The sequence below is a fragment of the Excalfactoria chinensis genome, chromosome 4 (genome assembly GCF_039878825.1).
Source record: "Excalfactoria chinensis isolate bCotChi1 chromosome 4, bCotChi1.hap2, whole genome shotgun sequence".
NCBI classification, from domain to species: domain Eukaryota; kingdom Metazoa; phylum Chordata; class Aves; order Galliformes; family Phasianidae; genus Excalfactoria; species Excalfactoria chinensis.
The window spans coordinates 2,277,963-2,851,548 of NC_092828.1; the positions used below are offsets into that span (position 1 = coordinate 2,277,963).

At 46.1% G+C, this 573,586-nt stretch overlaps 14 protein-coding genes and 2 long non-coding RNA genes across 25 annotated transcripts; 12 read left to right on the forward strand and 4 right to left on the reverse strand.

Annotated features, from left to right (window-relative positions):
- Window positions 1–418: 418 nt before the first annotated feature.
- LOC140251457 (5-hydroxytryptamine receptor 7-like) lies at window positions 419–10,032 on the forward strand. 2 transcript variants are annotated; one of them, XM_072335257.1, is made up of 3 exons: window positions 419–532; window positions 1,396–1,958; window positions 8,260–10,032. In XM_072335257.1, the coding sequence occupies exons 2-3, from the start codon at window positions 1,450–1,452 to the stop codon at window positions 9,029–9,031; spliced, it is 1,281 nt and encodes a 426-aa protein (XP_072191358.1). In that variant the 5' UTR covers window positions 419–532; window positions 1,396–1,449; the 3' UTR covers window positions 9,032–10,032. The 2 variants fall into 2 exon arrangements, with proteins under 2 accessions (XP_072191358.1, XP_072191359.1); XM_072335258.1 differs by having other exon boundaries at window positions 436–532; window positions 1,359–1,958.
- A 17,295-nt stretch (window positions 10,033–27,327) lies between these two features.
- On the forward strand, window positions 27,328–33,696 carry LOC140251867 (uncharacterized). The gene is made up of 4 exons (XR_011903478.1): window positions 27,328–27,439; window positions 27,986–30,099; window positions 30,724–30,806; window positions 33,598–33,696. It is a non-coding gene; the product is annotated as an uncharacterized lncRNA (long non-coding RNA).
- Window positions 33,697–77,153: 43,457 nt separating this feature from the next.
- On the forward strand, window positions 77,154–107,853 carry DDRGK1 (DDRGK domain containing 1). Its single transcript, XM_072334173.1, has 9 exons — window positions 77,154–77,280; window positions 82,220–82,372; window positions 89,139–89,245; window positions 89,966–90,067; window positions 97,326–97,448; window positions 99,590–99,628; window positions 104,249–104,305; window positions 105,121–105,169; window positions 106,465–107,853. Exons 1-9 carry the CDS (start codon window positions 77,193–77,195, stop codon window positions 106,635–106,637), a joined length of 891 nt encoding a protein of 296 aa, XP_072190274.1. The 5' UTR covers window positions 77,154–77,192; the 3' UTR covers window positions 106,638–107,853.
- Window positions 107,854–110,648: 2,795 nt separating this feature from the next.
- LOC140251959 (uncharacterized) lies at window positions 110,649–113,916 on the forward strand. Its single transcript, XR_011903502.1, has 4 exons — window positions 110,649–110,878; window positions 111,088–111,278; window positions 112,369–112,454; window positions 113,768–113,916. It is a non-coding gene; the product is annotated as an uncharacterized lncRNA (long non-coding RNA).
- A 16,905-nt stretch (window positions 113,917–130,821) lies between these two features.
- LZTS3 (leucine zipper tumor suppressor family member 3) lies at window positions 130,822–169,644 on the forward strand. Of its 3 annotated transcripts, none has more exons than XM_072334171.1 (4): window positions 130,822–131,062; window positions 158,048–158,536; window positions 160,120–160,950; window positions 163,498–169,644. In XM_072334171.1, exons 2-4 carry the CDS (start codon window positions 158,087–158,089, stop codon window positions 164,206–164,208), a joined length of 1,992 nt encoding a protein of 663 aa, XP_072190272.1. In that variant the 5' UTR covers window positions 130,822–131,062; window positions 158,048–158,086; the 3' UTR covers window positions 164,209–169,644. The 3 variants fall into 3 exon arrangements, with proteins under 3 accessions (XP_072190272.1, XP_072190271.1, XP_072190273.1); XM_072334170.1 differs by having other exon boundaries at window positions 130,845–131,026; XM_072334172.1 differs by having other exon boundaries at window positions 130,887–131,026; window positions 160,189–160,950; window positions 163,498–169,638.
- Window positions 169,645–171,760: 2,116 nt separating this feature from the next.
- Window positions 171,761–178,196, forward strand: FASTKD5 (FAST kinase domains 5). The gene is made up of 2 exons (XM_072336165.1): window positions 171,761–171,885; window positions 175,485–178,196. The coding sequence occupies exon 2, from the start codon at window positions 175,523–175,525 to the stop codon at window positions 177,974–177,976; it is 2,454 nt and encodes an 817-aa protein (XP_072192266.1). The 5' UTR covers window positions 171,761–171,885; window positions 175,485–175,522; the 3' UTR covers window positions 177,977–178,196.
- On the forward strand, window positions 171,812–186,623 carry UBOX5 (U-box domain containing 5). The gene is made up of 5 exons (XM_072336166.1): window positions 171,812–171,885; window positions 180,371–180,467; window positions 181,375–182,554; window positions 184,417–184,578; window positions 185,763–186,623. The coding sequence occupies exons 2-5, from the start codon at window positions 180,414–180,416 to the stop codon at window positions 185,969–185,971; spliced, it is 1,605 nt and encodes a 534-aa protein (XP_072192267.1). The 5' UTR covers window positions 171,812–171,885; window positions 180,371–180,413; the 3' UTR covers window positions 185,972–186,623.
- A 3,615-nt stretch (window positions 186,624–190,238) lies between these two features.
- On the forward strand, window positions 190,239–191,939 carry LOC140251524 (vasotocin-neurophysin VT). Its single transcript, XM_072335422.1, has 3 exons — window positions 190,239–190,466; window positions 190,816–191,017; window positions 191,712–191,939. Exons 1-3 carry the CDS (start codon window positions 190,347–190,349, stop codon window positions 191,873–191,875), a joined length of 486 nt encoding a protein of 161 aa, XP_072191523.1. The 5' UTR covers window positions 190,239–190,346; the 3' UTR covers window positions 191,876–191,939.
- A 2,089-nt stretch (window positions 191,940–194,028) lies between these two features.
- Window positions 194,029–195,947, forward strand: LOC140252317 (neurophysin 1-like). The gene is made up of 3 exons (XM_072336850.1): window positions 194,029–194,264; window positions 195,027–195,231; window positions 195,414–195,947. The coding sequence occupies exons 1-3, from the start codon at window positions 194,145–194,147 to the stop codon at window positions 195,461–195,463; spliced, it is 375 nt and encodes a 124-aa protein (XP_072192951.1). The 5' UTR covers window positions 194,029–194,144; the 3' UTR covers window positions 195,464–195,947.
- A 110-nt stretch (window positions 195,948–196,057) lies between these two features.
- Window positions 196,058–202,190, reverse strand: MRPS26 (mitochondrial ribosomal protein S26). The gene is made up of 6 exons (XM_072336849.1): window positions 201,991–202,190; window positions 201,320–201,450; window positions 198,992–199,454; window positions 197,971–198,108; window positions 197,353–197,476; window positions 196,058–196,970 (listed from the first exon to the last, which is right to left on the reverse strand). Exons 1-6 carry the CDS (start codon window positions 202,173–202,175, stop codon window positions 196,839–196,841), a joined length of 1,173 nt encoding a protein of 390 aa, XP_072192950.1. The 5' UTR covers window positions 202,176–202,190; the 3' UTR covers window positions 196,058–196,838.
- Window positions 202,191–203,020: 830 nt separating this feature from the next.
- Window positions 203,021–290,084, reverse strand: PTPRA (protein tyrosine phosphatase receptor type A). The gene is made up of 24 exons (XM_072336851.1): window positions 289,813–290,084; window positions 272,969–273,105; window positions 250,890–250,960; window positions 223,085–223,163; window positions 222,320–222,688; window positions 220,842–220,859; window positions 217,574–217,658; window positions 216,616–216,689; window positions 215,064–215,200; window positions 213,111–213,201; window positions 212,699–212,775; window positions 211,792–211,828; window positions 210,429–210,526; window positions 210,159–210,278; window positions 208,997–209,163; window positions 208,120–208,255; window positions 207,650–207,799; window positions 207,452–207,545; window positions 206,845–206,921; window positions 205,278–205,412; window positions 205,019–205,144; window positions 204,630–204,781; window positions 204,325–204,460; window positions 203,021–203,613 (listed from the first exon to the last, which is right to left on the reverse strand). Exons 3-24 carry the CDS (start codon window positions 250,920–250,922, stop codon window positions 203,539–203,541), a joined length of 2,466 nt encoding a protein of 821 aa, XP_072192952.1. The 5' UTR covers window positions 250,923–250,960; window positions 272,969–273,105; window positions 289,813–290,084; the 3' UTR covers window positions 203,021–203,538.
- A 970-nt stretch (window positions 290,085–291,054) lies between these two features.
- On the forward strand, window positions 291,055–298,485 carry MAVS (mitochondrial antiviral signaling protein). Of its 4 annotated transcripts, none has more exons than XM_072336475.1 (7): window positions 291,055–291,116; window positions 291,599–291,834; window positions 292,491–292,665; window positions 293,044–293,297; window positions 293,742–294,294; window positions 294,960–295,114; window positions 295,713–298,479. In XM_072336475.1, the coding sequence occupies exons 2-7, from the start codon at window positions 291,718–291,720 to the stop codon at window positions 296,379–296,381; spliced, it is 1,923 nt and encodes a 640-aa protein (XP_072192576.1). In that variant the 5' UTR covers window positions 291,055–291,116; window positions 291,599–291,717; the 3' UTR covers window positions 296,382–298,479. The 4 variants fall into 4 exon arrangements, with proteins under 4 accessions (XP_072192576.1, XP_072192580.1, XP_072192577.1 ...); XM_072336479.1 differs by having other exon boundaries at window positions 291,069–291,116; window positions 291,705–291,834; XM_072336476.1 differs by having other exon boundaries at window positions 291,079–291,131.
- Window positions 298,486–299,019: 534 nt separating this feature from the next.
- PANK2 (pantothenate kinase 2) lies at window positions 299,020–308,306 on the forward strand. Of its 2 annotated transcripts, XM_072335874.1 has the most exons (7): window positions 299,020–299,347; window positions 303,979–304,331; window positions 305,284–305,537; window positions 306,144–306,320; window positions 306,514–306,637; window positions 307,463–307,588; window positions 307,697–308,306. In XM_072335874.1, the coding sequence occupies exons 1-7, from the start codon at window positions 299,161–299,163 to the stop codon at window positions 307,745–307,747; spliced, it is 1,272 nt and encodes a 423-aa protein (XP_072191975.1). In that variant the 5' UTR covers window positions 299,020–299,160; the 3' UTR covers window positions 307,748–308,306. The 2 variants fall into 2 exon arrangements, with proteins under 2 accessions (XP_072191975.1, XP_072191976.1); XM_072335875.1 differs by lacking the exon at window positions 299,020–299,347 and having other exon boundaries at window positions 304,029–304,188.
- Window positions 308,307–308,581: 275 nt separating this feature from the next.
- Window positions 308,582–328,343, reverse strand: RNF24 (ring finger protein 24). Its single transcript, XM_072335876.1, has 6 exons — window positions 328,267–328,343; window positions 315,465–315,614; window positions 311,704–311,746; window positions 310,797–310,838; window positions 310,281–310,360; window positions 308,582–309,899 (listed from the first exon to the last, which is right to left on the reverse strand). The coding sequence occupies exons 2-6, from the start codon at window positions 315,605–315,607 to the stop codon at window positions 309,761–309,763; spliced, it is 447 nt and encodes a 148-aa protein (XP_072191977.1). The 5' UTR covers window positions 315,608–315,614; window positions 328,267–328,343; the 3' UTR covers window positions 308,582–309,760.
- A 50,671-nt stretch (window positions 328,344–379,014) lies between these two features.
- Window positions 379,015–436,765, forward strand: SMOX (spermine oxidase). Of its 2 annotated transcripts, XM_072334857.1 has the most exons (8): window positions 379,015–379,172; window positions 401,809–402,043; window positions 405,711–405,937; window positions 411,571–411,744; window positions 413,421–414,120; window positions 418,328–418,488; window positions 419,737–419,915; window positions 434,795–436,765. In XM_072334857.1, the coding sequence occupies exons 2-7, from the start codon at window positions 401,836–401,838 to the stop codon at window positions 419,872–419,874; spliced, it is 1,608 nt and encodes a 535-aa protein (XP_072190958.1). In that variant the 5' UTR covers window positions 379,015–379,172; window positions 401,809–401,835; the 3' UTR covers window positions 419,875–419,915; window positions 434,795–436,765. The 2 variants fall into 2 exon arrangements, with proteins under 2 accessions (XP_072190958.1, XP_072190957.1); XM_072334856.1 differs by lacking the exon at window positions 434,795–436,765 and having other exon boundaries at window positions 419,737–420,227.
- Window positions 436,766–437,188: 423 nt separating this feature from the next.
- ADRA1D (adrenoceptor alpha 1D) lies at window positions 437,189–476,069 on the reverse strand. Of its 2 annotated transcripts, none has more exons than XM_072334858.1 (3): window positions 474,496–476,069; window positions 440,087–440,550; window positions 437,189–437,314 (listed from the first exon to the last, which is right to left on the reverse strand). In XM_072334858.1, exons 1-3 carry the CDS (start codon window positions 475,460–475,462, stop codon window positions 437,189–437,191), a joined length of 1,557 nt encoding a protein of 518 aa, XP_072190959.1. In that variant the 5' UTR covers window positions 475,463–476,069. The 2 variants fall into 2 exon arrangements, 1 of the variants encoding a protein (XP_072190959.1); XR_011903395.1 differs by having other exon boundaries at window positions 437,203–437,314; window positions 439,880–440,550; window positions 474,496–476,068.
- Between the last annotated feature and the right edge of the window lie 97,517 nt (window positions 476,070–573,586).

Consider the following 573,586-nt stretch of genomic DNA (forward strand, 5'->3'; position numbering starts at 1 on the left):
TTTCCTTAACAGAAGGCTCAGCTTGAACTGTTTGCATCCCTTTAGCATAGAGCTGTATGAATATGGGACCTTCTACTGGCAGGGAGTTGGAGGGGGGGGGGGAAGGAAGAAGAAAAAAAACGGCATGGAAAAGGGATAGAAACCCCTTCCTACAAAATAACTCCTTTCAGCAAAAGGAAACAGGGAAGGATGCTGATGGTCCTGCACGCCCCCAGAGCTGTGCATCACCCGCAGCACCACGCTCAGGGGTGACTGCCCAACTTCCAGTTGTGCCCACCCAGCTCTCTCCACTGGTAGGGTTTGGTTCTGTGTCAGCCGTTTCTTTTGTCCCCTCCAATAACTCTGAGCTCTCTTTGCTCTTCCTGGGGCTCGGGCAGAGCGGTTGGGAGAGACGGGGAGAGGAGTGGGGGGGGTGGCGGTGGGAGGGACCGGGGAGGGGAGAGAGGATGATGATGCTCCGGGGGCTCTCGGCTCCTCTCCCGCCCGGAGATCTCGGGGTTGGACTGGAGGATGTCTCACCCCTTCGGCACAGGTAAGGTGGGACCCCCGTCACAACCCGAGGGTGGGGGAAGGGGAGGGGGGGAGAATGCAAAGAGGGGTTGCAGGATTCCTTGGGTTTAAATAAAACTCCTTGCAAGGAGAGAGCAGAAAGAGGAGGATGCCGGTCATGAGCGATGCTCAGAGGGTTAGCCTTGTCCCGAAGTTTCCCCATCGATGGTGGGGAAATATTTGCAGGGGTGAATATTATGGATGGGAGCTCTGCTGCTTGCTTGTGTGCACATCGGGCACCCCACAGCTCAGGGATGCCCCAGCCTTCCCTTTGCCTGTACGTGGTACCGGTGGCAGCGATGCTGCGTGTGCTGCCTCTGCAGCTCTGTGTGTGCAATCACCGTGTTGGAAATGCATGGATTTATAGGGTGAAGTTTGTGCACTGACACAGGCAGGAGATGCAGCCGGCGGTGTGTGGGCATCCTTCTGGGGCTGAGGGTTGTGCTGTCACCCGCCCTCTTGTATTCACTTATAGTATGTGCAGGGCAAACGGATGCACATGGGAAGCGCGAGCCCAACAGCACAGCTTGGCAGCAGTGCTTAATACCATGAGCAATTGCAATCAGCTGCTGCTATCTGTGCTGCTGGAAAAGCATGCAGGCAATTAGGCAGTCGCTGCAGGAAGATTGGGCAGCTTGTGCTCCTTTAGAAGTGGAGCGAGCTTCTTCCTCCGAGCATCCTCCAGATCTAGCAAACTGTGCGTCTTTCGGCAGACTTGGGAAACAGCTCCTCATCGAGCACATGAGCTCCATCTGCAGCTCCGGGAGGCAAGAGATAGGGGCTGGAGGGTGGTATTTTTCTTTCCTTAGGCTGCATGTGATAAAATGTTCTGCTTTGCTGCTGGAGGTGTCACTGCTGGGAGAAAGCCCGTGCCATTGCCCGCTGCGGTGAGCTCAGAGCATGTTGCTGAGGGGCAGCCCCCGGCGGTTTCTGGAGCACCATCTTCTCTTTGTGGAGAACGCAGAGCAGCAATACCCAGCTCAGGAGTTGCTCCCAAATCCATTCATGACTGAGGAACCCCCCGTCCCTGCCGAGCCAGACCTGCCTTCCTCCAACCTCACCAACGCGACGGACTGCGGCGAGGAGATCCTGCTCTATGGGGACACTGAGAAGATCGTCATCGGAGCCGTGCTCTCCATCATCATCCTCATGACCATCGCAGGCAACGGTCTGGTCATCATCTCTGTCTGCATTGTCAAGAAGCTCCGGCAGCCATCCAACTACCTGGTGGTGTCCCTCGCTGCTGCTGACCTTTCAGTGGCCTTTGCTGTCATGCCTTTTGTGACCATCACGGACCTGGTTGGGGGAGAGTGGCTCTTTGGGAAGGTGTTTTGCAATGTGTTCATCGCCATGGATGTCATGTGCTGCACCGCCTCCATCATGACACTGTGCATCATCAGCGTGGACAGGTAGGGAAAATGGGGCAGCTGCATGCTTGGGTATGGGGATTTTCAGTTGGTTGAGGGCCACCAGAATCAAGATCATAGAATCATGGAACAGCTTAGATTGGCGGAGACCTTAAAGATCATTGAGCTCCAACCTCCCTTTCTATGGGTAGGGCTGCCAAACACTACATCCCAGGATCCCATCCAGCTTGGCCTTGAATGCCTCCAGGGATGGGGTATCCACAACTTCTCTGTGCAGCAATGCTGCATGTGTTTTCCAAGTGCACAGAGTGAGTGAGGGTTTTCTGCATGAAAAAGGTGCCCTCTGCAGCTCAAGTAACTTCTCAAAGTTCTTGTTTCATCCTTCCCCTTCAGACAGCATGTTGGTCTTTCTTGGTTTGCAGAACAGAGCCCTTTGTCCATCCATATCACCATGGAAGTGGGTTGGCCCATAAAATTAGAATCATAGAATATCCTGAGTTTGGAGGGGATGGATGAGGACCCACAAAGATCACTGAGTCCAACTCAATGAAATTATTCAGCCAAAGAAGTGCACAGGTTCAGAACCAACCACATTATGGAGCTCCTGTAGTCCAACCCTATGGGATGCTCTGCTGCTCTCGGGACCTGTGCTTTGGCCAAGAGTGCTGGCATCTCCACACCCCATTCCCAGTTCAATAAAACCTTGGTTTAGCCCAGTGCATGCTTTGGTGTGGTTTTGCTGGTTTGAACTCCCACACCTGGAGTGCCAAAGGAAAGGCTGAGCATGTCTGGCAAAGCAATGCAACTCGGGCAAGCCAGCACCCCCTGGGTCTAATTATAGCAGCCTGCGTCATTAGGGACATTGTGCTGACGAGCCGGTGGGACGGATCCAGAACTGAAATGCATGCTGGCTTTCTGGAAAGGGTGATTTGGCTTTATGCTGGCACCACTGAGCCAAGCTGGGTTGTGATAAGCAGCTTGAGAAGGGAAAGTGTTGGCAAGATGCATGCCCTGGCCACAGTGACCATAACAGCTCCCTGGTGGTTCATCCAGGTGTGGTGACAGAGCAGCAGGGTCAGACACAAGCTGGCTGCTGCAGTATCTTGCTCCTGAGCTCTTTGCCAGCTGCTGCTCTGCACGGGGTGCTGCTGCTCAGAAAGCAAAATCTCCACCAACCTCACAGCTCTGCTGCTGAGCTGGTAGCTTTCACAAACAGGCTGTTCCTAAAAAGCAAGTGTATGCAGGGTCGGGAGAAAAGTGTGTCTGTGTCAGCAGGAAGAGATCAAATGCAGTAATGAGATACCTGAATGTCTCTTCTTGATGCATGAGGAGCAAAGCAGCAGCTGAACATTCACTAGATCGACCTCAGTTTCCAAACTTCCCTTTTCCCTCTCTCTTTTCTCCTTCCCCTTCCTTCTTCCCCTTCCTTTTTTCCCTTCCATCTTTATCTCTTTCCCTCCTACATACAACCACTCTCCCAAACACACAAACAAACAGGACAGACCCTATATGAAAATCACTGCATCTCATCCCACATGTTAACCACTTCTCTCCAGCCTGTTACCACTGTCAATGTGGGCAGGCACAGTGCAAGCAAATGTCCTGGAAAGCACTGATCTGCCCTTCAGCACTGAGATGGGGCTGGACATGTAGATTTGGGCTTCAAGAGACCAGGAATGGGGCCAGCACACCTGTACCCATCTCATGCAGCCTCCAAGCTCCTCACTCCCTGGGCAGCCTGTGCCAGTGCCTGACCACTGACACAGAGGGATGGGTGGGTGAACCTCTCTGCCAAGCCCACCTTGGGCTCAGCCCATCCCATGCCTATGGAAGGGGAATATTCTGGACATCCTCTGATGCCCTGAGGAGAAACTGAGGCACCATCCCACTGCTTTCTCCCTCAAGAATCCCTAGGAAAGGGCTGTGGTCTGCATGGATTGCTCCAAGCATCCTTTCAGTCATTGTTGCTCCTCATCAAGCCATCATCTGCTCTATTCCTATCAGGCACCTGATGGAGGTGGATGGAGGGAAAGCATGGATCCAAGACCTTGGGATGGGTGGGATTTGGGGCTTAACCTCTGATAGAAACAGCTCCAAAGGTGCGCATTTCATCTTCTACACTAATGCAAATCAGGGCTGAAGTACAAGGATTGCTGAGCTTGCAGAGAGTCTTGCTTTAAAAGAGATGAAAGCGTTGTGCAGTGAGGGGTTAACTGGAATTTTCACCAGAGCTGCTTCTCCTGCCCTGCAAGAAGAAAGAACAGCACTCGTGCTTCCTTCCCTTGCCGTGTCCTAAGGTATATGAAATCTTCCCCTGGTGCTCTCCTGAATACTGACCTGATCAGCACTGCTGGGCAACTGCCTGGTTCTGCCCTTTTATTGATGGCTGAAGCGTCCTCACGCTTTGCTTAACTTAGATATAAAAGATGCTTGGTTTGCCCAAGATGATGGCTACTATTAAAATACAGGCTGCTGTTATTGATTATTAATGCAGAGCACTTTCTAAAAGCCCCTTGATTGAAGCTGGTAGAACGAGTCTTGTCTGAAGCGGCGTTTGATTGATTTTCCTTTAAATCAAAAATGAAAAATGCTGGAAACATCCATCTTTCCCCTACATTTTTCTTATGTAAATGCCGGCCAAAGCTATAGATTCATTATTATATATATATGCATGTATATATAAAAACATATATATATAAAGGCAAAAATTAAACAAAAAACCTTTTGCATATTCAGATTAAAAGAAGCTCTCTGTAAAGAATCCAAGCTGTGGATAAACGAAGACCCTCAAAACGCTGTATATTTTCCCAGTGGAGGAATGGAGCATGAAATCCCCATCCATTTCCCAGGCAATCCTTGTGGGGCTCTCCCTTCTTCTTGGTGTTTTCTACCCCCAATCAGTTAATGAGCTCCAAATTGGTTTTGTCCCCAATGGAAGGGATGCCTCTTGAAACTTTCGAGAGCACAGGTGATGTTCATGGTTGAACTTAATGATCTTTGGAGGTCTTTCCCAACCTTCACGATGCTGTGAAAGTGTTGGTGGGATGAAACTTGCACAGCATTTTGCTGGATTGCTTTGCTCATGTGCTTCATCCGAACACAACCCTGGGTAGGGAGGACTATGTGGTCTATCACCAGCAGGATGAGTAGCTCCCAGGGATGCTTTGGGGATGGATGTGTGAAACCACAACCTCCAGCTGCTCACTGTCCTCCACCTGGAGGTCCCTTCTCCCTTAGCAGGATGAGGCAGGCAAAGCACCATCCTGGAATCTGGAATTTGGCCACAAGGAACGAACAGGTAAAACAGTGGGGTGCCAGAAACCTCAACTCTGGGCTCATTTGGGCTCAGTTAGAATCACAGAATCATTAAGGTGGGAAAAGACTTCTAAGATCAAGTCCAACCCCAACCCACCCCCACCGTGCCCACTGATTATGTCCCTCAGTGCCTCATCTCCTCCTGAACATCTCCAGGGATGGTGACCCCACCACTCCCTAAGCAGCTGTGCCAGTGCCCAGCCTCTCTTCCAGAGGATAAACATTTCCAACTATCCAACCTGAACCTCCCCTTGCACAACTTGAAATGATCCCATTTGTCCTATCAGATGACCCAAGTGAGTGCAATTTTTCCTCTCCTTGTTCAGGAGCTTCAGTACTATCTCCACGCACCTTGGGGAGGTTTTCCTTCCCTTTATTATTTTATCCCTGACATAAGGACCCAGTAGCTGCCATTGGGCACAGAATGAATGTGCTGAAGTTCAGGGGGTTGGAACAACTGATGGAACAGCAAAGTCACACAAATCACGAGGAAATCCCTGTTGTGGGAACTGCCCTTTATTCCTCGTTACCACTAAACGTGATTAACAACAATTCAGACAGACACACGAAAATGAATCAAAGCGAGGGAATATGATCTGAATTTCAGTGCCTGTTTCTGCGCTGCGGCAGATGCTGCCCTATTTTGAGGTCTCCCTGCTCTCATCGCAGCCATCAGTGAAGACCTCAGAACGGCCCCATTTCCTCCAGTGGGGATGGCACAGTGGAGATGTGTTGGCTTTGCCTGCCTTCCAAATCTTGTCACCGTGCATTTTGCTCGGCTAGCCTGTAAATTCCTTGAATCTTCAGCAACTTCACTGCCAGTGCATCACCACTCCTTTGGAGAAATGCTTCCTAATATCCAACCTGAACCCCTTTGTTGCAGGCTGATGCCATTCACTCGCATCCTACTGTCCTAACTCTGCACCCTTCTCCCACCTACCCCTTGGAGCCTCATCTCCCATCCAAGCTCATCACTTCTCACCAAGCTCAGATCAGGCAGGAAGATAGAGAGGCTCATTTTTTTGGAGGCTCAGCACCAAATCCAGTCCCACTGCCCATCTTTGTCCCGTCAGATCTCATCCTTCTCAATGCACAGAATCATAGAATCATTTGCGTTGGAAGGGAGCCTTAAAGGTCATTGAGACCAACTCCCCTGCAGTGACCAGGCAGGTTCTCATGGGGTGATGGAGTTACAAGTGCTTTCCTTTGAGGCTGCACTGAGTTTGTGCCTACAAACATCATCCTTCAGCCTGTGCAAGCGCGAGGCATTCAGCAGTGTAGGTGGTTGTGTAAGGTTTGGCTTGTTTGTTGCAGCTAAGGCCAGCTGAGGAAAATAAAGAGAAAAATAGGTAAAGAACAATTCAATGGGAGTAAAACCCATTTTATTTGGAATTCAGGGGAGAATAATTCAGCTTAGAATTTATTTGGCTCTGGCGAGGGAAGGGAGAATTGGATTATTTATTATTGTTTATTTCTGTCTTTTTCCACTCTTGGGGGAGGGTTTGGAGAAGGGAAAAGAATCAGGGAAGAAAAACCTGCTAACACTTACAGTGAGGTGTTCGGAGTGTCGGAAAGAAATAACTGCACATCAGTTTCTACATCTCTGTAGAAATTCTCCTTTTGGCAAAAAAAGAAAGAAAAAAAAAGCCTTCTTTTTTTTTTTTTTTTTTTTTTTTTTGCCTGGAAAAGCTTTCAGCAAAAAAAAAGCTGCCCGTACAGCTGCCATTCTCACTTCCTTCCCAGCCTGACCCAGTTTATCCAAGACAAGCGGGAGGTGATTCCATCCTGCCTAAAAAATGCCTACAAATTCCTGACAGCAGGCAGAGCTCATACAAAAGAGGCCGTAACCTGAAAGAACTGAAAGAAATCCCTATGACAGCTGGAGGGTTTTGCTGCACATACTGGGGCTGAATAGGAAGCAGAAGCTTTCCAGTGGGAGCCCTTGCTGACAGTGGCTAACTCCCTACCCGTTTGTACAACTGCAATTTCCCTACTAACAGTTGACACCATTTCTTAGTCATACAAACCCCCCTCAACACCGGGGATGTTTCAAAATCACATGCTGTTGTTGATCCAGGAGCTGGCAGTTGATACACACAGTTATCTTACTAACTCAGAACTCCAGCCGCTAAAACACACCTGCCCACAGGTCACCATGTGCTTTTGGTGTCTCCCATAAGGATCTCCATTCATGGGGCCACCCATCTCCTTGGAGACACCCAAGGTCAGGCTGGATGGGGGTTTGAGCACCCAATGGAGCTGTGGGTGTCCCTGTTCACTGCAGGAGAATGGGACCACATGGCCTTGAAGGGTCCATTCCAACTCAAACCAGTCTATGTGTATACATCTTATCGCTGGAATTTGTTGCGTATTCTCTGTACAAACAATCTCTGGTGGAAAACTAAGCTTTATTTTTATTCCCAAGGAAACCGCGCCGATCCCAGATTGTGCTCATAAATTCAATGTCTTCTTGTGTTATGCATGGGGAGGCTGCAAGAAAGCAGCAGGGAATAGTTGAAACAGGGTCTCTAGGCAAGAGAGTTGAAGGGGTGAGAAATAAATTTTACAGAAGATGCTGCAGATCCCTGGGAATGTTTTCACTTGGGAAATTCATTTCTTACTCTGTTTCCAGGCTGAAATTCATAGAACCACAAAATGGTCTGAGTTGAAAAGGACCACAATGATCATCTGGTTTCAACCCCTCTGCTATGTGCAGGGTCGCCAACCTCCAGATCAGGTTGCCCAGAGCCACATCCAGCCTGGCCTTGAATGCCTGCAGGGATGGGGCATCCACAACCTCATTGGGCAGCCTGTTCCAGTGCACCACCACTAGTTAGGAATGAAAATTGCCCAAGGCTAACCAAAATGTGTACATGTGATACACAGGGACATGGCTTAGTGGGCAATATTGGTGACAGGTGAGCAGTTGAACTGGGTGATCTTAGAGGTCTTTTCCATCCCTAATGACTCTGACTCTGTAAGAAGTAGCGGTGCCTCAAAACCCACTTTGCAACTCTTCTTCTTCCAGGTATCTGGGGATCACTCGTCCACTGACGTATCCCGTGAGACAAAATGGGAAGCTGATGGCCAAAATGGTCTTCATCGTTTGGCTCCTGTCTGCCTCCATCACACTTCCTCCTCTTTTTGGCTGGGCTAAGAACGTCACCGTGGAAAGAGTCTGCCTGATCAGCCAGGACTTTGGGTACACGGTCTATTCTACAGGGGTTGCCTTCTACATCCCTATGGCCGTCATGCTCGTCATGTACAGCCGGATCTACAAAGCTGCCAAGGTGAGTGCTGAGAAGCACCGCTTCATGAACTTCTCCAAGCATTATGAAGAGGAGGGTGTCTACTGTCTGGAGGCCTCCAGCCGTGGCCATCCCAGCTCCAAGCGCACCAAGGCAGTGGAGGAATGTGCCACGCTTTCCAAACTGCTCCGGCAAGACCGGAAGAATATTTCCATCTTCAAACGGGAACAAAAAGCAGCCAGGACCCTTGGTATAATCGTGGGGGCTTTTACGTTTTGTTGGCTTCCGTTCTTCCTTATGTCAACGGCTCGGCCTTTTATCTGTGGTATACACTGCAGCTGTCTGCCCCTGAGGCTGGAGAGGACTCTGCTCTGGTTGGGATACACCAACTCCCTCATCAACCCCTTAATTTATGCTTTCTTTAACCGAGACTTGAGGACTACTTTCTGGAACCTCCTGAGGTGCAGGTACAGGAATATCAACAGGAGACTCTCTGCCGCCAGCATGCACGAGGCCCTGAAAGCCACAGAGAGACATGAATGCATCCTGTAGAGTGATGTCCTCCAACTCAGTGCCTGACCAGCAAACTCCTGCCCCTCCATTTCAGGTTCCTTGCTTCTCCTGCCTCCTGGGGCTGGCAGAAACTATGGGTGCTGTTGCCCCCTGCCAGACGTTGCCACTGGGAGTGACACTTTTCCCCTCTCTCCTGGAGGAGATGCAGTTCTCCTCAAGAGAACCAAGCAAGCAGCCATTCCACCACGACTCAGGTGGGAGTTGAGCAGCTGAGAGAGAGAGACTGGGGGTTTCAAGGTCTACCACCAACTGTGGGCAAATCACACCACCTTTCTGTGCCTCAGTTTCCCCACCTGTTAAAATAAAAGAAGAGAGGAAAGAAAGAGCAACCCCCCACCCAAACAAAAAAAATCTCGATAGGACTGTGGCTCTCCACCTTCAAAAAGGGCTCTAAGGTCGGTGGAAACCACGTGATATGCCATGTAAAGATGATGCTGACTGCAGTTCTCTATCAGATACAACAGCAGCTATAGGCTCCATTGTAGATCCAAGCACTCATGCCATACCAGCTTATACGAACTCTTTCCACCAGTGTAAATGCAGTCTTCACACCAAGCTTGCGTCCAGGTTTGCACGCCAGAGTAGTAACACCAATGACCCTCTTTCCCCTCACACTTTAGCACTGCTGCATTTGAAAGAGGCACACTTGGAGGATGAAACACAAACGAACACGCAGTTTCCTTTCTGGTTGGATAGGAAAATCTGATGCCATCCCCATCATGGGGATAAGCAGTGAGCAAAGATGGATATGTTTATTAGGGTGTGCTGTAATTCATTCTCAGACAAGTGATGTGTGTTCATAATCTGTGGCTAATTGACTCCATAAAAGCACGCTTTCGTTGACAACAGGAAAAAAAAGAGTATATGATTTCTCTGACAGCTTTACAGTGCTTCAGTACAGTGTCCAGCCAGCTTGAACAAATACACTAAAAGTGATGTATCTTTTTTAAAAAAAATACATATACAAGACTGGTTTCTTTATTTCGATGTGATTTCTCAGGGGATTTGGGCTATAAGGTGTCTCTTTGTGTTCATGCACTGGTGGGGTTTGTCTTTCTGCATTCATCTTTGCTCTTGACCTACCCTGCTGCATCAAACTTGCATCAACAGAAAGAGGACGTAGACAGTGTCTGTTCCATGCGGTCAGATGTTGGAACACAAACAAAGTTGTATTGTTCAGATAAAGGCTCAAGAAGGAGTTTTACTGCCCACACTCCACTATAGGCGCCTGCAAGATGCAAGACCAGGAACAGGGTCTCGTACTGCATGAGTCTATGGTTCTGTATGTTCAAAAGATGCTGTTTATCACTACAGTCACATGTTCCTGCCCAGAACACAAAACAGTGCCAGCAGTTGGGATTTGTTCTCCTATGTTCTCCCTAAGAGGGTTGCCATTGCCCAGGGAAAACTGAGTGGTATCCCTGAGATTCCCCTGTGATTTTGCATCTTGCAAAGCAAAGATCCCAGGGATGCAATGGGACACCGTGTGACATGAGCATACCCTCACTCTCTTCCACACTGCCATGACATTAACAGGTGCTAAACTTTACCACGACCTCCCTGCTTTCCCACGTCAGTGTCTTGTCACTTTGGTGCACTTTTGCTACCCATCACCCTACCCCATCTAGGTTGCAGTTTTCATGATGCCTCTGCTTCCAAGCCCACGCAGTATGTACTCCCACACTCACGTGCCTCCAGGTCATTCTTTAACTGCCCATTTCTGGACTGACTTATCAAAACCAAGTCTTCTTCACCCAGAAAACACTCTGGGCCACCATCAGCTCTGTCACAACATTTTAGCAGCAGCTGGTCACTGGATCTGTCTGGCCACAGGGACGTATGTTTGCTTCAGGGTTTGATTTCCTCCCTAAGCTCTCCATCTTCTTCTCTGCCATGGAGATAATGATGCCCTTTTGACTGCACTGTCAGGATTAAAACTAACCAGATGCTAATTCAGAATGTCTTGCCAGGATGCAAAAGCCCCCAAGATGGAGCACTTCATGTTCAGCACATAGCAAAAGTATGGTCTGTTCTGCTGTGGTAAATATATATGTGCATAAGGTTTTAGTGGCAAATTTATACTAATTTTCTGTGTTATGAGTTTTTAAACTGCCTTCAAAATAACATAATCTTGCTTAATTCCGCTGAACATCCCCGTTCTGGTGGTATGTCTAGCGCTGCTTAAAAACAAATTGTAGAAGAGCTATGAAGAGCTAAGGGTTATGAAGAGTTAAAAGGAGCCCTTTTAAATGAAAGCATATGAAAAGTGGTGGGTTTTTTTTTCATTTTTCAAACTGATGGTTCTTCAGGAGGAAAAAAGAGGAAAGAATATGATTCTGGGTGATCCAATACAAAACTTCTTGTAAGGATCATGAAGAATGGATTGTCTTAAAATCAATGTTTGTCCTGGAATGGAATGCCCATGGGTCACAACCAGAAGGTAGGGGGCACAAGATGTTTGGTTGACACTTAAACACCATTTCCAAGCTCCAGATTGATGCACTCTGAAGAGTAAGAAGTCAGACATAGGTGGCAGAAGACCCTCATGGATGATCAAGGAGCTCAAGGAAAAACTGAAGTGGAAAAAGAAAGTATTTAGAATGACAAGGGAAAAGGGGTCTGGGTCCTTGGGATGAGTATAGGAAGGTTGTGAGGCCATCAGGGATGTGACAGGGAAGGCTAAGGCCTATTTGGAATTAGACCTGGTTAGGGAGATCAAGGATAATGAGAAAGATTTCTTTAGGTATATCAATAACAAAAGGGAGATCAGGGAAAATAAGGGTCTGCTGCTAAATGAGGTGGAGCAAGTGAATAACTTCTTTGCTTCATTCTTTAGTGCTAAGACTGGCTTCTGAGAGTCCCAGACTCTGGAAATAGCTTCACCAAAACAAAACATTCTGCTCGAAATAGTGAGGCATCTTGCATGAACATTCCAATGGTGCTATCCCAGAATGTGTTCACATCACTTTAACCTTCTGCTTTTTGACTGCACTTTGGTTAAATAAAGTCATACGCATCCAAAGACACCAAGGCCTTTTCCACACCCAAGCAAGCATCAGTAATTTAGTTAAGCAACTCGAGATCCTCATAGAGGCACTGCTAAACCATGCTGAAAATACACCCTTGTTTTGTTGAGTATTTTTTTCATATCAGGCAGGAATCAGTGCATCACCCAAAAAAGCTGGTTTAACATAAATCTGAGCCATTTTGAAACTGGGCGTGCGCACACAAGTGTCCGAATGAACTGCGTGAGATTTTAAGAGGCAAAAAATTGGAGGTCACTGGGAAAAGTGCCCATCTTGGAGGACAAAAGAAACCTTCACAGCAAAGGAGAGATTCCCAGCGGACCAGTAGCAACGCAGTGGAAAAGAATGAGGAGCCTCGGGCAGAGAAAATTGGAGTAATTCAGGCATAAAATGAGTAGGTCTCAAGTCAGCTTTTTATCCCACTCCGCATGCAGTGGAAATATGTACAGAAACACACACAGAGATCTGGGGAGAAAAGACAATTCTGACAAACCCCTACAGCTATCCCAGCTGGGGTTTGGAGATGTTTGATGACACTGAGCAAAGCTGTTCTTCATCTTGGCTCAAGACCTGCCATTAGAAAGGTGAGTGAGTGATCATAGAATCATGGAATCCTTAGAGTGGGAAGGGACCATTAGAGGCCATCCAGTCCATCTCCCCTGCAATGAACAGGGACAGCACAGCTAGATCAGGCTGTCCAGGCCCTGATCCATCCTGGCCTTGAATGTCTCCAGGGATGCGGCATCAACCACATGTCTGGGCAACCTGTTCTAGTGTCTCACCACCCGCACTGTAGAAGACTTTTTCCTTATATCCTTATATCCAACTTAAATCTCTAAGTTTGGAACCAGTCATCTCTGTGTACCATTCCCAGGCCAGTTATGGTTTTGCTGACCTCTACCTTATTTCTCCTTTTGGTCTCCCAGTAGCCAGAATGTCCCAGTTCTATTTGGGCAAGAAATAGAGGAACAGCGGGTCTTGCCTCTCCTAGAGGATGCACAGTACTCAGGAAGGGACAGTGCCCTAATCAATGGGATGCTGAGAGTGACCCACAAGGATCACTGAGTCCAACTCCCATCTCCACACAGCACCCAAACCCTATGGCTGGGAGCAATGTCCCAACACTCCCTGAGTTCCAGCAGCTCTGGGCTGTGCCCACTGCCCTGGGCAGCCTGTTCCATGCCTACTGCCCTATGGGGCAGTGCCTTTCCATAAACCCCACCTGACCCTCACTTGATGCATCTCAATGCTCTACCAGCTGACAGTGCTGGGCCTGGTTCACCTGAGGATACAGTTGGGTCATTCAGATCTCAGCTGGATCAGACCTTGAGCAACTCCATCTACCTTTGAAGCTGTCTTTCCTTTGAGCAGCTCATCAGACCAGAGGTACCAAGCTTTCCCTTCCAACCGAGTTATTTTCTGAATCGGATGATTTGTCTGCTCTCCCACTCAAACTCATGTAAATATTTAGCAACCCCGTTCTTGGGCAAGACAATTTAGAGTTCTCCTACCTGCCTTGTGAAACAGCTCCTTCTGTTTTGAACCTTCTCTTAGCAATATTTAAGCTGCGTATCTGATATGACTGTCAGCACTGTGACACTTTCCGCCTGTGTTCTTACATAAGAAATGATTTTCATTTGTTTGTTTTATTGCCATTTTGATTTGAGAATATTTTATATTCAGCATGTAAGATTTTCAGTTGTTGGACTCTGCTGTTTTTCTCCATCTTGTGCATCTTTCTGAGACAGAGCTTAGGCAAAACACAAGGAAAGAAGTGGCTGTTTTCGCACACAGGAAGGGAAACAGACACGTATCACACCGGCCCACTTTCTTTTAATGACCATAAGATCTTTCACATAGAACATGCAATTTTGTGAGGAAACAAGAAGTGGAGATTGAAAAATGATGTTCTACAGATGTCTTATTCTGGGAGGAGGAGAAAATATCCTGCAAGCAGACAGCTGTCTTTATCTTGGTAGCACCTGTACTTTGCCCTGTATGAACATTGGGTTTGGTCCCTTGGTTGCCAATGGGCTCCTGTTCACAACACACAAAAACTCCCATCAGGGCTGATTCCATGCATTTCCTACTTAGATATCTGCTTCCCTGTGACAAAAGTATCCCAGCCCAAGGAATGTGGGGGTGTGGTATGACATGGTGTCACAGTCTGTGTGGCTCTAGGTGCATCCTGAACTGGAACAGGGTCTGACATCAGAGAATCATAGAACCATTAATGTTGGAAAAGAGCTTTAAGATCATCGAGTCCGACCATCCACCTACTGCCAATACTGCCCACTGGCCATGTCCCTTAGCATTACACCTCCATGGGTCTTGAGCACCTCCAGGGATGGTGGCTCCACCACCTTCCTTGTTTCAGCCCGTGCAAAAGGTGATGAACATTAACTCTTTCCAGGTGATGAGAAAGACTGCCTAAGAACCACATTGCTTAGATCTATTTCTCAGCCTCCCTTTAATTCCCAGCTTCATATCTCTGAGCCTTTGAATGCATTCAGTGGTCTATTAATACAGCAATTAGGAGAAGAGGGAGGAAGAGAGTGGCCACATGCCAGCCATTTGGTGACAGTACCTGGTAACACAGCCTCATGCTTGTAAACCAAGCTCACAAGGACTCTGCTCCAAGCCTGTGATTTTCCTGGTTGAATGCAGACAATCTGAATGCCAAATGTACATTTTTAGACTCCTAAATGCCTCAGCCATTTGACTCACAGACAAAGCTCTGGGCAGCATCTTACGTCATGTGCTTGGCATGAACACACCCAGATGAGCCATGGGTCTGGAAGATGTCCTCCTGACATGAGAAGCAACAGCAGATTGCGAACAGCAATGTCCTAGTAAAGCTCCATGTGCCCAGGTTGGATGGGGCCCTGAGCAGCCTGATCTGGTGGGTAGCATACAGCCCATGGCAGGGGGTTGGAACTAAATGGTCTTTAATGTCCCCTCCAACCCAAGCCATTCTATGATTCTATGATATGATTCTATGATCGCCCGTGGCTTCCACCAGTCTTTAACTTCCCATCATCCTGCTTTTTCCCTTTCATCTCACAACTGTCTGCAAATCTCCAGGCTGAGGGCGTTTGATATTGCTCAGGTGAGAGTGGATGGGAGTGGGTGGGAATGTCACCTCTTAATTACTTTTGAATTTACCTTTAATTACTTTTGAACATAAAAATCAGGGATTTTTATGTTTTTAAGGATTTCAGACTTTTTTTGCCTTTTCCTAACGGTTGAAGGGGACAACATTCTTCATAATAAACCTCTCTTTCCAAGCATGATATTCCTACAGCACTGTCAGAAAATCTGAGCTGCATATGGAAACTGATGCAGCTTAAAGAAAACGGTTCTGGTTCAGTATCTGGGTCCTTGGAGACGTTGCTCAGAGTTTAGTGCTGTCACTCCTCGGGACTCACTTCTCTATTATATCTTCAAAAGACATCAGAATGCCAACAGCCCTAAGCAAGAACAAATCCAACACTCTAACAGACAGATAAGTTCAATGGTGCCTGCAGATAGAATGCCCTGGGGAGTAATCCAAACTACCAGCACCCTGGGGTTCACTGTCAGCTCATCCAGACCTCCAAGCCCACCCATACATGACCTCCAACACAACAGTCCATGGGGAAACCACTCTAACAGCCCTTTGGATTTGGTATTTGGAGGTATTTGGGTTTGGTATTGTGGAGGGCCGTCAGGAGAAGGAGGGTGAAGAGATTCTCTGAGTATTCAAGGCTGCTGCCAAACTTTGGAAATCCAAACTCAAGGCTGTATGGTGTAAATAAATTGATACATCATGTAAATGAAGAGTAATTAGCATGGAGTTCGCGACTGCAGGATCAAACCAAGGCGATGAAATGGCTTTCAAAATAGCTGAGAAGCAAATGGTTTCAGGAAGCACTTGTCTCTATAAGGAGATGTTCATGTCTGTCTGGGAGAAAAGAAAGTACTTCTGATATAGTGACTAAAGAGGCATCTGTCCCCAACAGGTGTAGACTTCATTACACACCACCCCATGTGAGTTTCAATGCCAAATTCACTTAAAATCCCTATCAGGATGGACACCAATTGCCTAAAGTTTGTCTCGCTGCTTTTCCTCACTTACTTCTTTACGTTTTTCTACTGGCAATTACATAACAACCAATGAGAAAAGTCTAATGATGATGAGTCCTCAGTTTTACAACATGAACATTATGAAACATTCAAGAGTGTTGGAAAGAAGAAACATTTCTCTCTCTTGGGCATCCAGTACCGATCTGAACTGGCCGTAACCCTACTCCTCCTTCTCTTTACAATAATAATGATCATGGCAATAGGAATAACATTAATAATAATAATAATTTAGCCCAAATGCCCTCCAATAATGGATTTAGACTTCCTCTGTCCCATCAGATTACAAGATAAGGTTGTTTTCTAATAGGGAAAACCCCATAATACCTCTTTTAGGAAGGTGGTTGGAAAAACATTAGCAGGAGTAATAGAAATGTTACAGAGAAAGCAAAAGCACCGCTGTGAGAAAATGCTGCAAGAACCAAAGATCAAGGAAAGAAAATGAAGCGAATAACAACCCAGGATGTGTTGCTTTTGGAAATCAGTGTGATGTAGTACATTTTCACCCCGTGTTTTATATTGCATGTGCATTTTATGATGCTCACTAATACATTTTTCAGAATAGCTTCAAGGAGAGTCATTTCATCAGAGATGAATTACAAGAAATACTGCTGAGCCCAGAGAAGAATGAAGCAGCGCTGCTCATCAGATGTAGAGTAAATCAATACATCAGCACGACCCCATTATTAGGTTTGAATTTGATGTCTCGGTCTCCTAAATCACTAAACAGAGTTGCAAGAGGAGGCAGGAAGAAGAACAGGGAGGGGAATTCTGCCTTCCCCTACTCCAGAGAGACATGGCAATAAGGGATAAAAAAGAGTTGTGCTCAAATCTAAAGGTGAGAGACTCCTGGCATGGCCACTCCCATGTGCCAGCTGCTAGCCAGAATTCAGCACAGCCCATGCTCTAATGGATGATTTCACAAGACAACGTTGAGGACACTTGTAGCCTGGGGGGATATTCTTTTGGCAACCTCTCTGCCTAAGAACTGTCACACAAATGTCACCCATCCGAGCTTCTCTTGTACCAAGAGTTGCACAGAGAGCAGCCACAACCAGCAGCCACAACCTGTTCCTCGATGCAGCTCCCATGGCTGAGCCCTCACTCCCATTGCACAGAATTAAAGCACTCGGTCCAGGCAATCCAAAAGGGCTTTGTTAGAATAGCAGTAATAATTCATCAGAGTAAAACAGAACCAAAGGGCACAAGGGGAATTTCTTCAAAGAGGATGCACTCCCTTTCTTCTTCTGGGTCATGGCACAGCCTGATAGAGCCATCTCTTCCCACATCTTTTTCTCAAGAGAGCATTTTAGGATCTAAACTTATAGGGGACTATCTCTAGATACAAAATGCTCGGTGCTTCCTTGAATTTCTTTCAGGAAATGCTTCAAAAGAATATGAACAGAGCTGGCTGGAAAATAAGTTTCTTTTACCCTTCCCAATCCCTTGCAGAGCCAAGATGCAATGATTACCTCCACTGACTTCCCTGGCATCCAGGGTCACCAAAACACTCCATCAAGGTTCCATTTAGAGCTACCCATGGACCAGAGAATGAGGTAGAGTCATCTATGCCTACTGCCTGTGTTTGAGGTAGTAACACAATGCTTCTGTTGTCACTGCCATAGAGAAATAAAAGCTTTTAAGGAAGTTATTCTTCTGACCAAAATCAGCTGTCTGCTGCAGATGAGATGCATTTCACTGCCTGTTTGTTTCCAAGCGCTATAAAACAGCCCACAGGGACTCGCCCAGAGCAGATGGCTACCCTGGAGCTACCTGCATTTGAATAGATAAATTCTATCCTGCCTGTGTATATCTCAATGTCTTGGAAAGCTGTGTCAAAACACTTGGCAGAAGTGTCTGGTGGTGACTCAGAAATAGCACATACACAGGGACTGCCATAGTCTGTGTCCGTGATGTCGTTAAAATCAGACAGCAATATCAGTTAGAAACCTTCCATCCACTAAACAACGCAGAAAAGTAGAGAGATATAACGAATATAGGCCCTTAAATTGATGGGGAAGTTGTGGGCACACAGTGCTTGCTCAAAACTCTCAAAGGGCTGGTCCTTGGTAAAGCCAATGCATCAAACTGCAGTGTCCATCCACTGTGCGTATATCTCCCCCTACTTCTGTACAGTGAGATACTGGGGGAGTCACAGCCCAGCATGTTGGTTTTCCCTTTCTTCTTTTCCCACTCTCAAGGTCTTGGGCTGAAGTGGCCATTTAAAGCAGTTCCTTGGCTTAATTTAAGTGTGGCTTATGCTCAAATGCTTAGCTGGCCATGTCAATGTACCCAGAGGGACTGTGGGACACCAACCTTCCCTTCAGTGATGCACTGACCCAAAAGATGTGTCTGCTTGAATTTTAAGTCTCATTGCTTGCAAATTTAGCTTACTCAGCCTTGCTAACCTGACAAATCAAGGTGAAAGCTGACCCAGGATGGTCCAAGTGGATTTAAACAAGGTCATCCTAAATAAAGGAAGAACTTTCTCTTAAGTCAGTGATTAAAGATGCACACGCACAACGTTTTGCATGCCACAAAGAATGTAAGGCTGTGACACTTGAAAAACATGGCAGCTTTTAGAAAGCTGACAGGACATTATTTGAGATTTAACCCAAAAAAACCCAACAGACACGCTGCCACCAGCTGATGGGAAGTTCAATTCTGTCCCCCCACCAACGTCCTATAAAAATCAGTGGTAGGAAAAGATCACAGTGACAAGACTCTCAGCTGTCAAACCATCCATCAGCAAAATGAAGACACGATGTGGACATCTTATGCTTAGCGCTTCTGTTCTTACTGCCAGAGCTAAAGACAGAAACGTTCTAGTTTAAGACCCAGGCAATAAATCAAACTGCCTACCTCAGGACTTTTTTCTTAGTACTAAAAGGAGTTACCTGGATACCTACGGAGATAAGACCCACTTAAATTTCTCCCAAGTTTTTATTAAGGCTCTCTTTGCACATGTGCTATTTTTTCCTCACAATATCTCATGGTAGGTGGGAACAGGAAGAAATAGTCTGCAGCCTAGTAATTAAATAGGCTTATTTTAATACTGCAAATTACAGCTAGATGCAACTTTCTCAGGTATATATAATGCTCCAATCACTGTCACATCTCAGCACTCTTCCATCTGTAATGTACTCAGTGCTTCATCCCCTTGCAAGGCTTGAAGGGCTATTATCTTCATTATGGAGGCAGGGATGGAGGACTGGGGAGACCTCCAGGGTTCTCAACAATACAGGTTGGATATTAGGAAATATTTCTTCTCAGAAACAGTGGTCAGGCATTGGCACAGCTGCCCAGCAAGGTGGTGGAGTCACCATCCCTGGAGGTGTTCAAGAACCACAGAGACATGGCATTGAAGGACGTGGTTATGAGCATGGTAGGATGGGTTGAGGTTGGTGTTGGAGATCTTAGAGGTCTTTTCCTACCTTAATGATTCTATGAACTCACTCCTGGAAAGACATCTTGAGCCCTCTAGCCAAGCAGTGCCAAGGGTTCATAGTCACAGTGCTCAAGGTGAATCTCTTCACTGTTACTACATCTGTGCCCACCCAGTACAACTGTTGGTTTTGATCTTATGTGGGCCTCATAAAGCAACTATGTGGCTGTAACAAGCACATAAACATATGAGTATGGGTATGTAATTACAGTAGTACTTCATAAAACACGTGCAAGTGATTTTAATTATTATTTTTTTAATTTGTGCCATGCTTTGGTAGCATTTTAAAGGGAACAAACCATTTCCCAAAGAAAGAGGAGGAGGATGGGTTCATCTATCTGATAGATGGGTTCATCTATCAGTGATGCGGGCAAGGGCTATTCAGAACGCTGGAACAAGCAGAAGGAGGTAGAATCATGTTGAAAGGGATCTTTAAAGGCCAGCTAGTCCAACCCCCTGCAATGAACAGGGATGCCCATGGTTCCATCAGAAGCACAAACCTTCATCCAGCCTGACCTGAATGTTTCCAAGGATGGGACATCCACCACTTCTCTGGGCAACCTGTTCCAGTGCCTTACCACCCTTACTATAAAAAACTTCTTCCTTATATCCAGTCAAAGTCTCTTCTCTTTTAGTTTGAAGCCATTTCCTCTGGTCCTATTACAACAGACCCTGCTATTGTAGGTGGGACTGGTTCACTTACATGCTCCACTCCAACAGCAGATATTGAGGAGAATGCTTTGACCTCCTTAAGCCTGAGAACTTGAGTTTCAAATCAGATTGCCTAAATTCACTGTTTATGTGGTCTTTGAGTCTGCTGCACTGCCAGCAGGGCTCTGACAGTTGCTTAAAGTTGTAAGCTGGCTCCATGATAAACATAAGTGTCATGCACTGGAAGCAGAACCAGCTCTCTATCAAGCTCCATGTACAACTCACAGTTGCAAACTTCCAATGCAAGCTTGGCCAAGTTGTTGGACTCCCTGAGCTCCTGTTTACTCTCCAGCCCTAAGTCAGAAATGAATGTGAGCCCAGATGCCAAATATGGTCTTTTATTTCTCTTTCTTCCAGCATTTCCACGTAAACCACCCCTGGAGATGTATCTTCTGACCATCAGTTCATTACGATAAGGTATGAGATTTGCTCTCTATAGCCGTGTTTCACCTAAGGCCAAATGACAGTCATCATCTGTTAAAACCTTACCACGAATGCAATCAGCATTCTGGGATTTTGGATCAGAGAGGAAAAAAAATTGTTTGAGGAGCAAATAAAACAAGCAGGTTTTGCATGAAACGACAAGTAGAATAATCAAATTGCTCAGTTTGAAACAGAAGTGAAGAACCATTATGTGAATAAAAGCAGAAGGTGACCCAAAGTTGCAATATGTGCTGGTTTAAATACCTTATTGTTCTGTTTTCTTGTCTGTTGGTTTGTTTGCTCTGTAGCTCAATGGAGCTACCCCATCTCCAGCTCAAACTGCACCTATGTCTCTACACAAGCATAGCACGTATCACCTTGGAAAGAGCGCGGCAGCAGAATATCAGAATCACAGGATCACCAAAATGAATTAATAAATGAAAAACTGGCAAATCTCAAGCAGTAACTGAGGAACAGTTATTTCGCTAAAACCAAAGTCAAGTCAGTGTGTTCTCTCACTAGGCCAAAAAAAAGAAATGTTCCTTTCTTGGGATTAAAGCAGCTCTACTAAATGAGCCTGGCTATGATTGACGCTTTAATTGACTGGCACAATTTCATGCCTTAATAACTCTGGGCTTTTCAGTTTAGCCATGAATAAATTTAACTGTTAAGTCCTTGTGTATAAATCCTCTTGGTTGGAAGCTCCTATTCTCTGTTTAAAATGTAAACTTGGATTAACGAGACTCGCTGACATGTTGGGAGCTGGAGGCATTTATCTGCTGCATCACCAGGGCAACATGTCCACTAGTTCCCCCTGTTCCTTCCCTTCTGGACCACCACAACCAGATGCCAAAGGTCACCAGGTGGTATGTTTCTGGCTTCTCTCCTGCTCTCTTTCATCTTTCACATAGGCATTAACCTTGTAGGTCCGGTTTGTGATAGCAGTGCCCTTCTTCCTTGGGTTGGATGAGCCTGTAGTAACTGAAGATGAAACACATCTAGGAAACACATCTAGGTCCTAGGCAGACCCCGTGTTTTGGGCTGTATTTGCTCCAAAACAATGCCTTATATTAAGAAAGAAACCTCCATTCTTAAGAGATGCCCACCCAGGTTCCCCTGACACCTTTGGGCTGTACCTCCCACTCCAAGGAAGCAATGCTTATTAATTGATATGCTTGCAAACACCATGAGTTCAAATTGTCCAGAGCATGGCAGATGCACCAAACATGTTCATGGTTACTTACCTGTGGTATGTGGATGTTAGACAGCTCTTTCAGAGTGACCAACTCAGCTGGATAGCTGGTTGCTCCTGATAAGCTGAAGGAAAGCAGAAGCAAAGAATAGCATCCATTAATGGGCCACACAGGCACAGATGCACTGAGTCTCTGAAGTCCTACAAGGGAAGAGGTTTCAGACGGACCCAGGAGCCACTGTATAACCCTAAGTTCAACTAGAAACAAAGCTCCCTGGTCAACATACTTAAATGATGATTGGAGCCTGTTTCCATGCTCCTAATGTTGGACTAGATGACCTTTGAAGGTCCATTCCAACTCACACAAATCTGTGTTTCCATGCTTCTGTTTCTATGTCAGAGCCTTTCAGCCAAAATCTGGATATAATGCTCAGCTTGGCGGTGTTGATTTAAAACACACAGCATTGGCAAGCTTCCTCCCCGGTGAGCATTAAAGCACCGGTGAATGCGGTAAAAGCAGATGGTTGGTCCCTGTAAAACGTATATATATCATGAGTGCTTGCCAACATATAGGTTTTTAAACTGTTTTTTGGAACTCTCTTTGTGTTGTAGGAATGGGATCCCTGAGGAAAACATGAGAACCGCTGGCTAGCTTAGTCTGGGTACAAGGAAAGTGGCTGTGGTTTTCTCATGCAGCATGTCTACTGCCCATTAAATCATGCAGACAAGAAGCAAGGCTCCCATCTGTTGGCTATCTGTCTGACTGGCAGCAATTTGGCCTTGCTGTGATGTAAGAACAGATAGGAAATGCTTGGGTTTTGCTGTTTTGTTATCACCAGCTGTACTGCACTGCTTCTCTTTTGAGATGGGATGTGGGTAAGCTCCGTCTCAAACCCAAGCTATGACCACACTAATCCTAAAATCAGACTTTGTCCCTTTTGTTAATAAAATAAGAAGCTGGATATGGCATAAAGGGGAGAAATTATGTGCATTTCTGTAGCATTTTTGCCCAGTATTCTGTAACAATCTTTGTCATACCGCATTAGATGCCAACCTCTGACGAATATAGAAATTTCTAGTACTAATGACTCTTTTCTTTCCCCAAATGGAGCAGTTTTATGGTCACAGTGAGGGATCCCTGTGGCAGAGAGGGAACCAACAGGACCAGATAAATGGCTAAGATAGGCTGGATGCAGCCCAAACAACATCGGTCATCAAGCCAACACAGGCACAAGCCTGTAAATCTCATTTGGCTTATGTCTGTAACTGGCAGATGCATTCAACATGAATTCCTCTGTGTGTACAAAGGAGTGCTGTTCTTTTCTGATAAGGAAGGGTTTGCTCAATGCGGGATCACCCTTTGCTCCTTAGAAGCCCCACCCAAGTACATGAATATGCCAAGTGGGACTTTGTGGTTCGTATCCATGAAGTCATCTCTGGAGGATTCAAGAAGAGTAGATGATGTTGCATGGAGTGTCATGGTTTAGTGGTATGGTGTTGATGAGCTGATGGTTGGACTGGATGAATTATGTATTTCAAAGAAGTTGCAGCAAGGCATCAGGACACCACGGGGCTCCCCAGTATCTCCATCTTAGCCTCACATAGGTCATTGTAGGCTCTCACTTCATTCTTCAGTCTGTCCAATTACACTCACTTCCCAAAATCAAAGAGCTGAATGGCCAGGTTGTAGTGCTGTGCAGATGGACAGGATGGGCACGCTTCACGTCTGTCATTAGGCTAATTGCAATGGTTAATTACCCAGTTTTCCCTTGGACCTGGTGTCACACCATTCTTGGCACCTCCAAATTTTTCTCCTTCTTCACATTCCTTTTCACCATGGCTTCCAGATATGGACCCTGCTGCTTTCTCAGGAGACAGCATTCAGTGATAAAAGGGGTTTTTTTATATCACTTGTTTGCAAGGGAAACCAGCATCAGAAACAAACTCTTTTTGTTGGGGATGGTGGGAGGAAGCTAAAAAATGACAGCGGTGGAAAACTGCACCAGCTTTTTTCTACGCTTCATCTGCTGCTTTATTAGCGCTCCTAAATCTGGTTTGCTAAATATAAACATACCCAAATTTACATAAACTTCATTAAAAGCTTGTGTCTCAACTCTGCTGCTCCTGTAACACACCCAGAAAATGGAGAACTTCAAAATCCTCTGCAATTAAAAAACCAACTGCAAGAGAAACCAACCAACACATTAAGGGTAAATTTGGTGGTTTGTTTGGTTTTAGTTTTATCCCTTGCTTTGTTTCTGCAAATATCTGCCTGCAGTTCCACAGCTTGCCTTTGGATTTTGGCTTGCACGTGGCTTGCCTTTCCTTTCGTCATTCACATCTTTAGGGTCTTTTCTGTCCAAACTCGGAACAAAGTTTCCCATCTCCTAATACTGGATTAAAAAGCAGAAGAGGAAAGATGGTAAAATAGGAAACATGAGGTGCATTTCTCTTCTAGCTGCTTTTATTTCCCTACTTGTCCTGAAACTCCTTTCATCCCCAAAAAGGCTGGATGAAGGTGCAGAGGACATATTGGTAAATGACACTATGGGACTTGGGTGTATACCCATAAGGAAGAGATCCACATTTCTGGCTGGTTAGCACTTAAACATAAAGGAGAGTGTCTGGCTGGTTGTTCTTGCTGAATCCACAAGTGTCAGTTTCTATTTGGGATCTCCTAAGGGTTTATTGGGATTTGAGGAAGACAGACACAAGATATAGACCAGACGGACCCAAGACAGCTGCTTTTCCACCCACCACCCCTGCATCAGTGCTAGAGAAACAAACAAGGAGGGAATCTGTTGGAATACTTGGAGAGGATCAAGTTCACCATCACGATGTCATGGCCAACATATCCTCTACGTGCCTCTCTTCCTTCTGGTTTGGGAGGGCTCCGGAGGGAAGAAATCTGAGAGCACCATGGTTTCATGCAGTACTGGCTAGAAAGAAGGTGGATGAGATGAGTTTCTCATTCAGCAGTGAGGAGTAAAGAAAGAGGTGAGGATAACGAATTTGATTATATGCCATTCTATCAGCAAATCACGACTACCTTGCTCTCACCCTTCCTATAAGCCTCAAACACTGCTGGGAACAAGCTGCCCCCTCCAAGGCTCCCATCAGCAGTAGCTGCTCCCATTGGAGGTCCCACAAGATATTCCAGCTTGTGCCCACACTTCTCCCACCTATTTCAAACGCTCATGACAACTTGAAGGAGAGAGTGGGTTGCTGTTGCTGCAGCTCTACCGTATGTCCTCCACCACGCTCCTTCCCCAGCTGCCTCCTTGTAGCTGGGCACTCATCCAAGGCAACCTCTTGGTGGGAAAACGCTGAGCTGTGCAAGTCTGAACCTCTTGTGTAAACCTTAGACCTGGTTTCTGGCCAAAAATCCCCTTCTGGACAATGGCGGAGAGATTCTGATGCATGCAAATGATCCTAAAATAACCCTGAGTCCTGTACTTGAGATGTTTCCAAGAGCTACGTCTACAACAAGGAGGGCACTGATCTCTCCTTATCTCCACCTTCAGCTCTCAAACCAATAGGTGCCTCAATCAGATGGATTTGCTTAATGACATGGATGTAAGGAATGGGTTGAATGAAGTGATTCAGTCCGTGTCTGTGGTAGGGACAACAAACAGGATGCAGCTCTTTGCACTGAGAGCACGTGGCGTTTAGGAAAACAAATTCTCCATTAGAATACTAGCAGTGGGATGATTCAGTTCCCCGGAAAGATAAAATGGGTGGAAGCACCAACCCTGTCAAGGGTTTCCACTGGGAACAGAGCTAGGTCCCACTGGAGGGAGGTTGGGTACCTGGGGACTTTGGTGGTTGCCAAGAAATCCCAATAAAGATGCAAACTGTTAATAATTGAGGGCACAACTTCCTTTCCTTTCTTCCCCAGGGCTGCATTAAAGATATTTGGAGACAAAACATCCTTGTGATCAGCCATGCACTGTGGGTAGTCTGAATGTGGACCTCGGCGATTTGTAATCCCACAGTCAGAAAATTCACTCCCTAACGTCGTGCCCCATGTAGTAAAAGGGGAAAAGAAAACCCAACTCAGGATCCGGCGTCTGCAGCAAAGAGCCCTCCAGATTCAAGTATTTCCTTCTGCTGGAGTAAATTATGTTTTATGACTATAATTAACTGGGAGCCAGTACACACTGCGCTGGTTTTAAGCTGACTCAATGCTGTCTGAGAAGCACAGTGTGATAAAACAATATTCAAATCAGCTTCTTAACTAAGCTGGCAAGTGACACAATCTGGAGATGGATGCCAAGAGGAAGTGGAGGTTTGCAAAGCCCCAAGCACAAGGAGGGATTTCAAGGGTTGGAAGTGTTTTGTTTAAGGATCTGGTTTCCAAACCACGGTCTGTGGTTGGGTCGTGGGTTCGGAAAAATAGATGTTCCCCAATGAGTTATTTCTGTTGCCAAGAATATGTACCCAAAAGCACTGGAGAAATCTGCTGGTCTGTAAAGGTTGGAAGCCACAGCTGCTGGGCATGGGTGAAAGCAGATGAAATAGTGAGCACTTTGGGTTAAAATATCAAGTCTTGCTGTCTAATACTAGCTCTGTGTGGAAAACTACAAGGATAGGTGTATCGGGATGGAAACCAGCTTCTAGACTCTCCTCTAACTGCATTTCACGTTGGATTATAAAACAGGAAAGGGAGGAAGGAGCTGCTGTAAGATTTGACATTTTCACTGATGTCATTAGGTACAGTGGGGGGAAAGAATAAAAAAGCACAATCGAGTCTACTGGCTGCTTGGTCTCATCTTTATGAGTCCAAGATGGAGAAAAGCAGATATTTCCTTGTTTAGATTTGTAGGGAATTTTGGCAGTTTTTAGGCCATTAACTCCACTTCTCATTTCAACCAATCCCTTCAACAAAAGCATCGGAAAGGTCAAGGCCTTCTCTTCCAAACCAGGGTACAAGAGATCACAGTTTCCAGTTGCACCGGGGGAGTGTCAGGAATTATATTAGGATATATATATTAGGATATGGATATTAGAAAATATTTCATCTCCAAAAGTTTGGTTGGGCATTGGGGTGGTAGGGAAGTCACCATCCCTGGGGTAGTTCCAGAGCCATAGAGATGTGGCATTGAGAGACACAGTCAGTGGGCTCAGTGGGATGGGTTGGGGTTGGCCATGGTGATCTTAGAGATCCTTTCCAACCTTAATGACCCCCCTCTGAGCTAACCCAGAGTCCATCCATGTGCTGCAAAGCTCCAGGCAAACAGCCAAGTGGCATTGTTACTGATAGGAAAACATTGTGCTTCAAACTTGATTCACCTGAGCTAAAATGGTAGTGAGTGGGCTAATGAGCCCTAACACCACCCAGAGAACACCTGTGGCTCTCCCAGCCCTGCAGCACTTTTCTCTCCCTGCCATATGCAGCCATATTCTCTGTGGTGATGTTCACAGAAGATTTTATCCATTGCTTTTTGGAATACAGCGTGGATTTGAAGGTGTTTGACATTTATGGTGTTGGTAGAGGCATTATGCCTATAACTGTGTCTTTCCTCTAATAGGCTATTTTCTTGCTGCTGAATATAATTTTGTTAACTGCAACAAACCAGCAAGAAAACTGCGTTTTCTTTTTACGTGATAAAGAACAACCTATAAAAAGACTGAAATTGAAGTGAAACATTTTGTTTGAGTGAAGAGGAGGAAGTTTTCATTGGCCTGATGGAAAACTTGCATTTTTATTTGTGGGTAAGATTGGAAAGTTTATCCTGTCTGGAACAAAACTCAGTATCAGAATTGCAGATTTCTGTACAGCTTATAGCAATAGTTTTCCCCTTGGCTCTCAATGTGGTGATGAGAATTACCTCCATGTACAGCCAAGTTGGTTGACTCACCAGAAGGGGAGGGTATTGTTTGTTTGCCTGAGGACTAGATTTAAACTCACTGTTAGCAAGCATTTTAGAGTTAGTCAAAATTTCATGTTCTAGATCAATATAGTAGTAAACATAATTGATGCCTACAGAAATTATGGTTTCATCTGTTTGTAGCACAGCGAAGTTTGGCGTCAGAGCTGTGCTGAAGCAGGGCAGAGGAAATGAGAATCTTCCATGGAAACCAGTCTGCAGAGGCTGTGCTTGTGACCTGTTCCAGTTTGGGATTTGGGTCTGCTGTGGATCTCACCCATTTTCCGTCTCAATATCCCTAAGATCATATCACCCCTTGCCCAGGAAAGCAGTGCATGCACATTTGCAATCTCTTGGGTGCTTTGGTGGCCATAAAGAGGCTGATCCTCCATCACTGCTGTTGGATGTAGCTTTCTTCTTGGTAGTGGTTATTCAGTTTGGTTTGTTGTGATTTTGTTTCTCTGGTGTTGTTTTGTATGTTTGTTCTTTTTCCAGCTCCATTTAGGGGTTGCAAAAGGGAGCCTGGACACCACAACTATCAATCCCAACCCCTTTTCCCCTGCCATGAAGCCCCTCCAGCTTCCACTGGCCCATCACTGCTCAGTGAGGACTCTGGTTTCCCTTAGTCCAGCTGGTCATTAGCAGAAGCTGTCTGGATAAGAAGCAAAGAAGAGATTTAGCTGGAGGGAAGCTATTACATCTAAAGAGATGAAGGGGAAAAAAAAAACAAGAGAGAGAGAGAAAGGAAAAAGAAAATCTAATACTGTTCTAGCAAACTTCCTGGGGGAATGGGAAAAAGGGAAATAGACTTTCAAAGAGCAGATGTGACTTGCAAGGCAAGCACTTGCACAGATCCACTTCCATTTAGCAAGCAGTTGGAGTTGTTTCTGATACTCCTATCTTCCAGCCTTCTGTAACTATGATGTGGCCAGGCCAGGGGCCAGCAGGATGAAGCATGCCCGTCATTCTTCATTGCCCTCAGTATGAAGTCTGACTGCTCTGCATTAGCCACAGCAGTTGGTCCTACCTCTTGGACTCTCACCATCTCAGGATGGCCAGTGTGTTCCTATGATGCAAAACCCTGGGAGACGTAACATCAAATCAAAGAAGGTTAAGTTGAAAGGGATCTTAAAGCCCATCCAGTTCCAACCCCCTGCTGTGGACAGGGTTGCCAGCCAGGGCATCAGGTAGCCATCAGTTGCCCTTCCTTTGTCCACCAGTGCTGTCTTCTCCCATGGTGGCCCAGCTGAAAAGCTGGAAGGAGCTGAAACTGGCCTCTTCCATTGCTCTCACGATGGGTCCACAGCATCCCAGGCTCTAACCATGAGACTTCTGCTCAGAGATCCTACATTTACCCAGCAGTTGCTGAGCTCTGACCTCGGCTGTGATATAGCACATAATGCCTGGCCACCAGGATGCTACCAAACATTGGATTCATAGCTTCAGAGCCGTACGGGTGGTGAGAGATAACCTACAAGCAATAATGGATAGCTTTGTGTCTCCAATCAGTATTTATTTCCTTTTCTTCTTCCCTAAATTGTGAGTTCCTGAAAGTGTTGTCATGACTACTGAAGAGTGAACTTGACTCGCTTCGGCAGCCTTTGTTCCCTCCAAGTGAGCTGATCTAAAATTTGTCAAAACTCTCTTGTCACTGGCTGCAAAAATATTGGATCTATTTCTTCAGAGGAGCTTCTTTTGCAAGTCTCTTTTAGCTGCGCATAAAGGGCACGGCGAGAGTCCAAGCCTGCCATAATGCAGTGATTTTAATGCCCCTGGGTGCTCTCAGTTAATAACTCTTGGATTGTTCCCTCGTTTCCAGCAATCTTTCTGTCACATATCAAAAGGTCATTCTTCCATGAGGTATTCTGTAATCTCTCTGCTCGGATGTGTTACAATATATTCTGATCAATGGCTAAAAATCATGTATTTTTCTTTTAATGGAACATCCACTGGAGAATAAATTCTAACAGGGCTTTCAGGAGCACTGAAATATGTATTGTGGTTTTGGCTCAAATTAATGCATGACATAATTCCACTGAAATCAATGAAATAGTACTCTGGGATGCTTCTTGACTACTAATGTCAAAGATACATGGCTGTAGTTTATTCCTCCTTATTGCTTATCCTAAACCTGATCAAGTATTATCTGAACCCTAGATTGATCAAGGGTAATCCCCAGGGGTATCACGTGGATTGAACCCAGCTCTTGTTGAGACTGATGGACAGAAATGAAGAGAGCAGAGCTGACCCAAGCCTGGGTGAGTATGTAAATTGCTGATCCTACTGTGATGTCAGTGGATAACAAGCAGGCACCCTCCAAAGAAAGGAAAAGAGAAGAGAGAGGTGCACATACACAGCTGAGGGTGAACAGGGCAAGATATAAGTCAAAAGAGCCAAGGAGAACGAATCTGTCACAGTGATGTTTCAATCCCCATTCTCCGAGAAGATGCATTATTTCTACTGCAAAAATGCTTTGGGAAACGTTGTGCCTTCAAATGGTAGTTTAGATTTGTGCAGAACAGATGAAACCCCCTTGGCAAATTCTCTTGAATTTAATGGAGATAATATAAGATAAATCTCATTCCATAAAAAGATAAGTAGAAAGAGGGAGAGCATGCCTTTACTTCAAGATTTTCTTGCAGTGTTTCAGCTGCCTGGTGATATATATCACACGTATCGCTTTATTGTACACAAAGATTTGCTTTCCTTCTGACTCCACAGCTTTCCAATATGTATTGATGCTAGTACCTCTCAGTTAGCTATCAGCTTAAAGCATTTTGACAGACAAAAACCAGAAAATTCTTCATAGTTTACTTTCTACAGTTGCTTATTTGTTTTGCAGTTGTTTCTGTTTTTCTTCACTATGTTTCTTTTCATTTAAGGATTCCTGATTCTTCCAAAACCAGGCGCTCGTGGGCCCGATAACGTTGATGTGTTAAAATAGCATCCTGCCACACTGAAGATCGTGAGTCTTTTTACAGTGCATTAATTCTGTCAGGATCCGAGTTTTGTCATATATATCATAGAAGCAAGCATCACTCGCTATTAGCTGCGCTGGGATTGGAAATGGCAGTTTTCTAGTGCTCTGGATGGCCTTGGAGGCTGATGCAGCAGCACTTAACGTGCAGATGAAAACTTCACTTGGATGCCCAGCTGAAAGATAGTTCGGAAACACTCCCAGCACCAACAGCTTGCAGAGAAGCTCCAAATGCTTCCAACTTCACACTCACAGGCAATTGCGCACACTGTGGGGACCTGTTGTTCACCATCACCCATGGCATCAGTCCTTCCTTGTTCTTCAGTGTTGGGATATCATGGGAGAAGTGAGAAAAAATGCTTTTCCGTCCCAAGAGAGCAAGTGATTTCAAAAATACTCCATCCTTCTGATAGTAGAATAGATTCTTGGAAGTTCAATGCAAAACTGCACCTCTACCAGATGAGCACTGAGGTGGAATGGCAGTGTGGATATGGTGATCTCCAAGCCTTAGACTGGGTTGGGTTATAAGGGATCTCAAGGATCATCTAATTCCAACCCCCTTCCTTGCCTCATGTTTGGAGGAACCCACAGAAACACTCTGAAATCACAGGATCTATAAATGATTTAGCCTTGTTTTGTGCTAAAACACTTAAATAATCATTGATTCTTCCCTATGCTGGGACTTTGTAAGTAAGGGGATGTGCACGAGGGGTAGGCTGATCTTGTGGACTCCCTCTTGTAGGTCTTATCCTTCCCTTCTCCTTCCCTGTGTGGGAAAATGCAATAATTCACCCGTCCTTATTTCTGGATATATTCTCAGGCACTGAAGATCTTGACCGCTCACTGTTAATCAATAGAGCTGGAAAGTAGCCATCAGCCTATTACTGTTTCAAACTTCTTCAAAGCAAAAACTGTCTGGGAAAATGAAAGGTAGAGATGAAATACATACATTTCTCTGGTAATATTTCAGAGGCAAGGGCACAGTGGTAGCTTTCCTTTTTAAGCCTGTACCCAATGTATAAAATATATTTGAGGGATTTGGAGAAGGAAGAAAAATTAAAATAATTAAGGAGCTGACAGGACTGATTTAGAGTTGGAAGAAAGGGGCAAAGGCTTGAGCGTGTTCACTGTGGAGTACAGGCAGGGATGTGAGATGTCTGCAAGTGACTGCAGCACACCACATCAGTCCCCATCCAACACCAAGTTCTGGTTCTGCTCCGTGGACCCACTGGATCAATATGCTTGAATCTGAAGCCAGATTCCCCTAATAGATGGGAAACCAAGCTTGGCTGCTGTGGTCTCAAAAGCCTTTGAGACCCATGGCAAGTAGTGTTGTGGATTGGGGGTTGGAGATCTCAGGCAAGGCAGGGCTCTGGGTTGGGTTCTGGCCCTCAGGAGAGGTTTTAAGGTGTTGTGTGCATTCACCATTCATAGGTCAAAGATGCGTAAACCTCTCCACAAGTAGCTGTTGCAGCGGGGAGATTATTTTAAGAAGTGCTGCAGTTACTGTCAGCAAGTCTGTGCTCTAGTCAGCAGATGGAGGATGCATAATTTAAAACGGGAGTGACCAGATTAAGGTTTTTCCATCTGCCTTTCAAGTGCAGCAGTAGGAGGAATCTGCTCACATCAAATAGAACTCATCCAGTGGCTCTGCTTCCAACTGGCAAGCTGTGAAAGCCCAGCTCTTCAGAAGCTCTCCCCTTCTCTCTGAAAAAGGACCAATCTTGTCTTTTCCATTTCATGCACCTCTTCATTCACTTTGTGCTGCCAGAGATTCAGAAGCAAGAGCCCGAACTCGCCATCAGTCCTCACTTGGATTAGGAGCCCTGCCAGCAAAAAAAAAAAAAGCACTTGATGCCTCACAGGGTGCAACTTTACACTGTGACAGGCAAGAGTCCTTCACAGAAAGTAACTTAATTTCAGTGTGGTTAACCAGCCTTTTCTCCTTTGCAAAAGCTAATTCAGTTGCATTCATTTCACTGCAGAGGCGCATGCGTTTTATTGCGTATGAACCATTCCAGTGAGATCCGACATGGGAGCTGACTGGACATCTTCCACTGAAATGCTTGGAGTTTTCCCATGGAAGATGTTGGTTTACATCAAAGAGAGTTTAATTCCAGATAAAGAAACTTGTAATGATTTTTTAATGAGGAGCGTTTTATGTGGAAGGCATTTAAACACACAGCTTACGAAATCCTAAAGGTCTGTTTCTATGTATTTTCATAGAACTATTAAAGTTGGAAAAGACCACCAAGTCCAAACCCAACCCATCAGCACCATCTTGACTAAATCGTGTCCCCAAAGTGACACACCAACCCTTTTCTCAAAGTCATTTTTTAAAGGCTTTTGGATTGCTTCATAACACAACACTCCACTGAACCGAAACCTCCAAATGCACCAATAATATCCAGATTGTGCTGTGCTGCCTTTGAGCATCAGACCCCAAATAATCCAGACCCCAAACAACCCAGCTGTAGCAAAGCTGTAAAGGCATCAAAGCTCTGGGCTCCAATAACTTCTTGCCTAATGGGAGAAAAAGTAAGGAGGAGTGATGGATGTGGAGTAGATTTGGAATAGCAGAAGGTTTTGTGTGGCTGTACAAGCAAAGCAGGCAAGGTGGTGGGACTCATCTCAAGTGTGTGAAGGTACATGCATCCATTGAGGTCTGTCCTACTCTTCTCTTTGCCTTTGCTCGCTTGACAGCCACCCCCCCAGATTAGTCTATTTGCCTCTACTTGACCGTGTTTCCCATTGCTGATATGCCATTCTTTCCTTTCAGGTGCTGATTTACAGGGCTTCATCTGGAAATGCTGCAGATGTGGCCACAGCATCTATATCTCCTTGGGTCCTGACATTTACAAGTCCTTCCAGCAACTAGGTAAGTGGGAACCTACCTAATCAAAGCTGCCTTCTGTTATTACACCATCTGTGTAGTGAATGGTCCCAGCTTTTCCGATGGCAGAGATCAATGTGCCAGTGAGGATTTAACACAGTTCTGCTGTTAGAGTCACTCCTTATTGTGATGATATGAAAAAGTCCCAACCTAGGATAGTTGAAGGCAAAATAAAAACATTACGGCCATTGTAGACGCCAGCAGGTCCCATATTTCAGGTCCATTCCTGGTGGTTTTATAGGCTGGAACAGATAAATCTTATCAGCTTGACCCAGCACTGGGGAGAGTCCTTCCAGCAGGAGAATGGATGCAAGACCCCCAAAGCTCCATGTCTCCAGGCTCTCTTTCTCCTGTATCTGATAAGCATTTGGAGACAAAGATGCCGTTTCTGCAGTGCTAAGTTTCACACCACACTTCGGGTGGTAATTTTGCTCACTTCCCTTAGCAAGATCAGCCCACGTTCTCCTTTCTTTGCAATGTCTGTCTCCCTTCCAAGGAAGTGCTTTTCCTCTAATGTGATTAGGAGTGGTGCCCTGCAAGCGGGCTGCCAGGTACCCACTGGCAACCTGCCTAGAAAGCAAGAAGTTGGTGTGGAAAAGTGGATTTTCCAGTGGTGAGAGCTGACTGCACCTTGTTCTCACTCTGACATCTTTTTTCTGTCTGAATTATCTGTGGAGTGAGAGTGACAGAGATTCCCCCTCATTGTCACCCTGCTGCAAGGGTGTATTTTACATCGAGTGAGTTTATGAAGGTCGTTGTTCATTTCAGATCAGTTTGGCTACTTGAAAGCTGCTGTAGGCTATGATCCTTCTTTATGCCTTTTGCAGCTACTTGGCCATCTGGACAGCCCCGAAGAGGCATCTGTTCACTCTCTCTTCATACTAGGATGGAGATGCTCCTCTGTGAGCCGTGAGCCTGTGGATTTTGTCCTATAAATTTGACCCCACAGTGTGGTCACTCGCAGCTAGCATCACGCGGAAGGTCTGCTCACTAACAGGATGTGCCTGTTCAAAGTGGTATTTTAAACCTATTTCTGATGCCTGCTCCCAGAAAAAGCCTTAAATATTCACAGCTAGTTCCAAGCCTTTTCACAGCCTTTCATGCTTCCTAACTACTAGACAAAATCTTTCTTTTTTTCTTATGTTCTGTCCTGCCCTTCCTTAGTGGATGTCAAGAGCATTCAGTCAGTCCTATATGTCACAATGCTTTAGCTACTGGGAAGCTGATCTTTTCCTGACCTCCTAGTCCCATCCCTTCTAAAATAAGTTAGCTCAGTTTGTTTTAACTGTCCTCATGATTTGTGCTCCCCAGATGCATTAGTCTTCTTCCTTGTTTGGATGGAACATCCAGCTCCCCAAGGTCTCCTTTCAGTGAGACAGACACAAGCCTGGACAAAAAATCCCATCCAAGATTGGGCCAACGTGAAGCCCATAGCAGCCCTCCAAGATGACAGCAGTCACTCACCTCCACCCCACAGCATCAACTGCTAAAAGGAGGACTTTGACACAGTCTTCCTTAATGTTTTTGTTCAAATAATTCAAAGAGTACATCAGCATTGCAGGTGACATAAAAGAGGACCAGAGGATCACCCTCCTGAATGAGGAGGATTTAGGAATGTATAAATGCTGGCGTGCCCAGGGATCCCATTTCCACTGGATCTTGATTTGGTTGCTTCTGCTAATTGCTTGAGACAACCTTCTGCTGTCACGATGGCTGAACTGCTGGCAGGGTTTATTTCTCCTTTTATCTTCATCCACCTCTCTTCTCTTCCTGAACTGCAAAGCAAATACGTGCATCTTCATGCATAAAATAGCAGCTTCTCTTCCTTTCTCTCAGTGAAAATAATTCTCACTGTCTAAGAAACCCCTTTTTGCCTCCAGGCTGTGTGCTGGGGAACAGAAACATGGAAGAAGGTCTGAGAGACTCACAAAGGTAGTTTAGATATCAGTACACTGAATGAGCCCCTGTTTGCCTTCACTGGGCTTAATTTCAATATGCATACTCCTTATAACCCAGTGCTGGGCCCTCGTGATGAGTCAATGTTATGATAGTAGGGTATATCTGTAAGTGGAAGTTAGATATCATCAGAACAAGGTAGCTCAAAGGCATTTCCAGGCTGGCTTCTCCCCAGGATGCTCGTTCCACAGAGAAATCTTTGCTTTTCATCCTTTTGCACAGCAAAACCTTTCTCTGAGCTTCCAGAGACAAATTGCCATCTCCACCCTGGCTGATGCCAACCCCCAGAAGAGCAGAGAAGGGAAACGGGCACAAAGCAGTTTCCAAAACCATGGCTTAGCCATGCCCAAGGCACTGTGAGCTCTTTGCAGGCACAGCAGCACCCTGCTCCTCCCGTAGACTCCTGCTCTGCAGTGCTTTGCTTTCTTGCAAGGGGAGAGTTTGTCCTAAAGAAGGACACTCCTCTTTTCTCTGAGAATATTTACATCTGAGGCAATGATCTGAATTACAAGAGGTAATGGCCTCGAGTTATGCCAAGGGAGGCTCAGGTTGGATATTAGGAAAAAATGGTCAGGCATTGGCACAGCTGCCCAGGGATGTGGTGGAGTCAGCATCCCTGGAGGTGTTCCAGAGCTGTGGGGATGTGGCACTGAGTGACCTGGTCAGTGGGCATGGTTGGACTTGATGATCTTAGAGTTCTCTTCCAACCTTAATGATTCTATGAATGCATAAGAGGACTGGAAAGAACAGCGTAATAGTGGTGACACTTCTTTCCTTCTGTCGTCTTGAGGATTATTACATCTCTGGGAACCCAGGACTGTAGTGGCAAAGAATTTCACACATCCCAGAAACCACAGAATCTATTCTGGCCAATGTTGGAGGCCCCTCTGGGTCACCCTGGCCTGGCACTAGACCCAGCACAGGGCTGCACTATGTCCAGGGCTCTCTATGGACCCAGAACCAGGTCCAGCACTCCATATAAGGCCTCACCAGAGCTGAGCAGAGGGGAAGGATCTCCTCCCTCAACCTGCTGGCTATACTTGGTGTAATGAAGCCAAGAATCCAGTGAGCAATGGAGAAAGAGGCTAAAGTGCTCATGGGCAGGAGGCTTCTTCCCACCATGACAGACGATGGCATCATGGTCCCTATCACATCACAACGCCCACCAGTGACTGCAGCCCTTCTCTCACACTCAAACACCCTTACAGTAATTCTGCATTCTCCTCAATTTCTTTTCTGCCCTACAGAGAACTGAAACAGCTGCTCAAAAATGCATTCCTGGTGCTATAATGACTGCAGATACTCGAGACTTGGGGTCTTTAGTGGGACTGTTTGAATGTAACATCTGTGCAGTAAGAACACAGGAGTGCCAGCAATGAATCATGTGCACAGTGTGATGCTGGATGGGGTAGGAACTGCTGAGCAGTTTGTTATGGGTGCATTCCTGCTGTGCTGGAAGAAATTGGCTGCTTAACTCAGTGCTGGGTTTTACGTAAGGCAAGGTGGGTTTCCATCTGTCCTTCCATGCCACGTGTGGGTGCACTGCTGTAACTCCATCATCTGGTGGGGTTTGGGGGACCTGAGGGCATGGTGGGATAGTGGCACCATGGGTTGGAAGGTCTGGAGGTTCCATTAAGCTGCAGATATCTCACACGTAGGCAGGCAGCAAAGACTTCCTTCTCACACAGATGTACCAAGCAAACCTCTGGCTTCATTGTAAAAACCCTTAAATCTGGATGGAGTTTGGCATGGGAAGACTTTCTTAGCTCTTTTCCCCTCTTTTGGTAGCCTGAGGTCAAGTTGGTTGTCACCATGGAAGTTAGCTTAAAAAACAAATCAGGTCTTTCATATATTCTTTTTATATTTCTGTGACTCCAGAGAAAGGACTTGGTTCTGATTTAGTAAGGGGTGGGTGCCCCATCCCTGGAGACACTCTAGGTCAGGCTGCATGGGGCTCTGAGCATCCAATGGAGCTATGGATTTCCCTGTCCATTGCAGGGGTATTGGGACAGATGACCTTCTAGAGTCCCTTTCAGCTCAAAAGACTCTTTGATTTGTGACTGGTGTAAAAGCTCTTGAACAGGACCTTGGCTTAACCAATGACAATTTGGTTCTCGCTGCTTTGAGTTACTTCTAAGCAGCGATTGCTGTAGGGAGGTGGAGAAGTGGCATCTTCTGAAATATGCAGAGGTTTTAAGTTTCTCTTTATCCACTCCATCAGGTGGCAGAGGATGAATCAATCTCTGTGTGTGTTTTTTGATTTTCAAGGGTAACAGATGTGATTCTCCCACAGCAGCGGGAGCCCAAGGAGGGACAGGGAGTGGGTTCAAATCCCCGAGCAGAATTTAACTTCTGAAGCAAAAATTCCCAATTTTGCCTGAATCCAGGCAGGACCGAAGGAGATAATTCAGGCAGCTACAAATTCCCCTCTGAAGCCCTTTCTGCAAAGCTGCTTTCATTTCCAAGCTACCCCGGAGATACAAAAATACCAGGAGGATTTTTGCAGCCTCATATGAAAGTATCATTTTTTTTTTTCAAGCAGAGAAAATTTATTTGGTTTCTTCTCTTTTTTTTTGTGCACTGCCCAAAGAATGTGCCGTCATTTAGACCTCATGCCAAACCCCTCTTATTGACATGTATTCCCTGGAGGGGACTAACTAAGCCTTCCATTACTCAACAGCATCTTGGCTCTGGCACCAAACCATTGCAAAGCTGGGAGGACGGAATATATATGAGGATCTATGGAAAGGGGCTGAGAAGGTGCCACCAACTGAAGGCGTCTTTGACTTCAACCGTAATCTTGCTGAATGGAGCAGTGCAAATAAATTTCATTGTTTTTAGTAGAGTCTGGTTTAGATCTTATCTAGATCTTGGAAATGATCATTGGATTCAATATAGCACCGCTGCCAATAAATGGCCCACCCTTAAAAATACATTGATTTTTGTCACTTGACCCCTTTTCTGCTTGGAAAGCATCCCACTTGGTCCCGACCTCTGCTACCTCTTGGCAGTAAAACTGCAATACGAGTTTTAATAAACACAATTATTTTTGGCTTCGTCGTATTTCCAAGGGAGTTGCAGACAACATAAACTCAGGTATAAAACCCCAGGATATCTCAGACAGACAAAATAGAAAAGCTCCGCATGTGGCAAATACAATCTGACAGCTGCAAAATAAAAAATCCCTGGCTATCAAGGAATCGGAGCTGAAATCAAGCTGTAGCCATAATCTCTGGGTTGTAAAGAAAGGGATTTAAGGAGCTCTGGAAGGGAGGTTTATCACCACGTTGCACATTTTCCATCTTCGCAGCCAGTCGGATGGAGCAAACTGCTGCCGATGGGGATCCCCATTCCCAGAGTATCTGGGGCTGGGATAGCTCTTATGAAAGTGCCACGGCAGTAACAACTGCCCTGCATCTCTCTTTTTTAATCTGTCTGAGACCAAGTGCCTTTAATTAATGAGGAGGGAATAGGATGGATTAAACCTTAAGGTCTGAGTCATTAACAATTGAAAGCATTTAGAGAAGTCTCATCCCCTGCAGCATGGTGTTATTGTTAATTATAATGATAAAGCTGCAGATATTCCTCAGGATCCATAGCAAGGTGTTAAATATTGCAGGGGAATAAATGTTCGCTTTCAAACAGCAAGAAAAGCATTAAAGGTTATCAATCCTTGTATGTCCCAGTACAAGGAATCGATGCTTGGCCATCTGGACAGCCCCAAAGAGGCAACCTCAACCCTTTAGAAACCTGGGAGGATAACCTTTCTGCCCACCAAATCCACAGCCAGCAAAATGCAAAGTGTGCTCCACGATTAATTGGTGCATTGGGGGTTGGGACTGCCTTCCTTTGGAGGTTTCATCATAGAACCATTAAGGCTGGAGAAGATCCCCAAATCCAAGCCCTGTCCATCCCCACTGTGCCTACTGACCACGTCCCTCAGTGTCACATCTCCATGGTTCTAGAACACCTCTATTTTATTTCCTATTCAATTATTCCTTTATATCACCACTTACCATTCCAAAGCTCAGATTTGTCCAGTAAATCTGGAGCTGTCACCCAGATACACGTTATTCAGAGATTTTCCATGCAGTAATGCATTTTGAAAACCTGTTTATGGTTTCACTGACTTGAATTCCTCAGCGTTGCTCCTTAAGGACTGTCATTTTGGGGTCCTGCTTTGCCTTCATCTTCTACCTTGATCTGAACTGACATACGCACACTGGTTCCAAGCTCGTTTTGGACTGTGGTCTCTGAAACCTCTTCATTTATTTCAAAAATACTGTTCAGAGCCCTTCCCACATGACTCGCAGTGTTTCTGTGTGCTCCATTTCATTACACATTACGCCACTAACCTTTTTCCCAGCTGAAGCCATCACTCATTTTACATCACCATCTGAGTTATCGGCACAAATGTCACAGCCAAGAAGAGCCCTTTAGGATGATGCCTAGTGTCCACGTGGCATTTTAGCCACGTAGTGTTGGGCTCAGGGGCTGACCCGTGCTTTGGGATGGGCAGCACTGCACCACATCCCTGTGCAAATGGGAGATGATGACTGCGTCAACAACACAACACGCTTCTCTTGGCTTCCCAGCGCCGCCTCTTCCCCTCACCCACCCACCCACTCACACTCTATTTTTTTAAGCCCTCAGAGAACCGACCAGGGTAGAAATAAATATATCTACGTATCACTGAGAAAGCAGAGAAAAAGCAAAGCGATCGTGGCCAGAAAGTCTGCAGAGCTCAGGAAGACCCGTGGTTTGCAGCGCATCAGAGAGCTCATGCTGTCTCTCCAGTGCTTATCTCATCGAGGCAGAGCTATCGTGCCTCTCCCACACACCAGCCCTCCTGCAGCCCGGCGGAATCTGAAGCACAAAATGGCCTCACACTTAAAAGGGAATTATTTATTTATCCTGCTGCGAGATGTTTTTAATTAAGGTTGCAGCCAGAATTCATCCTGGTATTCGTAACTGGCATTAAGATGCCTAATTATTGATTCAAAAGCCTATGAAATTTGGATGGGCTGTTCTACAAAGTGCTGCTGTTATTGTAATTAAGTTGGGTAGGATCAAATTCCTGCAATGACATCCTCACCCAAAAGGAGCCAGTGATAGGGATCCCATTGACTCACTCTCCGGCTGCCCCTCTTTTTGCCTACAGAGAACAGGAAGGTCCTAAACCTTTGTCTCCTGGAGCCAAAGGAACCTTCACCACCATGAAAATCATTGAACCGTTGAATGGTGTGGGTTTGAAGGGACCCTGAAAGGCCATCTAGTTCAATTCCCCCACAATAACAGGGACACCCTCAGCTCCATCAGGTGCTCAGAGCCCCATTCAGGCTGACCTTGAATGTCTTCATGGATGGGGCACCCACCATGTTTCCACATCTCTGGGCAACCTGTTCCAGTGCCTCACTGCCCTTCTTGTAAGGAATTTCTTCCTTATACCTAGCCTAAATCTCCCCTCTTTTATCTTAAAGCCATTTCCCCATGTCCTCTCACAACAGACCCTGCTAAAAATCCCAGTGTCTGGACGCTCTCTTGGTTGCCAGAAATGGTGCAACACAATCTCCAACACCCATAAAGCCAAGCAAATTATTCCTATGAGTGGGAGTGAGTGCACATCTTTGGAGCCAGTCTCAGCTGCTTGGCATATCCGACTCGTGGCTTGCATCTCCACGACTAGCACTGGCAAACATCTTAAGAGGAGTGTGCAGAAATGAAATGACTCAAAAAAAAAGTGCCATGAAACCTATTCCTGTCTTGGAAAGGAAGGGAGGCATAAAATCCCCAACCCACTCTGAGGCACTTTCCGCCAGGCAAGGTTCTCTTCCTTTCCCCTTCTTCCATTTTGATGCGATTTGGAAAGAAATACCCGCACTCGAAACTTTTAAAGATGTTTTTTCTTCTGTTTGAAAACCAGAACGAGCAAATATTTTAGGAACAGCTGCTGTGAGGGAAAAAAAAAAAGAAAAAAGAAAAAAAGAAAGTTGTGAAAAAAAAAATATATATAGAAAAGAAAAAGCGAGGATTATCTTCAGGGGGAAAAAAAAACAACAACACAACAACAACACAAAACAGTTCCTTCTTCACCCAAAGCCTTTTTGGCCTTTTTCTGAAGGAGGGGAAAAGGGCAATGTTCAGAAAAAGCCAAATACTCAGAAGGGTGTGAAATGAGATGGCGTGAGCGTTTTGCCTTGCGCTGCTTCTTCTCGAGTCTCAGCTTACCTAATAGCTCTGCTGCTGCTCAGATACGAAGCAGAGGAAACAATTTGTACAAATGATTGCTTGGAGAAAGGCCACGGTAATTTGTACATGCTAATCAGGTTGTACCTGCCAATCATATCTTATTTTCAGTAGTATCTGAGGTTTGCAAATGCAGAGAGTCAGAGCAGGGTAGCTATTCATAGGCACAATCCAAAATAGATGTATTTTCTTTGGTCAGAGCCATCACAAAAGCATCCTCACTGCAATTATGCAACCCTTTGCTATTAGCAGTGATTCACAGATGCCAGCCGGAATAAATATATAAATAGATAAAGCTGATCTCTAGGACATTCCTGAGTCATGTGGAAGCCAACCTTTTCTTTGGGGGACAATATGACCCAGCTTTTCCCTTTGTCTGTTGTACTACTCTGAAAATCAGATGCGTGTGTGTCTCTGCCTTCCGCAATCTGTGTAGTAGCATTTGTAACATTGCAAGGATATACATGGCCAGAATTAAAATCAAGGCAGAACTGCTCAGATCTTCCAATTCAGCTCTACCTTTCTGGCTAATTTTGTATTTCAGCTGAGTCACATTAAATGGGTACAATTTTGGTTGGGGCTGAGTGCCAGCAGCTCCCACTGATACCAACAGGCTCAGCAGATGCTTGGCGCTTTGGAAACCCAAACCCTGGTGTGTGATGCTGGATAGGAAGGGAAAACTATTGAATCCTTCTGAGATGGAGATGGCACGGGATCAACCACTGCATAATTCAGTGTGGATAAGGTGCCCTGCAGTGTCAGGTTGGATATTAGGAAAAGTTTCTTCTCAGAGAGAGTGATCAGGCACTGGAACAGGCTGTCCAGGGAAGTGGTGGGCTGTCATCATTCCTGAACTGTGGAGAGGCAGCACTGAGGGACATAATTTATTAGGCACTGTGGGGATAAACTGATGGTTGACTTGGCCATTTTAGAGGTCTTCTCCAACCTTAATGGTTCTATGATTCTATGAAAGTGAGTCAGAGTCCAGGCCTGATGTGACATGGGTAACCCAGACCCTGGTGAGGTGCAGAACAGAGGCTCCTTGCTGCTCAAGGCATGATGCAGAGCCCTGGGAACTCCAGATCCAGTTGGGTTAGTGCTTGTAGAGCTGCTAGCTTTTTTCTTATCATTATTTCCTCCCCCTTTTAACAGGGACCAAGGCTGGCCACAGGCATCTTTGATCTTTTCCGTTGCTGAAGTCCCAGTGCGCTCAGCAATAGAATTGTAGAATCTTAGTATCATTAAGACTGGAAGAGACCTCTGAGATCCCCAAGCCAAACCCATCCCCACCATGCCCACTGACTACACCCCTCATTGCCACATCTCCATGGCTCTGGAACACCCCAGGGAACACTGACTCCCCCATCTCCATGGACAGCCTACGCCAGTGCCCAACCACTGTATCTAGGAAGAAATCCTCCCTAATATCCAGCCTGGATAAAGGTGACCTGAGGATCACCCAGCCATTACCTCCCCAACCCCAAGAGATGGGCACCGCACATGGCAGTGACAGGCAACAGAACGAAGCTGTCACAGCGGGGTTGGTTTGGGAAAGCTGCCAGCAAAGTCTTCCCCTGGAGCAGCTAAGCTCCAGCAGAAATGCCAAGGAAAACATCAGCAGCATGGGAAGCCTGGCCAAAAGCCTGGGGAGAACCCCCCTTTATCCTGCTAGCTGTGTCACTTTCGTATGCATAATCATCCATCACAGGGGCTTTGCAAGTGGTAAAAATTAATTTGCTCATGCATAGAAGTTGTTGATTTTCTCTTGAGCTCAAGGAGCAGGAAGCCATTTATTTTTGGAGCTGCTTGAGCAAGATTTCAGCTGCTTATCTGAGTCTGAAAGCAGCTATTTATGAAATCTTTAAGCCCAAAGTCTTTTTTAAGTTTCTGCTGCTTTACTCACGATGACCAAAAATTGCAGCCTAAAGTGAACTTTTCTCTTTATTGGACTGCAAAACCTCAAGCTCTGGGCTGATATCTGAGCTGAAAGATGCAATTATGACAGCAAGAGGTGAGTTCACATGCCATGTCAAGAGCCAGTTCCAGCCTGTTGTTCATCCAAGAATCCCAAAGCATATGACAAAGTCTTGCAGGCTGCCTACAGCTGAGCTCTGGCTGGTAACCATAGAATCATGGAATGGCCTGGGTTGAAAAGGACCACAAGGATCATCTGGTTTCAACCCCCTGCTATGTGCAGGGTCGTCAACCAGCAGACCAGGCTGCCCAGAGCCACATCCAGCCTGGCCTTGAATGCCTGCAGGGATGGGGCATCCACAGCCTCCTTGGGCAACCTGTTCCAGTGCATCACCACCCTCTGGGTGTAAAACTTCCTCCTAACCCTTCCTGATCAAGTAGTTAGCCAACAAGCAGTCTCTTCCTGTCTCTTCTGGAGTGGAAAAATTATTAGAATAGATCTTTCACAAATTTGCACACAAGCAAAGGGAAGAAATTGTTTCCCTTGTTGTGATTGGATCTGGGACGAAGTCTATAATGGTCCAAGCTTCCTTTTTTTCCCCTATGCCAGTGCTGTACATAGCTCCATACAGATGTCTTAGGAAACTTAGGTCATCTCAAATGACTTTACATGCATCACAGCCTTATTTCTGTTGCAGACTTGCTTTACCTTGCATGGATAAGATGCTTGCAGTTGCCAACTTGACCAATGCCCAAGAAATATCCACGTGGGCCACAGGTTGGTTGCAGCAACCAAAACCATGAGAAGCATGCTTTGCATTAAAATAGCTGCATGCGTTAAAGCTGCTGGGTGAAGTTCTGTGAAGTTGGAGTGTTTGTGAAAGCAAATGAACTCTAGGCTAGGAAAGACTGTGATAATATATGAAATGCTTCCCTGAAAGAGTTATCAGACACTGAGACAGCTGCCCAGGGAGTGGTGGGGTCACCGTCCATGGAGGTGCTCCAGAATTGTGGAGATGTGGCACTGAGTGATGTGGTCAGTGGGCATGGTAGGGTGGGTTGGGGTTGGACTTGGGGATCTTAGGAGTCTTTTCCAACCTTAATGGTTCCATGATTCTATGACACTCCTTTGCCCCTTGTTTGCTTGATCTGTACATTCATGTTTCAACCACAGCTGGAGCCCAGGAGCCAAACTGTTTGGCTGGTCTGGTGACCAGGTCTGTTGACCAGGAGTGAGAGAGATGATGAATAGGTGAATAAAAACAGGCATCCATTTTAATGCTTACCAGGGAAAACCTATGGAAACTGGGGTCTCTCAGCTCCCAGATGCAGGTACATAGGCATCATTGGCTCATTTAAAACATGGACACAGAGGTTAGCTCTATTGACCACAGCCTTTTCCATCTCTGAATTTGGAGACACGTGGTTTTACTGTGGAGCTCAGCCCTGCCCCCAGCTCAGCTATAATCACCCCAACAGATCTCCAAAGGCAGACATTTCCCTCTCCTACTGACATCTCCTGGCACTTTGCAGAGCTACCCATAGAGCCGTGTCCTTTAAGAGCATCTCTACTTATCTCAGGGCTTGGCTCCCCAGTGGGAAATGCACCTCTTATCACCGTGAGTGGCTCTGACAAGAGACTCCTTGGGACTATTTTGATGCTGCGTAGTGTGTTTTGTTGTGAGGATGAGATGGGAAAGAGTGGGGGAGGAAGCTTTTGCCTCAAATGTGAGTCATATGAGCCCATATGACCCAGCTCTCCTCTCCAGGCCTGTCTTTACCTGTCAGCTGGATTTTGCTTGTTACGGTGCAAAGCTGGCCTCTGAGGGTTTGGCTCTGCAAGCAAAAATAAAACAAAAGCAACAATAACAGCACAGCAAGCCGTGTCTCAGACAACTAATGCTAGAGGGAGGGAGACGAAAATAGGGGAGGGGATCTTCTTTTACCTGTCTAGAACAATTTATTTCTGTCTCTGCCATGGCTGTGCAGGGATTTCTGTCTCTGCTGTGCAGGGACATGACTGCATCTCCAGCCTAGGTAAAGAGCATGAAAGCAGTTAGAATCATAGAATCTTTAAGGTTGGAAAAGACCTTCAAGATCATCAGGTCCAACCATCCACCAATGACATGAATGTGGCTTGCTCTGCACCTCAGGTCTGCATCCCAGTGACCAAAAACACCCTCGGACCCATTCTGTCCCTTACCTAAGAATCTGTGATCCCAGCACGATTCCTGGTAACTGTGTGCTGTTTTCCCACAGCACAGAGCAAGTCATTTCCTCGGGTCCTCAAGGGGCCCACCTAGAAATGCTGTGATATATGTTCACTGGTATAGAGCTAAGGAAAAAACTCTCTTGAGCAATTATGTCTTGGCACGGATTTATGGATTCATGTCTCCCACGCCCTGCCAATCACAGCATGCTATCTCAAGTTCCTACAAAGCCTTCTACTCCCTGATCACAAAAATAAGCATGAAAGATAACTCCAGTAACAAGATAAGTAGTCACACAGATGGGTTCATCTCTTTAAACACAGAACTATGGGAAATGCTCTGAGTTATCTCAACTGACCTCCAGTCATGTCTCAGTATAGGTGAGAGCATCCCAGAGCTCCTCTGTTGAAGCTGAAAGCCCCATAGGGATGTCTCAGGTATCTCAGGTCATCTCAGATCATAGCACCATGGAATTGTTTGAATTGGAAGGGTCCATTAAAGGCCATCTGGTCCAACTCCCCTGCAGTGATATACCCTCTCCTGTTTTCTGTTTGCATTTTTTTTTTGTATTTTTATTTTTATTTACAAAGATGGACCAAAACCACAGACCTGCCCTAGCCTGGATCCAAGGTCCCCACATCTTCCATCTTTTTGTTCTCTTGGACAAGATCACACCAGCTGGAGTCTTTAGCCAACATGCAACTAAAAGAGCAACTTCAGGGATACTTGGGTTGAAAATACATAATTCTGTGTGCACCACACAATAAGAACTGGCTTTCTCTATGTTTCTATCCATGGATAATTGGCTTTGCTTGTTGTAATCAATAAGCATCTGTTTCCCAATGGGAATTACTGGGCATGAGGGACTGCAGATCTCAGTCTGCATCCTCTTCTCAGTGGGAGCACAACTGAGGTTTCCTTCTGGTCATCTTTTCATGAACAAATATCTTTTGAGGTCGCTCCCCTTCCATCAAACCTGGGGTTCAAGAGTTGTCTGTATCACAGACTGGGTTCCCCATTGCAAGTATTTTTCAGGTGTTTGCCTGCATCTCAGCTGGCTGCCTCTGCTTTGCTCCAGGGCCAACAAAGACCCACAGCCAACAAGATCTTACAGCCAAAAAACACAAAGCAGCATTACCCAGGAACAATACCAAACAGATCCAGAACAGGTTGGATGAACTGCCCTTCCAGTGACTTTTTCACTCCACCAGCCTGGGAAGGAGCCCAGGATCTGAAGCTCAAGTATTTACATCCAAGCATTGGGAATTTAATGCTGGGTGAGTCCTACACACGACGCGCCCATAGGAACCTCATGCAGAGACAAGGCTAATAGTGACGGAGGTTGCTGAATGCTATTTTTTTTTTCACTTAATTTACTCCTGACCTTTTTTTTTTCACACCTATACCAGACTCTTGACAACATCTCAATCAAATTCTCAGTGATGGCCATTTCCTTCAAGGATCTGATTTGCCCAATTTCTCCACATGTTTTCAGAAACAGTGTACTAGAGGAGATTACCCCAGTGGTTCCCATTGCACAGACCTGAAAACCAATACTACAGAACTATGGGGACAGCAGATCTGGGGTTGCCCTTTTTCATTCCATTTTAAACCATGAATTTAGCTGGAAAGCCAAGAAGAAGGCGAAACAAGACCAAAGCTCAAAGCGCTCGGCAGCTCTGTTTGGGTGTGATAGATGCTTTATTTGCACAGGTCAATGATCCACTGCACTATATAAAATCTTCATTACAAATGATGCATAATTTAAAACGTAATCCCTCTTCCCTTTGGGTCTCATGAAAGTTCTCATTATATCACAACACATCTTCCAGGTTCCCCCCTGGCTTGCACGTCTTTATCAAACCATCTCCATTTGAGCAACTTTCCAGCTCGTATGTAAAACAGCACAGTCCTTGGGACAGTATTTCATAACGAACAGTTAATCATCTTCACTACCACCGCCTTCCTGAATAACAGATAGGCTGTTCTTTCATCTCAGCACAGCTGGTAAGGGAGAATCCTTTAGCTCTGCATGTGAATATAGCACGCGCTCCCGGTGAGAATCTGGGTATTCCTTTTTACATTTCAAAAGGCAGTTATTGTGCAAAATGCATCTAAAGGCCCCAGAGCGCTGGTTTGTTTTTTTTTTCTTTCCTGGCACCTCGGTGGATTTCATCTAGCAAACTGTCAATTCCTTCTGGGGTTTTAGCATCGTAAGTTTTGCTGCTTGCTTAGTTTTATCATCCCAAATTTTGCTTCCAGTTCAGCCTGGGATTCACCTCCTTCTGAAGAGGTGCCAGCAGCACAGGCAGTTGATCTTTTGCAGATGGAGAACTGAAATGCAGAAACCCTGGTGCAGATCTACTGGTGCTTTTTGTCTACTGGTCCCTACGTCCCCTGGACATGATGACACACACACTTTGTAGAGCCCCCAAAGGACCATTTTCACCTCTCTACCATAGAATCATTCAAGTTGGAAAAGACCTCTAGGATGCCCAAGTCCAACCTAATATCTAATTAATATTAATATCTAATATCCAACCTGAAACTTGGGAAGATTGCTTCTAATCGTGCTGTGGGTCTCCTCCTAATGGCTTACAGACCAACACAGGTGCAAGGTGGTCAGCACTCTGCTTCAAGACCTGATGCTACATGCCGCTATCGTTTTCTTACCAAAGCTGTACTTATTACCACACCTGGAAAAAGACAAAGAAAAAACAACCCAGGTTCGTAAGAAGTATCTATGATCTAAATTGTTTAAATTTGTTTCTTTTGAAAAGCTGATTCCCAGGATTTTTACTAACAAAAATTGAATTTAGTTTGAAAAGCTTAAATGTAGCTGTTGAATGAGAAAATTGAAGCATTTTCATGCAAGAGTGATAAAATATTTCAGCTGTCAAAATGTTTCAGCGTTTGCAGGGCTCCTTCCAGCTGAAGCAATGGATGAATTAGCAGGAATTCACAAGGTGTTTCTGACAACCAGACCAGCTTTTTGCTAGTACCTCCTATTGCCTCTGACTCTTGAGAGAAGGGGTCATATTGTGCACCACCAACATCTCCCAGTTGCTGTTAAGCCTTACTGAGATAAGACCTGACTCTTGCCTTCCCCAGTTGTGACTTCTGCCCTCAGGCTCATTTGTCAGCAAACCTGGAGAGCAAATCTGCATCCAAGGAGCCCCTGTGTAATAGGAGGATAAGGAGCTTGTTTTGTGTGTGTCTCAGATGAAAGTGATGAAAAAGCAGCCCAGTGGATGCTGGCAGAGCCCGAGCTCTGGCCGTTCGCACTAATGGTGATACCACACTTAATTCCAGAATTAAGGAGGAGGGATGGGCTTCAGGGCATTGCGTGGATTTCCTCTGTGGTCCATAGGGACAGATGGCTTTGATGAAGGGAACTCCTCCCACCCCATGGTAACCACGCAAAATGCAAGGGCTGAACCACCTGCAGGTACTGAGCTCTCTCTACTGCCTGCAGAGGAAGCATGGAAAGCTGTCTGAGATGGCACAGCTAACTCTGAGAAGGCTTATATTACGTGATGAGTGTCCCGTTGCAAGAACTGACCAGCTTTGGTGCTGACCTGAGGTATGGGAATTAAAGAAAGACCTGTATCCTGCAGGTCCAAGCCAGACCCATTACTAAATAGACAACATTGGTCTGGCTTAGGATAACAGAAGGGAAGAATTGTTTGATTTGGAAAGGATCCTAGAAGGCCATCTGGTCCACATCCCCTGCAATGAACGGGGACACCCACAACTCCATCAGGTGTTCAGAGTCCCATCCAGCCTGAAACTGAGTGTCTCCAAGAATGGGACACCAGCGCTTCTCTTGGCAACCTGTCCCACTGCCTTACAAACCTTATTGTAAAAAACTTATTCCTCATATCCAATCTAAAAGAAGAAATACGAGATGCCGTGCCCCACAGATATGTCTCATTTCAGTCATTTAAGCTCAGCATCACTGGAAGCAAAAATGTTTTCCCTTGGAGGCTGCATGAACATATGCTTTCATGTTGAAGGGTATTGGAAATTATGTTCTCTCCCCCATTGTCACATAATGTTAACAGAGTCACTGCAGATGTTAAATTGGGATAAGCCACGGAAATTATCATTATCATAAATTCCTAAGTAGGCACTGAACTGTTGTTTAGGGTCCTGGGATTTTTTGCAGACAAGTCTGAATTCTCCCACAGATGGTTTAAGATGAGATCGTGGCTCTACTTATAAATCTTGACCAGAGGTTTGAGAACAGGAGAAACCCAAGATTCAAGTTGGATATTAGGAAAAGCTTCTCGAAAAGCATGATCAGCCACTGGAACAGGCTGCCCAGAGAAGTGGTGGTGTCACCAGCCCTGGAGGTGTCCAAGAACCATGGAGATGTGGCACTGAAGGACATGATTAGTGGTCATGATGGGGATGGGTTGTGGTTGGGTTTCATGATCTTGGAAGTCTTTTCCAACCTTAATAATTCCATGACTCTTCAGTTGTGCTCTCTGAGTTGAGCAATTCAAGCTGAAGCTCTGAAATCTCCATCCTCCTCCATCCCCAAATCACAGCCTAAAGCGTAAAGGGATATTTCAGGCCCCAAATTGCCTCCATGTGACCAGACAGCAGCTGGGCAAGCCAGGGAAGGTGCCAAGAGCTCCTGGTGGCTTTATTGGCTCCATCTTTCCCAGCTGCAGCTTCACCCATATCCTCTCCAGGGCTGAACGAGCCCAGAGCTGGACTTCTGTTTGCCCAGAACAGAGCATCATTTTCATACTTAAAAAGGACTTGATTGCATTAAAAGACCTTGGAGGATGGAGACTCCCTAGGCACGAGAGAGACCAAACTACCAGCTTATTCTCTGATCAACGTGCAGTGCTAAATCAGGGTTTTTGAGTCTCTTGGAGAAATCTGTAGGCGAGGCACCGGAAAGGCTCTGGAGGCTGATGTTGAATTTTGATGATGTTCATCCATTATGGATGAAGGGGGGTTATGTAAGAGTCTTTCCCTGGCGTTCATCTGAGGCCAGGCTGTCCTGGGCTGCGGATGGAAATGTGCAGCTCATCTGGAGAGAGAGTGGGGACTGGAAGAGAAAGAGGGGCAACTGGGACTATTCTGCTTCCTCCTTGCTCCCAAATAAAACACAGCACTGGATACAGCCTTGTCCTCTCTGTATGGTAACCCTAACTGCATGAAATATGCAGATGGCCTGTGTTTGGACATAATCAGAGAGTCATAGAACTACCTGAGTTTGAAGGGGTCTTTAAAGACCATCCGGTCCGACTCCCCTGCAATGAGCAGGGACATCTACAACTTGATCAGGTGCTCAGAGCCTGGCCCAGCAGACACACTTCTATCTGTTACCTTTGCACCTCCTGGGAAATATCCATGGAAGGATTTCCCTTCCGTCCTCGCCAGGGATGATCCGACCACGTTTGTCTCAGGGGTGGTGAGGCAGCCAAGGCTCATTCGCTTCACTCTCATTAAAGGAGGAGAATAATTAAGTCAAACAGTTTGCTAATGCACTCCTGAGATCTATCCAGTGATGAGGAGAGTGAACAGCAGTCAATAAGCAAAGATATTATTAAGACAACCAGATCAGAACCTGCCTGGATAGTTTATTACTGACTCTTCCCCGTCACCAGACCTGAAGAGCTTATTAGAGTGTCTTTGGACATCTTTTTCATACCTATTTCCTGACTTCCTCCACCACAGTGGATTTTCCACTTATTTGCTCATTCTCCTATCAACACCCAAACCACGATTGTCTGCTGTTGACACTTATGCATGTGATTGCACAGCCCACACCACTCAGATACTGAAGAGTTCCTTGTGTTTTCATGATGGTGGGCAGAACGTGGAAAACATTCAAAACACAAACAGGACCCACAGTGGGAGGGGATGGCAGAATGCATCCTTTCTTGCAGACCTGCACAAGGATGTGTGCCAGCAAATGTCTTTGCATAACCTACAATCAGTGAGTCCTAACATGCTGAGAAAGTTCTTCATCCTTCAAAAAAACAAGGATCGGTATGAACACTCGTGTTGGGATGTTCTGCAGGATGCCCCTTCCAGGAAACCAGTCATACCATCAATTCTATCCAAACATTTGGAACAAGGCACACTAAACTCCGTCTCCCACTTCCTTTCCTACAGCAACTCTCCCACCTGGGAATGAGCCTTTCCCAGCCCTTTGCAGACCTGGAAACACACATTTCCCTGGGCAGAGGCACCACTTAAGTTGAGGGTGGCCCTCAGTGGGTAGAGGACACTGCGCTCCCCACCCACTGCTCCATCTCTGCTGCCTCCTTAGCACTGCTGCAGATCAAACTGACATCTCCACCAGCCTCATTGGCATGGACAGTTGTGTCTTTGCCTCCATTTCTGTGGTTTCGCTGCTTCCAGAAGTTGAACATGGGCGCAAAAGGTGTCAATTTCGTTTGCGTCACCTTCCACTCAATTTCAGGCTCTCACTGCATCTACCAACTTGGTTGTTCCCAAAACACTCCTGTTCCATCAACACAGGACATAGAGGTATAGCAGAAAACTTCTTGTGCTTTCCAGGAATTTATTTGCCTTCCTCACAAATTACCCTGGGTGACCTTGCCTGACCAGGAAATGTGTTTCACTCACAAGACTGTAAATGAAACTAAAACAAACATAAGTCTGCTGCCAAGGGAGAAGAGATTTCTTGTTTCCATCCCTTCCTTGCTCCTCCCGTGAGTGTATTGTCTTCGATTCGGGATTTCCTGTATTCTCCTGTATACAATAATTTCCTGTACAAACCTATAGATTTATCTACACCTTCTTCAGATTTGAGAACAAACTATTTATATCTACTTCCCATTGGATCATCCCAAAATCCTGCTCTGGTTTTAGCTCCCAGGTAAGTTGAGTTGAACACCAGCTTTGTCCATGGTGCAAATGTGGGAAATCAGGCAGAAGCTCCCTCTGCGAGTCTCCCTGCTTTTGTCTTTATCTCTATCTCAGCATCAACTCTTCCTTCCTCCCATAACAGTGCAAAGGCCAAACCAAGATGGGAGCTGAGTTTCCTTAAGACCAATTCCAGGGATGCTTAACTCACATCAGATAAGAAACAGAAGGTGGAGAGCTTTGGGATGAGCTGCAAGACATGGGATGGGTGGAGGCAGAGTGACATTTCTGATAGGAATATCAGCAAAACAGATGGTCCCAGAGATACCTCTGGAGAATGGAGTAGCACATCCTCACTGGACTGTCCTCTGCTGTGAATGGGTGAAGGAGGGATGGGAAGGAAGAGATGAGATTTTACATGACCCAAACCAGCAAAGCTGTTAGAAAGCCCTCAAAATGTTTTTTCTGGTGCTTGAAAGCTAGTTATAAAGGAGGAGAGAAATCTGGGGGCAATATGTGATCCTGTTTATACATCAAAGAGAGAGGGACACAAAACTGTAGGCATATGTGGAACAGCCTGATAGCATCTCTGTGCACCAACTCTGAGCCATCGTTCCTCTTCCAGCCATGCTCAGTGATACAGTCTGTGAGAATGGCTTGTGCTGTGGAGTTGTGTAGAAAATTATATCCAGGACAACCCTACAGAGAATGGACAGAAATGTCTGCTATGCAACCTCTAGTGGAGAGGCACAGACCTTTCTTTGTTCAGAAGATGCCACCGCCTTCTGCTCAGGATAGACTTGGGGTAGTCCCCACCACCAAAAGCCATAAGTGAGGTGGGATGCAGGAGGTCTCAGTACCTCTTGTTTGAGTGGAGCTGTGAAGGGATGAGCTTGCAAAGCTCCTTGCAAGAGCCAAAAGGGACTGGTGTCCAGGCTGGGGTAACATTCATGCAAGGAGACATCAGTCAGTGGAGACATGGCCATGGGATGACAGACATCTTGTCAGACATGCAAAAACTCTCTAGGGGAACACAATATGCTGATATAGCCCTAGGTGTACTTCAGGAAGGGTGTCCTCTCTACCTGAATGGGAAGTGCAGTGCCAGACATGCCTCTAGAGGTATTTTTCAGCCAGATGAGCTCCAAGTTGAAAACTAGACAGTGTAGACTGTCACATAGACATTAGAAATGACATGAGCACAAACATGTTTTCTTGTGCTGGTAGCTGGCCAGATCTGTGAATCCAGGAAGGAGGGAAGGGAGAAACACCATTCACAGACACCTTTCCATCTGCTCATCTTCAACAGCAGACATAAACTGTTGGAAAAGAGTGACATTTTTGGACAAGAAAAAGCTAAGTAATCATGTAGGACATCGCATAACACGTAGCCAATGTATCTCAGCTCCATCAACCGCAGTTAACACCACAAGGAAACCAGTAATGCACCTCCCCCCACCCCCAGGAAGAAGACAAAGTCCACATCTGAAAGCACTGCAGCCCCCAAATGTTTGGATTTCACCCACCTGGCAGCTCAGGTGCAATTAAGCCACTGATTGGTATATTTGGAAGGATATAAGGATGTTTGGGTCTTCTGAAGGAGAAGTTGGAGAGAGAAGCAGGTTGGTGGTTTTCTTCTTTCTGCTGTTAAGAAATGGTTTCTTTTACAGCTTTTCTTTAGGAGCATCAAAAAATAATGCTATGAGATCTAGAAAGCTTTCTCTATTAAAATGATATGAGTGCTTTGTACTAAAACAGCTCTTTCAACACAAAGCAGTCAGAGCCTGTATGAATCTTATCTCACTTTGGCTTCCAAGGCATATTTCAGCTTAATTTTAGCCTCTTGCTGTTTGTTTAAGGCTTTTCAGTCCCTTCAGAGGCATCAACTCTGGGCTCACCCCATTCACCTCAAAACCTCCCAGCTGTAACCTCAGAAATGTTTTGGGCTGGTGGTTGGGCTCTCTCAATGGGTGCAGGGCTGGGAGGCATCAAGTGATCACAGAGCTTTCCTGTTTGTGTAATTATTTGTTTGAAGGATGAGGTCAGTGGTCACGATAGTGACAGGCTGAGGGTTGGACTTGTTAATCTTAAAAGGTCTTGAAGAGTGAATGTGGGTGGCAGCTTGATTTTGGGTGTCGTTTCAAAGCGTTTTGAGATCAGGAAGGTTTAGAGGTGTGAGTCACTCCTAGTGCACAACTGGCCCATGTCACTTTATAAACCTTTCTTTGTGTGCCATTTTGTCCATTTGGCTTTAAGCTATGGATCCAAGGCGTGTGCCTTGCAATCTGTTAAAGGAAATGCTTGCTCAAGTCGGGTCTGCCCTGAATTCCTCAAGACACAAAGGAAGGGATGAAACAGGGCATTTCCTGCTGACCAAGGGTTGCAGATGAAGTGAATTTGACCTGGCAGGAAACCTATTGCCTGCAGAATGGTTGCTGGAGAGAAAATAGAGGACAGAGAGGAAATGCACAAGTCTTTTTCTATTCTGTACACTGAGGCTCACAATGATGAAATCTAGTGCCAATGAATTATACAAATGCTTATGCAATTAGGAGTTGCAGTCAGTCCTCCTACAGCCAAAAATAGGACTATGCACCAGCAAAGGGCATGCCTGCCTTCACATTGTGTTAGGGACAGACAGCACCCAGGGCTGCTGAGTGGGAGAAGCCTCAGAATGAGGTATTTTGTCTGCTGGTAATGGAAGGCAATGTAGTGCATGGGAGAAATGTGCTGCTGACCCAATATCTTTCTGTTGGTACAAATCCTCTGTCCAAAGTTGGTCTCCCTCTAGGGACACAATGGGGGCATCTCTTTCAGCCTAAGATGGGGCCTCTTCCCAGCTGCAGAATGACCAGTCCCATGGAAGAGGAACGGGAGGAGGAGAAAACAGGTTTCTCTGCTTTGAATCTAGATGTTGGTCTCTTGAGGGAGGCCACTGTGGTGCTGCTGAAGGTTGAGTCCTAGTAGATATTCAAGCCTTTTCTCACATAGAGGCTTTTATATGGGGAGGGGGGAAAATGAGAATCCAGGGGATGAGGAAGCAGCTCAAGGCAGGTGTGTTCACGCAATATCTGCACCCCAGTCATCCACACCTTTGCAGATTGCCCAAACAAGGCTTCTAAACCACGACATAAGTAGCATATATCTCTTGCAGCATTTATCTAAGATCTCTTGGGCCCTGAGGAGGTGAACTGATTCATCGTTTGAATAAGAAGCCTCCAGAAGAAGAGCTGTGCTTGGGGAAGGTTGGTGTTTAAGTGTTAATAATGTGTTTTTCATTTACTTCGTACCACTGGTGACCCAGCATCCCTGCACTGAGCTCATTGACAGCCAGACTGTGGTCATGTTTTTTAAATGAAAGACAAATCCATCCCCAAACTCCTCTTGCAAGCATTAAAGATGGGGCCAGAAGTTTAAACCGTGGTGCTCTGAGAAGATCCAGGCTTGAACAATTTTGTGGTCTCGGTATTAAAATTCCAGCTGGTTACAGCACTTTTTTGGCAAGGCTGAGAACAGGGAGATAAAGCAAGGGAATCTATGGCTGCCATCAGCCCACATACCTGTGTGCACATGTGGTCTGTACAACAAGTTTCTCTGCCCAACCTGTCCCCATCTCTTGCCACTCTTGCTGTGAAGAATTTCCTCCTACTAACTAACCTAAAACTACTGTGTTTTATTTTCCTTTTCAGTTGAAATCTGTTATCCCTTGTCCTGTTACCCGACAAAGAGTCTTTCCCTACCTTTCTTGTAGGACCCCTTCAGGTAATGCATGAGTTCCTCCTTTGTGGTTTGAAATACTGCATTCCTTCAATGGTGTAGTCTTATTTTTCTCTCATACTACTGTTCAATGACTTGGGGCAGAAGTCTGGTGCCCAGGTTAATTATCTGGGGAGCAGCAAGTGAGGTTTGAATGATGACCCTGAAAACCTCCCCTAAATGCCTAAAATTCCAAGGGAAAGAGGTTTGGAAAAGGGAGAGCATTCTCAGTGATCAGGATTAGGGGGATGCATCTACCAGCTTCACTTACAAGCTGCAAGGATAAGAGAGATGTCAATTAGATGGGAAATGTGCTGATATCTACTCTGGGAGTATCAGGGAGATTAGCTGGAATTTCCTGTAGTCTTCAAGAATGAATTTGGAGAGACTCACTCTTTGTGCTGGTCAGGGCATGGATAGGAGCTTGAGGGGAAGTGAAAATACCATCTGGGCTTGGTAGATGTTCCCAAGATCTATGCTCTTAGAAAGTTTGGTGGGTATGGTGGTGATGGGTTAGTGGTTGGACTTGGTAATCTTAGTGGTCTTAAGGTGCAGTCAGCCCAGGGCAGAGATGATGGTATAATGATCTGAGAGTCTGTGGAAGACCCAGAAACCTACAGTGGGGTGGGGGTGTTGGTGCCAGGAATGGAGTGGATGACTCCAAGTCATGGAAACACAATGATGATGGGGATGTGTCTATGAGGCATGGCATTCTTGAGAGAGCCTGAAAAACAGAATCAGCTGGTGGTAAGGTAAATGGTTAGCCAAACAGATCTTCTGGGAGTTCACTACAACATGGGAAATATCCTATGGACATCTCGGTGTGTGCAGAGCACCTTGTCCTCAGATATTACACATGAAGGGAACAAGTTTCTGTCATCCTATTTTTGCATAGTCCAATGGTGGTCAATGCGACGCTCAGAGCAGTGCTTCACATTTTGCTTTTCCTTGGAGTAAAGCAAAAGGTCAAAGCTCTGCGTCTGGGGATGTGTTTACTGTTTGGAAGTGGTGGTTGCTGCACACAGCAGCATCTAGCCAGCCTGCCAGTGAATTTATGTCAAAGTTTTGCTCGTGGAAAAAACATATTGTGGTAGATAATGTTCTCACTGACAAGCCAGATGTCAAAACATGGCAGGATAACGTTACTGAAAGCATCAGCTGCTATAAAAGGGAAGCAAAGAGACAATTGTTCCTTCGTTAGACATCAAAATTTGATGGCATATCACTGTGACTGAAAGGCTTATGAATGCTCAAAATAAAGCAGGGCTAAAAGTTCCCCAGGGTGTCATGCAGGAGTTTTCATGGGAGACATCAACCCCACTTGGCTCACTCTCTCTAGTGTGCATGTTCACAGCCTGGTGAAGGCTGATTTGCCAAGACAAGGGAGATCAGGACCAAGGCTTTTTCCCCTTTAATTGCTCTTTGCTAATTGTTTCATACAGTCTGGTGAGCAAGAGCAGAACTGGGCCTATCCCATTGCTGAGCATGGGAACATTGAAGCAACTGCACTGCAGTACAGCCTAAGCCTTTCTAGCCTCATGTCTGACATCTAGAGGCTCTGCAGCTGGCATTTTCTCCCAGTTCCATGTTCCCAGAACATTAGCATTTCAAAGGAGTCCCAAATCTGCTTCCTTTATGTGACCTTGGTCCTATTGTTCCAAGAGCAGTGTAAAGCTATCTGCTCATGTCCGGATTGTAGCTTACCATCCTCTGAGGATTGTAAGAAAATTAGAGGCTTTAAAAGCTCTCAGGCATATGATTTGATTTGTGTGGTCCTCTGTGGAGCTGAGAGTTGGACTTTTGATGGTCCTTATGGGTCCATTCCAATGGGGGGATATTCTATGATTTTATGACTTCTTTTATATGCAGGCTCTTGTAGTGAGAGCTTTGTGGGAGAAGGACTCCAGCATCACAGAGATCACTTCCAGTCTTAATGGTTCTACAGTTATGTCCAAGAGAGGTTCGGGTTGGATATTAGGAAACATTTCTTCTAGAAAAGGTGGGTCAGGCACTGGCAGAGGCTGCCCAGAGAGTGGTGAAGTCACCATCCTTGGAGGTATTCAAGAACTGTGGAGATGTGGCACTTGGGGGATATGATTTAATGGACATGATGGGGGTGGGTTGGGGTTGGACTTGGTGCTCTTAGAGCTCTTTTTCCAGCCTCAGTGGTTCTGTGATTCTAACCCTATGGGCATCGGATGGCTGATCATGAGTGCCCATCTGCAGACCAAAATATACATGCTTACTGCCAGCCAAATGGGAAGCTATTGGCAATGGGAGCAACTGCCTGTCTGCTCTGGCAGAGAAACTTTTGCTCTGTGAATAGCCAAAGCCTTAAAAGCAAAAAGCCCCACACCTCTGCCTAAATTTGCCATATGAGTTTTGTTTCCCTGCTATGACACATCACTTCTAGATTGATGTCTGAACATACTGGATGGAAGGGCTGTGCTGAATAGATGGATGTGAAGAACAGCTGAATCTTGCCAACAAGCAGAAACATCTGTGATTTACAGTTAGGGAACCTCAGATGGTCTATGGTTTGATGCTCACCATGGTGTAGGGATGACAGCTCTCTATGGAGAGCGTTGCCCAATGCCCTATCATTTTCCACTGTTTGCTCTGCCATGAGAAACATGTCTCCAGGGTACCATCCAGAGAAATCATCATTCTCTTTACAACTCACAAGGACAAGTAGTGACTGCTCAGATTGCTTTTAAACTTTGCAGCTAACATTTATCCGTGTTCATTGCTCCAAGCCCCATCTGTCTTGCAGAGATTTTTCTCTTGACATCAAGCCTGCGTGGCAGTTCTTTATCAACTTCATTGTGTCTCTTAACACAAAGGCATCCTGCCATGACTCTTCCAGGCTTTGTAACAAAAGAAAATGAAAATGCTCCCGCTCTTAACACTCTACCTGCTTCAAGAGTGATTTATGGGTATTGCTGAATGCATCTGTCATTTGCAGAGATAAATTTCAGCCTATTACGTGTAGCTCATCTCCTGAAACAGGAAGGGGAAGAGGGAAATATCCAGGCACGAAACTGGAATGGAGATATTCATAGAGCTCATCCTTTGTGGGATCTCAAGACCTGCTTAATTACTGCTGTCCCCAAAGGTAACAGATGAACAAGCATTGAGAGGGAGAGGCAAAATTGATTGTCTTCAAGGTCTTTTCCAACCTGGGTAATTCTATTCTATTCTATTCTAAAATGCTGGTCCAACTTGCGTACAAAGTTGTTCGCTAGTTTTGGAAAAAGCATAAAAGTACCTCATGTTTTCACAGGCTTGTGGATTCCTTCATAGTCTAAAACAGAAAGGAATCAGAATCACTAAGGTAGGAACGGAGCTCTAGGAACCCTAAATCCAACCCACCCTTGCTATGCCCACTGACCGTGTCCCTAAATGCCACATCTCCATGATTCTAGAAGGCCTTCAGGGACAGTGACTCCATTGCCTTCTTGGGCAGGCTATGTCACTGCCCATCTACTTTCTCAGGTAAGAAGCTTTTTCTTACATCCAACCCATGCAGTGAAGCTGTACACAGCGTGCAGCAGTCCCTACCAGTAATTAAGATAGATTCACTCAAACCACAAAGAAAAAAAAATCACGGCAAAACTGAGAGTCTGCCTGTCCGCCCATCCCTTTTTCTCCCCCCTTGATTGCCCAGGAGCAGCAGTAATGTGAACCTCGCATCCTTAATTTTGTGCTAAGGCAGATTTCAGTGCTGGCTAGACTGAAGCTGGAGCACAAAGAAGCATTTAGTATTTGTATTCCTAAAAGGATCCGCTGCTTTTGAGCGACTCAAAGAGACGCAACCCCCATAACCTTCTCTGAATGCTTTTTATGTGCAAGCCCTAAAACAGTAGGCAGAACATTTTCTCTGTCTCACGGTGATGAAGAGCAGTTTATTCTTCAGCTGTCACTTTTTATCACTTCCTCTTAGTGTTTCAGACACTTTTTCAGGAAAATAAATCTGGAAATGCTCTTAATAACCTGCTCGCTTGATTAGTCGTTACTACATAGAGAAAGGGGAAGGTGACACCCTGCCATATCCTCTCTCTGCACTTGGGGACTAAGAGGAGAAGTGATTGATGTGAGGCTATCCAGGCTGGCTCTGGAAGGAACGAGACTCAAGATGGGGTATTTGAGGCTGTAGGGATGGAGGAATTACAGGTTCTGCTCCATTGTTACTTCCAGTAGCAATCAGAAGCCCCAGAAATTGCCCTCAGCATGCAAGCCTGACCATGCAGATGTACTCCTCTGTTACCACAATGGGGTGGTGAATCTTTCAGTCTGACTGTATTACATTCATGTTTCCAGCCCCATGGCTTCTTCCCAGCATTACCAACCACATCCACCAGCCCACAACTTCTCCTTTCCCTGCTTCTTCATTACTGCCACATGGTCTCCATCCCAAATTCCTCCAGGGAAACTGTCCCAAGATCTCCCTTATGGATCACTTCCACAAGAGGTGTCATAAGACTTGCTGGCATCTTCTCCACAAGGGATGTCACCAGCCTTGGTATCAACATTTCCCATATCCCTAGACCCAACTTTCCCCTTGCATCTCTCACCGCCCTCTTAGCATCGCTTCCTCTTCTGCTTTTCTTGTCTGGAAGTCCTCCATTCATGCTCTCAAGTGGCTCATCCATGTGGGGTCAGAAACCCAAATTGAAGCTCATCAAAGCTTGTTGGCACCTGGGGATCTCTTGGCTATGGCTTGTCCCAGCTCACCCAGCCTGGATGCTAGAACCAAGCTGAGTACATGTAGAGGGGCAGATGGAGGTCCATAAAGGACTGATAGTGAGAAAAACTGATTCCTTCCTATCCAGCTCTGACTTTTAAGTAGTCTTCCCAGTGTGACCTTCAGTACACCTCACTCTTTGCCCACACAGAGCAGAAGATAAAAGCAAATTGGCCAGATCATACATAAAAGCAATCTTCCACTCTTGGTGCTGATAAATTAAAGCTCCTTGGCCTCCAAATGAAAGGAAGTTTTCCCACACAGTAGTTCAGAGCCCATTAAAGCAATGACAAGCAACCACTTTGTGCTTCACTTAAAATTTAGCTAGGAGGGAAAATATTACTTCGGATGGCAAGAGGAGATTGCTTTTAATTGAAACTCTTTCTGTGCTGAGCTGCTGTTGACACTTAGTTTTCAATTAGCAATTCCATGGGTTTTTAGCTCAGTGCTGCAAGTAGAGAAAGGCTGCAAAGTGAGGGGGCCAAAAATCAGATCAGATCTTCTGCCTTATTGTGGGCAAATTCAGAGGGACTGAAATGCCACTCTGCATTTGTTTCCCTTAGTATTTTTGACTCACTGGTCTCCTTGCCACTTGCAAGCTGCACCTGACACTGGAGAAAGGCATAAATAATGTAAAATCATTATCCATATCTAATTATTACCAAAAAAATTGCACGCTGAGTTTCTTCTTCTGTTGATGATACAGTGGTTCAGCTTTATTTAGAGTCCTTTGCTAGGAGGAATATGATGTTCATGTCATTAGTTTCTTCTTGCTTGTTCCAGGATCCACTTAGAGTCCCTTTTGTATGTTTGCTAACATATTTTTACACCTTTGCACTTTCTTCATTGGTCTGCAACTCCATATTACATCAAAATTTACTATATGTGGTGCCCTTAACGCAGGTTAGGTAACATATTCCTTTTGTTATCAGTAAAGCCAGTTTTTCCCAGCTACAGGATCACATTTATTTCCTGACCATGAATGTGTTATTTATTGCCATGGGGTCTCTGATGCCCCATCCCTTACCGTCCACTGCCTGCCCTCCTGTATCCCACATCTCCACTTCTCAGCTGCATTAGATACATGGTGAATTAGAGGAACAGCTATCAGGGCTAAACCAAGTGCAAGAGAGCTGCAGGCAGGTGAGAAGTCCAGACAGAGCATAGATGACAACTTGCAAATCCAATGCAAACCTCGTGGTTTGTTTCTAGCAGTGGCAACAGCCTATTGCAGGGCAGCGTGGTTACCCTGGGGTAAGGATATGGCGTCAGGATTGGTCTGAAAGATTCAGAGATGAAAGCCCCCTGAGCTCAGCTGGTCAGAGCTGCTGGGTCTGTGCTTTGTCTCAAGGACCAGTGGCGTGTGGAGAAGGTAAAAACACAAAGTCACTTTTAATCCACACACAAAGAGGTTTCGTAAGCACAATGTGCACAGCTCACGTGCTCAGTTTCTCGCTGACTGTTGCCCAGAGTAGACCAAGGCATTTGAAACACCATCCCCAATGAGACATCCAGAGAGGGATTGTCCCATGAGCTCCTGGAAATTCATCCCAGCAGTTGCCAAGCTGTCGCTTTCCAATTCTCTGCCTTTTTCCTTAGCATCTTAAACCATTTTGCACAGTTTTCACCCTTGACTCCTCAAGCTGCTATCACCATCTTCATACTTCTGCTTAGTTTTACTCTTCTCTTGCAGGGCTTTTGCTTATGCATTTTTTCATGCCTTAAAATATCCTGTTGGTCTGAGCCAAGACCCACTATTTTGTCACAGCAAACTGGGGCTTGGATTGGAATAGCTCCAAGGACACTGTGTCAGCGAATACTGGATGCTCTGGCTGAGGATGACTCTGCTCTCCCACTTCTCAAGCTTTGCCCTTTTACCCAGCTGTAAACCTCATCCAAGCGCTGCTTCTGAAAACAGGTTTGGATTTGCATTTTTAAACCAGGGTTTTGGCTGGAAATAAATTCCTTTCCTTGAAAGCCTTTATTCCCCCCAATCAACACACACCAGTTTGATGCATAATGTGTTGATTACAACCTAGAATACAGTTTTAGGCTTTTCTCTGAAGCAACAAAACCACAGTGGAGCTGATAGAGAAACAGGTATAGAGACTGAGACTCAGAGACACAACGAGTTTCCTCCTAGATGCTTGTATGAAAATACACTCATACCCATCATATTCTTTGGGGTTTGAATCCATCCTCAGGCAGCCCCTGATGATAAAACCCATAGTTCCCAGCACTTGGATTGACATCAGGACCCTGTCTTTCTCCAACCAACTGTGTGATGAGCTTGGATATTGGATGCCAGCCCCAAAACAAATCAAAGCCACTTTCTAGGAGCTTCCACGTGAAGAAAACCTCAGCCATTGGTCATCAAAGTTGGAGTAGATGAACTTCAAGGGTCCCTTCCAACTAACACAGTTCTCTGATTCTATGGCCAAGTGAGGGAATTACAGGCATAACCCATAGGAGTTGTCTGGCTAAAGGCCCCAGAACAGGCTGGCTGGAGGCAAGAAGGAGCAGGGAAGCCAGATGGCCTCTGCTATGCTGGGCCATTACAAGGAGCTCATGACACAGAGTGGTCCAGACTGTAGTCAGCAAGTCCTTCCAAAGACATTAATCTTCTCATTATGGCCTGATTTAAGTGCTAGAGCTTTTATTGTCTTCAGTCTCTAGAGGTCAATAGAAGGAATGGCCTGATTGTTGGGCAATTTATTTGACTAGATGTAATAACACTTAAATGGGCCATGAAGACAAAACAAGATGCTCCATGCTTAAGTCTATCCAGAGGCTGTTCGTGTCCCTCTTTGTTTCTATCCCTGATGATAAAAGAATATCTCTTCCGGGTCTTTCAAGCAGTTTGCTTTAGCATATTACCAATCACTCCGGAGATAAGTGCAGCTCCATTTCACAAGTGCTGTTTTGGTGGAGTGAGAAAGGGAAAAGTTGGTTTTGTGCGTGGGGTTTTCTTTCCCACTAGTGAAAAGGGTTGGTTTAGTGATGGTGCTGGTTAGACTTATGTACCACAAGCTATGAGGGGTGTTAACAGAGGCTTAAAATTGGCCTTGCTCTTGATGCAGATATTTTGCATAGCCTACTGAGTGTCTGGCTGGCATTTCAGCCCTCTGGAAATCCAGACACGTGGGTTCAGCTCCCTACCCTACCAATGTCACTTCCCATGTCCCTGAGAAAGTCACTCAGGCTTAGATGTAGTCAGGCAACCTCGCTGTTAACCAGTGTTTTAATGAGCAACCAGAAAGAGGACTGATCCACCTGAGAAGCCATCATCGTGTTTAAATACGTAGCAGAGCGGGTAAGGGTCATTCAAAATTAATGAAAATTTAACTTTTCCAATGCTTTTACTGAGTGTGTTAAAAAAGTGCTCGCTGAGTTGCAGGGAGATTAGGTTGTGGATGGATGAGTCATAGAATTATAGCATCACAGAATCATGGGCTCAAGCTGGAAAGGACCCACAAGGGCCAAATAAACCAAAGGCCCTCAGCCACTCCTCACACCTCTTGCCCTCCAGACCCTTCCCAATCTTTATAGCTCTCCATTGGATGCTCTCTAATAGTTTTATGTCCTTCTTATCTTGTAGTGGCCAAACCTGCACACAATAAGGGCCACTACACCTGCAGGGATCTCCAAGTTAATATTCTCTGCCAGTTTTATGGTCTCTCCTTCAGAGCTGGCTTACAATCAGCAAGGGGAACACTGGCTGTGCTTTGAGCTGTACGGCTGTATTACAGATGTGCACTTCACTACTTGGATGGACCTCATGCGTCCCAGAGGATGGGGTGCCAGATTTGGTTACATGAGCTACAGGAATGTGGGGCATCCCTTCCGGATCTTCTGGTTTTAAGCTTTTTTGATAACTGTCAAAATTAGCTCTGCAGCATACGGTGAGGTTATGAAGAGCTGGTATTTGGCATGTGTCTGGAAACTGGTGGCCTTCCAAGTAACAAAGTCCAGTCCACCTTATTTATTCTCTGGATCAGGATGCAAAGCCAGCAGAGAAAGGAAAAAAAGAAAGGGGAAAATTAAAGCCAAGTAAAGGAGATGAAAATACCAGCATGGAAAGTTTAAACACATTGTGATATAATGTGTTAGTTCAGCTCTTATCTGGACTTCTTTCTTTTGTATCTTCATGGAGAATATCATCTGCTGTTGTATTCCAGTGTTGGTGTCCAGCGTGGGTGGGATGTTTGCAGTGGCACATCTAACAGCATCAGGTATCTAGAAGCTAACAGCACATTTTGAAAGGAGTTTGTAAATTGCAATCAGAAGTGGAGGAAGATTTGCACGACCTGCAGATGGGCTGCGGGGACAGGTGGGTGACCAAGATGGGGTTTGTGGCACTGCAGGTGCTCCTGCTTTTGCTCTTCCAGATATGTCCCTCCAATGTCTTTGGCAGAGACATCAAGGCACTGATCCTCAGCTGTTCTGTGGGAGTTTGTCTGTACTTTCTCCTTTCCTGGCTTTGCTTCTATTTTTTATTAAAAAACAGTTTTGTTTTGTGTATAATTTTTTTTTAACATGGCCTAACAAAGCTCTAGATAATGACAAACAAGTGAGCAAGACTTCTGGCACAAGCAAACAAGATTTAATCTGTCAGCCCGTGGGTGGATGGAGCAGGATGGTTCTGGCTGTATTCTCTTAAGGTGGCTCCTTCGATCCCCAGAGCTGCTTAAAATAAAGCAGATGGGAATACAGAATTATCCTCAGTGCTGAAATACAGTGCATCATCCAGAAGGTGTTGCTTTTTGTAGAATCTGTGATCTGACACACGTTATATCCACACTAGTTATTAAAGAACCAAAACAACTGCCCAAACAATTAAATTGACAGCGCTGGAGCCAGTGAGCCAATCCTACAGCAATTCTTGAGTTCAGTTTAAGGGCTGAGATGACTGGAGGAGACCAGTTGGCCTCAGTGCCAAAGAACAGCTTGGTCCTGGTTGGTTTACTCATAGATGCAACCAGAGTGAATAGACCCAGAAGATGAAGTATCTCACTAGGCTTGTTTTACAGAAATACTTGGTGTCAGAGCTTCTAGCACATGGCTGGGTTCTGGCCAGGGTTTCATTGAGTGGATTTGGACCAAAAACTTTGAAGCTGTTTAAATGACTCCATCAGCAAATACCCCAAACCCAAGAACAAACACCAAGCTTTAAACAGGGACCTGCTGGGACCACATGAGCATTTGCAGCATCCCTCCACGCAGGTTTTATCATTTCTATCCTGCACCTGGGGAAACTGAGGCACAAAGAGTCGTGACTGATTTTAGGCAAGCAGCACCCATTGCAATGAGCTGAGAAACTTCTCTTCAGCCTCCCAGCCTTCCTCCACAATCCCTTTCGAAATCTAAGGGTTGATTTCTATAGGTTTTTTGGTGCTACAGGTGAAAATAGGGTATTTTGGGGATTTTCAGGCTTGCTTGGTCTCTGATCACCTAATCAGTGACACAGGGGGGGTTGGCTAGGTTACTTTTAAAGGTCAGTTCCAATGCAAACAATTCTATGATTCTCGCCAGACTTACTATGGGATAGAGATGACCTCAGGGACTTCAGAAAGTAATGACTACAGGATGACAGGAAAATCCATCTCTGAGGGAGTCTCCAAAACCAATTTTCCCAGCTCTTGTTCATAGGGTTGCAGATGGCACCAGAGGACACAGCAGGCTGAGAGCTGAACTCAATGATAACAGTGAAGGGACAGGGCTAAGTGGAGGTAAAATAGCATTTTGGTGTTTCCCTGCCTGGGAACAGGAGTCTGCATTCAGCTCTACTTCTCAGAGTTATTTTTGGTCTTCTGTTGAAATGCCTATAAAAGAAAGAAAGAAAGAAAGCCACACAATATAACTGCAACGACACGCCAGGATATTTCCATTTCTTTTTGGCTGAATGTCCCAGGGTTGGATGTTTCCTGAGGACAGGGAATGATGGATGGGAAGGCTGAAGAATGAAAATGTTTGCAAAAGCAAGCTTATTTATTTACTTATTGTTAACACGAAGCTATATAAACATGGCAAGGTGTGAGATCAGGCTGTAAGATGGAGTTGTGGTCTTACTGCAACTTATTGCAGCGCTTCTAGGAGTGCAGGAGGAGCTCACACGTGCAGGGCAGGAAGCAAAGGCAGTGCTGAGATGCAGAGATCTCTAGATAATGAGCTGGCCTCGTTTCCAGAAGGACTGCCAGAATGAAATGGGGTCTCTCCTCCATTTATTCAGCTGAATTGGCTAGTTAAAACCTCTCCATCTGTGCCATTTTTGTGATGGAAAAAAAAAAGGGGGAAAAATGAAATAGATAAGGAATATGATATTATTTGCATATATAAATGAACAGAATAAACATTTCCTGCTTGACCGTCCCCCTCCCTATTGAATCCATGGAGCCAAATGCTTCCTTTGATTAGGGGAATCTCCCAAAGACCAGGCAAGGCACAGAGTCTTTCTTGAAGAGCTCCTGATCTGCTGTCTGTGGGACAACGGGCATCCAACCCATACCAGTGTTACCAACACGTTCTCCTTGAAAATGCTGAAGAGCCAAGAACAAGTTCTAAACCAGTCTGATGAGACTTGAAATGGAAGGGTGGCAAAGCTGTGCTGTGCTGTGCTGTCAAGAGGAAATGAGGAAAGGTGAGAGCTGTTCGAAGTTTCCCTTGCACCAACATCCTTGGCCCCAGCAAAAACCACCTTTCCCAGCCATTTGGCTACCTCTAATGTTACTATCCCATTCTGACACAGGGGCTATACAGGGCACTGCTGACCCTTCAGCTCTATAGTTCCTCCCTGTCCATTGTAAATTACAGGAAGAAATAGCTTCAGTGTAATCACCTTCACCAAAAAACTGAGCCTGAATGCCACCCTGCTGGGATAGGATGGCTTCGCTGCAACACTTTGCGGGGTCAACATGCATACAAATCAAATTCCTGCATCTCCAGTGTTAAGAGATCACTTAGGGCTGTAGGGTTAGGATTGAAGAGTCTAATAAGGGGAAAGAATTAAGTCTGCAATCACTTGGACTGATTTAAATTAGGTTTTTCCTCTTGCTTTGATTAAAATAAGCTGATTTTCCTTTCCACCTGCGTTTCTTATGCAGGCAGAATTTCCATTAACTTCAGCCAGTGCTCTTTTTGACTTCTTGAAGCTAAAATTTCACGGCATGCCTTCATCTGCTTGCCAGGAGTTGCCTTAGCACGTTGTGATTCTTGTGATAATAACTATAGCACCTCAAAGCTTCGTATACCAGGCACCTCTGTCACCAAATGGTCCTCCTGCATGCCTGTCTTCTTTCTTATTAAGGAGCACCGACCTCTGCTATTCATTACAGAATGATAATGAATATTCACTACCAAGCAGTGATCACACTGGGCTCGCAATGTCCCCAGGAATGCTTTCTTCAGCTATTAAGAAGACCTTTATTGTGATAGCGAGTGTGATGAGATGGAAGGGTTTGGGGTGGGGGATGAGTCCCATTTCTGGGGGCTTTGGGGCACATGGACAAATACCAGGGATGCAGTGGACAGAATGGAGGTTGGTTTGGGGCACAGAGATGGGCTGCTAACTACCCATTGCATACCATGAGAACAGAGCTTTGGAAGCCTTCCAATGACTTCTACCACTACTAATCAAATAAAAGGAAGAGCACAATGTTTAATAGCCTAATTCTCAAGCTCTGGTCTAATCATCCAGTGATTAAATCAAAGAGAAGACAACCCATAAGCTGGGCTGTCACCACCAGCCACAGAAGCACGCTTCCATCCCCATGTTAATGGCACAGTAGACATCACCCCTCCCCACCACAGCCTTGATGTGCTCATCGATCTCCAGCAGCCACACTGAGCTCAGCCCCAACACTTTGCACTCAGGCTGTGGGTGGAATAATGCCCAGCACTGGGGTCAGATGTGCCTGCAGAACAGGCTGGACTCTCAACCATAGATTTACAGCCTTACATCTTCCAGCTGTGGTGTCTGCAGCCTCCTGTTGCAGCAGGTTTCCTTTAAATGGGTTCGAAAACAAAGATGCAAATCTAAGGGAAAAAGATCCATTGACCACAGAGCCTCAACAACCGTACTGCCCTCCACCATGGGAGGTTTCCTTCTCCCACTGTGATCCAGCCAGTGTGAGCCAGTGTCATCAGGGAGAAAAGCAAGGAGAGGGGAAAATAATCAAAATGTTCCACTTCCAATCGGTAAAATAAATGGTTGTTTGATTTTTTTAAAGTTTAAAATAGAAACAACTCTCAGGGCTAATGTTTTGCATGGAAAAAACAAAAACACTGCTTCTGAGGTTGAAATATTACCTTAAAATGAATGAGCGCTGTGGGTGTCTGAAGCACAAACAAGCCCCAGGTTCTAGTTGTTCTCAGAGTTAATTTCAGCCACCAGCACACACCTGCAGCCCTCACCTCATCACAGGACAACCAGCATTCACCCTGCAGCACAGCACAGTATCCCAGTGCTTACAACAGCTACACTGCATCCTTCCCCTAGAAGCACAGACTGAGAGGTAGATATGAACTCGTTTGAGCTCTTCTCACTTTTATTTTAGACAGCAGTGATGTGAAACCAGACTTTGCCTCTTGTTTTTATTGCACCAGACTTCTTCTTTTTTTAGCTGAGCAGCTACACCTGTCTCTTGCCACGGGTCTGATGAGCTGATACCAGCCATGCTGATAATGCCTGACTGATCAGAGCAGGATCTCTGCACCCGAATGTCATGAAAGCCTTACCTCCCTGCAGTTCTCCAGCTCACCCTCAGCCCCACTGTTCCTCATGGGGTTTCCCACCTGCAAACTTATCTTGTTCCATAGGTAAGGTTTTCAGCCCCAGCTGATCTCCACCCACTCTACCTTTCTATGCAAGGTAACAGTAGCTGCAGAGGTGTGTAGCAATGAGAGCTGGTGGGGCTGCAGCTTGCATGCCTTGCTGGGAACAGGGAGCTCAAGGGCACAGAGCAAGAGGTGTTAAGTTCAACCAGCCAAAGCAAAGAGGAAGAAGCAAGGAAAGAAGCTAAGAAACGCTAGTGGATCCCTCTCCACACACCAGTAATGGTACGTAAGCCTTTTTGTGTCTTATCTCTTGGCATTTACTGGCACAACAAGCAATCCTCCTTATGCTCTTCGCCATTATCAGTAACACCATCCAGCACAAAGTCATTCAGCCCCTGGACTGGATTATAGTCAATGTGGTCCTGATGAACCTATTATTCTGTTGCTTCAAAGAGGCCCCAGTATTCCTCCCATCTGGACAGTGGAGAGGTTTCCTCCACTTGGTAAAGATCCATATATTTGACTATCTTTGGTCCAGGTTCATCAGCAGTCTCCAGGGGCAGTACATGAACAGCATCCTTGCTTGCTGCTGGATCTTCAGCATTGTCTTCCAAATCCACTGCCTTCAGCACAACACCACAGCCAAGAGGACCTCTAAAGAAACTTTTGGGTGCTTTCCTACCACCATACGTTTAAGTTCTTCATGGAGTTTAATCATGAAGTTCACCACCTACATGTCTATCAGCTTGGATCTCATCTTCATTACCCAAGTGACAATCCTGAATGGATTCATCATTAACCTCCTCTGGAGGCAAAGGAGAAAAATGCAGGCTGCCCACCTGGAACAAACACACTGCTCAGGCAGCAAACAGCTTGTTTGTGCTGCTCTCCATTTATGCTGTATCCTGGCTCTGCAATGACATTGCATGGATTGCTGTTGTTTTGGGACTTCTTAAGCACAGCTTTGAGAACAGCGTCCTCGGGGGTCACGCTGGAGTGCTGTCTTGCATCTATTACTCCCCCAGTTCCTACATCAATGCTTTTGGCTACAGGAAAAGTCCAACAGTACCTCAATGAATCCTGCTGGTGTACCTCAATGAAACCCTCCACTGTCCAGTGAGGGGAACTGTGACCTCCCAAAGGTCTTTGTGTGTTCTCCAATATGGCAGACAGAAAAGTTAGGATGGATTTCATCAGGCATTTGAGATAAATCCCTGGCACCTTTCTGGAAACTTCTTTTGGATCACGCTTAAAATTCAGCAGGTTCTCATCCATCTTCTTCTCACATCTCATGCTAATTGTGAGCCATCACCAACTCGATGAGCTGCCTAATCAGAAAACAAATCTAGCAAACATCAAGCAATGGATTCAACCCTAGAGATGTGTCACAGGAAATATCCCTCAGAAAGCTGATTTCCAAAGGCAAAGCAGCAGGTAAACATTTACCTTCCATCAGATGAAAGCAAATGGAAATACCTGCATCATTGCCAGCCAGCGACAGCCCATAATAAACAACGGATCAAGTACATATATGCCCCAAAGGACTTGTTACTTTTGAAAGTCATACCAGGGAAAGCAGGTATTCTTCAGTACTGTCGCCGGCAGGAGTGTTTCCAGTTTCACAACAGCATATCAAGAAAGAAAATAAGCAGCAATAAGCCCTCTGAAAGACCAGCCATTACAAGAATACAGGCAGCCAACAGAGCTGCCACAGATTCTGTTTTCAGAATTCATGGTTTCATTAAGGCAAGAACAGGATCGGGTGTTCTGCTATAGAAGTTGTTGGTTTTCAGCACTAAGCACTTATTTCTCAGCAAACCAGAAATCATGAAGTCACAACACCAGGGAATGTTTTCCTTTGCTGGGTCATTTTGTGTGGAACGGAGCTGAGAAAACAAAGGAAAAATGCAACTTCAAACCTTTGTGGTAACATTCTCTTCTAAAACCCAGTTCAGACCTGGGACCTACTTCACCTCATACCCTGCTTTTTCCTTAATCATTTGGTTTTGAGTGGCAGATGAAATGTCTTGTGGGACCATTGGTTTTGTGTCTCTCTCCAGGGGATCCAGTTCAACTTCTTTTCCTTTAGGCTTTGCAGCTTGGAGCAAAGATTGTTCCTGAACAGCTTGACTTCTGCTGGAGACAGATCTCTGCAGAAACAGACCCCTACAAAAGCGCTTTTGTGGCTGCTATGTGGGCATAAATGGTACCTGGGATTTCCTGTTCTTTTTTTTTAGAGGCTCCAAGCTTTCACAATTCAGTGCATGCTGTAAGACAGACAGACACAGCAAAAGGCTTCTGGTAGTCCCTGGTGAAGGCTATCCATCAGTGCTCATCTTTTCTCACCTACCCGTGGGAAGCAAGCTGTGTTTCCTAACAAAATGTGCTACAGAGCCTTCAGAATTGTTCTGATAGTTGAAAGTTATCATAGAAACATAGAATGGACTGGGTTGAAAAGGGCCACAATGATCATCTAGTTTCAACTATGCTAAGTCCAGGGTTGTCAACTACCAGACCAGGATGCCCAGAGCCACATCCAGCTTGGCTTTGAATGCCTCCAGGGATGGGGCATCCACAACCTTACTGGGTAGCCTGTTACATTGACCCCACAAGGAAGGAAGACCAGACAGTATTTCAAGGAAAGATCTGATTCGTCTTCCAAAACATTCTGCATCTTGAAATGAGCCATGAAACCCTGCTGTGTTGGCTATTGAAGACAGCAAGGTACACAACGACATTGTGCCAACGACAAGCCTAATTCAGCCTAACATTCCTTGCAGCCCTACATTCCCCCATTTATCCATAGATTTGGTACAGCACAGACAGTTGCTCTGATCTTTCTCTCACACTGCCAAATTAACACTAGTGAGGAGCACCACATGTTGGAGACAGCAGGCAATTCAGCTGAGATGTGCAAGGCAAGGGATGAACACAGCACCGGCAAGATCCAAGTAGCTCCCCGTCCTGCTGGACCCACGCAAAGAGCTCTGATTTTAAGGACTGTTTTTCCCAATAAAAACAGTACCTTTTCAACAGTACCTGCTCCCTCCAGCAACATAATCTATTTAGATCAGTCCCAGAGAGAGAGAGGTAGCCTGCCAGTTCTCAGTGCTTCATGTCGTTTAAGTAGGAAAGCAAATATTCCACCTCACTGATGCAGTTTGCTTAGCTCCTGGCCAGCCATCAGCTGCTGAGGGTGCACTCTATCCCTTCATGCAGGTACTCATTCAGGACAGACAGACAGACACATAAAGAAGCATGGAGCAGTCTGGCATCACCAGAAGCACTGCAGAACCTGGGTTTGTTCAGCCTTTCTGAAGAAGCCTGAAAGGGAGATGAATTCAAGCAAACAGTTCACTTTGAGATTACACCAGTACTTTTGTAAGGCTGTTGTTCTACAGACACTTCTTTTGGTGGTTTAGATGTTATCAGGAGGCAAGATAAGTTCCCTGGCCTATTTCATCATGAGCTCATTGGAAAGCAGAGGAATGCTGAGAAAAGCAAGAAGTCTTTAGGAGGAGAGAAGCTTTGCCACAGAGGAGACATCTAGGAGGACCAGAACTTCACCTCCAGCCAAGGCAAAGCAAAAACGGCTCATGTGTTACATCCAGAAGGAGAAATGCAGGCCATGACTTAAGCAGCTAATGCTGAAACCAAATGTTAAATGGTGAGCAACACTCGCATTAAGTGGAGTTTGCAATCCAGCTAAGCGCACTCGATCTAAGTAACTTGGCTAGAAAAACATATTTTTGCAGCTAAAGCCTTACCTCGAGCAGTAATCACATTCGATTTGCAAATTCTCATCAGCTCCTGGGGCCAATTCAAGACATATTGCTGCATTACAGCAACAGTGCTCTTCTAGCAGGGTTGTGCACAGCAAAGGTCAGGGCAGGTTATCCTGGATTTCTCCAATGTGCCTCTGTGCAGCAGAAATGAAGCTGTGTTGCAACATCACTTTCTTTTGCTTAGATCACAATCACAGAATCACAGAATGGCCCAGGTTGGAAGGGACCTCAAGGATCATAAATCTCCAACACCTGCCCCCCCACAGGCAGGGCTGCCAACCTCCACATTTAATACCAGACCAGGCTGCCCAGCACCCCATCCAACCTGGTCTTGAGCACCTCCAGGGATGGAAGGACCATCGAGTCCAATTCCCAGTGCTACAAAGGACAGCCTAAAATCACAGAGTCACTTTTTCCACCACTTCGACCCCAGTGCCGCTAAGGACCAGCGGCCACTCACACTGCCATCTGAGTCACAGCTCTGTCACCCTTTTGCTTCAGATGGAGATGACTGCCCCGAGAACAAGACAGCTTTTTTAATTAAATGCGTTTTAATTGAAACAAGTGAACCGACAGATGAAATTAAACCGGGGCTGCAGTGACAGACTTCTTAACTAATGCCTTCTAAAGCGGTTACGATTTACATTTTGAAGAGATACAGGAAGCTCATTAAAGCTGGAACAAACAGCTTGGCAGGCCAGGCTGAGGGGGGGTAGGGGGAAGGTGGCTGTGCCACCACAGCCACACTGGATGAAAGATATCCAGAATGATAGCAGCTACTTGGAGGTTAATCACACTGCTGTTTGTGTCATGGCTGTCCTCCCCAGGACTGACTTTGTGAAGAAGGTCAATGATTTTATCTCTGATATTCAGCCACAAAATGCCAGGCACTGAATAGTAACTTCCCCGGTGTTGAGAGTGAGGACATACCAACCTGCACACCTTGCACGGCTTCATCAAGGTCTTGGTTTTGCTTCAGTACACACCAAGAAATGGTGGAGAATCCCTTCTCACCCACGCTGCTCTTGAGGCTTAACCCAGCGCCCTGCCTGCTGGGCTGAGTCATGCCACAAAGGTAAATCCTCCTCTGCAGATACACAGCAGGAGAGCCTCAGAATTTCAGTCCTATGGATTTTGCTTCACGAATGTGTGGCCTTTAATCCCCTATCAGCACAGCAGTTCCCCACCCCCATCCCCCAAACTCTTCTGAAGGCTCACTCAAGGAAATCTTGAGCCTCGCTGGGTTGCTTTTAGATTTCTATTTTTATGGCATTATTTGTCTCAGATCTTCCCCCAGCTTTTAAGAAGAAAGAGGCCTTGAGTTGATCTCCAGAGCTCACTGCCTGCACCACTCAGGTGCATATCTGTTCCAGATAGCAGCTGGGAATATCTGAATGTCTGTCCCAGAAGCAGCTGGGATGAGCAGGCACTCAGATCTTCAGAGCAGAAATGAATGGCCATGAAATACATCACCATCAGGCAAACCCTGTGATGGCTTCATACCTAGAGCACCTCCTGACGTGCCATGGACTCTAAAGCAAGAAGACGGAGATGAATAGGAACTATCCCATGGTGAGAAACAAGTTCATAGTATCATAGAATGGCCTGAGTTGAAAAGGACCACAATGATCATCTATTTTCAACCCCCCTGCTATGTGCAGACCTCTCGCCATCTGATCCTGCCATTCTGAGTGCTTCCTGGAAGGTGCTGGCACAAAGAAGTGGATGCAGTAATGCATCCATTCGCTAACACATTTATGGATGAGTGTTTGGAAGATTACCATAGGTACGTATCCAAGTGGCAGGGAGCAGGCACAGAGAAGTGTTATTTCACCCTGTGAATATATTGTTACATAAAGGTTACGTCTATACTGTAAATCTGGCCACGTTCAAGTACTGGAAAGTAATCATCCATGCAGGAGAAGTGTGAGAAAGTTCCCTGGGACAAATTTGGGTGCTCTTTTGCTTTTTTCCTAGATAATTACCAGGTATGGAACAGTCCAAGAATACCTCCCAGCAGCCAGCTCACATCCAGCCACCTTCTTCTGGAAAGCAAAATGCTTTCCAAGACCAGCAAGGAAGAAGGCATTTAGTGCCAGCTGGCCAAAGGGCTCAGGGCACATTTCTTACCTGGCCCCCAAAACTGTCAGCGTCAGGATCAAGCAATGAGGAAATCACTTGGGTTTGCAGATTTGGGATTGCTTCAGCCTCACTGTATTTGCACTGAGTGGGATGAGGTTAACTCGCTAACACCCACAGCTCGTCACAGCCTTCACACAGCCTTGCTAATTCACATAGGTTTTCTTAGCGTCTTGGTAGGGAGTCAGCCTCAAAGCCTCCTTTGACTATGCAAGAAACCAGAGGAATGCTTTGCTTATTAAAGGAACCAGAGGGACTTTTCACAGATCTAAACAAGGAAAAATACAGAAAGGCATCTGAGAGACAGAGCCCCAGGGATGCAATATGGTTCTGAGGAAGACCCAGGTGGCACAACCGAACCGAGCTGGGTAACTGAGTCACTTTCATCTCCTGCAGAGTTGAAGCTGTTTCTATATGGCATAATGGTGACACCTACAGGAAAAACTCATCTTGTACCTCTGCATCCCACCGAGGCTCAGATGACAGCACATCTTTAACATGACCGTGCTGTTAAAGGCTGTAAGGATCACGTAAGCAAATAAAAGCTGTACCACTCGTACAAACAAGGGCTGGCTGCAGACCAAGGCTGGATCCAGTTTAGCTGGATGATGACAGAACAGCATCCAGGAGCAACCAGCTCCCTTTTTTACACCAGCCTACTGCTAACAAGCAGAGCAGAAACGACAGCAAGTTCATCAAGCAAACAAACAAAAGTAAAACCACGGCAGTCATACTTCTTTAAAGCTGCTTTTAAGCTCAAGGAGGGAAGGTTTAGATTGGACGTGAGGGGAAAGTTCTTCACAGAGAGCCTTCGGTGAGGAGCTGCAACAGCTGTGGGTGCTCTGTAACCAAGCTGGATGGCGCCCTGGGTAACATGGGTGAATGTGGGGACTGAAGGCTTCGGGGTCACTTCCAACCTCAACCATTCTATGCTTAGGTTAGATTAGACATTAGCTCAGCCGCCCGCACTCGGCCTGAGGAACCTCCTCCCCCATGGCAGCCCGAGCGGAACGTACCAAGTGCTTTCCTCCCCTTCTCCTTCTCCCTCCCCCCGCTGCCGGGGGCGCGGTGGTTGCGGCGGGGCGGGCCGTGCCGGCGCTGGGGATGGACGCGGTTCTGCTCGCTGTTGTGGCCGTGCTCCTTGCTGTCCTTCTTTTCTTCGCCACCCGATTCCGCCACTCGGCTCCGGCAGGTGGGTCGGGGCGGCACGGCCGGGCTCACGGCCTCGAGCCTTGGTTCTCCTTTTTGCTAGGGACGGGTTGGGGGGCGTCTCCTTGGTAACTGTATGTGTGTGTGTGGGGGGGGGTGAGGCCTCGCCTCGGGCCTTCCCCTGCAATGGACACGGCTCGCCCGTTCCTTCTCCCGGCCACCCCAAATTTGAGCAGACAGCTCCGTTTGGGGATGGGATGATGCAGCATATCCAACTCTGCGTGGCCTTGTTTCCAAGTGGAAGGGAGTTATGGTGCTTCAGGGGTCGTTTTGTGTTCGTTTCAAAGGGCTCTGGAGGTCCCTTCAGTCCAACCCCAGCCCCCCCCCCCACACTCCCTCTATAGCGGGGCACACAGGAAAGCATGCAGGTGGGTTTGGATACATCCCCACCACCCCTGTGGGCATTTGTGTTGCCCTCCCAGCAAGGAAACTCCTCCTTATTCTTGTATAGAACCTGGGCTCTGTTTTGTGCCCTCTGCCCCTTGTCCTGATTCTGGGCACCACTAAAAACAGCTTGGCCCCCCGTTCACTTGACACCCATCCATTTAATATTGATAAGCACTGATCAGATCCCTTTCAGCCTTTTCCAGGTGAACACCCCCAGGGCTCTATTTAGTGTTGGTTGTTTCTGCTGTGGGGAGTAAGGTAGCTTTAATAGTGTTGTTTGTTTGGAGAAAATACCTTTAGTGCAAGCACAGAGTCATAAGAGTCTATATGGATCAGTTGAAAAGCAGGGTCACCAACACCAGGCCAGGCTGCCCAAAGCCACATCCAGCCTGGCCTTGAATGCCTGCAGGGATGGGGCATCCACAGCCTCCTTGGGCAACCTGTTCCATTGCATCACCACCCTCTGTGTGAAAATCTTCCTCCTAATATCCAACCTAAACCTCCCCTGTCTCAGTTTAAAACCATTCCCCTTGTCCTATCACTGTCCACCCTCATAAACAGCCATTCCCCCTCCTGTTTATACTATGCCTTCAAGTATTGGAAGGCCACAATGAGGTCCCCCCCAGAGCCTTCTCCAAGCTAAACAAGCCCAGTTCCCTCAATCTTTCTTCATAAGGGAGGTGCTCCAGTCTTCTGATTATCCTGACTCCTCATTGCTTAGAGCTGATCATCTGGGAACACTCTGTGATTCCTGCCCCAGAGAAATGAGGCTGCTGGAGATGAATTATTTCCTGAGCTTGACTTGTGTTATAACTTACACGAATCATAAGCAGTGAGGCTGGGGAGGATTTCTTTTTCTCTCCCTCTCAAGCCTATAAAATCTAAACTAAATTGAAGCCCAGAGCTTCTGATCTGACTCCTCAGGAAGCTTCCGTGCTATTTTTGAGCAGCCTGCTTACAATTAGTTTATATTAAGAATAATGCAGTTGTTTTGAAGTCATTTCTTTAGCGTCATCATTGTGACGCTCCCTGATTGGTCTCACCTTACTTTACTGCTTGAAGAGAATGGGCAGCCTGTTTTCTATCAGCAAAAGCTCCTCTGTGGCATTTCAGCGTGCGGGTCTGTCTTCATTCTCCTTGCACAACAGAAATTGTTTTTCACAACTGCTGAGGTGTGTTAATTCCTTTTCCTTTGTTTTAGGTAGAAAAGGAAGCAGCTGCAGTCCTGCTGCGAAATGTATCCTACTGCATGGAAAGAACTTGAAACAAGGGAAGCTTGACCTTAGGGTGGTAGCCCTCTTTTCTTAGATGTTTGAGACTTGGGGAATGATGACTCTTTATGCTTTCACTTGCAGAATTACCCTTTAACATCTTCAGAAACAACCTGCTCTAACTTTGTATTTCCTGAGAAAGGTCACTTCAAGCAAAATCATGCCTGAGCTTGTTCTGCAGAGGGTAGAAAAAAAGGCAGCCTTGCTGGGTTTGACGCATGTGTGGCATATCTGTTTGGAAACGGGCCCTAGTTAGGATAAGCAGCGCCGTGCAAAAGTGCTGCTTCAGGGACACTGAGTAAGCTTCCACCTGTTGCATTTTGAGTCACTTTCTCATTGAGCTTCACAGGATGGGTTTGCAGGAAGGTGGAAGATGCTGGATGCTGTAAGTGCGCAGGAAAGCGTAGCTGGTGCTTAAGGGTGCAGCAGGTGGAGCTCTGCTCTCCCTGCTGTCTTGAGGACTGTCTCGAAACTTGCCAGCCCAGGTGTTACACCGATGGACTTTCTTATCTGATAGAACTGAGCACAACGTGCTGCGATAGGCAAAAGATTGCTTATCAGGGAAAAACATATTTGCTCTGAGCAAGTGGGAAATTTGCATAGTTTCGGAAAGGAGCGGGTTTCTACCTGGGGGTTGTAAAATTAAGTCCTAGAAAGCCAAGGTGCTGAAAGATCTCACAGTATTCATTGCAGTGATAGGACAGTGGTGCTTCACATCCAGTTTAGGAAAGAGTTCTCAGAGCAAAGTTCTGCTCTGTTTCTGTAAGAGCTCTGATAGCAGAAGCGCAGACTCACAGCTACTGCTATGCACTGCCTGACAAGCTGGGTGAAATAATATTACTGCCTCTGCACTGAGCAGATGTCTCTGAAAATGCAGAGCTTTCAGTGTGTCATCACCCCCCCCCTGCTGCACCCTGAAATGAGGTTTTTGCTCCTGTTCTTTGGTTCCTTGGCCTTTTGGAAAGCTGAAAGCAAGGATCTTTAAGCTTAGAATAAAAGCTAAACCAAGCTTTGAAGCAGCGTTCATTTTCCAGACATCTCTTTAATTTTTTGTTTGCATTGCCTGTTAATTGAGGGCTTTATCTAATTAATTTCTTCTGGCCTGCCATTCTGCAAACCATCAAGCAACTCCCGGATCGATTTGTCTGACCTATATAACGTTGGTCATTGAGTTTCACTTGGATGGCTCTGTATCAAGTCTAATTAGTTCTTGTGTGACTAATCTATGCATGAACTGGCTAGCCTGGGGTGCCGCTCAGTCTGAGACCTCTGCAGCTACAGGAAAATGAACTGAGATATATCCAGATAATCACAGCAGCTAAACCACACCCTGTGCTGCAGGATGGGGGGGGGGAAAAACACCAGGGCCTAACCTGACAGAAAGTCATGCTTGACCCCAAATCTGACAGTCAATCCAGTTCTGAGAATACAAGTAAAGTAGTTTCTAAGTGTATTCTCTGCACTGCTCGCAACCATCAGTCACACCCCTGCTCAGTCTGTTATTTCCAGAGCATGGGGGAGTGGAAAGAGAAGGAGAGCACATTAAGTATATTGGAAAGAGCAGGTGAGTCCTGAGCTGCGCAGACATATCTTTGACCCCTGACAAACTGCAGGTATAAGCACGTTGCACATAGACGAGGTGATTCTTTTCTCCTCCCCCTCATGAAGGATGGATGGATATGAATAAACATCACGTTTCCCAGATGATTTCTAGCTGAACTCTTTGCAAAGCAAAGCTGCAGGCAGTGGGAAAGAAAGGGATGCAGTAAAGTGTATCTCCTGCTAAATTACAAGCTGTTATGTCTAGGTGTCATCTGTTCCTTCAGTACTTTGGAGATCTGAAGAGATAAGTATTGTCCAACAGCTGCCTCATGGACTTGACCATTATATAGGTCAGGTTTTGGGGTGTTTTGGGTGTTTTTTTGTACTATTTTCTGAGCCCCATTAAAAGTGGTCAGCTTTGAGATATTCTGTGTCACTTGGAGAGAATTAAACTGAGGAAACAGGATAGCTTCATTCACATGTGCTTCTCTGCGAAGGGTTAAAAATGCCAACTTGAAATGAATACGTGGCTCATAAATAGATTCTTCTTTCATAAAATGCAAAGCAGTCTCTGTTTCACAGGATGATGGAAACCAAAACCAAGCCCCGGGGTGGATGGACGTTAGAGCTTTACAGCTGATATGCTGTGCAGAACCACCTTTGAAAAATACTGAGGTAGACACATGGAAGCTTTCAGCTGGAGGGATGCTGAGGTTTGAATTGCAGAGTATCTCAATCATTTATGGAGAGAAATATTGCATATGTATAACAATTCTTTCTGCAGACTAAGAATATTTCTAGCACTTAGTAACGTTCCCAGTAAGTGAACTGCTGTTGTGCTGCGTGATGCTTCCCTCTCTGCTGAGTAGCCTTCAGAATAAGCATCATCACACTCTACAAATAAGCCTGAGCAAGTCCTGAAGCAATGTTATCTGATTGCTAGAGCCTATGTGCTGTCATTTATTACAGCTCTGGTTTGGTCCCCAGACAGAAGGAGTGAATGAGAACAGGAGGGTGACAGCAGGATGATAGCGCAGTGACTCAATTCAAAATGTCACGGTGCCTGCTTGTGCTGAGAGCTTCCTGGGGGTCTGCAAATAAAGCTATTTGCAGTCCTGAACTGCAAGTAGCTTTGCTGGCCAAATACTTTCCCTGCTCACTCTGAGCTTGGTGCTGCAGCAGCTACGTTGTTATTAGCACTGAAGTTTGGCTGCTTTGAAGCTAGTTGAGGTATACTGGGATGAGCTGCAAGCACACCTTTGATCGTCATGTAGATGCAGTTATAATGAATGTTATTTTCTGATGACAGATATGCTAATGGTAGTTTTATTTAGGAAGGCACTGTTTGGATCAGAGGCTGCTGGAGATTTGGCAGAGTGTAGAGAGCACTTTATACTCCTGCTGGGACACCACATGATCCAGCAAGGCCCAAAAATATGTCCTGAGTTTAAGTAAATGAGGAGTTCTGTGGGTTTTTGAGACAGATTGAGTACTGAGCTGTGTGAGGGTCAGAGTGGTTAATACTTTTGCAGGACTGAACAAGTAACAACATACACAAATACGAGTTTCTCTTATCAACAGAATGTGCAATTATCAGCGGAATATGCAAAGCATATATCATGGCATTAGTACTGTGCTTCTGGCTGCAAAAGCTGACTGGCAAAAAGACAACTGTAGCAAGCAAGGATAACAGCTCTGCTTGGTTTTATTTCCCTTTTGCAGCTGATGAGGAGCACCAGCAAGATGTGGCTGCAGCGGTCAGACCTCGGCCCTATGTTGAAGAGCGGGGCGATGGGATGCCAAGGCGCCGGAGGAACCTGGGAAACCGGATGATGGCCCAGAGGAGAGCACAGCAGGCAGAGGAATGGGTGGAAGGTAATGCTTGGTACAGTTCAGCTTCCAAGCATTAGACAGGGCCTCAGTGGGAAATGCTGTGGGGTACGATTGGCTCCTGAAGAAAAGTGTTCATTTTAATGGATTGAGAACCATATGAAGCTTGACCATGGTCTGTTTGTCTTTACAGCTTCTCTTCTTGCTTTGCAGAAGCTGCCTTTTGTATTTCCTCTTAGACATGCAGGTTAAATTGAAGTAATTCTATTGAGGTAAATAGAATCATCACCTTGCTCTACAATATTTATTGCAAGTTGGTGTGAAGAATTAATTCCCTAATGTAACCTTTGCAGAATCTGGAGTTTACTTTCAGAGAAACCATCTGGATGGTGATCAGGATCAAGCCCAATTAGCTGAGATCGCTGCTGACTGCAGCATTGTTTCTGCCTGCCAGCAGATTGTTGGCAAAGAGTCCCTTGGTCCTGTGCAGGATCTACAGTTAATAGCTATACTTCTTTAGTGTGGTTATAAGCAAGAAAGCAATGATGAATAACACCTTTCTATAGCCCACACATCCCACTCACTCCTCTGGTGAAACTTAACACATCTCTGTTACTCCACAAAGAAGGTACCACCATGATTCTAACTGATTTCCTTTTGCTCTCAGATAGTAGGTTAAATTTTTAAGGTTTCTACTTGAGTATTAATAGAAGTGGACCTTGCTTCACTTGAGCCTGCAGTGGGGATCTTAATAATGGCTTTGGCCTAGACTAGTGAGAAGTGGTGAGCACGTATCTGGGTGATGCTGTAATTGGATAATTGCACTTTCTCCTGGCTTTCTTGTCATGCAGTTTGTAGGAAGCATTTTCCACTTAGGTTGGCAGGTAAACATGCTCTCCAAGCTAATTATGTCCAACAGTTGCGCAAACGGAAAACTGACAGGCCTGAACTCTTCAACTTTGCTTCTTTCTTTCCACGTTGAGAACATCCTGCAAAGAAAATGAGATCAAAAAAGCTTTTTCCTTGAGCTCCAGGCATCAGAAGTTTTTATGCCAAAGGCTGAAAGTGAGCTGTCAAAGCAAACGACTTCTCTTATTTTGTCACTGCTAGTGAGTCTGTGACTCTGTGTCATTGGGCTTTATAAATAATTCTTTTGCAGCCTTCTGTGTATCAGATGCAAGTGTTGCAGCGCTTGCATGAAGTTTTCTTTGAAATGATATTTCTTCTGTTCTTTTTAATGTTTCTTTCATATTCAAACTGCTTCATACTCTTTTCTTCTGTTTTCTACTTCCATATGTTTTTGATTTGTTTCCCATTCATATGGTGGGATGGTTTTTCCTGAGCCCTACTATGCAGCAGTAGCACAGCCTTTGGAGACTGCATGTGGGCATTAATAGTATAGCTGTGGAAAGAAGCATCTGTCCCTAGTTTCCCCCCTAGTTCCTTCTTCCCTTGAAGAAGGATGAATGACATGTTTTGAAGCTCACTCTGTGGCCATGTGACATAATATCCTGTAGGATTTGTCTCCTCTGGGCAGAGGCCATGTGCATTTTCTGTGTCGTTGCTGTGTCCCTTTAACCTATTGAAATAGCAGGTTGTCTCAACAACCACAGCTCAGTTTTGTGTTACAAAAATGAGCTGACTCGCGTGAGAATAGAGCCCAGAATGCATGCAGAGCTGGGCAGTGTAGGACCAGTTGGGGCACTCATGGCTGAAGAGTGAAATTATTTGGTGGTATAGAGACATACTAAGAACCAGCCAATCTGGTTTCTTTGCTCTTGACTTGTAAGTGTTCTTGTTGCTTTAGAAGGCTTCTAGACATCTGCAGCTGAAGAGGATTTTTTTCATTGCCAATGTTGCTGCCACAGACATAGAAGTGGTGTCAGGTAGGAACTGCTTGTTACCATTGAAGTACTCTGCCTGCCAGGAGCCAGTTCTGCTGACGTTAGGAAATGGGCTCAAAGCAACCCTTGCAGGCTTTGGAGTTGTGGTTAACATTAATGTCTTTTGTTTTTCATCTAACCTGAGCTTGTGGGGTAAAATAGTAGCCCACAATTTCTGCTGTTGCTGAGTTGTCATATTGTGCCAGTATTGAAATCTCTAACAGAGTAGTGGGTGGGGGGGCAAAAACTGTGGCACTAGGATCAGAACCTTGGTAGCTTTTAATTATCCCTTCTGTAGTTGTTAGGCCTAGATTTATTTCCTTGCATGTCCAGGTAGGGAAGAGTCATTTAATGCAGACAGGGATAGTAACTGATTGAATATTCAAATCTCCACCCGTTGCAAGTGGATTTAAGTTGGAGTTTAATTTCTTCCTATAGCTTGGGTGGGGTAAGGCACCTAAATTACTAAATGACTTGCAGGTTGGTACAGACAGAAAGAGGGAAGCAATAAATGCCTTGACTTTCATACCAGAATTGCAGCCCACGCTATGTATGTAGGTCCCTTATTCATGGGTTCCATGTGGGCTGCACTGCTCTGTGGGGACACAGCCGCTAGCCGGCTGCCTACACTGGCTCGGTTTCGCTGAGTAATGTTTCTCAGTGGTTAGTCAAATACTCAAAGGAGGTCGTCTCCTTTGAGAAAGTCAACATCTGTTAATATTTTCTGATGACCAAATATTGCTGGGGAGATACTATTCATGGGTGACAAAGTAATTCTCCAAATGACTGAAGCCCCTGAACTGTGTTCCTTCAATGAGACTTAAAACAGAAGAGTTTGGCTTGTGTTCCACAACTTCAAATCAGTCATCATGCTGCTGTCTTGCAACCCACTGCAATGGAGGCAGCCGTCATTCAAATCTGTGTGCCTCAAAGTGTATCTGTACTGCATGCTTGTAGCACAGTGCATGTGCCTTTCCCAATGGAAGATGAGTCTGGAAGGAGAGTTCTGTATTTGTCTGGTTGGCTTGCTCCTCATAGCCCAGCTTGATAGCAGACTTGATTATCTCTGTCGGATCTTAATTTAAACTAAACCCAAACAGAGGTGGCTTTGTGAGGCTAGCTATGGCAAAGACAAACGTTTACTGCAAGGAATGACTATATGTGGATTTCAGATATTAATAATTGGAGCAGGAGAGGGCCAAGCCAAGCTGTGGAAGGAAGGGAAGGAGAAGAGATGAATAGTGTCAGGTTGTGGATTGTTTGTGGCATGGAATAATGAGAACAAATAGTGTTAATTTCAGATCCCATTTATTTGTTGTCAGAGAACAATGATGGGGCATCCACAACCTCCTTGGGCAGGTAATTCCTTGCCTTTCTCTCAGTAGTTAGCCCTGTGCATCAGAGAACAGATAGTGGAACATGCAGTGCAGTGAAAGCTGGGTTAAATTTAAATGATCTCTACACAATTGATAATGATAAAGCCAAGAGCTTTTAATAATCCTGTCATAGCCTCTAGCTTGTAAATTAAAATATAAGGTAACGCTGATGGTTCCAGCTTAAATTAAATCATAGATTCCTCTCTTCTTTTGCTTGGCAAGACACTGGGAGTTAGGATTTCATATTTTCCTCTACAAGTACTAATCACAACTGAGAAACAAAGCACAAAACAAATAATAACGTCTATGTACATTTATAATCTGTAGTGATTGGCCATGTTAAAAAGCCCATTATTGCTTTTTAAATCCAGCATTCAACTCTTACATGAAAAGGTCTTGCATGAATATTTGGGGAGGAGGAATAATACCTAAAATGAATTGCAGTTGTTATCTTAGTGGTGCATAAATGCTGTTGTGATCCCATGGTGTTCTTGTGAAACAGTTGGAAATTAGAGTAATATTAATGCACATAATTGGAATAATTTCAATGCTCAATCAGTAGGAAAACCTCTCTAGTACAGTTAAGTTTTGACTACTAATATCCTGACTAGTGCATCAAAAGTTACTTTTGACTTGCTACCCTTCATATAGAGTCTTAGTGATATCAAAGTATCCACAGTGTTCTTCCTGCCCTTGAGACAAGTGCAGATGGTGTGTAGAAGAGGTAGGTGCGTGGTTTCTCAGCTATGCCATATGGCTTGGTTCAAGAAAGAGCTTGAAGTTGTTTGACTTCTGCTCAGAGGGGCTCATGTCCCTTGTTTACTGTCCTTTTTCTATCTGTGGCGTAGGCTGATCTTGTGTCTACATATTAATAAGCATATGTCTCATTTGTTTCCTAGACTGGGTAGGTACCAGACTTTAAAAATAAATTAGAAGAAAGTCATTATTATGCCACTGCAGTGCTGTGTTGTTCATGAATGCCCACACCTTTCCATATGGTGGACTGATTCCTTTCCAGTAGCTGGTGTCATATTCAGTCTCAACAGCATGCATATGTCTGCTGTCTTCAGGGTTAATTTTGTTTTGCCTGGCACCTTCCTCCCTTTTTCCTCTCCTTTTTGTAAGGTGTTGTGTAAATAGTAAATCAAGCAGCTAGCCATGTGCCTGAAGAGTTGAGTGTGAGTAGCCATATCTGCTGCTTGCACTCTTTTGGGGGGATGGAAATCATTGAATCATAGATGGATCGGAGTTGGAAGGGACATGTAAAGGCCAGCTGGTCCAACCCCCCCTGCAGTGACCAGGGACACCCACAGCTCCATCAGGTGCTCAGAGCCCTTTCCAGCCTGACCTTGACATTTGACCTTGAAGTTCATTTGTTTCACTTCCAAAACTAAGGAGGAAGCAAGGCCTTTTGATGTAGATGTCAAAGGTATCTGAAGTCATGATGTGGGACTTTTCACTTGGTGTTTCTACTTGTACACTGCTGTGCAAATTCCTATCCTGACAGAGAACATCAGTATACTAATGGTTATTTAGTGGTATTGGAAGATAGTTTTAAAAGGAACTGTTGAAATTTCAAGAGATTCAAACATCTGCATGTTGTTTTGCCTCTAAAACACTGAGGAAAAGCTGAGGTTCTTTGAAAGCCGTGTTTGTGTAAAGCAGATTGTCACATTGCATTTGAAGCACACCAGCAGTTACAGTGCGTGGTACGCTGGACTGTTGTCAGCTACAAGTGAGTATGTGAAAAGCACTTTCATGTGGCTGAAATTATAGCTTCCAGTAGCTTCTTTCTGTTTAAGAACACAAAACAATCTGGTTTTGTGCAACATCCTCTCTGCTTTTGGTGCAGCAGTTCTTGCACTGTAATAACTGATTGATTCAGCAAACTCTCATACCAAGTGCTTATCCTCTTGTCAGCGTATTCAGGTTTATTTAGCAGATGTTAATTGCACCCAGGTTGAGTGCATTGTTGACCTTTAATGCTTTGCTGAATCACAGACTGCATCTGCTGTTGTTGAATGTAACTCCATGCGCTAGAAGAAGCTTGTAAGGAAGTAGGACCTAAGGGATCACATCAGATGCTTTAAATTGAAGGAAAGCAGACATTACTGAACATAAGTGTGCTTGATGCAGGACTGGAAAAATGCTTTAAAAGCTTTGTTAGACTTCTGCCTGACCTCTGGCTTGGGTATCTTCAATATAGGTGAAATCCAAAAAGCACTCAAAGCTTTGGGTTGAATTGTGTTGGAGGCAGTGTTCCATGTTTGTGTTTTTTTTCCAGAAATAATTTTCTAGGGGATAATACCTGAATCAGAAATCACAGAATGGCCTGGGTTGAAAAGGACCACAATGATCAACTGGTTTCAACCCCCTTGCTATGTGCAGGGTTTCCAACCAGCAGACCAGGCTGCCCAGAGCCACATCCAGCCTGGCCTTGAATGCCTGCAGGGATGGGGCACCCACAGCCTCCTTGGTTATACTGTGAATTGGAAGTAGTAACTGCTAACGCTTTGCTGCTCACCCATTGCATTTGGACCAGGATTAAAAATCAATATTAATTAATTAAATTGAATATTTTTTAAGGTTCAGCAAGATTATGGAAGCAACTGTGCATTGGGGACACTCAGATTAGACAATGTTTCTTTGAGATGGAGGAAGGGGGAACCCTTCTGATCATATCAGTGATTAGATGCTAGGGTTTCTGAAGCCCAAACTAGCAAGCCTGCCTCATATTAAGTTCCATATCCTGAAAACTGCTAAATTACATGAGCCACCTCTGCAGATCTCAGCTGCATTTGGTTCTGTTGATGTGTCTTAGTGGCTTAACCATAGTACCACACTGTGTATTGAAATTAGTAAAACAAAAGTGTTTCAGAGTTAATTCTGCGTATAAAAGAAGGGTGAGCACTGTTCATCCATGTGCTTCTTAAACAGTGATTTCTTTGGGTTCCTTCAAAGCAATAAGAAAGAATCACTTTCTCTGGAGAGAGTTCTCTATGGGGAAACATCCTGCTGCCAGTCCTGCCAAACCAACTTTGACAATTGCCACACTACAGTCATCTCCAGGTAGGGTTTGATGGAGTGAGCTGATGACCTCCCTCTGAAGGCCATGGTCAGTCTGTGGGAAGATCCAGGGCTAATTTCAGTTAGCAAATAAAGTGCCAAAATACTTGTGAAATGTGTGAGGGATGAGGAGGGAAGGGAGATTGCCATCTTTAAAAGCTCTTCTTTCATATTGCACACTTGCAGAGATCACCTTTATAAACAGCCATTTGTCATACAACAGTGAACTATTTATGTATGGTGTTGTTGCAACTAAGACCAGGATTTAAATATCAACTATCTTTTCACCTCTGACTTGAGTTTGTGTTGCCTCATTACTGCTACTTTGTGGAGGTTTTTTTGCCTTTTTCCATCTGTCTTGTCTGAAATACACGTGTGTATCCTATTCATGTGCTGCTGCTTTCCTAGGAAGCAGTCATGTTTCCTGAATGGACTTCTCACATATGATTTACAACTTGTTGTTTGCCCTTTAATGCAATCTTGCAGAGGAAGATGATGCTGAGGAGGTGCCAGAACTTCAGGTGACAGGGAAGATTGGAGCAAAAAAGCAGAGGAAGTTAGAAGAGAAACAAGCCAGAAAAGCTCAGAGAGAGGTAAGCATTTCTGCCCCATACAAAGCTCAGAGCAAAACCTGAACAGTGATGCTCAGCAAAAACTGGTGGTGACAGACACCCAGGAGAATTTTGAGGTACCCGATGTATCCATGCAGTTTCTGTTTTACACCATGCTGGTTTGGCCTATAGAAAGGAATGGCTGGTTAGCAACAAACCCAATGAGTTGTATAAACTTGTCATCCTTTTCTCACTTGCTCCCTTTGCATCATTGCTTTCCGTAGTCATTCTGTTTAATTAGCTTCTTTTTTGTGTGTGTGAAAAGTGTGAGCAAAGTCAAATGATGTTGAACGAAGGATCTTTTTGTTTCATTGTAAAACGTGCTAATTTTTATTGTCTCATGTGATCAAATAAATTTTTCAGTTAAATCATCATTGCTGAAACATTCAAAACCTCAAATCCACTAAACCACAGCTTAAGAAACAAAAGATTCCTAAACAATACACAAAATGTCTTTATTTTTACTGTTCTGAGTCAATCTCCCTTTGCTGGGTTTGGTCAGAAATGGTAGGAATTTGTAGGTTTGAAGAGACGGGTTGAATCATAACGACTTGTATTGGGTTATTATTTCTGAACATGCACACAGGAACACCCCCCTTAGCCTTTACAACATGAAAGTGAAAGATGTGTATTGAGGGAGATTGAAGCCTGTCTTGCATTTCTTTTGTTGGTTGTTTAAGGGTTTCTTTGTTTGCATTTAAGGCCGAGGAAGCAGAGCGAGAGGAACGGAGAAAGCTGGAGTCAAAGAGAGAGGAGGAAAGGAGGAAAGAAGAGGAGAGAATCCGCCTTGAGGAAGAACGACAGGTGAGATTGGTTGCACTCATAGGTGGAAAGTTTGAACCAAGTTTGTCTTGGAGATTGCATCGCTGTAAGTTCTGTGATAGCAAAACTCTTTGGTATCCATTGCTATTATCTTTTTGTTTGTTTTGTTGCTCTGTTTTTTATGAATTAATGTGATACTCAGTGATTTCAACTGCATGGCCCAGTGTTTCCCCAGGTGCTTGGCAGAAGTGAAAGGTCTTAATCCAAACATCAGCACACACATCTTAGCAGCAAGGACCAACCCACAGTCGAGGCCAGTGCTAAATGAAACCTCTTTTGTAGTGGATCCAGTGGCTTGTGAGCCTCCTATTCCATAGTGACAGATTGTTTGTTCAGTTTTACGTTGACAAACATAGCTTTTAAAATTGGCCCTTAGTCTGATGGGGTCTATTTAAGTGCACGTTTATGAAGGAGTTGTACTCCACTGTAAGAGAAGTTGGCTTGATGTCTGATAGAAGTTTAGTTTTCAGAACCTTAGAATGTCATAGGTTAGAAGGGATCTGTGGAGGCTGCTCAGAACCTTGCCCAGATAAGCATACATTGTCTCTAGGGGTGGAAAATGTCTCAATCATGCTTAGCCCCAGTTCCAATAGGTGATCACACGCATGATAAGATTCTTCATGTTGCAACTTGTGCCCTTTGCTGATGCTCATTAGCTCTGCCTGCCTGACAGCTGTAACCAGCAGGGCAGAAAGTGAAAGACATTATTAAACACTTCTGCAACTGTCATGTAAAATTGTACTGTTTTGTCCTAATTACACAAACTTACACATGCTTTATAATTAAAGATTTCTAACCTGTATGTATGAAGGTGCATGTTAGGAGTGACCCAGAAAAACAGATCCTGTGCAACTGAAGTGTCTTTGTTAAAAGCCTTTCATCAGTGGGGGTGGCAGACTGATTTCAAAGCTGCTTTGTGTGTTCCAGGTGTCAGTGCTACTGGCTAAGAACTGGAGCTTCGTGCTCTTTGGTGCTTGAGTAAGATGTGTTGCAGCTTTGCAGCGTGCTTTTGGAGGCAAAGAGCAAGGTGTTCTGTTCAATCCTGAGCTGAGTAATTGCAGTCCCAGGAGAGTGTAGCCCCCAGCATTCAGCGTGAATTTTCCATGATGCTTAAATGTGCAAATCTGTGCTTTGTGGTGAGCAGATTTATTTGAATTCATTGTTAAGTGCAGACTGTGCAAGCAGGGTGTTCTGCTGATAACTTTTTGAAAGAAGAAAAGACATTTTTTTTTATTCCCCCCTTCTTCTGTTGAGGGTATGAAGACTAATTTTGGCTAGTCAGAGTTGTTTCACATCAGTAAAACCATCAGACCTGGCTTTTCTATGGATCTCTGTCTAATGCTTCCCCCTTCCCATGCTCTTCAGTAGCATCAGCCTCCGCCTTGCAGTTTGCTCTCCTTCTAAACATTTCCCTTTTCTCTCTCTATGCTTCCAGCTCAGAAAGGCCAGATGAACTGTGGCTGCCTTTAAAGCACCCATCCATTGTCCATCCTTACTGGGGGACTTGTCAAAGCATAAGGGAGAACAGAGATGGCAAGTTTTCTTCTAGTGGTGTATTCTTTTAATAAGTATATTGTCTGCACCCAGCTCCTTGACGTTTCAAATACTTCAGATTTCAGGAATTTAATATCCTTGAAACCCCGAAGAGTTGGTTGAGATGAACTTGAACAGTCCAGTGCTCTAAGGGAGATTAGGAGGGCACGTTGGCTGGATGCTAGCATTGCTTTGGTGTCAGTTCCTTTAGACAAGGCGAAGAGCAGTTCAGTTTCAGAGTGGCAGCCCATAAGACAGGTGGATTGCTAATCACACAGCAGTTGAACTGGGCCAACATGCTCAAAGTGAGCTATAACCCAGGACAAAGAAGTTGTCCCATTGGTTACCTCCAAGTTTGTCCTGGGACTTAGCAGTACAGCTGGCTAATCAGGATCACTTGGACACAACTGAAGAGCTGGATAGCAAATAAGGGTGTAATTCCACCCAGACAGAGAGATCTCTTCATGAAGTAAGTGCTTATTAACATATTTAACTTTTTTTTTAATCATCACCTTCTTTTCAATTTAGAGCTGAATAATTTATTTTGGTTGAATGAGGGAAATCTCATTTGGTTTTATTTTGATCTTCAGTATACCTAATGAAGATTGTACTACAATGCTTTCACCCCCATTTTGCAAGGCTAAGTGAAAATGAGTAATGTGAATTAAGGCTTTGATTTACTTCAGTTCTGTTCCTGGCAGTCCAAAGGACAACTAGAGGCTCAAATATTGCTCGGATGCATAAACCTGTCTTGCTATTCATATTTGCTTTAGTCTTGTTTGAGTGACAGTAGGGAAAAATTCAGTTGTGTGTTTTTTGTTTGCTTGTTTGTTTTTTCCTTGCTCCCACTCCCAAGAAGTGCTCCCAGAATTGTGCTGTCTTCCATGAACACTGAGACTGGCTCTGTGTCAAGGAGAGCTGCTTTGCAGCCTTTCAGTAGCTCTGGATGATTCCTGCTCTGTTAAATGCTGTCCGAAAGTCCTCCAAATAATGAGGAAAGCCAAACAGAAGAGGATACAAAATTGTGTTGTGGATCCTGTGGAAATGATAGAATCCTAGGATGGCGTGGGTTAAAAGCACCACAGTGATCATTGTGTTTCAACCCCCTGCTACGTGCAAGGTAACCAACCACCAGACCAGGCTGCCCAGAACCACATCCAGCCTGGCTTTCAATGCCTCTAGGGATGGGGCATCCACAGCCTCCTTGGGCAACCTGTCCCAGTGTGTCACCACCCAGTTCTAATCTTTATGATACAGTCACTGGGACTGCTAAACCTTTCACACACATCCCCTGCAAGTGGTTTGAGATAGGGAGACTAGTGGAAATGATGAATTCTTGAGTCACATGAAACCCCTCTTTCTTCTATAGGCAAAGATAGCTCTCTGCAGTTATTGTTGGCCAGCTCTATAGTGTGATGCAGTATAAGTGGTAACTCGCCCTTCTAAGGAGACTGCAGGGGCTAAAATCTTATGTATTCTTGAGAAAAACACCCCCCTGGTTCTGTCCAAACATATTTGTATGCACATATAAATAAAATGTGGTTGCCCCTTGGCTTCTGTGTTGCGAACCAAATAATATATATTTTTAAATTCAAGTTTCCTTTCCAGTGTTCAGTGACCTGATTGGCTACGTGTGCGAGGAAGCTCCTTTATAACTGGCATTTGCTTCAGCTCTGCTTTACCCTGGGGATTTCCCTTTCACTCTTGGAGTTTTTTAGTGGTGAGATGGTTTACCAACCGACACCTTATCAATGAGAGCGAACTTCCTCTGATGTTGCAAAACAGTGTCTTCGTCAAAAAGCCTTGCAGCTTGTTAACCAGAAAGCTTTTTTTCACCTTGCAAAGGGATTTTTGTAGATTTTAGTTCCTTAGCCTACCTCTGCTGTGCTAAAGGAAACTGCATATGGTTTATGCAGATGCAGGGCTCACAGTGATTCTGTCTCTTCTTCTATACTAAAATGCAATGTTCAACAGGGTGTGTTGCCTGCAAATCCACTGCAGCGTGAGCTGCTCTTGAAACTTAGTTTGATGTAGTAGAGAAACTACTGATCTTCAACTGAGCGAGCTTTCAGTGGTTGTGAAATAAAAAGCCACAGTGGGAGTGGGGGCTGGCATTTGTTTGCTGCTGTATTAGCACAAGGTTTGTATTGCTCAAGCACAGCTGTGCCCAAAGTTTCCAAAGTCAGGAAATGTCATTAAGGGTTTTGGCTTTGCATTTCAGTACCTGAGTAAGAATGGTTTGGATCTTCAAAACTTCAGGGGTGGAGAAGTGGCCCCCCAGGGTGCTATTGAAGCTGTTGAAAACTGAGACCCTGAAGTTTTGGTTATTTGATATTTATATCAAATAATGGAATATTTTCTTTCCCTTTAAGGAAGTACAAGGCTGAAAAGCTTGCAGAAGGCTCATCCTACTTGGATTTTAGTGAGATGAGAACTGGGAGGAAACACTCCCATCTTCCTAAAGGTTTTATTTCTATCTGAACAGTGACAGGGAAGGGATGTTTATTCATAATAGAATCACAGAATGGCCTGGGTTGAAAAGGACCACAATGATCATCTGGTTTCAACCCCCCTGCTATGTGCAGGGTCGCCAACCACCAGACCAGGCTGCCCAGAGCCACATCCAGCCTGGATTCAGTCTACTCAGTGTCATATTAGTTATTTGTAAAGTCCCTATTTGGTTCCTGCAGAAGCTGTACTAACAGCACAAAAGCTGGGTGTGGAATCATAAAATGATCATGAGGAGGATTTCTTTGGTCTTTCCATTCCTCTTGCAGTGAGATCTCTTCCACTTCACAGCGGAATAAGCTGCCTATAAATGATTTGTTTGTCAGCAGGTCAGTCCTTTATCTGATTTGGAGGAGAGGTGGCGGAGCACACAACTAGCAGTTTGCTCTCTGGGAAAGCTGCTTAGGCAAAGCTCTCAGAAGAGCTACTTAGTGTATAGGCCAATGCCACTTAGTGTCAGTGTCACCTTAAATGGGTGCACTGAACGGAAAGCTAGGAACAGTTTGCTGTGTTCTGGCTAAATGGTGCTCTAAGGGTACTCACCCTTTGTTCAAAATATTCATGCATGATAAGCCTTTAAAGGTTGTAATCTTTCAGTTACTCATCAGCATCTCAGGGCTCCGGAAGGCTCTGTGGTCCCCAAAGTCAGGGTCTGCTTCCAGCTATAAATCTGAAAGAGTTTTCAGGTCCCTCTGGGTCTGAGCTGATGAAAGATTGGGATTTTGTGCCGTTGACACAATTCATGTTTTTGATGGCATGGAAATAATCACTGCACTCAAGGTAAGAGATGAGCAATGAGAAGGTACATTCATAGAATGGCCTGGGTTGAAAAGGTCCACAACGATCATCTAGTTTCAAACCCCCTGCCACGGACAGAGTCACCAACCACCAAACCAGGCTGCCTAGAGCCACGTTCCTCAAGCGTGATATAGAAAGCTGTTAGAAAACATATCTATGCTGTAACAAGCCCCTGGTTTTGGTAAGGGTGAAGTGGGTGACAAGAGCGGGGGACCCACTACAGAATTTAGGGGGGGGGAAAAAAGACAGTTGAACATCAGCAGTTACCAAATTTCCATAGAGCTGGGATTTCCCCACCACCACACCCATTGCTGAAGGGAGGTGGCCCAACTCTTCTCTCTCCTCTAAGCAGACGTGCATTACCACTTAACTCCACAGTGGTTAATATGAAATTAGAATGGGGATGGGCAAAAAAAAAAAAATCCTGGCTGATAAAAATACAGGCTTTATAACAATCATGTTTGAGCTGAGTTGCCCTCTGTGTGACTCGTAGGCAACAAGTATTGGGCTCTGTTTTAATTAGCAGGCCCTGGGGTGCTGAGAGTGTTTCCATGTGTGGGTTATGCATAACCCACAGGCTGTTTTTCATGGGAACCTGGCTACGTCTGACTCTGCACCTTCCATGCAGCTGCTACATGACTTGGGCATGTGAAAGAGTGCTGGTGGTGGAACACCAGCTGAAAATGAGTGTTAACAAACAACATGACTTCAGCAGGGCTCCCCCCTGCACAGCTTCTATTGTTGTTGCTGATTCCTTTTACTTTGCAGCTTCCCTAAATCCTTCTTTTTTCTGTAGTTTGAATTGCGGTTGAATTTAGGTGGGTGAAGCACGTGCAAGGAGTGGCTGCGTTTTTTTATCCTAGGTGGTTGATGAAAAAGCTGCTGGAAATGCTTAGCTAAGTGCCTTACTCTTGTATTTCCAGGATCAAGATGAAATTGGATGTACTTTCAAGCAGAGACCAATTGAACACTTCTGAATGAATGATGGCTGTGTTGTTCTTGGCACCTGTAAAGCAAGGACAGAAATTGCTGCTGAGCTTTTATTAATAATCGTTATGGTGATGAATGACCTAGAAAATGGTCTCATTTTGTCTCAAGCGCTTCCTCAGATCCGCGGGATTTCTTCATGAGATAATGGTTAAAAATGGTTTTGACTTTTCACATGCAGCAAGATCCTTTCAGCTCTGGTTTTCTCATCCTTGAACGTCACTGTGGAAAATGCTTCCTCCTTAGGACTTGCTCGGAGTTTGGCTGAATGCAATTAGGGCTGAATACACTTTTTTTACTGGGATTTTAATTAAGAGCAACACTGCTACACCTGTTTCTGGCACCTCGGCACCTTACATGATGTCTTTGCTGAAAATCATTCACATTACACTTAATGACTTGTTCCTGTCTCCCTGTTTTAACAGTACAAGAGTTTGCTTTCGAGCCATTTAAGGAAGCAATTACCATATTAGTGCTGAAGATGTAGCATGGCAAGCATGTAGGAATCAATAGAGTTGTTCTTTAGGAGATTGATTCCCGTGCTAATGGTAAAGAAAAAGGACAGAGGCGGACAGTAATATCCAAAGAACTCATGTTTCTAAGTACTAATCAATCCTTTGTGTTGTAATAGCAAGCAGAGGTTTGGGAAGTTGGCATCTCGTTGTACCAAGTGCTATACAAGCATCAGTTTCTCTGCCCCACACATGGTTTTGAAAGGCATTTATTTCAGCATAGGTAACTGAAACTGTTCTTGTTGTGCATAACTAAGAGTGGAACTTATGTTTGCCCACTTATCAAGACCTACAAAAGAAACTCTTTTTTTATGTAATAATACATTTTCCCTAGGCATAAAGCAGAGTTCTTTCCATTCAGTATGGATGTATTTTGCTGTATGTCTTGAGAGATTTACTTGAAGCTCTTTCAGGCCAACTTCTTCATGTACGCAGATGGAGACCAGTGTAATTCCATTACTCTTTGTGTTCATTCCCACACATTGGTGCATGTCAGAGCAGAATTGGGGCTGGATGCAGAAATGTGGGTGTTGCATCAAAGTACAGTTGGGGCAGGAACTTCCTGTCGCTCGGTCTTCAGAAGAAACACGTTCATGCAAATTACAACAGCAGCTTGCTATATAAGAGTGGTTTTCTCCCGTGTCAGACCTGTTAAGAACCAGCCTAGGTGTCTTGTGCAGGCTTACAACACCACGTTAGGATGACTGCAATCTTAAGAGTGTCAGAGCAGCTTTTGAAATGAATGATACCATCAAGGGAGAACTCAGACATGCTTTAGAAGCTTTTTATCTGCAGTCTGTCACAGTAGGACCAGAGTGCAGATAAAGGAAGTGCAGCTGTACTTAAAACTAAACCCCCTTTCAGGAGGAAAAAACTGACCACATGTCATCTTTTCTCTCTAGGAAGAGGAGAAAAGGAAGGCAAAGGAAGAAGAGGAGAAGAGAGAGTATGAAGAGTACCTGAAGCTGAAGGAGAGTTTTGTAGTTGAAGAGGAAGGGGTTGAAGAATCAATGACAGAGGAAGAGGTATGTACATTAGTCTGTTATTGTAGTTTCCCTGATCACTGTTAGATTCAGATTGTCCTTTCTGCATTCTGTCTCTTGTAAAATGGACTTCAAAATGGGATCCAGACAAATGTTTTTGCTATGAAGAATTATGTGTATAGTATGTATTAACTTGGAGTAATTTCCTGGAGAATGCTACAGTTTCTCATTCCAGACTCTTTTAAGTTAGTTCAGAGTGCTCAGGCAATTGCACATCACTGAGAATGAGTTCTGTCCTCTCTTTGTCTAAAGACTGAAATAAAACTAATTTGAGGAGGCAGATACTCTTATACTGTTCCCAGCTGTACCCTATCCTGGTACCACGTGTTTGCAAGACACTGCAAGATGAAAGCAGGTCTAGATTTGGAGTTAGGTGGTGTCCACTTCACTTCGGTGAAAGGTTTCTTGGCTTTATTTTCTAGAAGAGCAGAATCATTGTGAAATGAAATGAAAAATGGAGCTGAGAGAAAGCTTGAGAAATCACAGGACGCAACCTAGGTGCTTGTGGGCTTTCCACTGGAAAACTGTTCAGTGTTGCAAATGACTACAAGTCATTGACAGGGTTTCAAACTCTGCATAATCCTCTAGCATACTCCTCCTGTGGCTGCCTCCAGGCGAGCTGCTGGGGATGGTGGTTGAAATGTGATGCTGGCATAATAGTGCAGCAAACTTTTCCAAGTTCTCTTGTGGGAGGTAGCACCCTTAATTTGCTGAGGAGAAAACATGTTAGATTAATTTGAGTTGCTGTCAAATACTGAAATGGCTCTGGAGTATCAGCTGCCAAATTTGGGCTGTCCAGTGGATTACATGATAGATGCTTCTTTTTCAGGGCAATATGAATTTTATTCCCCTTTTCCCTCTGCTTAAGTGACCCTCTTGAATTAAGTAAATTTGCACTCAGCATCACTGAGCATGGGCTGGTGGGCTTGCAATTAGTGTACACTGACCTTCAGTACAGATTCTCACCATGGAACCTTTTCTATTAATGGAATTTCCTCTATTGTACCAGGGTTAGCACCAAGAGAACTTCTATGTGATGATGGGAAACTTCCGAAGGTGCAGAGAAGAATTAAACAAGTACTTGCTTTTGAAGACCCATCTTTATATTGTGTCTATTTGGTTAGATCATATAGTTAAAACATTTAATTCTCCACTTCAGACTCCCTTGAAAGGTAGAGAGTATTTATTGACAAGCAGCTGTGGGAACGCAGATGAGGAGAAATTAGTTTTTCTGTATGTGGGAACGGGGAAGGGTGTTCCTCACTCCAAAAGAGCCTGGGAGGCAATTGATGGTGCATGGATCTCAACAGAGATATCTTTGGTAGGGGTGGGGAGGTAGAACTTTAATAGCAGGCAATTTGAAAGTCATGTTCAGAAATGATCACAGGTATGTAGTTATTTGGAGGCATCAGCCTTGCAAAAATGCCAAGCCATCCTCCTGTCTTGGGGGTGGGTAATGCACTTGAAGCATTTTGTTATCCTGGTCCAAGCTGACTCTGCCGTGTGGTGTTGAGAGCAGCGTGCTGAAACTCCTGCTTGAAGTTAAGGTTGCAGAGTTAAGCAGTTAATTAAGGCTGATTGATTTTCAGGGTTGCAGAGTAACTCGATCTCCTGTTCACTTCAATGCATGTTTTTTGCATGGCCTTTGAAAACTGAGCTGCGTACATTAAAATGCCGGATTTCAGGTGCATAGCTTTGAGAGAAAGGCCTGAGCTTCCACATGTGTTGTGCAGCTGTGTGCTGCGCTTCACCATCTGCACGAGCTGCCTCCTGAACCACTCTGTACTTTCCCTCCATACAAAATGTCTTCAGTGAACGTACTTAACACACAGGCTCACCCAGATGTGATTGTTTCAGGTCACGTACGACGTGAAGAAGAAAAGATTCAACAATCTTTCAGAAAACAAATTGTGCTTGAGCCATATTCTGGCATTAAAAAAAAATACCTATTGGAAATTCCTAGTTAAGATTAAATCTAGATGCATTTTTTTTCCCTGCTTCAAAGTCTTCTCTAAGCATATGTGTACAATTTAGGAAGTAGACAGGCTAAATGCTTATACTGTGCAAGTTTGTGTTGCATTCAATATTGATAAATTTAAAATAACAATTCTTTTCCTTTCCAGACTCGCAGCTTTCTGAAGGAATTTATCGAATACATTAAGGTAAGTTATCATTTTATTCTCCTCTTTCCATGTTGTTAGAGTAAGTGAAATAACTTTGAGTGATAGAAAGAAGGGGACGTCTTTACTGCTTCAATTTACTCAAATACTCAGCAAGTAAAAATAAAAGGAATACCTGAGATGAAGTCTACATTATTTACTTGATCATGCATAAATATGTTAATCATTGCTGAAGTTATTTGTAGTTACAGCTTTATCTTGGCTTTTGGGGGGGTGAAATTGTAGCCCGTAGCCTAATTCATAAGGATAGACGTGTATAAAATCACTGTCAGGGTTTCTGATCAGAAATGTTGGCTGTATTGGGATTTGGGACGTTCGAGATCTTTGTTTGTTGCCTAAATCATAGCTGATATTCACAGTCTCTGCATCTGGGCTCAGCGTGAATGAGAAGTGCTGTACCAGCATGTGGCCTGCCATGCAGGATGTGTGTGTTTGAAACATGGGCGCTGTAAAGATTGGTCAGACACGGTGTGATTTCTTTCATTCCTGCCATTTACAGCACTGATGTTTTATAGGGATGTTTAAGGAAAAAAAAAATCACTTTTTTTAACAGGGGATGTTTACCTTTCATGATGTTATATGCATGGTTATCTAAATCCTGTGGTGTGTTCATGAGGATTTCCACTTGTGATCTGTAACAACAGATGCTCCTTTAACCAATTTTTATATCAAGGTTGAAATGTGATTTCTTACCCTTAGCCTAAAACATAAAGTTCTGTGATTACCTTTTTTGTCCTAATTAATCCCTTTTGGGCTTTATTGGAAACTGGACTCAGTGAACATGTTGTATGTGTGTGAGAGGCTTCATTAGTGAGCACATCTCCCACATACTTAGCGATCTTCTCATCACTTTCTTAATTCAGAATGTCAAATTCTGGGCTTGTTTTGCATTTCCGCTACTTTGGGAGATGGAGAGCTCAGCTTGGCCTCGTTGAATGCTGACTTGCTGATAATGAGGCTCTGGAAAGGAGACAGAAGGTCAGAATAAACAGAAGTGGTTTGTACCTAGGCATAAGATAAGCTCTCTACTTGTTATGGAGCTTGCTTTCTAGCCAGTGGATTATGAGTGGAAATGTACTGAATACGCGTGCTAGAATATAAAGGGCTTGCTTAGAAGAAAAAGCAGGGATACACAAGGTGATAGTGGTACACATCGTGATCAAGACCATTGCAGCAATAGAGAAATCCTCGTGGCACAAGAACCTTGTGTTGTGATGCTAACTCGCAACAACTGGCATCTGAAAAGGGACCACACACAAGAACCACAAACAGGGACCATGAACAGGGACTCGACCAGAGACTTGGCCTTACTTGAAGACTGACTGGTCCAGAATGCATTGAGAAAAACACAGCAGGCGTTGAGAAGAACATGGAAATCCTGTACAGGGGAGCATTGAGATAAATGCAGCAGCCTGAAAGTTCGTCATCCCTAACTGCTTTGATTGTCTCACACTGGACGAAGGTAAGTGTGCAGACTATGGGGAACAAAATGACCTCAGAACAGAAAAGTGTCCTAGTTACTTTCCAATCTATCCTTAAACAACGGGGAGCATCAGTATCCTCCCCTGATCTACAGCAAATGCTCACGTGGGCCACTAGGAAGGATCCCTCCATCACCAGTCTGACAGTTTATGATCCAGAGACTTGAGAAGGGATTGGGGTGAAACTGTGGGATGCATCCACTACAGGTGATGAGATGATGTCTGGGTTGCATGAAACCTGGTGAAAAATATTTGAAGCTTTAGAAAGTCATGCAGGCTCATCATCAGTCACCCCCCCACCCTCCTGAGAATGAAGGAGCTGCAAACTCCTCCTCAGATTCACCCGCTGTGCCAGCAACTCCCTCATTACCAGTGCCACAGGGGGTGCTCTCCATCTCCCCTCCTGAGGGCTTCGACAATCCTTTTATTCCTGGGGCTGAACCAGTGGCCCCTATCCTGAGAAAAATTGCTGCAGTTAAATATCCTTGTTCAAGAACAGCTTGTGGCCGAACATGTAGTGCCAACTACAAGATGGAGACTTAAGTGATCTCAAGAAGATTAATGCTGTAATTGAAGATATGGGCTCTTTGCGACCAGGATTGCTTCCACAGTTGTGGCTGCTTATAGCAATGGACTTAAAAGACAGTTTTTTCAACATCAACTAATCTGATGATGCACCACATTTTGTATTTTTGGTTCTATTAACAGTGGGGAACCCCATTCAGTACCATTGGACTGTGTTACCTCCAGGCACGAAGAACAGCCCAACCACTTGTCAACTATTTGTTGCTGGTGTTTTATCTCCTATATGCCAAAACCCCCCTTCAGATTACTGGAAGGAGATCCAGACATACCATCACCGTGACATTGGACACCAACAGCAATGACAGCACTGAATGCTGCCATCTCAAAGATGACCCAGCAAGTAAAATGGATTACTGTTTGTATTTTAACTGTAGAGGAAAGAATCAGTCATTAGTTCAGTGTGCTAATTCTAGTTTAGCTGCTTATAGAAATCACTCTGCTTGGTGTAATTAAGCCTGGGAATGTGGATACAAAATGTGTTTAAAAATAGGGTTAGATTTTGCTTTTCTCAGTGTTTTAGTTTGTATTCCTTGTTTATTACAGTGTGTAAAGAAGTGATAGAAGATTCTTTAAATCATGCTTTTTTCATTAATAAAGAAGGGGGAGATGTGGGAGATGGAGAGCTCAGCTCAGCCTCATTGGATGCTGACTCTCTGATAAAGAGGCTCTAGAAAGGAAGACGGAAGGTCTGAATAAACAGGGCTGTTTTGTACCTAGGCATAAGTTAAGCTCTCTACTCGTTATGGAACTTGCTTGCTTTCTAGCCAATGGATTATGAGTGGAAATGTACTCAGTACGCCGCATGTTAGAATATAAAAGGCTTGCTTAGAAGAATAAATAGGGATACACAGGATGGTAGGGATACACAGGTTGTAGGGATACACATCATGATCACAATCGTCACAGCAATAAAGAAATCTTGGCACGAGAACCCTGTGATGCTAACTTGCAACACACTCCAAGAGCTCTTTACACCTCCAAGAGCTTAGAGATGCACACACTTGTGTCTCCTTAGCAGCTCTCCATAAGGAACTGATTTGCTAATTGCTGTCTAGTTCTGGAAAACAGGTATAACATTCCAGGGTTACTGCAAAGCTGCACTAGATTGGAAAAGCAGTAGCTAACATGTTTGAAGAGCTTAAGAAAAGCCGTGAAGGCAAACCATCAGGTGGCACATCTTGTTTTGGAGTCATGCAGAGATCTCAATATTCTGCTTTCCATAGGAGTCAGAGAAGTTTTCTTGGAAGATGGGAGGACTTTACTGTGGCTGTGTCTGCTAAGACCATCCTCTGTTTTGATTGCTAACTGCACGTTCCCATCTATGGCTTTCAAGACAGTCCTAAGCTCTGGGTTCAGGAAAATATGCTGCTCTTTATTAATAAATATAACTTATGTCAGTGTCCCTTGAGATCTTCCACTAAAAGTGGAAGGGTTTCCAAAGGCTGACACAGTAGGCTCTGGTTCCGCACGTTGCTCTGGTGGTTGTGATGGAAGGAACAGATTAGTCACACAATCTAAGTTCAGTGTTTAAGCTCGTCTATAGTTGTATATTAGTCACTTTGACTTGACGTCAGAGAAATTAAGCACAGGGTGAAGAACCAAATTCAGAAGTGCTTTGACACCTGACTTCTTATGTAGAAATAAGAGAAAAGGTTCTGTTTGTCTTAATTCCGGGAGCTCTCACTCTGTTTCATGCCTTGTTGGAGAAAAAATACATAAAGTGAAATGAATTTGGTAAAGCGTGGATGTATGTATGTTGCTCTGTGAGAGTTAAGCTTGTGTTTAAAACATGAAATCTGTGGTGTGTTGCTGAGCTGGGACCTCGCGATGTTGTTATGTTTCCAAGTGGATGGAGACTGGATCCCCATTCCATTCCATCCCATCCTCTGGTCTGCTATCCACAGCCAGAGCTGTATTAGAAAGCTTCCAGTGAGCTCTGTCACTAAGGGCAAACATCTTGAAGCAAAGGTGTAAAGCCTGGTTTTCTCACGTAATGACTTTGCATCCCCTCTCCTTTAAAAAGAAGATGTGACGAATCTTGGCAGTTCCCAGCTCTGAGAACTGAATTCCATGGACTGGTTTCAATTCCATGCGTTCAGTCCATGGTATTCAGTTCTCTAGCTTGGCTGCATCAAACTTCACAACTGTTAAGTCTGTGTGGCTTTGGTTTGGTTTTGTTGATGAAAAAGGTTCTTCTGTTGCAGCCTCTATTTAATTCTTCAGTGTGCTCTCAAGATCAGAAACAAATGCATTTATCATCTGTAGGATGACATCCAATAATGTAAATGTGGCCATACATATGAAGCTCTTAGGGATGTACTTGAGGATGTTAGCTAATGTATCTGAGCCTTCACTGAGGTGGGTCAGAGCATCTGGTCTTTCCACTGAGCAGATTGGTTTAAGTGATGTAAATTAAAGGGGTTTTTAACCTAGAAAAGTGCCCGCTAGGATAAGCTGGAAGGATGGGTTCTATTTTGTGTGTTTTGCTAACCCTCTTAATTCATCAGCTGCATGTAACTGTTGTTTGTTTCCATAGAAAACCAAAGTAATTCAGCTGGAGGACTTAGCTTCACATATGGGCTTAAGAACTCAGGTAAGCGCTACCTTTTGGGGTACAAGTACAAACAGTGACTTTAAAAGGATAAGAGAGAAAATGGGTAATTAAGAGTACTGTTTGTATTACTGTTCTGACATTACTTTATTGGAGTTCAGTAGATTCAGCCCTGAAAAGTGCATGTTCATCAGAGAGCCATAGAAGATTGCTGGCTGACAGGGAATGTTAGTGAAAAGGGCACAGTGTGGGTGTTGAGTGGCTGCTTGTTGGCCAATGGATCACACAGATTTTTGCAAGTCTTTTAATAGAACAATGCATGATACTTGGGAATCAAGAGCTGTACATCCAGGCTGCACTGCCCTTTGCCTCTCTGTTTTCCTAGAACTTAATTTGCATGCAGTGAGCCCAGTTCAAGTTGAAATCCAAGCCATAACTTGCTTCTGCAGTCCTGTAAATGCTAGTGGGAGAGAGAGGCAGGACTGCAGAAACCAAGCTTATTGGCACACAGTTACCAGTTCTAGGTGCAGCAGAGCAATGTGCTTGGAGTAACCATACTGTTAGCTCAGCAATAAATTCAACAAGCTGCTCTTTGGCTTGGTAAGGAGCAGTTTCCTTTGGAATGGAGCAGGAAAAACTAAAAAGCTCTGCAATGTGTTGAGTGTCGCCAGATTCTTGGAGAAGCGCATCACAGTATTTCATGGAACTGGTGTGTTGCATTGGCACAGTGCAGCCTTTCCCTGGGGAAACGTGTTTAGCTCTCCCTCCGTTATACAGTCAGATAATTTAATAAGAAAAGCTCCTGTTTTGTACCTTTCTCTTGATCAGTTTCTTATTCCTTTTTCCTTTCTCAACAGGATGCAATTAACAGAATCCAGGACCTGATGGCAGATGGCACTCTAACAGGTGACAGCCACAACACCTATTCTTCAGCTGGTGCAGAAAATGTCTCCTCTGTGGTAGAGAGACACCCAGTGTAATTCCCATTTTAAACTGGAGAAGACCCTTGTAGGATTTGATCAAAAGCTGTATTTATTATTTCTGTTTTGGCAGATGTGAAACTTACTGTTGAAAGCGATATGGGAGATGATTGCTTCAGTGATATATTGTACAGAACTTGGGGGGTAAATGCTCCCAATGGTTCAGGGGCCAGCACAAGGTTTCAGCATGTTATAAACCCCAAGGCCTTCAGCAGGGTTAACTAGCAAGTTACATTCTCTGAAATCTGAATTGTTTGGATATTTTGGGGCTCGTTTGTACACCTGTTTTAAAATTGCAGTGGCTAAAGCTAATATGGGGTATCACAGTGTCATAGAATATCCTGAGTTAAAAGGGACCCACAAGGATTGAGGTATGGCACGCACTGGGAGAAGCAAACATCCCAGAGCACTCCGAAACTAGGAGCTGAAGTAAGTGGAGTGTTTGTTTCTAGCTGTGTACCTATGCACTCGAGGTTGGAATGTAAGCAGGGAGCATATAGGTAGCTCCCTGTCTGAACAAGGCTGTTTTATTGCTGGTCAGTCTTTTTCTTTCTGAGGATAAAGTAGGGGAAGGTGCCAATGCAAACATTTGCTGACCTGATAATTGTTTGCCAACCGTGACAGCTGTATTTTAATGGGTACATGTGGATACCCACTCGAATGACCTAGAAGTGATCTGAATCAAAGCGTAGAAATGCGTACTGTCCTGGCTAAAAGACATGCTTGTAAGGCTCCCTGCCTTACATTTGATCCTATAAGGCACTGAGAACAAAGAGGTCAGTTCTCACTCTTGATGGAGCTACCAAAATCTGGAAGCTGGGCTTCATTACCTCCCAGAGTAGCTCCAAATCTCATTGCCTGGATCCTTCTTCTCTTCCTTTCTCAGTTGGCTGTCTGACCCTGGAATAGCAACCCTAATGCAATGTACCTGAATGCACTGCTGTGATAATCCCAACTAGCTGCACACAGTGGGGAAAAAAAATGCATTACTTGCTGAACATAATCAGTCCTACCCAGGCACTCAGGTATTGTCGAAGCCCTATTCAAAAGCACGACAGTAGAGATGTTACCTGACTGCTAGCACATTGTTCTGCCTGCCCTAGATATGAAATGCAGCCTCAGCAGTTCAAACATCCCTTCCACAAAGAAGTAACTAATGTCTGTTGGGAAGTGAGAAGAGCCAAAGTGCTGACTTGAAGGTCCTTTCTTTTTCCCCTGTAGGTGTAATTGATGACAGAGGAAAGTTCATCTATATCACACCAGAGGAGATGGCTGCTGTGGCTCAGTTTATCAAACAGAGAGGACGAGTCTCCATCGCAGAGCTGGCCCAAGCAAGCAATTCTCTGATCAACCTCCAGCCTGACAGCCAAGCTGTTGCTCCGACTGTGGCATGAAACTGTGGCGTGAGAAAGTGCAGGAGTTTAAACTTTTTAATGAATAAACCACATAACAAAAAGCAAACAAGAACCCTTCCAGACGCATAACAAAAAGCAAACAAGAACCCTTCCAGTCTCTTTGCAGCGTTTGGAGATAGGATGCTTTGTTTAAGCATTAACTGCAAGAATTGATCAGAAGTTTTGCTTTTGGCTCTTTTAGGGCTGATTAAAAAAAAAACTGGTACAAGATAAGCTAGTCAAGAACATGGGGCTTAAGCACTCTGATGCATGGGATATCAGTAATTGGCACCCAGTTACTTTATCTACACAGGCAGTCTCATGTGACTGTACCCATACTTACTGTTTCCAAATACTAATCTGTATTAAATATATTTGGTTCAGACCCCCATTCTGATTTTGCCAGGCTTGTTCTGCACTTGCAGAGCTGTCTAACGTTGTGGCAATGATAAATACAGCCTGGAACAGTAGGTCTTAGGGAATGAGGCTTTTGGGTTTTGTCTTCTGCCAAGGCATACATACACACACCTCCAGGGAAAGGCTAACAAGCTTCATGTATTGTGCAGGGCAATTCTACTGATAGCAACCAGGTTCTGATGATTCATCCTGTGAAGTAAGAGTTGGCTCAGTGTGTCTGGGGACCCCACACACCCCCACTTCATGGCCTTTGTTTTTTGAGGTGTTAAAAAAAGCCTTGGCAGTATGAATCACGCAATTAAACTTGCAAGTAAATGATTGCTAATATCTTAATTCTAGGAGCTCAGTGTGTTTCCTGCATAAGAATATTTATTTTTTAATAACCTAATTGATGCTTGTTAATTCTCTTTTCTGAATTCAACTGAATCCGTGTATCCACGCAGTAATTGGGGAGGGCAAGGGAGTTGGTTTTGTCTGTGCCAAAGTTAGAGGTAAACTGAGTAGGCTAAAAGCTGTGTTGTCAGTGAGATGAGATAGCAATAAAACAATGGAAGGAAGCATATTTCCTGTCTGATCTCCGCACTGCTGCTCAGTGTGTTACTATGCAAGAGTGCTGGGTTACAGCACAGCACCACAGCATTGATATGAAAGATCAGCAGGTCATTAGTGGGTTGCACCAAAGAGGTTCCTTGATGGGAGGCTTCTAAAGTCTCTTAATTACTCAAAATTTGGTTCTGCCATGGTGTTTTTTATTCTGTCCTAAGCTATTCTTGCAGTGAAATAAATTCTTTTGAAAGAACTGGAGAAGCGTGTGTTTGTTTTAGTGGGTTTTTGTGCATGTTGTGTGTTAAAGGAGCCAACCTCCATAGACTTCAGTGTGCTGATGAAGGGCTGGAGGTGTTATTAAATCCCCTGGAATCTCTCCAAAGTGCACTCGGTTTCGTTGGGTGCAACAGAAGAAATTGTGTAGATCTTTCTTCACTAAGTCTCGTGTGCTGTCTGTCACTGTGGGAGATGAGACTGGACTTGCGTGTCCCTTCAGTTACTGTGCTTATGCCTGTTGAGGGTCTGTACTTGAGCGTAGCCATGATTCCCCACTAGCAACTTCTCTTTCACTGCTGTATCTGCATGCTGGACCCTAACGCTTTCCATTTTGCTTCTAAGGTTGTGGAGTTGTACAGAAACTGGAGCACAGGTCTTATGATGGTCTGTGAAAGAGCCGACGCCATTTAGCTTGACCGTATTATCTCAGATGAATCATCAGGGTAAGATGTCACTCTGTGCCAGCAGCCAATCTGTCTTACAGTCCTTATCCTCTATTTCCATTCTGTATTTTTTGGACGTAAGAGCATCATGTCAGCATTCAGTCTCTCATTGTTATTGTGTGTGTGTGTGTGTGTGTGTGTGTGTGTGTGTGCAATTTGATCTTTACTGCGTGTGAACTGAGAGGCCAACCACTTGTGTGAGCCAGGACAAAGAAATCCAGTTGATGTCAGCATGTCTGTGCTGTGCTGGCAGCAAGGCACCCTCTGTGCTTTCTTCTCCTTCCTTGGCATTCAGAACAAGCCCTGACCTCTGTTGTCCTGCAGGAGAACCGAAGGCTGACTCATTCAGACCATTTCTGACTCACCCGGAGCACTGATCTGGAATCCTGTCCACCTACATGGAAAATTACATGGGGTCAAGCACGGAACCCAACCACCACTCTCATCTATGTCAACCTGGTCCTCCTGTCTGGTGCTGTGAGCAGTAAAATGCCATTAACAGGAAAACTCAGGTATCCAAATAATTCATTCTCCAGTTTCCTCTTACTGTTAGGAAGTTGGAACGTTCCCCTGTTTCTTTCTGCGCAAAATATTCCTCTTTTCTGTTTAAACTTTGCCCATGCATTATGCAGCCTTTATCACCGTGCTCCTCTCTGAATTAGTACAAGAGCTCCAAGGTACTCTGCTTGTACACGGAAGGAATGATAATAATTACCAGCTCATTTGAGCTTGTCCTAATTTTGCCATTCCACCCGGAGGCAAAGGCCAAAAGAATTAAATTCAGAACCTCGTCTTCATTTCACGTTATGTGAGGTCTAATAAGGGAGAATTCCATCTTCTTTTTTCATACATCTCTATGTGAGAACAGAGCAGCTGCCCGCAACGCAGGCTATGTGAAGCATCGTAAACGTTTGATCAACAAATGTCACACCTTTCCATTTAGTTTGCTTATGATGTTTTAGAGCCCATCAGCCTCGTGGCTTCCAGCTGTTCTCTGTAAGAATTTGTTCCTGGATGGGGTGGACAAGCATTGGAACGTGCTGCCCAGAGCAGTGGTGGAATCACCATCCCCATCCTTGGAGGTAGCTAAGAGATGTGTGGACGTGACACTAAGGGACGTGGTTTAGTGATAGAGCTCAGCAGGCCAGGTTGATGGTTGGGTTTGATAATCTTGAGGCTTGGATCTGATAGAGGATCTGATGGAGATTCAGGGCTCAGACCTTATTTTTGCTGCATGGTTCTGCAATATGGGACTCAGAAATCCCCTTGGTCACCCACGTCAGCATCCTGACACTGCCTGCTCAGTGACAAGTCAGACCAGAGCTGAAGAAAGGATTGATGTCTCCATGGCCACCAGAGACGAGAGATTTCTGCTTTGTCCCCCAGGAAAGCTTCTGCCAGCATCAAACAAAGGTCAGAGGATGAAGCAGAGCAGATGGCCTCATTTCAGCCTGGCATGGCAATCTGCAGTCAGGAGCATGGGTGCATTGTGCAGGACATGGGTGCTCTGCTTCTGCTGGTACCTTTGGACTATCTCCTGCACCAGAAGAACTAGGGAGGGGGTTTGCATTACTCTTTTTTTTCCTCTATCTCTTCCTGCTAACAAGATATTCCTCCAGACAATCTGAAAGCTCATGCTCCATTTCTAGGCTGGATGCAGTGTGGACAGTCTGATCTGATTGGGAGCAACCAGCCCCCACAGCAGGCGGTTTGGGACCAGATGGGATTTAAGATCCCTGGCAACCAAAAGCATTCAATTATCCCACTTTGCATCAGCCCTTTGAGGAAGGGTTCAGGTGGGTAGAGTGTAAGCAGGGATCTGGTAGAGATGGAAGGAAGGTTGTGAGCATAGAGAGCCTGCAGCAAGGCTGAAGAAAATCCAAGCATTTCTCATCCCCTTTCAGTGACCCGGTGCAGTCAGTACATCGTGTTCCTCCATTCAGACATTTAACGTTGTCGTGTTCCTCCATTCAGACATTTAACGTTGTCGTGTTCCTCCATTCAGACATTTAACGTTGCCACCATGACTTTGGCCATTGGCACGAGCCATTTGAACCCATAAGGTTGGCCACAGAACACCAATGTTATCAGTCCACATGGTGGGGCTGAAGGCAGGCACGCCCAGAGCAGGGTACCAACGCTCAGATGGCTTTTGGAGGTTCCCAAGACCCCCACCAGTCTCTCTCTGTGAGTTTCCATCGCTTTATAAGGAGTAAAGGATGAGTGGTGGCCATGCCTATGGGTTCCATCCAGGAGATGGCAGCAGCATCCCTCACACATTCCTTTGGCAACCGGAGTGGTGCATCCCCGAGCTGGGAGGGGGGGTTGACTATAAAGACAGGGAAAGGAATCACCTCTTAGCAAGTAGCCCTTCTCCCTGCTTGCCTTTGCTTTGCTCCTCACCTGGCAGATGGTGATGCGATGGAGGTGACAAGCAGGGTGTTTGCACTGAATCAGTCTCTCTTTCTTTTTGCAGGAGGGAAAAGCTGCTGCAAAACTTGCAAAGCCGTAGCTTGGATCCCCTCGTGCTGCTCACAGACAGCTGATGCGCAGCGCTCGGTAAGCCGACCTCTCCCTCTGCTCCCTGCTTCCCTCAGAGCTGCCACCCAAACTAAGCTGCTTAGCGCACATGGCATAATCCATCCTCCAGCTTGTGGCTGGAGCAGCGGTGGGAGCTAATTAGCGTGCACTAATAGGCGTGCTAACAACATCTTGCTGCTACAGCATCGTGGCCGCTGCTGGAGATTTGCACGCTGAATTCTTTGCAGTTAGCACCGTGAAATGTTGGCTGTCACTGGGGACCTGTCCTTCAGTGCCTGGGGACACACACATCGCGGTGAAGCTCTGGGACCTCAGCCTGCTCCAAGAGGCTGCAATGAAATTGTCTTGGGTGTAGCCAAGTCATCCTGGGCATGGCCCAAGGAGTTCCTCCAGGAAAGCAAAGGAGCATTGGGAAGAGGTTTGTAGTGGGATCTTAAGGTTGGTTGCTTCTGTTGAGCTGCCTTGGCTGCTGAATTGCTGTGCTTTCACGTCCCAGCTGTGGCCTAGCATAGCAGATACAGCCCTATAGGAAAAAACAACAATGCATCATGGACTATGGGGATCTATAGATATCTGTCAGGTGGCTCCAGCTCCTTGTAGGTTCGAGTTCCTTCGAGGTAAGCATTTTATTCCTTGGAGAGGAAGCATTGGGTAGGTCTCACCTTATTTTCTCTTATAATTACAAAAGGTTTTATCAGTGGTAATTTGCCCTATCCCTAAGGGATGGGGAGGGTGCCTGCCAAACACAGCCTTGAGGAAAGCTGCTCCTCAGCCCCCCGTGGGATCCAATGCAAAACTGTGCCAACCTCTGCTCTGGGTGATGGTGGTGATGGGTTGAGGGTTGGACTTGATGATGTTAGCACTCCTTTCCAACCTTAATGATTCGATGGGAGCTGGAGCCAGCTTTTCATGCTCACAGCTCTCACCTCAGAGACCTCACAACACGGTGGGCACATGGCCTCCCCCACATCTCCAGGCCCATTCCTGAGAGATGCTGCATGGCTTTGTGTTTTTTTCCTCTCCTCATTCTCCCTGCTGTTATTATTTGCCTGACTGGCAGAAAGGACTCATGCTGAGTTTATACAGTCATCCCGGAGAACTGTCTCTCTCCAGCATACCAAGGCGTTTTGGATAAATAGAAAGCCAGAATAAAAAGGAAACTGCTTATGCATGCAGCAGAAAGCAGTATTTGCTGAACACAGTGACATCATTACAGAACGTTAAGGTTGGAATAGGCCTCTGAGATCCGCATGTCCAACCCCAACCCATCCCATTGTGCCCACTGACCACATCCCTTAGTGCCACATCCCCACGGTTCTGGAACATCCCCAGGGACGGTGACTTGTATCCCTTGTAGACCACAGGTATAGGGCTTTGTCACCAACCTGTGCTCCCCAAAGCTTCTGTCAGACCCAGTGTGGACCCAACACCAACCCTGGACACAGTAGAATCTTGGGACCAGGGCTGTAGACCTTGATTTATGCAAGGACTTTTTTCTTCCTCTCCAGGGCTACTGGGATCCAGATCCTTCTCTCATGTTATGCTGTGTTGAAGCCTCTTAAGACAACATTTTGGCCTGGATTCAGGAAGCCTGGTAAGGATCGCAGCCTGGAGAGGTTGGAGGCTGGAATGGGCGAGATGGAACCAGGCTGGGAACAGCCCTGTGGTGAGGTTGCAGGAGGCTGCAGGACCTTCCCAGCAGGACAACCGCTGTGTCTGTCCGGTCCTCCATCCAGCCCTGCTGTGTCCCAAGGGCTGCAGGAGACATGAGCTCACTGCTGAGACGTGCCAAACCAAGCCCGCCAGGCAAGGCTGCTCCCAGCTCCACGCTGACATCAGCCAGAGATTTCCAGCACTGCTGTCTTGTTGCTTCTCTGTATAACACAGCCCCTGAGCATCCCAACATCCTGGTCCTCCTCTGGGACAGAAGCATCCACATCTACATCCCCATTGCTATTCCAATCCATGTCCCCATCCCCACCTGCATCCCCATCCCCACCCATATCAGCATCCTAACACCTGAACCGGTTGCTATAGGAACCACAGGTCTGTCTTTCTGCCCATGTCAGGGGATGATGTGCTGCTCCCCCTGGCACAGCTGTTTGTGGTCCACAAGGGAAACAAGGGCAGATTGGAGGTGTGGAACATCCCCTAAAGGAGGGTGGTGCATCCTGGGAGTAAATGGGAAAGTGTAGCTCTGCCAGAAGTTATGGCATCTGGGACATCAACGTGAGCAAAGGACAAAAGCTGAGAATCATTGCATGGCACGACGGAAGGAAAAACATTCACCTGGACAACACAATTAGCTCAGCAGGTCTTTTAGTATCATTAAGGGATTATTGTCCTGTTATTACATATCCCATCATTAAGGGTTTATTGTCTCAGTGGTTCCTTGACCTCCTGGGCATGGCTGGATGGTGCCACATCACACCCCAAAGAAGGTGTTGTTAGGGTGGGTGGGGGTGGTGAGAATTGTCCTCTCTTTCAGAGACCACCAGTAGGGCAAATCATTGCACTAGGGATGTGACCAATTGATTTGGAGGTGTTCAAGGCGAAGTTGGATGGGAAACCTCACCTAGTGCTTGATCTATCAGTCTGCAACCTTGCCTACAGCATGGAGGTTGGAAGTGGACGATCTTTGGGGTCCCTTCCAACACAAGCCATTCTATGATTTCTTGCCCACATGATCCTGTGGGCACCCCAGTGACCATATATGGCCAACTCTCTGCTCTCCACCTCCTGTAAAAGATGCTGGCTGCTGGTTTCATTGCTGCCAGCCCTCCTGGAGCTGTGCATTCTGCATTTCCCTTTTAGGAAGCAAGATTCTTGGACATAGGGCAGTAAAAAGAAAACATCTCTCAGCTCTTATTTATTGCCTCTCCTGATAACTGACCACTCTCCAAATAGAGGGACCGCTTGCAGCCCAGCAGTGCAGCACAACGAAGCCAAAGGTGCCTTTGCCCCCTGCTGTCTTGGATGGATTTCCATGCAGATCTTCCCACCTCGCTGCTATTTATGGGGTCAGCTCCGGGCAAGGAACCCAGCTGAAGTCCTGGTGCTTAATGCTCACCGGCCAAGCCAAACAGTGGAGTGATGCAATATTGCACAAACTTTCCAGCCAGGGAAATTAATCTTTGCAATAGGAAAAAAAAAATAAAAATAAAAAGCAGTGAACACAGTAGACAGTTCAGGGCGTCTGTCTTGCAGGGGATGTCTGTTAAATGGACTCAGCACATGTTGTTCTTGGCTGCTTCCGCTGAACTCTGCTGCTGGCGAGGTCAGTGTTGCTGTGGGTTTGCTCGAGTCCTGGGGCTTCTCCCCTGAGCTGCTGGAGCTCAGGGAGCATTGAGACTTTGCTCTCAGCCATAGGGTTTGGATGGTGCTACGTGGAGCCAGGGGTTGGACTCTGATCCTCGTGAATCCCTTCTTATTTGGGATATCCTGCGGCTGTGTGCTTCTATCCTTCTATGATTCTAATGTAGAGGTGGGAACTTCAGGTGGAAGGGCCTTTTTTTGTACTGCAGCAATGATTCCACAGTTTAACCTCAGTGCACGTGATGGGGCATTGGGTTCCTAGCTCTGGGTGTCTCAATGGATGGACAGGAAACTGATGAGATACTGCAGGTTGGATGGGACCCTTGGCAACCTGATCTGGTGGCTGACGGCCCTCTGCCTGCAGCAGGAGATTGGAGCCTAATGATCTCCAAGGTCCCCTCCAACCCAAGCCATTCTATGACTCCCAACCAAACCATTCTATGACTATGATTCCAACTCCGTTCAAGCCCCACTCTGTCACCACTCTAACAGGAGCTGTCACCTATCTCTAAACCTTCATTCACCCTTCTCTGCATCTTTCCCCACATCCTTAATGGGCAGTGATAAGAGAGGGCCAAAAGACCACTTGTGCATTATGGGCACTTTGGAAAACCCTGGGCAGCACACGTGGCTGCCAGCTGACGCTTCATTGCCTCTCTGATCCCTTACGTAACCAGTGACACTGTTTGTTTTTCCTTGCTGACTTTTTTTGTGTGTGTGACTCCCGCATTCACTGCTCTTAAAGCTGCTTATAATCACTCTAAAGCCCCAGCTTAACCAGGCACCGCTCTGGGTGTGGGTGCCCCATCCCTGGAGGTGCTCAAGGTCTGGTTAGATGGGGCCCTGGGCAGCCTGAGCTGTTGGGATGCAACCAACCCACTCATCTTTGTAGTGTTATTTTGATAAGGAATAACCTTATGCCGTTCCTGTTTCATACAACATTGCTCTCTAAAGCCTCTGTTGCATTCTGTATATACATACATGCTCAACGGATGCACACATCTGCCATCATATTTCCTACTGAAATACCCCCAGCTAAAATCCCAGCTATTTCTCCGTCTGATTTCACTCTCGCTAAGCCAGATTAGGAGTTTTTGGGTCTTGTTGAAACTTCTGCAATTCACAGGATGAATTTTTTTTCTCCCGGGCAGAAGACTGCCCTGCTCTCTGTGTTAATTCTGGCATCTACACTGGAAAGCAAATAAAGTGACTCAGGTTGGATATTAGACAAATGTCTGCCCCGAAAGAGCAATCAGGCATTGGAACAGGCAGCCCCAGGGCAGTGGTGGAGTCACTGTCTATGGAGGTTTTCTAGAAATGGGTAGATGGAACTTAGGGACATGTTTGGTGGGCATGGCGATGGTTGATGGACTTGATGACCTTAGTGGCTTCTTCCACCCTTAATGATACTACGATCTTCCATCAGCCCTGAGGCAAAAGTAGAGCCTGGGCTTTGCATTCTTTCCAGAGGAGCTCTACTTCTTTGTTACAGGGCCGACACATCTGAGATCCAGCAACAGCCATTGTTCTCCGCTGAGTGAGGACCAACACAGTTTATGGCAGCTGAGGTGTTCTTGCTGTGCCCTGCTGTTCCTGAATGTTTCCAGCAGCACTGATTGGAGAAGTCATCCAAAATTGGTTTTCTCATTGATGGGTGGTAAGGATGGGCTGGTAAGCTTCTGTACAGCCTCCAGGTGGTTCAGGTTGATGCCTACATCTAGAAACACTGTGCCATAAGCTACCCAAGTATTTCCCTATGTAGTTCAACAAAGCACGAGGTGAAACAAGGGAAGTTTGTTTCCCCAGACCACTCTCACAATGGTGGCCCCACAGGCTCATCTTGGAGGGCAGCTTTCCCTTTTGTGATGCTAAACATCTAGGAAGGAATAATCAAATTATATCCGCACAATTACACGAATGAGGGCATCAAGCATCCCATGGAGAGTTGTCCCTTGCTGCTTTGTGAAGGCCATCACATTCATTCAGGCTGGCAGAACTCCTCTCTGGGATTCAGATAAAGCCATGTTAGGACTGGTGATGCATTGGCACATGTTGCCCAGAGGGGTGGTGGTGCCCCGTGCCTGGAGACATTCAGATCAAGCTGGAAGGGGCTCTGATCACTGATAAAGCTGTGGGTGCCCCTGTGGCACCAGGTGGCCTTTAAGGGTCCCTTCCAACTCACCAGTTATATGATTCTATGACTTTTGGGACACGGGATGGGGTGCTCCTTTCCCCACAGTGCTATCCCTAGGAGCTCATCTCCCCAGTGCCACTGCAGCTGAACACACATAGAGCAACAAGAAGGAAACAGATGCTTCCCTGCTGGATGAATCAGCAGCACATCTGGGCTGTGATGAGGCTGCACCGTAAGATTTTCCCCTCTATCCCATGCCGGTGGGAAGGCAGCAGGCCAGCCTCACTGCTTGGCCAGGGAGCAAGAGGGAGAGGAAGCTGGGTTGGCTCTCCTTGCAGGGGAAATATTAAATGCTGCCATTGGAAACTAGGTCATGTCCCTTGCCCTGTGTCTTCTTGATTCAGGGGTGAGAAATCAGGTCTGTTTTCTGCAGCTGGTGTTTTCAGAACCTGCACTGAACTTGGGTATGAAGTGGGAATGTAGAAGCTCTGCTGTTTCTCCTCCTGGTTCCATGCTCACAGCACAGACCTTGCTGTCCCACAGAGCTGGGATGTATGCAGCCAAGTTGAGCTCATGGCAGATGAGCAGAGTGAGGCAGTCAATAGTGAGTCTTTCCCAAGCACAGGGTTAACAGAGAGAACCAGGAGGCTGGGGATGAGGGATAAGAGGCTATGGCTGGAAAAGAAAGGTCAGGGGGTGGAAAAGGGGAGGCTGAGAATGAAGAAGAGGAGGCTGAGGATGGAGAAATGGAGGCAATGGAGAGGGGAAGGCTGGGGATGGAGATGGGAAGGATGGGGATGGAGAAGGGGAGACTGAGGAAGGAGGAATGGAGGACAGGGATGGAGGAGAGGAGGATGAAATGGAGAATGGATGGTGGGTGTGGATAAGAAGAGGCTGGGGCTGGTCACCTTTAGCCCTCAGCCGTTGGCTACATCTCCCACAGCCCATCACCTGAATCTGCAAGCCACATCAGCCCATGCCTCAGAAGTCCTTCTGCCCTCCAGCACCTCAAGGGATGATCTTCACCTGCAGATGTGCAAGAGCATTTTCCCAGCCTTACTCCTACCTCCTCCTCCATGCCCTACATCCTGGGGACCCCACTGTGGGCAGTGGGAGGCCGACCACCACCCCACCATGGAGACAGCTCCTCCAGCGACGGCGCTGCAGGAGGGGGAGTGCTGGCAGGGACTGCCCTCTCCCTGCATGGCACAGTGGAATGTCACTCCACATCAGCATCACCCTGCACAGCAAAGGGATCGGCCACAAGCAGACACGACCGGAGGCAGGAGAGGCGGCGCGGAGCAGCATCCCTTCCCCCACCACCCTGAAATTCAGACCTTTCTCAACAAGCCAGGGGAAGGGCAAGCAGAGGGGGAAGGAAAACATTCGCCAGCCGAAACAAAGCCTGGGGGAGTTCCTGACTTAGTCATTCCCATCCTGGGGTATGTCATTTCCTCTTGTTTCCCCTCGAAAAGAATTGGGAGATCAGCTGTAAAATCATGGGATCTTGCCTGAAGGGGAAAAGGAGCGTGTCCATCTTGTGCTATTGCAGCACAGCCGGGTTCTTCTGCCAAAAAATGGGGAGCTGGGGCAGCGTGGGGTGATGCGTCTGGAAATGAAGAGGTGGTTCCTCCAGGCTGTGCAACCTGAAGGTGGGTAACACATCCTTCCTTCTGCCGAATGGCATCAGCCCAAACGGGGCCTTCGGATCTCTCCAGCAGGATGCAGCCCCGTGAAGCACAGCACACAGGGCCACCATGACCATGGGTAGTGTGGGGAAAGGAGCAACAGCAGGACCCCTGCACTCATCCTGTTATTAATCCCAGCAAAACCCAGTCCTGGAGAGGGCAGGAGGGTTTCTGAGGCCAGCAGCAGTTGTGAGTGCCCTGATTTTTTCCATGCACAGATGCCTTTTCCAGATTATTATCTTTGAAGTGCTACGCTTAGTGGCAGGCAAAGGGGACAGACCTTGTGCACAGAGTGGGGAGCTCGGTGTTAGTCTCATTAACAGTCACAATGAGAGAAAGCAAGTAATTTTTGCTAGCCTTGTTGCAATGAGGCTAACGTGTAGCATTCAAATTATCCAATTACCGCAGATTCCCATTAATAATGCAATTACAACCGTTAGGCACAGACTTCCTGCCATCCATCTCTTCCTGCATCGCTGTGCTTGCCCCTCCTTTGTTGTCACAGCAAGTCACCAGCACCCCAGAATATTAGGCATCATCACCCTGGTGCTGAGAACACTGCTGATACCTTCACATCAGTGCGGACACTTCTTTCGCATCAGCCAGTAGACTGGGTTTTAATATGGTCACTTATTCCTGCTTGACCTTTGCCATCTGGAAGGGGATATTGGGGTGAAACTACCCTGTTGCAAAAAGCTTGGCTCAAGCTCCATGCAAGCAAGGTGTCCATTGCAGAACCGTATTGGCAACGCTCATCTGAGCGCTGGGCAATGTGCTGGTGGGGCTGAGAGCATTAAAAGCACTTTACAAGGCCTTTGCCCTTGTCTTATTAGGCTCAATACGTCTTCTGACCTAAGGCAATGCCAGTGCCTTATTTTCTACACTACGAGGTTCCCCAAACAAGAATCACAGAATCACTGAGGTTGGAAAAGAACTCTAAGACCATCAAGTTCAAACGTCAGTCTTTCACCATCGTGCCCACCAACCATGACCCTGGAAATGCTCGAGGAGAAGGTATATGTGGCACTGAGGGACATGGATTAGTGGCATGGTGGCAATGGGTTGGCGTTGGATTTGGTGATCTTAGAGGTCTTTCCACCTTTAATGTCTCTTCGATTCATGCAGAGCTTTGGAGTTTAACAGTTCATGGTTGGCCTAAATATGGGTTCAGCTAGCAAAAAAAAATCCTGGAACAGCGTGGAACATGGTAGTGTTTTGTTACCTGCATTCTGTTGGAGTCAAGAAGAACACAGAGGGCTCAGTCCCCAAGAAGAGCTTCCTCTTAAGGACACTTATGGATGTGGAATCATTAAGGTTGGAAAAGACAACTCAGATCATCAAGCCCAACCATCAACCCATCACTACCACGCCCAATAATTAATGTCCCACACTACAACCCTGACCCTTTTCTTGAACACCTCCAAGAATGGGGACTCCACCACCTCCCTGTTCATAAATGCTTCGTGCAGTGGGGTCAGTGCCCACCCACCTTCTCACCAGCAGAGCTCAGTGTGCCCTCAGCCAGCCCTGCTGAGGAAGAGGCTACACATTCAGAGTATGGCCAAGCAGGGATGGCTGGGGAGGAAGGGCAGAAGAGTTTGGTCCCAGAGTTGGGTTGGAGGAGGATAAAACACCGTATGCAGTGTGAGCTAATGGCAAGGAGAGATATATGGGTTTTTTTGAGCTTGTGAGTAGGAAGCATATGGCTGCCACTGAGCTCTCAGGCTTATTTAGGATTTAGTGCCTATTTGATCTATTTTAATCCAGATGTTCAGCTCATCACATAATGAGATCCCACCAGAGGAACAACATTAGGATGCCTCCCAGACAGCCAAGGCCTTCAAAACGCATCGAGGAGGAGCAGCTCCATCCAGGTCACGCATAGCTGAGCATCCCAGAGGGGGAAGGTGAGGACACTGGGTGAGACCATAGCTTCCCCAAGGTGAGACCAACACATTGGTGCCCTGTGAGCTTTCCAAGTCCTTCTGGCATCCTACCAGAACAGAGCACAAAAATCTGTCATTTCTACCTCAAAGGCAGAGACATTTTGAAGTGTTCCACCTGAGTATGGGGGTTCGTCTCTAAGGTTGCCTTTTCTAAAGGGTCCAGACAGAAAAACTGTTCTCCCTGTTTTGTTAAAGGGAGTGACTAAGTCCTCCTCCTGCCTTCCGCCCACGGAGTGGGATATCGCTCTTGTCAATGGCATCAAGAACAGAATGGGACTGTGAATTGAAGAGCTCTGGAAGGGAGGGTGAGAAGCACCAAGAGCAGTGGTGCAATAGGAAAATATCTCCATTGCTGCACACGATGGAGTCCAGCCTCTCCTACCCTCAGGTTCATGGTGGGATCACGGGGCCATGTTTGAGTGCTGTGATGGGCAGAGGAGATGACAGAGATGTCATGGAGGTCACCTCCCCTGGGTTCTGGGCTACGTGCAGATGGATCATAGAAACAGGATCATGAAGGTTGCAAAAGACCTCTAAGATCCCCAAGCCCAATCCCAACCCATCCCTTACCATGGCCCCATGGCCCTCTGTGCCACATCTCCATGGTACTTCAACCTCCCCAGGGACAGTGACTCCACCACTTCTTCCAACTACAGACTAGAGGAGAGGTGTCCAGGTCTGCAGTAAATTGCCTGCTCAAAGGGACCAAGTGCTATCCAAAAAGCTTCACTAAGAGATTTACAGGAGAAATTATGATTGTTTTGGAATACTGAATTTCCCTGTCTTCCAACTTGGCTCATATTTTGGGCTCCCAAGAAGCTGGCATAAAGGTGTCACATCCCATCAGGGCACCTCCACAATCTCATTGTCATCACTACAAGATTTATGTTGGGATTGGAAAGTTTATCAAGATTAAAAAGGCTTTTCCCAGCCTCAGTGCTGACTGAGGAACTGAAGCCAAAGAGCTGATGAAGCTGTGCATATCACACAAGGTCAGAAAGTGGCTTTTGTTGGTCTTTTACACGCAGGTCAGAGGGATTCTCACTGGGAAAGGAGGGGGAAGAACCACAGCTTCAGATTTCCATACCCCCATCACTCCCACCTACACTCTTGGGCAGCACAGAAATCTTTTGTGCTCTGCAAAAAACCAGATCAAGCTCACAGCTCTGCCACCAAAAGCAAGACATTACACAGACACTGAGAGATTCTTCACTGTTGAGGACATCCTCTGACCCAAAGCAGCAACCCTGTGGCAGAAGTTGCCTGCATATAGCATTAGCAATGGCCTATGGGAAGATGATGGATGTGTCCTACCTTCAACCCTCTGTCTTGCCTGCTGTCTCCTGTGCCACCTCCAGGTCTCCTTGGGAGAACAAATTGGCCTGAAACGTCCAGACTCCTTTGGGAGTGCCAGCACTTGGCATCCAGCCCTGCATGAGCTGCAAGAAAGCTCATCTGGTATCCATCCAAATTACTCACTGCACCTTCTATAGCCCAACCTTAATGGGGTGGTAGTCAGGACAGGGAGGGGGTTTCAGTGGGCTTGGCATGGAGAAGATGCAAGGTTGGTGGCATCCACCCACACCTCTATGGGTCGCACATCAGGAAGCACTCCTGCATTCCTCAGTTTTCCTGTTCCAGGGGTGGGAAACACAGCACAGAACTGAATACAGCGATTTTCCCTACCCCACAGCTTCCCCCCTGCCCACCTCCTCCTTGCGCCGTAATTGAGCTCTCCATGAATCTTTCTGATCGCAGGGCTCTTAAAAACTCTGCATAACTTGACATTTAATTAAAAGCATGTGAGCAGTTCTCTTGGGATGCTGAATGCACGGCGTGGGGCCAGGAAAGCAGTCAGCCAGGTGCCCTTGAACAAGATGGTGGGCATGGGAGGAGGATGGAAAACCCGTTTACATCACACAGTGACAACATGTGGAAGTCTGCTGGGTCCTGTACCCTGCACCAAAGCTTCCCCACTGCTCCCATGTAAACGGATGTGGTTGACCCTAGAACACATCTGGGATCCCAAGAGCCATGAGCATGTTGGCCATCCATCCCCATCCATGTATCCAAACACGTGGCACCCCACAACAGCCAGACTCATTGGGATTTCCAAAGCTGATTTGTCTGCATGCTCACCCACCCACAACAAAAAGATCATAGAACCATAGCATCATTGAATGGTTGGGTTGGAAGGGATCTTAATGCCCATCCAGCCCCAAACCCTTCTGTGGACTGCTTATCCCCCACCAGATCAGGATGCCCGGGGCCCCAACCATGGCCTTGTGCACCTCCAGATGTCCTGACTAAGCTTTTAAAAGACTATGGCTGGGGTTATCTCATTTGGCAGAGGTGATGCTACAACTGAGGTCCTGCTGGACCAGCCCTGGGGCTCTGCAGGAGATGCCATGTGCCTTATATCCACAGCCTCCTTCCCCCAGCCGCCCCCAAGCATGGCACGTGCAGCTCATCAGCTAAAAGCCTGGTGTGGGCAGGCAGCCCACGGTTGTTTCTCTAAATAAACTTTCCCCTCCCTGGCTGATTCTCCATCTCCCTCTGCAGTGAGATGGATTTATTTCTTAAGTTCATATCAGGGCCTTGGTTTCTCTTGGAGCTCTCGCAGCACCAGCACGCCCTGAAATACATCACAGGGCCTTTGTCAATGAGACCACGGAAGCACAGGATCTTTAAGGTTGGAAAAGACCACTATGAACACCCAGTCCAACTGCCAACCCATCACCGCCATGCCTGCTATATGGTGTATGGCCACTATATGTTACACATGGGACAACTCACATACTAAATACATACATTGCTCTGCACCCTTACAACATAGGATCGCCCACCTCACAGCACCCCTCACCCAGGCATTTCTGCACTCAGAGACCTTGGTGCTTTAGGGAACAAGGGATCCAACCCCGAGAAAATGCCCCCAGGCCACGAGATACTGGCATGGTGCTGCTCCCAAAGCCATATTTACCCCTGGATCCCCAACAACATGAGGCATTGCTCAGCTCTGAGCAGTCGGGTGATGCCGGGAGACCTCATTTGCAAGAGCCTTTCAGCACAGCAGTCTCTGTGCCAGAAGCATTAAAGCAATTTACCGCCTGACCCCAGCTTGAAAATGAAATCTATCATGCTTGACTTGACCTGTTGGCCAAACCATCATTATGTGGAGGAACAAGTTTTTGGTTTTTGGGCTTTTTTTTTTTCTGCCATGTAAGAAGAATAAAAGAGGGCGAAAGAGAAGGGGAGCATGAGGCAGAGGGGGGAGAGATGCAGTGCCTGGGCATTCCCTGTTCTTACATATCCCTCACTGTGGTCCCTTTGCAAAGAGCACATGGGATCTGGTGAGCACCAATGAGTGCTTTATGGAGGGTACTTCTGTCTGCCCACTGCTGTCTTTCTTGTTGTTAGCCACTCTTTGTGCCCCACTGCGTCTCCTCTTGCTCCTGCATAGAATCATAGAGCCTTTTGAGTTGGAAGGTCTCTCTGCAGCCTTCTTTTCTCCAGGCTGAACAGCCCCAGCTCTCTCAGCCTGTCCTCTTAGGAAAGGTGTCACCCACAAACTTGCTGAGGATGAGCTCAATCCCACGTCAGTGTCATTGATGAAGATCCCCTCAGCCTCCCTTGCACACATTTATTGCAGTTCTTTTTATCAAATTCATGCAGTTTTGTGACTTTCATTGCCTTCTGGCTGTGCCATCTGCCCATATACCAGCTCCAGCATCAGTGACAGAGGGCACAGGACCAGCGCTAGGCTGGATGTGAGCAGCACTGCCCCAAACTAATTAGGCTGATGATGCTCTACCAGAAAGAACTGGATTAAGGGCTGAGATTACTCAGTCCTGCTATGAAAACATCTGCAAAAGCATTTAGTGACTCCTTATCATCTGGCTTGAACCAAAGCTGTCCCAAGTGTTTTCCAAAGGAGAGGGACAGAGAAATACCAACAAGAGCTTTCCCAAGAGCCCTTTGTTCAGCCAGGGTTTCTGGCACAGCTGGGGATGTCAGGAGTTATTTATGAGTTGTTTCTTTTTTAGCCTGCTGTGATCAATAGGTGTGACCCATTGCACAATCCAATACCGTATCAGCAATCATAGCAGGAGGGGAAAGATTTTCCTCCCTGTGGTTATAACACCACGCACGGGGCTGTCCTTCAAGGAGGGGAAGAAACAGTCATAGCTGCAGAGCAGCACTGGCATGCTCCCTATCAAATCATCATTAGAGTTGGAAGGGATCCTTAAAGGTCACCTAGTCCAACTCCCTTGCACTGAACAGGCGGAGTGTGGCACTGGGAGGAAGCAAGATGATGTCCTGGGACAGGATGTGATGCTGCTGCCCTCGGTGGGAAGGCAGACACGGCCATGGCATGGTCTGGGTCCTTGCACAGATGGAGCTGAGAGTCTCCCTGGCTCTCATCTAGCAGTGATGCCTGAAGATTTACAGCCTACGTACCTCTCAGTTTGCTTTCTTTAAGTAAAAACCATGAGTTATCTTCAGCACCAAGCAATGAAAGGGAAGGTCTCACCTCCTCCCCAAGGTTACCTTGATGTGTTGCTTCAGGAACAACAGGAATTGAGGTGGCCTTCCCTAGCAGGGACATCTACCAATGTTCAGGCAGGCAGCTGGGATCAAGCTCACGTGTTTCACCCTACCATTTTTGCTGTGATTTCTGTGGTTCCTCCATTATAGTTTCCCCTTCTCTTCTACTCTCAGGTCAACCATGGGTTGCTGAAGACCTCCCAGAGCCATAATTCTGGCCCAAAGGTACAGCATCCAATGCTCCAGAGACTGAAGACCTCACCACCCATAAAGACCAGGAAGGCAAAGGGCTGGCTGCAAGGAGTTGATGGGTGGCACAAAAGCTCCTTGTTGCAGGGATTTGGACATCTCCAGGAAACATCTCCAACAGTGCATCGTCAGACCCTACAGCACTAACTGCCTACAGAGAGTCCCAGTAACCCCATCCAGTGGGAGCACTGATGTGCACACGTGGGAAGCACAGTCATTATAAGACACTCCTGAAGAGTTTGCTTTTTATAGGTGAAAGCCTCCCTTTGTGGGTATATGATTTAAGCCCCACTGGAGACCCTTTGCATCCCAAAGGTGGCTCTCACACATCCAACTCTTCTTGAGAAACAGCAACATTAGGAGCAGAGTTGCAACCTGCCTGCACGCACGGTATCCTCTTACACTCCTGCAATGACAAGGATTGCTTTTTTCTTGACTGCAGATGCAATGTGCAGGATCCCATTCCCCTTGTCCCAGATGGCATCCCCAAGAGCAATGGCTCCGGATGGACATGTCACAATAAAATCTCCTTTCTATTTATACAGTGCTTATGACCTTCAGCTGTTGCTACACGATGCGAGGCGTAGCACAAACAGATTTTAAAACATCCTGGAGTTTGTTTCGGAGAGGTGCATAGGTTGGATGTTGTTTCTGGGGGGTCGTTATATGCATCTCGTCTGAACCTTGTCAGAACGCGGCTCGCGACTCAATGTTTTTTCCATCCAGATCATAATTTCTGGGGTTAAACTCAGTACTTAAAAACACAGATGGGCTCAGTTTAAAGACTGGGAGAGATTCCAATTGCAAGTTGTCCAGCTGGTGAAACACCCTCACTGTTGAAAAACGGGTGAACTTGGGAACTCGGGCAGCTACAGCTCCTCGCTGCCTTTCTCTGTGCCTTTTCCCAGCTACGCTGATCAGCTCTGAACCCCAGAAAAGCCTTCACAGTGCAGTGTGTGCAATGTGACCCCCTCACCTTCCACCCCTCTCACATGAACCAGACTGAACTCTGCCATCTCTGGCCGTGAACCACATTTCTCAGGGTTTGTTTGGTTGTTTTTTTTTTCAGGTTTCTTGGAGCACTGATGATCGTAAAGGTCTTTTCCAACCTTAATGATTCTATGGGGGCTTGATATGGCCCAGATTAGATTAGAGGAGGACCCCCTCAGCCTGCCTCTCCCATGTGCTACAAGAGTTGGCATCATATAGGACCTTTTATTGTTTGACCATCTTTGCCATAACAGAATTGCAGCATTCCAGAGTCCAGGAGGACAGAGGGACGACTGTAATCAGCCAGCATGAACCCAACCCTCCCCTTGCAGTGGGTCAGGGCTGATCCTCTGCAGGCTGCCTGAATCCAGAACCCTCATTTAGAGACCTTGTGTGCTTTCAGAAGAGAAAAATAACCAAATAGAATGGCTTAGATCACGCCAAAGTCCTGCTGACTGTTAGAAGCACTCAGCTATTGATTCCTGGGGACTGTGCTTCTCCCTGGAGGCTGGAAGGAGCCCAGGGCGGTTGCCTAGGCTGCCAGCAAACTCTGGCTCTGAGAGCTGCCTTGCTTCACCAGGACCTTTCTTAATGCAATTTGAGTCTAAGGTCATTCCCTGGGGCTGCTCTCCAGTGGGCAGGCAGCAAGGGGATGGAGGATTTGCTAGCCCTGGATGAGGATGCAGACCTAAAAATGCAATGGTGATTTCTCCTGAATTGCAGTCATCCAAACCCAGTATGGAGCTGGGCATGAAACAGTGCAGGTGTTTCTGGCACAGGGAGATCAGGAGCACCTCAGTTTCCCACCTCAAACAGATGGATGGGAACATGGGGCTGTGGCACTTGTCACAGCCTACATGAGAAAACAGCCTTTGGTCTCCACCAAATACACTGAGTTATCCCACAGTGATGCCAACGCAGATCCTGTATTCCATCTCCTTGCCTGGAATACCCTGGGACACCTACAGTGCTTTCAGACAAGTGCAAGGGCAACTGAAGGGACCTCCTATCACTACAGTGTAGGGCAATGCATCAATCCAGACACCAAGATGTGGTCAGCTGAAGTACATCCAGCTGGTAAAGCACTGGCATAAGATGTCCAGAGAGGTGATGGTTGCCCCTGGACCTGGAGACATTCAAGGTCAGGCTGGACCACAACCTGATCAAGCAGTTGATAGATCATTTCACAGGAGCTGGAGTAGATGACCTCTAAAAGTCACATCTAACTCAAACCATTCTTTGATTCTGTGATTCTATGATCCAAGCACCATCAACAGAGTGCACTCAGCCTTCTGGGTGCATCTGCCAGTCAAGCCTGCTGTTATTTACTTTCACGCTTGTACCAAGGTCCCCAGGCTGCTTTATTCAGTAGAAACCCAATATCTCAGTGATAGCTCCCCATCGAGTGAGCCAGACCTTGGGGACAGACCCCATCCATCCTTCCCCTGCAGTGGGTGGTCTGAATACAACACTTGTTACCCAGGTCTTGGTTATATTTAATGACTGCAAGCCTCCCACTGACTCCAGTGTGAGCCATTTCAAGGATGGCCCTGCGGTTTTGTAGACTGTGTGCCCCTTGCAAGACGTTCACAAATAAAGGTCCTTGCTTGTATTGCACCAAACGTGAACCAAAATGTGTAGAAAGCTGCCAAAAGTGAGAGCTGTGCCTGCGGGTTGGCGTGATGGATGGCAGAGCTCAGCTGAGAGCTGTTTAATTTGGGTGAAAGACACTGTGTGGGAAGCAGCCCTGCCTGAGCTCCCAAGGTGTGTAGGAGCCGCTCCATTTCATCTCGGCTGATTCCAGCTCATTGCTTTGGAGAAAGCAAAATGCCAGGAGCTGTGGAAGGGACAGAGATTAGGAGAAAGTCATTCTCCATTCACTTCTGCGGGGATGAGAGCAGTAGTGATGCTTTCAATGGGAGCCTGTGAGTTTCTGTGGTAGGTCTTATGTTGTACTCGAAGATGCATGGATGTAAGGAGCGTGCAGGCCTCATCCAATATCCAGGTTTCAACCCTTGGATTCTCACCTGGACAAAGACTTTTTTTTTTTCACAGTAAAACTGGTCAGCAAGGACTCTCCATCCTCTCAGTGTTGGTGTGTTAAGTTTTCTTGGGTGTGGGAAGGAAAGATCACCAAAGACCCAAAGATCTCCATTTCTGTTCCTCCTCAAAAGCCAGCCGAGATCTGATGCCCATCCTCCAAGGCAGTGGATGCCCCGTTCCTGGAGACACTGAAGGTCAGGCTGGAAAGGGCTCCGAGCACCTGGTCAAGCTGTGGGCGCCCCTATTCAATGCAGGGGAGTTGGACTGAATGAACTTTAAATGTCCTTCCCAACTCAAATGATTCCATGATTCTATGATGTCTCCAGGATCTTCTGGCAGACCCCCGTGTCCCCACTCCTTTGGAGAGACCTCCTTGGTCTCAAGCACATTCAGCACACCATGGAGCTGGAGCTGGTGATGAGACAGCCCTTGGCAGTGGTATTTCTGAGCACCCCCAAACCATCTGCTCCAGTTCCAACCCTCTTCTGGGTCCCTGTGAGGAGGAGGAGACTCCAGCTGAGAGAAAGGGACAGGCCGCCCACGAGTGCTGAGTAACCATTGCCAAATTGGATGCCAGCACACACATACATACACACACAAAAATATTTCCACTGAGGTTGCTATGAACAATGGTCTCTTGATTATTTGCTGCCTCAAACACATGCGCCTTTGGCAGTGCTCTGTGCAGAATGGGCCGTTCAGAACTGACCCTCTCTGCTCTTGGACTGACTCATCAGCGTGCCCACATCCAACCCTACAGCTGCTCAGGGTGTTCCACCAGCAAATAACGAGGCATGATTCCTGCCCCAGGGAGCTGAAGGGCATAGAAGCAACAGTAGAGTCACGTCCTGAAGGATGATGCCAAGAAATCATCTCTGCCTCGTCAGACCCAGCAGGCTTCATTGCCTTCTTGGCAAGCTCAGACACAACCCCAAACCCACCTTGGTGTCATAATCATAGAATCCTTAAGGTTGGAAACACCACCAAGTTCATCTAGTCCAACCATCAACCCATCAATCTACCAATCATGCTCCATGATGGGGACTGATGGTGAAGGTGTCTGAACCCAGGAGGTGTCCTTAGAAAGCCTTGATAGGGAATGTCCTTAAATCATTCCAGAGGAGGTTCAGGTTGGATATTATGAAACATAAGGAGCTAGGAGATATGGTTTAGTGGTTTTCTGCAGGTATGATAAAGGGAGGACAGTTGGACTGGATGATTCTGTAGGTCCTTTTCAACACTGTGATTCTATGATTTCTTCTCTAAAAGAGCAGTCAGGCATTGGCACAGGCTGCCATGGGAGGTGGTGGGGTCACCATCCCTGGAGGTGTTCAAGAATGGTGGAGATATGGCACTGAGGGACGTGGTCAGTGGACATGGTGGGGTTGGACTTGGTGGTCTAAGAGGCATTTTCCAACATTAATGACTCCATGATCCCAAATCCTTGTAGAGAAACCAGTGACTCTTCGGCGTTGGCCACTTCCTAAAGCAGAGAAAGGCAAAGGGAAGAGGGACTGAGGTTCCTGGAGGCAGAGCTGCATTTCTTCTGAGAACTATTTGCAGTATGCATGGAAGCCTTCACTCATCCTTACACCCTCTTCCCCATTAGCTCACCCATGCCTGGAGAGAGACTTCCAGAGAGCCCCTCAGACCGCAGCTATCCAAGATTCTGCACTGTCTACACATAGCTGGTACTTGCTGAAAAGAGCAGATCTGAAACCACAGTTGGCAAATTGCATCAACAAGCATATTCTCAGCGAGGCATTGTTCCAGTTTGTATATGTCTGAAAAGAACTGTTCAGGCATATGTTAAAGTTGGCACCTTCTCCCTGGGACTCGCCGCAATCTGAACGGATGGAGCACGATAACCACATCGAGATGCACAAAACATTCAGCAGATCAGGGGAAACAAAGTCCACTCGAGATGCTGGCAGGGCCATGATGGTGGCAAACAGCAGAGGAAGAGCGATGCCCCCCAGGACAGAGGACTCATCCTGGGCTGCTGTATGAGCCAACTTCATCGCTGAGCCCTTTTGGAAAGAGAGCAACAGCTGCAAAACCTGCTGCTCCAGTGCTAGCCTGGGGTAATCCTTCTACACAGCCTGGCAGCCCACTCCCCACCTTGTGAACTAACTATGCCCCCAAGTGCCACATCTCCATGGTTCTGGAACACCTGTAGGGATGGTGACTCCACCACCACCCTGGGCAGCTGTGCCAGTGCCTGATCACTCTTCTGGAGAAGAAATTGTTCCTGATATCCAACCTGGATATCTCGCTGAGCCCTGAACCCTGCAAAACCCATCCCTTTGTAACAGTGTGGGAACTGCTGATGCTCCAAACATGGGGTACAGCGAGACCTTAATTCTGCTGGGTTGTCTTGGTAGAATGCTCTCCTGCTGGGAATATCCTAAACTGAAGATGGCTGGAGGGTGTTGGGGGGAAATACTGTCCTGGTTTTGCTTTCCCTTGGGTGTCCATCTACAGTCATACTGCAAATAGGTTGCTGGTGGAGCTGCACCTTCCTCTGAGCATCCTCTGAGCATATTCCATCACTGGGTGGGGGACACCTTGGGGTTCCTTCTCTGTCCCTTTCCCACTTGAGGTCCCCAGGAGTGCCCCTTTCTAGCGGGGACCTGGAGCCCATCTCCCCGTGGTGCAGCTGTCTCAGTGCCTCTGGATGGAGTGACAGCTGGGTGATGTGGGCACGGTGGGGATGGGTTGGCAAGTTGGACTTGTTGATCTCAGAAATCATTTCCCACCACAGTGATTCTGTGATGATTCCTCCATGCTGGGGCCCAGCACTGGACACAGGACTCCAGCTGCAGCCCGGGGTAAGGAAGATTTGGAGGAATCAGCTCAGATCTTTGCCCGATTTCTGGGTACCGTGAGATGAGAGAGGCACAGCAGGAGGCTATGGGGGGGGAGGGGGGGTCCCCACGCTACACCGGATTCAGCGAGGGAAGGGTTAAAGGGCCGGCGAGCAGCTCTGCCTCCATCCTTCCTCCCTCCCTCCCTCGCTGTTAGGCTGAAGCTTTGACAGGGGGTGGGGTCGGGGCCGGCCGCCGTTTTGCCGCAAGAAGGGGGGGAACGTGGCTGCGAGAGGCGTGTGTGTGTGTGTGTGTGTGTGCGTGCGTGTGCGTGGGGTGACACGCGCGACGAGATGAGATGAGAGCTCTCCGACGGGGCCGGAGGGGCCCCCCAGGCTCCAGCCCTACCTCCGCCCCGCAGCGCTGCCCTGCGAGCGTCCTCGCCACCAGTAAGGCAACGGGTGGGGAGGAACTGGGAGATACTGGTGAGAAGGCTGCGGGAGGATGGGAGGGTGCTGGGGGGGTCCCCCCTTATCTCTGCCCGCACCTCCCAAAGTGGCTTTGAGATTAGAGAGGGGAGAGATGTGTGGGGAGAAAGGGGGACCTCACCCCAAGCACCCACCCATGGGGAAATTGGGGGGCGGGGGGGAGCTCTGTGATGGAAGAGGTTTGGGGTTGTTTGGTTTATTCACATCTTATTTTTTGGGTGGGGGGGGGGGGTACTGCTGCTTGTTTGTGCCTAAAGTCACAGCTGCTTGGAAATGACAGCACCCAAAAATAGAGTGCGAGGAGGGGAGGGGCGGCGAGGGGTGGGGGATTGCAAACCTGTTTGCACCCCCCCCCCTTATCCAAATCCCCATTGCCACCCCCCCCCCCCCGACCTCCTCTCCTTCCCCCAGCTTCCTTCGTTTGTGAGCTTATTTTGGAGAGGAAGGGGCTGGGGTGGGATTCGGCGAAGGGGCCGAGCGATCTCCGTGTGCAGCTGCTGGGAATTATGTCATCTGCCTCGGCGCTGGGTGGCCCAGCGGTGGCAGCAGGGAGGGACGAGGCGGAGAGATTGGGGGGTCATGGGGGGGACACGGGGCTCCCAGCCTGGGACCTCACCCGGGGGGATGTGGGTATGGCTGTGCTGCTCGCTGCAGACCCCCAGGGGTGGGTGCACGCTGGCAGGGATGTAGGTGCTCCCCAACCCCGTGGGCTCCATCCATCCCTATGAGCATCCCCGTGGCACGGCCCCACGGCAAAGCCAGGGCAAGACCTGGGCTGTGCTGCAGTGCAGCACTCAGCCCCATCTGGGTGTGCCAACCCCTATATTTCCCTCCATCCATCGGTGGGTCCAAACCTGGGGATCCCGTAGCAGCATCACGCGATGGGGAGGGGATGCTCAGGAGGATGCTGAGATCTCAGCACGATCCCATCCTGGGGATGCCGCTGCCCCACGGGATAACCCTTGGTGCCTTCCTTAGCTCTTCTCCCAGCACCCTCCGGCACATCCTTCATCTTCAAACCCACATTACAACAAGCAGCAGAGAGACGCAGGCATTAAAACAGGGGCTCAGGACCCCCCCCGCTATGGGGTCTGGGGGCTCCTCCATCGCACGCAGGTTGCTCACCTCCCCCTCTCCACGGAGGTATCGGCGCGCCGCCGTTTGTTTATGTGTGGCCCCGCTCGGATGGAGCGGCGATCCGCTGTCGCTATATATAGCATGCAGTGCTGTCATCCGAGTTCAGCCCGGCTGGGGAATGGATTTGCTTGCAATGGTCTGGGAGGAGATGGAGAGCGACGTAGGGACGGCGTGGTTTCCCCCGTGTCCCCTGTGCGGGGATGTGGGAGAGGGGGAGGGATTTGTGTAGGGGATGCAAGTCACCCCATAGCTCTGTGGGGTGTTTAAAGAGCAGCACAAGGGTGTGTGCGGCTTCACAGAGGGGATCCCTCATACCCGAGGCAATATTTGCTGGGTCAGCAGGCTGATATCCTAAGGAGCATCCCCCAGATCCAAAAGGAGGCTGAAAAGTGCCGGAAAGCCCAACATCCCCAGTGTCCCCAGTATCCTCAGTGTCCCCAGAGTCCTCAAAACTGACAGCTTCCATAACATCTCCAGTGTCCTCAACATCCCCCAAAGACCCCCAATGGCTCCAATGTCCCCAACATCCCCAGCACTGCCAGCTTCCTCAACATCCTCAACGTACCCAGTACTGTCAGTTTCTCCAACACCCCCAATGTTCTCAACATTGCCATCTTCCCCAACATCTCTGGTGTCCCCAAAGTCCCCAGCATTGCCAGTTTCCCCATCACCCCCAACACTGCCATCTTCCTCAACATCCCCAATGTCCTCAATATCCCCAGTGTCCCCAACAACCCTAAATTCCCCAGCGTTGCCAGCATCCCCCAACATTGCCATCTTCCTCAACATCCCCAGTGTCCCCAACACTGCTGTAGCAAAAAAAACTGTCACAGCTTGAAAAAGTGATTGAACATCTGGTAGGAAGGCAGGGCTTGCCCAGGGGAGCTCAGATGCATTGCATGCACCTGAGTGACTGGAAAGGGTGGAGCCTGGATCCACCCCTTCCCAGACCTCATTTAAGGGTTGGCAGTGGAGGTAAGGGTATCTTGCTTGAGATCACTGCCTACCTGAGGCCTTCTGAAGGTAAGCAGCGCCTTTCCTTTATTTCTGTGGCTATTGTTTTTGAGCAAATCCTCCCTTGCTGTAGCTTAGGACCTTGTTGCTCTGCTGTCGTTGCTGAGCTTTCCATCTCGTTACCAAAGCCATCTTTCCCAGTGTCCCCAATATTGCCATCTTTCCCAATGTCCCCAGCATTCCCAATGTTGCTAGCATCCCCAATGTCCCCAACCACTGCAGGTTCTGCAGCATTACCACAGAGTCCAGGCCATGATATGGTGAGTGAGGAGTGCGCCTCTCCATCCCCTTGCAGAAAGGCAGAAGGATTGAGTGGTTTCCAAACGCACGGTGGAAATTGGGGCATTATAGCTCACTGTGGAGCAGGAATTCGGATAAATCAGGCTGCAAAAAGTTTATTGAAGGGATTCCTGTCCCCTCGGGGAAGCTGCTGTGAGAAAAAGAGTATTGCTGGAGCTACCCTAAGGCTTTTGAAACCCATAGGATCACACCAGGGAAATCCCAGATGTGCCCGGGGCTGTTAGAGACATCCAGCAAATAAAGGGTGAAAAGAGGAAATCTCTCTCTCTCTCTTTTTTTTTCTCCCTTCTCGGCAGATCTTTTCCCATTAGTCATTCTTGTCACAGGAGCTGGCAAACACGGTTATTATTATTTGAGGGATCTGAAAGTGAAATGGAGGCACATGCCTGGGAACCCAGGTGCCCCGGTGCCTCCAGGTCCCCGTAGGGCTGGGGCAAAGGGACAGGATCACCTTCCTTCATGGTCCTGTGCCTCCTCAAGCAGCAAGAACAAGAGTATTAAAGCAGCCACTGGGGAGGATGTCCTTATAATCAAGATAGGCTGAAGCCATGAGCTGAAGGGAGATAGAATTCCCCCCACATTCCATGTGGGAGCCTTCAAGCCCCTATTTCATCTCAGGAAACCTGAGTTTTGCCCTCACAACAAGGTCTTGCTGGTGAACCTGTGGGTTTTAGCTCATATTGCTGCTTTTATTGCATGAAGTCTCTTCGTAGTGGCTTTCCACCCTTCTTACACACATGCATTAAGCTTTGAGACAACCCAAAGAGCTGCGAATGGTTTGGATTCCCCTTTGGAAGAAAGCATTCCCTCTTCCAGCAGCAGTAGCTCAGGGATTTATTTAATGAGCTGAGCTGGACTTTTTGCTCTGTGATTTCTTTATTTTTTTTCTTTCTTTCAGTTGCTTTCCAACCCTTGAGCATCTTCTGCATCCTCCTCATCAGCCCAGCTGGTCCCTGCACTGCTCTGGGTCTGCACAGATGCAATGGGGCCAGGGAGCTCAGGAGGAAGCTGATAGTCTCGTTAACACATGCACACAGTCTCCCAAATATTTATCAGCTGGAGAAATACTCGGGCTCAGAAGTTGCCAAGTAACATAACAAGAGGCGCTTTTAAATAAATATATGTGCGTCTGCGGGTGACGAATTAACCAAATCCGTTGGTATGTGGCCCAAAGACATGTTTTTCCTCTGGAAGCACAGCACCAGGAACAATAATATTGATGATCTGAGCCAGGAGAAGAATGTGCGATAAGCACATTTCTGAGTGCACGTCCACCAGCTGGGGAAAGGCAGGAGGGCATGGGGCCATGGGGTGATGTCTGTGTGTGCCATAGAGGGACCTGAGTGTGCAAAAGAGCTGTGCAGGTTGGGTAGCAGGAGAAACTTCTTATCTGAAAGAGCAGGCAGGCAGTGACACAGCTGCCCAGTGAAGTGGTGGGGTCACCATCCCTGGAGGTGTTGAAGAAACATGGAGATGTAGCGCTGAGGGATGTGGTCAATGGGCATGGTGGGGATGGGTTGGGGTTGGACTTGGTGACCATAGAGGTTTTTCCCAACCTGTATGGTTCTATTCTATGATGTACATGTAAAGGTCATGGCTTTTATTAGCCCAGTTGCTGGAGATGGGAAAAATAGACCAGTCGTGGGTACAGGAGCTCATCTCCTTGTCCCTGCTTGCTAATTATATCAGTTGTTCTAGTACAGGCTCTTTCTGCTCCCCGTGGACCTTGCTCTAATTATATCCCCAGCATTGCCCTTCGCAAGCAATTGGAGTAATAACAAAGCCATCCCAGCCAAGACACAAGGATAGGAGGACTAGCTGTCCCACTGCAGACATTACCCTGTCTCACTCTCAGGAATGTGGCCCTCTGTGCCCTGTGATGCAAGGAATTGTAAAGGGGCAAGGAATTGTAAAGGGGCAAGGAATTGTAAAGGGACAAGGAATGGGGATGTGTTTTGGGCTGCCCAGGGAGGTGATGGAGTCACCATCCCTGGAGGTGTTCCATAACCATGGAGAAGTGATGCTGAGGGACGTGGTCAGTGGGCATGGTGTGGGGGTGGGCTGGGGTTGGACTTAATGATCTTAGGAAACTTGCTGATTCTGTGATTCATTAGGTCAGTTGATAGTTGGGTTTGGTGATACTGAAGGTCTTTTCCAACCCAAATGTGTCTATGATTCTGTGTTGGTGGTCATTCGAGGCAGGCAGTGCACCTTGCCTTACTGTTGTGGGATGGAAGCCAGGAAGGGCTGTCCCTGCAGCAGGGACACTAAGGCAGGCACAGACCCACCACCCATCTCTGCTTCTCCATAATGCTTTCCAGAACTTCACTTTTGATAGGCATAGGTGGTGTTTTAGGGCTAGGCTGACATGGTGGAGTGATGGTACCCAGGAGGTCATGCAAGGAGGTGGGTACGCAGGATGTGGGATGAGCTGATGGTTGGACTTGATGGTCTTAGAGGTTTATTCCAACCTTAATGATTCTATGTTAATACCCTTTATTGGCCACGTGTGTTTGGGGCAGGCAACGTTCTGCAGCCAAAGGGCCACTTCTGTTTTTCAGCAGAGCCCAACCAAACACATCTCATCCATGGCAAACACAGAACCACTGACATTTCCCTGGGGACAACCAGGATTTCATCTTCCCTCTGCCCTCTCAGGGACCTGAAGTAGCTTTTAATAATAACTAAATAATAATAATAATAACAATAAAACAAAACAAACCACAACCCTGGGCAAACAAGGCAGCCTGTGGACTGCAAACACTCCTGGAGGCAATGCAGCACAGTGTTTGTTCTCAGAACAAGTCTTGCAGGTCACCAAGCTGTCCCCCAGCGCGACCACATGTGTGTGCCCTGGGCAGCCCTACCAGCATTGCTCCCCAGGGTTACATGGATGTGCAGGTCATTCTTCCTTGCTGGAATTTAATTGCTCCCTCTTTAATGAACTCCTCCATCAATCTGTTAATGGTTTTCCCCCTCTTCTTTAACCCCCAAAGAAGCAATAGTGTGTCAGTGGCTTGGGGAGAGCCATTGGGCGAATGAGTGAGCAGTGGAGAGGAGGATATGGGGACAAAACCTTTTGCTGCAGTTCCCTACCCTTGACATGGGGACAGAAGCACTGTTACACCATGAAGGGCTTGCATGGCTCAGCCATATAGAGACAGGCAGGGATTTGGGCCAGCATCCCTCTCCAACAAGGCAGAGCATACAAAACATAACCCACTCCCCCCCCCCCCACACACACACAGCCCTGGAGCTGTGTCTCTGTTTCATGCCCAGCCTTGAGAACTCAAATCCTTTCATTTCCTTCGGACACTTATCCTCTAAGGATCTTGATCCTGGGGCACCGACACAAACACCCTTTAAATCCATCACAGACAGCTTAGGGAAGGATTATCCCATGTCTCTATGGGCTTTGTGCCTGCCCCTGGCTTTGGTCCCCCATATCACACGCCCACCAGGCAGGAGGGGCTGATGTACTCAGCATGGATGACCTTATGCTGGATACCCTTTAGCATGGTCTGTGGTGATAGGACAAGGGGAAGTGGTTTCAAACTAGAAGAGGGAGATTTGGGTTGGATAGAAGGAAAACACCTCTTGCAGTGAGGATGGTCAGGCACTGGCATAGGTTGCCCAGAGAGGTGGTGGATGCCCCATCCCTGGAGATGCCCAAGATCAGGGTGGATGGGGCTCTGAGCACCTGATATAGCTGTAGATATCCCTCTTTGTCATGGGTGAGTTGGACTAAATGGCCCTTGAAGGTCTTTTCTAATTGTAAGGATTCTGTGATGCAGGCTGCCCAGGGACTGGTGGGGTCACCATACCTGGAGGTGTTCAGGAACCATAGAGATGTGGCACTGAGAGACATGGTCAGTGGCTTGGGGTGGGACTTGAGAATCTCAGTCCAACCATCCAGCTTTTCCCCCTTCATATCCAGAATGGCTTTTCAGCCCTGACTGCTTTCACAGCTTTATTCCAATGTGGCAAGCTTTCATAATAGCGGTTGACACCTAACTTCATTCGAATCGATCTTGTGTGCTAATTAGCTGATTGCAGCAATTGGCATAAATTACTGTGCTGATTGGAGGGTCTGCAGTGGACGGCGCCTTGTGCTTCAAGGAGAAGGCTTCTGCTCTGGAGTCACCTTGCTGGGACCCCCATAACCTACAGAGGTGTTGTGAAAGGGCAATGAGAGCATCCCTCCTTGGCAAAATTAGCTGTTAGGCCAAAATGCCAATGGGTTGAGTGAGGAACAACCAGACAGCATCACTGATACCCCAGGTAGGAAAGTGATCCATAAAGGATCGTTGAGTCCAACTCCTGGCTCCGTGCAGAACCAGCCAAAAATCAGACTGTGATCAGACCTCACACAAGTCTATTCCCATCTGTGAAGCTACTTGGGTCATCTAATGTAGCCTGCCCCAAATGGAGCTGCTCAGATCTGCTAAAACTTGTTCACCATGAGCCATCCATTTGTACTTACCCATGCTTTTATCCCTTCAGTCCCGCATCCATTCTGCTGGGCTGAGCTGCACCCCTCCAGCTCTTCTTTTTCCTCCTTTCTTGAGTATTGCCCCACTATTAGCATCCTTCTAGTCTGCTGGAATCAGAGAGAAATCCCTGGACTTCTTAAATAGGATTAGCAGCAGTCCACAGCACTCCTCACCCTGCTTCTATGGGACCCACGGGAGCACATTATGAGAGCTCACTGTTTAAAAATGTTTATCCCTAGGCCACGCCACTGAGTGTTTTCCTAGGTTACTAATGGACTGGAAAGCACTTTGTCGCCCCTGTTGCAATACGAGAACATCAGCCTGCTTTTTGCAAAGCCGGGAGAGGAATTATTGAGTGCCTCTGCCTTTTCTCCATTGTTACCAGCTATTTCTGATCGCCAGCCAAGTCCTGGGAATGCTGCTGCAGCTCAGTTGTTTTATGTTCTTCGTTTTGCAAACTAAAAGGAAGGTTCCTCCTGGATGTCTGTGAACATCTGAGAGAGATCTGATACGGGACCGGGAGAGGGATTCGCTGCAAATTGAATTGCAGAGTGAATGCTGTAACTTTCTCATGGCAGAATAATGACACGTTCTGCCCTGGCAGCTCTGGCCACCAGCATGGCGACACAGAGCTGTTGGAGAAGGTCAGAGGAGACCATGAGGATTCTTGGAGGTTGGAACAGCTTTGCTATGGAGATTTGCCCCCAGTGGTGGGGGAATGCCTGGTTTTTCTTTGCTGAACGTGTGTGAAGTGGGCTGTTGGATTTAAGGCAGGAGCTGGGTGAGGATGTGGGACCCAGGCAGGGAGCAGTGGGAGAAGCAGACAGGTTTCCTCACTGCAAAGTTGGACACAGTGAAAATCCCTCCTTTGCCCAAAAGAGCCCCGTCCGAGAGGCATTCAACTCTGCATTTGAATCTATTCAAAGCAGTTATTTTTAATGAAACAGAGAAGAAACACAGAGACAAAAGGCTTTTCTGGAAGAGAGGAGGGGGAAGGAAGCAGCTTCCAAAATATCAATGATGATCCTTCCTTTAGTCACAGCTGTAGCTGTAGATTGGATTTCTCTGTACCAGCAGGACTTTGCAGGGCAGGAGATGAGAGCGCACCCTTCTGCACCTCTGTTTTGGTGGGATATGACCCCAGTAATGAAATCAGAGAGTTTGGTGCAGATTAGGTTAAAAATATGAAGATGCAGGTGCTGGAGAGGAGAAATTCCTTGGTGGCAGAAGACTGAAAAAGAGCTGAGTGGAACCAGATTGGCACCAGAGATCATAGAGCTGTTTGCATCTGCTTTATATAGGATTGAACACAACATGAAGCCCCTCTTCTGCCCCTTCTCCTGTGGCCCCACTGGGCAATGGGACCCCGTGGCTGTAGGCTCTCAGGGTTACATGGTGGCTTTTGGAGGCTGCGATCCCAGCTGAGGTGGCCACAGGTACATGGATGTATCACCAAAGTCACTGGGGCTGTGTCTTTCCTAGAGTTGAGAAGGTGCTTTCAAGCCATTCGGATGTGAGAGAGGATTGGAGGCATAGAAAACCCCACTGGTGGGGATGAACCCAAAACTGGGCTCCTACCAAAGCCCTGGAGGAGAGAGCAAGGGTGCTCACCCATTGGGAAGGATCCAAGCCCACCTGTGCTGGGATGCTGACATGTCTCCTTTGTTCCCTCTTAACCCCATCTCTTTTCCTCATGCTTGTGGGGATGGAGCTCTCCTTCACAGAAGGGCACTCTGCAGGCAGATAGGGTCAGCACTGAGGGGCAATTTCCCACAGTCTGTGAAAGCTGAGTCAATGTGAGCAGGAAAAGGCTTGCCTATATTTAGGACAAGTGCTATGTGGGGGTGACTGACCTCTCTCCCTCCTCCCACATCCAGCATCTCAGCCATGCAAAGCTTCTGGTGCACCTGCTTTGCAAAGGGAGGGACCTCAAAGGCACTGCTTGACAGCTATCCCCAGTGCCATACTGACATAAGCAAAAATTGGCTCATCGGAGGCAGTGCCAGCCTAGTAGCAGGTAACAGAGACCCTTCCCTGGGCAAATAGGTACTGTAGAATGTTGCCTGCTAGGATGTGCAGATGGAGGAGTCGAGGTGACTGGGAAGAGAGGATGAATGATCACAGAATTCTAGAATCATTAAGGCTGGAAGATCATTAAGTCCAATTCAAACACATCCCCACCATACCCACTGACCATGTCCACATCTCCAAGGTTCTTCAACACCTCCAGGGATGGTGACCTCACCACTTCCCTGAGCAGCCTGTGCCAATGCCTGACTGCTCTTACAGAGAATAAATCTTTCCTAATATCCAAATAGAACCTCCCCCAGTGCAACCTGAGGCCATTACTTCTCCTTCTAAAATGATGCAGGACTAGGGTGGCCAAGAAGAAAGGATGAGGGATGCAGGGTCGGGGTAACCAGGAAGAAAAGATGAAGGACAACCAGGGTGAACAAGAGGAGGCTGTTAGAGCCGTGGAGATGAGACAAGTTGCCACACACAGTTGTTTCATCCAAACTCTGCCTATCTGCTTCAGTGCTGTGAAGTCTATCTGCACCAGGATGGCTTCTTTCTGGGAACTCATTGTATTGAGTGAAAAAGCTCTCATGCCATGTCCAAGTCATGGAGAGCTTCTCTGTAGTCTAATTCCTTGGCCATGTCGACCTGGCCTGGATGCTGGTGTACCTGCATGACCCACAGAGCTCTGCCTGGTGCCACAGTTTGTGTGCTGGTGAGCTGCCAGCTCCTGCATTTCTTGGCATCCTCTCCCCAGGAGTCAACACAACTTGGCATAGCTACTTGCTGGCGTGGCATCACGGGACTTGCCCAGCTGCCAGACCTCTGGGACACCGTCACCCTCAGAGCCAAGACACCCCTTGTATGCCAGCCATGGAACATGGATGGCCTGTGGTCTACCAAGCTGCACAAGATGTGGCATTGAGCCCCAGAAAAGCTTGTAGTCAGCCAGCAAGCTGCACTGAGAATACAATGAAAGGTACCTAGTCATCTCTTCATATGGACCCAGGACACCCCCAGTGCTTTATCTTGGAGTGGCACAATAGCTCCTACTTGAAGGTGTCTCTGGGAGCCACCAACTTCTGCAGAGGATGGCACACCAAGGTTTCCCCAGTAGGGTTTGCATGGAGTCCTGTGTGCAGGATGGTCCTATCAAAAAATACCTATTTTCAGTTTGTAAGCAAGGGCAGCCCTCCGCCCTCTTGCCATAAAATCTGCCCTCGGTCTGGAAAATTTGGTGTTTATTTTTCACTTAGCAAAATATTAGGGCTTATTATTATTTTCATACCAGGCACAGGTGACTCTGCAGATCACGATCATTTGGGTTTTACCAGACCTTTCTCCACCCTTTTACCTTCCTGGAACACTGGGCACTCCCCTTTTTCTCCTGATTTCTTCCCTTTTCTGGCACCTGAATGGCATCTGGCTCCGTGCTCCTTCTTCCCACCCTAAAAAGGAGTCAGGGATCGACTCATGTGCACTGTTCGACTGTGGTTGCGGTCCTGTCTGAAGCAGTGCCCTAAAGCATGCTTGTAAACCCTCCCTGAATGCTTTGCCAGCATGGATTCACTTAAAAACCTACAGAGGAATGATGCTGAAAGTACATCTGGCGTTGTAGCAGCAGATCCCGCGGCAGCCACTGTCAGCAGCACAGGTGAGATGAGCAGCGTGGGATTGCTGTTGTCTGCTCACAGCCCAGGCAAATTAATAAGGATGTTGTGCTAGAAGGAATTCCGCCCTAAAGATAGGAAGTGTAAGCTTTCAACACGTGCCGGGCTCCTCTGGAACATGTTTCATAAGAGCTTCCCAGCTTACCTGCAGGTCTGCAGGCAGCCTGCCTGCCCCATGCTGAGAACCAAAGCTTCAGAAGTATTGGGAGCTGGTGAGGGCTCAGCCCCAAGAGGTATTTTCCCTTTGCACATCTTGGTGCACGAAGCACAAGGTAAAAGATGAACGTTTCAGGAGGAGGTCTGTGTGTGAGGCTTTATGAAATATCACTGCCAGGAGGAGTAATCCTCATAATGTAAGGATAAGGGCTCTTGAATTATCATTTTGAGGTCTTTTGCTCTTTGTATTTGCCATCAAAAGGCAGCAGTGAGAGTGGAGAATGCATTTGGGTGCCTGGTATGGAGGCAGAAGCAGAGGCATTTGGGACCTGATCCTGGTGCAGCTCAAGGTGGTCACAAGGTGGTACACAGAGGAGATCAGGACAGGAGGACATCAACTGTGATGGGGACAGGATGGGATATTAAGATGGACATGGAAGGGTTATGGCTTCTTCATAATGAACAGACTGGGACTCTTCAGCTTGGAAAAGCAATGGCTAAGGGGGATAAGGTGAAACTCTGGGCTTTTTGGGTGTTTCTCCAACAAGGCTGATGATGAGCAGGGGCTGGATGGGTGCAGTACAGTCATTCCTGAAAGGAGTGCTGGGATGGATGGAGACAGTACCCCAGGAGCTCAGTGCCGTGTTCTCCCAACAGCATACATAGTGTTGGCAGCTCAGAGTGCAGCATCCCAAGGAGTGTTTGCTTAGCAGGTTATCTACATGCTTAATTTACTCTTCCAAACCATTGGAAGCATTTTCTTATGGTTGTAACCTAAAGTTGCTTTGGCACAAAGCAAAGTGAAAAATAAATATGAGTGGGGTTAGACCACAAGGGCAACGCAAGCTGGCTTTTCTTCATGAAGGTGCAGGAACAAAACACAATGTGATGACATGCTATGGAGTATCTCAAACACCACGGGTCCATAGGATGCCTCATAAAGCTGAGGTATTTGTTTCATTGGTCCTCCTTCCTTGGCCCAAAGCTTCCTGCTGTGTCCATCATGCTGTTGGACCCATAGAGCAGAGAATTATCATGTATTGTGTCTGGCTCCTTTTCATCCAAATGCTGCGTGAGCAAAACAAAGCATGTGAGAAGGACTCCATCAAACCAAGTCATTTGCAAGCCCTCTAGCGATTTCAAAGCCCTATTTTCCTTTTGCAGAGGATCAGCAAATCAGGTCATTTTTTTAGCAAGTAAAAAATGGCTTCCCAAGGTTTGCAGCACAGGAGTAGAAATCAAAGAGCATTTGAAGGATTGAAAACCAAGGTGCTGGCTTTGCCTTTCCATCCCACCAGGTCCCCATCAGCCTGGCTGGCACTGAGGGAGGTGGCTAAAATATTTTACCATCCCATGCATATGGGTGACACTCATCACATCCCTTTCCATGGGGAGCTGGGTCAGCTGCTACTCTAAACTCCAAAAGCTCTCCTAGCTGGTGAAAAAAGATGGAATCCATATATCTACGTCTAAGCTCTACAGTCAATGTATAGAAAACAATAAAACCACTGACATATATCTTGTGAGATCTAATAATAGGATATGGAAGCTAACGTGACGATATTTTCTTTCGATGTGTGGTATAGATGTAATTACTTCTCCGGAGGTGCCAACCACAGATGACGCGGGATGCCCTTATGTAATCTGCTGTTATTATTGTGCAGTTATGGAAATTTTCCCTCTCTGGCTCATCCATGGCTTTCTCCTCAACGCCTTTCTTTTTTTTTTCCACTTTAAAATCTCTGTGGATTATTCAGAAAGCAAAAGGTGAATCAATCGAGCAAGTAGGATGGAAGCAGAAGGGCAGTGTGGTGGAAGCTTTGCTTGCTCTAAAGGTTGCATCTCCCAGCTCCTGCTCTCCTCCCTGCACAGCAAAGTCTGGGTCAATAACTGGACTAGATGATCTCACTGGTCTTTTTCCAGCTTTAATGATTCTATATTATCCTAGGAATCTTTCTTGCTGTGTTTTTTGATCAGTGGGTGATATGAAGGGGAGCAGGGAGTGGAGACAAAACCACTGGTTCGTTTCCAGTTAGAACCATGGAATCATTAAGGTTGGAAAAGACCACTGAGATCAAGTCCAACAGTCATCCCGTCCCCACCATCCCACTAACCATGCGTCCCCAGGTGTTGTTGTATAGGCATATATCCAACCTCTCCTGGTGCAGCTTAAGGCCATTACTGGGGAAACTGGTTTCCAGTCATGGTTCAGTGCCAGCCACTGCACAGGAATTTGTATTTAGGGCATAGAATCCCCACGTTTCTCTGAGTACAAAGAAGCCATCTATGGGGAAGCCAATAGCTGAGGGATGTTTGTTACACTCGTGTCATTCATTAACTGTAAACTAACTCCTGCCAGGGCCCAGTGCTTTCAGGCACATCAGTCATGGATGTAGATGGCATTTCAACTCCCACTCACCTTCAGCCAAATCCCTCTCTGTGATCTATGCCTGGATCCTCAGGGACTAGAAAGAAAGCATAAACCTCGGGGCATGCATGCAGGCTTGGGGCCACTGAGATGCTCCAGACTCCCTCCACCTCCAGCAGATCCCATTGTTCCTGCTCCCATTGAAGTCCAGAGAGTCTGACCAGGACAGGGATACTTGCTGTGGATTTAGCCTTTCTCCTCCCTTGTGGTGCCAAAAAAAAATGCCATCCATCCTCATCCCAGGGGGCTGTCTCCAATCCCTGAGTCCCAGTGTGGACAGAAACAGCCCATTTAAACAAGATGCGTGCTGACCTGCTCATTTCATTGGAAAGCTAGTCCTTCTGGTGGCAATTTGTTTTGCTCCAATTAATTTTTACCGGACTTGACCTCCTGATTTGGGACTGTGAATGGGCCTGGGCACTCTCTAGGATGTTTGCTTCCTTTATTCCAGATAAACACTGAAGGCTGGATGCTTAGACAAGCTTCTCCAGCCTAAAAATTAGCTGGGAAAGCTGCTAACCCCAGCTTTCACCAGGCATATTGGCTCCTCTTTTGGGAGACACTGCCACTATCTCCTTAGTGTTGGGGTAGCTCTGCCAAAGCATGAAGGAATTGAGGGAGAAAGGGGCAGCATTGCTTGCCTATGCTATTTCCTCAGCTCACAAGTTTAAGAGGAGGATCTTGTTCAGCTTTTATATGGTTCGAGCTCCCATGAGAGAAACAGCAGAGGACGTATGATGTGAAGGGCTTGTGAAAAGAAAGCCCTCCAGTTTCCCTTCGCATTAGCTGAAGGAAGGAAGGTGACCATTTAAAGTGCATTTCTTCTTGTCTAAGAGCAGCTACGATTAGCAGGCACAAGTGGGAGTGCCATATGGCCAGGACAAGCATGACATGCTCCCCCACACAGTTCAGACTGACCTACATAGCATGGCCAAGCCACCATGCTGGAGCATCACAGCACACACACCAGGCTTTCATCATCCGCAGCTGGAGCTGCAGGAGCTGTGATTTACAGGAAGACCTGGGCTATGCTGTGCACCAGCTAGAGGCTTGCCAGCAATGCATAAGCTTGTCTGCTCCATGTGGATCCAACACAGCCCTCTCAGGAAGAGACAGCTTATACCAGTAGGGCTTCTTTGCCAGAATAGGAAACCATCTCTCTGGACGACAGGAATCAGAGTCTTTTGGCTTGTTCTCATTGCCTCAAGCTGAGCAAGCAGATGCTGTCATGGGTTGGAGACGGAAAGCATCCTCCTTGCAACAACTGGCACCGACCCAGCTCTGCTGTGATCAGGACCCCCCCCCCCACTAGTCCTCCATGGTGACTTGGAGAGGGTCCCCTCCAATCCACACTTCTGGGGCGGTTTGGAAATGCCTCAATTTATTCTCTTTATTGCACATGAACAAGTTCCCTCAGCATTTTAGCACTGAGACTGGCACAGGGATGACATCTCAGGGGTTAGTCTTGGTGATCCTTTTGGATCCCATCCAGCTCAGGATATTCTGTGATTCCTATACTGAGGAATATCTTCAAACAACAGCCACAGATTCAAAGGCAGAGTACAACAAGGCTCATCGAGACGTGAAGCTGCAAACATTCAGTGAGAGGTAATCGACTCAAGTTGCGCCAGGGGAGGTTCCAGTTGGATATTTAGGAAAGACTTGTTATCCAAAAGAGTGGTCAGGCACTGGCACAGCTGCCCAGGGATGTGGTGGAGTCACCGTCCCTGGAGTTGCTCCAGAACCATGGGGATGTGGCACTGAGGGACATGGTCAATGGACATGGTGAGATTGGGTTGGGGTTGGGCTTGGTGATCTTAAAGGCCTTTTCCATCTTTAATGATTCTGTGGTTCTGTAAAAGCCCTACACAAGCTGTAGCCCTTCTGTAGCTCATCCCAAGGGGTGATTTGGAGTTATGGCGTGAGATGGGCCTTCTGGATGCAGCCTGTTGGACTCCATTCACTAACTGTGTTGGATACTGCTTACTTTCCCCATTCATTGCAGGGGCACTGGATTATGTAACCTTTAAGCATCCCTTCCAACTCAAATGATTCTATGATTCTACAAGTGGAGTTGGCTCCCAGCTGAGGGCTGGAGCTGGATTTAAGCTGTAGCGATGTTGGCTGGAAAGCTCTGGAGATTTACAACCTTGCACCACAGTCAAGGCAGGCCATCCATTTAGGAGATTTGGGGTTTTCATCTCTCCAAGACTTTGAAAATGTCTTGTAAATAAAGGAGTCTGAGGATGGCACTTGCCTACATCAGGGTGTTTTGACTGAGCGTTTCTTTAAGGAAGAAATCCCAATGCAGGGAGCCAGGCGTCTGTTCCCATTGCCATCTCTCCCCAAGCGCGTCGATGCTTTCTGCCCACAAACCCCAGGGGAAAATCCCAACCCGGTGACGTTCCTTGCTGCTGACATTTTTACTCCTGCTCTGATCAGCACAGAAAACACTTAACTGCTTTTATAGCCACAGTCCGGGGACCTCAAAGTGCTTAGAGATCTTGAACCGAAATGGCTCCAGCAGGAGTGAGATCACCCCGCCAGGGAGCTGCTCAGAGCCACTGCTGCAAGAGAAAGGAAAAGGGAAACAAAGGATCCAAGGAACAAAGCGTTTGGTTTTGAGTCGAGTTTATTTTTCTTCGCCTCAAGAGGAAGAAGGCATTGAAAAGAAAAAGAAAAAGGGGGGGAGGGTTGGGAGGCAAAGCGGTATTTTTCTTTCTGAAAACTGAATTTTGTTTTATTCAAGAGAAGGAGAGGGCACTGGAAAAGAAAACAACACACACCCGATTTCATTGAAGAGGGGAAAAAAAAAGAGAGAGAGAGAAAAACAGCAGAACATTTCCATAGAAATAATTCTCAAAGAAGAGAATTTCTCTGCAGAAGAGAAAAAAGGAATAGGAGTCCCCAGGGTCCCGTTTGATAGCAGTCAGTCCAGGAGATTCATTGAGCAGAGAAAGGGGATCTGCTTCTTTCTTTTTGCCTTTCTTCCTCCTTTCTTTCTGTTTTTGAACAGCTACAGGTGCTCTTTTTGTTGTGGCTCCCACCCCTAATATGCAAACCCCTCTAATTTTAACCTCTTCTGCGCTGCCAAATGCTTTGCAGCCTTATGCATGGTGGAAATCCATGCTGTTCTTGGCATGGGCATCCTTTGAGGGATGCACTTCTGGGGTTTTGGTGGGTGTTCAAAAGTATCTTCCCCCCAGGCAAGAAGACACAGCCCATCATAGCTGGGTAGGCAAGTGGGTAACTCCTAACCCCTAACACTAGGCTGGAAGTTACCCCTGTTGGTGAGCTCTGTAGAATGCTAATTAGGGTTCAAGCTGTGCTGTTAATTAGGGTACAGTCTGTGTTGATAACCATGATCTGGTTGAATTTAAACAGCAATTAAGAGCGCATTGGCAGACTCCTAGTCTGACCCATGGCAGAGAAGGGTGGTCACCACCTGGAGACTGACTGTAGCTGCCCAAAAAGGGCAATGTAGATCCAGATAAAACCCCAAATCAGAGAGACTTGGTGGTTACATCCTTTGGGGACTGGGAAACATAATGGTGTAGGTGCAACTGGACACGCAGGAGCCCCTGCAGGATGGACTGCTGTGAGCTGTGGGTCTCTGATGACTCTCAGGCTGTGAAGAGGCTTTGGTGGTGGTAGTCTTGGTGGGAAGGGAGGTTCAACACTCATAGTCCTTGGTTAGAAATGGGAGTTCAGGGTTCAGGAGTTTGTGACTTGTCTGAGAGCAGCGGGAGCGTGGATCGTGGTGGAGATCCTGTGCTCTCCAGAGCCTCTTCCATCGTGATTTATTCACCTTCAGGAAGTGCTTAGATATAGCAAAGCTCCCAGAGAAGGAACAAGCGTAACCTCAAACAACATCAACCTGCACAACCCCAGCCGTTCTCCCTGGGGTGGGAAGGGCTTTCTGTATTCCTCCAGTATTTCTACTTCCAAGGTGCAAGCCATGCATCCTGCTGCTGGGGGTCTTCTAGTACAGCCTGAAGCAGCCACTGCCTCTTGGAAATCCCCCACATCTGAAGTCAAAGGGCAAAATTAAGAGCTTGAGGCTCTGTAGGAATCCATTTCTGCATAATTTGCACCTTCTCCATGCACCCCAGCAGTGCTTGTTGCCGCAGTTTAAATACACGTGTAATCCATATTAGGTGATTGTTAGCATTATTGCTATTTTACCACTCTTGCAGTGATTAGCACACGGTGGGCCACGCTGTGTTTGCAAGGCTGCAACCAACGGCTCCTTTGACACGCAGCCATCCTGCTGACAGCAAATTCCCTTGAGCAAATAGGTCCAAATTAGCGGCAGCTTTGTGTGGCTGTATGATGGCAAATAATCCCATACGAGTGCTGGGGGCTGGTTGGCCCCCCCCAGGAGAAGTTTGATTGCTCTTTGGCCACAGCTGAGAGCTTTTTCTGCCTGGGCTTGAGGCCACTTTGTGCAAGTTGGTTGGTTGGCAGCCAAACCTGGATGCTTAGAGCATCCCACATAGAGCGTCCCACGTAGAGCATCCATGTTGAACATCCCACACTGAGCATCCCATTTTGAGCATCCCACGTTGAACATCCCATATAGATCATCCCACGTGGAGCATCCCACTTACACCACCTCCCCCATTCACGTGCACAGGGAAACCTCTCAAACCTATTTGTCCAAATGGGCTGAAAGGAAGCCAGAATATGCCACAATTAAGGACAGATGGGCAGCGTGACCGCTTACTGCTTGCTTCCATGGGAGATAGCAACTGCCCCTTCGATTTCCTCTCTGCTGAAATGTGAGATGTGCAAATGGCTGCAGGGATCATGTCCCATCTTAAGTAAGGGGTTTTTATTATTATTATTGTTTTAATTGATGTGTGGCTTTATCAGAGAGTTTGGGGTTGAGGTAGGGCAGCATTGGCACAGAGAAAACACAACCAGCATCCGCCTCCTTCGTGCTTGTCAGCGAGATGTAAAATATGAATTAACCCAAATCTTTGCGTGCGTCGGTAAGATATGAAATATGAATTAACCCAAATCTTGAAGAGCTGAGACTGTCTCAAAACTCTCGGGCTATAATTTCTCTCCCAGGGTCAATAGTAGTGGGACCAGCAGCTGTAATAGTGCACATCCCTTTGTGCTCTAAGAGCCCCCAGCACCTTTCCATGGGAGATGCAGAGATGCTGGATGGGCTCTGGGTGCTTCCCTCCTCCTCATGCTGTTGGCCTCTGGGTGCAAAGATGCAAAGAAAGAGTTAAGGCACGGCACGGGCTGGCGGAGGCCAATCAGGCAGAGCAAAGTGCGGCGGGTTGTTTACGCCAGGTAGGATTTGGGAGTTTTTCCTGGGGGTGCTGAGCAGGTGGATGATGAGCAGAGAGCCCACGGCAGGACAACAGAGCACTGGGGGCACCAGGTAAACCCTAATGAGCTGGGGGAGTTCTATTTTATGGGGGGGGCGGGGAGAGGGGGGTTGCTTCCTTCTCCCTCTTGCAGCAGCTTTCGGGATCTCTGTTAGAGCTCGGGGGTGGCACTGTTCCCATTGGGACATGCTTTGTCCCCAAGCTGTGTGTGGTGGGATGTAAGCTGTGGGCTGCCCCCGGGGGGAGATGCTACCTCCTCCCTCTCCCCCCCCTGTATGTGCTCATCTTGGATCTAGATGGCATCCACTGGCACCTTGCTCCCCTTCACTTTGGGGTGCAGTATCCCCACATCACAGGGTGTGGGGTACCAGTGGTGGGGTCTCCCAGCTCAAGATGTGAGCACATCCCGGGCTCCCCCCAGCAGCACAAGGCAGCCATTCCACGCCCTTGAAATTCCTATGAGTGAGTTAATTATAAATCACAGACAGGCCCATGGTGATGGAATCCAGCTGGCACAGGGCTGGTTCACAGCCAACCCTGGCCCAATGGGGCACCCCATGCTCCTTCCCCTCTGAATTTTGCTTGTATGCCAAGGAGATCCCACTAGTGTCAAGGAGTGGGGATGATCAGGGGATGCTGCAGGTGGAGGAGGGGGCTCCAAAGGCACATGGTTCCCCCCCTGGTGTCTTCCAAGGACAGGTTGTCCTCATTGGAAGGGAGCTTAAAAATCTTCGTGGATGGAGACTGCAAAACCTGTAGCAACCCCACAGCGTGTCTGGATGTGATCCTGAGCAAGTGGCTCTTGAGCAGAGGGTTGGACATAATGTCCCACTGATCCGTCTCGGCACAGGTTTCAGTTTGCATTGCAGTGATTCCCCTCCTGCCACTTCCTGGTGGCAGCAGAGTGTGTACCTTCAGCACAGCGACAAGCTGGGAGGAAAACTGATAGCAAAGCTGGAGGATTAGCTGGAGAAGGTGGAGCAGGCTGCACTATTCAGGCTTTGTCGGGGAAGAACAATGGGGCCTTTATTGGGGAAGGGAGGTGGTGGGGTTGGCATGCTGGGGACAAGCTGGTGTACAGTGTCCCCTAGGCAGCTGGGCAGACAGCATGTGGGGGTGTGGGATGGAATACGTTGGTTCCTAAAGTGTCCCTCAGACAACTGGAAGGACAGGGAACTGAGATTTGGGACATGGGATGGGACAGGCTGGTATCCAGTGCTAACCCTTGGCTAGGCTAGGGGAAAAGCCCATGACATGGGACAGGATGGAACTCAGAGTATCCCTTGGCCAAATAGGGGGACAGGAAACTTGACCATTGGATGTGGATGAGACATTTTGGTAACTAATGTGTCCCTTGGCCTGTTGTAGTAACAGGGAAGTAGGACACGGGGCATGGAATCTGATATTTGACAACCCAGCATGTCCCTTGGCTGGCTGGGGGACAAGAAACTGGGATGTGGGATGGGATACACTGGTATCCAGTGTGTCCCTTGTCTGGCTCTGGCACAAGGAACTTGGACATGGGATGTGGGAGAGGATATTTTGGTACCCACTGTGTACTTTGGTTAGATGTGGGGATAGAGAACTAGGACATGGGACAAGGGACATGGGACATGGGATGGGACAGGCTGGTACCCAGTATGTCCTTGGCCAACTGAAGGAACAGAGAAATATGACATGGGAAATGGGATGGGACAAGTGTGTCCATTGGCCAGCTGGCATGATGAGAATCTGGGACATGGAGATGGAAGAGTTTGGTACCCCCAGTGGTGGGACTCTTGGGACACCCAGGGCCTCATTCAGCTGAGAGCAAAGAGCATCCCATGCTGGGAATGTCCCACACTGGGCAGTGCCACCCACTCCTGACCTCAGCAGTAGGATGGATGGGGATGGAGGAAGCCACCATCTGTGGGCTCTCCCTTGGCAGCAGCGCAGCTCTCCCTGAATTGTCGCCTGGGTCTTTTCATCTCATCTCTTTTGTTTCAGGCTTATTATGTAAATAGCTGATGCGGCCCCTGTAATGAGAAAGTAGTTTCCCAGAATACAAAAGGCTGTAATTATCTCATTAGCAGGCAGAAAGGAAAAAGGAAGCCTTTCTGAGCCACTTGCTTTTATTTCCCACAGAAGCTCAAGAAAGTGCAGCCCCCAGCGCTGACCCATCTTCTGCCACCCTGACCCCATGCACAGAGAGGCACAGTGGGTCCTGGTGTCTCCTACCCAGCCACATCCTGGGTCTGATGGCTCTTAATTGAGAGCAGTAACTCCAGGAGGTCTATGGGTCCCCAGTTCCCAAAAGCAGTATTTCCCAGCAGGAGTCCTGAGCTGGGATGGTAGCATAGGTGTGGTGCAGATGGCAGAGATGCATGGCCTGGAGAAAGGAGGAGGAGAGCTCCGGGTCCTTGAAAAGCAATGGGAGTTCTGACGTGGTCTGGCTTCTGGCAATGGAAAAAGCTTGTGGGTGGGAAGTCAGCAATTTGCACGCTCCACAGACAGGTTCACGTCCAGCAGGGTTCTGCTTTTGTGCCATGTTTCAGTGGTGGAAGAAAACCTGGCAGCCACCAAGCCAGGATGCCGGAGAGGGGAAAAGGAATTAGGGGAGGTGAAGCAAGAATGATTTGAGGGCTGGAAAGAATGCATGGGAGTAAGCAGTTGAGAAAGCTCATTCTGTTTTCGTCTTCAAAGTGAGGCGGTTTGAGAAGGGTGAAGGAGAAGAGAAGATGCTGACATGCTGGAGCCAGGTCAGAGCAGAGTGGAGGTGTCCCTGCCTCTTGCATCCACTCATGTGGACGTGCTTTTGGCATGGTGCTAGATGTGGTGGAGTCACCATCCCTGGAGGTGTTCAGGGAACATGGAGATGTGGCACTGAGGGATGTGGTTTAGTGGGCATGATGAGGATGGGTTGACAGTTGGACCAGATGATCTTAGCATCTTAATGATTCTATGATTGGGCAGCTTCGGGCCCAGCATGGCCATAAGAAGGTAGTACATGAGTAACAGTAACAAAGAAAGTCTTGCTGGAGAAATGAAGCAGGTCCATCCAACCTCCGCAGGACTCCTCCATGCCCACCACACCAATCCATGCAGGGACAGGAGGTGGGCTTTCATCTCATTATTGCTTCTGGAGGTGTTTCCTGGGGATGCAGGGTGCCCATACCAACCACAACAGCAACCTTTGAGGTTGTGGGGCTTTGCTGGTTCTCCTCCAGGGCCTGTTAACATCCAGACATAGGTGGTTTTGCTCCCTACAGTCTGCAGTCATCTCACCACTAGCCCATTCGCTGTCTTCCTTTCCTCGTCCATATATCTTTCTGGAACAAGCTGATGTGATCACAGCACTTTCATCCTCTGACACTTTTCCTATCCTGCTCCATCACCCTGGAGCAAAATGACTCAAGGCCAGGTTGGATGGAGCTTTGGGCAGCCTGGTCTAGCGGAAGGCATTTCTGCCTATGGCAGCTGGAGCCAGATGGTTTATTAAGATCCCTTCCAATCCAAACCATTCCATTGTTCTAAGAATTGCGTTATGTTGTTCTCCAGACACCTCTCCGGCACCAGTGCCAACAAACTGATAAACCAACAGAGCCCCCAGGCACTGCGCAGGTGTAGGTCCTACAGAAAGGAGTGTTTACACTCTTCCACTAATTGCATGCTCATTAAAACCCAAGCAAACCAACCTGATGGCTGAAGGTCGTTGGCACACCTGTTGTGAGGTGTGCTGTGTGTGTGGGGGGGGGATTTTTAACCTTTGGGAGCCTTTGCAGGAGGAGCAAAGTGGGAACCACACGTGAGCATTCCAACACACTGCGTTGCTCTCAGACTGTTTGCTGTCGCTTGCCCTGCCTGCGAGCAGCGATTGATTTCCCTCCCACGTGGCACAGTGCCTAGGTATGTCTCCCAAAGGCCTTTGTTACTAGAGTGTTAACAATTAACCTGCTCAGGCAGAAATGGAGCCAGGCCTTCATAATCTAGGCTTAGTTAACTATTCAGCTGCTTATCTGAGGGCAATTTTTCTTCCGCCTAACTGGAAGGCGTTTGCTAACTCGTTTGGATAAGGCAAAGTGTGAAGGCAGTGGAGCTGTACCCCAGGAACCCATGAAAACTGTGTTAAGAGGCAGCTGTGAAGGACTCACCCACCAAGTCCAAGGAGAAAGGAAATCTCAGCCCAGGTTTTCTGCATGAGATACAAAAAATGCCACTGTGCGCAAGGAATGGCTGCCTAACCCTGCAGTGAGATGGGATGAGCAACTCATGCAAACGTGGAGACGGATGTGGAAGGAGAAGGAACCTGCCTGGACCCCGTGCTGTTGGGAAGATGCCTACAAGCATCAATCCAGGCAGACAAAGAAACATTTTTCAGCTTTTTTGAACACACAAATGCTTGGAAGTGGGAAATTAGATTAGGAATTGTCCTGGAAAGGTTCAGTTCTCCTCCTGCAGAAAGGCTTTTTCTTTGGTTCTGCTGTAGCCAAGAGGCTCTAGAGAACCAGGGGCAGGGCAAGGGCTGAGGGCTGGCCCTTAGGCAGCTGCAGTGGGTGCTGAGATGGTGGGATGGAACAGGTGTGTTCTCCAGGGCCCAGTGAGGACAAGGAGAAGGCAGCTCTGGTGCCTGCAGATCCATTTCCACCCTGCTTGCATGGCTTGGGGACCTCTTCACCACCCAGCTGTGCTTTATGGGGACTTTCCTCTCCAAAAGAATGGTCAGGCACTGGCACAGGCTGCCCAGGGAGTGATGGGATCACCATCCTTGGAGGCGTTGAAGAACCATGGAGATGTGGCCCTGAGGGATGTGGTCAGTGGTCACGGTGGAGTTGGACTTAGTGATCCTAGAGGTCTTCTCCAGCCTTCATGATTCTATGCTTCTCATTCCCTAAAGAAAGGACTTGGGAGAGAAACCCTTCTCAAGGTTTGCAGCTTGGTTTGTGCCAAGGAGATCTGGGTTGCGCAAAGCAAACTGGGTTGAGGTAACCAACTGGTTTTCATAGGTTCCCCAGGGGCAGGTGAAAGTCAAAGCTTTTCACAGGGAAAAATAAAATAAAATAGCTTGGGAGGCCATGCTAGATGGGCTGTAGCCCTGCCAAAAAGCAGATGCCAGCCTGATGCTCCATCTTTAATTTGCTAATGCAGTGTAAGAACAGCTGCGTCCCTGGAGAGCCAGCACGGCCCCAGTTCCGCATCAGCGTTACAGGTGCTGGAGGGCAGAGTGGGAATTTTCCAGTCCCGAGGTCCCATCATGGATGGAGCAGCAGGACAGATGTCTGCATTGTTTGCTACCTCATCTCGTCCGCCTCACGCTTTAATTAGGCTGGTTGTGTTTAATGAGGCTTCCCAGGGAGCATGGGACCGTAAATCTAATGAAATCTGGGGATGTTGGGTTGCAATTCGTAAATAGTGTGGCTGCAGTTGCACAGTGTGCTGAAGTCCTCGGGGGTGAGCACAGGGTAAAAAGCTCCGCAGGACCAAGGAAGAAGAAATCAGACATGGAGGCAGTGAGCCCCAGCTCAGTTCTGGTTTGCTTCTTTCATTGAGAATTATCCATAAACCCAATTTTAGTTAGCGTTCCCATGACAGCCCATCCCTCACCCCAGCCGTGTTCAAAACCTGATTTCACAGTTCAGTTCAGGGGTGAGCAAGGCAAAATCTGGCTAAGAACTGGTGCTGGCCAAAAGAAACAAAAGTTTCCCCCCGCCCCCCCCAAAAAATCCCTTTTTGGCAAAGAAATCTGTACTGCTGGGGATCTGTTGGCACTTCTGGAATCCCCTCGAAAGCATATTTGAAATGCTTGCCCGTATGCTCTGCTTATCAGCTCCTGGGTTTACAGTAAACATAAGCTAATAGGGTGTTTTTTTTTTCCTTAATATTTTCTTGGATTCTTTCCAGTTAAAAAGGAGGGGGGAGAATCATACAAAAAGAAAGAAAAAAAAGGTTCCATTTGTAGAGACTGCCTCTGTGGCACAGCTTTGATCCCACACCATGAGACAGCAGTTGGTTGAAGCATCTGCCCTTGGGTCGCTGGGGCTGAACAGGAATGTCAGCGCTGTGTCTCAGTGTTGTAAGGACGTGATCCTAAGCAGAAGCCTCTTGATGTGAAAACCATTCCCTGGGATCACTGGGATCCCTGAGGAATGAGAGAAGCTGTGATGAGGACCACTGATGGTGGAGCAGATAAGGCATCTTCTTCCATGGTGGCCTAGAGGTCATTGTCATCTCTCTGCCCAGTCTGAAGCTCGAAGGACAAGAACATTTCTCTTTTCTAGCTCACACTGCTTTGCTTTTGTGCTGGCTTTTCTGTTTTGTTTTGAAGAATCAGACTTTCCAATGATCTCATCCTGCCCTCAGAACCACAGCACGGTTTGAGTTGGAAGAGATCTTAAAACCCAACCAGTTCCAACCCCTGCCACGATCAGGGCCATCTCCTACCAGACCAGGAGCCCAAAGCTCCATCCAGCCTGACCATGAGCCACGTCCATGGGCAGAGCAGAAGTATGCACAAGTGTGTAAATGTAAATGTGTTCTGTTATAAATAACTGCCTCTCGTAGCAATCTCTCTGATTGCAGTGTTGGATGGATGCTAAGAATCAATCAGGGGATCACGCAGAAAGCATCAGTGCCAGACCAGTGTTGCAGGGTAGATTTTGGATGTCCTTTCAGGATAGAGAAGGTTACATCACCAGGCACATTCTATTATGGATGCATCTGGTGTGTTTCAGGTCACAAAGGCTCTTTCAGGTCCACTCAGGACTTGAGTCTGGCTTTCCCTCATCCTACCCACCTGGCACAGGAGCACTTCCTTACTTTTTCTCCCTTCCCTGTTTTGGCCCAGAGGAGCTCTGCATCATCTCCCTTCAGCACTGTAGTGCCAGCCACGCCATACTCAGACCATATTTAAGACAGGGCAGTTTTCTTTAAGGTCAGGGCTCTGGAGAAATAGAGGAGGCTACAAGCAGTAACCCTGAAGGAAGTCTGTCGAAATGCAATGACAAGCTGCACAGACCCTATTTTTCTTTTCCATTATTAGCACAAGTTTTCCATTATTAGTATAAATACCAAGATTACATCGGAGCTGAGCTCTACATCTAAACAAGCTCTCCAAAGAAATAAGCTCAGCTCTTCTGCTGGAGCCAGGGAAGAGCAACAACTCCACCCCAAAAAGAAGAAAAACCCCACTGAAATACTCTCCTCATCTCCTTCTCCTGCCAGCCCTGTCTAAGCCTCCCTGTCATCAATGTTCCACCCAAAGGGCAATACTTTCTCAGTGTCTTTTTCATCCAGCGGGAAACCTGCATCCCCCACTGCTCCTAAGTCTCACTTTAGTACCCGTCCTCACAGGATGATTCACCTTGGGAAGTCTGAAATTGAGAACTTCTAGAACAAAAAATACAAATAAAGAAGACATTCTGTCCATGGGGACCTAGCCAGTAAGTTCAGTAAGGGTGGGAGAGATGATAAGTAAAGTGTCTACAGCTGCCCATGTGTCACTGACTGCACCTGCAGGCTTGGTTCAGCTGTGCCCAGTGTGAACTAAAATACCTGAAGGCATCAGAGACCTCTGCATGGGCTGGCAGATAAAAGATGGGACTCCAGGTAGATCAAAGCTCTTCAGGAGCAGCACTGGGAAGAGCATGCAGTCACTACAAAGGCAAGTTAGAAATGAGAAGCGTATTGGTTTTCCCAAAGTATAGAGACTGTAGGATTCATTACAATCATCCAAACTTAGCAATGTGTCTTCTCCCTTCCCTTGCTACATATCATGTAATAAGATCGTGCATCAAAAGTACACTGTAATAAGATATTCTGTCAAATTCTTCGTCATCTAATAAGGCAATCATAAAAGGTTTGTTGTGAGCCTTTAGTTCTTGAAATGGGATAAGACCCAGTGCAATGCAGAGTAGATCCTGAAGGCTGGGTGCAAGAGCGCACAGACAGCTTTATTTTCAGAAGGGACTTTCAAGAAGGAGCCTGAATTTTTTAGGAAGTGATAAACTGTACCCCTATGTGACTTGTGTAGGCAGTAGGAGCTCTGGACCTTGACCACCTCAGTTGTTATCAAGCTCAACACTAATGCAACCATCAGTATTTGGGGAATTTCCCTGAAACACAGATGTTTCCCTCAAAACACAGATGTTCACAGAGCTTGGATGTCTTTGAAGCCAGGGCCAGTATAGCCATTATCAGAATGTTGTGTGCTTGCCATGGCCTTCTTTTGGTCAGTCCAAGGCACAGACTGAGCACTGGTCCTCCTAGGAGGGTTGAAGGTCACAGAGAGGAGGGCAGCCCCATCATCTGCTGCATATCACACACTGAGTTGTGATGGCTCCTGCCTCTGTGCCACCCAGCCCAGGGATCTGCATGATGCTGATCTACCAAAGGGTGTGCTGCCAAAAGGCTTTTCTTTAAAATTCCTTCCCTTTTCCTCCTTCTTCCAGTGCCACTGACCTGTGCCTCCACCTCACCTCTGAGCTGCCATGGCCACGCTAGAGACGCTGCCAGTTCTTAGTGACCCAACGTACCCCAATCCAGAAAACTTCCACAGATTTGCTTCTCGGCCATCCCAAAACTCCTCCCGGAGCATCATGGGGAGCGTGGGGAGCGGAGTGGCCAACGACCAGGAGTTTGCAATGAAGAGCGTGGGGACCCGGACGCAGAGCAGCGGCCGGCAGATGGAGGGGTCTCGCAATGGGTTCTCCACACGGGACATCTCCAACCGCTACTCCGGAGAGGAGAAGACCTACAAGTCAGAGAAGGTCTCCAATTCCCTCTATATCAACGGCGACCTGCGTAAGAGTGAGAAGGTGAAGATGGACATCTGTGGGAATGTGACCACCAACAATGAGAAGAACATGCCACCTCCTCCCCAGTACCGAGAGCCCAGTAACCCACCAAAGATATTGCCAATCTCCGGCAAACTAGACCAGGTGAGAACTCCTGCCTCCCAGAGCACTGTAATGGTTGTGACTTGGCTCTAAAAGCATCACCCAGGCAATGGTGTAATCCTGACAAACAGTCTAATTCTTACTATGTAGATGGTCAATTTTTATTTACAGTTCATATAATACTTACTACCTTTGTGGGGCAAAGGAGAATGCTAGTTCTGGAAGAATCCAAGAGCATGATAATAAGTCTTTCATAGCTAAGCTTCCAGTTTCTTTGAGTTATTTAACCCACCTGAGTTACTGTGCCTATCTCTCCTACTGACAGGAGAGCTGGAGCTGGTTCTCTTTTCAGTCAGCCCAGCATCAGTCAAATTCTTATTGTGGAGCCATTTACAGGCCATCTCCTATGGCCCACTGCCACAAAAGGGTCTTACTTGAATGAAGCTGTGTGTATCTGTTCAAAATCCTAGTGCTTCTGGTGAGGGGCAATCTGATGAGGCTTGTAAACTACTCCTGCAAACATTATTCCCCGTCCAAGCACAGTCCTCGTGGCTCATATCAGCTTAGCAGATGCCCAGAGCCCAGATGTTTTATGCAGCCTGCTGCTCTGCTCCAGCAGATCCCATAATTTGTGTCCAGGGGAGGTTGCCAGAAGCAGTGTCGTTTCAGCAGCATTTGGTGGCCTTGTCTCGTGGGCCATTAACCTGATGGCTCCCATAGTCCATCTCAATCCCACGTGACAGATGCCAGATTTTTGGTCTCCAGCCTTTCCTGCTCATCAGGACTCATTGTGTTTCTTCTGCAAGGCATTTTCAAATACAAGGCCGGTTCCTCTGGGCTAATTTCACCTGGAGCCCAACCCACAGTAGGGGAAACTCAATCCTATTTGGAGGAGAATTTTATTTCTGTAGGTCCACTCATGGGGAGAGGAATGTGCAAGACTTCAGAGGTTCTAAAATCCTCTGTAAATCCTTTGCAGCTGCAGTCCATTTTCCCTCCAACATCGTGTCTGCTCACAGGAAACAAACAATTTAAATCAGGAGCTGCTTCAGCATGTTACTTGACCAGCATCACAATGATGGGGCCATAGATCCCACCTACTCCTGCCTAGTGCATGAAGGATATGATATTCACGTAGAGGAGAGCTGACTGCCTAGTGTTTCAAGAGCAGGACAGCTGCTTATCCATGGGGTTAATTCAGTTTTCAGCAGAAGGGAAATGTACCCTCCAATCTAGGTGTCCTTCAGAACATAACCTGCCAAAATCAAAGTTGTTTTGATCAGGTCTGGTAAGCAGGTGACAGCTGTTTTTTTAGCAAAGAGCACCAGTAAGAGGATGAATGGAGTATTCTGGGGAAAAAATCATGCAGATTTGGGACAGGTCAAGCTCTTCTTTCAACACGGACAAAGGAAGATCAATTGTTAACTTACGAGTGGCCAACTCCTCTCAGGTTTCACGTGTTAAATCCTAAATGACCTAGGGTGTGTTAGGGCTGAGAAATATGGAACTAGCTAGCTGGAGAGGCCTCAGCTCCACCAGACCCAGCCTGTGTTGATGTATCTTTTGTGTGTGTCATTATCAAACGTCCTGCTGTCTTTGATGCGTGGTCCTTTTTCCTTTTGCAGAGCAATGAGCCCTTAGTTAGACCCTCAGCCTTTAAACCCGTAGTTCCTAAAAACTTCCATTCCATGCAGAACCTCTGCCCGCCGCAGAGCAACGGGGTGACAGAGAACAGGAAGAGCTTGAACCACGCCAACAGCAATAGCCCATCTGCACCCAAAAGCGGACTCGACAAGAGCAGCCTTAACAGGACTACAAACCAAGTGGGAGGCCTTTCGGATTCGGGCCGTAACTCGTTAACGAGTCTGCCCACATATGGGACAGGCTACAGCCAGCACGTGGGCCCGATGAGCGCCTCGACGAGCCACATCAACCGCATCGGCACGACCTACACAGACAAGAACATTGTGGGATACAACGGGATATCTACCTCAGACAGCGGCCGGTCTTCGAGCAAGAGCACCTCTTCGTTCAACAGACTGAACCATCTCAATGAAACGATGCCTTTCCACTCTCCTTCGACGGATGACATCATCCAAGACCTGGAAGACAGGCTGTGGGAGAAGGAGCAGGAGGTTCTCCAGATGAGAAGGAACTTGGACAAAAGCGAGGCAGCCATCTTTCAAGTGTTTGAGGAGAAGCAGAAGATCTGGGAGCGGGAAATGGAGGATCTCAGGCAAAACTACGCCAACAAATTGCAGCAGGTCTCCAAAAAGGCGCAGAGGGCACAACAGGCCTTGCAGCTCCAGATCTTCAAGCTGCAGCAGGAGAAAAAAAAACTCCAAGATGACATGGGGCAACTCCTCCAGCAGCGAGAGGAGCTGGAGAAGAAATTTGTGGCTTTTAAGAAGGAGCAGGCTGAGTTTCTCCCAAAGATTGAAGAGACCAAGTGGGAGGTAAGAGCATTATTGTGTAAGAAATCCTGAGTGGGGTTTTCACTCATAACCCAAAGTGCCTCCATCGGTCCCACAAGCAGCCCAAGACAAGGGCTGTGGTTGGGTGGCCTGTAGATAACAGGAGACACTTTGGTCACCTTTATGTGTCTGAGGCTTAGACTGGGCTGGAAGGAGAGGGAGATGGGAAGGGTATTTCAGTCTTCAATTAAAATAAAATGAGTGCAGTTTTTTTTCTGTGTGTGCACATGCTGTGCTGGTTAATAATTAGGCTTCACAGTCAGGTCACTGCAATGTGGGACATTTGAATCCAGTTAGAATGAATAAAGATTTCTCCATACAGGTATTTGTGCCTCCCAAAATTGGGTTTAAGCCTATTTTAATTAAATTCTTCAAACACCTGCGTATGGGCAAAGCTTGAGATGGCTTTTCAAATATTTGATTTTTGTTCTTCTCGAGGATATAAAGCAAATGAGCTAAGGGTGATACCAATAGCCAAGTCTACCTCACGCTTTCCATTGCAGCGCACTGTTTTCAGTTGCTAATAAGTTGATCTCTCTCAAAAGGCTGAAAGGCAAGTTCCTCTTTCCAGGTCTTGCATATTTTTTACTTCTGTTTCTATTTTTAGAACATTTTATCAAACCCCCTTTGAATAGCCAATGCTAACACAGTTTTGGTGGGTTTTTTTTCAGCTTGATCATGCAAAGAATTTTAATCCTTCCATGGACTGGCTAGAAACTTAAAAATTATTAAGGCTGCAGTGGAAAAAAAGAAAGTAGCTCTAGAATCAAGAAGGCCCTATTCTGCTAATCCTGATGGAAAGTCAATGAAAGTGGGATTAATTAGGGCTCTGCAATGCACTGTTTGGAGACATTCAGCAGAGCTTACTGGAGGCGTGCTCTGAAATCTCTGCAAGTTGCACGCAGGACAAGCAGGCTGCCTTGTCCCATGTGATGCCTCCTTTGACCAGGTGCTGTGCTCAGGTTTTGTGTGTCTTCCATCATGTTAGGTCTGGAAAGCTTCCTGAGTTTGCACTGGGTAAAACCACAAAATGATTTTTGATTTACTGCTCTAGTTCAGTCTGCAGCAGCTAACCCAGTGATAGAGATGGAAAGAGAGGGGGATTCAGCTGATGGATCTTGACACTTAAGATTTGTAGACACCTACTCTCATTGATGGAGATACTCTCCAGACACCAAGAGACTGTATTGCCTAAATTTCCCCAGCACACAACTAAAGACCAAAATTTAAGTGTTTTAATCTGTTAGTTGATTCTTAACCAAGCTGTTCTTCATCGTGTATTTCTCTGCCTTTTGGGAAAAGCTAGCCCACAGAGAGCACTTCCACTAAACCCATGATTGGGATTGTGCACTTTTTTTAGCTAAGCAGTAACTGTGTCACTGTAACTACAGCTAAACCAGAATGATGTTGTTCTGCATCTGCTGCAGACAAACACTGAGGTGGACGTGGGTACTCAGATTTATGCCTTTGAGCTCCAGGAAAAGCTGGTATTTGTAGGAACTGACTGTGTCTGTCTCCTAGCTCTTCAGCTGCTCACAATGGGAACTGGGCCATCCTGATTGCTAAGCTTAATGGCTCTGCTCAGCATTATGCACCAGAGTAGCCTTCTACAGCTGAGAAAAACTGAGGTTGCAATGAAGGCAGTAGAGAGATTATTTGAGGAGCATCCTTCCCAACAGGAAGGGATCTTGCAGATGCTGATAAATGGAGGAAAAGGACAAATATGTCATGTGTGACAAGAGACAGGGGCTTCAGGAAGGCAGGACATGCAGGTCTGGAGGGGTCTACCAAGTCTGCTATTAATTATGTTCATCCTCTCTGATCACTGCTAGTCCCTTGGTGCTGCTTCCCTGCCCAGATTCCTGCCAGCTCAGATTTTCTCTGCAATTGTCCAGGGATAGATCTGCTGATACAGAGACATGGAAACCCCCAAGTCCATGGGGAAATGGTCATTTCTATAGCTGCCTTTCATCAGTTTTGTTGACATTTGTTGGATTAAGCAGAAGTAGAGATGCGTCACATAATAACTGTGTCACCTCCACAGCACATACACACACTGCAGAAGCGGTATTTCCACTAGGTGTTTGCCCAGGACTCTTTGGGAAGGAGAGCATCATACAGCAAATAGGTAATATCCACTCTCTCTTCATCCTGTCCTACACCCTTAGTGTTTGGGGAGAGCCTGGCTGGTCTCTGGGTCTGAGAAGTTTCCATCTCAGGCTTGCTCAAGGTCCGTCGCCCATTGAGGTCAGTGGGAAAACTCCTACAGAGTGCAGAAGGTTTAAGTCAGGCACCACAGGCTTGTGGTTATGTATGAAATGTGAATGGAGGGAAACACTGGTGTCAGCTCACCACGGCTGTGGACCACAGTGCTTAGCTTAGCTGTTTGGTTAACTCTGGAATGCCATTAAATCCCTGAGAGCCAAATGTCCCCCACAACTATAGAGACAACCTGTAGGTCCTATAGGGCAAGCAAAGGTCTTGACTTCTTGCTGCCTTCTCCCTGCCTCATGGAAGCTCTCCCCACAGGTGTGCCAGAAGGCGGGTGAGATCTCCCTGCTTAAGCAGCAGCTGAAGGACTCCCAAGCAGATGTCTCCCAGAAGCTGAATGAGATTGTGGGGCTGCGGACACAGCTCAAGGAAGGTAAGAACTTCCTCCGTGAGAAGGAGGAACAAATCCTCACCTTGAAGGACTCCTACAGCTCCAAGAGCGTCAACCTGGAGATCTGCGAGAGCGAGCTGCAGCGGAAGATGAGTGAGGTCCAGGTGCTGAGGGAAAAACTGAACCACTGTGAGCTGGAGGTCTCAGGACTGAAGCGGACACTTGCCAGCATGGGACCTCCAGGGCCTTTTGGTGGGGACCTGGCTGAGAAGCTGCGGGACCCACTGGCCTGTGAAAGCGACGAAGCCAAGATGCAGAGGCAGAGCGAGGACAGCGTCAACGCGCTGAGGAAGGAGGTGGAGAGGCTGCAGACGGAGCTGAAGCTGGAGCGGCAGCAACGGGAGCAGCAGGTGATGGACTTCGAGGAGGAGAGGCGCACGTGGCAAGAAGAGAAGGAGAAAGTCATCAAGTACCAGAAGCAGCTGCAGCTGAACTACGTGGAGATGTACCAGAAGAACCAACTCTTGGAGCACAAGGTGAACGAGATGAACACAAAGGCCACCAGCCCACCGCACACCGAGGAGAAAAAAACGTGGACTCCCTCCAGGCTGGAGCGAATAGAGTCCACTGAGATCTGAGGTGGGACCAAGACAATACCCATCACTTTTTTATTGCTGTGCATGTACTACCTACTCAAGCCAGTGGTCTTCTGAAGGATAACACGATACCGTAGGAGCGGTGTGAGGTGGCTTGCACTGAGCTCCATCACCCTTACTCTATTCTTCTGTGCTCTGTAGGTAAATAACTGTGGATGTACGTTGTTTTTCTATCGATAATGCGACATCTCTTTGTTTGTTTGTTTTTTTCCTAGTACAGCTGGTGAGGGTCAATTGGCTCATTTGTAATCTGCCGTGACTGTTACTTCACTAGAGGCTGCCATCCCCTCTCCTACAATTCACCCCTCTTTGGTTGGTTGTTTTGGAGGGTTGTACTTGGTTTCTTTGGTTTTCCAAGCATTTACGTGCAGCAAAACAGTGCAAATTTGGCAGGTTTTTGTTTTTTGGTTTTTTTTAAGGACATTTTTAGCCACATTGGCTAATGGAGCAAAGCTCTTGCGATCACAAGCAAACTCACTGTTTTGCACCAAGTATCTTGTCTAGACGATGGTCTTAGTGAAGTCAGTGGGAGATGGGCCATTGATTTCAGTGAAACCAGACATATCTGCACCAGATGACTCTCTCCTGCAGCCCACAGCTAGCATGGTTGCAAGAGGTTAGGACCTACTTGTGAAGCAGTGTGAGCTTGTCCTGGTAACGTAAGCCAACAAGGAGTGCTTACCCAGTAGGAGCCTTGTTTGAGGCTCAGCAGAGCTCGGTACATGCTGTGTTTTCCTTTTGTCGTGGTTTCTGTCTTCATTTCTATTTGCTTCCTGGGTTGCGACCCAATCCTAGGAGCATAAATACCCCCCCCCACCTCTGCCTTGATCCCCTCTATTCTTAAATATATTCATGCTGGATTCAGAAAGGAAAAAACAAACAAACAAAAACCCTTTTAGATCCAAGCTAGTTCCCTTTCTCAAGAGTCCTCTGAATTCCCACAGTCAATGGAACAAGGTTTGGGGAAGCCTCCAAACTTGTGGGTTGTTTATGCAAGCAGAAGCTTTAGCAGTTTAGTGGACAATTGTACTAACCCATTCCCAAAAGAGAGACATTGGTGCATTCTCTCTGCCCAGGGTCTATTTACAAATGGCATCCAAGCCTCACTCAGGAGCTGCAGGGAGCACATAACAGCACTACCACTAGATTGCAGTGAGGGAAGTGAGCATCAGCCTTCAGCACAACCCTTTGGAATAGTGCCCATCATGATCCCACATGGCATCATATATTCCAGGGTCAGAGATAATGCAGGGCAAGCTTAAGAAAATTGTCAGCTCCTAACTCTGATTGTGAGAGCATTCATAAGAAGAGACAGTGCTTAAGATCATACAAGTGCTTATGCTCTGGCAGAATAATAACCAATCATACACGTGCACTCACTGAAAATGATGCAGGTGTCAAAAAAACAGCATTTAACTTTAAAAGGTGGGAAAAGGGGACTTGATTATCCCTTTCACAGGCTACCATGATCCGCAGCAAAGAGTGAAAAATGCTGTAAAGTGGGATTTGCACTGACTGGGCAGTAGTCAAAGGATCAACACAAGTAGAAATTTAGGCTCTTTTCCCTAGGGAGAAGCTAGAACAAAGGAAGAATTTGCATCTTGGGATGCCTGTATGAGATGACTTCAGGGAGAGGTTGGCCAGATGACATTTCACCTGCACACCAAGGAAGAACCTCAGGGTGTTGAGAGGCCGAAGACCTTTCAAGCAAAAGCTCAGAAGCCACTTTCCTTCCATGTTCCCTTCCCTCTGAGCACTCTCCCCTCCATCACCAGATCTGACCTTTAAGCTGGGGTCACGTGGTGTTGTGGTGAGCTCCAGGTTGAGCAGAGAGGCTGAGCAGGACAAACGGGACTCCACTGATCTCAACAACCTCCAGCCAAGGTCAACAGACAGTATTAGAGGGAGGAACTTCTGGTAGCTGGCAGTGATCCCTGGAGCTGTAGAAAATGGAGATGTGCAATGAGACCAGAGCATTTCAATACTCCAGTCCTCCACTAAGGTCACTGGCACAGAACTACTTCATCCTGCTGGAATCAATGGAGCAGGTTCTCAGCCCCCATGCCAGCCCTCCTCTTTGCTTTGGTGTTTCAGAGGCTGCAGCCTGAGCCAGAGGCTCCAAAGACATCCCACATGTGCTGCGTACACCCTTTGCAAGTAGATCTTTGGGCTTCCTCCATTCATACACCAGGCTTTCTAGAAGGAGCAGAACACCTCACAATGTTAGGGTTGAAGATGTGATATCTTGTGTTATCTCAGCTTTCTGTGCCTCTTTTTTCCACATCAGATAAACCTGCATTGTCTTCCATCCCAAAGCAACAGACAGGGCCTTGTGCTCATGAAGGGCTTTGCAGTCCTTGGGCAAAAGGGCAAAGCATAGAGAAGTTGTAAGAAATGCAAGAAGTTTCAAGTCTCAAATGCCTGTCACTTGATGATTTTGAGGCCACCACACAAAAAGCAAACAGTCCATCAACAAAGAGTACCCTGGCCATAAGATGGGTCCAATGACCCCTCATTGTTGGGTCATTGTTCTTCCCACCACTGTTGAATCTGAGGTTGGTTTCCCATTAACCATTGCAAGAACCAGGCTTTCAGTCAGTGGATCAAGATCACCTACAGTGATTGAATTTTGAGTATCTGATGTTGAGGAGGTGTACATTACAATTTCCCACTGCGTTAACATCCAGAAGAACCAGCACCAGCATCATCCTGTGGGACACCTTCTCACCAGAGCTCCTTATTAATCCAAGGGCAGGAAAAGCAGAGGATCATCTGGCCTCTCCACATACCTAAATCCCCCCCAGCAGCAATCAGGCAAGCCCTCCAGTGTGCCAGGTTTGCTCTGTCATCTTTTTCCCAGATGATTAGGGGTTGTGGGTTTTTTTGCACGGATGAATGTGTCTTGACAGTCCCAGTGAAACCTGGAAGCAACAGGGTTGTTGCCCGAGTGCCAAATTGGTGTTTTGATGACATATGCTAAGAACAGCCAAGAAGAGTCACATCTTGTCCTCCTTTGAGGTTCAGACAGGGCTGGTAAACAGAGAGATTTGGGGCTTGACCATATCCCAGCTGTCCCCTCCATATCTTCTCATCCAGCTCTAGAGCTGATGGGAATCCATGTAATGTACTCAGGTGTAATACTTCAAGTTCTGGTACTGCCCTCAAAATCTCACATGCAATCAGTGTCTTTACTGAAACAGTTTCTCTCTAACTTGCCTATAACTTATCTCTAACAGTAAGAGCTTTGAGTCACAGGGGGCTCGGGTCAGTTACCCACAGATGGGATTTAGAGCTGCTAGAGATGGTATGGGATACCTGATACATGGGGCAGGCCAATATTAACCAAGCCCTGTGGAAGAGCCAGCCAGGTGAGAAGACCTGGAGCATTCCTAGTGGCATACTGCCCATATGCAGGAAACTGATTCATGCTGCATGCAGACAGCTGTTATATGAACAAATTGTGATGAACTCCATCAAATTCCACCCATGAGGACTTGGGCTGATCCCTCACTGAAGATCTGCTCATGATGTTGCCTGTGTCCTGCTGCCCCTCTGCATCAGCTCCCCAGACTCTCCTGCCCGATTTCAGTTCATCAGTCCCAGGTACACTCAGTGCCTCTCCCTGTGCTCTTCCCAGACACTTCCTCCATTAACAAGCAGGAGCTTACACTGGTAACAGCTTGCCCTCATCCCGCCCTTAGAGGAGCTTTCTAGACTACTGATCCTCACATCTCTATCATTTCCATGTCAGCTACATCAGCCCTGTTTTACCTCCATGAGAGATCTTGCTTTTTACTGAAGGACATCTCCATGGCCTTTAATCCCTTGAGATCACTGAGTGGGGCTTTGCACCATCCCAATACTAAACCCAGCCAGCTCTGAGGCTTCCCCAGTCCTTCCACCCTTTGCAAAGGCAGGGGTGTAGGGGACATACAAGTAACCTTGATCACAGAGCTCCCATGCCACCGAGTACCCATGGGGACAATGAGGCATTGGGATCACATTCAGCAGATTTCAGATGCCAGCTTCCCAATCAGATGTTCCACACTGGCAGCACAGCTGTCAGCAAAACAGAAATGAGCCTCTGCACTTTCAGGATAAGCCTCCTCCCCAGTTTCTCTCCATGAAGGGGGATTGCATCGGATCTGGATCCTGGGACAACCTCTGGCATGTAGGGTTGTGTTTTCAGGGCTCCTCTACAGATCTGTTTTCTAAGCAGAAAGTCGCTGCTTTCTGTCATAAAGCAATAGGTTTTTTTCTAGGGAGGTTTAAAAAGGACTCTTCCAACTCTGACACTTGCAGGCAACTCTTGAATACCACCATAACTCCAGTTCTGGACTCTCCTTCAAAAAGCAATGTGAGACCAGGTCTGGTTCCATGTAATCACAGAAGGTATGAGCCTGGTGATCCCCATTCCTCCAGACAGCCCATGTCCAGCAGGCAATCAGTGTGGGTCCCTGGGATGTGCAGTCCATCCTTCCTTGGTGCCCATCCCGTGACTGTTACTGGGTGCCCGCAGCCAGTCAGCTCACTGCAGATCACTGACACGGGAGCCACTGGGTCCCCAGAGGTGTCTGAGACCAAAAGTCTTATTTAATGACAGCCAGACACCAATGGGAAACAAGGCTTTACCATTCCTGGGAGCCAGGCTGTCCTAGGAACTCTCTCAGAGATGAAGATGCCCATGGTGGCACACGAGTTCCCTTCCAGTGGCTGAAGGGAGCAAAAATGTCCAGGTAGAGCTCAGACACTGGTGCCAAAATGCACTGCCACCGGTGCCAAAATGCTGCACAACTGGCCAATGAGTCTATGCAGTCCTTTCCCACACAGCAGTGTCCCTGCAGAGCCCAGTCCAAGGAGGCTGGGTCTCCTCTGAGGTGTCTTTGTTTGCACTCATGTGGACCTGATAAATGCTGTGAGCTGAGAGGTGGCCCCTCAGGACTCACTCTCAGCCTTCACCTTGCACAGGGCAGTGTGGTTGCGAGGGTTTCCTCACCCAAAATAGATGCATATTTGTAGTCACCGGTTTCCGTGTCTCTTCTCCAGGAGAATAGGCCCATAAAACCCAGCTCCCCGATAGCGGGACGTCAGGTTGGGCGAACCCATGCCCCAAACAAGCCTGTTGTCTGATCTCACCAGCAATAAAAGCCCCGTGGGGGAGCAGCCAGAGCTTTCCAGGCTGTGTGTGTGTGTGTAGGATCTCTGCATCAGACCCTTTGTCCGACGTTTTGGACCTGCCTGACTGTAAATTGAACCCCAGCCTTGTGCTTCCCCTCCTCTGTTTGTTTCTTGAAGCCTCGATCTCTCTCTGCTCTTACTGTGAATTCAAACCAGAAGTGTTCTGAACTCGACTCTGTTACTGTTTGTTCTGCGTTGACTGTTGCTGGTTCTCTGAACTGCGTTTAATGAGACTTTGCTAAAAAATAAAAGATAATAATAAAACAAAAATTAAAAATAATAATAAAAACAGAATAGAAAAAAAATTAAAAAAATTATATATATATATATCTATATATAAACTTAAAAAAAAAATAAAATATTTAAAAAGAATTCCATAAGGTTGGGTGTCTCTCCTGTCCACCGATCACTTCCAAACACTGTTGTCTTGACTTTGCCTCTGGTCAGTGTATTTAAAGAGAAGAAGAGGTTGAAAATTGAAGAGATAAAATGCAGCATTATGGGCTTTTTTGTACAGCGGAGGTGTATCCATTTAGAAAGCTCTTGTTAAAACTATACCACATTTCACAATCTACTGCTAGTCTGTTGTATGTTTCCATGGGGTTATAAAGATGTGAAGAGCTACTGCCTTTGCGATTTTCTACAGTGAATATATATATATATATATCTGTACAGAGGTATGTATATATATAAATATATATGAAGATCTATATGTATACGTATCTCTCACTCTCCTATCTCTATCTGACTGTGAAGGATTTTTATTGAGCAAAATAAAATGGAGAAAGGCCCCTTTTAAAAACCTGACTGCGTGGCCTGTCTGGTTGTGTTGCAAATGGGAGAAGCAGCAAAACCATGAGGGATTTTGGGAGGGACGTGGGCTGGGGAATGGTGCTTGGGGGCTACATGGAGATGGCCCTATGAGGGAAAGCCACACCAGCACAGCCAGACACCTACTTCCTTGTAGCCTGTTACAGTGGGATGAAAGCACAGCCCAGAGGATAAGGAGGAGGCTGGCATCACGGAGAAGGAGGGGAAAGGTGGAGCAGAGGGGAGCAATACATGTGTCCATTTCGTTCCCTCCAAGCAGTTGGTCATCTCCAGTACTGCATTCATGGAATCATAGAATCATAGGATGGGAAAGGACCTTAAAGCCCACTCAGCCCCAACCCCTGCTGTGGGGCTGGTTGCCCCCTATCAGATCAGGTTGCCCAGGGCCTCATCCAACTTAGCCCTGAACACCTCCAGGGATGGGGTGTTTCTCTGGGCTCAAGGGCTGCTCAGGCTCTGCATGCATTTGAAAGCAAGCATCAAAAGCTGGCGGGAAGCACAAAGCCACAGCGGTGGCAGCAGTGGAACATCTGAGGGACATGGTTTAATGGGCACGGCGGTGATGTGTTGATGGTTGGCCTGGATGATCTTAGTGCTCATTTCCAACTTTAATGATTTTATGATTCATTTGAAGTCTAACCTTGGTCTATGGCCCAGTCTAGATGGGCACCTTCCACAGCCGATTGAGCAACACTTCTCATAGACATGATGTCTCTCAGCCCCACAGATGGATCCAGTCCCCTACATGTGGGCAGCTGATTCACTTCCAAATCAATGAATTCCTCCCATATCAAGCTCCCGTGATCACATTCAAGGCTGACCCAAAACCACAAGGAGGACAGGCATTACTGAGTCTAGGTCATTACTAGTCATTACTTGAGTCACACCTGAGGGACTTCGAGGTGGGGGGACACAATAGGGATGACAAGACCCAGATGGAGATGTCAGCCATGGCCCTGGTGCCTCAACCAGCCCAAGCACTGTGCACCCAACATGAGCTAATTCTACTCCATTGCCATGCCAAGATCTCACCTATCTCCTTACACAGGCGGGTCATCAGTTGGACCTGCTGATCCTAGAAGCCTTTTCCAGTATTCCAGTGATTCTACGACTCCATGTGAGCTATCAGCAGGTCCCTCATAGGCTGATGGTCTTTTGGCTGCATTAGGAAGTATCAATGATTGCGATCCTCCTCTGCTCAGCATTGCTGGGGCCTACTTGGTCCCCACTACCAGACAGGCCTGGATGGGAGACAGATCCCAACACATGGCTGTGAAGCTGCAAAAGAGACAATGGTGTGTCTATGGGGGGAAGCTGAGAGAGGTGGAGCTGAGGAGGCTCAGAAGGATCCTATCCACGGCCATAAATCCCTGCAGGGAGGTGCAAGGCGTCGGACACAACCTGAGGCCCAGGAGCTTCAAGATGGCGGCACCCAGCTGAGGTACCGCCGGGCCCTCGTCACGTGACTCTAGAAACACACCACGTGACTCTGGTACGGCGCTCCTCCGCCGCCACCTGCCGGCACCGCGCGTCTCTCGCGCCGCCCTCTCGGCTCCCGTACGACCGGAAGTGCGTCATTATCAGGTGGCCGGAAGTGGCGGTGGGACTGGCGGGCGGTAGGGCCACAGCCGGCGGCGGCGCCGGGCCCCGGTGAGTGCGAGCGGGCCCAGGCCTCGGGATCAGCGTGGGGTGTGCGGGCCTCAGCCAGGAGCGGGATGGGGCTCGGGGTGAGGTGGGGTGTTCGGCTCCGCGGCCCTGATGCGGCCACGGCGGACCTCAGGCCTGAAGGCCTCCGGGGTTGGAAGGGGTGTGGGGGGACCTGCGGAGCGGGCCGGGGGTGCGGAGATGGAGAGCGAACCTCGTTGTGCCCTTGTGATAAAGGGAGTGGGGGCGAGGTGAGGTTTGTGCTGCTGGGAGCCGGTGGGACCCGAGGGAACGGCGTGGAGCTGCGTCAGAGGAGGGGGGTGACAGAAAGGGCTCAGCCCCAGTGGGCGTGGAACGGGCTGTGTCCGTTCTCATCCGAACAGATCTGATGTGTCAAAATAGAAAGGAAAGGGACCTATGATGTGATTTTCCCTTTTGCCCAGGCTGCCGTGCTATCAGGAGCATGTAGCTGTGAGCCTGGAGCACTCACAGGCTTTCCAGCGCTACAGTGAATCTGTTTGGGTACTTCCAAAGAACGTATCACAGGATCAAATGCGTTTCTATTCCCTTCTCACAGAGCTGGAAACCAGAAGCACGTGGCATCCCTCCAGGAATGTCGTTGTCCTGGTGTTCGGCTCCCTGTTGGTTGGGAACTCAGGCTGTAAACGAGGCACAAACAAACACAAAGATGTTTCCATCCCAAAGGATCTCCGCAATGAGAGTTCACAGCCTGCAGGGCTCGGCTCCAAGGCTTTGAGGCTTTTTGGAGATGAGTCACCGGGGAGAGAATTTTCTGGGTGGTTGCAGAGGTGGAGGGGAGTTTGGACACTGTTAAATGAGATGTAGTGGGAGAAAGAGAGGCTGATGACTGTAGGCAGCGAGAGGAGAGAGGAGAAATGAGCAGAGGTGTAGGTTGAGTTGGAAGTGCCGTAGAAATGTAGATCATAACAAGTCTGGGCACTCGAAGGTGGGCAAAAAGCCACGTGGATAGGCTTCTTTCCAAGGTGGTTGAAGTATCTTGACCCATCTTGCTTCATTCCTGCTTTGTTTTCTCCATGTCTGTTTTGCTGAATGTGGGATAGAAGAAGGAAAAAATACACTTACTGAATGTCTTCCTGAAGATGTCCCAGAGCTTAATGCTGAGCTGCGTGGATGATGTTCTCAGCTACATGCAACGTTAGCCTTTGGTGTGCAGACTCCATGACTTTGATTCTCTCTGTCTCTGAAGCGGGGCTGTCACTGCAGAGAGGGGGTGGTTTTGGTAACAGTGCAGTGCTGGATTTTGTAGGTGGCGTCGCTTTTCAACAGCAAATAGAACACGTTTTAAAGATGTGGCTGTCTTAGTACTGCTCGCCTGTCAGTAGTAGAAAACTGGATAGGAAATGTGCAAAGCGGAGTCAGACAAGAAAGTAGCCAGCAGAGATAGAAATTACATTTTAATCAGACATTTATATGCAATAAGCTGGAAAGCTTTGAAATCCAGTGCTTTCTTGCTGCTGCTCACAGCATTAGGAGTGGCGTCGCTCTGAGCTGGGATTTTAGTGCCCCAGTTCTGAGCGAGCTTCTTATTTCCCATGCTTACCAGGCAGTGGGATGGAAGGGACAGAATTTCTCCTGCCTGTCACAGTGTCACTTCTCATGCCAGAAGAGAATGTTTCCATTCTTCTCCCTGGCTTTTAACACAAGCTGGTGGAGAGGATCTCAGAGAACTAAACTGAGCCACTCTGCTGTCTGCTAGGGTAGATCCAAAGCTCTTGCCTGCCTGTCCTGCTCCTTTCTTCTCTGCAGACAGTAGTTGTGATGCTGCATATCTGCTAAGCCTTTTGCAAAGCAAATGTGTGTGTGCCCTTACCCTCAGTCTTCTCCCTCTCCCCACTGTTGTTCTTCCAGAGGCAGGATGTCACATGCTGTGCAGTGGCATCAAGGAAAGGAGAAGCTGAGGACTCAAGAGCTCATCCTTGTGCACTTCCAGCCTTTCCTATGTTCTTTTTATTTCTTCTCGGTTCTGTGTGGAGATGCTTGGACAAAAGCACAGCCACGTCAAGGCTACGCAGTTAGAGAACAGCCTTCAGAGAGCAGTAGGTTGCTTTTGCCCATTCCAGAGCACAGATGTGCTTCCTGCCTATTGCTGTTATTGCCTTTGCTACCATGCTCATGGCATGGAAGTGACAGCAGTGGCCAAACCCCCAAACAGGCAGCACTCTGCATCTGGCACTTACAAGGAGCAAAGGTTGCTGCTTAGACTCTCCCCAGCATCCCTCCCTCTTTTCTTACCCTCTTTCCCCACTTTATTCTCTCTGTGAGGAGCTGATGCTTCACCATCGTGCTAGAATAAATCCAATTCATGTTCAACCACATCCCACAGCAGCTTCTCTCCTACTCTACAAAACCAGTATTCATTACACCTCTTCCTCATTGTGCTGCTGTAGGTTTGGGTTTGCTTGCTCTCACAGGACATCTCAATCCACCTCTAACTCAAGGAGTGTCTGTGTTTAATTTATTTCCCCGGTGTTGGGAGAGCAGAAGCTAATGTGTTTTGCTGTTGCCATGTCTCTGCCAGGCTTTGGTTTTCCTGGATACTTGATGCCCTGTGATTCTAGCATGTGCCCTCCGTGCAGTGAGAGCACAAGCGATTTTAAAGGTGAAAACTCCTGCTGTGCTGCATCCTTGGTGTTGGACACACAAGATGGGATAAGGGTGTGTTACGCAGTGAGCTGACCCAGTGCTTTTTTTCAGTCTTGTCTGAATCATTGTAAACAGGCTCATTTGGCAGCTTGTGCGTGCTGGCAGCACAAAGCTTAACTCTCGACAGATGTCTCATCCTCGCCCTTTCTGCTGTAGCTGTTGTAGACAGGAGTTGGGAAGGCACCCCTTAACACTGGGAAAGGCTCCCGTGCCTGAAGAGTGAAGCTTTTATCCTTCCAGTTCTCACCTCAAAATGCAGCATCTTGTAATAATCTGTTTCTTCTTCCATGCTCTTCTCCCATGTTGTTTTGGGGCTGTTTCTCCTTCCTGCTGTGGGTTATGGGCAGCCTCCCTTCCATGAGCTGGTTTTGGAGGCTGTTTGCTCACAGCCTTCATGTGCTGACTCCAGGTGCTCTTGTGCAAGGAGCAGAGTGGCACCACAGATACTTCCACAGCTTCTTGAGTGGTGGTCGGTGCTCCGTGCTGTTAATTGAAGCAGCAGAATGCTCTGAATACACGCAGCTGCAGCCTTTAAGGACTTTGCTACAGAACTGTTTTCATTGTTGGAAGTGAAAGAAAAGCAGTGTGGGTTTCTTACAAAATGATAGAGAGATGAGGTTTTTTTTCTCCTCCGAAGTCTTACAGTCTCTGCTAGATTACTGGTAACTGCTGCATAGTGGGTGATACCTGCCTGCCAAGTACCACATCTCCAGGTGCATCGGGCCATCTGCGTGCTTGTCTTGAGCTGCCTTTGCATGATGTGATGCTCCATAGTGACGGCGTTACGGCCTTGCAGGGAAACAGCTGCTCTCACTAGGGGAAGCACTGCCACCACTTAACTTTCAGTAATGAGAAGGTTAGGTTAGAAAGCGCTTCGTGTTAGGTGGAAGCCACTCATTCTTCGTCTGCCCTTTTTTCAGTACCTGGAAGCAATTGTGACCCCAGTAAATTGTGATCCATGGCTACGGTGTTAATACGCCGAAGATTTCCAAGGCTGAGCAGGGTGACCACATTTTTGACTACTGCCAAATGCAAGGCTGAGAGCGGGAGCAACGACAGTAAGCAGAAGGAACAGAACCCAGAAGCACCCAACAGCAGACCCGAATCCACAGCCACAATCCACTTGGTGGATCCTTTGGACTACAGAGTATTGTATAATCCCTCTGCCTACGCCAAGAGCAGAGCTGCCTCCCAGCAGAGTGCTGCTAGGAGCTGCAGCCAGGCTTTCACTGATGATTCCACCAGCTCTGGTACCTCACAGGTTCAGCATACATTCACCGCCACCTCTGCTCAAGCTTTGCCACCTGTCAGAAATGCCCTACCAAAGCCCAAACTGCACCTCAAGCAGACCATACCAGCACGACTCTCTGCAGCACAAACCAAGAAGGAGGTGGCAGAAATAGAAAGAGCAGAGATGCATGACTCCAAGGAGGACCCTCGCGTGTTCCAGCAGGGGAGGCCTGAGTACAGATCTCTCAGCTATGATAAATTTGAGCCAATAGAGACTCTCCCTTCAGCAGAAGGTGATTCGATATTGCACAGCATACTCATATCCAAGGGCAGCCATAGCCCAGGAACTGTCAGTGATTATTTTTACAAGCTGAGTCGTTTGCCAGTAGAACAACATGCAGAGTTGATGACTGACTGCAGGTTTAAAACACTGTGTGGCTGTGCTATTGAGAATATCCAGTCGTTCAGCACTTCAGAGCTCATTGACATCTTAAAGGCCTGTGTTCGTTTGGTTGTTCCACCCACCCACCCTGTGCTGAATGCCTGTGAGAATGAATTCTGCCGGCGCGTGTGGGACATGAACCTGGACCAGCTGCTGCTGGTGGCAGATTGCTGGCGCTGCCTGGGTCGCAGCGTGCCTTCCTACCTGAGCATTTTATTCAGCTATGCCAACATGCATTGGAAAGAGCTCACTTTGCCCCAGTTTGTTCAGCTTGTTTATATCATCGGCGAAGGCCGCAAGTCACCTGCGGACTTGATGCAGAAGCTGGAAAGTGTGATTTTGAAGTACTTGGATTCCTGCACCTTGGAGGAGGTGGGTGCTATTTGCTTAGGGCTCTTCAAATCCGTCAGTGGGATCTCTGACCACGTCATGAGAAAGATTGCAGACAGAGTCTCCCTAGAGATGGAAGATATGGGCACTTACGCTTTAGTGAACGTGCTTAAAATGCTCCGCTACACTCGCATGGATCACCTGCCCCTCTTGAAGAAACTTGGGAAAGTTGTCCCTGCTCGAATTCCTACAACAAACATCCAGGGTATCATGCACATAACTCTTAGCTGTTCATCCCTACACTACTACGATGAAGGCATTTTGGCTGCTGTCGCCATGTCTTTGCCTTCCAAAGTGACCTACTGTCGCAGCAAGGATGCTGCCAAGTTCTTATGGTCATTTGGATGCCTGGACTACGAACCTCCAAACGAGGAAGAGTTTTACTCCAGCCTGATAGAGCAGATGCTTAGAAAACGCCATGAATTTGAGAAGTTTCCAGAGCATCTCCTTACTGGCTTGCTTGGCCTGGCATTTGTCAAACGCTTCCCAGAGGAGCTGATAGATTATGCTTTGAGGGATGAGTTTGTCCATAAAGTGAGAGGTAGTAAATATGAGCTTAGAAAGGACCTGTTTACCCTCGGTAAGAGCGTTGAAATTGAGTGCCCGGGTTACCAAGGCAGCCGTCTTTCACCTCAGCTTTATGAAGAGATGACTGAGATTGTTCTGAATTTTGCAGAGCAGGAAATCTTTGTCAGGCCTGAAATTGTGGAAGCCGTATCTCTTCTCAAGAGCATGTTAGGTGGCCCTGAGTATGTGAAGAACCACATGATTTTGCCTCACACCAGATCGAGTGACCTGGAGGTTCATTTGGCCATGGATGGGCATCCCATCCCTTTCAACTCAAGTGACACTGTTGCAGATAAGAAGCTCAAAGACATAGGAGTTAGTCTAACAGATGACCTAATGGCTCAGCTTATCAGAGGGAAATCTAACAACCAGTCCCCTGCAGAGGTGGAAACTGAAGCCGCAGCTCCTAGACAGGAGCAGAACAAAGCACCAGCACCATGTGCATCATTTTTGGGTGGACCCATTGTCACAGACACCAGGTTGCAAGTCACGACTCCATCAGGGAGCTGCCCTGGGGCCTCCCCTTCTCTTGTACCCCCCCAGCAGCCCCAAGGGGTGAGACTGGCCATTCAGGTGTCCAACCGCAACCACTACTGCTACTCGTCCAAGCGGCTCTTGGGGCTGCACTGCCTGAAGAGGCGGCAGCTGCGGCAGCTGGGCTACGTGGTGGTGGAACTTCCCTTCTGGGAATGGTTCCCCTTGCTTAAACGCACACGCTTGGAGAAACTGAGCTACCTCCATTACAAGGTGTTCAACCCAGTGCTGCTCAGCAGGGCTGGCTGACAGCCTGGGGTGTGCTTGCTTGGGGGGCTGCTGCAGCCTCCCTGGTACTGGTTAGGAATGATCTCTGAGTGCTGATCTAGATATTTTTGGTGCTTTATGTGCTGAATCTGCCTTGGCACGTTAGATAATTCTGCTCTGTTCATGATCATGTGTCCCGTGCGCTTTGTTGTTACATCGATCTGCAGATGCTGTCTTGACAAATAAAACCTACCTTCATATTAATTTGCTTCCATTATTACCATGTTTTCCCCCCGCCTCTATTCTTAGTGAAAGTTGATGGATTTGTTTGCTCTGAGAGCAGAACAATGTCTTGATGTTTAGGAAACAATTGGGATAGGTGCTAGGGATCGGTCCGTTTTCCCATATAAGCAGTGATAGGACAGGTGGTAATGGCCTCAAATTGTGCTCCAGAGGGTCAGGTTGGATATTAGGAGAAATTTCTTTCCTGAGAGAGTGGTCAGGCATTGGAATGGGCTGCGCAGGGAGCTGGTGGAGTCACTGTCCTAAGAAACATGGAGATGAGGCACTGAGGGACGTGGTCAGTGGGTATGGTGGGGGCGGGTTGGGGTCTTTGAGTCCTTTGTAATCTTCGAGCTGTTTGTTTCTCTGACTGATGCAGTTCTGTGAGCGTTATGCTTGAACAGCATTCATAAACTCAGAACCTCCTTGGTGTCACAGCTGCCTGGACTGTCACTGACTATTGTTTTAATTGGCAGAGGTTGATAGAAAAAGAACAACAGTTTAGGATGTGACCTCAGTAACAGCCTCAGGCCTGGAAGGGGCTTTCTTGTGTTGCGAGGTCACAATGTGACTGTTCTGAGTCACATCACTCGCCTGGCACCAGGCACAACGCCTGCAGGACCCCCGGGGATTTGGGACCCCCCCCCAAGGCAGGTTTTCAACAGCTACTTGTGAGGATGAGGTCTCAAAATGATGGGTTTGCAGCAGGGTAGGGGCGGAGGTGCCTCTCTGCTCGTTTTCATTTAAAGAAGGTATCACCATGGCTTGCCATGTGCAAATGCAACGGTCTGCTCTGTTGGAAGGGGATATGAGAAAGGGTTAAACCGACTTAGCAGGCAAGAGGTTCAAAATGAACCTCGGAGCAGTCACTTTGTCACACAGCAAGTCATCAGCCTTACTCCCATTAGATGTGAGTGCCAAAAGTCAAAGCAGCTCAAAAACCTATTTGAGAAAACTCCTCGCTGCCTCCCCTTGTAGAGATGGGGAACTTATCAGGATCAGAAAGGCAGGAAAGCGATACTGGATGGACATCAGTTCATGCTTGCCCAGCACCTTTGTTACTGCAGATCGCTGTCAGAAAGGATTCTGGGGTCGAAGAGGGGCTGATCCAAGTGAGGAGTCACCATCCCCTTAGGGGGACGCAGCAACCATGGTGATGTGACACCGAGGGATGTGGATCGGTCGGCGCAGTGGGGATGGGCTGGGGTTACACTTGGAGCTCTTTCCCAACATTACTTGTTTATTTGAACATGTTGAATATGCAGCTCAGCCTACAGTAGAGGAATAGGACTAAGTGGTCTGTAAGGTCCCTTCTTATCCAATCCAATCTATGCTTCTCTCTGTGATTCTGAGTTGTACCTCAGATACTGAACTAACAACAGCACTTGAGAACCATTAAAAGGCTGAGAACCATTAAAAGGCAGCTGGTCCTTGAAGGAAGCAGGAGGTTCCTGAGGTCGCCCAAGGCAGTGACATATTAAAACTGAGGTTAATGTAAGGTTTAAGCTCCTTCCTCGCAGATAATTTCATTCTTAGAAGGAGTTGGATGTAACCGATGCGAGTCACGTTCTTTCAATGAAGAAGATGGTACATTCACTTGAACGCTGTCAGAAGAATCATCTCAGTGTCCAGAATGCAGATAATCTCCCTTAGAGCTATTTAAACGCCCTCTACTCCCCTAGAGCTATTCATTAGGGGTTATTAATATTGGTGTTTCATCTTTGCCTGTACCCAAGACTTCCTGAGAGAGCCACATCTCCTTGTGGCAGCACTGGTTGCTCTTACCCTCATTGGGACCTTGGCATGCAGGTATGCCCTGCTATACTGTGGTCTGCTCAACTAGGGCTTCCAAACCTCCTGCAGTGAGCATTCAGGTCTAATCTAAACACCTACTTTAAGCATAGGTGAGAGGTTTTCAGTAAAAAGAGCCATTTTCCAGCTTTTGATGTTTCTCTGCGGGTTCACGACTTAATGTTTTTAACATGTTTTTCTTCCAGTTCCATCTCTCTGCGGTTAATGTTGGCCTCACCTCCCAGACTCGGATCTGAGCTGTATTTTAGGAGCTCCTGAGCTTGTAATTCACGCAGGTGCTGCAACACAAGATCCTTTTACAGATGACTGATGCTTTTTTGCCTTTTATTTCTTCTTTTAAAGCTGAATCCGATGCTCATGCACTGAGCTCTCTCCAACTGCAAAGATGGTAATAAACGTCTGTCTCCCACAGTTCAAGCCAAGGATTCACTGCAACAAGGTAAAACTGGAAACCAGGGTGCTTTGGGGAGCACCTTGATTTGCCCTTTCTGTGCTTTTATTAATCAACACCAACTGCTAGTTAGTGGTAGAACACTGCGTGGCCCTCTGTGAGCGCTCTGTTGTGACACACAGTAACTATTGGAGGAAGATGGCCTAATTTTGCAGGGTATCGTAACAAGGTGACGTTATGTGCTTACAGATGTGTGTGCTTTGACTCTAGATGTTCTTCCCTGCAATGTCACAGCTTTCCCCTTGCCTAGTAGACCGCGCATCACTTGACAACGTTTGTTGAATGATCTCTATTTATTAATATGAGGACTGACACAGAGCTTTCACAGTGTTGGGCAGGTTGACCCCAAGCAGGACATGACATTCTGCTAGCTGAGCCCAGAGGTTTTGCAGGGATCCTGGCTGATTCAGAGTACATTTTTACAGGGCACAATGAGCTGACATAACGTTTTGGTGCTGTTGAAACAGGGACAAGATATCAGGGGAACGTTCATTAGTATGAGAGTGGTGAGGTGCTGGAACAGCTGCCCAAAGAGGCTATGGATGCCCCATCCATCCCTGGAGGTGTTCAAGGCCAGGTTGGATGGGGCCCTAGGCAGCCTGGGCTGGTATTAAATGGGGAGGTTGGTGGCCCTGCATGCAGAGGGGGGTTGGAGCTTCGTGATCCTTGAGGTCCCATCCAACCCAAGCCATTCTATGATAACAGAGGGTGCAGAGAAGAGTGTGTAGGACCATGTGGTTGGGAGGAGGGCAGGAGTAGATCTACAGGGATCTCCTATCTTCTGTGTATAGAACCACAGCCACAGAGTCTCGCTTGTCATCTTAATTGCTTGTGAGATGAGTTTACTCTTTATTTTCATTCTTCAATTTAAATGTGGGTTTCTCTTGCAACGCAGATTTCTGCTGATGGTTATGAAGTGGAGAACCTGATCTCTGAAGACCTTGCCAGGAGGAATCGTGGTTTCCGCAGCGAATACTTTATCAAGCCACCAGTCCATGTCACTATCTCTTTCCCCTTCAACATTGAGATCTGCAGGATTAACATCGATATCTCATCCGGAGGATACCAAGCCTTCTCCGGGCTCGAAGTTTACACCTCTACCTCATGCAATAAAACCTCTTGGCAGAGCCCCGAGGCTCAGTTCTCAGGTCTGGCCGGTCAGCCTGTGTCGGACAAAGATGTTTTCACACTGGTAGGCAAAGCTGTCTTAAAAAATCAAAGCAAAGTGACATTTGGCCACAGAGGCTTCAAGCCAAGGCCTCCTTTCCTTCAGATGGAAAATGTCCTCTCCTACCCCGGCGCCGTGTCTCAAGACCTTTGGAACAAAGGGCCTTCCTCACTGAGCAACGTGTCGCACCTAAAAATCTGCATCACCCACGTGGCTGGAGGCGGCCTGCCTGGCATCAAGAGGTTGGAGGTGTGGGGACAGCCTGCCAAGTCGTGCCCACAGGAGGTGATTGAGGGCATCTTTCAGGTGGCCTCTCAGTGCGTCACCCAGGATGTTGGCACCCTCAAACCTGAGCTCTGGACGCCCATGGAGAGCGACTGCGTGCCCTTCAGCACCAATGACAGCGAGCAGCAGGCCCTCCGTAAGCTGGTGGACGTCGTCCAAGACATCCCTGAAGAGTTCCTGGATCCCATCACTCTGGAGATCATGACCTTCCCCATGCTCCTGCCCTCTGGGAAGGTGATTGACCAGAGCACCTTGGAAAAGTGCAACCGGAGTGAGGCGTCTTGGGGCAGGGTGCCCAGTGATCCTTTCACTGGGGTGGCCTTCAGCCAGCACTCACAGCCCCTACCTCACCCCACTCTCAAAGCCAGGATAGACCACTTCCTCTTACAGCACAGCATTCCTGGCACCAACCTGCTCGGTAGGGCTCACACCTCCGAAATGCTCATACCTTCCTCTGTAACGTCTTCTCTGAAAAGGAAGATGGACTCCATGGATCCGAGTTCTGTGCAGCCGCTTTATTTTTCTTCTACAAACTTACTTGTCACATCTACCTCAGAGAACAGTGCTAAAAAAATGAAAACTGACAGTGACTCGCATTTGATCCAGATGGACTGTTCTACAGGTACCTTGGCTCCATAAATCACTTGTGTTTCTTGAGTGTCTTGGCAGCCCAGGCCCAGCTTTCCAAGTCAAGAGGCTCCCATACAGATTCCCCTGCCGCCTCCAGAAGGTTTGGAGGCTGTTGTATCAATGTCACAGGAGTGGCTTCATCATCTCATTCACATCCCCTCTCCTCAGCCCAACCTGCTGTCACTGGCTGGTGGTTGCTCCCATTCTCACCTCTAGGCTTGTTGTTCTTCCTCTGTTATCTATGCAGTCTGTTTCACAGCCCTCTTTTTAGTTCAGGTTGCTTTGATTCCCTTTAGGGTTTCATTTCTCCTTGCTAAAAAGACAACCTTTTTCTCACAGTGCGCTGCCTTGATTTGAAGATGTCTCTTTTTATCATGCCTGATTTATTAGCATATATTGGATGCTTGAGGTTGCAAGAAAACATGCAGTAATGTGGAAAAATAAGTGCTTGGGGTTGATGGGGTGGGAAGACCCAATTGGGGTGGGGATTGAAGTGAGGAGTAAAGCAGAAATGGGGCGGCAGGCTGTGCTGATCCTGCTCCCCTTTTTCTGATCATTTGCTAGAATCCACATCAGTTTTTGCACGGCTGCTTTCTTCCTTGTTTGTGCAAGGATACTTCGAATGTGCTGGAGTTGCTGCGTGTTCTGTAGATACAACTGTCCTTTGTACAGCAACGCTTGCATCTTCTCTCTGGTACTGTCAAACACAGTTACTGCTGCAGGCAGGAGTCCCGTTGGTTGCTGTCTTATGTTTGTATGAGGCTGGAGGGAGCAGCAGGGCTGTGTTGCAGGCAGTCAGGTGTGTGCAGGATGGTGCACTGCAGGGCAGTTGCACGAGGGCCAACCCTCTGGGCAGGTGAGTTGAGTTTCCCTTTGAAGCAGTGGTCTGTAATGCACCAAACAATGGTCCATGGCTTCTGAAAGCTGCTATATCCTGTGGGTGTGCTGTGCTCCACCCCTCCATCTCCCAAAGCTGCTGAAGGGTAATGCTTCAAGAAAGCTGAAGTGGGCATTTGGCTTAAAACGAGTTTATTGAAGACTTGAAGTAATTCATTTTCATCAGTACCAGCAACAGCAGAGGCCGGAGTGTGTTTTCCTGCCCTGACCCATCATTCCATGCTGTAGGAAGTGGTGTGGATCGTTACAGGCTGGGTCCTGCTGCTCCCAGGGAGCAGTGCCTGTATGTGAACACGGGCACAGCCTCAGGGGATCGTTCTTTGTCAGCCTTGATTGTTGCAGTGAATGTGCGGCGGTAAGGCACGCAGGATCCCTGTGGGAGCTGGGTTTAGCAGGATTAGTGATGCAGACACCGTGCTCTTAATGCATAGTCTCAATTAACAGCAGGGCTTCGAGATTGCATCAGGCAAAACACTGTCGTGCCCCTCAGGAAGGATCCAGCCCCGTACCTTTGGCTTTATCCATTGATGAAGCTCTTGGCAGCCATGAGAAAATAGAGTTGTGCCTCCGATTTTATTAGCAGCCTCGGGGCTTCTGAGGATCGTTTCTGGGTTGTTTGTCTTTTGACCTCATTCAGGCTTTGAGATATAAGGAGGTGCCTGAACGTTGGTTGGCACTTGGGGACGCAGTTGAGTGGGTGGACATGGCGGCCATGGGTCGACAGATGGACTTCGTGGTCTTTTTGACTTGACGACATTGTTGTGTGAATCTGGAGGACTTTTCCTCTCAAGGCATCAAAGTTGAAGCATTACATCCCCGTCTCGACACCGCGGAGGGGAAGAGGCTTCTTGAGAAAACAAGTGGCAAAGCTCTGAGAGTTGTAACCCCAGTGTTTCTGTTGCGCACCAACAGCCTTTACCCAGCACTCACCTCTCATACTTGTGCTTCTTGTTGCAGATCTGCTCTCTCACGAACAAAAGCTGTCTGAAAGCCTGGACACCGCCTTGAACTCGGCACTCAGCTCTATGCCATCGTTCACAGCCAAGCTGATGAAGAGCCAGCAGCAGGTGCAGGGCGAGGGAGGCTGCAGCACTTCGTGGAACACGGGCACCATCCTTGGTGAGCAGCAAATGGGAGAGGAGAACAGGGACCAGGTTTATTGGGAGGGTTGTGCTGTTGCTCAGCATCTTTCCGTGCCTCTGTGGCCAATGAGCCACGGTTGTTCCCAGAGTCCCATCAGGTTTTAATGTATGTATACCAGTTGTGAAGTTAGATGTGTTGATCAATGGCACCACCATCCAAAAGGATCTCTTTGGGATTCAGAGAAGCTGTGTTGGAAGCCCTGGACCTTTAGATGTCCCTCCACAAGTTGATGTGCTCACTGTTGGCTGCTTCTTCCCCTTGGAGGAGGCTCTCGTGTCCCTGAGGCAAGGCTGGGATGGGCAGCTCCCAATGGCTGCCTGTCTTTCTGAATAGCTTTTGACTGTTTCACAGTGGCATTAAGCCATTAAGCTTTTTACTGTCCCCTTTTAAATTGCTGCTGTTGAAGAGTTGACTGAGTAGCCCTTTATAGGCAGCGTGTGACAGGAATGCAAGATGATGCCTAGAGTGTTTCACACGGGAAATCAGGGATTTTGCTTCAAGTGCTGGAAAAGAGGAAGGGAGGCCAATTCAATCTCAGTAAAAATGAATTGTCATCTGTTAAAAGCCTGATGGTGCAAAGGCTGATGTGATCCAGCCCCTCCTGAAGCCAGACCCTTCCCTTTTTTATCATAGAATCCTGATAGCAGCCTTTCAATATATACAGGGGGGGCTGTAAGAAACAAGGGGGCGGGTTCTTGAGCAGAATCTGTTAGGACAGGACACGAGGAAATGGTTTCAAACCGAAAGAGGGGAGATTTAGATTGGATATAAGGAAGAGGATTTTTATAGCACCGGCACAGGTTGCTCAGAGAGGTGCCCCAGCTCTGGAGGCATTCAGGGCAGGCAGGATGGGGCTGTGAGCACCTGATGGAGCTGTGGGTCTCATTACACGAGATGGGAGTTGGACCAGATGGCCTTGAAAGGTCCCTTCCAACACAAATGATTCTAAGCTTAAGGTTGGAGAAGACCACTAAGATCATCTTGTCCAATCCTTAACCCACCACCACCACCACCAGGCCCACCAAACTTAATGGTAGGCTTGGAGAAATGAGACTGTGGTCCTGAGCTATGGGCACCTCCAACACTCAGTGCTCAGCTCAGGGTGACACTTGTCCCACGTCCCGTCCCTGACCCCACTGCTTTTCCTCTTGCCTTTGCAGAGCACGGCAGGAGCAGCCAGACCCAGGGATGCACATCCTGTGGCAAAACCTTCTCATCTTACTTCAAAACAGAGCCCATCTACCAGCTTCCCTGCGGCCACCTCATGTGTCGCCCGTGCTTGGCTGAGGAGCAGAAGGCTCTGTCCATCCTGTGTGTGAGCTGCAAGAGGTCGGTGGCCACGCACGACATCAGGAGGGTCCACTTCTAGCAACACCTCGGGAGGAGAACAGGAGCTGCTGCTGTCCCATGTGTCTGTGTGGGTTGTGCGAGGACGACGGCCAAATGAGCATCGTGGAGAGGTCTCCTTGTGCTTACAGAGTATCTGGGGGGGGTTAGAGCATTGCACCAGAGCAAAAAGCGATCTTGAGGATAATAAAAGCCATAGCTTCTTTAACAAGGAACATGTATTTATACGGAACTGATTTCCAACTGTCGCACCCGCCCTCTTACCACCATCCCAGTGGCTCAGTGGTTAGCATAGGTGCCTTTTGGACAGCGAGTTTAGCTTCCCTGTGAGTTAAAACCATTTCAACATACGACGAGCAGCCATTCGGCCGTGGACCAGGAAACGTCCTCGTGGTTGGCAACGTGCAAACGACCCAACGTCTCCCCTCCCCACCCCACTCCCTTCGCTCATTGCTCATCCTTCCCCACTGCGGTAAGGCAGGAGAGGAGCAGCCAACGCCTGAGAGCTGGCAGAGCTCTCATCCTGCTCACGTGGACTCCTGTAGAAAAGTCATTGCATTACACAGAACGTCCCTCTCGGTTTCTGTCGTGTGACCGGACCGGCTCCCGTCTGGCTGATAGACATTTAAGCCTTAATAAAATTATGGTTAAAGTCAGTTTCTCTCTCTGACTCGTAATTGGCCTCGTTGTGTGCGTTAATGATGTCGTGTGGTGAACCTGTTGGCAGAGCGCTGAATAAATGGGGTTGGATAAAAGACCACATTGACACAAAAGGAAGAGCTTTAGCCCCGCAGCTTTCAGAGGCGTTGTGGCACAGCCTGGTGAGCTCTCACCGTTGGGGTTTGGGGACTGAAGCTCACATATCCCGCCCCGAGGAGTTCTGCTCTTCAGTGAGATGCTCGGAAAAAGGCCAGGAGGAAAATCACTCGGATGCTTTGTGTCTGCAGCACGTCCTGAATGCAGTGAGGGTGACAGCAGAGGGTTTTGTCACCTGCACCCCCCCCTGCTGCCACTTCATTGATAATTTCTCTCTGCAGAGCCAACATCTCTTACCGATGTTCTCTGCCACTTTCTCTGGGGTAATGAGCCTCCAGCTGAACCACCTACATGTAATACCTCTCTGTTCTCTCTTATAACAGGCGCTGCCGTGCTGAGCAGCCCATAAAGTTTGTGGCTTTCTGCTCTGAGCAAATAGCAGCCCCATCAAGCAATTGGAACACCACTTTGTGCCGGCGCTGAGCTGATCTTTCTCCTTGTCTGCACCAGTGGGCGTTTGTCATCCGTCTCCATTTGTAGCAAAATTAGAAGCCCCCTATCTTGAGATTTCCTCAAAGTCCCACCATTTGGAGGCCAGCAGAAACCTTGTTGGGTGTGCAGCGCTGCTGGCTTCGCAGCGAAGCATCCAGGAGTGATTCAGCTCGCACTTCCTCCGCCCCAGGCTCCCAGCTCTGCAAGGTGCGCCCAGCTGCGCAGCCATCTCCTTCCCTGTCCCCATTGCTTCCAACAGAACTCAAAGCTATGGCAACATCCCTTCTGTCCAGGAGTTTCTCACCAAGCCCAGCTGCCAGGCAGCAGTTCAGGCTGACGTCTTCTCCTTGGGAGCTGGGGAAGAGCCACTGGTGGCCCCCCGCCTGCACTGACAGCTGGGCCGATGTCCCCTGCATCTCCTCCCCGTTGCCACCATTAAGCCCCATCAGCTGTCAGAGCGTGGTGACCGAGTGCTGCTCCTCTGACGGGTGTGGAGAAGCCCCGGTCACTGCTAAATACCATGAAAAAAGGGCCAATTTGGGAAGCATCACTTTCCCCAGACAGGAGATGGATACATCTTTCAGCCAGCGTGACCTGATAGTGACTCCGGCACAGAGCAAAGGCTTGTTAAAGTCTCCTGCAGGCAGCTAACTGTGCTGGTTAATCGCCTTAAAGCAGCCATACCCACGTTGTTAGAGGCTCCGCACTAACGAAGGGCCCTGCAGGAGCCTGGGGATGAAATGGAATGTGGCACCGCAGTGCTGGGGATGCAAAGACCCCATGGGCTCAGGGAGACACACAGTGTTGAGTGGGCTTTGGGAACCATCGCCCTGTGGCATCTCTGCCCCATGGCCCCATCGCCTGAGCCCTCCAGATGTCCCCCCACTGTGACCCCCATATTTCCCCCCCCAAAATACATTCTCCCTCCCGGCTCCATCCCTCCCCATCCTCCCCTTGATTTCAATAAGTGATTCTGCGTTGCGGCTGCGGATCCTCTGCAACTTGGAAAACATTTTATTAACCTTCCTTGACTTTAAAGAGCATAATTACATTTTAATCTCATATTCCCGCGTTATCATTCCAGACACAGAGTCATTTGAATGCAGCTCCGTTCCGACTAATGTAATTTTACGATACAGTAATGAAGAGACAGAGCATGAGCGCGAGATGCCCAATTTAGACGTGACATTTGGGCTCCTTTAAAGAAAAGTTGTTTCCCATCCGAGTGCTTTCGCATCCTCCCCGGCCCTGCAACGCAATCGAGTTGGGCACCTGCTGTGAGCTGCATGGAAGGTTGGGCTGGGCAGTCCAACGCTAATGATGTTGGTCATTAAGGTACAGCCTTCGTGATTCATCACTGCCAGCGCCCTCATCCCTGAGCTCACAAATCCAGGATCAACACCCCCGGAGGATGCATCCATCCCAGGCTGGGACTGGGATCCCTGACACCATAAGCATCACCCCAAGCTGTGAGCCCACCCTTACCCTTCCGTGCCTCAGTTTCCCCTTTACAGCCCTTTATTTCCTCCGGTTTTCTTCCCCTCTTCCTCATCTTTAGTGCAGGTGATTTCAGGGCAGGAAACCATCCCAGCAGTGGGATCACAGCATCCCCACTGCCCGTCCCCATCCCTCCCCACAGCCCCTCCTCACCACCGCTGGGACCGGGACTGCGGATGTTCATTAGGCTCCTGATTCCCCTCTGCATATTAATTTCACGTCGCCGAGGTCGCCCTCAGCTTCGCTGGAGTGGGAACATGGGACCAACAGGAATATTCATGGCGGGGGATGGCTGTCCCCTGGGCCGGGTTGCAATAGGGGTCTTTGCATCACAGTGTGCCGTGGTCCAGCCCTGATCCCAGTGCTACATCACTCCCAGAGCTGCAATCTCCTTCCCAAATTGCAGCATCCTCCAACCCAGAATCGCTGCGAAACTAACAACCCCCAAATCAACATCCCCACCAAACCGGCATCCTCCAAATTAGCGTCCTCCTAAACGACATCTCTCCCCAAATCTTCCTCTTCCAAATGGGTATCCTCCCTAAACCAGCATCCCTTCCTACACCAACACCCTTCTCCAAACCAGCGTCCTCCAAACTCACACCTCTGCCTGAATCCTCATCCTCCAAACTGTCATCCTCCCCAAAACAACGTCCTCCAAAGTAGCATCCCTTCCCAAACCACCGTCCCTCCCCAAATCCTCATCCTCCAAATCATTATATCCCCCAAACCAGCATTTTCCAAGCCCTCATTCTCCAAACTGGTATTCCTCTTCAAACCAGCATCCTCCCAACTGGTTCCCTCCTAAACCAGCATCCTCTGTATCAGCATCCCTCTCCAAAGCAGCATTCCTCCCTACACCAGCATCCACTAAAGTACCATCCCTACCCAAACCAGCATCCTGCTCCAAACCAGCATCCTCCAAACCAGCATCCCTCCCCAAATCCTCATCCTCCAAATCAGTATCACCCCCAAACCAGCATCTTCCAAACCCTCATCCTCCAAACTTGCCTTCCTTCTCAAAGCAATATCCACCAAACCATCATCCCTCTCTGAACCCCTATCATCCCAAACCACATCTCACCCCAAATCCTTATCCTCCAAACCGGTACCCTCCTAAACCAGCACTCTCCAAACCAGCATCCCTCCCTTAAACCAGTATCCTCCACACCATCATTCTTTCCCAAACCACCATCCCCCCCCTAAACCAACACCCTCCAAACTCACACCCCCAAAACCCTCTCTTCCCAATCCAGCTCCCTCCAAACTCTCAGCCCTTCCCAAGTCCCCACATCCCTCCCTTTGTCCACACTGGGGGTCCATGCCCCCCAGAATTGCTCCAGCTCAGGGGATTTGCCATGCCTGAGTGCTGCCGCGTGCGCTTCTGCACTGAATCACCTCGCTTACAGATTCACTTGGATGCAATTTGGGAAAGAAAACAGGAGGGGGAAAAAAAAAAAATAATATAAAATAAAAATAAAAAGACAACAGCCCGCCCTCCTTCTCTTCCTCCTCCTCCTCCTCCCCTTTGCGAAAGGGGGACAGCAGCATAAATAGGCACCAGCACAGCACGGTGCCAGACACACGGCGCAGCCGACCAACAGCAGGGCAGCCTTCCCCGCACGCGTGGCACCGCTCCGGGTACACTCAGCATGGCAGAGCCTTCGCTGCCCCTCTCCTTCCTCTGTCTCCTGGCTTTGTCCTCCGCCTGCTACATCCAGAACTGCCCCCGAGGTGGCAAGAGAGCCCTGGGTGATACAGCCCTGCGGCAGGTATGGGGGTACGGGGGGTAAATGGGGGCTCTGCGGGGTGTGGAGGGTAGCTAACAGCTGTCGGGTGTTGGCAATTGCTGGGTGTTGTTGATGCCTGCTGGTTGGTCCCCGTCGCTCTTTGGGTTGGGGGATATGGCCAAGAGCTTGGTCCCAAAGTGATGGCTGAGCTGGGGATACAGGAGGGGGGGGACAAACTGGGGCTCCAAGGGTGACAGCGAGACGAGCCACTGTGTCAGATGGCAAAGGTGGGGACAGGCCAGGCGTCACTGTGTGTGATGTCCAGAAATTAGGTCTTATATGGGGTCTCTGAGCTCAAGGATGGGCGCTCAAACATGCTCTGTCCCCATAGTGCCTGCCCTGCGGACCTGGGAACAGGGGTCGCTGCTTTGGGCCTGGGATCTGCTGCGGTGCAGAGCTGGGCTGCTACCTGGGCACAGCAGAGACACGGCGCTGCGCCGAGGAGGACTATGTGCCTTCACCATGCCAGGCTGGTGGGCAGCCCTGCGGCTCCGGTGGGCGCTGCGCTGCCAACGGTGTCTGCTGCAGTGCTGGTAATGGGGTCTGGGGGGAGCTTTGGGGGGTGATAACACTCGGAGGTGGGAGATGGGAAGTGGGTAGAGCTGGGGTAGTTTGGGGTGGGAAGGTTTAATGGGGATTGGGGTGGCTTGGGGGTTGCAAAGGGTTGGTGAGTGCTCTGGTGCTTTCCAAAGGGATCAGCATCTCACCCCAGAACAGCGTCCTATAAACTAACAACCCCAAAAATCAGCATCCCCCCGATTAGCATTCATCCTCTGAGCCAGCCTCCTCCAAACCGAGGCACAGAGCAGCAGTGGCGATGTTGCCAGCTTGGGACAGAGATGGAGCTCAGAGCTCCCTCCCACGTTTCCACTATGAGACATTCCCCTGCTGGGCACATAAACCACAAAAAAATCTCCACTCCCTGGTTAACGGGAGCAACAAAGCTGGACTTTGAGCTGCTCCACCACTTCAGGGATGAGAACCGAGTGATCTTTAAGGTCCCTCCACCCAACACAACACAACCCAACTCATCCCAACCCACCTCATCCCAACCCAACCCAACCCAATTCAACCCAACTCAACTTCTCCAAACCCAACTCATCCCAACCTAACACAATTCAACCCAACTCAACTCCTCCAAATCCAACCCAACCCAACTCAACCCATTCTATGATTCCATGACCTGAAACCAACTGTTCCTAACTGTGATGCTTTCCCCCACTGCAGACACATGTGCCATGGACGCCGTGTGCCTGGAGGAGGGCAGTGAGCAGGCAGAAGAGGCAGCGGAGAAGAACCTGACAGTGCTGGATGGTGCAGCTGGGGACCTGCTGCTGCGGCTGATGCACTTGGCCAACAGGCAGCAGCAGGGCAAGCAGCCTGGCCTCTGAGCAGCCGGGACATCAGAAGGCCTCGTTGTAAATAGCAGATCTAATAAAGTCCTCTTGCACTGTGCTGGCTTTGTCTGAGGTGTTGGGGATAAGGGGGGGCAGTGCTGAGCTCCAGGGTATTTGGGGGACTTGGGGATGGGCAGGATGGGGGCCTTGCGGGTGGGTGCAATGCCTTCTTTTGGCTCCCTGAACTCATTTTCCCATCTCCACTGCTTTCCACCTTGGAGACTCAGCCTCCACTCAAGAGGGATTTCACTGAGCTGGTGCCCCCTGGTGCTAAAAAGGGAACAGTCCCATCCAGAGCCGTGTTTTGAGGTCTGGCCATCCATCCTCACCCCAGATGTCCCACCAGTATCCATGGATTCCAACCTCCCTATCACACCTTGTCCCCAGGTTTGTGATGGGGATCTGCCTTTGGATGTCACCACTGTTACCTCCTTGCACTCTGGGCTCTGCTGCCTTTGGGGAGTGAAGATTTGATGTTCAGGTCCTGGAAGAGTCAACTTGGTTCTGGGGCTTACACCTCGTCCAGATCACATCTCACCCCTCTGTCAGCGACTCGTTGCTTTGGCCACGTCCCACTTCCTAAGTGGGATAAAAGGAAGGAAAACCCCAAACCTCCCAACCCAGAAATCCAAACCTGCAAGCTTTGTGTTCTCCATTGAACCCAACCACATGTATTATCCCCTCAAAATACCCCAACCCCTCAAAGCTGCAAGCTTTGTGTTCTCTGTTAAACCCAACCATACGAATTATCCTCCCCAAACACCCCAAACCCCTTAAAGCTACAAGCTTTGGGTTGCCAATTGAATGCAACCACATGCATTGTCCCCTCAAAATACCCCAAGCCCCCAAACTCCAACCCCTTAAAGCTGCAAGCTTTGGGTTCCCACTTGAACCAACCCCAGATATTATCTATCTTCCCCAAATACCTCAAACCCAAACACCCCAAAGCCACAAAGCTTTGGGTTCCCGGTTGAACCCGATCACACGTTATTATCTTCCCATGGCAGCAATGCTACCAACCCTCACCAAACTGCTCCCACATCATTCCCACATCACCCCCAAACCCAGGGATACTTGGGCAGATGCTGCCTAAACTTCTTACCCTTTTGGGTTCCCTGCTCCAGGCTCCGTGTGGCTGCGTCCCCAGAGGGAGCCACATCCCTCGTTCCCATCATCTGCCTGTCCCCCTTGGGCTGGCATCTGGCTGCTTTGTGGGGACAACCGGCCTTTATAATGTCCCCATGGGGAGGTGGCACCCTGGGGAAGCGGTGCTCCCATTGGCCCACGTCACCCCAGCACGGTGACGAGCTCCCACCTCACCCCATTAGTATGGAGCCCCGTGCCCCAGCTGCAGCCTCAGCCTGCTCCACATGACCCCACTAAGTGGCAGACCAGACGCAGGGCGGAGGGGATGGCAGAGGTGACAGCCCTATGGCGCTGGGCTCTGCATTCCACAATTAAGCAGGCACTGGGAAGGACCAGGGTCACAGTCTCCATAGACGTAAGCTGCTGTCCAGAGCGAGTGGATTTATTCAAGTCAGGAAGCCCTTAATTGCAGTAACAAAGGCAGGGAGATCTAGGCCTTGGAGGCTGGCTGTACTCATGCCATGTGTGTGATTCCAGAGCAGGAGTTAAAGGAGATTTGGGTTTTTCAAGCATTCACAGATGAGGTTGGGTAGTTCTGAGAAGGTGGGATGGGCTTGGGGACGCTCAGTGATGTCACCGTGCTCCCAGATGGGACATGCATGTCACCGAGCACCTCTAACACCAGGTGGAGATGGGTATGAAGGACCAGACACCACATATCACAACTCAAAGCTCTCCAGCTTTGGTTTTCCTCCCACCAGAAGAGACTCAAATCCTGGCCAGCACAGAGTTTCACTTCAGCTCACCCCATTCACCCTGCTGTCGGGTGATGGACACGGCACCAAACTCCAAACCTACCCAACCCAGAGGGTTTGGTCAAGCAGGATGAGGAGCCACAAAACCACAGCCTGGCCATTCAAGGAGGTTTCACCCTAAAACAACACCTGCCAGCCCCTGCACAACGGTCAAAGAGAGCACTAAGAAAATCAGTACCACAGCACCGACCTCACGTCCTCGACCTCCAGTTATTAGCTGAGCCCTTTGGTGTGGAAAGCAATGCCTTGTGTTTTTTAATGGAAATCAATGACGATGGTGCTGGCGTGTATAATTAGCAGGGGGCCTTATAAATACTGCTGCTGGCCAGGACGGGACCCAGAAGCATCCTGATCCTGCAGCCATGTCCTACAAGGCGCTCACTGTCTGCCTGTTGGGGCTTCTGGCTCTCTCTTCAGCTTGTTACATCCAGAATTGCCCCATTGGGGGCAAACGTGCTGTGCCGGACATGGACATCAGGAAGGTAGGTCCCTGTGGGCTGGGTGGGCTGGGAGAGCATCTGCCTTCCTTCTGTCACCCCTTCCTTGGGCAGCTTTGAGCTTCCCAAACAGCATGGCGAGATGCATGGATGTTATAGGGGGTTTCAGAGCAGGGAATCTCAAAGCAAAGAAGTTTGGGGATGGGCAGCCAAAAGGGAACTGCAGAGAAGCCAGCCAGAAGCAGGATGCTGATGAAAACCTATTGTTTTTCCCAGCACCGGGGGAAAAGAAACCCAATTCCAATGGGGCAGTGGCACCTTTTTTATGTAGAATGTTAACCTCTGGAGGGCGAATTTGATACAACCATTTGACTAAAGCCATGGCTGCCATGGAATCATTCAGGCTGGAAAAGACCTCTAAGAGCACCAAGTCCAACCCCAGCACATCCCTCAGTGCCACATCTCCACAGCCCTGGAACACCTCTAGGTTTGGTGATTTCATCACTCCCTGCACTGTGTCAGTCCCTGACACCTCTTTTGGAGAAGAATTTTCTTCCTAATATCCGACCTGTGCCTCCAATGGCACAATGTGAGGCCATTCCCTCTTATCCTACCTATTGTCAACCTAGCAGAAAAGACCAATGTCTTTCCAACACCCCTCAAAATATATATGAAAACAACCCAGAGCCTTCCAGAGCAAAGCAAGGGGTGAGGACAGAGCTGAGAGCAAGATGAGGATACACACACTGGCAGAGGGCAGGGAGATAAGCTTCAATCTCTAACGCTGTTCCTCAATGTCCTGAGCAGTGCCTGCCCTGTGGCCCCAGGAACAAGGGCCACTGCTTTGGTCCCAACATCTGCTGCGGGGAGGAGCTGGGCTGCTACCTGGGCACCTCCGAAACCCTGAGGTGCCAGGAGGAGAATTTCCTACCGACACCCTGTGAGTCTGGGAGGAAAGCCTGCGGAGAGGATGGGGCGAGCTGTGCAGCACCAGGAATCTGCTGCAGCAGTGGTGAGCAATGGGGGCAGAGGGGGGGGGGGGGGCTCACATCCACCCCAAGGCTGTGGTACAGAACAGGGAGAGGGGGATGTTACCAACTGCAGGGCACCAAGCTAATGCCACGTTGTTTGATGGTACAAGGAGGGGGCTCTGAGGGCTGCTTTGTGCTGATTTCCTCTTCTCTCCCCGAGCAGAGGGCTGTGTGTTTGACTCATCTTGCAACCAAGAAATGCTATTTGCATAGAAGGAAAAACCAGCAGGATCTGCCGTCCCATGGGCTGCACCAGCACGGCACCCAGCACCATGACTCAGACTGAAGTGATGCTCCTAATTAGAAATAAAACTTGGACTGAATTAAAAGAAGTGTGTGTTTTTCTCCATGCTTGCCTGGTTTAGCTCTAGGATCCTGCTGAGACACGTAAGGCGGCGCTGTTCAGATGTCCTCTGGGTGGTTATCTTATTTAGTCATGCTAAAAACCATCCTAGAATGGAAGAGGCCTTAAAAGTCCATCTAGTTCTACTGGGTGGGCGGGCTACATTCACCAGCTCAGGCTGCCCAGGGCCCCATCCAACCCAGCTCCATTGCTTGGACACCCACAGCTCCCTGGGCAGCATCACAGGGCCTCACTGCCCTCTGAGTCAAGTATTTCCTCCTAATATCTAACCCACGTTTCCCCTCTTTTAGTTTAAAGCCATTCCCTCCTTGCCCTATCACTATTATACCATGTAAATAAAAAAAGAAAGATCAGTTTGCCTCTTGCTTATAATTTCCCTTCAAGGACCAGAAGGCAAGGGAGGGTTTAAAGGATGAACAGGAACAACAGGTCATTCCACCATAGCAGAAAACACAGAAACAACGATTTATTTCACCTAACAACAAAAAACACACTGTCTGTGTTTTCTACAAAACAATCCAGACCTTGTTTTTCCACCATCCAAAGGGGTTGAAATGCAAACAGTGCTGGGGCCACAGACACATGAGGCCACAATGGGCTTGTGCCAGAAGCAGATGTAGTCACTCATGGGGTTCCATAGACATAAGGGTGCAAAACCAGCCAGATACAATCTCACTGCAACGCGTTACTGTGCAAGGCCCACGTACAACCTCACCTAATGACAGCCATGCCTTTTTCTTGCACGTATTTAAGACCAACTGAGCACAGAAAAACAAAGCATAAGGCCAAAGATTAAGGGAGAGTGACCAGAGATTGAGGTGCTTCAGTTGAGTGAAGGAAACAAAGGGATGAGATCCCTCTGGTGCAAAACCACTGAGGATCCACCTTGGAGTCTGCCTTGCTCTACTTCACCTCCAAGCTGAGAGCAACAGGGATCCAACCAGAGGGATGTGGAACTGCAGAGCACTGCTCAGAGTAACAGGAGCAGAACACCAGCAGCTCCTCCTCCTCCTGTCAGCCTCACTGCAGGACTGAGGCAGAGTGCTGTTCTGCACCTCAAAATAATGCCATTTTCCTCCTCCCCCCCTACCTCTGCAACAGCAGCACAGGAAGCAGGCTGTTTGTCCATCGATTCTATGGCTGATTTATGCATTAAAAGGAAGAACCCCAGCCTCTGGACAGAAACCAGGCCAGCACATCCCCTTCATCCACGAGACACAGCTGCTAGGACAGTGCAGTGCGCTTGACAATGCGTCCCTCCTTGTCAATGGCAAAGTTGTAGTTGCGAGGGTTGTCCAGGCACTCCTCAATCCGAGCCTCCAGGTTCTCAGGAGTGATGAAGGTTTTTGCTTCCTCCTGCAGGAAAAGGGGGAGTGTTGGCTGTTAGCACACACCACCAGAGAAAGCCCCAAAGGGTCTCCAGGATCTGCCTTTGGGCACACTGGCACCACAGCAGGTTGCCAGCACCTCGGCACATATTGCTGCTGGCTGTGGGGTTCCTGCAGACGTGCCAACCTCACACCCCTGCAGTCAGCCTTAAAGGCAACACTTTAACTCCCTCACTTAAGATTATTCCTCCCTCTGCTGTCTGAGTCTTCATTTAACCTCCATCCTTTCCACACACTGTCAGCGCTCCAGGAAGGAGCCAACATTTCCCTTCCACAGCACTCCCACAGGCTGCCAGAGTCACACATGGATGGTGGCAGCACTCTGCCCAGCATCCCAAAGCTGCTCTCACCTGCAGCTGCAGAACCTCTTTCTCTTTCTCCTTCAGAAAGGCCTCCATTACTTTGGCTTTGTTCTCCATAGCCTGCAGCTTCTGCAGCTTCAGTTCTTCCTCTTCTTTCCTAATTCTTTCTTCTCTGCCATTTGGGAAAGAAAGGAAATGTTTGTTGGGTACTTATGACCTGAGTGAGGCACACCAATCCCTGGGGCACAACTCTTGCAAGTCTGGGTGCAGCAGAAATGGAGGAGCAGACCAACAGGCCTCATCCCTTTAACCTCTACCTGCATTCATTTGCTGATTGCTTTGATTTTCAGAGTGCACTTCCAGTACTTGACCAGGGGATGGCTCCATGGGAGCAGAATAGGAGGGAAAACAGAATTAGCTCAAGTTGGAAACCAGGAAGAACTTCCTCTTTGAAAGAGTGGCACTGAGGGACATGATGGTGGTGACAGTTAGACTTTATGATCTTAGTGGGTTCTTTTCTATGACAGTCGTGGCTCACCAGCAGCAATCAGGGATGAACCACTCAGGTTTATTTTTACAAAAACACAGCCTGGTTATCTGGATGTTTCACATAGTTTTGAAGCACAGCTCGAAGCAGCAGTTAGCGCTGAGGTTGCCTGCCCTCACCTGCGTGCCCGCTGCCGTGCATTCTCAGCATCATTCCAAGCCATCAGCAGACGGTGCTCCTCTAACAGTGCTGCTGAGTCCTCTGCAGCCTGCTGCGCCTCACGCTTCTTCTGCACCACCTCGGACCTGAAGATGGAGCTGCCAAGGAGAAGGGCACTGAGCACAGCCCCACATTTGGCCCCCTGCCCCAATCCCATGCCCCAAAGCAGCCTCAACACAACATAACCTCATAACCAGTCCCCTGCCCCACAAAACTTTCTGACTTCCTCTAGCTCTCCTCTGCCCTACTGCCACTCTGGACTCCCCCAGACATCCCCTGCCCCAAAACAGGCCCATACCCAATCATGCTGTGAATGGCAGCAGCCTCAGATGCACTGTAACTTCATATCTTGGTCTAAAACAGCCCCACAATCCCAAACCTATTCTATAGCAGTCCCAAATCCATTCTATAGCAGTCCCACACCCTGATACTTCCCCATCCTCACTCCAGAATCTCCAGTCCTCCTCTGCCTTTAATATACCCAATAACCCCCCAACCCTCCTGCACCCAAACCATCCTGATCTCATCCTACAGCAGCCCTATACCCAGTCCCTGCCACACATGCACCTTGGACCCACAAAACCCTCCCCTGCCCCACCACAGTGACATATCCTGCCCCCAAACAGTCCCATCATCCTGATCCTGTCCCATAGCAGCCTCACAGCCAGACAGAACCTCCCCAGTCCTTCCCTGCCCCACAGCAGTCTCATGCCACACCACTACCCCACACTCTGCCCCACAGCCACTCTGGACTCCATCCACAATGATTAAACCCTGCCCCAAAGCGGTGCCCATACCCACTATATGCCTTAACAGCAGCCTCAGCCCCACAACCAGCCGGACTTCTATTCTTCTGCCCCTAAACTGCCCCACAAACAAATCCCCACAGCAGTCCCAGACTCTCCCCAAAGCTCTGCCCCACAACAGCCCCACAACAGCCCCACACCCGCCCAGCCCACCCTCTCTCAGCCCCACAGGTACCGGAGGGCGCTGAACACCAGGCGGTGCTGCCGGTAACGCTCGGTGACCACATAGAGCTCGGCGGGGTCGACGGGAGGCGGCACTTTTAGACGCGATGCTTTGGACTTGGCGGGGGGATCGTGCCTCGATTTTCGACCCCGAGACGGCACCAACCACGGGCTCCAAACAGGGACAACCCCGGAGATAGCAGCGGGGAAGGAGCGCGGCCCGCAACACCTCAGCGCCACCAACATGGCGGCCAGCAGCAGGCCGGATGTGACGTAAACAAGGCGGGAGTCGCAGACCAATGAGAGGAGAGAGGAGAGCGAGGCACGATGGGAAATGTAGTGCGGCGCGGAGCCGCTCAGTGCGGTTGGCGCAGGGCGGCCTCCAGAGGGCGCCACGCTGCAGCCCGGAGGGTTGAAGGCGCAGGTGGAAGCGGGCGGCACGGAGGGGTCGGGCAGGGTCTGAATGCAGCGGGGACCTGCGGGAGGGGGGGTAATCCCGAGGGTAATAACACAGAGGGTGAGGAAAAGCAATGTGTGTGAGGTAAAAAACCCCGAGTGTGAGGCAAAAAAACCCCAAATATGAGGAAAAAAACCTGAGTGTGAGGTAAAAAAACCTCGAGTGTGAGTTAAAAACCTCAAATATGAGGTAACAACCCCAAGTGTGAGGGAAAAACCCCCGAGCGCGAGGTAAAAGCCCCAAATGTGAGGTAAAAAACCCTGAGTGTGAGGCAAAAACCCCGAATATGAGGAAAAAAACCTGAGTGTGAGGTAAAAAAACCTCGATTGTGAGGTAAAAACCTCAAATATGAGGTAACAACCCCAAGTGTGAGGAAAAAAACCTCCGAGTGTGAGGTAAAAGCCCCCAAGCGCGAGGTAAAAGCCCCAAATATGAGGTAAAAAACCCTGTGTGAGGTAAAAACCCCCAAGTGTGAGGTAAAAACCCCAAATATGAAGTAAAAAGCCTGGAGTGTGAGGTAAAAACCACCAAGTATGAGGTAAAAACCATGAGTGTGAGGTAAAAACCCCGAGTGTGAGGTAAAAAAACCCAAATATGAGGTAACAACCCCAAGCGTGAGGTAAAAACCCCAAGTGTGAGGTAAAAACCCCCGAGTATGAGGTAAAAAACCCCAAATATGAGGTAAAAAACCCCAAATATGAGGTAAAAAAACCCAAATATGAGGTAAAAACCACTGAGTATGAGGTAAAAAACCCCAAATATGAGGTAAAAAAACCCAAATATGAGGTAAAAAACCACCGAGTGTGAGGTAAAAACCCCAAATATGAGGTAAAAACCACTGAGTATGAGGTAAAAAAAACCCAAATATGAGGTAAAAACCCCAGATATGAGGTAAAAACCCCAGATATGAGGAAAAAAACCCTGAGTGTGAGGTAAAAACCCTCAAGTATGAGGTAAAAAACCCAAATATGAAGTAAAAACCTCTGAGTGTGAGGTAAAAAACCCGAGTGTGAGGTAAAAAAACCCAAATATGAGGTAAAACCCCCCGAGTATGAGGTAAAAAACCCCAAATATGAGGTAAAAACCCCCGAGTATGAGGTAAAAAAACCCAAGTATGAGGTAAAACCCCCCGAGTATGAGGTAAGAAACCCCGAGTATGAGGTAAAAACCCCAAATATGAGGAAAAAAACCCCAAATATGAGGTAAAAACCCCCGAGTGTGAGGTAAAAATAACCCAAATATGAGGTAAAAACCCCGACTATGAGTGTGTGATGATCCTGTGGAGGGGTATTAGTGAGGTAATAGTCCCCTTTGTCAGGTATGTGACAGGGGTGTGAAGTGATGAAGAGGTATCATCCCATCTGTGTGTGGGAATAAGCCCGTGTGAGGGGTATAATTCAGTGTGGAAAGGTGTATAACCTGTGTATGGGTGGGTCATCCTGGGGGTGGGTAATCCCAACGTGTGTGTGGAATGAGGATTGATATGAATGGGAATAATCCTATGGGGGGGGTGTGTGGGATAATCCCATATGGGGAGTAACCCTGGGGAGGGGGAAAACTGGGTGTGGGTAATGCTGTGGAGGGGACAGGGAGGGGAAAAATGCAGGTTGGAGTTATGCTGGGTTTGGGGGGGATAATCCCATAGGGGTGGGGGGAATATCAGGGGGATTTGTAACCTTGGCAGGGATAACCGGGGTGTGAGGGGGGTAATCTGGGGGAAATTAATCTGCAGGGCTGTAAATTTGGGGGTGGTTGTAGCCATAGGGGTAATAATCCAAAGGGAGGGTAAGTGTGGGGGGCAGGAGGGGTGGTTATAGCACTGAGGGGGCAATACGTGAGGACAGGGTTAGGGTTAGGGGATGATGTGGGATGCAGGGTCCCTACCTGTGGGATGCTGAGGTCCCTCTTGCCCCCTGGGTACCATCCGTGGGACCAGTGCTGGCCCTGAGCAGTGCCTGCCAGCAGCAGCAGGGCCAGTAGCAGGCAGCCACCAGGAGCCATGGCACCAAGCAGGGCTGTGGAGTAACGGGAGGTAATAGGGGAGTAGGTCTGGTAGCCCCCCAGTCCTGTGCTGGATCGGCAGGGATGAGAACCTCCCAAGTGATGTTTGAGAATGGAAATGGAGGTGCCCAGGGGTCCCATCTGGGGATGAAGGTGACACAGAGGTGAGCACCCATTGGTGCTGCTTGGTGTGGGCTTGGGTCTGCAATGAGCGGTGCTCTTAGGCTTGTTCTGGGGACTGGAGGCACTGCGGGGAAAGAGCACCCATGGGTGCTGCATGGGCTTGGGCTGGGTGCAGCAAGGACAAGCACCCCAGAGTCCTGTTTGGGGATGGAGATGTTGGTGGGAATGATCACCTATGGGTGCTGTTTGGAGTTGAATTGGGTGTAGCAATGAGGGGTACCCCAAGGTGCCACTTGGGCTGGGTTTGGGCATGGAGATGCTGGATAGGACAGACACCCATGGGTGCTGGCTTGGGTGCAGCAAGGCCAAGTACCCAGGGGCTGTTAGGGCTGAATGGGGTCCCACCACCCCGCTCCCCTCATCGCACTCACCTGTTGGGGTGGCAGTGGCCGGTGCTGTGTCCTGGCCCGGAGCTCGGCACCACTATTTGTAGGGCTGGGCTCGGCACCACTCTTGGTAGGGCTGGGCTTGGCAGTGCTGACGTCCCCACTCCCTGGGGAGCTGGCAGCCAGTGCTTGCTGAGGTGGAACCCACCCCAGAGCTGGAGGATGCTCATGGATGGGGGGGATGCAAATCCCTGTGCCTTAGTTCCCCCTCCAGCAGAAGATATTGCTGGCAACCCTTGTTTTCCCTTTTCTCCTCCAATTTTTCCCAATGTGGGGCTGGATGCTGCATCCCTCTGCCTGGCCATGGCTCTGGGTTTGTAGCCAACAAACAGAGTGTGGGAAGTGGATTTAGCCTGGATTATCTACAGCTGTCTGCTGTTTGCAAAGCGATGCTTCAGCAGCTCTGCACATGGCCAAAGGGCAGGGATGCTCCCCAGGCCCCAAAACACCACTCCGAGAAGCGAGGAGGGGAAAAAAAAACCTCATTAAAATCACATCTGTGCAATTAATCCAATGGTTCTTGATGCCACAAAATCAGTTCAAATAAGCTATGCTCACCTTTCTTTTTTCTTTCTTTTTTTTTGCAGTGCTGCACCCCTCTGCCCTCAGGACTTTTCTTTGCCCTCAGGGCTCTTCTTGCACCCTGGTTTGCCACAAACATTGAGTTTCCATGGTTGGTTGTTTTTTTTCTCTGGGAGGGGAACTTTAAAACTCGGTTCTTTTATACCTCCTGCTCTGACAACCCACATTCATTTTGTGTCCCCATTTCCAAGTGACATCAGCAGGTGGGAGAGGGACGGCACAGGCACCCCCACATCTCACTAACAAAGGGATAGAGCTCCTTCAAGGAGCAAAAATCCTCTCCTTAACCCCAATTTGTTTTGTTTGAAACCCCAACAGATACTGCCAGGTTCAGCTTTCCAATCCCAATGTGATGGCCTGACCGTGGAAGAGAACGCTTTCCCTCTTTAACAAAAATGGGGATGTTTAGACACATACACACACACAGAATAAGTCGGTTTGGTTTCTTTTCTCCTTATTTTAAAGAGCTGACCGGCAGAAAAATGTGAAACCATTTCCCTGCAGGTTTGGAAAAGCTTGTGCTTGTTTGCGGGTTATTGGTTCAGATGAGAGCCAGAATTATTCTTTTCATTTCTTTTTTGTAAAAAAAAAAAAAAAAGAGAGAGAAAAAAAAGAAATGATTTACAAACAAAATAACAGCCCGTATCGACTCTCCAGAAGAGAGATGGTGTGACAATATTAATCCAAACATCACGCTATTTAATTCCCCAATAAAACATTGGAAAAAAAAAAACAAAAACAAAAAGGAGCTGACAGTATCTGCACTAACACTTTGCTACATATAAAATCTCCAGCTAATATGAAGCTTATGGTACCAACCTCTAAAACAGTTAAGATATATACACATATTTTTTTTTTCTTGGGGGTTGGGGGGTATATTAACAAACAGAATATTACAAAATATTAAAGAAGGCAACTCTTCTGTCATTTGTTTCAGGTTTGTTGTGTTTTTCACTTGAAGTTGGCGTAGTCTGAGAAGGCGTCGATGTATTCCTGCACCACTTTGTAGCAGAATTCGTACTGTTCCTGCAGAGCAGACAGAGCGCAGTGTTAGCCCGAGGAAACTGACTGAGCTAAGTTATTACTGCACACCAAAGCACTTCTCTCTCATAGCACTGGGAAAAGGGTGAAGCCCATGAAGTCTGTCTTGGGATGGAGGCAGCTGGGCACTGAGTTCTGGGCATGAATTCCCATCCATCAGCAGCACCCAATGGAGGGCTTGAGGTGTGATGATGCCACTTTGGTTTTGCCTTACCACCCCAAATGGGGCTCCCAGCCTCCTGCTCAGTGAATGGCATAGATTCTGCTTCCCCTCTCTTATCTGAGGTCCCATTTTGAGCACAAACAGACTCTAAAAAACACCCGAGTATCCTTGCAACAAACCCCTCTTGCAAAGACCTCATCTAACCCTGCCTGCTCCTCCTCTCCCTGCCATGCTCATAGCCTAAGCCCTTATCACAGCCTCTCCAGGATGTTTTCAGGCTCCTGGAGCTCAGAATTCCAGGGACTCTGGATGTCTCCAGGAGATTCCTACAGCTTGTGTCAGAGTTCAGAGGGAGGCTGATGCAACCAGCCAGGCCAGCTCCCCTCTTCTGAACGCACCACAGAAGGAGGGAGATCCCTCCTGACCCACCTCTATCCCTTATTCTTTCATGGAGAGAGTAAAACTTCAGATGGGGAAGTTTACCTCAACAGGTTTGAGCCCCCAACTCATTCCTGCTGAGGTCCAGGGCTTACCAGTGTCTGCACCATATGCGGCCTCTGTAGTCTTAAACTCTTCACTGTCTGAAAGACATCGAGAATCCCTTCTGCTTTCACTCTTTCCAGGACAGTGCTCAGCGCACAGAAGGTTCCTGTTCTTCCTGCTCCGGCACTGGCAAAGAGAAACCAGAAAGTGAAAGAACCCATCCATCATGCCCAAGCTACGCCAAGGTTTGTTAGTGGTTTTGTTATCTCTGTGCATAAGCTGCACAATCAGACGGCAGCACTGAGGTGAAGCAAACCTCAAACCTCTGCAGCTTGAAGCTGCTCCCCAGGCTCACCTGCAGTGCACAGTGATGGGGTGGTTGCCTGACTGCTGCTGCTGCTTCTGCACGGCTGCAATGATGTTGATCATTCCCTTCCCATCGCTGGGGATCCCAACCTCTGGCCAGCCATGGAAGTGGAACTGTCGGATCTGTCGGCTCTTGTTTTCCTGGCAGAAGAACACAGCCAGAGCTCAGCACTGCCCAATTCATATAAATGAACCAACCTGCTGAATGCTTTATGGAAACCCACAGGAGGTGTGTGTGCTTGGGGAGAGCAATTTGCTTGGTATATGGCAGAGCAGGACACAGGAATGGGGAGCACGAGGAAAGTGGGATGGCAGGCACAGGAATAAGGCAATCAGAAGACAACCGGAGCTCCCCAAAGGGCAGTGGCTGACCCTTACCCTGGTGTTTGTCACCAGCAGGTCCCGCACTGTGTAGCTCTCGCATTCCTCCTCTTTCTTCAGCTCCACGTTGATGTCTCCATAGGACACAGAGCCATCAGATGGCCAATACTGGGCACATTTCTCCTGAGAAAGAATTGCAAAGAGAGACAGGGTGAAAATACACATTTTTCTCACTGCTTTGAAGATACACAACACTGGGAACAGCATTTAAGGATGTGCTCTGATTTCCTTTGCTGCTGCTACAGCAAATGCTTACCTGGCCTCTCTCCTCCAGCTCTGTTAACATCACTATGGAGCAGGATTTCCACTCCCAGATCATCCTCCAGAAGTCTTCTATCGTGTGCTGCAGTGGCCCTTGGCTGGCAATGTAGGAGTCCTTCTGGCGATAGCCCTGTGATTTCACACATGGCAATGAGAGAACTGGCAGCATGAGGGGGTGCATGCAGTCTGTGTGTGAGCTCTCCCCTCCAACTCAATCAAAAAGTGGCAAATGCAATCGATCAGCTCTGCCTCATGCAGACTGGAGAGTGCAGGCAGCAGCTTGGGTCTGCAAATGCATCGATGTGCTCTTGGCTGAGCTGCCAAGTAGAGATGAACTCCAGAGCACCATTGTGTGAACAACCCCAGCCTGAGCAGGGCCACCACCTGGCTTCCTCTGCCCCACCACCTGGCAGCTGAGATGCTGTCATGGTGAGACCTTTGCTTTTAGGGAAATGCAGCTGCAGTAGGATCACATTTGGCAAAGGAAGGTTTGGTTTTCAGTCCTCTTAGGACACTGGCAAAGTCTGAACTCTGTAGCAGAGCCAGCCATCGTGCCTAAGCTCCAAGTGTTACGCTTTTTGCTGAGAGTTTTGGGAAGAAGTGAGCAAAACCAGGCTCTGTCCTAAGTCAGGGTGACTCTGCTCCACAACAAGAACTGCTTCTGTTACAGAGAATGAAAACCTCCGCTATTCCCCTGTGACCTCGCAGCAGACTGTGAATGCAGATGCTTCGTCATTTGGCGTTTGTCATTTAAGCAAAGTTCAGCAGAGGCAGGAAATTGAATCCTCAACAAAATTGCTTACATGACATTTAAGCCTTCTGATCTAGATGCAGAACGAGAAGGCTGCTCACATCTGCGTTTTGTCACAAGCTGACACAGCCAGAGCACAGTCAGAGCACAATGCGGGGAGCCAGCAAGTGAGATCTGGGGGAGCAGATCATTTGGAAGGCTGTATCTGGGAATATGCTGCTTTTACTGGTTCAACACATAGCAGTCATCGCACTTTGAAGGCAAAAACACTGCCATTAGGAAATGAGAACAGGAATTGGGCTGGAAAAGAGCAGGTTTTGTTGCTATTTAAGCAGAGTTGTCATCACTGCACAAAGATAAATACTCGTATGAGATGGAGCTCTGAAGTCAACAGGATTACTCACGAGCAAAGGATGTGCAATCACCTATCTCCTCCTCGGAGTGAAAAAGCACTTAACCTCTCTGCCTCATTTCCTCTAGTCACCAAGACAGGTGTAATAGGATTGACCTGGTTTTCTCAAGGGTTTTGGGATCCATGTATTGCTCCTGAATTAATCGAGAGGATGTTTTCTGACCAAATGAACAGTGCCATAAAGTAATTATTTCCATGGCTTTGTGCGTCTGCTTCTCAAAGCCATCCTCAAACCTCAGAGCTGTGGAATTGGGACCAAGATTTCAAGGCCCTGCTTAAGCTCCAAATCTCCTCTACCTATAGAATAAGTGTTTCAGGACAAAACCTTCCTATATGAAGAAGTGTGAGGCAAGTAGTTTGCAGGGAGAGAAGATGGAAAGAAGATCCAAGAAGACTCACATCAATAAAGGAAGCATTAACGTAGTCTGTGTTTTCTTCACCTCTCTTCACTGGAATGATTACTCTGTTGAACTCATCTACAACAGAAGCAAAATGACTGCGTTTTGGGAACCACTTTAAAAGCATCATTATGCATGGCCTTCAGCTGGGAAGTCACCAAGACCAAGTGCTGAGATGAGGGAAGGGGAGCCCTGTGTCTACAGCACTCGTTTATGCAATAAAGAGACTCAGTTCTGCCTTCTGCCATGCCCTGATTTGGGGAGAGCAGGGCAGAAAGGAGGCACTGAGGACTCAAGGAGCAGGACCTGCTCAGCAGAAATTCCCTTCTTCCAAAGGCAGAACGCCTTGGAGAGGACGAAGCTGCTGAGAACCAAGCCATGGCAGGGGCAGGGCAGAACAAAGCAAGAATGCTCCAGAGTAGTGTTAAATCTGTCCCTTAAAACCCACCTCACCCTGACTCTGCCCCATCCTTGCATGCTTTCCCTGCCAAGGAATAGACCAGGAGGCCTCCAAAGGTCCGTTTCGACCTCAACCATCCCGTGTCCCCACTCCCACAGATGCCTCTGTCTCCATTCTTCTTTCAACCGGACAGACAGACACAACTTACATGGAATTATCTGAAGCACCCTGTTCTTTTTCATGTTTGCTGGCAAGTTGCCCGTTCTCATCTTGTCGTTCTGAATTTTGATGGAAGTGAGCTTCTGCAAAGGAAGGAAGGAAAGCAGTGACAGCTTGCAGAGCCACTAAAGGAAAAGCAAGCCCAGCGTGTGCTGAACAAACCCACCAGCACAAGAACCAGGCTCACCTTGAACTCCTCTTCCAGCCCATTGCTGCTGGTCCCTGGCACTTTGTTGTAGATCTTCTGGAGGTGGATTTCTAACGAGGTCACCTCCAGCTCTGTATCGCCGTAGAGATAGTGCTCCAGCAGTGCTTGGTATATGAACACATACTGCATCTGAAAGGGTCAAAGGGAGAAGCAGCGCTCAGGGATGGGACCTGGCTGCAAACCCACTGCCCAAGAACTTCCCACAGCCCCTGTAAGGGGCCTGAGACCTTATCTGCCACATGACCTGCAGGGATCTGACACAAAGCTCAAGGATAAACTCGAGATAACAATGTGCAGGACCTGACAAACAGCTCACCTCACTTGACACAGTGTTCCTTCCAAAATTAAGGATGCCACTCAATTTGCCCATAGGGCTGCTGCAGGTGGCTTCGCTGCAGGCTGGGAACACACAAAGGAAAACCACAGGGAGCATGCAGCAGTACACTTACATCTGTCTGTACCATCTGGCAGCGCTGAGCCCGGATCCGGCTCACAAAGCCATAAACATCCACCTTCCTCTCAGCATGCATCATGTCCAGCATGGCGTCGATGACGATAAAAGTGCCCGTGCGTCCCACCCCAGCACTGGAATGGAAGAAGGGCAAACGATCAGTGCACAACTCCACAGCAAGCTCATTCCAGCCATAGAACCATGGAATGGCTTATGTTGGAAGGGATCATAGAATCATAGAATGGCCTGGGTTGAAAAGAACCACGATGATCATCTAGTTTCAAGCCTCTGCTATGTGGGGGTTGCCAGTCACTAGACCAGGCTGCCCAGAGCCACATCCAGCATCCAGGGGTCTTAAGGCACGTCCAGTTCCATCCCTTGCTGTGGACTGTTTGCCTCCCATCAGCTCAGGCTGCCCAGGGCCCCATCCAATAGGCCTTGAGCACCCCCAGGGCTGGGGCACCAGCAGCTCTCAGGGCAGCAGTACCAGGGCCTCAGTGCCCTTTGAATAAAGATTTTCACCCTCAAATCTAACCTAAATCTCCCCTCTTGTATTTTAAAACCATTCCCCGCTGTCCCATCACTGTCAGACCGTGTAAAAAGTCACCCTCCATCTTTTTAATAAGCTGCCTTTAAGTAATGAAAGAAGGACCACTATGAGGTTTCCCCAAAGCTTTCTCTTCCTCAGGCTGAACAAGTCCAGCTCCCTCAACCTGTCTCCCTTGGAGAGTTGCTTTGGGCATCAGACTCCAACAATGCAGTCCTTTCTGCACACCATCACTGAGCACTGGAGCAGGGAATGCTGCCCTCCCCCATCCAGAGATGCTTTCCAGGCAAGCCAGGAGGGGCAGAGCATATCTGTGGCTGAGGCTCACCTGCAGTGCACTACTATTGCTCCTGCATACTGCGGGTTACACGTCTTCACCTTCTTTAAGAACTTCAGCATCCCAATGGGGGTGAAGGGCACCCCAAAGTCGGGCCAGCTGGTGAAGTGGAACTGCGTCACCAAGCGCTGAGGCTTCTTGTTCGTGACGTCGCCTACCTGCAAGGTAAATGTGTGTTCAGATCAATCACAAACACTTCTGATTTCCTTTCTTTTCTCAAAAGAGAGGGCAGAGAGGGAGCTACAGCCCCAAGGCTGAACTGGAAGGTGTAGGAAGCACTACCATCTGGAAGCTTAAAGGGCATAGATTCAGGCTGCAGGGCCACGTGAGGCTCTAAAAGCATGACATTTTAATTGCTCATTGTCATAACCTGCATCCTATGGGTGGCCTTGAAGCTGCAAAATAGTAGAGCAGAACATCACCCAGGTGTGAGATGCCACCTGGACAGCTCCAGCCTGGCAGAATCTGTGGCATTTCATTGCCAATGTGCCCAGCTCAAAAAGAAGGCACGGCTCCATTCAGTAATGATGATGATGATGATGATGATGATGATGCAGTAACCTTGTATCAAAGGCTGGGAATGAACCAGGCACAAAGTGAGGTCCAAGAGAGCCTGATCTGGCTCTAGGCAGCCTTTCATCAAGGCACTCGGTCTCCCTTGCATCAGCTCTTTGTTGCCTGCCTATAAGAGCATCAGGAAAACAAACAGAGTGACTAATCCTGAGCTTGGAGGATGTGACAGTGTAGCGACAGATGGGAAAATAATCAAAACCCAACGCATAAAGCACTGGATTTTGTCTCAGCTCATGAGATGAAACTGACTTATTTTGCAGGCACTAAGCGGCTGTGGGTGAGAATCACAGCATGGCTTGGGTTGGAAGGGACCTTAAGGATCGTCTAGTTCCAGCCCTCCTGCTGTGGTAACAACAAGCACTGGACGATTATAGGACTGCATTTTAACTGGCATCAACCAGCTTCCTTTCTTCCAATGCAACGATGCTGACAGACATGAAGAACGGGGTCCCACGTGTTGGAGGTGAGTACATTCTTGATAGCTCTCGTTAAGAACGGGGATGCTGAGGTCACTGAAGTGAAACCTTGAAGAGTGGCAGAGCAGCCACGGGCAGGGAGGGACAGGGCAGAGCAGCAGCACCTGCTGAATGCAGAACTTGCGCACGGTGTAATCCACCAGCACCGTCACATCTTCCACTGAAACGCGGATGTTCCCGTATGTCCAGCAGCCCTGATCCGGCCAGTACTGAGCACACTTACACTGCAGGGACAGAGAAGGGAGATGGGTAAGCTTCAGCACCCAACAAGTCTGAGAACAGAGCGCGATGAGAGCTGAGAGACCGCGTGGCTCAGCACGACCTCTGTGCTCACTGATGCCCACTGGACACCTGTGGCACCCACCGGTGCCTACCTCTTTCCTCTCCTTCAGGTTGGTCACCATGACAATCGTTGCTGTGTTTTGCTCCCAAATCATTCTCCAAAAGTCATTCACCGTTTCTTCTTTTGGTCCTAAGGGAAACGGATGCATCACGGTTAGGAAGGGGCATCGACTCCGCAAGCAGTGGGACTAAAACCCATTGCAGAGTGTGTGGAGTGTAGCACGCTTTTTGCCGATAGATGTCAGCACAGGATGCTCCTTGGGTGTCTGGGAACCCAGAGAACAATCATATCACACAACAGCAGAGTTTTTTTTGTTGTTGTTGGGGTTTTTTTTAAAGGACTGGATACTTTTTTTATGATCAGGAATTCCATTTTTAGCCCAAGAAGGGGAAACCAGACAAACAGAGCATGGAAACGACTTGCCCAAGGTCGCACTGGGAAACCGTGGCTGTCACAAATAGCATGCACAAGTCCTGCCCCCGAGCCTTGTGCTTTAACCACAGGATCCTATTTCAATATGGCACAGGAATAGCTCTCACTGCCTGCCAGACAAGGAGCTGACTCACCCCGACATCCCCTGCCAAGCCCCAGGCTAAGGGTGAGCCAGGAAGAAAACGGAGCCAAAGCTTCACCCCAGCCTGGTACTGCTGATGAGATGCAGCCTTCCTTCTCCAGTCAGAGCCGGGAGAACTGGGTGGCTGCACCGAGGCAAGCGTGCTGGGATCTCTGTGGCAGTGGCTGGCGACAGGCAGGTGCAGCAAATCCAACTCACAAATAAAAGCTGGGATTAGAGAACACTTCCTATGATTTTTCTTAGTGTGAAGCTCCCATGCCTGGCCATCTCAGTTTCAGCAGGGAAAGCTGCACGCACGATGGTGATGCTCTGCCTGGGGGCAGCTGAGCTTGGGAAGGCTCTGACTCCTGTAGCTAACAGTCCTGCCACCCCTGTGAAGATTATTACAGCTGAGTCTCTCTCCAAGGACACAAGCCCAAATTCTTAAAAGCTAAGGGTTAAGAAGGAGCATAATGAAATTGGATCAGTGTGGTGCTTGCTCTGACATAAATGATTTCTCAGCTTTATTAAGGAAATTTAATTAAGCAGCTAGCTAGCTACGTCTTGAGAGATCACAGCCACCTGCAGCTGTGGCTCAGGAGGAGGATGAGGCTGTGGGGCTGGGAGGATGGAAGAATCCTTCTGACACCATCCAGCAATGGGGATTCCAAAGACTGGGCTTCTTCTCCTTCCCCAACACACCCAGTAGGAACGAATCATTCTTGGAATGACTTGCCCAGAGTCTATCACATGGCACCGTATTGGGGTTACTTGCAGTTTCATAGAGCAGAAATGACCCAAATTCAACAGGGCAGAGCTACTAAAATAACTGAGCATTTACCTTGTGCAGCAATGAACTTGTTTTTCTCTTGGTACCCCTACGGAGAAAAGGAGAAAAAAGAAGACAAATGAAAGTCCAGTCTTTTTACTAAGGCTTATGAAGTGTTGCACTGCCTACACTCATGTAATTTGTCAGCTGTTGGCCCAAAGCATGGATGAGGTGGCAGCTCAGTGCCTTTCTGCTGGGATCATGTGAAAATCAGCATTAATCTTTAAGAGTTCAGGCTGTTGAACCCACAGTGGGTTATACAGATTATTTCCTAATGGCTTATATATTTAGTGCTGAAGAAAGTGAAAAAAACAACCACCCTTTGGGGTCTTGCATTTTGCATTCAGATGAATGCTGTAAAGTTAACACTGGACAAAAGGGAAAAGTTGGGATACATTCTCTCCCTCTCAGAAATCAGTCAGTTCATTAACAAAAGACATCGGCAAATGCACAAATCCTGCTGCCTCCAAGGAGCAGAGTAGGGCAGAATTACTTTGAAGGGCATTTTAGCTGTGTTGCTTCATTTTCTTTTTCTATGTCCTTCACATGTCCAGCCCTGCAAGCTGGGAAGTACCGGTGATTAATCAGCCACAGGACTCATCAGCCATTAATCAGAAATCCTCTGTTCCTCCCGGAATGGTTCCAAACCCTTTCCCAAACAACCGAGGTTTGGTTTTGCAGCACCCTGAGGAGTCTGAGAGCTTTTCATGATCATAGAAGTGGCAAAAAAGAGAGGTGTGAAGAGATAGGACTAAGCATAGACAGAAATTATTAGTCCCAGCCCTCTGCCTTGTACTTCAGTTGCTGGACTGCGTCCTTTTGGCTTCTTCCAGACTAAAGTTACATCCCATAAAGGCCACACACACAGCCAAACCTTGCTTTTAGGGAAGGCAGTCACTCAAACAGGACAGGCACTTACATTAATGAAGGAGGCGTTAATGTAGTCAGAGTCGGGAACCCCTTCAACAGGAGTCAGGTGAACCCTGGAATGATCATCTGGAGAAAGATGACAATTCTGCATTAAAACCAAAGCCCCACAGAGCTGAGCTGAGTTTCTTGGAGTGGAGCCCAGGCTTAGAGGGTTCCCAGCATACACAAGTGACTTTATGCCCTGAAATCCTTCCATGCTCAAAGCCAGGGAGATGATGGACCTTCCTTACACAGGGAAGTTCTGCATTTCCCATCTGCTTCATTTTCCACATCGTCCTGGCAGCTCACAGCTGCAGGGATTCCCTAGTGTGCATCTAAGGCTAATGCAGATGCAGCAGCCCCTCTGGACAAGCCCACCCTGGCAGTGCCCTCCCTCAGCCCCCAGCCCCACTAATACCTACAGGGCAAAATATTCACATAGCGGTTCTTCTCCTTGTTCTCCTCCTTGGAAGCAGCTTCACACGTGGCCTGAATGGGACACGCTGGGAGAGCCTGTAATGGCAAAAAAGTAAAAGGAGGGGGTTTTATGTGATATTTTCATGCATAAGGATGAGTCCCCCCGACCCACTTCCCTCACCATAACTCCTGTGCTGCTCTATGCCCCGACCCAGCTCATTGTGATCATTTGAACAGCCCAAGCTGTACCAGAGAGCAAATCCCTTCTCAGATGCAACATCCCAAGCCTCTGGACCCACAAACACGAGGTGGCAGCAAAGCCTCCAACACCAAACCCACCAACACAGGGTTCTGAAAGCTTACAGGGAAGCTCCTGCTGACATTTCCTCCATTACCAGCACTACTAACTGTGTAACCTGACCCAACCCCCCCTGCTCCAAAAGTCCACTGCCCAGCACCTGCAGGGCTGGGATGGAGCTGCACCGTCCCTCCCACAGCACCCTCAGCAGGGATCTGTTGTCCTTCCAGCAGCACTGGGGACCTCCAACTGGGGCTGCTGGAATCACTTGCAATGTGACCCTGTAATAGCCAGGAGGATGGCACGAGTTGCTTCCTCCAACTGGCACGACAACATGCAACCCAGGATCCAGGATTTATAACCCAAGTGATCACTTCCCTTGTTATTCAGCGCTCGGATTTGGTTTCATGGGCTCACAGCCTCTTCTGACACGCGGGGTATCAGGTTGTGCGACAGCTGGGGGAAGTCGACTGTGTTTTCTTTTTTAATCTTGTCATGGTCCTGCTATCAGCTTATCACACCTGGCACCTAAGGGTTTGTGTATTTGCAGACGGCACCTGCAGTGCAATCAGACCAGCGGTGGGTTTTCTTTCATCAATTAGGCCAATGGGGAATCCAGTTAGTTCAGTTCCTAGGTAATACGCTGTGACACTCCAGCCAGTAGTTAGCTTTATCCCCTGCCTCATCACTTCTGCCTGTTTCTGCACTGGCAAAATGAAACCATGCCAAGTTCAGCATCACAAGAAGTCAAAGAGCTCAGCAACATCAGGAAGAAGTTTCAGACCTCTCAGAAGAGATGATGCAGTGCTGTGGGGTAATGACAGTATCTGAATTACTGCCGAAAGGAAACTCGTCAGTGCTGAAGGCCAGCTGTTGCCCTCTAAGTGGTCATCATTCAGTTTCAAAGTTAACAGCTCATTCACATAAGTAGAGTTGTTTCAATGCCAGGACACGGCTTTACCAGCAATTCGTGTTGGCAGTGTTTCTGTCATAGCCCCAAGGAGGAGAAGGAGGAGGAGGAGAAGGAGGGGGAGGAGAAGGAGGGAAGGTTCTACCTGGGAGGAAACCAGCAGGCAGGGAAACTCTTTCAGAGCTCCTCCATCCCAAGGCCTCCTGGACACAGAAGAATGTAACCCCATGATGCTGCTTGCTAGCACAACTGAGAGCAGCTGGGTGGGACGCAGGCAACAAGAGATACTAGAGACCAGTTACGAGGGCGAAAACCTCTTTGTGTGCTTTGCAATAAATATGTACAAATCTCCAAGTGGCTTCGCCTTTGATGTACCAGCTGTTTTGTCTCTGCTGTTCTACAAAATGAGACCAGAATTCTTCTGCTGTGTGTCATAAGCTTTACACTGATAGCAGCCTGCTCGAGCTGTGTGATTTAACAAAAAGAAGACCGAGCTTTTCAATTCTCTCTCCATCAACCTCTTCATCTCATCAGCCATGAAATCGCTCCATGGCTGCAGATAATCACTGCCCACCCTGCAATAAACACCCATTGCTCTGCAGAGTAACAGAGGAACTGTATCGGTTTGAAAGATGAACACCACTCTGTACTGGCTTGGTTGTGTCCACTGGAATGAAATGGAGTAAACAGCCTCTTTACTCCCACCCATCCCTTGTGTTGCAGGAGAGGAGGAGAAACAAAGAAACTCACGTTGAACTCTTCTCGGAAGAGCTTGTTGTCATCTGCCATGCGGCGGTTGATCTCCTCCTCCAGCTTGTCGACGGGCAGAGGTGGGTATTTCCTGTTGGTGCTGGGGGACCTGGCGAGCAGCGGCATGCTCTGGGGCTCTGCAATGACACCCAGGGGTCAGAGTTGTCCCCAGATGCTCCTCTGTGCATCCAGCACCCATCCTCACAGAGCTCCCACACTGTGGGCACACCGTGTTTGGGGACTGTCCCTGCTCCTGTAATTGGCTCCTCTTTTAGGGCTGTGCATGAAAATTCGGGGGGTGCTGTGATAACCTGGAACTCTATTAGCAGCCTGGAGCTGAGCATTGCTCTGTCATAGAGACAGGATGCTGAAATGAGGATCAAGTCAGCAGTTCTGGGGGATGAACACCAGAGTCTGTAGCAACAGAACACGGGGTAATGGCTTTAAACTAAAAGAAGGGAGATGTAACTGAGATATTAGGAAGAAATTCTTCACTGGGAAGGAGGTGAGGCTCTGGTTTTGCTGCCCAGAGGAGCTGTGGGTGCCCCATCCCTGGGGGTGCTCAGGGCCAGGTTGGATGGGGCTTTGGGCACCTGGTGAGTGGAAGGTGTCCCCTCTCGGCAAGGGGTCAGAACCATATGGGCTTTAAGGTCCCCTTCCAACCCAAACCATTTGATTATGAAGACTTTGAATTCCCCCATTAACTTGGGAAGTTTGGCACAATGACCATGCCATAGCTCCCAGGTGAATGCAGTAAAGGTAGCTGCTGTGTTTGGTTTCTGCTGAGCGATGCCAGTGAAGCCAAGAAAGGCCACAGGAGGGGTTATATCAACACAGCCGAGGGCTTATGAAGTTAACACCTTAGCTTACAGCAATATAAAACTTGGGTAGGGAAGGTTTTAGCTGCCAGCATGAGAAAACATGGCTGATTTTCAATTAGTGCTCCCTTGTACGTGTGTGGTTAATATGGAAGAAGCGGAGAAAAAGGATCTGAACTGAGTCTGGTTCCTCTTCAGCTCTTACAGAATACAAGCACGTTACAGCAGGCTGGCACAAGACTTTTTAACTGCGCTTGTAATTTCTGTCTATCTTTCAAGGTTTTCATAAGGAAAAAACAATGCGTTCCCAGCTTTATCTCCACTGTGTTTATTTGGTGCCTGCAGTCAACATGAAGAACTTCACAAGAGTTTTATTCAGCTGCCAGCCTAATTTAAAAGGGGAACTGGGTGCTGTCACTGCTCTGGGATCAGTGCTCAGCTCAGGGGCTCTTCTACAGAGCTCTGTTTTCTGATGATTTCACGTGATTTTGTATGATTGCAAATGGAAAGGGGGGCAAAAAAAGCAACTAAATTAATCCATTATTAATGGATTAATAGTCCCTTCTGAAGAACGCTTGACGTGATGTGGTTTGTAAACACGCGGCATGTTTTGCAAGGGACCTGGTTTAGTAAACACGGTGCTGATGGGTTGATGGTTGGACCTGATGATATTTGCCAACCTTAATGACTCTATGGTGATTCATTTGCACCTCTGTCCCCACGTCGTGCCTTACCTGCATCATCTGTCCGGCCGTTGGGCAGGCGGAAGGAGTTGGAGTGACTCCCTGCTTGCTTGTATTTCTTGAACCTAAAGAAGAAAAGGGCACTGAGAAAGTCAGGAGTTGGACATCGAGATGCCAGGTTACCTTCTGGAATAGCAAACCCTCCTAAGGTTCAGTGCTGTGAGACGGGCCCCGAGCCAAGAGACGAAGGCAATTTTTCCACCACAGCTAAGGAAATTGCTGTTGGCTTTTTTTTCCCCCCCTTTTAATTATTTAATCATCAAAACATTGAGTAAATTAAAATGTTTACTGCAGGTGAATAAACACTCTCTTCCAGCTGAGCAGACGTGCGCTCAGGAGCTGGGTTCATTGAGGGCATCGTTTGGAGCAGCACAGATGCTTGGGTTTTTAACGTGTTGTCTTAGAAAGGTTCTGTTGTGCTGCAGTTCCAGCTGCTGCATCACCCTGTGTGTCCAACCAGCTGCAGCACCCAATGCCCTGCATGGCTCTGATGAGACGAGCCTGCTTCCACAATGCACTGCTTTGGTACCCAAGGGCATTGGGTCATGTTTGATATCACAAACGGGAGTGAAGGAATAATGCAGAGGATTTCATGGCTGGAGAGTTCTGTGCAGCTTCACCAGGTCCCTCAATCCATCAACCTGAGCCTTGGAATGACACTTTGCCTGCTCCTATCTGCACAGGCAGGACCTTGGTTAATCCATCCTTCTCAATGTCACTGTTTCACTAACTGAACAGAGAAGGAATAGCTTTATACTGAAATGAATAAGCAACAGTTATGAAATAACCCCAAATATAATTTTCACTATCCTTACAGATTTCTTTTTATAACGTTGCCTGTGTCAGGCTGGCATAGCTTAGGAAACAGAACAAAAAGCTCATGATGGAGAGCAACCAGTCCTTTAGCTAACCATCCAGTCAAATAAATCAGCACGAAAGCCCTTCTTACCTTAACATGTACAGCACAATAATAATAAATACTATGACTAGGAGGGAGGACAGGGCCACCATCACAGCGATAATTGGAGTCTCATCTGCAACAAAGAAAGAAGGGTGTTGGTAACTGTTACCAACAGCTATCCAAAACCACCCACTGCCATCACTTGGCCATTCCTCTACAGATCCTGCTTTAAAAATAACCCCCTTGTTCCATAGGGTTGCATTTGTCATGTCTGGTTGGACTGGATGACCTCAGTGGGCTTTTCCAACCTTAATGATCCTATGGTTTGGTGAAGACAGATACGTGACCTAAGGGAGCACGCTGAGATTAGATTAAAAGCTGTCAACAAGCAGTCATAACACCCCGATCTTTTCTAAGAGCTGTCTGCTGGGAAACTGTGACCTCATAGACGCAAACTGCTGCTCAGAAAGTTGTGAAAGGGGAGAATTGGCCACAGCAGGATTTTCACAGTCAGAACTCAATTCAAGTGCCCCCCAATAAAACAAACAAACAAAAATCGGGATTAAAAGTGCCCTACAAAGGCCCACACATAAAGTTTCTACATTTGTCCGAGAGCTCAGTGAGAATCCCTGTATCACAACAGGTGAAAATGATGGCCTTTGTAGGACCGTACAGATCCCACTAAGACAGCCATGATTTTTCTGCCAGCTCCATGCCCGGCAAGAAGGCAGCACTTCCACGCTACATCCTGACTGTGTTCAGCCCAGGGCTGAGGTTTGCTGGAGGCTCGAGTCCTGCTGCCCGTCCATCTGCTGCATCACTACGCAATGTCTGAGCAAAGCCACGGCCTTGGGCTCCTGCTCGGGCTTTGCTCCCACTGCACACACTGCGCCCAGACGGAAGCTGGTTGAAGACATCCCTTCGTGAGCGCTCTCTACCTTGAGGCTAGTAAGCATTCCCTGCTTTAGCTTTCTTTGTTGTCTGCCCCTCTCAGATACTTCTCAAGGGCATTCAGCAGCACATGATTTCTTGCAAACACATTTGGATTGGCCGGATGAAGTGTTCCCATGCTTACAGCCAGCTATTTGTTACCTGCCCCCGAGCTCAGAGCAGCAACGCTTGGAGCAAGCACATCACCCAGATGCAGCTGGAAGACAAGCCACACTAACAGACAGGAAAATGGCCCTAAAGGGCATATTTCCAGATGAATGTGGATAGCAGCAGAGCCAGAGAGGGGTACCTTCATTTTCCATCATCTCGCATGCCCTGCAATCAGGAGCTCTAGAAAAGTGGCTCCGAACAAAAGATCTGACTTATGCACAGTGATGTGAAGGCGGCGACTTACTGAAGCAAACAATAAAAAAACCCACCTCTCCCAGTCTTTGTTCTTTCCATCTGCATCACCCTCAAACCCAGCAGCGAAAAAGAAATTCATCTGAACACATTTCTGTCTCCTACATACTTGGTAACCATTCCAAGCCCTCGGCTCGCCTCTGCCATGCTTCATGTTCATGGTTCACGTTGATGAATGTATCAAACCCTCTTGCTGTAAAGCCCTGCTCGATGCCTGCCGAGCTTCCCAGCCATGGCATTGCTTGGATGAGGTGCAGGTATGTGGTAAGGATGAGAGACAGTGGCCTTAAGTTGCACCAGGAGAAGGTCGGGTTGGATATTAGGGAACGTTTCTTCTCAGGAGTGTTAATGCACTGGCACAGCTGCCCAAGGAGGTGGTGGAGTCACCGTCCCTGGAGGTATTAATGAACCGTGGAGACGTGGCATTGAGCGACATGGTTATGGTCATGGTGAGGATGGGTTGGGGTTGGACTTGATGATCTTAGAGGTCTTTTCCAACCTTAATGATTCTATGATTCATCAAGAGCCCACAGGACCAGATTCATTACAAAGCCTCCATTTGGTTTCTTGGTGGATCTCCTTCCCAGTAGAACTTGGGAGGTAGAAAAAGAAGGAGCCACAACAGACACTGCAGTTTGGGTTAAGTCATTGAGCTTGGAATGAGCTGTCTCCGTTTTCATTTGCAATTGGCTTGACAATAATTGAAGAAAAGCAGTAGGTTAAAGACATTCCCTGAGTTGGTCCTATCTCTATCATGGCCAGGGCAGGACAGTTCATTGGGATCTAAATTCCTGCACCAAAACCTGTATGTTCTGTATGAAGTTTCAGAAACAGCTACACGGGGCTCAAAGCAGAGGATATCCTGCTCACTTCTGAATCTAAAATCCAACCCAGATGCCACAAAATCAGAGGTAAAATTCACCTTGTGGCAAATCCAGACATCTGTTCTCATTCTGTAGGACTGCTGTGTACGTGCAAACCAAATCACAGCCCCATCACACGGCACTGAAGGCATCACTCCTTGAACAGGTCAAGTCTTAAATACCTGTGCAGCTTTGCTCCCAAGCAGGCAATGCCTTTTAAAGAGCCTGCCAAGGACTCCACAGTAAGTTTCTCCCTTTCTCTCTGCAATGGATTACACCACATCACCGCTAGCAGTAGCACAAGAACAGCTTACAGATGTCCTATAAGGCCAAGATCCTATGAGCTCCTACAAGGCTAAAAAGGGATGGGGAAGGACCTGCAGACAACACAAGAGCATCAATTTCCACCAGACTCCAGGTAAAAGCAGAGTGAGTTGGATTGCCATGTAGTGTACAAAGCTGAAACACCATCAGGACAACGTTGACAACACACAGAAAGCAAACAGGCTGCCCTGCTGTTGGTCTGTTGGCTCCTATGCTGCTAAAGCAATGAGTAATTGCAAATATTCTGTTAGCAACGCTGGTTCTCAGAACTCAGTCATTGAATCAGAGATGGAAAAATGAGTGTAAGTGCTATTATATTACCAGAAATGGATTTCTGCTACTTCTTGCCAATGAAATTAATGAGAATGACAAGTATTCACATCATTTGCAGAACGGGTCCTGATCAAACAGGGTAAGTCACGGTCAATAAAGACAATTCAGAAGCAAAAAAAGGAGAAGGACATTTCTTGAGCAGCTGCCCGTACCCTGTTCATCCAGCCCTGCAGAAGGCAGTGCTGATACACCCAGTGAGTGCAGCAGGAACTCCTCGGATCTCATAGAGGATATGTACAAATCGGTGCCGAATTGTTTGTTTTTGAAAAGCAGGAGCCCAACTCTTATTACCATATCAATATGCCTCTTCTAAAGAGCTCGATACGCTTTGTAAAAGCCGTTTTGAAAGCGTGTGATAAGGAGAGCTGTCTAATAGCAGAATGCTTCTGGAAATGCCTTTACTTAGAGCTCGAATAAAGAGTAATGAAATACAAATCTCTTACCTCTTCTGTCAGAGTTACCTGCAGAAAAAGAAAACAGAGGTCTCTTAGCAACCAGGAAATACACATCTTCCTAAGTGAGGATCAAAGACTGAAATAGCAACAAATGTAGTAACTGTCAGCGTCTCCTTGCAGATCTCTTTATTAATATATCAGCTCCTGAAGCCATGATATGGAGATGAGTTTCAGCTTTCACTCAGTCACAGGGAAAAAGGAATGGAAGGCAAGTTTGTAGCTTTACTGATTAGAAAGAGAAACCTGAAAATGAACGGCTTGACTTGTGGGTCTGTGAGCCGCTGGGAGAAACATTTCCTATTTTTCTCCTTTTCCATCCATTGAGCAGCACTTAATGCTTTGATGACTGCTTTCCAAATTTCCCATTAAGATGAATGGAAAAGGCAGCCCCTAAAACTCATTTTGTGCCTTGACAAATTACTTGAAATAAAGCGAGAATCAGCTTGGGCATCTGTTTTAGGGACTGACAGCAAGAGAAAAGCCTTCCTGCTGCCATGGCCAACCCATTGCAGCGCACAAGGAGTAACCAAGTCAGAAAACCTCTCGAGGGCTTGGGGCTGAGAAGCAAACTGGATGAGTTCAGCAGTGTTCTATGGGCCGTGAATGTCCTTCAGCCTCGATCTCAACGCCAGCAGCGAAGACAAAGAATGCCCAAAGGCAAAGGGTGCACTCAGCTCACAGATGTGAAAAGGGGAGCTGAGATCACCCCAAACTCGACAAGCCCAGAGGTCACCTCTCTGATGTGCCAGGAGGGTCACAGCAGGGTGACCATATGGACAACTGCTCATCTGGATCACTGACAGATTAAAGCAGCCCAAGGTAAGGGATAAAAACTGCTAACATAAGCGTTGTTGGATCTGCCGGGAAGTGTAACATTCCAGTGCATGGAACAGTCTGAACAATGCCATCTCTCCAGGAGTTAGATCTCACCTTTGGTTGGTCACCTCTAGTTTAAGCCTTAAATGTGTCATGGCAGGAACTGCTTTCTTGTCTCTGTGCTGGTGCAGTGCTAAAAAGCATGCCTTGAGTCCATGGCTGTTGCCAAAGTGCAAATAAATGCTCTGTGGAGCAGCACTCTGTAGCTGATCAGCATCCCAAAGTCATTCATTACTATTGCTTACACAAACCTGCTGAAGACCAACTTTTCAGGCAGTACCTGAAGCCTGGGTGCTAGCCCTGTATTGTGGTTCCAAGAAACCACAAAAGGCAGTGAAATTAGTCTGTGACAGAAGAGGAACGAGATTGTACAATCTGGTACACCCAACATCTTGGCACGAAGATGCTGCTTTCATAAGATTCATAGAATCACAGAATGGTGTGGGTTGGGAGGGGCCCTAAAACCCATCCAGCTCCTGTAGAACTCCTGGAGAACCCGTTTTTGGGGATAGGTTGGACTGTGGCAACACCAGAGGTCCCTCCAACCCCCCAGTTCTGTGATTCTGTGACTCTATGAGCACACCACCTACCATTGTGGGATGCAGAAGAGGTCTCTTGCGTCGTCACCGTCGCGCTGACGTTCCTCTCGGTCGTCTCTGCTTCCGTGCTGGGCAGCGCAGTGTGCGGGGCAGGCGGTGTCACGTTGGGTGGCAGTGAGATGGCCACAGGGGCAGAGGTGGGCATGGATAACCCTGGAGTGGAGGCGTTGAGGCTGGCAGTGGTGGCATTGGGGGAGATGCTGGTGGCTGTGGTTGTAGGCGGCTCCGACACCGGGATAGAAGTGGTCATCGGAGAGCTAACGTTGAGGATGCTCACTCTTGGCGTTGTCCCACCATCAGGAGTTGCTGTAGGAGCTTTGGTGGGGATCCTGGTGGAGGTGGGCACTGTCGTGGGTGGCTCTGTGAGGATAAGGAGCACAAAGGAGCATCTGTAAGTTCCTTTTCTGGTGGATTTATATGCTATAGATTTGTGCTGCTGTAACTACAAGCAGAGAAACAACCGACACATCCCAAGTCTGGGAGAGAGAGCACTTTGCACAGTACAGTGATGTCAGGCTTATAAAAGCAGCTCACGTACTATGATGTAGGGAAGGAATAAGGGTTAGTGCCCCTGTAAGAGAGGATCAACGTTCTCCATGGGAAAAAACCTGCAGGTCCCATCTATGAGCACCTACAGTTTGCCACCCTTGTAGCACAGCTAACAGAAAGAGTGAGTCACAAGAACAAGAGCATTTCCTCCTTCCACCCTCAAGATGATTTAGGGGCAGAAGAGAGGAGACAATAAGCCAGGTTTACCTGTTGTGACATTGTTAGCACCTACGCTGATCAGGCCACTTCCAAGCAAAAGGACAAAGAAGCACAGATCCATGTTGACCTGAGAAAAAGAGCAAAAAAAGAAAACACCACTTATTTGGAGCGTTATCCCAAACTAATTCACGATGGGGATGCTGCTGTGTAGAGCTGGAAGGGACAAGCAAGCACATGGATGGAGTCACTGTATGCATGGGGATGGAAGGATTTATCTGTGTGTTCAACATCCCTACCTGGAAAAGGAAATTAATAGGGAGTAACAGTTCATGTCACAGTGCACACACCAGTGTGCTATGATGAAACCTAAATGCAGTACACAGCAAGGAGCTGGGATCCTAAAGGCACAAAAGAGGGGAGGCTGGCTCACCTCACCCCATCACCCATCTCTAAGACACCCACATCCCCTTTTTCACATTGGACTTAAGCAGACGGTGGATGCTTAGAGGTTATTCTACATTTGGGGAAGCCTAATTCAAAGCCCCAAACAGCCATTCTGCAAAGAATAACGCAAAGCAATCTGCGAGTGCTGCCTGTGCTGCACTGTGCCGTGCCTTTCTTCCCAGGAAGCGTCCTGAAAAATTAAATTACAGGATGATGACATCAGTAAAATTGTTTTTTCTTCCCAGAACAATCCCCAACCTTGCTCCCCCAGCCCTTCTAAATGCACGCTCAAAGTTATTACGGCGTTTATTGGCTGTTTCTTCCTTCCAAAAAGCTCCTACAAATGGGTATGGTTATCTTCTCTGAAACAGGTACGGATCCAGAGGCAATCAACAGTGTGATGTTAAGACAGCACCATCCAGCTCCAAGCTTGCAAGCCCCCAAAACGGCCCTAACCAGGAAGGGCTTTATTCCTGCAATCCCTCCATCCCTTTTCATTCACCCCTCATCGGTTGTTCTGGTTGTATTGATTCAAATACGCTGCAGTTGAGACCCATCCCAAATTCTGGGCAAGGGGACAAGGCTGATGTCATGAAAGATGCAGCCCCACCAGCAGCATCCTCCCACCAGCACCACCCGCCTACATTCTTTGCCTCCCTCCTAATGAAGACCTGGCAGAAATGGAAGCAATCAGCGATCAGAAGGTCAGACAAACCCTGAAGGAGAAGGAAACCGAGTGCCGGGGATACGAGATTGCCTTCAGCTCGTACTGAAACAATTGCATTGTGGATCTTCCTTACACTAAATGGGTTTCCCAGTGTTGCAAAGGGAGCTGGTGTCTTCACCGTGCTAAATTCCAGTCATGCTACACTTGGGAGGCTGCAATGCCAGCAAGAGCTGCAGCGGCTCGTTGCAAGAGACTGATGCTTTCATCATCCTCCAATGGTAACCCACAGAAATTGGGCAGTGCAGAAATGGATGCATTAAAGCTGAGGGCAGTGGAGCACACTGCTGGGAGCACAGCTTTCCTTGCTGTTAGACCTCTGCCCCAGGATGCAGCTCATCCTATGCCTGCACTGTACCAACACCGGGAGGAGGGTTCTTGTTTAGCTTGGATAAGAGAAGGATCTGATAGAGACCTCACTGTGGCCTTCCAATACTTGAAGGGAGTGTATAAACAGAAGGAGGAATGGCTGTTTACAAAGGTGGACAGTGATGGGACAAGGGGGGATGGTTTTAAACTGAGACAGGGGAAGTTTAGGCTGGGTGTTAGGAGCAAGTTTTACACCCAGAGGGTGCTGATGCTCTGGAACAGGTTGCCCAAGGAGGCTGTGGGTGCCCCATCCCTGCAGGCATTCAAGGCCAGGCTGGATGTGGCTCTGGGCAGCCTGGTCTGCTGGTTGGAGACCCTGCACATAGCAGGGGGTTGGAACCAGATGATCCTTGTGGTCCTTTTCAACCCAGGCCATTCTTTGAGGCTATGATTCACATGGGCTCTGCGCATCCCACAGTGAACCCATTCCTGGAGAAACAGATCTTAATCTCTTCCAAACGCTTCTTAAGAGCTCGAATGTTCCAGCCCCCACTGGTATAACCTCTAACATCACATGAGGGGGAAATGGTACCAAATAATTGCATTTTTCTGAGCTTTGGCCCAGTTTTATAAAGAAAGCAAACTGCAGGCAGGCCTGGGTGAGCTCTAAGCAGCGAGGTGGTGGGTGCCCCATCCCTGGAGGTAATGCAGGACAGGGCTCTGAGCGCTGATGGAGCTGTGGGTGCCCCTGTTCATTGCAGGGGAGTGTGACCAGATGGCCTTTAAAGGTCCCTTCCAACTCAAACCATTCTACGATTCGATGATTCTAACAGTTTTTATGGCTTTATGACAAGGCTGTGAATATGAAAAGCAAAAAAGAGCCCAGGCAGCCCCCAGGGCATCACCAGCTCATCAAACAAAACCCCTGGAGCTGCTGCTGTTCCCAACCATCAGCTGCTTTATCACTGCAGAAACAGATCTGGAGGAGAGAGCAAGTGCAAAATCCCCACGGCACGGCCAGCTCTGCCCCAGCTCCTGCTCTCTGCATCCTCCCAATCCCCCAGGGCTGCCCAAATAAATGCCAGCGGTTCACCGTGCCCTGGTTCCTAACATTAAAAAAAAAAGGGCCTCCTGAGCCCTACCCCAACACTGGAGCAACTTGAGCCTCCCTTCCCCCCTCGGCTCCCTCCCTGCTGATTCGGAAACAGGGAGGAAATACTTGTAATGTTATCAACATAAACACAGCTCTTGGCCGGCTGCGGCATCCTGTGAGCGCTGCAGAAAAACACCCTGACGTCATGTCTCGGGCTCTGCCAAGGAGAAGGAGCTGGGTTTGCTGGGAATGGGGAACTATCGGCAAGCAGAAGGGTTGGCTGGAGGTGCTCCCAAAAAGGCAGGAGGGTTTTGTGCACCTGGGAGGTGCTACCCTGCATGAGGATTGTAGGAAGGTTGGGTTTGGGCTGTAGGATTGTATTATTATCCTTATTTTTAAGGAGATCTCGTCCAGGTGATGAGGATTGGGAGGGGGAAGGAGGAGGGGAAAGGCAGCAGGAGCTTTGTAATGTAACAAGTGGTGGTGGTTTGTGCTGAGCTCGGCGAAGCAGCTCCCAGAAGGGTTAGACAAGAGCAAGTGCAAAAGGAAAAGGGAGGGGGGAAATGTCCTTTTTTTCAGTGGCAGAGAGCCACGAGCACAGCTCAGCTGTGCTGGAAGACAAACCTGCCGCTCCCTCGCTCCCTGTCCCCTCCTGCTGCTCCTTTACATTGCCGGGTTGTTGTGCTGTCTGACCTCTCCCTCCATCCCCGCGCGGTATCTGCCATCTCGCCACCTTCCTTTTGCAAAGCAGAGAAAGCTGACAAAGGGGGAGGAGAGCTCTGGGTTGGCCCACTGGGATCAGGCTGGTCCGACTGCAGAGCGCTTTCGCAGCACCGATTCCCGTCATCCCCAACTTCTGGCTTTGCAGCAGGCTGTGTTACGGCGGAGTTGGCCATCGCGGAACAGGAGCTGCTGCTCGTGGGGAGGAAGAGCGTTCTGCTGCGCTACCACGGGGTGACTAATCCCCTGCATGTGTCTCCAAAGCTGGAGTGAAGGCTTTGATGTGTCACTGAGCATTATTCCCCCACCCCACCCTCTGCTTTTCCACTCTTGAACAGAAAAGATGAATCACGGCAACCATTCACCCTTTCATAAAACGCACTCCTTTCCTTCTTTCTTCCTTTCTTCCCCCCACCCCCTTTAAATTAGCAGCCTGTTTCCCCTGGAGCAGCGGTACCAGTGCAGAAAGGATGAGCTCAGGGCTTTGCTTTCTGCATCACCGAGCACCTGCCCAACCTTCCACGCATCCCCACGTCCCAAATTCCCACTCTCCACTCACTACAACAGGGTCAAAGCAAGACGCAACGATCTCAATGAATGAGCATAGAAGGGGTAATTAGGGACCCCAGTCCCACCTGGCTTTTTGGGGTGCAGAAAGCCTTCGTGCTATCAGAGTGATGCTAAAGGTCCCGCCCTGCTGCTACAAAGTGCAAATCTCCAAGTTTCAGCCTCACCTACTGCTGCACAAATGGGCTTTTTGGTTCCCCAGATGAATGGTTTGCAGTGAGCGGGACCAACGCTGAGTGCAGCACTTGATGTGCAGCCTCGCTGGTGTCGGTACAGCGGGATGATCCCCTCCTGCTCCTGCTGCCTGCACCACCGCTGGGACAAGACAGGATGCGGTTGGCCTTCTTGGCCACAAGAAGAGGAAGCAGCAGGACAGGGGAGCCTTAAGGCTGAGAAAAGGTAAAACATGGAGAGAAGTGGGAAATGTGGGTGAGTGGGATGGAAGAGAAGCCGTCAGGGATGGAGGTGGAGGACTGGAAAGCAGAGAGCGCATCCTTTAAAGCAGGAGTGTGGCTGCGTGATCCCAGCTTGATTCTCCAAAAACTGGAATAAAGAACTCAAATCATAATGGGCTACATTTATTGTTTTAAAGATCACTTTTTAAGGTTTCCCCTTCTTTGTTCCAGGAATCATTTGTAATAGAGAGAAAGCAAGCATCTGTGCGTTTCATCTCGCTGCTAATTGCCGGACCGGACCAATTGCTTTTGGTTTAGGAGCAAGGATGAAGCACAGCCATTATGTTGCATTTTGGAGAGCGAGCACACCGAACGTGGGGAGGGGAAACAAGAAAACACCAAACTAAAAACAAAAGAAGGTGAGCACTGCACGGATCTGAGCTACGCTGCAAGCTGATGGGGCAGCCGCAGGCAGAGCATCCTCCTTCACACAACGGTGTTGGAGGGGATGGTTCCCATGAGAGCTTTAAGATCTCCTCGGGGAGGCCGAGCTGCCAGGTTGGCACCGCTCGGCGTCGCGGCGCTTTGTGCTTACCCTGAGCGCGGCCGGGACGACGGCGCGGAGCCGGAGAGGGGAGCAGCCCCTGCCAAAGCCAAATCCCGATTTACCTGCTGTGGTTCTGCACCGCTGAGCGGTTCAGCCCTTGTTGCCACAGTAACACTTGTGGTGTAGCCGAGATCACTGATTATGAAACTCGAAAAAATCAGAGGCTGCTAATTAGGGTGTACTCCAGTGCTCAAATGGCTCCCTGTGAGCGACGTGACAATGGCGAGCATGGGGAAGATGAACGCCACAAAGCAACACGTTGCTCAGCACCAAGGTGCTGCCTGCCCAGCAAGCAGCTTTTGGGGCAGTTTTAAAGAACTCAGCTTGTTTTCCTCCTGGTTACATGCAAGACTCAGCAGAGTACCCTTTACATACATTTGCATTGCGTTGCATATATTATGCCCCTTATTTGCAAGAAGGACAGACACAGAGATAGCTCAAGAGCAGCGCAGGGATGCACTCCCAGCCCACAGCCTCTCACATTAGGAAGTTTGCAAACGAGGGGAACTGGAGGTGAAAACATCTCCCTCCTTCACTGCTGTACGGGCCTGCCAAAAGCTCTGGAAGCACATCTTGTGCTGAAGGCTCCAAGAATCGGAGCTGAGAATCTGCAGTGCTGCTGGATGCAAGCATTTCCAGCTCAGCCTACAAGTAGGTTAGCAGAGCACACAGCAAGTGCAAGGAGAACAGCTCGGCAGAGTTTGGAGTGCTGTGGTTCAGTAGCATGCTGGCGATGGGTCAGTGGTTGGGCTTGATGTTCTTAGCAGTCTTTCCAACCTTAATGATTCTGGAGGTGTCGTTTCTAACCCTCCAACAGGCTTGTTTACAGGAATTAAGCTTTTAATGCTGTGTGATCGTGTCTGCAGTGCACTGTAAGCCGTTCCGATGCGACCACAGAGAGAACATCTGCTTTTGTGAGCAATTAGCCAAATTACCATCAATTAGGGGGAGTGCAGGTAAGAGCAGTGCAAGCAAACGTGCAGAAGGCTGCCCTAGGAGGCTGCCCTAGGAGGAGGGATGTCCCGATGCTCCCTCTGACACGTTCCTCCTGGAAGCAAAGCTTTTCTCCTGTCCTTTGGAAGCAATTTCAATTCATTTCCAACTCCTGGATAAGCACATCTGCACGCAGAGCGATTTGAGGAGAGCCTTACGGTCACAGCCCGGAATAATCTGTGTGCAGACAACACTTTAGAAAGTCCAAATCCTCCAAATTATACAACTAGAAACATCACAGAGGAAGAATCTGCAGCATGGAGCCAACGAGCATGGAAGGAGTGGGATGGGACGAAGGGAACAGAGCGGGTGCTCCAGAATGCCCAGCAACGCCTGCACTACCGGGATACTGGGGCCAGCAGGCTTAGACAGCAGCTTTCTGCTCTTGCAAAAACATTGTCTGAAAAAAGGTTTGGAAAATGGTTTGTTAGAAAAAAATAATGATATAGAAGCTACAGCTATAAAAACAGATCCGTCTCCCAAATATTTCCTCTCCTCGGCCCACGCTCCTGAACAACGACCAAGCTCCTGTTTTGCCTCCGGTGGCTCTATTTCCACGCGGGTGTTTTTCTTTCCACGTGTCCTTGTCCAGAAGGAAGCGATGCTGAAGGGTTCAGAGCCCCACCGCAGAGCTGGGCACATCACTCCCAACGTGATCATGCTCTGAAACAAAAAAGGCAGCCGAGGAAGGCTGTTACTTTGGGATAAGTGGGGCTGATCTGAAGAGGCCGCTGCTCAGACAAAAGCCTGGGCGCATTTCCATGGTTACTGCCACGCATCCCCTGGAGCGGAGGATGTCCTTCTCCTGTCGCAGAAGATGCTAACAGCCAGCAGCCATGCACAGCATTTTTGCAGGGCGAAGGGCAGAGAAACAATCAGCTTGTGGAAGGGGAAGATGTGGGTTTCTTTTTCCTACTTTTCGTATCTTTCAGCACAACCACTGGGTGCGATGGCTCTGCCATCAGACAAAGCGTTGTCAGCCCTTGGAGGTACTGAAGCAGAACCTCAAAGTAAAATGTGGTTTCTTGTCCTTAGTGAGTACATCGTGACCCAACGGGGTGGTTCGCTTTGAGCCACGTTCTTCATGATTCACTCTGTATTTCAACCTCCCCAAAAACACGACTGCAGCGCTGCCAGTCAGGACTTTCATAGCAGCCTTCAAACTGTTTGGGGAATGGTGAGGAAAGCAGAAACGAAAGGGCACAACCCAAGCAAAACCACCCTGTTGCTAAGTAGAGAAGGAATCCAACTGCATCTCCAAGCAATTGGAAGAGAAGGTTACCAGGAGCAGTCAACATGGATTCAACAAGGGCAAATCATGCTTGACCCCCCTGACGGCCTTCGATGATGGCACCATTGGCTGGCTGGCTGGGGACAGAGCAGTGGATGTTGTGTACCTTGAATGAAATGTTTCCTGAGGTTGTTTCCACTTTGACAGCCTGGGTGCATTGTGTGCTCAGTTCTGTGCAACACCTCCACGGCGTTCCCTTTACTTTTTCATGGGTGAAATGTTCCCTGTGTTGCAGGAGCATCGTGAAAGCAACGTCATCTCCAACCTGTTTCGCCAGGAAATCCCCAGCCCAAACCACAACCAATTGCCTTTTGTCATCAAAGCCACAAGAAACCGCAGAGTGTGGCGTGGTTTCTGCATCCTCAGCGGGGACAGCTGCACCTGTGGGGCCAGTAGAGAAACCCCCTTCACTGGTGCAGGAGGAACTGTGTCTGTGGTGTAACTACAGGAGGGACCCACAAGGATCGCTGGTCCGACCCCTGGCTCCACACAGCACCACCCCAAACCCAAAGGAAAGAAATGGATCACCAGAGCAATGGGAAGGCTCCTTGAGGACACCCAAGGGAGGCCACCAGGATGGGCCCATCTTCCTTCCCTCTAGATGGAGCTGCAGGAGAAGCCTGAGGTCCCTTCCCAACACAAAGGACAGTGGTTGAGCCTGCAACCCAATCTGTTTTGGAAAAACCCGGGGTGAAAGCCAGCACATTGTCAGATTCCTTCCTGCAGCACCGCCCATCACATCACACTCAAGACAAAACATCTCTTCGCTGGGACACTTCTCATGGCACTTCCCAACATGGCACCCTGGTGCCAGGTGTAGGGGCTGCTGTTGATACTGATGGGGCATCCGAAAGAAATGGTTTCTTTTTGAGATTTTCAGAGGTTTAATTTGCGCCAGGATCGGAGATATTTCATTCTGCCACTGATATGCGGCATCTCGGGCCATTCTGTGTGCAAAAGCACCAGCAGAGAATTTCAAGGTTCCTTGATGACAGCAGCCTGGATGCGTATGAAAGAGAGAGCAGAGCAAAGGTAATGCTGGAACTCAGCTTTTATGGCCCATCCCCTTTTGCCAATAAACACCATCTTCCTGACCAGGCATTAAATACGACCTCGTGTCACTTCTATTTTAGTGATATTCCAACAAGCACGAAGAGTGTCTACAGGAGGGCTCAAGCGCTCTGTATTATCAAGCGGTGAGAACAAACCTGCAGGACCCAACTCTTGTATAAAAGCCCTCCCCCTGCAAACACACGATTCCAGCTGGACCGTCACAATGCTGCTAAATTTAACTCATTGAGACCTATCTGGGATGACAGAGAACTCCACCCACCCTATTTCTATTTCTATACAATGGCTGCGGACAGCACCAGAGACATCCCCGTCTTTGAAAGTGCCCGCTGTCTCAGCCTTTTGAAAAGGCTTTGCAAAGCAGTGCTCCCACACAAACACCCCTTCCCACCACCCCCTTGCTAGCAGCATAATACACAGAAGGCTCCTCAGTCTTGCCATTAAATAAGAGATTCCCCTAGCCAGGCGTGAAATGGTACAGGAGCTCCCACAGAACAGAGCTGGCTCTCTGTGGCTGCTTGTTGCTGTGCGAACACAAGACAAACCCTGTTGATGAAGCCCAGTGTTGTATTTGTCTGCTCGGTGACAAAGTCAAACTAATTCATCTCATTTTGCCCTCGTGAAACGCGGCCCGTCAACAACCAGGGGCAAACCTGTCACCAATCTCCCTCCTAATCTGAACCAAACTGAGGAGTTTTGGTATCCTGGCTTGCAGGATGGGGATGGACTCATTGCCAGAGGGTGCAATGATAGGAAAAAGGGTAATAGTGTTTAACTAAGAGAGGGGTGATTTACAGTAGATGTTAGGGGGAAATTCTTTACTCGGAGGGCAGTGAGGTCCTGGCACTGGAGATACCCCATCCCTGGAGGTGCTCAGGGATGGGTTGGATGGGGCCTTGGGCAGCCTGATCCAGCTGGAAGGTGTCCCCTGCTCTTGGCATGGGCTGGAACTGCGTGGGCTTCAAGGTCCCTCCCAACCCAATCCACTGATGATCCTAGAGTTTTAAATTCCAGATTGTTTATCCCAATGCTTGGTTTGACCCAGCCAACCTACACTGCACCCCAAGCCTCCTTGTGCCCGTACGGAGCAGGGGCAGAGGAAGAGGAGTGGTTATTTGAAGACCCTCTGCAAATGGTGCTACAACCAAAGGTAGGGAAGGCTGCCTCAGGTGGGAGGGAGTGGAGCAAGAAACGTCATTTAGGGAAGTGCACACGGGTTGAAAATTGAGTCCTATACATTGCAGTGAAGCAGGTTGCCCAGAGAGGAGGTGGATGTTCCATCCCTGCAGACACCCAAGGTAATGCAGGACGGGGCTCTGAGCACTGATGGAGCTGTGGGTGTTCCTGTTCATTGCAGGGGAGTGGGACCAGGTGGCCTTTAAGGGTTCCTTCCAACTCAGGTGATTCTATATCTTCCTGAGCATGTGCTACAGCAGAGGCAGACTTGCAGGCTCTGGAATAGGTGGAATAGGAACCAGAGTTCCACCTTCCCTCCCTCTCAAGTATCACATGAGCTGAACAAGAAAATGATCCAGATCCAAAATGCCCAAAGGCTGCATTGCTGCAGGCGAAGCCCCATATCACAGCCCCCACTCTGCAGGACCTGCCAGCATGCAGCATGACAGCTTGAGTGAGTGCTCCAAAATCAGCCCACAAGATGAAGCGAGAGCAGGCTGATGGAAAACCAGAGCAGCCATGCACTGAGTGGACTGGCAGCAAAGACACTGGGCACAGCTCAGTCCATGCAGCACGCTTTGCCCTACGTGTGATGTTGTGCTGCAGGAAGGGAGCAGCACTCGCAGTCTCCACGTGATGCTCTCAGAGGCATTTCAGGTGTTGAGTGCTCCAACACGAGCCGGAGGAACCAGTTATAAATGGCAGATGCAGAGATGTTTATTCAGAGTCAAGCAACGAACATCAGCAGCACCCCTGACTTGTGATCCTTGTTGGCGTGGGCTGGGATTAAAATTAAGGAGTTAAAGAATGTTTTTCTTTCACTCCATCACCCCTCTTCTCCTCCCTCTGTGTGTGGGCAAAGCGGTTTGAGAGATTGCAGGGGAAAAAGAATCGTAGACTCATTAAGGTTGGGAAAGACCTCCAAGGTCATCGTGTATGTAGAAACAGGGGAAACGGGAGAGCAGAAATGTGTCATGCAAACAACAGGGAGCGCTGGGTACTTTGGCGTGAGCTCATAGAAGCAGCTTGGAAGAGGAGAGCAAAACACATATGCTTTGATGAGCGCATCCAAACACTGCTTTGGCAGATACTGCTTCTGTAATTGAAGATGTTGCAGTTCTGCGACAGGGAGCAAAGCTTGAGCCCTGTAATAGAAGAGGAATAACTTTACATAAAGTTGCCCGGGAGGACTGGGTCCGACCAGCCAACATTTCTGCATGTGATTTATTGCCACGGATGAGAGGGCTGCACACACTGCTCCTGCAGCAGGTCCGGCTCCTGGGCACCAGGCTGAAACCAGCTGGGCCAACTGCAGTCTTCCTCCCACATTCCCCCATGACTTTCTTGCCAGCCCTTCCCCAAAGCTATGTGAAGGAAGCTGAGAAAAGCAGCAGGGCTACAGCAGGTAATGCGTTTTCCCAGGGAATGAGATGCTAAAATAGAGATGGAAGAAGACGCTGGAATCTCATGACAAACACAGATGTTTCCACTGCTGATCTAACAGGGTACCTTAAAAGAGACCACACTGCAGGAGACATAGGAGCCCTCCTGCTCTGATCCTGGCCCTATCAGCCTGCACACGCTCCATAGCATCCCTTTCAACACCCTCCCAACCCTCTGCCAGCTCTCAGCCGCAGCAGATTTTTCCCCTGCTGTCACTTGTCTTCATTCTTACCCTGAAGATTAAATACTTCTTTGGTGGCAGCCAGGTCTAACACATCTCAGGCTACGTCAGAGAGCTGACGTGCATTTCAAGTCCAATCCCCCACCAAAGGGGCTCCAAGCATCCCAGCATCAGGGTGATTTCAAATCTCATCACCTCCGCTCTGTCTCCTCACTCAGTTTCTCTACCTAGATCTCAACGTGGGGCTGCAGATGCTTGAACAAAAGCTGTGGGATCTGCTGATGACCTTTAAGGTCCCCAAATCACTTTATGACCCCATGATTCCATCCTTGGAGACCTTCAAAAGGCATCTGGACGTGCTTGTGAGCACCCTGCCTTAGCTGGGGTTGAACCAGAGGTCCCTGCCAACCTCACCCAATGCACGAGTCTGTGATTCGAACCCCAAACCTTCATGTTGCCTTCCTACTTTCTCAGAGCGACTCACTGGCTCCAATGTTAAGCACCAGAAATTAGTGTTAAGGCCAGGGTGGGACTCAAGCAACATCTCCATCTATTTTGGATCTTACGGATGAAGGTGTGGCAACGATCAGTACTTACCATCCAAGGAGAGCAGGTTAAGTCAAATCTACCTCACACGAGAGGTGTCACACTCAGCCATAAAAACACCAACCACCTTGTCATGAGGTCAATGTCAACCAACTCATCAAGAGGTCCCAAAGGTTGTCCCCACCCACAAGTTAATCTACCCAGAGTGACTCCTTGGTGCATCCCCACAGCACAGGACCAGCCCTGCCTGGAGCAGACCATGGCTCTACACTCCAGCAGCTGACAGCATCTGCACGTGGGGCACTTTTGGTTTTTCTCTCACCTCTAAAGGCCTGAAATGTCACGAGAGCCATCGGTGCAGCACATCAAAGCTGGGATATTCCCAGCTTGGCAGCTAGGAGCTGAGCTGCACACACACAGGAGCACAAGGGGCCATTTAACTGCACGAGCCCTGCGGTACCCAAGGGCTTGGTGAGGAAATCTGGCACCACTTGCTCGCAGCTGCTGGCAAGAAGTGGGTCCCTGGAGCAAAGTATTCCCCACCTCTGGTTGAGGAACTGGTTGCTTGCCCTGACAGCTGGAATGCAGGTGACAGGCTGGGTAGACAAGGAAAGCAAGGTGTCCTGAATCCAAGTCTTTGATATACCCTGTAACATAGCTTGTACCTCACCGTGTGTGAGCAGCTGCCTCAGGGAGCCAGCTACTGTTTGGAGCACGCATGAATAATGGCACTGCTGTTTTTAATCCTTGCTGTGTAGCCACCTTCCCTCTGCCAGACCATGGGAGTTGGCCGTCCTGCCTCCTTCCACCCATTTCAAAGCGCAGGGATCAAAGGAAGCTCCATTTACAGGTAAGGGGCTGAGCAGGTCGAGGGGTCAGTTCCAAATTCCCTCCTGGCTCAAGCACAACTTCCAAATGCTTTGTGCCAGACGGAGCCTCCAGCCACGTAACCTGAGCATCACCGCAGAAGAGTCGGAAGAGCAAAGGAAGGAGGGGTAAAAAAAAAGAGGTACATCTGGATTCAAACAAAAGGATGAGTTCCTCCTCTTTCTTCTAACTCACGTGACTGTGCTGGGTCATCCTCAAACGGCCCTTCATGTTTTACTGGAAAAAGGAAAATGGGATTTCAGTTCTTAGCCTGGAAGTCCTTTGGCTGCACGAGATGAAAGCAGCTCCACTCAGGAAGTGAAGCAACCGCAACCAGGAGCTAAATCCCCGCTGATCCAGGGCCCAGAGATCCTGCAGAACAGTCTAACAGAAGTGGCCTTTTTCCTCCTCTTTTTCCCTTAGCAAGACTGCAAAATGAAAATCATTCTGGCATTTAGCTCTCCTGTACCCACCAACAGCATCTGTGGTTTGGGTGGAAGATCCTAAGGTATCCAATGGAACCTCTTACCCTCCACGTGTGTCGATCTCTCCCGTGGTTTTTGAAGCAAAATCCATGCTGAGACAGACAGAAGTGCCTTATTATTTTACTTTTAATTGATCTTCTGTAGAGTTCTGATCCTTCCGCAGCTCAGGGAGGTCAGGTTTCCCCACAGTGTTCCCTCACCACTGTTCAAAGTCCAGCTCGGGCCACATCACTCCAGCTGTTTTCAAGCAGGGCTCCTCATGTAACCACGATGGCCCTGAGTCAGTTAAAGGCAGAGCCCAGGCTATATTTACCTTGGCACCTGACTGCCAATGCTCAGCCTTCCAGAGTCCTCCTATTTCCTCCCCAAGTAACGAGCATCCGGATGGTGGAGAGGGAAGAAATGAGGAACTCTGGTCTTTTGTCACTTGTACCCAGACCCAACCATGGCCAACAGCAGCAGTTTGTCTCGATACAGAAACTGAGACAACTGAGATCCTTCTCTTCAGATGCCAGAGGTCAGAGGGATTAAGCTGCTTCCAAAGTTGAGATCTAAGGTCACCCAGAAGCACTGGAGATGGTAAACAGCCCCATGATGGTGTCATAATCCGTGCCAAACGAGCCCACTGCACTGGATTCATGTTCAGGGAGCTGAGAAACACCTGCTGTACATTATTTCACAAGAAATTCCTCTTGGGGGAAAGAAGAAACCACTCCTTGCTAGTGCTGAAGAACGCACCAAGGCTGAGCTCCCAGCGCAGCATGGAAGGTGTCCAACTGACCCAGTTCTCAAAAGCTGGGTACGTAAGGACAAGACCTTATTACTTCCATTGAGAAAACATAATTCATGCGAGCCAAGGTACGTTTTCGGCGTGTACAACTTACTGTCCTCTCCCGACCTATCTGGGGAAGTGCTGTGGGGGAGGACGGCGTTATCCGCCGTGTAAAAGCCTAAAATGACACTGCCCTACAAAGAGCTGGGATAAATTGACCCCTCTAAGCAAACCCGTTGCCAAGCTTTTATCTTCTTTTCATTGTTAGCTGACGCTGAAGCGGAATAATTAGACGATACAGGGCTACGCAAGGCACTACTGGAAAGCCCTGCTTTGGCAACTCCATTGTATCTGTAATGCCCACGTTGACTATTATATGTATCTACTGACTTGGAAAGCTGCTCCTGGTTTCACATTCATTCAACGTAGGTGTGCTTCTGTCCAACTATGGTGGGGGTGCATGAAGGCAACCGGTGGTGAATTTCTGATCGCGAAAACAAAGGGATTTCAAAAGGCTGGGGATGACTCCAGCTGGGTTTTCTTGCCCTTCATCCAGTCTAGACTTACAAGTCCCAGGACACAGAAGACTTCCGTTTCTCCGCCAAGGTTCTGCCGCAGCATTAAAAAAGCTCAATAAAGGGAACAATAAAGCATCGAGAAGTGCCTAAAATTAGCAGTTTCCAAAACAATCTCAGCTTATAAAACCTCAAGTACAACAAAAGCAAAGAGCAAATGGGGCAATTATTTAAGAGTTGCGGGATAAAAGGAAACCTTGTTTGAAACTGTTATCGGGAAACCTATCTGTATTGTGTTTCAGTTTTGATACTGACTGAAATAACTCTCATGAAATCACCATTGTGCTGCTAAGAATTAGCTAAATTGAAGCAACATCCCATAATCGCCCTGCCTTGCCCCAGCAATAAATGCAAGAGCAGCCCACAATTGCTCCATTATTTTCTGCCAAGTTGTAAACTCCCATGCATTTGGCAGTGGTTTTCCCTTCACACACACCTTGCCTCCTCACACGGGGGAGGAGAAAAGGGATGAGATTATTTCCGTGTGATCTTCAGCTCTATTCACACTCACATTTTGGACCTCACGTAGCAATAAAGCTGTAACCCCTGGGACTTGCAAGGGAATGGGTAACTTAGGAGGAAAACGCCGTAGCAGCATTTCTAATGATATTATATTTAACACGGAGTGATATTTACCAGGCTGCCCAGGAGGTGCTTCAGAACCATGGAGATGTGGCACCGAGGGACGTGGTTATGGGCATGGTGGATGGGTTGGAGTTGGCCTTGGGGATCTTAGAGGTCTTTTCCAACCTTAATGATCCTATGATTCATACAACAGCGGGACCAGAAAAATACCCCTCCTGTTGCCATGGAGGATTTAAGTGTCTTTTAGAATAATATTTAGGGTTCATTACTGAGAAGAGGCGTGCAGAAACTGGCAGGGGACTGGAGATTATGCGGCATTCAGTTTCTGCCATCCCTCACAAGTGGCAGAACTCGGAAGGAATTAAAGCTGTCAGGGGGCTAAAACTGCTGTGAAGGACCTTTACTACTGAAAAACCGTTGCCTTTCCCAAGCACAAACCCATCTGGGTATGGGGATGGATGTGCTCTGTGCTGCTTATAAGTGTGGACCCATGGGAAACCTCTGGAGTCTTGGCTAGGAAAGGACATCTGAGATAGAAATGCCCACTGTCTGGTTTAATTTCTCACCCTTGAGACAAGGGAACATGAGCCCTATAACAGAGGATCAACTGAAGAAGGATATTATAGCTCATATGGCCTCAAAAATAGACATGCAAGCACTGGGGTAATATACTGTATACCAAAACTGATGTTTGAAGGACAAATATAACCATGAAGTCAGCAGCTGCAGTGCTGCTGATAACTCTTCAGAAGTGTAATGAATAATCTCTTCTTTTTTCCACTGAGGTTAAATAACAGGTTTCCCTGTACAGGTTCTCCATATGAGCCCTATGGGATTAGGGAGAATGCCCAAACCCAGCATCCTATTGCTGAAGCACACCACAGACCTCAGCTCCCTGTTTGGCTGCTTTATCTAACGCGGCAGCCCTCATCTTCCCTTCCCCAAGCACCGAACCAAACTTCAATCCATCTCCTTCCTAAATGCTCTCCTACCTTTTCCCTCCTCCCACATCCTCCAACCTCTTGCTCTACCAGCCACTGTTTCTAGGTAAGAAATCACCCTCAGATCTCCCTACCCCTCCTTGGAAACTCGCATGCAGTCAGAGATGCTCGCTTCCCTTCCCATTAGTAGAAGCAGAACCGTGCTGTAGATAGCAAGGCTGGTGGTTGACCACTTGTGGTGTTCAAGCCGTGATTCAGCTGCCACTTGTCAAGAGCCATTAGCCTCATCATTTAGCATTACCAACAGGCCAAATTCTAGCGTGCCTCTTTCCTTGACACCAACCTGCATGGATGATCAAGACCAGAAGAGAAGGGAAATAAAAGGTCGATGGCCAGCTATGCTCTGCCCAGATCTGTGACCTGCTCATAGCAGTGTGCTGCCCAGCAGGTAGCACAAAAGGAGCTTCTTGTGGAGGAAAGCAAAGGAAAAACTATTCAGACCTCAGTGGAAGAGCACTCAGTTGCTAAGCTCCAGAGCTGCCACCCTGATGACATGAGCTAGTTTTGGGAGATGCTTCAACTGCTGTTGCAGAAGAGCAATTGTTTGCTATGGTGGTTACACCCTTCTACATCTAGAAAGAGCCAGAGCAAAGGCTAACAAATCTTTTCCAGTTTAAAGTACTATGGAGTAACAGAATCACAGCCCAGAAACACATTAACCCTGTGACAAATGGCTGTGACCTGTGCTGGTTTTTAATCCAATCCTTAATACCAGCAGCAACAGCCCACCTCCCTCCCAGACCTCTCCGAGGAAGGAAATGAAATCCAGATGACCTGGACAGGGAACGGATCGATTAGATCATCTCATCCTACCCACCATGCAGCACAGGGCTGTTCCCTACAGCTCCCCAAATACTCCATCCTGATTCATTCAAAGGAGTCCAAAGCAATGGAGTCTCCACCTCTTCTCTTGGGATGCTATTTCTCCCTTCGGAATAAAACACCTCGAGGCCAGGAGGCTTTTCCTATCAGACTTTCCTCTTGAAAATATCTCCATTTCAATTGGCAGCCCCCATCTCTCCCCCGCGTATGTGCGTTTATGAACTACGCTAATTAAACAGATTAATACTAAAAAGGGATTTACAATTTAGGAATAAATTAGCGTGTTTTCCTTTTATCCTCTTAAAAAAAAGAAACCAAAACAACCCAAGATGTCAAAGGAAGTCTGAGTCTCTCTGACATCTTCCGTTCTTAAATTGGTCCCACTGCTCATAATTACACCTCCCCTCTATACATTCAAGCTAATTTCCTTTCCTTTCCCCTCCTCCTCTTAAAGGCAGAAGGGATGAAGGCAGAGAAGAAAGGGGAAGGAGCAGGATCAGGGGAGACAGAGAGAGGGATCGTCCCATTGGACATGTCGAACTGGCTACAGCAGCCCCAGTGCATATGGAAACACAAGCTCCGAAGCCTTGTCTGATGAATATCCCTAATTCCATTTTAGACTGACTAGCAGGCAACAGCCTCTTCACCTAAACACACCAACTACGCACCGAGGATGCTGACTTATGGCCAAATGGCAGCCAGTGGCTTTGAAAATGAAGGACAAAGAAGAGAAGCACTGAGGAAAGATGAAGGTTGAACCGCCATCCTGGGCTTATCTACACCAACGTCTTGCCATGCAAGTGTGCCTAAAGAAGGGCTGTAAGAAAGGACAGACACCTCAGCAGGGTGTGAGTCGATAGGACAAGGGGAACGGTTTCAAACTAGAATGGGGGAGATTGAGACTGGATAGAAGGAAGAAGTTTTTCGCACTCAAACCCTCCAACTCAACCAACTGCTTGACTCTATGAAAGCCAAAGGCAGCATTTTGCTGGGAGGGCTCAGGTGGGAGCTGCCGTGCAGAGGGATGGCTGGGAAGCTCGTGCTGCAGAAGGGCTCTCTGTTTGCAGTCATTTCCCATCCTTGCACGGCGCGGTTTAATACTTAAAAGTATTCCAGCTGACCTCAGCGTATCAACGCCTCCTGTGCCCTTTACTTTTCTGATGGCTTCTGGGACGTGCACGGCTGTCCCAATTGCAACGAGCAAAAGAAGAGCCAGGAAGTCATGGAGAGGTGCCAAGCTTGGAATTTGGTTTAAAATATGCATCAGAGAGAGCTGTAAGAACAAATGCACGTTCTGAGCGCTCTGCCACTTCTTAATGGGCCGTAATAAAGCGGTCTTGGAAATAGGAAATGCAAATTGGAGGGGAAATGTGGAGCACAACCAGGCAGCCTGCCCTTCCTTCGCTGCACGGCTCGCTTTCTTGGCTGCAAGGCGCGGCGAGGAAGTGATTATAAAGCATTTATTTGCAAAATCACAGCCAATAAATCCAAGAGCAACAGAACCCTCCCTCACACCGCTCGCTCCTCGGTGGTGGGAACGGAGGAGACACCAAGGACCAATGGGTGGGCAGCAGCCATCCCTTCTCAGGCTTTTTGGGACTGATGATGCCCTTAAGGAGCAGCATAGGGAGAGGTTGTCCCATAGCCCTGCTGTTTCAAAGCCTACGAGGGAAAATAAAAGCCCTAGACAGGCTTTGAGCATTGCAAGCGAGTCTCAGGATCACAGAATGGATGGGATAGCGGCCCTTAAAGACGATCCAGTTCAAACCCCCTATGCATCTGAAGGGATCTGAATACCCCTTCCTTGTAAAGGTGTTCTGAAAAAGGGACTGGCTGTTGAGAGAGGGACTGAGTGAGGGAGAGCAAGAGAGAAAATAAACCAGCACAGACAAAGCCGTCCAATTCCCCTCCCCTTTCCTGCAGATAAAAACCAATGGGCTGCTCCATCACAAGCAAACCACTGAATGCGACTCGCTGCCTGGAAAATCACTGAGGTCAAAAGCATGACAGAAAAAGGAAAAGGGATTAAACAAACGGATGATATAATCTACACAGCTATAACTCAGCCCTTGGAGATATAAATAGCTGCACTGCGGGGCTCAACTTAACCACTAATTTGCAGTGCAGTCAGGAGGGGGGCAGGCACCCACCCGCACGAGCAGATTAATCTGTAATTGCTCTTTATACATTCCTGACACCTTGCTTTGAAGTGCTGAAGCTCGGTACCATCTCACAGCAGGGGCTGGCCCTGGGAAGGGCTGAGACGTGCCCTGCTGCTGCTTCAACCTGCGCAAAGCAGAGAGGAGATGGTTCTAACCTACAGGGACAGGAGATGATCAAAGCCTGGTATTCTCCATAAAGGAAAGCAGGATGGAGGTGTCGGCTCAGGTTTCACAATGTTTTTATAAGACTTTAATTGCAAATAAACACTGATTGGGATATTCAAATGCTTCAGAGCACTTAAAGAGCTTCAGAGCCTTTGTAAATCCCTCTTGAAATAGGAGTGAACAACAGTGCATTGGGTGCTGATGTGACAAGAGCGGGGCCAGCAGGATCACTGGGTCATAGAACGGTTTGAGTTGGAAGGGACCTTTAAAGGCCATCTGGTCCAACTGCCTACAATGAACAGGGACACCCACAGCTCCATCAGTGCTCACAGCCCCATCTAGCCTGACCTTGGCTGTCTGCAGGGATGGGGCACCCACCACATCTCTGAGCAACCCGTTCCAATGCAAGATGAGCTGGTGGAGATGGCGGCTTTCAGAACGGGTCCCCAGCCAGTCTCCACCCCCTGTTTTGTCCCCCTTCCTTGACTCATCTTGTTCCACTTGAGGGAGGTGATGAGTGACGATCGAAATGCAGCAGTTCAGGTGCTTGTCCTGTTCTGGCACACATCCCTTCTCCTACTACATTGACTTTTAGAGGAGAAGTTGCTTCACACTTGATAGAAGAATCACAGAATGTCTCAAGCTGGAAGGGACCCACAAGGACCATCGAGTCCAACCCCCAGTTCCACACGGCACAGGGCTATAATATAACTCAACCTCCTTAGTCCTTCATCAAACAAAAAATACCCAGTATTTTATGAGCCTCCCCCAAGCTATACATAGAATGACATAATTATTAGGGTTGGAACAGACCACCATCATCACCCAGTCCAACCACTAAATACATACACACAGGCCCAGGTAGATCGCTTAACAGATTCACAGATAATTTAACGTAAAAGAGTGGCAAAGAGGAATTACAGTGATACTGTAAAGCAGACCGTGAGCCACTGGAGAAGAGCTTCCCCTCCCTTTAGTACCCACAATACACACTTCCTTTCCCCGTGCTCCAAAGCAGTGATGCTCAAACCACAGAATAAGGACCAAAGGTGAGTCTGGGCGTCTCAGTGATGATCTGCACCACATCGCTTTAACAGCACTTCCAATTAAGCACTTGATAGGATTAATCATCATCTTCATCCAGCTGACAGCCATTCAAAAAGCACAGCAACAGCCACTTTAAGAACAATGGAAACTCTTCAACACCTGCCTGAGGGATGAACAAAGTGGTGTCTAGCAGATATTATCTATTTTATTAAAGGTCAAATAAAATTGAACCGGGGAGAAGATGTTTTAAAGCAGTTAATCGAGGAGAGAAAGTGGGCATCTCTCTAAAGCATCTTCCCAAATGATACGTTTCAGGCTGTAGTCAAAACACATAAAAGTAATGGAATAGCTATCAAAAGGGTTTGGATGGAGCCTGTAGCTCGTGCTCAGGAAAAGGAAAGCCTTTTAAAAAGGAACACATCCGCCCCCAAAGCAAAGCGGTGTAATTGGGGAAGGAGCAACCAAGAAGAGGAGGCAAAGCTGATCGTCCACGGGCACCTGGCTGAAAAGCAGAGGCATATGAGGAGTCTTGGCTTGCTTGGTGCCTTGAGGACACTTGGTTGTGTCCTCCATGTCCTACCTGATGGTGGGAGCCAGGATGAACAGAGGGAGCTGGGGCACCTCTACAACACAATGGGCTGAGCCAGAAGCTGGGAAGGGGAGATGTTATTGACATCTACAGCTCCTGAAAGGAGGCTGGAGCGAGGTGAAGGCTGGCCTCTTTCCCAGCTAACAGAGATAGGATGAGAGGTACCAGCCTCAGGTTGTGCCAGGGGATAGGTTCTGGTTGGATATTATAGAAAGAGAAGTGATACACTGGCACAGCTGCCCAAGGAGTGGTGGGGTCACCATCCCTGGAGGTGCTCCATAACCATGGAGATGTGGCACTGAGGGTCGTGGTCAGTGGGCACAGTGAGGTGCGTTGGGTTTGGACTTGGTGATCTTGGAGGCCTTTTCTAACCTTAATGATTCTGAAAATCAGTTTCCTGTGCTCGGTCACCTGGGGAAACAAATCTTCACAATGCACACCGTGTACACGAGCTCTCATCCTGCCGAACAGGAGGCACAGCCCCATCCTGGTGGTGCTGAGCTCTCCCTGCAGGTGCTGCCATCCAGCCCATGGGCTGCCTTTCTTCAAGATCAGCAGTTTCCCAAGCGGTGACACACGGTGAGCTGGCCCGAAGCGCGCGGTTAACGCCCACGCAGCTGAAGGCAGCGATCCATTCTAACTGTAGTTTCAAAATGCTTTTTCAACTGTAATTTCGGGCACGGTTCAGTTGTGTCTTCAAGGGGACACCTGGTCCAGACAAGGGAGGGAGAACCCCTGTCTTCACCAAGGAAAGAAAGCACTCAAGCAAGGCAACCCTCCCTGTATCGTGGAATCATAGAATGGTTTGGGTTGGAAGGGACCTTGAATGGTCATCCAGTCCAACTCCTCTGCATATCACAGAATCACAGCATGGCTTGGGTTGGAAGGGACCTCAAGGATCACCAAGTTCCAGCTTCCCCTTGACATCCAACCTTAATCTTCCCTTCTTCAAATTAAAACCATTTCCCCTTGTCCTGTAAATTCAGGGCTCCACCATACAGAAGTCCTGAGCACCTTTCCTCATCACGCCAACTGTATTCCTCAGCTTCAGCTCCTCCTTGAGCCATCCTTCCTGCTGTCTCATCTCATCTCCCTTCCCTGCAGCCGAGTAGGAATAGTCTGTAGACCTTCCTGCTCATTCCCACCTACATTTCAGAAGCCCAGATGGAAGATCAGATGCCATCCCGAACACAAAGTGCACTGCAAAAACAAACGCATTTGGATACTCCTTGCTCCCCTAGCACAGCTTCGTAGTATCAATTCCATCCAGCACAACGCATTTCACTTTGCAGAGCTTTTTCCCTCTCTCCAGATCTTCAAGGAGCTCCTTGACCTTGCTGGTTTGCTCATCAAAGCGTGCAGACCAACACCATCAAATGGCAGCACCTCGCTTCCAAGCTGTGAGGTTTGCAGACATTCAGCCAGTGCAGCCATGGATGCTCTCTGCAGCAGCAAAACCCCACAGATTGCAATATTAATTTCCCCAAGTGCAGCGTGCACATGAAACCAGAGCCTGCACAGAAGCACCTGGATAAATAACAGAGGCAGGGCGTACGCCTTGCAAATACATCGAGCTTGACAGGTATCTACGCAATGCATTCGAAGTGCAAGCCTGGGAATTAAATTCACTGTCAACAAGCAACAGTCAAGCAAAAGCAAGCTTCCCTTTATCACTTTCCTCCCCCAGATTATCCTTCCTCCTTGCACCAGGAATAATTTACCTCTCCCCTCAGCTCCACGGGTAGCAGCTGGCTCCTCTCTCTCGGTCTGAGGGTTATCGTGTCAGGATCAAGCTCAGAGCAGTTGGCTCTCTGGGTAAGACTGATGAAGCTTTTTGTCTCAGAACTGGAGGATTTACGCATCAAAAGCTTGTCTGCCTCTCCCCAGCTGCTGTAGCTTACCTGCTAGCAGATATTGCTTCCCATAAACCACATCTACCTTACATCGTCACGGGTGGAACATGGCAGCACTTGCAAACACACTGCTATTCCAGAGAGTAACTATTCCAGCCTGCCTTACCCTTCAATGTACATCCACATAATACATATATATATATATTTATTTGCCTCCAAAATGACTGGGTGTGAAAAGGAAACAGGTCCCCAACCAAGCAGTGCTTCCTCACCGCAAGGAGATCATGCATGCATGTACAGCATGATGAATCTGCTTAACCACGGACTGGATATGCAAGAAGTCCCCATGCTGCTCATCACCTTCCTGAAGCATAAACAGTTCTGCTGTAGGGTGCCATCCTGTGATTTCTTGGTCAGAGCTCAGAGAGCTGCCCCAAACAGCCTATGAAATAACTGCACTCTTCACCAAAGCCCCAAAGCAGGGCTGATGACATCTCCTTTCCTTGCATTATGCAGCAGGCATTTCTGCCACTCATTTTACCCAAAAAGCTCTGTGAAACCACTGATGGAAGTCTCCTTTGCCACAGGTTGGCTTCTGCCATTCGGGGTTTCCTGCTGAAGACCTTTCATCTGCTTTGTTTGCTTTCTGTCACCTGACAGCGGGGACCTTCTCTGCTGAACAGAGAGAATGGGGGACAGAAAGCCAACATCTGCACCGAGGATGCCCTGAGCAAGCAGGAATGGGTGATTTAATAGAAAGGAAGCACTGCGCTGCTCCATCCTACAGAGGCACATCCAGCTTGCAGCAATGACTAAGGAGACCAAACTCCTTCCCTTCCATGTTCTCACTTCCTCAACTTGTCATCTCCTCTCGTTGTTCTTTCCATGATAAGCTCTGGTGGCAAGGAATGTGTGCTCACCTCTGTTACACAATATCACACGACAACAGAGGAGCGCAGGTAATTACTGTTGCTTGACCTCGGTGCGGACACAATGTTGAGGAAACCCTGAAAACTCAGCAAGAAACACCAGCAAGAAGCTGCACGCAGGATGCAGATGGCAGCTGCAACCCTCCCAAAAGCTTAGGCTGTGGCTGCTGCAGAAGGGCAAGCAACCACCGACCTGGTGTTGCTTCCTGCCCCACGCGGCTCAAACGTTTTCAAGGTCGTGTTGCAAGAAGAAAGTAACAAACACAGTCACCCGTTCTCAAAATGACACGAGAGCTGTTGCATTCTGTGCACCGATCGTTGCGAGAAATTAACAACCAGAGCGCAGGCTGCACTGAGATTGGGTCCTCCCAAACACCTGCAGGAGAAAACCTGTCTGCAGAACAAACCGCCAGGAAAAAAAAGAAAGAACTGCTATTCAGGGAGGTTGCTGTCAGCAGAGAGAGGGAGGAGGGATGTCTGTTTATAGGCAGCAGCTCCAGGTACGGCCAGCAGGTCCCAGCATGCAGCCCTGCATGGTTTCTGCAAACAGCTGCCTCATTCAAGTCCGCAGCGCAATGCTGGCAATGTGCGCTCAGTGTTGATGGTTGGGAGCTGTTGGTGTGTAACAGGACAGGAAGTCGGCATGCATCAGCAATGTCAAATTCAGTGTGGAAATCCGAAGGGTCGTGGAGAAGCCTGATTGACTTAGAATCATCGAATCACAGAATGGTTGGGTTGGAAGGGATCATACAGCCCACCCAGCCCCAATCCCTGGCATGGGATGGGTGCCCCCAGCAGATCAGGCTGCTCAGGGCTCCATCCATCCTGGCCTTTAGCACCAGGGATGGGGCACCCACAGCTTGTTTGGGCAAAAGAGCACAACCACTTTGGACATAGGAGCACAAGCACTGAGGGGGTCTGTGATTTCTGTTCTTTCCAGCTTGGTCACCATCCAATGCAAATGCCACCAGGGTGAAGAGCTTTGAAGACAAAGGAAGCTCTTCCTGGCCATGTGACACATGGTGAAGGACGAGGTTGGACCCTGACCTGCCATCTCCCCTTTGCTTCTCCTGCAGTTTGCTTGCAGCTGCCAGGTAATGAAAACAATGGCACAGTGCTCCTTCCTGAGGATTTGGGGGTTCTGGTTGAGGCAAGTTGAATCTGAGTCAGCACTGTGCCCTGGAGCCAGAGGAGCCAACCATACCCTGGGGTGTAGCAGGCCCAGCACTGCCACCAGGAGAGGGAAGGGTGAGTCCCGTTCTGCCCTGCAATGCTAAGACCTCACCTCCAGCACGGGGTGCAGGTTTGGCACACAGCATAAGGACATCAAAGTATCACACAGCACACTAAGGAGGGCTGTGAAGACGTCCCTTAACTTCCCTTAGCTCCTGGAAATCTCCTCAGTCCCCACCAACGGCTGCAGCAAAACGGTGCCTCTTCACAACCTCCCCTGCTTGAGCTCTGACAACAAATTAAACTTCAAGTTAATAACGCATACCAGAGGGGCGAGCCAACCACAATTACTGACTATTATCTCTCAGGAAAGATCTTTCAGTTATTGTGGGTAACGCAGGAAACATCAGCTCGGCGATCAGCGCTGCTGGTGACGGCGAGAAGAAAACCACACGCATTAAAGCTATTGTGCAAATCCACAGGGCATGGCGTCTCGGCTCCCACCTCCCAAAAGATGCTGGCAGACACGGCTGGGAGAGGCACAGGGAAGGGCATGGGTGGTTTGAAGGTGGTGAGCAGCTTATGTTGGGATTCTAGTGCAGACCACAGCTTCTAAGGCATGGAAAAGCTCATGCCAAGACAAGCACACGACTTGCGCTATCCTTCATCACAGAATCACGTAGATTGGAAAAGACCTTCAAGGTCACCAAGCCCAACCATCAACTTGACACGCTGCGTGCAACACTAAACCACATCCCCCAGTACCACATCCTCACATCTGTTGCCTACTACGTACATCTGTGTTCTCCTCAAAGTGAGTGATGGGAGCACTGAGGCACCGCCCGGCAGGCTCAGCTCTCAGCCACGCACCGCGAGCTTCAGTTCTTCGGTAGGGAAAGCAATTCTCTTCATCACTTTCCACTATCAACAGCATTGAGAAAATGAGCACATGCCAGGCAGGGTGTTTTAGGTGAACAGCATGACGTGTTCATCTTTTCTACTGCCCACTTTCCCACCTTTTCTCCTGTCTAGATCAAAATAAATAAATAAAGGATCACAAGGAAATTATTTAATACCAGCAAGTCTGGTCAAATTTCCAATGAAGGATTTACAGAATCACAGAATGGCTGGGGTTGGAAGGGACCCCAACGATCAAAAAACTCCAACCTCCTCACTACATGCAGGGCCACCAACCTCCCCATTTAATACCAGCCCAGGCTGCCCAGGGCCCCATCCAGCCCGACCTTCAACACCTCCAGGGATGGACGGAGCATCCACAGCCTCTCTGGGCAGCTGTTCCAGCACCTCACCGCTCTCAGAGTAAACAACTTCCCCCTCACATCTGACCTAAATCTTCCCTCCTTCAACTAAAAACCATTTCCCTGCTGTTCTCTACCCTTCCACAGAGCTGACTCCCCTTCAGTTTTCAGAATTCTGAGTAAAATAAAAAGCCAACCTCAGAACGTGAAACCCGGTTTTAAGTCACTCCAGCTTCAAATGATTCTCTCGTAGCTCTTCCTATGCCCGTGAGACATCACGATTTTCAATATTGGATAATTTGAGTCTGCGAGCTCGAAGGTTTCTTCCAAATGTCAGCTTTTTTGCTTTCGGAAGACCGGCTGATGACACTGTACCTAATGTGCTTAATTAGGAATGTATAGAAAGATCTCTCCAAGAGAAATGAAAACCCTTCAGATGAAATGGTCTGACTGCCAAATCAAGAGCCCATCCATAATGACTGTTTACTCCCATTTCCTACGTGTTTCGGGCCATACTGTTTCATTCAGCAGTTCCTGCCATTGATGGAGTTGTTCCTTCCAGCGATGGAGCTGAACTCCAACGAGAGGTCAAACATAATTGTCCCGGGTTCCCCCTAACCGGGGGATGTGGCTTTGTAAAAACCATGCTGGGATGAGAAGGAAAGAGGTCAGCGCATAAAACAAACACGCACATCAGGATGCTGTCACACAGCCCAGTCCGCCCAGTATGGAAGCAGTTTTCCCCTTGATTTCAGCAGCTTTGTTTCAACCATGACATCTTGCTTTCACCCAAGCACTTGGCTTTTGCTGACCATTGCACCCAGGCACCAAACCCCTCTCACAGCACTCCGGTACTGCAGAACACAAAGAGAATGCTTTGCGCAGATGTTCATTTTGTAAGAAATAATAATTCATGCAAATCCCTGCTCCAAGCAAATTCCACAGGAGTGCATCTTATCACAAGCCAAACAAAAAGTACAGATACATCTGAGATCCATAAACCTGTATTAAAAGAATTTGTTCTTGTTACAGCTTGAATTCCCCCCTCTCACTCCAAGTCCTCTGCCAGTAAACTACCCGGCAACACCAAACAAGCAAACCACAGCGCTAAAAAGAAGCTTAAACCCCAATTAGGATGTAAGGTAACGACTGCTGTGAAAGGACTACAAATGTAACACGCTCTATATTCACCCAGAACACTTTCTTAAAGCATTTACAGCCCTCATAAATGCACCATCCAACCCATGACGTTGCACTCATCGAGGCTCTCACCAAATTTGGCTACTTGTTGGGTACGGGCACATGGCAGGAGTCGGCCATGCTGGTGGGAACTTGGAGCCTGGAATCTTTTCAAGCTCATAAACTGAAATGTTTTAAGAGCTCAGGAGCGTGTAGATGGTCCTGGAGGGTATCTACAGTGCTTTCCAATTTTGCCCAATAGTTCATCGCTTTTAAGATCAGGGATTTTCCTCTATTTCATTCATCGGAGTCCTCCCTCACCACATCTGGAGACCGACCAGCTTTCCGCAGAAGCTCAAGATGGTGAAAATAAACTAATAAAACATATTTTTAGGGTTTCTTTGTTTGGTTGGTTTTGGGGGTTTTTTGTTGTTTTGTTTTTTTTTCCTGAATTAGTTAGAACCTGAATTCCAACCCAACCACCAGGCTTCAGCAGAACAAAAACATCCCTGTGCTGAGTGCTCCCAAACAGGAGTCGTGCCCTTTCCAACGCTACACCAATAGAGACCTTATTATCCTTTGGGGGAGGAAGTCGGATTTTTTCCACTTAGCTGTGTTCTCAGGTAATTCTTAAATAAGATTTCCCTCCCCCCCTGTGTTTAAAGGGACACTTTGCTCTAAAACAACAAGCTATTGCCTTAGTGCCGCTCCCAATTGCCATCGTTGTGTGCTGAGCCCTAAAATAGACCCGCCTGCCACCGGTAAGCTCCATTTTATTTCAGGTAGACAGAGCATTCCAGGATGCCAAAATTAATAACGCTTCTTCTTACCTTAATTATCGTAAGCAAATCGTCCACCTGCATGTCATTAGGAGCCCATAAAGGTTCTTCCAGCGGTGCCCCTGCAAACAAACCAGAAACACCAAGCTTTTAATACCAAACAGTTACAATTCAGCAAGATCTTTGCACAACAAAATTACTGCCACTGCCAGCAAGGCAGTTTCACTCTGTTTTATCCATATGCAAAGTGACATTATCCATATGCAAAGTGCCGAGCTAGAGGCACATCTGGGGACGGGAGGAAGGAACTTGGGAATGCAGAGCTTCAGAGTATGTTCATCTTTTCCCACCCCTGGGAAAGAGGCACATCCATCACCATGACTTCTGGTGGCCATGTACCCATGGGTTTCCCCAAATCCAAGCAGCCTCAGACACCAAATATAGGGTCAGTGCAGCCCAAAGGCTCTCTGCATCTTTTTGCTGCCCTACATCAGCTCTGATGCAGCAGCAGGCTCCTTGCAGGACCAAGCCCTCCTTTCCTCAATCCCATTCTGTGAGCTGACGCTACCGAGTACAAAATTAGAGACCCGAAGCAATTCTAAAATTGGAGTTGAATATATTTAACTAAATGAATGCCTTTTTTTCTCCACCTATTGACATCTCTCAGCGTTTGAGGCTACCTGATGCCAAGGAATCAGAGAGCTCAGCACAAACCCTGGGTGATCTCTTTGCTGCTCCTCACCCGCCTCAAAGGTTGGCTCCAACAGACAAGACTCAACACTCCAATCTGATGGGCACACAGAATGCTTTTTAACTTGACAGAAGAAAACTACTCTGGGTGGTGGTTTTTTTGAGCGTAACAGAACCAGGACTTTCACAGCAACGAAAGCAGGTGATCTATGCTGACTCTGATTAGAGAATCACAGAATCACAGGGGTTGGAAGGGACCTCAAGATATCATTGAGTTCCACCTCCTGATAAAGCAGTTCCCTACAGTAGGTCACACAGGTCAGCGTCCAGCTGGGTATTGAATATCTCCATAGAAGGAGACTTCCAACCTCTCTGAGCAGCCTGTGCCAGTGCTCCGTCACCGTGACCATAAAGGAGTTCTTCCACATGTCAGTACAGAACTTCCTGTGTTCAAGTTTTAGGCCATTGCTCCTTGTCCTGTCGCTACACAGCACCAAGAAGAGCCCGGTCTCATCCATTTGCTTCCCACCTCCCTTTAGATCTTTATCAACGTTTATCAGATCCCCTCTTGGTCTTCTTTACCCCAGGCTGAACAGCCCCATGTCACTCAGCCCTTCCTTATACGGGAGTTGCTCCAGGCCCTTCATCATCTTGGTGTCCCTCTGCTGGACTCCTAGGAGCTCCCTGTCCTTTTGGAGCTGGGTAGCCCAGAACTGGGCACAGTATCTAAATGTGGCCTCAGCAGGGCAGAGCAGAGGGGGAGGATCTCCCCTCACCCTGCTGGCCATGCTGTCTGTAACGAACCTCAAGATGCCATTGGCCTTTTTGGCCACCAGGGCACGCTGCTGGCTCAAGGCCAAGCTACTGTCCACCGGGACCCCCATGTTCCCCTCTGCAGGGCTCCTCTCCAGCAGCTCATCCCCCAGCCCGTCTTTATGCATGCAGTAATTCCTCCCTGGATGGAAGACTGTACACTCGCTCTTGTTAAACCACTCAGTGTGCAACGCTGCTTATCGGTATTTGCATAGACAACTTATTCACCTTTCAAAGATGCCACGCTTTGAGAACCCGGATTGTACGGCACAATCAGAATCATAGATTCACAGAATGGCCTGGGTTGAAAAGGACCACAATGATCATCTGGTTCCAACCCCCTGCTGTGTGCAGGGTCACCAACCAGCAGATCAGGCTGCCCAGAGCCACATCCAGCCTGGCCTTGAATGCCTGCAGGGATGGGGCATCCACAGCCTCCTTGGGCAACCTGTTCCAGTGCGTCATCACCCTCTGGGTGAAAATCTTCCTCCTAATATCCAACCTAAACCTCCCCTGCCTCAGTTTAAGATGATTCCCCCCTGTCCTATCTCTATACACTCTCACAACAGCCATTCCCCCTCCTGCTTAAACACTCCCTTCAAATATTGGAAGGCTACAATGAGTTCTCCCCAGAGCATTCCCTTTTGCAAGCTAAACAAGCCCAGTTCCCTCAACCTTTCTTCATAGGAGAGGTGCAGATGTCCCTGTTCACTGCAGGGAAGTTGGACCAGATGACCTTTAAAGATGCCCTCCATCTCAAATGATTCTATGATGCAAATACAGCCTTGCACATTACTGAAAGGGGCATGAAAAGTCTGAAGATGTTGCATGGATGGCCACAATCCAAATTCAATCCAATTTTGTTTAGATTCAATGAAAAACGAGTTTTGCTGCTAAGAGGCAGGTGAATGGGTCGCATCCTTTCTTAAGTAGAAAAGTGGAAGACGAAGAGCTGTGCGCTTGCCAGATCACCTGCAGGTTCCATCCCTTGCAGAGGGGATGGCCCAACAGAAGGTCCAATGACTGACAGTGCCTGGTGTGTCAGATGAATTCAGCCATGCTTATAGAATCACGGATCATTGAATACTGAGGTTGGAAGGAAGCTATGGGAACGAACACTTGCAAACAGAGATCCAAAACTAGAGCTTCAGTCAAGTTGGCTGTTTCTGTGCTGGACTATCCTCACCATTGTGGAAGCTTTCAGAGAAGCAATGTCTCCTAATATCCAACCTTCAGACGACGCCAGCAGGTTTGTTACTCAAGAACATTAATGCTAAATAACGCCGCATGCTGAAATGCTTAAGACTTGCTCCCCTCTCGTACGGGGTTGACAAAAGTGGCCTACAGTTCTCGAGCTGCTCTGTCTCTTATTAAAATAATTAAAGTAGCAGTAAGCCAGGCATTAGCTGGCTAGACAGCCCAAATCCCACCGCCCGCGTAATCCACCTGAAAGCCAAGTGTTCCAAGGGAAATTAAAGCTGCCTTTAATCCATACAAATCTCAGCACGGGAATCTTTTCTTCTCCTGCCTCTTGCTGTGTGTTACTCCTGCTGCACACCCCTCTGTGCTGCTGGGAGCTTTGGGGGCAACGTGACACAAAGACTGATGTTAGAGCTGTGGTGCAGGCAGCTTTACACCCGCGTTGAAACAGGACACAGCACTCCCCGTGCTTGGTGTAATCATATGTTATCAGCACACATAAATTAGGACAATTTGAGCATAAATCAGGCGGCGTCATTATGCTGATTTAGACTGTAGGATTGTGTTCAGTGTGTTTGTAGTCTGCCGTCATCCTCCGGGACGGAGCCATGAGTGAGGATGGCTTTTTCCAAGTCCACCAGGGATATCTCCCCAGAGCTGACCCAAGTGGTGAGGAGAAGGGGAGTGGAAACCTGTAGGGATTGCAGCTACTCTGCATTTCCTCAGTCTGAAATCCTCCTTCATGAAGATTTCACCCTATCCCTGTTGCGATGCATGAAGCAGCGATCTATGGATGGAGGCAGGGAGAAGCTGCCAGAAAAATAAACCACCGTGGTGCCAACGCTGATGTGAACGCAAGAAAAACAAAGGGTAGGAGACTCCAACCTTCTCTGTTTTAACAAACCTACCATACAGATCCAAGCCATCCTCAGCGGGATACGATCCTCCGCAGGGCTGTTGGTTCTGCTCCTCCCTGCTGGTACCAGGGGAGCTCCCGAAGCCTTTCAATTTTCATACCTAAACCAGTTACTAATTTAGCTGCCAAATGGGATCGTTACGATGAAAAATCCTACCTGTGGGAATCGAGCTCTCTCACTTCAGAGGGAATTCGAGCTCCTATTCTCCAGGATCCAGCCAGGAGTATTTCCTCCGACAGACGCGCTGGCACTCTGCCTGGCTCAAAAACACACTGCAGAAGAGCACTGAGCACTAAGTTACCACTAGAAGTGCTTAAAAAAAAAAACCCTAAAGATAATCAAGTTTGGGCAAAGCATATGGTAACACTTATCACACCGCAGGTGAGAGCAAATACAATGAGCTCTGTAGAGCACCGAGTGCAAAAAAAACATGATGGATTTTCAGACAACAGCAATGCTTAAATACCAACACAGCCCAGGTGAAAGGTTGCTCAACGCCCTCAGCCTCGGTCCTGTTGCACTCTTGCATTTCTTTGCCCCTTTGATATTAAAGATATCAAAAGATGTTTCTGCGGAGCACCCAGAAGCTGCACGTCTGCAGCAGGGAGGCAGGGCATACCCCCAGGACCCCGCGGGCTGCAAACAGCACCAGATCCTGCAGGACTGATGATCAAAGAGCCCATTGCTGCTGTGCTCAGACACAGAGAACCAAAAGCAACCCAAGGCAAAAGAAGTAGGAATAGAAATGAAGCAGAGATGGAAAGTGGAATTGAGGTTGGAAATACTCAAAGGATGGGGGGTCAGCATGCCAAAATTGGGGGCAACCCATACACAGAATCATGTTGGAAAAGACCATTGAGATGAAGTCTGGTCATCAACCCATCCCCACCATGCTCACTGAGTATGATGTGCTGAGTTGTGGTTTTGTTCTTCCCCATTCTTAATCAGAAACCCCAGAAGCATGAATAGATATGAGTTACTGCAAACTCACCTCCACCTCTCTATGAAGGATCATAGAAACACGGAATGGTTTGAGTTGGAACGGACCCTTAAAGGCCATCTGGTCCCATACCCTGCAATGAACAGGGACACCCACAGCTCTATCAGGTGCTCAGAGCCACATCCAGCCTGACCTCAGGTGTCTGCAGGGATGGGGCACCCACCACCGCTCTGAACAACCCGTGCCAGTGCTTTACTACCCTTATTGTAAATAACCTTCTCCTTTTATCCAATCTAAATCTCCCCTCCTCCAGTTTGAAACCATTTCCTCTTGTCTTATCACAGCAGATCCCGCTAAAGAGTTCCACAAACAGTTTCTGCAGTTGCTTCAAATGGAGCCCAACTTGGAGCATGCAGCCATTTAATGGCACGAGCCGCCGCTCCGACTCACTGTGGCAATTCCTGTAATTCAAGTCTAGCAAACAATTGCTGCTCTGAAATGGGACAGCATCCAATTGTTATCTTCTTCCTTGTTAAACGAACAACAAAAAAAAGGTATGTTTACTATACCTGCACATTCAGTGCATTGGAAGTACCCCCACGCAGGCATGACAGCAGCAAGCACCAGCGCTCCTTGCTGCTTCGCCTGTTGATGTTCCTCCTTTCATCTGAGCAAAAAGCATGTCAAAGCTAAACAAGCAGGCGAAAGGAAAGCAAGCATCTGGCTGCCTCCCTGACAACTGAACAAGCTGGCAGCTTGCAGAAGGTAAATCTTTACTACGCTCCTAAGCAAGGCAGTGAACACTTTGCTTTGGTGCCAATGCTCCCATACATCCTTGCTTGCATTTCTATCCTCCACTCAGCTGTCCTCGGCTGCCCTGGGACTTCCATCCTGTAATAAAACGGTGCAGACACTGAGCCCTGACCAAACACATTAAACCAGCATGCAGCACACCGGCCTATGTGCAAGGGTTTTGTTGGAAGGGCTTAGCTCACTGCCACGCACCTGATAAGAGTCTGCAGCAATGACACACCCAGAGATAAAACAGAAGGGCTCCCAACCTTCAAAACTCACTGACGTACCCGGAACGAAAGGTGAAAGAAAGCTGTAAAGAAAACACTCTGCCTAACAAATCGTTTTCCTTGGCAAACATCCCTGCTTTCCTTCCCTTGCCATATCTGTGTGTGCACACAGGAATTGTTCCCTTGCAATTTCTTGGGTTGGAAGGGACCTTAGAGATCATGTAGTTCCACATCCCGGCCATGGGCAGGGCTGCCAACTACTGCATCAGGTTGCTCAGGGCTTCTGACGGGCACATAGACCAATGTGGATGATAGTAGGGATGCAAAGGAACTGTGATCCTACCTGAATGCATTTGGGGATGGCACAGTACCCCTGAGCTCTGTGCCATGGGTGTGAGAGCTGCTGAACGCATCGTGCGAGGGGTTATGTACAGTGCAGTAGCTAAAGTCCCATGTCCAGCCCTAGGAAAACATTTGCAACCTTTTAATTCCTCTTCCTCTTTAGACTTCCTTAACGAATATAAATACTTAGGAAGGGAAAAAAAAACAACACATGACTCAGTCGTCCTTCTTACAGATCCACGTTCCAGGTTGACTGGGAGCAGCTCGGGGTGACATCAGCACAATGAGGGCATGGACTGCAATGGGGATGGTGGTACAGCTCCTGACTTTGGTGCCATCCAGGTTTTGGAGCAAACAAAACTGACATCTGCGCCTTCTTATCCCTCCATTCCAGCCCCTCGAGCTGCACCAAACTCTGTTTTATAGGCAGACCCATATGATGAAGCTCTTCCAGCGGCGATTTCCTGCAGCCTCTCACATACAAACTCAGGGCCGGGACACGGAGCAGCCCTCCAGGAAGCTGCAGCAAGAAACAAACCCCAGCCAGATTTCTAAAAATGGTTATAGCTTCAGACGGCAATAGGATGTTCTTCATTCCTCTGTGCAGATGGATTTCTGAGCTTCAGATATAAATACAGCATTGTTGTAGATGGGATATTGTGCTTTGCTCCTCCGGGTCACAAGTTCAGAGCTGCGTCGTGTCGGCAATGCTCAAAGAGCAATGAGTCCTTTATGGCCACCATAAACGTTCCCCAGCACCTTTTGTTGGGCAAAGGGTTCAGTGCTGCAAGATCTTTCATCTCCGTCATCGGCGTTAAACTGGGCTCCCCATTGGGCAGCTCTGGAACAGGTTGCCCAAGGAGGCTGTGGATGCCCCATCCCTGCAGGCATTCAAGGCCAGGCTGGATGTGGCTCTGGACAGCCTGGGCTGCTGGTTGGCAACCCTGCACATAGCAGGGGGTTGAAACCAGATGGTCACTGTGGTCCTTTTCAACCCAGGTCATTTTGTGACTCTATGAAAGGAAGGCTGAAATCAGACTACAGAATAATCCACAGCAAAGAAAGAAGGGTTTTCACTCCTGGCACTTGAACTCAACCACCTCAATGTGTAATGGAAGATTTTCACCTATGGGTTTGACCATCGAGCTCAACTTTTAGATTCGTTGTCCAAACAAACCAAAGTTAGATTCACTGTCCAAAGTCGGTGAGTAAATTCACACACTTTTTATTTATAAAACAAGGCACCGCCAACAAAAGGGTTTGCTTACATTTATTTATAACCGCCTTGAAACAACACAAGTGTGGTAGGGGATGCCCCATCACTATCTCCAAAGTGGTGGAGTTCCCATCCCTGGAGGTGTTCAAGTGGAGATGTGGCACTGAGGGACATGGCCAGTGGGCACGGTGGGATGGGTTGGGGCTGGACTTGGTGATCTTAGAGCTCTCTTTTCTAACCTCAGTGACTCTGTGATTCTTTCTGCTGCAGTTTTTAGGCTGGAGGTCACTCAGTTGGAGCAGACACACAGACCTATCACCGTGGATATCTGCTGGATCTTCAGGGACCTGAGGATCAGGAGAATTACAGCGCAAAAGCTTTACGTGCATCAGATTTGAAAGCAACAGGCATCTCATTATAGGAGGTAAAAAACATTACAAAGGGCCTATAGGGTTAGTGCCTGGAGACCCCAGATCAGATACTTTGGACGAGCTGTGAGAGTTCTGCTAGAGATGCTGCTATTGGCAGGACAGCAGGACAAAACCTATGGGACTCATCATGCTGATAGCAAGGTCCCTGCAACGCAGCACGAGGAGTCGCACCATGGGAATTCCGTAACCTTTGGATGCACGGTGTTAAGCCTGGAGATGGAAACTGAAGTCAAAAGTCATGGACAAAACCTCCCTGTGGATGGAAAATCTACGACCGGACTGTGGTGCCAGATGTTGCACGCAGCTGCAGGGCTTCACTGTAATCCATCACCATAATCCCCTGCAGCCTTAAGATGACCAAACGAAGGAGAGCTTGGTTTTGTTCAGGGGTGTCTGCTTTGTTTCATTGGTGCAGGGTCTGCAGAAGCTCCTTGCTTCTCTGGAGATCCTCTCTGTATCTTTGCACTCCTTGTTTATAAGTAAAAAGTGCTGCTTTTGGTTGGGATGTGTTAGGTTTTTTTTATTTAAAATCAGATATTTTTAGTTCAAATTCACTAACGTCTTTCCCCCAAATGAAAGCGAGGCTCCAGCCAGGACTGCTTAAACCTCCTCACCTGGGTGTCCCATCTTAGCTGCTATGGTTTGTTCAGCGTCCTTGCCTATAACAGAGGGGTTGGAACTGATCTTACAGGTCCCTTCCAACTCACTCTATTCTATGTTTCTATGATTCTATGATCTCAGCAGGAGCTCATCCAGTGCATAGACGTGTCCAAGCCGCCAGGACCAGCAACTGTAACAAAACCCCTATGAGCAAGCAGCCATCTCTATAACCACACTAGTGGGTATTTAAGAGGTGAGAAGACATTCAACCACCTAAATTCCATAGCCTGTATAACACAAACCCACCTGGAGGCCCTCCTGGAGATGAACACGTGGGAGGCATGAGGGTGAAGGATTAAACAGGAACACCATCAGGTTCCCCTGACGCAGCACTGGAACTGGGCTAAATGTGCTTCTTTTTTATCCCCCCTGCATTTATTAGGCACTGAGGAAATGAAATTTGCTTCTGCAGATCATATGATGGATGGTCAGGCATGAGATGCTCACCAAGGCTGGGCAGTGGGATACATCTGCAAGGGCAGGAGCTTGTTCAGTGCATAGATGTGCCCTGGCTGCCAGGACCAGCAGCTGCAACAAAACCCTTACGTTCCTAAGGCAAAAAGAAATCCATTTTCCCACCTCCTCGGTGTGCTCCAAGCATGGGAAAAAGGAGACTGGGTTCCTTATTCTGGATGCACTGCTGGCCAGCAGCATTAACAAAGAAACACACTTTGTTTTCCCTGATCTGCTCCTCTTCTCTCGCTGTTCTTGTCCATTTGAATGAAGGCTTTGCCTACAGGAAAACAGGTTGGTAGCAGGGAAACCCTGCACGCTCCTAAAGAGTTAAACCATAGCCATGGAGCCAGGCACCATTATAATTCTGGGAGAGTATATTTAAATAGCAGGGAAAGCTGAGCTCGTCCGACTGGATCGTCAGACCACAAGTTCCCCCAAAACACGGCTTTGATTTTCCAGTGCAACACACAAAATCCTCTTCTGCTTTCACAAAATGCATGTGGGATCACGCTCCGTATTGCACAAGGTGGCTTAAGAAACGATCCCCAGCGTAGTGCAGAGCTGGAGATCAGCACTGAGGAAGGGCTGTGGATATCTCTGGCAGCAGAGGGGGATGAGGAGCATGTGGTTGCCTAAAGCAAAGCAAGGGAGTGGTGCTTGCTCTCTAGCTCTACACTCAAGGACAAAGAAATCATATGGAATCATAGAATGGCTGAGGTTGGAAGGGATCTTAAGGTTCATCTAGTTTCAACCCCCTTGCTGTGGGTATGGTTGCTAACCATTAGATAGGGCACCAGGTCAGGCTGTCCTGGGCCCAACCAGCCTGACATTGAGCATCCCTGGGGATGGGGCACTCACAGCTTCTCTGGGCAGCCTGTGCCAGCACCTCACCTGGCAACACTGGCAGGATGGATAAAAGCTGAGTGCATCTTCCATCATATGGCAAGGCTGGAGCCGGGTCATCAACACTGCTTTCATCAGAAGCTGTGGGTGAGATGCGGGAGCTTCCATCCTTGGGCTGTTTTCAAGGGGGAACCAACCTGAGCACCGAGACAACAGGTGGTGGGTGTCATCCTGCCCTTTCCTATCTGCAAGGATCACTGAGTCCAACCCCCAGCTCCACTCCAAACCCAAACCCTCTTGGGGTGCGTAACTGCAGAACTGCCCCATAAGTGACATTAAAGGCCGAGCACAACGCGGAAGCTCTCAGTGACACCCCATCCAGTTCCCAGCCCCAGCAATGCTTTCGGGGAGGGAAAGCTGAAAAGCAGAGCCCTGCAGACATAAGCTGTGTAGGTAACCAGTAGCAACTGTGCCTAATCCATCAGCAGGACAAAACCACCAGCCTCATTTGTACCCACGGCACGCATCAGGCTGAGTGTGGCACGGCCGCAGCCACCGTGCACTCCCTTTCCAGTTTAAGCTTCATTCTGGAGTGGTTTCTCTTTTTATAAGTATTTAAGCCTGTTTGGAGGAAGAAGTAATTTCAATAGATGAGGCTGGAGTTGATCTGAGTCAAAACGAAGCACAAATGCTCTATCCTCTGTGTACACATTCAGTATGCAAAATGAATGTATTATAGTTTATCACAGCCATAATATTGGTGAAATTGCCAAGAAATCTGCTGCTCTGATGCTGATGTTCCTGACTTTTTTTATTAAATTACAAGGAAGAAGAGAAAAATACCCTAAATTGTGTTAAAATACTTCAAATAGTGCTGGAAATAATAAAAGCAGCAATTCTCTGTCCCCCATTCAGGGCACAGCACCAAGAAATGTCTCACTGACAGAGGATGCTGGCATCACAGCAGCAGCATCGTATCACTGTTATGAGCACCAGCAGGAATGCATGGCAAGACAAGAAGGAAGGAAGTCTTAGAAAAATGTTTTTCCTATTCACCCCTCATCTAACCAGCCTGTTGTTTCCACACAGAGGGCTATCAGACACCCAAACTATGGGGAGAAACCTTACCAGCATTAGTTTGGTGAAGGAGGAAAACAGGTTGCCCTGAAAGGTTGTTCAACCTTGGAGGTTCTCAGGACCCAAATGGATAAAGTCCTGAGCAACATGATCCTGAGGTTGGCTGAAGAGCCCCCAAAGGTGCCCACTGACCATCTTACCTGTTCTAGAATCAAAGACTATGGAGATCATCCAGACCAACCATCCACCCACAACCACCAAGTCCACTGCCCAAAGACCCAACCTTTCAAAGCATCCACTGATCAGTTAAAGCTTATGCCATAAAGCCAGCCTGTGATGCCATAAACACTCAAAAATCTGATTTCACAATCTAAGAGACACCATCCAGATCACGACATGAAGCCCCCTCCTTTTGATTTCACCCTTTTTCTTTACTCTGAGAGTGGTGAGGTGCTGGAACAGCTGCCCAGAGAGGCTGTGGATGCCCCATCCATCCCTGGAGGTGTTCAAGGTCAGGTTGGATGGGGCACTGGGCAGCCTGGGCTGGTATGAAATGGGGAGGTTGGTGGCCCTGCATGCAGTACGGGGTTGGAGCTTCATGATCCTTGAAGTCCCTCCCAATCCAAGCCATTCTATGATTCTATGACTCTCACATTCCCCCCCCCAGGAAACATCACTCTTGCAGCGCTGTCAATGCAAACAGGCTGCTGCCCTGCAGGCAAAGCCCTCAGAGACTGTAAAAAAAAAAAGAAGAAAAGAAAAATCCTCTTGATTATTTATGCCGCTCTTTGAACAACACCAGCTATTTGTCGGAAAGCTGTTTGCAGTGTTTTAAAGCCCTGAATGTCACATTGAGAGTCTGGTCGTGTCAGTAGGAAAGCCAGCTGCTGCCACGTCCCAGCACAAAATACTTCATTGAAGGCACCCCGAGCTCAGCCGGGCAGAACCGAAAAGGAAGCCGGTGGGTGTGACAGTAACGTTTTATATAACAGTACTGAAAGAGGCAGAAAAGGGCTGAGTTTTTTGTGTTTTTTTTAATTATTATTTTGGTGTAATGGGGAAAAAACAATCCAAGGCTCGGGGTGAGGTAAGAAAGCTTTGGCTTGCTTTGGGAGGAATCTGGGAGTGCTTTGGGGCGATGGAGCCCAGCAGGACTTGGTGTGGACACGGCTTTGTCAGAGCGCTGTCAAGAAAACAGGGCTGGCCCTGCCACCAAGCAGCCGGCTTCCTGCTGTGCTACAGGGGAAGCAGGGCTTTGTGATTGTGCAAACAAAGCAAACCTGCAGCTCCCACCATTCCTCACAAGAGCTCAGGAGCGCCGCACCATCACTGCAAACCCCAAAGGGAAAAGCATCAGGTTCTTCAACGCGGTGTGTGATGCTACAAAGCAAAACTGGATGGGTTGCAATCTTCCTGTGTGCTCCTCTGCTGCACCCCGAGTGCTGTGTTTCAGGTTACTTCACCCACTGTACCTGCAGGAACTGCTTCTGAAAGTGCCTTTATTTCTATTGCTTCCACTAACACCCGGCTCTTACATCAAGCCTTTCATCTGCAGTTCTTCAAACTATCCTGCAAAGAAAGCAAGTTGTCACTTCCTTCCCCCTCCCACACCCCCGTGCGCCGACAAGGAAGTTATAAGCCAAGTGAAACAATAAATATCACCCAACAAAAAGAGGAATGCAATCAGCGATAGGAAGGACGGTGCTCCCACAGAATCATCGAATGGCCTGGGTTCAAAAGGACCACAATGATCATCTGGTTTCAACCCCCTGCTATGTGCAGGGTCGCCAACCAGCAGCCCAGGCTGCCCAGAGCCACATCCAGCCTGGCCTTGAATGCCTGCAGGGATGGGGCATCCACAGCCCCCCATACAACTCCAACCTGAAGCACTGATGGAACCCATCCCATCACTGCTCAGGAAGCAGCTTCTCATTGCCGCACACCAACGCTCCTCCCAGTGTTGGCATCCCTACCTCTTCCATCTCATGGCTCTGCTTCCCATAAGCAAACAGCCAGGCATTAATCCTGCATGTATCACATCATCTTCTGATAACACCGCGTTTGCCATCCCTCACATGGGAACCTCGGGGCGTTTTTTAAGCCCTATCATCTTATCTCCTCCGCAATCTCAATTCACTGTGAAAATATTTGGTGAAACCTATTAAAGGATTTCTTGATAGAGGAGCGCAGATTCTACCACTATTTCTTCCCACGCAATTCTCCCTATCTGATAGAAAAAAGGCATCAGCAAAGTTTGTTTAAATATAACCCAGTGCTGCTCCCATTATCTTTGAGGTCCGCATGGTTTTTTTTTCCAGCAATACCATCATGCTGTTGCATAAATCAAATTGATTCATTTTTCACTCCTGTTTTACGAGTAAAGACTTTCACTATTCCTTTCGATACATCACGGTGATTAACTCTGTTCCTACCAGAAAGCCAGCACTGCTAAGAGACCTGCAGATTTCAGTCCTGAAGTCCTTCGCTAGACACAGCACTGAACCCTTTAAACATCAGAGGATGAGAACATCTAAGGGCATCAGAAACACCGACAGCTTCACAGAGTTGTAGAATCACAGAATGGTTGGGTTGGAAGGGACCTTGAAGCCCATACAGTTCCATCCCCTGCTGTGGGCTTGTTGCCACCCACCAGCTCAGACAGCCCCGTGCATAAGGCAGAAGGGTTATAAGGCATGTTATATGCTCAGCCTGCCCCAAACAGCTCCAGATGACAGCAATGTAGGAAACATAAGGAAACCCAAGCAATGCTTTTCCTAATAAAAACATTATTAAACTCCTATAATAATGGCCTAGAGAGAACTTGGTTTGCTCCCACTAAACCCTCTCCCATTTCCACTGTGGTTAATATTGGCATGCATTATTTTTTTGCACAAACTCTAGGAAAGCAATCACAGTTCTACATTCTTAAAGGTCAATAAAATATCCATGACCAACCCCACTTCTCCCACTGTTTGCAGCCCAATTACTACAAGCGCTGTGTCCACAGACCTCAGGAGGACTGGCACCCCGACACCGCATCCCCTTGAAATCATTGCCAAGCCAACGCTGCAGCTGAAAGTCATCAAAACAAAAGTTCTATGAAATAAAACTTTTTGGGAAGGCGGCAGGTTGCACCTTCTTTGGACAATGAATAACCTTATAGAACCACCCACGTAATGCTCTGCTCCCTGCCCTGGTGAGAGACTGACCAATTGCAACGTGAAAGCTCACTCGCTGAATCTGTTTGAAGTATTTTGTCACTAAAATATTAACTTGGATTTGTACCACAATTTTCTCTCCGCTTTGAAAATGAACATACAATCGTACAACTGTTAAAGCTGAAGAAGGCCTCAAAGATCCCCATATCCAACCCCAACCCATCCCACCATGCCCACTGACCATATCCCTCGGTGCCACATCTCCACAGTTCTTAACACCTCCAGAGATGGTGACTCCAATATTTTCCTGGGCACTCAGTGCCAGTATATACCAACCACTTCTTCTGAGACCAGATCTACCACATTTGGTTAAGTAAAGCAGAAAAGTTGTGACACAGGCATATGATTTCCAATTAGTTACATTAGAAAAACTAAACAAGAAGTCTTGTTCTATGTGTATTTGGTACCATATTAGGTGTAGAGTAGATACCTTCAGCTTTGGGTGCACTATGCCTACTGTAGTTGCAGAGTACCCAAAGTTCAACTCTTGTAGGTCAAATTTAAGATGTAAAAACTAAAATAAAATAGGAGGAGGGCTTATAGGGTTAAATAAAAAAAGGTAGCTTTACAATACTCAATGCAACGTAGACATGGCTGAAAATTGCATTAGAATCATTGAATCACCAAGGTTGGAAAAGACCTACAGGTTCAACTGGTCCACCCATCCACCTATCACCAATGGTTCTCACTAACCCATGTCCCTCAACACGACGTCTAAACATTCCTTGAATCAATCTCAACAAAGACATCAAACTCATTTTTACCCTCGAGCTTGCATCATCTCCGTCTCTCACGTGCCCATTTGAGCAGCTGTTTCAACCCAGTTCTCTCATGAAAAGAATTCACTGCACCAAACGCCGAGGCAAGGAGAAAGAATGGATTAAAAATCCAAATAAAGCTTTTTTTTTCCTTTTTTTTCCTTTTCCCCCTGCCATCTAATTGCAAACGACAAACATATCTGTGGTTTACAGAGGAGGCAATAAATTAAAGCGAGTCACAAATCGGACCAAAAAAAGATACTTAAGTCATTCAAACCACCACCCCAGGATGGCTTTGGCCCCATGGGACTCATCTCAGTTTTGTGAGAGGCTTGGAGCTCTGAATGGAGGAAGCACAAAACGAAGAGCTCTCTTAGAAGTTGTTTCTTTCATAACTCAGCCAACTCTCTGGTGCTCCGTGAGCACAGCCATTCACGCCCTTTGGTTTGGTTGCAGGAAAAGCAAATGGTCCTCAGCAAAGAAGTCTTTCATTTGTGAACGGAGCACAATGTGAAAAAACAAAGTTTGACCAACAGCAAAATGGCTGCATGCGTTTCTTTTGCAACCAGCCAAAGAAGATGGCTGCAAAGTTGCCGCTGAAAGAAAAACAAGCTGATTGGTCCTCAGTATGATTTGAACTTTAAATTGGTACAAAAATACATATTTCAACTCATTAGGAAGCTGAGGACACCAGTAACCTCACCTCAGAGGTGAGTTTCTCTGAACCAAATAGTTCCTGTACCCCAGCAGAAATTCAGCTGGGTTGAAGCCCATCCAGATGGACGCCTCTTGAAGCACAGGGCTTGGTTTCACAGCAGCCCCATCCTATTATGGATCCTATTAAGCTCCTATTAAGACCCAGAGGACTTTCCAGCATGGTTCAAGCAGGAGAGCACTCCAGAGCTCACGTGCAGGATCTTTAGAGTGGGCAAACCCAGCATCAGGGTGATTTCAGCCGCCATCTCTCTGCATCACAGATGTGACAGCAGGACAATAGCATGAATAATTTTTCTTACTCAATCTCTGCTGAAGGAAAGCATTTGGAGCCTAAATTAGGAACACAAAAACGATTAACATTAGCATTAACCTCAGCTCCACCCTAATTGCACTACATAAAAGCAGACGTAACAATTACAAAGATAACATTGTGTGTCATAAATATCACACACAGGAATACAGCAGTCACAGCATTCGTTTCCTGACCTGGGAAAGCTGCTATAATTGTAGAGCCTTGTGCTCACAGTGGACTCAGGTTTGGCTGCTGGCTGCCAACAGGCATTGGTTGCTGTGATTTCCCACCACGCTCTTCTAACTCTCCGTGTTCCCAACCAACGCCACGTCAACGCGTGGCTCTGAGTTCTGCACCATGCGGTTCAGCAGGAATTTCGTGTTCTTGCTGGGAACAAATTAAGCTCATCCCAAGCTAGATGTGGAGATGCAAAGCAACCGAAGCAGAATTTGTCCGTGTTGGTTTGTGGGATGCGCATCTCACTGCTAAAGGTATCTAAACTGAAACCATCGGCAGCCCTACTCTATTTAGACAGAGGCTCAGGAGTCCATCTCGGCTCCGTGTCATTCAGCTGTCAGACCACACAAGGCTGAGGCTTGCCAACCTTAACCCTGCCTCCTGGGGCTGGTGGTGATTAATACAAAGCCACAGAAGCCACCACACCCTCTCGGACGGGAGCTTTGTCCCACTGACAGCCATCCTCGCAAGCAAAATTCTCCCAAGTAATCCCCTCTCCTTTGAATTTAAGCCTCCCGGATGACAAATACGAAGAGTGTAAATGGTTCCTCCCTCCCAGAGAGCCCCTAGTGATGCAAAGACTGAAAGAAATAAAAACAAAAATAAAAGCCAGCGTATTTCTCGAGTCCTGCCTTTAGAAAAGAGCCTTTCCTCGCAGCGAAACCTCCTCCTGTCAGACAGTAACGCCAGCTTCTAGCTCTAAACGCTTCTCATCTGAGTGCAGAGAAGGTTAAAAGCAACATGTTCACTCAGATGGACATTTTCCAATTAAAGTTAAGGGATGACAGTGAATCCCATGAGCAGCACTGGAGAAGGAAGGAGTCCTTCAACGTGGAATTGCCAATATTTTTGGATACTCCCAATTGCTACTGTATAAGCTGTTAGCATCTCTCTTATCCCAGGGGCAAACCACTGCCTCGGGTCTCTTCTCAGTTTCATCTTCATTTTCTACCCAGCAAGAACAATCAGTTCCACATCAACACTCCTCTTTCCTTCCTTAAGCTCTTTTATAAATTATACACAGGATTTTATTTTCTGGGCCATTTCCGTGGAGCTCCTCTGGTTGAGTTTGAACCAGGATTCCCTCTGGAGGACCCGCTGCTGGCAACGCTCCTTCTGCTGCAATGCAGCTCGCTTGCAAGCCTCCCAGAAGGGTTCCAAGGGTGAAGCTGAACGCTGCCTGCTCCCTAGCAGCACTGCACTTGACGATAAATACCTCCCTCATTAGCATGCTGAGCTTCATTAGTTCTGCTGCTTACCACCTAAAAGCATTCAAGTCGCGCTGAATTTTCAATTTCACAGCTTGCAGCGTGGTGCATTAGATACTTGAGGGTCTCCAGCCGTGGGGCACTGACAGCATTTACGGCGTTTCAAGTTTGCGAGATGCTGGCAGTAAATCTGCTAATGTCTGTAAAAGAGGCAGCATGTGCCTCCCAACGAACAAAGAAGCCAACCGTACATTCCCTAAGAGTTTAAAGCAGCAGAGGGGCAAAATGATTGCCCAGTATCCCTTACATGGTGTTGGTGACTTCGTGACCTCAAGTGGGAAGTTGGTGTCATCCTACAGACGTGGATTACCCAGCAGCAGGGAAGAAGCCAATCTACACTACAGAACACCACCAAACCTGGGAAGCTCTCTGATCTCTCCACTCAACCTCCCTGCTTCTCAATTTTCACAGCACTTGCAAAATTCGAAGACTTTGATGTTCTCTGAATGCGGCTGCGATTGCTTGATGGTTCCTAAGGCTCCTTGGGACAGAAGGGTAAATGCAGGCTGTCTTCTGTTAGCACTCCTGGAAACTAAGCTTAACAAATGCAACTTTATTCACTGTTAGGTGAGAATAATGAATAACAAGCAATACATGGAGCTTTTCAGCCTTGATGGTCAGATGAGAATCAGGCCAGGGTGCATGTACTCCTATTCAAAGGGCAGAAAGGTGTTGGGGACAGCAAATGGCTCTTAGATGCTCAGAGGAGTAGTTGGTTTCCTCAATGTGTACACAGCATTCCGGCTTTACAGGCATTTCATGGATTAATCAAACAGAATAATTATCTCATGGCAAAGCGCTTATCTGGAATTAAAGTGATTAGTGTTTGGGTCTCAGCTCTAGAAGTTTCTCATCCCTGGGGAAGTCATATCAGTTCCTGCATCTCACCTTTCCACAAAGCGTCCTTGGCATGACTGGCTATAGAACCCGAGCAAAGACTGAGAGAAAGACCATTCCAAAGGCTTTTTTTATCCCCTTGATATTTGCTATAAGGCACTGACTTGGTCTAGTCATGATTATTTGAAGGAAGATCATCTATCTTAAGGGATATAAACCAAGCTTCTGTTATCCTCTAACTAATATCTACCGGTGAAGTATTATTTCCTCAGATGCACCAGAGGATCATAGCATCATTTGAGTTGGAAGAGATCTATAAAGGTCATCTATTCCGAATCAAAGACATGCAGAGCAGTTTCAGCACAATAACACATTTGATGGTACTGTTATAATGTGTCTGTAGGCAATAAAAGGTAGATCAGAAAAAAATCTGAAGCCAGTTTTTGGCCTAAGATCACTCTAACACAGAGGGGCATGGTAAGAAGAACTGTCCCATACAGGTTTTCATGTCCATATGTTGAGGTCTCTCTGATTTTGGGTCCTTACACAAGGCTGTTCTGTTTGTTTCCCCAGCTCACATCACAAAACCCAGGTCATTTAACCATCACAACAGACTGGTTTCTAATATGGTTAATCCACACTGGCTTACCTGTAAACTCCAGGCATCTAACATCTGGTCTTTGTCAGCTTGGCTGCCTAACTATTCCTCCATAAAGGAAAGGGACAGCCAAGACTTCTCTGAATTGCCTTCTTCCTTGCTTCTGAGGAGCTCATTCAGCACGCAAAGTTGGGCTGGCAACCTCACCATTGTCCAAAACCCAAAAGGCAGGCCAGATTTTGGTGAGGATGAAAACAAAGGGAAAAGAGTGTGGGTGGAAGGAAAAGTTCAGTTGTGTTTCAGAATGGTTGAATCTAAAGCCAAAACTTCTATTGAATCCAAATGTGTGCTGTGCAGTTTGAAGAGCAGGGGTAGGTTACCTCCACCATGACAGGACACATCCAGCATGGGACATGAAGAAGCGTTTGCAACAAGGAAAGATAAATGTGTTTTGGTGGTAACATCTGTGTTATCCAAAACACAGAAGCTGTCATCATCTGACCCCAACAATAGGTGACGGCCACAGCCAGCAAGCCTTCCTCCCACACCCAGCACCAAATTGCACTAGGAGGGCTGCAAGGAGAAACCTCACTGGGAGGATGCAAATCCCCCAACTGCCTTGAAAACATAATTAACATCAGTTGTCTTTTGATTTTATCTCCATTTTCTCAGGTTGTAGGCTATTTGGGAGAGCACTGGGTAGGTGCATGTGGGTATGCACACTGGCACGTGCAGCTACTTGCCTGCAGTTACCAACTTCTCAGTGCAGCTGCTTTTCTCAGGGCCTCCTCAGAGAACAAAATGTGGCAAAGAACCTTAGGGAAATCTTCCTTCTTAACCCCGTGTAGTCACTGATAAAAGATTTTTGCTCCCATTGTATCTCGCTGATACAGATGAGCTCAAATCAATGGAGCATTCAAGCTCAGTTAGGCTCAGCGCTCCACATTCCCCAGTGTATTCTGACAAGCTGCTCTCATGGGGATTTCAAAGGTGATAAAATGATGATAAAAAAAAACAACACCAAGATGTTTTGGTCTTAAAGAACTTCCTTTTCAGTGGAAAACTGCTTGATACAAACTTGGACAGAAGTTTCTAAGCCAGCCCAGGCAGGGGTTCACCTATATACCCAAGCCAGAAAGGGCAAGAACCAAGCATCCAAACATGCTGCCCTGCCAAAACCTCCATGGTTTATCACCTCGAGTTCAACTTGAGACCTCCAACTCTGCTAAACATGGAAGAGTTTCCAAGAAAGCTCTGTTGGCAACAATGCAGCTCCTGACCTGCAGCTTGGCTTCTCCGTGGATTCTGCAGGAATCATCCTTTCTGCTAGCCTGACACTGAAATACCACATTGCTTTTGAACAATGTGTTGCATTTCTCTAAACACGGCTATTTGTGAAAGTCTGGTTGCTGAAGGACTGGGCACCAAGCTGAGCCCAGCCATGCCCCAGAAAACACTGGGCTTCCTGGCCAGCTCTGTGCAGCTCCCACAGTGCTTCCTTCCTACCTCGATGGGATCAGAGAAGCCATTCCTTTGGAAAAAAGCTGTGCAAACCCAGGAGTGGCTGGGTGAAACTTTCCTGTCCAGATTAGAGTGGGATAGGCACCAAACCCTGGGGATCCAGCAGGAGCAAGCAAGTTTCACCCCTCAATAACACCCTGTGATGGGATGCTGCAGCTCAAGACAGGATGAGTGTTAAAAAAACAGCAGTATTCAAAGAATCACAGAATCACTAAGGTTGGAAAAGATCTCTAGGATCACCAAGTCTGACCCCAGCCCATCCCTACCATTCCCAGTGACCATGTCCCTTAGTGCCACACCTCCACAGCTCCTGAACACCTCCAGGGATGGTGACTCTGTTACTCCCCAGGCAGCCATGCCAATGCCTGACCACTCTTTAGATGACATGCTTCCTAATATCCAGCCTGCCCTTCCTCTGGCATAACTTGAGGCTACTGCCTCTCATCCTATCACTATTTTTCTGAGAGTGCTGTTACTTTAGAAACCACGAGACCCTTAAGATCTCTACTCAGAGGAGCTGTCCAACCTGAGAGCACTGAGACACTCGGGATCCCAAGGTTTCCGATGAGAAAAACCAATGAGGTTTTAAAAACTAAGCTTTGAAATTTATTACCTGCACACTGCAAATGCAGACTCCCTAGGTTTGCCTCTGCTATACCCTGTGGTAAATCTGAGCAGGAATATATGAATGCCATTGCTGAAAAAAGTAGCCTGTGACAAGCAAATGTGACCAGAGAAAACAATGCCCAAGAAGACTAGAGATACACCTACAGGATTCCTTTTGGTATTCTTCCTGCAGTACATAAAATCCAAAATGGAATGCTTTGTAATCAAGGTGCTGTGTGGTGAAACACTAAAATACAACCCGTTAAATGGTGCTATAACACTGCCAGCTGGCAATGGCTATTGCACAGCCACAGAGTGAAAAGCCATTCAGCCCAATGCTCCTTTCCAGTAGTCCATGAGAGTCAAGAAGACCAGGGCATCTGTATGACACAGTAACAGCATCCATTGCTGTGCTCAGTCTAACAGCTCACAGTACCTACAACAGCAGAACGAGCCCAGTGGGAGCCAAGAAGAACAGAAAATACACGTAGTAAAACACAGTATGAAATTCATTTGAGCATATTCGCACACACACACAGAGATAGAACTGGAACACACTGCTAAGCATCCCACAGATTCAAAGAGAAGCATTTAGTCACCCATGAAAGCTACAAGTCACTTCAGTCTGGAACAGAGGTTATCACACCAGGTTTGCAAAAGAATTCAAGGAATTTCTGCATGAAACCATAAATTGGTCAAGTTTGTGAAGCCTGCAGTGTCAACAGGAACCTATGTGAAAGTTATAAGGAAATACCAAACCACGTACACAAACTTCATCTCTAGACAGTGTGAATCTGCATACATAAAAGCCACAGCGACAAAAAATGCTTTGCAAAAACCCCATTTATATAAAAATCTCCTGATTTCAAACATGCATCTCAATTTGCAGTACAATCCTAGAAGAGCTTCAATTACAAGAACTGGCCGCAACCTCCCTGCTGGATGCTGGATTTTAACTCACTATCACACTGAGTAACATTGCTTCTTATTTCATGACCTTCCTTCTTACTTCATAACCCTTCTTTCATCAAAAAGGCTCTGTTCTTTTTTCCTCTCTTCCTCCTTAACAAACCCATTCACACCAGAATTATGCAACACCTGTGCCCAAGTAATTTCAACCTAATGCTCGTTTGTACAACCAAGGAAAAAAAATAGCCTTATGAAAAACCCTTTTCAAAACAGAGTAAATATTAACATCCAACTCTGTACAACTTGCAACATGAACTAAAAGTTCCAAAAATGACAGATTCGTTCAAGGAAAACACTGGACTCATGAAGGTTTGCATCAAATCAAAGCCTCAGAAAGCTTAGTTCGTCATGATCAAACTTGAGGAAAACAGAATGGCTGCTGCAAGGCTGTGAGGTGTGAATCCATGAGACTGCTGCAAACTCTGCACCTCCAAAGGCTGATGTTGTGCTCCAGCAGCCCCAGCTTCACATTCAAAGCACCGCAGTCATGTTCACACTGTACCTTAACAGGGACGCTCATCCAACTGTTCACCTCCTCAGTGCAATGGCCAAAGCTCTTCTGCTTGGTATCCAATCAGGACGATGATGGGCAGTATGCAATCAATCCTTATTAAGGCTGATGATTATCCTCGAAGCGCCCTGGAAGATAAAAACACCTGGTTACTGGCTTGTGCCAAGCTGAACAAGCCAGCTCTCACAGATCAGCCACTTCAAGCAAATCATGTTTTTTCTATTGCCCCCAAAGGTTTCAACTTCATTGTGAATGATGGGGGCTGTCTCATACAACAGATCCTGCACGTATAAGAAATAACAAAGTGCCCAAGGTGTCCAGCTGCATGTTCCAGTGGAAGGTGACTTCCAGACTGTCTCTCTCTGCTGGCATCCCAGTAGAGATTCCATGATGGCATTCATGAGTAATGAGTAATTACCTAGGCCATTCTCTGACTCCATGATTCTATGAAATAAATCCACAGAGCTCTTGCATTACAAACAAGAGGTAAAGGCCTTACATTGCACCAGAGGAGGTTCAGGTTGGATATTAGGAAACATTTGTACTCCAAAAGAGCAGGCAGGCACTGGCATAGCTGTCCAGGGAGAGGTGGGGTCACCATCCCTGGAGGTGTTCAAGAACCATGGAGATGTGGCACTGAGGGAAGTGGTCGGTGGGCATGGTGGAATAGGTTGGGCTTGGTGATCTTACATGACCGTATCTTCCAATCTTAATAATTATATATTAAGTACATCTGGAGGTGCACCATACTGCAGAAGCCAGGGAGAGTAAGAAGTACTAAAGACCATTTGGGGGTGTAGCCCAATGTTATCCACTCAACTGATAAACCAGAAGCTTAACAAATGAAAAATTAGTCCTGAAGTGCTCTGTTTTACAGACAGAACAACAAAGGACATACATCACTTGGCCTAATGCTGAAGAAATCTCCAGCCACACCCGATTTTGCATCCCAAACCACTCCACTTAACCCTAAACACAACTTAGTTTTGTCTTCTCTAGACAAGGTAGGGCTTGGGAGCAGCAGTGGGACCTTCTGCTGGGCCAGGCAGCACCTGGGAGAAAAGGAGAGCAACCTTTGAGAGCAACCTGAGCCCTTTTGCAGGGCTGGCACAGAGGAAGGTGCCTTCTGGACACTTCTCTTGCAGTGTGTTTACAGTGAGCACCTTTGTATCCATGTTTCACATCTCTAAAGGTGGACATAAAGTAGGCTGTGCAATGCAAGATGCATTGGATTCATGAGACTGTGAGCAGTTCGGTCACTGTGATTCTTGGGTGGCAACACAGTGGTACTCTCTGCTGGCATAGCCTCATGCAGGTTGGGCACCACAATATATGGGCATCAAACTATTAGACAGCATCCAAAGGAGGGCTGTGCAGATGGAGAGGGGTCTGTAGGACAAGGTGTGTGAGAGCTGATCTCCAATCCGAAGGAGCAGGCGAGTGGCTCTTCTGGAGCCGTGAGCATGTTAGTAAGGAGGAATGAAAACAAAAACGATTCCACTGAGCTGGTGGAAGAGACAAGTGGATTATTCCCTTGGCAACGAGTTTAATGAGACCTGGCTATTTTCTCAGCCATTCAGTTCTACATGCATTCAGTTTCTGTGTGGAGCTCTTCTCAGTTTAAAGGTTTCATTTTAAACCAGGGCTCACCACGCTTCCCACACATCTCAACACCAAACCAACACCAACTGCGTTGTGACGAGGCCGGGTTGGTCTGAGACAGCTAAAACACCTCTGCTGTTTTTATATTGATTTCATATATGATTGATTTAAAATGAGAGGAGAAAAAGGGTAACTTTGGGACTGCAAAGAGCAACGGTGAGATTAGAAGGATCAGTCGTTGTCTGCAGAGTCTTATTACAAGTAATTTATATGCAAGCAAAAAAAAAAACAAAACTATTCCCTGTTTTCCTAGGAAAATGCCAAATTCCACAGTGATTTACACGCTTTGCAAATCTCATTGACTTCAGAGGGAGTGCCTGCGGTATAAATCACCAGACTGCAGCCTCCCAGCAATGTGGAGTAATCCCCTCGTATTTCACCTTCCACAAATCCTATCCCCAAACAGGTGCCACCACTAACGCCCCGTGTGCCCAGCCCCAGCCCTGCAGCATACGGCCAATTTAGCAGACCTCAGCTCCCCTGTAACACAGAACTGCAGTTGGCATTTGCTCTCGGATGGGACGAAGCGATCATTTCCAACAACAGGGGAAATATTACACATAGAGAACATAGGGAAGAAGGTGAGAAAACTACCACTGATTTGAGTACAGGGGAAAAATACCTACGCCATTCCTGAGCTGATACATGAGACCAGAAACACTAAAGCTTTTTGGAGTGGCTTATTTAAAACAGCTATGGAAAAAGGATCAATGCTTGAGCAATTTAACCATGGCAGATAGACCGTTCCCTCAGACCCAAACTGGAAGGGTTTTCCCCCAGTTATAGCTGTGGTCCATTAACCCATATTCCCTCCCCACGTAAGACTTAGCTGTTTCACAGAATCTCATGGCTCCAATGTTCTATTTTAAATGGGCAATTTTGACACATTAAAGCTAAGCAGTTACACTTTTATTACCCTATTATACAGCACCGTGACAGATTTCCCTAAAGAGCTGATGGTAAATCACAGCCCAATTACGGGTGGGTAAACTAATGAGAACAAGAGAGAAATACATGGGGAAAAGGCACGATGACTTCACAATGAGACCTCACCCATGATACAGGGCTTTGTGGGGCAGCATCCAGCATTCAACGACCCACGAGTTTTCACTATATTTCTGGACAAGGTTTGATTTTTCAGCCTCTATAGCCCAGAAGTTGCCCCAAACCCATCCTTATACAAATGAGGGCATCTGATACAGTCAGTTGAACGCTTCCCACCAACGTCACCTGTCTTTCCCAGTTCAACCCAGTCAAACTGGGCTTGGGATAACCCCAACCCATGCACAAGGGCAGGGCTATGAGAGCAGAGGCTCGAGGCCAATGGAGAGGAGCCCATTGGAAGGTCCAGCACTGGGGCACTGCCCTCTTCTCCCCTACGTTTGTATTAACACAGACTGACCCCACCAGCACAAATGGATTAATTGTGGGCAACAAGTTGGAAGAAAGATTAACCCCTGAAGGCCAATGTGTCCCAGGAGAGCAGGTCAGACCCAACTCACTCCTCTGCACAAAGGCTTGGAACCCCGTGGCCTCTCTGCTTCCATCACTATAATAATTACTTTAATTTGCAGCTTCCTGATTTTGGCAGAGAAAGTCTTAAGAACAATTAAACACAGGAATGAAGTGAAATAAGGCGCCAAAAAGGGCTGATGTCTGCTCCTCTACCCTTAAGTAGGATGACAGATTAAAAGCTTAGATTATAAGCTCCCAAGAAAACCTACAGGGGAAGGCAACATCAGAAAAGGGATCTCAAAAGCCAACTGTATTTGCAGCTAAGCTCTGCAAGAGCCGCAGGATGAAGCCCTGGCTTTGGCTGTCCCCATGAGCTGGGAGATGCCACGATCCTTCTGTCCTTTCCGATGCCCTGATGCTAAGCAGCCAATCATGCAAGTCTCTACATCACAAAGTACACAAGGTTAATGCACCCATCCAGGAAGGAAGCCCTGGGGATGGTCCTCTTTCTCAGGACTCCTCACAGGTTTCATTTTAGATACTCCTCGGCCCTTGTTATTGCCTGGCACCTTGTTTGCTCATGCTTTGTCTTAAGCTGCCAACCACAAATTAAACACTTCAGTTAAAACTAGACACGCGATGCTCATCTTGCACCTTTAATACTCAGTCACTAGAAACCCAACATCTGTTTTGCTTTGAGGCTTTCAACAGTGACTCAATGTTATCTACAGTTTTGGACTGCAGAAGATAAGCGTTCCAGAAGCTTTTCCCTCCCCCTAGCAACAAGGCTGCTTGCTTTTCAGATGCAAGAATCAGCCTCGAACACATGTTAGAGGCAAAGTTACTCAGGTCTGAAACAAACTGAGGAGGAAGCATCCAACTCAGTTTTTTTTCCAGCTAAGGATGAAGCTTGTAAAGGGGGTTACAGTGCTCCTGCTCCATTTACAGTAATCACAATAAATGTGCTGCAATTTAAGTGACTCTGAGCATGAGCCCCCCAGCCTGCAGGCAGTCCTGGAGGGTAAGTTGTGACTTTAACCTTTGTTGCCTTCAGGCTCAGCAGATAATGAAGCATCACGCATCTCCACCTGCAGCAAAGCACCTAAAGTGGATGCAGAGCCTTAGAGAGAGAGAGAAAAAAACACTAAAAGACACAGCAGCAGGAAATAGCCCTGCACCCAGGGACCCAATTAACTCACCAATGGAAGCCACCCACATCCTATTAACATGGGAGATGCTGTGCAGGCACAAAGGCACGCGTGCTTGGGGAAAAGACTTCAAGGGGAACATTGTTAGAGGTGTGTGCAAGGGAAGAGCCTGGACACAGCTACCCCTTGTCTTGCTGGAAGGGATCTGTGAAGCATCACAGCCAGCTGTCACATCGACCATGGGACTGCCACTTCTCTCCTATTTGTCAATCAATTCATTTTCAGTACTAGAGGCCTAAATATACTGGAGAGAGCCCAGTGCAGGGCCACCAAGGTGCTGCAGGGTCTGGAGCAGCTCTGCTGCGAGGGAAGCTTAAGGGGATCCCATTCATGGCCACAAATCCCTGCAGGGAGGTTCAAGGGGGTGGGGATAGGCTCAGCTCAGCGTTGCCCAGGACCATGCCCAGAGATACAGGGCACAACCTGGAGCCATCCACATAAGATTCTAACACATACTACATCCCACAGCAACTTACACAGCTCACCCCACTGCATGGAGCTGATGGCGTGTAGGGGAAGATGCTACAGAGACAACACCATCAGCTCAAGTCTGACAATGCCTGCAACTCAGAGCTCCCCTGAGCTCTCACCCCAGGTTCCAGTGTTCATACACACTGATACAAACAAGCACTGCCATACAAATCTTCCAGACTCAAACTCTTGCTCCTCATTAGTACTCGGCGGGCAAAGAAGCAGAAGAACTGGTTTGAAAAGGGAAAAGGGAAGAAAATACAGATGACTCTTGATAACACGTCTAATTAATAAAGCACAAACTCGACAGGCTGGTTTAGTCTGTGCATCCCATCTGCTTTGACTTCAGTCACAATGTTCCCCATATCCACAAGCACCCTTTTCCATACGGATATTCTTGCATGCTGACAAGCTGACGGCGTGCCTTCAGCACCCGGGCACATATGTTCCCCTATGGCATCACCACAAACCCTTATGTTCTTATAGGAAGAAGGGATGAACAACTGAAGATACCACTGTCCTGTGTGCAAAGGATGGTCCCCCAAAGCCTACAAACACAATATTTCTATCTGAGTTTGCCATAACTCTTCACAGCCAGCTGCTCTCCATGGCCCTAGATAAGTGCTTATCTTCCTGGAGGGCCATAACCTCATAAACGCTGACATTATTTACTCTGTCGCGCTTTAAGTGACTTTGCAATCAACTCAAATGAAGTGCTGGAGTAAAGGATGATTTATAATGATTTATTTGTGGAGTAGCTGTACCTCCCTATGGTCAGCACTTAGAGTTACAACTCCCGAAGGTCAGTTTTAGACAAGGGCTTCATCTCTGAGGCTCCACCTTGAAATGAATGGCAGAGAAGACACAAAGCACAGAGTCCCACCAGCATGAAGCGCCCAGACACTCCCACAAACACATGCCCTACGATTTTACAATCCTGTGCCCTAAAAGTCTCAACAAAAAGGAAAAGATGAATAATAAAACCGAGGAAGCAGGACACCCCATTGAGGCACAGGTCGGTGGAGGAGGCAAGGACAAGATGTGAGCTGGAGAACAACGAGCATCAGCAGTAACACAATTAAGCTGCTCTGCAACTTGAAAGGAAATGGAAAAGAGGTCAGGAGGAGGTGCAGTTTAACATCACGATTACAGCAAGTGTGCTGAGATCCACGCAGGCCATGAGAAACGTGCATAAATAAGTGCAGTAAATGGTGAGTTCTGTATATAAGCACCACCTATGCTCCCCCTGAAAAATGGCAAGGCAAGAAGATTGCTGTGTCCTATTCCTACCCGTTGAGCGGTTTTACATCTATAAGTTCTGAGACTTAGAATCATAGAATGGCTTGGGTTGGAAAGGACCTCAAGGATCATCAAGCTCCAGTCCCCAACTTAACATCTGAGAATGGCTTGCCAAGAGCATAGGGAACAGAAAACTTGCCCCTCATACTTGTACAGCCTAACAGAGCACTTTTCCGTCTTTCTCCATAGTTTTGCAAGCTGGAAATACCCACTTCATAGCAAGCATTGGGAAAGAGGGAAGAGCCTATTCTATGGTCACTCACAGGCCTCCAGAACAAGAAGAAACCATTGACCAAGTGCTGCTGATAGCCCTGGTGTGCTCACAGACAGGCTGAGTCATTTATCCCAGATACAAACTCAAATGTCAACACAACTTGGTCTGCTCAAGATGGAAGTTCTTTGGTTATCCTCAGGTCAGGAAGATGCAGGGCTTCATTGCTATGGGTGGATTTAATGAAAGCAAATCTCCCAGCAATGTGAAAAACTCAAAGAGGCAGAGAGGATACAGTCAATGCCAGCTAAGCTTCTACTGCATGACAATGCACACAGGTACAAGAGTTTAACCAGAACTCGCTGACTACTCTGGGCTGGTACAGGGGGGAACCAGGGCAGCAGTGAGTGCTTTGGAATAGGCACAGAAACAAGTTTCCACGGGAGCTTGTTTCTTTAAAGTCAGACGTATTAGATCATCCTGTCCCCTAGAGTATGTTGTTTCCTAATGTTCTGCCCAGACCAATTTCAAATGTCAAAAGTAATGTGGGTTTTCTTGTTTCTTTTTCCTTTTTTTTTTGGAAGGGGGGGGTGTTGCTTTTTAACTACCTTTTGTCCCTGCGGAGCCTGTCAAGGATGCGAATTTTAAGCTCTGTTCTGTCTTTCACATTAAAAATGCAATTATCAGGGCAGCCTGACTGCAGCATCTCCTGTCACACAGATTCTGCAGGAGGCTGGAAGAACAGCTTGCTTTTCAAATGGAGTTAGAAAAATTAATACAAGTCTTTCAGAGCTCAGTGTTCACACGCCAATAAAATGCAGGAAAGGCATGTGCAGCCTCTAGGGAAAAGCATCCCTTACAGAAAGCCATCCATGTGGTCTTAAAAAGAACATGATGCAAGGCCCTTGAGAAGAACTTACCCTGAAATGCTCGCTACTTTTAAAACACTCCTTCCTCTTGCTTTTCAATCTTCTCACCCAGTTAGTGAAGTAAAATCTTAGCTACATAAAGGAGATTTTTAGACTCACGTCTCCTTTGGACACAGAACTTCTTGTTCAAAGGGATGCAAGAGGTGTTTGACTGAGGAAAGTCATGGAACAGAAGATTAAAGTAGCTTCAGCTCCTCTTCCTGGATACGAAGGCTGTAAGCATCTTGCAGGATTTAGCTCTTGGATAACCCCAAGTGCAAATTACTGCTACAAGCTGGAAACATCTGGATCTAAATAGTTAAACAAGATAGCACTGTTGGGTCACATCTGGTTTCCACATTTTCTACCAAAAGGACATAAAGTCAAGTTGGGGCACCCATCAGGGTCACATGTTCTGCTGCAGCTCACTCAGAGCCCCTTCACATAGGATATCCAAAGACCAAAGGATGAAACCAGGAGAGCTCCCTTCCCCAGCTCCCCATGCCCAGGCTGTCTCACCCTGTGCCAGACGTGGTCCAACACATACAGGATGGATGAAACAATAAAGCAATCTTTCCAAAGCCAGAATGCCTCAATCTTACTCCAGCTCACCTCTTCCACGTGACGGCTCATCAGCTCTTCACACACCTTAATTTCCTCTTGACAGTAGGGCAATAACACTGAGTATTAACTAATGAAGCAGTGATGGTGTGCCTGAACTCCACCAAACCCCTTCCCCATTTCAAAACATAAGAACACCCGACTCTGATGAGACAGGGCTTGACCCCCAGTTATTAAGCAGAAAGTGCAAATATTAAGCACAAATATCAACGGTGAAATAGGCTCAGCTGGTGGCAAGAGGAGGTCATAGCACAGGAATAAATCACTGAAATCAGCCACGTCTGGCCTTCAAGAATGACAAGGTTTAGCATCTTATTATTAATAATGAATCCTCTGCAGTACATTGTCTGCTAGGAAGAAAAAAAAAAAAAAAAGAAGTGTTGCTTTTTCAGCTGCCCATTATATAAATGGAACTGAATGAGCCCCACTTCAGAATAAGTAAATCTCTTTCATATCGAGCATTAGGCGGCTCGAGTGGGAAGCAGCGTCGTCGTTAGGCATTAGGCATCTTCTCCAAGGAAGAGATGTGAAGCTTAGTATATTTCAAAAGGCAGCACTCCAGCAACCAGAAAAGCACAAATTCATTTTTAATTTTGCATCCTTCCCTCCCCAGACAAACAAGCAGACTCTTCTGACCCAGAAGGAATATTCATTCCACCCCTTTCCTGGGCACAAAAGCCTGCAAACAAGGCAGGCATCAATAAATGGGAGCATAATGACAAGGGCAGGAGAGTTCATGGAAGAGAGCTCAAAGAAGGGAATATTAAGGATTTTCAGCTCCTCTGTTTGAAGCCAGGGAAGACTTGACAACTAGGTACCTTTGCACTTGAAGGTGTTAAGAAACAATGTTTTTCAGAGGGAAGGAAAACTATAAGTGGAAGAATGAAGTGAGCAAGCGCTCAACACGAGCGTGATTTTTTGTGAACACTATGTATGCAATGGGTTCTTGAAAGCAAAGGAGAATGGGCAAAGAAAGGGCCAGATGGGTACTGCCAAACTTTCTGCCTGTAAGTACCTCATTACAAGATCATCTTTTGGCTCTTGGCCATGGACACATGCTCAAGAACTCAATGGAGAGGCAGGATCCAAGAACAGCTCAGAGCTGGGAGGTTAAAAATGAATGAAAATGGACCCACGGCATCTTCAGTGGTTCTATCTGCAGACCTGGAGTTCAAGACAGAGTGAGGAGGAAAGGTTTGGCAGCTGGAGCAATGAGGGAATGAAGCAATGATTCAAAACCAGGAATTTCTAAGCTAGGTCCAAATTAGGACAGACCAAACCTGTGCTCAGAAATGCTATTTCAGCAGCTCCCATTCTTTCAGCAGGCTGGACAGCTCATAGAATCATGGAATAGCCTGGGTTCAAAAAGACCACAATGATCAGCTAGTTTCAACCCCGCTGCTACATGCAGGGTCTCCAGGAGTCTTCATCTCCAATGCAAGAGGATGGCATTTTAGCAGACAAGATTCCAGCAACCAGATCCATTAAATCTGTTCTACATCATGTTCCTTGACCTGCTGGGCTGCAATACATTCCCAGTACACACAACACAGCATCCTCATGTCAGCAATTGTTGGGGGAGCTGTGCTGCAAAGCACGTTAACAAAGCAACCTGAAATGCTTTAAGAAGTGATCTTAAGGATTCTGTCCCAAACTGAATCAAACTATCAAAATGTGAGAATCAGCTGTTCCAAATCCACTCTTGAAATGATAAACTTAGTCCAAGCATCTCAAGGTCGAGCTGAGATACATCCCTTCAGAAGAGCTCTCTGCTTTTTGAATCTTAGCTCCTACACAAAGAGAGCACCATGTAGAATTATTAACCACTTCTTGACACCTTCCAACCGTTGTAACGCGCTCTTTGAGTCAGGATGGAAGGCATTCAGGCAGCCACCAATTTTATCAGCTTCTGTGGAGCTCCAGTCAAGGAGGGGATGGTAAGGCCCTAGCACAGGCTGCTCAGTGAAGCTATGGATGTCCCATCCTTGAAGGCATTCAAGACCAGGGGGCCAGCCTGATCTGGTGGTTGGCAGCCCTGTCCACAGTATGATGACTAGGAACTAGATGACTTTTGTGGTTCCTTCCAAGCTAAGTCATTTTGTGATTCTATGGGACAGTCGTGCTGCCTCAACAACTAGAGAGACGAGGGGGAGATGCTCTTAGAGATTGGGCTGTGTGGGCAAACAAGGCTGTGAGCCGCCCATCCCATGCCTCCTTCAGCCATGCTGTAAGACATGAGGCAGGATGGTTTTCCATTAGTGCAGAGATTCATCCCAAACTGCCCACATATGTCAGCCAGCCATAGCGGCTGTGTCTGAAAAAATGGCCCTCATGAAGCTACTGCAGATGAAGCCAGTTATGAAAACAATGCTAGATGAGTTGGTTTAACATCTGTATGAACTTGTAGTGCTGCATAAGAGGCTTCTCCATGACACCACAGGAATTGTGTACTGCCTACCCCAGAGGAGTTTGTCATCCTGTGCAGAGTCCAGCATAGAATTAGAATCGCACATCACACAGCAATCTACTCACAGAAGCATACCTCCAAAGGTTTAACCAATAGAGAAACAAACAGGAATACACAGATCCACTGCCTTGAAGAAAGATGTTGGAAGACTGAGAGGAGCAGAATCAGAATGTAGTAAACTATGCACGAAACCTCAAAGTAAAACAATGCTGATTGTGAAAACAGTCTTCCCATTTCTCTCCAACATAACCTTAGAAAATAATTTAACCTCAGAAACCAAAGCTCACCAACTGTTTTCCAGCTATCAGTGCCTAATAACAAGCCCCCCCCACTGACCAAGGCTCCTGCCTCATTCCCAACCTGCCACCTGAATGAAAATGCAAATTCTACATGGCGACTGGGATTAAAAACATCTCTCTGTCTGTAACTAAATAGGTTTAAAGTCCCCTCAAGAGAAAATCTTGAGGATTATCCATGCTTTCCAATATATTATTCATTCCCAACTCATTTCTATTCATCTCACATTCATCACTCAGGCTCCGTGTTTGTGGTGTTCCAGGGGGTGGATGTGAAGCTGCAGAGGGGACATCACTTGGCCATGTCACTCCTTCCTCCACCTACTCCATGGGTGTAGGGTTGAGTAAACTGAAAACCTTAACCACTTCTCCTTGGGTCACACTGTCAGTTATCACAATATTGCTGCTTATCAGAAAGCCCACAAGGACAAGATTGCTGTTTCAGAGGGTGAGCTAAGAGATGCCCGGCTACGTGCAAGCCATTGCTGTGATTAATAGAAGGACTTCAGGCTGGTGTAATGCACATCGAGGCCAGGAGCAGATTTTCTGGCTGCAGAAAGCTCTCTATCATGAACTATGACGTAATTTACTAACACAAATTAGTAATAGCACCCCTCAGCCAGCTGCAATTTGTGAATGAAGTGTTTGAAATTCCCAGCGTACAAATCAAGACACTGACGCTGAACAGCAGGATCTCGAGCAAGGGATGGACCCCACACAAATGCAGAGAGAAAGGAGGATCCCTTTGCAAGCACTGTGAGGCTCATCACACAGCTCCATCAAGGAACTGCAGCTGTTATCAGTGTTCCCAAAGGCAGCAATATCCCAAAAAGCCCCAAAGCTACCCACGTTCCTTCCAGCCCATCCCATACACATCACCACTGATTGCTGCTCATCCCACGAAGGTAAAGATGAGATTGTGTGCACACACCAGGCTGCATGCTGCAAAGAAAGAAGAAGAACTGGATGCTGGGGATGCTTGATACAAGCCTAGGGAACCCTCTTCGTGTTACCTGTAGTCAGGAGAACCCAATTTGTTGCACAAGCACTCAGTGAGGGTGAGCATATGGGCAAACCCCAGAGACCTCCAACCTCTTGCAGCTGAACCACGTGCCCCAGGAACTTCAGCTGGCCCCAGGGCAAGGTCACTGCCAGTGGGGTGGAGACCAGACTGAGCTAAACCCCTGGGCTTGAGATCATCCCGACAATCCTGACTCTGAGAGGCTGTTTCGAAACAGCAGGCGTGATATGGGAAGGCAGCCACCGAAAAGAAGAGGCACTCTCAGCTGCAATACAACCCAGTGCTGATTGATTCACTGCTCATACCTCCACCAAGGCTTCCTGTCACCTATTACTTCATGAGGATATACAGAGCCCACAAGCTTGAACACGTCAAACTCTCCTTTTTAGACTGGTGTGCTGCCACAGCTCCTCTGCACCTCTCTAATCTGGCCTCTAAAGTAAATAGATAAAAGGGTGTTAGAGTAGCAAATGTTTCAGACCCCCAAGTTATGAATATGGGTCTTAACACTCCTCAGTACCCATTCAAACTAAAAGAGAGGGATTTAAATTAGATGTTAGGGGGAAATATTTCACTCAGAGGGCAGACAGGCCCTGGCACTGCTGCCCTAAGAGCTGTGGGTGCCCTATCCCTGGAGACGCCCAAGGCCATGGATCTCATGGGGGACAAACAGCCCTTAGCACGTGTTGGGTGGGCTTTAAAGTCCCATCCAACCCAACCACACCGTGATTCTGTGATCTCAGCTGCAGCACATCCTATGGCTGTTGAGGTCCTTAGGCATCTCCCATTCCAACTAGGGATGCAGGATGAGGCTCTGCACTCACTACCCGCAGTGACAACAATGAACCTACCAGTACAGAGTGGTGTTATTCATCTAGTGCTTCATGGGTCAATGCAGTGGAAAGCCAGGAAGGATGCCTGCACCTCCCCTTTGTCAAACACAGGCAAATTTCAGGGGAAGGAATTTGGCAAGCAAACGAAAAGAGATCAGGGCTGTCTAACCAGAAGACACAGGAACATGGTTCTCCCTCCCCATATATGCCCTCGGCTCCACCTCCTGCTCCCTCCCACCTGCAGTGTCTACCTTTGGTCTTGCACACAGGGTCTAATTTTGCTTTAGAGTTGCAGGAGATGGCGTGGTACGACCTGACTCATGCAGGAGGCAGAGGTTACGCTCTCATCAACGCTTCTAAAGCTGTAGAACACTTGTGTTCCATCTCGGTCCCAAATTAACATTAATTACTGCACACAAAATGGAGCTGCTTCAACAGGAGAAAATTAGGACAACAAATTATCCTGGAATAGAGAGGACTTGATGCTTAAGGAAGCAACCTGTCTGCACGCAGAATAAAAGGGCACTCCAGCCAGACAGGGTGGAAACAAGCTGTCCCCACCACCCCTTTTAGGAGGTGGCCAACCTCAGTATTTGTTACAGTAGCCACCAGGGCTTCCTACACTGAAACCAAACCCACGCTCACTAGTTTCGAGTTTTGCTATCAAAACTGCAGCCACAGGAAACACAAAGGTCTCCTGTGTGTAACCAGGCCAGCAGCAGAGCTGGTGACCATTGATGACAGCTTTGGGTCAGGGCAGGGATCACAAGCCATCCTCGCCACATGGGTTTCTGTGATCGCACTCTGGTTGCTGCCACAGCTCCAAAGCCACAAACGCAGCTCATTCATTCACAGCCAGCTCTCATTGCTCAACATAAACACAGACTGTGCTGCAGAGAGACCAGCACGCTGCTCAGCACACACCAACGAGCAGGCATGCATCCATAGACAGGCATAGATTTGGAGTTGCCCACGCTGAGCTTAGCACCATCAGCACCACTGTGATTGCTCTGACACGTGGCCACGTTCACAAGTGGGGTGCACAGTCACAACAACCCCATGCAGTGCTACAGGTGAGGGGCAGTGCAGCTGGGAAGCTGAATGGATCAGGATAAGATCAGTTGGTGCTGATACTGAGCATGATGAACTAGCAGTGTGCTCAGGTGGCCAAGAAGGCTGATAGCATCCTGGATTGGACAAGAGGAAATGGCCTCAAGTTGCACCATGGGAGGTTCAGGCTGGATATTAGGGAATATTTCTGCTCCTAAAGAGTGATGATGCAGTGGCACAGCTACACAGGGAGGTATTCACAAACCATGGAGATAATGACATAGGGGGCATGGTGGGGATGGGTTGGGGCTGACAACCTCAGAGGTCTTCTCTGACCTTAATGACTCTGTGCTTCTGCAGCAAACCAGAGAGGCAGTCCCAATGCAGGCAGGCTACAAAGCACCAAAAAAATACCCTGCTGCCAAAAAAATACATATCCAACCTAACAACCCACATGATATTCAATAGGAGACATATGGTGTTCATCAAGGCATTCAGGAGTACTCTGGGTGCACAGCTGAAATGCAAGGTCTCTGATAGAGACCTCACTGTGGCCTTCCAGTACTTGAAGGGAGCATTTAAACAGGAGGGGGAACGGCTGTTTACGAGGGTGGGTGGTGATAGGACAAGGGGGAATGGTTTTAAATTGAGAAGGGTGAGGTTCAGGTTGCATATTAGGAAGAAGTTTTTCACACAGAGGGTGCTGATGCACTGGAACAGGTTGCCCAAGGAGGCTGTGGATGCCCCATCCCTGCAGGCATTCAAGGCCAGGCTGGATGTGGCTCTGGGCAGCCTGGTCTGCTGGTTGGTGACCCTGCACACAGCAGGGGGTTGGAACCAGATGATCCTTGTAGTCCTTTTCAACCCAGACCATTCTGTGATTCTATGAAAGAAGCTGCCTGGAACAGTAAGGATGTGCAACCTCAGGAGTGATGGCTGAGCAGATGCGTGACACGGCACATGCTGTGTCTGAGAAGTGGGTTTCCAGTGGCTTTATGGGTTTATTGAAAGGAAAAGACTTGGAAAGAAAGCCATTCTCTGTCAGAGAAATAGAAAGCACAGCTGGTTCAGAACAGGCTCTTGCAATACCTGGGAGCAGCTGTTTCTGAGGAAGATGCAAGAAAGAAATCACTCCAGACAGCCAGAGAACCGTTTACTTATCAGGAAATCTCTTCCTAATCCCTGCATAAAGTGATTAAACACAATGGCACATACCCCATATATTAAATATTAATCCTTCCTAATGTGGCTGCCGATGTTCTGGTTATCCAGCTCAGGTATGGAATGCTCACAGCATTCAATCCCTTTTCCATCTCTAACCACATAAATCCAACACAGAAACCCCAGTGCAAGGCAGCAGAAATATTTTGTGACCCAATTAGAGAACAAGGCTTCTATCTGCCGATATTCCCTGAGCTCTGCAGAGAAGTCGGATGGCCCCCAAAACAGCCCAGCAGCAGGGAAGGGGTTAAGAGCAGAGAGATGAATCAGCCCCCTGCCATAAACACAGACATTTCCTACCTCTTAGCTCTAGTGCTTCTTCCTGTCCGCAGGCTTCCGAGATGCTTGTGTACCTGGTCACATTCAAATGATTTCCACCGCAACAGGAAAAAGAGGCATTTGGTTTATTTTAAGAGGAAAACCCGATTTGTGAATGAGACCAGAAAACGGCCATAAAGGCCAACCTCCCTCCCATCCAGCATCAACACGGAGGTGTCAGCCAGGAGCTGGTGCATCTGCTTTACTTACTGCAGCTCTGGCGAAGCATACGGGCACTGCGTTCTGGCCAGAAAGCACGAACAAAGTGTTACCATGGGGAGAAAAATAGAAAAATAAAGGTATTCTGCCCAGCACTGCATTGAATTGTAGCGATTCCATAGTGACTCCGTGGGGTTTCAAACCTATCTAGGAGACGAGCAGCATACAAAACCCTGCGGCTCCCACACTTGCTGCACAGCCATCGCCCAGCACTTTGCATGCAAAGCAAAGTGGCTGACACGGCTCGCTCCGCGCACACAGTCCTGCTGACCTGGGATCCCCTTCCTGCTACAGAACTCAGCCCCCGAAATCCCCCAGCAAAGAAGGGCTGAGAGGGACGGACTGCAGAGAGAAGGATTTCAGAACGCTCTTCCATGAGGATGTTAACGTTGGATGTGGCCCAACGGCACGGAGCTGCACAAAGCATCAGTTATGTGAGGGTGACATTTCAGAAAAGCAGAGCCATGTATCCTATTAGCTCGAAAACAATACAACCAGATCAATGCCAGGACAGCCGTGTCCCTGGAAACATCTCTTTTCTCTTAACTAACACCGAGCAGAAGCTCTGGAACACCCTCCAACCCCCCTTCCATGATACCCCCGCCCCCAAAGGACAGAGCACAGCAACGCCTGTTTCTTTTCCAAGCCAGTCCAAAAAGCAAATCCCCAAACCTTTTCAAAGCACACGGAGAGCTTCCCATCAGCCACGGGCACACAGAGGAGGATGAGTAATATTTGAACTGAACAGAAAGCGATCTGCAAACGCCCCGAGTAAATTCCTGAGGCTCATCAGAACCCCATCCCTCCTCCTTACGAAACGGCCCAGCTGGAACCTCACAGCTCTCATTTTTCCCCTCATTCAGACGCAGGGTTGGGATGCCTTCAGATCTTAAAGAGTCGCTCCGTATTCAGCAAGGGGGAAAATGATAGTAAGGATGATCATTTCAAAGCCTGTTTTCTTTCTTGTTACGTGGGATCGGAGGGGAGAGATGAGCAAAGGGGGGAGAGATGAGCAAAGGGGGGGAGAGATGAGCAAAGGGGGGGAGAGATGAGCAAAGGGGGGGAGAGATGAGCAAAGGGGGGGAGAGATGAGCAAAGGGGGGAGAGATGAGCAAAGGGGGGAGAGATGAGCAAAGGGGGGAGAGATGAGCAAAGGGGGGAGAGATGAGCAAAGGGGGGGAGAGATGAGCAAAGGGGGGGAGAGATGAGCAGCCCTCCTGTAGGGTCATGAAGGTTTGGGATGGAGCTCTCCCATCACTGGACTCAAGCACTGCACCATCCACCCCTTCTTCTCCAACACCCCCAGGGACACTCACTGCCATCCTGGGCAGCCCATTCCAACGCATCACAGCTATTTTAAAGCAGAAACGATCCCTACAAACCCAACCCGATTCAACACCCCCCCCAAGTGCTCAACTTAAGGCCGTCCCCCCCCCCCCCCCCCCAAAACAAAAAGTTTGGGGCTCCCTTTAAAGCGAGCCCAGGAGCCCGGAACGATGAGGCCAAAGTTCAGCACATAAAGAGGAGACAAGGACCCTCTTGTGGAACCCCCCCCCCCACACACACACCGCTTACCTGAGGGCGCGGGGCCGGGCCCGCTGCTCTCTCCCTCACTCCCCGCCTCTTTCGCCGCCGCCCAACGGCTCCGTTGCGAGGCCGCGACGGCCGGGAGCATGGACGGAAGGAAGGGACGCGGCCGTGGAGGTTTGGGGGAGGCCCGGCGTTATCCAACGCCGCCTCTCAGAGCCCCGCCGTGGGGATGCCGACCCTCAGCGGCACCCCCGTTGCCGCCCGCCCGCTCCCGCTCCCACCGCCGCCGCCATGGTGCGGCTCCATGCAGGGCGCGCACCGCTGACAGGGGCGGGCCGGGCCGAGGGGCGGGGATACAGGGGGAGGGGCTATGAGGTAAAGGGCGGGGCTAGTGGGCGGGGCCAATGGGAGGGATCGATGGGTAAAACCAATAGGAGAGCTCGATGGGCGGGATAAATGGGAGGATGGACCAATGGCGGGGGTATATTCGATAGTGGGCGGGGCTAAGGGGCGGGGCGAGTCTTTGCAGGCACGTTTAATGGGGTTGAAAGCGCTGGTTCGTGTTCAGCTTCTCATCTACCAGAACCTTCAGGTCCTTCTCTGCAAGGCTGCTCTCAAGGATCACCCCTGTACAGATGCCTGGGGTTCTTCCAGCCCAAGTGCAAAACACTTTGCCGCGTTGAACCTCATTAGGTTCACCCAGACCCACCTTTCAAGTCTTGGAAGGGACCTCTGGAGTTCCAACCTCTTGCTAAAGCAGTTTCCCTATAGCTGCATATAGGGTGGTACACGACAGCGTCCTGATGGGTTTAGGAGCATCCCCAAAGAGAATCCGCCTCTCGTGTTCGTATTCGACATCACGCTGCTGCCATCTGCCGGCTCCTGCCTGGGGATGGGAGCAGCTCTCCTCGCTCAAAGTCACGGCTGGCTTTGGGGGGGGAAAGGTGTGATTCTGGGTTCCTGTGATTTGTTGTTGTTGTTGTTGAGAGCAGCCTTGCAGAGAAGGAGCTGGGGGGGTCCTGGTGGATGCAGAACTGAACGTGAGCCCCAGCAGCGCGCTCTTATAGCTTGGATTTGTGGAGTAAAGAACGATTCGAGGCGTCAGGTATTTAGTCCTGATGATAATACTATGAGTATTAAAACTGCCCGCACTCACAGCGTTAGGGCGGCCCGAGTCACAGCAGGGCGCAAAGGCCCGGGCCAGGCCTCTGACCCCTCCCAGGGCTCCGCCTATCACCGCCCTTCCTACGGAGACGGACGGGTGCGATAGCCAATGAGCAGCGTGCACGAGGGTGGTGGGCGGGGTTCAACGTTGAACCCGGGTCGGGCGGAGGTGGCGGCGGACGCAGGTCGGGTCGGAGCGGGCAGGGGTTGGGGGCGAGGATAAGGACGGGGACCGGGAGGAGGACGGGGCTGGGATCCGGGTTGGGGTCGGACCCGGGGTGTAGAGCGGGGCCTCTCTGTCTAGAAGCGGGCAGCCGAGCTCCGCCGGCCCGGAGAACTCCTACCCGGGGCCGGGAGGTTCGCGGCCTGCAGAGCGGGGCTGTGAGCTCCGAGCCCGACGGTCCGGGAGGAGAGAACGGATCCCTCCTGTCCTTCATGGCTGTGGGATTTCGGAAGCTGCCGCCTCGGGGTCCCGGTGCTGCGTCCGCTTTCTCTTCCTCTTTCTGTTGGGTTTGAGAACGTTTCAGTGTTATTGAGGGGGGAAAAAAACGTGTCCAACGTGAAGGAAAAGCAAAGTTCTGCTGAGAGTTAAACTTTAACGCTGCCCATTGATCGGTATTTTATGCATATTTTTGCATGTGACATCTCCCCTGTGCTCTTTCCCCAGCCCAAGGACTTCCCTTCTCGCTGTTGACAGCCCAGCCCGCTAAGAGAAGAGGCAAACAGCAGCTCTTCTCCTCAGCTCCGCTCACCTTCAGTCCGTGTCCCTGCAGGCGCTGAGCCAGGATGGGTTTTGCTGAGGATAAAGTGTACAACCACATCCTAAGGAACATGAGCAAGTTCTGTGACATCCACGTGGCGTCGCTGGTTGATTCCCTGAGCTGCCTCACCGATGCCGACAGGGTAATTCTCTGTTGCTCTGTGTGCTGCTCGGGGCACTCTGCCCAATGTATGTGTAGCTTGGGTGACGTATAGCTGCTTTACGTGTGCCCGGAGGGGTGAGAGAGAGGATTGTCCCCTCTGCTCTGCTGTCTGAGCCCCCATCTGCAGCGCTGTGTTCAGCTCTCAGCCCCCCCAGCACAAGGATATGGAGCTGCTGGAGTGGGTCAAGAAGGAGTCATGAGGTTGGAGCAACTCTGTTTTGTAGGCAGGTGGGGAGCTGGGGGTGTTCAGCCCGCAGAAGGGAAGGCAGCAAGGAGACCTCACTGCAGCCTTCCAGTACATAAAGGGGCCTATAGGAAAGCTGGGGAGGGAGATAAGATAAAGAGCGACGGCTTTAAACTAGAAGTGATTTAGGTTAGATATTAGAAAGAATTTGCTTCACTATGAATGTAGTGAGGCCCTGACACAGTCTGCCCTGAGAAGCTGTGGATGCCTCATCCCATCATCAGTCCTTCAGGGCTGGCCTGGATGGGACTTTGAGCAGCTTTGTTTAGTGGAAAGTGTCCCTTCCCTTGACAGCAGTTACAACTGATTGATCTTTAGGTTCCCTTACAACCCGAGCCATTCTGTGATTCTCCTTCTAAGGCAGCCTGTGCTTCTCAATGTGTTTTGTTCAGGATGAGCTTCACACCCGACAGGAGATGCGGGGGATCCGTGCCACTGTGTACAAATTTTACCAGCACCTGAAGTGCCGAAAGGGCTGGGTGATGGATCTGATCAATGCGCTGCACCAGAACAACGCAGGGCACCTGGCTGATGAGCTGCAGCAGGTTTATGACCTCTACCGAGCCTGTAAGTGGCCTCACCACCCCTGGGTCCTCCCAGCATGCTTGGGTGCTTGTTTCTCTCACTGTCCAGCTCCTGTTTTTGGTGGGGAGTCTGCATACAACGACCGTGTCTCATGCAGGAGTCCATGACTGTCCCCAAGGATATGCATTGCCCCTGTGACATGCCCAGGGGTGGCAGAATGTCTGCAGGGTTTCTTGTCCAAAGCTGCTTAGGCTGATAGTGGCTTGTGTGTCTCGTTATCCTTGTCTTAAGGGGAGATGGAAAAATGAATTAAGAGGCACTGCGGGCTTGGCTGTTATGGGGACGGAACGTAGGCTTAAACAGGGCTGCCTTGGGCCCATGCTCATCTTCTGTCTCCTTGGTTTTCCTGGGCTACCTCAGCTCCTCCAGGTGCCTCAGCTCCTCCAAGTGCTTCAGCTCCTGCTGCCTTGCCTTCTGTTCCCTCTGGTGGTGCCCCAAAGCCATTCCCAAGGCCAAACTCTGCTGCAGAAGCTCCAATGGCTGAGCCACCGCGCTCCAACCCATCTGGTGACCATCCACCTCTCTCACCTGCTGCTGCCACCACTGCGACCTCAGCTGTGAGCTCGGATCCATCCAGCACAGAGCTGGATGCCAGGGCCCCGGTGCAGGAATCGGTGAGCAGGGTACATGGGGCTGCAAAGATCCCTTTTAGACTGGAGGGTTGGTGTTTTGGATGCCACAAGCAGGCTCTTGTTGCTGACCTCTGCTGTGTGTTTGTTGCACCGGGCAGCTTCACCCATGGAGAAGCAGAGGGCACCTTGTTTGTCATTTCCACACAGAGCTCTTGCAGCTGCTGCTGGTGAGAAGCAGCCAACTGTTCTCTTATAGCATTCATACCAGGCTATAACTACTCCCCTCCACGCATGTGAGTGCAGCCTCTCCATATCCCCTGACACATGAAGCCTACTGCTTCTGTGACCTGTTCAGTGGGTACCCCTCATCTTCAGGCTCGTGTGGGTCACCAGGTTTGGTTTTGAGGCACCCTGGTGGCTTCATTTACCCTTATCCTAGCTGAAGTGGGACTGCATGGTGATTTAACATAGCTCGTTTTCTTCCAGCTCCCAGAAAGAAAGAGTCCCCAGGCTCCGTTGGTGACGAGCACGGTCTGTGATGGCAAAGAGAAACCTCTCCCATACCCCACCAAAGAGCAGCAAGAGGCAGTGGAGACCCCCAGGGCATCCAGCATAGTTTTGCCATCTGTGTCCCCTGCACATGGCCAGGAGTGGCTGAGCCATCGACATCCGGTGTGCGTGGACAACGGGTGTTTTGGGAACGCAAACCACCTTCAACGTGGAGTGCCAAACTTGGATCTGGGCAGGTCTCTTCCACCAAGGGATTTAAGTGCTGCTCCTGAGCCTGAGCAGACCAGGAACGAGCCCCAAGAAGACGTCTACATCTCCAGTGAGTTGCCTGTCAGGTTGGTGGAGAACACTGGCGTTGGGGGACCGCAGCCCCCAGACTCTCTGAAGACACAAGAAGAACGAGCTGTGCACAGTTCCAAGCACGATGGGCCCCCGAGCAGCTTTGTGGATGTGCGCAACCCCTTGCTTATACAGCAGCAGTTTGATGCAGAGCAGAAGCAGATTGAGACAGAGCATGAAGGAGGTGGAGGTGGGTTTCCTTCCTTTGTAGCCGGTTCAGATAGAGCACGGCTGGAGGTGCTGCTCTGCAGTCACTCAAGGTGGTGATAATGGCTCTCTGCTGTTGTCTCCTGTCCCTTAGGAGACCCCAGTTACTTCTTTTAAGAAGACAGGGATGCCGGTTTGTGCAGGCATCCACCTTGACTGCTTTTTTTCCTCTAGTTTTCTCTCCAGATGCTGTTCCTCACCGTGTTTCACTTTATATACTTGGCAGAGGTGCTTGTTTGGTTTCTGATATCAAACTTCATGGCTATATGTGCATGCCCTCCTGTTTCAGCAGGCTGGGAACACCCTAATATCAAAGTGAGGAACAGGCTGGCAGTGCTGGGTTGCAGGCTGGGCTGGTGCTGTCTGCTTTACCTGCACCAGCTGCTGGGTGAGCTCAGCTGCCCTGAGCTTCTCTGTGGCTCCTTGCCCACATCCTGGACTTGCTCTGTGCTGAGGCTGAGCACAGGCTGCAGTTTCCATTCTGTACAAATTAACACAGAGAGATGCGATGAGGGAAAAAGATGAAAACCCATGAATGCAGGTAAGAATCTGCCTTGGAAGAGGATGTATCCTATTGCAGCATCCCTTGGGAAGAAGCTCACTTTGAGTTCTCCTGGTTAATGCAGTGTGCTTTATTTTCTCCTTCAGGTGTTTGGAAGGAAACAACCAACTCAGACTCTACCTCTGAGCCCAGACATATTTCCCCATCGTGTGACACCTCTTTGAAGCCTCCTGTACGAGATAGAATGCTGCCTGGGGAGGAAGAAGCCAGCAGCAGCCCTTCCATGCCAGGGAAGGAGAAAGTAGGTGACCTTTCAGTTATCAGTTGCATTTCCTTCAGGTCCTTGTCAACTCCCCCTTGGCAAGGATGTTTTTTCCTGCAGTGTAAGATTTTGAGCTGGTGGGGAGTTTATTCAGGGTTTGTTTTTTGCTGTGTTCTTCTTTCTGTCCTGTTGTATTTCAGAGCATGCCCGGGAGAGCTGCTTTGACTGATGGGTGTTACAATAAACAAGTAGATCAGATTGTGATCCCAGTGGGGTCCTGACCCCAACCTCCCTGGAAGCCTTGGGATGTCCCCAAATTGTTTTGTGGGGCTGAGGGCCCAAGCAGAGCCCTCAGGTATAGGGGGAGAGATCTGGCTTGTTGCTCTATCAGTCCAGTCACCCATCTCCACCCCAGTTATCTCTGCCCTTGTTTGTCTCCCCTTTCTCACAAATCCTAGAGGCTCCCAAGAGCTTCAGCACCTTCCTGCCCCTTTTGCTTTCCCTACCCTTGTTAGTGGCTGGAGAAAATGACTGAGTGCTGAATTCTGCTCGTTGTGTGATGTGGGTGCCTGAGACAAGCTGATGGGTGCTCCCCACAGCACCCAGCTGACTCTGCCTCTCTCTTTGTGTTCCAAAGGTGCTCTCAGCCTCGGTGGCCTCCGTCTCAGGTATGAATGCTGCAGGGAGCTTCGAAGGTGCAGCTGGGAGGACCCCCTCACAAGCGAGCTCTGCTGCCAGCATCTGGGCATCTCATGAGAATGAGGAGGAAGACGTGCAGCTCAGCAAGCCAGGTGTCCTCCAGTCTGTAGTAGGAGAGAGCCCAAAGGAAGCTGCCAGATACCTGGACAGCCCCAGTTCCAACACATCCAGTCACCTTGGCTTGAGCAGCGACCCGCTCTTGGTGAGCACAGACAGCTCGAGTCCTGGAGAAGCACAGTCCAGAGCCAACTCAGGGCACTGGTCTGCAACTCCAGCAGTTCATGCAGACCCTGGGGGAGAAGAGGCAGCTGGGGTGAGCTCTTATCCACCTCTGAGCTGGGCCAACCCCTCTGTGGGCACCCATGAGGTCCATGTGGAATATCACCCCAGTGCCTTGCTGGAAGCAGGCAATGATGTCCGAGATGGAGCAGCCCCCTTTGGAAATTCTCCTGACTCAAACAAGGGAACTAATGCTGCAATCAGCTCATCTCAGGCCAAAGTCCCCACATCAGAGGACTGCAGTGGGCCGTCCCTGCTGTACGTCCTTCCAGCTGTTGGCATCGCATTGATTTCAGTGTTTCTGGTGTACACACGATTGCAGAAATAGCAGTAGAGAGATGAGATGCCACAGCTACCAAAGGGAGATTCTTCTTCGTAGCAGGAACTTGGCCAGCATGTTTGAAGCCCAAAGAGCAGCTAGAGGGACTGTAGGGGTTTTGTTAAATCTCTTCCCACAAAGTTTCCTGGAAGAGGCCTTGGTTGTGTTATGCTGCTGGGTTTTGGTCTGTTTCCCAACCACCTTCATGTCTGTGCTGCCTTCTTTTTCACCCACAGAGGGTGTCTCTCAGGGGGTTGATCCCTGAAGGCCAAAATCAGAGCCTTCCTTCCTCATCTTCACATTTGGTTCTGGATGACCCATCTCCTGCCAAGGAATGGTCCTGTGATGAGGATGTGCCAGGCTGGACCGTGTGCAAGCTGTCCCCTCTCCCAGAAGCCCTCATCCTGCTTCAGTGCTTTCCTTCGGAGCATCCTGCTTTGCTCCTATGCATCAGGAATGGCACAGGATCCAGGGTGGATGTAATACTCACGTTTCCCAGCACCCGGTGCAGTGAGATGAGAAACTTGTGTCGAGGTTGGGACACAAATAGTGTCAGCTCTGTGTGATGGCAGGGGGAGGCCATACACCAGTGCTAGCTGATGGTCCAGATGCTCTGGGTTATTTTGAGGATTCTATTTAGAATTTCAGTCCATAATTTCCCAGCTGCTCCCTGGGGTCACCTTGGGAGTTTGAGGAGATTGGGCCGCAAGACTTCCAGATAAAATCCCAAGCCCAAATAAGCATCCCTTGGTTCCCTCAGCCCAAGACAGCTTTTAGGGGCAGCAGTGAACCTGCTCAGTTGCTGTTTGCCTACATGTCCAGCTCCAGGCAGAGTTGAACCACCCCAATCTGCTCTGCCTGTTTCCTCTGTTGCTATGACTGTGGGTTGTTCATCTCTCACCTGCTCCCTCCCAGAAGGACGGAGGCACGGAAGTAAGAAAGTGGGTTATTTTAGCTAGAGGACTTTTTTAAGCTCTAAATGCACCAGCATGGATTTGTTAGGTTGCTCTGCAATCCTGTGATCTGCAGGAAATGGAAGCCATTGGCAGGAGGCAGGGCTGGGCAAAAAGCATGGAGATGTGGAGGCAGATTTGCACAGCAGAAGGCTCATACCATGGGCAGCCATGGTTTAAAAGTGACTAGCTGGTTAGGATGCTGTAAGCGTTAAACAATTGTGGTGGCTGAGCTGCAATCCTTATCCAGCTGCTACTTTCCTGGATCTGGTAATTTATTCCCTTTGGTTCCCAGTTGTTCAATATGGGTTCCCAAAGCCTGACCCTACTTCATAGCATGGCTGTTGTGCTCAGAACTCAGCACGGGCCACTCACACTGCAGAGGGTCTTTGAGCCCTGTGGTGGGAGAAAGAGCTGCTCCTCCTCTAGGTCTGCTCATATCCCCAAGTGTTGAGCTGGTTTTCCCAGAGCTCTGCCTTATTTTTTGCCTTAGCACCCCATTTTGCCTTAGCCCCCCATTAGCCTGGAGGAGACGTTAACATGGAGACTTGGCCAAATGGCATCCAAATTGCAAGCAGTTCTCCCACAGCACGACAGGCTGGGTTGGCTTCTGCTTCAGTTTGGTAGGGCTGACAGCTGCTACCACTTTCCCCTTTGGCCCCAAACGCACCAAGTGCCTCCACTATAAATGGCCAACAAAGGGCAAATAAATACATGCAAGAACGAGGTGTTGATTTTTACCTCCAAACATGGGCTGATCTGAAGAGTGAATTCGAGCTGTTCTTGCTCATTGCACAGCATTTCATCCATCAACTGGATGAGAGACGGCGTCCGAAAGGCACTTTCCATCCTCTCAGAGCTGAGATACAGGGGGGCTGTTCCCCATGAGAAAGAGGGGCCGTATGTCTCCTCCTGCTGCTTTCTATGCTGTATTTGAGGGCGTTTGGGAGATCTCAAGCCAGCAGCATCCATACCAAGGCTCTCTTCTCTGCAGGTTTCTTTGTGTATCTTCCCAGTGCTGAGTTAATAACACATAAAGCATCTGTTTTTATTTTGCTGTTTGCTGTGAAGTTTGCCTCTGTTTTCCTAGCTGCGATGTTGCACTTTAAAAGACATAAACCTGTGATGGAATAGGTAATAAAACTCTTTGCCACGCCACTAAACTTCTGAGGGTGCCTTGTTTGTAACCTGAGGGGCAATCTCATGTTTTAAAGCCTGTGTGTAGCGCAGTGACTGTCAGGCATTTATCTCTTTGGCCTCGAATTAATACCTGACCCTCTCCTAGATGTGAAGAGATACGCAAGGCCTCGCTATTTATATATATATATATGTGCTTATATGGGCCCGGCCAACCGGGCCTACTGCAGTCCTCCCATCAGCACCCATCTCCGTTGCCATAGTTACTCGGCCTGCCAATCAGCCTGCCTCCTCCATCAGACGCCTCACGTCATTGGCTAACTGCCGTGTCACTCTTTCCCACGGAACGCCATAGGCCAACGCTCAGCACGCCGTCCCGCCCATCTCGGCTTCCTTAATCCCCGCCCCGCTCTGAGCTCCCGTATCCTATTGGACAGCCGCACTTATCAATAACACCGTAGGCGGGCTCTCCGTCTGACCCATGCTTCTCATTGGCCACACCTCCCGTCCGTCCGTTCGGCAAAGAACTCCGATTGGACGTCTCTTCACGAGCTTCTCCCGCCCACTTCCCGAGGGCCGGGGGCGCCGTTTGGTGCCGCTCGGCGCAGGCGCGCTGCGGGCGGTGGCTGCGGCGGTGGCCGTTGAGGAGCGCGGCGCGTCGCGGCGCTGGCGGCCCATGGGGTCAGGCCGTGAGGCGGATGGAGCCGCGGCGTAACAACGGCGGCACGGATGAGAAGCCCCGGAGGCGTGAAGCGGAAACGGGGAACCCGCGGCGATGGAGCGGAGGCGGGACGGGAGCCGGCAGCGCGGCGGGGCCGGAGCCGTGTGAGGGGGGCGGCGCGGCCTGCAGCCATCGCAGGGACTCGGTCCGCAAGAACCGCCCGCGTGAGTGAGGAGAAGGGGGCGAGGGGGCGGGGCTTAGAGAGGGGGCGTGGCCTGGGGAGGGGGCGGGGCTTAGGGAGTGGGTTGAACTGCGCCATCAGGAAGGGGGCGGGGCTTGAGGAAGGGGTGGGGTTAGTGAGTTGCTAGGGGGCGGGGCTATGGGAGGGGGCGGGGACAGGGGGCTTCAGCCTAGACATATGTGATATGACCCCGATCTCTTAGTATGAAATAGAAATAGGAGTTGCTGTCAAAAGGAATAGCAGCTCCTATCAGAAGTCTTCCTGAGATGCTCACACGATGGTGTTCCTCGTTCCAGCTTAATGTGGGGTTGTAATTCCCTTTCATTCATTCGCAGACGATGGGAGTCATCCTGTACTGGGAAATGGTTGTTCATATGAAGTAATTAAGGTCACTGTGGGGTTTTCTGCGTGCTGAAGGACCAGTAGGATGGGATATGAGTTCCACATTGGGATGTAAGGGCCGTAGTGGCAGTGATCATGTATGTCATTCCAATGTGGCATAGTTTTACTGTAAGAATATGGCAACTAAAGGTCCCAGTTGTAGCTGCAGGGCTGTTATTTAGAGATATACTCATTAATAGGTGGCAAGGCAGCTTGTGGGGAGTGAATGATCTTTTTCTACTTCACTCTTGGGAAGTTTGAAGGGTATTTCCATCAAAGTTGAGGTTCAGATGTCTTGTGTAAGGTCCCTTCCAACTCAAAGTACCCTATGAAATGCAATGGGGAGTGGTTTTAGGACAAGAGATGGCGATAGTTTTTGAGACAGCATTTGGAAGGTCAGCATGGTATGATTTGGGATCACAGCGTCGCCGTTGCAGCTCTATCTGAGATATTCACTATCAGAGATAAACTTGGAGCAACGTGATGGGTGTCTGAGCTGTGTGCCTTCCTGCTCTTGAAGAAGCTAAAGGCCTTCAAACCATCAGGCTGCTCAGCACTGCACAGCCTCCCCAGTTTTATAGTTCCACTTGACACCATGAGGTATGGAATGTCCCTTTGGCCAGCTGAAGTCAGCTGTCCTTAGTCAGTTCCTTTTCAGCTCCTTGTGCCCCCCCTGTCCCTCACTGCAGGGCAGCACAAGGAGCTGAAATGTCCTTGGCTCTGTGCAGCACTGCGTTATCAGCTTTGTTTTCCTCCCAGAGCCAAAGCACAGCATCACACCAGCCACTATGGAGAAAATTAACCGCGTCTCAACTGAAACCAGGACAGTCTCACTGGACCAGAAACACTGCAGGTGAATGAAGAGGATGTTCACATTGCATTTACTCAAACACAGCTGCAGTACAGCTATTCTGAATGGCTTTCTGCAGGCAGGGCGAAGTGCCAGGCGTGAAGCTGGTGATACCCAGATAGTAATGAGCAATGGAATGTATTTTTCTTCTGTAAAGAATCTACTTTATGATAAGAGAAATAGGTCAACGATTTGGTTCAGCAGCCTTCTCCCATCCCACGTCTGCCTGCACTCCCCTGCTCTGCTCATGCCTGCAATCACGTTTCCCTTGGCAGAGATGGCTTTTGATTGTTTCCCTGAGAAACAAGTTATATTTCTCCTTTCTACAGACTGCAAGTTCTTAGGTAATAACAATAAGCAGCTTGTTGTGGTGCTTCTGGCACGCACCATCCATACTGCTTTGCTGTTTGTCAAAAGGAGAGGGGAAGGACGTTGCATTTGTGTTGCAGGAAGTGAAGCCCATACCTAAACCATCAGCAGCCGCTTTGCAATGCAAAACATAAGCTTCGATATATATATATATATATATATTTTAAATACCTTTTTATGTTTTGGAATTGCATGTGAGCTGTGAATTCCCAGCAGAGCCTATTTTTAGAGATCTGAGGAGTGGGAACCTTCGTGTCACTTTGTATTTAATGCCGATGAATGTTTACTTATCGATTTCTTTTCCAGCTGTAAAATTTCCATAGCACCATGAAAAATAATGTTGAGTCTTTTAGAGCGAGCGTAGCCATGTTGTCGTACACTCAGCTAAACCATCAGTCTTCATTGCTCTGTGGGCAAATCTCTTTAGCTTCCAGAAGAACTGGCTCTTAGCTGAAGGATCAACCTGCAACACCACTTATATCACGTGGAGAAAATCCACCCGGGGGGTCTGTAGTTGTATCACTTCGTTCATCTTGACACAGCTCTCCAAACATGAAGGAAAGAAATCCATTGAGTTTTGTTATTATTATTATTTGTAACCCATCCAGCCTTATAAAGCAATTAATATGGCAAAGGCATTCTGGTTTTCTTGCCCTCAAGAGCAAGGCAGGGCATTGGGACCGAATGGGCTTTAAGGTCCTTTCCAACCCAACCATTCCACGGTTCTATGATTGCAGCTCATTGCTTGCATTCCTGCTTCTTTCCACATGGAATAGCATTGTGTTTTATTTGTTTTCATTCACCTTGGTAGTGGTGCTCATGGCTGTCAGTTCCCAAAGGGTCCTGTTGCCCCCCAGCCCTATGTGTGCTGTGCTGCAGCTCTCAGAAGGGCCTTTGGGGGCTCACAAGGGAGACAGCTCTGCATGATAAATGGTGGAAAAAGCAGTATTTTAAGACAAATCTCGATAGCAGATGGTGATGGCGTTCATCCAAGAGAGCTTCCTCCCTTTGAAGGCATGGATTTTTCTAGCTCTTGGATAGGGAATGGCTGTGGCTTCCTTACATGCTCATGTTGGCTGATTTCCTGTAAGAAAAAGCACATTTCTCCATACCCTGGAAATAATTTTCTCAGTTGTGCACCACACCCCTATCCAAAAAGAATCGAACCCAAAAGTATCGTATATGGGAGAAGTTTTGACCGCAATCTTGGTTATTTGAGTGTTTGTTTGCACAGGTAAACTGAAGAATTGTTCACTTTTGAGCTCTCACGTTCCTCGGATTCTTAACTTGTGCTTGGGATGTGTATAATGAGAGATCCCATCCTTGGAGGTGTTTGGGAAGCATTGGGACGTGGCACTGACTTGGTCATGGTGGGGATGGATTGGGGTTGGGATTCTTAGAGCTCTTTTCCAACCTTCATGATTCTGAGTCTTTGTTATGGATCATAGAATCGGGAAGGATGGAAAAGAGCTCTAAGACCATCAAGTCCAACCCCAACCCATCCCCTCCATGCCTACTGATCCATGTGATTGAAGTTAATTACCTGCATAAGGTGTTTGTAGAGCTGTCCATGGTGGCAGGATAGAGTCTGATCACAGAATTGTAGGGGTTGGAAGGGACCTCTAGAGATCATTGAGTCCAACCCCCTGATGCTGGCTGCTTGTGTTGGAGCCAGCTAGGGGGAAACGAGGAGACCTGAGAGCAGCACCAGGCTCTGCAAGCAACATCTCCTGCTGCCCTGTCCTCTACAGTGGAGAGCTGCCATAGATTATCCCATAGATTATCGACATTTTAGAAATGGAAGATGTTGCCAGCACTGAAAATGAGCCGGGGTGGTGTTTCTAAGGAGCTCTCCCTTTATTGGGTCTAGAAGAGCCCTAAAATCTGCAAGGTTTCTGTCTAAATGGAGCAGTTTGGTGTGTGAACCTCCCAGCTGGCTGATGGGGCAGCCTGATGTAGTGAGTGGCTACCAGCCCACGAGAAGGGATGGTCAGGAATGGGATTGTCTTTAAGATCCCTTTTAACCATTCCATGTGAAGGCTTTTGGGGTTCAGAACATTGAGGCAGTCAGGAGAGAGGAAAGCAGCAGAAATATTAATGCAGAAGACCTTGGGTTGCTTTCTGTTGGCCAGCCATGCAGATTGCTCCCTCTCTCGTTCACGAGCTGTTCTTCTTACATCTGTTCTTGTTTCAGGTGCAGGCATCAGAAATAGAGGGTGGTTGGGGTTTGGACGTGCTTCCTAAAACAGACCTCATGGCTCCTTTTGTCTTTTGGTGATGGCTGGGGGTGGCCTCTGTGTCAATCCATATAAATAACTCAGTGCTTGGAAGAGAGCTTGGGGAACTGCTGGCTGCAGCAGCTGCTGGGGAGGGAGGAATCTGAGTCCACCCACCAGGGGGAGGGTATACTACACTTACGGCAGCAGGGCAATATATTGGGTTTGTAAGCCACACCATGTGGCTGCATTTTGCCCTACAGGATCTCGTTAGCTCCAGCCTATCCTTTAGCTCATTAATAGCAATATTAATCCGTTCCAGCTCTCAGCTCTAATCGCAGATTCCATCTGATCAGGGTTTTCTCTTGATCTTTTCCAAGAAGCTCATTATCTCATACAGCTGTAAATGTTGCTGGGCCTGACACTAATGCATATTTTGTACGGTGGGGGAATTTGCCTAATAAAATAATCCAATTAGACATTTGTTTTTGTCTCTCTGGGGCATCTTAGACTACTTGCCTACCTCGGTGCTATGTGTTGTAATTAGTTACCGTTTGTGCATCGCTTTGATGTCAGAGCACCAGTATTATCCTTGGCTTTGGCTTTCTAAAAAGGAATAGCTAGGGATTCAGATTGCTGTAGTGATACTGCAAGGCCTGGGCTGTGTCTCCCTTCTGGTGCTCTTTGTGGTTGTATGGATTGGATTATCACACAGCAGTGTGTGCAGTTACTTTTGCTGATGGTCTGACGGCACCGTGCTCTGTTTCACTGTCTTTTTTTTTTCCCCTCTCTTTTCAGTTTTCCCTTGGTTTGGCCTGGACATCGGTGGGACCTTAGTCAAACTTGTTTATTTTGAACCAAAGGACATCACTGCCGAAGAGGAGGATGAAGAAGTAGAAAACCTCAAAAACATCCGCAAGTACCTGACATCGAACGTGGCCTATGGATCCACAGGCATTCGGGATGTGCACCTTGAACTAAAGGACCTTACCCTGTGTGGACGTAAAGGCAATCTGCACTTTATACGCTTTCCTACCCATGACATGCCTGCTTTTATTCAAATGGGAAGCGAAAAGCACTTCTCGAGCCTCCATACTACCTTATGTGCCACGGGAGGTGGAGCGTACAAATTTGAGCAGGACTTTCTCACAGTAGGCATTTTTGGCTTGTGTACAATTAGGATTTGGTAGTGAAACTTTAAGCTTAAAGCTAGAAACTCTCGCAGCCCTTCTCTGCAGCCTTTCAGCTTCTTTAAGCCTTAGCTTTGGAGGAGTGTGCCTGACTGGAATTAAACTCAGCTCAGGAAGCAGCGTGTGGAGTCACGTTCACATCTCTAAATTAGGCTGTGTTCTTTCCTAAAAGCTCATGCAACATTCCTGTAACTCTAAAATTACTCCCTGCCCTCCACGCCGTGTGCTTTTACAGGGCTTTGTATCACTGCTCTGTGATTACACTCAGCTAAGTGTTCTTTCTTCCTCATTGCTGCGTGTTCCCATGCTTAATTTTCACTCTTTGTTTGCTCCCATAGCTTCGTTTCTAGCACACATTGTGCTGCTGACGGAGGTTCGGGCAATTGAGGTGGTGAATTACCTGGAAGGGGTTAGCAGTTGGGGTTTGACATCATCACCTAGCTCCATTATCATCAGTTAGGTTCTTGTTTATGGCTGAAATATATGTCTGCTAAATATTTAAGCAAGGCTTGAAAAACGTACTAAATAAAGAGGCTTTTTAGGCACCCTCCAGGCACTGAAATAAGGGAAGAACAATCTTGATTTCTGCTGCTTTGCTTTTTCTTTCTCTTTTTTTTTTTGGTCAAACACTTAAGCCCTATTTAAATTTCCTTTGCTTTCCTTGCCAGTCCCTCCGAGTCCCAATGGGATGGGATTCTCCTGGCTTCCACCAATGGCTCAAGTTGTTTATTGCTTTCCACTTCAGGGCCAGGACAGTCAGCAGTCCTCAGGGGGTGAGACGCAGCCCTGCTGTCATCCTCACTTCTCTCTCTGTCCCCATAGGGAGGAATGGAGGTAGCTGGATTTAGCTGGCAGTGAGTACCAATGCTCCCATCCCTAACTACTTCTTGAATATTCCTTTTTCTCCTGCCAGATGGGTGACCTTCAGCTTCGTAAGCTAGATGAACTCGACTGCCTTATTAAAGGAGTTCTGTACATCGATTCCGTTGGCTTCAATGGCCATTCAGAGTGCTACTATTTTGAACATCCAACCAACGCTGAACGATGTCAGAAGCTCCCGTTCAACTTGGAGAATCCATACCCTCTCCTTTTGGTGAACATTGGCTCAGGGGTCAGCATTTTGGCTGTGTATTCCAAAGAAAACTATAGATGGGTGACTGGCACCAGGTAAGTGCTGCAGCGGGTTGCATTCACTTTCTATTTTGTTTCAGCCTGCAATATGTTTCTGCACTGTGCTTTTGGGAACAAGCTGCATTAAATGTGCTGAGCTGACTGTCACACTCCAGCTTTTACTGCAGTCTCTCATCTCTGCCAACAAAGATTTCTCCTGGAAAAGGGAATCTGAATTTCATGTTTCAGCCTCCTTACTGCAACAGGCATCTTTAGAAGCTGGTTTCTCAGCTGTCCTGTTGCAGGAATTAACCGGGTTTATCAGAGACCCCATATCTTGGTATTTACTTAAATATCAACAATGTTTAGCTCCAGTCAGTTCAGCAGAGGTGCCAGGACAACCTTAGTTCCCCAGACAGCTTCTGGACAGCTGCACTGAGAATGTGACTGTTGTTGCTCAGCAAAGCCAAAGAGTTTTGTGGCTGTAAGTTTCCCTGAATTTCATGAAAATGAGCATTGATAAAACCCCACGGTACAGGTTTTACTCCTGTTAAACACCGCTAATGGTCCGTTTGCACAGTGAACAGCACACCGCCACACCAAAGCTTTGAATAGCTGCCTCAGTACTCCGGTGGGTGACTTTCCTTTTCTTTTCCATTGCAGTCTTGGAGGAGGAACCTTCTTTGGGCTCTGCTGCCTTCTCACAGGTTGCTCCACCTTTGAAGAGGCCATGGAGATGGCGTCCCACGGGGACAGCACCAAAGTGGACAAGTTGGTGCGGGACATCTATGGAGGAGACTACGAGCGGTTCGGGCTGCCAGGCTGGGCTGTAGCATCCAGGTAACGGTGGTGACTGCTGGGTTGTGCTCAGCACAGGTTGTGCAGTGATGAAAAACCAAATACACATGTCTTAGCACTGCTAATTCTTTCACATTAGCCCTATGTTATTTGAGTTAACCCAGCAATTCCCTTTTTATTTTTTCCCTGGAATTTTGATGCAATTAGACCATTCACTTTACAACTTTCTTAACAGTTTTGGAAACATGATGAGCAAGGAGAAGAGGGAGTCTGTCAGCAAAGAGGACCTGGCCAAGGCCACCTTGATCACCATCACCAACAACATCGGCTCCATCGCGCGGATGTGTGCACTCAATGAGGTACTGGGGAAAACCCATTTTGTTGCCTCCCCTCTGAAGCCTCACTCCTGTACTGCTATTCTGCAGTCTCTTTTTCCCTGCATGCTTTTCCATGGGTACGTGTTCATTCTTGTCTTCTTGGATCTTCACTACGTTGTAATCTGCCCTTTTTGGATTCATCAGTGAACTTTGTTCTTGCTTGTCTGTGTACTTTGAGCCAGATCACTGTGAACTGAGTTACTCTCAGTGAATTTGGGGCTGGCTTTTGGTAGGTCCTTTTTGGCAGCGTGATGAGACGGTCCCTCTTCCACCACTATGCTGTGTGCTTTCTTGTATATTTAGTACTGAAGTTGGGGTGGAGGGGTAGAGGTGGGAGATCTTTCCGATGTTCTTTTCACCACTTGCTTTTGTTCTCTTGGTCAAGCAGCACCACTTCTCTGAACATGACTGTATCTCTGTGCTTTCAGCTTCTTTACAGTGCTGCCTTGTTGCATTCATGTCAAGCAGCATTGTACAGGGCTATGAAAGAACAGAGGCACGCTCTTCTCTTGAGTTTGAGCCTCTTCCTATGGGACGAGCTGACAGAGTGGGAATCATACTGCACTCTTCTTGTTGGCAGACACTCAGTACTTACTGCTTTTACTTGTAAAACTATGTAAGACACCATATCAATAGTGCTCACAGCACACCTCAATGGAAAATGTACTCAAACGGCCACAGATGGCCTTTTAGAGAGCACAATAAAGTGCCATTTCTTCTTACCCTCGGGTGGTGTTTCCACTGCAAGCAGAAAATGGGAGTCCAGCCTTAAACAGCCTTAAACCATCTTTTTCTTCACGCTTGCAGAACATCAACCGAGTGGTCTTTGTTGGCAATTTCCTCCGCATCAACACCATCTCCATGAGGCTTCTGGCGTACGCTTTGGACTACTGGTCGAAGGGACAGCTGAAAGCACTGTTCTTAGAACACGAGGTCAGATTCCACGTTGCATTTCTCTTGTCAAACCTATCACGTCCTGTTATTCTCTGTGTCAGTCGTGTGCCCACCTTTGGGCTGTTAACAGCTCTGTTTGCTCCTCAGGGTTACTTTGGTGCAGTCGGTGCTCTCCTGGAGCTCCTGGGCTCGGCCTGATCCATCCAGATTCCATACGTTGGAGCGATGAAGCTGCAGTGCCCACGTGGAGCTTTAAAGCACTTTCCCTTCCATCAACATCTTTATGAGTGCTGGATGTCTGCCTAGTTCTCATAGGTGTCAGCTGCAATGCTCCGTGTTCTGCAGATGAAAGATCTCACCTTCTCATTCTCCTACAAATTGCCTGTGGAGGGGTGAGAACTGCAGCACAGTAACACCACAAAGACCATTCCTGTCTGCTCCAGTCCACGCAGTGTCCTGCTGGACACGGCCGTGCTATATCAGCAGGACTGCATATAACAATACCAAAGAGATTACTGTTTGTTTCAGTCCTATATTTGGCATTTTTCTCTGTAATGCTTCATTCGGTGCTTATAAACTAGTTTGAGGGGCAAAGTTGCACTTCTTATACACAGCAGTTGTTCTTTCTTCTGTTTCCTTTATACACGCACAGCCTGAACGAGGCTGTGCGGTTTGCAACCTCTGAGGATGTTCTGCTCTCAGGACGTGGATTTGGAAGTAGCACAGTGCTGCCTGAATAAACAACCAGAACAACAGAGATGCTGACGATGGATAATATTTACAACGGGAAAAGCTGAGCTTGTACCATTTGGAAAACTCCTCGCTTGCTTCTCTCCATTGCAGCGCCTCTCCTTTGGCTCTGAAATGATACATTCAGATGTGCCCTTTCCTACACTGGATCCTGTGTGCTCCTGAAGCTACGCTGGGAGATTCAGGCCATGCAGACACAGAGCAGAGTGAGGTATTGGGATGGGATCCTTTCCCCATGGCTGAGGTCTCCCCCCCCCCCCCCCCTTTCAAACACACCCCGCATCCAAAAACCTGCCTTTATTTACATTTCAAGTCAAAAATCACATGCAAAAACCGCTTCTCTCCTCCTTTGCTTTGCTTTTTTCCTCACCAACAGTGCGATTAGCAAAAAAGAAAGACGCGTTAGAATCTCGAAATAGCAATTAAATATACAAAAATAGAGCTTACAAAAAAAAAAAAGGGTTCCCTTCCCCCCCCATCAAGAAAAAAAAAAGAAAACAGCAAATGTTTTTAAAAAAATATTCTGCTGCAGAATTTGTAGTGTACAAACACGTCTATGAGGCTCCACGCTCCATAAACAGTCTTGGGGAGTCGCGGGTTATGTACAGGAGGGACCCTCCCCCCATTACACACAACCCCCAGAGCCCCCACCCAGCCCCGCTGTGGGGTAACACTGAGGCCCCCTCCCATAAAGAGCTGCGGGTTGGAAAGGGGGGGGGGGGGAATGATGCCTGGAAAGGGCTGCATTCGCCCCATGGGGTGAAAGGAGAGGAGGGGGTGGTGCAGCCCCCAGCAGCTTTGGCACTCGGGGAGGGTTGGGTGAGGACTTTGGGTGGTGCTGAGCCATCCTGAAGGGCTGAGCTCAATGTGAACCCAAAGGGCAGGGTTTGCCCCGACCCGTGCTGTGATACTGAGGCGGTCGCACCGATGGGAGATGCTCTTACCCATGGTGGAGATGAAGGAAGCCCTGAGGTAGCCCATGGCACCGAGCAGGGGGGAGAGCCACCCCAAAAAGCACCCGACCCCAAGCCCTGGGCGGCCCTTTGGGAGGAGAAACTGCAATCTTCAGTAAGGATCATAGCCAGGGGTGGAAATTCAACCCCCATGGATGGCACTGACCCCACAGCACCGCACAGGACGGACACCGGCTCTCCTGGGTGATGCTCAGAGGGGGATGAGTGCGTTCAGGCACCTCTCGGCCGCTCTATTCCCAAGGCATCATACTGAGGCTTCCCAGCAGTTACTGAGGCTTCCCAACAGTCACTGAGCTCCACGTTCCCAGCAAGGAAAACCCCATTCCGAAGCCAAGCACCGTTTTGGGGCATGGGGATGCTCCCTTCCTAAAGTGCTCTGAGCTCTCCGTCCTCCCATCCCCAGCTTGGCTCCTTGCTGGTTCCGCAGTGCTTTGGTCGTCTCCGGGTACCCTCCAGCAGCCCCGGGGCAGTCCGTGCTGGCACAGAGCTATACGATGTTCTCTGCTCCAGGGAGGGGGCCCTGGGGGGGGCCGGGGTCCTGCTTGCTGTGCAGCTGTGCCAGCTGCAGCACCGGCATGTTGCAGAGCGGGCACACCTTGCGCACCTCCAGCCATTTGATGAGGCACCTGAAGGGGGGAAAGCACAGACATGGGGGTAAGGGGGGGGTCATTAGGACCCAAAATCAGCACCCACAGTCCCTTCTGGTGCAGCCGTGAGCCAAGTCTGGTCCATTTCCTGCATAGCATTGCTATTGGTGTGTTCTTAATTCATCATTTAAGTACCTTTATATGTCAAACTTCTAGATAAATATAATTCCAAGCATACAGGGAACTGCTGGGAGAGCCCGGCAGGAAGCCACAGATACAATGGGGACCCTGAGCATCTCCCTTATGAGGAAATGCTGAGAGCCCTGAGGCTGTTCAGCTGGAGAACAGAAAGCTGGGAGGGAATCTTAGCAATGGGGGATCTCCTGAGGTCCCTTCTAACCCTCTCATAAGTGCACTCACTTTCTATGGAAGGCATGTTTGCACGGGCAGATCCCCAGCTCGTCCTTGGGCTTGAACTCCTCCAAGCAAACGGCACAGATCTGAAAGCAAGACACACGCAGTCAGTGGTTCTGCAAGCTAAAAACACACAGACTGACAAAACCGAGGCAAAGCTCCCCAAAAAAACTCCATCTCGTCCCATTGCTTTTGGTCATGGAAAAAAAACATGAAGGGCCCTTTGCCTTGTGGATTGGCTTGGCAGTGTGACAGAGCACGGCTTAGCACAGCTCTGTGCAGCCCCGAGCTTGTGAGCCTCAGGGTGGTAAGTCCTGCAGCTCATTAAACAGTGATAAAAAGAAGTTTAAAGCCCAATTTGGGCTTAATCTGCTCTCTATTAAAGGGCGACTTCCCGGAACCCAAAGCTTCATTTGCAGAGCCAAATCCCATCCATTTGCCCTCGGGTTGTGCAAATCCACACCATGCAAGGTCTGGGTCCCGTGAACCCCCCCAAGAAGTAAAACACACACATGGACCCACCTCGTGTAGGTTCAACTCCTTCACCTTCTCCTTAAGTATTACCTGCAAGGCAGAGATGGGGTCAGGATGCTGCTTTTAACACATGTTTCCAGCATCTCAGATCTCCATAAATCACATTTTGCAACCCGTTTCTATTACATTTTCCCTTTCCGCTGCATTGATTGTAAGGAAAATCCTCTTCTTTCGGTCCCAGCCTCTCCCCAGCTGTGTGCAGTGCAAAGCTCCTTACATAGATTTGGATATGGGGTGAGGTCTTCCAGGGCACAACATGCAGCAGGAAAGAGCATAGAGGTAACCTAAATTCTAATAACATACCAAAAAGTGACTTAACATCCACGCTCCTGGGACTTAACTCTTATTTGAGGCTGTTTGAAAACACATGTAGTTCTATTCTCTTGTTTTCCTGCTGAGCGATGGCACCAAAACCTGCCCCCAAAGGGCCAACACCTGCAGGTAACCACAGGCAGCTCAGGATGCTCATGGCAAGAAAACCCCAAATCATGAGGAGCATGGGGACATGGTTTGGTGCTGGCGCTCAGCAGGTGGGTTGGACTCGGTGACCCTGAGGGTCTCTTTCAAACCAGGTGAGTTGGTTCCCATTCACAGCTTCTCTTCCAAGCAAGTGAACCTCCCAATGGGATTGAAAGCACAGCCTGAAGGTATTAACCCCAATGAACTCACAGCCTTGATGTGGATTTGGTTCTCAGCCAATCTAGAAGGGAGAGGAAAGAAGGGAGAAAAAGGAGGAAGAAGGGAGAAAAAAGAAGGGAGAAGAAGGGAAGAGTAGAAGGGAGGAGAAGAAGAAGGGAGAGGAAGAAGGGAGGTGAAGAAGAAAGGAAAAGAAGGGAGAAAGAAGACGGGAGGAGGAGAAGAAGGGAGGAGAAGGAAGAAGCCTTCATCACCTCACCTGTTTGTAGGCGTAAAGCTCTTTGTGTGCTTGATGTCTGAGCCTGGAATTAGAGGGAAAAGCGAAAATGAGGATCCCCACAACAACCCAACAGCCCATTCCATTTCCTCCCCTCTCCTATGGAATCATTTCTCTGTTTCCTGAAATGATGCACCCAAGCAGCAGCCGAAGAGTCTGGGCTGAGACTTTTCACATAGCTGGAAACGTAACATCTCCATCCAGCTGTCAGCAATGAACCTCCCACAACGTCCCTTTCCTGAGCTCCTATTAGCATGAAAAGATCCCCCTAGAACAACGTTGGGGTTCAAAACATAACCAAAAAGAAAAGAAGAAGCACTTTAATGCAGCAGAAGTTGGTTAGGGATGCAATATGGCAGCTCTGGAGACTCAGTCTGGAGCTCCTTAATGCTGCTCAGAGATATGGTGACCTAAAAGCCAAAGGTGAATCCCACTGCAGGAAGGATGGGGCAGCAACGTGCAAAGAATGGAACTAGTGGGACGGAACCGGCCCCATTCACAAAGAGCCCTGAGGCTGGGAAACTGCTTATGGAAGGCAGATGGGAAAAGGAAGATTTGCTGCTGTAGACAACTTACAAGGAGGAAAGCAGCTCAGTGCTGCCAGATGAGCGCGGGTGCTACGTGGGAAGGTTTGCATGGTACAACTTTGCTTTAAAAACCTCTTGAGAACAGCAAGAGCACAGCCAAGCATGCAAAGTGTGCAGAGCAGGGAGAGCTCTGGGGGAGGCATCCACATGTTGAGGCTGCTCTTCCTTTGGCTGCGCTCAGAGAGAGGATCCTGGGCCAGATGGGTCCATCCCACAACAGCCATAATGTGAGCCCAGGTCGCGGTGAGTTTCCACCCTATACCAGGAGCTGTGAACCCTTGCAGGAGTTCCAGCAACTGCTGCTACTCAAACATCTGCCCCAATTGCAAGGCAACACATCAAAATGCAGAGGAAATCATAGCATCGTAGAATCATTTGAGTTGGAAGAGATCTTGAAAGGCCATCTGGTCCCACTCCCTGCAATGAACAGGGATACCCACAGCTCCATCAGGTGCTCAGAGCCCCGTCCTGCTTTACCTGAATATCCCCAGGGATGGGACACCCACTGTCTCTCTGGACAACCTCTACCAGCTCCTCACCATCCTCACTACAAAAAAGGGTTTCCTTCAATCCAGCCTAAATCTCCCTTCTTTTAGTTTGAAACCATTTCCCAACTCCTCCTAAAGAGTCCATTCCCTTAACAGAACCATGAAGGCTGGAAAAGAGCTCTAACATCTCCAAACCCAACCCGTCCAGTTGACGTCAGCTCACCAATCCCAGCCTGTACCTTCTTGCAGCCTTATCCTCTGAAAGCAGCAGCATAGAGCAGACACAGACAGCTCCAGCAAAGTTTCATTTCCTTTTCCCTATTTCTCGTCCGAAGGCGGCTGCCGTGGGGGAGGGACATGTGCTGTGCAGCAGAGCTCTGCAGCAATCCTCCTTTCCTCTCTTTTGGCTGGAGCTCACACCCAGCCCCGCTCTGAGCCAGCCCCATTAAATTCCTACAGTCTCCAATCCCATGAGCTCTGCTCGCTGTTAGCCCAGCTCTTGCAGATGTGCGGGTTGCAGACCAGGAGGGAGAGGATGCACTGTGTGCACTCAATGCTCCGCTTCTCTGCGAGGACGTGGCGTGACTCGCTATTAAATTAACACCTCACCTTTTGCAGCCTCCAGCTGTGACCCCATGTTAAAGTCATGCAGAAGGGGTCAGGAATGTGTGCGGTAATCCAGGAGGCTTTGGCAGCTGGTTCAGGAGGGGGAGAAATCCAGCATGAGTTCAATATCTTGCTTTGTATATCGAATCCTCCTATGGAATCCTGCACAGCTCTGGGTATTTGCTTGCTATGCACTCAGGCTCCAGCAGTGATCGGCCATTCACCATCACAGCAGTGGAGCACTGAGGTTGACCCATCTGAATGCAATCACTTGGGGTGCTCTCTGCGTAGTCCTTACCCCCTGCCCACCTACAAGCTGACCCTCAAGCTTTAAAGCTCACCCAAGCTGAGATCTGAGAGCTCAGCTCTATGGCAAATCCAAAGGAGGTGGTGAGTGCTGCAGGGGCACAGCAGCACAGCCCAAATCCAGGGCATGGGGCTGCTTTGGGTCCACAAGGTCCTTGTTTGGTACCAGACTGCCAATCCCAGAGCTGCTGCTCCTGGTTTGATTCACGACTCGCAACAGTTAAGGGCTATAAAGGGATCATGAGGTGATCTAATCCAGCCTCCCGTCTATCATGGGTCGTTAAACAGCACTTCGTTACTCCTGGGACTGGGAGCCAAGACGCCTCTTCCAGAAGGGCACTCTGTCTTCCTTTAAAGACAGCAAGAGACAGAGAACTCACCACTTCCCTCGCTGGCTTCTCCCTGTGGTTACTCACTCTCTCTCTCTTACAACACGCCTCCAACTTCTAAATTTAAAGGTTTTCTGGCTTAATCTCCCAGACATTACTACTTGTTGTTTCTCCTTTGGGGCAGAACACACCCAACAAGACCCAGTGCCCAGGAAAACACTCTTCTTGAAGTCCAAACACCTCTTAGTTCTGCAAGGAAGCCATATAGATTCCGCTCCACCTGGGGAAAACACAGCCTCAATTCCCAATCTTCCCCCACCTGCCTTCCATTTTCCCTCCAGCAAAAGGAGTTTTGCCTCTCAATGAGTGGCTTAACCCTCTCCCCTGTGGTCTATAAAGTAATTAAAGCACAGCCCAAATTGGAACAACCATCTCCCTTCCTGCTCCCCGTCGCTCAGGTCAACAAATCACCCCCGCATCATTAATCTCCAAACGGCTCTGTTGAATGAGCAATTTGTGTACAGTAACGAACGGAGCAGGTATTAAACATTTCTTAAGTGCACGGTACATAAGTTATTCATTTAAGAGGGAGACGTGTTGAAATGCTAAGCAGAAAGCAGGAGCCATAAAACACGGCTTTTGAGTCTTCTGGAGAAGGCCACCTAGGCAACCACGCTTCACGTCCATTGAAGAGCTCCCATAAATATTTATCTGCTGTTTTTACAGTGGATAAAGTTGGCCGCCTGCGGAACTGCTCACCCTGGGATGCAACGGATGACGCTGCTCTGAGTCTGAACGCTGGGATGCAGAGTGCTGAGCTCTTAGAATGGGAAATAAAAACTTATCTCGTGGGTCACATCAAGCTGTCGGCACGCAAGAGGATGAAGCTCATTGCGGAAAGGTGATGCCGTCACTTCCTGACCAACGCATCCATTTCTCCCAACCTGGGTGAGTACTTCCATAGAATTACAGAATCATGGGTGGAAAAGAGCTCCAAGATTCCCAAGCCCAACCCGTCCCTATCATGCCCACTGTCTCTCAGTGCCACATCTCCATGGTTCCTGAACACATCCATGGATGGTGACTCCACCATCCCCTTGGACAGCCCGTCCCACTGCCCAACCAATCTTTTGGAGAGCTAATACTTCTTAACATCCAACCTGAACCTCTCCTGCTGCAACTTCAGTCCATCACCTCCCATCCTATTTCTGCACCCAGACTGAAGCCTACAACACACATTTCCCGAGGGCTGCAAGAGGAGCCCAAGTCCAAAGGCTGAGAACGCCATGACCTTTAAGGTCCCTTCCAACTTAAGCCATTCTGATTCAGTGCTGGATAACAGGAACAATTTGTGCACAGAGAATTCTATGGGATGTCCTCACCTGAGGGAGGTCACCTCCTGCAGACAGCCAGAGCAGCTCTCTTACCTGATCAAGTAGCAACAGAACAGTAAACTGAGGATGAAGACGAAGATGGCCGTGCCAAAAACCACGATGTATATGTTGAGAGGCAGGTTCTGGAACCCAATGTTCGGCATCCTGAAACTGTAATGCTGGAAATCTGAGCTCATGGGTAGGCTGCAAGGAAAGGGAGAAAAGAGAAGGACGTGAGGCTCTGTCTGTAGGGTCAGCAGCATGGGAGGTCCTTGGGAAAGTTCTCCTTCCCCTCCCCTCTGGCATTTTCCAAGGCCAATCCTTCCCTTTGAAGAAATTCCCCTGTAGAGCATGCACATCAACGAGTGCCCTCCAGCTTCGGCACAAGCCCCATCCCTGCTCCTGTAGGGTGATGAACTGGAGGGACATTCAGCTCACCCCAAATGTCCCTTTTTCAATTGAATTCATTCCGGAACCAGGTGGAAGAGCAGCCCATTGACTTTGCATTGCTATCAAATCCTGAGCACGGAGCCGTTCACCCTTGAATAACCACAAACATCTCCGGCCAGGCACAAAGTTCCCCACCCGCAGCTTCAAGAAGGAAGTCACAAACCCTATCTGGTTTTCCTTTCATCAGTTACTGCCCACGGGAGGTGGGCAGTGCCAGCTTGACAACACACAGGGAAACCACCTGCAGCCTGTTCTGCAGATTAAATGCCCCGAGGAACAACAAAATTCCCCTAAAGCAGGGAGTTTTCAGCTGTGTGCGGATTGTACGGCTCCAGATTTGGGGGAGGAAGTGAGGATGGGGTGAAAGCACGGGATCTGGGTAAGGATATCCTGGGGAATGAGAGCCGAAAAGCACCAGATCTCAGCTGCAGGTTTCTGGAGTCATCATAGAATCATAGAATGGCCTGGGTTGAAAAGGACCACAATGATCATCTGGTTTCAACCCCCTGCTATGTGCAGGGTCATCAACCACCACACCAGGCTGCCCAGAGCCACATCCAGCCTGGTTGGATGGCCTGGATTCATCATAGAATCATATGAGTTGGAAGGGACCTTTAAAGGTCATGTAGCCCAACTCACCTGCAGTGAACAGGGACTTTCAGAAAGGATGAATTCAGCATTCAGGAAAGGGGGACTCTCAGAAATTACCCATACCATTGAGTGCTGCTGGCACAGCTCCACAGCAAAGCAGCACCTACCTATACAGAGTTTAACCCCAACTCAACTCAACCCAACCAAGGCCCTACAAAGGTCCCTACAACAGGAGCTCCATCCTACTAATGGCACAACTCAACTCAACCAAGTTGATCAACATAGATGGAACCCGTCCCCATCACCAGAGTGCTCAGGAGACACTGCAAGCGTGGCACCTGCCTTGAAGAACTGAGTTGATTCTGTAGGGTGGGAGGGTTAGGGAAATTAAAAGAGGATGCAAACACCACAGCGTGCACTGGGAGCAACTCTTCTACTCCAGCTACTGCTCTGGAATCTACTGTGTCCAGTGAGCGCATGTAGGCAAAGTGTGTTCTTATGGTTTAGGGACTGTAAATCATCTATGAGAATCCAGGCTGGGAGAATAAGCAGGATGGTTCATTGAAAGTTGAAGGAAGACAAGCACTGAGCCAAGCACTCAAACCAAGCAGAGATCTCTGAGAAGAAACAGTACAACCAACCAGCACAGAACTGATTCTTTTCCTTTTAAACTCCTTGTAATGCTCTGCCTAATCAGACTGAGGGCTATTGGCATCGCCACTCGGAGAAGAAATCTGTCCTAATATCCAACCTGACCCTTCCAAGCGCAAGGTGAGGCCAACACCTCTCATCACTGTTAGCTGGGAGAAGAGGCCGACCCCCACCTTACCACGACTTCCTTTCAGGGACTTGTCCAGAGCAATAAGGTCTCTCCTGATCCTCCTCCTCTCCAGACTGACCCATCCCAGTTCCCTTGGCCGTCCCCCATATAATTTGAGATCCAGACTCAACTTCTACATTGGTCCTGCAACATTACTGCGAAAAATACTGAGGTTAGAGGCTAAAAAATCCTGCACAGGGATCCAGGAAACCATCGACTTTAAAAGGACTGAAATTGAATGATTTTAAGGATCCAAGCTTTTGGTTTTCATTTTTTTCATTCATCCAAACCAGGGATGCCCTATGAGAGACTCAAGGATGGGCCGGATGAAATTAATAATCATAGAAATATAGAAACAGTAAGGTTGGAAAAGACCATGAAGATCATCAAGGCCAATCATCAACCCATCAAAACCATAAAACAACATGATGCCAACACGATGGCCAGGATGAAACCAAAGGAGGGAAAATCAGATTTTCCCATGAAGATGTTTGTTGAAAGACGTGATGGCTTACAGAACTAAAGGGATTTCAGGGTCCTTGTGATAGGGATGAGACTTCCCCGTGGGAAGGGATCCTGTCTGCAATAGGAAATTCCCAAATTCCCAGCAGGAGATGCTGGTTTGTACACGTTAATTAAAACCCCAGTGATGGTTAATGCCAGGTGAACAAGCAGGGAAGTCAGGAAACGAAGCTCCAACAGCATTCACTTTGCTCTGATTACAAGCCAGGCAGTTAAAGGCAAACCCAAATAAGCCACGCAGCCAAATTAATCCCTATTATAATAACAGCAAGCACTTAACGCGCTGAATAAGCACAGCCAGCCTCTTGCATGCAGCTTTCATCAGGAGATCTCAAAGCGATGAGCAAGGCTAGCAATTATCTTCCTGCACTGAGGAACTGCTCAATGGGGGGAGGGGGGGGAAATGCATTTTTGTTTTTAATTATTATTATTAATTTGTACCACTGCATAAATGGGCCATGCAAGCATTGAGCATTATATTAAGTTTAGCCCAGGTGGAGGGCTGGTTTGGGGGTCAACAGCACATCTGGTCGGCTGTGGGTAACATGCACATCTCCTGTTCCAAAGGCCTTATGCAAACCCACAAAGTGTTTCACACAGGTTGACCCAAAAGCTTGGCTGTTAACTCGGATGGAAGTTAAAATGAATGCAAAACAACAAAATTCCCCAGGTCGGTGTCAGCTGCGGTGCAGGGTGTTCTTCCATGCGATAAATCCACAACATAAATGTTATTCATTGTGTGTGCCTAGTGGGATGACCGCCAGACTTTTCCCCTTTCTGGGCACTTTGACACCAGCAGAAAGACAGCGACGTGCAGCCAGCAGGCTGCAGGGAAGCTCTCATCCATAGCACAGCCCTAGTTGGAACAAGATGATCTTGGAGGTCACTTAGAATCATGAAGGCTGAAAAAGATCATCTAGCCCAACCACCTACCCATCATCACCATGCCCACTACAACACGTCATAGACTCACTAAGGCTGGAAAGGAGCTCTAAGATCCGCAAGCCCAACCCCAACCCGTCCCACCATGCTCATAACTATGACCCTCAGTACCACATCCCCATGTTCTTGAACACCTCGAGGGATGGTGACTTGCCACCACAGCTGTGCCAGTGCCCTGGCGACCCTTTCAGAGAAGCTTTTCCTACTACCCAACCTGAAACAGCAGCAACGCTCACCCAGGAGGATGCAGCCCAATGTGGGACTGAAGCTGGGTCACCAACACCATAAAACTCTTTGTCAGATGGAACAAAAGCTGCTCGTTTTCCCCATTTTGGCTGCATGCTGGTCGTTGGTGCGTGCACAAGCAAGAAATCCAACTGGACTCCCAGCAGGAGCCGTTCCGGACCTTTGATCCCCATTCCCCTCCCTTCAAGAGAGAATTTGATGCTTTTTGAACAGGAATCAAAATTCCCTGGCTTTGCTCCTCGGTTAGACGATGCTGAGCAGTGAGATTTAACCCTCTCAGTGTGGAAAGGCAGTGAAGTGATCAGTAAGCAAAAAGGTCTAAAAGCCTTCAAACGAATAATAAATAGGAGGAGGACAAAAACAAAAGAAAACCAAAGCAGTTTCACCAGCAGTGCTGAGCTATTTGTTGAGTTTCTGGGATGCTTTTTTGGTTGGTTGAGCTGACACCGTGACCTTCAAAGCACACCTTTAAATAAGAGAAGGTTTTCAGCGCTGTCGGTGCAGAAAGATGCAGAAATCAGGTCAGCAGAAGCTCCCATTGCTGAGGTTACATCAGCTCCACGCTGTTGCTGAGGCAGATTTTGCAAACTCCAGGAAAAATGGTAAAATAATAATAATAATAAAACAAAACAAACACTTTTGCTTTTTTTACCCAGGCTAACTCAGCGTGTGCTGCTCGGGCTGCCCTTGGATGACGGCAGCAGGAAGGAGGAAAGCAGCCAACGATTGGGGCTGCTCTGGCATTGTTTTGTTGGAATTTCCAGGCAATGCAGTGAGTTTTGGTAAAGCCTCAGGAAGTTCGTCAAGTGGCCACAGGATCTGTGTGTCCGGAGAAGTGCCTTCGGGAAACTGATCCTGGATGCTGCATGCACACAGATTGTCCAAATACGGTTCGGTTGTGGCTCGGTGATGAGGTCATGCTCGAGCAATTTTCTCCCTTTGGCTCTGTGGATTTTTTTTTCCTCCCATTTACCTGGCACGTGGTTTTGTCCTGGATGCGATGTCACCACTTGCTGAGCTCAAGATGCGCTGGGAAAGGATGTGCTGTGCAGCATCCATCGTGGTACTCACCCTGGAAACATGCCCTATCCCATGTCCAGGTGCCAAGTTCCTGATTTACTGGGTTTTCCCCAATTAATGGCCTTCTTGGAAGCTCTACCAGCCCAAACCCAGCATTGAAACACATGGATAATGGAACTAGATGATCGTTGAGGCCCCCTCCAATCCAAGTCATTCAGGGATGTTGGGACTTGATGATCATTGAGGTTCCTTCCAACCCAAGCCATTCTATGATTCTATGAATTGTAAATTACAGCTGAGGGATGCAGACAACACATGCTCCAAAGATATCCTAACTAGCAAAACAATCTAGCTTTGATTGAACCAACCTCACCATGCTAAACAAAAGCAAACTGCTTTCTGTAAAGCAAAAAAGCAACCAGCTTTCTCTGTTCTTTAACACTGACAAGCAGATGGATTCTATAACCTCCTGAAATCCTTTCAACCCCTGCTTCCTAAGCTCCTTTAATGGAAAGGAAAAAAAGCCTTTATGTTACTGCCTGGACTCCCTTCAAGCCCAGAGCCTGGATTTTGGCCCTCTTCAGAGGATCCATTCTCTTAATTTTCACCAAAAATATAAGAAGTGTAAGAAGAACGGGTGGCTTGATGCTAAAAGCTGGACACCAAACCCAAATCATCAACAAACCCTAAGGAACAGCAACCCCAAAAGCCCTGATATTTCTGTGAAGTCTCGGTGTTAAGATGCTGACAGCACAAAAAACACTTTCGGATAACCCAAATAACCCAAACCTCAGCCTCCTGGGGATATATACCGTCACCACGTCGCCAACATTGTGCAGTTGGCCTGCCCTTCCTCTGGCTTAACAAAAAGGTGTTGGTAGCTGGGAGGTGACGGACAAGCACTTTGAGCATCGTCTGCCCAAACTCATCATTTCACCCAAAGAAATTGCTTTTTACACGGTTTCCTCCTCAATTCAGCCCCCGATTAAGACAAACAAAAGTTGAAGCCCTGCTGTTGACACAGAACTTGTTAAAAAAATAAATAAATAAATACAAAACCACCCCAAAGACTTGAGAGAACGCTGCTCAGCGTTTGGGTTGGTTTTAGAATCACTAAGGTCAAAAAAGAGCTCTAAGATCCCCAAGTCCAACCCCAACCCATCCCACCATGCCCACTGGCCATGTCCCCAAGTGCCACATCTCCATGGTTCTTGGCCACCTCAAGGGATGGTAACCCCACCACTCCCTGGGCAGCTGTGCCAGTGCCTGGCCACTCTTCCTACAAATAAACTTTTCCTAACATCCAACCTGACCCTCCTCGGGCACAACTTCAGGCCATTATCTCTTGTTTTGCAGTAGATTGAACAAAGCCTGCTGACTATTTTCCACCCGCTCCAAGGTTGCCAAGACGTGAACAACAGTGAGGCTCCCCGCCATGCAACACAGCTGTGGGAGCTCCATGCATTCCTGGACACTGAATCAACTCCTAGAAGGCATAATATACCACTGATGTTAACGAGCTGCCTTAGTGACGAGTACAGAGCTGCATCAAGTGTCTCCTTAAAGGTCAGGGGAGCACATGATGCCTGGGAACCCTTGCTTACACTTTTACTACAAGTTAAAGACAATTTGAGTTAGTCTAAGTATTAAATTGCAGTCTTGCATGGCCAGCAAATCCTTTAAAACCAAACGGCAAGGCCCCAAATCTTCCCAATGCCACTCTTAACGTTATTATGTCTCTCTCAGCCCACTCTCTGCCTTCCCCAACTGAGCCAAATGTAAAGCTGCATTTGCAATATGCTCATTTCTGGCAAAAAATAAAAAAGCCCACAATGAGATGATGAGGATGGGGTTACGCAGCCGCGCCATTGGCATTCAGTGGGGGAAGGAGCTCTTTCTCCACACCGCGGGGCTGCCACATTAAGTCACATTTGAATTCACGGGATGAAGGCTGCTGAAATGTCACTGCGGCGGCTCCTGGCACAGTTCAATGAGAGCACCAATGCCTCACTGGGGCAGTGGAAGTGATGAGTTTGCCTTTGTAGGGATTTAAAAGCTCTGGGTGGCAGCCAGGCATTCCCAGATCACAGCTGCCATGGGTCGAGGAAAGAGCTACGCGAGGAAACCCTGCAAACGTAGGCAGTGCAACAGGGTTGGAGCAAACCCTCCATCGTGCATCATGAAAGCTGCTGTAGGTTGCACCCTGAGGAAGGCGGGGGTAGTAATCAGTGCATGACGCAGAGTTCCTGCATCCCATCCTTCACTCGCGACATAGCCACGTCCTCCATGGGTCCTGAACTCTTCGTGATAACCAACAGAGGATCAGCCTTGGGAAACAACACTTCTTCCAAGAAGTTTTGCCCATTTCCTTCAAGGAAACTCCCAAGCTCAATGTCCCAGCTCAACCGTCCACAGTTGGGCGACTTAACGTAGCACGGTGCCGATACGATGAAAAAAAAGCCCTGATACTGCACAAAAATCCATGGGGATCAAGGGCGAGGATTAAAGATATACTTTTCAATGCTTTGGTTTGTGAAAAATCGCATGATGTGCTTCAGCTTTTTAAAGCGCAAAGCCCCCCATCTCTCTTAGTAGCGGTACGGCAACGACCCGATGTTGCACAGAAAGGAAGGGGGGGAAAAAAATGAATAAAGAAAAAATGGCTCAAGCTAATCCTCCAATTTTATAAGACACTAATCCGCTGATCTCATTGAGAGGGATTAGAATTACCCCCTCGCCAGAGGATTTAAGAAGTTTCCAACCAGATGTCAACAAAAGCAGAGCATAGCCTGCACTGAAAGCCCTTTGGATGAAGGGGAAGGGGCATTCGCAGTGTGTCCATGGGGCTGGATCCCATCTGGGGGATGCTGTACCTGTGTCCCATCTGCTTTGGGATGGACTTTCGAGGTGCTGCATAAACTCAGCCTCTTCTGTTCGAGGTCTGAGTTTTGGGCGGATCAGGCTGGAAATGACAGAATCACAGAACTATAGGGGTTGGAAGGGACCTCTTGGGATCATCCAGTCCAACCCCATGGGTAAAGCAAGATCCCTGCAGCATTAATCCAAAAAACAAAGTGGGGAAAGAGTGGGAGCACAGATTGACACCAGCACTACAGTCACAAAACATCCACATTTCTACCCAAAATAAGAAAGCTAACCTATTCCATCCACAGTTTCAGCCTGGACCACCCTCTCTTCTATGCCAGCTGCCGGGTGCGCGCCGGCGCAGATGAGGGCCGGCTTTTGTTCCATTCCATGTGTACATGCTCAGCTGAGCTCACAAAAGGGAAACAAAAGAAAAACTAAAAACGCAGCTGCCTTCATAACCAATCCACCAGGAAATCGCCCCGGGGGGAAGCCCAGCCCAGCTGAGGGCTTTCTGCAGAACAATGGCAAAAAAGCATCTTTAAAGGCAGCAAGAAATATTTGCTCGTTTGCGAAACGAGGAGCTGAATGCCATCCCGACCCCTGACGCCTGGATTCTGTTTCAAGCAGGAGGAGCCATTCCAGTGACAGGATGCACTGGATATTCAATGGTTGCATTTTCAGGTTGGATATAAGCAAACATTTCTTCTCCAAAATAGTGGCAATGCATTGGAATAGGGCTGTCCTGGCGCTGGAGTCACCGTCCCCGGAGGTGCTCAAGAACAGTGGAGATGTGGCACTGAGGGGCCACAGTCAGTGGGCATGGTGGGGTGGGTAGGGTTGGACTTGGAGACTTTAGTAATCATTTCCAACCTTAATGACTCTATGATTAATTCACCAACCAGGATGCACCAGGGCTCCCCAAACCCCATCAGATGGGATATTTGCATTCCCACCCTCTTACCTTTTGCCTTCCATCCTGCCAGATAGGTCAAAATCCACCTCCCTGCTCTGTTCCAGCCCTACAGCTGTTTGTTGTTGCTGTTTTCCCCGCCCCCCCCCCCTCCCCCCCCACAAAAAAATGCTCTTCCCAGCCAGGGAGCTGTGAAACACTCTGCTATTTCCAAGCAGCCAGAGCACCAATGTTGGGAAATGGCTAAAATAAGTCCAAGGCTGCTCTCCTGGCTGATAGCTTTCAGTTTCTCTCTCGCTGCTTGGGAACTGGCGTGGTTTCCTGCCGGGTGCTTTGTGTGTTAAAAGCAGCCCAATCCCTGCAGCCTGATCCTCCATGGTAATAAAAACCAGACGGAGCTGGGCTTGGCTGCCTCCCACACTAGCAGAGCAGAAGGAGCAAGAAGGGAAACAAACGAGCCCTTTGCTCCGGACTCATCCTGCTCACAAAAGCAGTGATGCAGGGAGCAAGAAAGCTGCAAAACAAACCACGTGTGCTCCTTGTGCTTTGACAGCGAACTTTAAGCCGGATGAGCGAGGTGTCATCTGCAGCACTGAGACATCCGAGGCCGTTTCATGAATCATTCAGGTCGGAAAAAAGAGCACAAAGATCCCCAAGCCCAATCCCAACCCATCCCACCATGCCCACTGACCGTGTCCCCATGGTACAGCTCCAGGGACGGTGATCCCCACTACACCCTGAGCAGCCCGTTCCAATGCATTACCACTCTTTTGGAAAATAAGTTTTATCTAGCATCCAACCTGACCATTCCCAGCACAACGTGAGGTTATTACCTCTTGATCCCTGGATGCATCTAGGTTTGGGGCAGAATGAGGTCTGGGTATGTTCACTGGTATCACAATCCTGTGTTGATCCATCCTCACGAAGCACTCAGGTTGCAGACATCAGTGAATTAATGAGAGCTTAAGGACACGCAAGCCTGGGTTACTTGCAAAAGTGATGGAGAGGAAAAAGCAGTTCTGAGCACCAGAACAACGCAGTTCCAGTCCCACTGAGCACCTGGATGCCACACATCCCTGGATGCAGAGAAGATGCTCAGCACTCCCACTTTTCGGGTTAAAAAAATGAATTTTTAGCATGGCTGTCAGGCACAACAACAGGCAACAGCCATACACCAGTGCCGCCGCTTTCTGTCATCGAATCACAGAAGGGTTTGAGTTGGAAGGGACCCTTAATGGCCATCTGGTCCCACTCCCCTGCAACAAACAGGGACGTCCACAGCTCCACCAGCTGCTCAGAGCCCATCCTTGCTGTGCTTTCTCAGCATCACCACCAGCCTTGTGTTTCCCAGCCCCAAAGCACGCCAGGTCACTCCCCAGGCAAAGTCTAAGCCACGGCAGAGGGATGTCAGAAGCGAAGGAAGGTTATCAGACGTCAACAAACGATGACTTCTCGATGAGCCACTGCAGGAAACAAAAATAAACAGGAGTCCCGTGCTCTGGAACACCCGAATGCAATGGGAATTCCCCAACATACCGCCCTCTGTGCTCTGACGTGTGCTTCCCATGGGAACCACAGAGAAGCCAAGTGCAAAAGCCTTGCGTTGAGGTGACGTCCAGCTGCATCGATGCTGGGATGGCTGCAGGATGCCCAATGGCTGCTCCCATGGAATGGGGTCATATGTGGATCTTCGAGGTGGACGGGTAGGAGAAGAAGTTACACTGCTGCAGCAAAGCCTTCTGCTGTCCCATTGCAGATGTTCTTTGAGCAGCTCCACCGAGGTCCTGTTTGTGCAGGGAATGGGATGGGCCATGCAGTGCATCCTCTCTACTACAGCCTCCATGGGGTTGGCTTGGACTCGCTGAACCCAAAGGTCTTATCCAAACTAAACGATTCCATGAAGAGGTGCAGAGAGGGGGGGTCCACATGCACAGATGCCCCTAGGATAGCTGGGAACCTTGTTCCGTCGTTGCTACAAGCCCTGGGACTGGGTGGGTTTAAGGTCCCTTCCAACCCAACCCATTAGGTGATATGGTTCTATGAAGACACATCGGGCGCACACCAAGGCAATGTCAGCACTGCCCTCCCTTTTTTTCCCCCCCATCTAAATACACCAATTGCTGCATTTTGAGTTCCTTCCACTTTGCCCCCATGCACTCCATTTGCTGGGAGCTATACCCTTCCTCCCTGAGTTATCTAAGGCCAAAAGTTTGTTGTCTTTCCAGGCTCCAGGCCAAATCTGTTTAATTTTTGCTACGGATGGCATCAGCTGGAACCTCTGTGAGCACAGCAACAGAGCCCATCGCCCCACTAACCCAGCACTGCCCTCCAGGCTGCTCTGTTTACACCCACCATAACAAAATAAAAGCATCGCTATGAACTCAGGCTACAGTTTCACTATGAAACCAAACGTGGGAATGGAGGAGGGGGTCAGGTTAGGAAAGCATCAGGAAAAGTATTAGTGGACACGGTGGTGAGGGGTCGACCATTGGACTTGGTGACCTTAGAGGCCTCCTCCAACCTTAATCATAGGATAGTGGGCATGCTGGTGATGGGCCAGCCATTGGACTCTACGATCTTAGTGGTCTTTCCCAACCTTAATGATTCCAATAGAGACTTTAATACTGAATCCGGTGTTAAAAGAAGGATTAAAAGCTTGCATTTTGCTGTCCTGCAACAGAAGCCCACGAACGAGCCTCAGTCCCATTGCGAGCGCACCATGCAAACCCTACACTGTTTCTCATCCCACAAAATGCATCCCAACACCTGGAAGCCAGAGTACACCTCCAGCAAGATTTATTGGGTGAAATAAAGGCAAGGAGAGGCCGGCAGCCCTGTCCACGTCCCTGCTCGCGTGCTGCTGAACACGTTGTGCAGGCAGGAAGCTCCAGATCAAAGGCAGGGAGCGTGCCAGAGCTGTATGTAATGCACAGCTCCTGCCAAAGCTCATGGGGGGGTTAGGGGGGAAGAATGGGAAATAAAGAACAACAAACCCCATACGCACAATGGGGGACGGCAGACGGGGTCTGGTTGTGCTTTGTTAAGGGCACACGTGAGCATGACGGGGATAGCAAAACCACACGAAGCACAGTGCAAAAAAGGGAACGGGAGATGCGTCCCTCCCCAAACAAAGAGCAGCAGAAGTGCAAATAACAGCAACAATAATAATAATAATATCATAAAACAACCCCCCCCCCCTCCAGCAAAAACCCACCCCCAAGAGGTGAGTTCTAGCCCTGCAGCTCACAGTCCTATGGGACCCACGGACAGCCAGTGCCAAAAGCAGCAAACTCAGTACGTGCCTGCATGGCAGGAACGCCCGCCCCGCTGTACCGCTTCCATCCCCAAACCTCATTTGGTCTTATTTGTTCCCCTTTATCTGGCCCTTTTTGTTGTTGTTTGCTTCAGCCCAAAGCACTGACTCGGGGGGTTGGCGGGGGGGGGGGGGGGGGGGGATCCCCTTTTTGGGGTGCAGGGAGAGAAAAGAGGGTGGGGAACTGTCTGCTGCCCCCTTTGTGCCACACTTGTAAGGCGGCGGGGGTCAGTGCTGTGCTTAATCCCACTCTTAATGTGGGACAAGGGTGTCCCCAGTGGGCATGGGGTGGGGGTGCCCATGGTGTCTCCAAGCAGCCAGCTTCATAGGGGTGCTGTCACCCCATAGGGGCGTGCAGGAAGGGGAATGCACAAAAGGAAGGCAGCGGCAGCACTATAGGGCAGCACATAGGGATGTGGGTTCTCACTATTGGGGTGCTGGATGGGGGCTGCCCTACAGGACAGTGCATGGGGAGGGGGTCCTGCACTACAAGGCGCTGCCCTATAGGGGATTGCTCAGGGAGAGGGTCCAGCCCTAGAGGAGGGCTGGAAGCGGCTGCCCCATAGAGAGTGGGCAATGCATAGGTAGGGGGTCCTGCCCCATAGGGGACCGAATGGGGAGGGTACCCTGCACTACATGAGTGCTGGGGGGGGAGCCGTGCCCCATAGGGCTGCAGGAGGGCAATGCCTTGCCCCATAGGGGTACAGGAGGGCAATGCCTTGCCCCATAGGGCTGCAGGAGGGCAAAGCCTTGCCCCATAGGGCTGCAGGAGGGCAATGTCTTGCCCCATAGGGCTGCAGGAGGGCAATTCCTTGCCCTATAGGGGTACAGGAGGGCAATGCCTTGCCCCATAGGGGTACAGGAGGGCAATGCCTTGCCCCATAGGGGTACAGGAGGGCAATGCCTTGCCCCATAGGGGTACAGGAGGGCAATGCCTTGCCCCATAGGGCTGCAGGAGGGCAATGCCTTGCCCCATAGGGCTGCTGGAAGGAGATCTCTGCCCCTACAGAGCAATGCAAGGGGATGGAGAATCCCAGCCTTCTAGCGGAAGGAAGCGGTGCCCTAGAGAGAAACACCAAGGCAAAGTGCATGGCAAAAGAAGGTTCTTTGCACCTCCGGGTGCCCCCACAACCCAACAGCCGTAACCCACAGCCCCATCCCGGCCCGCACTCACCGCCTCGCCCCGAGCCCGGCCGCCGCTCTGTCGCTGACGGGGAGGGACCCGGATGGAGCCCCGCCCCCTTCTGACCCCGCCCGCCAGTGGGCAAGGCCAATGAGCTTCGAGGTGCGCATGCGCGGTGATGTCATAAGGAGGGGGGGGATAGTGAAGGGGACGTTGGGGACAATGGGGACGTTATTGGGATCTTGGTGGGGATGGGGGGGTCGGTGTGATGGCAATGGGGATTTAATTGGGATGTAATTGGAGGCTGTGGGGGCACGGAGAGGAGTATGGGGACATGAACGTGGATATAGTGACATGAACGTGGATATAGTGACAGTGGGGGCGTCATTGGGGTATGGGACACAGTGGGGAGGGGGGTGACATGAGGACAATAGGGATGGGGGAGGATAAGAGGAATAGAGTTAATGGGGACTATAGGGATGGGGGGGGCATGAGGATGGGGGCTGTGGGAATATGAGATGCTAAGGGATGGGGTGAGACTGGGGTGGGATGGAGCAGGCTGCCCAGGGCAGTGAGCACGGCCTGGTTTGTGATGCAAGGAGCTGACGTTTGGGATACAAGGTCCCGTTCCTGCTGTGGGAATCCTCACCTCGCACAGAAGGGTGTGCTCAAACCTGCTGGCAGTGCCTGTGGCTGTTGCTTGTGCTCTAGGTAATGAACCTGCCAAGCCCTCACCCTGCAGGGAATGGGATCAATTTGAGAAGCAAATCCAGCTGGAGATCAGGTTCTGCTATTCCTCCCTTGGAAAAAGCTTGGAACCTGTGCATGCAGTTTGTCCTCAACACATCCTGGGAGCTTTTTGTGGCATTTCAGGACTGTGGTTGGGTCCGGAGCAACCCTATGGATGCTCCTTTTGAAGGCCAGAAAGGCTTCTGCTTCTCTTCATCAGCTCCTATTTGTACACCTTCCTGCCTCAGTTTCCCTTTTGACTGACGGTGCTTGTCAGACAGCAGCAGCCTAAAAACAGCACGTCTGGGGGGAGCAAGGACGCATGTCCAAGCTCTGATTCATCGCCTCAATTGAGAGAAAGCCACAGCATTCACTTTCTCCCACTAATCACGCTGCTCCTTATTAATGGGATGATCCAGTTTTTCCTATTCGATGGGTGAGGGCAGCTGAAATCCAGCAGACTCGTATGGCCAGACCTTATGGCAGAGAGATGGGGTGATAAGGGAGGGTGGGTCTGTCTCCTTGGGAAGGTGGAAAACTTGTCGTCCTTCCAGGAGAAATGGGGTAACATTCCAGGGATGGGACTCAATTGTGTCCCGTGAAGTTCTCCTGCTCCTATGGGGTTGCCTCAGGGGATCACGACAGGGTTGTATGACAGGGCCAAGCTCTTTGCTGCTTGTAGGTGGTGGACATCGTTGGGTTCACTGTGGTTAGCCTTGCATCCACCCGTGCAACCCAAGCTGGATGAACAGAAGACATCGGCTCTGGTGGGAAGATTCTGGTTCAACCTTCCCTCCTTGTGGTTGATGCCCCCTTGGGCATGGAGGAGGAAGCTGTTTCCTTTGGGCTCTTTCCCAAACTGTAGTTCTGGGTGAGGTCTACCCTGTTGGAATCTCATCCCCTCTGCCGGCGATGTGGTGTGGGCTCAGCTTAGCTGGCAGAAATGGGCTTTGGTCATCTTGGTGTGTGACGGTGGTATAAAGGACATAAAGACAGCCTATCTGTCCCTGTGCCTTGTCTCTGCCCAGTTGTGGGGACATCTGTCACAGCCATTTGGGCCCATCACTCCTTGGTTCCTCTTCTCCCTCCTTTCCCTTGAGGTCTGTAGGGTAGCTTTGCTGTCTGAACCAAGAGGCAATGTAGACAGCAAAAGATGAGGTATTTAAGGAGTTCCCACCCCATCTCTACCTCTAGGATGGGATACTGAAGACCTCCAGAAGGGTCTTCTTGGGAAGATCTTAGGGAGGAACTTGGGAAGATCCTCTCCGAGGAAGTACGGCTCAGTGCTTCTTCCTCTGACCTCTTCTCCACTCCCTCTATGGCATCAGCAGGACTTTGATTCCTCCCTCCTCCTTGTGGTCGGGTGCGATGAGCCCATGAGCTTTGACTCACAAATTGCTTTGTGAGTCAGGAACAAGGCTGCTTTCGCTGGGTTTGCCCATGGGTGACCAACCTCCTTGCACCCACCTACACACCTCGTGCATCAGGTCCAGCCCAACGAGTGGAGCAGGTCCTGCTCCTGGGTGGCAACCCAAGCCCCGAGGCTCTTCCTCCCCTTCAGCACACTGCGGTGCTCAGCAGTGGTACAGTGTGCTGCCAGTTCCAATAGGAAAGGGGAATTTGAGTGATCACCATTCGCCTCTGCGTGGGGAAATATCATAGAATGGTTGAATCATTGAATCATTAGGTTGGAAGAGATCCTCAAGTCCAACTGTTGACCCATCCCCACCGTGCCCAGTAACCACATCTCTCAGTGCCACATCTCCATGTTCCTTAGAATCATCATAGAGCTACTGAAGTTGGAAAGACCACTAAGATCATCAATTGTAACCATCAACCCATGCCCAAGACCACTGTAGACCGTGTCACTCAGTGCAAACCTTTCCTTTATCACCTCTAGGGACAGTGACTGCACCGTTCCCAGGGCAGCCTGTTGCAATGCATCAGCACTCTTTTGGAGAAGAGCATCCAACCTGAACCTCCCCTGGTGCAATGTGGGGTCATTGCCTCTTGTAATCTGCGTGATCTTGTAGGACAGAGAGATGTCTGCCAAGTGCATTTTCTCACCACTGATGTCAGGAAAACATTTCAAGTGTCTCCTTCCGGAGCAGGGAATGCTTGCTTTTGGGATGCAGGCCGTTTCCTGAGCCATGCTTGGGAATTCCCACGACTCAACGAGATTCTTGCATACCCCATGAAAGCCTTCTGCCTTCCCTCTGCTGATGGGGAGCAGCCCCCACAGGGTCCATATGAGCGGTGACACCTGGACACCCTTTGGTGCACTATGCCTTGTTTCCAGCCTTGTCCCAGCTCTTAAAATCCACTCAAAAAGGGCAGTTCAGGCAGCAGACCCAGAGGCACGCAAGGTGGTAAGAGATCCTCCTGGCCCCCAGCCACCACCAGTCTCTTCCATCATACGGACACCGACAGGGACTGCAAGGAGCTGCTGGAGAGGAATGCAAGGCGAGGGCCAAGCCAGGGGGAATGCTTTCCACATTATATTCATGCAGCTTCCGGCAATTTGCTGCTTCGGGACTTCCTGAGCCAGAGGCTCTGTGCATATCTTTCTGTTTGGACTCGTGTGTTTCTATATGAGGCTGCGATGAGAAACATCTGGAGAACATCAGCCAGACAGCAGCAGGAATGCTTCAATGTAGGAACAGGGCCAAGCAGCCCTGCGCAGACCCAGACAGTCCCACATGCACACGCTGCCTCCCCCAAAACCTCTGCGGGTGGTTTTAGCAATGGGTACATCACATCCAGGAACATGAAGGCTCTGCCACCCCATCCACCTCACCAGCATCCCTCCGAGACTCAGGAATTTAAGTCTTTTTTAGGGATGGGAAATGGTTTCAAACTAAAAGAAAGGAGGTTTAGATTGGATAATTGGATATAAATATATATATGTATTTAAGATAATGGTAGTGAGGCACTGGCACAGGTTGCCCATAGAGGTGGTGGAGGCCATGTCCCTGGAGACATTCAGGTCAGGCTGGATGGGGCTCTGAGCACTGGTGGAGTTGTGGGTGTCCCTGTTCATTGCAGGGGAGTGGGACTTTTCAAGATCCCTTCCAACTCAAACGATTCTGTAACTCTGTGATTCTATGACTCTGTGAGGAACCAGCTGGGTGCTCATTCAATGAGCAGTGCCAATGAATCACAGAATGGCTTGGGTTGAAAAGGACCACAAGGATCATCTGGTTTCAACCCCCTGCTGTGTGCAGGGTCACCAACCAGCAGCCCAGGCTGCCCAGAGCCACATCCAGCCTGGCCTTGAATGCCTGCAGGGATGGGGCATCCACAGCCTCCTTGGGCAAATGGTGAGTGTGCAGGGCCATCCAGCAACACTGGGATGAGCAGAATGGCTTTGATCCCTTTCGTCTGCTTGAGGACATCACGGCGTTGCTCTCCAGAAGATGCACGCACGAAACTAAATATATAAGAAGAATAAAAGGGAAAAAGGGAGGAGAATCAAACCCCTGGGAGCCTCTGCAAGAAATGTCATCTCCAGCTCCGTTCTCATGGCTACCAGTGGCCCTCAGCCAGAGGGTGCACGCCTGAAACATTTGGCAGAGTGGCCATCAAACGTCTGCTCTCGTTGCGCGCTGATTAGAGACAGATGCTGCTCTGTGAAGTTGCCTTTAAGTTGGGAGGGAGGAAAGTCCCCACCCTTCATACTGAATGCATATTACCTGCTGCAAGTACAGGCAAGGCGGTGACTGCTGATAGCATCACGCTCTGACAGACCGTAGCATGGGTAAACACCTGGGAGCGCTGCACCACGAGCTTCCCATCCAGCAGGTTGAGCCTGGTCCGGGGAGAAGGAAACACAGCAGATGGCACTGACTGATCCATCTGCAGCAGGGGGAACACAAACTATTCCCCGTTCCTTCTTCTTATGCTGCTCCTTCAAGTTTGCAAATCAGCTCAGCTTCCTGCAGTTGGTTGGTCTTGGTCTTTTTTTTACCATAACTTTGTGATTTTGTGAGATTTTGCTCATATCTTGGTCCAGAGTGCTGTGGTTGCCCCATCCCTGGTGGTGCTCAAGGCCCAGCTGGATAGGGCCCTGGGCAGCCCAGTCTGGTGAATGGCAACCAGCCCACAGCAGGCACTGGGGCCAGATGGTAGAATCACAGAACCATTAAGATTGGAAGAGAGCTCTAAGATCCCCAAATCCTACCCCAACCCACCCCCACCATGCCCACTCACCATGTCCCCATGTGCCACATCTCCATGGTTCTTGAACACATTCAAGTGGTGACTCCACCACCTCCCTGGGCAGCCTGTTCCAATGCATCACCACCCTTTAGGAGAAGAATTCTTTCCTAATATCCAACCTATCCCTCCCCTGGCGCAACTTGAGGTCATTACCTCCCATTCTGTCACGGGTTACCTGGGATATCTTTAAGGTCCCTTCCATCCCCAGCCATTCCATGATTCTAGGATAAGGAGATATGGTACTATACCTACCTGGTATGCTCAGAACAGGCTGGGTCAAGGCTCCTGCCCATGGATCACTTCTGGGTTGTTTTCCATTTGCTGAGCCTTCACCTTTGGATCTAGGCACCAATGCACCACACAGATGTGATGTAGCACTGGCGGTAGCACCATGAGGTGGTTGTCACACCATCTGAGCCCAGCTTCCTTGTTGGTTCTATAATCAGAGAATTATTTGGGCTGGAAAAGACTCTCGAACTCACCAAGTAAAACCCTCTAGTCTACCACTAAACTGTGCTCCTTAGTGCCCCATCCACAGGTCTCAAGGGACCTTGACTCCACTGCTTCACTGGGCAGCCCATTCCAATATTATAATGTCTCACCACCCTTTCCATGAAGAAATTCTACCTAGTGTGCCATCTAAAGCACCTCTAGCACAACTTGAGACCATTTCCTTGTATTCCTTATGTCTCAATGGGAGTTTGCAGCTCCTAGCACCATCACCACCCCACTGCACCCAAGAATAAACCCTCTGGATAAACAAGAGGGCTGGAAGAGCTGGGACATGATAACTGGAGTTGGTTTGGTGCACAGGGGAACTCAGCATGCCCAGCCCTATGATGTCCATGCCTGTCACCTTGCTGACTGGGGACATGAGGCTTTGTTGTGTCTCCTCTTCCTGGGTGGTGCTGGGTTGATGTGATGCTCAGTTCTGCCCTGGCCATGTTTATTTACAGGCCTCACAACATCCTGGAAATGAACTAATCCTCTTGTGATAGATGGGGAAATTGAGGCACAGCCCACCAGGGTGACCTGTTCTCCCTTGAGGCATCCGGCTTTGTGATTATGTGTGGGCACTGAGAGAAGCTGTGCCACACCACCCTCAGGAATAGGAGGGGGAAAGATCAACTGCTCCTTCCAGGCCCATAGGAAAGACATAGAAAAGCATCTCATGGAGAACAAAGAGCAGGAGGACATGAAAAATATATTGCATTTCCCGAAAGACTGGAATATTCATGGGTAGAGCCTTGGCTGGAGCTGGAGAGGAACAGGGCTGGGACAGCTGCAGCCCAACCCATAGCTGTCCTAAGGCACTGGGAGATACCAGTCAGGTTGAGTTGACCCAAAAGGGAGGTGTCTTCAGACTTCAAGGAGTCCCATAGCACCCTTCTGCCCATGGGCTTCCCTGTAGGCTAGTGCTTCATCAGCTGAGCACCTTTGGGATGATTCCTAGTTGACAGAGGAGGCACCTGTCCCCGTTCATGTCACCAAGGCCCCATTTTATACATGGGTGAGAAGCACTTGGTCTAAGCAATGCTTCATCCACCTCCTGGCCAGGTACTCTCCCTGTGAAACCGGAGTGATTGCATCCAGTTGGCGAGCCTGGAGGGAGCTTTGACTCAGAAGGGCTTGGCTCTAGCACTGAAACTTCAGCCCGGTACCTTGTGAAAACCTACTCTTCTTGCTGGAAGGAATGCACTGGATGGAGCTCAGGTCTCACTGTGTCTTTTTATAACTCTTTGGGTGGAGAAAGCTGAGCCACGGCATGAATTCTGTCTGGATGCTTGGTGACGCCGTTTGTGTGGGGGTGACAGGCTGATGTCCCCCTTTGGAAGCACCACAAGGTGGGCTGTATGCTCTATAACACTCTGCTGTCACCCTCACCTTGTTTTCAAGCCACACAACCTCTTCCTACAGCAGATCCTCCAGCCCTCCATTGCCAGGTAGTGTGTGGAGATGGCAGCTGGGGGGATCTATTTCCACCTCTGCTCTTGGCACAGTGGGGAGCCCTGACTATCCCCAGGTGTTATGTAACCTCATGACATCAAACGACTTACGTCGGAGGCTTTAATTAGCACTGGGAAAGTATTTCAGGGATGCTCCAGGCGGATACTGTGCCAGCAGATATCCCTCTCCAATGGACGCTGCAACTGGCCAAAGTGCTGCGTCTCTAGTGTGTTCTGCAGGGTGCCTGGGGGACACTGGGGCCTTTATTGCTTTTATTTTCTTAATCCCTTGGTGTTATGAGCATCTAATGGCAGGGAGCAGCTGTCCTGGACTTAGCTCTCATACGGATGGAGAAAGGATCCAACAGGACCCACTTGAAGTTCTGCAGATGTCCAGGGCAGGATAATCCCATGTATCTGGGCACCTAGATGGGATGCAGCTCTATGGAGCAGCTCCTGGGGTCAGCATGAGACCACGTCCCCTTTGGGGTTCCCTAATCCAAGAGGGACCTCCTTTCCAACATTAATGATTCTATGATTCTATGATCACCCACTTGCAGTGTATTGTAACCATGCCCACCCACAAACATTGTGCATTTAGCCATGAATTTGGTCACTTTTAACCACAGTCTTATTTTGAAAGGATAGCTGAGCTATTTAAAGGTGATATAGGTTGTTTCATTGGATTTCTATGCTTCCTCATGAGGAGAAACACATCTTTGTTCTGTACCACAGCACATTTGGGGCATAGCTGGATGCTCCCTCTTGCATTCTTTGCTCCCAGGCATAGGGATGGCAACCCATCATTGGGTCCCCGTGTACCATGACACAGACCATGGGCTCCATCACTGCGTTTGAATCTCAGACTAACCCAGTAGAGCATTTTTAGTGGTCTCAGAGCCACATGCCATTGGGATCTGCTATACAGACTGTATTCCAAATCTGGATCTCGGGGATTTCCAGAATGAAGCGGGTGATTTGGGACACTGCCATCCTCTAGTGGCTGTATCCAGAAGCACAGCAGCTCTCCTTCTCTGCCAATATCTCTCTGCAGCGCTACTAGAGGGCTTTAGAAACCTGCATTTAAACCTACTGGTGATCATAGAACCACAGAACACTCCAAACTGGAAGGGACTCATAAGGATCATGTCGCTCAACTGATGCTTTGCTGAAGTCCGTATTGATAGAACCTGCTACCTAGGAGCTGTATATTGATGGGGGGGGACAGAAATCTTTTGTTCTCTCTTTCCCAGCAGAAGAAATTGTATTATGAGCGGCTCTAAGGACAAGGAGCTTCTGGTTTTTGAGAAGTATACATCTAGGCTGGAGGTCCTGCAGTAGGGATGAATGAAGGATGGATGAGCAGTGGGTGAGGTTAGCATCTCCCAAGGCATGGGGAGCTGGTTTACAGGGGAGCTGTAGGGTGACGGGAAGTAAAAGGGGTTGATTTCAGTGTCTGGGTTTGGGTTCAAGTATTGTGCTTGTAAGACCCCAGGTTGTATTTCAGGAATGGTGGAAAGACACCCCACTGCCTCTTTTGACCACTTACCTTGAGAAACCATCTGGAGGACTGCAAGCCAGCATATGGATTGTATACCAATCCCATTCTCCTGCTAGAGGAGCGGGCAATGGATTTAGCCAGCCTGTTGGCCAGAGTGATGGACTGGTTGGCTTATGGCAAAGCCAGGATTTTACCAAGTCTCCCAGATCCATCAGAGCGCTGGCATCTTCCTGTGGCTTGTGCCAGAATGAAGGCAGAACATGGTAGGAAGCATCTCTGTGGGGTTATGTCTGGAGGGAGCAGAGGTGGTGGCTGCTGGGGTGCAGCACAAGAGGACCCTGGCTTGGGAAGCCTGGTGGGAACACGTCAGGGGGCTCATGACTTGGCTGGCACAGGATATTTGCTTTGAACCCAGACAGCCTCATTCCTCAGCCTTCCTTCCTCTCCCAGATGTGATCCCTTCTCAGTGCAGGATTTCCTGCAGTGATGAACGTGGTCATCTCAGCTACAACCAACGTAGTGAAATGGGAATTGAGGAAAGATGGAAGGGATGGGGACTTAGCATGCGTCACTGTATCTTCTGGCCCCTTGGTGGGAGATGCATGTTCTCAGGTCTGCTTTTGGGAAGCTGACCCTACTTTTCTGTCACTTTCCTGCTCAAGAAAGCTTGGAAATCTCACTCATTTTCTTGAAGCTTGGTGCAAACTTGGAATGTAGCTTGAGAAAGGAGTGGCAGTTCTATCTCTTTGCACTAGAAACTGCTTATCATCGCATGGCAATTTACACAGTGCAGTCCTGCTCTGTGAACAGATCGCTTAGGAACCAAAGTAATAAAATCAATTAGTAGAAAGACTATTAAAAGAAGCTAACTAAGAATGATACACTGGGGATGCAGGGTGTTGGCTGCTGAATGGGATCTCTGGGGCTTTTCCTTGCAGCAGCCTTGGTTTATATGTGCACGTTTTCACAAGCATATGGCACAGATGCATCTTTAGACAAGAAAAGCATCTGGTCCCATGGGCTGCCCAGACAAGGCAGATGAAAACATAGGACATAATAATTCAGAATAGAAGAAACAGGCAAAATAAATAAGCAAATAAAGCCCAAACAAGACATTAACAATCCAAAACTTCTTGAGCCAATGCCCCTGAGCTCTGAATGTTTTGCTCTGCTAACCCCAAATGGGATGTAAATATTCTTGGCCCAAGCAGATTTTCAGATCGTTCACAGCTTTTGCTGTATCTGCTGTTCTGATGTTTTGTGGTTTCAGTGGAAATCTGCTACCCTCCAGCTGCCTTTCTCTGGATTACACTTTCTGGCTGCATTTCTCACTGGAGCACAACTTCCAGAGTTCTGCAATTACATTTCTATATCTGTCTGAGCTGCCTGGAAACCCCAGGTCAGTCTGTGCAATTTAGGGCTGCATCCCAACAATGCTTTTGGTTGCATTTCCCAGGGCAAATAGAACTGCTTTATTAGAAAATTACACGTGTAGAGCTTGCTTTGTGAAGTTTTGGATTCATTTCATAGAATCCCATTTTGGCTGAAGCTGAAGGCTCCCCCATGCCCCTCTGTCCCAGGCCTGTCCCATCAGGGACACACAGAGCAGGGTATCCCATGTCCTGACAGATATTGGAGATCCTCAGGGAAGAGGCCCCACAGTCTCTCTGGTCCTTGTATTGTGAAGAACATCCTGCTTTTTGCCCTTTGCATGTAATGGGTTTCTCTTCCTTTTATGACTTTATTCCATCCATCCATCCATCCATCCATCCATCCATCCATCCATCCATCCATCCATCCATCCATCCATCCACCCATCCATCCACCCATCCATCCATCCATTCATCCATCCATCCCCTCATCCTTCCTCTCATCCATCCATCCATCCATCCATTCATTCATCCATCCCCTCATCCTTCCTCTCATCCATCCATCCATCCATCCATCCATTCATCCATCCATCCCCTCATCCTTCCTCTCATCCATCCATCCATCCATCCATCCATCCATCCATCCATCCATCCATCCATCCATCCATCCATCCATCCATCCATCCATCCATCCATAACTCTCTCCATTGCAGCACACTCCAGTACAGCCATATTTCAATGTCTGTAAGGAGAAAGCAGGTATCTACTACTACTGACCTCCTTGTTTCCTATCATAAGACTTTGCCTTTGATTACTTAATTCAATAACTCTGTCAGACTTTACTTTTTCTTCTTTCTCAGTCTGGCTGGCTGCCATGTTTTTGGAAAGTTTCAGCTAAAATTGTTCAGCGTTCTGCAAGAATGAGATTAAGAGAAAATAAATGTTTTGCTCTCGTTGGGTGGGGAGGGAAGATTCCAGCTGTTTTCTGAAAACATTTTGTGTCTTGTGCATCAGAGGGACTGAAAGCCAGAGGAATGGAGATCAGTCCTTGGGTTCATCACGCAGCATTTGCCAAGGTTGGGGTTCTGTCCTTGAGCAGATCTCCTGCCTGGCTGGTAACAAACTCCCCTCTGTTGGCCGTGTGCTCATCGCAACCTTGGGGCTGCTCCTTTCTGCTGTGCTTGGTCAGGAAAAGGAGAGACAGGATCACATGTAGCTGCCTTGAAGCTTTTTATGTCTTCCTTTTCAATCCCAGAGAGGTTTCTGAAATATGCAGTTTATTGACCTAGTTCTCCCTCCATCCATAGGCATCCAGTATAGGCAACATGGTCAGAGCTGTCATTGAGGAGCCTTCTAGCTCTTTTGCTTCACCACACTCATTTCTTTGCACGATGCCAAGGGTTGGATGGGGACATTGGTGGACCTGATCTGCCACAGGACATGTCATGTGGCACTTCTCTGGTGACCCTGAGTGGTTGCCACTATGTCCTCCAGCAAGAGGGACTTGTTCTCAGTGGTGGGGCACACAGCTGTGCAAATAACCCAGTGTGGTGTTCGGCAGCTCGCACTGCAGAATCAAAGGGAGTTTGGGACTGAGTCAAACGAGGCAAATAAACAGAAGAACCTCCTCCACTGGAAACAGAGACTGAAAAATATAAAATGAAATCTGACCCGAAACAAAAGGGTTGTTTTGTTTTTGTTTCTACCCTTAGCTCTTGTTTTGATTTAGTACTGCTGGTGTGAATAAGCTGTGGCAGATGTTGAATTTTCCAAAGGGGAAAAAAAACAACAACAACAACAACACAAAGAAGCAACCACCACTTTTGTGTATATTTTTTCTTCTGACCACTTAAATCCACATATTTTGGTCGAAAAGGCCATCTGAGGCATGTCTGCTTGAGAAGGAGGCCCATTGCTTTGCAGAGACATTTCTCTGTTGCAGAATGATAAATACACCTGGGTAGCTTTGCTAATTTATAACGAAGCCTGGAAAAACCCATCATCTTTTCAGTTTTGCATCTACTTGGCAACAAGAGCGTTCTTCTGAAGTCTTGGCCATGGCACTTGGCTTCGTGTTGGTTAGGACTGGGTTTTCATTTGACAAGAAGAGTAAAATCTTTGACTTAACTCATTCTTGGCTGAGGTTTTGTTCTTGGTTCTTGCTTTTTTTGGGTAGGAAGGTCCTTCAAGTTCCCTTACTCTTTGCCCATCTGTCCTTTCTCAATTGCTCTTTTCAGAGCATCTTGTGCAAGCCAATTCATAAAGCTTCATAACATGCAGACATTAATGCGAAGGTGCTTCTACCCTGACCACTGAGAGGCAGCCCCTCTGTTGGGGGGCATCTGATCATGCAGTGGTCACAGTGGTGATGCCCTGCGTCATTGTGCTGTATTTTTGGCTGCTGCACAACCCTTGGAAACTGTGGCAGGATCTGCAGGAGGCAGGAGGTCACTGTGCTTTGGGAAGGTAGCAGGGGCTCAGTGTTAAAGGCACAACCCTCACTATAAGTGCTGGAAGGTCACTGATAATGGGTGTCTAGAGCACATTCCCTGTAGGGAAAGGCTGAGGGGGGTTGAAGGATAGCTATAAAGACCATGGCTCAGCCAGACACCCTCCTTTCTCCAATGGGCTTTCACCAGGATGGACCCAACCGCAAACATTGCTGGGCCCTCCAGCACTCTGATGAAATTCAGATGCAGATGTGGGCGTCCGTCTGTCTGTCTGATTTTTCTATCTCTCGGCTTCATCGATATGATACGCAGGTAGAAATGTGCTGTCAACTCATGACATCTGCAGGCAGGCCTGAGCACTTTTCTTTGGACTGCATCCAGGTGACAAATCTCCTGCCTGCTGAGCTCAGGAATTTGTGCCTTTCAGCTCTTTCCACCACGTCACGCCACTGTTTTTGTTCAGCCAGGAGAGGGGAGGCAAAGTTGCTTTCTCCTGCTGTTTCCTAATCCAGCAGAAGGGGCGGAACAAATCGACACTTTCTGCTCCTGGGTGTCTTCCCCAGATCTGTACAAATCGAGTTGTTTGCATTTAAAATACAACGTGGTAATATTGAGGGAGGAAAACCCAGCACCGCTGATACTAGTTAGTGCCCTTTGTAACCCGTATCCTATAACCCCATCAACCATATCCCGTGACCTATAAGGTCAAGGTGTTTGAGTGCAGATTGTGGTAGCAACTTGTTGTATTGAGATGTTGTATGATATTCCTTCCAGAGCAATCCAACCAAATTGTGGGGCAATGGAAGCCTGTAATGCTTTGCCTGCAAAAGAAGAAGGCTGAGATGCATGGCTAAGATTTTTCTTCCATGCAACCAGATCACAGCATGCCTTCACACCCCAAGCATATCTGGGCTTCTTGTTTCATGCTGGTGAGCAAACAGGATGTTGATATAATTAACTTTCCTTTCATCAGCCCTATCGTAGAGTGGAAAAAAACCTCTTGGCACCTGTGGGCCATTCGCAATGGAAAGATCCAGTGCTTGATTTCAGGCTCCTTCCTTCCACACTGTAGGTGGGAGGGCTCAGAGGTGTCTGGCTGTGCTGGGCTCCCTGTGATGGGCTGCCTCCAGCCTCTGCTGCTTCTAGAGAGAAGGAGGCCTGTGAGACCTGGTTAGACCTCATTGCCAAGGGTTTATATGGGGAGTCAGGGATTTTGGGGACAAGGAGCCCTACAAATATGCTATTTTGAGAAATAAATGGTCTGCATGTCCTTAAGGAGGGACTGAACATTGACATACTTCTCCTAGGGATGTGCAACAACCCAGGCTGTTGGTGTAGTGATGACTGCAAACATTTCAATCTGGAATAAAATAGTAAAACTAAACCAAGACAATCATCCTTTCCCCATACTGTTGCCCTTTAGGAGGATGTTTGCATAACAGCTTTCCCCAATTCCTCTGAGCTGGGAAAGGCAGTGAAATTGAGTTTCTTCTGTGGAGACTCACATTCAGATATCCTCTTGGATATTTTGGTGGGGAATTAAAATGAGTCTGCCCAAATATCCCTGACTTGCTGATGTCCTGAGGCCTGGAAGCCATGGGCTGGGCATTGCAGAGCCAAGGGTACGTGTACCTGGCTCCCCAGCAATAGAATCATAAAATGGCTTACGTTGGAAGAGACCTTAAAGGTCATCAAGCTCCAACCCCTGCTATGGGCAGGTTGCCCTCCACCAGATCAGGATGCCCAGGGCCCCATTCGGACTGGCCTTGACAAAAAGCCCTCTCTGAGCTGGAGAGAAACGACCCCTTGCACTTCCATGCAGGGATTTATGGACATTAGAAGATTCTCTAGATGTCCCTGTGCTGTTCCTCAATGTCTGTTCAGAGACTGAGTTTCAAAGGACATCATCCCCTTAGACCTGCTCCTCATACACCTTCTCCATGGAGGAGTACCATGTTCTGTGTTTCAGGACAGATATTAGGATAAAGTTCTTCTCGAAGAGAGCAGTCAGGCATTGGGATGGGTTGCTCAGGGAGGTGGTGGAACCACCATCCCTGGAGGTTTTCAAGAAGAGGGTAGATGTCACACTGACATAGTCTAGAGCAGTTACAGGCATGAGTCAATCACTGGACTTGATGATCTTAGTGGTCTTTCCAGCCTTAATGATTCTATGATTTGATGGGCATTATGGCACCATGCTATCATCCACAGCTCCAGATCTTGGTGCTCCAAGGTCTTGCCTGACCTAAAAGACCGAGGTTGAAGCTGAAGTGACTTAAACAGTTCACACAGGCTGGCTTGGCCTCAGTTCACCCATAGCGTGATGGCAACACCATGGATTGTGCTTTCAGTCCATGGGAGCTGCCTTGGGCCTGCTTTTCACCCCACAGCTCAGAGAGGTCTGTGGCCAAGGCTCTGTGCAGCCCGCCCCATCCTGAAACACGTGGAGCTGTTTGACAGCTCAGTGCTCTCTCTCTTTATTTTCCTTGCAGAGACAACCCTCAGGGTTTTCCCAAGCTAGATTAAAAACAGAGCACCCGTGGATTACAAAAGGGAGCTGTGGTCACATCATTTTCCTGTGCTATTTTCCTACTCCGTCTCCACCAGCTCTATGGAGCAGAGTCAGACCAGCTGGAGCCACTGGCACTAAAAATGCATCCAAACCCTACAGCCATGCACAGCTCCCGGCCAGCCAGCCAAGAAACTTGAAGTGGGGTCAGGATCTGTAGGGAGAAGCAGCAGCCAAAGCTTTTGAGGTTCAAGTTGGGTTGACCAGAAGGGTCTACATCATCTTCCTGATCCTACACTGCCAGCAGGAGTTACCATCTCAAAGAGATTTCCATCTCTCCCAGGGAAATACCAGCTATGATCATGCTCTGAGCTGCTGTTGGTTACTCGTGATCATCACCAGCACCTTCTGTGGGGTAGTAGTGGCTGGAGTTGGGTAGTCAGATCCTGATGGCCAAAATCAGGAGCACCTGAGTTCCATTTTCCCCAGCATCTGAGCCCTGACATCATGATAATTTAAACCCACTCCTTTTATCTTCCTCAAGTGCAGGGGCCATGGAAGTGTTTGCTACCCACAAGACACAATGGTGGGTAGTCAATGAGTTGCAAGGTGGGGGGGATTCAGCCTTCCTTCCCAGAGGACCTATTCCTCTCCTGGGTGGCAAATGAAAGGTGCCTGAGATGAAGCCTTTTTGAACTGAAGGCAACAGCTCTGAGCCCCAGAGTGCATCTCTGCATAGAGCCTGAGGCTTACATGGCCTTGTGTGCCCAACTTGGAGTTGAAGAAGACAAGAGAAGAAAGATTGCTGGTAAGCTGCCTTCCTTCCATGAATTTCCACGCACTGCTTGCAGATGCTTTCAGTCGGGAAAAGAGTGATGGGTGGAGGTACGGTGAGGCTTCACAGATGGGAAGCATTGCCATCTTCTTGCTTATGTCTTCCTTGGTGCTGCTGATTGCTGCCTGGGGTAAGGCAGTGACCTGGGCTCCTTATGGGTAATCATGTCTATCCCAAGCCCCCTCCATGGATAAAGCCCTCTGCAGGTCCTTCTGCCATTTCTTCAGCATGAGCCAGGGCTTGCAGCAACAGCCTGATCTGTAGGGCCTGATCTTGCCAAGGACAATCCTGACTGATGAAGTGCTTGGTACTGGTTTCTGTTTGCTTCAGCTGTTGGCAGGTGCTGCACAACCTGCAATAAGCCAGCTTCACCCAGGGCTTGTAACAGTGGGCAGGAGATCTGAAAGGAGAGGGATTTCCCACTCGGATTACTGGTAGCTACAGGCAAGGTTGTTTGTATTGCTGCCAGTCAGGAGGCACAGTCTGCAGGATAGTGGGAAATGCCTCCAAGCCTTCCATGACCCAGAGGTCCATGTCCTCCACCGATCAGCAGGATTTGGTTCCTCCTCCCTTTTGTATCCCATCTACTGACCTCAGAAACCAGTGGCTCCATGTGCTTCTGTGGGCTTTGGGTCAGGCTTGCATAGCTGAGGGTTTGCAAGATTGAAAAAGGCATAGCTCCACAAAGTGAGAATCCTTCTTTTGTCGTGCTGATCCTTGAGTAACCTCATATCAGCAATAGAAGGAGGCAGCAGTCAGCCTGGCTGCAGGTTATTGGAGGTACAGCTCATCTCTCAACAACTTTTGCACCCAGAGGGTGATGACACACTGGAACACGTTGCCCAAGGAGGCTGTGGATGCCCCATCCCTGCAGGCATTCAAGGCCAGGCTGGATGTGGCTCTGGGCAGCCTGGTCTGCTGGTTGGCGACCCTGCACATAGCAGGGGGTTGAAACCAGATGATCCTTGTGGTCCTTTTCAACCCAGGCCATTCTATGATCTCAAGGCTATACAAGACTTCTGGGACAGCTCACACTACCACGGCATTTGCTTTGTGAATCAGTAAAGAGAATTTTGCTCACCATAAGGCCTTCTAACAGACTGACCAACCCCTTGGTGGTAAGGTCACAACCTAAGAACCTTCCTGTGGACACAGATGCTTTGCGTTGATACTTGCATGGGAACTGACCTTCCCAAAGCTGAATTTAGAATCAGCTTTTAGTATAAACGCATGAAAAGAAGACTGCCTTCCTTCCTAGGGTGGGACTCTTTCCCCTTCAGATGCATGCTTTTGTTTGCTCATGGCCATTAACGTTCAGAAGAGATAACATCCCCAAAGCAATCATTTGGCATCATAGCAGAATAGCTTCCCTGCTGGGCTGCCATGAAACCAGGCACCTTGGAACACAAATGTCAGGATTTCTAAGCTCCATAATTTCCAGTTGCTTTCTCCGCTAATTAGATGATTCCCACACTTCAAAGAGTGACGGAAAGATGATGCGGTCTCATGGTCTCCTCTCATGTCCTGGAGTAACATAACACCCCTTGCTTGAGGGTCTCTAATGCTTCACTGAACAGATACAGTGCCAATGCTAGAGTTAGAAGAGGGCAATGCCAAAATAAAGACAACCCTAGAACAAGTGAGAACAGCAGGAAAAAGGAGCACATTGTTTCTGTTCCCCAAGAATCAGACACAATTCAGCCTCTCACATACAATGAGAGATGATCTTGATATTAGGGCTCTAAGGGTGCTAATAAGCCTTAATAGCCCCTACTAGTTACACCTAGAGCCTCCATCCCACCCATGGGCCCAGGAACTCTATTTAAGCTCAACCTGTGAATGGAGACATTCCACCCTGCTAATGGAGAGATCTCTAACTGGATCTCTAAGCCACAGTGAGGTATATAGGATGTGAAGTGCCCTGGGGAAGTTCAGGTTGGTTATTAGGAAGCATTTCTTCTCTAAGGAGTGATGATCCATTGGAACAGGTTGCCCAGGGAGGTGTTCAATAATCATGTAGATATGGTGTTGAGGGATGTAGTTAGTGGGGATGGCTTGGGCTTGGTGAACTTAGAGGTCTTCTCCAACTTCAATGAGTCTGTGTGTCATCCAGATGTGCCCATTGCCAGCACCTTTTCTCTTCCAACCTCACAACTGTTGTAGCTATGGGAAGGATGTTACCACCAGCCCCAGGACTTTGGTGTTATACTGTCCTTTTGTGGCCTGAGGAGCTATGAGATGTGGATTAGTAGCTTGTGGTAGCTATGGTAAGGGGAGGACAGTTGGTCTAGATGATCTTGCAGGTCCTTTCCAACCTTGTGACTCTTCCCTGTGTTTCCCATGCCCTGATTGCTAATAGTTGGGATAATGGCTTCAGCTGGCTGTGGGGTAAGCTGAGGACACAACGTCTAGATTATGTATCTTTCCAATACCCAACTCTGGTCTTTTTTTCCTTTCAGCTCCAGCATCCCAAATGGTAAAAACCAACTGCTTGGTTTGCTCTATGACCTGCTAAACAGCTGTGTGGCTCACAGGGCCCTGAAATGGGAGAGCGGCCAATGGAGGTTGACTGGAGGGCATGTTCCTCATGCTGTAGGGTTGGATCAGAAACACTATGCCTTGGCAGGTTGCCACCCAGAACTGAACCTGTGCCATGTTCCTGTCACCAGCTGGCTTTGGCATGGCTCTCAGGTACCCTGGGGTTCTCCAGGAGGATGGTTTCAGTTCAGGGCTTGTCATGTAAGCCTGCCCTGTAATGAAATCCTGCCTATTTGAATGCAGGGGTTGAGTTTCTGAAGGTGACGCATCACTCAGGCTGCAGCTGTTGGTTATTAGCACTGGACAGTTGGGCTTTTGCAGTGGGCTGATAGCAAACCCCAGGACTTGAGGGCAACGTGGCAACTGGGTTCTGGTGGTGGATCTCAGTACTTTAGTCTGTGTTGCAAGTTGCGTTTCAGAGCTATATGTAAGGAGGTCTCCAACTGATCTCACTGTCCCACTGCTGAGAGCTATGGCACAAGCTGCCTAAAAATGTATGGGTGCCCCATCCTGAGAGGTGTTTAAGATCAGATTGGATGGGGGGTTTGGGGCAACCGGCCCACAGCAAGGGTTAGAAACTAGATGGGCTTTAAGACCCCTTCCAACCTGAGCCACTCCCTTGGTTCCTCATCCACGGGAGATTTGTTACCACTTCTGCACCTATCGGCTCTTGTCCCACTGTCTGAGCTTGCAGAAACCTTCCCACATCAGCACTCCTTCCTGCTGAGCATCACTGTTGGTGCTGACCTTCTGACAGTGAGCACTGCCCAGCCAAGAATCCAAAAGCTGAGGGATGCCAGGTGAGTGATCTCATGACATGGGAGTCCCTGGCATTGTGGGTGCTGAGGATAATGTGTGAGTGAGCAACCCCTTCCTCCTTCTCTGAGTTTAGGTGATTTAGCAGCACAGTGGCAGAGGTTCGTGCATTAATGTGGAAAGCAGCAGTCCTTTCCTTTAATGGCATTGTGCTGGGCACTGCTCCCAGCCCCCCCACAACACCTACAGGCTCAGATTTCCTACTGTATGGCTCAGATTCAGTCCCAAAGCTGCTTTGACCCTGACAGACCTTGCTTTCCTTAGCATGAATGCATGTGTTAACTGTCCCATGCACCGGCAGCCCAAGGGAGGACGTGTACAAGAATGGAGTGACTGCAAATGCTGCTGGTGGAGATGTCAAAATATTTAATCTTTGCTGGAAATAATTATCCAGGGTGTCACTGCTAAGCAGGGGATCAAAGGAGGACGGTGAACGTATCAGAATAAAACCAGAGATGAAGGGAAGCAGCTAGCAGGGGTTCATTATCAAACAAAAAAGAAAGGCAGAAGGTGGAGGTCAGGGGCCATTGCTCCATTGCTTCCTGCAGCCACAGAGCTGGGCTGCTCCCACCTTTGTGTTTCTTCTCATCCGTGATAGAGAGGAGCTCTGAAAGCATCATAAAGACCACAGTTGGTGTTGGCGCTGAGTGATGGGTCTGGATCTGCTCTGTATGCCCCGAATCAGGGATCAAAGGCAAAAGAAAGACTTGTTCCTCTCTAGCACTGTAGAAACAGATTAGGTACCTGTAATGAGGAAGAAGGTCCTCAGATATCCCAACTTTAGCAGACCCTGAGCTTTCAGAAGCCTGATGCCTTGTATGAGAAGATTAGAAACCATGGGCATTGCAACGTACCTCCAACTGCAATCCTATATTAAGGTCAGAGCCCAGTTTCTGGATTGTGCCACCCCTTGGGAATCATCTCTCCTCTGTGCACACTCCATGCCTCCTATTTTTCCTATTGAAATATATACATACATACATATATATATATATATTCACAGAACTGTTTAAGTTGGAAATGACCTTTAAAGGCCATTTGGTCTTTAGAGCTCATTTCCAACTGCAATGAACAGGGACACCCACAGCTCCACCAGGTGCTCAAAGCCCTGTCCAGTCTTATCCCTTTTTCCCCAAAGGATGTGGCTATTTTCTCAGGTACCCACAACAGTATCGTATCAGATGGCTGAAATGGGCTGGTTGTGTAATGTACTGCACACTGGTTCCAAAGAAAACCCCACAAAGTGGGATCAACAGCCTCTATCTTCCTCAGCAGGTGTGTTTGGGAAAGAACTTATCTGTGCAGAGGAAATGTAGACTGTAATATGGTGAAGTCCCAAAGAGATTAGAGAATAGTTTCTTCCTGGTTGTGTCTCCATGGAGTGTCTGAGCCCTGCTTTGATCTGAGAGATCTGTGTATGGGATCTGTCTCATACTGTGGCTCCATTAACCCCACCAGTCTGCGGAATGTGGTGTTTGCTGTCCCCTGCAAAAAGAACTTAGGAAGTCCCCTGGATGTGGATGGAGATGTTCCCACAGCTGGTGCAGGGGCTGTTTGTGGAGAGTGTTGGATGAGAGGTAATGTAAATTGTTTGGGTAAACAGAAGCCGTGGCTCATACCCAATGCTGGCACAAGATCTGTACCGGAGCAGCGGATCTGATGGCTGCCATGGGAAAAGTGCCTCCAAGAGCTGAAGTCATTTGTTGGCTTTGGGGGGCATAGAAACAGGCACCTGGTGGCCTTTGAGGCACCTCCGTTGGTTACCATCCTGAGACCACTATCAAGACACACATAGAATCATAGAATGGCCTGGGTCAAAGAGGACCACAATGATCATCTGGTTTCAACCCCTTCCTATGTGCAGGGATACCAACCACCAGACCAGGCTGCCCAGAGCCACATCCAGCTTGGCCTTGAATGCCTGCAGGGTTGCACAACTAGATGCTAGAAGAGGCTCTGGAGAAGGTGGTCCTGGAAGTAAAATGTGCTTTGGGAAAGAAGAGCAGTGATTTTTGCAGCAAGGAATCAACGTGCTTTAAAAACACTGGGAGAGAAGCTGGGCAGGATTGAGCTTAAGGCTAGTAAAAAACCAAAACACCAGGAACTTGAGGCCTATAAGCTGCTTTGAGTCTGGGGATTTTGTCCCTTCAGGGTTCTGTTTCTAGCAGGTTTAGCTTTGATATTTAATCTTTTCTTTCAAACTCTGTGGCTGTGTTTGAGGTTAATTCCTACAAAGCAGCAGCCATCACCTTGAGCCATATATCATAGCGTGCTGAGACAGATCCTGATGGAAATAGTGCTTGGGTCAGGGGATAGGGTGGGGATATGGGACTGTCACAGGGACATCTGCCAGGTATCTTCACGCTGATCATCTCATAATGATGAGTGCTCCTGGGGAAAGCACATCTTTGCAGTTAGAAGGGAGGTACTGCCTTACCGATCTCCAAAGCTGCCTCTCCCTTTCCCAGTGTCCTCTGGATGGTGGGGATTAAAGGGAGCCCTGGAGACATCCAGAGGTCACTCAAAATGACCAAACTGATGAGCCAAGTGGGTAAGTGGTTATTACCTGTCTGCTTTCGGAGTGGGTTCTGCCACCTTGACCCTACTCCAGGATCATGGCATCCTGCACATGTAACAATGGTCTCCAGCACCTTTTGCAGCTGCCTGTGTGTGCAGCTGGCTGCTTTCATCTCCCCATTCTGCAAGGAGAGGCACTGGGAGCAGGCAGAGGGCTGCCAGGTGCTTTCCTATAGGGCTTTGTTGCTGCTTGTCCTATTGATGAGGTCTTTGGGATGGGTCTTCCAGCAGCTCCTCTCCTGTGCTGGGAGTTCTATGACATAAGGCAGCAACCAGTGCATGAGCTGCAGGTCTTAATGTACTCGGGAGTCTCAAGAAAATGGGTTCAGGTGAAATATGGAGCTCAGCCATGGGCTTTGCTTTGCTCACTTGTTTTTTCTTTTGCTTATGCCTTGGAAAGATCCAAACAGGTGGGTTTGGTGGAACAGGTCTCTGTTAATGCAGCTCTTTCCCTGGTAAACCCATGCTGGGTGATGCAGTGGGGACTTGTGTGAATTCTCATTGCCTTCACAGTAGATTAAGGATACTGAGATGAGTAAAAAAAGGCAAGAGGATGGAAATGTAGTGCAACTCCAACCTCTCCTTACAGCACACATGAGAAGATGTGGTGAGAAAGCAACAAGATTGGAGCGAGGAGGTGATGGCTGCAGGTAGCTCATCTCCATGAGATCTGTGCCAAAAGGTGATTGAAAGGGAAGGGGAAGAGTTAAAAGCAGCAAATCTGTGCATTCACATCCCAAGAGGGGAAGGAAGGCCCTTGTGTTCAGGGAAGCTTAAGCATTGAGCCAGATGGGTGCCAGAACAAAACGCCTGATTTCCCATTGTGTACAGTGGCTCTAGCTTGCCTGCATTTGTTGGCAATGTGTTCCACCTCCTACTTGTGATTGGTGTGAAAAAGCATTTCCTTTTGTTTGTTTAAAGCCTGCTGCCAGGCTATCTTGGGACCTTCCCGTTCCTGCAGTGGGAAGATGGGTGGCTGCTCCCCAGCCCTGTTTCGTGCTGTCCAAAAGCATGAAGGCCAATGGGAATTGGCCCCATCTATGGGAAGCTGTTGTGTTGTGGCCGCAGAGAAGTCACCTTGATGCCTCAGGTTGCTGCAAGGTTGGCTTCTCCCAAGGTAGCTGAAGGCATTGCTTTGGTCTCCCTTGTTGGGAGAACTTGTTGCACTGAAGTGCTGGTGATAAACTGGGTGCAGGAGAGAGCTAATTATGGCCTGGAGGTGCTCCAGGCTAAGTTGGATGGGGCTATGGGCACCCTGATCTGGTGGGTGGCAACCAACCCATGGTAAGGTTGGAACTGAAGGGGCTTTAGGGTCCCTTTCAACTCAACCATTCTGTGACCCTTGGTTTCCTTTGTGACACTGAGGAAGTGAAAGCAAGGCTGATTGTGAGAAGCCCTCAGCCCTTCTCATGATGAAGCCAGGCCTTGCTGCTGACCATCCCCTCTCCTGGTTCTGGGTATCAGGAGCCCAGCTGGGAGAAGCAGAGCAAAGTTCCCAACGGAAGCACAGCCTGGCAATGAAGCAGAGCCAATACAAACAGCTGGCAAGCTTCCCTGGCCGAGTTTCACACCTAGAATAAATCAAAACATCTTCCTTCCTGCACAGGCAGCCCCTGCGGAGCCTCCTGCTCTTGCCACACACAAGTTCTGTTCTTTCCAGGAGAAAAACTTGCTTCCTCTGGAAAGTTCACACGATGAAAGCTTTTATTTCAAACCTATCCTCTCTCTTGACTGTGATTCCGGCTGAGGGCTGGGAACAGGGAGCATTGGTCCCTCTCCTGTTCTGACATCAGGCACGTCCAGCTCAGGAGGGCTTTGAATCTGTTATTAGTCATTGCTCTCAGTGAACAATGTGGTTAGAAAGCTCAGGGTGAGGAGAAATCATAGAGTCATAGAATGGCCTGAGCTGAAAAGGACCACAATGATCATCTGGTTTTAACACCCCCTGCTGTGAGCAGGGTCATCGACCACCAGATCAGGCTGCCCAGAGCCACATCCAGCCTGGTTTTGAATGGCTTTTATTGAATGCTTTGAATGCTTTTTATTGAATGCTTTGAATGCTTTTTATTGATATGGCATCCGTCTCTAGAGAGGGACGGAAGGACTTGTCTCGCTTTGCTGAATCTCATGCTTTGTTCAGGGTCGGAGGGTTGAGAGTGAAGCTCTATTGCCTGCAACCTTGGATGAGGTTTCCTTAGATCTTTTCAGCTTCCTAAGTGCTGAGTGCAGGTTGGATGTTTGGAAAAGTTTCTTCTCTGTATGTGTCGTGATGCATTAGCACAGGCTGCCCAGGGAGTGGTGGAGTCACCAGCCCTGGGGGTGTTTAAGAACAGTGGAGATATGGCACTGAGGGACGTGGTCAATGGACATGGTGGGGGTCTCTTTCTTCTGACCCATCTGGTGGCATTGAGATCTTCACTTTGGAATTGCTTTAGTCTCGCTGTTGCTCCACCAGGCTGGGATAGGGGCAGTGAGTTCATAGCCGATCCCTTTAGGACTGCTCTCCCATCAGTGGCAACAGTAGAAAGCAATGAGGGGGAATACCGTATTTTGTCACTGTCAAATTTGACTTCATTTTAGAACAATGTATTCCTTGTCTTCTTAGCAAGTAGCTGAAGAGATTAACTTATTGCTGATGATTTATGACTCCTGTGAAGCTGCTGCCAGGGCTGCTGGGCTGACATCACCAGGTTGTTCCACTCCAGAGCCAGCAGATAACAATTCTGACTTGTTGCTACCATTCCAGGCAGGCTGATAGGCTTGTGCTTGCTACAGCTTTTTGCCTGATTCCTCTTAATTCCCATTAGGCAACACACCCCTTACAATGAAATGCTGCCATTTCAATCCTGGCTTGAACTTGCCTGGCTGCAGCTGGGGCAGAATGAAGAACCTTCTGGCTCTCTTTGGGCTCTTCCTTCTATGAATTCTCTCCCCTCTTATGTCCTGGTGGGAACACATCACGGTTGAGCTTCCAAGCGTGGAAGATGAAATGGCCTGCCAAGAAGGAAAGCAAGAAGGAGGACGTGAAGGTGCATCCTTTTATGTGTTACTCCTCATTGGCAGGGCAGTTGGTGGAAGTGGCAAAGGGCCTGCAAGACTTGAGGGCATCTGCAGAAGCCTGGAGATAAGGATTTAGAACCATATTGGGTACAGCACATTTCCAACACCCTGCAGCCAGGGCTTTGTGTCCTGCTTCTACCTCTCTGCTTGCCTACGGCAGCACAGTGCAGCTCTAACACGGAATTCCAGCTGTTTTCTTTGCAGGTTGGCCACCTTATCTGAATAAACCTTCTGAGCACAGTCTGGCTGCCATTCAGTACTTCAAACAACCCAGGGTTATAAGGTCCCAGCCCTGGGTGGGAGAGGAGCTGAGCACAGCCGTGTCTGGAGTATGTTGTGTGGCTGGGAGCAGAGCAAACTGCTGTTCCCTTTGTGTTCTTGGTGGCTGGAAACCCTCTGCAGGACTGCCTGCCCTCTAGGCATTTCCTTGGTCACTTCTAAGCATGCACTGAACCCAACCAAACCTCTGTGGTACCTTTACCCTCAAGGCAGAGATGCACACTTCCGTCTGCTGATTTTCTATGCAACCACAGGCTTCTCCAAACCAATGCATGCCTCTGTTTCCCCAGGTGTGAACTGGAGCTGTTTCACCTCTCTTCTCTTCAGCCCAAGCTGTCTCCTGCTACATCACATGTAAAGCTAAATGTGCTGGGGAGTCTGGGTCTAATGGGGGCAATGAGCAGCTTTAGGATTCTCATCTCTATGACAGATAATAACTTCTGCATTGAGCATGGGTTAATAAGCAACCTACCCACAGCAGAGGGAAGCTGGAGCTTAATTATCTTTAAGGTTCTCTCCAACCTAAGCCATTCTATGCTATGACTTAACGGAAACCAGGAGAGGGATGCTGTGTCCCCTTTGGTCCTGCTGCTATGAGCTGGGTAGGGTCACACCCAGAGGGGGCTTTGACAGCGCTTGAGCCCAGGGATGTTCCTTTCAAGTCAGTGGGAAGTCCATTGGTATGGATGGTGGGGTTCATCCCTGTTCAGGCAGCCAGGTGATGCCCTAAGACCTGCCTGCCCTTCATCTGCTGTGGGGGGTGTATACAGATGGTTAAGTTTTTACTTAGCATCTTTCAGGCAGGCAGCTGATCCCAGCTGAACCCCCCCCATCACCTGCTGACGGTGGCCTCTTATGTTTGGAAATGATGTCTGGGTCAGGTTGGGAGAAGCAGCAGCAGAGGGAGCTGGTTGGCTGAAGGATGCTGGAAAAGCATTGCTGAAATAAGGCTCTCGTTTTACTGAGCGCTTTGGGGCTGAGCAGGATTTGCACCCTGCTGCTGCATGCTGCGCTCAGTTCTGCACTGCGGCCAGGGAAGTGACCTTATGTCCTTGCAAAGCAACCCTGCAGCTCTCAGAGAGCCTGTTAGCACAGCTTGTGCTGGATAAATAAAGCACGAGGGTTGTGCTCCCATTGCAGCCTGCCTGGCTTGAGTGTGAGCCTCACGTGGGGCCATGGAGGGGAAAATTTGGGTGCAGGAGTGGATCTAATTTCTACCTGCTAAACACCTCTACACTGGGCTGCCATTGGTTAATTTGAATAAGCATTCCAGCTGAAAGAGTTGGACCCAATGATTCTTATGGGTCTGTTCCAGCTTGGGGCATTCTATGGTTCTAAAGATTGTAGGCCATCATTGAGACCATTGAGTGATCAGTGTGACGTCTGCCCTTTTCTTAACGAAACTCCAGAGATGGTGACTCCATTACCTCCTATGAAGATTTATGCCCTTTTAAAGCAGATCAGTATGTAAGGAACCTCATCTATACAGGATGGCTGCCGTTTGCTGCCCTATGGGGATGGGCTCAGCAATCTGAGGGTAACTTTCCAACCTTAATGATTCTATGGTTCCAAGTAAACAACAATGCAAGGGGATGAGCAGGTTGGGGAAATGAGGGCTCCCCTCCATGAGTGTGGTGGCCCCGTTTTGTCACCACGTTGTCCGATGCTTTGTTGGGGTGTATGTGAATGCTTCATTCATGTGTACGTGAGCTGCAGAGAGAGCCTGTGCCTGTTTGGAGCCCTCGGTTCCTGCAGGATCATCTCCCCATGTCTCTCTGGGCTTGCACAGCCACGTGAGGAATTGCAGGGAGCAAAGTGTCAGAGCAGAGCAGCCTTGAGCCGGCTCCGGGGTCGCATCCTTCCCTGGCACACACGTGCAGAATGGAAGACACTGTCCCCACATCAACCCCAGCTGACAAACAAGGGCCAGGATGTTCCCTGGGCTGGAGCCGAGCTGTGCTGAGGTCGGATCTCCAGGAGTGGGAAGAAGAAGATCCTCAGGGACGTTAGATTCGCTGTGTGTGCAATGGCAGTGCTGATAGGACCGAAGGATTTACTCTGAGCCACTGCCTGTGCTCCAGAAAACCCAGTCTATATGAAATCTTAGATCCACATCTCCCTCTGTGAGGACTGAATTGCCCAGAGAGGTTGTAGATGCCCCATTCCTGCAGGCATTCAAGGCCAGGCTGGATGTGGCTCTGGGCAGCCTGGTCTGCTGGTTGGTGACCCTGCACACAGCAGGGAGGTTGAAACCAGATGATCATTGTGGTCCTTTTCAACCCAGGCCATTCTATGATTCTGTGATTCTATTAATTTAATTGGGACTTCTTCTTTCTAAATTGTTCATACATCATTATTCTGTCATACAAACTGGTTTTGCTTATCCTGCTTTCTATCTAGTGGCTTGCATCTCAGGCTGGCTCCTTTAATTAATTCCCCCTCTCCCTGAAATGGCACTAAAGTCCCATTTAAAAACACCACGTCTAAATTCACAGCCAAACCAAGGACTGAGGTTCTGGTTACTATTCATGCTCATTAGCTAATATTTATTCATTCCTTTCCACTCTCCTTCCTTCTTGGTGCACCATGCATTGTTCTGCAGTCACTCATGATGAGGCTGGCATATGGCATCAATTAGAACCGCCTCAGAGCTCTTTGTTTACCTGGAATAAGTCAAAATATAGATTTCAAAGCACCTGGTAGAGTTTAGTAGCAGAAATAAAGGGGATGTCCCACCATGGCTCCTGGGAAGCTTGGGGGAATGGAAGATGCCATGGAAGCTGTGGCCATCTCATCTCTGGGGCCATTCCCACAGCAGTGATGTCTTGCGTGTGTTAGTGCCTGGGTTCTGTAGGGAGTGAGTGAGGTCTTGGGCTCCCTGGGTCTTGTAGATAAAAAAGCCCCATGGTCAGGACCACAGGAGCTCTTTCTGCAGAGCTCTGAGCTGCTTCAGCTCTTGCAGAGGCTAAAGGGTAAATAATGAAAAGCAATCAGCACAAACAAGCGCACAGATCAGAATTCAAGGCTCCCCATCGCTTCTGGCCTGACCAAGAGGCGCAACAAAACCTTTTCTCAGCCATCTCTGAAAGGGAAACCCACGCAGTCCCTTTCTGCTATTCAGCCCCAACACAGGGCTGCTTCTCAGCCCTCCAAATGTCCTCGAGCTCCCGGGTCAGTTTGGGCTGTGCCAAGAGTACAAGCAACAAGGGCAGTGCAGGGAGGTGGGCAGGGAACCACAGAGGGTAAGCAGTTTGTTTTCAGGGCAGTGCAATCAGGGTACATCCTATCCCTCTCATCCCTTTTTCTTGGGTAGAAGCAGGTGAGAGTACATCCTGGAACCTGCTTATATTTCTCTCATAGTTCCTAATAGAGTATGGGCTCAATTTTCAGGTTGCAGCCAAGCAGTTAGTTAGCTTGAAGGGCTGCATCCTCATTTAACTCCAGGCAGAGTGGGTCAGCAGGAGGACCTTTCATTCAGGCCACCACATAGGTGCCAACATGGATGCACAGCAGAATCTAGTCTGGAAGCTCCCAAGCTTTATGTGCCACTGTTGTTGGGTGTTTTGGGTGGAGGTGAGGCTGGAGTGCGGACTCTTGGTGGGGTGTAGAGCTCAGCTGTGCCTCAGCTCCCTCTCATAGAACTATAGAATGGCTTAGGTTGAAAGAGACCTTAAAGATCACCATATTCAGGTTGGATATTAGAAAACATCTCTTCTCCAAAAGAGTGGTGATGCACTGGCACTGGACACCTAGGGAACTGATGGAGTTACCATCCCCGGATGGGTTCTGTTGGGAATCCATAGTGCCAGGGCTGTGCTGGCTCCTCAGTTCAGCACTTGGGGGCCTGGCAAAGCTTGTGGGCTGCCTTTACAGTGCTGGGTCACATTAGCTACGGGCCACAGCAGGCAAAGGAAAGGGATTTCACGCATTGCCTGCATTCTCTTTTCTGCTCAGGAAGAGACAGTTTTGGCCGTTCTCCACGCTTTGCAGCAACCTTCAGGAAGTCCTGGATGTTCCTGCAGAAATCCTACTTGAATACTTTGATTTTTAGCCCGGAGATCGTGGTGAGGAGCAGCTTGTCCTTGCGGGTAGGTCAAGGAGGAGGTGTCACGTTGTAACCCGTGCTCCTCCTTGTGCTTGTCACTGAAGTCCCTGTGCTTTCCTTGCTGTTACACAACAGCACTCATTTCACCTTCCCAAAAGCCTGCAGTGATGCTCTGTGTGCAGAAATGCTATTACCATCCTCCATGGTCTGCAGTGCTTCTCCCAGCTCTGTGGCTTTTCTGCTCTATTCCCTGCTACAAAGCTGCTCATAGCCCACAAAACCACTGCTTTGGTACCTTCCCTTCTCCATCACAAGGAAAGTCCCTCAGAAAACCCCCTCCTTCCCTCTGAACACAGCTCTATTTGATCCTCTGCCTTTTCCAGGATTCACCACCTTACAGCGCTGCTTAATGATGCCTAATTGCTGCTTATATGTGAACTGAAATCCCTACCTAGTGAATGTGGGGATTCAGATTTCTAGCTTGTGAGCGTGGATCACGCGAGGAGGATTGGCCATGCCAAGAAATTCCTTGCATTTTCGTGGGCGGTTTGTTCCTCTGTGCCTCCTTGTTGGAAGGGGCTCTAACACTGCTTTTGTTTGTCGGGGCTGCCACAGAATGGAGCTATTAACGTTCCCTTTCCTTTGTGTGGATGAAGCTTGGAAAGGAAGCTGGCATTTTCTGAAACCTGCTAAGTTGGCATCTTGGATACTTTGCCAGGGCAAGCAAAGCCTGAACTTTCATTGTCCTGGTGTTTTGTGCTCAGGTTGGGTATTAGGAAACATTTCTTCTACAAAAGAGTGGTCAGGCATTGGCACAGCTGCCCAGGGAGTGGTGGACTTACCAAACCTAGAGGTGTTCCAGAACCGTGGTGATGTGGCACTGTGGTCAGTGGGCATGGTGGGATGGGTTGGGGTTGGACTTGGGGATCTTAGAGGTCTTTTCCAGCCTTAATGATTCTATGGCTTGATGACAATGGTTCAGTTGCCTGTGCTGTTTTAGATAACCAGGGTCTCACATCCCTCTCTCCATCTGCTGCTTTGACTGTCACATACCCATCTTTACAGAGCCTTCCCACCCCAATGGGATGTCCCAGGCACTACAGCATGTACCAAGTACACCAGATATCTATGTTCTGGCAGCCCCATTGAGTGTCATGCCACTGCAGGCACTAATGTCCGGAGGATAATTCCTCCAACCAAATGCTGATGCTTTCTGTGAATAGCTCTCCAGGATCCTTTGATGAAAGGTCTGTAGGAGCTCATTCTTGGCTCAATTTGACTGCCTTCATGTAGATAGTGTTAGTTCCATCCCCGTAACTTTGTCCAGAGAGGTGGGAAATGCTCCATCCTTTGAGACACCCAAGAGCAGGCTGGATGGGGCTGTAAGCACCTGATGGAGCTGTGGGTCTTCCTGTTCATTGCATAGGGGTTGAACCAGATGGCCTTTAAAGGTCCCTTCCAACTCAATCAGTGCCCTGATTCTATGGTTCTAAGTTTTGTTGAACCAGAATAGAGATTTGGGATCTGCTGTGGTAAAGACCTGCTCCTGATACAAAAGCTTGGACAGTGATGGAGATGAAGGTGAGCATCACCAAGTACCCTTCTTGCAAGGTCTGATTGACACAAAAAAATGCAAATCTAGGTAAAATTCAGATAAAATGCTGGAGATGAGGGAAACTCAATTTATTCCTGTTGTCAGGGATAATAATTGTTGCTTAGCAACATGGGATCCCAAATTGGCTTCATCAACCCAGCCCAGTGGGGAGGGAAATACAAAAGGGCTTATGGTGTGAGCAGGGAAGATTAGCAGACAGCACCTGGAGAGGAGATGGAGGGCAGAAACACCACATTCACCCTGGGAACAAGGCTGTCCTTATCCCTGTAGCCATCCCCATCCCAGGAGCAGGGGGATCACAGTAGATGCTCAGCACAAGGGTTGTGCTCACACATCCCTGAACTCCTCTGCAAGCCCAGTTTCCTGCCCTCCTCTGCATTGTCTGTAGCTCTCCAAGCCCCTGTTTCATGTCCTTGACATCTTGCTCTAGTTCTATCTCATTGCAGCTCAGCTTTATTCACACTCATTGACTCCTTCCCACCTGATCCACTTTCTCCACACCTTTCCTGCTAAGTACTCTTGGGTTATTATTGTATGTATGCACACAATGGTGGCTTGAAGAGACCAAGCCATACCCAACAACTGACAACTCTAACCAACACAGGCACCAGTTCAGCAGGTCTGGAGCAGGTGGGGTGTCTGGAACTCTCATGATGGAACAAAGAACAGAAGGGAGACATCACAGTAGCTCCATGTCAACCAAGGATACAGCATCCCCATCGTCTAGGGGTTGGAGTGGAGGAGTGTCCAGACAAGGGCAGTGAGGAGAGCAAAGGCATGGAGCAACATGCCCATGAAGAATAGCCAGGTAAGCACTTTTAGTTTTGGAGAGATGAGTAGGGGAAAGACTGATGAGTGATCCAGAAAGTCATGGGGGAAGACAAGGAGTGGTTAGCTTCTGTCTGATACAACTCATGGAGGTCACCAGGTGAAGCTGGCCAGACAAATGGCTTCAGGCTCAGTAATCCTCTATGATGATTTCTACACTTTGCTTTGGTGGTCTTCCAATGACTTCTTAGCAGTCCATCTGAGATGGACAACAGGCAGATTTTTGTTGCAGAAATTTTGCAATAGGCTCCTGAGTAACGCAAGCAATCTGTGCTGCGTGCCACCCGGTCAGTTGCTGACTTCCTTTTTGCCTTCCAGTTCAGTTCCAGTTCTCCTTTGCCTGCTCACACAGCAGGATGTGTTTGTTTTTCAGCATCTCCGTGGGATTTTTTGTTGGAGAACATTCACATTTCTGTTCGTGTATGACTTCATGCAGCTCTGGTTTGGGTCATAGCTTAGCAGACCTTGAGCTGCAACCACTGGGTAACCTTCACAATGTCCTGGGGACCAACACACATTGTGGGGTGAAGCTTTAGGTGGGTTTGTGTTTATGGGATGCCTGAGATGCCCTCACAGTGGGAAGAATTGTCCTCAGTGGAATAATACCTGATCTAATTCTTACCAATGAGGAACAAGCAAGTGGAAAGCGGAGATACCCCGTGAGATGAGAGGTGGCCACTAGAGGGTGGTGATGGCACAGCTAGTGGTGACCCCTGGGGACGCACGGGGTGGCTCCACTGGAACCTCATCAGGGTGAAACAGCTTCTGGCTCTGGATGTGGGAGCTGCCCAGGTGCCACCACATTTCTGATCTGAGCACTTTGTATCAAAGGAGCTGAGATATTTAGACATCTGGGAAGGAACTAAAGGAGAAATGTGGGAGTCCGGAATGCCGGGTACTTGTCTGGGTAGGGCTGTGGGTAATATCACAGCTGCTTGCTGTACGTGAGCCTACTGATCCTCTTCAGCTGGGGATTACCAATGCAACATCTCCATCATTTCAGAGCTGCAAAGCCAACTTCATAAAATCATTAAGTTTGGAAAAGACCACCTAAGGTCATTTAGTCCAGCCATCCATCATGTTTCCTAAGTCTCAGCTTCTATCTGCTTGCCGTCATAAACTGACTTCACATCCAAGCCAAAGCAAACACCGCTCTCTGTTTTATTGCTTGAAAGCCACAGCATTGCCAGAGGATGTAATGACCCCTCCACCACTTGTGTTATTGCAGGTGCCAGCAATCAGACTGGCACTGCCACCTGCCTATGTGTCCTGTGTAAGTAAAGGAGCAGAGGTTCCCCCCTGTGATGACCCCAGGCTGTCTCCCCAGCCCTGATCCTCTCCCAGCACCAGTTCCCCTTCCCTGCCCTCCTGCTGTGGATATCTTGGCTTAAAGTCCATTTCCTTGCTCATTCTCCCCCAGTTTTGGCTCCAAGAGAAATTGCTGTTCTCTTCCAAGGAGACTTTGGCAAGAGAGCAAATTTCTTTCTTCTGACTACCCAGCACCCTGCTTCCTGTCCCAGCACCTTGCGTGGTTAGGCCTGTCCCTACTGTCCCATTTCTCTGTCACTCAGTGCACCCTTCTGCTTTGGCTCTCTCTTTGCTCAGCCTTCCACTGGCTTCTGGTTCCCAAACGCATTTTAAGATTTCCCATTTGAAACAGTTCTCCTTCAGACCCTGTTTCCTCTCCAACATGAGCTGACTGGCACTTCTGTGCGCACACGGTGCCAAGACCAGGCTCACATCTTCACTGAAACCTTGGCCTGGGTCTGACAAGACATCATCAATTTTGGGTTGCTCCCAGCAGAGCTAATTGCTTCCTTCTGTGCTGCCTCGGTGTCTTTTCTTTCTGCCTTTCTGTACGGAAAGTCTGTCCCCTGCTTCTGTTGAGCCCCAGGTGCCTACAACCCTCTTGCTGGGAAGACCCACCATTGTCTCTTCTTTCTGTGGATGTTCACATTGGTGTCTACTGGTGGACCATCCATACCTGAGTCCTAGGCTTATGGAGAGAGTTTTATCATTCCCTGGGTTGGGATCTGAGTGAGCCTGGATTTTTTGGTAGCGATATTGATAGAAACGAGCCTGGATCCTTGGGCAAGGACATGCAGATGGTGAGGAGACAGGCGGACATGCATGGCAGACAGGTTGTTATGGGCAGCCAATATCAGATGGCTGCAGCCAGCGTCTGCTGGTGATTTTGTGGTTCCCTTTAAGCCTCGTAAGGGTTTAGCAGTGCTTGCAGGAAGGGCTGTTCATGTTTGAACACCCTGGGCACTTTCCAGCTGTGGGCAAATGAAGTTGGAAGAGATTCAGATGGGGACACAAGGATGCTCAGAACTCTGTAGTGGCTACTGTATCAGATGAAGACTCATCAGTTTGGAAGGGAGATATCTGGAAAGGGCTATGGCCAGAACAGTAAGTGGTATGTGAAAGGTGGGCTGGGAGAGCGTGTTCCCCATCTCTCCTGAGCATGAATTACAGGACATCAGATGAAACCATTACATTGCAAACCCAAAAACAAACAAGGAGGTGGTTCTCCCAGGGTGTAATTAAGCTGTGGAACTCCTTGCAGCAGCATATTGTGGATGCTGAAAATCTATGGTGGTTCATAAGGCAGCTAGATAAATACACAGAAGAAAAATTCACTGTAGGTCATTAAACATGAAAGCAATCTATAGCACAAGAAGTCTGGGAATCAGAGTGTTGGAAGCTGACTGGATTTGGGGGGAAGTATTGCAAACTATTTGCTGCATTCTGACACTCTTCTCTTGCCAACCACTCTTGGCTGTGACCAAAGACGAGTCACCAGAATGAAAGAAGCTTTCTGGCCACTTCACAGTCCCATCTGAACACCGGATGGTAGGTTTGGGCCATCAGTACTTGTTATGTCTCAGGACTTGGGAGGATGCTGTGGGAGTTTTGTTGGTATGCTGTTGGGGTTTCTCCTGTCTTCTAGTGGATATGATGCTAGAATTAATCATAGTTAATTACTAACCAGACACAAATCATTCTAGAGAGAACATGCATCGAATGGCTTAGTAAAACTAGCCCACCAACCCATCCCCACCATGCCCACTAACCACGTCCCTTGGTAACGTATCTCCACTGTTCTTGAACACCTCCAGGACAGGGAGTCCACCACCTCCCTGGGCAGACTGTGACAACACTTGGTCACTCTTACAAAGAAGTTTTCCTAATATCCAACCTGTGTTACCAGGGGGTGACCTACTGGGACAAAGAAAGATGTTCTTGTGCCTGGGAACCTCCAGGCTATTCAGCTTGCCCGTGAAGAGCTTGGCTCTCCTTCTGTTTCCCACAGATCACAAGGGAAGAGAGAAGTCATGATGCCAGCACTTGTTGTTTTGACTGCTTCAAGCCTCTGCCTTGCTGCAGCTGCAAATTAACATTGGCTTCCCCATCTGGCTTCCCCTTGCAGGGCTTAGGCAGACATTTCACACCAGAAGCAGCCGAGGACAAGCCAAGAAATGTTGCTGGCTGACAATTGGCCTGTAAAGAGCCAAGAGTGAGTGGTGACTGTCAGTGTGGTGAGAGACAAGGCTGGCTAGTTGTTATAGAAGTACGTCTTATCCTCATGGCAGCTCTTGCTGCTTCGCAGCTGGAGGGTCTGAAGGCTGGAGGTGACAATACAAAGGATAGACTGAAATTTGGAGAGGAATTGAAACTTTTCTCAGTCCTTGGCATTCACACCCAGGGGACATCATCCCACCAAGGCAGTGAGCCTCTTTAGTGTCTGAGCACCTTCATGAGGGCCTTAACTGGGAACCATTGAAGGTTGTCCCAAGAGACAAGTCTCAAGCACCCACCAGTTCCAGATCAGCAGAGACCTCTTGTTCCTTTGGGTTCACAACAAGACACCTAAATTCACCTGTTACCTCCACATTTACCTAGCTAAATGGGATAATTTCTATCCCAATAGCTAAATGGGATAATTTCTATCCCAAATTCTGACATCTCTCTTCAGCTGTTCAGATCAGAAACACCTGTGAGCTCCCAGCTCATTAGCCTTTGGTACAGGGTTGTGTGGGAGTTGCTTCTTGCAAACGAGGCACTAATTAGCTTGTTACAAGGTAAATGATATTATTGGTATCCAGAGGTGTGAAGTTTATAGGCCATATATCAAGCTATCTAATAACAGATGGAAATTTCAACTGGAAACATGCAGTGGTGCATGTAACGTATGTTAAAGCTGAGCCATCTGGAGCTTTTGGAAGGAGGATTTTTGTGTTCTCAAGTGCAGGTTTCACTAAGGAGCATAAAATGCTCTTAGGCTGGAGGTTTGCCTGCTTTGGCACAAGAGGGACACTGGGAGCAGACAGACAGCTTGGAGTCCACATTCCAATGCTGCTCTTCTAATGCTCCTCTCCTCCCTTTCCCATTCCCTCTCTTCTCCATAGATGAGGTGTTCTTCCAAGTACACCATAGGGTGGGAAGGATGCTCGTACGTCAAAATATGGTCCAAAAGATGTCATGGTTTGCAGTTCTCACCTTTGCTAGATGCTCTGCTGAAAATCCACGCTCTGCTTTGGTGGAGATCTCTTTGTATGGTATGGACATCAGCATAAGTTTACCTGAGTTGGGCCATGGTTGCTGACTCATCACAGTTTTAACAGAACCAAGGTGGACCTGAAGGGCAGCTAAGCTTTGAAAGGTGGTCACTGCCTTTTGTTTTCTTTCAGAAGGCTGAGAATGGTTTGTTTCCATGTCTCAGCTGTACCCCCAACCCCACTGGGCTCTGCCAAGGCAGGTAGTACTATTTGGCCTTCTGAGGTAACTTGCATTTTTATGAGAAGCTTGATAAATATCTTTGGGCAGAAGGACATAACCTTGTTTTGTTTTATGGTACGTGCCATGGAGAGCCTTCTGGAGGAAGCTCTGTGCTACGTGACTGCTCTCTTGTCTGTGGCAGGCTTTTCTGCATGGAATAGATGAGTCCATCAAGCCGTGCATTCTGTCCATGTGCGGACCATCTCTAGGAGCAGTCGGCCAAAATCAGTCCAAACATGAGGTTTTCCTTCCTGACCTTTCCAGCTTTTCCCTGAACCTTTGTGCTTATGCTGTTTTGATATGATTCCTGACCTCTCCTATTACAGAAAGGCTTCAGCAATGGGTAAATATGAACGTAAGTGTTGGTTGAAAAGCTGCATTGTTCTGGGTACTGTTTTGGACTTAGGCACAAAGATTTTCCATGGGGATTACTTTCATAGAATCATAGAACTGTTTGAGTTGGAAGAGACCTTTAAAGGTCACCTTGTTCAACTCCCCTGCAATGAACAGGGACACCTACAGCTCTATCAGGTGCTCAGAGCCCTGTTCATCTTAGAAGGATGGGATGGATCACACCCTAGATGGACAAATCCCCTCTCCCAAGCCTAGGGACAAGCTTTACTTCAGTGCTGTGTGGGGAAGGTTGTTCTTGCAGGGTGTGTTTCAGCTGCAGCTGGCTTGATTTGGTCTGAGTTTGTCCATAAAGAGATGAAGGGGGAGGAAGAGGGCTTTTCCCTTTCTCACTCCTGGGATTACTGCCTGTGCCTCCAGTTCCATCTCCAGCTGCTGAACTCAAACATCAGCCAAAGGTCGTAGCCTCAGTCCTCGAATGCCTCAAAGGAGGAAGTGCTGTACATTCTGAAACTGTCTTCTTGTCAACAAAAAAAGCAAGACCAGCAATGTGGCTGGTGGTTCAATAGCCTGACCTTCAGAAACATGGGCTCACCAGCATTTAGTGAAAGGAACCAGCTGCACCTCCACTTCATTGGTGGTAGGACAAGTAGTGGTACATAGGCACCCTTCAGAGCACCCCATGTGTTCATGGCCAGCACATCCCATCTCCTAGCTGCCCTGCTAGGACATTGTGGCTAACAAAAGCAGCCAAGCCATGTGCTAGAAGTTGTGGCTAGAGCCAGTATGCATGGTCTCATCCAGCCCCATCCCAGCATGTCTTGCACCATCTGCCATGCCCATATGCCTGGAGTTTTGTCCAGGAGCACTCAACACATACTCAGAGCTACCCACTAGTGAGCCAGGACACAGCCTTTACAGCAGAAAGAATAGTTCAATTTTGTGCTCAAAGGCATTAGGGGACCCTTAGGAGACTCACAGCAATCGCTGTTCGGAGTGGGCATGGTTAGTCTGTTCCAGGTGAGCAATATTTCTAAGTGGTGTAGATGTAGATTGAGCTTAGAAACCACAAACTGCTTGCTAAAGAGGGAGGCTTTGGCAGTAGGGAGATAGTTCGAGTTAATTAGACCATTTGTAGCTTGCTCAAAGGGTATGAAGGGTTCGTTTGACCTTTTGTGATTAAAAGTCTGAAGCCTTGTTTTACAGAATAGAATCCAGAGGTCTAAGCCCTTGCAAAAACATTTTAGCTCAGTGAATGGGACTGGCCATATGGGTAGTTGACCTGCAAGTCCCTCATCTACAATGAGAAGATGAAACAGGGTAATTGACTATCCTGGCTTGGTTTTGTTTGGGCTTTCTCAGTGTTGCCTTGCAGCATGAGCAGTGAATGGGATTTCCCAGCAGGAGAATGGGAAATGTCCCTACCTCCCACTCCTGGGAGCAGCCCCAGCCACCGTGGCTTTTTGATTTACAGGTGGAAAGAGAACATGTATGTGGATAAAAAGCTGGTCAGGAGTCTATTGGATGAAAAAAAACCCAAAATCTTACATGAAAGGGCCTGAGGATCTTGGTGGACAGCAAATAGTCCACTGTCCTGTAATATGCTCTGGTCAAGGGGTTGGACCAGAGACCTTTAACCTAAAGAATTCGGTGATTGTAAGATATGTGAGTATATCTGTATATAGATGGTATATGCTGATAGATGTGTCAGGGGTGATCAGTGTGTGATCTGAGATGCTCCCTGGAGTTATCCATAACACCTCTGTAGTGTTCCCTCATCCAGTGATGAATGTGGGCTGTGAGTCAGTGAGTAACTTGTAGTTCTGTTTCCTGGTACAGCATCTTAAAGATAGGAGTGGATTTATCTTCTTATCTCTCTTCTCCCTTAGTGCTTCTTTACAGTTATGCATTATTCTTGTCTTCTGACTAACCTGAAATATGAAATGTTGTCACATCCCTTCTGGGCCTCATTAATTTGGTGACCAGCCTATGCAAGTGCAAGTTCTTATCTGGCACTGGGTCTCAGGGATTTGGAGGGGGAGACTGAGAAGGAGATGACCCTACCACTTCCCTGGGCAGCCTGTTCCAATGCTTGATTTTTGCCTAGATTCACTAATCCTTGGCTTTGAGGTCAGGGGAAGGTGGTCTTCTTCTACTACATTAGAAATGTAGCTTGATGGGATCATATACAACATAGAAAGGCACGGCTGGCTGATGAGTTTAATGGGTTCTGGGCAACACGATCAGCACTAGAAATTCATGGGTAATTGTACATTTCATTTGTATCCTCGCTGACTACAGACATATGTATTTTCCTTTCCAAATGGAAATCTCCTAACATTTTCATCAGAAGCCATGCCAAACCCGACTGCTTTCAGACTCAAGGTGGACCCCAGGACTCATCAATGCTGATTACAACTTGTACAGTGTCTGCCAGATTTTAAAGCTGGTGAGAACTGTGCTGCTCTCAGATGATGGCTTTGGGGATATTTAGGGATGAAAGAAGGAGTGATGACCTCAGCGATCCAACTAGAGTTAGAGCTTCCTAGGTCATTCAGTTTGATGGGTCTGTGGGCTGCCTGTATGACAAGGCAGTGAAGTTCCCCAAAACTCAGTCCGACAGCCCAGAGGTGAGTTGGGATTGCACTTGCTGTGAACTGTTCCAGTGCAATGGACTGCCAAGCTTACCCCAGTTTTCAACCAGGAGCTATCAGGCATGACTTTGTAGAAGCCTTGAGTTCCTCTGGCTGGATGAGCTGGATTATCTGGGGTCCTGACTGCAAATCTGACTCCCTGAAAGTCTGAACTTCCAGGGAGGATTTGTACGTAGCTCATCGCCACCATCACTTGAACTGGCAGTCACATTCCCCATGGAAACTCGTCTTGTCTGGTGGAAATACTCCTTGCTGGTGCTCCAATGGCATGAAATGTGTTTTCTGTGAAATGTTCAGTGTTTTGTGTTTCTGCACATCCTGATGGAACAAATGTTTATCTGGAAAATTCCCAAACAGCCTGATTGGGCTTACGTGGTGTGAAGCAGACCTGAGAGTGAAGTAATGCAGAGAAACACGACTATGTCATGCCATCCATCCCGTCTCCTGGGTGTAACCTCACCCCAGACCTGCCTAACCTGTTGCTCTTGGCTAAAGGTTCTGGCTTTCTGCCCCTGCTCTGTAATGAGAAGCCTTGTTTCCAAAGCTGCCCACTGTGGGGATAGCTTGACCTTGCTCTCTTAAGGAAACACAGCTCCTGTGAGCACACTTCATACATTTGGAAGAGAGGACTGGCTTCATCCATGACCTCCTCTTCTTCAACATCTCTTGAAGCATTTAACCACTTTCCAATAGATTTAATGGTAGAAGAGTCATAAGGATAACGCTTTCCCATGTTGGCAGCCAGCTGGTACCAGAGTCTGATCACAAGGTTCAAATCCACATGAAATCATTGAGTATTACTAAGTCCAACGCATACCAAATAATTTGTACTTGCTCCCCTTCTTTCTGCCCCTGTAGAGTGAGTATGAAGTGGGTAGGGAATCATAGAACCATGGAATCATAGAAAGGCTTGGGTAGAAAGGGACCTCAAGGATCATCAAGCTCCAACCTCCTGCCACAGGCAGGGCTGTTAACCTCCACATTTAATACTAGACCAGGGAAGGCCTATGGTCTCCATCCTCAAATGGAAGAAGGATGCATCAGGGTTGTCAGCATCCCATGTGATGTCCTTAGCAGCTGTGATTTAGAGTGGTTTCCTTCTCTTCATCCTGTGAATGCTGCTCAGTGGAGCAGAGACTTGGTGACAGATGCCCAGGAAGCTGCCCTTCAGATCTTGCTCCCAAGCCCTCAGTGGTTCTGCAGCATTACAAGATGAGTTGTTCATATATCATGGTAATGAAGCACTCCTGGCTTAGCTGGCCAGAAGCACCTGCTGGGCAAACCAACATCCCTGCTGGAAAATTCCTGCTGCCTGCGCTCCTATAGGGATTACAGGGAGGTGCCAGAAGCATCCAATGCACACATCTGAAAGTCATTAATTAGTCTTCCCTTCTCTTCCCCACACACTTGACATTTAACTGAAAATTCAGGTTTATCTGCCTCTTCAGCATAGAGCACCGAACTGGATGATTGCAAAACTAAAATGAGTTTTGTGCGTGCCTGAAACCTGGGTATCTCCTCTAACTGTGTAAGTGCAAGGCTGAGCGTTAGGAAGGATGCTGAGGATCAGGACACTTTTAGTGTCAAGTGTGAGCTGACAACGTCCACATCCTAGAAGTGCCCCAAGTAGATAAAAGGCATTAAGACTGTAAGGCCCTGGCACTGCTGCTCAGAGGAGCTATGGATGTTCCATCCCTGGAGGTGCTCGAGGCCAGGCTGGATGGGGCACGGGGAAGGCTGGTACGGTGGTTAACAACACTGTCCATAGCAGAGGGATTGGCACTGGGTGGGATTTAAGATCCCTTCCAGCCTGCGCCATTCTAAGATTCTATCATATCTGACAAAAAAAACTCAACAACTTGAATTCTGTCAACCAGACTCTGTCGTAGTTGTCTAGTGGCCATGATTAACACCAAACATTGAGTCTTGTGCTGTCTGCAGTTGCCTAAGAGGCCTAAAAGAAGCTCCAGGACTCTTGCAAGAGTGCCATTATTTTGGGATAGGGTACAAAAAGTGACTCTGCTCTGCTGGGATATGTAGTCTGAACTATGCAGGAAAAAGTGCTTTTCATTCTTATGCAATGGTTGCAGATACCTGTAGAGTGTACCCTGGTGCTGCCAAGCCAGCTGTGCACCCCCTCCATTGCAGTGCTGGAGGCAGCAGGCTGACTGAGGGCTTTTCTTTGCTTGTTTTGATCTGTGGTTCCATGTCTGGTGCTGTGCTAGGCAGCGCCCTGCCCTCTGACCCAGCTTTTAGCAGACATGACACATCTGCTCCTCACAGTCCTGGTCTTGAATACGAGTCTCCTCCCAAACCACCGAAATCTTTGCTTCCTGTTGGGGACAGAGAGGCTTTCACAACCTCCTGTGTGACGGCGGTGGACGTGGGGAGAGGTGATGATGCCTGTGGCAGCTGCAGCAAGCACATGTCAGGGTGCTGTGCATCCTTTCCAAGAATGCAGTTGTGGTGCAGAGCTGACACAAAGCCCTCAGGTGAACTGGGTGAGGTCTGAACAGTGATGGGGCTGCCTGGGGACAAGTGAGTTGTCCGAACATGGATCATCTTATGGCCATGTGGGTTCCCAACCCTGGCCCCCAGTAAGGGGCAAAGGGGACAGCACGAGATAATCATAGAACGCAGAATGGCCTGGGTTGAAAAGGACCTTGAAGATCATCTAATTTCAACCCCCTTGCTGTGGGCAGGGTTGCCAACCACTAGACCATGAACCTCATCCAACATCAGGGAGCAGTTGATTCAAGTTTTAACTTAATTCAAGAGTTAATTCAACTCGCCATGGCTGCTGGAGCCAAGCTCTTAATCTGAGCAGGTACCAAAAACTCACATGTGCACAATGAGAGCCAGGCAAAGCATAGCTCAAACACGTCCCCAAGCTCCCCACTGAAGCCTGGAGCTACTCTGTCATGACTCAGTAATGCTCTCTCATTTGTGGGATTTACTTAAAAATTAGCACGTGTTTCTTATTCCCTGCATGCAGCCAGGAGAGGGTTTGGTGCTGGAATGATGTGCCAGCACCCAGCCGCCAAGCTTGTCAAGCTTTCATTCCAGCTGTCCCGCTCCATAAGCATCCCAAAGGAAGAAACCCTGCAGCTTCCAAGCATACGAAACCAAGAAGGCCTTCTCAGAGTCCCTCCAGCCTCACAACTATTAGCCAGATATTACTTTCTTTCTAATGGAAAAAACATACTATGCAGGCAAGGGATCTGATGTTTCTTGGTGAGCAGGGATAAATCACATCATCGTAACTATACGCCGCAAAGTGCTCTTGCTATTACAAATAAAGGTCAAATGCAAGACACTTCCTGCTACTTTTGCTGACACGTGGCTGCCATTTAATGATTCATAATCTCTACACACAGTTTGGCAAACGGAGGGGTTTTTTTTTTATAGGCGCTGTTTTCCACTTGTGCAAGCACAACAAAAGACTTAAAGGGCCCTGCTCCCATCTGCGAGCTGCATGTTTTTACAGGAGGGAACTTGGGCACAAAGGGCCATTGCCTGCAAAATGGAAAAGGTTGGAGCTATTCATCTTTTTGGGATTTTAAAATGCTTTGCTTCTGTGAATTGCATTGCCCTGTGAAAGGTTAATGGGGCTGAGTGGCAGAGGGGGAAAGCAGATGTTGGGAAATAAGGAAATTTGATGGTGTTTGTAATAGGGTTGTGGTAGGCTGTGGACTGTTGGGCCACAGGCTGGGCTTTCATTGAGAGGTGGGCTCTAATGAGATTAATTTCTCTATCTGAGTGGGAAAAGGGAAAAAATATTGTGTGTGAGCTAAGAGCCTTCCTGTGTGAGCAATGTGGTTTGCTCAGTGCCCCGGCAGCAGGAACCTCACAGCGGCCTCTATGTACAGTGACAGTTATAAGAGGTGAAAAAGACCCCTTATTTTTAGCCTTAATGTACTTAGAACCATAGAATCACACAGGTGCTCTAAGATCCCCAAGACCAACCCCAGCCCACCCCACCATGCTCACTGACCACGTCCCCAGTGCCACATCTCCATGGTTCTGGAGCACCTCCAGGGACGATGACTGCACCACCTCCCTGGCAACCTGTTCCAATACATCACCATTCTTTAAGAGAAGAACTTTTTCCTAATATCCAACTAGTCATTCTTATCTTCAAAGATTTATGCTTAAGTTGCGTGGGATCACAATTATCCCATCTGAGACAATTTTTCTCCTTCTCTGTAAAGTATCTGCAAGATTCAGACAGACGTGGAACATCAAGTCATCGAGAGCTGCTGGTTATTTGGGTATTTGGCCTGTATGCAGAAAAGAGCAATGTGTTCCTGAATGCACTTTTGCCATTTCTGCATTAGAAATCTATCTCGTCTTCCATTTCATTTTTTCAAATTGACCTGATAAGAAAAGTTTCCAATTGGAGATGGGCTGGGACAGATGACCCCAATGTGTGTCCATGAGCAAGTAATTCCATGAAGGATCATCATTCACCTTTGATGTTTGGCCCACATCATTTCCTTTCAGTAACCTTGTCTTTTTTCTCTCTTTTGCTCATGGAAAGCTCAGGGAAGTGGTTTGAATTCTACAGTGGCTGCGTCTGAGTGAATTCATCACTTGGTTGGATGGTAAATTCAGCCCAACTAGATGTGTGGTGGGAGTCAGACAGCAGCTAAATGGAATGGAAGAGAAAAAGCTGCTTTGGGAAGGGAGATGTGGGGAGTACCCAAGAGGGACAGACACTTGCTGTCTGTGTCCTATTGCCTAACTCATGCTGCCTATGTCATTTATTAAGGCTGTTCTGGGGGAGGAAGACTCCACATCACAGGTCACCAAGCACCACCGGCATGCTCAAGGGCAATGAATCACAGGTGCTGAGTTGGGCTGAGTCACTTGCATGGACAGAGACCTTTTCATTGAAAATGTTCCTTGGTAAACTGAAAAAAAAACAAACAAAAACCCCAAACAACTCAGAAATTCCATTAAAAAAATCCAAGTCATTTTTGGTAGCCTTTTAGAAGATGAAAGCCCTGCCCTGTAGTGTTTTGCTCACCGGTACATCACCTTCTCCTGAGGATTTTGTCACGGTGGTGTCCAGGTGCAGCGTGACCTGAGGTTTCCAGCTGGCAGAACAAAGCCCCATGGTCATGTTTGTTGGCTGTTTGTTCAGTGTCCCAATAACAGGACATCGGGCACCTGGAAACTTTGTCATGCTGAACTTGTATTTCACTATCTTGTTATTTATTTATTTATTTGTTTAATTTTGAGCCAAAAGCAAACTGTCCAAGGAGGGGAAAAAACATTGTCAGGAGGCCAAGTGATCACCTGCTCGTTTATAAACCAATTGAATACTGGGCTAGGGGGAGATGAGTGAAAGCAGAATGCAGTTTTAGATGCTGAGGGAGTACACCAGGGAGCTTAGAAAATCCTAAGTGCCAGGGATGGGGTGAGTGTCACAGCCCAAAAGGGCAAATGCTTGGAAGAGAGATTTGGTGAGATTTTGTGGGTGAAGTCCAGCAGACCCACAAATGGGAACTAGGACTTGTTTCCAAATCTGGTTTAGGGGTCATATTCCTTCTGGTGCAGCTCACCACCTCTGCATGCCTTTCTGCAGGTGCTGACACCATCCTCCTTCCTTCCCAGCCCACGCACACACATTGTGTCCTTTAGGTATTATATCCCAGAGTTCTGAATGTCACAGCAGGCTGCCTGGTTTAACACAGGAAACATTTGTGCCTGCCATTGAAGAGAAATAAGTTGCTTGTGTTTCCCTGGGAACCAACCTGTCAGTCGAGCTCGCTTGACTCCCCTGTTGTTAAAATAAAATGTGAAAGAGTAAATGGCTAAGTTGCAAATCGTGGAAGGGTGAAATGCAATCTGGATGATGTACTTTCTTATCCAAAATACATACCATTGCTAGAAGAGGGAGCTAAACTGGAATGCTTTTCCAGATGATTTAGGGGCACCACTGTTCTTTCAGATCACTTTTGGGGCCATCAATGCTGTGTCTCCATGCACAGAACCTGGAGGCTCTCTGTACAGCAGCTCGTGGCTCAGCAGCTATTGCGTTATGTCTGTATCCAGATGCAGGTTACACACTTGTGTTCCCCAGGCTCTTCAGCACCAGTTCCTTCTGCATCCTGTGGGTGTATGCAGGCTGTATTTCTTCTCTGTTCTGCTCTGTGCCTATTTCTTCAGAGCATTTCTTTTTTGCCCCAGGAGGAGAACCTTTACTCCTGATGTTGCACAAGTGATGTGAAGGCTTATCATCGAGACCTCGGGCTTTTAAAGGCTGCGGGTTATCTGCAGGGCAAGCTATTTTTAGGAAGCACAGTACCAGGCTGGCCCGTTGCACTTGGCAGCATAGACGTGCAGCAGACAAAGCCCTCTCTGTCCCAGCACCCTGCGACCTCGTCATGGCCAGGAGCCGAGGCAGGCACAGGCAGACAGCACGGCACAGAGGAACAACGGGGCCGTTCTGCTCAGAGAGAGCCGCCGTGGGTTGGCATCTGCAGGCACCATGGGGCCCAGAATGGAGCACAGGAGGAGAGGTGGGGTTGGAAATGGTGATGAAGGCGGCAGGACTCTGCAGGCTGTTGGCTGACGTTGGTATCTAGCTTTATGAGGGAACATCCAAACAGAGATACATCAGCCAGATGTGGCAGTCCTGCTGTCTCCTGCTCAAAGCTAAGAAGCAAAATTGTTACTTTTAGGACTAGTTTGCATTTTTTTCTTTCCACTGTTCTCATTGCAGTTGCTATTGCTTGCGCTTCCCTCCGTATACCTGCTGTGTGATGCTCTCAAGCAGGTGCTGCATTGCTATCATCAGCAAAACCTCCCTCTCCCCGATTTCCACATTTAATCCTTTGAGTCTGACAGATTTTCATTTCCTAGACTCTTCGTGTTCGGAATAGCTTGAGGGGTTGCAAATCTCATGCAAGCTATGCTGTCCTGGTGACAAAGTGAAGTAGAGATTCTGCTTCTACCTTCTCATGAAGGCACAGCACCAGGACAACGTGATGGAGCTGTAGGTGTCCCTGTTCACTGCAGGGGAGCTGCACCAGGTGACCTTTAAGAGTAACTTCCAACTTCAAGAATCTGTGATTCTATTAACAGTGTAAGAAGGATTCAATAGAGGAGTACAAAGCCAGAAGAGGCTTGGAGAGAAGTCAGCAGTTCAGTGTCTCATCTCAGCAGCTATATTCTTCCAAGGATTTACGTAGAAAAGTGTTCAAGCCAGCAGCTTTCAGGTTATTAGAAGTTACTGCTTGAGCTGAATTATTCTGGAAACCACCATCCTATAAGGGAACAAAGAATTCCAGGAGTTATCTTTTTACCAGGGGCTCATTTTGTTTCTCACTGTAAAGGTGAGCTGCATGGCTACTCTCTGCCCATCTTGTTTACCATAGCAGGGTCATATTTGTGATGGATCTCCCTGCCACCTAGGCAGCCTGTCAAATGATGGCTGAATAGCAAACATCATAAATATTCATTCCTATGAATTACTGGAGCTGTGCTGGAATGACTGGAAGGTCACAAGGCTTTTTAGCAAAGTGAAGCAGCTTTTGAAACTGACTGTAGCCTGAATATACACTCAAAGGGAAGCAGCAGGGCTTTCAGATCCCCTTTGTAGTCTCGGAAAAACCTTTTATTGACTTATTATCAAGGGCTTGTGAGGAGAAGGGGAAACACGGTCACAAGAACTGATACTGTTTGATCTTTGCTCTTTCCCATTGTGTTTTATGATCAGTATTTTTTCTTCAGATAAGGCTTCTAGCGGGATTCTGTATTTACTTTCAGATGTTTCTCTCTCCTGTACCGGATGTGGTTTTGCTTTTTCTCCTGGGAATGTACGTTTTTTGTTTGATTATTCCACAGTCCCTGAAATGGGTCAATGAATCATGGAAATTCCATAGCATGTGTTCATGGAAAGATAATAAAGTAATATATCAGAGCCCTATCGGTTGGTTTGCTTTGCCTACTTTGTCTGGAGCAGGTAGAGAGGCTTAGTGTCTCTTTAGTAGACAAGCCGTACAGAGGATGGAAAAGTCAGACAGACTGTTTGGAATCATAATGTAACTGTTTAATTGTTTCCAAACTGTAATTCATGTATTACTGGAAGAACATGAGCTGCTTGGCCATTGCTTGTTGCCCAACCCAGAGCAGAGAGACTTAAAGCCAAAAGCAGTAGCCAGCTGCCCTTATGATAATGATTCCTTGATAAGAAAATCAGAAAAGCTGTGTTCTATGCTACATATATTTACTTTTGAGTTATAATTAAGTCTGAGAGAGTCCTGAGGGATGTCAATGCATAAGTGGAACCCCAAAGGCATGAGCAGGTTCCTAACTGTTGACCTGTAATGCTCTGAATCTTAGAGCAAACATGGGCAGTCTGTCAAGTACATAGAATTGAGTCATAGAATCATAGAATGGCTTGGATTAGAAGGGACTTTAAGGATCACCAAGCTCCAACCACCCTGCTGCATGCAGGGCCACCAACCTCAACAATTTAATACCAGACCAGGCTGCCCAGGGCCTCATCCAACCTTGCCTCGAACACCTTCAGGATGGGGCATCCACAACCTCCCTAGGCAACCTGTTCTAGCACCTCACCACTCTGATGCATCATGCCCTGTGGTTTGTACCAGATAGCTCTTTGCTTGACAGAACAAAAAGCATTAATCAATCAAACAGATCCGCTTCAAACACCATCAAACAGATCCCCTTGACAAGACTTCAAACACCATCAAACCCCAAAGTATAGATTAATATAGTGCACAGGTATTTCTCCATGCCCCTCTTGCCCATTATGGTTAGAATGAGAGGTAATGGCCTTAAGTTGTCCCAGGGGAGCTTGAGGTTGAATATTAGGATAAATGTCTTAGGAAGAACGGTCAAGCATTGGAACAGGCTGCCCAGGGAAGTGGTGGAGTTGCCATCCCTGGAGGTTGGGGACATGGTTAGTGGGCATAGTGGTGATGGGTTGACCGTTGAACTCAATGATCTTAGAGATCTTTCCCAACCTTAATGATTCTATCATCTGATGACCTCTTCTGACTAATTTGCTACACTCTTTTCCCTTTTGAAAGTGTGTGTGAGGAAGGACAGGAGATCGGGCTATTTCCACTTATCATTGGGAGGCCTTGCTGCAGTGCCAAAAACAACCACCCAGAAAAGAGACCTTCCAGGCAACACCTTTTTCCTTCTTTATGTGGATTAGGTCTCTGGCTTGCCGCTCTTGGCAGTCTCCTCAGGTGTGTTGCACAAGGAGATATTTCTCCCTTGCATTCCGGTTACACTTTATGGACTTCATTCTCTCACTTTGAATTTCATTCACGAACCTGTGGTTCATGGGTTCTTCCCAGGAAAGATGTCCTGCTTGCTTTGAAAGCCAGCTGCTCACAGACCACCAGCTAAGAGCTAATTTCAGAGGCACAAGAAGTTCTTATTTTAGGACTTTATCATATTCCATTGGAAGTGCTGCTTGGGTATGTCACCAACATCAGCGGTACCTGTCAAGCCTTCCTTCTTAATGCACTGAACATTTTTAGCTTTACTTTCCTATGGGTAATTGCATTTCTATGTACCCTCACAACGTGTTGCAAAACAGAACCAGGGCTTTCGAGCCGGTGGGCTCTGCTGCCATATTTAAACTGGAAAACGTGAGCAGAGCCCAACTGCTCAGAGCTTTCTAGATTTAGTTCAAATCCTTCCAATTGCAGCCAAGAGAGGTAACAGCTAGTGCAGTCCTGGAGAACACTTATTTATTTGCTATGGAGGAAATAGAAGTGCCATTCAGTAGGAATTGGCTCACCAGCTTTCCCAGCTGCTGGATGACGAGCAACTCTCATGGGTCAGCTTCTCCGTGGGAACAGGGAACACCAGTCTGCTCTGCACTGTGGCTTCTCTTTGGCTATAAAGGGACAAGGCCCTGATTAGAGATGACCCCCCAGGGGCAGGTATTGCTCTATGAGATGCTGAGGAAATCCTGGTTTCCTCTCCACCCCCTCCAGACAGGCACTCCAAGCTGGACCATAAAGCTGACCCTATTTCCTCATCATCCCAGACTCTATCCAGTCCTGTGGGAGAGGCTGCTCTTTCCAGCCAACGTAATCCACTTCGTTGCCAATCCTCTTTCCAGATATAGCCAGTGAAAACAGGGATATGGCTCATTTCCCCGAAATACTTTAATTTGCAAGGCTCTGCTTCCATCTGTAGGAGACCCTGTGCTGTGGGGCATGCATGAAGGCACCGCTCTTATCCAAAAGCATCCAGCCATGGGTGTGCTGGCTGGGGGCGATCATTCTCATGGCTTACAGGCCCTGAAACCACATTCCCAAATATATATAAGCAGTGTGTGGCCATGAACTGCCTGTTGTCCTACCTTGGCTGTCGAATACAACCAAGGTTTCTGCACCTGGGTGCTTTAAGGTGCTTTGCAAGGATCCATTCCAGCCATGAGAGCAGAGGTAAGGGAAGTCACGAGAATGGAAGAGTTCACAACAGCTGTGTAGAAGAAATGGAAAAAAACCTGTTTTTTTTTACCTCGTAGCTGCAGCATCATGACAGCCATCAAACTGAGAGGCAGGAGAGCCCCAACACCAGGGTGAGCTCTGTTACAGGGCTGTCTCCTGGCTCATTAAACCCTAATGAGGATTTTGCCTTCCTCTTCCTTCGGGAGATGTCTTTACTATGAAGGTTTGCACCCTGAGGGCAGTGTTTGAATATATATCCCATAGCAGCCTGGTTTCTATCTCTGAGAGGCACTGTGGGTTAGTGCTGTGTTTCTTAGAGCAGTCCTTTACCCAGGTCTGCCCTACAGAACTACGCAAGGATTTATTAAACCCAGGGCTCTGACTTCCCAAAGCAATTTGCAGCGCAGGGCTGTAGGCTGCAACGAGTTTGAGATGGATGTGAATTTTCCTGGGCCTGCGCAAGTTGCTGGATGCTTTCATGGGAAGTCACATAGATTATGTTTGCAAGTAGGGACAATACTGTAGGTATGGTGTGTTTGTTTCCATGCTCAGTTCTGTACTTTGAGCATCAGAAAGCTGCAGAAATGAGTTTGTTTGTTTTTTTTTCTCTGAGCTGAAGGATGCTCTTTGGTTGGAACATCATGGTAAGAACTAGAACCACGGATAGGAAAGCATCAGAAGTGTTTCAGGTCTCCATTCTGAGTTGCTTGTCGTGCAGGAATGAGATAGAAAGGGCTATCCGGGTGGAAGTATGGCCCTTTGGAAGGTGATAATGGGGGATAAATGGGGAGATACGGGGAAAGCCATAGCGTTCAGATTGGCAGGATGGACACCCAGAGGGGTGGTGGTCCCCCATTCCTGCAGACACCCAAAGTCAAGCAGGATGGAGCTGCGGATGTCCCTATTCAGTGCAGGGAATGGGACCAGATGGCTCTTGAAGGTCCATCTGCCCAGGGAGCGGTGGGGTCACCATCCATGTGGAGATGAGGCACTGAGGGACGTGGTCAGCGGGTATGGGTCGGGGTTGGGTGATCCCACAGCTCTTTTCCAACCCTTACGACTCTTTGATAGGCAGAATACACGGAGGTGACACTCCAGCACCGGGTGATGGAGGAGGAAGGCGCTCCGCTCCACACCGCGGACCGGCGCTGCGCTCCCCTCAGGCCCCTCAGGGCGGGCGGTGCTGAGGAGGCGGAGGCGGAGGAGGAGCGGGGGGGGGGGGATCCTCGAGGCGGAGCCGGGGCGGGCCGAAGGGGAGGCGGCTGTAAACAGGCCGGCGCTGGTTCACTCCTCGCACTGCCAGGAGCCGCCGCCGAAGCCGGGCCGGGAGCAGCGAGACGCGGGGAGCGAGGCGAAGCGGGCGGGCGGCGAGAGCCCCGTCCCCTCCGGCACCGTAGAGAGAGGTAACGCTCCCGTTCCTCTCGGGGGCTTCGAGAAGGGGCCCTTCCCCAAAGTGCTGGAGGAACCGATGAGGTGGCTCGGCCACCTGCGGGCCTCCGGAGGCGGAGGTAGAAAGCCGCTGCCCAGCGCTCAGGTAGCAGCGAAGGGCCTGAAGGCACTCACCTCACCGCACTGCCTCCACAGCGTGCCCGGCGGAGGAGCCGGGATCCGCGCTGCTGCTGTGGGGCGGCTGCGGGTGTGCGGGGCTCGGGCTGAGGTGCAGCATCCCCTTCAGTGAGGGGTTCACGGTATTTCTTGCTGTTTTTATTCTCTCGCTGTGTTGATGTCAGCGCTGTCACAGCTCTCGGGCAGCCCGTTGGGACCTTGCGGTCGCATCCATTGGGACTCCTTTGAGTCGCTCCGTTGTTTTCCATCGTCGGTTCAGGAGTTGCAGGTTGTGAGGTAGCAAACCTCCCAAGCAAAGCTTAAGCTCAATCTTAATCTCGGGAACGCAGCTGCTGGGTTGTCTGAGCACCCCTAAAAGCCCTTCCCTTGCTCTGTAGGCGTGCGGTCTCCGATCCAGCTTAAAGTCCAACATAAAGGCAGCGCTGAGCCAGCTGTAATTGCCCTGATATATGAGATGCACACGCAAGCTTTACATAAAAGTGAAACCATATGTATCAGCTCCACGTCCACTCTGTTATCCTACGCACAGCCTTGCCCTGTCCTCAGCTCACCCTGCTGATCCACTTTTCCCTCAGCTTGTTGGACACGGTGCTCGTTCTCGGACTTACTGGACAGGTTTTAGTGAAGGATGTGAACTCAGCTCATTCTGCCTTGTGTAAGAATGCTGTGTGTTTTCAGCCTAATACAAATGTTGTTCTGTTGACTCAGCGATAACGCTGTGCTTTCCTGGGTCCTTTTCCCTTTTTCGGGTTGTTAGCTGAACGATTTAGCTAATCTTTTGTGGTGTTCCTGTGGGACAGATGTACGGTGTTTTTTCTGTGGGTGGCAAAGTCCATAGCTTCAGCTGGTATTGCCTCTGAAAAGCAGAACTGATTTCCCTTCTCCCTACGCTCTGCCCTTTGTGGAGTGGGGAGTTGGGCTGGGAAACGCACAGGTGAGTACTGGCAAAATGATTCTTTGTTCTGACTCAGTTCCTGGATTGTAGCAGAGAACTGGATTGTCTTCTCCTGTGGTGGGAGAACATCAGTCAATCTGATGGGCATGAAGAAGCTCAGGTAGTTTGGAAGCTACGTTAGAAGCACAGTGAGTGTTTATGGACTCCCTCCAGGACCCTTTGGTCTAAAAGATGTGAGTCCTGCTCTTACACTGATCTCTACCTCAGACAAGTATTGGGTTTTATGCAGTTTTCCATCCGCAAAAGACTCCTCCCCATCTCTACCTCCAAACCTTGGATGGATATTTCTACACTCGATGCTTTTCTGCTGCCTGCTACAAGGGTAGAAGCTGCCTGCCCTCTAAACCCCAGGGACTGGTTTATATGGCTTTGTGTTTGGGTTGGGTTTTTTTTTTGTGTGACGTTCTTCCCACAGAAGAAAAATAATCCCTTCTAATGAAGTCTAATGCACTCTGTCAGTTCCCTGCTGGCCCAAATGAAGGTCTGAGGAGAATGGTGATGCTGACTTCAGAAGCATGTAGCTTTACTTAGTCAGATTGGATTATACCAAGAGGAACTAGAAGTTATTTTCTCTGTTCCTTCGACTAATGTGAAAATACAGCCTGTTGTATTTCACAACTCTAGCTGCTGCCTCCTTCTCTTAGTAACTATCATTAACAGACCAGAAAATGGAAAAAATGTAGAAATATCATTCCCGGTGGCTACAGGCATCAGTTCTCTTTAGAAGTTCATGAAGTCAGGTCTATGGAAATTAAGTAACTGAGATTTTTTGCTTCTGCTGACGGGATAAAAAGTTGTGTCACAGGGGTGAAGTACAAAGATTACCTCTTGGAAATGAAGTAGGTGGGGAACAAACTTGAGCTCTTACTAATTGTCAGAGGTTGAAGCAAGGTAGGGGTTGGCCTCTTCTCCCAGGTAACAGCAATAGAATGAGAGGTGATGGCTTTAAGTTGTGTCGGGGGAGTTTCAGACTGAATATTAGGAAACATTTCTTTGCAGAAACAACGGTTGGGCATTGGAGCAGGCATTGCCCAGGGTGGTGGTGGAGTCACTGTCCCTGGAGGTGGACAAGGACCATGGAGATGTGGCACTGAAGGACATGGTTAATGGGGATGAGTTGGTGTTGGGCTTGGTGATCTTAGAGCTCTTTTCCAACCTTAATGATTCTGTGGTTCTCTGGAGGTTTAATTTAATGCATGCAATTGTCTTTTCTGAAGTAGGATATCGTCGCTGGGGTGATGTGAGATGTGTGCTTTTATGGAGTTGATGGCACTGATCAGAGCATGCCTATCACATTGCCGCAGTGTGTGTGGACATATTGCATCCTTATAGCGTGCTGGTTGTAAGGATGGATGCAGCAGGGAGTGTTGTGTCACTGAGAAAGGCTTGGGTTGCTCTGAAGGTAAAGAGATTAGATACTAGCAGGACCTTAAAGCCAGGGATAACAACTTCCCTTGCTTTTCACATTGGAGTTTGGTCCCTGAGCTATTTCAGAGTAGTTCTGTGTGACTGTGCCATCACTTAAGGTTTTCTGCAAGTCCCAGTGAAACAACACTCCTATTGTTAGTGCTCTCAGATATCTCAAAATTACAGTGTCTGGGAACTCGGTGGGTTTGAGGGAAACAGATTTTGCAGCCCTGGAGTGGTGCCATACAGAGCTTTGGTTGTTTGCACGTTCCATCTTCAGAGCCTGTTTCCACATCGCCCTCGGAGACAATTTTTTATCTCACTTCTGAGAATAGGAGGTCAGAGGGAGAGAGCTGGAGGCCATGGAACAGATAGGGGGCAGAACAGAGGTTGCAGTGAGCTTTGCAATGTCCAGGGAGCTGCACTGATATAAATAAGGCTCATTTCAGTTTGTGGGGGAGTCTTTGGTTTTGATCACACCTTCTATCCAGTAGGTCTTTAAAGGGCTGCAAAATCTTTATGGTGGCTTGGGGAATTTTGTTAAAATCTGTGAGTTCAAAGGCAGGAACTACCCTGTAATAAATAATACTTGTTTTCCTGACTGTTGAAGTAGAGAACTAAATGGAGGTAGGGCAGCTCTGAACGACGGATGGTTATTTGCTCTTTTCTGCATAGCTCATTATTCTGCATAATATAATGGTGTGTTGGTTGTCTAATTTTTATTTAAAATGGGCTCTCCGGATTTAGCTGAATGGCATTTAGCAGCGTAGGTTGCTGGCATGTTTGGAATGAGTCAAATATTGGATGGGATATGATGATGTTTGCACACTTCGGGGGGGGGGGGAGGGGTGAGAGGGGGAGATGCTTTGCTTTGGATCATTTCTGTTGCGAAATATCAACTCACGCTACCTTGTAGTTTAGATATCTAGAAAATGCCTTGCTCTGAGGTAGGCAGTAGTGCTGGCTTATCCCTGTGCTGACTGTTGCATGGGAAAGGAGAGTGCTCCTTGCTGTTGTAACACCTCTATTCAGTTTAATTCCTGTTTCAGAGCAGGTGGGGGAATGCTGGAACACTCAGCTTTTTCTCCAGAAGATCCTGTACAGGTGTAAGATACAACTGCATGCAAACCTCACGTTTCTGTTGGACAAACAGATGTTTATTCTGAAGCTGAGCTTAAAATTCTTCTGTCCCGTAAGCATTGCCATGTTCCAGGATGTAGGTGTAACCTCTTGCTTTGATCTCCAGATTTTTCAAGCAGGACTTTTTTTTTTGGAATCAGTCGCAGTTCTGATCCCAGCGGATGCTGCCAGGAAGGAGCTCATCGTTAACGTGTCTGGTAACCCTTTGCTTGAACTCCTGAGAACCACAGACCCTTCCAGGCTGCTGGAAGGAACCTCCTTTTGCAAGGAAGTGGCTTCAGCAGTGAAACGGCATCAAGATATTTTCACTGTGCTGTCTGTCTTCTTGCTTCCTCTCTTGTGTAAGTGCTCTCCAATCCCATTGGGACTCAGTGTCACATAGGACAGTTTAAAGCACTGCTGCTAGTGTAGGGCTTGGTCCTATTCTTGCTTATCTGCTCGTGGCCAAGAGATCCTGATGTAGGAGCCCACTCTCTGTCAGCAGATTGTTACTTACTTTTATAGGGTCGTTTTTCAGTTGGATCTGATCCCTTGCTCACCCCATGGCTCTCACTGCTGGTGAAGGAGCAGGGCTGTCCTTAAGGACAGCAAACTTGGATGATTTTCCTGACATTGGAAGACTGTACCCTCATGTGCTGTCATACATGTGCACACAAATCGGAGTGGATGTCTTTGCCTTGGATCAGTTCTTGTTCTCACACTCTCTGCTTGCTTTCACAGACAGGTAGGACTGAGAGCTGGCTTTGTGTTTCCAAGGATGAGCTGTAAGAGCTGTATAGGGCACATGAGGAATCAAAGGCTCGTAAGTCCTTCTTGCTGCTGAAGCTGGTAGTTCCATCTCTAACCTGAACATCAAGGTTAGATCTCATGCAATGTTACGTGCCGTTAATTAATGCTTGCAGAAGCACAGTGCTTCCAGTAGTGTCATATGCTAAATTAGATGTCCTCTTTATCGTCATGGCGAGCTCACAGTATTGCTGCAGTTAGACAGTAGCGTCTGGTGCCTCTGATAGAGGCACTCTGACAAAAGGCTGAGTGTGACACAGTGGGCTTTAGGGCTGTGGACTGAATCATCACATTTTCTTTTTGCCTCCTGAGTCCCATGGGGTGAGATCTTGAATTGTGTGGTTCTATTGCCCTGTAGGGGATTCAAAGTAAAGTCAGCTTTGCTCTCCGTTGCTGGCTGCCAGGGTTGAGCTGGTAGGAAGCACTGAAGGTTGTACAACTTGGGGATGAGATACAAGGTAGGTATTTCTGCATGAAGATTTGGTGCAGGTGGGATTTCCATTGCCAGGCTCATAGCAGACAAGCTGTGCTGGAGAGGAGAGCAGTCTGTAATGCTAAGCGTATGATCTGTAAGGTCTTTTTGTTGTTAGACACGCAGACATTTTGCTCCGAGCTTCTCAAAACATGAAAGGGATCCAGTCCTGAAGATACTTATGCATGAAAATGTTCCAGGGAGGAACAGAGGAATGATCTGAGGGGGGAAAAAAAAAAGTTTTTCTGACTGCAGGGTGGAGTATGAAGGAAGCAAAGTGGTAGGAAAAACACAGTCTCACCAAAGGGCCAAAAGGGGCCTTAGCAAGTTGTCTGATCTGACCTTCTGCCCCAAGGCTGGGTCAGATCTATCCAAACTTTCCCAGCAGATGTTTGTCCAGTCCTTAAAAGGCTCTAGTGATGGGCTTTCCCCCATCCTTCCTTGGGTGATCCTTCAAAGCCTTGTGTTGTCCTTAGCATTAGCAAGATTTTCCTAGTTTCTAACTTGGATTTCTGTTGCTGCAGTTGAAAATTACTGACCTCTTGCCCTTTTGTTATTGTGCAGAAGGGGTCGTTCGGTTCCCTCTCTGCAGGCTTTGTGCATAGGCCACAGCTGCAGCTGGGCCCGGTCTGCCTTGGGCTGCAGCGTGCATCTGGCACCAACCTATATGGAGCTGACAGACACATATGATGCTCATATGGAGACTTTGGGGCATGTTGGATGTGTTTGTTTTCTCTCTGGCTGCTGCACAGATCACATGTTTTGTCATGAAAGGCTTCACGATGGGTTCGTGCCTCTACTCACTGTAAAAAGAGGGCACAGGCTTTTCTAGCTCAAGTGCTGCCTCTTCCCCAGGGAAAAGGTCCTCAGGATCTTCACCAGCTATTCCAGAACTGGAGGTGGGGAGGTCCTTGCCAGCTGCTATCGTCAAGGCTTTCCCCATGGTGAGCTGGACTGCTCTTTGGGCAGCGTTACTCTCCTGATCTGAGCTCCCCGCTGTGCTTTATGAATGACCTTCTGCAGTGGATACGCTGTGTACTTCTCATTTTGTAGGTGCTGTCTATCTCTGTAGGATAAGGTTATCCTTGCATTTGCAAAACTCTTCAAGTGTGGCTCTGTAGATCCTTCGGAGAGTACTCAAACATAAACTGCGACAGAAAATACAGTGGGTAATCATTAGAACGTTACTTACTAAGGTAAAGGGGTTGACGTATCAGGCTGCATTCAGGCAGCGATCAGACATTTCCTTGAAAGGGATTGTTGCTTGGTCATTGCAGTTCTAGGAAAATGATTCCAAATGGTTTTGTTGTGATAGAACCAGACATCAGAAGTCTGTATGGCCCTTCTGGGTGAATTTGGCTCTTGCTGCTTACAGGTGGGCAGATGTCCGTGTTGCATGAAGCACCTCAGTTTGCAGTTGTTAGCCTTGCTGTATGTCGTGGCTGTATTTATTTTTTCAGGTTTCATAGGCTTTGTTTTACAGGATACTCTGAGGAAGGCAGCAATTTCATTTGAACTGTGGCTGAGGGCTTCACTTTTTGGAGTGCTTTTCTTAAGGGGGGGGAGGATTGGGAAAGTAACTTTCCTCTGTAGGTTGTTGTAGGTGTTTTCTCCCAGTCTATTAACACCTCTTGTACCTTTCAGTGGGAGATGGTAGGAAGCCTGGGAGAAAGGTATGTCTGCATACAGAGAGTCTTCACCCTGAGACGACAGAAGGCAGCACTTCAATGAAGGCTGGTTTGTACAGGTCTGAAATCCTTCCTGGCATCAACTTATGTTTATTGTGGTAGACAGAGCAGGTAGGGAGGAGCAGTCTGGGTTTTGTTTGTTTAAACTATTGGTGCATATCTTTCTTTTTTTTTTTTAAACTCCCTTCAGTTTTCATGCAGAGCTTTTATATGATAACACATATGAGTCTCCAGTGTCTCGTGTTCAGTTTCACATAGCAGTGACAGCTCTACTGCTTTCTTTCTTTCTTTTCTTCCTTAATTACAGATGAAGGGAACTTCAGTCATGTGGAAAGTATTTTATTGACAGCTTTTTGAGTCTAAAGCACTTGTTAACACTGAACAGGTGTATGGTGCTGTAGGCTATTGTGCAGAATCCTGTGTTCAGTGTTTCTTCATAATGATTTTGTTAGAACTGCAGAGTATCTTAGGTTGGATAAGAGGTCTGGAGCTCTCTAATCCAACCTGTTGTTCCAAGCAAGTCCAAATGCAAAGGTGAATTGCTTGTGACCTTCACCTATCCAGCTTTGGACCATTTCCAGTCAAGCATGGCAAGTTAGTGTTGTGCCTAATGCTCTCATAGTGAATTGTATTCACATGTTATGTAATCAGGATATCCCTTGCTGCAAAATATGCAACTTGCCTCTTGTCCTTTTGCTGTGTGTCATAGAATCTTCTCCACCTTCTCTGTAACCCCCAGTTAGGTAGTTGAAGATGGAGATCAGATCCTTCCTTAGCTCTCATTTCTTTTCCAGTTTAAACAAGCCCATCTCCTTCATGCTCATCTTTTACAGTATGTATTCCAGTTACCAAAGCATTGTTAAGTTTGTCATTGCCTTCTTGGGGAATGCAACTGAATGTGACTGTGCTCCAAGTGTAGCCTCCAAAGAGAGGATCTCTGTCCCTAAGCTCCTGGTTATTGCTGTTCCCAATACAGCCCAGTATGTGCCTGGCTTTCATTGCTGCAGGGGCACTTTGTTAATGCCTATTCACTTCACTGTCTGCCAGAATCCCCATGAGCCTTTGTGAAGAGCCAATAAGTCCCCAGTGTGTGTTGACAATGTGTTTTCTTTGTCTCAGGTGCAGGACATCACATTGGTATTTTTCAGTTTTATAAGCTTGCTTGCTGGGCATTCTTGCCCTCCCAGCATGATGTAGTCCTTGAGTTTACTCCATCATTCAGTACAAGAATGGACAGTGTTAGTGGAGGTGCTGGCTGTTTCTGAAGAGCACCATTCTCAGAGGATGCCTGTTAATACTTCAGCCTGTTGGCTGTTACCCTTTGACCTCAATTGTCCAAACAAATGTTCACTACCTTCTATTCTACCCATAGCATCTTCAACCTATCCCCACAAATAGAAAGATAAGTGTCTCCAGGATCTCTTTAACGCTGCTGGCTAAAGTTTGCCCTGATGCAACCGTGGAACATTGCCTTGCTACTGTATTGTGACCCTCTAAAATGCCAAAGCCTTTCCTGGAGTCTTGCTATGTTGGAAGTTTTTGCATTTCTACCTGTGATTACTCTTTCGTAAGTATTTCTTCTAGTTGTTGTTGGGCCAACATTTCAAGTTTGGAAATTGGTACCTGTACCCCATAATGCTTGTGCATCCTCCCAGCTTTGAATCATCTCTTGGTTTTAAGTCCATACATTCCAGTCTATCATCCAGATTGGTGATGAAAATATTGCACAGCTCCTGTACTTGGCTAAACCCAGTGAGATAGCCAGCCCTTGATAATTATGCCGCAAGAAATATGTTGTCAAGCAGCCATCTTATGGTGATTACATCTAGATTGTGTTTTCTTAGCTGGATCTTATGGCAGTGTCACACGGAGCAGCATAAGAGTTAATAAAGATTGCATATCGGAATATCCTTATCACTTCTGCACAAACATACACTTATTTTCCTGCTGATGTATATATCCTTCATTGCTCATAGATTTGTTTTGAAGATAAAAGGTGATGAGATGTGCCCTTGTACCCACTGAAAGTTTAATTGTGGGAACCATTCCAGATTTATCAGGACTTTCATAACAGGACAGTGCCCATTTCGCAGCTCCAGGAGATCAAGAGGAAACAATCATTATGTGTTTATGGGTCTGAAACAAAATAAAACAATTACCTGAATCCAGTCTTCAAAGCAGCCTTTGAACGAATCCCAACCTTCTTTCTGCAAGGGCTGGAAAAATAAAGAACATGTCTAATCTGTCCCATCTATCAGCCAACTGTTATCTGTGCCTACGTGCTGTTACTCAGATCTCGTTAGCTGTCTAATTGGATAATAGACAGTACACTTCACAACTACTTAAGTATATTAAGCTTAATCTGCTTTGAGCAGGGAGGGGAAGTTGTGCTTGGTGACAAATGGACATGAGAAGCTGGACTGTGAGCAGCATGAGCCTTCTGTCCCTATCACTTCATTTCCTGGAGCCTTATGGGCTCAGGCTTGGTGTGTTTATAGCATTTATGTTGGAATTTGAGACCCAGAGCAGAGAGCTGGGACACTTTCAGACTCTGACCATGTCAGCTGGTCCTAAAGCTTCTTCCAGTGCTTGAAGAAGATGCAGGGTTGACAGGATCAGTAGGCTTTCATGGGGATTGGCATGACCCATTCTATAAATGGGAGATGCTGCGATGATGGAAATAGACCTTTCTTTCCTTCAGAGAAAGTGTGTTTGCTCCATTTATCAGTTTTGGAGGTGGACTGACTGTCTTGAAAGCTGTAACTAAAACAGTTGGACTCTTGTGGAAGGGGTGTGTTTAGATTTTTCCCAGCAGCTGGCTTCTTTATTGTGCAAGTATGAGCACATTTCATTGCATGTCACCACCTCTTACTTAGTCTTGGGAGAGGATGTTTCCAAGGGATGCCTTTCTGGGCAGAAGAAATGCATCTACCAATGGGATCCTTACCCCAAGGGAATATGATAGGGTCAACAAAACACGTAACGGCCAAATGTTTCATAGGTTCTCCTGGGAAGAAAGTTTTGACACAAGACTCAAGTTAAGCCCAATTTAAGTCTTTGTGTCTTGAGTGAAGTGCTGAGGGCCCTTCATTTCCAGAGTGCTTGCCTTGTCTAACATATATCTTCAGGTTTGGTTTTTATGCTGTCCAGCTTTTATTTTGAATGAAGGGAAAAGATTGCAGGGTAACATTTCTAGTCCTTTTATGTGTAGGCAAACTCCCAAGCCATCACTTTATTTTGGATGGAGTAGGGAATAGCTGTTGAGTGCAGAGGGGTTTGATACTTATCCACACCTAATTTAGTGCCTGGATTAAGAGCATGGTCAGCAAGGAAAAGGATCTTTTTTTCCAGGGGGTAATTCATATCCAAGCGTCTAAATCACTTGAAGAGGCTCTGGAGACAGGCTGTGTCCTTGTCTTCACTGCAGTCTGGCTGAGTTGCAGGTAAGTTCCCCTCTGCTGCTTCATGTCAGGGTCAGAATTCATTCTGAGGCACCTAGAAGAAATGAATTAGTGTGGCCTGTTACAGTCTCCCCAAAAAGTTAAATAAGGTGGAGGCTGCATACTTTCTTTAGCAATATTAATAATACCCTTCTTTCTCATCCTGATCTGCTGTTTATTGTGGTAAACTCCTATACTCAATCTATCATCAGCTTTGAGTTGGGCTTGACTTCAGCCTACACTTATTAAAGGGTGAAGAATATTCTGTCATATGAAGTGGATAAAGGAATTCAGACATGAAACTAGATATGAAGTCACCAATGACCATTTTTTTTTTTCCTTTTAGTTTTAGCTTGAAACAAATAATAGCATAGGCTGTTTTCCTCCTCCTGTGTGGGCAATATCAAGACATGCCCTGTGCTGTCAGAGTTACTTGTCAAGATCAAAATGACCACTATGGAAGACCTGTCTGACCACTGCTTGCTGCAGATTAAACCCATATGCCTCCAAAGGGGAACACCTGCTCAGTTGGTCATTGGTTTCTTTTTTTTTCCCAACAAAACCTTTTGGAACCAAAACCAGACACATATATTTTCAGTGAGATGGGGGGGAGTGAGATGTGTGATGATACTTAGTTCTTGTGGCTAACAACTGTCTTGACCACCAACTGTCTTCTTGTTGCAGAGGGATCCACAGTGCTGAGAGAGAGGGTGAACCAGTCCAGGTCTTCATTAGAGTCACAGAGTCGTTAAGGTTGGAAAAGAGCATTAAGGTCATCAAGTCCAACCATCAACCCATCACCATCATGCCCACTAAAACCATGTCCCCCAGGCTCTCTCTGTTAAGGCAGTATTTCAAGTTTCCTGAGCCTAGATCATAGAACATTGCACGTCTGGAGTCAAGGACTGTGGTGGGCAGTTCTTTGGAGAGCTGTGCAAAGATCCTCAACAACGGTTGCCTCTATTTCAGAAAGGGACGTTGTGAGCAGGGAGAAAAACTTTCAGATCACATGTACCCCAGTGAGTGCTTTTCTTTCGATAGGAAGATTTGTTGGAGAATGTTAATTGAGTCCCTTTTTGAATGGAGGAGGCTTTGCTTCCTTCCCAAGTTTTCAAAACAGATTTTCCAAATACAGAGCCTATGTTTCATTCAAGTGTAAATCCTTTCTCTTTAACCTGGAAGTTATCCCAGGGGGAAAAAAAAACAACCTCATCCATTCACTGCAGGACAGACCCTCATGGTTACAGTGGAAAAAATGAAGTGGATCCAATTGTCCAAACAGGAAGGCAGTTAAGAAAAGACTTTGCTTAGTCTGAGGAGCTCTCAGTCGAGTTTAAATGCTTCTCCTACATACTCGACTTCATGTCTCTGTTGCTTTTGAAGCATCACACAATAGCTGAAGTGTGTGCTAAATTTAGAGATGACAATTTCTTCTTGCCGACATGCTGCCTTATCTGCAGGCTGTGTGGGTTTCAGTGTGTAGTTACAGAAGGGATGCAGAAAGTGAGCTGAAATTTATTGGCTCGTTATCTCTCCTGACTTTCACGTAGCTCAGAGTAGCCCTGTTGAGCATCTAGTGCTTTACACTAATTCTTTTTCATTTCAGGGCATTAATCAAAATGCTTTCTTTGGCACAGCGAGGTGCTAATGCTGTTTTATATGCGCCAAAGTTGAAGTATGTTAGGGATGAGGCGTGCCATACTGAGCACAATGAGCTCTCATCTGGATACACTGAAACTTTACTGTATTTTTAGCTGCTTTGTGGATAGGGCTGTGATTCTGTTACCCCCATCATGCGAGAGAAAGCTGTGGGAGAGCAAATCAAACACAAGTGTGTCCATTCCTGCTCGCTGCTTTCCACATGACAAGCCTTCCTGCTCTGTGAAAACCACTTCAGATCTGAAATATCTGTCTTCCTATCTGTGATTTATTTCTTTCTGTGCAGCGCTTCATCTTAATTCTGTAAAGCGATTTGTGAGGATTTAATGAAAAAAAAAGAGCAAAACCAAATTTCCCTTTGTTTCAGTAAAACGTCTTGATTGTGACAGAGGAGAAATGCTTTTGAGCTCAGATGTGTCAGGAGGGATGAAAGGCACCTTGCAGAGGGGGATAATCCATCACTTGTGTGTGTCCCACAGCACTCAGGCTGCTGTTCCCTGCAGGGCATTCAGCAGCCCCAGAGCACAAGAACTCAACCAGAGGACAACGTTTCATCATCGGGCTTTGTTTTGATGTTTGCAGCAAGGTAGATGCAAAGCTAAACATGTCACTGCTGTGTTCTCATTGCTTCCCTCTCCCACCCGTTGTCTTTCGCCAGCTGCTTCTGCTTTCTGCTCTGTTTGGTGTGCCTCCATATGAGCGCTCAGCAGGGAAATCCCTCAGCAGGGTGACTTGCTGCATTATTCATAATGTTCCCATGTAGAATATGGCAGTCACAGAATTTCAGTGAGTGCATCGAGGTGACCTGAATGCAGACAGTGTTTGATGTCTGTGCTTTTGCATTGAAACATTAGTAACGTCGGCACATGGAGGTGGCATATGCAAATCCCACACCTCAAGGAGCATAGGGAAAAGCACCTTTCTTCTTCAAAGGAAGCCTCTGCTGGGTAAAAAGTCTCAGAAAAACACTGCCAGCCACAGCCTAGAATTCACTGAGATCTAAGGACACACTTCCCAGACTGATTTCCCCTGCCTTGGGGCTCTTGTCTGATGTGAGAGCGTGTTAGTGCAGAGAGCTGGATGGAGGGAATTCTGTGTTGCAGCATGCTGACCCAGCCCTGCTTGTGTCTGCTGTCTCAGAGCTGGAGCACAGTTGTTTGCAAGTGATAATCCAGCAGTGCAAAGCCTGAGATAAGTCCCCTTGAAATTTCTCCACCTGCAGAGATGCAGGTTTCCTGGATTCATGGCTGCTCTCCTCCAGGATGAATTCAGCCTAGTTCTTGTGGGAGTAAATCAGTGCAGTATTTGGCTCTTCTAATTTTGGTTCTCATCCCCTGGTGTTTCTGTTGCATTTAATGATTTTCCCTGTGGCTTGAATGGTAAAGATGTGGTAAGTGCTTGGGGGATGGCTTGAAATCAAAGATTCAGAGTGGGTGTTGTTTTCAAACAGAGAATAAACGGCTCTATTTAGAAAGTTGTGTTGCTATTTCAAGGCAGTTTGTTGGGTCTGGATTCTGAGAAGCGGTGAGAAAATATAATTGCTTTTGGGCCAGCGTGTCTCGTATGGTGTATCCTGAAATAATCCTCATGTACACATTGAGTTGGAACGGAGTACTGAGTGGATTCATTTCCTGTCACCCTTCTATTACGCAGACAGGAGAAGATCCCTGTTGGAACTTCACTCCCAAACTTGCTGCAATGAATTTTAAACCCCAAACCGCAAAGAATTCCCAAATGCAATAGGGACACCAGTGTTTATTTGACTGAGACCCCATTGTGCTCTGAGTTGTGCAAACATGGACATGTTTCCTATTTAATTAAGGCTGGTTTTATCAATTAAGTTTCCCAAACAATTGGAGAGAGAAGGAGGGTAGTGAAGATAAGATCACAGGGCTGTGCAGATGGGGATAGGGCACGGCTCTTTTTGGCAGTCAGAACACAAGTTCTACGGGAAGCTTGTTTGCAGTATTGTTCTGATCCATTATGCAGTGGTTTCACCTTGTTTTTTTTCTTTAGTTTGCTGTCTCTCTCTCCTTCCTTTTACAGTCCTGAACAACAAGTCGTTGATGGGAAACATAACAGCAGCAGATGCCTCCCAGTGCTAAATATCACTGAGGAGCTGGAAATCAGGCGAAGGTTCCCAGCAGTGGGTCAACCAGTGCTTGCCAAGCTTGTCTTGAGTCTCCAAACTAACTTCAAACAACAGTGTAGGTACGCAGTAAAAGTCAGGCCAGTTGGGTTGTTTGTCCCAGGTAACTCAACAGCTTTGTTACTGAGCACTTTACCTCTGCATCTTGCTCTGCTCATTGAGGCTCTAGCCAGATCATAGGGCTGGTAGGTCCCAAATGGTGTATGGTATGCAAAAACACAATGATTTCTACCACCACAGATTGTAGAATTCAAGGTTAGATCACGATTCCCCTCACTAGGGTTAGGATAGGGAGAGGGGGGGAATGGTTTTAAGCTCCAGGAGGGAAGGTTTAGATTGGATGTCAGGGGAAAGATCTTCACAGAGAGTGGTGAGGTGCTGGAACAGCTGCAGTGGGAGCTGTGGGTATTCCATCCCTGGAGGTGTTCAGTAACCAGGTTGGATGGGGCTCATGGCAGCCTGGGTGAGTGCTAGATGTGGAGGTTGGTAGCCCTGCCTTGGACCTTTGGAACTTGATGATCCTTGAGGTCCCTTCCAGCCCAAGCTCTTCAGTAGTAGGAATATCCCATTGACTGCAGCAGTCTGGATACCATTTTTTGTTGCTGCTGTGACTCCTTAGAATGTAAGCCTTTGGCACAAGCACTGCTCTCATCAGCTGTGTGAGCAGGAGGAACTCTACAGCCCTCATCTCATGGTGCTGACGTGCTGGACAGTCTGCATCCTACCATGCTGTCAGAGGGACCTGTGATACTGAAGATATCCTTTTCCCTTCCCAGCACTTGGGAGCTGGCTGAACCTGCTCTATTCTCATGCTGCCCTTCAGCCAGAGGAAAAAAGCTTGAGAATCAGCCGCAGGCCAGCCAATTATTTTGATTTATTTTCTTTTCCCTTGGATGAGAAGGATTTGAAAAACACATAATGGTGCATTATATCAGAGCGCTGTAAATGGTGTGATTCATTCCCTGTGTTCTTGGCATGACGGTCTTTGGTTTATGTTTTGGATATCCTTGCAGTCTGGTTAGTGCCAAGCACTGTATGGAAGTGCCCTGTGGCAGACAACCTGCTCTGCCCATATGTTGGCTTTTAAACAAACCCACCTCATAATAGGAGGTCTTTCTAGCACATGCCAAGATGCTTGGGGCTTGTTAAGTATATTCTGCCTGTCAACAGCCACTCAATTGAAAAAGTAGCACTGGCGTGAATCAGTTTTGAACAAGTTCATTTGACTTGAGGGATATTTGAGGCATTAAAACAAGTTGGATCTCAGCGGTAAAATATGTGCAGTGGTTTCCTGATGAAAAGCACGAGCTGGTAACCCTTAAAAAACAAAACAACAAAAAACAAAAGAAAAGAACCTTTTCCCTCTAAACATTCAAAAGCGTAGAGATTTTCCCAGTAAGCAAATTTGTGATGAGCCTGAAGTGTAGAGGAGGCTTCCTGAGCTTCTTTCTGTCTCGGGTAGTGTTATTGTTGATGCTGCTCTGATCATGTCTCTCATGGTCCGTGGGCTGCTGGGCTGGTCTCAAAGATGCAGACACCATGCAGCTGTGTCTTTTCTTGCAACATAGCTTCCAATCAATGTTGTCTGCTCAGGAAATGAGGTGCCCAGTGCCTTAGCACAGAGCCTCTTCCAGCATCTGTGCTGATTCAGCAAAAGAAAAGGAATAATGCTGTTTCTCAGAACGTTTTGTTTTTTGTGTTAGAGATCTTAAGACATTTCTGCTTCATTTTCGAGGCCAGCAGGGTAAAGACTACAAATGGAGCTGTGTCATGGTTTTGTGCTGTCATCGGAAGCTGGAGCTTGCAGAAGGTCTGATGGCTTCAACTCTAAGATTGAGCAGCCTTGGGCTGTTTCTCATTCATACAATCATTAAAACCACTAAGATCCCCAACCCCAACCCTACCCCACCATGCCCACTAACTGTGTCTCCAAGTGCCACATACCCAATGTTCTTGACCAGCTCCAGGGACGGGTGACTCTGCAGCTGAACTGGGCAGCCTGTGCCAATGCCTTACCAAAATTAATTACTACTTGAGTAGTTTTGCACAGCTGAGTTGTCTTAAATACAACGCGTGCAGGTGAAATAGCTGGAAGTGAGGGGTTAATGTAGGTAAGAGTTGAAGTGCTGTTTTATAGATCTCGGCAGCCCAGGTAAGGTCATCTTAGATTAGAGGAGACCTAAGTCTGGATAGGCAAAAGTTAATGCTGTGATTTCCTTCTGTCTCTTTGGGGGGTATTTCAGGAGGAAAAACAATGCCAAGTCAGCCTGAATGTCTCTGCTGCTTTCCAGAAACTGATGGGGCAGAAGGCTGAGGGTTTGGCGTACAGATAAAATGGGAAGCATCCTGTTCATGTTGCTGTCTAAGGGTACACATGGTCTGTTATTACTGTGCTTCCTTCCTTGATGTCTGATCCAGCTGCGCCCTGTGTGTCACTGGGGTGGGTCAGTAGTCTGTAAGTGGGGCTTGTTGATGCTGTTGTTAAGGGCAGCATTTTCAGTGCCTCGAGACGCATTTGATGGCTTGAGCTTTCACCTGGCCAAACTTCAGGAAACTGAGGATAATGTTTAAAGACCGTTTCCCCTTATCCTATCACAAAAGACACTGCAAAAGGGTCTGTCCCCTTCCTTCATATGGCCTCAAGATATTGAAAGGCTGCTCTCATGTGTCCCCAGAGCCTTCTCTTCTCCAAGCTGAACAGCCCCAGCTCTCTCAGCATGCTCTTGTAGGGTTGGGAGGTGTAGATGTCCCTATTTATTGCAGGATAGTTGGACACAGTGACCATTAAGGGTCCCTTCCAACTCAGAAGATTCTATGTCTATCAGTGAACTGAGGTTCAAACTTGCTCTTCTCTCACAGCTACCCCTATAAATTCCAGCCTTAGAAACATAAGGCAGGGCACAGGTAGCAGAAACGCTGCCTTGTCTTTGTGAAAGACTGCCTGGCTTCCTTGTGCCTTGTGGGGAAGATGAGCAGCACATGAAGAGGTGCTGAGGAGCAAGGGGCTGAAGTTGCACTGATGGGGGGTCAAAAAACCACAAGTATCTGTGTTTCAAGTCCTGGAAGACTTTTCTTTCAATACTGGTGTTGTGCTTGGTGCAGAAGGCTGCCTCTGACCACCGCTTTTGGTGAGCTGTTAAAATGGGTCTCCTCTAGCAAGCCCTGCTGACTGCAGGAGAAGCCAGCAGGACTGCTTTGGGGCTGAGTGACTTGTTCTTGCTGCCTTTATCCAGCTGGCAAGCTTGTTCAGACCGAAATGTTGCCTTGGATAAAGCCTGAGCACGAGAATGGTGATGAAACAGCACTCAGCAGGAGGTGAGTTTCCAGCATGTGCAGCCAACATGAATTAACCTTGATCTCACAGTGGTGCATGAGCTGTTGGTGTCACAGGTTTACAAGTTCAGGAAGGGCTCTGCTATGTCTGTGGATAGCTGAGGACTATTCTGCTCCTGCAACTCTCCAGGTAGCAGAGCAAACAAGGTGTGCCTGCTTCCGCTGCAATAAACCTGTTGCAATCTTACCGGGTTGGTGTTTGCACAACTGTGGAACAAAGGCGGATTTAACAGCTGCCTGTTCCACTCATTCATGCATCAGACCGATGCCTTGTGCTTAAGTTCAATTAATAATTCTCCTGCCTTCTGCTTTCGTGCTTTACTTCTGATGGTGTAAATGACTCTGAAAAGGGCTGTGAGTGACTTTGGCAGGGAGCTGTCTGGGTTAGGAAAGAGAGGAGTGAGGGGAAGGTAAAAAGAGAAGGATTGTCCAGTTTGACATATTTACAGCCCTGGAGAGCTTGGAAAGTACATCCTGAAACAACAGGCTTCTCAGAAGGCTGATGAAAGGGGAAAAGGGGGAGAAGTTACAACACGGGTGTTTGTTGTGCCAGGAGCGGAGGAGAGCCAGAGCCAGCAGCACTGCCGTTCTTTTGTATGCATTTGATGAAATAATGGAGATCGTTACAGCTATTAGGGAGGAAAAAAAGGAAAAAACAAAACAAACAAACAAACAAAAATGGCTTTTCAAACTGAATATATATATATATATATAAATGATTATTTTTTATTTCCTATTTCTTAGGCACCACTAGAAACCTCCCATATATGCACTGTCCCTATGGCACCATGCTAACTTGCTGCACCATACTCTGTATCCAGGTGCTTCTGGAGCCCATGAGAGGTTCAGTTCTGATTTGAAAGCTTCAAGCAATATCTCCACTGGCTATAGTGAAAAGTGCTTCAACAGCTGATTACTGTCACTATTAAAAATAGCCTCTTTGGTTCTGTTTCTGAGTTGGTCTGGCTTCTGCTTTGGTTGCTCAATCTTCTTTTTCTCTCTGCCTGGATTAAATTAGATGGTTGGTTTCAAGTATTCATTGTTTGTAAACACTCTTCAGACTGTGGGCAATGAACCTGCATTACAGACACATACATAGTTGCCCCCATCATGTGTTGACTGTATTCTGAATAGTTGCAATTCAAATAATAATAAAAGCAAGGGTGGATTTGTCTGCTTCCATTTAGTTTTTCCTATGAAATGAGATCTTGTTCTTTTTTATCTAAGTTCCTCTCCAACACAGTGAATGCTGTTGTTTAGGTTGCTGATTAAGGGTGATGCTTAATTCCTAGCAAAGAAAGACTCAGTGGGAACCAAGGCGCTGGCACAGACTGCCTAGGGAGGTGATACCAACCTGGGAGGTGTTCAAGAACCTTGGAGATGTGGCACTTGGAGACGTGGTTAGTGGGCAAGGTGGGATGGGTTGGGGTTGGACTTGATGATCTTAGAGGTCTTTTCCAACCTTAATGATTCTGAGATCCTATGAAGATTAGCAGGCTTGATTACCATGTGGTTGCCTCCATTGATGGACAGATAGCAGAGCTGACACCCAAAATGTAACATAAGGAGAGGAATCCCATCTCAAGTGACCAGTATTGTTCTTTATGGCATGCTGGATGCCCCCTGCTTGCATACAACTTTTTGTGTGGTATGAAGCAAAACCTGAAGGAAGAGGAAGGTCTTTTTTTTAAAAAACTATCTGATCTAGGTTGGAAAAAAAAACACGCACAAACCCAAGAAAACAAAACCTCATAGAAATACTTATAAGCATGCAAGCTTTGTTTTGAGTGCATTGCCATGTGTCATCACAGCTACGGCAGTGCTACCATGAGGGTAGTATACGGGTGAGCTAAGAATAGGAGATTTCCTTGAGAAATGTTTTTGTTTATTTTATTCTTGTGTTTTATATTGTCTGAACCTCGTTGACCTTTTCCTTAAGGGTCCTAGAAGAATAGAGGGTATTGTTGTCATAAGGATGGCAGCTGTGAACAGCTGTGTTTCCCTGGCTTCTTCCTTGTGAGCTGCAAGGTTTTGCTGGCAGAATTAGAAGAAAATCTTTATGTGGACACACCTCTGAACTTTGGTGGCTTTGCTGATGGTTTAAGGGAAGATAATACCAGCATCCGGGGTGCGATACTAGGAATGGAAACCTAGGATTCCAAGTTGGTCATCCATCGATGGCCATTGGAGAAAGTAAATTGTTGCAAAGATTTGCCTGCTGGGGAGCAGCAGTTGGGGGCAGTTTTTTTCTTTTGAATGTTTTCATGGATTTTATTAAAGATATATTTTTGGAATGGGGTAACTGGACAGTAGTGAGAAGGGGCAAATGAAGGGTAGTGGCACTTAGAGAGGTGTGGGCCGTGTGGTGATGGACACTGAGAAAAGAGAGCAGGGCTGGGTGATGAAATGAGTAAAATACCATGAGTGAGGCTTTCAGATAAGTGAGAGGTAAGAGGATCGAGGATGCATTTTTAAGACACGATGAAGATGATGTGTATATATATATATATATGTATATATAGTAATTGGATGTAACCCTGGCTGGTGGCTTGGCAGATCATAACGGTAGGGCATCGCACATTAAAAAAATAAGGCATTTTATGTGCTTATCTTAATTATGAGCCTCCCATTGTATAAATAATAGTGAAATAAAGTGCAGTGAGGATTCATAGGTGTCTTATGGTCTGTTCATTTCACAATGAAGCATGCATTTGATTGGGAAGCCCAGGCTCTTGATAAATCTTAATTGCCTTCCCCTGCTGATCATACAGTGAAGGTTGCTGGCTAATTAAGGGTGGTTTCTAAATCAGGATTCTGAACACACAAAACAACCTGTTATTTTCTCATCTGTCTAGACAGCTCACCTAATCCAGTATTAAAATTCTGAAACAGAAGGGAAAAACATTTCCTTGAAGCTTTCATGTGAAGAATTCACATGAGCTTGCCAAAGCCAGGATTAGGAAAGCTGTGCTTAAAAAAGCTGATTTACAGCTGTTCGTATGGGGTGTAGATGGCAGAAAAGGTGTTTCTTTACTGTGGCAACTGAAATACTTGCACTGATGTGTTGTCTGGAGGCTGGTTGAGAAGTGGAGAGTGTTGTAAAACGTCTATGGGTTGTAATAAGTCTGGAAGGCTTTTCTATTAAGGGCTAGGTTATCAGAGCATGGAGCTTCTCACCACAGAGCTTACGTGAAGGCCAGGAGTAGAGAGGTGTTCAAAAAGGAGCAGTTAGATGCAAGGGGAAGAAGTCCCCAAGGGTAGTTACAATCAGAGGTGTTGTTGTTTGCTCTACTTTATGACGTCCCTACTGGACTTACTGTTGGAAGTTTGCTGGCCTTAAACTAGGAGAACATTGTTCCTATTTGTACCAATCATACTCTTCAATATGACTTTCTGTGGCCATTCTTAGGAACCCTTTTCTTTGCCCTTCATACTCCAGTGATGGACTTCCCTGAGGCTTGGAGTAGGGAGGTCCCAGAGTTTGTGGCCAATTTTAAAGATCTTAAAAGAACCCAAAGAAATCTCACTTCTTACCTTGTTAGGTGAAAAGTCAATAAGTTGGCACACTTGGCTTGGGAAGTAGGGGAGTACTGCCTGATCATCCACTGGCTGTTTGCTCCTTGAGAAGCCTTGGTACAAGGTCCCATGAAATGTAGTGGCTTCATTCAACCTCCAGGGAAGATGAGGGTTGATGGCAGTTATCTGCAGCTGAGATCTTGACCCATCTCATCGCTTGCTGTAGGGAGGGAACTTTGCGTCCCGCTCCTCTCTTCCTGCTCCAGAGCGTTTCTGTTGATTGCAGAACCAGGGGGAAAACGTTCTTGCTACTCAAAGTATTGCAGTGCTTTTGAGTACTGCTTGTTCACCTCGTCTTGGCAGCTCACTGCTTTCCCACCTGCCAAATAACTGCAGGACTAGAAAGCACCGATTGCTCGACATGTTTGACTTTAGCTTGGAAATAACTCTTCAAACACCAGTAGCTGGCTCCCTGTGGCAAATATCTGCAAGACAAGATCTTGCAAGACATCAGGAGGTGACTGCTGTTAACAGCAGTAGCAGTTTTTGGTGTGGCTCCGTGTCACCTGTTCCGTTGTCCAGTGGCAGTTGGAGCATACTGCACAGGCAGTTTGTTGTAGGCACTGTGCTACTGTCCCTTGCAGGTAAGCCCACATAGAGTGAATTGAATGGAAGCTGTTTGACCTGAAGCTACGCATTTTCAAAATGGTTGTCGAGAGTACCTGGAGGACAACTTTATTTTTCACTCCACTGCTTAAATCTCTACGGACTGCAGTCTGGTGTCGCTTCTGTTACAGAGAGCAGGAGATGTTTGGCCAACACGCATAAATACTTTAAGATCCCAGAGTAAAAGGGATTCTCCAAATGAAATCACTGTTGCTTTGTATTTAATTAGCACACAGGGTCATATACAGCAATAGTTGAGCAGTTTCTCAAGCACAGAGCTTTGAAACTTCTTCTGGTGATGCAAGGGAGAAACAGGAGTCTTTGATGCTGGCCAGATGTTTGAGAATTGGAAAGGAGTATCCAGAAGCTTGGCAGCTTGGCAGCAGGTAAGCAGCAGTAGTAACTTTTTGGGTTCCAGTAAATGTTGGTTATCCCCAATTAAGGTCTACCCTTAACTATAAAGCTAAGGCTGCGTACTATAATAGGGTAATGGGATTCGAGAAGTGATGGCATACACAGTTAAAAAGATGGCCTCTAGTCTGCAGAGCGAAACACGGGATACTGCTTAGAGAAGCACTTGGATATGTTGGGTAGTTAGAGGTAAAGCTGTTCTAGTCAGGTCTACTGTGGGTTTGAACCTCTCCTCATCAAAGAATAAAGCAATTCCTCATGTATCAGGACAATGTTGGCTCCAGGGGCTGCATCACATGGCTGCGAATTTCTGAACTGCTCTCGTCGGCTTTCATCAGTTGAACCATTTTGTTCATCTGTACCGCTTCTGTAATGATTGGTTTTGGTATCTGAGCTCTGTGCTTTGAGCTAAATCCTTTCTACCGTATCCCATCGTTATGTGATCTGAAGCTGGTGCTTTGTGGTTGCCACAGAGGCAAAGTGAAGCTTCATTAGTGTGCTGTGGAGCATGTCAGCATTGGGTATGTGATTCTCTCATTCATTCTTTTAAAGTCTTTACCACAAAATTGCCACTTCTGGAGGTTATATTAAGAGACGGGAGTTTGAAAATCCTTTGGTTTCACTGGAAATAGTCTGCATGGCACAAGAGGGTGGGGATTTCTCCAGTTTCCAGTAGCCTGCTCCAGGCCAAAAGGCTGTTGCAACCCAATTTGACCTCAGTTATCCTTCTTATACATCCCAAGTTTACCGTCTTTCCTGCTGGACATTTTTTGTTGCAGAGTTCTTCGGGATTTTGATGAGGATACCTTTGAGCCGAGTTCCCTCAACACACTTGTCTGCTTTTTCCATAGGTTCCTTAGAAAGAGAGCTTGGACGGCATGCAAAGTTGTGAAATATCTGGAGACAGCACGGATGATCCTCTTAGTAGTGGCCTACGGAGAAAACGACAGCCTCGAATAGTAGTTATTGGTGCTGGGCTTGCAGGCCTGTCCGCAGCAAAAGCACTCTTGGAAAGTGGTTTCACGGATGTAACTATCCTTGAGGCGACTGACCGAATTGGAGGCCGCGTCCAAAGTGTGAAACTTGGTAAGAGCAGTGTTTCGAGGGGAATAAGTCATCCAGTGGGCTCTCGGTTTTTACTTGCTTTTTTAATGTTGGCAGGTTTTTGTATTATTAAGTTAATAACACTTGCAGAAGTTTTCTTGGCATGTGCATCTTGAGCTCCTTTCAGAGTGAATGAGTTGGTATGAATGTGCTATCCATGTCTTGCAAGGGAGGGCTGCTCCAAAATGGGTCATGTTTCTGTACAGTGGAGGTCTTACTGATGATAACTCTCTTATAAAAGGAGCTCTATGAGAAGTGTTCTGTGATTAAATAACTGTCAAGGACAGCCTGTGAATCAGGCTGCTGGAAAAAACCTCTTCAGTGTATCCTTTCATATTTGTTGCCTACTTTCCTACCTCTGTGGCTTCCTTTCTCAAGTCAGTTGAAAGGGCTTGTAAAATCTCTAAATGCAAAGTTCTGGAACAAGGGGAACAAGCTGGTCTGGTGGTTGACCACCCTGCCCACGGCAGGGAGGTTGAAACTGGATGATCTTTGAGGTCCCTTTCAACTCAGACTATTCTATTCTATTCTATGATATGATTTGATAAGTGTAGCCCTTTGCTGCTTAGTAGTCAGTGAAACTTTCCCTTGGTATCTAGGAGGGCCTTGCCTGTCTCTTCAACATAAGAGGCAAAAGACTCTTTGCTTCTTCTGAACTGCCGTCCTAATTTCAATTAACTCATTCTGTTTCTGATATCACTGTATATTTATTAGATACAGTCTCTTTCTGGCCTATTTTTATTTTTTTTTTTAAATCTAACATCACTTTCTATATTTTACTCTATAAACTCACCACAATAAATAAACAGCGATGTCCTATGAACTTTTAGAAGGGAAACAAATGAAAAGGCAGTTGGACAAATCTGATTTCCAGGGTTTGAATAGGGCACTTTACGTTCTGCTGAGACTTGGCATAGAGCTTAGAATGGGAAGTGTGTCCTCTACACACAATACACTGTATTAAAAATATCCTGGATCGTGTCTGCAAGAGGAGGGAAGTGTCAAAGATCTGAAATCTGCAGGGAGCAATATATAATTTCATCAGTGCACCTGTGAAATAAGTCTATGCTATTAGTACAGAGAGCAGTTCTCTCTTTGGACACCTTCACCAGTTACTCATCATCTCTTTACCTTTGCTTGGGAACCTACTTCCTCTTGGTTATCACTTTAACTAACGTGAGGCATTGCTGGAGATGCTCAAGGTCAGGCAGGATGGGGCTTTGAGCACCTTATGCAGCTGTGGGTGTCCCTTTTCATTGCAGGAGAGAGGCACTGAACCTTTAAAGCTCACTTCCAACTTGGGTGATCTTTTTAAGTTGTCCAGATTATACTGTCTAGGGATTGACTGTATTTACTGCAGTTCTCTCCCATTGTAGGAGCACTTTCTGGCCCCTTGCATGCTTTGCAGATTCACACTCCCTCCGGCTAAATGATTTTGGAGCTATGTTGGGTGGTGAAGTCTTCAGAAGCAGCAATGCCCACAGCCTCCCTATTTACTGATGCAAGGCAAAAGATCAGTTTAATCTTGAGCCCTATTTTTCTTCCATTCCACACTGCTCCAAAGAGAAAGATTGCACCAGGGGTGTGCCAAGACCTGCTCATTTTTCCAAACTGGCTAAACCTTCCAAAACTGGTTACAAAAGTAGTTATTCTGGATCTTCAACATGTGACCACTTAGATCTGCTTGTCTAAATGGCATTTAAACGTTACAGCTCCCTAGCCAGTCCTTGACTGAAGATCTGCTTTAAATCTTCAGCAGAACAGGTGAACCCTGGAGGACAGGTGAGGCAGAGGGTTTCTGTTTCTGGATTGCGTGTTTCTTGTACATGAGCCATGACATCTGTCCCCACTGCAGATACTTCATGACAGGATACTCAAGGAATAGTCAGGGCTTCAAAGGGAAATGGGAGAGTTCCTGTGCGTAGTCAGTAGGCTTGATATGCAATCTGTGCATTCCTTTGGAAAACTGATGCTCTGCTGTATTGTTGTGCATGGGCCTGTTTTGACTGCTGCTTGTATCTCAGTAATCACATTTGCAGAGTAGGAAGTAGACTGTATTTTTGTTGTATCGACGGATTTGTTCTAAGTAGATTAAGATTGAAACAAAAAAACCTTTCATAGATTAACTTTCTTTGCTTAAAAAATATGTCCTTTAATTTTACACTGTTAAATAATTGGTCATGTAACTTACATTAGGTAACGACTAGCTTATCCATGATGGAGATGATAGTGAGTTTCTCAGACCCACAGGCAAGAATGACTGTTTTCAATGCGTTGGTATTTGATGCCATTCCACGCAACTACTGAAAATAGCGACGCATCATTCATGCAACTGAGCACCAATATATTCTTCTTTCAAAGCTCAGGTGCCCCATAAATAAGAGCTTTGTGCAGGAAGATTGTTCATGCTGCAGAGAGCAAACTCCTGACATAACACAGCAGGCACTATGCCTGCTACTGATCTGGCATGTGATGACTCGCAGGAGGATTGCCATAATGAGGTGACTGCCACATGCAATATTTATGAGCTTTGTACCTTTGACTGCCAACATACAGCAGTCATTTCCGCCAGGCTGGGTGTGCAGGGACTGCATTTGCAGTGCCTTCAGTATTCATCTTTGTGCCTGGATGCTCTGATCCCCATGCTTTGGGATAGGAACACGTAAGACATGCATAAGGATTCACATAAGGAACATGTTGCGCTCATGTCTGTGATGTGTGTTTTGAAGGACAGTTGTGCTGTTCAGTGACAAGGCTGTTGTCTGCTTAGCAAAATGGGGTATATGGGGTTTCTCTTTGAGGCAGTGTCTCAGCCACGTTTCTTGGAGCTTTCACCTATTGAACTTGACTGCGTGAGTATGGTGCTGCAGTGGCTTTCTAGCTGAGCATCAATTTACATCTTAAACAGTATCTGATGACTGCTGACTGCGTGATCCTTCCTTCATCAAGCCGGATCCTATTAGCATCCCACTTAATGAGGCATTTGTGCACCTCTGCAGAGCGAGCTGCACAGTGTGCTGTTATCTGTGATGCTGCTCTGTTAAACTTTGCTGCAGGACTTCTGAGAATCTGTAAAAATGTGGGTAAGAGACATGACTTCAGCTTATTTTCAGCACCTCCTTCAGCTGCTGAACATTGTCCTGTGCCATTAGCCCAGTGCTGGTTCAAACTCTGTTAGTCGTAAGAAAAGGAGGAGAGTGGGGCTGACCAAACTCTTTCTGTTTTGCTGGAAGCAAAATGTGTTTGATGCTTAATCTGCAGCTTCTAAAGAACCTGATGGAAATTTTCAAGGACATCAGTACTAAAATAGGATCCGTTCCCTCATCTGGACCATTAACTAACTGTAACACAAACCATATTTGTAAATAACATTCATTTTTAATTATGGGAAAGGGTTTGGTTTGTAGATCAGTGTTGCAGTCCTAGGGCATTCCTAGTTTTTCCTCCTGCTCTCTGCTGTCAGTGCTTTTGTTCCTGTGTTTGGGCTTCCATCCCCTCCTTTACAGTATAGCAGATATTTGAAGTCTTTAGGTAATCTATATGTGCTCTTTCTCTCCTATTTGGGCATGGCAGTGAAGAGTTGATGGTTGGACTTGATGATCTTAGAGATCTTTTCCAACCTTAATAATTCCTGGATCCTTTTTGGCAGGGCACGCCACTTTTGAACTGGGAGCTACGTGGATTCATGGTTCACATGGAAACCCAGTCTATCATCTAGCAGAAGACAATGGTTTACTTGAAGAGACTACTGATGGTGAGAGAAGCGTTGGCCGGATCAGTCTTTACTCCAAGAATGGGGTGGCTTATCATCTTACCAACAATGGGCAAAGGATCCCCAAAGATGTGGTTGAAGAATTCAGTGATTTATACAACGAGGTTGGTATTCAGCTCGTAGTTTTGCATGATACACTGGAAGCCTCTGTTATTTCTGCTAGTAATGTCTTGAATTTCATCTCAAAAAGTCAAGCCTGAGTTTTTGTTCATCTGCTTAAGTAACACCCATTTGTCTCTAATGTGGGATTACTGTTGTTAGGATGAACGATTTTTCCACGTCATCAATTTAATCACTTCCAGTGATTGCTGGGGAGACCCAATCGTTTGCTGTAGAAAGTTGCTACTTAATTAAAAGGGTAAAGGAGGGATCAAATTACTATACAAAGCAGAATGCAAAAGCTTAGCAACAACCAGCTAAACATTGTAGCCCCGTGACATTTTATTGATGTTATAAATACCGTAGTGTACAGTGTGGCGTGCCAAAGTCAACTCAGTGTCGTAGGAATCGCAAGTCTTCCTGCATCAGAAGGAAAAGGACATCTTTTATTGTAGATTCAGGCCATCACTGGGTTTGTTTTAAAGTCTTTCTAACCTGTTTTTGCTCAGTGTTTACTGATCTCCTCATATACACTGAACAGAAGAGGGCCTCAGGACGTGGTAGAAGAGCCAGACAGGAAAAAACTCCACACAGCTACACATACAGAACCCAAAAATATTAAAAGGAAGACTGCAAGATAAAAATATATGTTTAGTGGAAAGATTAAGCTCTGCTGAAGAAGCTGTAAGCCGGTGTTAAATTATTAGTAAAGAAGCACCAACCTTATGTTGATATAAGTGGGCAATGCTGTTGTGATCCTAATCATAGCCAAGCATTATTACTTTCATCAGTCTGTTGGCATGCCCGCAACCTTCAGATTTTCATCTGATGATGAGCTTCGTAGTATTTGATGCGTGGATAAATGCACAGTAGAGTGTGATTACCCTTGGATAGTTTCTGTTTAGCAATCTGTCCATGAACATTTAGAAAGACTCCAAGAGAAAAATCACTGTAGCCTGTAAAGAATTATTAAGAGCTGAATGTGGAGGAAGGCTGTGGATTTTTTACTTGGAAAGACTTTTAATAATATATCCTGGGGCTCTGCAATCTGTGATGAGACGGCACAGAATTATTTCACTTTTAGAGAAAAGTCATAGGAATTTCAAAGAAAGCTCATTATGGGAGGGATTTAGCAACCTTAGGAATCCAGTATGGAATTATTTAGTAATTCAGCATGGAAAGGAAATGATTCTGGACAAATGTAGGTGGGGGTAATTCGACTGAACTGCTTTCTCAGCCTACTGGGTCAAAACAGAACCACAGCCAGCCAGAATGAAAGATGGGTAAAACACATGGAACAGGATTAACAGCATATTGGAATTGAAGAGGAGGAGGAAATAGGTGAAAATACCTCAGTAAGCAGCATTACTTATGTTAATGGAACTCCACCAACTCCTTGCACTGCTCAGGGATCGTCCTATCTCAGAGATGATTAAGAAAGCCTCCAGCAAAGGGAGGGTGTCAGGTGCTGACTCTGAAAGGAGAGTACAAAGATGAGAGCTACTTGGCTTTTTGAGATACAGTCAGTAAGATAAAGGCTGTAACAAGGTGTCAGTGCTTTAAAAATGATTAATTTGGTAAATCTGCCCTTCCTTATAAAGCAAGAAGAAGGAGGCAGCCAGTGACAAGAGAGAACAACACATTTAAAGTTAATCTTCTGTACGCAATGTGTAATTACCTTATCGTTGCCACAGGATATCTTTATTGCTAGGAAACAGAGAATGATTTCACGTTTATGAATTGTAAAAATGTCTACAGCTACGCTCTGCAATAAAGAATTTACAAGGGACAGCTTAATCAAGGAGGGAGCATCAGGCAGCCTCTGGCTGCTGTTGCTTTCTCTTCAGTCCCTCAAAGAGTGCTTGAATGTCTTGCAAGGTAGCCCATGGTTTTATTTAGCTTCTTCTTCCAGGGTGTCGGATTGGACGGTCTGCAGTGAGTTAATACAGCAGACCAAGTTCTTCCCTGCATTGAGCAGGAAGAGTGGTTTCTGTGACCTCCTGAAAATCCCCACTTAAAAAGGCTGTATGTATATACAAGTGCCTCAGTGAGGGGGAAGATAGGAACATGTGCGGTATGCAGGCGGCTTTGGGAACCTTTTCCTCTGACATAAACGCAGGGAATGTTTCTGTTTACATGTGCTGAGTCAGCCTGGTGCTTTTCTATTTTTTTCCTCTCCTCCTTCCTACCACCCCCTTGCTTTTGTCACTCTGCACTTTTAGAAGGTAGGATTTTAGGTGTTGGAATACTGCAAAGTTGTCCAACACAAACAACCATTTTACAGATCACCAAACCCTGAGGTCAGGCTCCTGCTTTGCCTCATAGGAGCTCCCAAACCCTTCTTGGAGCCTTGGTTCAACATCATGTGTAGTCTCTCAGGCTGCATCTCTCCCCGTAGAAAAGACTCATAAAGCAAAGGCTGTGACTGACACAAGCTGTCCTGACTCAAAAAGGAGAAGAAAAAAAAAACAACAAAGATGCAAAGCCTAATCAGGAATGGAGCACTGGCATTAACAGTGGAAAATGTAGTCCTGAATGGACAGGGGCTAAATTTGTCACAGCTTCAGATGCTTTGCCTTCCCCTACACAGCTGGCTCCCTTCCCATGCTCTCTGACGGCTCTCCTTTTGCTGTGGCCATGTGCTTGGGCTCTGTGTGTGCCTTCACCTCTGCTTCTCGATGTGTATTTCTCTAGTCTCAGTTATTTTGTCATTTGGAGACCAAATTCAAGTGAGTGCAAAGCACAGAGGATCTCCCTCAACTGTTTCACTTGGGGGGATGTGGGGTCACTGAAACTGCAGCCAACAAGGTGAGATCTGCCTCTGCATATTGAATTCCCCTAGTGTGAATGGCAGTGCATCCCAGTATCACCAGCTTAGCCTCACTAATACATCTGGAGAGTCCTGAGGCTTTTTCCAGGCACTTATCCAATCTTTTTTGGCTGGCTTCTGCTTCTATGTGAGTTTTGCTTCTTTTTGTTTGCGGTAGCCTGGATTTCTAACAGCTGAAAGGATGCCTCACAGAAGCCTCTATCTGGTTACAAGGAAGCTGAGCCATCTTCTATAGCAGAAAGTTCCCTATGAGAATCTGTCTTAGCTGAGAACCACTATTGTTTTAAGACCGTCTCTTAGAGTTAAGATGGGTCACTTCTGTCACTATTTAGTCCTTATTTTCCTCTGCAAACAATCATTTATGGCCAGTTCCCAGGTATTTGTGAAGGTGGTGAGCTTCACTGTGCTTGCCCATGTGTTTTGCATTCTATTTGGAGAATGTGCCTGTTTTTACTTCTCAGTAAGGGCATGGTCCCTGAAGGCCTGCTTCTGAGGAACGCTCTCTAACCATCAGCTAATTAATGGCCTTGTTATCTCTCAGCTTTCTCCTGTGCACTGGGGGTGGGATGCAGCCAAAGAATTACACACTCTTCCACCCTTCACACCCCCACCCTATGCTGGGCTTCATGCCATCTCCAATTAAGCTCCAGTGTGTTGTGTTATTTAGAGAGCTGGGCCAAAGGGCCAGCAAGAGTCAGCGTTCCCTCCCTGCCTTTCTTTTGCACTGGCAGCTGTCTGGCCTAGTAACAACATGAGCCTATCTCCATCAAGGTTGAGGGCTGATCGGGGATTAAGTCACTTGAGTTTTTAAGCCAAGTGAGGAAATGGCAAGGCTGTGGATCGTCGCTGGCACTGACAGGAAGGAGTGTGACTTGGGATGTGCTTTCCTGACATCCTTCAACCCTGAGAAGCTTCTTTATTTAGATTTGTTCTTCCTAAGAGGCTGCCTCTTCCTGTGGTGGGTGAGCACTGACGTAGTAAACACATGCAGGTAATAGAGGGGACATCCTTGGGTAGAGCCTACGTTCCTTTCAGAGACCCTTGTTATTGTATACCCCAGTCAGAAAGAAGACAGAAAAAGTGGAGCCATTGTAGAATTATACCCTTTCAATTAACACCTATTTGTATTTTAATATTTGATCTTCAGTCCCATATAGCCTCAGGACTGAATGTAAATCCTCAGAACTAGGGATGAAACGTGCCTAAAAGGTGTTGCTTGAGATATTCTACTTCTTTTGCTTCTGCTGATAGTTCTTGCAGATGTACTTTTAGGGCTAATTTTTCTGCCTGAACCCGAACGTGGGATGTCTTGATGTAGGATTTGCTGTCATTTATCCTCATGCTTCTTTCCTGACAGTGGATAAAAGCACTGATATAACAAGGATTCTGAGAAAAAATAATAATAAATCTGGGTGCCAGTCATGCTCATTCATTATCTGATTGATGGGATGACATCCATAGGAACAGCTTTACTCTGTGACTCTCAGCACAGCGAGTTGGGCATTTCTGCTCTTTTCTCTGTTGGGCAATGAGGAGTACAACAGTTAATAAAAACATACCCATGGCTTACATATCCTTTTGGCCAAATGGTAGCTGGATTTTAACACAGCTTTGCTTGTCTTGTGAACGTGTTATCTGCTTATAGCGTGCAATCAGCTTATGGAAGCTGAGCTGCATTGTGTTGACGCAAGGTCCTTGAAGCTCGTACTTGCTGGAGATGGTCTGGGCCTAGGAAATCTATGGATTGAGAGTAATGGGGTGCCGAAACTGCCAAATTCTATTGCTGTCTCTAGGAGATAGAGAAGGTACCATTCCCTTTCTTTTGCTGGAAGCCTCTGTTTTGTAAAGGGTCTCCACCTTTCTCTCCTGGAAATCTCTTTGAAGAGGCTCCATGTCTCAGTGTCTGCAGGTCTCACTTATCTTCAGCATTTCTACTCATTTTTCTTATTCTTACAATGTATTTTCTCTTTTTTTTTCACTATACTTCCTTCTTAAGTTTTCTCCTCATTCTTTACATGTCCTAATCTGTTCTTTCCTCCATTTGCTCACATACCTGCTCTCTCCTGTTCCTACCATTCCTGTGCGTTTTCTCTCAGCACCTTCCCATCTTCATTCTTCTTCCATTTTGCCTCCTGAAATTCACATCTCTCCTAAAACCCAAGAGAAAAATGAAGCTTCTGAGGAGCACTGAGGTGAAGGAAGCTGGAACATGATTAATTAGCTGTATCAGTAGACAATGGGAAGCTCTTGGAGCCTCTGATGGACAACTAGCTGCCTGCCAAGCACTTATTTTTGAACGGAAGCCCTCAGGATGCCTAATTCATGTGTCTCCAAAAAAAGATGATGAGTTACAGTCAAACCAGTTTAGGTAGGGAAAAGCTCACTGAGAGTTTGTCTGTCTGGGGCTGCACCTGGGACACAGAGGTGGGAGAGGACTTTGAATGAACTACGTCACCTGCTCTTCTGCAAGTGACAGAAGACATGTTCAAATGAATCCTAACTTAATAGTCGGTTAATATTAACTTAATAATGACTTCATAGTGACTAGACTGCTGCTGGCAAGTAAGGGTGATTATCGTAGGCCATTTGTCTTTGCTTGGAGTCTTGTTTCCTTCCTTCTGCCCAGCACATCTGTGGGTGTAGTCACAGGTGGTGTTGGAGCAGAGTGCAATGAACTAAATCTTGGAGGTTGGCAAGGGAAGGTAACCTGAACACACTCTATTTGGATGGAGGAAAAAGCTTATCCTGCATGGGGCTTGGATGCTGCTGCGAATCACGTTGTCCATCTTCCTGTCCCATCTCTTGCAGGTCTATAACCTGACTCAGGAGTTCTTCCAACGAGGTAAACCAGTCAATGCTGAGAGCCAGAATAGTGTGGGCGTCTTTACACGGGACGTAGTCCGGAAACGTGTCAAAGCTGATCCAGATGACACAGAAGCTGTCAAGAGGTTGAAACTAGCCATGATCCAGCAGTACCTTAAGGTGTGTGTACACATTGTTCTTTAATTGTTTTTACTAAACAATCTGGGACCTCAGAGACCTGTCCCATCACTGAGGAATTGCTGTCTGTGGGCTCCTGCTGCTGTGTTTTGTTTATGTAGACAACCTTTCCCCTTGAGACATATGCTAAGACAGTGGGCTGTAGGAAACAATGCATTTGTTGCTTTTTTTCTTGCCTTGGCTTTCTGTCTTTCTATGGGATTTCCTAGGCCATCTTCTAGTCTGATTTAAGGTTTTCTTACACCTGGAGCTACTCTGTTGTCATCTTCTTTTAGTGATGTGTTGTCTTATGCCTTACACTTGGCACCCCATGATCCCACCAAGTATCTTTTACCCCCTTCTGCCTCTGCCCATATCTCAGAGACCAGAAGAAATGTAACTTTGGTACGAAGAAATCCCTGGAAAGCATTTTGAAAGGTAAAGTAATAAAGTCAAAGGCAGATTGTATAAACCAGTGTCCTAATCATCTTTCCTCACAGCTTCCCTCGTTCTTTTTATGCCTTGGCCTAAATGAGATCACTGTGCTGCATCAAGCACTCCGCAAGTAGAGTGTAACAGTCATTCCTATTTCAGTATTTTAGCTGAAGCGTCGTCTTGGTAGCTGCTTGTTTTTCTCCCTGTTAACTGGTTTGCACTTTACCTTCATGGTTGAAATAACCCAACAGCCATCACTGTTATCTCCATAATGACCCAGGGCACAGGATCTGTGCTATAGCCCAGCAGAACTGACCCTGAGTGGTGGTGGATGGTGTAGAAACACAGCAGGCTCAGAGGACAGATCTTCAAGACTTGCTGGCAACGTGGCCCAGTGGCAGCTCCTGATTAATCCTTCCTTGGATACACTGCTATGCTCAGGTTGCAGCAGCCATCTTGATACAGTTCCAGGAGCAGTCTGTGAACTACCTAGTGCAACTTTAACCTTTTCCTAAACAGCTATATGACTTGTTTGCATGACGTCTTAGCCCAGCATGGAGATTCCTGCCCTGTATCGGGGTACTCCAGGCTTCCAAGGGTAGTCTTCAAAGTGTAGAAAGGCCTGGAAAGTGGGGTGAAAGGGTAAGGCATGGAACTGTAAAGTTCCCTTCATCTGAAATGCTTAAAGAACTACAGTGTGGGAATAATCGTGATTTGAAGGTTCTTAGATCACTGTGTCCTATGCATCTTTATTAGAAGCTTATCATGAGGCAGACCAAACATTTCTGCCTTTGTTTGAGGGATTGATGCAAGCTGCATCTATGCCTAATACTCCTGCTAACACTGACCTACAGGCTGTGGATATAAAGCATTGATAATCACATCAAGAGAACCAACTGCAAGTGTCTGCCCCTGGATGGAGCTGTGGGTTTTTAATGCTAGGAGACAGTCAGAACTGTAACCCGGTGTCATCAGAAGGAGACATATAATCTCTTAACCGTGGCTGATGGAACTGTGGCCAATGCAACCAAGGCCAGTGCAGCTTGTGACCATAACAAAGTGGTTTCTCTAACTAGAAGCAAGGTTGAGGGACAGATTTCATCAGATCTTGCAGAATGCTTTTTTACTTGTGACTATAATGTGCTTTAAGAGGGGGATTCAGGATTCCCAGTTTGAACATCTGCTTTTTCTCCTTGCAGTGAGTTGCTCTGTGGCAATGTTGCTTCTGTGTTGCTTTTCCTTAGGTAGAGAGTTGTGAGAGCAGCTCCCACAGCATGGATGAAGTCTCACTCAGTGAATTTGGGGAATGGACGGAGATCCCTGGGGCTCATCACATCATTCCATGTGGTTTCATTAAAATCGTGGAGATTTTAGCCCGCTCCATTCCTGAATCTGTCATTCAGCTCCGCAAGCCGGTCAAGTGCATCCACTGGAACCAGTCAGTCAGCAAAGAGATTGAGAGGGTGGCTGACCACAACAGTGACCTCCCTGAAGAGGACAAGAGCTCCAATGTCTTCGTGGAGTGCGAGGACTGTGAGTTCATCCCAGCTGACCACGTCATTGTGACTGTGTCCCTGGGAGTCTTGAAGAAACGCCACGAGAGCCTGTTCCATCCCCGCTTGCCCGAGGAGAAGGTGATGGCCATTGAGAAACTGGGCATCAATACCACCGACAAGATTTTCCTTGAGTTTGAAGAGCCCTTCTGGAGTTCTGAATGCAACAGCATCCAGTTTGTTTGGGAAGATGAAGCGGAGAGCGAGAGCTTGACTTACCCAGAGGAGCTGTGGTACAAGAAGATCTGCAGCTTCGATGTACTCTACCCACCAGAGCGGTACGGCCACGTGCTGAGTGGCTGGATCTGTGGAGAAGAGGCTTTGATCATGGAGAAGTGCGATGATGAAACTGTGGCAGAAACCTGCACCGAAATGCTACGGAAATTTACAGGTCAGCCATGCCCTGGTTTATCTAGTGAGTGGAAAAGAGAGGGAGAGTGGGGGGTTGAGTGTAGAATAGCCATAAGGGAGGAAGTATGCTAGAGTAATTTTTAGTTCTTTGTCATCTTATGTTGCTCTGATTGGGTTGGATAAGTGCTTCCAGCATACCTCCTGCTCGGGTGTGCCTGGAAGCTATTTATACAGAGGGGCTGATAACCAGCTCAGGAAGTGGTGCTTGAGGATTCCACATCCTCTGCTTTGTTTAATCACAAACTGTAAGTATTTGTAAGAGCAGTGTCCTCCAAGATTAGATATATTTTGTGCTATTCTAGAAACAATCCCTCGATTAACCTATTTATATCTGTTACCTCATGCTACCCAAATGTCGACACCCAGTGAGTTTCCAGCCTTACCTCTTCTCCATGACCTCCAGTTAATTGAAGTGATTTGCCTTCACAAGTGTAGCTTTCCCCTGCATTTACAGACCATTTGCTGCTGAGAATGGAGAGATGTAGAGAAGGGGACCTGGAAGCTGAGGACTGCCTGCATAGCTGGCCATTGCCAGAAGAGGTTTTACATTTTAGTAGTCTCTTTAGAAAACATTGGCTAGACTTTGTTTTCAAAAACTCTATTGCAGGGACCAAAACTGAATCCTTGTCTCATTCTTCTCAGCGATACATCTGTGATGGATGATGGTGACCCTGTGTTTCTTTCTGCTGCAGCCCTCAGAGAAGTAGGACGAGTCAGTGCTGAGCTCTGGGCAGCTTCTGCTTCCCGAGCTGTTTGTTTTCAGTGGTGTTGGATATCCCTGCATTACGTTGCAGTAGCAGTACACACACGCCTTCATTCCTCTTGACTTCAGCAGGCCAGCTGCTGCTCTATGGAAGCACGACGGGAGGCTTTAATGCCAAGTTCTAGTGCTGACGTCTCCCTGAGAGTATAAACAACCTTGTTTGCTGCAGCTCTTCTCACTTAACCTCCTTTTTCTTTTTCATTAACATCTGAATTTATCTATGACAATCGATTCCTTGGCTTTGTCTTAATTTGGCAGATGGGAGTATACTCTTTTACTCTCCCTCTTCTTTGTTGTCCTCCTTTGCTGTTATTGTTATTGTGCTGGATGTTCCTCTCTTTCTCCTGGGATGGAAATACATTGGCACTGAGTCATTGGTATGTGCTGCAGTTGCTGTTCCAGCTGATGCTGCACCTGGTCACTGTCCATCAGACTCTTCAGCTGAATGATTGCTGTCTCAGTCTCCAATCCTGGGTTATCTAACCCTGGAGAAATTCACATGGAATATTACAGAGCTTTGCCCTGCAGTGAATGTTTTGTGCATAAGACTGCAAAAGTCTCCAACCTGTCCTTGAATCACCAATTATATAACATGACCTGTTCCACTTTTTTTTTTTTCCAAAAAGAAAACCAAAAACCCACCTGTTGGTTTTTAGGGGGGATACTTGTTTGGGCTCATAATTTTACCATTGCTCCCCAGAAGCTTAGACTTGACCCTGCACTTGATGGAAAGAGAGGCAGGTAGTTCAGATCTTCCTTGCTCTGTTGCTTGTGGAGCCTTTTCCATTGGCTTAAGAGGGTGTTGGACAAGTCCTATTGTCAGTCCATTCTTTTAGAGTGTTATATTATACTGAGAATTTCTCTCTGAGAGAAGATAATATACCTTTGTAACCTTAAATTTCACTTGCGGGTTAATTCTGGGGCTTATCTGGCTTTGCTGATAAAAACATATGGGGTTGTTTTAAGCCTAAGAACCACTGACAGTTACAGCTCTTCCCAAGAGGTTGGCAGAAGGGTGCAGGCTCCTGTGGATCTGATTAAATGCGAAGCCTTCAGACAATTAGAGGTCTTGCTCTGCTTTCTTTGTTGGCTAAGCTCCGAGCATTAGATGCCAGAAGGTGATGATTGCAGGCCTGCTCCCTCTGATTTGCCAAGCTGAGGCTGGAGGTGCCCTGAGGATTCCTTCCTGGCCTCCAGCTATTTCTCCAAAAGGCAATGGATCTCTTCTCAGTGCTGTGCCATACTGTGTGGATACCTGGGGTACCCTAATGTCCCTTTGCTGTCCGCGGACACTGATACATAGGGATAGTACCACCAATCTCTGTTGGCACTGATGGGATTCTAGATGCTCTGCTGGTAGATATCTTAAGTTTGAGTGTCTTAACTGATTTTAGTGAAGACTGGTTTCTTTTTTTACACGTTTTATCTCTGTTTGGACAGTGAATGAGTGCTCAGTTCTTACACTGAGAACTCTGCCTTTTCTGTAGGCAAAGGCAGGTGTTTACGTATCTATTTAAAAGCTGATTGAGAAAGCCCAATTAAATATATTCCTTGAAAGAGTCTGATAGTCTTTGTAGTTTCTGTCTTGCAAACAGCAGTACATGAGGTGCATGAGAGACCCTTGCATCATCCTTACACAGCATGGTGTGCTGGAGAACCTTACAGGAAGACCTTAGGGGAACTCAGGAGAGCTTAGAAGCCTGCACCATACAGTGTGGTACTAGAGAAAGAGACTGGCTTCTGTTCTACACATCTGTAGTACCCAGGGCTCCTTAGGTCCATGATGGCAGAGGTATCTCTGTGCTTCGTGTTGCTGTGCTGTGGTTTCCCCTGTGATGGAAGTGGCTATGTGAAGAATAATTTCCTTCTGGGAAGGATGGCTGTTTGCTTCTATGTGAATGTGGCACACAGTCATCCACGGGAAACACGAGAGAGATGCAAAGCTATTGCTTTTACCAGTTTGAGTGACTATTCTATCAAATATTACAGGATTTGTGCCATTGTTAATCAAGCTGACAACTCCACAAATTCTTTTGTTAACAAATTTCAGTCTTTTAAATTCCTGGCCTTATCCAGCAAGCTGTCATCTCACTGCTTGTAGTGGTTCTACATTAGTAGAAACTTTATGTTTCTTTGGTCTTTTGTGGAGCCAGGAATTGAACTTGATGATCCCTATGGGTCCCTTTCAACTCAGGGTATTTTATGGTTCTGTTAACTATCTTTCTACTGGCATTTTACACATTGATTCTACATTGGCAATGGAATATGGGAACATGCAGTATCTGCAGAAGAAGCGTCATCAGCCCACTGCAGAGACTCCTTTTACCTGTATGATTGTTTTCTGTAATGCAGCATGATGGATGACTGCTTGCTGCTGTGTCCTCTAATGGTTCATGGTGTATTCTCCTGAGCTTTCCCACAGCCCTTCAAAATAAAACACGATAACTTATTTCCTTGACGCATCTGAGAGCTCCCTATTCTCAGACTCCCTTGGGCTTTTCACTTCCATCCCAGGCATTCTTGCTTTGATGATTCTTGGAGGAGCATGTTTTAGAGCCTTTGTTATGCTCGGTCCTGAAACAACATTCATTTATAAGGGTGTATTTTGTTTGTAGGGTGTATTTGTTTGTTGGCCCGTGCCATATTTGATCTGTGTGTTAGTGGTTAGAAAGTGTTCACGGTGTACACTAGCAAGCCACCCAGGTGCCTTTGCAGTGTTTCAGCCTTATATTTCATCATCCTGCTAGACACCAGGGCAATAACCTGCTTCTGATTTTAAGGAATTAAAGGCACAATAGTTATTTAATAGAATTAAATAGCACAATACCTAGCTAATCTTCAGAGCTGGGCATCTCCCAGTCTAAGCTGTTGTGAAGAAAAGAGAGTTTGGATTGTCTTTGTGCTAGGCTAAGCATGCTGAAATGTTACAAAACCAGGGCCTGAAGCAGCCACAGGAGCTGTGTAGAGTGGGGAGTTTCAGTCACTTTGCCTCTTGTTTCTGTTCTTTTTGGAGGTGTATCTCTTATGAGACTGCCTTATCATCTAGTGTAGAGTGGGCACCTAAAACCAGCTGAGATGAATCGCTTGATTACCACCAGGTTCTAAAAGCTAAATAAGAGCAGGGAATGCTGTATATTTTCACCTAGAATATATCCTGGATTCTTTGGAGCTCCCAAATCTCTTCTGTGTGTTTTAGCAATCTTCCCTAAACTGTAAGGCTGTGAGTGGATGACTGGAATTAAAAGGGATTCTGTTTCTGTTATTTAGATGCCTGGAACACAGCAATAGAAAGGGGATCTGGTGTAGGATCTCTTCCACGTAGGCTCTGCCAGGATGTGTTTTGGATAGAAGCCACTCACAACTTGCACAGATGTTTTCTCTTGAATGCAGTCTCACGTATTCTCTCCTCTTGCCTTCCACCCAGGGAATCCAAACATTCCAAAACCTCGTCGGATCCTGCGGTCCTCCTGGGGCAGCAACCCCAATTTCCGTGGATCCTACTCCTATACCCAGGTTGGGTCTAGTGGGGCCGACGTGGAGAAACTTGCTAAGCCACTGCCTTACGCTGAGAGCTCCAAAACTACTGTAAGTATGGCCCGAATCAACTGAGTGACAAGAAGACTAACGTGACACTAGGCAGTGGGTTGTCTGGGAGGCAGATTGAAAGAGACAATGGTGGGACCTCCAGTAGTGTGTTTTTCATACGTACCCATCTGGACAAATGATGTATGTAGGATTTTTACCTCCTTAGTGACTGGAATCCCGACACCATGGGAATCCCTCCCTCCCTCCAGAAGTATCAAGAGCTGAGCATCCAGGTGGCTTCTGAAATAGTGATCTTTGCATTGATGGGATTACTAGCTTGTTCAGAGCTCCTTAGGAAAACACAGTTAATTCTGATTTAAAGCATACGCAAAGTATACAGCGCTGAATGCATAACCCCTGCTAATGGCTAGGTCTGAATATTTCAGAGGAGCGTATTAGGAAATCACTCTGTGCTGGCAGGAGAGGGTAATGGAAACCCAGTCCTTGGCTGAGGGCCTCGTGCATTGGCAGGGGGCAGTGATTTGTTCCTCAGGTACTGCCACGGCTTTCTTAAAGAGAGTGAGAGCACACATGGAGACTGTTACTGCAGCTCAGCTTATGAGCAATAATAATCCAAACTCACCCTGTCCAAATCCAGAGACAATGGCTGATGAATATACAGCCTCCAAGCAGTTGTCCAAGCACCCAGAGCCACCACGTAATTTTGTTCAGCGTGGAAATCTATTAAAAAAAAGACAGCAGAAGCTCTAGGAACCTTTCACACTCATTCTTGAGGAAGAGAGAGGGATCTGAAATCCTCAAAAGTGAGTGAGGAGCAGTTTTACTCATCATTGAACTACTGATGTGAGAGAGAGAAGGCACCGTTTCACCCTGTGGGTTTTGAGATGTGGCTGCCTTTCCTTCTGAAGTTGCAATTCCCAAGTAAAATCTTTAACGTCCAGAAAGCTGAGGTGTTATTTGGGGGAGCAAAGAGGAGGAGAGAGAGAGAGCACAGGAGTTGGATGCTCAGTGACTTGTGCAGCTTTGTTTGAAGCTGTGGGAGCTGGGATGATGCTGCAGCCTTGCAAAGAACCACGTGCAGGCATTCCAGAAAGGGTGAGCTGGATGTTCCCAGATGGGCTATGCCTGTCCCACATTACACTGGGGTTTCAGTAGCCACCTACAAACACCTGTAACGCGTCAGCTCATGGGGATGTGGGAGGGCACAAAAATATCGTCTCCTTTTTGCCTCATGCATACTTTTCAGTAAGCTCTGCTGAGCTTTCCCACTTTTCTTATTCCCTCCAGCCGATGCAGGTGATGTTTTCAGGGGAGGCCACTCACAGGAAGTATTATTCCACTACCCACGGTGCTGTGCTTTCTGGGCAGAGAGAGGCTGCTCACCTCATTGAGATGTACCAGGACCTCCTGCAGTGCCGGACCTAAAAGACCCCATGTTTGCAACCACCACCAACTCCCTTTTACAGGTGTGTGGAGGAGATTCCTTTCTTCTTTTTTTTTTCTTTTATTTCAATTCACAGTAGAACAGCCTTTATCTTTTCCTATTAAAAACAGGAAAAAAAAAAGAAAAAAAAAAGCCCTGTTTTGAAAACCTGGTCATCAGTAGCTTCATTTCTGTGTGCTGTATTGTTAACAGGGAAGGGTGCTCTTTTTTTGTCTGTTGAACTGTTTGTCATTTTTAATCCTAACAGCACTTTCAGTGCCTCTCATTGTTTTTTTCTTCCTTTCTGTATTGTAAGTGCCTTCTATATACTAAAATAAATGTTGTAATAAAAAGACTGCGTGCTTCCTGGATAGTCAGCTCAGTAAGTAATTACTTGTTTTTTTTCCCTGGTGTTGTAAAAAAAGTAGAGATTTTCTTTCTATCTACAAAATTTGGAGTAGGAGGATCTTGGGAATGATTCTGTGTATTCATTGATTGGTGTCTGTTCAAGGAATTGTGCCTTACAGATGTTGTCATTTGCCTTATCTGGGTCAGCACCGGAATCCCTCTGTGTCACTGTGGGTTTAACTTGCTGTCAGTCGCTGTAGGCCTCCGTGCTTCAGGAAACCTCTCTGTAATTTTGTGTGGAAGTTTGTTGGGGATAGTCTTAACCTATCCCTTGTCATACAGTCATTGAATCATATACTGGCTTGGGTTGGAAGGGACCCCAACGATCATCAGGTTCCAACCCCCTGCCACAGGCAGGGCCACCAACCTCCACATCTGACACTTGCCCAGGTTGCCCAGGGCCACATCCAACCTGGTTATTGAACACCCTCAGGGATGGAGCACCCACAGCCTCTCACTGCAGCTGTTCCAGCATTTCACCACCCTCTGTGAAGAACTTTCCCTTGACATCCAATCTAAACCTTCCCTGCAGCTGTAGCTGTAAGCAGTCCAAATAGAAATCTCCATTCAAGCTTGGATGTGCTTGAAGGAGGATCACGAGAAGATGCATTCTCAAACTTTCCCTGTGATGAAACTCTATGTTTTGTTGGGCAACGGTGTCCAAAACAGGTGCAGTTTTCAGCCCCTGCCTCCAGAAAAGAGCCCAAAAATCTAAATTAAACCACTAAAGAGTTTTCTCAGGGGGTTCAAGGCCATCGGCACTGACTTTTGAAGGAATGTGAAAGTATTTCATGTTATATCTGGATAAATATATATATATATTCTTTTAAGCCTATGTATAGTATCTGACGTGGATTTCAATTAAAACTCTCAAAATTCAATTATCCCAAATTCTCTCTTAGTCCACATAGAGAAGTTGCTTCTGTAGAGGTAAGGACAAAATGTCTCCTGAGGTAAGGACAAAATATCTCAAGATGGGAAAGCTCAGCTTACCCTTCAGGGATGCTGCATCTTTCATGTCAGTGCTTTGACATTCTAGAACCTTTGATACACCCCTTCCTTTATGTGATCAGCTGTGTATAACTGTTCTCAGCTTGCCAGCAGGATTCGTTCTCATGGTAAACTGTTCTGCAGCAAGACTAGTGACTAGGAGATGGTGATGGAGGGTGATTTTTTGGGGGATCGCTGGGCCAGATGAGGTTTGAAGACTGGTTGAATAGATCCTTCCTTCCTTTGTCTTCCTTCATCTTCCTTCATCTTCCTTCATCTTCCTTCATCTTCCTTCATCTTCCTTCATCTTCCATCATCTTCCATCATCTTCCTTCATCTTCCTTCATCTTCCATCATCTTCCTCCTTCCCTTCCCTTCCCTTCCCTTCCCTTCCCTTCCCTTCCCTTCCCTTCCCTTCCCTTCCCTTCCCTTCCCTTCCCTTCCCTTCCCTTCCCTTCCCTTCCCTTCCCTTCCCTTCCCTTCCCTTCCCTTCCCTTCCCTTCCCTTCCCTTCCCTTCCCTTCCCTTCCCTTCCCTTCCCTTCCCTTCCCTCCTTCATTCTCCATATTTTGTGCAGGGATGCTGCTGAGCCATGAAGAGACTGAACGCCACGCCAAGGGTAAGAAATACCTGGCAGGGGTTGGTTTTGAGCCTACCAGCTTCTCATCTTCACCTGAAGAGCACCTCAGGCTGTGACAGCTCTTGTACCGAGCTATCAGACTTTGAAAAATCACTCAAATATGCTTGAAAGAGGTCTGGCTGGTACAAAGCTAACAGAACTGTGATAAATGAGGAACCATCTGTGTGCTGTATTCAAGCTTTCAGCAAGAGAATTCTCCTTTGACCTAAATAAGCTTCCCAAAAAGGGAACTTGTTTATTTGCAAATGGGTTCTAGCTTCAGTCACTGAAGCATGTGTGTGTGTGTGTGTGCATGATTTGTTTCCCTCGAAGGGTTCTCCATCTGTATAGGCAAGGATGTGCCAGGTCGTGTGTTTCTTTGTTTAACAGTAAGCCAACAGCAGCAGTGCTCACTTCCAGTATGTCCTAAAGAGGAGGCTGGTGCAGTCAGGTGTCACGGATCAATGGGGTTTGCAGCTCTTGGGATACCCCAAACTGTTGGGGTTTGGAGGACTGGCTTTGGGTAAGTCAGGCCAGCTTTGAGCTTCACCCAGGTTGCAAGGATGTACAAACCACGCTATATTTAGGGCAGCAGCTTGTTGCTGAGAGCTGTTCTATTTAACCCCAATAACGTTGAGCTCTGCTCCTCCCCTGGGACAACAACTTCCATGTGGACTTGTACGGAGCATGTCCCATTTGCTGCCTCATGCTTTAATTGCATGTCCTGCTGAACTGCAGCGCTCTCCCCAATGTAAGCAGCCCCCGAGCTGTATCAGCAGGCACAGATGTTAGTAACCAGCCAGATTTTGGCTCGACCTCGTAAAAAATTGCCTTCTGGAACAAGAGTTTGTAATTTATTTTTTATTTTCTCTTAGACACATAAATCCTTTTCAAAGTCAGCTGAGCAAAATGTGGTCATCGGCATAGTTTTAAAAGGTCTGAGCAATGTTTTTCCAGAAGATAGGAAAAAAAAAAGTCTGCAGGATGAAGGAGACACGTGCTTAAGCTGTTGCTTCATCTCTTTGCATGTCATTTATCCGTATGACTGGGCTGCTGCCCAAAGGGCCTTTCAAGGAGCAAAATGAAGAATGTGTCTATTTTGGCATCAGTTGCCCCATGAGAAGTATGCGTGTTCTCCTTGTGGTTTCCTATAAAGCATCTGGGCTGGGAGTCACGTTGCTTAACTGTGTTGGAGTGGGATGTCCAGTTGATTAATTACTTACAGGGGGTCCTTCCAGAGACAACAAGAAGAGGGCAAAGGAAGGAGAGGGAAGAAATAACCTCCAGAGGGTCGGTAGCCATAGAAATCATCATCTGCTTGTCCTGAGATGGAGATCTGAAAGGGAGGTGGATGATGGAGCGAAGGGTGCCTTTCTGGCTGTTCAGAAGTTGGAAATGAGTGCCCGACATTGACTTTGTGATGTTCTCCACCCGTTTCACCACAGGAGTGAAACCCCTTTTCATGGCGTTGAGGGACATGGTTTAGTGGGAGCTATTGGTAGTAGGAGAACGGTTGGACTGGGTGATCTTTCAGGTCTTTTCCAACCTTGGTGATTCTATGATTCTATGACGTTGCTGAGTTGCGACGGAGTTGGGCTGTGGGGAGAGCAAGCAGCACTCTTGGGTTGGAAAGAGCAAAAGGTGAAAAGTCTTTTGCCAGTGGTAAACCTCAAGGAGCCAGCATTGATTTCCCAGAAGCCAGATCTATAGCAAAGTGAAGCAGAGGAGAAAACCAAGTTCTTTGGGCATGTGAGGCTGAGACGTCAGAAATGGTGAAGAGCTGCTGCTTTCTCCTGTGGCTTCTTTATCATGGTACAGCCAAGAAAAGCTGCCATGATGTTAATTAGGGCTTCAGAGCCCCTTTTTCATGTGTGCAGGCCATGTGCCCAGCTTTCCTAAATAGAGAAGTCAATGATGTGTTTCAAATCACGTTCAGAATGAAATGTCCTTTTAAGTGAAGGGTCTCCCCTCTATGGGTTGCTTCTCCCATTTGGCTTTGGGGATAAACCTCACAAGTGAGGGATGTCACCCTGCTCTTCTGCCATCTGCTTCCATGGACCTGTCCTTTCCCTAGGACTGTGCTGCTACGCAATGAGGGCACCATTTGGGTTGCACCATCTCTAGTTCATGTAATGCTTATGGCACAGTTTTTTGGCACAGAGCTTTGGATGTTTGCCCTGTTTTCCACCCCCCGTGTGTGCTTGCACAGTGGGTACCATCCAGGATGTACAAAGGATTTCACTTATAAAACAGTACAAATGATGACGGGTTTCTCATCGGTCTTGCAATGACTTTCAGCCGCACGGCGTCACAGACCGAAGAAAGGTGATTTTATGCTGCCATCTCGTGGCTAAAAAGGACTTATAAAAACCTTTGTATACTTAAACACGGCTATGTCGTTCATCAGTGGGTTCTGTTTCTGGACAGTGAGGATGAGGAGGGTCACTGAGGATGAGGGTCCAATGGTGATGTGCTGACTTTGTTAGATTTCCCTGAGTTCATGAGACATGTGAGTGTTGTGGGTGGGTGACAGAGATGGGAGAGTGAGCACAGAACTGTCCGAACAGGAACGTGCCAATGTTTTCTTCGGTGCTTTGCCAAAAGCTGCCAGCTGAGGGCCGTAAATCTCTAGGAAAACCTCGGTTTGGGGAAGCCAAGTGCAAAATTCACCCTCTCTTAAGCAGTAAAACTTTGCCATCCCCAAAGACAGGGGATATCAAGCTGCCTGCTGCCACAATTGGCTCCAAATGGGGCAGGCTTTCAGCACAATCAGGTTGGAGGAATTGAGGCTTTGTCCCTTAATGCCTTTTTATTCCAGGGTTAATTTTAGCCTGAGTGTCTCCTCCGCCTGAATCACAACATGACTTATTGTATGGCCTTCTTAGCCAGGGAGGACTCTTCCCATAAATCCATCATCTGTCCTGCATCTTGCGGGACCTCAATTCCAGATGGAAAGGCTGTATAGGAAATAACACAAAGCCCCACCAGTTCTGAGGTGTTCCCACCTTCAAATAACTGGTACGCTCTGATAATCTGCAAGCAAATGAGAAGCAGTGGGGTGAGCAGAAGGATGGCCAGAATAAATACCAGGTGGACAGAAAAGGTGGATATGGATAAAGTGACCCTTTAATAATCGGGACCTGCACACAGTTTTCACTGCAGCTGAGTCAGTCTTGCTTGAAGTGAAAACTCTTGGTGTGTGTATCTATATACACACACACATTCTTGGTGTATGCATTCTTTATGCGTCTATATTTCATAAGCATAAGATTACAATGACAGTAATGTTGTTGCAATTATGAATTATAATTGCATTCTACACACACAATAAACTGCCAGGGTTCTTCTAAGCAGGAGTATAGAATCACAGAAATGCAGAGGTTGAAAGGACCTCAAGAGATCACTGAGTCCAACCCCCCTGATAAAGCAGTTCCCCACAATAGGTTGCACAGGTCAACAACCAAACAAGTCTTGAATATCTCCATAGAAGGACACTCCACCACCTCTCTGGGCCACCTGTTCTAACACAGACCCCCTAAAGCATCTGCTTGACCCTGAACCAATTAAGGCAGCTCCAAACTCATTTTCTTCCAGGACATCTTTCCAGATCTCACTCTAGCTGTGCACTGTCTACCCTCCCCCCTACTCCATTCAGCCCATGCATGTCACATCCTTTCCATGCAGTAGTGTCTCAACTGGGGACATGGATTAGTGGGCATGGTGCAACAGCTGGACTTGTTGATCTTAGGCAAAAGAATTAAAGAACTCTCTGCCCAGACGAAGTTAATCAGATCTGTGTAAATCATTGTGAATCCATCAAATTATATGTAACCCCAAAGACTTACTCCAACTTGCTCCTGGAGGGAAAGATGGAGAACTGCCAGCACACACATAGGAATACTTTCACTCTGATGTACCTCAGAGTGGCTGGAAATGGGTAAAAATGGGTTTTGAGAGCAGTTTTGATGGCACTAAGGAATATTTGCTGGGCAAAGACTCTGTTTCCCGCAAGGAGGTAGAATGTGAATTGTTTATGGGGACTTTCTGAAGCTAAGTCCCAAGTACAGAAATTGTTTCACTGCAGAAGCTTACAGTAAAGCACTCAACTCTGTTTCGTTATGGAAAGTGGAACATGTGTGCCAGATAAAAATCATAGAATCACTGAATATCCTGAGTTAGAAAGGATCCACGAGGATCATGGAGTGCTGGTCTGAGGGCTTCCTTTGGTTCCTCCATGGGCTTCAGTACAAAGGATGAAGGTGGCTGAGATTGAAAACAACTTTCACGATGGTGCTTGTGATCATCCCCAAGTCCATGTTAAATGAAACACTGCCCCACGCAAATATTTCAGCGTGGATTCCAGATGTCAGCTGGCTCATACTGGGGTATCCCTGCTTGATAGAACTTGCAGTTATGATGTTGGGGTAAAATATGAATGGGTCAGACAAGAGAGTTCTCTGCCCATGTTGATTGTTGGAGAGAAACCCAGCCATGAACTGTAAATATCCCTCAGTCTATCTCAAGAGGACTTTCCTGGGTGGTCCAGAGCACCTTGCCAGACATTATAAGGCAGTTTAGATGATAACTGACTTAGTAAGGAAAAGATGATAGAAAAAATAAGGTTGGCAAATGCCACTCAGATCATCAGGTTCAGCCATATGCGAAGACTGTGATATGGGGAAGGGTACACATATAAGGGTACAAAACGCCTTGAGGTGTGACTGGGGGAATTGCAGCTCATCCTTCTTTACAATTGTCCCGGGGAAATTAGTCTGAAGTGATTTTTAAATGCGGGATGATGAAATTCAGAGAGATAGCAGGTGATGGAAGAGCATGGACCTGCTGGATCCCAACTGTGACTCAATGACCATGCCAGGAAAATGGTGGCTGAAGGAGACCAGCTCCACTCCATGCATTTGGAGATCCAGAAGGTTTCTAACCAGGTCATAATGAAGGCCCTCCAGAGGGAGCTTAGGGGTTTGCAGGATGAGGAGGAAACTCTTCTTGTGGCTCTGCAGCTGTCCTAGGAGAAAGTAAAGAGGATTAAACAGGCAGTTTGGGTACAGACAGTGCTCAGTCCCAGCTGTGCTGCTTAACGTGCTGATTCATGGCTTGGAAAGAGCGGCAGATGGATCTGCTGATGGCACAGAGCTAATTTAGGTAGTCAAAAGCCAGGAGGAGCTTCAGAGATGCATAAACAAGCCAAGGGAGTTAACAGCATAGCAGAGGAGGTTAAGCCCTGGTAGAACGTAAGCTAACACAGAAGAGAAGGGAAACCAAGTGAATCAGGACAGGATTCTCAGATAACCTTTGTCTGCTTGAGAGCGACACTTCTGCATCAGCACAGACAGTTCAATACAAACCTCTTTTCACTCTGTAATTGCAGCCAAGAAAGCCAAGGAAACACCAGGCTTTATAAATAATGGGATGCTGACTAACGCTGACAGGGCCTTCATACAAAAATCAATGTGTGGTCTTCAAAGAAAATAATGCCAAAGTCATTCAGTCTTGGCTAAAATCCGGGGCAGAGGGAAACTTGAGTCAAAGGGAGAGGCTAGAAAACATGTGCATGATTTACAATGCAAATTAGGGCAAAGTTTGCAAAAGCATATGAAATAATGTAGATTTTTTTCTTTTAATGCCACGTGATGCAGAAGAACAGAGAAGTGCTGGGACTTCTGGTTCTGCAGTTATGTTGTCGTTTGTTGTTACCTTATCCCCACCACTCTTGTCTTGGTGGAACTCCAGATGGCCATTGGTGATGGTGGGGCTTCCTTGGGTCAAAACCCTGGTAGCATAGGAGAAATGTGACTGCTTCTCTGTATACTTTGAGCCATTTGCAGAGGGACAAACTTAGACTTTGCTGGTTCTCTTTTTTATGATATGGGCACTTACTGATTAATCCTTTCTCATCTCAGCTTTGTCCCTTCATTTACTATTACTTCATTCGTGATTTTGGGCTCATGGGTACAATGAAATTGTTGAAATTGCTCTAATATACCTGGGCAATTCAACCTGATGAGGAAACTTGGGCTTATTTGTGCTGTCCATGCCCTCATGATGTCTTCAGCAGATCCTTTAGTGCCATGATTTCCCAGTGGGACCCAAGACCCCAGATCCCAGCACTGCCCACTTCTGATCTCATCACACCTCTTGGTTGCCTCCCACCAGATCAGGCTGCCTGTGGCCACATCCAGCCTTTCCTTGAACACTTCCAGTCTGATCACAATCAAGGCTTTTAAAGGGGATAGATAGAGATGCTGATGGCATTTGTAACACTTCTTGCTCAGAAAGAGATCAGGGATGGCAAGAACTAAGGCAATGCACAAGGGGAGATCAGCTGCAGGATCAGTGGACTTTAATAGGGGAATGTTTATTGACGACCCTTCTGGACAGTCACATTAACTGTAAGATTTATATTTATTCCCTCTAGAGTGGATTTTGCCATCATAGATAGGGCATTTTGTGGTTAAGAGCTGCTTTTTGGCCATTATTGGAGTTCACCTATTTCAGATCAGTACAACAGCCTTTCGGTAACTACAGCATTTTCCTTCTTCTTAGCTCAGAGTCATTAAGGAGGAGGATAAAAAGAGGAAGAAAGTGGTAGATTATGTTGTGTACCTCAGCAGTGTGAAGCAATTGGTGTCACACCGGTTGTGTTAGACTGACACTGTGGGAGAGGGAAATAATGGAAAATGAAACGCTGCCATTTGGATCCAAGACAAGAATGGAACTGAGGGTTTTGGAGCTACAAAACCAATGTATCATGACACCAGAACCCTCAGAACTGGGTAAGTGATGAAAGGAGCAATGCTTGTGGTTCAAGAATGACCCAAGGGTCTAGAACCAGCTCAGAGCACTGCAGATGAGCAACACACGGTTAACGAGTTGGTAACACTAATGAAAGTGTTTTTCAGAGCTGGGTTCAGCTTGGGACTGAGAAGGCAGAGATGTGGTGCCCATGTGAGCTGACCCCTGCCCTTACACAGCTGAGCAAATGGTTTGTGTTTACCTATCTTGAAAGCAATGAATTTATGGAGGAAAAAAGGCAGAGAAAAACAAGTTTTTCATAAATAGCCACGTACATACCTTTACAAGAGCTAGAAAACATGACTGTGGTTTTATCATAAACTTCAGTTGCAATAAATAGACCATTTTATGTATCCGCTGGGGAGGCCTGATGAAGATGAATTAGCATAAAAGTGACTCCATCTCCCTATGTCTAGATTCCTCTGATTACACTCCATTTGTTTTCTGCTTATAATGACAAGCTACTTTCAGTCATCAGCAATGTTAGCACACAGGTGTTTTGTTTTTTTTTTTTCTCCTAGCTGATGATATTTAGGTGTCTTTTGTTTTGGAAGGAATTGGTTAACTTTCAGGTTGAATACTAGGAGAAAATTCTTCTCTAAAAGGGTGGCGATACATTGGCACAGCTGCCCAGGGAGTGGTAGAGTCACCATCCCTGGAGGTGAACAAGAACTATGGAGATGTGGCACTGAGTGGGCATGGTGGGATGGGTTGGGGTTGGACTTGGGGATCTTAAAGGTCTTTTTCCAACCTTAATGATTCCACGATTCTATGAATCTCCATTATCTGGTTATATTCCCCAGTATTTCTCGGTGACGTATCATTAAAAAATATGCCCATCCAACTCCAAGGATGATGGAGGGGTGTGCATACGGTCATGCTGCAGCTTGAGCTATTTTCTCCTTGACTTCATATCCTCCAATGGTGCCCTCCTGTTGCTTCCCTCTCAAACAAAATGACTGCTGCAAAGCTCTACTCTTGTCATGCAAAAAAATATGTTTTTCCTTACTGGGGTTTAGCCCTGCACAACTGGCAGCCTGCAGAACAAGCAGGGATTTCCTTGTTCCACATTAAGCCCATCACCTCCCATGCTTTCTCTCCCTAACTGCAGTTGGGTGTAATTCACCTGTAGTGTATAGATAACCATGTTCATCCTCTCTACCTCTTCTACAGTGAAGGATTCCTATCCCATTCAGCCTGTCTGAAGCTTTTTTTCCCCAAAACTCTGGTCATTATTTCTCTCCCCTTGAACTTTTCTGAGTCTATTACATCTTTCATCAGAGCATATGGCCAGAGTTAACATGACTGTTTCAGTTCTCATTCCACCAGGGATATCATTAAGTGCATGTTATCATTATGCGTATAGCGCAATGATATTTTTCCTTTATTCTCAGTTCTTTTCCTAATAATCCCTAACAATGTTCTGGCCTTTTTGACCATTGCTGGGTATGGAGCTGAGGTTCTCATTTCAGCTGTTCACCAAGATTCAGCATCTCTTCGCTGAATGCTAATGACCGCTTTTGTGTTCATGACCACGTCTGCATAGTTTTTTCCCCATCTATATTATTTTGCCCTCATTAGCACTGTATTCATCACCTGGCAATGCAAGATCATGAGATCTCTTCCACAAGCATTTAGAATGACAGTTGACTACCCCGAATAATGACGGATAACTACCAACCTGTTTATGTCTTTCCCAGGCTCTTTTTGGAATTCTATGACCAGAATGCGCTCCTCCACTTCCCTAAAGGGGTTCCTAACAATCCTCCTCCACTGTGAAAAGTGCCTCTTTAATCTACTTCTTCTATTTTTCTCCATTTATTTAACGAATTATTGAAGATCTTTTACTTTACCCCATCACAACTTGGAAAAGATAAGGAGACTTTCAGGATAGGCCGCTTAATATTACACACAAGACTGCAAGCACTAAGAGACTTACATTACAGAAAATATAGTGTTGATTATATGGAAAAGAGGAGAATAATAGTGGATGACCTTACTTCAGAGGAATTTGCAAAGACCAACAGTGAAACAGGCAAGAAACAGATAAATCTCAGGCTTGGCATAAGTAAGATTATTCCCAATTATGATTTGGGAAAATGTGATAAAACAAAATCCACAGCTGCACTAGGCAACAAGTACCTAACGTATCTTAAAAGCATTACAACCCCTGCATCTCTTCAAAAGGCAGTAACTAATGGAGAGATTGGGACCCAAAATAAATGAGGAAGGATTTGGAAATATCTTAAAAAGAATTAGGGATCTCTCAGCTGAGTGGTGAACAAGGGAGAAAAAGGCTTCCTGCACTGCAGCTCGCTGTGAGAGAGGCTGGGTGAGCCTCTTGCTTTGAGAGTCTCAGATCAAACAGAGAAGCGAAAGTATTATCACTGGTTGTTTTAGAAGAAAAGGAGAAAAGATAAAAAGATTTAGCCTTCTCATTTGTATAAATCATAAATGATTTGAAGGGAAGGGGAAGGAAGGGAAAAGGAAAAGGAAAGGGAATGGGGAGGGAAGGGGGGCCGGGAGGGGAAGGGAAGGGAAAGTGAGGGGAAGAGAAGAGAGGAGAGGAGAGGAGAGGAGAGGAGAGGAGAGGAGAGGAGAGGAGAGGAGAGGAGAGGAGAGGAGAGGAGAGGAGAGGAGAGGAGAGGAGAGGAGAGGAGAGGAGAGGAGAGGAGAGGAGAGGAGAGGAGAGGAGAGGAGAGGAGAGGAGAGGAGAGGAGAGGAGAGGAGAGGAGAGGAGAGGAGAGGAGAGGAGAGGAGAGGAGAGGAGATTTTTTTGTGTGTTGAAATGCTGATTCAACAGCCGCGCTTTACATACCATCTTTTGGGTGGCATCTGTTGGCTTAGGAAGATATGGGATGCAGCCTGGGTTTGAAGTTTATCCTGGACAGAGGAATGCTTTTGCCAAGAGAGCATAAATGAGTATTTGAAATATAAAATACATACTCATTTATGTGTTTTTGTGTGTATCTCTGTAGACTTATCTATTTACACAGATGCATAAATGTAATCCTGTAAGAAAACACATCTGTGTGCTTTTATGCCCTCATAGCCTAAAGTTTCGTGAAGCAACATTTACTTTTGTAAGCCTAAAATAGGTTAGAAATGAAAGTGCCACAGCAAAGTTAAATTGGATCTGCACTATGAATCACCAGCTGAAAACTGTAGTAATAAACATGCATAAAACAATGGCAATTTACACACAGATTAACATTGGTGCTGTCAAGGTAGCAAGACTTTTAAATGCATGGAATTACTTTGCTGTAATAAAAACAGGGTAAGCCAAGGGCATCTCCTTTCTCCAGTGTTTGTTGTGCAATTCCAATCTGTGCCAGGGCAACTTGTAAATGATGAAGAGCTTTTGGGATAACTTAATGGAACTGTAGTTCAACTGATGTTCAAGCTGGTGTAAAGCAGGGCTTTGGGCTTTTGTGGGCCTTTTCTTTCATGTTGGTTTTAGGTTCTTGCATTCAGGTGTCTTTGAAACTCTACAACTGAAAACTCAGTTTCACAAGGAGAAATTGTGATGTTATTCCTATAACCTTGCCAGCTGAGGCCTTCCAGCCATGGACAACGGTAGGATTTAGGACCTTCTCTTTCTGGAAATAAAACACCACATCAGCCCACCAGAAAACCACTCAAATTTATGATCCATGTGTTATTTTATTAACCTTCATAGCAACAACAGATCTGCTAGGAGACAGCAATGGGGATTCAACAGACAGTTTTGTATCTCTGAGCAGTGGTGCTGCTACTTAATTACGGTTCGATTTCAGTAAGCATTCAGAGTTGAATGTGGGACCATCTATAAAATATCATCTATGGAGGAAGGTAAAGATCATATAGATCACAGGAGCTGGACTCGAATTATTTCTTGGTGAAATACCCACATGCTTGATTTAAGGCCTTATTGAGATGGTTGCATTTGTTATCTGAATCCATCTTGGGCAGAGCTCATGTCTTGCTTGAGTTTTTATTTTTTGACATAAGGGAGACAAGTGAAGAAAGTTCATCAGTTTTCCAAATGTGCAAAATGTTCTGCTTGGGACTGCACTGTGAACAGGAAATGGGAGAGCTGGGCACAATAAAAGGAAAATACACACACACACAAATTATGCCTACTCCCCAGCCTTCAAACCCCAAGATACCTTTTATCCACCAGGATTGTACAAAGGAAATCTTTGAATTAGATAAGTTTGGTTTATTGAAGTGAACAAAGCTGAACATTTTGCTCCAAGACCCTTTTTTTTTCTCTTGTGTCATGGGACTTTTAGATGGGTTACTATCTCTACTTCTTCCCGTGGGGACTCTGCTTCCCAGAACACCACAGGGATTGGGTGGTGTGTGCCTTGTCCAAATGTTAGATTGAATTTTGATGATACACAGAACCACAGCAAATATCTTGTGTTCCCCAGGAGAAAAGGAGAACTTTCTGTCTGTTTATTTCCCAGTATTTACTTCTGCTTCCAGCTTATGCCTTTTAACATGCCCCTGCAACCATTTTGCACATGTTTTGTGTCCTAATTTCTAGCCAGGTATACCGATGGATAGCCTAGGATGTTCCAAATGAAACACCTACCTTCAGATAAACAGATTTATTGCCCGAGATCTCCTTAATGGAGTTTAGACATCTGGCTTATACTTACCCATCTTATTGTAATGGAGTTGTCTTCATCCATGAGCTGATTCCCATTCAGCTACCCAAGAAGAGCAGACAGCTGTGAACAGTTTGAGTGTCACTACACATAACCTATACCTCCATGGAGGGGTATTTAGATGTCTGAACATGGGAAAGAAATGGATGCCGTTGCACTCAATGGTTGATCCTTGGAAATCTCTGGGCAGCTCCCAACTACCTCAACAATCCCATCCTCTGTGGAAAGGTCTTCAAAGCTGTTCTATTCAAGGGTTGACTTGTAATTTCTGAATGGAATTCATTGGTAGAAGTGAGAATCTGAACACAGCAATGGCAAAATAGTACGACCTTGTTGATCTAATGTACATTGAGGACTAACTTAGAGTTTTTTCTCTATGTGGTCACTTTGGCCTATGGTCAGAGAAACAAACAATTTAACTATGGCATGGATGGGCTAGCTAATGTCCAAATAAAGAGGGCATACAAATACCAGTATCAGACTGGGTCTTGCTGAGTAACTATTGTGTGACAGTAGGAACTATGTTAGGAATATGGGTGAAGAAAAAGCCTTTTGTGATATTATTTGAAATATCCTCCCGGCAGATAACAATTTCTGCCTCAGGGATTTTTTGGATCAAAGATCATAGAAATGCTTCCAAAAGCCCTTGATAGACTTCTTTGTCATGAAAGCAACTAATTACTGTTCTAACCTCTATAAACTTTTGGCAGACGCAATATCTTGTTGTGACGAGTTCTGCAATTTAAGTATGTGCCATGTGAAGAATTACCTCACTTAGTTCATTTTGATAATTGGATTTGATGTCATTTGGTTCCTGTATTATGATAAATAGTGAACAATCATCCATATTTGTCTTCTCCCTGACACTCTTGATTTTATCATCCTCTGTCATGTTATTCCTCACTCATCCCTGTTTTGCAGGAAAATGCACTTTATTTTAATTGTTCCTCAGATAGAAACTGTGCCTTACTATCCTTACTATATACTCATCTCCTGTTACTGCCATCAGATATTGACTCAATGTTTTCATCTTACATCCCCTCTTGGTTTTCCCTTTTGCCTTTCCCTTTCCAGCGTCCAGCTTCCCCACGTATCTCAACCTTCACAAAACCTCAACAGCATTTTCATCAAGCTCTTCCAAGAGCTCTGCTGTGTCCTGCAGCGATGTACCTATTTTGGTTGATGATGATGGTAGGTCTGTGTGCATAATGATCTAGAGTATGCTGTAGGGGCAGAACCACCTGGGTTTGACCACTGACTGTGCAGAAAGATAGGAGCCTTGGGACAAACTCTTGGGAGATGGAAGAGAGTATGCTTAGATTTTTGGGGAGCCTATGTGGTCCAACTCAAACATCTCACAGCCTGATGTGTTTGATTGTCTGATCTGACCTTGGAAAAGGATATACCCAATTTGACAGATGTGTTACTACTTCCGAAACAGATTCAAGGCTCTCCTCAGCTTTAGCTTCTTCTCACTGGGAAGTAAACCCAGCAGCTCACCAAATGCTGTCTCAACAAGTCCATCACAGTCCTGGAAGGCTGCATAAAGATATACACGGTCTTTTAGAGGTTGCAAAGAGATGAAATGACTGAGTCAAACTGGAAGAGAGGTTGGACCAGCATCACCCTTTACTACACAACCCTAACCCCTGATTGTGTCTTAGTCACACACTTCATACAATGGATTAAACTTGGAGTGAGAAGAGATGCTCAGCGCAGCACTGTGGTTCTGGCTCTGAAGACTCACTCAGCCCTTGTAACTATGGCATGAGTCTTGCTCAGTGTGCCTTAGAGAAAGTCAACTAACACTTTCCTCCTGGAATTCATGCAGGGCATCAGCCTATCTTGTCAGTCATGCAGAAAGGAAGGAAGTCCCTTCAGAAAACTGAGAGTGGCATCAGCCAAGAGCATCCTTTGCTTCAGGCTTGCTAGAGGACATGGCATCTGCCTCTTTCCACAGTATCAGCCTGACTCAGCCACACACAGGCACAACCAAAATACATAGGTCAGTCATGACAATCTTGCCCTGGAGCTGTTGAGCTGCAATCAGAGAGCTGTTTCTGAAGGATAGACAGCCTTGGGTTGTGTTCCATCATTTGTACTGTAAAGAACTATTTCTGGGATACCGCTGTTGGATGCTTTCAGAGCTCTGTTCCCTCCTTCACTGCATTTCAGACCACATTATATGATGCTGCCCTAGAGTTCTGTGGGGCAGCTATCTTCTGTTCTTAACCTGTTTTCCCTCAGAGCCCTTCCCATGATACATAGCCATGAGTAACTGCTGCCTGATATAAGGATGCATTCTGGAAAATGAACTACCTAGAGTGAAGCTGAGGCATGTGAAATGCTGTTTTATATCACCATGGGTAGATTTTTTAGTGTATTTTTGTGTGACTGATGATGGAATTTGAACTTTAGAAGAAAAATTATTTTTTTCTTCCCCACAGAAATCTTCAATAAGCTGAGATTTCGGTTTTCCTTCAAAAATCCTACTCTGATGGGTGTTCTTTTACCAGATCTGAGCACAATCATAGAATCATAGAATCATTACGATTGGAAAAGACCACTAAGATCATCAAGTCCAACCACCAACCCATCCCCACCATGTCCACTAAACCATGTCCCTTGGTGCCACATCTACTCTTTCCTTGAACACCTCCAGAGATGGTGACCCCACCACCTTTCCTGAACACTCTTTTGAAGAAGAAATGTTTCCTAATCTGTAATCTGAACCTCCACTGGAGCAATGTAAAGCCATAACCTCTTGTTAACTGTGAGAAAAATCCAACTCCCACCCCACTATAATCTTTAAGGACATTGTAGAGAGAAATAGTGTCTGATTCTCTTCTTCTGACTGAATAATCCCAGCCAGACTAAACAATGCTAGACTAAACTAAAACTCAAATCCCGTAAACCATGCAAATCCCACAGACTGTGCAATAGCTTTCACTCCTCTTCCCATCCTTCATTCCCTTGAGTCGTGGCTGCATCCACATCCCTTCTGCTACAGGTAGTTTCTGGGAGAAGGAATGGCTTGGTCCAACCCCTTTATCCTTATGTGGGATGAGAGAGATAATGTTCTCTTATGACTTGTCATAGCAAATTCTTGCCTATGGAAATGATAATCCTTGTGGAATTAGAAAAGCCTTTGTGAAAAACACAGTGGCTGATAGCATACAGATTTTACTTCCTTCATCCCTCATCCCCTACAACCTCTGTTATAAAACTCAGACACAGCAGCAGTTCACAGCCATGTTTTAGACAGGTTTGTGCATGTATTTGGTACAAATAAACAAAAATATGTGCATTCTGTTTCATAGAGCTTACATCAATCCAACATTACTTGAATCACAAAACAGAAATACTCCGGCTAATAAATACATCTGGGAATGAAAAATAAAAATCTATACATAAAAAATTCCAATGTCTGCTAAAGAAAATGTACACTTATATACACACTGTAAACAATAGTAATGCAACCCAACTGCTGTCCAGCTCAGGCTGACAGGGACCTTCCTTCTTCCTCAGATGGGACTCGTGAGAGTCTTCACCACTCAACACTTGACTCATTGAAGCAGCAAGCTCTGATGATGCAACAGTGGCACAAAGCCAGTGCAATGAGGTGATTGCTATTGGATAACCAAGGGATGAGTGCTTTGGGAATGGCTCGCTTGGAAAATGCGGAGAAATGGGGTTTTATCTGCAGCTGGTTACACCCCTTGTTGGTCTACAAAAATCAATGGGATCAGATAAAATTTACCTCCTGAAGTTTGAGCTTGTTTTTCTTGTTTTTCCAAGCTTGGAGTTTAATGAAATCAGAGGGAAATGCACAAGCTTAAATACTTAGGTCACATTTCATAAAACATCGTCCTTCTTCCCCTGGAGCACAGGCAGACCCAGTCTCCCCTAAATGAGGGTGTACAGAATCCAGTCCCAGTATGAATGCTTCTGATGCAATATCCTAAAAGAAAGGAGGGCTTTAGGTGAGAAATGAGTATTTTCTCTTAATGTGGAGTAGTAGAGCTCGAGATTTTTTCCTACAGCACCTTGCAGAGTATCTTCTGGGGCCTGATTAAACACCCAGAGCTGCAATGGGGCAAAGTAAATGGGCCAGAGCATGGGCATTGTTGTATGTGTACCAATATGTGTATGCATATGAGTGCTTAAACAGATTTAATCTTCCTTTTCTATCCTGTAAGCCTTTATCCTGTAAGACTGGGATTGAGAGACAGAAAAACCTCAGAATAGTCTTTCTTTCCCTTCTCTATGTATCACATATATAAAAGTAATGAAGAGTGCATGTCAGTATGGTCACAGATGAGCATATTACTTGGTGCTATGGGTGTCTGGCTGGATTCTGACAGAGGCTGTGCAGCAGCACTGAGGCAGATGTGCTCCTGAGCATCAGAAAGTATCTAATGGCAAATGCCCATCTTTCCCTCAACTAGACTTTCACAAGCAGGCAGTAATGCATTTGGGTTCAGCGTAAGTGCAGTGCTGCCCATTTGTCTTGATGAGGTTAACGTCTGGGAGAAAATTATTTGGTCAAAATCTGCAGTAATTCATCCAGTTCAGAGTCCATTGCATTGAGTAAAGGGCAGAAAGGTACTATGGGTGCTGAGACAGGGTCTACTCTGGGTGCCATCTCTCAGCATGGGTTTAGATTTCCTTTAGAGCAGATAAACAGCAGGAAGGAAGTTGCATTCTCCATGCCACGCCTGAGAGCTCTTTGTCTCCTTTTACAGCCATCCTTAAGATGACTAGGTGGGTGCACAGGAGGCATGTTCATGAATGACTCCTGAAAGGTCTGGGGGACAGTGCTGATGTGGATGAGTTTCCATCTAGAATGTACTCAGCATCATCTCCACCCTTGATCTTCATGCTCCCATTCTTAATTCACCTTCAAACTTTGCCTCCACCACCTAAGTGACTTGTGCCTCTGCCCATGGCTAAGTCTTATAGTCATTATTTCTGGAAACTCTTAGGCTCACTGACAGTCTGAAACTTGATAATGACAATGCCTAGAACATGTGGCCAAGCAAGGTTTTTTGAGCTGTTCAGTTCAGGGTCTGTGAGCTTGGGGCTGGGCTATCCTGTTCCAACTCCATCCTCCCTGAGCTCTTGGGTGGATACCATGGTGCCTTCCTGAGGGAAGGAAACTGTGAGACTGTAAGTAGGGCAAAATTAAAATCCCATACCCTTTTTAACACAGCTTTTGTCCATACTAACCAAGGGTAAGTGCTGCTAAGGCTTTGATGTGTCAGGAACAAGAGAAGCTGCCTGGGAAAGGACTCATGAGTATAAAACAATTGAATCATGTGGGTTGGAAAAGACAATCAAGATCACCAAGTCCTGCCATCAACCTGACTCGCTGAGTCCCATCGCTGAGCTATGTCCCTTAGTGCCATATCCATCCATCTCTTAAATACCTCCAGGGATGGGAACTCCCCCACTTCCCTGGAGAGCCTGCTCCAGAGCTTGACCATCCTCTCCATGAAGAAATCCTTCCTAGTATCCAATTTCTATCTTCCTGGTGCAATTTGACTGTTTCCTTGTGTCACAGTATGATCCTGATTGGAGAGAAGATGCCTCCATGTGAGGGAGCTCCCACTACATGCCAGCTCCTTTTAAGTTCTGGCTGTATGAGTAGTGGAAGCAGGCCCACCATGCCTCTGCTGAGCCACAGGTCTGGTTGAGTGTGAACACAAGCAAAGCACCTAAGATGTATTTTTACTCAGGGCTGTTTGACAGAAACAGCAAGTGAGAATAAGAAAGGGAAAGAAAAAGACTGGGGATGGCCGACATCAAAAGGAGTTGCTTTCTCTGTGTCACAGTAGGATGCTTGCTGGAACAAAGTGGGCTGCAAGTTTTTCCTCTGGAAAGTGGAATGAGAAATGTATCGCAGGTTGGAATTAGAGAAGAAAGACCTGCACGCCCATTGGAGCAATGTATACATCTGGACTGTTCCTCTGTCCTAAAACCAGGTGATGTGGTGGTGGCAAAGCTCTGGGCACTGCAAACACGTGATGGCTGAGAGACAAGATCTCCCAGCCCTTCTTGGGAATACTGCTGTTTGCTCACCAAGGCAAACACCTGGACCAGAGATCCTGTTCATCCCCATAGCCCTGCAAGCTCCCAGCCTGTTGTCTAAAGGATCAGCTGCCACCTCCTGCTCACAGCATCCATTCTGGATGCCACCTCTGGATGGAAATGTTATCATGTGTACTAAGGCAGAGTTGGCACCTTTCGGGGTTCAGTCATTCCAGTAGTGGTGTTTTTAAGGCAAAGGAGACATCTTGTTTTCCCTTAATTGGACAGCTTCCTCCAAAGTACAGGATAAACATCTCATTGGAGGAAACAGACCTTTTCTGAAGGCCGTATGCACCCCACACTTTCTCTTCTTGCCACAGCTCATTACAATGGGATATTCCATTGTCTCTTATTTGAGGAACCCATAATCCCATAGAAGGGATTAATGTCTCCTTGGAGGATACTTCCAAAACCTTTGGACAACTGCATTTTATACCTGATTGCTGCTTCCAATCTGCCTGACAGACCCACAGATGGTTCCCCTTTGTGTTTCTGCAAGATACCACGAAAGAAACCATCAACACTTGTCCCAGTGTCTTCAAATATCTGTTTCTCTCAGCCCACAGCAGTCTGTTAAATCATAGGTTTGATAGTCAATGGTTTCCATAAAGTCATGAGGGATCCCAATAGAGACAGACTCTACCTCTGTCTTGTAGGTGGCTGTCACTCCTCCTTTGCTGGACCCTCCCCGGATTTTGTTAGAAAGACTGTTCATCTTCTCTTTCAGCTGGGTGGATGCTGGTTTCTGGAAAGGAGTGAGCATTTTCCAGCCCTTGAAGCTGAGCGTTCGCCTCTTGCTAGCCCTCTCCTGCAAGGAGGAGTTAAATATGAAGGAGCTGTTCAGGGTGCTAATCCTGGGCCTCAGGTCTGTCTCAGAGTCCTGCACAGAGCTGTTCACTGAGGCCCCTCGCCAGTGGTGGTCGTAGACACGCCAGATGGGCCGTCTTCTGCGGTGGCATTGGCACTTGAGCAGCCTGATGAATGCTCTCTTGAACTCCTTGCTGGAGCAGGGGTAGATGATAGGGTTCACGCAGCTGTTGAAGTATCCCAGCCAGAAGATGACCTTGAAGACCATTTCTGAGGGCTTCAGAGATGGGAAGAAAGAACCTTGGAAGAGATGGAAAGAAATAAGGTTAGAAGAAGTGGAAGGACATGGCGGCACAGTGTAGCCAGGCTGGTGGACAGCCATTTCTTAGAAGGTGAGCCCTAAAAGAAAGCTGAAGGTGTGTTTCTGATATTAAGTCCAGAACTTGAAATATTATTGCTACCGAAGTGAAGATCTGGGCACTACTATACTGGAAGGCATAGAACATAAAGATGGATAATACCATGCCCTTGGCAGGAGCCTCCCAGCCTCCACTGTAACAGGGCTTGTAGTCACTGTCCTGCTCTAAACTGATGCAGGAGAGCCAAATCCATGAGGCATCTTCCATATCTCGAGACCGAGTTGCTTTCTGAGACCTTGTAGCAATATCTGAGGGTACCGTTTTGGGGGCAAGATTTGATAGTCTGGGGAGGCAGACCTCAAAGACCATCCAGTTCTAAAACCCCCCTGCAGGCAGGGATGCCCACCACTTCAGGCACTAGGTCAGGCTGCCCAAGGCCCCGTCCAACCTGATTTTGAACACCACATCTATGCTGGACGTTCCTGCTGGTTTTCCTTAAAGAGCGGAGGTTTCCTTTGCTGCCAGAAGATGTCAGTGTTGTTCCCGCATGGCCCCATCCCTTACCATTACCCACTCAGATCCGAAATAACTTTCTGACTCAGCCTTAATTTCTTTTAATTTTAGCTCTGGATGACAAATCACGCCACCATGTGACTGAGCGTTAATTTGTATTTTAGTAAATAACATTAGCTCTGGATATCATTAGTATTTTCCCCGTGCTCAAATGCCTGGTGTTAAAACAGTCAAACAGGTGCCAGATATTCAAGACTGAGGCTCCAGACTTCTACAGACTGCATTAAAAGTCCCCACATTGATGGTTTTCTACTTTTTTTGATAGGGAAAAAAAACCAACAAAACAAACCCAAACAAAAAAAGCCATCATCATCGCACTCAGAGCTCCGATTTCAGCAAAGCTTTCTTATATTCACCCATCCCTTAACAGTGCAGAGTCTGCAGACAGACTCAGTCTGTAATGGGGGCTCAGCGGGGCAATACACAGTGGGGTATGTGGGCTACCTCACCACAGAGAGATCTTCACATTTTCTGATGATTAGGGCAGGGAAAGCACACACACAGAAGTACAAATTAAATATCTGCCATAGGCCAACTCAAGCCATAGGGCTGGAGCACATGCTGTCTGTCAATATGTGCTGTGGGTGGCATTCAGTTAGGATAGCAAGCAGGCCTGATGTCTCTGTGCTGAAAAGACCTGGGGCTGTCATGGAGATGGATGGCATTTGTGGAGTAATGAGCAGCTCCTGGTGGTGCAGCCCATGGTTTCAAACAGAGAGAGGATAGAGGTTTGCAGAAGCCGTGCCCCTACTGCAGCTGTGTTTGAGTCAAAGAGTTTGTTCCTTCTGGGATAGTGGTGAATTTAAAGGTTTATTGGCTGCTTGAATCACAACATCAAATTCTAACCACAGAAACACTGTCTGTGGAGTGTTTAGACCACAGCAGTGCTGGAGCAGTCTCCACTTGCACTGCATTTAGTGTCCCCTCCATTCTCCAGCCACCTGGGCTTCAAGCCTTCCCCTTTTCTTGTACCTCCAGCCCACCCCAAGGATCCTGGTCAACACTCCATCCTGATGCAAAATGGACCAGTGGTAGGTTTCTAAGATCAACACCAATTCCTATTCTTAATTTCAGGTCTTGGCAGCAATGGATGAGTACATTTTGCGTGGGGAAGCTCTTTACCAGGAGAGTGGTGAGGTGCTAGAACAGGCTGCACAGAGAGGTTGTGGATGCCCCATCCCTGGAGGTGTTCAAGGCCAGGTTGGATGGGGCCCTGGGCAGCCTGGTCTAGTGTTAGATATGGATGTTGGAAGCCCTACGTGTGGCATGGGTGTTGGAGTTTGATGATCCTTGAGGTCCCTTCCAATCCAAGCCATTCTATGATTCTATGATTTTCCTGCTGGACTCACCCCTGTTCCACCCTGATGGGGTCCAACCTCCAGGATCATGGGCTCCCTGCCTTTCAACCCTGAAGTAAGACCTTACATTGTCCAATCTTGACTCTTGTCATACCTTGCTGTGAGCACTGGGAGCCAAGAAAATAAATTCTTGAGGCATGAAATCTCTCTCATATTCTTGTCAATGGAGAGGTTCTGTGCCTCAGTTTACCCAGTGGAGAAGGAGGATGGTTGCCATCATCTCTTTCACAGTATTATTGTGAACCCTGTTTGCAGCGTGCACTCAGTTCTTAGAGGAACCATGGCTTTATGCAGAGTACTTCTTTTTAATTGAGAAAGAGGAAAATAAAACCCCACTGCACACTGCAGTTTCTGTGCTATGTTCTTTGTTTTAGCACCCAGATTGTAAATGCAAACCGAACAGCACAAGCTATGAACTCCCTGGCTGGTGTTCACCCCCTAGAACCTTGAGTACATCTGAAGACAAGGGACTCATTACCATCATAATTACCATGCAAATAAGCATGCCCTTGGAAGAGACGTGTGCTGTGCGCATCCATGGTTTCCTCTTTTGATCACACGGGGATGAACAGAACAAGGCAGGGAGTCCCCAGAATAGTTCTCTGGCTTGTAATCTTGTGTACACTGGAGCATTTGACTATCTTGGTAAGCACTGGGAAGATGCTTTTAAGAAAGAGATCTTGGGACCTTATTTAAGAAAAGAATAAAGTGTGGCGAGAATTAGCTTGTTCTTTGTACATATGATCATTCAATTATATTTTGATAGATGGAGGGTTTATGAATTGAGCTGTAGGACAATGGGTCATAGAATCACCAAATCATTAAGGTTGGAAAAGAGGTCTAAAATCCCCAAGTCCAAACCAAACCCATCCTCACTGTGCCCACTGATCATGTCCCTCAGTGCCACTTCTCCATGATTCTTGAGCATCCCACCACTTCCCTGGGCAGAAATGGCGTTGGGATGCCTAGACTAAGTTAATGGCACCTAAAATGCTCAGGAAAATGTCTGATACTTCCAAGATCTAGAAATAGATGGGAATAAAATGTCAGGTATAGCAATGGGAAATGATACATTAGCACTTGGGCTTGAAAACTCAGTGCAAGAGCATATTTGGATGATCTGACTCCCAAGAACATATCAAGGCAATATCAAAGGCAGAACATGGAGTCCAAATGTTTTAGGACCTGCGTCACAGCACTATTTTTGGTTGTATCTTGGTGGAGGATGTTCCCAGGCAGGTTGGGATGCAGAGCATCATCTTTCATATTTTCCACCGCTTGATCAAGAAAGTTCTTGTGCAGATGCTACTGAGGACTTCATTTTCTCCTATTATATATATACGTATATATCTGTATAATAATATTCCTGGGGGTGAGGGGGGGTAGCAGTAGTTGAAAGTCTTTTTTGAGTTTTAATTCATAAAGTATGAGCATGAAGCTCATTGTGGGCTTTCCTGGATACACTCAAAGTGTTTTCTTTCTTTTCTTCCAGGCTCACACAAAGTAAATTAATTAAACTTGGCCCAAAGCAATTGTATATTGTTAGTTTCCTCTCATTACACAGTTTTCACCCCTCCTTGTTGGACCTCTATGAAGGACAGTACTGCTGACGTGTCTTCCAAGCTATGGGACTATGGTCTGGATAACAGCAAAGACTTCTGCCTGTGTGTGGGTCTGGGAGTCTAAAGTTCTGTCCAGTCTTTTACAACCTTCTCCTCCATCTACTGTCAATAAATTCCTCTGGTCATCTGTAGGCATATCAGGGTTCACAGAGGGTTAACACCTCCCAGCAACTGGTGGCATAGATATGGGGTGATGGGGGAGTTCACTGCCTTCCTAGGATGGAAGAGCTGCTTTGTGAAGGGAGGAGGACAGTATGTTCACAGTGACTCCAGCATTTTCCCCAGAGGACGATGGCGTTAGGATATTGAGTGGAATTCCTCAGGCCTGTGAGCCTTCCAGCTGTGGCCCGACCCCATAAACAAGCTGCAGATAAGCAACAGCTTCTGTCACACCAATGAAAACCCTGGTAAGCCGCTTGTGTGCATCGCTGCATGTAGGCATGCCTGTTTCTGTGAACTTCTGCACACTGATCCTGCTGGGAAGAACAGCATGGAGAAACCACCCCTTCCCTACCCATTGCTGACATTCTTGGCAATGTTGTTTTGTCCCATAGTGGTGGTTGGATAGGCTCTTTCTGGAGAGCTCCAGCAACGCCAAAGCCCATGATGTTTATGTCCATTTGGAACGCAAGGTCCTTGTGGCAGAGAAAATGATCTGCAGTGTGGTTGGGCTCAGGGAAGCCTTGTGTTAGGGCTGAGGGCAGAAGGAAAGCTGCAAAGATGGAAAATGCCATCCATGCAGGTTGCTAGAAGTTTTGGTTAACCTTGGCACTTTCAATAGCATACCAAATTTGAGAACTGAGTGTGGGTTTCCCATAAGCAAGCAAATAATAACATGGCAGAAACTTATTCTCATAATTTACTGGTGTAATTCACTGCTCTCCAAACACGTCCTCTCTGGGCTGTGGTTTGCCCAGAGATGTGGTTGATGCCCTGTTCCTGGAGACTTTTAAGGCAAGGCTGGATCACTTGATCTACAGGATGTCCCTCTTCATTGCAGCGGAGTTGGAATAGATCACCTTTGAAGAACCTTTCTAACTCTTGATTCTATGATTCTATGATGTCTCCTTAGCTTTCCTCTTAAGTTACACCACATCAGTAGAAATTTGGCTGAAATTGCTTTTTTCCCCTCTCAGAGCTCTCACTGGGGCTTTACTCCAAGCAATCCTATGAATGTGGATGACCAAGGCAAGCCATTGCCATATGAATCTTTCCAAGAAAATCTACCTGCTAATCAACTCACCTGCCTAAGTTCAGGCATCTAAAAAGCTCCCAGGGCTCCTCTTGCACTCAGTGGCATAATTGACAGTGTCAGTGTAATGGATGGAGTAATGCATCTCATTGTGAAGTTTAGCCCATACTGGCCAGGTGAATCACACTCAGTTTCTCCCAACTGGACCCAAACTTTCAGCTCATAGGTAGATACCACATTATATAAAGGCAGATCAGGGTGATTTAGGATTATTTTCATTCTTAAGTGCCATTGGCATCTCATGGTCTCCTGTCTTAGGAAAAGTCTTGCAATCTTTCCATGCAACTAACACTAACAGCAACTACAGGGTCTATCAACAGAAACCTAACTTGCCCAAAGTGCTAATTTGCTTAGAATGCTCCAGCTCGATCCCTCCAGATACATCTCATCTAGGGAACAGTTCTGGAGACTTCTCTCAAAAGGTCACCAGGACATGACTATGAAGTCCCCTAGCAATGTTGCAGCAGGCCCTGCACCCTTAACGACTTCCATATGACTTAATGCCACATCACAGGGCATACAATGCAAAGCGTCTGTTTAAGACTAAAGATCCACTCTGGTGGACTGTTCTTCCAGAGACCCATCACTTCTGCAAGAGATTAATTATTTTGTAGGACCACTGGGAAAGTGCCTATGTGGGGCCTAAGAGAGGCTCTGGGCCAGAGACTATGAAGTACAGAATCATAGAATATCCTGAGTTGGAGAGCACCCATAAGGATCAACTTAAACTCCTCTTTCCATTCAGGACCATCCCAAATTCAAGTTCTATGTCTGGGGGCACTGTCCAAAAGCTCCCTGAGCTCTAGTAGCTCAGGGCTGTGTTCACTGCTCTGGGGATGCCCTCTTGGGCATAATCTTTCCCTAACCCCCACCTGAACATCCCTGATGCTGCTCCATGTCATTCCCTTAGGTCCTGTCATTGTCACCAGAGAGCAGAGATCAAGTTTCCAAAGTACAATGAAGACAAGCCTGGACCCAGTGTATATGTTGAGAGGGCACTGATGCTTTATTTGGGGTCACACAACTAAAAACAGCAGAAGACAATCTCCAGAAAGAGCATACATCTTTGGCATTCTTCTTGCAAGGAACGGGATACCCCATGCTAGCATCATGCATAAATATTCATTATCTTGAACTGAATCTAATGTTTCCCATCTTTAATTAGAGATCTCTAAAGATTAATGTCTTGCACAAGATAATAAAGGAATAATTAATTTACCCTTAGGGACTATGGCCTGCTGCTGCACAGAGTTTGCTCTAAAGATGTATAGAGTCTTGGGTCTGTAGAAGAGACAAGAGTGGATTCCCCTGAATTCCAGCTCTGCAGCCCTGTGGTATGATTATAAAACCATCCGTTTAAAGTACTTCTGTCAGCAGGATGAGTGTTTTTCCCTGAATCCCGATATCTAACAGGAGCTTTGTGGACATGAATTGGGCAGAACCTGGCTGAGCAAAGGCAGAGACATTCTGAAACCACATCTGGGGTTGAATGTTGCAAACCAAACTCATTTATCCATTTTTAAAGCTTTGAAAAATGGTCATGAAAACATTTTTATTTTATTATTATTATTATTTTGCAAGGCAGTGAAGAGCAAGACTGAATGTCTGCTTCACATTTTGTAGAAAGCAGTGTTGACCCATTTGCTGTCTCATGCTTGCAGTGAAGTCAGGACCTGGGTTGCTATTGCCCATCAATCCCAGGTCACCTGGTGAACTTGCCATCAGAAGTATGTAGGAGGATGGGTTTTAAAAATGAGTCACAGGATTAATAAAAAGACAAAGATGTTGGACTTTTTTTTTTCTTCTTCTTATTTTTTCATTTGGCTCCTAGTACAGACTCCCTTAAAAGTAATATTTTTTGCAGCATCTATTATGCATGGGAAAGATAGATGTATATCCAACTGCCTATTCCTTAATGGTTCACAGATAACAGGCTGACTCCAGTCCCAAAGGGAACTTTAAAACAAACCTTAAAATTATGAGACTCAGCAAAAGGACGTAAATAAAATTAGGAAAAGAAAACAAAACAAAAGCACGTCTGGAAGACTCACCAATTTGGCACATCCAAAGGGAAATATAAGGAAGGTTTTTATTTGCCTGATGCAAATGAGGAAAAATAACAATAATAAGTCTCCAGAGGGATGGAAGAAGTCAGGGTAACCGAGTTGCATGTCAAGAGCTCATCTTTCTGTTTGAGCAGGATGAGGATTGGAATTCACTTGCTGATGTTAGAGCAAGCACAACAGAGACCGCAGTGAAATTCTTGCCTGCATGGTTAAACAGAGGAAACAAGCTTGGAGCAGCCTCTGAAAAGAAAATTTCCATCTGGCTCAGGATCTGAATGAACACAATGGCCATGCGATGTTGCTAGGTTCCCTCCAGGGCAATACAAAAATCAGTGTGTCATTCAGAGAGGAGCACTCCCGTGGCTCTCTGTTGTACAAATGCTGGAGTGTCCTGAGCACGATGGTGCTGCTGCATTTGAGCCTGGCAATCTCTTATATGCATGATAATGTCTCGGACACACTTTTGGGTAATGCAGCCAGTATGACTGTCCTGTGGGGGAGGGAAGGATTTATGGGCAAGCTTTGTAAAGTTGTAAAGATGTAGCTAACAGCCTTCCAGTTATGTCCTTAGCATCCTGATGTTTGCATTTCTGTCTCGCAGGTGTGACTTGGTTGGTTAAATATAGGAGGCTGGTGGAATTTTTATCATCCTTTTGTATCTTTCTTGGCTTATTCATACAACTGGTGGGAACCTTGCTATGTCCCAAGAAAAAACATGCTATGGGAAGTCAGTATGGGGCTAAGTTCAACATGCGGTCGGCTGGGAATATATACTGCATATTCCTGTCCATTCAGTCCCCCTGCAAAAGGAGATGTGTGAGTTTAAGGGGAATTTCTATTTCTTTGCATTCCCAACTGGCTTCCATTGGCAATCCATTGGATTCGTTTTTCACCCTTTGTCAGCAGAGGTTCCCAATAGACTTCACACTAATGCAACACCTGATCAATATTAGGAAATACGGTGTGACTTATTTAATGGACTCTTCTAAAAAATCAACCAGAGTTTTATGACTACCAGCATCATTATTTAGATAGATGAAAATATAGAACAAAGGTGGCTGCCGGCTCAATTAAATGCACGCTGAATCAAGACTAATGCATGATAACTAAGGAGGAGAGATGGCAAAAATTATTCTAAAGGGATCTACTGAAGATTCATCACAATAATCTACTTGAGGAAACCTGAGATATTACAATGAATGAAGCAATGAAGATCTTCCCAACAAGGTAAGTCAGTAGCCACATTGATAGGATGTAACTCTCTGATAATTTGTTTGATGCATATATTTCATGGAATGTCATCAAAGATTTTTGCAAGTAGGTTGCAAAAATGATTCTTCAGCTCTTGCCGTAAAACTTTGTTCTTCTGCATCTATAAATGGTGAATCAGTGCAGTACAGGGCTTTAAACTGGTTGTTCTTTTCTGAACCAGAATCTGATAATCCTCATCACTTTTGGAAGACTGCCTGGCTCTCTTAACCATTCCCTTAACAATTTATTAAGATTTCATGGACCAGAAAGGTCTGGAGGCCACAATTTAGGATCCACTGTTCTAGATTATTGGTTCTTGAATTTACTAGCAAACACAATGACTTTGTGCCAATCACTGCAACTGGCTTTCTCTATGCAAATCCTTTCAGCAGTGTTGAGTGTTCTCATAAAACTTCCTATGCGAATAATTATTGTTCCTCTGTGGGTTCCACAAACGGAAGCTTGGCTTCAACCCATCTCCAAGACAAGATATCCCTTTTCTGTCAAACTGTCTCCTCCACTGCTGTCAGAAACATAGAGAATGTGCATCTTTTTTCCCCCACTAAGTAGAAAGCTTGGGAAATCCTGGAGAAAAGAAAGAGGAGAATGATTCCCAAGCAAGTCATCTGAGTCTTGGAAAAATCACTGTGTTTGCTGGGTCGGTCCCAAGACTACTCTTTGTTTTTCCAACTCAGAAGTTCTTTTCTCTGCACTTGGTTTTCTAAGAATGTGAACTCACCCGCCCTGTCCTGTTTACAAGCTCGTAAATATGTAGATCAGATTTGGCTGCAGGGAAGGCTTTGGAAGGGACGAATCCTGCTGGGAACACATGGCATTTTATGTACACTAAGGCCAGATCTGAGAAGCGCAAAGGAAAAAGTCAATTTTTCACTGGGCCCAACCCAAAGAAAATTCTCCCCCAGAGCAAAATTTGTGAGTCCTGGCTCTAACTTACAGTGTGAAGCAAGCAGCAATCACCTTGAGTGGGTAGGCATCACCAGGGCACAAATAGAGAAAGGAGGACTGACCTAAAAGGTGAAAAACTGTTTTCAGCTGATTGTTTGTGATGCTTATGGCCCTAAGCATGGAGAACTTGGTAGTGGCGGGACGCCAGCTTTTGGAAGGCTGTTGGAAGAGGTGTGGGAGCTTCCTTAGCGTGTTTCCACCGTACCAGTCCCAAGGACATTTTGTTTATATCACAGCCCAGCAGACAGCACGTCACCGGCCATAGAGGCTGGCACAGCACCGTTTGTAGCCCGCGTCCCTTCCTGGAGTCACTGGCTATGAAAGATGCTGAACAGCATCCTCCTGAGAGCTGCGAGCCGTGATATCATGGAGGAAAGGGTGGAGAAGAAAGACCGAGGGAGGCTGGCATTTTCAGCTTTCATGAAAAACCAGGACCTGTTGTGCGGGCTCAGGAGAGGTTATTCAAGACCAGCCAGCCAACTTCTTGTTTCTTGTCAAACTCAGTGTGGAAAATCCTCCAACACATGCCCGGTTTCCGCACCAAAGCTCCAAGGCACAGCCCTTCTACAGTTAGATTGCACGGCAAAATCTGCAGTTATTCATTGTTTGCTGTTCTTTCTGACTTCTTCTGACAAGAAGGAAAACTTTTTAAAAAGTTTGTATTTTCTTTTTCTTGCCAGCCTGAAATTATTCCAAAGAGACAGCTAGAAGCTGCTCTGTATCTCCCAAACCTAAAAACCAGCTTTCAGCTGATATCAAGCTCTAAAAACATTACACTCCCCAAGCAGGCTTTTTTTCACCCCCCCTGAAAACAATGGGTCACTGTAACAAGGCTCCAAAAATACAACAGGAATTCTGATAACAACATCCTCATAGCTCAATACAGTTCCTGAAGCCTTAACGTGGAGGGATAAGCCATTGTGTGTAGTGCCATGAAGGACACCCCTCAGCTCTTGCTCCCACCTTCATGGTGAGGATCATGTCATCTGTCTGATACGTCCTGTTATGCATCTTTTTATCTGTTTTTTTAGTGGTGTTGGGCTTAAGCTGTATTTCTGGGTAAGGTCAACAGGGACAGAGCGAGGGATCAAGTTTTGACTGAAGGGCACTCAAGCTGTTAGTAGGGACCATGGAAAGAGTTTGGCCTGGACTTGGTGCAATGGGCAGCAGAGCCAAGGGATGGATGTTCATGCTCATCCTGGTTTGGGAGAGTTTCTCTGTGGCAGTGCCAAGCATGTGGGGAATGTGTTGGCCCCTTATCCCCTTTATTTGCCAGCATTGTTGTGTTGAGGTTGAACTTGATGGTCCCTTGAGGTCCCTTCCTACACTTTTGTCACAGAGATGTCACAGCCTGTCAGTGGAAAGGAGTGACAAGCCCAGATATCCCGGACAATCATTTTCTTTTCTTACTTGAAACACACATCTGGATGTCATGGCTGAATAGAAGGTAAAACAACATAAAGCACACAAAAAAATGGTTATATAGTTGACCTAACAGCAGAGCCGAGCGTGGGATGAGCACTGAGATGCTGGGAAGGATTATAACAGCAGTCCAACCACCATCATGGTTGTTTTGTTCCAAGTTTATAGCCACAGGGAGTCTTACGAAGACTTTTATTGGGGGAGGGGAGAGAATGCAAGGACCTTGCCACACTGCCTGGTTTGAATGCCTGCACAGGGCAATGGTATCTTTGCTGAGAGGAGGTGATGAGTGTCTCAAAGAGCCTCATTACAGTGATGAGGCTCACTCTCCACTGACACGTTCCCACTCTATCTCTGCCCTATCTCTTCGTCTTTTTTAATCTCTGATTCTGAGGGGAAAAGATGAAAATTTGCATTCAATTTCCATGGCAATTTGTGTACATCCCATGAGATACCCACCTGCCTCTCTCTCGCCTTTTCACCAGATAAATAAGCCTTTTTGCCGCTCCTGCTCATCATTCACTGCTCAAAAGTAATAGCTGTGGGATATAGGGTGCCTGCTTTAACGTGCCCTTGACTCTTAATGAACTCTTAGATGTGCTAATTTTGCATACTGACTTCTTGTTCCAGGGAACTAACCCTAGGTGGACTTTCCACCCCTTCTTAGAAAGGAGCTGTTTCCATGGACAATCCCTGTCAAGAACTGTGTCATCCCAGATAATTATTACGTCCTCTTCTCCCATCATCACAATTTTTTTTCACACCTGCCACACACGCCACCTCATCCCTGATGAGGTGTTTACTTAATGAATAAAGAACCATATACCTCCAGCATATGGCAAATGCTCCATCTCTGGAGACACTCAAGATCAGGCAGGATGAGGCTCTGAGCACCTGATGGAGCTGTGGGTTCATTGCAGAGAGATGGACAAGATAGCCTTTAAAAGGTCCCTTCCAACTCAAACCATTCTTTGTTTCTATGTTAATTTTTTTGAATGTATGCAAAAACAGAGCACTGCCCCAGATCCTCAAGCCTTTAGGCTTCCTTATAGGACATAAGCCCTCAAGCTCATTATACCCTGAGCAAAGACACAGACATCAGCTTTCTGTAGCTCCAGATTCTTACTCTGCTCCTACAGATCACCTTCAGATATTCAAAACACTGAAAAGAGCAATTTTGATGGCGGCTGAAACCATCTGCCTCAGTGTTTCTTCAGGACCATCAACTTGCTTGTACCCAAATAGCTTGTAATAGTGGGTGAAGCTGAGTCACCCGATGGTCCCTAGCATGAATGTTACGGTACTGATTTTAAGAATATTTACACTCTGAACTCTCATTAAATTCATGGCCACCTGGCGTGAAAAAAATATCCTTATAAACAGGAGGAGCCCCCGAAGAGCAGCACATGGGAGCATTTTGGTGAAACGGTTCTTTAGAGAAATACATTTCTTTCCAGTAACAGTTGATGACTTGATCTTGCAGCTACCTCCCTCACAGAAAGGCTGTCAAGGCTGTTGGCAAAAAGACATGTGCGATCCACCTCGGAGCAATGATTCATGGAGTGTTAGTAATAATAACAAAAACTCGGATCATAAACAAGCCAAGAAAAGGAACAGATGAACCGGACCAAAGAAGAGTGAAAAATTGAGGGAGCTCTTATGGAAAACCATGTTCCATTTCGGTGCCCGCAATGCAGAATAGATGCCGAGGAGATGGAAAATGCTCCGAGGAGCTCTACAAGATGATGCAAAGGTCTGGAAATCTTGACTTAGAGCGTGAAATTAATGGAGTGTGATCTATTGGCATTATCCAAGAGAAATTGAAGCAGCTTGCTCATGCATTGCAGTGACATACAGGGGAAGCCATTTCTGATAGCAAACGAGTTTTTAATCCAGCCAAAGGCAGTAGAAAAGCTTAATGGCTTGGATTTATAGCTAGATAAATTTACATTGGAAAGAAAGCGGTCTTTTTTAGTAGCAGTGATATAAAGGAACTGGAAAAAGCCATGACTAGAGACATGGGTTCTCCATTATTTGCAGTCCTGAGAGTCTTTCTAAGAAAAAGCATGTTTTTGAGTAATGGGGTGAGTTGAAGAAGTTATTGAACAAGTTGCTTGTGTCGTCAGTAAATCACAGCAGACAGAAGCTTCTGGCCTTGCAAACTGTGACTAACATTAGCAAAATATGTTCCAAAATGAGGTGGAACCTGAATATAAGACAAGTATAAAAACCGCCATGTTACAAAGGGTCTCCAGATACACTAAGTGCAATAACTGTCTGAGAACAGTACATCTGCTCCAAAAACTGCTTGAAGTGGGAACAGCAGTGGACTTTATTCCCCTCTGCAACAACCCTCCCTGTGTTTGACATGCACATATGCTGTGATGTCTACATCTCTATGCATTTGCTCTTAATTAGAGGGACTGACAATGAGTCAAGCCTCTGTGTCAAGAGGTTTAATTGAGTATAATGAAGGTTTTGCTTCTTGGGGATCGTGTCAACATTAAATTAATTACAATGAGCTGCAGTGTTGATCTTTGAAAACAGTTGGACTCTCTGCACTCTCACATCCAGGGCTAATATCTTTTGGTATGCCAGTAATTGCCCACAGCAAACAAAGCTGAGAAGAAACAAGCACCACAGAGTGCCCTCTGGGCTCTTCCTCTCAGAAGAATGGCTGTCACTGGCTGGCACTGATGGTGATGTTTGCATGGCGGCCCTTTAGATGCCATCAGCAGAGACCAGAGCCAGCTTCAAACAGCCATGCAGGTCCCAGCAGCTTTGAAATTGCATTTCTTGTGCTGCTGAAGAAATCAACGCATCACATGCCGATACTTCTGGGCAGATCTGGAGACTCCGAACAACTGGTGAGAGCAGCCTGGGGTGTCCATGTGCTATGCAGTGTAGTACCTGACCTTGTACTTTACTTTAGGGGCTAACAGCCCATTGGAGGTAGGGCTAAAGGCCTCCAGAGGTAATGAAGGAGCAGACGTATTGATGTAATGCTTGGTAGGAAAGGGAGTCTCTTATAATATCCCCGTCTCCTGACCTCTATCTGGTTGCTCCTTGTCCCAGCCTTATTTCCTTTGCTTTTTGTACCCTGTTCAATGCATTCTGCCCTCTGAGAGTCTCAAAAATGGAATTACTTGTGCCTGAAACCAGCCTGTCTTCAAGGAAAGCCACAATGGGAAGGCATAACTCCCTTTGTGGGAGGAGCAGACGCCTATGCTGAGGAGCCAGCTGCAGCTCTAAGAGGCTCTGTAGAGTTGTGCCAGAGCCTGGCTTGATCTCTTCTCTACTGCCTGCCAAGCAATCATGGCTGATCAGTACCTTAATAAATATGCTTTATTCCCAGTGTACCTTGGATGCTGAATGCCCTGTCAGGCTAAGCATGATGATGACACACAGAATGACCTCCTGGCATTTGTCTCTAGAGGAAAGCAGTTAAATCCCCAGCTCTTACAATCCTGCCTATGCTGATGGCTGCTATCTCCCAATTACACATCAGGCCATGTAGCATCACAGAGATAGACCAGACTTCTCAGCATATGCATTTGACTTCCAAAGCGCATGGCTCAAGATAGCAAGGAATGAGGGTAGTAATTACTGTTTGCAGCCAGAAGCTCCTTGGATGATTAAAAAAAATAATATGCTTTTCTAACTGAACCAAGTTCTTAAAACCAAATGTCTTGGTGTGTGTGCAGTGGAGGGGATGAAGAAAATTGTTTGGGCTGCTGTGCTTGTACATGGGTCCCAAAACAAGGCATGGCACTTCAACCTTGTGTGTCTGGAGGTGAAGACTTCCATAGAACCCTAGGGTCTCCATAGAACTCCCTTGTTACACTTGGAATGCTCAAATCTCTCCATGCACAGACAAATCTTCCATGGAAGTAGGGTTAATTCTGTTCCAATCACAACATGTAACCATGCTACCTAGGGGCTAACTCATAAGGTTGAATCTTGTCAAGCATATTTGTTTTTAAATGTCCTCTGAGCTTGGAAAGTAAGAGTAGTGCAGCTGCAATTGCCCTACTCTGATAACCTCTTTAACATCTCCTAAAAGCAACTACAGAACATCGATACACTTCCATTACTAGTACCACTAAGACCATGTCTGATCAGAAAGGACAGAACTCCCTGCCTATTTCTCACAGCCCCATGAGATCTATGTGATTCCCCACCTAGAAATGCATGGGGAGGTGCTGTAGTTGACTCTACTCTGGAAAGTAAAGCAGTAAACTGTTCAGCAGATGTGACCTTACTCCATGCTTAGGGAATAACATGGACAGGTGTTCAACACTGCTTCAGTAAAGGAATGGGAATGTCAGGTTTCTTGCTAATGGCCATCTTCTAAACTAACTCATACCACGAGACAATCAGCCCCAGGGAAAGGATGCTCATGTCTAAATTGTGTGTAGGAACATCCTAGGAGAAAAAAGAGCCATTTACAAAGACTGGGGAAGAGGAGACAAGCTTTGCAGAGGCTGAAATTATTCGTCAGGAGTTGAATTTAGAGTCAGTTTTCAATATACAGTACAAGATGCACTGCTGGTGGACTCCGGAGCTTTTTCCTCAATGATGACCAGTATATAACAGATTTTTAATGACACAGGTGCTACCTGACATATATGAAGTAACAAAAGCAGATGCACACTGGAACCAATTTCAATGTCAAGGCAACCAGAAATTCCGAAGTAAGGGAAATATTCATAGAATCACAGAATGCTTTGCTTTGGACCTTTAAAATCACCTTATTCCAACTCCCTGCTATAGACAGGGACACCTCCCACTAGACCAGGTTGCTCACAGCCCATCCAGCTTGGTCTTGAACGCTGCCAGGGAAGGAACATTCACAACCTCACTGGGCAACCTGCTCTAGGCCAAATTCAGCTTATCTGACCTGAAGTAAACGGAGATCATCTCTTAAGATAATTTCCAGCCCTTGTTATCTATATTTCTATGAAGCTAACGTCACAAATACCCATGATTTTAATGTGGAAAGATGGAATTTTAAGAAACAGCTCTTGCAGAGTGTGTCAGTGCACGCTTGGAAGCAATGTTCTCTGGAAATCCAGATGTCTAGCTTGTGGGAAATTTCAGTTTGATATTTGCTTTCTTCCCAAAACAGAATGCAATAAAAAATTAATGAAAATTTCCGATGAACTATAAATTAAAAACAAATAAACAAATTCTAAGAACCTCCGATGCACACTGTTGTTTAAAAAACGATGGATCTCTGCAACCCTGAGAACTACTAGCTGAGCAGGAATTGCTTGCTCATCTATGGAGACAGCCATGCCAACACCCAGCAACAACCTTTACAGATGTGCACCACTGGCTGGCAGACTTCCTCTTCTCAAGCCTTCCCAGTTTCAGGGTTCAGAAGATGTAAAGTTCTTGCCCAGATATATTCCCCAGGCTTTCTATGGTTTGATCATAACGGGAGATTAGAGAATGGAAGTCAAGCAGTCTAGAGCGTCCTAAAGTGTCCAGTATTAACACGTCTGTACCAGGAAACCTCAAAGCTCTAGAAAGCCCTCTCTGAAGCCAATGTGCTCGGGGCTTCCAGGTTACTTGTGTTGAATCCAGGAGTGTTCACCGGGTTAGCACAGAACTGCCAAGATTTTCAGCCTGCTGGTTGCATGGTAAGAAAGCCATGGGAAACTGGCATGAAAGCATTGCCCCGGAGCTATGAGTAGAGATCGAAGTAGAGGTTGTTAAAACCTGGAATATCTTGGTTTTCCAGCTGGCATTTCCCAATGAAATTCTCCTTTGCTGGCCAGAGTCCAGATGCACTACTTGGGAATCTCCTGTGTTTTGTATCTGCTTAAATACTTCTCCTGAAAGGAGCTCATAAGCAGGACGGGGTTGACTTTTTACATGGTCTGGTAATGCAAGGAAAAGGTGGAATAGCTTTAAACTAGAAGCGAAATTTAGATTGGATGTTAGTAAGAAATTCTCTACTCAGAGAGCGGTGAGGAAGAGAAGCTGTGGATGCCCCATCCTTAGAGGTGTTCAGGGTCAGGCTGGATGGGGAGCTGGGCAAATTTACCTGGTGGGGGGCAACCCTGTCTACAGAATAGAGATTAGAACTGGATGGTCTGGATGGTCCTTTCCAACCCAGGCCATTCTGTAACTGATCCTATGATTCTAAGCTTCTACAATACTCTTACTTCAGACCAATGCACCCAGGAGAATGATACGTATCTCACAGGTGTGCAGGAGGCTGAATCCACACCTCAAATATTATGTGAAGGTAGAAGGTTTGCTTTTGCTGCTGACTCTGGATTGGCACTGGAGAGAGCAGAGACTTCCACCATGGCTGCATACAGGAAGTGTAGAGGTTGCACAAGTGTACCTTTTCTCCAGTTTTAACTCCTGCCTTCTGTTGTTTTTTTCCCCTCACTTTATGTACCATATATACCTCCTAGCCATTTAATACAAAGAGATGCCACTCAATCACCCGCAGACAGTTAAGCTGCCAATTTTGTACCCAGAATAGCCATTTTTAACTTTGCAAATGGAAAAACATACAGGTCTGCCCAACATGCTTGTGCTTTGAAGCAGCATGGATGCCATCAGACCTCTGAGCCCTGCAGCTCTGACTGCTGTAAAAGGCAATACTTCCACCCCCAGCCATGCTGGGCTGGACACAGAATTAAGCTGTTGATTTGGAAGAAAAGGAATGACGTAAGCAATAGCAAACTAAGGTCTCTCACTCTTTTGATTGCTGATGAGAAGGGAAGGAAAAATGCTTCTGTCAAGGTAATTTTGCTTTTCATTTGAGAAGAGTCCTTCCAGCAGTTGTAGAAGACCAGAACAAACCTTAACAAATAGACATTATTTTTCAGATTATCTCAGGGCATGATTTCTTCCCTGATCTCTCTATTAAGGTAACTTCTGCTTCCCTGAAAAATTAAAGCACTGATGAATGCTGCTGAATTGCTACAGTGACCCTGTGGAAGGGGATGGGGAAGGGAGCATGGCTTCCCTCTAAGCCTCATTCTCCAGAGAACTCCTGGACATTCTGTCTGGCCCTTGCACTGGGCTATTTGAACAAGAAGAGGAAGAACTCGGGTGACATGAGATATTCCCTTGGGCGCCAGGCAACAAATCAGTACAGAATTCATCCTCAAAGAAGAGGATGACCATTGGTCCAACTGGGATACTTCTCTCCCAGGGTAAAGGTGCTCTCTGCCCTCCTCACTGCCTGGTACATCCATATCATTTCTGTCTTCTGTCCATTCCTTTTAACCTCTCCTGGCTTGGCTCCCTCAGAGACCTCCCTGAGGAACAAGGAGGCCTGGTATCAATTAGCTGCACAAGACAGGAGGTCATCACCTCCTTTTTGATGCCTTGGCACAGAGAAATCCCTGGATGCTCACTCAGAGTGAGGAAATGGTGCAATCTGTGGATGTACTCTGCAGACAAAGTCAGGGCTCCCAGTGGGGACTGAGGACCTCAAGGATCAAGAACCTGCCCTTGTTCCTCATCTCTCATGGCAGAAATGTCCCAGCTGTGGCCCACATTAGGAGGTGTGAGGGAGCCATGAATATTCAGAGCTCCAAAGAAAGATTTTTTAGGTAACACAGAAGAATTTGACTACATGGCTGAACATGACTCGGTGCCATTCACCAACAACCAGGGCATGGTGCAGTGAGGACAGATGAGTCTGGAGGATGACAATCTGCTCCCTGTTTGTGTGGGATTTCTTTGGAGTGTACCTCCAGCCCTCCTTAAGTTTTCCTGTCCATGACAGCAGTAGAACTAGGTCATTTCTATACATAGAGTTCTTCGTAGATGGAACTTGAGGTCTGAACAAGTTTCTTGTGTTGTGACACTGGGCAAGGTCCCAAGGCACGGAAGGGGACATTCTTTATCCTGCAGTGCATCTGTGCCCTGAACTATTCCTCCATTGGGGTCTTCAGATGTTTCTCAGTGGGAAACATCTGTTTCCCACCCTGTAGCCTGCCTGTGGCACACTCCACAGTGGTCTGGTCCCACTTCTCCCCCTACTCTCCCCAGAGCATCCATGCTGAAGACGATGTGCTCACAATCCCCTACAGCCAAGACAGCACCATACCAAGCTGTCCCTGTCACAGAGCTCAGAGAATGCTGCTTTCCTTGGCCCCTGATGCTGCTTCCGCAGCCAAGGGCATGTTCAGCTTGCAAGCCAAGAATGTCAGACTGACCCCTCCTGCCTGGGATTTGGGAGAGCTCAAGGGTGATTATTCTTTTAAGGACATCCTTTCTCACTCTCTGCTGCTAAGAGTCCTTTGAAAGAGACCACTTAAAGTAATTCTGGAATATACAGATTAACAAAGGTGCATTTCAGCCTGCCACTTGTTGTCCAGTGGGAAACTGAAAATGGAGTACGATTAGGAAATGTCATGGCTGTTCACAGCAATGCCACACGTCCACTTCATTCTCCAACAGTCTTAATCCCTTTATACACAATGATTCGCAAGTGTTTTCCAAGCAGTACCAGGGTATCTCTCCTGACACCACTGTCATGCAGCCTGCCAGAAAGAAAAGCATCCGATGAGAGCAGGGGAAAAAATACATGGGTTGGCTGTTTCATTCACCAAGAAGCATGCCGATTAGGGGAGACAAATGCAAATATTCATGCAGGACAGACTCATAAAAGTGTTTTGGCCACAGCAGTTGAGAGAGGAATAGATTTTAAAGTCAAATGCAGAGTTTCATTCTTGAAACATTTCTAAACAAAACTTTTCTTTTGAGGTCAGGGGACAGAGATGCCAAAGCATGCGGTATTGGAATTTATATTTCTTTTTAGAAACAAAATCAAGCCTAATCAGAACAAAAAATGAAGTACGACACTATGGGCCAATTTGAAATGCAGAGTTTAAATCTCTTTTGGTGACCTTCCTATCTTCTTTCACTAGATCCCAAACCTGAAGCTAAAAGGCCATCACCAGCCTTCAGGATCTCCTTTGGGTAATTTAGTCACATCGTTACCAAACATTTTGCTCTAAACAAGCACCTTTTTTTTTCCCCTGCGTGACACTCTTCTGTGCATCTGTTGTGGGTCAGTTGTGATATTCTAATGGTGGTCATCTGCACAGTTAAGCTTGCAAAACCAAAGCAATAAAGCCTCTGGAGTGAGGCGCTACCATTTTGCTATGGGAGTTCCGGCTCTTGGATGCTCAGGGATGCTGCAGCAGCAAAACAGGCTTTCATTACTAGGAATAACAAATGAAATGTTCCCAAATGATCACATTCTTGAATCTGCTCTTTTGTTTGTTTGTCTGTTTTTGCTCTTTGTTAGTGGCAACAAACAGCTCAGTTTGCTTCTCATTTGTAGGCTTTTGTGTGTGGTTTTGCAAGCATACCCAAATTCAATATAGACATCTGTCTGGTGGGAAGCCTTTTGCTCCTTACCAGTACCTGGGGTGATGGAGGCACTGCTACTGCTTAGCTCTGGTGTCAACTTTGGTGTTCTCTGCCAAAGTCTGCAGGACTCAAACTCCAGTTTACCTATCCCGCAAAAACATTTTTTTTTCATGTAGGGAATGAGAGGGAACAACAAGAAATTAAGACAACCAAGGAGAGAATGAAATCAAGGGAAATCTTTCCTGAGTGGCCACACAACAACAGTCAGGTGAAGGAGTCATTCAAAGTTGGACGGAAACAGCACTATGAGAGGAATGTAGGCATGAGCACCAGTACATGAGCACCAGTATTGCAGGGAATTAGCTTTAGGGTGGTCTAGACTTGATCCCAATGCCAGCCTACTTGGGAACTTTACTGATGGAGTATTTGATGGGAACAGAGGGGAGAAATCAGGTCCTGACACTGTGTATGGCTGACTCAATCTTTCTATCTCTTCAGAAACAATTTCTCCTGGACTGCCACACTTCAAATGGCAAAGGTTTGGAATTAAATAACTGGAATGGACTGTCCAAAGAGATGGTAGAGTCACTGTCCGTTCAGGAGGAAGGTAGATGTCACACTGGGGGACAGTTTAGTGGGCATGGTGGTGACGGGTTGATGGTTAGATTTGATGTTCTTAGTGGTGTTTTCCGAACTTAATGATTCTATGGCTCTATGACACCCTCTTGAAGCCTGGAAAGCTACTGCATCTTCAGAGCACAGACAACTTCTGGGCTGGAAGTGACAAGAAATTGATATGGGGAAAGAAGAATTGACTCCCAGATCATTTTTCTGAGGTGCTTGACCCAGTCACTATGGTGACCAGGATGACTCACATCTGACAGCAAAGCAGCATTCTGAATCCACATCTCAGTGCTGCCTGAAAATGTCTCACGGCTTTGAGGTGTGCCTCCAGCAGTGGCCTGGAGAGCTATTTTCAGCTGGTTTTGGCAGGTGAGTCCTTTGGAGAGCCCCTTATGAAATGAAATGGCAGTGAACAGGATCAGCTCATGAAATGAACCATCTGGTACAACCCTGAGCACATACTTGGAGGCAGAAGGTGACATCTATTTGTTTGTTCAGTCACTCTTTCCTTAGAGATCTCTGTGCCATGATTAAATCCCAATGTTGACTTAATAGAGCAGCAAGCACCATGGCTGCATGGTGGCAATTGCAGAGGACAGCCACCAATAGACTGAAGGTTGTTGCCTTCTGCAGCTCTACTCCAGGTGGGAGGTGTGATCTCACAGAATCATAGAACGGTTTCAGTTGGAAGGAACCTTTAAAGGACATCTGGTCCAACTCCCTGCAATAAACAGGGACACCTACAGCTCCATCAGAGACCCATCCAGCCTGACCTTGAGTGCTCCAGGGATGGGGCATCCTTCACCTCTCTGGGTAACCTGTTCCAGGGCTTCACCACCTTTACTGTAAAGAACTTTTTCCTAATATCCTGTCTAAATCTATCCTCCTTTAGCTTGAAATCAAATGTCATCGCTATTGCTGACAGTAACATTACCACAAATACTGCTTGTCCAGAGACCCCTTTGGCCTATGCTCTTTCAAAGGATTGAACGTGAGGCTAATTGTGAGCACAGAGTTGGTCTCCTAATGCATCCAGATCACCTGTGATCTTCTAAAGAAGGGGAAATCCAATTGGACCAGTGAAAGAACATAAGTGATACAAGCAAAAGGAAGCCTACTAAAAGATAAGAGTTTTGGCTTGCTCAATGGAGCAAAACAGAGCCTGTAAGGGAAGAAGGCATCTGACTCCCTATCTGCCTGAAGGGTGAAGTCCAAAGAGAGAACAGAACCACGTAAGAAAAAGGTGATATGGTGAAAAAAAATATAAATGATTACAAAAGAGGCATGGATATATTCCTGTTGCAAACCATAAACTTTCTTACACTTAGGATCTGTAAGATCCAGAATGGTCTCCCCAAAGCATTGTCAACAAAGACCATGGAATGGGGCACACATGAGGTTTCATATTGGATTTTGAATGGGATTGTGCAATACAGTGATCTGCAGGAGCAAGTCTTTTCTCAAGATGGGAACAGCTACCTTCAGTCTGTGCACATCAGAACAGGGTATGACCAGGAGAAGAACAAGTGAAAGGATGGTGAGCTACAAAGGAAGAAGGTACCTGAGGGACTGCCAATGCACTTGGTGGGATTGTGGACCTGATTTGACTACATGTCCTTCAAAGACTTGTCTGAGTTCTGCTGTGAGTCAGCCTGCTCTGCTTGGGGTGGTAAATGACTCTTTTTGGAGCAAATGATTTTTGTTCTGTCCATTAGGCTGCTAATTTAATCACCTGTGGTTTCTCTATGTGTATGCTGATGGGTATGCAGCAGAAGTGCAGAGAGTGAAGGAACAGACTTTCTCCAGCTGGATGTGTGGAATAAATCGAGACATGCTGAAGGTCACATTCAATATAAACAATCTCCACTCAGCCCCCTACTCTCACTTCCTTTAACTCAAAGAGCTTCAGACACAGGGAAAGTTCTCTTTTCAGTGCAAATGCTTTCCCTTGTTCTGTCATTGCAGCAGGAAAATGAAACCGCCCACGTCCCAGTTCCCCTGACCTTTAGGGGGATCCATCCTGTAGGAGAACACTCTGCTGCCTGCTGGGGCCATCAAGGGATGCTAATGAAACCCAGGAGTCTGCACATCCCGAGTGCTGTTTTGCAAGCTGGTTCTCATGTCTCAGTATGAACAAATGGGCAAAGACTAAAAGCTGTGACAGGACAACCTTTGTGCACACCAGAGAATTCCACAGACTTACTATGAGCATATCTCCTCAATGGAGAAATTAAACCCACCACTGACAAGTGTCTCCCCATTCCCCATACTAGATGGCCAATGGGGTCCTACTTGTCCAGACTGATGCACAAGTGATGAAGCCTCCAGGTGAAACAGACAGATCACACTGGCAAAATCACTTGGATGCTCTTCTCCCTGTCTCAGACCTTCTTTCAAATACCTCTATCCATTTTTCTGCTTTTCCAGCACTGAAGCATTAGGTGTGGAATTTGGTGCTTGACAACAATGCAAAGGAAGGCAACTTGACTCTTCATGGCTACACTATCTTAGAGGAAAGCAGCAGCGACCAATGACAGCTTCAGAATTAGTAGGGTTTTCTTTAGGTCTTGTCTTTCACCCACCTTCTCTATATTTGCCTCATCTACCATCTTGGACAGCACTGGGCATCTATCTTAAGGAATAAAATTGCACTCTACATCTGGTTAGCACTCTCACTCTCTAGACTCCCATGGACAATATTGGGAGATCATAGAGTCACAGAATCATAGAGTGGCTTGGGTTGGAAGAGACCTCAAAGATCATCTAGTTCCAGTCTCCCTACTGCAATGAGATATCCCAACCACCTGCAGCCACCTACCTACAGACAACAATATGGAGAAGTCTTCACCCGTGAGTCTGGTCCCATATACCTCTTTGCTTATCTGCAAACTAGCAATAATTACATGCCTCATTTATCAAATAGATGAGAGAGGAAGCAATGGTAAGGAGGTATTCAGGGCTGGGGACTCAAGGAGAGAATGGGGTGGGCTGGAAGGTGATCAGATGCAAGGGGAAGGGGACTCTTCCCCCTGATTCCCTTCCTAGGATAGCAGAAGCTATCTACTGACATCTACACAGCTATTTTCTACCCCCTTGCCTGAATGCTGGCAAAAAAGCAGTTTTCCTGCATTGATCCATGCCTCTGCATGCTCAGCTTTTTGTGAGGACTACACTGTGAGAGTCCTACGATGTGCAGTGGCTCAGTTTTGTTTCCCAAGTCCCTCCCTGCAATATGGAGGGAGGCAGACAAGCCCATGGCAAACTGCCTGCTTGCCTTCACAACACATCCTCACAGCTTTCATGATAATTCCTGTGGAAAGCATTCTGGGAACAAAAAGAGCCCATGGCTATAAAACATTTCTGGTGCTGTTTGATGAGCATCTCCTCAATAAACAAGCTTTAAAGGCAGAGGTTCAAGAGCTAGCACCTCATCTCAGGCTCTTCTCTGTCTGCATTTAAAAGGGGTTGGTGAGCAGCTGATGGTGTCTCCATCCTTGTGTTGTGTCATGTCTATGTGACCCATACCCTTCCAAATTGCATTATGTGCAGGATAGGAGTGCACATCAGATCCCCCACCTGAGACTCAGATGAGGGTGCTTCCACCTGGGGCAAGAAAAACCACCAACAGCTCTACCAGTTGACTTTGGGGTTTGAAACTGGTTCTAAGACCCTGGACTTCAGGTTCCCTAACATTGGCCCATCCTAGCACAGAGGAGTGGCTGTGCCTGAATCTGGATGACCATCCTTGTGCTGGAGGGAGAGTGCCCATCCCTGTCCGGGTCACACTGCTCTTGAATTGCCCCTATTTGACCATAGTGTGAATATGTCCGTGCACCTCATTGCTTCTATGCTACTTTATCATTCTTTCTTCTTAATTTTCTTTCTTTTTCCTACATACTTTAACTTCCTTCTGAAATTTCTCCATGAGCTTTCCCCCATATAAATGGTTTCACAAAGTTTGCAGAGTCCACATTGGAATCAATTTCAGGGCAGCATCCCCATCAAAGGCTGGGACTGCCTTCTTTTGTAGCAGGGGCTGCCTGTGGCTCAAGCAGTCTTTGCATAATCAATCCTTACATGGATTGTAACTCCTGCAGAGCCTCCTCACATGTTTTTTTTCCCATTATGGGTGTCATTTGGAGGATTTGCCACATATCTCTTATCAGTGCCTTCCCAGCTCTTGAGACCTTACGCTGCCACAGTTTTGCAAGGAAATGAAGCCAGAATATTTGGACCTTTTTTATCCAGATGGTCACAGAATCTGGAATCACAGAATACCCCAAGTTGAAAGGGACACACAAAGATCATCAGATCCAACTCCTGGTTGCACACAGGACAACCATGTGATCTACTCTACCCTTTATCTCATAGGGTAAAACACAAACCCTGTTAGCTAGAACGAATACAAACTGCTGAGCAGAAGAGGGGCAGCTCTGACTGCAGGCACTGAACCCAGATATACCAAGCTGCTCATGCCCACATGGCTTGAGAAGCCTTTTAGGGCAGGTTTGTTTGGACAGCCTGGCAGGACATAGCCAAGTCCTTGTTCTCTCTTGCTAGTCCTCATTCATTGACTGTCATAAATGCACCCACTGTAAGCAAATGGACACACAGCTTGGACTTGACCAGGGCACGGATTTCTCACTGCAGAGATACCTTGCATTTATTTATTTATTAATTTATTCTAGCTGGACATGGGGAAAACTAAAATTTGCATCTCAGAGGCCTTAATGACAGGATTGTGAATTGCTTCGGGTTGGAAACTTCCCGGGTGGAGGAAATGCCCTCTCTTTAGTGAGCTGACAGTTGGGTTTCTGCCACCAGACCTGGTGGTTCTCTGGCTCTACTCCAGATGCATTAGCTAAGGAGAACTCTTAGAGAAAGGCTATTCATTAGGAGCAGCTAAACAGCCATATCCTGTTCCAGCCACTCCAGTAAATCCATCCTTGGGCTAATCGCGCCCATAAATTATGGTGCAAGGAGAAGTACAGTCTTCTGTTTCAGCATGATGATTTTTATGCAGAGTTATAACAGAGAAAGTAGGACAGGCAGAAGTGGCTGACTGGTGTGTCAGCAATGCTGGAGAGCTACCAAGTGACTGCAGTATGTCTGTTAGCAGTGCCTCAGTATCTCTAGCATCAAACGATGATGAACAGTATTGTCTCCTTCCCTAAGGCCACTTGTGTATGTTCTCCTTGTTCCTATGTGGTCCTTTGAACTGCAGAGCTGTTACCACGGGGATGAGTTTGTTCCCAGCATACATTGTGTGGGACAGTGTGAATTTTACCTCTTTCAGGTTTCCTCACCAGCCTGGTCTGCAGATGGTCAATGCCACCAATGAATACCCACCACTTTGTTTTTGTGCTTCTGTGTCTATAAGTTGCTCTGGAAGAAGTAGGAGAAAAGAGGGTGTTTGGGGCTGTGTGTTCAGTTACAGGTGTGAAGGGTTCAGAACTCTCTGGATGGAAAGGTCTTGCAAGGGCAGAGAAGGAAGCACTCATCACTCACTGCCCCTAATGGCACTTAGAAGGAAATATTTACAGCAAATACCAGTGGTATTTGGCTGCAACTGCCAAACCAGAAAGCATTTCTCCCATGGAAGCATCCAGATGCTGAACTTTAATACTGAAGTAATTCCTCATGAACTCACTCACTTGCAAATCCCCAAACCCTCCCAACCACAACCAAAGTAATAAGAGGTGCATAAAAAAAACCAGGACCGTAAATAACATTTGGCACTTGGGAACACTCCTGTGGGGTCTGAGCACTGGGGGAGAGAGGAGACAGCTCTGTTTTGGGGCTCAGCAAGCCCTCTGGTTTTGTGTCACCTTGAAGCCCTATGATCTCAGGGCTGATGGAGACGAGAAGTGCTCCCAGCTCAACCATCTCTATGCCACTGCATCCCATGCCTGCTGCCTGGGCCGCATTGAGTGAAGAGGAAATGTCTCTGGGACACATACAAAATATAGTTAATGTATATAAATAGCAAAACTTCTTTTAAAAGCTATATATATATATATTTTTCCTAAAACATAATAAAAAGAGGGTAAAAAAAAGCATAACACTCATGGGCTGGATACATATGGACTACAGCTACTAATTTTGGTCTTCAGCTGCTGTAAAGATATATTTTCTCAAATATTTTATTAGATTCTTATGTTCCTTGCTTCACAATTAATTCACGTGATAAAAATTGTCTTATTTAACTCTATTATGCTAAGATTTCCAAACACTTTGTACTACAACCTATGCAATAAAACTTCAAAATGAACAGTCCTGAACTTGGAAAGCAAAAGACTCAAAAGATGGACAAAGTCAAAGTGGAAGCACAATTACAAAACTTCAGTTTCTTACATTTAAAGAGTTTAATTTCAGAATTGTTCTTTGCTCTCTCTGCAGCATCCCTGTCGTGCCAGCTGCAAGGAGAAGCGGATGTTTAGTTGAGTAATAGTTCAACAGAGCTATTCAGTATCTCCTTGCTGGTTAGTACGTGGCTCCACGCTTTATAAATCACCCTACTCTGATGACAGAATTGTTTGTTTCCTCGTGGATTTATGAAGGTACTTATCTCAGTGACAAACACATACATATTTCTTAACAGATATATATATCTGTGAGGAGACAAAGCTGCCTTAGAACCATTTTTCCATTGTACCTACAGTGCAATTCCAAAATAGTTCTTTATTTAGGATGTGGAGTCCTGAGCCCTTGGTGTTACAGCCCTTGGTACTTTTGGGGTCAAAAGGTTTCACGTTTCTAGTTTAGTTAGGAACATTAGCATGAGATGAACTGCAGCCTAAAAATACATCTTCTTCATTATTGTCTATGTAGAAAACTGGAAAGCAATGGGCTGAAGTCAACACCATTGGCATCCAAAGCCAGGGACTCTCTTTACAGTAGGAATGGAAAACTTCCCCTAAGATTATTTGGCACTAAAAAGTGGGACTTTATTTGAGAGGGGTCCAATAATCTTAGTAGGTACTATCAACCCTATCTACCCTACCTGGAATAAAGCACAGCAATCCTATCAGGTAAAAATCCTGAACAATTGATTTGTGTTGCTTTCCAAGAGAAAATGCATTCAGATTCTGAAAAACCTTGAGCAAAACTGATGTATATATTCATTAAAATGAATGCGCCTCTAATTAAAACCTGCAGGTAATACGAACATTTTATAACACAACTTCCTATCATGGCACAGTTGCTAAGATCTAGTTTATGCTGTTTGCTATGGCAAAACCAATTAAAAACAAGCTGGTTGAGGGAGATTAGGCAGCTGCCTTGCATGATCATGACAAAGAGCAATTTTTGCTACATCCCATTAACCAGTTCATGAGAATTAATGAGTAAATATTTATCCAGATATGAATTAATGCAGATAGATCAGGGGAATTACATGCTGCTTCCTATGATATCTTGGACAACGTTTTGTGTGGGTAAGTATAATAAACCTTTCAAACTCAGCTTAATATAAATGCATTTAATGTTACACTGCACATTTTCCTGTTGGTCTGAAAATTCCTGTTGAGAGGATTTATAACATTCTGCCCACTGAACCACAGTAGCTTTACATTTTTCAAAATATCTCTCTTTTTTTTTTCCCCCCGTTTGGGGTACATCCATTATAGCAACTGCCTCCAGATGTGTCAAGGCACAGAGATATAAAAACAGACATTTGGCCTTAAATAGTTTTATTTGGTGGAGCAGTGGGTGGAATAGGAGCACAGTAATCCCTTATATAGGCCATGGGAGATCTGGGTCCTATTCTCAGTCACTTCATTGAGTCCCTACTCTAATTTGGCCAAGTAGGGAAGAGCGTATGTTTAAACTTGGGTGCCCAAGTTGTGGTTTGAGGCCCAGATTGCTGCACTTCTTGTAACAAGGCTGAAAAACTATATTACAAGCATCCATCTGTAGCCTTCTACATAGGGTAGTGGGTAGAAAAAGAGCCTTGCACACACTTGGGCTCTAAACAATCTTTTTTGCTATCTATTTCATAGAGTCATAGAATGATTAAGGCTGGAAAAGACCTCTAAAATCAAGTCCAGTCATCACTCTGTCCCCACCCAACCACAATACTAAAGCATGTTGCTCAGTGCATAGACAGTTTGCCTGTTTTAGATTATCTTCAGGTAGATGCAATCAATGTGGATCACTCATAGCCAGGGGCTGTGCACACCCGGACTCTCCCATATGCAACCCTGCTTTGCCCATCATGCACATCCTAGACATCATGCCATACAAAACAAAATTCTGGTAGGCTGCAACAATGCATTAAAGTTATTGTAGACACTCTAATCCATGAAAGAAGAACTGCAGAAAATACATTTGAAAACTGATTAAGCAGCAGTTTGATTTTCCTGGGAATTTAATGGATTTGCTCATACCCCAGTGCTTTAAAAATAGATTTGAAGAAAAAGGTCAGGAATGGTTGAGGGCCAAGTAATCCTTCCCTAAGACATGTAGATGGGCTGGAAGGTCCATCCATCTCCCACAATTTAGCTAATTTATTCTAGTGTGGTACAAATCCACTTGATGAAAAAGTCCTATGGTGGAAAGCAGATGAGAAGAATTTTCTCTTTTGCCTGGGTGGTGTCCAATAAATCAAATTGGAGCCTGGCACTGAGCAGATTTTGAGACTCTGGGTCTATATCTTTGCTGGCATTTTTAAGGAAGGTATGGTTCCTATGGCTCAGGATCAGTGGGGAACGCTTGGCAGTAAAGTAAAGTGGCCCCTTGCTATTGCTCTGCTTTCAGTTTTACTTGATGCTTTGATTCCAGTTCATCCCAATATCCAGTCAAAAATCCTTCTTTAGGTCAAAGCAGCTGCCCATTGCTTTTTCCATGCCAATTCTGCCACTTTCACCATGACTCAGAATATTTCAGGAGATATAAGGCATTGTCCTTAGAATCAAAGTATCTGAACAGTTTATCTTTCATCCTCCTCCTCTCAAATTCCACTTTAGATCCGGTCCTTCTGAGCACAACAAAATTAAAGAAGCCTGATTTTCTGTGGAAATGTGTATTTTTAGTGAATATTTTCTTTACGCCTAAAAAGGAGCAGAACTCACTCTGCAATCACAGAATCAAATCAAAGAATCATTAAGGTTGGAAAAGACCTCTAAGATCATCAAATCCAGCCACCTACCCATCAATTTTCCCTCCATGGGGAATGGTATATAAGTTTTCACTCATTTCATAGAATCATAGAATCATAGAATTATCCAGGTTGGAAAAGACTTTGAAGATCATCAAGTCCAACCGCAGCCTAACCAGTAGCCTAACACTAAAAACCCTCCACTAAATCAAATCCCTGAGGACCACATCCAAACAGCTCTTAAACACATCCAGGGATGGCGATTCAGCCACCTCCCTGGGGAGCCTATTCCAGTACCTAACTACCCTTTCTGTAAAGGAGTTTTTGCCAATCATTTGCCCATTTTAATGAAACTTGTGGGAATTTAATTAGATTGGAGACCTTTAGCACTTTCTTAAATGTGACTGAGATTGATGAAAGAGTTCAGCAGAGGGTGGGAAAAGGCTGACATGCACATAGGCATAGAGTGACAATATAAGCCCTGCTTTTCCTTAGGAAAAACGTGCTAAATACTCTTATACTAGAATTGAATTAGATTCTCCTACCAGAACAGGGTCAGTCTCATCTACAATGTGCTTCTACCCACACTGTCCTCCCCATCATTTATTTTACAAATTAGTTTCTGAAATATGAGCAATGCTATGCTTCTGTGAGCCCATCTTGTGCAAAATATTTTGTGAAAGGACGTCTTCTGCCTTCTGCAAAATAGCACCTTCAAAAGTAATTTTGTTCTGGCTTGAAGAATCCCTTTCTTAAACCAGTTTTTGTAGCTGCCTTTACTTCAGGATGAAGACAAAACCAAACCCAGGATTCTGTTTTTCTTTCTTGACAAGTGTAAGACAAGGATTTTTCTTGTATTTAGGGATTCCTAGTCTGAGTAAGCTGCTGCTTGTGGGGGGACAGGGTGGAGGGATCCTTAGGTTGTTGACTTTGGTCTTGTGTGGCACTAGCTCACACTAGCATTGATTTTATGCAATAATTAAGGTTCAAAAAGACCTCTGGCATCGTGAGGTCCAAATATCAATCCATCAACCCACTAACCATGTCTGTCAAAATCAAATCCAAAGAATAACAAACATAGGAGCCCACCACCCAGACTGGACTACTCTTGTTAAAAACCAAGAGCCCTGGAGGTACCATCCTGGGTACATGCTTGATTTCAAGGGATGGTTGTTCCTCTTGTTCCTCCTGTGGTCCCAGCTGGGGTCCCAGTAGGGATTTTCATGCTCCTTAGACACTGAAGAGTGGATGGAAAGCAGAGCTGTATTATCCTTTTCTTATTTATTTCCTCTTGCATCACATTGGAGACAGGAGATAACTACCTACAGGTGTTGTATGGAGGATTCTGGTTTCTTTAATCACTGCCTAAAGGTCTACTGAAAGGACAAATTCAGCACCTAACTTTGTTAGTGGCTTTCCATTAGCAGAAGAGCCAATGAGTTCTCTATGGTGTGTTTCTTAAGAGAGAGCTGATGTGTAGATTCTTCTGTGTCTAATAAAGGTTGAGCTCATACAGCATTGAGCTTTTTCTCACATGGGCATTTTGCTTCCATTAAACTTCAAAATATATAGACTAGGTTATATCTCAAGTCTCTAGAGCTGAGATGGAGGAGCTACTGATGAGACAACCAAAGGAACGTCAACTGTATCACATAAAAAACCTTTTAATACCTGCCCAGCATCTCTGAGTGGCCTCCAGTTACGTTCCCTTGTCAGGTCTTTGGCAAGCAAAGAGGCATCCTGGCATAAATCACAACCATTATGTGTGGTAACCAGATAAGGCAGCTTGGTAGAGATCTACTACACATCCAACAAAAGACACAGCCCATTAGGACAACCTTGTAATTAGGATTTCATCTCTTGTTGAACAACCTGCAGCTTAAAAAGTCTCATTAGCCATGCAAATCAGTAATTGTGTTAAAACTGGAGATGGCATCTTATGCTTGGGGACATGTATCACAAACCCAAGAGCTAAATTACTCAGCTGATAAATAGACTGTGGAGGTATTTAGAAACTAGAGCTGGTTTAAAGAAGCACGTCTGCAGATTATTCAAGCACAGAGAAACGACCGAGAGCACTCAGTGCATACATAGGTCCCGTTACTTAAAATTTGTAGTAGCTTCTCGGTGCTGATGTGATAAATATTCATTTTGTTTAATTAAGGTGGAAGCTGTGCTACAGAAAAATGCAAAGATGTGCACAGCCTAACACAGACACTGCTGGCAGAGCCAGCTGCAGATGTTATGATTACTCAGCCCATGCTATGCAGAGCTGGGAGGCTTTTCTCATCACTTATCCCCACTCAGGCAACAGTTGGTCAACAGTCAATGATTACTTCTTGCAAACTCGTGACAGATAGAATAAGAAAGTCAAAATGTTTTGATATTTTCAGGAGAAAACAGAGCACATTCATTGCATTTTAAATGTGACGCCTCATGCTGAAATGCACCTGAGTGCTCATTTCTTAATTAACTTCTTTTCATCCTTTCCTCAAATTGGAACATTATGTTTAACTTCAAACGAAAGTGTTATTCATTTCCAATCACTGTTTCACTTTCATTAAAAACACATACATTTATAACATTTCCAATTGGCTCCGAACACTCTCTCATGTTTGTCCAGCAAGCAAATACAAAGACCATTCCACTTAACCATTTATAACCTTCTTTCCAATGAGAACTGCTCAATTTATGGATTTGCAGCAAACTTCACTGATTTCTCTGAATTTCAGACCCACCTCCTGAGCTGTAAAATCACAGACTGGACTTTGCAGAAGTTTCTGTCCTCCTCCTAGATAGCACTGAACGATTAGCTGACTTGAATCGGAAAATGCAATTAATAAAAGGGAGGTGAAATCAAAGGCAGCATACTTTGTAGCCACAAAATAAATGAACTTTTGCTGTGTTTATATTATGCACATAATATGGCAGGAAGTGGAGATCAAAACTGTGTTTATAAAGAACTTGCAAGCTTGGAGGAAGAAAATGGGTTCAGAGGAGGCACTTAAGGAATAAAGCCTGGATTTCTAGCTGGCGTAAATCAGCATTTTCCTTTTACTTCAGTGCAACAGTTGTGACTTGCATCACTGCAGGAGCAGGTTCGAGGGTTTCAAGGAAGAACAGAGTTCCCTTAGGGAAACTGAGGTACTCTCAGATTTTGGGTTTCATAGCTAGAGAAGCTTAGTACAGCCTGAGCTAAACCACCAACATCCCTACTCACACTGGGTGAACACTTAGCAGAGCTGAGAGTGTTTCCCTACTCTGAGATGAGAAGTGTGGTGTACCGTGGAACACAAAGGTCCCAGCCAACGGTGCGACAGAACTCCCTGCTTGGCTGGGTTCTGTGCAAAGCCCATTGTGTACATTCAGAAGTTATTTTAACACTTTTGCTTTCTCCCCTGATTTAGCTACATCACCCCAGATGATTAATCTGATCCCTTGAGCTGATGATTGCTGTTCTGTGAGATGATGGTGAAAAGCTCTGGGTTCTCTGCATTTTGTGGGCCATGTGTTGTGTTCGTGCTGGAAGGGGACTTGTCAAAACTTTAAAGCACAACCTGGCAGACAACCCCAACCGAGCAACTACAGCCAGGAGCTGAAGGCATGACTCCCATGGGAGGAGGACCACCCAAGGTCGTCACCATTCAAGGTAAATCCTGCTCCAGGTCCCAACACAACATTGGCTTCCTAAGAAGTCATCAGGTCTCATGTTTCAGCCTCTGACATAGATTCATAGAATCCTTAAAGTTGGAAAAGACCTCCAAGATCACCAACCAACCACCCATCCCCACCATGCCCACTAACCATGTCCTGTGCAGGGTTAAACTTCCCTCATCTCCATCATCACCACCAGTTCCCAGCTGGGGTGAGAGCCCTGAGCACATGGAAGCAGATCAGGTGCCCTCCCCAAAACTAGGATGAAGGGAAAATGGGGACAGAACTGTAAAGCTGTTGGGAACCATTATGCCATAATTACAGCCTGTTTGAAACAGAGCTGCTTCCTGCCTCCCCAGCCTGAACTTCATTAATTAAAGTGCTGAATGCAGAATAAATTAATTAAACCTTTTTTTTTTTTTTGGTTGTTGTTGCTATTTTATCCAGTTGCTGTATATTTTGATGGATTATGCACCTCCGTTTAATAAATATTGAACAAGTGTTAATTAACTGGATTAATTCACTGCTGGTTTCTTGACCTGTCTGTTACCTTTCCCTTAACTCCACACCTGAGTTGTGTCCTAAAAGTTTATACCAAGAAGTAAGGACCCGGGGCTCTGGCTGGGACTGGAGACAGGGTCACTTACCAAAAGGCAGGACGAAGAAGAAGGGGAACCAACAGAGGATGAAAACGCCCACAACGATGGCAAGAGTCTTGGCTGCTTTTTTCTCACGGGAGAACTTGAGGAGCCGCACGGACAAGGAGCTCCTGAAGTTGTGCCCCTTGCTCCGGGTGCTGGAAAGAGGCTCCTCCAGCACGCTGCGGCAGTGGATGCGCAGTACCACCTCCATGGATTTATTCCTCTCCTTCTTGACCCCCGCCTCCAAGCTCCGGGTTGTCCTCCTGGCCACCACGTAGATCCTGAAGTACATCACCAGGATGACCATGAGGGGCAGGTAGAAGGAGAAAAGGGATGAGAACAGGGCATAGCCTGGCTCCTCGGTGATGCTACAGATGCTCTCATCCGGTGGTGGTGGCTCCTTCCACCCCAGCAGCGGCCCAATGGAGATGACCATGGAGGAGAGCCAGACCACCACCAGGATGACCCCAGCCTTCCTTTCTGTCATGATGGTGGGATACTTGAGGGAATACTTGACGCCGATATACCTGTCCACGGAGATGATGCACAAGCTCATGATGGAGGCGGAGCAGCACAGCACATCCACCGCTGCCCAGATGTTGCAGAAGATGCGGCCGAACACCCAAAAACCCAACACCTCCAAGGTGGCTGAAAAGGGCAGCACGGTGGTGCTGAGCAGCAGGTCGGCGATGGCCAGGTTAACGATGAAGTAGTTGGTGACCGTCTGCAGGTGCCGGTTGCAAGCCACCGACAGGATGACAAGGATGTTGCCCACGATGGCTGAGAGGATGAAGACAGCCAAGAAGACCCCGACGCCCACCGCCTGCACATCCAAGGCGAATGTCAGAGTGGTGCCGTTGCCTTCGGGGGACTCCTCACCTTGCAGCCCCCAGGACTGGTTGGCACTGCTCTGGCTGCCCTGTCCTGTCCTGTTCCCACTCAAGCTGCCATTGCTAAGCTCAGGGAAAGTCATCGTAAAAAAAGTCCAGGCTCCATGGAGGGCGAGGAGAAAGCGATGCCGAGGCGCAGCTTCCCCGGCATGATCCTCGCAGCCCCCTCCACGACTCGCTCAGCACCTCACCCCCAAAAACTGGGGCAAGGTCTGCCTCCCCCGAGCCGGGATGGAGGGACGGAGTAGGGATGGAGTGATCTCCCAGCCCTCTTCACACCGGATTGCGGTGCCCCCCTCCCCGCGACGGCCCCGCCGCCGTCCCACCGGGGGGGGCAGCGAGGACGGGGCCCCCCCGCTGCCCTCGCATGCTCCGGGGCTGCGCTGGGGCAGCGGCTAAGCAGCGTTCGGTGTCTCCGCTCGCTTTCCCCGCTCGGTCGAGAGAGCTCCGGGAGGGGCTAAGGGAGGGGAAGGAGGGGTGGGCCGGTCCGGGGGGGTGTCAGGTGGAGGAGTAGGAGGAGAAGGAGAAGGAGGAGGCGGTGCGGCTCTACGGGCGAGCTCCGGGGCAGAGCGAAGCCTGTAGCGCACCCCGCAAGGAGGCAAAGGGATGGGGGGACAGGCACCCGCTCGCGGGGACAGGACCCACTCGGCTGGAGTCACCCGCTCGGGGAGATAGGAGTCACACGGGGGAGATAGGAAGCCCCAGGGATGGACACGCGTGGGAGAGTAGAGAAGCATCACAGCGGGGGCGGACAGCGGCGGGGGGAGCGGGAGAACACTCGTGGGCGTCATCAGGCACCGCTCGGTGGTTCAGGCAGCGCTGGGATGCAGACACCTCGGAACGGGGCAGCACTCGGGGGGCCGCCGACCCGCCGCCCGCAGCCGCCAGGGAGCAGCAGAGCGCACGGATTGCCCGGCGGTGCTGTCAGACATCGCACCCCCCCACCAGCCCTCTCCGGGGGTCGTCGGTGTGGGGTGAGGCAGAGAATGTGGTCCCCACTGTGCCACAGAGCCGGCATCTACACCCCACCGAGAGGCTGTTTGGAAGGGATGGTGGGTCACCCACATCTTCAGAGTCCCATTGGGAGCGTTTCCTGCAGGGTTGGCAGCCCCCTCCACCCCCAGCCTTAGCATCTCACTAGAATGATGACCTGCAAGGCAAGAAACCCTCACCCCTCGCTCCTCATCTTCAGCATCCCACCACAATGATGCTCTACAATGCTGACTGTTACCCTCCTGCTCTAACATCCCAACAAAGTGATGCCCTAAAAGCTGGAAAACTCATTCCCAGCAAGGCTGGAAACCATCACCCCCTACCACCCATCCCCCATCTCCAACATCCCATTGGAACGATGCCTTACAAGGCTGGTAGGTCTCTTTTCACACCAGGACAGGACTTCCAGCAAGCATCCTTGCCAGCACTGATCCTTCCCCCCAGCTCCTCCAGCCCATGCATCCTGCCTGCTTTGCAAGCATGGTGCCCCTTGTTCATCCCTTGTAATAGCAGCAGGAACGATGGATGTCTTGCATTCAGCGGCAGCAACTCTACGTGATTGGCAGCTCTGCGTCTGCAACTTAACCCTGCTGCAGGACCTTGAAACAGCAACATATGATTAAAACATGTACAGGCGCATAATTCTGGATAATTTAAGCTGTGTTGTTATGTTTTATTGTTTATTTGTTTGTTTGTTTGTTTCCCACTGATAAAACCAGATCCTGTTTATGCTGGTTGCCTTGCAGTGACCCTATTCTTCCGCCTTCATACACTGCGATGGGGACTGACTCCAGTGTAGGACAGTTCTCCCTCAGCTGCTTTCGACTCTACACAGGAAATATTTCCTTGCAGTGTGTTTACCCATGAGTTTTCAACTTTCTTTTCTTAACATAGATAAAATTACATTAAAAAAAGGCTTTAAAGGGCAGTTCAAGTAGATAGTGAGGTGATTTGACTAACAGAGCAGGGCACGTCTGTTGATTCAGTGGATATGAGAGTGAGCAAAAAATGATAGTACATAAATTCTCATATATTTTCCTTGACATTCACAGCAGGAAATGACACATTATTGATCTTCCTCATTTCTTCTGTGCACTTTTCTGACCCTTAAGATTTAACCCATCTTCCTAGAGCTGGGTTTTTGACCCTGCTGGGAACAAGCGCAGTAGAGCAACTGGAACACGTAAGCAATCAAGATCAAATACTGTACAAGGAAAATATTCAGAAGGGTGGTTTTACTCTGCTTAAAAATAATTTAAAAAGTGAATTTTAAAATGGGAATTAAAAAGAGAAGCCCAAACAATTCATTTTCCTTATGTTTTGATGAAAATATGTCAACCAGCAAAATGGATTATTATTGTTTCTTATTAGGATGCTCAGCTCAGCATGGGATGATTGCAACCCATGGAATTTCGTAGCTGTGTCTCTGTAGCTACAAAGATTGCTGTCAACATAAACATATCTCAACTATTCTATGTGACAGGGAGAGATAAAGAGAATGTGCATTTCTCCAAAGTTAAGCCTGGACTGAGCTTCTCCTCTAAAACATGAGAAGCCTGATGGTTGGAAAAGAAAGGTTTCTCCCAAAAGACATGCTAACAAATGCCAGTAGGGTGAAGATTCCATTTACCCTGAGTTTTGTCCTTCTTGGGTGAGCTCTGCTCTTGCCCATGTTGTTGGGACATGACCCATGAACTCTTTGGGGTTGTGTTGATTTCTTTCTCCTCCAAACAAGGGAGAGAATATCCTACACCATCACCAAAGCTCAGCTAACAAGCATCAACTCATTAAAATCCATCTACCTCATTGCTTTCCATCTGTCTCTTTGTTTCAGTCTAAACTGGAGCTGTTACAGTTAATTTAAGCTGAGAAGGGACAGGTTTATGCTAACTCACTTAAACCCAAATCCACATGCTCCTGTAGGTCTACATGGAGGAACAGAAGTGCCTGAAAGTAACGCAGCTCTTTGAGACCTTGGGACATGGCCAATCTTTTGGGTTGGAGCTGGAAGGAGGTGCAGCTTTTTCTCCCCTTTCATAGAATCATGGAATCATTAAGGTTGGAAAAGACCTCTAAGATCACCAGGTCCAACCATGGGCCCATCACAACCATGGCCACTTTGACATACTGTAGCCCATCCATCAATCCATCATCATCAGCACAGGCACTTTGGCAGATCTTTCCTCCTTGTATTTTACCTTCTGTCTGGAGCTGAGTTTACCCTAGGACTTGAATTTCAGGCACAGGTAGCTCTGCGTGGCACTGTGCATGGGGCTTTTAAAATAAAAGTCACATGAAGCCCATGGACATATTATGTAGTAACACCACGCCAGTTACCTGTGCCTTGTAAAGGGAAGGTAGTTTTTCAGTGCAGAAGACAACAGCTTAAAGCACTTTGATCCACATTTGCATGCATTCCAGATTTGCTCTCACAGTGCTGTGCTTTTGGTGCACCTTTCCTCTGCAAAGGAGAGTGAGCTGTGGTGCAGCTGCCTGCAGCATCCCCTGTGCCCAGCAACTGGAGAGATGGATCCTGTTCTCATCATGCTGGAATTATAGTATTTAAGTGATTGTAGAGATGTGCATAACTTGCCATGGGCCAGCAATTCAATGATCCCCTGGGAAACGGGTCCGATCATCACTGCCATGTCCAGCTGGAGGCTGGTGAGCTCTGCTGGCTTCTCTGATCCTCTGACCCCAAGGCTTCAAACATAATAAAACATGGGATAGAAGTGATTGTGAGCGATGATTCAAACCTGTGCTGCTGTCTTGGTTGAAAGAAAAAAAAATAAAATAAAAAGCACTAAAATTCTCAGCTCATCTCTCGTGGTGTTGCTCCCTGAACTATCCCAGCCGCTGTCACATCAACACCATTAATATCTTTTATTGCATTTGTTAGTTTTCTGCTGTATCTGTGAATGCGTCTTCTTGCTTGTTCCTTTGCCTGTTTTCTTTTGTTTATTTATTTATAAATGTCATTTTATTTTTCCTTTTTGCTGTCTTTCTGCAGTCCTGGTGACCACCAGTGGTCTCCAGACAACACATGGGAAGGCAATGGTGACCCAAGCCCCCTTAATAAGGACAGATTTACTTCTTCCAAGTCCATCTCTTGCTCTGGTATTTTCCTCCTGCAGAAGACCCCAATGCTGGAGGAAATATCTATCCTCTTCAATAGAAAGTCTCCCTTGATACAACATACACTTTCTTTTTGCTGTTATGCGTTGTTGCCAGCTGATGTGAAGACTAATTTATGAACTTCTTATGGGTTTTAGTTTAATTTTTGGATAGCTGTATAGAAAAAGACAAAGGGAAAAAGAGAGAAAAATAAAAGACAGGAAAGGAGAAGGGTAACAAAACACTTTAACTTATCTCTGATCATTCTCATAATGCAAGACAGGGGTATCTTAGAAAGAGTCCATCAGAGGGCCACAAAGATGGTGAAGGGCCTCGAGCATCTCCCCTATGAAGAAAGGCTAAGTGAAGTGGGTCTGTTTAGCCTTGAGAAAAGAAGACTGAGAGGGGACCTGAAGGAGATAAGCCTGGTTTGCAGAGCTGATTGGAAGTGTTTGTTTTTCCAGTGGAAATGTTGATGTGTTCAAAATGAAGCATTCCACGGGGATGTTCTGCTTTGTCTTTCAGTCTTTTAAGAATAAAGCTTCTTAATACCAAGAGGAACATTTTCAGATTTGTATTTCAAAATGGATTTGGGGTGTGTGTGTGTATTGGGAGGGGAGGGGGAGGGGGGAGAGGAATGAGCAAAATGAAAAACCAATTACTTCAGAAATGGCAGGCAGAATTAACAATTAGCAGAACACTTGCTAATGATCGGTTTAAAAAGAACAGTCGCTGATGTACAGAGTAAAAATAAATAGTAGCACAAAAGATACATCAAAGCAGAGCTAAATATATGAATCAAAATGCTACAGAAGGTCAAAACTGCAATGAAAGTCTTCTCTGTTACCACAGAAGAATATTTGTGCTGACAGTTTGTTTCTCTTTGAGAAATTTCCCCTTCTCCAAATGTTGGTATTTATTTGCCATTTGTATTCTTCCAACTGGGGAGGAACTCAGACAAGCAGCTGCCCCAAATGGCAGGTATGGTAACAGCCCTGAACAAATCCCCCTCTAATGTGTTAAAGTTTGCTTCCCATGAATGTCTTTTTCTTTACTATAAAGAAAAGCCCTGAGAAAAAGCTTTGTAAAAAGGATGCCAGACTTGGCTCACAAATAGAAGTTTTTGTGATGCTGTTCTGTCCCAGCAACCATTAGGTAACCATAAGGCTTGAGAAAGACCTTGTCCCAAAAGCTGCTATTATAAATAAATATTATAAATAAATGATGAATAAAGGAGATGTTTGGAGAAATGGGTTTCAGGAGCACTAGGAGGAGAGGAGGGTTAGCAAAGAGTCCCAGGTGTTTGGCTTAAGGACTTCAAGGTCAGGTTAGATGAGGCCGTGGGGAGCCTGATGCCAGATTGCAACCCTGCCTGCAAGTGGGGATTGGAACTAGACTATCACAGAGGTCCCTTCTAACTCAAGTCATTCTAACATTCTACAGTTCTATCATTCTATGACTTCTTCATGGCCATCAGGAGCAGGGAACATATTTGGTGCCAAATCTCTCTCAACATGGTGCCCATGTGTGAAGGCACCTCTGAGCTTTGAGACATCCTGGACATGAAGGTGCTGAAGGTATATGGACAAAGCAAGAAGAGAGACTGCTCTGCTAGCAGGGCTGGGGCAGAAGGCTGAGCTGACCTTTGGTGTTCATCCAGGCCAGGAGTATGTTGTGCATGGAAGATAGTGATCTTTGAATCACAGAGTCACTGAATCATTAAGGTTGGAAAAGACCGCTAAAGTCATCAAGTCCAATCATCCAAACCTTGCTTCCCTTTAAGCCCAGTACCCTAAACCCTTCTGGCAATGTCATTTGCATGATGTAGAAATATAAATAAAATAGAAATATAAATAAAAACATAAATGCATATAAATACGATATCTATAAATTAAACTTACTTTGTGCTTTCTTGCAGTAGCTTGTGTGCTTTCTCAAGTGAACACAGAGATCTCCCAGCCTTTAATTTAGCACAAATAAACACAAACAAATATAAATCCATGGCATGGAAATGTCTGGCAGAGGCTCAGGCTAAAATTAAACGCCACAGACTGGGTTCTGTTCCTCAGCTTTGCCTTCAGGAAGGAACAATCAGAGTTACTTTGGCAGCTACTTTGCGATAGGGAAAAAGATCTGGGGTCAGTAAGTGTGCATTTATTATTCTTTTTGAATGTCACCAAAAGTAGTAGAGAATGAGAAATAAATGTTGGGGTCATTTATTTGTATGACATTATTCAAGTTCACAGACTGACTGGCCTCCTCCTCCCATGTCCCCTTTGAGGCAAGTGTCACCAAAGGAGTGCTTGGGATGAGGACTTGGTTCAGGTACCACTGAGAGGTTGGACCCAACCATCCACATGCACACTGTGACCTTTCTTCTGATGGCAGAGACTTGGGGGTGGCTCACTGTACAACCTCTGCTGGAAAACAAGCTCTCTTGCATTACTATTTTCAGCCACCAGCTTTGTTTGCCCCTTGCAATTTAGTTTCCGTTTGGTGTGTTGCTTTGTAATTAGATTTCCTTTACATATTCCATTGCAGAAGCCAAATTTTAAAGAGTCTAAATTGAGCATGTACTCTGATAAAAGACCACAAATGTCTTGTCTCCATGAAATGATTGCAAAGCAAAGGGAGTATAGGAAAAAAAAAAGCAATGTATGATATGTATGATTTCTTTTTCGGGTTTTAATGCCAACAATGAGTGGCAATGAAGGCTTCCTCCTGTGGACCCTTTCAACACACTTTAAGGTATTTACCATCGCTCTGGGAACAAATTCTGACATCATTTCTCCCATCAAAATAAAGGCACAATCTTGTCTTACATCTTCTGAGAGATCTGGCCCAACATATGTTTGTACTGTCCTTCTGGCTTTCTTCTTCATCCAGCACAAACACAGTCCCTCCCTGCAGAGGCTGGTCTTGCCAGTTCTGCTGACCTATAACACTTGAGAGTGTGGATAGGCTAAATGGAGCTCATCTACTTCTGTGCATCAGAGTCTCAAAGGCTTTTTGGGTCTGTGGCATGGGTAAATTAGGATCCTTCCCCTGTGCTTCTCTTTTTTCATTCTGTTAAAATGTGGCTCATTGCACAATGCAAGCCTATGGCAACACCAATAACAGGAGGAGGATATCTGCTTAACCCTATGGCCACTTCTTGATGACCAGCTCTGTCTTCCAGGTTCACATTGTGGAAAGTAAGACGTGCATTTCTGGGTCTTTTTGCTCAAAAGTTTATGTGGTTCAGCTTGGCCCTTGCCAGTGCCCAAACTAAACCAATTAAGGGTGTCCCCATGAGTGATGACAACCCAATAGTTTCCTAGCCTGGGAATACTACCTACAATAAAGACAGTGTATTTGTACAAACACCCAAAGTTGTTACGAGAGCAAAATAACATCTCCAGCTGCTAGTCCAAAAATTGCAATGTGATACAACCTATGGAGTTAAAAGCGATAATGAACTTAGCAACAGGCACAGCAATGGGCACGTAAAAGCATTAGCCAGATGTTTGCTTTTCACATGACACGTGCAGTAGAGGCTTGTTCTTTGCCCCCTGGCTCTAAAGTTGCTGCATGAATGCATCCTGATTTAGAGGCCAGAAGAGAACATTGCCTTTGTCTTGGTTAGCAAAAGTGAGAAAACACTGCTGATCAACCTCTAGTTTGGAGGTGAACCAGGTCAGTGTAGCCCCATTAAGATAAGTTTTACAAAAGCAGTGACTTCACTGAGCTGTTGAGTCTATGTGGATGGCAGCATCAGTTTCTTATCAGTCGATCCCAAGTAGTTCTGTGATCCTCATCAGTTGGCTTCCCAGCACATGGCTTTTTGTTATTAGGCAGAGCTAGGGAGGAGAATGGGTAGTGCTAAATATAAATGTGCCTTGGCTGATAGTCCAGAGAAATAGGTACGGCTTCTGGAGGCAGTGGCTCTCTGCAGATGCATATAGTTGTTTTGCTATAGATATGAATCTTGCTGCAAGTGAACTTCCATGGGGGTGGGTCATAAAACCATGGAATCATTAAGGTTGGAACAGGCCTCTAAAATCATCAAATCCAACTGTCAGCCCATCACTACCATGCCCATTAAACCACGGCAGACCTACATGGTGCAACCTCACATCTGTTTGTGACACTTGGTTGCTCTCCAGGGACTTAAGGTGGTCTCTAAGGTCCCTTCCAACTCACACGATACTATGATACTATGATGATGATACCTCCTTTTCCTCTGTGCTGCAGCTCAGTAATTCAGCCACACTGTTGGATGGACCTTCTACTCTGGCGTTTCTGATGTTGACACTTTTTAGGAAATCACTTGATAGTTGTAGCATATTCCTTTTTCTCTAAGCTCCCACAGTGCTGGGTGACAAATCCAAACTCCTTAGATATGTTCAGGCTGGACCAGACTCTGAGCAATCTAATCAAGCTGCAGATGTCCCTGTTCATTGCAGAGCATTTGGACTAGACGACCTTTAAGGGTCTCTGCCAACTCAGTAGATTATATGATTCTGTGATCCCGTGATCAAATCTTTTTATTTTTTCCACTGGCAAATTATTATCCTCATTTACTGAGAATCTCCTTCAAATTATACCTCCCAGTTGTGAGATAATTTCAAAAGCATTTTGCATATTATCCTCCCATTAAAGGCAAAGAAACAAGGGTATTAATCAAGATCCTTCTGGGAAAGTAGCCAAGCCTTCTGTCTCCACCATTAGATTTCCTGGATCATTGCAGTTCCACGTGACCCGTGTTGGTCACCTGCCCTCACAAGGCTACAGGGTACAAAGTGTGGGGGAAATGGGGGATATTTTGTCATATCTTGGCATGTTTCCTATTTTTTTTCCTTTCTGAGCATTTTCTTGTAGGTGAGATAGTCTGTTGTGGTGATACTGGCAGGGTAGTAGACTCTACTTGGTAGAGTCATGCTTTCTTCTGGTATGATTCCATGGGGGTCTGCTTGCGCTATTGCCTCTCAAGAGAAATCCAAGTTTTACATGCTAGTCAGGAACAACCTCCCCAAAGGCAATATCTGAATCAGTCTTTCTGATCTTGGCTGTTAGGCTTGAAACCTAATGAGTCAATCAGACAGAAGACATGACTCCCAAAGACTCATGGAAATTACTGGGCAGAAGACAATGAATAATCTTGCGTCAGCTAAAGAACTAAATCAGGCCAGGGGAGATCAGTCATTATTAAAATGATCATCATTATTTTTAGTAGGGACTGGAATATAAATATACAGAGAGGAAAAGTAGAGAAATACACTTCCAGAAAAGTGTGCGTTAAAAGCAGCTTATAAAACTGGTAAGTGCACAAAACAGATTTTTTTCAGCTCTGTTCCAGGAAGGAAATGGGATTTAGTATTTGCTCTGCAGTGTTTGAGTAAATCTGTGTCCAGAAAACCAAAAAAGAGGTCCTTGTTGGAAAAATTACATCGCAACACTGTTAGATGGGGGAAGCCTGGAATGGTTCTTAAGGCTGCAGCTGCTTCCAGCTTCTGGTTTGGAGCAGTGCTGATTGCATGCCATGATGCAGGAGCAAAGAGGAAAGTGTAGTAATCTAATATAGATGCTTCAGCAGTGAGTGAATCCTCAGTTTTGAGAACAGTTCTCTGGTATTCAGGAAATGACTGTGGTTAGAGATCAGTGTTTTCTACTGCTCCTCTTTCTGCCAGGACGAGGGAAAATAAATCATGAAAAATGAATGTAAAATTTGAAAAGCTGAGAGGCGGTTTTAGAGTTTGTTGGTTTTTTTTCTCCCATGTTTAAAACCATATTTGCTGGAGAAAGTGTGAGAAGCAAATGTTTGCCTTGGGTTATATTTGTTTATTCAGAATATAACTGCCAATTGCTATAGGCGACAGCAACCAGAAATCAGGTTCTCGCTATCCAGGGTGCCTCCCAAATCCAAATAATTCCCTGTAAAGGGAGCACCTTAGCACAGCAGGGTCAGGGTGAATGTAAGCAAAATTAGCATGAATGCTTGCTGAATGCTAGGGAAATAATTCGTCTAGGAGAGCTCTCAGCATCCGTTCCTGTTGACTTCACACTCCTTCAAGACAGAGAATCTGCAGATGAAACAGACCAAGATGATCACTGACAAATGAAATTAAGATGTTATTACTGAATATTGTAGAATCATAGAATCACAGAGTTGGAAAGGACCTACAAGATCATGTAGTCTAACTGTCTTCTCATTACTGTTGCTACCACAAGCTACTAAACCTTATCTTGTAGCTCCTCATCTTACAGGTCAGCTTTGATACAAGTTTTAAAGGACATTAATTACAACATTTAATGACAGAAATCACAGAATTATAGGGACTGGAAGGGACCTCTGGAGGTCAGTTTTGCTATGAAATTTGACTGAGTAGATTAGGAGTTCCTAAGCTAGGAAAGGAATGGTTAAAGTTGAGGATGAAAAATCAGCTGGAGCGGAGAAGGACAAACTGTTATTTATCTCTTCCAGAGGAAGAGCTGTTGTCCATTGAATGAAACTCACACATGAGATGTACATGGAGGATGTGGCCATTTAAGCAACAGGCTTTCTTGTCAGAGGATGCTGTGTCACAGAGAGTGGTTCCAGGGAGATTCTACACAGGTATGTGAAGAAAAGTCTTCTGGGACTTAATAAATGAGCAAATTGCATGAGATTCAGGAAAGCCTCTGAGCTGAAAATAATTATCAACAGTGGGAGCGCTCAAGGGAAGTGTTCTGTTTTCATGCCGTATTCTGGCTCTCCCTATGGACTGACGTGCTACTTTGATAGCTTTAAAGCAAGACCTGGGAACTCTAACATCATAGAGTCCTTCTCCAAAGGCAGGCTTCCAGTTCTGTGATGCTGTGAACAATGTTGTCACCCTCTGCTGTGCCCTGTTAGCACTGATGTACTTCATTAACCTGTGCTGCCCTATCCACCCCCTGTGACCTACCCTGAAATCTAGTGCTGGTGCTGGTCTCTGTGCTCCAAGGCCAAGAGTGTTGACACAGTTAGGAGGGGAGGTGGCTCCACCATTGTGCCAATGCCACTTGTTTCCCAACTGCTGATTCTGAGGATACTCAGCTCTGTGTTCATCTGAAAGAACTGGGGAAGATTTTGGATGCTCTGCCTTCAGGTCCTGGCACAAAATGTAGGATCTACAGCTTCACTCTGAACTCTGCAATGGTAACCTTCCCTTTTCTGGCTGTGAGTGTTGCATTTCCCCAGAAGAGCTGTTTCAGCATCACCAGGTTGGTCAATGGACTGGAACAATTTCATCAGGGATGAACCAGTGTTGGAATTCACCCAAGAGATGTAAATGGTTCAAGTACCTGATTAGGATATGAGCTTAAGCCAATTTGCAAGCAAAAACAAGGTCTGTGGGATTTAAGTCAATTCCTATCTTGGTCATCATCTCAGGACATGAAATGTAAGAGAGATGAATCTCCATGTGGTTGGCAAAGATTAGAAAATGTCTTTTTTTCCTTCTCATATGATATACTTAATTCCTAACTATCTGCTGGACTGCTTGAGTGGATTCTTTTCAGTGCTGACTGTCCCAAAGCAACGCTACATCCTTCAAAATAATGTACTCAAAGCAACGTGTTCCTATTTCAAAAAGCTACACAGCTGAGGAATTTGCTTAATTGGATCTTCTCTAGAAATCAGGTCAGATCCACTATAGCAAATCACAGTGATGGTCATTTAATTGGGATTCATAGCCAAAGGAGGGCATGCCAGGCAAAGCCTGAGCAAGGTGTGATACACATTCAGGTTTCTGGGACATTGACCCAAATGATGCTGAACAATGTGAACAGCCCAATACTTGCTGATTTACTTTGTACGTTTGTATTGCATTCTTGCCACTAACTCTTGGCAATCAGACCCACAAGTCATCATAAATGAGTCACTCAGATCTCAGATTTCAATTTTGAACCGGGTGCTTTCGAATCAAAGGGAAGAGTCAACCACATGTTGATGGCACTGTGTTGTCATAGATGTTGCTCACCTAGAAAATCCATAACACTGCAAGATTTTGACAAGGAGATTTATATTTATATCATACAGGATGGCAATTAATGATTGGATGCTGAGAGAGCTAGGGCCAAGATATGTAAAAGATCTACCATACCCTTCAAATGAAAATCCTGGTTAATGCTTTCACTCTTTTGTGGAGTTATCTTGAAGTGAATAAAGCTAAATGCAGTTGGTGAGGTTGTTGAGCTAAGTACCACAGCTTTTCTTTTCCTTGGTCCCGACTTTTTAAACATCAGTGTATAATAATGTGACAAATACAGTGTATTTATTAAATAGGCAAACAAACAAGAAAAAGATTGACACTCCTTGCACAGTATGGAAGGGTAGAGACAAGAACAGAACTAAGTCACGTAGTTTAGTGCATTACCAAGAGCTGCTCAGACACAGTGGCTGTAAGCGTGATGTAGACAAACATGCAGAACATGAAAGAAGCAGAAGGGATAACCTGTGCAGTCAGTAGTGTTCATCTTTTGAGCTCATCTAAATAGCAGGATCCAACATTTTTTTTCTCTTTATTGTGTCTCTGTCATCTAAATTCAGAGACCTAAAAGAAAAGAAGATAAACGTGAGAAAGTTTTTAATTGAAGCATTACAGGAAATTTCCTAGAGGATATTAAAACTCCCTAGAATCAGCTGCTAGAGGAAATAGAAGGCAAAGAGATTCAAGCACCAATTAAGCAGACAGGTGAACTATAAGGAATATAAACAATCTGGCCACTAAACTGGGGAAAAGCTCTTCTCAGTGGAATTTGTCCATACTCTGTAAAACTTCATATCCAAGGGAGCTGGAATGGTCTTTGGGTTTTCTACAAAGCTAGGATGAGAATCACCCCAACAAACACTCCAGCAATGTCCCAGAGCTGTGGAAAACAGCCTTTCCTGCTGTTAGGCTTTATTTGATGTTTGATTTGGTTTCAGTGCTTATGAGAGATGCCAGAACTGATATGATTGGAGGAAGGTCCCCGGCGTAGCAACAATTCATTCCTTTGCTGAGCAGTGATTATGTTTTGATCGTGTGCCACAGCCACCTTCCAGCTCTCAGTGTGAAAGATCCATGTTTCATTTCTGAATCAATTTCTGGGAAATTAGCAGAATTAGTCAAAGTGATACATAATGGTAGCAACTGAGGGATGGGAGTAAGGAATTCCTTGATCCAGGTGTATCTGGAAAGAAAAGAGAACAGAAATATGAAGCAGCTAGAATATTCTAGTCATTATTAAGTGTAATAATGCAGTAGGCGACTACATAAAACGATCAAATAGAAAAGGAAATGTCATGAGCATTCATTTAATAGGCAGGAACTCACTGAAAAGATAGAAGACAGTTTGGATGAGACTGAAATAAAGTCAAGGGATATTAGGGAAATAAGGAATAGTATTGATTATAGTCTTTGAAAATGCATTTCATCAAATGGATGTAGGTAAAATCCGGGAGACAACTGTTCTGGAGAACTGGCAAAGCCTTAAGAAATTGCTGTTAAAGGGAGACAGATAGACTCATTCCAACATGAAGAATGGCTTAAGAAAGTTACACAGATCTACTTGGCTATGGACAGCCTTGGGGATTTCAGAGATAAGAACGTGTACAAGCTCTAGAAATTTCATAAGAGCACTAAAGGGCAAAATTAACAGACAAGAACAAATATATAGGGATAAAAATGAGACTGTCTAAGGTAAGAAAATGAATGTCTGTATATGAATATATAAATATATGAAGAGTAAGTAGATGTGCATGTTATAGTTGCTTCTCATCTCATGGAAGAGAAAGATGTCTGCCATAAAAAAATAGAGCTATTCAATGTGTGTGTGTGTGTGTGTTTTCCTCAGATGTAGTATGTGTTTGGTGCAGCTACCATGACTGACACAGTAAGAAGTCAGACTGTAATGGAAGAAAAATGACGTAGCATTTAGGTGATCTGGGCTTGATAACATTCACATTTATGTATTCTACAAGACAGCTGAATAAAAGCAGTGATATGGTAATGACCACATACAGCACAGTGCCAGTTTTTGGAAAGATGGATTGGATACTACAGTGAGTCAGCAGTATCTCAGTTTCCAGAATAATACTGAAATAGTCGTGAGTGATGTTCCCCAGGAGTTGGCATGGGGTCCTGTCCTGTTTAATATCTTTACTGATGACCTGGATGACAGCATTGAGTGCACCCTCAGTAAGTTTACAGATGACACCAAGCTGGGAGGAAGTGCTGATCTGCCTGGGAGTAGGAAGGCCCTATGGAGAGATTTGGACAATGTGGATAGATGGACTGAGGCCAACAGGATGAGGTTCAACAGGATCAAGTGCTGGGTCCTGCACTTTGGCCACAACAACTCCAGGCAATGCTACAGGATTGGGGCAGATTAGCTGGAATACTGTGTGGAAGAAGGGGACCTGAGGGTGTCAGTTTGATATTTGAGTGGAAAACAGCGATGCATTTATAACTATTCTCTGAGAAGTATCAGACAATGCATTAAGAAAAAGTAGCAAAAGTCCACTGTAGGGGAAGTACCAGTCAACAGTTTTATTTAAGATTTTGTGATGCTACAGACTGATGGCATTTTCAATCCATATCAACAGGCAGGAATAGGCTGCCAACATATGAGAGAAAAATACTGAAATCTAAAATTGTACTGAAAAATTGGAAAAATTGTCTAGAGAAACAAAGTCCAGTTCAATAATACTAAATGTAGAATTCTATCTCTAGGTAGGAATAATCATCTCTGAGGCACACAAGAGCAGGTGAGTGGCAGTAACTAGCAGAGAAGAACTGGGGCAATAACAGATGCACAGTGTCAAGAATTCATATTGTTGTGAATAAGGAAACTGACCTATAGAGATGGGAATGTAGCAGGGCATCATCTGCACAGTACTGTAAGCCATTAAAGTAATTCTTATCACACAGCTGCTTCAGGATGATAACTCAGTGTAAGTGGTGGGTACAATTTTTGTTACTACAGTTTGAAAGAGGTGAACTGGGTGAAGGAGTTTGTTGGAGAACATGGAGAACTGTGCAAAATATTGGAGGAAACTTGATATAAAAGGAAAGTAAAATGAAACCAATGTTCATATTTGTGAAGAGGCTGCTGTCTTCCAACATGTAAAAATCAAGGGAGAAGAGGAAACTAATGTGTTTCATGCTCTCTGGTCAAAGCAAAGAGTCAAGAATTAAAAAGTTCAGCAGCATGGCACACTCATATGACTGTGTTCCTTAGATCTCCATCCCTTTACATGGCATGAGGATACCTGCCTAGTTTACTGATATTACCCATGATGGGAAATAGAGTTCTGTTGAAATTTCATAGAACTGTAACATCATATATTCATCTGGAAGTCCAACACTGTGCTCAGAAACAGGTTTCACTGGATCAGGTTGCTCAGGCCACGCTCAGTTGACTCTTGAACGCCTCCAATGTAGAGTATCACATCCTATTTATTTTTATTTTTATTTTTATTTTTATTTTTATTTTTATTTTTATTTTTATTTTTATTTTTATTTTTATTTTTATTTTTATTTTTATTTTTATTTTTATTTTTATTTTTATTTTTATTTTTATTTTTATTTTTATTTTATTTTTATTTTTATTTTTATTTTTATTTTATTTTATTTTTTTTCAGATTATAAGTTTGTTTCTTAGAGGGACTGAAGGGCTAAAACTGAAAGCAGTTTCAATTCCATAATTACCCTGAATGCCAAAAAATCAGATGTTAGAAGATGACATGGAAAGAATGAATTAAAAATGTAAAGAAACTTGAATAATGAGTGAAAAAGGTTGGGAGAGAAGGGGGAAAGAGTTAATTCATTTATTTTCTATGGGTTGCAATGCATACAGACAAACAGATAACGAGGTGCTAAAGTCCCAAGTTCTTTACTATTTTGATTGGCACAAACAGCATAAATAAGTCAGATATAGTTAGAGCTTGTTCCTACATGTCCAGACAGCGCTGTAAAACTTTAGAAATTTAAGGAGTGGTGAATCCTGTCAGCGCTTTCTCAGACATGTTAAACCGCTGAGTTCAACACCGCTACTTCAGTGGGGAAGCATTTTCAAGACCGTGTGCCAGTCACGTCCCTTAAACAGATTGGTCTGAACTCTTTGGTCAACGGTCTTTTGAAAGCACATTTGATTCTGAGGCCCTTTGGAAACCTTACCTGGCATTAACTCCATTTGAAATTACAAATACTATAAATTATAAGTGTCACATGGACCGATATCTGCAAAAAAAAAGGTTGTTATTTTTCAGACAGTTAGGAATTACAAGTCTTCCTGCATGCCAGAAGGCATAATTTCCCATTTGGAAGAATGTAAAGAATTAATTATTTGGCAGAACAAATGTACTTGTAAAATTAGGCGTCAGAATACATTTTCCCCTTTGATTCCCTCTGACGTTCTCAGATAATCCAACCTACCCCAGATACACAAATCATATACATCAGCTGTCTAGAAGGGAAAAAAAAATGGAATTTTAAGTGTAAATGAGTAAAAAGTCATAACACATAATATCCTGAGTTGCCTAGAATCATTTGATCCACAAACAATCTAAAAATGCTTGAACTACATTTTTTGTCCTTGTTTTTGTACATGTTTTTCCACGGTTATCACAGACTGTGTGTCTGGGGTGTATGAGAGCTGTACAAGGTGAGACTGTCAAGAATGAGGACCATACATCCACTTCTAACCCAGGAATCCATCAAATACCACCGTATCCTGGTGGAGCCTGAGTTTGTTAAGAACCATTCTATCTCTCCAACATTACCTTGGAAGACATATAGAGAATCCCAGGAAGACATATAGAGAAGATTTACGCATGTACCTAAACTAATGTCTATCTCATTGAGTTACTTCAGGAAAACATTTCTGCTTGGCGAAATGTCTTTTCACACTAAAATAATTTCAGTTTTCTTGTGAAAGAGAATTTTCTTGGGAAAAAAAAATGCCAGAAGATCAACTGGAGCTCATTGAGGTCAAGAGCTCTGGCATCCATATGGCTTTTTGGAAACATTAAGGATTCCCAAAGCAAAAAGCAGCTCATTTCTGAGATATGTGGAGGGAAAGTTGCAGGAGATACATCTAATAACAGAGAAAAACTTCCAATTACAGTGATAAAATCAGATATCTCAGTCCATTTGTTCTGCACTCTATCTCCAACATGGATAATGCTGCAGGTGACATCCTGCTGTCAGCATTTATTAATGAAGTAATTGTTCGAACTGGGTAGTTTCAAATTGCGTTGCCAAAAATAATGATCATTCACGTGTAGATTGTTATCCATTGGTACCCTGAGTTATTCCTCACAGCTCATATTAATGACAGGTGATAATAAGGCAGTTATCAATGAATCAGCTGCTAATAGTGTTTGCGCTGTGACTGCAGGTTTGTAATGCTGGATTTTATTTGCATGATCACCCAATGCAAACCACGCTGCTCTGACAATGACGGAACTTCCAATGGCTCCAGGAACAACTGATTGAGTTACTGCAGCAAAACGCTTCTGTTTGGTTAAATGCCTTCCAGACAGAGGTCAGACTGAAACACTTTGCAGCAGTAAAGCCAGAGCAAACAAGAAAGTGAAGCACAGCTTCCCTTGAGGTTTATGTTTTACCCCATAGCTGGCCATGTTTAGTGCTGGTTGCAGAAAACATAGATAAACTGAGCAGCCTGCTGAAAACCAAATATGGCGTGGTCATGGGAAGGCGGCAGTCAAAGATAAGTAAAAGGTTGCTATGCTGGTAGTAGGAGGAATAGTAAAAAAGCACCCTGAAAGTGTCAAAAAATTGAGCCTCTTAACCAAAGTTGGGTAGAGAGTGGCAGGGAAAGACATAGGGAATAAACTGAAAAAGCAGGAGGGCTTAATTCTGTAGTTGCATTGCAATAGAGAAGGAGATGGGAAGAGGGGGGAGATGTGGCCAGCTGCTTTGCTGATGGAGAAAAGGGGAAGGCAGTCATCTCCTGTATATGTCCTATAATTACACAATTTAGAATGAGTTCCCTGATGTGTTTAAGAGCCATTTGGATGTGGTGTTCAGAGATATGATTTAGCAGAGGGTTGTTAGAGTTAGGGTACTATGGTTAGGCTGGGGTTGGACTTGATGAACTTTGAGGTCTTTTCCAATCTGGGTAATTCTATGATTCTATGAGTTCTGTGAGGAAAAAATGTCCTTGTACATGTAAAAGCAGTTGTAGTTTGTTGTGGATTTTTTTTTTTAATGAGGAAATTACTAGATGATCTTTAGCAATTTGTGGACAGTTCATAGTCTGGGAAGTTCAAAAATGATGTTTTATTCTACATCATGAGAAAGGATGGAGAATAAAAAGTGAAAGTATGCTTCTTCCTTCATCAAAATCTGGTGCTATAGTAGATGAAATAATCACCTTTGTAGACATGAGTAATAGAAAACCTAGACAGAGGATAAGGAGAATGCATCGTTTGAATCATCCCTTATACCTTGCTGGAATGGGATCTGTGATTGTCAGCACGTAGCTGGTCTGTAGCGCTGGAGCTGTGTTTGATAGATGTGACCACCAGAACTACAGCATTGCACATAGCAGAGCTTCATTTGAGCGATGCATGAGATTACGTTTGCTAATTCCTTTCTGTTCACAAATTGAGGTCAACAGCATCACAGTCTAAGCTGAGGTTATGCAAAGATTCTTGCTCAGATTCAAATCTCTGCCAGTTTCTTACAGCCAGTGAACTTTGTTACCACGGCCAACAGCAAATTAAGCATTAGATGTATTTGGCTCTTTTTTATCAGGTTGTTGCAAATTGTTGTGATTTTACATGACTGCCTTGCCTGCAGTGGAGTTATTCTGTGGTTCTGCTTTTCCTCCATGGGCATATAGTTTAATTTACCAAACTGCAATCATGCCAGTATTAATTGCACATAATGAGTCAGTCATGCAAAGTAAAACCTAACCACCAGGAAAATATTAGAGGTGCTTTATCTATTTGTGTGTGTGTGTGTGTGTGTGTGTGTGCATATTAATCTACTAACTTTAAATCCAAAGAGCACTGTTAGACTAGAAAGGCACTCATCATCAAAATTAGGGCTGAAACTCATAGAGCAGAAAATAATCTCATGTGACTTACAAATGGTCGTTACTTTAAACCACAAGAAGTTACATTTTGAGACTTTAAATAGTCTGTAAACAGTATGAGTTTAACTTGTGTTAATTTCATGGCTGCTTCTTTTCTTGACCTGTGCGACTGGCATGTGAATTTGTTAACATTTGTCATTTATATCCATGTAACAAAAGGTGACAGAGTAACTGAGGATACTGGGGAGGGAGGGAATGAAATGATAGCCAATGTCTACTTAGAGGAGTTTATTTAAGCAAAGTAGTGGTGAACCACAGCCATGCAATGTTTTTCAATTAAGTTCAGCTTGTCTGAAATTGCTGTCCTTCTCATAATTCATCGAGCACATGGCTCTGGTGATACTGAAAACAGAGATGTCATGTCAGTGAGTAATTAAGCTAAGTAAATGGCATATTTGCTGAGTTCAAGAGATATAAAGTCCTCCCAATGAAAAATAAGATAAGAGTACAATCTCAAGTATCTTAGGAATCTTGTGGCAGCATATTTAGTGCTGTCCAATGGGATAATGGTGTTCCTTTTCTGAGCATCCACTTCTGAGCAGATTTGAGATAACCCTCATGACTCTGCTCTTGAAGGAGTGCACTTTGCCTAATCCACTGCAAAGCTGTCTTTACCTTTTAGCAATAATCCAATAGATTGAGCCCAGCACTTTGAAATTTGGAGTGCTTTTCATATGAAACCATGCTTTTATGGCAATTGACGTAACATGAAATAGTGCCACGTCACAGTGGCTGATGAGCTGGAGTATGTAGATTGTCCCAGCTCAGTGGATAACAACAGAAAACTTACAAGAGTACTTCAGTGTATAAACAATAACTATTAAATACCCATATACACGAGGGCAATTTTTAGAAGAAACCACTTAATATGAAATAATGATGGTCTCAGCACAAAGAAGGAGAAGCTGAAGATAGTTAAGACAAGTGATAGGACCACTTACAAGGGTCATTGTCAAGGGTACACTTACAAGGGTCATTGTCAAGGGAAAGTGCCTTTGAAACAGCATCACGTATTAATTAGTTTGAGATAGGAAATTTTCAAGAAAAAGGGCACTTGAGCAATGCAGACCTGCAACAAGCTGCCGGCCAATTTGATAGCAATAGCATTATAACAGGAGGGTTTTTTTTCTCAAGACTTTGAACTTTTAGAGCTCAAATACTTAGAGTCCATACTGGAACCTGACTTTGTTCAGGTAAGAAATGTCTTGGGTGAATGAATGTATTAGTCAAAAGATGGATTTGCTGATCTTGTTTCAACTTGTGAATATTTACATCTCTGCAATTACACAACTTTTTGACCCTAAAAGCCGAGGTTTCATTAGGGAATAAATTCACAGACCATGGTGACTCATACAAAGAGTATCATCTTTCTAATTATCTGCATGCAGGTCATCGTTTACTGGGAGATATGTGGAATCTGAGACTTCCTACACGCTTTGCAATTCCTCAGCACTTCAGGAACATGGGTAAAAGCCATCTTGGCCTAGCAGAGGCAAAGATATACTGCTAGTCTATTAACTACTGAGACCAACCATCTCCTCAGGGTGTCTGAGAACACAAAGCTGAATTATGGTGAAATCTGTCCCAGGCCAAGTCTGGGGAGGAAAGCTTCTCTACGTTCTGTGCATTGGGAGGATATGTTAAAGATCTCATGCTCCAGTTCTGTCAATCAAAATCATAGAAGTATTAAAGGTGGAAAAGATCACTAAGATCATCAAGTCCAACTGCCAGTGCATCACCACCACACTAACCATGTCCCTCAGTGCCATGAAAAACTGATGGTTGGTACTAGATTATCACTGGGGTCCCTTCCAACTCAACCCAAGCCATTGTGTGGTCTTCATGCTCTTTGAACACCTCCAGGGATGGTAACTTCCCCACTTCCCTGGGCAGCCTGATCTATACCTGACTACTCTTTCAGGGAACAAGTTTTTTCTGAATATCCAACCTGAAAATGCTTTTGTGACAGCAAAAGAACACTTCAAAAGTTCACTTTGCTATTTTAAACAGTTTGTACATTCAATATCATGGAACAGCTGAACACCAAGATATAGCATTCACACTAGAAATGTATCACTTACAGAGGAATTTCTTGGTCTTGGTTTAGAGTGGTTAGATTTGATCCAACTGCCTGGGCTTCAGAACAGCTCTGAGCAAACCCCTGAAAGGTCAGTGACGGATTGCATTAAACAGCTAGAAAAATGTCTATGTTCCACAGAGCACTGAGCTGTGGTTAGTAGCTGTTATCTGCTGGAAAATGAGACTAATTAAAGGAGATTAATGAGACTAATTAAATTTAAAGCCTTCGACAGTGTCTCCCATGCTATTCTCCTGCAGAAGCTGGCAGCCCGTGGCTTGGATGGGTACACTCTCGGCTGGGTAAGGAGCTGGCTGGAGGGCCGGGCTCAGAGAGTGGTGGTAAATGGAGTTAAATCCAGCTGGCGACCGGTCACAAGTGGTGTTCCCCAGGGGTCGGTGCTGGGGCCTGTCCTCTTCAACATCTTTATTGATGACCTCGATGGGGGCATTGAGTGTGCTCTCAGTAAGTTCGCAGATGACACTAAATTGGCTGGGAGTGTGGATCTGCCTGGGGGTAGCGAGGCCCTACAGAGGGATCTGGACAGGCTGGAGAGCTGGGCTGAAGCCAATGGAATGAGGTTTAACAAGACCAAATGCCGAGTCCTGCACTTCGGCCACAACAACCCCAGGCAGCGCTATAGGCTTGGGGCGGAGTGGCTGGAGGACTGTGTGGAGGAAATGGACCTGGGGGTACTGATTGATGCACGGCTGAACATGAGCCGACAGTGTGCCCGGGTGGCCAAGAAGGCCAACGGCATCCTGGCTTGTATCAAGAATGGTGTGCTGAGCAGGACTAAGGAAGTCATCCTGCCCCTGTACTCGGCATTGGTGAGGCCTCACCTCGAGTACTGTGTGCAGTTTTGGGCACCTCAGCACAAGAAAGATATGGAGGTACTGGAGCAGGTCCAGAGAAGGGCAACGAGGCTCGTGAAGGGCTTGGAGAATCAGCCCTATGAGGAGAGGCTAAGGAAGCTGGGGCTGTTTAGCCTGAGGAAGAGGAGACTGAGGGGAGACCTTATTGCCGTCTTCCAGTACCTGAAAGGTTCTTACAGTGAGAGTGGGGCAGGTCTCTTCTCACTAGTGACAAGTGACAGGACGAGGGGAAATGGCCTCAAGTTGCGCCAGGGCAAGTTTAGGTTGGATATTAGGAAGAACTTCTTTACAGAAAGGGTGGTTAGGTACTGGAATGGGCTCCCCAGGGAGGTGGTTGAATCGCCATCCCTGGATGTGTTTAAGAGCCGTTTGGATGTGGTACTCAGGGATATGATTTAGCAGAGGTTGGTTTTTTTTTTTTTGTTTTTTTTTTTTTTTTTCTTAGAGATGGGGTACTGGTTAGGCTGCGGTTGGACTTGATGATCTTCAAGGTCTTTTCCAACCTGGATAATTCTATGATTCTATGATTCTAATTGCTCAGATATGCTGGTAATGATCACACCTGAAGTGGCTTTGATCAGTCAGTCTTCCAAAACGTTTGAGACGTACCCAGAACTCTTTCTTTCTTCTATCAGCCACCCAACTTAGCAATCATGATTTGCTTTTCAACAACATAATGTTTTACAACAGAGTGGGGAAATGGCCAGGGAAGAAAATGCCCCCCAGTGCATTACCTGAACTAAGCATTAGCTCAGAAAGTCATTATGTTAAATTTTATTTGCATGCAAAGCCACAACATTCTTTTATTATCCACTTGGGTGAGACTCAGAGCTTACGCAAGTCAGTGCTGAGATGTGCCCTTATGATGGGATCTACACACTCAGATTTCAGTGCTCACATGCAAAGATATCTTAGTGGAGATTCCTTTGTTGATGATGAGGTCTAAAGGATATGGGGGGATGTGAGAACATGGATAAGACTCTGAACCAGGAGATCTCTTCCTGCCTGGATTGATATGAGAATGTCCTGACCTCCCTCCCTTTACCTCTTTACAACCACCCCCTTCTTTCTTTATCAGAGTTTGCACAGGCAGAATTGCCTAGAATTCAGTCTTTAAAGGAGCTTGCTTTAGGAAACCAGTTATCTACGTTAATCTTTTCTTTTTTAATTAGTAGATCTCCAAGCTTTCAGCCTCATCAAAAACAAGACAAGATTATTTACCTCATTTAACAACAGGAAAGATGAGATTCTTGCTGGTGAAATGAATTTCTCCTGGTTATGTATCTTCTACCATTACCGGCACTGGAAACACAACTGAGTCTCTTGAGCAGCGCATTGCCCACTGTGTGCCACTGTCTGAGAAAGCAAAAATTACCTTACAACCCCAAATCATACTTAAAAAAAACCACAACAAACTACTTAACACATTGTCATAAAAATGGGGATTTTCCATGCTGGAAAGGCCCTTCTGGCACTTAGTGTTCAGCAATGACTGTGAGGGGCCATTGCAAACATCACCCAGGAGTTCCTTTGCAACACAGGACAGAGAGTTGGCATTCAGATGATAACTTCTTGGCCATTCAGTATATTTTATTTCATTTTATTTTGTCTTATTTTTAATCTAATGCTCTCTCCTTCTGTTTTTTGTGTTGTGGTAATGCTTGCCCAGATTGGCAGGACATAGAGGTCACAGTAAAGAAAACCAACCCACAATTTGGCACACAAGGTCCCAGTGCTTGATTTAGGAAACTCTTGGAGGCACTTAAAGCACAGCACAGGGAACAACCGTTGGCAGTCAGTTGTATGGTTGCTGTGCATCAGTTGGTGAGTGGTGAGTGACTGCATTGCAGATATAGTATATATATATATGTATATATATAATTATCATTGCATTTTTATTTCCATTTTCCTCTTCTATCATAGTAAATAGTTTTTATCTCAGTCCATGGCTTCTGCTTTGTTTCCAGTTCTCTCCCTCATCCCACCTGGGGAGAATAACAAAAAGACTGTGTGTGGTTTGTTGCCTCATGGATTAAACCACAACAACCACTAATCCCAGTCGTAGATATGCTTTCTTCAGTTTTGAAAATCCATTTGTCACTTCTGTGCCTCCCCTTTCATCTGCATCCAACTCCCTGGCATTGTCAATGGCTGTAAATAAGGAGGGCATCTCTGTATGCTCAGTGCTTTCAGTGCTTTCTGGTGGCTGTCAACAGCCTCTTAAGGATGCTGATTCTTTTCCCAGAAAAGAAAATCACTCTTTTTACAGGTGATTAGTGTCTTTTTTTTCCTCCCTCTCTTGTACATGATGAGAAAATAAAGACCATACATGCTTTTTTTTTCTCCCTTACTTCAATGCTCTCTAGAAGAGGAAATGAGTATTTATATACATATTCAGGACACGACTCAATGGGCAGGATGGTGACGGGTTGACTTGATGATCCTGGTGGTCTTATTCCAACCTTAATGATTCTACAACACTCCCTTTTTCTGCTCTCTGCCAGCATGTCATCCATCCTAACTGCCAACTGCATTTCTGTGATTTCGGATTGCCCTCTTTCTCATGGCAGAGTTCTCAGCACCAAAAGTGGAGTTAACAAAAACCTTCTCATTGAAGAAGTCATTTTCGGCACAAATGGAAGATGCTGCTTCCATGCATCACTGTGGACAGCCAGTCCCCAGGAAATGGCTCATCCTTATCTCTGTACCGTGAAAAGACTTCGTTTGAATCATCGTGTTACCAAAGATGTGAAATTTGTGTTTGTTCCTTCTGAGATAGAAATTAGCTATCTTTGGACAACAGGATGCTCAGCACCTGCTGGGGGTTTGTGATTCTTATCTGTCTGAATGTCTCTTCTCTAAGTACATGACTTTGTGTCTCTGGTGAATGCCTTCCAGTTCAGCCCATTGCCTCTCCAAGCAGAGTGTTATAATGGGGAAGACTTACAGCACAGCTTAGATCAGTCACTAAGGCAGCCACAGGTACACTTCCTATTTAAAAAGTATTGGCTTGCTCTGCAATAAATCCACAACCTTGTTCTGCACCTTGGTTTAGCCAGAAATGAAACAGAGACAATGCCAGACTGCAAGGGCTGTGCATGCTGACCTGGCCATTAGCAAGATTGTTCTGCTTTGGAGGTGCTCCAAAATGCTATTATTGATTTTCTGCATCATATGTCAAATGTTTAGCTCAGCTCTTGAATGTTTGAAATCCTTTCATGCTTCAAAGAAAGCATGACTGTAGGAGTCCCATACACAGTGGAACAGGAAGGGTTTGAAAACCATTTTCAATGAAAAGGGAATTTTTGGAAATGAAACCTTTTATTTTATCTCCCTGTGTTTTTAATTTGTCAGACAAGTGGGAGAGAAGTGCTGAGAAAGACTGCAACAGGAACAATAACAGGGCAAAGATGAAAGCTGTGTTCTTCTCCTGCTTATGCTTTAATTCTTCTTAGCCTTTAGCTCACATTATCGTACACGTAGCAGTTTGCCATTCTGGGCTAAAAAGGATCAGCAGAAAATAAAAGCTCTCTTTCCTTAAAGAGCAGTAGTAATCATGTGGCTAGAGAGCATCTTGCTCAGATGGAAGAGATACAAAGAGGGAGCCCACATATTTTCCAGCTCTTTTGATATGAAACAAACTGCAGGCTCCGTCAGTTGCATCACAGAGGCACTGGGGATCAGTTCCTTGTAGTACTTTAATGAAAATTTTATCTTCAATACAACATAATATCCTTCAGACTTTACCCTTCCTGTCAAATTGGGTAAACACTGTAAAAAAAAAAGCTAAAATTGTTCTAGGGTTGGCAGAGGAAGGCAGATAACACAGACAGTGTGACAGTGCTGCCTTGTTTCCTTATGAAAGTAGGCAGAAAAGTAAGAGACCTTGTTCTTAGTACTTTGTTCCTCAGTTTTCCTGTCCTACAGGGATGCTATAAGATATCTATTGTCTCCCAGAATGGAAAACAGAAACTCCCTGCCTACTGAAAATCAGTACTGCAAAAATGGACTTCATTTTATTTGTTCCTTTGACAAATGAGTGATACCATTGCTGGAGCTATAATAATTTATGTTTGTTGTATTCTTGAATATCCGTCCTTCCACAGGTCCGGGAACTTCACAAAGCCTTGCATAAATTTTGTCACATTACCTGAGACTCTAATATATTCCACAGCTCTGGAAAATAGCTTTAACAGGATTATCTTGTTCAGTGCCAGACACCTACTATCATGAAACCCATTTCTTCTGACACTGTCAAAAATGATTAACACTTCTGCAAGGTGGACTTCTCAAGGAAAGTTTGAAAAATGAAGACTTTGGTTATGTAGTTCATAACAGTAGGAAGAGTTGTAGAGGTGTGATACAACACTGCAATTGTACAGTGAACATGTGGTTGATGGACCCTTCTAGTCAGCCTCTTTAGAAGGAGGTTGAGGAGGTTATGAGCTTTGAAGCTCAGAAGTGTGGGGTTGGTTGTTCAACTAAGTTAGGAGATACTTCATGAACAATACATAGATCACCTGTTTAACTCATTGCCACAGATTATCACTGAAGGTAAATCAACAGATGTTTTTTAAAGTTGTAGGCATATGTTGCACAATATCTATTGAAGCACAACCAGAAGCAGGTTTTGCTTTGGTCTGGAAGTTGTGAAGTCCATGAAGCACTACATTAGGTATGAGGAAGACAAGTCAGGAGCTTGATTTTAATAAGCTTACTTTTATTGCAGAAAGATTTGTACAGATGCAAGGAAAATTAAGTGGTTCCTCCAGAAGTCATATTGAAGGCCATTGACATATATATGGTTATGTGGTTCCCCTATGGGAAAAGACCAACTGCTAAGAGACAGTACAGAAAATAATCACTTCAAACTTGCCATTCATTTACTCTTCAGTGGCGTTAGAACTTCTTTTGAGGCTCTGAAGTCATCATAGTAAGCAAATGGATCGCTGTTATAATGAACACAAGTTTAATACATTTGCTTTTTGGAGTAGCTATAATGTGCTTGTGTGTTTCTTACTATTTCATCTATAGAAAGTCCCTTGCCCTTTTCATTCTTTCAGTGGGAAGCTTTGATTGCCTCAAAATATGAACAATCAGTCACTGCCTAGACCACTAGTATCAAATCCCTGTTGTACTATAAATGGTGTGAAACAGATACAGCCCAGTGCTAATGATCTCTCATCTGCATTGGTGCGACTAGTACTCACAGAGTAGGTTTTTGTGTTGGGTGCAGTGACTAAAAACATGGAGAACCAATTGTACATTAACAAAAACCATTTCAGTGAGGTGAACTATAAGGAGAAGAAGCTGCTGAAACCCTCAAAGATGGATTCAAAAGCCAGAGTCCTATACAAGAGCAAATATCTGTCCTTCAGGAGGTTACAACAGCGGTAGTCTAGAAAGTATAACACCAAGAAGAGCAAATTGCTGTTGTGCTGCTAAAACTCTTTTTGTGCACAGTGGGATGGGAAATCCTTCATCATGTTCAGATTTGAAAGGCAGATTTAAAAACAGGGACAAGGGGAGGAATTTGGTCTTTGGACGAGTAAGCAATGGGAGGTGCTTTACACTGATGGCCCATCTGTGGGGCAGGCACTGAAGCAGGCCCTGGAGTGGTTCCATGCACACGATTAAGTAATTATATCAAATTTCACCAGCAAAAAAAGACAAAAAGAAAAAAAATATGGAGTTATTTTGTTGTTTTCTGACATTTTTATTCAGTACCTTTATTTTGATAAAACAAACAATCCCATTCGATCAAAAAGATTTATTCAGAACAAAAACAATGTTTTGGGAAAGACTGAGGATCTAAAGTGACACTATCAAAGAATGATCATCCTCTGAGTGCAATCAGGGATGCAGGAACAGCAGGAGGCCATACAGGCTGTGTGGTGTGAGCAGACCCAAAGTTCATCCATCTGTCTATCTGCGGTGCCTGCCATGTTCCTGTATTACACCAGGACTTCGGGATTCCCAGCCTTCTCAGCCTATTTGATGAGAGTTAGCCAGAAGGACTGTCTTCATCTCTAATCAAAATCTCCTTTCCTGTAAAGGAATCCAACTACTTTGTGTCCTGCCCCAAAGAATATTTCCAAGACACAAATAACAACAGTCATAGTCTTTTTATTTGCAGTACGTTCTTCAGAGTGCCTGACCATTATGTTCTCTTTTCAGCCTTTTTATTTGTGGTCTAAGAAATCTCAGTGATTCAGTGATTCATTCAGGTCACTTTTTAACACCTGCCACGCTTGCTGTACCTTGGACTTCCTCCAATATCCTTCTGACTTTCTTAAGGTGAAGTCTGTCAGACTGAATATAGGACTGCAAGTGAAACTTCACCCATTTCAAAGTACAGATAATTAATTTCTTCTCATATCTAACAGAAAGTAGTTTTCAAAAAGCTCAAGTCTGGATTATTTGCTTTTTTCATAGAATTCATAGAATTCATAGAATCATTAAGTTTGGAAAAGAGCTCTAAGATCCCCATGTCCAAACCCAACCCATCCCCACCATGCCTACTGACCATGTCCTTCAGCACCAAATCTCCATGGTTCTTGGTTCTTGGGGTAGTGACTCCACCACTTCCCTGGGCAGACTACTCCAATGTCTGACCACTCTTTCAGAGAAGAAATGTTTCCTAATATCCAACCTGTACCTCTCTGACACAGCGTGAGGCCACTGTCTCTTATCCTATGTGTGTGATGCATTCTCAGTCAGTCCCCTTCCTCAACAGACTGAGACATCTTCAATCTCTTTTTTAGTGGTAGATAACATGGTCTTGTGGGGATGGTCTTTTAGTTGGTGGATTTCATCCTGATGAAGAACTTCAAGTGTTCCTGGACATTATTTGGTGTAGTCTGTTTTCAGATTAAAAATACTGAGCAAATAGAGTGAAAGGTAGAACATGCATCTCATACATCAGTTTGTCTCCTCTCCAAGCTGTTTCTTCCTCACTTGAGGAAGTTTCCTGCACTTGGAGGTGAGCAGAGGCAAGGCCATTTGTCCTCAAAACCTTGCACAAAGTAGGAATTGAAGTGTTGATGAATGGTCTCTCTACACTTGACAGCTTCCTCCTCTACTTGCTGAAAATGAGCAGCTGTTGCAGCCTGGGTTTTGGCTGTTGGCATCATTAGCAAGAGCACCTTCATCCCCTTCACTTCCCCTGCACTTCAGGAGGGTTTGAGTGTGTGGCATGTCAGTCAGCTCAGTGCAATAGTCAGAACCTGCCTTGATGCCTCTGCAAAGAGTGAGCCCACGGAGGATCAGCTTCAAAAGAACTCAGCCACTGCTGACACTATTATAGACAAGGTTCAGTGCTGTAAGTTGCCTCATTTCTCCTTCAGCCTCTTCTCTTCCCCTTTTCACCTTGAAATGCTGGCTAAACTCAAGTTGCCTGGATCTTTTGGGTACCCAATGAAATGAGGGAAGATCTGCTATATGGTTGTAACACCTTAGTTGCCACAGTGCTGGTGTCTTCTTATGTTTGGTAGATGTAGGCATAGGCATAAACCCCAGGTTTACATGTGCGAAAGTAAATTAAGGGGATATGACAGTGGAAAGAAAACATCTGTACCAGCAGAAAAAATGTCTAATGAGTAGATGAGTGAGAAAACCATTTCTACTCAAAAGGGGGTGACATTTCAGTTACAAGTTAAAGACAGAATGGTAAAACAAGGGAGCATGAAGGAAACACAGGTGAGACAACATGTATCCTATGAATATAAACACAATCTGTAAATAAGATTGAAAAATACTCACCAGTAGAAGAAATCCAATCTCCAGTTCTATATTTTTGTGCTAGGAAGTTTTACAAACAGCAAGGAAAACAAATGGAATGCATGGTGTTATTCACAGAATGTCAGAATGGGTGAAAACCGGGGCTTGTCCATCAATGGCAAGAGTGGCAGGAGAGCAGCTAACTCTCCTCCAGGGATTGTGGTGCTCCAGGAGAAAGAAATGCACCAGCCCCTGAAATATCCTGGCTAAGTGTAAGTACTGGAATTTACAGCCATGCAAAGAGATTCTGTCAGAGTTTCCCTGTTGCAGAAGTCCTTGCCCTGTTTTTCATTTGCAGGTATCTGCATGTTTTCTGCTGTGTGGCAGATCCCTGAATAGCACACTTAAACTTGTTGACAATAGCTTTGGTTTCCTAATTACTTTTCATGGGCTTGGAAGCAGTCCACAATCCACACTTCCCTTTGGGATTTGAAGACAACAGCCTGAAGGCAACTGATAAGTTTATTAACGTATCTGCTGTTACTTAGAAGACAGGAGATCCTGTTAATAGCCTGATGATATTGCATATGTGGTTAGGGGGAGGAAACTGCCCCTTATTCTACTTTTGAATAAAATCAGAAGGACTCTAATGCTGTTTGTTTGCCTCCATGGAGGATGGGGAATTGCAGCATGAGCATCTTTGGTTGCTACTGTGGCCTAACAGACAATATCATGTTTAGCTTAACCTCTACCTGACAGCAGAGAAAGGACTCCCTCTATTGACTTTTGAACCAATTCCAGTAATTTGTGTTTTCTTAAGCAAGTAGTTAGAGAGTGAGATTTCAGGAGAAAAGAGGCTGTTTGCCACAGTGCTTCAAAATGTGCCCTTAAATCCCACTGTTACAAAAAAACAAAACAAAACAAAACAAAAAAAACCACACACAAAAAAAACAAACCAAACCAAAACAAAACAAACCTTGCTTCTTATTTTAAAGTTCTCATTTCAACTCCAGAACCTAATTATCTTCAGGGGGTTAAAGCATAGGGTCAGTATCTTCCTTGCTAATGTAAGAACACATTGAATGTTCTCAGTTTGATCTTCATTTAGACTGAGAATTACTTTCAGATTCAGGTGCTGAATTACTCAGACTGTGCACCAAAGTGAGTAATTTACCTCACCACAAAGGAACTCTTGCTTTTACTCCTGCACTTTTTGTACCTTATGGCATAAATCAGCAGTAATGTCAGGGGGTCAAAGTAGCTGACCACACACACGGAAGAAGAGAGTTTGCAGATGACTCTGGTTCTGCTTTCTGGGTCCGATTCTCCAGTGCTTTGCATCTGGAGCCCATCCCAATCTCATTTACACCACTGCGAAACATCTGACATTCTGCTGCTCTTTGGCCCAGAATTATCCACTTCTCTGGCTGAATGACTACAGATGGTACATCAAGGAACTGAACACAATGAGTCTGGCTCATAGGATTTCAGTGGTTGGAGCCTCTGTTGTAAAGGTCCTCAGCTTATCTCTGTCATTGCAAAACAATATATATATTGGGGGAGCTCTACCACAGTTAAATTTCACAACAGAATTTAATAAAGGAAAGGTACAGGGGGCTGTGGTTGAAGGGAGGTCAGATTATCCAGTCATAAACAACAAAACCTTATTTCCTTGGGCTGTGGTTTGTGCAGGAGATAACATCTTTCCCCAGCCTCAGCTATTACCAGATGGTTTAATGAGAAAGAAATGTTCTGGACTATGGGCCAGAATTTGTTTGTTTGTTTGTGTAGATACCTTTTTTTTTTTTTTTTAGCTGACCTAATAAAAGCCATCGCCAACACTTAGTCACCTTGCCTTTTCCATACCCTGTGGCTGTTGCTGGCACTTCTGTCACTACTTTGCCAGATGTACCACTGCCCCCATCCTATGGCTGACCTCCAAGCAATGTCTGGCATGAAGAATCTCACAGCCTGGACTTTTCAGGTGAATATGAGTAGGAAAAACAACTGTGTCTTTGCAGCACTTTTTCAGATGCTGCTCATCAAGAAGCCTTTTGCCCAAGAAGCAGGATTCAGTGTCCTCTTTCATCTTCCTCCTGTTGCACAGATTGAAAGTGCGAGCCATTGTCTAACATGGAAATGGGTTCTGGAAAATGTGTTGCTGGTAGCAATTTTTCTGGGGGAGGAGATCAGCTCTTTGCCAGCCATATATTCTATTATTCAGCATCACAGGCTTGATTTTTCTGAAGCTTTCAGCCAAATGCTCACCTGATCATCACCCACTATCACAGCAAGGCTTTCAGAAGATTTCATCTCCCATTTAACTATGAAAAAAAATAAAAAAAGTGGAAAAAAAACACCTCTTTGCCTCCCAACTCTTAAGCCACCCCTTTTGAAAAGCAGCAGAGCTGCTTGGAGAGTCTCCTAGAAGCCAACATGGGTGTATTTTGGGAGATGTGCAGAAATGGATTTTCAATGAAATACCTTGCAGTGTCTTTATTCCTCAGCCCTCTTCATTTTCCTCTAAATTGTTACCTCATCTATGCACTTTGTGACTGACAGCTGTGCAGAGAGGAGGGTTTGATTCAGGCTGAGTAAGCCTCAGTCTTGTTTTCCAATGGCATCAGAGTCCTAAGGACTCTATGAACTAAAACCTTCCTCCATTGTTTTAGAATAAATTTATACTTGTAAGATTTCTGAAAGAAAAGGAAAATCAGCCTAGTACCAGTGAGCCAAGAGCAAAAGTCCTTGATTTTTAAGGCAGGTGACACAGTGGGAAGCAATGATGAAGCACTGATAATTTCACATCTGTTTGTAGTGAACATGTCCCTGAAGTCAATAATGCAACCAAAAGCAAAAGAAGAAAAAAAAAGCCCAAACAAGAAAGGAAAACAACAGTGAAACCCTGCTGCAGTCACCGACAGGCACACAACAAATCAGTTCTAAAACTGTTTTGGCCATTCTCAGTGTCCTCCCACAGGTTGAGGGGGAAATAAGCACTTTCTTTTATATTTCGGAAGAAATATGAAGTGGTTCCCAGAACAAAGCCAGGGTTATGTTTTCTGGGGTCATTTTTTGTCTGTACCTGGGATAAAGTATTACAACAGGCAACCTTTCCCCAACCCTTGTTTCTGCTTGCTGGAATACACATCCTTTCCCAAGGATATCAACAGCCTGATGTTTCCAATTTCCAGCAAAGAACTTAATCACCCCAGCAGTCTGAATCTGGCTTCTGTCTTTTGAGCTCTGATCACTACATTTAAGATTTTGTTTTTCAAACTGAAGTGTTAGGGTTTGTGCTAGAACTTTCCCCTTCCCTTCCCTTCCCTTCCCTTCCCTTCCCTTCCCTTCCCTTCCCTTCCCTTCCCTTCCCTTCCCTTCCCTTCCCTTCCCTTCCCTTCCCTTCCCTTCCCTTCCCTTCCCTTCCCTTCCCTTCCCTTCCCTTCCCTTCCCTTCCCTTCCCTTCCCTTCCCTTCCCTTCCCTTCCCTTCCCTTCCCTTCCCTTCCCTTCCCTTCCCCTCCTTTTCCTGTTTTATTGGTTTTGTTGCTTCTGATTGATGTGTTCTCTCTGCATACACAAAATACTAATGAAGAATAATCTCAGATGTGGGATATCATCTGAGGATGCTTGTTTATGAGACAACACAGTCTTTGAGTTATCCTCGATCAAAACAGTTTGGTATGCATAGTAGAGAATAATTCTATTATTTTTTTTGGCTTCAAAAATCTCCTGTGTCCAACAGAACTGCTCTGGTTCTTTCCATGAGCCATCTCGCAATTCATTGAGTTTTTCACAGTCATATAAAATCTCCCATGAGTCACCCTACAATCAAAACCCATAAAATCTTCTTTTTTTGGTAGGGGGAGGCAAAGATGCAGAGTGATATTTTGGAACACAAATTATTATTGTTGCCTGGAGAAGATAATGCAACTGTTTGGCTCATTTGCCAAGTGTTCCAAAATAAAATAAAAAGAATTTCCTACTAAAATTTGCCACTCTTTTTATGATCATGAGAAATTGATTCAACCTCTGCTTGAAGTCAAGCTTGTAGACAACCTGGTGTTTCCCTAACAGTGCATGCAGTCTCAAGAGAAGTCACTTCTGCCTGCTGAAAGACATTTTTCATCTGTTGCTTCCAGTTCCCTGAGCCAGAAGGGAAGACTCGCAGACTGGTTTCTGCTGCAATTCTATCCTAAAACCAGCATGGAAACGAACCATTCTCATTTGAGAGGAAGTCTGAAATGGCAACTGTCATTCTTCGTGCAAAGAAAGCATTGCCATTGCTTGCTTCGATTTCCATCTGAAATGTTTTCCTGGTCACCACTCCCATTTGTTTGCAAAGCAGTGTGAATTCTGTTGAAGGTGTATTAGTGCCTGAATATTCACTACTACTTTTGGTCAAACTATATGAGACATGGGGGTGGGTGAGCATACAAGCTGCCACAATCCATCTGTGCACAACAGCAGTGCATACCCTGTGACAAATGAGAAACTTTCATGCAGAACTTTCCACCTGCTTGTCTGTTTTTATAGCCTATTCACAACACTGTTTCTTATTCAGAATGTTGGGGGAAAAAAGAACAAGGTTTTCTGCCTTAGTATATGAATTACCTACAGGTATCCTTAGAAATACTTATGTTTTTTACCTTTTTTTCCCCCACTTATACCCACAAACACTCCATGCCAGCATAATACGTTAATTGTCCCTATCACAGTTCTATTGTGTCATTGACTTATTTACCCTTTGCACTGCGAACTATGCTGTTAGGTAGGAAACATTCTGAGAATGGCAGCCTAGTTTCTTTGGTGTGTGTTCCTTGAACTGTCATTGTCCTCAGATAGATTTGTGGGGTTCCCCAAATATGACCATCAGAATCAGACCCACAACCCATACACAGAGCTATCACTAATACATTGCCCATCCTTGGAGACATTCAAGGTCATGCTGGATGGGGCTCTGAGCACTCTGATTAAGCTGTAGCTATCCCTGTTCATCACAGAGGACTTGGACCAGATGGCCTTTAAAGGTCCCTTCCAAATGATTCTATGATTCTATGTTGTTCTCACATAATATGTATGCTCTGCACTGAGGTGTTAAATGCCTGAGATATCAAAAGGTAAAAGAAAGAAGTACCATTGCTTGCACATCGTTGGTGTGGACTGAAAAGGAAGAGAATTAAGCAAACTATATGTTTAGTTGATGGCTGAGTTTGTAAGTAAGTCAGGTCAGCTTGATGTCAAAAAGAACTGTCTTTTTTAGTGTGTACTGAGAATAGCATAAACTCTCATACATCCTATTTCTTTGTCTCCACTAACAGACTAACTGAAGCCCAGACATAGTCTATGGCTGACCAAACAGTCTAATTTTCAGTATTTCCTTACACAGCTTCATCCTTCACCAACTAATACTCTGCCACTTAATGATGGGACACAACATAAATCTGACCTATTATTTGGTCAGTGGGTTCTCAGATTGCCTTATTTTACTTATTAAAGGTGAAATACTAAAGGCTTTGCAAAGGTCTTTGGCTTACTTAACTCCTCTGGTGTGATTTTGCTGAAAGCTGACCTGCACATAGGTTAGCATCTCAGAAAAGACCAACAATCCCAGGAAGATAATGACCTCCATCAGTAGGAGCTGCTATTGTCCTGGAGGTTGGTAAATCCTTTTTATCTTTTTTCTTTTCCACTTTGAAGGTTATATTTTAAGACCTCTAAGTTCCTATATTTGCTGTAGAAAATGAGAGCCTAAACCTTAATCCTGATCTATCAAGGTTATGAGGCAGGAATTAATTTCTTAAGCAAGAAAATACAGTGTTGATACAACAAAGAATTTTCCATATGACACTCCTCACCACATGGCCTATCATGCAGATTTATGATGATTAAGTAGACCACACACAAAAAGCAAAATATAAAACTGTCAATTTAATGGTGTCTGACCATTTTATGTTCTTTCTTAAACGGAGGAAATTCCTTCAAGTGTAACGTTCAGCAAGTGCACCCAAAATAGGACCTTTATTTCTTCCTTGCCAGTCTTGGCGTCAAGCTTCAGACTCCTCTTAAGCATATTTCATGTAAGGCTCCAAGCAGTCTCGTCCCAATCACTGGGCACTTGGTTTGTTGTTTGGGTTCCCTAACCCAATCTTGTTTGGAAAGACAACAGGTAGACAGACACGCCATGGACAGCAGCCCGGCCAAGAGAGTAATTTCCTCAGCCCACACATGACCTAGTGACATTAATGAATAGCATAATGTTGCATTACATGGGGTGAAATGAAAGCTACTCTTATTTAGGCAATGGTACCAAGAGACTCTCTCAGGGGATGATGGAAAGTCCTGAGTGTGAGTCACTAAGGTCTCAGTCCTTTGTGTAATGACTACATAACCAGAATCACAAGCACATTTGTGCTGAAACAGTTATGCCAGTGTCAGCTTAGCAAGTGTAACTGTTCTGTGTCTGTGCTTATGAAGATGTCTTTGCTGGATACAAGTTCTGCCAGTCATCTCAGAGACTAAATAAAATATTTTTGCAGTTTCTTTTCCCTAAGGACATAGGAAAGCTTTGCAGTTCAGGAGGGATGGAAGCATTAGGTGCAAAAAGAAGTGCACAGCTGTTGAAGAACTCCAAAACCCATGAAAATGATGGAAGTGGAGTACTTATAAAAAATTATTATTGTAGCATTTATATCTACAGCTAGGATCTACAGCTAGAAACCTGATCAAGCTGTAGCTGTCCACATTCATTGCATGGTAGTTGAACCAGATGGCCTTTAAAAGTCTCTTCCAACTCAAAAGATCCTATGGTTCTATGATCTGCAGATATGGAGAGTATCATTTCTAGCTTTAACACTTGTACCTCTTTTATTGTGAGGCTAGACTGAGATCAACAGAAGAATAAAAACAACTGTGCCAGGTTCAGGAGTCCTCATTACTAACATCCATCAGCAAGACAGCTGCTCACTAAAGTAGTACTATGGAGACCCAGAGAGCTCTGAATTCAAAACCAACCCCAAAGAAAGTCAGATGCGATTGATAAAGAGAAGGGTCAAGTGGAAAAGGATAAATGTGGCACTGAGGGAAATGGTTTAGTGGGCACTGTGGTGATGAGTTGATGGTTAAATTTGATGATCTTAGTGGTCTTTTCCAACCTTAATGATTCCGTGATGATTCTATGGCTGATCAGTTCTATTTCCATACTTGTCCTGGAAAAGAAGGTTCTCTGTTGTCAGACACAGGGTTGTATCCGTATAATACTACAGCACAAAGCAAGTTATGAGAAAATGAACTCAGTTTGACCCATGGGAATGAGGAACTGGTGGAAGCTGCATAACTGCACTACTAATACATATGTGCAAGGCCTAGTGTGGATTTAAACCCTGAAGAGAGACTTGAAAGGTCTTACAGACTGCTGGGTTTTGCAGATATATCGAAGAATAATTCTTTGGGTGGAATAATACGAGGAAGAGGTGGTAAAGAACAAATACTTTCAAGTGTCCTAGCACTACCTTAGAGCAATAAAATGGGATGTAATCTTGGATGAGGATGTATGGCAAATGCAAAAGTTTAGGATTACCAAAAAGGGACAAAATTAGCTGTACCCATGTGGCTTGTCCACACTGTCTGACACAAATCAGATGTAGGAGTGCAGCAAAGACCTTTGGTTCTTCTGTTTTCTACCCACTCCCAGATTAGGAGCAGATTATGGGCATTAAGACTCCAGTCTCCACTGGGACTGGACAAACCTTATTTCTCCATATGAAAGTAGAAGACAACATATGGAAACCTCCAACTTGTATTTTCTTTGCTGACCATTCCAATGTGTTTTGTCTTCAGTGATCAACCCAAGCATCCTGATGGCAGATGAGATGTGAACTATGAACAAAAGCGTGTCTTGGGATTTTAATCTTCCATGGGACATTTCCTGGCAAACATCTGCCTGTTTGTGCAATCTTGCTTCTTGCAGCACAAAATCTGTTTCTGGAGGAAACATTCTGATGAACCCTGGGGCTAGCATGCCTCTGCCATGGGTGGGTTTTCTGTCCCAAGAGCAGGGGTGGGATGGGAAAGGGAGGCGACTCTGGCAGATGCAGGGAAACTAGCACTGACCTTCCCGTCATTCCAGGGTAGAATATTAGCAGAGGGTTTCCCTTGGGCTTCATCTACACCACTCCTGCTTCTCTGCATCGACAATGATGTAAACAAAAATGGTTCCAAAATGAGAAAACTTGCAGCTAGATACTCCAAGTGAACATGTTAGTGAAGTCACATTGAAGGTTGCTGTGAGCAGAAGGCAAACAAATTTGATGGTCATAACTAAAAGAGGACTTGGAGACCCCATCCAGATAGTTTTCATGGAGCAGCTGAGGTAGGGACTGGTTGGATAAGAGCTTTTCAAGCTCCCTGCCATCTCCTGCTGTGCTGACAGTAAGTTTGTGACCTTTCTGGATGGCTCTGGATTTGTCCCATCGCTCAATTGATCAACAGTCCTGCTTTCCTGGCCAAGAAACCCTGCTCACTGCAGTCCTTGGTATCACCTACTGATGATATCAAATCTTGTGAATGGAAGATTTATCTGGCTTTATGAAAATTGGAGTGACACACACCACCATCAAGAATTTCACATTCTGCCATAAGGCTTTTTAAACGCCTTCAGCTTCCCTGAATTGCAAAGGGTCATTTTTCTCATTTTATAGATCTTGTGCCAAGGTGAGGCTACATGAGGGTATTCATCTCCCCTAACTCTTTAGAAATCAAAAATGAGATGTTCTGCTCTGCACCACTCACTGTGACCTCCCATTAATTAGAGTGAAAGAAAAGAAACTGGTGCCTCCAGGGGAAAATTTGTCTGTCAGATCTTTGTTAACTCAGTTTAGGAGGACATGCATCACCTTTTACCACATCTCTATAGATTTTAATGGACACTAAAGAGACCTGAGGGAGGCTAGCTTCTTTAATGCAATGATTCTCACCTAGACTCATCTACTGAGTCTAGAACAGACCTACATGGCCCTAAATCTTCACCCTTATTTTCCTTTACTATTCATATTTACCTCAGCACTTAGCATTGTGCTCAGGGATTTATGCTGAGATGGTCAATTGGGATTTATTGCCAGCTGATTAAAGCTGATGTCTGTCTTTATTTTGTTAGCAGAAGCTAAATTGAATGCAATACTGCAAATCTGGAGAATAAGAATCTGTGAAGTTTCAAATGTTATGTCCACCTGCAGCTAACAGCAGCTATTTCAATAGAGAGCACAAGCTATTTTGTGGCTGAGCAGCAATATTCTCTGTCAGTGTAATATTCTCTGCTTTGTTTTTTTTGACTGGGGCTATGTCGGGGTTACTCTGCTCATTTAAGAAAATGCTTCCCTGTGCTTAGGTTTGCTTTGATGTCTGACATTGTCTTTCACGTTAGATTCTCTGGGCATCTAAATCATAGTTTAGTAGCTTGGCTTATGGAAAATCCTGACTTGGCTTACTCCCAAGAAGCATGGATCTACTTACTGTGGGAAGAGAAATGGGGAACACGTTTCCCTTTTACTGCTTTCTGTTTTCTGACTGGTGGGATGTGTTTGCCTGACAGATGCAGACATGGATGATCTTTCTCTTTTTCCTGAACCAGTATAAGGTGTATCTATGCCATTTCTGTGACCTTAGAAGTGCCTTCTTGTAAGATATGAGCCCAGAGCATGAAGAACTCTTTGCAGAAGACCCAACGAGATAGATGTGATGAAATCAGATTTCTTTGGTTTGGTCATAAAATCACAGCCAGTTCCTAAAACTTGCTCTTTACAACCTGCCTCCAGCTGCTGATCTCCCTTCCTCTTGAAGCTGATGTTCACCAGACTCTTCTCCTCCACTCATTTGGACTTCACACCAGAGGATTTTACCTCCCCCTGCATCCCAACATGGGGCAGGGACTTGTCTGTATACTGTACCTCTTTGCTCCCTGCCTTGTCCCTTAACTCTGGATCATACAACATTGAAGGGACAATCTATCTGCTGACACAGGCGTCTTCCACCTTCCTTGCAGTTAGAACTCAATAGTTAGACTTGATGGAGTTCAGCAGAGGATTCAGACTTGATGATCCTTGTGGGTCCTTTTCAACTTGGAATATTCTAAGATTCTAAGAGGATAGAGAGTGTATGAAGACACAAAGACCATACAGCTAAATGGGCAATGCTTGCTTGGTCCTAAGACAACAAATCATGTGAAACTTTATCTAAGCAACATCTGCTCCTCCTTAATATTTCTCACTTGCTCCATCTCCATCTAACCACAGTCTATAGGGAATCATTGTAAAGAGAAGTCTGAGAACATTTTAAAAGCATAAGGCAATGCCCTTGGGGGTTGAATCAGGTTTGGGACATCAGCAAGTTCAGTAAAAACGTTTTTACTTGCTTGTTCAGTGACAAAGAGCTGAGCTGAGAGCAGAGCAGAAATCCAAGTATGGATGACTTACACCCTACCTGGGTGGCTGAGCATGGAGATTAGAAAAGCTAACTGATATGTATTCCTTCCCACTATTTTCCCAGCTGAATAGAATTCCATAAGACTGCTCTACTGTCCTATTTTACAAGTGGCAATGATGAAAACATCAAAATACAAATAAGCCTGAAGAGCCTTGGAATGAAATTTTCTGCTGTTATGAAGACCCCTGTTAAGGTCAAACTTAAACTTCAGCAAGGTTTTCTGTTTCAGGTGTTTAGAGCTACTTCTCAACAGCATATTTATTTATTTATGTATTTAATTCATTACATATTTGGGGAAAGAAAGGCAATGTTTCTAATTTACAAATCTGACTTGCAGTAAACCAAGCTTAAGAGAGCCCATTAATCTTTTCAGCAGATATGGACAAAATGTGTGCTTCCGTTAGATGGAGAGGTGTTTTTTTATTCCCCTCTCATGCACTGAAGAAAACATCTGGAGTAAGTCAGGGCATGCAAACCCTCCTCTTACACAAGGATCTGGCAAGGTAGATTTGGTGCATGGAGTCTTAGCTATAATTGAAAACTCAGTGAATACTTGAGTTTGTTCCACAGAATATCCCTTAGAAGGGGGTTCCTTCACCTGAAATAAATTTTCTGGAGAAAAGCAAAGCTTTGTAAAAAGTTAATCCTCTGAAAACACTTCTCTGCAGAGAATGAGTAGAAGCTTTAATAGCAGAAGTACTGCTCCAGTGTCTCACAGGCGCTGCATGCAGTCTGGCTGATTCAGAACAGAGCTGTTCATTTGCTCATCCTGTGCTCCAGGGCAGCCGAGGGAAGAAATCCTCAAACACACTCCAGCTTCACTCTCACAAACAGTTTTTGTCCAAAATAAATAAATAATAAAGAAATGCACACTGAGAGATGGACGTCACTGGTTCTGTGAAAACCAGGCCTGCAGAGTTCATTGCCTGAGATGTTGACCATTGCTGGGGTAACGTTGACCCTAGATGCACCATAGCTCTGCAGCAGCCTTGTCTTGCTTGGCAGATGTGACTCCTTGATTAAACATGTGTTCAATAGCCATGAGTACAAAGTGCTGCATGAAGGCAAATGATCTTTCCTGATACAGCTCAGGAGAGACAGCCAAGTGTGCTGACGTTGAGATGCATTACTATCAGCTTGCACCAGCTGAGTGTCTGGACTTTGTGATTTCCAATCTTCCCCAGCGTGCACAGCTGTAAAATTATATTAGGAGAAGTGCAGGCATCTGTGTAATGAATTTCAGCAGAATGACAATAGGTAAGGATCTTTCCCACACCCAACAGAGACGACCATGGACTGCAGCTGGAAACTACTGAAAAGGCAAGAGCAGTGGTTCTATACTTTCATTCATTGGCACTAATATTAACCCAAGCAAATAGAAGATTTCCAATCCCCCATGGAGTAAACAAAGGGAGATACCAAATCCCACACTTTTCTGTGGCTCTTTGTTCGCTGGGTATTTTTAGTCCACCTTCTGTTCTTTTCTTTTTCCTACCCTGAATGTTTATTAAACATATTCCTTGAAGTGAAGGCCTTAAGGAAATTTTTGTAGGTTTTATGTACTCTATCTAACATGTTAATTCCTTGCAGTGCCAATTTTAAACACTGCTCTGGGAATCTAGGCATGGTGCTATTACATTGGCAGAGCCAATAATGTAAAACATGTAATGAATAATGTAATTAATAAAATATTGCCACATCTCTATCACTTCTGGAACCAAAGCTCTTCATGTTTGTGGCCACTGTAGCATAGGAGAAGCAGGAGGAGCCATTACATCTGCTTAATAAAAAACTGCTATGTTTTCAGGGTGCCTTATGATGCAAGAAGTGTTAAATGAAGGAAAACATTGAAGAAACCTCCAGGATGGAATGCAGCTAATATATAAGGAGTTTGTTCCATGATAGTTCCCTAAGCAACATAAGACCTACAAACCTTAGATGTTAAGAGCATATGGGAGCTTGGTGTACTGACTCTAGGAGATACAGCACAGAAGGTGAGTGAGGTGTAAAACTCTGCAGCAGACTGTGATAAAATCTCATTGATGGGAACTTGGTGGTACTATGGGACTGATAACCTGTGAAGTAATCAACCTGAGTCACCAGCTTTTCAGTTTTCTGTTGCACCAATCACAGCAAAGATAGATATGATTAGAGTCACTCAAGCTCCACATAAAAGTAAGGAAATAGTATCAAACTGGCCTAAGAGAGAAGGAATTTTGGGGAAGATACCACCACAGATAAGTCAGGACAACACCTCTTTTGTGACTAGTTGATGGGCTTGGATATGGTTCACACACACAGTTATACTGAGTACTTTCTCTGGGAAACTAAGCAATCTTGATAGAGTTATTCTATGGTTTAAAGTGCTTATGGTCACCTATCTTATTCACATTATTAGTACTTGCACATGCTCTGCTGACAGTGTATTTATATCTAGCAATTCCACAGAATCTGTAATCTGTTGCTCCAGTAAAGAAGACTAGTCATAAGAGCACTCATTGATTGTGGCCAGACTCCTTGAGGGTGGTCATACAAGTTTGTTTGAATAGAAAAAGGTGCTCTGAGCCATGGGTAAATCCATAATAATAAGAGTTCTCATTAGGCTCAACCAAATTCCTCGAGGTTGGTCATACAAGTCCATTTGACTGCAACCAGAACTGCAATGCTGAAGAGGGTATTAACCCTCTATAGTTAAACCTATTTTTCAGGCTCTTACTGGTTTGAGGAAGTGAATATCTGTAGGGTAGAGAGGAGACTACATTTCATCCTGTCCCTCATGCTTAACCTTCTGCAGAGAATCTACATCCATACGTTCAGAAGGAGATGAAGGGCAGACAATGTGTGACATGATCACAACCATCAATTATAGCTGTCGTAGAGCATGTAAATCCCTCTTGTTTCATTGATATTTCCTCATCCATACAATTTATTTAACTCATACCTCCTTGCAGACTCACCAGATTGGACATATTAAGTGCTACATGACAGACACAGAGGGAGATTCACTCATGATATGCCTACATCAAGGCCCAGGAATGAGGGCAAATAACACCCCTGTTATGCAGTATATTTGCCCATATATTATTACTACTACTGTTGCTTAGCTTAAGGAGAAGGATACTGGACAAAACGAGAGGACTATGTTCACAGGGCTTAATAGGCTATCTAATGGTCATTCATGTTCTGCTTCAATGAACCACTCCAGGGCTCTAACATCCAAAAATAGCCCACGACACTATCTCAGTACTAAAAGTGCTTTTTTCCAGCTCTAAATAGTAACTTCTCACTTTAGCATGACTAATAGGACAAAGGGGAATCGCTTTAAACTGAGAGAAGGGAGATTTAAGTTCGATATTAGGAGGAAATTTTTCACCCAGAGGGTGGTGATGCACTGGAACAGGTTGCCCAAGGAGGCTGTGGATGCCCCATCCCTGCAGGCATTCAAGGCCAGGCTGGATGTGGCTCTGGGCAGCCTGGTCTGCTGGTTGGCGACCCTGCACATAGCAGGGGGCTGAAACAAAATGATCCTTGTGGTCCTTTTCAACCCAGGCCATTCTGTGATTCTATGATGACTCCAAAAGGAATTCCAAAATAAATAAATAAATAAACAAACAAATAAAATAGGAAAGCTCCACTTTTCCTCTTTGTAAATGCAGACATTGAAATGTTTAGGGCTGACTTTTTTCTGCAGAATTTCTGGTGGACTTGAGGCAGCTGCAGAGACGTATGGTGATATATTCATCTAGCACACTCACCACTGGATTAACATTGCCTTTTCATGAACGTTTTATACTGTGAGCATGGCATGGAGAACTTCTGGACACAGAGATGGCAGGTCTAACTGAGGAGATGGAAATGAGTTTTTGACCCTAAAGGACCCCAAAGTATTTTGCAGTGTAAAAACAGTGCAGAAATGCACCTATTCCAGGGCTAGGAACTCCAGGGAATAAAATGCAAAAACCAATTAAATTAAATCCTGAGATCTAGGGAGGAAGGTGAAAATATCACATAGTACTGTGAGCTGCATTTTCATTTCAGATTAAGGTTGCTAGCAAAGGTGGGTGTTGAGTGGGTCTGCTAAGGGTTTACTGATGCAACTCTATGCATAAAGGACTGAGCATTAAACTGACTTTGCAAATCACAGGCCAGCTTCAAAACTGAAGGAAAGATGGATGTGCTTATCCTTGTTTCAACCTTTAAAAGCACATAGAAGTGTAAAGTAACATTTCTTTTACCCTGAAAGGTTGTTCCACATGAGAAAACATCAATTTTTTCTTGTAGATGTGTAAAGATGGAATGATTGCTATCACACAGTTTTTCTCTTGTTTTTTAACAGTTTCTGTTAAAGAAAAAATACGACAGAAGATTCATTGAAGTCAGGCATGTCCTAAAAATAGGACATTTGTGCAAATCAATGTACCATGAAAGAAATCCCAACAAACCTTATTTTTATCTTTGTCTTACTTTTGTCCTTGGTAAAGCTTCATCATGTGATATACAGAAAAAAAAGATTAAAAAATAAAAATAAACATAGAAAAGTTACTTCGTTTTGTGTAGAAAAAAATCCTACCTGAACAATAAATGACCAATATGGACAGTTTTGTTCATCTCTTGTTCATCTCATCCCCTGAAACTGGTGATTGGTTGTTCAAAGGAATGGGGTCTTACGTATTTAGAATGAGCACAGTGCTTTCCCTACAGACATAAAAAACTAACATGTCACCTGGAATATGGAAACTACTGGGACTTAAGTCAACTACAAGCTTTTGCTCTTCAGCTTATGCATTTACCAAGTTACTTATCTGTTTTTTTCTTAATGTGTCTTTGTTGGTGTTATTAGGTGCCTGGCCTTTTCAGAGGCTTCACAGTAGGTTGCATTTTGGGTTAAAATTGGGATATATTCTGGCAGCCAGGGAATAGTTTGTGGGGTGGAGGATGGCACAGGTTGTTAGAGAATGTCTACACAGGGACATGGGTGAAACAATAGGATATTCAAATGCAGTGTTAGGTTTGTTCTGATGTGAATTTCACTGGTGTGAGTTTGGAATTGCACTGCTGAAGCCTGTCTATCACACAACCTATGTGAGGACCAGATCTAGCCCTTGAACTAATGCCCACTTTTACTGAAAGAATGCTACTTTTTCTTATCAAATCTGAATGCTGTTTTCCTTCCTTTACTTCTTATTGTCTTTATTCCCTCATCGTTCCTTGAATTTCTGGAGTAGAATGAAGAAAATTCAGAGAGACAGCTGTGGGTTGTGGGTGGTAGCGTGGGTGCTATATATGCATACCACGCAGGCAAACAGATATATAAAAACAGCGTAAATAAAACACTCTCAGACTCCTTTTGTAGCCTGCTTCATCATCTTGTCTTACAACTTAGTGAGGTTATTTCACAGAATGTTTGACATCAGTTTGATACATATTGTTACCATGACAACAGGTCTTTCTCACACTTTTCTTTTTGGTTTGGTTATTTCTTGAAATATCGTATTCTTCCAGAGCTCGCTTATTTGAGAGAGGCTTTTCCCTTACCTGTCTTTTTAAGGGAAATAAGTTAATTAATGAAAAACTGCTTAGGATAAAATGATACCACGCCATGAACTCACTGTTCATACCACTCACTGAACTCCAAGTACAGAGCCAACATAGCATGCTGTGCAATGAACTGGGATTTGTCTTATCTGACACTGATTTACAGCCAGTGGAAAGCAGGGGGAAATACTTAGCTGATTTTCACTCTGAAGTAATTGAGAGTTGTATTTCCATTGTAGTCTCACAGAGGGACCAGGGGACCTTGGCCATTACCACTGACAGCTCCTATTAATTGTGTTTCATTACAATAACTTGGTTCATCCAATGGAGGAGGAAGGGCCTGCAGATCTGGTTTGAGGACTTGGAGAACTAGCTGCTCTGCTTCTGCTTCAGGTCCTGATGGATCTGTCTGCAGGCACTGGAAAGTTTTCCTTTAGCATTAGTGAGTTTTAACCCAGTGTTTTGCTGAATTATCTGGAAAAGACAATGTTAAACGAAGGATTTACTGTTATTACCAGAATTTTGGATTTGATCTCTTCAGTCAGGACAGGTATATATCACTGCTCTGGTTCATTATGCTCTGATAAACCAAAGATTCCTTCCTATATAAACTCCATGATAACACGATTTCATATTTCATCCCTTATTTTTCATGAAAAATAAACTGTGCTCTTCAGCAACACTGCAAAATGCACAGCATTGCAGGTTGGGTATCATAGAATCATAGAATCATAGAATCACAGAATGGCCTGAGTTGAAAAGGACCACAATGATCATCTGGTTTCAACTCCCTTTGCTATGTGCAGGGTTGCCAACTACTAGACCAGGCTTCCAGGGTATGCAGAAGGTTGTCTGATGACCCCTAATATCTTTTTGATAACCTACAGGCTGACTTATCCTCTCTGGGTATTATCAAAAAGGAATAATACAGAAATGGGACTCACATTTTTGTAACAAGACAAGTATATAGCTCAGGAATACAGATTTTAGTGGTAGGGCATGTGGTTGCATTCATGTGCAGGAACCTTCATCACAGCTCCAGCACTAAGTGAATGGTTTTTCATTTAACAGTCTAAAATGCAACTGCAAACAGTATAAGCATGTCACCAAATGGCCAGGCCTGAGGGTGCCTAGGGATTTGTTTGAAGCATGTGAAGGGACAGTTACCAAAGGAAAAGGAAATGGTGAGTCTTTCTCCCAGAGGACAAACACACAGGGAAATTTTTCATAGCAGTGAATTCTATTTGGCTGCAGAGTTGAGTCCCAGAGGAAGTCCTCTTGGAGGGACTCCAAACCATTGGATGATGCTGCACAAGCTGCAGGGGAAACATGTGATTATTGATAATGTTTGCTGTGATAGCACTAAGAAACCATAGCAACACATAGTGCAGAAATGATGATGAAGTGGTGGATGCCCCATCCCTGGAGATATTCAAGGTCAGGCTGGATGGGGCTCTGAGCTGTGGGTGTCTCTGTTCATTGCAGGGACCAGATAGCCTTTAAAGGTCTCTTTCAACTCAGATCATTCTATGGTTCTATGAAAAGGCCATATATGAAAGCAGTTCCAATTCTGCCTGTCTGGAGAAGTGGTTGAGGCATTCCAAAGAACCGTGTGAAGCCTGAGGTTCTCAAAGCAGGCATCTTTCCCCTGCTGCCCTGTGAGTGTATTCATTAATAAAGATCTATTTGTGACCACTGACTGGAACAAAGAGCAGTAGCCACAAGTTCTTTTCTCCATGTCATACCCAAGAGAAAAAGGAATGGCTATGCTTTGTGAGCAATGGCTTGGGTATTGGAGCTCCCATGCAGAAGTTGCTGGGAATATTCTCCTTAACCTGAAACAGTTAATCTCTGCCTCCAAAAAATGATGTAAAGGATGCTGGGTAGGGTGGTGATTGGCTGGAATGTAGTTGACACCTAGACTTCTATCCAATGGGTTCTTTGTCCATTAGAGTGGGCTACTAGCTAAGGGAACCGAAGAGGAAAGAGATAGAAGCTGTAGGAACAAGATCACTACCTGGCTGACCAGCTCACCCCGAGCATCTTTGCAGATATAAAGACAAAAAAATTAATGTAAATTTTCATCACTTCACGGAACACTGCACATTCTTACAGACCCAGCGCTGGTTCTGGTGATGGGAGAACATTAGGAAAGACAAAGACAATTTTCCTTGGAGTCAAAGAAAATAAAAGCCCATGAATAAAAGATTTGTGAAGAAATACTACAAAGTAGTATTATTTTCAGTTCATTCCTACCTATGAGATAGCACCTTTGATTTCAGCAGCTTCCTCCCATGGCTTAGCACTATTTAACTCCTCTGCAAGTCCACATTCTTTTGGGAAGTTTCTTATAGTAGCATGTAGTAGGTGTTTTGCAGTCCTCCCCAAATTACCTCTACCTGAGTACATGGTATTGAAGAACACTTGGGATGGAAAGAGACCCCATGCAATCAGGTTCTGAGCAAAGGGAAATAGTTTCTGGCCCAAATGGACTAATCTGGCTCAACAGTGCAATGTGAAATACATCAGTAAGCCCATCTTAGAGATGTTTATGTCTTCCCTTAATTACTACACAAAGATACATCACAAAACAAGTATCCTGTGCCACCGTGTAATAACATTTTCTCTTCCTGGATCCTTTAGGGCTGATCAGTATTTTCGAGGTGCTGGCACAAATGGATGAGAGGTGCTGCCATCCTAGAGTATTAGAAATTGAAATAACTTTAGCATCTTCCCCTGGAGAGCTAATTGGTCTTTTATTGGGATGAAGAGTATTAGCAGTTTACTAAGGTATATGTAACCTGGACTTTTACTAATCTATTATATCAGTGTAAAAATGAATTCATCCCATGACACAGGACATTGCAAGTAGGTGTGACTCACTACAGGTCTTTATCTTTCTTTGCAGCACACAGCACTGATTGGAGATTGAATCCTAATAACAACAGTAGGAATCTGAGTTTAAGAAAAATATGGGGGGTTCTAAGAGCCTCCACAGATCAATTAAGCTGAGAACAAATTTTCTTTGTGATATTGCATGCAGTGAGAATGTTGTGTGACAGTAACAGTTACTCTGTTAGTGCACCATCTGTCTTTGCTTGGAAACTACTCATTTGCAGCAGCCTTGATAGGTGCATAGCAAAGTGGCTCAGGTTTAAAGATCAGAAAAAGCAACGTCTGTGCCATTTATGACTTGATTTCTACCAAAATGATCTTAATTTGTCTAAATTCAGTTCTACAGCCAAGTATAAATAGATTCTGTCTAGACAGACACTGTAATAGAGAAGTGAGACAAAGGTTTTAACTATACCATGCTCATGACTTTAGTAGATTGATCCAGAGGCATTTCCAGACTGAACTATGCTATCAAGAAAAGAAAATGGAAATGGTTTGTAATGCTTCCATCATTTAGGATTCCACTCCTTGGATTAGCACACTCTGGAAGATGAGACCCAAAATGAAGGGGCTCCCCACTAAATTAGTTCAATAGCAAAAGTAAAAGGGAATGGTCCGCTGAGTTACTGCTGCTATGCTGAAGTCTCCATGACAGACATCTTGACATGGAGGCTGTGCATTTATGCCATACTTTTTGTAGCATCCCTCTGGGATTTTAAGGTGCAAAAGATGGCAACAACATTTACTGAGGGTGACATTGAGGTTATGGTGAAAAAGCAGATGAACAAGGGAAGCTGTTGGGTATATGATCAACACTATGCTTTGGTGAGCTCATGGAAGAATAGATTGTATTATCTTGAATGCAGGGTAAAAATAACAGTAACAAACAACACAACATAAGTCCTCCACTGGTTTAATGTGGATTTTCATGAAGACTTTGTTTATAATGAAACTCCAAAACAAGTGCATAAATTCTGCACAGTGGTGGGTAAACAGTTGGACTTGATCTTAGCAGTCTTTTCTAGCCCTAACTACTGTGTGTTTCTATGCTTCTAGTTAAACAAAGTCACAAATAAGTCACAGAGGGCAATCTGGAATGACAATTCAGGTCAGCTTTCTTTGAGATCATTATGAAATGTCAGGCTTGAGAAAGTGAAGTGGTGAGAAGACTGGGATAAGGAACAAAGCTATTCTGCTTGACTCTATTTGAATCATCAAATCTACATCAGTGGTGGTAGATCCTTTTCTAAAGGAAAGGATTGCACACATCAGAAATTGCACTGGCTGCTCCAGGAGGTATCATAAGCAAAGTAGCAAAGATCACAGGATGACGTTATCATGAGGTTCATTTGATGCTACACTTAGGAGAACTGTGCTCAGTGTCTGATCTTGAGTGCATGTGAGACCTGGCATTGATTTTACTTGCTTAATAAAGACTATGAAGCCACATTTGTCTTGTTTCTCAGACATGTAAATATAGTTTTCCTTTTGGAGAAAGGAAACACCAATTAACAAAAGAAATTAGAGATGAAGGTCTAGGAGAGGAAAGAAAAAGAGCCACAGAAGTAAGGAAGGTTTCCTTCCAGGCAGTTTTAAATTGCAAATCAAATGAGGAATTAAAAGAAAAAGAAACATTATTGGACTTTTACAACAAACAGAAATCGAACTGATCTCTTTATTTTCTGATTAAGCTTTTAGCCTAGGCAGCCAGGAGTAGTAAAATCCCTTTCCAATGTGACCAGACTCTCCAGATTGTATGGTATTGTTCAGATAAGGTGGCAGGATGATGACTCACTCATCAGCCAGTGCATAGGATAGTGCATGCGCAAACAAGTGAGAGTCCCAGAAGACATTCCTGGGATGAAGATTTAAAAGTCAATATACTTCCATTTTAAACATGCTCTACCAGATTGTAAAAATAGTTCTATACCTGTTCTTGCTGGAGCTTCTCAGAAACCCAAGTGAGCTACCAAATGTCATCTAGAAGTCATTTATTCAGAAAACTTTTAACCTCATGCAAAACTGCTTTGAATTTGCAACATAATTAGGAGATGTGGGTTTAATCCCCCACCGCAGAAAGCATTTGGCTGCAATGATGGATACTTTAAAAAGGGTAAATAGGTGGTTTTCTGCAACATATTTACATAGCCAGCTTAATTCTTTAGATTTCCAAAAAAATTAGATGGAATACAGTCTTCACAGGAAGACTGGATTTTGAAACCAATACAGGGAATTTAGCTGTTGGGTATAAAAGTTTGAAGATAGCCCTAGTGCCCTCAAGGCTCTGTATCCCAAGGTATTTATGGAGATTTACAGTGTAATCTGAAGATGCTCCATAATTGGAATTAGATGAGCTGTCTTTCAAAACCAAATGGCCTTTTTCAGCTCTAGCGTGCACAGCAGAGATTTTCACAGGGACAAGATTTCATCTCTAATACACTGATTTGATCACAAAAACCTGTAGCAAACACTTTATGAAATCAGCTATATCTCCCATTTTACTGATTGTGAGGTTCTGTTTTCAAGTAAGAAAGCTTGAAATCTCAAGCACTGAGTTTTTCAAGGTAGTTTCTCCTTTGATGGTAAACCTGCTAATTCACCAAGGAAGTCTTTTAGAGCAGGGTTGAAATATGAGACTTGTCACTGCAAGAATGTGCTTCCCTCCCTCTCTGTTTAGAGAGAGAAACATTTTCCTTGTCTTTTATTTTGTTGTTGGAAATTAAAATGTATTTTTTATTCATGTTTCATCAATGGGAGCTATTTAAGTGTGGCAGTATATTTTTAGGAAGTCCGAATGGTTATTTTTGTAAGTCTCTGTCTAAAAATATCTCTGTATGCTTGAAATGCTGCATAATCTTGGCAGGATTCATAAACAGAACATTTAACCCTTGAGATCCTCTTCTTAATAAAAGCTAAACATAGATAAACATGGCAGTCAGATGTCTCAGACTATCTCTCAAGCTGAAGATAAACCAGGAAGTGACCAGATTTGACCTTGTTTGTTGAAACCATATTTTATAAAAACCTAGCTTTACATATGGGCTCAATTTCTGTCGTAAACTGGTCCAAGTTCCATGGTTAAATATTGCCATGTGTATCACACTTGTTCTACTAGAAAGACCTGAAGATCTTCAATTCTCTGGTATGGTTTATGTGCTATATAAAAAGCCATGATCTAAATGTTCCTAAGTCTGGCAACACTTGATTGCTTTCCTTCTCTTCAGCATCCTGGTGTCTATTTGGTTGTCCTTCCTTCTCTGCCTGCTAATATTACTTGTTGGATTTGGAGATGAAGGGTCTTCATTTAGGAGCTGCTTCTCCTTCCACCAGAGTGCTCTTTCTTGAAGGTCTCCTGTTCAGAAAGCTTATTCTGCTGGAGAAGCCATTTTTATATGATTTTTATAATGGATCTCATTTAAGGGAGCCATGAACTGTGGACTCATTTGTAGCACTGGATACAGTCAGGATCATCACTCAATGAACAGCTCTACTTGATGGTTTACAGTTTCCTGAAGAGCTCTTCTTCCCCTTAACAACAATGGTTGGGTTTCTGCACCATCACTGTTACTTCAGCTGTGCACTGGATCCTGGGACAGGGAGAATCAGCTTTTGCTTCCCTGACCCATGCAAGTTCTTCCACCTTTCTGACACAATGAGGTTCCTTATGTGATCTCTTCCTTTTAAGATCTATCAGGCAAATTTTTCAGACTTCAGTGACAGAGATGAGGTTTGATGGAAGCTTTGCATACAAAAAAGTTCAGATTACTTTTTGGTACTTGACATCAAGATTGAAGATCAAATATTCAGTAACATACAGATAGGGAAGAAAAGCTTTATCCCATTGTGCCATTCCCACATGGATTCATAAAGACTGGAGAAGGTTTCTAAGGTCATTAAGTCCAACCATCAACCCATCCCCACCATGACCACTAATCATGTCCCTCTGTGCTACATCTTAGCAATGTGATGAACTCATCAGCTTTCTGGAAGTAATCAAAGCAACCAATGAGAAGGAAATTTGCTCACCTTTGTGAGGATATGCTCAGAGTAACACAGCTAGAAAGAGCCTGCCAAAAGACAACTGGGCATTAGAGAGTTTGTGGATGTGACACTCCACAGAGAACAGTGATTTTCATATCTCTTTGACAGAAAGCCTGAAACAGTTGTTTGGAATACCCACGGATGAGGGATTTCCAGTTAGTTTTCAGAAGTGCAGTAACTGATCACCAATTATGTAATTATTTTAATTAGAGAAAATTATATGCCTGGCACCTTTAGCATTACACCTGCCACAAGCTGAGTCCCGTGGTCTGATTCCAAGACTGCTTTATTTAAACTATGACTATATAAAAACATCACTGAGTCATGTCAGACCTCTGTCATTTTTGGTTCAGACTCTAGCCCTGATGTGCTGCCTTCCTGAAACAGCCCCAAATATTCTTTAATTTTTGTTTTATGTTTTCAGAGCATGATTTCCATGATTTGGGGAGTCCTGTCCACACATGGGCAAGGGCAGAATTGGGTTTATGGATAACAACTTCTCTACTGATGATCAGTTCTTACTCTGACTACCACTGTGAAAAATCCATTGTGGTGAAAAATTCTCAGGGTAGAGTATCACCCAAAGAAACAGTATCAGAATGTCATTATTCCTTTGTAAATGCAAAAAATACAAAAAATTAAAAAAAAAAAAAAAAGTAAAAAAAAAAGTGCCACCAATCTGCTGAAGAAATAAAAAAGATTAAAACAAAACCAATAGAAAGTGTTCACTGTGAAGCATAACAGGAGGAAGAGCCCCTGAAACTCTATGTAATTACAGACTCAAAGGGAATTTTAAGCAAGAAAGGGGGTGTGCATACAAATCTATGCATGTGCAAATAGAGCAACCTCCATAAAGAAACACTGTGTGTTTGACTGTAAATGAAGAGCCATAGGTGGAACTGCAGACATAAATTTTCCTCACTTTTTCCAAGGATAATGGTACCAAGGGATGATAAAGGTATCAAAGTACAGGGATGGTTTGGGTACGATGTAGGCACCGAGGTTCTGAAAGGGGTAGGAGTTGAACTGAAGATTCAGGAAAGAAAAGATTTGGGTAGAAGTGAGGGTGGGTTCTACTGAACTTTTGTCTGTGCTTTGTCTTTCCAGCTTTCCTTTACTTTGTTATTATATGCTATTTTATTGCATCTCCATAAGAGCTGGAGAAGCTCATCTGTGCCATTCAACACCCCCTGCTCTGAAACATTTCCTAGGTAGGAATGCACAAGGAAAGATATGTTGTGTGAGCCTCAGTACCCTGCATTTGCTTCTGGGTCCAAGGAAGTAAACCCTTCCCTGAGACTTATTTGTCTCAGCATGCCATGCACTTCCAGTCCCTAAGTACAGGGAAGTCCTTCTTTTGGCAAAGTAAGGTCCATTCCTTTGATGACCTTTAATATCTCATCCACAGTTTCCGCCAGGTATTTTTTTTCCTTGGGGACATTAAGTATCTTGGCCATGTAGTGCCCACACTCAGAGAGTGAATGTGAATCCGCTGCCTCCACAGCCAACACCTCCCTCTCTGCAGGGCCAGTTAACACGGTGTAGATTTGAAGTAAAGAACTGATTACTTGGTAGGGTACACAGTGGAAAATAAAGTATATGTCGATGAGAACACAAGACTCTTTATGTCTGTTCTTGTATTCTTTAGTAATCCAAAAATTGAGACCGTCAGTGCTTCCTCTTTCCTAGGAAGGATATTGTGATGGAGAAAGTCATCCTGATGGACAATAGCACTACACTGAACCATAAAAACACATTCTTTTCAGGAGAAAAGGGCAAGTATCTATATAGTACTGCCTAAAGATCATGTCTTGCTGGATTTTTCTAACAAAATAAACTTTACATGCACTGCATTTCTTTCTTTATAAACAAGGTTGAAATATCACTTCATCTGGGAATGGAATGACGTGCAAAGAAGCAGTCATCCAAATGACTTCTGAATACGTGTTCTCAGCAAATCCATGTATGTGCTTTAAATGTCAAGTTTCTGTCTCTTTCACATTTATTCTCTTTGACATTTAAAGACTTTTATGTTCAGTACCAGGTATCACCTAGATCTACTAACCTGCTGCAGATCAAAGAAGGAAGAATTCCACTGAGTTTTAAGAGAACTTAAGCATTAAACATTACATTATTTCAGAAAATTGTCCAGTCTTGATTTAAAGACATGAGAAAAAGCGACTCTGATATATCCTGTGGTAAACAGACAGAGCTTAGTTGTTTTGGAAGGCAAAAGCATGTGCATTCATGTCAGAAATCTTTGCTCTCTTGGACTGGCATCATGAAGGCTTCTAATTTTCTATATTCCCTCACATACATGAACCTGAACGCCACTTGAACATTTAAAGAAATGTGGAGAAAATTACACAAGGACAGCTATTGCAGCTCACTAAAACTCTTATAGACTGTGGCTATGACCATCACTAGTCTTCCTTGATTGATCTTTCTTGCCTTCCCCCAGCATCCTAAACATCAGAGAGTGATCAGCCACTGTATCTTCACTGCTGCCAGCATTAGTGTAGGGTATAGAAATCATATCTGCACATCTTCATGCCATATGGCTATGGTAAAGAACTGGAAACCCAAGAAAAAAATATAAACCTTATTTCTCAGTCCTTGCACTGAGATGTGATCTCCTCTCTGTCTTAGTGTTCAGAATATTGAAACATTGTCTATTGGGTGCCCACAGATCAGCAATACATTCTCTTTGTTATTCTCCATATGTGCTTTTAAATAGTTTGCAAGACCATATTTAGCAGCATAATGTTCTCATTTGCTTTGCAAAGAGGTCAGTTTTCAGCAACATCTTCAGCAGCAACTGACCTAAGGCCATGGAGGAGATAGCTGCCATGAAGAGCTGCTGGTATAGCTGTGTTTATGCTTAGGGCAAAGATCAGTCTGTCAATCTACACTGAAAATAGTCATCAAATCAGACTTTTTAACATTACTGCTATACAAAGGATTGCTAAATATCACATCCCTCCTCCTCAAAATAGCAGCATAGCAGCAGGAAAAACAGTTGCTGTGACACTTCTTTTTTGGCTGTATACTGGGAAAGTTAATTCTGAATTCACCTGACTGCTTTCAAGACAACACATTTCCAGTGCTATGTGTTATCTAAATTTATGATCTCTTTGGAATAGAAGATGAGGAATATGACTTTGAAGAAGTTGGTGTACTTGAGGTCAAAGTGAACCTCATTCCCTACTGCTAAGTACAAATGAAATCTCATAGTGCTGTGCAAAAGTGGAATAAATGCCAAAAGCTAACAATTCCAGATGTGTGTTTGTCTCTGTTCTAGCATGGAATGAAGAGAAAATAAAGCTTTTTATTTTCCAGTGGAACTTTTTGATAACATCATCTGAAAGACCACGAGTTAGTCACATGGATCAGATTTCTGACTTCAAAACTTCTAAAGGTGTTCAAGAGGAGCTCAGTCACTGAAAGCCCTGGAAGGTGTGCACTGGGAATTCTCACACTTCAACACCTCCTGGAACAAAACAACAGAACATCAGCCTCCGACTAAATTTGTGTGAGCGAGAAATGAAAATGACTGCAAACATTTTTAGTCCTGTGAAACTTAATTTATCCATTTTTCAATAGAACAGTTGATCACAATGAACAAACTGGCAAATTTCACACATTTCCTTGCCAGCTTGCTTCAGTATCCAGTTTTGAGATATCCAGTTTCCAGCTAAGGTTGAAAGATAAGCACAGCAGATCTTGCAATAAAAACAGGTGAACTATCAGCAAGTTTTTTTCCCCTAGTTTCTTCCATGGTTATTTCTTTTAATAAGGTGGATATCTGTGCTCCAGAACTTGCACTAAAGCAAAATTATTTTCAGAGTATGACATATGTCCTGTAGCAGGGGTCATCACTAATTAAATTTCTATACTGTTTTGCACAGCCATGAATTTCACTGAGGGAGTATAACTGAAAATGCTTTCACATCCACTAATTTCCTGAGTACCTGAGTAAAACAACCGCTCCAACAGTTAGGCTAATTGCCAGTGAAATACAGATCACAAGTAATAGCCAGTGATCCAATTCAGTTACAATATATTTCTTTAAGATAGCACAGACTATCAGTTCAGAAACTGCTGCACGAGGGAGACTTCAATTGTGTTTGGTAAATGTTGCTGTTGTTAAATAAGTATGCTTGGACACACAGAATAATACTATCTGATATGGCATTAGACTTTTGCTACTTTTAGCTTCCAGTGCATGACCACGTGACAGAATAGCAGATTAGCAGAAAAACACAGCTTCATTCATGTTTCTTTTTGTGAGATGCAGAGCACCCATATGACATAGAGGGGGATTAAAATTTGTTTTATAGCCTTAGTCATCTAACCTTGATCAGAGTTACAATGGTTTACTTACTCTGTCGGACACATCAGTTGACAATATTGCTCTTCTCTCTCCAAAATACTTCAAAAGGAATATAATCTCCTTAATGTTTTATTATGATAAAATACTAAAGAACTAGAAAAGGACCATCTTTAGCTGCCAGTGAATTGCATATTTATTTGGAAAGGTTTAAATTTTTGAAAAGTCTTCAGGAAAACACACTGATTCTTCTCTCTGATATTAATTCGTGTTTTCATTTCCTTATTCTCACTGAAATACAATATAGAAATATCTGTCGAGGATCAAGACTCAATAAACTAAACGTTGAACCTGAAACCCTGAAACCTCTCAAGCAAACACAAAGGTCACGCGTACATTTAATTTTTCTGCTAGGAAGACCCAAGCAAGAGTGTGTCTGAAAATCTAGGAGGCAACTTATACAACCAACCTTACCCTAGAACATCTGCGCATTTCTTTAGCAATGCAACCAGTCCCTGGAGAGCAAGGCATCCTTCCAAGCAATCTATGCTCAACAGGAGATGGAGAACTCCAAGAGTAGCCAAGGGGTTTTTTCTTCTCCCCTCCCCCTGCAATCTTTGGAGATATTTATCTCAAAATATTTTAAAAAAATAAAATAATAATTGATTTATATATATATATATGTATTTTGTCACTGCTGCTTCAGAGGCCCCAAGAGCATTGAGCAATGTGGAAATGGTGTACGCTGAATCATAGGGTGCCTGCAGCCAAAGCGCTTAGCAAACTCCATGGTTTCCCCATAAGGTCTTGTCATTATCTGGGGATTGTTCTCACGCTACATGAGAGGTAAACTTAAAGCTACATCTGCTTTGCTGACCTTGCCTGAAGACTGAACATTGTTTGCATGTTCTCTGACTTGGAACATACTGCGTAACTCCTGTACTGAAGTGGGAAGGAAACATTTTTCTCTATTTCCTGTGTCCTGTGTGAACTTTTCCATTGTAAAATGTGTTTTTTAAGCATAGAAATTGAATGGATATCACTGTTTTCCTTCTGTTACAGCCATCTAAAATTCACCCACAGGAACTCTGTTTTTCAGCTGGTACAAGAACTATAGCGGAGAAAGAGGAGTCTTGGGAACAGCCATAATCACCATCCAATGGGTAATGTATCGTTTGTGATACCAAAGTGCCTATTGCAAAAGAGTGAAAATGCATCTCTTTCAAGACAAACTGAAGGCTGCAGGAAAGCCAGAAGCACAGGGTCTACCTTAAAAACAAAATATTTAAGTGACAAATGCACACCTCCAGCTGGTTACATCTATAAGATTCAGGTGTTGCTATGCCAGCAAGAGACACGCTCACTAGAAGAGAACTACCATGGGAAAATTGCCATCTACATAGACAAAACAGAGAGAAATCTAGGTGAGCTCAATTACTTCTTACATTTTTATAAAAAAACCTCAGTCAAACAAGCTGAAAGGTTTGATCCAAATAAGATTCTTTCCTTCGGTGAAATGTCATGAAGTAAGATACTGTGTCCAGTATATTCTTTGACAAGTTGAGGGGCGGTAGAGGAGAGGGGAACCACTAGTTTGTAACTGATCCTTTATCTAACCTATGATGTGACTGGTCGCACTCTGAAAGTGCATTATTCTGCACTGAAGTTATATTAGATGTCGTTGTCAGAGGGTGTACTTTAAAAGGAGCTAAAATAGGTTAAATGAATGCCTAAGAGTCACAGTTTCTAAATCAGAGTTTTCTGACTCCTAAACAGATTCTGTCCACTCTTCGTATGCTTCAGAAAGAGAAGATGATTGCTGCTTTCAAGAATTTGCTTGTCCCTACCATTTGTGGAGTTTTGAACTCTCCTCCCCCATGAGGCTCCACTAATGTCTTTGTCAGCAGACAGTCTACGTGTTGGAGGGATCGAGGAGAGCATTCTCTGCCTGTTGTATGGAAACCAAGCCTTTATGCAGCAGATCTGGGATAAAAACTCCTCTGGATCAAAGACAGGTAGCAGGAAGGTCATCTACTAGACAGTCTATTTGCGTTGTTGCCTGAAATGGGGAGGCTGGTTTCCAGTTCCTGTTCCAAAGGCTATTTGTACCTCTTTGTCTTGCAGTTTTTCAACGATTGATTATGATTACGTGGTATCCTTCCCATGCTCCACAAATAGACTGAAAGGTCTGTAACTCAGATACCATCTAGTTCATGTTGGAGAGGCGGAGCCAGTCTGAAAATCTGGATCTTCTGTCTCCATTTGTCTATAATTACGTGATAGAGGGGCAGGAAATCTCTCACTCTTGGATTTTTAATCTAGCAACATTTGCTGGAATAAAACCAAGTTGCTCTTAGAGGCTGAAAGAGATCACAAGGCCACAAGCTGCGGGGACAAGTTTCTTTCCAAAGTAAACCCTTATGGAATGACACTTGGGTTTCCTGTCATGGGAATGTCTTACAGAGTCAAGTCATAGAGTGGGAGTTGTGGAGATGTTGAGATGACATCTCTTGTGCCTTTGTGTCATGGATGTGCAATTTAGAGGCAGTCAGACACACTGTTTTTTTACTTTAAAGGCCATTCTGTTTCACAGAAATGAGAGAAAGTTAGAAACCCATCAACCAAGCTTATCAGAAAAACGCGCACATAAAAAAGGAACCATTGATCGAATCTTTCAGTAAAGAACCCACCTTGAAGATAACTAACTATAATTTCTACAAAACATTGGGCTAAAATTTGTACATGAATGAAATAGAATGATTGGCGTTGCTTCATCTCTGGGCCACTGCTCGTGAGAAAAGAACAAAAGAAAACATCTCCATTTAACAGATACAAAATATTTGCAACACATGCTCATATGAGCTTTCCTGCTAAGCTCAAAAATATGTTTTAAAACATATGAATTACTGATCTCCTTCTGGTTTCAGCTTGCAGTGTCTTGTCCAATGGCCTTGACACATAATCAGCACTGCTTAAATAAAGAGGGCTGCTCTACTCTACTCTCTGCCTGCCTGCTTAGGAACCTTTGGAAGATTGGGAAAGAATCCCAGTTCCACATGGAGCAATTGGAAAACTAAACCAGGTGGTAAGCTGGTAGGCTCAAGAGAACAGTAGTTACCATTTGGCAGCAACTTTAAAGGCAAAAAAAAAATCTGACTTTCTTTACTAATTTAATACAGAATAACTGACAGTGCTGAGGAGTAAGATTAAAATCTATTTCTAGGACAACTGTAGGCAATATCAGGATTGCAATTAGGATTAGTTTATCTTTTAAGCATCTAAAGATTACTTTTATCTCTCATCTGTTATGGAATTAATATTGGATATACAAAGCATGGTACCGAGGGGACTGTCAGCATACTATATACAGAGTGGAGTTTATTTCCAAATCCTAATACCCTAATATCCATTGTTCTTAAAATGTACCATGTCCATCCCTAGCACAAATGAAGCAGGTTTTCTTAAGCAGATCAAGATTAAAGGAACCCGTTTAATAACAGTATGAGTCACAAATCATAATTAATTTTCATTACTCCTGTAAAAATTTTATGAATTAACTTTCAAAAATGAAAAGATCTGTTTGAAAGTACAAGAGCTTCCAAGTGCCAGTTTCAGTAGGGTATTCAGGCCTGTTATAACTGCACTGTATGTGAAAGCAGCAAAAAAGGCACCTTACTCAAACAACAAGCCCTACTTTCATGTTTATATGTGCGCTCACACATGGAGAACGTTCTCCTTTTCTCCCACCCTACAAAGGCGATCACTCTGTGCTGAAGATGCACGTACTTATGCTGATGGAAAGGCCAAAAATCACTAGGGAAAAAAAAGAAAAAAAGAAAAAAAAGACTGGCAGGAAGTCACAGAGATTGTTTACTTTGCCTCCCTTTGGGAAGTGTGACAGCCCTGTCCCTTTTCCAAGGGATTCCTCTCACTGTTGGTGCTCTGACTGTAGACGTGGCTTTACCCAGAAGGGTTCTGAGCCGCGGGGCAAATGAATTCTTAGGCTTGAGATTTTGTTCTTGTTTTGTTTTATGGCATGCCCTCCCCAGTGGCAGAAGCATAGTTTTACCAATTAAAGTCATCTATGGAAGCCAGGAAGCAGGGAGGGCTCCTTGTCCCCATGGCTCTCCCTGTCCCTGCTGAGGTTGAGTAATGTCAAACATAGCAGTGGAGCTGTGGCTCCCGCAGAGTGGCTATTTAAACAGCTGCAGACTCCTGGGAAAGGCCATCCATACAACTCATCTGCCACCATCTGACCATAAATACTTGGAGCTGGCTGCCCACAGCCAGTATCAATTAAGATGGATGTTGGCAGTCCCAACCAGATAAGGCACATCTCTTAAAAATTGTTGCTTTCTTTGTGATGGGTCCATTCTCTCCTCTTGAAGGACATCAGACCATACAGTTATCGTATCTATTCCTAAATGTCTGTATTGTTGGTTTAATAGATTTGGTTGACTTTTTACCTCTATAAAGTCATTCCTTTCTCTCCTTCTTTTTTTTTTTTTTTTTTTTTTAATTTAAATTTTTATATTTTATTGCACATAACTTTGACCCCATGATGCACTACTCAGCTCACTCATGGTTCAATAGAGTTTCAGTTCATTGCTGCACGTCATGGATGTTGTCATGGATACTGTTGTCACTGTGTAGAATGCCTCAGGTTCTCCTAAGCAAGGAAGATAGCAGGAAAATGTGTAGCATTCTACTACCTGCCTGATTTAGGAACTGCTAAATTCCTGGTCTCTGCTCGGATTATTTAAGCCAGATTCACATAGTGATGGTAATCTGTATTTTACTGTCTGGTTTCTAAATCTAAAGAATAGAAATTTAAAAAATGACACATCCTAAATTCAGTCTCCCAATCTTTTATAGGCGGTCTTCGACTTATCTAAAGATAATAGAGACTCACTGTAAATAAAAAAGGTTGTGTTTTGTGGCAAAGGACTACAGAGAAATGTACATATTCTAGTGATAAATGACCTTCCAGTAACTGAAGTTGCCCTGTTACTTATTCAGGGCAGAAGATTAGATGTGATAGGATAACTTTGCTAGTGTTCTTTCTGTCAGGTAAGTACAATCAAAAAGGAAATGAAAATTGTTCTGCCTCATGCATGGGACAGTTTTGCTAAAATTCACTGCAATCACATTTCAACTCAGAATGTGTAGAACTCTCTTTAAAAATATGAGCAATGCTTTTTGGTATTCATCATAGTCAGTCCTCCATAGAGTATAAGCACTCAGATACCATAAAGGTTAGGTCATGGTCATGCTTAGATACACCTTTAGATAATTCAAGTTGTGATTTCTGTTTCAGAAATCTTTCTGTATTCATCCAGTGTTTTCACTTCTTCCTGTTGTTTCAGAGAACTGGAGCCCATAATGCCCATCATGTAAATAACACTGAAGGTCAGCTTTTACTGCTGTTGATCTGAAATGATCAACTCAGGTGCTAAGGTAGATATCCTCCAGGCAGAAGATTGTAGAGAGAAGGAAACAGCAGAGGAATGGGTGACCTATCTCTGGAGGTGGTCAAGGCCAGGCTGGATGGTTCAGGGCAACCCTAACCACAGCAGCTGGAACTAGATGATCTGTAAGATGTCTTCCAATCCAAGTCATTCAATAATTCTATGAATTTACCCATATCAGTGTTTTTCCTGGTCTAGGAAGTTCTATTAAACAAAATGAAACAAAATCGAAAGAATCTTCAAAGAATTAATTGCTGTAGCACTAATGCATCCCACAAAACCCTTCCACATTTTAATTAGCCCATGCTGGGCCAAAATCCAACGCTGTTGCCTGAATGCATACTTTATCATGCCAAGAGTTAAAAATAGGATTTCTCTCGCTAGATAACTTAGAGCTAATATCATCATAAAACAGCTCTTTGGGATTTGAGAAAAAGTAGCCTGAAGCAAAATGTCATTCTCTCTTTCCCCTTCACTTTTCTACAGTGAAAATATGAATCATTCAGGCAAGTACGGATGACAGTAACCACAAAGAACCAACAAGTCTCATGGACAAGAGGTTTTTCCTCTTTTTCTTCTAGCTTAATATGGGCAAATCAAGCCAGGACATTTTTACAGGAAATGGTTGAAAATAAACTCTGGGGGTCACCATGAACAGCTTGAATCATCTGTGTTGCATAATAAGCAAACAAACAAAACAAACAAAACAAAACAAAAAAACAGCAAAGAACAAACAAAAAACCCCAAAAAACAACACAACAAACAAACAAAGGACCTCAACCAACATCTGCAGATATTTAACTACAACTCAATCAAGTAATCACAAGCACATGATCAAGATGAGGAAAAAAATTAAAAATATAGGTACCTCTGTCTCCAGTTTCAGTGTTGGTTGTTACCTTTACCATCCTCTCTTGGGAAGGCACTGGGCCATTTGGGGCTTATGCTTATGAAACTCCCACAGATTTTTGTCCATTCCAGCAAGTCCTCCATCGCCTGGCTTCTCTCATGCTCACATGAACTAAAGGTAGCTCAGGTCATTCTAAACCATGAGCCATTGCCTGCTTGTGTTTGACTTGTGGTGATGGAGTGGAAAACAGCGCATACGGCCATGCTTGTGTCTTACAGGAAAGCACACAGGTGCTCCCAGTGAGATGATAAATATGGGAATATGTTTGGCACAAGGAAATGCAAACCTTGAGTGGCCAAACTGGACTGCATAGTTAAAATAAGTCCTAATTGGAGGAATGTTTGAAGCCATTTTATTCAAAGTATTTAAGCTAACCTATGAATGCTGTATAATTTGCCATTTTTGCCAATAGGTGGTGCTAATAATTTATGCTTTTGTATCTTCTGCTGGGCAAATGACTGAATAATTTAGCTGTACTGACTGTGAGCAGATCACCTGTAGAGGAGATTTTTACCCCAGTATACCGCTGGGAAATGTTAATTTTGTTGAAGGAGCCACAGCATAAAGGTAGGAAGTACTGAGAAAACCCTTACGTTTCAGAGCAAGAGTTATATGGCTAAACTAGAGTACTGTTCTTTTGCATGATTCAGGAAATAAACAAAAAAAACTAGGATTTTTATGGCCAGGTATACATCAGCATTTATCAGCATAGGACTTTCAGATACTTTTTCCTTACTTCTACACTAAATCAATAGCAATATGTCAGAGAGGTCAAGAGGAAAATACCCTTTTGGCAAAGCCTTTTACATTAATGACCCACAGCTCTGGGCATTATTGGGGTTCAGGTCAATGTTAGCCAGACAGAAAAATACTGAAGCTGTGGCAGGGGGGGTTGGAACTTGATGATCTTTGAGGTTCCTTCCAACCCAAGCCATTTATGATTCTTCTTCAGATTAGATATTATCTTTTAAATGATAGATATTGTTGCATTTTTCTTATTGGTTTTTACATTCTGCTGCTTTAAATTTTTTTTTTGAACCCCTCCCCACTGTAGATTTGTGATCTTGGATCAATATTACAGTGTAATGAAATGTCACTAATTACATGAAAGGTGTTCAATCAGCTTAAATAGTTTTTTGAAGTCAACATATTCAATACATGACGTTAGAAGGAGGAAAAGATTATAAGATTCCAGTAGAAAACATAGTGTACCAGAAAATGAATTCTAGAAGCCAAATCCTCATCTTCAAAGTTAAGTCTATTTGGCTTTGGACAGCCTTTATGATTAAAGGTCATTAAGCAAAAGTTGGCTGAGGTATGCTTGAGGGCTTGTAGAAGAGACCCTATTTCCTGGAAGGAAAGTGGCATTTGACAAACTCTCGGGATCCCCTTCATCCCTATGGTGAATTTTTCTCTCCCATACTGAGTAAGGAGTAAACCCTCTCCTTCATAAACCCCTGACACATCACGTTTGGAAACTCTGTGGGTTTTTTTACTAACCCAGGAAATTTCCCCTAATGTCTTTAGTGCCATCAGTTAAAGACCAGTGACTCAGTAGTGGGTATGGGGAAACTGTGGTGCTTGTGGCTTGATGAAATAATATTTACTACCCTGCTGCCTTGAGTGTCTGACCTGCAAAATTCAGCAGTTTCTTTTGTTAATAATTTACTACAAAAATATTTCCTATTCCCTGTGATTATCAGCATACCAGACAGCTTCTGCCAGCTATATTTGTGTCAAACTGCCTTGACAGCAAATACATTTTAAAATTACAATTGTAAATTCACAGTGGGAGAAGCCATAAACTCACAGCTATCAATGCAGAACCTCTTAAACCATTAAGGCCGCATGTTAGGCAATTCAGCATCAGTGTGGGATACAAATGGAATCACTACAGACCTTGCAATGATGATTAACTCAGTACATCTATTTCTTTCTGAGAGTGATTAATATAAATCTGCAGGTGTCTGGTTGAAGTCCTAAATATTTATTACCAATTTCTAAGTATATAACAGAAGCGGAAAACAGGTCTTATAAGGGGATGGATCATGTCACAAAATTTATTATTCTTTGGTTTCTCCAGTCCTTTCCTTTACACTCAATGATGTCAATGTCATGCACAAGAGCCCTTGGTTCAGTAGGAACCTCCCCATGCTACTACAAACCTCAGCACTGTGACAGATAAATTGGGATATCCAACAAGTGTCAGAATTTTGCTTCCCCATCTTTCAGCTCCTGACTGCAACGGTGATAAGATGCAGTATTTCCTTTTTCACAGTTGAACTCCAGAGAATTTGGCATTATAACCTGACAAAGCATCCGAAACAAAAGCAAATTGGTTTCCATGGCTGTAGAAACAAACGTCCTCAGGAATGCTCTTAATTAAAAAGGAATTAATCAGAATGGAACTTCTGAGCATTTAATTTAATGGTGTTTCCCTTTCACACAAATACAGGTCTGGCCCAGTAGCTGCTGAATCGGAGGATCATAGAATCATTTGAGATGGAAGGGACATTTAAAGGTCATCTAACTGCTTTAATTCATTTCAAATGGAGCATACTTTACTAACATGGTGTACTTCTGCATGTTTACCTCTTATTTATTACCCTACATATGAAAATACTATTCGTTCTTAACCCTTTTAAAATGTCCAGATTGTCAACTATGTGCAAAAATTGTCTGAGCTCATACTGAATTATTTCTTTTGAATAGACTTGGTGATGTTAGCAGCTGCACTGCACTTTCTTAAAATACTGATTGCAATTCCCAGTGGGGCTGTCTAGAGAAAATCAATGAGCTTCAGTTGAAGAAAGGAAGGAGAGAATGAAGAGGTAATATTTTCATGTGCTTAAATTGTCAGGTGTATTAATCAGAATGAAGAAAAGGAAATAGCAAAACTAAAGTCTATAGGAACACACCATACAAAATTTAATGAGTTGCTCTTTCTCTTGCAGCAAATAATATGTAATGGGGTCATTGAATGAGGAGGAAAGTCATTCTAAATGAAATTAAGTTCTCTCTTCCACAGTAAAGCACTGATCAAAATTTTCTCTTTTAAATGCATAATGAAAGTATTTATATATATATATATATGTAAGAACAAGGATGATCTTTCATGGGTAAACTTTTATATCTCTAAATAAAACAACTCTGTATCAACTCTGCAAAGCCTGTGATTCACATCCAGAAGTTGGATATTCCAAGTCCCTTGTATTTTACCATCTCAGGGATGTTATAAAGAGCAGTAATTAGCTGTTGACATGAGAGTACATTAGAATTCAGCTTTCAAAGTGCCCCAGGAGTTGTATTTGCCCAGAACTGAGCTGTTGGGGACTGTGTTCTTTTCCAGCTTGCAAGATGTGCCAGCTGTCTTTGGAAAGCCTCAAGCAATCCAGTCTCTGGCCTGAGCAGCCCTGCAAATCCTGCCATCAGCATCTGCCTCATCACCTCCAACTGTCCTTCCCATTCTCTCTGACAGTCACTAAACATTTGCTGGATTGCTTTTACAAATGTGACAGCTATAGAAAAACGTCTCTTTCATATCTAGGTACACATCAGGCAAACACAGTTGTTGGTTTTTCCTATTTCTTTTGACCTGCCAGGCTGAATACAAGTCTTTTTGCCAATAGCTTGTGGGAAGTTATAGGAAGACATCCTAAACTGTCTTCTGTCAGCCTGGAATATGCCAGACCCACAAGCGTGTTATACCCAGCTGTTTCTTTTCTTTGCTATGTGAGTGTGCTTTGCTCAGTTAATGTTGTTGCTAAGATCCACAGACTGAAATGCTATTTAAGAAATGGTCCTATAATAAGAATTATTGGTGAGTGAGCACATTTATGAAATATTATCTCTTTCATATTTCAGAACCTGAAAATCTCCAAGCTCTGCTTTATCATGATTAGCAGATGTAGGCACACTTCTCTCTCTGTTGCTTATCAGGAAGAGCAGAATCATGAGTTCTTGATTCTCATCAATCAGCTATTTTCTATTGCTTATCTTTTGGGGCTAAGCTGGAAGGAATTGATAGAAAATACATACATGTTGGCTCTGAACTTTTTGATTAAACATAAGGGCTGAATTTATAGCTGCAGCACAGTAAAGAGCAGCAGTCAGTTGTGGCCCTATGTTAAATGTATGCTACATGGCTCTACAGCTCAGTTTTATTTACCAAACAAAGTCTGTGTGACCAAACTATCATTTTTAAGGCCATTGCCATCCTATGTGAAGAAGGTTGTGGTGTAACCCAGTAAATCTTCCATCAATCTCCAGCTTATCTAGACTGTCTCATTTTTAAGGAAGCATTTAAAATATTAAAGTATTTAAAATATCAAGAATTCTATCAACAAAGTGTGACTACTTATTCCTAAGCTCCTGCCTAACCGAACAAAGAAGGAGTGAGTCTCTGAAGTACTTCCACCTAGGACTGTGGCTGACTTCCCACTCACTTAATCAACCTCCTCTAATTCTGACGTCAAGTTTTTGGTCCAGGGACTTTTCTACTCTATTTTTGCTTTATCTGTAATAACTGGGACAAAACAAATTGCGATCCCAACACTAAGTCTTCATTTCAGAATATAAGTCCTCTTCTCCACTTCTAGTGTGACCCTAAATGCCCATAGAATTTGATTAATATTTGATTAATCTTTCCACCTAGCCTCAACAGATACAGCCTTAGAGTAATACCAAGATTAGGTCTTGTATTTCCCCCTAGAAACATAAAATGTGATATTACTTTGTTATGAATCAGATTAAAAGATTTGCAGGAACACGGTGCCCCTGATCCTCTACATAAAAGAAACATACAAGCAAGCAGAAATTCCAAGTGAAAGACTTGTGCTAAGTCATGAGGGAAGATACATGGTGGAATTTTAGGATCTCTGAAAACTTTGATGGCTTTCAGAGTAAATACATCCATTCTGTTGGTTGCTCAAAGGTAATTTCTTATTGAAGTAAAAAGGCAATTGTTCTAGAATTTGGCCCCCAGAAAGCAGAAATATGCAGGAGAATGAACCAGATGAGAAATCCTAGAAATACAACACATATCTTGTGCTGGTCTGGTACACTTTGTTCCCAGCTTATGGAAGCAAAATGAAACCTTGTTAAAAGGTCAGCTTGGAAAGAGAGGAAACGGGCCAGTTCTCAGGAGACATTTTTGTCAGATTTCCAAGAATACAAACGCAGTTTGGTCTGAGAAAGGGCCCTGTTCAATATAATCAGCTTGTAGAAGAGAAAAGGCAGGCAAGAACTTGGTCACTGTGAAAAGGCAGAAGAAAGCTGAGTCCACCCTAGGTTCCTCTCTACTGCCTCTTGGATTTGCCAAGGAATGGAATCCATTTGAAGGGAGTACCAGCAATCAAACTATCACCTCTTCTTATCAGATGTTTTCCAGCCACTTCTAGAAAGGCTGATAACTGAGGGAGGGAGGATCTAAGCAGTTCAGGACTTAATACCCATGGATCCTAGGGGACAACCAGTGTAACAGCAGACTGAGCAATTCTCGACCCTCTTGTGTATTGTATACCACTGGCAAATAAGCACAGATACCCACTTTGATAAACATAAGCGTAAATATATTTAGATTTGTAGCTTTACCATTTGTAATAATTGATGTTCTCTGACTGATAATTGCTATTTCAGAAATATGTATATATATATATATATATGTATTATATCAATGTTATGTCAGCTGAATTCTTGGTTCTGTTGAAGTAAAGGGGAACTATACTGGTCACATCAATAGATAACCAGAATCATGCAGGAAGAATATTAGATTCCATTCTGATCTCTCTAGCTCAAATTCAAATAAACTCCACTTGAATATGGAGAGTGAACCCACACTTACAAAGAAATAGCTAGGATGAAAGTTTAGATATTCAGTAGAGTTCTTGGTGGAGATCCATTGCTCCAGAATGAATCTGAGCTTCTCTTCCATGAGTATAGTGCTACAGCAGTCAATGGTTAAATTTAAAATCTAAGTCTAATTTTAAAATCTGAAATATTTAAGCCAAAATTGTTTTTTTTTACAAAGCTTTTAGGTAGACAGAGGTGCAACTAGAAAACTCTTCTGAAAGTCCTGAAGTCCTTCTTGCTAAAGCACTACTACAAAAGCATACGGAGCTGAACGACACAAACACACTGATTTTCCTGAGAGTGTTCATTATAAATTTATTTATTTATTTATTCTGTGGATATAAGAAAAAGATGACATGTGTGCCCTTGGCTGGAAAAGGTACTAAAATGAGGTATGAGACCGATCAGTGAGAAAACCAAGAGAGAATAATCTGTTGAGACGCAAGCAAATAACACCAGCTGAGTCAGGGAGAGGGCTTAGTGACACAGGTTCTGTCAGCCACCAGCACCTTTGATCAGAAACCTGAATGAGTTTTAAAATGTCAGTTTCCTAATAGCCACTTCAAATTACAAAGCATAAGCAGAGTTTCTGGAAAAACAAAGCTCCCTTTGAAGGTAAAAGGAAGGAAGTGATGAGGCCTTTTCATTTAATGCCCTGCTTTTAGTATCCTGTTAAATAGTGTTCTGCTGGGGCTGAAAAGTAGGAATGAAATGTTAACTCTTTCCTCCTGCTTTCAAGGAAGAGAAGTTCAGCAAGAACCTGAAAGGCTGAGATCTGGCAAAATGCATCTTCAGAATGAAATAATACCTTGTGCTACCCCAGTGCTTTTCTCCTGCAAAACTCCCTGCAAATACTATAGAGTAGTCAGTAGAGCAGGTGGTGAGATTCTTCCCTTTCTGCAACTGGGGCTGCATTTGGACAGGATGATCTTCGTGGTCATTTCAAACTTTAATGATTCTATGACTCTGTGGTTCTACAATGAGGACAAGAGATAATGTCCTTAACTTGCATCAGTAGAGGTTCAGGTTGGATATTAGGAAAAATTTCTCTCTGAAAGAGTGGTCAGGCACTGACACAAGCTGCTCAGGGGTGTGGTGAAGTCAACATCTCTGTTCAAGAACCTTGGAGATGTGGCACTGAGAAACGTGGCTATGGGCATGGTGGGATGGGCTGGTGGTTGGACTTGGGGATCTTAGTGATCTTTTCCAACCTTAATGATTCTACGATTAGATTTTGCAAGTAGATAGCAATGCTAGTGGCCATATTTAAAAACAAACAAGAACACTGAAGTTGTGTTCTGTATTCCCTTGCAAACCTCTCCTTGGAGCTGGTTTTGATCTGTGGCAGAGATGCAGAAAAGGGGGAGTCATGACAGCAGGTACATGAGTGAAGTATCCTTGCTCAATGCAGGTATGCTAATGTAGTGAGTTTGCATTTCAGAAGCTGAGGTAGACTACTGGGACTCTCAGAAGGATGTACAACTTAAGTTGATGTGTTGATGATCTTAGTGGTGTTTCCAACCTGAATGACTATAATTCTACAAACTGGGAAAACTAAGACCTAGCTCTTCAGTGGCATCCATTCTGCAGAACTAGAATGGCATCTGTCTGTCTGTTTCAGATATAACCAGTGTATGCTGAAGGAATAGCTCAGCCATCACTGCCCTGAATTTCAGTTTTGTCTAAGTGGGTCATCAGCTCCAGCAGTGAAAAACAAACTTCATCATATTGTGCATTTTCTAGGTTCTTTGCATTCCCATGGTAGTGATGGCATGCTATGCCTAAGTATGACCATAAGTAGCGATCTATTTCACTCCCAGGTTGTTCTTTGACAAAATATATTTTAATCAGGAAGCCAAAGCCATTTCAAAAGCCCTACAAGCCCAAGAAAACCTGCATGCCATGTTCTTATTTGGCACAAGTCAGCATCTCCAGCAATTCTGGCTCCATATCTCTGAGACTTTTGATTTTCTAAAATAGGAAACAGCAAGCTATGAATTAGAGATAGATGCAAATGATGTTATTTGTTATTTCTGTCAACAACTCAGAATTGGCTGAGTATTATGTTCAGAAAGCCTCTAATATATTACTCCAAAATGTTTTCCAAAACATGATTGTTTTCATAGATACTCTTAGAAATACGTGAGCCTGCACAAAGAAAACCAGTTGCCTGGTAAAGGGAAGAATACAGCTTACAAAGCCTGCCTGCACAGATCACATCTGGCAGTGGTTGTCCTTGTTCATTCCACGGCAGTTGGGACAGATGATCTTTAAGGGTCCTTTCCAACTCAAACAATTCTGTGATTCTATGCTTACAGTAATATAACATCACCCAGTTCAGAGATGGTGATCTGACTAGTATCTGGAGCCGTGTATCCATTTTATTTCTTATTCTCAAATTTGCATTTCCAATCTGCAAGTTCCCAATCTGCCTTGTTTCTCATTTGCATGAGTGTGTGGGTTCCTGCAGCACTTGCTGTAGCCAAGAGGACTTGACTTAAATGGAAAATGCTGCTTGCTGGACACAGAGAGTGAATATTCCAGCTGGCACTGTCTTTTAAGAGCACTAAAAATTTCTGTCAGATTCAGCACAATGAGTCTGTCTCTCGGCTGGGACCATATAAGTACTCAAAGTAGGATTTAGTCTGCATAAAATAAAGGGATGATGAGGGGGTTGTGGGGAAGGAATCGGAACATCTTTACATGGTAGCATCAGCTCAGAAGGTGGGATGGGGCTCTGTCTTCACACTGTGTTGATAAACAATCTCAGAGAGACTACAGGAATGAATTCTCCCTTGGGTTGCACTGAGATCTAGTAGGGTTATCGCCTAAATTGCAGTGATAGTTCAGTCTTTAGCTTGGGTGAACTATTAGATACATATTAGGCCAGCTTGCTCTAAATACATTTTCTCAGGTCTGGTAATGGGAAAGCCGAGGAGTTAAACCATCTAACCCAGATAAAAAGAAACCAGAATGAGTTGTTGCAGGCAGACATGCTGTCATGCAGGCAGACCGGAGCCAAGTCATGCGATGCCAAAGAGTTTGGCCGATAACTGCCCTCTGACACTTCCCAGGAGGAAAAGGACCACTAAAGTGCAAATCACTTGTTTTCAATTGCTTCTGATGAACAGCAAATCAGCCAAACTATACAAATAAAATGTGTGAAAAGCTGTTGATGAGTGGCTGTGGGCTTGAAGTGACTGACCATTGCCAGGAAAGAATTTGCAGTGATTGGGTTCTGTTTCATCTCCTGAAAGATACATTACTATAACTGGAAATTGTGTATCCCATAGCCTATCAGGCTTTGAGAAGCTCTGTGCCAGTTGTGCCTCCATGATCCACAACCAGGATAGTCCATTAGGTGAACCAACCTCTTCTCTTATTTAAAGGAAGCTGAGATTTTAAAAGCTGGACATAAGCTCTTCCAAGTGAGTTGGTATGAACAATACTTGCATTATAATATTTACACTGTAAAGCATGTAGGTAAAGCTACAAACCTCTGTAACCCACCTCTGTCTATAACCCACAGGATATACTCTGAAAAGCTGCTACAAATTTTTCTTCAGTTATATATAAAATGCAGTAATGTTCTCTCGATTAAAAATTAGATAATATCCTTATTCTTGGCTCCATACCCTGACTATACCCATATTTTATGTAGCTACTTCTTGAATGAAACACTATTTTTCCTATTGGGAAAATTAAACTCACCTTGGTGTTATGTCTGGTAACATTAAAAGGTCAATTTCACACAACTGTTTAAATCTACCTGGCTTTGCTCCTAGCAGCAAGGTTGCAAAAATATTTGGAGTATCCAATGCATCAGATACTCTGGGAAAATAAAACAAGAAAAAGAAAATATGGAAAAAATATCACTAAAAAAAAAGGGCAAATCTCAAAGCTTATTTATTGACATTTTCTTTAAGGTAATTTTCTCTTTCTTTTAAAGTATGAAAATTGGTAAGCTGGAACACCAAACATGTAACAATATTGTCACCATCATCACTTCATCTTCACAGAAGTCATGAATGCAGCTTAGAATTGTGATTGCTTGGAAACCTAAGAGAGCAGCTGAAAGCTAACCGAGTCAACCACAGAGCACACTTGTTTGTCAAGTGCTGAAAAGATGCCAGAAGGGTTAGAGACAGAAAAAAAAAAAAGGAGGAGAATAGCTTCTTTTCATAGAAATAATAATAATAATAATGGTATTCTTCATTAGGATGGAGAGGCAGTTCCCATCTGCAGAATAAGTTGGTGTTAGCTCATTGCCAAAAGGGGGTGTGCTGCTCCCTGATGTGCAGCACTGCTGCTATGCTGGAGAAGACCTTACCCCTGTTTTTAGCCCTGTCACCCTGCAGAGAAACACAGAGGATGGCTCCAACTGCTTTGCTCTATGGCTCTTCCACATTGGTTTTCAAGGCATCTGAGATTACGTGGAATATTTTGGGGACTGAAAGTTTAGTGGGGCCCTTCCTATGCATAAGACTTCTTTAAAACGTCACTGGTGTTCAACTTACAATGGATACCTAGTTTAGTATTCACTCCATAAACTTCATAGGAAGCTGGAACATCCCAGTGCTCATTGGGTCCTGACCCAAAGTGGTCGATACTCTCTCCAGCAATTCATCAAAGCAGTGGAAGCAGCAGCATCGTTATAAGAACAAAGCTGGGCACGTACATAGTAAAGAGTTTGTAGGCCTTACAGGTAGAACGATGATAGGTAAGGAAACTGAAATCTGGGGAAAAATGCATCCAGATTCTTTAGTAGCCATCTCGGAGCTGCAGATGATCAGTGTTTTTTTCCACAATATACAAAGAGCAGCAGAGTGATCAGTAACACCGGGTTCCATTCTCTTGTTCTCTCTCTCTCCCTCTCTCTTTTGTTTCAGTAGAACACAACAAATCAAAGGCATCACTTCAGCTCCTTTATCTCATTGAATGTGGTTTGATGTCAGAGCCTGACCTTCATTTTTTTGCTGTCCCCCAGACCTATTTGGTTGTTATTTTCTTTGCTAACTCCATCATATCTAATTTTCAAGATTTAAATGTATGTAGGGATTAATGTTGGGGCCAATACTGTTTTCCATTTTGATGTTAACTGCCTGCATAATGAGATGGAATGGGCTCTCAGCAAGTTTGTGAAAAATACCAATCTGGGGTGAGTGACTGATATCTGAGTACAGAATTGTCATTCAGAGGGACCTAAACAGACTGCAGAACAGGATGAATGTGAATGTCAGTGAAGAAAAAGTTGATTTGGGGTGAGATGTCCAGCTGAGTGCAGCAGAGATCCTTGCTGTCCCTGGAAACATTCATCTGAACAAGGTCACATCTGACCTGATTTACTGTTGGTAGTATTCTCATATGAATGAATGAAGAAATGATTTCCAGTATGAGCAGTATATGTTCTCTTATGAAGCACACAACTTGTCAGCCAACCCCTGCACAGCAAATTTCAGAAACTCAGCAAGGAATTCTTCTATCTATCTTCAATACATACAAATAATAACAAGAAATTCACAGTGAGAAATTCACTGCCTGCCTGCAGTTCTGGATCCAAAGCAAATGTCAAGAAGAGCAAAAGCTACTTTTACACTGACCTTATCTGGATACTGAATGTGGTGCTTGCTGGACCTTCTCAAGATCACAGAGGTCAGGAGCATTCAGGTACATGCCATTTTCTGCTTCTTCTGAGCACTATAGTTCAACCAGCAGCTCCACTGGTGACCCAAAATTCTGCTGAGTACATCAGGTGTTGATCTGCTGGTCTTTTACTGGGGCGTCCTCAGACCCAGAAGTTTTTAGACATGTCTCAGCCACAAAAAGTTGGGTGGAGGGAAAGAAATCTTCAAGCTGAGCCACACAACCCATCTTCTCATGGAGGCAGTGGTTCTCTGAGCTAATTTAATTATTCCTGATAGATGTCTTCCTACCTGGCTCTGAATTTCTAATGTCCAATTTGCCTACAGTAGAAAAACATCCACTTCTGCTGTGGCACCTACTAGAATAGTCATAGAATTGGATGAGAAGGTAAAAGTTATTTCCTACCCCTCTTTGTTACAGTACTCCTTGTTCTACAGTCCTCTGTTCAATCTCTGCACTCTTCTTTCTGAGATGAAGAGACTGTGTCAACACAATTGTGCTTTGCATGGAAGCCTCTCCATGCCTTTAATTGCCCTAATTTCTCTTCTTGGTAGCTTTTCTATTTATAATAAATCAGTTTTGCATATTGAGCAGCAGAAAGTCTTGTGGCATTCAGAGTGGGAGAACCATGAATTTACTTAGTGTCATAATGATCTATTTTACTTTCTGCTTCATTCCTAATGATTCTTAGCATTCAATTTAGTGTTGTTTTTTTTTTATTACAGTTGAGCTTTGAGCTGATGCTTTCATAGAACTGATGCTGTAACACCAAGCTCTCACTTGAAACATAATGGTTAGATGTGAGCCCATTGGATTTGTTTTCCAGTGTTCACCTTCACATTTATGTTCCCCTTCGCTTCACATTTATCCACAGCAAGTTCATTCTGTGATTTTATTTCTCACTCCATCTTGTAAAGTCTTTTTTACATTCTTTACAGTTGGTCCTTGTCCTTATTGCTCTGGAATAGCTTTATATCAACAGCGAATTTTGTCATTCTCACTGCTAATACATTTTGTAGGTCACTGGTGAATGTGCTCAGCAGCCTAGCTTCCTACAGCGTCCTTTTTGTTACTTCCTTGCATTATGAAAGCTGCTCATCTACTCCTACCACTCACTTTCAGTCTTTTAACTCTATCAGGACTTCGTTTCCTGCTATGTTATTTCATAGCTTCTCTTTTCAGAATAGTCCTTAGAAAATATAGAAAGTGTCCCCTGATGCCCTTCAGAGTATCTCACCGGATTGTGTATGCATACCCAGAGAAAAATCTCACAAATACAGCAATAACCAGCCAGCAGTTTTGTCAGAATACATACAGACACATTTTTCTTGCCTCAAACCAGTCTAAATTCTAACTTTAACATTTTTAAGCTCCTTTTCTGGTCTACAGAAATTAAAAAAAAATAAATAAAGATCAGAAAGAACGATTGACACCTATTTTCAGGTAAAATAATTTTTTATTGATATTTTAATGGTAATCTTGACACCTGGCTTTAATAGGAGTTAATCATCTCCTTAAATGTAGCTATGATGAACTTAGTGAAAACCATGTGGTGTAGTTCTTCCATGAAGTGATCTTCATGATGATCTTCATTCAGATTACAACAGTTGTGCTGAAATAGTATTGCAGGTTATCTGGCAGAACCTTTCTGGTCAAGAGGTATACCAGGTTCCATCTTTAGCACATGGAATTGTGTCTGAGGTAAAAGTGGACTAAGAGATCATTTGCAGCAAACTTCAAGAAATGCTCAGTGATATTTGTTGCCAGAACATCACGCTGAAGTGCCTCCGTGGCTCTGGAGAAAAGACCTCTTATAAGGCAAAGCATTACTGTTTTGTGACTGAATCAGAGGATAAACAGCAATCACAGAAGTTTTTCACACAACACTTGTGTGGAAAATAAAACTCAGTTGTTAAGAGCCATCTGCTTATGAAAGGAGATCTGACTCTATTCCCTACTAAAGTGGAACTCAATAGGAACTCATTTCAAACACTTAGCATAAGGACTCATTGATGCAACTATGTTTACAAAAGCACAAGCTATCATCATGGGATACAGTTTTATAAGTCTGCAGAAACAGCAATAAATTATTGCTATTCTTTTTAAGGTTTTCCTGTATTTCGATTCACATTATTTTGTGACTTTCATAGAATCACAGGATATCTGTAGTTGTAGGGGACCCATAAGGATCATAGAGTCCAACTCTTGTTTCTACACAGGACCCCCCAAAAAGCATAGCAAATATCTGAGAGTGTTATCTGCTTCTGGAACTCTGGCAAAATCTGTGCCATATCCACTGGCCACATCTCCCACTGACACTGGGAGACTGTTCCATGCCCAGCATCATCTTGATGAAGAACCTTATCCTGATATTCAACCTTAACCTCTTTGAGAATTTGTGTGAAAAGATTATGGTTCTGGTAGAAGTATTCATATTTCAGGAGTTCACATTAGAATCACAGAGTCATTAAGGTTGGAAAAGACCTCTAAGATCATCAAGTCCAATCATCAACCCATCACCACTATGCCCAGTAAACCATGTCCTTCATTGACACAAGTGCCACGTTGCTTTAGCTGGACTGACCTAAAAGCCTTACTCATGATAGGAGACACCAGGAACCTCAGCTGAAAGCAGGCCATAGATGAACAGAATCTCTTCCAATGTACAAATTCTTCCAAAATTATGCTCACCTCCATGGTGAATCAGGAAGGGTGACCTTCATACATTGATGTGGAACATCCTGTATTTATTAATTATCATTAATGCAAGATGATGGAAGCCTTTAAAAATGAAAGTGGTTTAAACAACAGGAGAAGAAATCAATTATCAGAACCCAGAGGCAGTGAGGAATGCTGACAGGGATCAGAGAGGGCAGATGGGCAGATGGGTTGGGCAGTGGAGCCAGGAGATTTTCATCTCTGAAAAGCCTCCTGATTGCTAGAAGGAGGTTTGCGAAGAAGGTACCACCAGCTTCTGGATCCAGTCAGTTACATGCAGAAAGGGCTTTTCTTAGATCCTGATTTCTTGTGGAGGAGGAAATTCAGTCCTCAGTATCCATCTGAGGATGATTTACCCTAATTCCACTAGAGGTGGTGATGCTTTCACCTTACACTGCATCTGCTAAAGACTGGCCTGACTTCAGTAGAGGTAGCATAGAAAAACAGTGCTATTGCTTCACATAAACCTTGCATTTGCATTCAGGTGCTTTTGCTTTTTCTTGGCGTAGAGATTTCTGAGTGTACCAAGCTGACAGAACTCTTCACAAGAAAATTGTCAAAGCCTCATGCAGTCTGTCCTTTAATGACTAGATAAGTAGCATGTCTGATCCATAATCTCCTCCTGCTGGTTATTCTCTGGCAGCAATGCATGAAATGAATATCACAATAAGCTCCTGGAGGGGTTGGCAATGTCTCCATCGACTGGCATAGGGCCTGATGCTCCAGCTCAGCTTATGGGCAGCTGGATTAACCACAGAGAGCAAAGAATGAGAAGGAGCACTGTCATCCCAAATGGATTTCCCAACAGTGGGGTAATTCTCTGACACGCTACTTACTTGTGAGGGATGTTAGGAGATCTGGATGTTGCCAGACAATACCTGAAGGGCACTAATTACCAGGGAAAGAACAGATTGCCATAGGCAGTTTATTCTTCCGAGATTAAAAGCATTTCATAAAAGTAGTCAAGCATACGGGAAGGGATGAAGCGATAGGTCTGGAATGGGTAGTAAAGATTTCACAGGTATTACATCCACATGAAACAGAGTGGAGTAGTGTCTCTGTGGATGTTTTATTCCCTTTAAGATTGGACAATATTCAGGATAATTCAGCAGCTGTGCAAGTTTACAAAGAAATACAACCTTCTAATTTGTTCAGTAAACCAATATTGGTCAAAGTAGTAGGAAGGATATTTATAGATTATATAAAGTATGTTTGCATCATCAAAATAAGATTTGGAACTGTGGAAATTATGTGTAATACTCAAGAGTTAGAATAAGCCTTGACTCATTCAGGTGTCAAAAAGTGAAACAATCAAACAAAACTGTGAGCTGCTCTAAAAACACTTTTGTTCCACAGCTTCCATATTCACATTATTAAACAAGAGAGTCACAGAAATACTGGATGAAAGGGAACTCTGAGCAGCTTCAAAAACCCTTTAACAATCCACCCACTCCTAATGCAGATATTTTTGTGTCTTGTCAATAAAAGATGTGGACATTTTTTAGTTACATAGAAAATGCAGGCTGATATTCACAAGATCATCTTTCATAGAAATACAAGATTGTCCTAAGCAGAATCATCCTGGTCTGTAATAGAAATTCTCATCCATAATGCATCTACAGACTCTCCCAGTCTCAAAGAAAGAACACTGTGTACTTTTGGCTCAACCTAAAACTTGTTATACATCACAGGAGTGTCAAAACTTTGGTTATAATTGCAAGAGTTAATTAGGACATAGTCATTAGAGGCGGTACAAACCTCCACAGAGAGTGACATTGTGAATTCCTCATTCAGGATTCTTTGTGCATGTTCAGGAGCTGCTGGGGTCATTAAATGCAGTCAGCAAATTAACACACACCCACTGAAATCAAGACATCGGTCTAGCTTCAACATGAGTAACTCTAGAAATAAAAAGGTCTGATTTTCTCTTGGTGTTCAACCAAAGTCAATGGAGCTGTGCCAGTTAACAATGGGTGGCCCAAATCCATAGAACACATGCAGAAGATCATCATAGAAATGTTAGATATCCTCTTTGTAGTGCCTTACCAAACTTTCTGAACTTTGAGACAGAAAGATAAAAGTAGATTATATATACTATATAAAGGAAGCCTGTCTAGTATTAGATATGGAGGTTGGTCACTCTGCCTGCAGCAGGGGAGTTGGAGCTTGATGATCCTTGAGGTCCCTACCAACCCAAGCCATTCTATGATTATGTAGAATTACCAAATTGGCCTACTTTTATGTTCTATGGCTGTGAATTGTCTTTCCACCTCGATGGAGGTCTTCTATTTGATGGAGCTTCAAGGAAAGACCCTTACTTTTAGGGACTGAAAGCAGCTACAGAAGAGCAGTTTGCTGACCGTAGGGCATAGACACAAGAAAAAAAGTCCTGTTCTGCAATAACTGCAGTGCAGGTGTGAGTAACAGAACTGGGGATAAAACTGAAAAATGAAACATCAGTACCATAGGGCCAAATTATTATGGAATCATACACTAGAGTGAAAAAATGATAGAGAGGTCTCTTCAAACAAGACAACCCTACTGTTCACTGTGTGTTATTTGGAATATAAACTTCTCTTGTTTGTTTGGATCTCTGGAAGAAGGGACAGAAATTAAAGGGCTAGAAAACTGAGTGTCATCTTCAGAAGAAGCAAGCAAAGAAAATATCTTCAACAGTATTTTCTTGGTTAAAGCTTCATGTTTCTAAAACCCAAAAGAGTCTCTGCAATGTGCCAGCTTAAAGTGAAGGAGAATGAAAGCAAAATAAATTAACAAATGTACCAAAGGACACATAGGACAATGATTCTGTTCTGCAAGACCTTCTCTCTAGCTAAAAACCAATGCTCCTCCTCCTCCTTATAATAACAATAGTAAAAAAAAGGAAAAGTATGTAACTATCCCTAAAGAATAGTTACTCTGGGCAGTCATCTGAGTAGGGGAAAAAAAAAATCATCTCATTAAAGTGCAGATTTTCTGGGCACTTCACCAAAACTTGAGCATGTTAATTGAAGAAGACAATAAAATCACTATGTGTAGTGATTATGACTTCAGTATATTCCTCATGGAGGTTAGCTAGTTTCTTCTCCCTTTCAGCAACTGTCATTATTTGCACTCAACCTGGCATCTTGGTCCAGTAGTCTAATGAGTATTCATAATTCCCACTTCCCTGCTCAAATCTGAAGAGAATCTCTGCTATAAAGATTGTTGGGTATTTTTTTGAGTGTGAGTTCTTTTTTTCTCCCCCAAAGCTTCCTCAGAGCCATGCTTCTTATTGCCCCATTCGTCTTTGTTGTCTTTCCTTTCCAGCTGCTGATTTGTGCTAAAGGTCTTTTCCACTTTCTTAGTTCTCTTGCTCTCCAATCTGCTTTCCATCTTTAATCTTACTGTCTCTCCTAGCAAATTTTCTCTAGTTTAATACAGATTCTTGAGTAATTTTGTATCATGGACAGCATTATATGTACTGCAGTTACTCATCCAGCAAACCCCATTATGACTCCTGGAGTAAATATTGATTCTTATACATTACAAGCTCTCATGTTAGAATTTATGCTCTTTGTTATCATTCACAGTAATGCTTCTACAAGATAAATGTAGAAGGGACATGCCATCCTTCTTTTTCCTTCCTTCTCATGTCTTAGCAAGCAATATTTCAACACTGTGTAATCATAGACTTTGCTCTAAATTCACCAGATAGACTTAAGGAGAATTAAATGAGCAGTGCATGAATCTCAAGAACAGGAAAGTCTTGTGTGGGCAAGGATGACTAGTGAGCTCCCTTCTGGGGACAGATTTATTAACAAGAAGGAAGAAACTTTTTACTGCACTGGATACTGGAATTGAACATTGGGAAGGAGGAGAAATGCTCCTATTTGAAAGCTTTGATAGCTTTCAAACTCTGATAAAGTAGAAAGCTTCACTCGGTTGAAGATGAACCCTTGGCTGCACCTTTGCTCCAGCAAAAGGAGTGATTTATATATGAATCATAAGTGGTGATTTTCATGAGTGAAGCACTTTTCTAAGCTATTCTATGACCTCACATCTTATGCACAATGCTCTGGGAGCCCTGGTCAGCAGTCTACAGAACTTTACCTAGAGTGTCCAAGTGTCACAAGGAAACACTTATGTCTGCAATAAGGTGCCAAGCAGCACTGAACATTTCAGAACCTGTTTCTTCCTTACATCTTTGGAGTGTGCCATTCATATCACTTCTATTGTTTCCTAGTACTATTCTGACCACAAGAAGGTTTGTACTTGGTTTCTTATTCTTTCATCAGCTCTTACTATATATATGACCCAGAATCCAGGTAAACCTAATCTAGGTAAATCCTTAGTTATGCTGCTGGGTCTGTAAGCACACCTACACATTTAACTTGAACTGCAAAAGAAAGTCTTTCTGAAGCTCATGATCCATCTATTCTTTGGCAGAGAATCCACCTCAAAAATCATTTGAGCTTGTGGAAGGTGGTCAGAAATCCCTTCATGAGCTAGACATGACCTGAATCAACTTTTTGATAATTATAGTAAGGAGCAGCAGCAACATTGCTGGAAAGGAATACACTTTTACTTTAAAAGAGCAGGCAGTTGCGATTCAGGGATGTCTACCTGCCACTTTCTTTGAACCAAGAAAATGATACAAATCTTGTTGAAGATAATGGGCACTATTATGATCAGTAAGGCCTGGGTATTTCAAGGACTAATGGGATTTTTTTTTCTTTTCAGTTTTCCTATGGTCAAAGAAACGGGTCTCAGTAAGAGACATTGATTTCAAATAAGGGATGCATACGTATTATCCCTGCAATATGTATTTTAATAGTCTCAAATCTTGTCACTGCAACAAGTATAAAGAAGTCAGTCTGAAACTGTGTGCTTCCCCTGCATGTGAAACTCTTGATCAAGCATAGAAACACATAGTTTACACGAGCGTAAAATCTTGCAGTTACTAAATGCATCTTTTTTAGATTAAGCTTGTCTTCCTCTCTTGATATTTGAGTTGAAATAATATCTTTGAAAGAAGTACACACTTACAGCTATGAAATTTGTCCCACCTTCTTTACTTTAAGATAATTATTTAGGAAAAGGCAGGCTGAGAACTAATGAACCAGCCTGTATCCATATGTTTGGACTATTAGCTTCAGCATTCAGGTGCAGTTCTCCTAAAGAACTCCTTAATTTTAGAAGCATGAGCAAGTGTGTGAAACACTAATAGCACATCAAACTGGATTGTACATGTTAAAATGCTAACAACACAGTGACACTCCGAGTGTCCCTGGAATCCTGTTTTGCAATTAATGAACTGTTGTTTCCATTCACTACACATATCCTGTAGAGCTTTTGCTTTGTGTGGCAAAAGCACTGCTGACATCAGAAGAAACATATCAACCCCCCAAAGCCAATTTCTTTCCATCCTACCCACAACAGTTTTCTTGCTATAGAATAAAGAGTAGAAGGTCAAATAGCTATGGGTGTCTGAATAACTTCTCCAGAACCTTTTCTTATTGCATCATTAAAATTGAGTTGCCATTAGTGCTGATGAAAGAAGTGGATCTGTACCTTTACTGTGAAAAGCTATGCTTTGAAAGATGAAAAAGGCCAAGGCTATTATTTGATGATAAGATTCATTCAGTCTTGTGTGGTAAGCTTTCAGCAGTTCTCCAGCAGAGGAAATGCTCTTTATCAGATACCTGGAATATATTGTCCCCAGGGACTATAAGGTAAGAAAACACATTCTCAGCTTCACATTCAGCCATGATGTGATTTGAAGGATGATAACGTTTCTCAAGCTGGCAGTGGGAACCATTTCTTACTATTCAGCTGTATATCCAAGCCCCCTTGTTCAAGGGTCCTATTCCTTTCCACCAAGCAGCACAGTGTTAAATGTTCCTGATTTCTTTACATTTCTGCCTTCAGTACTGTTATCTCTACCTTAGACTATCCCAATATTCAAACACTAGGTCTTTATTTCACCTTTATAAGAAGCATGGTGAAAAACAATTATGTGATAGGCATTTAAAGTCTTTCTGGGGACTATATATTGTTCTTTTGAAGTCTAAACTTATCCTTTACTAGAATGTAAATGAAGGAAAAATCAAAACAAGAGGGAAGCTGCATTTTTTTAACATGTGCTGTAAAACCCCGCTTCACTTTTTTCTCTGCCTTTACTGTATAGCTGCTAATGATGTTTCCAATTCCTAATTGCTTTCATTAGTTTTATAACCCAAAGTCTCTTTTAAAGCTACTCTTATGATTTGAGAGTTTGAGTTTATTAGAACTGGGGTGAGAATAGGATGAATCACAGAAATGCTACTTCAAAAGCCTTTTGTGGCATTCTTGTGTACATTTACTAACAGAGACTATTGCAACAGCACTTGATGGAGCTGTGGGTATCCCTGTTCATTGCAGGGAGTGGGACCAGATGGTCTTTAAAGGTCCCTTCCAACTCAATAAATTCTATGATTCATAGTTGTTGAAGTTTCCTTCCAAGGCTACCCTCTGAAATCTGTAAGGATGTGGGAATTTTTGAGCCTCTCTATGAACTGCTCTGTTTGTGAAAAGGAATGGGACAGCTTGCAGGAGCTGCATATTGAGGTAATTACGCACTTGACCGCTTAGTCTTGGCAGATGACATTGAGTTGTTCATCGAAGATGGACTGAAGTTCATGCTTACATGCTTTTGGAGGTGGTGAACAGGATACCTACATCAACCCCTCAAACAAAATGCTTTTCACACTCCGCTAATGATTATTTACTTATGGTGTTATTAATGTTTAATTTCAGAAGGGAGAACATCAGGGATTGATCATTTTCTTGTTTTCAAGAAAACTTAATCACCAAAGTTTATGATTTAAAGTCATGTCTCAAAACATGACTTTGAATATAGATATGCACTCTTCAGTATATCCAATTTAGGAATAATTTTATTTGCCTTTGCCTACAAACACTGCACTCTGCATACTGAAAACAAATGGAAAATGAATCCCTTAAGAAATTCGCATTTACTACTGTTTCCTTCAACAGAACATTGTTTATTCATTTAAACTTATTTATCATGAGCCCTGTAGAAGCAAAAGGATATTTTATATTCTTATGTTTTTCAGTTCCATATATTTGGCAACTTATTAGAAGACAACATTTAGTCACAGTATCCAGTTCATTTGTGAACTGTTCACCTGTTCACTGTACATTTGTCTTTATACATAGCAGAGGAATTTTGGGTCAAACAGGTCTTTCATATGCTCAGAGTTCAAGAATATGCTGGCAAGGATATTAGAACAATCTCATTTAAAAAATAATGATGTATCACTAATTATAAATGCTAACATACGGTTATTCCCATTATATATATAATTTCCTATGATAAGGCTTATCAACTAGAAACTTTGAAAGGAAATGTCCTTAAACCAGTAATGCTGATGCAGAGCGATTCCACTGAGGCATGGCATTCAACATTAGGAGTGAGTTTTCCCCTAGTTTTCACCAAGATTGATTACTTCTGTACTTCTGATTCCTCCCTTCCACAACACAGGGTTTTCACTTTACTGCATCAGCCCTTTTCTCAATAGCTCTGTGCACATGGTGACATTTGTTTCCAGTGACATTAAGGCCTTCTCTGAGTCACTGTTTTCCAAGCAAGAATCACCATGCTGAAGCTATAATCCATTTTGCCCTCTGAGAAACCTCTTGTAAACTCAGATACTGATTTAGAGAACAACGACCCAGTACAAAAATGTGATAGATATACAACTGCCACATGATGATAGATAACTGTTAATGACATAGATTTCCTGTCCACCCTTAAACACAATTCCAAAGCCCCCAGTTGGTTTATTTCATTAAAAAAATGTAATTGAAAATTCTCAAAAATTCTTATTCTACAAAGGTTGAATATCCTGTTTGTTGCTATCAGGGTAGTGAACCGTGCAGAGCTTTCCTCCAGACTTGGATCAGGAGCCACCAACAAGGATGCCTGATTGCACAACATTTTGGTCACAGTTCATGAAACGTCCCTACTGGAGAGATCCCAAACGCCCTCAGAAAAATCCACTTCCAGTTTCCTATCATTTTATTTAAAGCATTCTGCCCGTGAACGCGTTGCCAGTGTTAAAACAGCTCACGCAGTGACCTAAAGTCATGAGGGCGCCATTGCTGGTAATTGGCCTCACATCAACTTGTTTTTGCATAGGCCATTTGTCAGTTGCTCGGTTAATTGCAGATTCCTCTCTTAATAGACAACACTGGTGGCGTCAGGAAAAATTGAGTAAGAATAATAAATTGTCAAAAGATCTCAGAGACAATTCCCTCTTAGTGAAAGCATTTCACATTGCTGCCTTCTACAACTTGCTGGTCCTAGAGAAAGAATATGGGTTTCCTTTGGAGCTTTTAGTATTTTTCTCTTTTCTCCCCAAACTCTTGCCTCAATTCTTTGCCATAAGGAACAGTATGGCTCTGGGCAGCCTGGTCTGGTGGTTGGTGACCCTGCCTGTGGCAGACGGGTTGAAACTACATGATTTTTGAGGTTTGTTTCAATCCAGGCCATTCTATGATTCTATGATTCTAATCAACCATGCCACTCTATGGGGCTTGTGCTGAGTCACTGCAGTCACTAGATAGCAGGAGGAGGCACTGTACTTTCTTACTTTAAGATGCAGATGAAAATAGAAGTTGGAAAAAAAAATGCTTTTAAAGTTAAACCCTCAAACAATGGTATATATTGAGAAGATTAAGGCTTTGTGCATGACTTCAGTGCATGGAATAATGTAAATATTACTTGGAAAAACCTTCTGGAGATCTCCAGCCACAGGCAAAGTTCCTCTGGGGGCACAAATACACAATGGCAGGGACAGGAGGTTGCCAGTGTTTTGTCTGCTGCTGCAAAAGGACTATTTACAGTCAGGCTTGCATCAAGCTAGAAGACTTTCTTTGTGAGAGCAATAAACAAGACCTGCGGTCAATGAGATAAGTGCATGTACTCTATACAGAACTGCAGGAAACCTGAAGTGGAGAGCTTGCAACTGCCCCAGCCAGCCTCTGGACCATGCATTGTCAGAAAGGTGTTGAAATTTCTGGTTTATAATTGAATTAGGATCCTGTACGAGAAAGCTGTGAAGCACTGTACCATCGAGTTTGTTACAGCCCTAAAGTTAGATGGTAAATAAGTAGTGTTGGGGCTCCTTTGTGATTCTGTAATTCTCAAGCTGCTGATTCTGGGCTCCAAAACACTTTGCAAGACTGCAAAGTGAACAACACTTCCAAGAAAACAGACCCTAGTATGGGAAGTAAACATGCCAAAAATAGATGCATTTTCTTTACTTGCCTGTAAGAACACTGTGTTGAGTTCTACCAATTGTCTCTTTTTTCCTCAATCTTCTAGACACAAAAGAGATAAAGAATATATTTCGTATCTCTTCCTGGGCTACGTGATACATTACTGTTCCAGCTCCAGACCTTGCAACAAGTGTTGCCCTCTGTGAAATGCTCTCATCCTCACATCCTTCATTTTTTTCCACCAGTCAAGCACTGATGCAAACTTACACCTCTCTGCTATACCGCTGAAGTGGTGAAATGTTTTGCAATTAAGGATGGGATCCCCCATATTTTCTACATTCACAGCTAATACAACAGTGGGAAGGACATGCAAGCATGACTACCTCCTGTACATTTGAATTTTGAGTTACATACTTCTGAAAAGAAATGGTAGCTTTCACAGAATATAAAACAGTGGATCAGCAGAAAGTTCTAGTCTGTCATATAGGAAAGCTTTAGAAATTAGGGTCATCGTATTCTTTCTGCAGTTATATAGAATTATATCAGATTCCTTTTATCAGTTTTAGGGCATTTACTTCAAATTTATATTCATGAACAGAGGATTGTAACCTGGCCCAATGTTTTTACATGCAGCCTCCCCAAACTTATTTCTGTTCTCCATTCTTTCTGAGCTGATAAAAATTAATTGCTGCTAAAAATAAAAGCTGCTTGGATATCTGCACAGCAACTCTCACTCTTCTGCTTGACTGATCCTGATGCTCACTCACACCGTTTTATAGAATACAGTGCTCATTTTTGGAAGCAGTCACACTAAAAATCATTTTTTCACAGAAACTAAGAATGAATGGAAATACAATCAAGTCAAGTGATTATGATTAGGGGTAAAGCTTCTCCTTTGGAAACACAAGAAAGTTATTCTCTTGTAGCCTTGAGAAAGATGATATCTCCTATGGAAAATAACTAAGCCTCCCAGCAGGATATCCATGCTTTGCTTTTTCTGTGAACACTGGATAGATAAAAAATAGTTTTATACGTACAAAGTGAATGCCACAGTAGGTGCAGAGAAACTAGGTATGGAGAAATTTCTTTGGGTCTCAGTCAGAATATGACCTAAATTATTTATTGAATTGCTGTGTGTTGACCTTGAAACTTATTAAAATATTAACCAAAAACTTTTCAAAAACTTTGCATAATTGAACCATATGAACTGTCCTTTCTCAGCCATCACTACCCAACAATAATACTGGACAAGTAGCATGCTGGAAGCAAGTCAGCTTTTGCCTTCTCTGCTAGCCTGGGAAATAAGTCCTGTTTGCTACAGCTGTGAGCAATGACAGGGTCTCACCAGTAACCTCCTGCCAATTAATCATGCATTACAGACCATTTATCTATAAGCATCACACCTAAAAGGAGCAAGAACCACGAATTGGTACTGTTTTCCACCAGGCCTCCTTTTTGAGCAGCTCTGATCAATAGAATCATAGAATCATAGAATGGCCTGGGTTGAAAAGGACCACAATGATCATTTTGTTTCAGCCCCCTGCTATGTGCAGGGCTGCCAACCACCAGACCAGGCTGCCCAGAGCCACATCCAGCCTGGCCTTGAATGCCTGCAGGGATGGGGCATCCACAGCCTCCTTGGCAACCTGTTCTAGTGTGTAAGAGAGAAATGAGTAGAGAACTGAATTATTATTGAATTATTATTATTATTACTATTTTGCTTATCTAAGAACAAGGACTTTTGTCAGACTTCTTGGAGAACATATTAACTGTCATATATTAACTTTCTGAAATACTGTGTATAATTTGATTATCTCATTTCAAAAAAATAAAAAGGTTATATAAAGACTCACTGAACAGAGCTGCCTACAAAAGAAACTCTAATTAGAGCGTGTCTTTTTTTCCTCTTGTAAAATATGTGAATAAAAGGAAACAGCAGAAGTGAATGAATGACCTAATTATTTAGCATACTTTCTTGGAATGTCTTTTTTATCCCTTTACTATTGGACCACGAAACTAAAAAAATAAATAAATTCAGAAGTAAAGCAGCAGTAATTTTCCATTCAGTGAGAGGAAGCACACTTCTCATTAGACATTGAATGGCTTGGATTGAAAGGGACATTAGAGATCATGTAGTACCAACTGCATAGGCAGAAATGGTTTTAGGGGTGAGTGGTCCAAGAAGCTGCAAGGACTCCCAAGTCTAAGATACACGAAGTCATGTGCTTTAGCTTCTACTGGCATCACTATAAAATTAGTGCTGGCTCTGACCTTCAACTATTCCTGACATTTGCCAGGAAAGAAACAGAAATCTGTTATCATACTATTCAAAATCATTTAGATTTATAGCAGCTCTCCAACCACCTCTGTCATTAACACTCTAGCCTTGGTATGCAGGACTAAGTCAGTCTATGAGAGATAAAGACATTTCTTGCGCCTTCTTTTAATCATACTCAAAACTGAACACTCAATTACAAGCCTGGGAATTTGTCCATTTTTACTTAGTGTGAGGAGAAACAGTGCAAAATTGCCAGCTTTATTCCTACTTATAAGTACTAATGACCACCCATCATCTCTCCAACACCTTTACTCTTAAGAAAGAAGGTTAAAAAACAGATACACTGGATGTATGACTGTTAAGCAGCTTGACAGCAAAGATCTTTAATAAAGTCCTTAGCATGCCAGCTATTTAATGGACTTGGATGTATTACTCTTGGAATATGTCACAGCATTGGTTGACAGAATCTCTATTATATGTATTTATCTGATCTGGAAGAAGTTCTGATGAACAGGTTTGTGTAGAAAATCAGTTAAAGAAGACAGTTTTGATTCAAAGTATTCTATGTTAATATCAGCTGTAGTTCCCTATTTTAAAGCACGGATATTAGATTTATTGCATCACATTTAAATATGGTATTTGTGAAAGAGAGACTGGAAATACTGGAAATCTTCTCAAGATGCATGACTTCAAGTTATGTTAACCTGCCATTAGTGAAATTCAATGTAGTTAGCTTACCTGTAAGGGAGAATCTTTGTTTCTTCATTCTAACCGATAATCTGTCAATGAACAGAGGTCAGTTATTTCCATTTCTGAACTAAATTTTTATATATCAGCTTTATGCTTTATTCTGCGGTTGGACTTGATGATCTTCAAGGTCTTTTCCAACCTGGATAATTCTATGATTCTATGATTCTATGTCTAGCGTTTCAGGTAGGAGTGCAGTAGGCAAGTTATCTGGCTTTGTTGAAGGAGTGGGAGAATTACTGCAGGAGGAGCAATCTGGCCTCTTTTCAAGGAAATAAATTTCTAAGACAGCAGAGTGGTTATCTTGCCTAAGGGATTTGGGTCAGGAAGGATTGTCAGCTGTGAGAACTTGCCTCAAAAAAGCTGTTGAAATAAGCCACGTGAGAAAGCTTGCACTTCAGCATGCAAAGCACAGTGGCATGGAATGGATCAACTGTAGGGGACAGAGGTGCACAAGGTCAGGGAATGCCTTTTGAATACAGCTCCAATTTCATGGAAGCCCATGGCTCAGCATTTCCTGTTGGTTCACTCAATGCCTCCAAAAATGCTTAGCTAATAGAAAACACTGGACTCAAAGATTTCAGGCCATGTGAAAGTTGATGCATGTGATAAGACACCAGTTATCTCCTCAGCATTAGCTCTATCCTAAGCAACTTTGAGCTACTATTAACAACTGAGGAACCAGAAGATTATAAGAAAAAGGCTGGCCATGCATCTGAAAATCTTGTGAAAACTTGTCAGCTGCTCAAGTAGATGCCAATGGATTACATTTATTGAGTGAAAAATAGGTGTTAGAAAGGAAGCATGGTATTTTGATGATGACAGTACAATACTTGGTTGTTGGTTGAGAATGAATGAGCTAAAATCTGAGTATTACTACGAGGTTGGCATAAGAGATGGGTGGCTTATGGAGGACAAAAGGTACAAGCAGAGCACAAGGCAACATTCTCATCACATTTCCATCAATGACTTTAAGGTCTCAATCATGTTTCTTCCCAGACCATAGGCTTTCAGTGCAAAAGGACCAGCTATAAATCTCTCTCAAAGAACACTTTGTTATGAGCTTTCTTTACGTTTGCTTCTCTCTACTTAACTTTCCTCCCTGTATCATCAAATTGTGCAACGGCTCAGGTTGGAGGGGACCTTAAAGATCACTTAGTTACAACTTGTGAAGCTCCATTTAGAGTACTCTGTCCAGATCTGGGGCCCTCAATACAGAACGATGGGGAACTGCTGGAGGGGGTCCAGAGGAGGGTCACAAAGATGAGTAGAGGGCTGGAGCACCTCCCCTACAAATTGACCATAAATTGACCCGTAGTTTACCTGAGTGAATTTCTATGTATGATCTACCCTTGTTTCTACAGAAAACATCTTAAATGAGCTCATTTCCCATGCCTGAGGAGAACACATTCTTACAATGCTATTTGACCACCTCCTCCACAGCTCTACATTGTCCATCATCCCTGAGAATACTGTACCTTTGACTAAGCATGCAACACCATGCATGCACTTCAATTTCTGTGGCCAACACAGTTACTTCTCATTAATGACATCTAGTGGTACTGAGACAAGGATGAATTTGGATGCCTCTCATTCTTAAAAATGGTAGCCATGAATAATCCACTTCTGATTTCTCCCTATTAATTTTTTGCTACCACTATAAAACTGCGTGTTGCCTGGGACACCTTCTCTCTTACCAGGCTATTAAAACTGAACTGATTGAAGGCACCCAACTTTGATATATCCTTTCTCATCAAAAGCTGAGGTGCAGTATTCTCCATTAATGCAGAGAGCATCTTTCTGACGTGGGTTTCCAAATTTTACCAGTTGACTGAACAAGGGGAAGGAAGCTCTGTAAAGACTGTTGCTCTCCTTGGAGCAGCTACCAATGAGTCCTCAAGTCCCAGAGGATAGAAATGGACTCAGATGTCTTCCAGAGAACCAGAGTTCCCGCACATTCCAGCTGTCAAGGCAGCCACTGGCCCCTTGAACCAGCTCTCAACTGAATGTTTTTAATCATCCCCCTGAGCCCTTTTCAACAGCAGTTCACTCCTCACAGGAAGCCTGGTTACTCTTTGCAAAGGAAATTGTCTTATTATTTGTTTGTTGTTGTGTGTGTGGGAATAGTTTACAAAGACAGTGCAGGCTAATCCTCCTTTGGGAGCCACTGGAAAAAAAAAATAATATAATTTTAGAAAAGTTATTTGCAAAATGAGTGTTTTGGGTCCCCAAAGAGCAAATATTTGGTTTTATTGAAGGGTATTTCTGTTACTTCATAAAACTGAATAAATACACTGCTCCCAACACCTCTACGCTGCCTACTTGGAGATTATGATTGTGTCAATATTGATGTTTCCTTTCAAGATAGCCAATCTGAAGCCTGGATCAGCAGCATGCACCTATAAGATAACATCAAGCCAGTCACATGGGGAGGATGGTTGTAATTCTTGAACTCCTCCAGGGATGGTGACTCCACTGCCTTCCTGGGCAGCCTGTGCCGATAAATCACCACTCCGCAAGTTCCATAGACATAACAACTGATAGGCCCCTCGAGGTGTAGTAAGAAGTAGAGTGACTGAAACTTCTGACTGAAAGCACACAGAAGTCACTTGAGAGCTTTTTTACCAAGCACATCTGACAACATCCTCCAGACTCTACCACAACTGCAACAGCAGCTCTGAGATGATGGTAGAAGATAACCCAGTGGAATAAGGTTATCCATGTAGCTTCTGTCAAAGCAAGTTTACCTATTCAAATGTATCCAGTTTCTACAGCCAGTAGGGAACCTGCTTTGGCAGGGGGTTCGACTTGATGTTCCCCATAGCTCAAACCCAAAAATGTGAAATTTAAGATGGGGGAAGAGAAAGGTAAAAAAATACTTTAAAGTTTCCAATACCACTGTATCACACCTGGAAAGCCAGCCTCACTGATCCAACCACTGACTCATTACCACTTAATCATGCAAATGGTTACCCTGCAGTAAGTCAGAGTAATGGAGTGGATTACACAAAAATCCCCAATAATACCAGCTTTAAGAGAAGCTTGGACTACTGTTTTTGTTTGTTTGTTTGTTTGCTTTTAATGCTTTTTCTTCCTACCACTCATTTCAAAGGAGACTTGAGTGCTAAGCTTAAATTAACATTAGATCGCAGAACAACAATGGTATAGCAAAAGGAATAGAAAAATCCTAATTTATGTGCAACAGTTTTTTCTGGGTAGGATGCATCACCTTTATTTAGCTTTTCTGAATACTGACAAACTCTCAGTCATTAAAAAGAAATGCCAATGGAGAAGTCCTTCAAAGTTCAACACTTGCCTTTCTATACCCCAGTGTAACCACATATAGAAAGACAAAGTAATGAGGAATACATCAATGCCCCACTATCTTTTCCCCCAGTAGATAATCCTAACAGTTGAATGCTGACTCATTTCACACTGCAGGTCCAGGAGTCTGTCACTAATACAAACAGATCGATCTCATTTATCTGATGTGGAATTTTGTATGAACAGAATAAAATCTGAAAAGGTATACAATTTTCCAAGACTCCGTGGAAATATAACAATTTTTTTTCTCACTATATTTGATATTTTATTCTGCATCGTTAACATTTCTATGTGTCACATTCAAGAGACTTTTATTAATGGAATTTAAAACTCACAGCAAGGAAAAAGCATATTCCAGCCTATTTCTGACTGTTCCCAGCTGAGGAACCTGTCAGACACAATATAGTTTTGCAATTACACAAGCCTTTAAAAGATGCTGGCAGATGTTTGGAGAGTTTGGCATTCTGTATCAATATGAAAACAAATTCATGACAGTTTCCCATCGAGACAGAGAAGGGCAGAATATTTTTACCGTACTCCTGTGCCATACTCTCTATGTTACTGCTAAATCATTTTTCCCTGCTTTGTTGAGTTTTCCACTAGTATACTGACCAATATATAGTCAGATATATTTAGAAAACACCCATTTCCTTTTCCGGTGGGGTCATGTAAAAGATTCAGATCTCTAGCAATACCTAATTTTTATTTATTTATTTATTTATTTATTTATTTTTTTCCTGCAGTGCACATGAATATAAAATAAAAGTTTCAAAACTTAAAGAGTCCTGCACTCAAGGGTATGAGGCAAATTCAGGACCATGTAGCAAAAGGCCTACATAGCTCTTGATAAGCCATGGTCTTTTAGAACTACTGTTTCTAACGTGAGCTCATGACATGAAAAGTAAAATGGTAGTAAGTACTGTATCTGGAAAACAGATGAAGATGACAAGGAAGAAGAGCTTGCTCCTTAGTGATGACATCTTACAGCAAACAACTTTTTTCCCCATTGAGATTTCCAGAGCGCTTGCTGTGTTTTGAGGGGTATCATCCATTATTGCAATCTGTTTTCCTATGTATAATTTTATGCTTTTAGTCCACCTGGGTATGAGAGATCCTGCTAAGACTCCTTGACATTTCATCTCAGTAACTATTGCATTTTCCACTTATTTTTAAGTCGAGGACCTTCCTTCCTTCCTCCCTTCCTCCCTCCCTTCCTCCCTTCCTCCCTTTCTCCCTTTCTTTCATCAATAGATGCCTGTGAAGAGTCATGGGTAGCAGCAAAAGACTGGCTTCTTGCTCTGGAAGCATTCAAATCATTAAGAGTACTTTGATAAGAAGCAGAATGTACCTCCAGTAATAAGTACAAGCAACCTTGGCACTACAGAGACAGTTATTCACATTTTCTGATAACAGGACATTAATAGAAGTTGAATTTCAAGAGTCTGTAACTTGGAATCATACCGTCAACGTTAACCTGAAGCAAACAAGAACTATGAAGTTGCTGACTTTGTGAAGCTGAAAGAGATAATAGTGCCTCAAATAAGAGAATAGATGATCAGTAAAAAACCCCATCTTTCTCACAACTGTACCCCTGCAAGGTGTCACTGTAGCTGAAAGGAATGAAAAGGAGAACTAACACTCAGTTTAAGATGTATTTATTGAAGGGCCAGGACATTAGAACTGGTATCTTGCATTTTTGGAAAATACTTCATGTCCTGTCACATAACTCTGATGGGAAGAATCAAAGAATGTGAGACACTGCTTCCCATCGATTTTTATCACTCCAACTACAGAGACTGAAACCATTTAGTTAGTTCCCTCAAGCAGTTTTGTATCTCTTTGTGGAAAAAATCAGGGATTGCAAGGATGGGGAAAATACTTGACATTTTATTTTCCTTAGTAGTGTTTAAGTGAAACAATAGTGTGCATTAACTTTGATTGCTGGAATCCAAGGAAGTTCAATATTTCTATGTTTTTACCCCATGTTCCTCCATGTTTCTAATCATACTGTTAATGTGACCAATATTTTACCCAATATTGGTCACATTTCTCAATACTGTTCATTTTGCCTTGTTCGTCTCTGATCTGTCAGCTGGCCAGTGCTCCCACTCTGAGGACAATTCTTAAGGGACATCACATGTATTTTTCTGAGTCCAGTTATAAACAGAATAGTGACACCCAAACCTGATAATGCACAAGAGAGAAAAACAAGTGTAACATCATTATCATGCTGACACATGCATTTTGTATCAAAAAGTGAATTATCCACTTTCTTCAACACAAATTTCCATCTTTATTCCTATGATGTGCTCACATATATTAACTATTTAACATAGCTGAACATAGATCTGATTTTATTGAGCGCAAATATGTATCTTCTGAATGGTGAAACTAACAAATGAGTTACTATAAGATGACTCCCTACCTTATAAGCAACCAGCTATTTTCTTGAGTGGATCTACTAATTTCTGCCACTTGAAAGTTTAGCCTGGTGTGTGCAACTTCATTTTTAAACACATCTTCCAATCAACAGAAAAGCTTCATCTTCCTTCCTTGTTTTGAAATGCACTCCAAAACCTTGCCTTGATCATGCCATATTTCCATGCTTATATCTGCTTTTTAATCTTTCAGAACGTTCTTGTAGAGGGAAAATAATCAGGAGAAGTTCTAGTTTACATTTTCTGTTGAGTGCATCTGGAAGAAAGAATAATGTCCTTTCTTTAAATAAAGAAAAATCTTTTTTATTAGAAGGTCTATTCCAATATCATCAAGAAACATGCATGAAAATGCTTTAATTCTGTGTGCCTACATAGCCCCACTGATGCAAAGTGACTATGATAGAGCCCGTTGCTCTTTCCTGCAATTAACTCCCATTCTCTGCCCTTGATAAATAATGAAGGATTACCTCCATAATCAGTCTGCTTCACCTACTGTTCTGTTTCAGAGTTCTTGTGAGCTTTCCTTTCTAGTAATATCAGGGGTGAGCAAGGCAGCTTTGTGGTGAACATGTTACCAACTAGCCTGAAAAGTTAAACTTTAACAAAAATTGCTCTCTCTCATCATCTCTTCCACAAGGTCTTAACACTACTATAGGAGGACATTAATTGAAGTAACCTCAGCTCTCTTTGATGTTGGTACAAGTTGGTACAAGAGCAGATAAAATAAACTTTTTCCAAATAAGTTGGTGCAGAAATTAAAGGGATTTGTTCCATCCAAGTGAGCATCACTCCAGTTTCTAGAACAACAGTTGGGACACACACCTTAACTATTTTGCTGGACCAAGAAGAAGCTTGACATATTTACGGACATGGTTATATGCCATAGTTTCATCACAGGCATGACTGATGGATGAATAACATAGAGAATTTTACAGCTTTTGATCAGTTTCCCGTTCTCTAAGAAAATTAGGTCAGAGAAAGTGACCTTGTAATAATAACATGAACAAGTGAATGTTACGGAAATGGCAGACATAAACAGAGATAAACGTCTATGTGATATCCTGCAAACACACACACAGTAAATGACAGCTGCCAGACCCAGCAAACAATTACTCAAGAAACCCCAAGAACCCTATGGGGTTATGGCATAAGTTCTTCAGCTCATGTAACAAGAATTCTTCTAAGGCAATGGTTAGCCTTGCTAGAATTAAACAGTGACTGTACTAAATGATTTTTTTTCCTATCCTGAACCCATCTTAACATTTGGCTATATTGCTACATCTTCCACACCATCTGATTTCTCAGTAACTTTATTTCTAAGCCTCATTGGCAGTAAAAAGTACATAAGTCCATCTGAGTTTTCCAAAATAATATATTCTCGTTCCACTACATTTAATGTTTTGCGATTCAGGCATCACCCTACACTTTTTATTAAATCAAAAGTAGAAGTTTTCTCCATCAGTTTCACACAAGAATTAGCAGGTGAGCAATGTGTTTAAAATCATGCTGAGTAAAAACAGCAAGTTTCTTCTTTACTTACTTTTTTAGAAATCATAAAAAAATAGTGTCATTTATACATTTATAAGCTTTATGAATAAACCTCTAAGAAGGAAAATAACATCTATTTATATTTCCTATTATCATTGACTCATCAATTTAAAAGCTGATGACACTGAAACATCATGGAAATGTCAAGCGCCTGTGTAATCTCATAGCCATCTTTAATAAGTTAATAAAGGTTGATAACATCCATTGTATGGTATTTACGATCATAAGGTATTAAGAAAGCAGCTTTTTTCCCAGAAGGGCTGTGCACTCTCCATCCATAGAGATGCTCAGTTCTAAACTGAATAAAGCCCTGAGCAATCCAGCTTGAATTCAGTGCTGACCTTGCTTTGAGCAAGAGTTTAAATTAGAGACACCCCAAGGTCTTTCACAACCTGAATTATCCTATGGACTCTGCTTAGAAATCAAGACCAGCCAAGTCTTTTCTAAATTATTTTTAAGATACTGTCCAATCTGATGTTTCCTCAGTCAAGATGAAATAAAACATTTACCCATGAGAAGTGCCCAAAATACCCAGTCTAAACCATTCTCGTGTTCACAATAATCAAATACGTAACTTAGCAGTTATGTGCTTGGAAGGTTCCTCCAATATTTTCTAGACTGAATATTACATTTTATTAAAAAGATAAATATTAAAAGAGCAAATCATTGCCTCCTTGGATGCAAAATATTGCCCCTCTCACTGGAGGACAAGGGAAAATAACTATAAATATTTGAGTAAAATGAAAAGAAACAGTTCCGAAAACAGGAAAGGCTGAAAGCTGTTCCTGCTGGCCTACCAGAAAGCATTGCTTTGTCAAACGACAAACAGTTTTACTGATTCTGTGGTTTGTTGAAAAA

Excerpts from the sequence above, each read along its gene's own strand:
- LOC140251457 (XM_072335257.1), top strand. The coding sequence starts at position 1,450 with ATGTTGCTGAGGGGCAGCCCCCGGCGGTTTCTGGAGCACCATCTTCTC. Across the intron at positions 1,959-8,259 it reads TGCATCATCAGCGTGGACAG|GTATCTGGGGATCACTCGTC; the intron begins GTAGGGAAAATG and ends TTCTTCTTCCAG.
- DDRGK1 (XM_072334173.1), top strand. The coding sequence starts at position 77,193 with ATGGACGCGGTTCTGCTCGCTGTTGTGGCCGTGCTCCTTGCTGTCCTT. Across the intron at positions 90,068-97,325 it reads GCCTTGAGGAAGAACGACAG|GAAGAGGAGAAAAGGAAGGC; the intron begins GTGAGATTGGTT and ends TTTTCTCTCTAG. Across the intron at positions 104,306-105,120 it reads ATATGGGCTTAAGAACTCAG|GATGCAATTAACAGAATCCA; the intron begins GTAAGCGCTACC and ends CTTTCTCAACAG.
- LZTS3 (XM_072334171.1), top strand. The coding sequence starts at position 158,087 with ATGGCCACGCTAGAGACGCTGCCAGTTCTTAGTGACCCAACGTACCCC. Across the intron at positions 158,537-160,119 it reads TCTCCGGCAAACTAGACCAG|AGCAATGAGCCCTTAGTTAG; the intron begins GTGAGAACTCCT and ends TTCCTTTTGCAG. Across the intron at positions 160,951-163,497 it reads TTGAAGAGACCAAGTGGGAG|GTGTGCCAGAAGGCGGGTGA; the intron begins GTAAGAGCATTA and ends CTCTCCCCACAG.
- FASTKD5 (XM_072336165.1), top strand. The coding sequence starts at position 175,523 with ATGGCTACGGTGTTAATACGCCGAAGATTTCCAAGGCTGAGCAGGGTG.
- UBOX5 (XM_072336166.1), top strand. The coding sequence starts at position 180,414 with ATGGTAATAAACGTCTGTCTCCCACAGTTCAAGCCAAGGATTCACTGC. Across the intron at positions 180,468-181,374 it reads CAAGGATTCACTGCAACAAG|ATTTCTGCTGATGGTTATGA; the intron begins GTAAAACTGGAA and ends CTTGCAACGCAG. Across the intron at positions 182,555-184,416 it reads CCAGATGGACTGTTCTACAG|ATCTGCTCTCTCACGAACAA; the intron begins GTACCTTGGCTC and ends TTCTTGTTGCAG.
- LOC140251524 (XM_072335422.1), top strand. The coding sequence starts at position 190,347 with ATGGCAGAGCCTTCGCTGCCCCTCTCCTTCCTCTGTCTCCTGGCTTTG. Across the intron at positions 190,467-190,815 it reads GTGATACAGCCCTGCGGCAG|TGCCTGCCCTGCGGACCTGG; the intron begins GTATGGGGGTAC and ends CTGTCCCCATAG. Across the intron at positions 191,018-191,711 it reads CGGTGTCTGCTGCAGTGCTG|ACACATGTGCCATGGACGCC; the intron begins GTAATGGGGTCT and ends CCCCCACTGCAG.
- LOC140252317 (XM_072336850.1), top strand. The coding sequence starts at position 194,145 with ATGTCCTACAAGGCGCTCACTGTCTGCCTGTTGGGGCTTCTGGCTCTC. Across the intron at positions 194,265-195,026 it reads CGGACATGGACATCAGGAAG|TGCCTGCCCTGTGGCCCCAG; the intron begins GTAGGTCCCTGT and ends TGTCCTGAGCAG. Across the intron at positions 195,232-195,413 it reads AGGAATCTGCTGCAGCAGTG|AGGGCTGTGTGTTTGACTCA; the intron begins GTGAGCAATGGG and ends CTCCCCGAGCAG.
- MRPS26 (XM_072336849.1), bottom strand. The coding sequence starts at position 202,175 with ATGAGCATCCTCCAGCTCTGGGGTGGGTTCCACCTCAGCAAGCACTGG. Across the intron at positions 201,451-201,990 it reads GGCCACTGCCACCCCAACAG|CCCTGCTTGGTGCCATGGCT; the intron begins GTGAGTGCGATG and ends GTTACTCCACAG. Across the intron at positions 196,971-197,352 it reads AAGAGGTTCTGCAGCTGCAG|GAGGAAGCAAAAACCTTCAT; the intron begins GTGAGAGCAGCT and ends CTTTTCCTGCAG.
- PTPRA (XM_072336851.1), bottom strand. The coding sequence starts at position 250,922 with ATGCAGGTGGACGATTTGCTTACGATAATTAAG. Across the intron at positions 207,546-207,649 it reads GGCTGGAAGAGGAGTTCAAG|AAGCTCACTTCCATCAAAAT; the intron begins GTGAGCCTGGTT and ends CTTCCTTTGCAG. Across the intron at positions 204,782-205,018 it reads TGCTGGTGACAAACACCAGG|GAAAACAAGAGCCGACAGAT; the intron begins GTAAGGGTCAGC and ends TTCTTCTGCCAG.
- MAVS (XM_072336475.1), top strand. The coding sequence starts at position 291,718 with ATGGGTTTTGCTGAGGATAAAGTGTACAACCACATCCTAAGGAACATG. Across the intron at positions 294,295-294,959 it reads AGAGCATGAAGGAGGTGGAG|GTGTTTGGAAGGAAACAACC; the intron begins GTGGGTTTCCTT and ends TTTCTCCTTCAG. Across the intron at positions 295,115-295,712 it reads CCATGCCAGGGAAGGAGAAA|GTGCTCTCAGCCTCGGTGGC; the intron begins GTAGGTGACCTT and ends TGTGTTCCAAAG.
- PANK2 (XM_072335874.1), top strand. The coding sequence starts at position 299,161 with ATGGAGCCGCGGCGTAACAACGGCGGCACGGATGAGAAGCCCCGGAGG. Across the intron at positions 299,348-303,978 it reads GGTCCGCAAGAACCGCCCGC|TTTTCCCTTGGTTTGGCCTG; the intron begins GTGAGTGAGGAG and ends CTCTCTTTTCAG. Across the intron at positions 306,321-306,513 it reads GGCTGGGCTGTAGCATCCAG|TTTTGGAAACATGATGAGCA; the intron begins GTAACGGTGGTG and ends CTTTCTTAACAG.
- RNF24 (XM_072335876.1), bottom strand. The coding sequence starts at position 315,607 with ATGAGCTCAGATTTCCAGCATTACAGTTTCAGGATGCCGAACATTGGG. Across the intron at positions 311,747-315,464 it reads TTCTGTTGCTACTTGATCAG|GCTCAGACATCAAGCACACA; the intron begins GTAAGAGAGCTG and ends CTCTAATTCCAG. Across the intron at positions 309,900-310,280 it reads AAACATGCCTTCCATAGAAA|GTGCCTCATCAAATGGCTGG; the intron begins GTGAGTGCACTT and ends TCCCCCCTTCAG.
- SMOX (XM_072334857.1), top strand. The coding sequence starts at position 401,836 with ATGCAAAGTTGTGAAATATCTGGAGACAGCACGGATGATCCTCTTAGT. Across the intron at positions 405,938-411,570 it reads TCAGTGATTTATACAACGAG|GTCTATAACCTGACTCAGGA; the intron begins GTTGGTATTCAG and ends CATCTCTTGCAG. Across the intron at positions 411,745-413,420 it reads TGATCCAGCAGTACCTTAAG|GTAGAGAGTTGTGAGAGCAG; the intron begins GTGTGTGTACAC and ends GCTTTTCCTTAG.
- ADRA1D (XM_072334858.1), bottom strand. The coding sequence starts at position 475,462 with ATGACTTTCCCTGAGCTTAGCAATGGCAGCTTGAGTGGGAACAGGACA. Across the intron at positions 440,551-474,495 it reads CTTCTTCGTCCTGCCTTTTG|GTTCTTTCTTCCCATCTCTG; the intron begins GTAAGTGACCCT and ends ATCTCTTCCAAG. Across the intron at positions 437,315-440,086 it reads CAGCCACCTACAAGACAGAG|GATATTGCATCAGAAGCATT; the intron begins GTAGAGTCTGTC and ends CCTTTCTTTTAG.